The sequence below is a fragment of the Pristis pectinata genome, chromosome 4 (assembly GCF_009764475.1).
Source record: "Pristis pectinata isolate sPriPec2 chromosome 4, sPriPec2.1.pri, whole genome shotgun sequence".
In the NCBI taxonomy this organism is placed as follows: Eukaryota; Metazoa; Chordata; class Chondrichthyes; order Rhinopristiformes; family Pristidae; genus Pristis; species Pristis pectinata.
The window spans coordinates 68648889-69163519 of NC_067408.1; the positions used below are offsets into that span (position 1 = coordinate 68648889).

A 514631-nucleotide genomic window follows, 5' to 3' on the forward strand; every position below is an offset into this window, starting at 1 on the left:
TTCACCAACACATCGATATCTCTCTGCAGCCACACTATCAGGGAAGGAGATAGAGAGTCTAGTGGCATGATGTTAAGACTACAACCTCTCCCTCAATGTCAGCAAAACAAAAGAGCTGATCACTGACTTCAGGAATTGCAACAGAATACATGCCCCTGAGTGTATCAATAGTGCTGAGGTGGAAATTGTTGAGAGCTTCAAGTTCCCAGGTGTAAATATCACCAACAACTTGTCCTGGCCACTGTTATAAGACTCTTGAATGGACCTCATCCGCTAAAGATGAACTCTTGATCTCACTATCTACCTTGGCCCGGCCCTTGCACTTTATTTGTCTACCTGCACTGCATTTTCTCTGTAGATATAATACTATATTCTGCATTCTGTTTTGTTTTCCTTTTGTACTTATGTATGGAATGATCTGTCAGGATGACAAGCAAAAGCTTTTCACTGTATCTCAGTAGATGTAACAATAGTAAACCAATTATCAATTACATCCATATCTAAGTCATTCACATATATTACAAACATCAAGGGTCCCAGCAGCACTGACACTTGTGGAACACTACTAGTTACAGGCATCCAATTGCAAAAAACAATCCTCTATTATCACCCTCTGTTTCCTATTGCCAAGCCTATCTTGAGTCCAGTTTGCCAACTTGCCATGGATCCCATGGGCCCTAACCTTTTGAACCAGTCTTCCATATGGGATCTTGTCAAAGGCTTTACTAAAGTCCATGTAAATCACATCTACTGCCCTGACCTCATCGGTACACTTTGTTACCTCTTCAAAATCCAATAAAATTGGTCAATAGGATCTGCTCTTGTCGAAGTCATGTTGGCTGTGTCTGATTAGTTCTTGCCTCTCAAAGTGATCACTCATCCTCTCCCTCAGAATTTTTTCCAGTATCTTCCCTACCATTGATGTTAGGCTCATGGGTCTATGGTTACCAGGCTTTTTTCCCTGTTGCCTTTCTTGAAAAGGGTGATTACATTTGCCATCCTCCAGTTATCTGATACCCTGCTTATGTTCAGTGAAGATTTAAAAATCAATGCCAGAGCCCCAACAATCTCTTCCTGCAACAGCTTGGGATAAATTCAATCTGGTACTGGGGAATCATCTACCTTTAAGCTCGCCAATGATCAAGTGCCTCCTCTTTATTGATGGAGACCTACACCAGACTAACACCTACCCCTTCACTGAATTCTCTTAACTACGAAGTCTGTTTCCTTTGTGAATACTGATGAAAAGTGTTCACTTAAGACCTTGCTATACCTTCTTTCTCCATGCACAGATTGCCATTGTTGCCCCTAATGGGCCCTACTTTTGTCCTGGTTATTCTTTTGTCCTTAATATACTTATGGAAGGCTTTCGGATTTACCTTAATCCTGTATGCCAGTGATTTCCCGTGACCCCTCTTTGCCTTCCTAGGCACCTCCCTACACTTTTTATATTCCTGACAGGCTTCCCCCATCATTAGTTCCCTATACCTGTCATATGCTTCCTTTCTTGTCTTTATCCAACCCTCAAAACCCCCTGACATCCAGAGTTCCCTATACTTGTTACCCCTGGCTTTTACCCTTATAGGAACATGTTGGCCTTGAACTCTTTCTTCTTTGAATGCTTCCAATTGTGCAGATGCAGACTTAACTGCAAATAGATATTCCAAATCCACCTTTGTCAAGTCCTCCCTTATGTTAATAAAATTGCCCTTGCCCCAAGTTAAGATTTTAATTACTGGTCCACCCCCAACCTTTTCCATAACCAGTTTAAAATAAACTGAATTATGATCATGGTCCGTCCATTTGACCAACTACATTCATCAAAATAATGTCCAGTAATGCCCCTTCCCTCATTGGTCTAACTACAAATCGTGCCAAAAAGATCTCTCAGACACACCTCAAAAATTCCGCCCCCTCTGAGCCTTTATGCTAAGTTAATCCTGGTTAATATTTGGGAAATTGAAATCCCCCAGTACGAAAATACTATTTTTATTGTACCTCTCTGATATCTGCCTATATCTGTGTTCCTTGATCTTCTGTTGACTACTGGGATATCTATAATACATCCCCAGCAAAGTAACTGGATACTTTGCTGACCAACCTTTCTGTAGCAAGGTATATTTATATGATGTGGAGGGGATGTACCGAGAGGGTGGCACAATGGAACAGCAAGTAGAGCTGCCGCCTCACAGTACCAGTGATCCAGGTTCATTTTGTGTGGAGTTTGCACATTCTCTCTGTGACTGCATAGATTTCATTTTGGTATTTTGGTTTCCTCCCTCATCCCAAGGACATATGGGTTGGTAGGTTAATTGTCCACTTTAAATAGCCCCTTGAGTACAAGTAAGTGGTAAAAAGCCTGGGGGGAGTTGACGGAAATGTAAGGAGAATAAGTTACGGAGAAAATTAGTAGGTGAATGGGATTGCTGTGTGAACTGGCAAAAACTTAGTGGGCTGAATGGCCTCCTCCAATGTCATAAGGAAATATGGAACTAAATGGAGAACTCTGGCCTAATTCATTGGTGCAGGAGGTGAGGTTGGGATGGGGGTGCTGGTAAGGGAGAACAATAGAGAGGACAAATGCTTTGATGTAATGGAGAGATTTCATGTTTAAGGAATTTCGAAGCAGAGATACCACTGCTGTACCTGTGTTGACACAGGGCATAGTCTAGCTGACTATTAACAGATAAAGGCTCTGATGCCTGGAACAGCGATACATTTAAAAGTGATTTAAGATCCAAATCCCTTTAGGATTCTTTGAAAAATGAAATCAACAGCAGTTTAATGCACAAATTTAAGTTTTTTTTAATTGCTGGGAAGAGGTGATTCAAGGCACTGGAATTCCTGGCATTATTTGTTGAATATTCCAAGTACACATAATGCAAAAAGGAGCTTGAGCTCTCCTTTCCCTACCTTGTATTAATTTTCTTTCTTTTGCCAAGTGCAAGGTTTCCTTTCAGAATTAAGGGGAAAAAGTCACCACTGCAGATTAAAGTGATGAAGCTGGCAGTAAGGAGTATTTGATGGAAGGAACATTTGTCACTCCAAATTCTGATTGCTTTTTTCACCTTGTGAGGTTCTTGGTTTATTCTGCTCATCACATGACCAATCATACCACAAAGGCCTCCTGTTCATTCAAGCAGAACTGGAATATAGGTGCCGTGCAAACTCTCGCAGGGTTCAGGCCGCCAGATGTATCGTCTTCTGGATGAGATGTTAAACTAATGCACCTTAGGTGGTCCTGCCACAATCTTCAGAATATTGAAGTTCTTGGCAAATTGCAGTCTGAAATTTATCACAAAATCACTAAAACAGATTATCTGTTCGTAGCAACTACACTTCAAAAGATCCCTCATTGTATGTAAAACACTTTAGGACATCCCGAGGTCCTGAAAGATGGTATAAATGTTCATTTTTTTCTTCTTATCCTTTCTTCCTTTCAATCATCATAGACTTGTTCTCTAATTTGAGTTCTATAACTTTATGTTAAAATGACCGAATCAGTATCAATTGCTGAGATTTCTCAATTGCACAATTGGCTTTCAATATTTTTAGGAAACTTTTTTACCTGCAAAGTGTACATGGCCCAGTTGTGGCACAAATATAACGACTCATGCTGATCGTAGTCCACACAGTTTACATATTCAAAGGAGTCACAAAATAGTTTATGTTCCAAACCTCCCTTAGTTTAATTACTCTCTTATTTTGCAAAGCTCTGACCTAATTCAGCTGTCATGAAAATGAACTAGTGGTAGCGGAAAACAAAAAGACTGCCACCACACTGCAATATTACTGAATTCTCCTTCGTGATTTTATTACACTGCATGTTTATAAGCAAACAAAGAAGTTAGTTTGCCTAACCCTCATATTGTTTATGCCCCTTTAATTTTTCTTTCTCTCTTTTATCATTCCCTCCAGTTCCAATAATCCCTTATGTTTATTATTCATTTCCTTTCTTTTCCCTCAGTCAACATATTTTGACCAGACCATTAGTGTACTTGGAAAGTTTTCTATGCCATCAAATACAACAGTCATAGAGGAATCCTTTCAAACTGCTGTCATGGCAGCTTGTTACATATTCCTTTTTATGACCATTTCCTTTTTATGACCATCAAGCACTGAAGTTTATGATAATCATGCTTGTAATATGGTGGTCTAATAGTCAAGTTATTGGACTAGTACACCTGGGGTAAGAATCCAGAGACCTGAGTTACAATCTTACCAGGCAGCTGTGGAATTTAAATTTAGTTAATAAATTGATCAACAACAACCAATCTTGGTAATTAAAATCACAAAAACTACAGGAATGTTCACCCCTGTCCTTCAGGGAAAGAAATCTGACATTGTTTTTTGGTCTGGGCTGTGTGTCACTCTAGATCTAGCCCAATTCAAGGGCAATTAGGGCTGGGTAATAATGCTGTCCTTACCAGCAGTGGCCAGATCTTGAAAAATGCATTAAAAGAAAACACAGGGTTCTTCAAAGAAAATTTGCTTTGGTCACCCAACAAAATGGATGTGCACTGTCAGTTTGACGCACACTTCCATGTTTATTGTCAGCACTATTTTTCCATACTGGAGGTGGAAGTGATGCAGAATATTCCACAGGGCACCTAAAATCTGAGTGAACAGCGAAAACAACCATGCAGCTCCTTAATCCTGGTTTGTAAATCAACTATATAAAGAATGCTAGCGTAAACAAAGTCATAGTGAATGCATTTAATTGTCAATTTAGATAGAAATAAAATGAGGGCAAATAAGAGGGCAAAATTGGTCCTCTTGAAGACCAGCGTGGTCATTTATGCATGGAGCCAAAAGAGATGGGAGAGATCTTAAATTAATTTTTTGCATCTGTATTTACTCTGGAGACAGACACAGAGACTATAGGACTGAGGCAAAAGAATAGTGAGGTGACTAGTGGTGTGCCACAGGGATCGGTGCTGGGTCCGTTATTGTTTATCATGTATTTTAATGATTTAGATGATAATGTGGTAAACTGAATCAGCAAATTTATGAATGACACAAGATTGGGGGCGTAGTGAACAGCAAGGAAGGCTTCCTCTTATTTCAAAGCTTGCAGAGTGATCTTGACCAGCTAGGAAAATGGGCTGAAAAATGGCAGATGAAATTTAATGCAGATAAGTGTGAAGTGTTGCACTTTGGGAGGACAAACTAGGGTAAGACTTGTACAGTGAATGGTAGGGCTCTGAGATGTGCAGTAGAACAAAGGGACCTAGGAATACAGATCCATAGTTCCTTGAAAGTGGAGTCAAAGGTAGATAGGGTCGTAAAGAGAGCTTTTGGCACTTAGGCCTTCATAAATCAGGGCATTGAGTTCAGGAGTTGGGATGCTATGTTGAAGTTGTACAAGACGTTGGTGAGGCTCAATTTGGATTATTGTGTGCAGTTCTCGTCACCTACCTACAGGAAATATATCAATAAGCTTGAAAGAGTGCAGAGAAAATTTACAAGGATATTGCCGGGACTTGAGGACCTGAGTTATAGGGAAAGGTTGAATAGGTTAAGACTTTATTCCCTGGAGCACAGGAGAATGAGGGGAGATCTTATAGAAGTATACAAGATTATGAGGGGTATAGATAGGGTGAATGCATACAGGCTTTACCCTCTAAGGTTGAGTGAGACTAGAACTAGAGGACATAGGTTTAGGGTGAAGGGTGAAAGGTGAAATATATGAGGGGAAACTTTTTCACTCAGAGGGTGGTGTGAGTGTGGAATGAGCTGCCACCGGAAGTGGTAGATATGGGTTCCATTGTAACATTTAAGAGAGGTTTGGATAGGTAAATGGATGGGAGGGGTTTGAAGTGATACTGTATGGTCTGGGTGCAGGTAGATGGCAATAATGAGAGGAAGGACAGGTATTTATCAAGGGTCTTTTAAAACCTCTGTATCAGAAACAATTTGCAACTTTTTGAAATGTGACCCCTCTTGTAACATAGGGCTGCATTGTAGCCAATTTATACCCAGTAAAGTCATGGAAATAATAACTGAAAAACAAATAACTGGATATCTGAAAGAAAAAGAAAGTGCTGGAAATATTTAGTAGGCCAGGTGGCATCCATGAAGACAGAAACAGAGTTAACTTTTCAGATCAATGATGGGCTTTTCTGTTTTTATTTCACCCTAATATTAATGTTTTATTGGTGTTGGCAGAGGAATAAAATTGCCAGGCCACTTGGTGAACTTGATTGTTCTTTAAAGCAGTGTCATGGGATCTTTTACATCTTTCTGCAAGGCCAAGCAGGTCCCAGTTCAGCATCTCATACAGAAGACCAATCTGCACTTAAGTCTCTGAAGTTGGGATTTGAATTTGCAATTTCTAACTCAAAAGGAAAGAATGCCACCATTGAACCAAGATTGACACATATATAATTTTGAATTCACCAATGTAATTGAAGAGGTCTCCAATTATGTGGAAAGTCTAAAGCTGCTGCGATTGTTCTCCTTAGAGCAGATGAGATTTAGAGGAAGTATAATAAAGGTGTATCAATCAAGTCATAACCAAATTTTGCAAATTCAATATAATTAGAGAAAATAGGGAGGAGAAATATTTTCATGCAGCTGTTTTGAGCTTGAATACATTGCCTCAAAAGGTGGGGGAAGCAGATTCTTCAGCAACTTTCAAAAGGGAACTGGATAAATACTGGGAAACAAAAATCTCAGGAATCTGAGAACATAATCGTGAAGTGGGATTAATCAGATAATTCTTTTAGGGAATTGGTAGAGCCACAGAAGGCCAAATGGTCACCTTCGGCGCAACAAGATTACGGATGTATCTGTGGAATGGGACAGCAGTGGATACTGCTGTTGGTTTCTTACCATCAGTAGCACAGATTAAGGGAATGATTTTCCCTTGGTGCTATGCCTAACAAAGTCATAATATCATTCTGTACAAACAGGTTTATTCCTTCCCTGTTCAACTAGACTTGCAGTGTAATGATTATTTTATAGCACTACTGAGGTTGAGATCATGACTAGCAATCAGCAGAATATAAATTCAAATCCCTATTTGGTAGTTTGAGATTTTGAATGCAGCATAAGAAGTTATTTTCAATAAAGAGGGCTGTGAAGTTGTCAGAATGTTGTTCATAAACCAGCTGATTCACTATTGTCCTTTAGAGGAAAAGAACTTGCTGCTCTTAGACACTGGCCAAATGTGGCTCCAGGCCAAATGTGACTCCAAATGTGCTTAACCCTTAACTGCTCTCTGAAGTAACTGATAATCTCTCTGTTGTATTAGAAATGCTATTAAGATAGTACATGGTGCACAAACACTGCAAATGCTAGGACAAGTGGAGACAAGCAGAGATGTGTCCCCTGTAGTGTCTCTATCACCAACACGATGTCAAAAGATCTCTTTTTATAAAGAAATTAGTCACAAAGCAGAACAGAACACCTGTCACCCAGTAACACTGCTATTTTGAGTGTGGGTGGACTGAGCAAACTACAGCCTCATATTCCCAGCTTGATCCTGTTTCACAGGGAGTGCGTGGGACAGGAACAGGTGCCATTGACTCACTCTCTGACCACGTGGCAAAGTACATGGGCGGGGGGCGGGGTGGGGGGAATGGAGGAGAGCTAATTGAATTAAGCATACTTGTTTATGAAATGAAAATACAGAACCTGTTCCTATAAGATTCAAGAAATAAATTAAACAATCAAAAGAAAGTATCAAAGAGATCTTAATGTTTTCCTTGGAGGATTGCAAGCTTATTTGGTTCCAAATGGATAGAGTATACTTCAGGACAAGCTCCCAGCTGTGTAAGTGTCAGTATAATTTCCAAAGACGTAGAATTTTCATTCTCTCACAGAAGAATCAAAGCATATTCATAACAGGTTGTGTTTCATGGACAGCTTTTGGTTATATTGCATGTCCTCATTTTTAACTTGCACACAAAATATAAAAAACTTTTTAATGACTTCAGCATGCCCCAGGTATTTTCTAGTCAGTTAAGTGTGATTGGTGGTTCAATGCAACAAACAAAGCTCTAAATTTGTGCACAGTGAGGTCCAGCAAATTACAATGTGATAATAAGCTGAACATTTTATGAGAGATGATTGTTGTAGGATAAGTGTTGGAAATGGCACTGGGGAGGATATGCATGTGATTCTTTTAGTTCACCTGAGATAAAAGACAGGCACTCAGTTTTACACCTCAGCTGAAAGACAGCACCTCTGGTTATGCAGCACTCCCTCAGTACTGCATATCATGATAGCCCAGATCATGTGCTCAAATCTCTCAAATGGAGCTTGAACCAGCAACCTTCAGGTATAGAGATGAAACTGCTTCCTGTGAGCCACAGCTGACTCATGAGATACTTGGTATCAGCAGCATCAAAGATCTTGTGGTTTCAGATCAGACAGCAGATACCACTTGATCCTTTCTCAGTTGACTTCCAAATTTGGAAAGGATGTTAGTTGGACATGAGTTACACTTGCTTTTAAAGCATATGAGAAGATTGCAGCTGGTAGCGAGGGTGCCAATTACTTTTTATACCTGCAGGAGATGCAATGAAGCATGCCTTTAAGATGAACCCTGGCCACCTGATCTGAGATGCTGGGTCAGGTGTATAATCTGAAAAAACATTTGGCTGGGGGTTTGGTTGGTTGCTGCTGGCCCAGTTCAGACACTATCCATGCCAGAATGATTTGCTGCATGACTTCTCTGTTCTTCGTGAATGTTGTGCAGCATAGCAAGTCGCTGCTGCTTTCTTGCAACTGCCTCTGGGTCAGGTTGGGTATGGAAGGAAATTCTATGTCCTCAAGCTCAGCTTCTGATTGACCACGGCCAGGTCAGTTTCACATTGGGTTTAATTCAATACTGGAGCAGACTCCAATCTCAAGGCAGAAAGAACATAGAAGGAGGAAATTGATTCCTCGTTTACAAGGAGATATTGTCAGACTCCAGCTGGATCTGTGTGGACAATGTTGGGAACTTCATCTGAAGGAGGATGGACTGAATAATATTGGCTATGGCCATTTGTTCCAAAGGGAGCTGCTGGGGTTCACCACTTCACATCCGGAACTTACACAGACTTGCTAGAAGTCCAAGATTTCTGAATGTCAGGTCCACATTAGACTATGTGCTTACATGCCCAAAGGCTAATGCTCCACTAGCTTTGTAATGCTGGTCAGGTAGGCTACAGACCATAGGAAGAAGAATGGAGAGAGGCCTAGGGGAGGCTTAACTAAAATTGGACTTGGTCAAATGGGTTCAGTAGCCTTGGGGAACAGAGTATTGAGAGAGGGAGCAGCATTGTATTTTGGGGGATGGAACACAAAGCAGCATCTAAAGTCTGCATCAGGGTTAAGGCAATGGGAGGAGGTGGAACATCTGGCCTTGCGAGGCTGGACACAAGATCAAGTAGTGGGATCAGTCCTCACATTCTGGTGTCGGAGGCTGGGTGGCAGCTGGTGACATGAAAGGTGATCTAAGTAGATCAGGGTTCTTTAAAGGAACTGTCAGTGATGCAAGAGCATTTTTATTTCATTGATTTTAATAGCACTGAGCTAAGCCAGGTAGACAAGTTCACATCTTGATCGGTTTCTCGCAGCCATTTTGCACAGTCAGCAACACTTGTGCAAAACGTGTACCTACCTTTCTGTTGTCTCTTATTATCCCAGTTGTCATGTTACGTTGTCTTTAGAAGCAAGGAAAAAGTGGAAGGGGGTGAAAAGTGAGTAATTAGAAACATATGTATTTATCCCCTGTAGGTTACACGCAGTGCAGAAGACAAAGTGTTACATATCCGCAGTTCTGGAATTGTCACGTGCATCAATTGACTGGACCATTTGATAATAAAAAAAATAAATCTGCCAGTAAGCATAGCTCAAATCACGTGAGCTAGCTGAATGTGCTTCAGGCTGAGATCTATCTATAAATGCTATTCGACTTTGATGTTTCTGAACAAAGTCCAACTTTTAATGCAAACGTCCCTCCTGGACAAAGCAGATGAAAATCAATGAAAAGGAAAAATAATGCAAAGACAAGCAGGAAACATTAAGGTTGTTCTGAGAGATTATCAGGCCACACCACAGGGTTATTGACATAAAACAGAAGCACTTCAGCCCTGCTCTACTCCCCACAGCTAACTAGAAGTTATAAGTGCTCATTTGAGCACTTACGTTCATTTTTTGCTATTCATTCTCACCAGTTTTCACTGCCTTTTTCATCATTTTTCTTTAGAGTCACAGTCACACAGCATGGAAACAGGGCCTTCGGCCCAACTCGCCCATGCCAACTGTGTTGCCCAGCGAGCTAGTCCCATCTGCCCGCATTTGGCCCATAGCCCCCTAAGCCTCTCCCATCCATGTACTTATCTAGACGGCTTTTAAATGTTGCTAATGTGCTCACCTCAACCACTATTTCTGGCAGCTCATTCCAAATACACACCACTCTTTGCATGAAGAAGCTGCCCCTGATGCTCCTTTTAAATCTCTTGCCTCTGATCTTAAACCTATGCCCTCTTGTTTTTTTAGCACTCCCTCCTTGGGAAGGACTAAAAAAGACGATGTGCTTTCACCTCATCTATGCCCCTCATGATCTTATATACCTCTATCTTTCTTTCTCCAAACATGCTGACTTTTCCATACCTAGTTCATGTGTGAGCTCTCATATTACAGCAGTTATCATAGACCTTGATGATACTGAACTCACCTTCTGCTCATCCACACAGTAGTAATCACTTGCTAATGGCCAAGTTAGATTTCTCGTCAATGTTCCTCTCTCTAGCTTGGGGTGACCAAATAGCAAATTGAAGACTTGGAATACCTTTCTTCAGAAGCACAAGGAGAATTAATTAAGGAGAAGTATGGTTGTGTGTATAATATTAAAAAAAGAACAGAAAGTCCCCAAGGAATTGCCTCGATTGACATGAGGAGCAGGACTTGTGAATAATTGGTATAGGAAGTATTGAGGAAGTAGGTGAGGGAGGCATTGGTGGCCAGAGTCTTGTCCAAAAAGTATTCATTTTGACTTCAGTGATCAAATTGGGGTAGCCAGTGAATAAGGGGCTGGTTTGCAAAGGGCCATGCAGAATTCATTGTGGGACCAATTTCTATTATTAATGTTATATTTTTGTACCTTCACATTCACAGCATGGCCTTATCAAAATTTGGGAATTCTGTACTATGCTGGAATTTACCTTCCCAATTCCATAACTATTGGCTTCTGGAAGTTCATCTCCAGATGTGGAACACCATTGTACCAGAACTACTATCTGTACCTTCTTGTGAATAAGCTGAGCAAGAAAGTATCCGTTTTGTTCCAGCACTTTGTATGGAGAATCACAGAACAGTCATAGCATTGAAGGAGGCCAGTCTGTGCCCTTTGGTTCTTGATCTTTCCACCAGTTTCTCTCTATCTACTTCTGTCCATACCCTTGATGATTTTAAATACCTCTATCAGATTCCCTACAAGGAACCTGTTAGTCTGTGTTCCAAGGTGAACAACCCCAGCTTCTCAGGTCGATCCATGTAACTAAAGTTGTTCATCCCACGAATCATCTAGTAAATCTCTTACCACCTCCTTAAAATCTTTACATCTTTCCTAAACTATGATGTCAAGAACTGGACACAATGCTTCAACTGTGGCCAAACCAGTGTTTTATAAAGGTTCATCATTCTTCTCTTTTCCCCTTTGTTTCTATTTATAAAGCCCAGGATCCCATATGCTTCTTTAACTACTTTCTCATCCCTCCTGCCACTTTCAGCAAAATGATTCACATACTGTATACTCCCAGATCTCTCTGTTCTTGTACTCCTTTTACAATTGAGCCCTTTGATTTAACATTCCTCTTCCTGCCCAAATGTAACACTTCGCAATTCTCAACATTAAATATCACATCAACACCCATTCTACCAGCCTGACTATATCTCCCTGGTGTATTAATATCCACACCGCCATGTTGCATTTGATCTGCATGTTTGGAAATTGTGTCCTGTACACCCAAGTCTAAATTATTAATATATTATTAAAAGCATTGACTGTGGGATCTTCACTATACACTTACTCCAGTCCATGAAACTCTTTCACTACTACTCTCTGTTTCTTGTTATCTAACCATTTTTTTATCCACACTGATCCAACCTCTTTTATTCCATGGGCTTCAATCATCATGACAATCTGTTATGTGACAGCTTATCCACTGCCTTTTGGAACTCCACAGATTGCACATCAACCACTTTTCCCTTATTGATTTTCTGAGTTTCTTGCACATGATTTGTCTTTAATGAGTCTATGTTGGGTTTTTCAATCAATCCACACAAGTCCAAGTGATTGCAAATTCTGTCCCTGATAATTGCTTCTAAAACGTACCTACCACAGCATTAAGCTCAGTGTTTATTTAAAGATCTAGTGCTTCTTGGGACTCCATAGAATTTATGAGACTTCAGCTAGCTCAGGAGCCATTACCCAAGGACAAGAGGGAAGGGTGGAGGATACGTGATGGGAACAGCATGAAGGAGAAGTCATTCCAGTTAGCTCTTTCTGTCCTTCGTTCCTCCTCCTCCTCACACACCACAGCCATGGTTTCTAACACTCCCCTCTGACGGAGGCAACTAAAGACCCAATTTTACTTGGGAGAATGAATGAGCAGCAGCCCCATTGTGGCACTCACCATGACCGCAGTTGGCAATGGATCAACAGGAGACAACAGTGATCATTTACAGACAATCCTGCACTTAATCAGGCAGTACTCCAAACTCCAGCTTGCCCAAGTGGAGTCCACAGATGGTGGTTCAGTACATACACATTCCCTACCACACTGTAAACAGGCTCCATCTTGGAGTGTGCACACAGATTTTATTATACTGCAAACTCTGTAATCTCATCACTTTTAACGGCCAAATTGCAAGCAAGAAAAATCTGGACAAATGATATCCCAACTGTACCTTGATCAGGACCCAGGAGATAGTTTTCAATATCTGAATGATCCCAATATTAATAGAATGCCATATGGTCGCCTTACTCTCATCCAAGGATGATCAGATCATCTATGGTATCGCCACCTTTCTCAACTGAGATCAGGTGACTTGTGATTGTCCTTGCGTGATTCTTTTGCTCACTGATGGCGAAGCTGGAGATGGAAATAAACTTGTGTTCACTTTTGGCTAGTACTTTCAAAGTTGCAATGATGATTTGCTCATGATTTTCTGGGCAAATTGTGTGCACCTCTTTTTTTCGTAAATCATGCAGCATAGCAAATTGGACAGTATGGTTGAGCATCTCTTGCTCATACAGGGAAGAGGGTGTGCAGAGAGTACAGGCTCTGACTTGACACCAGTGCTGTCAAATTTTACCGCAGTGATCCGTATGTTAATCACATATGGAGAGTCTGATGTTTAGCTGCCGGAAAATAAATAGGTCCTTCTCACTACCACATGTGCTATTTAAAGTGATCTAAAGTGACTTGCAGGTTTTTTTTTAGTAACTGCTAGGGAGTAGAATTGGTTAAAGAGAAATGAGTAATTATTTAGTCTCTCTTCAGGGAGTGTGTGGTTCCAGATGGGCTAATGTTCTAAATGAGTACCTGAAACATACACTCTTCCTAACCAAAGCAGTTGTATTGGAAGCCATTTTCTCTCGGTTTCCTACATGTTGAGGAAGAAAAGGCTGCAATGCAGGACAACTTGAAATGAGGGGAAAAGTAGAGGAGAGGGATATATCTACTTCAAGGAGCAATTTTATGTGCACTAGAGAGCAAAGCAATGCCTGCAAAGACTCTGCTGCAGCCAGGCAGCAGTAACCAAGATCTGCTGGATTTGGAGAGGACATTTGTTCCAGTATCTGTGAAAGTTAGTTGCTTTCATTTTCTTTGCCTCAGGATCATTCCAGACTTGTGCTAAGAACTTTAGATTTTGCAATATTCAACACACCTTTGCTCCAGGGTGCTGCTGGAGGGTCTGTGCCTGAGGTGGTGTGAATTCATCTCATTATGTTTGGGTAGAAGGCAGCAGCCAATGTGTGTGCAGTGTTGCCCAACTTTTCAGGCTTCTTGATGCAGAATGAAATTCACTGTACTCATTAAGCTGCGAGGGTCCCATTTTAAAATGTGGAAATATATGTAAGAGGCTTCACTTCTTCCGTGTGCAGCTGGCCTGCACTCATACTCCCGAGATCTTAATGGTTCATCCCAGAGAGCTCACACGATGCCTTATTCTTGTTTAGGACCATTGTACCTTTCAAGCACTATGTTGGACCAAAGGGCAAGAGCCATCCCCTGTACACCTTGTCCCTGATGCCAATACAGGCAAGCACACAAGAGAATATTCTTGCTGCCTCCCAACATAGCAATGAGCATACCATCTGTGCAGTCATGCAACAGTTTGTCATTTGAACCTCCTTAGAGGTACACTCCAGCACACTTAATTCCACAACTTGGCAATCGTGCAGGCTTAGGTCTTGCCAGCAATTGTGGGTCAGGAAGAGGAGAAGCAGGAGGATTTGGAAACAGAAGCTGAAGGAGGTGGAAGGGAAGAAGAGAAGGAGAAACTTAGGAGGAGACGTTAGCAGTGAGAAGCCTGAGCCAATTCTTGACTGCTCAGATAATAAAGTCCATGCCCACCTGAGGCTAAATTCAGGCTTGGATTGATAAATGGAAAGCAAATTTGTACCACACAAGTACAAGGCAATGACCATCTTCATCAAGGGTGTGTAACCATCTCTCCATGATATTCAATAGCAATTACCAAAATTCCCACCATCAGCACCCTGGGGGTGTTAAGGGGTACCATTGAGCAGGAGGTTATCTGAATCAGCCACATAATCAATGTGGCTACAGTCAGATGAGTAGAGAGTTCCCATAAACATCCCATTTAAAGACACGTCAGGAACATGATGGGGTACTCTCTACCTGCCTGTATAAGTGCAGTTCAACATGCAAAAACCTTGACATTATCGTGGAGAAAGCAACCCATTTTATTGGCACTTAAATATTCACTTAAATACCTTAAATATTCACTTCATCCACCACTTCTAACCATGACTGTTGTCTCCAAATTACACTACAGCACCTATAAGATTTCTTCTAAGCACCTTCCAGACTCATAACCTCTAACACATAAATGGGGAAGGACAGCAAGTGCATGGAAACAGCCACATTCCCTTCAAGTCGCTACCATCCTGACACAGAAATATTTCTGCACTGCTCTTTTTTTATTCATTCAAGGGATGTGGGTTTCACAGGCTGAGCCAGCCTTTAGTTGCCCATCCCTAATTGCCCTTGAGAAGGTGGTGGTGAGCTGCCTTCTTGAACCTCTGCAGTCTGTGAGGTGTGGTATACCCACAATGCTGTTAGAGAGTTCCAGGATTTTGATCCAGCAACAGTGAAGGAATGATGATATATTTCCAAGTCAGGATGGTGCATGGCTTGGAAGGCAACTTCCAGGTGGTGGTGTTCCCATGTTTTTGCTGCCATTGTTCTTCCAGCTGGCCACAAGCCCCAGATGTTGGTGAGGAGGACTTCACAGGGTCAACGGGCAGTTTTTGCCATTGTCATTTCCGGTACCTTGGTTGATTCCAGGTGATCCATCTGGTTTTATTTTCTTGTAGCTTTCGAGAGGTTTATTACAACTGAATGGATTGATAGGCTATTTCAGAGGGCAGTCAAAAGTCAACCACATCGCTGTGGGTCTGGAGTCACGCATAGGCCAGACCAGGTTGCAGATTTCCTCCCCTACAGGACATTAGTGGACCAGATGGGTCTTTATAACAATTGACTCTGATTTTCATGGTCATCATTAGACTTTTTAATTACAAAATTCAAATTCGAATTTATCACCATCTGCCTTGCTGGGATTCAAACCCAGGTCCTAGGACTTTGCCCTGGGTATCTAGATTATTAATCCAGTGATAATACCACTGTGCCTGTCATTGGGCCAAAATGTTGGAGTTCCCTTCATAACAGCACCTTGGGAATACCTGCACTGCAATGGCACAAGAAAGCATTTCTTGCTACTTTCTCAAGGGCATTTAAGGATGACCATTCAATGCTGAGTTGCCTGTGATGCTTACTTATATGAGTGAATAAAAATAGAGAAATAGACTATTACACTTTCTGAATCTTCCTTCTGTTGCTGATTATCTTTGCATCTACTTTACCACAAATATCGAAGGCATGACCAATTAAAATTAACATTTCATATCAAAGAGGCAAGATAACAAATACATAAATGTCAACCAATCACTGCTGTACAAGCGCTTACAGCGTGATTCTCCACGTGGCTTTGTTTGTCTTGCTATTTCTATATCAGTGCTTTCCTAAATAGCTGCCAAAGGGCTGACAGTCAGCCGTATGTTAGCTGGGCATCCTGATTGAAAGATTGTTGTTGGATGAATGATGGGGATGTATAGCAGAGACCTCTACGTGAAGCTAATGGTTCAGGCATTGGGAAATGGAATCTGATGATGTATTCATCGATCTTGATCATACATGCAAGGTCACTAACCTTTTTTGGAGCACTGTATTTATTGCCATAGAGTTTCACTCTTCACATTGACCTTATTGGCAACCTCCACCCATTGCTGCTTGAAAATCTGTTTTGTAGGGCTTCCTGAGATCTTGTGAGTAGAGGTTCATTCTCCTCCTCTCCTCCTCCTGTTGAACAAGATTTTCAAAGCTACATGTGAAAATCAGGATGCTCTCCCACAGATTCCTCCAATACCTAATGTCTGTGGAATGATTTCCATCACCAATTGCAGACAGTGAGAAACTCTCCTTTAAAAGGTACGTGCATGACTTCAATCAGAACTAGGTAGCTTGAACTTGAACTAGCCACTCACAAAAATTGGGCAGTGTGATATGTGCTCAGGGAATAAATAACACAATCAGCATTCAACAAGTGTAGGAAACGTGACAATGGAGCACAAATTTCGTGTGTGACCTGCACCTGGTCAAACAGATGCAAGTTCATAATCCCAGTGTATGTTCTCCAGCATTAACTAGTTTCACCTAGGTTTTTGGTACATGATGCTGACGTACCATCCACGATAAAGAAGATATGGTTACAAGTCAAGTATTAAAATAATCCCATAGTTCTACATTCATAGAAAAGAAGCAAATAGAAAGGGCTTGTGTTCATAAAATTCATTTTACAAATTTACGATATTCTAAAATCCTTTGATCAAAGAAGTACTTCAAAACAAATCAGGGATTCTATAATTAGTGGAAGAAACAGACATTTCTGGGGTTGCCAATGTGATTCCAGGATGGCATGTTGTCTCCCTGATACCAGGATTAAGGATGTAACACAGGAGCTGCAGAACATTCTGCAGAAGAGAGTGCATGGTTAAAAGACAGAGTCCATATTGGTACCAACGACCTAGGTAGAAAAAGAGATGAGGTCCTGCAGGTAAATTTTAAGGAGATAGGAAAGAAATTAAGAAACAGACTTCAAATCCCCAGATTACTCCCAGAGTCCTGTGCCAAGGACTGAGAATTAGAAGTTAGTCCAGATGGCTGGAGAGAGAGTGCAGAATTGGATTCCTGGGGCATTGGTTCTGGTTCTGGGTAGGTGAGACTTACACAGGACAGATGGATTGCATCTGAATAGGACCAAGACCGATATCATCCTGAGCAGATTTGATCGTACTGTTAAAGTCTCAATTAGTTTGGCAAGGTAATGAGAACAAAACAGAGTTGGGAATGAAACCCAAAGATCAGTGAGAGAATAAGAAAAACACTGCAGATGCTGGCTATCTGAAATCAAAACAAAAAGTGCTGGAAGTGCTCAGCAGGTCAGGCAGCATCTGCAGGGGTGATTATGGGAGAATTTGGAAGAAAGAGCAGATAGAGATTGGAAAGTTAACAAAAAAGAAATCTGAATGTGCTTACTGAGATATACCCAAATGCAAGTGTACAAGGAATAAGGCAGATCAGTTGAAAGCACATTTAAACGCAAGGGCACATGATATATTAACTATTACTGAATCATGCTTAAAGAGGAGCAGAAAGGTAGCTTAATGTTCTTGGTTACAGGATTTTCAAAGCAGACGGAGAAGGTAATTAATAAAACCAGAGGAAGTGGCAAAAACGATTACGGCTGTGACAAGGTTCGATATGTTAGAAGGATCAACAAATGAGGGTATAGAGGTTGAACAAAAGGATAATGATGTACTATACAGTTTCAAACAGTTCAAGGGAAATAGAAGAACAAACCTGCAAGCAAATTTCTGACAAGGACCAAAACAATAGAGCTGTAGTGACTCACCATCTGAGCAAGCGAACCGGCTCAGTGGTCGGGTCGCGCGTCATCGGAGCGGCGAGGCCCAAGATGGCGCTGGGCTTTCATCTTCCCCGAGCAACGGGGAGAACCCGCGCGCGGTAAGGGTTTGATGACGTAGCGCATACATCATTTCCGTTTTTGGTGGGCGGGAACTGTTCCTCTTAAAAGGCCCATGCAAGGCGGGAAAATAAATCAGCTTTGTTCTGCAACTCATCGACTAGTGTCTTACTTTCGCATCACAGTAGCAGCCGCTACATTGGTGACCCCGACGGTCCAAACGGATTTTGGACTCACACAATGGATGACAACGCAGCAGCCAATGCAGTGGCACTCAATCTGCCCACCTTTTGGATGCTTCGGTTTGACCAGGCCGAAGCACAATTCCAACTTCTGCAGATCACCTCCGACTCCACACGGTACTACCACGTGGTCAGCTCCCTGGACCAAGAGACAGCTGCCCAGGTCGGACACTTCATCCAGTCTCCTCCGGAGGAAGGCAAGTACCCGGCTTTCAAAGACCTTCTTATTCGGACCTTTGGTCTCTCCCATCGCGAACGTGCTGCCCACCTGCTTCATATCGACGGCCTGGTGGACAGATCTCCATCGGCCCTGATGAATGAGATGTTGGCCTTGGCTGAGGGACACAAGCCCTGCCTGATGTTCGAGCAGGCCTTCCTCGAACAACTACCTGATGGCATTTACCTGCTGTTGGCTGACGCCGATTTCAGCAACCCACGTGAGGTAGCCGCCCGGGCAGATGTCCTGTGGAAGGCCAAACGCGAGAGCGGGTCGTCCGTCGGCCAAATCGCCAGACCGTGTGCCCAACGCCTACCTAAACCAGTCCCAGCAACCGAGCGACTACACCCCAGAAACACAGACGATGACACTAGCAACCAGTTGTGTTTCTACCATCAGAGGTGGGGTGCGGAGGCCCGTCGATGCCGCCCACCCTGCAAGTTTCAGGGAAAGGCCAGGGCCGGCCACCGCTGATGGCTACGGCGGCTGGCCACCAACACAGCCTCCTATTCGTTTGGGACAAGCAGTCCAGGCGTCATTTCCTTGTCAATACTGGAGCAGAGGTCAGTGTTTTGCCCCCGACCAGCCACGACACTCGTAGCAGGCAACAGGGTCCCGTACACAAAGCCACAAAAGGCACAATGATACGAACTTTTGGTACCCGTACAGTTCAATTACAATTCGGCGACAGCCATTTTACCTGGAACTTTACCCTTGCCGCCGTCGCCCAGCCACTCCTGGGAGCTGGTTTCCTTCGGGTCCACAGCCTGTTAGTCGACCAGCGAGGGAAGCAGCTAGTGCACTCCAGAACTTTCCAAACCTACTCCCTGGGAGAAGCCAGCCTACCAGCCCCGCGCCTGGCAACAAGTTCACCAAGCTCCTAGCTGAGTTCCCATCAGTTTTGGCACCTTAGTTTACAAATTCAATGCCCAAACATGGGGCGTGGCACCACAGGGCCACCCCTTCATGCCCGAGCACGACAACTACCTCCAGACGAGCTCCGCCTGGCAAAGGAAGAATTCCACCGCATGGCGGAGCTGGGGATCGTTCACAGGTCAGACAGCACCTGGGCCTCCCCCCTGCACATGGTCCCCAAAGCCACCGGCGGGTGGAGGCCCTACGGCGACTACCACAGGCTGAATGACGCCACCACCCCAGACCGCTACCCCATCCTTCACATGCAGGACTTCGTGGCGAACCTACACAGGGCCCACATCTTCTCCAAGGTGGACCTTGTCCAGGGATACCACCAAATCCCGTTCCACCCTGACGACGTCCCCAAAACTGTGCTCATCACTCCATTCAGCCTCTTCGAATTCCTTCGAATGCCGTTTGGCCTTAAGAATGCCGCGCAGACTGTCCAGCGGCTGATGGACGTGGTAGGCCGCGACCTGGACTTCGTGTTCATTTATTTAGATGACATACGCCAGCTGTGACTGCCAAGAACACCTTTCCCACCTCCGCCAACTGTACTCCCGTCTCAGTGATTTCGGCCTCACTTTCAACCCGGCCAAGTGCCAATTCGGACTCGACTCTATTGATTTCCTCGGCCACGGAATCACCAGCGAAGGAGCAACACCCGTACTCGCCAAGGTAGACGCTATCCGCCATTTTGCCCGTCCCAACACGATCAAAGGCCTGCAAGAATTCCTGGGGATGGTCAACTTTTACCATCGGTTCATCCCTGCAGCAGCCCGTATCATGCGCCCTTTGTTCTCAATGATGTCTGGCAAGGGTAAGGACATCGCCTGGAACGACGAGGCCACGGCTGCCTTCGTTAAGACCAAGGACGCCCTGGCAGATACCATGATGCTGGTACACCCTAGGACAGATGTACGAACCGCCCTCATGGTGGACGCATCCAACACCGCAGTCAGTGGGGTACTAGAACAACTAATCGAAGGCCGTTGGCAACCCTTGGCGTTTTTCAGCAGGCACCTTAGACCACCCGAACTGAAATACAGCACTTTTGATTGGGAACTTCTAGCGCTGTACCTAGAGGTCCAGCATTTCCGGTACTTTTTAGAAGGCAGGCCTTTCACCGACCATAAGCCTTTGTCTTTCGCCTTCTCCAAGTTCTCCGATCCCTGGTCAGCTCGTCAGCAGTGATATTTGTCCTACATTTCCGAATTCACAACGGACATCCAACATGTCTCTGGAAAGGACAATGTCGTTGCTGACACGCTTCCCAGACCGACCATCCACAGCCTATCCCTGGGTGTAGACTACGCGGCCCTGGCTTACGCACAGCGAGCTGACGACAAGCTGCCTAGCTCCAGAACCGCAGTCTCGGGCCTGCAGCTCCAAGATTTCTTAGTTGGTCCTGGTCAGCAGACCCTCCTTTGCGACGTCGCAACAGGTCAGCCCCGCCCTATAGTTCCAGCAGCCTGGCGGAAACACGTTTTCGACTTGGTACATGGGTTGGTGCACCCATCCGTCAGATCAACTGTCCGACTGGTCGCCAGCAAGTTCGTCTAGCACGGCCTGCGCAAACAGGTCAGTGAGTGGGACAGGACTTGCCCACACTGCCAGACATCAAAAATCCAATGACACACCAAGGTCCCGCCACAGCAGTTCGAGCCTATCCGTAGAAGGTCGACCACATCCACGTCGACCTCGTTGGTCCCCTGCCAGTTTCAAGAGGAGCCCGGTACCTCCTTACCATCATGGACCGGTTCACGAGGAGGCCAGAGGCAACCCCTCTCTCAGATATCACAACTGATTCCTGCGCCCGGGCACTGCTCACAACTTGGATCTCGCGTTTTGGTGTTCCGGCCCACATCACTTCAGACAGGAGCGCCCAGTTTACCTCCAGCCTATGGTCTGCATTAGCGAACATGCAAGGGACGCAGCTGCACACCACCACGGCCTACCACCCTCACTCAAGCGGGTTGGTAGAATGTTTCCACCACCGTCTGAAATCAGCCCTGATGGCCCGCCTGAAAGGTCCTAACTGGGTTGACGAACTGCCTTGGGTCCTGCTCGGCATATGCACTGCCCCCAAGGAAGATCTCCACGCTTCATCAGCTGAAGTCGTGTACGGTGCGCCCCTGGTTGTCCCGGGGGAGTTCATACCCGCCCTTTGGGGGCAAGAGGAACAACCCGCGGCAGTCCTGGAAAGACTGCGCGAGAGGCTTGGCAGCTTGGCACCGATACCCACTTTGCGGCATGGTCCAGCCCCATCCTGTGAGCCCAAGGAACTATGAGACTGTAAGTTCGTTTTCGTTCACAGGGGCACACCCCGGACACCGTTGCAACGACCATACGAGGAGCCGTTCCGGGTCATCAGGAATAATGAGTCTACCTTTGTTTCGGACATTGGGGGCAAGGAAGAAGTCTTCACAACGGACTGCCTCAGACTGGCCCATTTAGATCTACAACAACCTGTCGAGGTCCCAACACCGCGACTCAGAGGCTGACCTCCTAAGCAATGGCTAGCACAGCCTGCGAACCTTGGGGACTGTATTGCCGGTTCTGTTGGGGGGGGGGGTGTTGTGTAGCGACTCACCATCCGAGCAAGCGAACCGGCTTGGCGGTCGGGTCACGCGTTGTCGGAGTGGCGAGGCCCAAGATGGCACCGGGCCTTCATCTTCCCCGAGCGATGGGGAGAACCCGCACGCGGGAAAGGTTTGATGACGTAACGCATATGTCATTTCCGTTTTCAGTGGGCGGGAACCGTTTCTCTTAAAAGGCCCACGCAAGGCGGGAAAATAAATCAGTTTTGTTCTGCAACTCATCGACTAGTGTCTTAATTTCGCATCGCGGTAGCAGCCACTACAGAGCACTAGTAGTGGGGACTTGCAATTATCCTAATATTAACAGGGATGCAGCTAATGTTGAAGATATAGAGGGAGAAGAGTTCTTAAATTCTGTGGATCACAGCCATTTTAGTAAGGTTGGAGTGGAAACAGCTATCTACTTGAAGATGAGTAATAAAAGGCATCCAAGAAGGAGATTTGAGAAGTTCGGGATAAACATATTCCCACAAAGAAAGGGATGGGATTACCATATCTAGAGCCCCCTGGATGACAGATTTCATAGTGGGTAAGAGAAGGCAAAAAAGGAAGCTTGCATCTGATACCAAGTATAGAAAGTGCAGGGTGACATTAAAAGAGAAATTAGGAAAGCAAAGAGAGAGTATTTAAAAATACTGGAAAATAGAATAAAAGAAAATTCAGAGATGCTTTATAAGTACATGAAGATTGAGAAGATAACAAAGGAAAGAGTGAGGTTTATTAGAGACCATGAAAATAGTCTGTGCATCGACATGGAGCATTTATGAATACTTAACAGCCGCCTTCACGAAAGAGTCAGACTATGTTAATGTTATAGTTGAGGATGAAGAGTGTGTAACATTGGATCGGATAAACATAGTAAGAGAGGAAATATTAAGGGGTTTAACATATACCAACAGCTTAACAGTTGGTGTGCCTATCTAATAATAGAGGGATCATACAGCTGACAAACCAGCAAGAGCAACACTTACAATTTTTTTGTACTTGTGTACAACTGAGTTAGTATTTGGGGATGCAGTGTTTCCACAACAATGCCTGTCTGTTATTTTAGATGTCACTGGGTGTTAATAATCACATCAGTGATCCTCATTTCCACTTACAATGCTATACAAAGGCCACGTGTCACCCTGCTTGCTTGTGGTTTATTGTGGGGATCTAATTGTTTGCTGTAATTAACTTGTTAACTCGCCCTTCTTTCACTTCACATAACCAACAAGTAAATTAGAACTATTTGCTTTGTTAATTTGATGTGCTTATAGAATATCTTATTCTCAGAGAGATACAGAAAGTGCGCTGCCTGTTTCTCAGAATTGCTAATCTTACTCACTAATTTATCGTGCAAGTTTGCTTTTTGCCTGTGTGTAAAACTCACCACATGAGGGACATGAGCTCTATCAATTCCTCATACAATGAAACTCCATGCTGCTTCTGTGACTTGCCATCACCATCCAACATTGCTTGAGCCTTGTCTTGATTACAGACTATCTAGAAAGAAAGACAATTATTCTAAAATAATATAAGCTAAGCAAATAAAGACCTGAGACAAATAAGTTGAGAATATTTTTCAGTATGAAATAATTCTGAAAATTTCAAAATATTATGCAGATATTTATTTTTCATGCATTTTCATACCACACACAATATGTAAAGGACAGGCATGTATTTATAAAGAAAATTTCACAATCTTAGGACATCTCAGTGGCTACAGCTTGCAAAATATCTGTGTATGTGTAATCACTGCTCCAGTATAGGGAAATGTGTGTGACAATACCGGAATCAGAACATATAAACTTCCTGCCACATATAAAGACAAAAGCTTAAGTATATGATATCATCTAGAAGTAAACTCAATGATCTCTCAGTCAACAGGTAAAAGGCTACAGAATACTATTTCTGCTTTGTATGAATGATACTCTGAGAGACATGACAACAAGCATTTACCATTCAGCCTTTCAGTTAAACTACGGCTAATTGTTCCTCACTTCATCTGCCAATGTTCGCTTCATATTCCTTGTATAGAATATATAATATTAGTTGCAAACAATATGTTTGCTTTAAGGCTGTCACCCCCTTGGACTGTGTTGTGTGACCAACCGCTCTCTGGGCTGCAACCATGTGTAAAGAACTTTCATAGGCAGTCTGTGAGCAGCCCTTGAATAACCGCATACACCATGTTTAATCTCTTCATGGCTCATGTATATCAGTATGTACAATCTTCAACAGGCTTCATTAACATTAAGAACTCACTTGTTTACACTTTGGTAACCTTAGCCTTCAAAAGTGCATCAGTCTGAATTTTGACCACTTCAGTTGATGGCCAGCACTTGATGTGTGAAAAATTGCTTTCTAATTTCACTCCTGAATGGTGAACCATAATTTTAAGATCACCCCCTAATGTGGATTCACATACTAAAGGAAGTAATTTTGCATTCTCTCAAATAAGAATAAGAGTTATTAATTTCTTCTCATGCATGATTTAAGAACATTGTGTCGTTTTGAAAAAATTATTTCTCCACAGTATGAGGATGTTGATGATACCTGTCACTGGCATTTATTGTCCACCCTTAATTATCTCGGAATTGAGAAGACAGTTAAGAGCAAACCAATCCCAAATAATATGGGAATTTAAATCTCAGGTCAATGATCTTTCATCAAACCTTTCTTTTGCAGATGTTTAGAGTAGAATTTCATCCTGTTTATATCTTGCTGGTCTTCTTTTCAGAGAATTGTATTATGGTCAAGGATGTCAGTCACTGGGGATGAGAGAAGTTTCTCTTTTATACCTCATGCAAATGTGGGTCCCTTACAGACAGAGACTGGAGAATATATAATGGGAAATAAGGAAATGAAAGGGAAATTAAATAATACTTAGCATCTGTTTTTTCTGGAAGACACAAAATCCTGCCAAAAATATTCAAGAAACAAACATTTAACAAGATTGAGGAACTGATTATAAGTAGTATTAGTAAAAGTATAGCAGTAGAGAAGTTGATGAGAGTGAAGGCAGATAAATAGCAAGAAACTGATGACCTACATCTCACAATTTTAAAAGAGTTGGTGTCGGAACTAGTGAATGCATTTGTTAACATGTTCCAAAATTTAGACATTCTGGAATGGTTCCTGCAGATTGGAGGGTTGCAAATGGAGATTCCACTATTCAGAAAAGAAGGGAGAGAGAAAAGAGAACCACCGACCTGTCAGTAGTAGGGAATATGTGTTATGTATGTATAAATGTATAGAATGTATAATGAATGATCTAACAATAGAATACCGAGGAAAGAAGTAATAGGACTGCGCAGAATCAGTATAGATTTATGAAAAGAAAATCTTGTTTGATTAATCTATTGGAGTTCTTTAAGAATATGATTACCAGAGTAGATAAGGAGGAAACAGTGGATGTTGTGTATTTAGATGTTCAGAAGGTTGGTCAACAAGGTTAGAATATGTGGAATTATGGGCAATGCACTGGCGTGGATTAAGAGTTGGTTAACAGACAGAAAGCAAAGAGTGCAAACAACTGGCTCTTTCCCAAGTTGGCTTACAGTAACCAGTGACATAGTACAAGGATTGGTGTTTGGACACCAGCTTTTCAGAATCTATATCAACGATTTTGCTGAAGGAACCAAATGTCATATTTCCTTGATTGTTAATGATACTAAACTAGTGGAATTGTGAGTAGTGAGGAAGATGTAAAGAGCATTCAAGAGGGTAAATACAAGTGAGTAGGCAGAAGGAATATAACGTGAAAAAATGTGAGATCATTCACTTTGGTGCAGAATATTTTGTAAATGGTGACAGATTGAGATATTTTTTAATTCATTTTCAGTACCTGGGTGTCACTGGCAAATTCAGTATTTATTACACATCTCCAATTACCCTTGAAGTAGTGGTGAGTTGTTTTTTTCAAACTGCTGCATGTCTTCTGGTGAAGGTACTCCAACAATACTTGCAGGGAGGGAGTTTCAGAGTTTCTACTCAGTGATGGTGAAGGACAAGTAAGATACTTCAAAGTCAGGATTGTGTGCAGCTTGGAGGGAAACCTGCATATGGTGGTGTTCCCATTCATCTGCAACTCTTGTTTCTCTTGGTGGTAAAATTCACAGTTTAAGCAGGTGCTATAGGAGTAACCTGGGTGAGTAACTGCAGTGCATTTGTAAATGGTACACACTGCAGACACTGTGTGCATGTGGGGGAGTGAAAGTTTAGGGTGGTTAATGGGTGGGCCAATCAAGTGAACTGCTTTGTCCTGGAAGGTGTTGGACTTCTTGAGAGTTGTTGGCATGCACTCCCACAGATAAGTTGGTGACCATCACATTACATCCCTGACTTGTACCTTGCAGATGGTGGAAAGACGATGGGGTGTCAGGAGATGGGTCACTTGCTCTTCATGTGGCCATGGTATTTAGATGGCTGGTCCAGTTGACTTTCTGGTCCAATGGTAACTTCCAACGTATTGACAGTGAGGGTCTTAGTGACAGCAAAGTAATTGAATGTCAAGGGTAGGTGATTAGACTTCCTTTTGTTGGGGATGGTTAATGCCTTGCAATTTTGTTGCACAAATGTTATTTGCCACTTATCAGCCCATGCCTCAATGTTCTCAAGGTCTGCATTTGCTGAGGATTTGCGAATATAATTAAACATTGTACATTCATCAGCATGGTGCTATGGTAGAAGGAAGAAGGTTGCTGAAGCAGCTGAAAATGATTGGGTATTGTCCTGAGGAACTCCTGCAGTGATGTTTTGGAGGTGGAATGATTGACCTCTGACAACCATGACCATCTTCTTTGTGTGAGGCATGGCTCCATTTATCAGAGGTTTTCTCTTTGATGTCTATTGCCGTCAGTTTTAACAGGGTACATTGATGCCATACTTGGTCAAATGTTGCCTTGGAATCCTTCATTGCCTTGATTTCAGTTCATTGGTCCAAATATCTTGGCAGTTTGAGGAGAAATTGAGTAGGTTAGCCCTGTATTCTCTAGATAATTTCATTGAAACTTATAAAATCCTTATGGGTCTTGACAGGCTGGATGAAGGAAGGACATTTGCCCTGGTGAGAAGTCTAGGGCCGGGAATCACAGTCTCAGAATGAGTAGCCTATTTACTACCATAATGAGGAGAAATTTGTTCACTCATAAGCTGGGGAATCTTTCAAAGTCTCAACTGCATGGCGCTGTGTAGGCTGTCACTGAGCTCATTCAAAAAAAAATCTATATATTTCTGGATGTTAATAAAAGATATGAGGATAGTGCAAGAAAAAGATGTTGAGATAGAAGATCAGCCATCATTCTGATGAATAGTAGAGAAGGCTCAAATTGTCAAAGGGCCTACTACTGGTCCTATTTCTCATATAAAGCTCCACCTAAATTGTGGAATGAACTTCAAAAAATTGTGCCTGGAATGTGAACAAGACAAACAAAGTTGCAGCAAAATAATATTTGTGTTCTATTAATTGCTATGATATGCAAAAGTCAGCAGAAAGGAAGGCTTGAGAAGAGAAAAAGATGGTATGACAAATGCCAAGTTGTTAACACAAGCCAGGTTGATTCAGAAAGTTCAGAGGGGAAATGAGAAGGAAATAACAGAGACAAAGAAAGAGAATGAGAAAAGACAGACTGCAAATATTAAAGGCAATGTAAAAATATTCTCTATGCATGTCCACAAGCTTGTAAGACAGGTGATACCAATGAGACCAAATAAGAAATCTCTTCATGGTGGTAGAGGGTATGACTGAAATACTAAATGAGTAATAAAAACAGCAAAAGCTGGAAACACTCAGCAGGTCAGGCGGCATCTATGGAAGGATTTCCAAAGTCCCACTATCCACAGTTTTTCTTTGATTTTCATATACTAAACATGGACTTTACATCAGTTTTTACTGAGGAAGAAGATGCTGCTGGAGTCCCAGCAAAAGAAGATGTTGTTGAGATGCTGGATGGGTTAATAATTGATAAAGTGAAGGTATTAAAAAGCCTTGTTGCATTTAAACTGGATAAATCACCTGGCCCAAATTATGGTTCAGTAGTTTGCTGAGGCAAGTGAGGAAAGAAACTGCAAAGGTCTTAACCATAATCTTCCAAACACCTATGGATTCAGAGGTGGTGCCTGGGCACTGGAAAAGTGCAACTATTATTCATTTGTTCAAAGCAGCAGGTCAAGCAACATTTGTGGAGGTAGAGGGATGGTTGATGTTTCAGGTTGAGGTTTTGGGCCGAAGCTCTGCATCAGGACTGATTGCAGGGTCTCAAACCAAAACGTTGACCATCCCTTTACCTCCACAGATGTTGCCTGATCCACTGAGTTCCTCCAGCAGTTTGTCTTTTGCTCCACATTATAGCATCTGCAGTCTCTCGTTCTCCACGTATATGGACTTGTTTGATAAGGTGCCACATAAAAGGCTTGTCATCACCAGTGAAGCCCGTGGAATAAAGGGTTGTAGCAGCATGGATAGAAGACTAGCTAAGTGACAGAAAGCAGAGTGTAGAAGTAGAAGATTGGTTTTTGAACTGGTCAGCACTAGAACCACTTAATATTTGTTAACGATTTAAACTTGGGTGCATAACTACCGAATTTTCTAATGTGACGAACTTTGAAACATAGTGAGTTTGAGAAGGATAGTAATAGATTTCATGGACATATAGACAGGATAGTGGATGAAATTTAATGCTGACAAATACACAGTGTTAAATTTTGGTAGAAACAGTAAGAAGTGGCAATATAAATTGGAGGTCATAGTTCTAAAAGGGATAAAGAACAAAGGGATCTGCGGATATACATGCATAGTTTATTGAAAGTGGCAGAGCAGGTTAAGAATGTGGTTAAAGAAGCACATGAGATATTGGGTTTTATAAATAGAGGCACAGAGCAAGGTGCTGATGAACCCTTATAAATCATTGGTTCAGCCATAACTGCAGTATTGTGTCCAATTTTGGGTGCCATACTTTAGGAATGATATATAGGCTTTAGCGACGTGCAGAAGAGGTTTACTAGATGACGGCAAGGGTGAAGAAACACTGGGGAAGCTGGAGTTGTTCTTGGAACAGAAGAGGTTGCAAGGACATCTGATAAAGGTACTTACGTTCATGAAGGGTAGAACCAGAGTAGATAAGGAGAAACTATTCCCATTGAAAAAAGAGTCAAGGAATAGGGAACTTACAATGAAGGTGATTGGCAAAAGAACCAAATGGATCATGAGGAAGACACTTTTATACTGGGAGTAGTTCAGTCTTCAATGCACTGCCAGGAGGAGCAGTGGAGGTAGACTCAACTGTCTATTCAAAATGAAGGAAGATAAGTACCTGAAAGGAAGGAACTTACAGAGCCGTGGGGGAAGTGTGGGAGAGTGGAACTAGCCGGCTTGCACTTGCATGGTGTTGGCATAGACTCAGTGGGCTGAATGGTCTTCTCTTGTGTTGTTACCATTACGTGATTCAGGAATTCTTAAAGGAGATGGTAGAATTGAAGGAAAGGTGATGTAATTGAACTCAACATGGTCAAAGACTGCAGAATAATTCATAATTGGCATAGTGTTCCATATTACTTGGGAATTCTAATAAATGAATGATTGCGGCGTTAAGTAATATGGTATTGGTATTGGTTTATTATTGTCACTTGTACTGAGGTACAGTGAAAAGCTTGTCTTACAAACCAATCGTACGGGTCAATTCATTACACAATGCAGTTACATTGAGTTAGTACAGAGTCCATTGATGTAGTACAGGTAAAAGACAATAACAGTATAAAGTGTCACAGCTACAGAGAAAGTGCAGTGCAATAAGGTGCAAGGTCACAACAAGGTAGATCGTGAGGTCATAGTCCATCTCATTTTATAAGGGAACCGTTCAATAGTCTTATCACAGTGGAGTAGAAGCTGTCCTTAAGTCTGGTGGTACATGCCCTCAGGCTCCTGTATCTTCTACCCGATGGAAGAGGAGAGAAGAGAGAATGTCACGGGTGGGTGGGGTCTTTGATTATGCTGGCTGCTACACCAAGATAACGAGAGGTAAAGACAGAGTCCAAGGAGGGGAGGCTGGTGTCCGTGATGCGCAGGGCTGTGTCCACAACTGTCTGCAGCCTCTTGCAGTCTTGGGCAGAGCAGTTGCCATACCAAGCCGTGATACATCCAGATAGGATGCTTTCTATGGTGCATCGGTAAAAGTTGGTGAGAGTCAAAGGGGACAAACCAAATTTCTTTAGCCTCCTGAGGAAGTAGAGGTGCTGGTGAGGTTTCTTGGCCGTGGCATCTACGTGATTTGACCAGGACAGGTTGTTTGCGATGTTCACTCCCAGGAACTTGAAGCTCTCAACCCTCTCAACCTCAGCACCATTGATGTAGACAGGTGCATGTACACCGCCCCCTTTCCTGAAGTCAGTGACCAGCTCTTTTGTTGACATTGAGGGAAAGGTTGTTGTCATGACACCATTCCACTAAGCTCTCTATCTCCTTCCTGTACTCTGCCTCATCGCTGTTTGAGATACGGCCTACAACGGTGGTATCATCTGCAAACTTGTAGATGGAGTTGGAGCAGAATCTGGCCACACAGTTGTGAGTGTATAGGGAGTAGAGTAGAGGGCTGAGGACGCAGCCTTGTGGGGCACCAGTTTTGAGAATAATCGTGCCGGAGGTATTGCTGCCTATCCTCACTGATTGCGGTCTAATTTGTTAAATCGGCAACTGTGAATACTATTCTTTCAAAACCATTGCTGTTAAATCACTTTGGACTGAGGTGAAGAAATCCATGAACAGCCATCTGTCCCTCTTCGTCACTAAGACGTCATCTGAAACCAACAGTGTACTTGATGTGATTTATAAATGTGCCATATCAAGAGACAGCAAGCAACAATTTCTGCAAAGTGTTTTTTTGAAAACTGAAGTATGTTCCTTCTGTACATACAGGAGAGAGCTGAAAACCAAGCTCAATGGTCATTGGTGATTCATCAAACACCTCTTGGTCATGTTTTATTGTAGATCAGTAATTTAATCAAACAAATGTCAGCCACGTTGTCAGAACAGTCATTCATTATAGCACCCACCATATGTTCAGCTCAGACAGTCAAACACCTGCCAGTCTTTCTTTTCGTTGATGTCAAGCAGAAGGCAACTGAATATATAAGAATGCATTAAACAAATGTACTTGACTAATTTTAGAAATCAGTGCCAAGATATTGTTTTGGTGGAAAGATAGGAGAGCACGTGTAGTGTATGACCTCCTTAAGCTGTGGAGTCTGATAATGCAGTCGTGCTCTTCCAAAACCTGTGAAAAAGGGACCTTTGTGGACTTCCCTGGCTCTCCACTGGAAGGTACCGATCATGCTGCTGCACTGCTCACTCTATGGCTTGTTCAGTATGAAATTAGAAGAGTACTAATGACATTAAATGGGTCTATAAATTGGTGCCTCTCAGTCGCTCCAGTAAGGGTCACTGGAGTACTAGTAGCTATGGCAACGGGTTTGTAGGTCAGTGCCTTCCCCCCACTGCCCTATTGGGATATGGGAGTGCATTGGTGAAGTTACTGAACTAGCAGTCAGAGCTCTGGATCATTGATCCATTTGAATCCCACCGTGGCAGCTGGAAAATTAAATTCAAATAACAAAATAAATATGGAACAATAGCTATTGTCAGTGATCGTGACTGTGAAGCTGCTGGAATGTTGCAAAATCCCATCTGGTTCATTAATGCCCTTCAGTCTGGCCGATATGTGACCCCAGGCTCTCCATGAGATTGACTTTTAACCACCTCCTCGATTAAAGGACAGTTGTGGTGTTCAGTAAATGCTGACATTGCCAATGATGTGCACATCCTGTGAATGACTAAATTAAAAAGTATTGCATGTTACTGCTGCCTCTAGTCTGATGCTCGGCTCCATATTTTTGAAGATGTTTGCAGAAATCTCTTCCATATTGATGAAAATGTAAGGGTCAAAATATATATTGGCACTTGAGTGCAAAAAATAGCTTCCCAGGAATGCTTCAAATTTAAAAACCTTAATCTTGTGTTCAAATTTCTCAATAGCCCATCTCATCCCTATCTCTGTAACAGGCCCCGATAGTTGTCAGTCCTATAGTTCTGTTTAATCTCATTCCTTTAGCTCTTCTATTGGAGGCTGGTTTCAGCCACTTAAATGCTAATCCTGGATTTCCTTCCTTGAATCACCTCAGCTCTTTCTTCTGCTTTACCTCTTTGACCAAGCTCTATTCTTTCTTTCGTGTGGTGTCAGTTTTGTTCTGATTGCACTCCTTTGAATGCTTTGAGAAATTCTATCTCTTATAAAAGCATCTTGTAAATGAAATTTACTGTTGTTATTAAAATCAAAGCAGAAAAAAAATTGCAATCTTGCCTTTTTTTTGAAGTGGACAGCTAAAATTCAAAGCTCTGAAAAGAGATCTATTGGCATCATCAATATTTCACAGCTTCTCCATAAAATGCTGACAATTCAATGTGGTCTCAGCAAAATTACACATGAGTAAATATTTTTCAATTATTTATAAGTGATTTAAGTACATCCTGGATCTATGTTTGAATAAGATTTTAACAAACATTTGGGTATCCTTTGAGGAAATAATTGAGGAACACTGATAAATTTGGTTTTACTACCAGTCTGTGCTCAGGTGAAAGAGCAGCTTTATTACAATTGACTGGGAAAAAATACTTGTGATTCTGCATTCCAGTGAAAAATATGGGCAAACATTTTTCAATGCTCTGCCGTACTATAAAGAGGCCTAAAATCTGTTTGACCTTATATGAAGTTAAAAGGATTTTTTAGGCATTCCAGCTTTCAGAGACTGGGTGGTCAATGCCTGCTCTAATTTTCTTGTGTTTTGACAGGTGTTGGGCTATGTTTTGTTCTGCAATTCCCTGTTTTAAACATTTTCCTAAAATTATGCTGCTCTAAAATGAGCAAGCACTAAAGTTGGTTCCACCAAATCCTTCTTTTATTGTTGCAGCCAAGTCAATGTCTCCAAATAAAAAGTGCCTCTCTTGCCTCCACAGCATACTGGGGGACCACACATGGCTACAATTGGTCTATCCTGCTTTCCAGTTTTCTTCTCCCCGCCTCCCCCCACCCAACTGGAACATATTTGAGGACCACTGCCAACTTGGTGGGAGACTCAAGTTGGATGGTTTTAGATGGCAACATGATTTAGGAGTCTTTGTGATTATTATCATCCTTTCCTCATTGAATCGAGCAGTTTGTATCAAAACAAATAACATTTAGCACAGGCAAAGGCATCTTAAATTGGCACTGTTTGGGGTTAGGGAGGTGGGGATGGTACTGCACCAGTTTTGTGCCCTGCCAATGTAGTTCTGTCAAACCAAGCTTTCAATACATTTGCATCAAAGCAGAGAAAAGCAGATAGATCCTTGGTTAACAATGGGGAGGGGGGCAATAGGTGTTGAGAGCGTACTGAAGGGATAGGGAAGGCGTTAAAGGGTTGCAATGGGGGAGCGAAGGTCAGAGCATCAATGGTCAAGGCATTAAGGATCGGACTTATGATAGAGTTGTGGAGATGTCCCAACAACCAGAGTCTGATGGGGGAATTGGAGGTGTTATTGGGAGGTGTTGGTGGATAGCATAAATAACAGTGTCAGTTGTGTGAATATTTTTTACCACATGACATACTTAAGAGAGGATCAACATCCTGGACTCCTGCTTGTAGACCAGAAAAAAATGATCCATTTTAACTAACAGACTTGAGGATCACCAGCAACCAAACAGGAGGTTTAAGAATGACCATGCCATTCACAAGCCTTGGAAGTATAAATGTATCTCTTGCAAATGCTGTCAAAATATGGATCATGCACCACTTGACAATACTTGCGCATCCCAAATGGCTCCTATCCATTTATGTGTCATGGGATCAGGAAGAAATTTTTGAAACCAGCCACCCTAAGAGGTTATGTCTTGGATTAAATTATTTTACAGAGCACATAAAAATATGATACCTTGCCAAAGAATTTCTCGACCACCAGCTTTTCCACAAGCTTTTACGCACTTAGTAATTAAATAATGTTGACTGGGTAGCATCATAGTCTTGTGTCTCCAGAGACACAAGCCTATTATCCAGCCTGACACTTTGGTCTGGTACTGAGGGAGGGATCACATGTCAGGTGGCATCTTTCAAATGAGGCAAAAAAAAACAAAGAGGCAACTCCTCTCTTGAGTAGCTGTAAAATATCACATAGCAGGATATTGTAGACAAGTAATGGAATTCTCTCTGGTGCCTTGGCCAATCAATATTTATCCCTTAGCAAATATCAGAAAACAATTTTTTTTGTGGGATGAGGATGCTGCTGGCTAGGCCAGCATTTATTGCCCTTGTGAGTGGCTTGCTTGACGGTAGTTAAGTTTTAACCATGGGAGTGCCTTTGTAATCCTTTGAAAGTCCATTTAGATAAGGACGGTGGATTTAATTCCCCAATGACCAAGATGGTGACCATCAACAGTGTAAGCTCTTCATTCCAAATTTTTGATATTGTGAAAGATGTTACCTAAAAATATGTACTTTTTATTAGTTTCATAAGGCATCCCGGCTCAATTGTTTATTCAGTGCACATTATTGGCAGCATTGATGAAATTAAAAATGTAAGTGAATTTCCATCTTGGACATCTCTGAATAATATTTTATAACAATTCGAATCTAGTCGCTATTTATTTATTCATTCATTCACAGGATATGCATTCAAACATGAATTGACAACAAAACTCACAGCTGAGCAGTTATCACCATGTGCCTGTCTATATGCGAAGCCATTGTATCTTGTGCAATCATCTGACCACTGGGTGTTGTCAGTAACAATAGATCACAACATCGCTTAAAGGAACTTGTCCAAATAAAGATTACCATAATGTGCTCATTACTGGCAAGGCTAGCATTTGTTGTCCATCACTTATGGTCTTGAGATGGGGCAATTGAGCTGACTTTTCAAACCAATGAAAAATAGATAGAAAGCCATTGAGCCATTTCTACTAATTTGCTAAAAATCAAGAGGCCAATTTGTTTAAACTAACCAATTGTCCTATCACAAATATCTAAAAAAAAGATATATTTTTTGGAGTTTAGAAGCAGGTTGATTTTATCTAAGATCTTAGGAGCATAAAAGCACAGATGTCAAGATGTTTCCATTAGGAGTTAATCTCAAATGAGGGGACATGGTTACAAAATTAGAAGGCAGTCATTTAAAACTGAGGTGTGTAGGAACTTCTCACTGAGAGTGGTGAATCTCTGGAATTCTCCACCCAGTTTGGTTGTGGAGGCTAGATCATTGGGAGACTATAAATGGAAGGAGATAAATCTTTGAAAGATCAAGGGATTGAGGGCCATGAGGAACTGACACATAAAAGGAAATGAAGGCTGGGGTAAATCAGCCATGATCATATTGAATGGTGGGACAGTCCTGAAAGGCTGAGGGGCCCACTCCTGCTACTATTTTCTAATGTCTCTAACATTGTGGGAGACATTGTGGGAGAAAATCATCCAAAGATATATTTTCCCCTTCCTATCTACTTCTCAAGGAAGTTTCTCTCTAGAGGAAATGTACATTCTCAACAAGGATGTGGTGAAGTTTGAGGGGAACAGTTTGTGAAAGGGGAAGTTAAAACTCCCCCAAAGTCTGAAAATAAATTCTGTGTGCATTGTCAGTGCAATGAGATACACAGAAAAATGGCTATTAAAATTGTAATATCAAAATAGGGTCACTAATAAATTAATGTGAAATGTAAGCTGGTGTAAGGGATGGCTGGGGTGAAGGTGTTATGTTGGGCTGGTGTCTCCTGTTTGCATGCATTTACAACAGGCCAGTCATTGCAGAAGTCCCGACTGGGGATTTTTAGTAATTGACAAAAAAAATTGTTTATTGTGCAGTGAAATACCTTTGCTTAAATTGAGAGATTACAATAATGTTAATGTAACCACTGACTTCAGGGTACCCTTCCCTTTCTCTCTACCCTTGTATGCTACGAGCTGATCCCTGCATATACTCACCAGAAGTTGTTCCTCACTGGATTATCAGTCATTCTGCTGATAATCCAGTGAGGAACAACTTCTGGTGACTGCCCAGTTAGCCTTTCTCACTGCAGTATCTTTGTGGCTGTGTCTTACCCTCCAATAATTGCTGCTTTCCCCTTGATGTAACACTGTTCCACATTGCTCCTCCCCTTCTGGTCTGCACAAACTGGACTTCAGGTCTCTTCCCCTCTCTTGCCTGGTATCTGTATTAATTGTTTGATACAATCTTTAAATGTTACAAAGTCATAATTCTGGATTATGTTCTAGGTAGAAACAATTTCAATGTAACAATGGTATTATACTTCTCACTTCCATGAGGTTACAAGTGGGGTAACAGTCTCAATGAAATTACATACTCACAATTAGGTTACATGCCAAGTGGGGAAAATAACAACTTTAAAAACATCCCTGCTTCTGTTCAAACCAAGCCAACGCCACGTTGACACAAAATACCATGTGTAAATACACAAGTCCTTCATCATTCTTTCTAAGAGTTTTTAATTCTCTCAATAATACTTAACGATTAGCATTTCAAAAGGTTTCTGAGGATAGAATTCAAACATAAAGTGTGTATTATAACCAATATTGTGAAAATGTGAACAGTAAAAAGCCCCCAAGGGTCAGATACATGTTTCTGTCTCTCTGTCATTCTGTCCTCACAGCTAATGTGTTTGCAAGGCCTTGGTTCTCTCAGGGCATACAGGAATACTACACTTTTGGTCAATCTATGGATTTTTGGCCACAAACTATCTTAACCTTAAGTTGCACAGTCCCATTAATGTAAGTAGTTAGTAACTCTTTCTGCAGATGTGGTTGCAGTCTGTGGAAGAAAAGCTCATGAAGCATATTATACAAGGAATGTGTTTGTGACGCATCAGACCTAAAAGAACGAGCCTGAGCCTGTAGTCCAATGCTTAACAATAAGGACTTCTCAGGAGCTTCAAATGTGACTGGACCAACACCATATTTTGCTCATATCAATAGAAAGCTCAGACATAACACAGGTACATTTATCTGACAAACGTCTAACGCTGTTCAGTATCCTAAGAAGTAAACTATTCACAGTGATCATGAAGAAATTTTCACACTATTCTTCCTATCTTACCATTTTTGCAAAAGATCCCCAGAAAATATTATCATACAGATGCTATGCAAATAAGAGTTTTGAGAACACTGGCCTAACTACAATATCTATTCACATAATCAATTCTTAGAAATGTCATCAGCCTTATTGAAGTTCTCAAAGGGCAGGCACAGTAGTGTAGCGGTTAGCGTAACGCTATTACAGCGCCAGCCCAGTGACCCAGGTTCAATTCCAGCCACTGTCTGTAAGGAGTTTGTACGTCCTCCCCGTGTCTGCGTGGGTTTCCTCCGGGTGCTCCGGTTTCCTCCCACATTCCAAAGACATATGGGTTAGGAAGTTGTGGGCATGCTATTGTTGGCGACGGAAGCGTGGCGACACTTGCTGGCTGCCGCCAGAACACTCTATACGCAAAAGATGCATTTCACTGTGTGTTTCAATATACATGTGACTAATAAAGATATCTTATCAATTAGCCATGTATTGGACAACACTGCAGTAAGCTCAGCCTGTGCAGTCAATTCACAGTGTCAGCCCAAAATCCCATCTCATCCTAGCTCATGCACCCTCTCCCCACCCTCCCATCCTCAGCCCAATATCAAAAGCAATGGTTTCCCATTAGTAAGACCATGGCCTGTGACACAAGGTACAAAGTGTCAGTTGGAAACACAAATGAGAAATATGATGCAGACTTCAGCTGGGAGTTAAGTGCAGCTATAAATCAAGTCTCACCCTTTACACAGATCAGTGAACCATTTCCAACTACTTCATAAGATGAACTAATTATCAACTGGAGATATATAAAATCAGAAAAGATTATCCTGATTAGCAGTGTTTCCAAATTTCTCAAAGGTAGTTACTATGTTCAATATTGTGGTGTGTTTTCGATATAGGAGAATAATAGCTAAGACTGCATAATATCAAGTCATGTATATGCACAAAATGGTGAAGTATTATAGGATCTACGAATGATCAACAGTATGACAGACCATAACCATCTTTATATACCTGTTGGGGTGATTAGTTCTAAATGGGCTCCCAAAATCCTACCTTGCAAGAGAGTAACCCAGGCACATCAGATATCAATGCAGAGTTTATAACAAGAACTTTAAAATCCAAGACTTAGCTAGAGTGGGGTTTGTGCCCTGCACTGATTCAATTCAGAGGCAAGAAGCTACCACCAAGCCAAAGTATATCCTCTTAGACAAAATCATCATTCATCAGAACTGCTGAGAGGTCATTGACCTGAAACATTAACTTTATTTCTCTCTCCATAGATGCACCCTGACCTGCTAAGTATTTCCAGCATTTTGTTTTTATTTCAGATTTCAAGCATCTGTGTGTTTTTGTTTTTCTATAATGTGATTTTGTCTGATGAAGGTAGCAGAGAATTTTTGCACAGAGAAAAACCTGGATAGTCATATCAGACACAGATCAGCGTTATCAAAATTGTAATTAAAACAATGTGCTTTGTCTGGCTTAGAAAACTCAGGAGAGAAGTTGTTTGTGGTTGAAATCCAGTTTGCTTTTCTAACACTGTTGAATCTTCAGTTATCTGAAGAATAACAAGGTCCTCCTAGAGGGTGAAAGTTATCTATCAGATTCCCTTTGTGAGAGATTATGTCACATCAGGTGACTAAAGCAGAGAATCTAGACTATCGTCCCTAGTACAGAACAGAGAGAGTGCTGCACCATCAAAAGTGCTGACTTTCAGTTGAGACCTTGAATCAAAAGCCCAGTTCGCCTTCTCGGTTACATGTAAAATATTCCATGTCATTATTTGTTAAAGAACAAGAGAATTTCCTGCTGTAACCTGACTAATGTTTGTCTTTTAATCAACATTGGAAATAGATTATCTGGTCACTTATTTTGTTGTTTCCAGGATTCTGCAGTGTGGAAATTGGTTGTTCATTTTCTGTATGAAAGGAACTATGCCTTGACGTGCTTCAATGGCTATAAAATGCTTAAGGGCATTGTGCATGATGATACATGAATACACAATCAATTTTAATCTGTTCGTAAGAGACAGAAGATTGCCAATTGGAAGATGATAACTCCTATGCATTTGCAGAAATATAACAATTGCTGGAAGGCATTAAATGAATTTCATCAGAACTACCAATCTTAAATGTGCTGAGAACAGTGAATATTCAATGCATCCAACTCACTTACCTTGCTGCTGTTCCTACATTATATGCTAATATTTACATTGATTATTTTACCTGATCCAGAGACACCCTGGAGACCAAAAGTAAGGCAATCATTTAAGTCTTCCCCCCCCCAACTAAAATAAAAGAATAAATTGTATAAATTAAAGTGGGCAAATAAAAATTTATTTGACTAAGTAGTAAAGTGAGTAACAGGAATTAATTGGTGTTACAGAAAAGGGAGTGGTAGGATGAAAAAATATAAATAGTAAATATCATGAAAAATTATGAAAAAGAAAATGGACCCTGTTTCAGTTGTTTTCATATAGATAGAACAGCATCCTATTTTTCACTGCTATATACCAGAAAATACTTCATCTGACATTTCATCCTTTTGAATCAAACATCAGCAATCCTCAAAATATAATCTATTGTATAAAGTGCCTAATGTATTTGCTGATGTAAAGACTGTGATAGCAACAACGTGGCATGGTACTACCAAAATAAATTGCTATTGTTCTGAGGTGTTCTTCTTCCTATTGTTTCTACTCTGTGTGTTCTGAGGTGGCTGCTCCATCCAATGTAGGATCTGCAGAATCTGCCACAGGGAGGGTAGGAAGTGTTTGCAGGGTCTATGTGTGGGTAGTAGTGAAGGTGGTTTACTTCTATTATTTTTGCTGGTTTCTGCATGCTCCTGATGTATAGAACGTAGAACAGTACAGCACAGAAACAGGTCCTTCGGCCCACAATGTTGTGTAAAACTAATTAAATTAGTAGTCAAGTGCCCAACTAAACTAATCCCTTCTGGCTACACAATGTCCATATCCATCCATTTCCTGCACATTCAGGTGCCTGTCTGAGAGCCTCTTGAATGCCTCTATTGTATTTGCCTCCACCACCACCCCTGGCAATGCATTCCAGGCACCCACCACTCTCTGTGTAAAAAGCTTGCCCCGTACATCTCCTTCGAATTTACCCCCTCTCACCTCAAATGCATGCCCTCTGGTATTAGACATTTCAACCCTGTGATGAATACACTCAAAGTTCTCAATTCCATTCTGGATGCTCCATCTTCATTTTGACTAGTTGCAAGCCAGGGACTTACAAGAGTCAATGAAGATATTACATTTTTTCAAGAGGCTTTGAAAACATATTTTAAGTGTTTTCACTATCTTCCATTCTCTCATGCAAGTCAAGTACAAACTTAGTGCTTGGCCTCCAAACTTACCAAGTTTACCTCCAAGTTGGCCTGTATAGACGGCACAATGGCACAGCTAGTATAGCCACTACCTAATAGCTCCAGTGACTCAGATTTAATTCTGACCTTGGATGCTGTCTGTGTGGAGTTTGCACGTTCTCCCTTTTACCACATGGGTTTCCACCAGGTGCTCCAGTTTCGTCCCACATCACAAAGATGTGCAGGTTTGTAAGTTAACTGGCCCTGTAAACAGCCCCTAGTAAGCAGGTGAGTGGTCAAATCTGGGGGAGCTGATGGATTGTTGGGAGAATAAAATGGGATTAATTTGAGATTAGTGTGAATGTGTGGATGATGGTTGGTGCCAACTTGGTGAGCCGAAAGGCATGTTTCCATGCTGTATGGCTCTATGACTTTATACATTGGATTATATAGGTCAAGGTGTTGGTGGCCCTGGCAAGGCTGGAATTGATTGTCCCTCACTGAAAATGGCAAGAATAGTTGGTCTCTCTTAACCTGCTTGCCATAAGTGAAGTCTTCTGAACTTCTGTTGCCTGTGCCTTAAGTTGTGCCAAATTCCTTTCAATCATTGCATCTGTGTGAGTGAGTTACTTAGATTCCCAGTCAAGTAATACCATGATTTTAAAATTCTCATACTTGTTTCTAAATCTTTCCATGGACCCACCTTTCTTTATTTCTATAATTCCCTCCAGTCATTTAACACTGAGAAATTTGCATTCCTCCATTTCAGTCTGCTTAATCATGTCCAAATTTAATAACTCCACCATAGGTCTCTGTGCTTTTAGTTCCCAAGTCCTTAAGCTTCAGGAATGTTTCTGTAAACCTACCTATTCTCTCTACCTTCTTTTAGACAGTCCTTAAAATATAGATCTTCGAAAAAGCTTTTATTAGTCTGCCTTAATATCTCCTTAGATGGCAATGTGACAGTTTTTGTCTTTAACACTCATGTGGAGCCTCTGAGGATTTTTGCCTATTAAAGGCTGCATATAAATGGAAGTTGTTGTTATTGGTAAGAGTCCAGTGCTGGTAAGAAACTGGAATCACAAGTGGCGAGTTCAGGTGAGTCTTACGGATCTCCTTACAGATCTCATCTTTGAAGAATATCGTGACTTCAAATTGTAAAATTATGCACATCTTTTCTACCACTATCGCCCACTCTCTCAACAAACTTCGGTCAACAACAACAACAACAGAATCAACAACCAACTTAGTGCTTGGCCTCCAAACTTACCAAGTTTACCTCCAAGTTGGTCTGTAAGGGCGGAACAATAGTGCAGCCAGTGGAGCTGCTGCCTCACAGTTCTAGTGACCCAGGTTCAATCTTGACCTTGGATTCTCCCTGTCATCGCATGGTAATGCTCCAGATGCTCCGTTTTCCTCCCACATCCCAAGACATGTAGTGATAGTATTGCGGTATAACATAAAGATAGAACATTGACTCAATATTAAAGGCATTAGAATTTAATGCATTATTGATTTGATAATTAAATTACTGATCTCTGCGGTAATCCACTGATTTTAAACCAAATCAGCATTTATCAAAGAGATGTAAAAATCCAGGCAGTATTCATTAAAGGCACATTTTGTCCTGTTTAAAATCATTTCCCCTTAAAGGGAATATGGAGCATCTTTCTCATCTCCAAAAAACTTCCCACTAGAGTGGAGCTAATCTATAGGACAAATGGTAAACTGTTCAACCTGCATCACCTACTCTAGGCTGAAGGTCACCTGAATCTCAGTCATCAAGCTACTGTGCACAGACAACATATGTTACATGTGCTTTTGGAGGTTGAGCTTCAATTCATCATCAACCCATTCACTTAAATATACGAAAGGATGGGCATCACACTAAACATAATCAAACATAGGCCCACTGTCAACCTGCCCACTGAATAATACTGAGAAAAAAAGCACAGTGGGGTAGCATTTCCATCAACCTGGTTCAATCCTGACCTTGGGTGGTGTCTGCAGAGTTTGTATGCTTGTGTCGTGACTGTATGGGTTTCATCTGGAAGCTCCAGTCTCCTCCCACATCCCAAAAACTTGCTAAATGGCTACTGTAACTTATCCCTTTGGTAGGTTAACAGCCAAAAAAACGAATAATAGGGAAGTCGATGGGCATGTGTGAAAGTAAGTAAGGGGAAAGGGGCTAATGGGATTGCTGTTCAAATGCTGCCATGGACCCGATGGGCCAAATGGCCTCCTTCTGTGTCATTATAAGTATAAAATAAGAAAGCATAAAGGATAAAGTGACCCACACGACACCCACTAAACCAATTAGTGTTCCGTCTTTCTGAGCCCTTTCTCATCATCCTAGCAGTATATTTCACAGAAGTGACAGCCTGAAATCATGGTGGGAAACATATCAACAAAAATAATATTATGACCATTTCAGTCTAAGGAAACTTACAAACTATACAGTCGTGGGAACTAGTTACTTTGTGTTTCACTAAGAAGCAGCTCTTTAAGTTGGTTTACTAGGTTTCACCCCTTCCTTTCGGTGTTTACAATAGCTGAAAAGGGTTTTATTTGGAGAACCAGTGGTTTATAGAAAAATGCTAACATCCTGAAAGAGGACAGGACTTTTTAGTTGACAATACTGCTGGCATTATCCCACGACTGGGCATCCAATCACTCTGCTGTGAACCATATTGCACTATTGCTTGCATTACCTCCAGGTCTGCACAAAAGCATGCAATCAACTCACTGACCATAACTGCCTGCTCCTTGATGGCAGCTGTCTATTCCCAGGTGGCAACTCTCTGCTCCTAGATGCATTCAGCAATGTAAAACGTGTACAAAGCATTGATTAAACTGCACTTGGTATTGTGTGCAGTTCTGGTCACCATGCTAAAGGAAGGATGTGATTAAGTTGGAGAGGGTGCAGAAGAGATTCACAAGGGGTACAGGGAGAAATTGGATAGGCTGGGACTATTTTCCCTGGAGTGAAGGAGGCTGAGGGGTGGCCTTATTAGAGGTTATCAAAATTATGAGGGGCATAGATGGGGCAGATAGTCACAGTCTTTTTCCCAGGATAGGGAGTCCAAAACTAGATTTAAGGTGAGAGGGGAAAGATTTAAAGGAGATCTGAGGAACAAGTTTTCCCACACAGCAGGTGGTGTGTAAATACAGTGTGCTGCCAGAGGAGGTGGTAGAGGCTGGTACAATACAACTTTTAAAAAAACATGGATAGGAAAGGTTTAGAGGGGTATGGGCCAAATGCAGGCAAATGGGATTAATTTAGATAGGCATTTTGGTCAACATGATCAAGTTGGGCCAAAGGGCCTGTTTCTGTGCTATATAACTCTATGAATTTCTATCTATGAATGCACTGTTTGGCATGGACTGCAACTTGCTGAGACAGATACACTTCAGCTGGCTTCACCCCATGACTCAGAAACCATCAGGCATGAAACTATGGGAGTCTCACTGCTGGCTGATAGTGAAGTGCCCACGGCTTCCAAATCCACAAGAGGTCCTGGGAGATTACAGAAGGACTTCTTTATACATTTTGACATCTCTTGCAGGCTGTGTGGCAAGACATACCAGGCATATCAACATAGATTCACAAACGCCTTCCTATGTTCCAATACTGTAGTGCTCATCTGATTCTTCTATTGTTGGGCAACTTCTCCAGGCTGGTGAGTCTTTGGCATTGGAAGGGGCCCCTACTGTTTCCCAAGAGGTAGTTTCTTGCAACCTCATTCTGCAAAACAAAGGGGAAAGAATGTTGTCATGGGTTAAATTAATGTGTGTGTGTGTGTGTGTGTGTTTGTATTTCTGTGGGTGTGTGTGCTTGTCGTATGTTGCTGTGGAGAGGATGTGTATACTGCAAGGCTGCATATGTCAGCTAAAATTAGAAGGTCAGAACATTAATCTTGATAAAACACATAAGGTCTTGGAAGTTTTTCCACTGCCTCGGAGGGCTGTGAAGGCACTGGCACTAAGTAAGTTTAAAACAGAGATTAATAAATTTCAGGATATTAAGGGATCAAATGATATGCGGATAATGCAGGGAAATTGTGTTGAGGTCAAAGATCAGCAATGATCTTGATGAATGGCAGTTCAGTCTCATAGGACCAAATGACCTACTTTGTTTTCTTACTTTCTTATGAGAAGTTACCTGATCTGTTGAGTATCTCCAGGATATAAGAACATAAGAAATAGGAGCAGGAGTAGGCCGTCTGGCCCATCGAGCCATGAGCCTCAATAAGATCATGGCTGATCTGGCCGTGGACTCAGCTCCACCTACCTGCCTTTTTCCCATAACCCTTAATTCCCCTACTATGCAAAAATCTATCTAACTGTGTCTTAAATATATTTAATGAGGTAGCCTCTACTGCTTCCCTGGACAGAGCATCTCGCTGGGAAAAGCAGTTCCTCTTCGTCTTCATCCTAAGTCTATTCCCCTGAATCTTGAGGCTATGTCCACTAGTTCTAGTCTCACCTACCAGTGGAAACAACTTTCCTGCCTCTATCTTATCTGTCCTTTCATGATTTTATATGTTTCTGTAAGGTCCCCTCTCATTCTTCTGAATTCCAGCGAGTATAGTCCCAGGTGATTCAATCTCTCCTCATAGGCTAACCCCCTCATCTCTGGAATCAACCTGGTGAACCTCCTCCGCACCGCCGCCAAAGCCAGTATATCTTTCCTCAAGTAAGGAGACCAGAATTGCATGCAGTACTCCAGGTATGGCCTCACCAGTACCCTATACAGTTGCAGCACGAGCTCCCTGCTCTTAAATTCAATCCCTCTGGCAATGAAGGCCAACATTCCATTTCCCTTCTTGGTAACCTGTTGCACCTGCAAACCAACCTTTTATGATTCATATTCTGGACATAAAAAGGGCAAATTTTCTTAATGCTTGGGTGAAGATAATGGTCTAAATTGGTCAATAAGATCAATCTGCAGGAATATGAGAATGAACTGCCTTTTACAATGTGAACACCCTGGTGCTCTGCAGAAAGAAACATTACTGACATATAACAAACACACGTTCAAAAAGACATCTGGTAAAGAGTTATTGCTCTAGACCATAGAACAGTACAGCACAGGAACAAGCCCTTTGGCCCACCATGTCTGCGCCGAACATGATACCAACCTAAACTTATCCTATCTGCCTGCACATGGTATGTATCCCTCTATTCCCTGCTTGTTCGTGTGCTCATATAAATGCATATAACATTGTTATCATATCTGCTTCTACCATACCTGGCAGCATGTTACAGGCACCTATCACTCTTTGTGTAAGAAAACTTGCCTCATAAATCTCCTTCAAACTTTTCCCCTCTCACTGGAAAATGACTCTACTTTGTCTATGCCTCTCATAATTTTATAAACGGGCTTTCGGGATTTCAGAACACCCGAGACGGAAATCTAACTTTACACAAATTCTCATGTAAATTTTAAATAATTTTTCAAGACAGTATTAATACTAAAAAATGTTTTGTGGTATTCATTGGATATATTGGATACAGTATATCATTACTTTAATTAATGGTAGAGTGAGTATAATTCTTTAATCAAATGTTCACCCTAAGTGTATGTAGAGCAATACAATCTGGGTTACTATAGAAAATGGATGTTTCTGACTTATGGAAAAAAAAACTAATGGAGGCTTCTCAGGAACAGAACCCTTATGTAATCTGGGGACTACCTTTATTTCTATTAAGTCACCCCTCAGCCTCCGCTGCTCCAGAGAAAACAATTCAAATTTGTCCAACCTGTTTATAGCTAATGCAATCCAGGCAACATCCTCATGAACCTCTTCTGCATCCTCTCCAAAGCCTCCATATCCTTCCTATTGCATGGTGACCAGAACTGCATACAAGACTCTATATGTGGCCCAACCAAAGCTTTATACAGCTGCAACGTGACATCCCACTTTTATACTCAATGCCTCTACCAATGAAGGCAAGCATTCTATACACTTTCCACTTTTGTTGCTGCTTTCAAAGAACAATGGACTTACACCCCAAGATCCTTCTGTACATCAATGCTCCTACAGGTCCTGCCATTTATATTTTTCTCTTGCATTTAACCCCCTAAACGCATCACCTCACTCTTGTCTGGGTTAAACTCCATCTGTCATTTCTCTGCCCAAATTTCCAACTGATCTATATCCTGCTGTATCCTTTGACAACCTTCCTGGTTATCCAGAACTCCAGTAAATTTTTGTGTCACTTGAAGACCTACTAATCAGATTACCTACATTTTCATTCAAATCTATATAACAAACAACCGAAGTCCCAGCAGTGCTCCTTGCAGAACACCACTGGTCACAGACCTCAGGTCAGAAAAACACCCCTCAATCACTACCCTGTTTTCTCTGACAATGCCAATTTTGGATCCAATTTACGAACTGACAGTGGATCCCATGTGACTTAGTTTTCTGGACCAGCCTATTATGAGGAATGTATCAAATGTTTTACTAAAGTCCATGTAGATAACATACACTGCCCAACCCTCACCAGTCATCTTCATCACTTCCTCAAAAAGCTCAATCAAATTTGTGAGGCAGGACCTCCTCCCATTGCTAACCCTAATGTCCATACCTTTCCAAATACGAGTATATCCTTTCCCTAAGAACCTTGAATAATCTCCCGTTTTGTCCCTTTGCCCTTCTCAAAGAAAGGAACAACATTGGCTACTCTCCAGTCTTCTGGTACCTCGCCTATGGCTAAAGAGGATCCAAAGATCTCCGCCAAGGCCCCAGCAATTTCCTCCCTTGCTTCCCCCAGTATGCTGCCACAGATCTGGTTGAATCTAGGCAGATCGTTCCAGGCGGCTGCTTTGAACGATGTGCGCTGGTGACAAAACCCAGGCTTTGTGTGTGTTGGGCCGGGGAGCCAGGTGTACCGGATGCCGGCTGCAGATGCGCATTCCCTCCGCTTGGTGTTGGATTCACCTGGTGGCCGTAATGATTGGCAGACGAGAACGGCCACACCCCTCGGGGAGTTGGGGTTGGGGGGGGGGTGGGGGCTGTCGTCCGGGTGACGCGGGGCGGCCTCGTTCTGGCGCACAGGTAGTGCTGCGAGCGAACGCCATATTGAGAGCGGAAGCGGCCGGCGGGCGGGCGAGCGAGGAGAGAAAGGGAGGGGAAGGGAAGGGAGGCGACGGCTGGAGATCCGGCACCCGGGAGCGGAAACGCGCGGGGAGGGAGCCGAGGCCCAGCTAGGCCGCGGAGGCGTCGGAGAGCGCGGCCGGTGGCAGCTTTCGAGCCGCCTGCTAGCCGCTGCGCTGAGCTCGATCCCCCCGTGCGCCGGGCCGCCGCCGCCGCTCTCCGGGAAGATGCCGCTCGCCCAGCTGGTGGACCCCTGGCAGAAAATGGCTGTGGAGAAGGAGAGCGAGGTGAGCCGGACCCGCCGGCAGGACGTCGTCAACTTTTCCTGTCCGCGCCCCGCTCGCGGTCTGCTCCCCGTCCTGTCTGCACTCTCTGAAGTGACCTCTACCCCATCCCGCAGCTCAGCTTCTTCGCCCCCCCCACCCCTCCCCTCCCCTCCCCTCCCCTCCCCTCCCCTCCCCTCCCCTCCCCTCCCCCGGGTAATTTCCCCCGCCTGCCCAGACATTCTTTCTGTTCCCTGCTTTCCAATAGCTCCGGATCCCGTCCATCTCCGCTCCAAGCTCCGAACTCAATCTTACTTCATGCCCCCCTGAACTACTCTTCTAACCCCGACTTCCCCTCCACTTTCTCTGCCCCCCACCCCCGATCGGCATTCGGCATTACTCCCGCCCCCGATCGGCATTCTTCTCCCCACCGTGATCGGCATCAACACCTCCCCCCCACCCCCCCCCCCCCGATTGGCATTCCTCCACCCCCTCCCCCTCGATCGGCAATCCTCCTCCACCCCCACCCCCACCTCACCAGATCGGCATTCCTTCTCCACCCTCCCCCAACCCCCCCCACCCCCAATCAGATCGGCCTTTATCCTCCACACCCAATCGCCATCCCTCCCTCCCCCCTCCGATCGCCATCATTCCCTCCCTCCCCCCTCCGATCGCCATCCCTCCCTCCCTCCCTCCCCCCTCCGATCGCCATCCCTCCCTCCCTCCCTCCCCCCTCCGATCGCCATCCCTCCCTCCCTCCCTCCCCCCTCCGATCGCCATCCCTCCCTCACTCCCTCCTCCGATCGCCATCCCTCCCTCCCTCCCTCCCCCCTCCGATCGCCATCCCTCCCTCCCTCCCTCCCCCCTCCGATCGCCATCCCTCCCTCCCCCCTCCGATCGCCATCCCTCCCTCCCCCCCCTCCGATCGCCATCCCTCCCTCCCTCCCTCCCCCCTCCGATCGCCATCCCTCCCTCCCTCCCTCCCCCCTCCGATCGCCATCCCTCCCTCCCTCCCCCCCTCCCCCCCTCCCCCCTCCCCCCTCCGATCGCCATCCCCCCCTCCCCACTCCGATCGCCATCCCCCCCTCCCCCCTCCGATCGCCATCCCCCCCAATCGCCATCCCTCCCCAACTCCTCCTCCCCATCACCATATTACCATTCCTCTGCCCCTCCCTCCTCAATGCCCCCCCCCCAGACATATTCACTCCTCCATGGGACTCATCCTCTTTCTTCTCTCACATGTACACACACACACACACACACACACACACACACACACACTCGTTTTCCTCCACTGCCCTCCTCGGGCTTCTCTCTTGGATTCCACCCTAACTCTCCCCTCATCGTGACTGTCCTCTGTCATCGCTGTCATTTCCCTTGCACATTCCATTAACATGTACAGGTTTTAGAGTTTGTCGCTTAGTTTTCTTTGTGTCTGGCAGGGTACAGAGAAGGAGGATCTGTATTTCGAGTCTGTCTTAACTTTTTTGTCGTCACTGTTAATAGGGTGTCCCAGGTCTTGGGTTAAATCAGCTGTGTGTTCCAGCTCAGTCATGATTACAAAGTCAAGTGTCGTATTTAGTCTGTTTAAAAAAAAATTGAATTTGCTGGGATCTGCATTTTTATTTCGACTTTACAGTCACAGAATATTTTTTAAGATTTTGTGTTCTTTAGTGTTTCCCTATAATCTGCAAAGTTTATGTGAAAACTTTGTTGCAGTGTATTCTGTAATGTTGCTTTTGCCTTCGTAAAACCAAATTAGAATTCATTTGAATAGCTTTTAAGCCCAAGTGAATTTGTTGATTTATTTGTCAGCCAATAATGGAAAGTATCGGACAGGTCACTTGAAATATTTTCTTTATAAAGTTTTCATTTGAAATACAACTGATGCAAAAGTGAATCTTAGCAATTTGCTGTTGTCTCCAAAATCTGAAGTTTCAGAGCCTGATCAAAACCTGGGGCGCTTTAGGCTTTTGTTAAATGTTAAGAATTACTTTAAATTTAGCAATTGTTCCTTTTTAAAGTTTTAATAGTATTGGATCTTGTACCTTGCACAAATTGATGTCAGTCTCATGACATAGCCTATTTGAGGTTGGAAATATTCCATGTGGCTGCTTCAGTCACAATCTTTATCACTTATGTGCAATATGTTAGAACTGTTTGTTTTTGGCGGTGGGGGAGTGGAGTGGGTGGTATATAGGTATTAAGGTCTATATTCAAGTCTGCTTCTGATTTCTAATCTCTAGGAGTTGGTGCTGTTTGTATTACCAATTTAAAGAATAGAAATCATCAGTAAAATAATTGATCAGATGAGAAATTGTTCCTTCAGTTGAAATTGCACAAGTGGATTACCAGATCATTGGCAACTTTGTGATGAACTTCAGGAATGCTTTATATTTTTCAACCTTAAGGTGTCTTAAACTCTTTCTCTTGTATGTGTTTTGTAAAAAAAAAGTTACACGAGATTGGCAGGATGTTGCCTGGGATGGAACATTGCTGCATTGAGGAGAGACTGAATAGGCTAAATTTATTTGGAGGAAAGAAGGCTGAGGGAGGACCTGATGAAAGTATCTGGAATTACGAGGGGCATAGGTGGGTAGATAGTAAGAAACTTTTCCCCTTGTGGAGGTGTCTATAACCAGAGGGTATAGGTTTAAGGTAAAGGGTACGAAATTGAGAGGACTAGGTGGGGGTGGGCAGTGGATGGAATTTTCAACCAGAGGTTGGTTGAAATGTGGAATGCACTGCTTGAGAAGGTGGTGGAGGTAGGTAAACATTTAAGAAATGTTTAGATGAGCACTTGAATTGCCATGAAATAGAAGATTTTCGCTAGTGCTGGAAAATCGGAAAAGTATAGATAAGTACTTAATGGCTGACTCATATGATGGGCCAAAGGGCTTGTTTCCATTCTGTATGACTCCATGCCAATTCTTTCCACAACTTTTATAAAGCCAAATGCATTTGGCTTTATAAAAGTTGTGGAAAGAATTGGCATGAATGAATGTACCATTTAGCAGATTAATACATTTAGTATTATAGCTTTTCAAAATTATAACACTGTGGCTGTGTGGATTGGCATAATTGCTTCCTTAATACTGTGGTTGGTACTTATTTATAGCATAAATATAAACCATGATTGCTATAAAATGTACATACAAAAATATGATTAACACTTTATAATAGTGATAACATGCAAAATGTAAGTCTCTTACTGCATATACTCTGCCTGAAATTGTTCACTGGCTTTTGCAAAAGATGAAGTTTCTTCTCTTTATGTATTTTTTTGCCCCGCAGTCAACATCGTTTCCCCTATGTAAACTTCTCCACAGCCAGAAACCAACTGAGAGCCCAAACAGGGGCACAACACTACGTGACTCCACCACTCGATGTCAGGCTAGTAATGCTATACAACTTAACAGTTCTTCACAGTATGAGGTATACTTAAACACTTTGGAACATTTCTCTATAACAATGTAGAATTGGTTTAAAAAGATGCATATTAATACACAATGGAAAGTGTAAACAGAAATTGCCAAAAACTGGTTAGCATTTTCAAGTGGAAGATGAATTAAATTTGGGTGATGGACGTGCAGATATTGATTGTGGGTGGAATAATAAAATCATTGTCCAGTTGTATCTGTGACTTGTCCATTTTAATATGAACCAATACCACTGTTCATTTCATAAATGTTGTAGGGTTTTGAGGATTTTCCTTTGTTGTAGGCTTCTGAGAACATCCTTAAGGTCATGCCTTGAGAATAGTTTGAGGGTCTCCTTATTCATCATCATTACAACAGCATTTTGAGTTTTGTTGGTTTGAATACTTGAATTCAAAGAACTAATATACTGGTTTAACATCATTGATTCTTCAAGTTCACTTATAGTCTTAATTAACACTTTGCTTTTGGTAAAACCTTTCTGAAATTTCTTGCTTGAGCAAGTCAACAACTTAATAAAAGGCTTTTCATTTGCAAAAAAGAATATGACTAATAACCTTTTAGCTCTCCCTCAGCCTTGAGCTCTCCACAATGATGTTCACAGGCAGAATGTATTGATAGAATTTTGTGGAATGATTTAAAAAAAACTATTTTAGGCTGATTCATCTTGCCACCTTAATCAGAGTGAAGATATTATGAGCACATACTGCTTGCACAGTCCATTCAACACAATTGAGATCATTATCTATGGGTAGATGGAATATTTTATTTTATGGGGATTGTTAGGGGTTGTCTTGTAACATTAGGCCTTTGTTTCCTTAGGTGATACACAGGTGAGCTAGTGTTCCCCACCCCTTGCCAAGTCAAGTGGTAATCTGTGCTGTTTGCTGATCAACTTTTGACATGTTATTGTCCATTTGCTAACACTGGCATCCCATTCAGCACATGAATTATCATTTTGCCCTTTGCAATTTATTTTAGCTACCTGAGAGCCATCCTCGCTTTCCTGTTTCTTTATTCCCCCAGTAATGTGAGAAATGATGTAAGGATCTTCCAATTGGACAACTGCCCAAGACTCTGAGTCTGCAGATGTGATGTGCACCACTGAGTTTCCTGAAGGGCTCTGTTGACTGAGTTTGGTAGGCTGGTCCTCTGGAAATCTGTGACCAACCTCCATACAAAGATGGCAAGTAATGCTTACTCTCTTGGGTGATTGACAGAGAAAACCTTGGAGATGTTTTATTTTCTTCGTACCCACAGTCACCCAAAATGGTGAATATCTTGCAGCCTGTTTAATCTCCTTTTTAAAAAAAAGCATCAATATTCCTTTGCCCCCTCACTATCACAAAACTGTTTTCCTTGTCTGAGTCTCAGATTGAGCCAGAGGCTCCTACTCAGCGAGAGGATTATTGCCATTCTGCAGTCCAGTGCATTAAAAAGTCTTGGCAGAGCTTAATTACTGAAGGGGGAGGCCACCCGGTGATGTGCACAGGTTGTGACATAAAGTTCCTTTCAGTGTGGTTTATGGATGTTTGGTGAATCTCTGCTGTTCTGGCCACTTTCTGACCAGAAACAAAGATAAGTAAGGACATTTATTCCTGTTACTGTCAATTAACAGGTTGGACCTTCCAGCCCAAGATGATAACTGTAGCATGCTTGTGAGACCTTTGGTTCCTAGAGAGCTCTGCTGCAGTAATGACTGGCTTTGAGAAGATTAATTAAGATTAATTGTTGTAATTGGTCAACAATTGCATTATATCGATTCAGGGCAGTAAAAGGGAAATTGTTGTAATTGGTCCAATTTCATCATATTTTCATTGTTTTAATCTTGTCTTCTTCTTCTTGGCCTTTCTAGTCATGGTGTTTAATACTTTTGCTAAGGTTTGTTTCCTAGCTACTTTTCTCTCCAGATTGACATCTGATTTCCTGGTTTTGAGATGACAGTCTGATTGTGCCAGTATCTTGTTGTTCTGCCCATTTCTGACTCAAATGAGATTCAATGAGCAAGCAGAAATAGAACATATTTCATAGAGCTGTGATGTTTCCCATAAGCAGCACTGAGGTGATGTGCAGAGTTCAATTACTCAGGCAGATAAAGAGCTTGAGTTAAGAATGGATGTTTGGGAGAGAATATAGCCATGGTTTAAAATTGAGGATTTGAAGTATAAAATGAGCCATGATTTTATTGAATTGTAGAGAAGGTTTAAAGGATGAATGGCTTACCACTATTTTTCACATCAACTGTCTTAAAATATTTACGGATTCATTGTCCAGTGGTGGGAAGCAACAGGGATGTGAATTCACATTGCATGTTTACTTTATTTCTGACTAACAGATTAGCTGTTTTCTGCTGGTAGGTTATGCAGTCAAATGATATCCGTTTTACTTGCAGTTGAAGGTCAGCTATTTGTTTTTTTATATAACTAATGCCTTTGTTTATTGTAAAGCCATTTATCTGTTGTCATGTAGGAGATGCAGTAGGCTCCCATGAACAGCATTGTGATTAAAAACTGAATGATCTGTTTAAATGGCATTGGTTAAAAGATTAAAATGAGTAATAACTAACATCTTAATAGCTGATGGAACATCTAAAACCCAGACTCGATGTGAAGTAAGTTTTGGAAGACCCCCTTTTTTAAAATCAAGTTTTATTAGTGATGTGCTTAATTTCTTGATGCCAGTGCTTAGCAAAGTCAAGCTTATTTATCATTCTGGGACATCTGATCATATGTTGAGCACTTAATCAGAGCTCATTGTTGGTATTGCCTAGATTATTTCTTGGGGTGTCAGGTGACCTATGGCTTTCCAGCATCCTTTAAGCATAGATAGTTATCTGTATCTGGATAGGCTTGTGACCCTGTCGAAGTGGGAGCATTAGTCTTTGGAAAGAATTTGGAAACTTATGAGATGAGTTACTCAGCACAGAATACCTAGTCTTTAAATTTGTGGCTGTAATGTTTATGTTGCTGGTTTAGTTAAGTTGGTGGCTGGTGGTGATGCTGGCTGATAAAGGTAGATTTGATCACAAGGGCTTTGAACATCAAGGGATCTTTGGATGTGGTCATTGCCTGGTTCTTAAGGGGTGTTGGTGTTACTTGCTACTTTTGAGCCCATGCATGAATTTATGTAGGACTTGGACTGCTTGGTTGCTTAGAATTTTTAATTGGAGTTGAAAACTGTGATCAACAGCAAGCACTCCTACTCTACCCATATCAAGGTAAACAGTGGTAGATTGTTGGGTCAGGTATACTGCCCTGAGGAACTCCTGTCTATGTTGATTGACCTCCCAACAATCACAACCATCCTCAAACCCCTGATTCCCATTGACTTCAGTTTTATGAAGTGTTTATTCTACATTGTTTATTTTCCTTTGATATCCAAGGTGGCCACTTCTCTTTCCTGGAATTCAGCTCTGTCTTATCCTCTTGTTAAGTTAATTATTCATCACCATTCATAACTAGAGTGACAGGAATTCAGTACTTTGATCTATTGTGATCATTTAGCAATGTGTATGGTGCATCCACTTGAAATATTGTAGCTACATTTGGTGTGGTGTTGCTACTGGTATGCTGTTTATACTCATTAAGCTGGATTTTGTGTTAGGGTCTGTCATGCTAGAGTAAAGAATTTGGAGGCCTGGACTTTGTTGATAACCCTCAAACAAGCAAAGGACTTGCCACCTGTCAAAGCTGTTGGGGGGGTGGGGGTGGGGGGCATCAGGCATGGAGCTTCACCAGTGCAGTGTTTGAGGTCCTAACACCAATTGGCTTTTTGCTTGCATTTGAGATTCTTTGAGCCAAAAAGGCCCCCTCATTCAGACCCAGTTAAGTTCCGATGAGGAATTGTTGATCTGAAATTTAACATTTTTTCCCCCACAGACCTGACCTCCTGAGTATTTTTAGCGTTCTGTTTTGATTTTCAGATTACCAGGATCTGCACTTTTACTTCTAATGTATCATGTCGAATTCATCATTTGATCAAAATGTCATGGTTGTGGGTGGCTGCTTGTAATAGCCTATTCAAAGGTGTTAGTTTACGCTAGAATGCAATTTTGCTGATGGCCCATAATATCTCATTTGCTTGGTTTTAAGCTGCTGGATCTGATCATTCCAATATCATCAGTTTGGATATTGAAGTTCTGAGTCAGTCCATTCTGGCTGCTCTTAGTGTTACTTATAATTAGTACTCAAAAGTTACTGGTTCAGAAGCTGTGATAGAATACGTATTAGATACAATGTCATGAGGAACTTTCCTTATGCCATGAGAAGGCTCCAAAGGCCACTGCCATGTGATTGTTGCAGTTGGTGAGGCAGAACGTACCTAGGGATAGGGATGGAGTATAGGATATTCTTGATTTGACTGATAGAGTCAGTGTTATAAAAGCAAGTCCCTGACCTTGAAACTGTTTACATTATCAGTGATTCCAGAACTAATTCCTCTTCTGGTTAGCCTCCAAGGTCTTATTCCTGTTAAGATTGTGATAAATATACATGGCTTCCTTTTTCATTTTTGAATTCTCACTGTCGTGAAGTTTCTTTTAACTAAAAGGCAGATGAGTGTATTGTCTTTGTGCAGAAGTTAGATTTTTGGCAGTAGGAGGCAAGACCTCATTCACCTTATTTCTTCCATTTGAGTGCCTTTTACAGTATATGCACAGTGGGTTTAACATTTTGGTATAAATCGTTAACAAAATGTCCTTTCATTTCTGGGCTTTGTTTCTGAACCTAACTCTGATCCATAGGATTAGAGTCTCACCACATGGGTTTTAAGGAGACTGCATGTATACAGTAACCTAGTAGGTTTAGTATCCCAAAGCTAGAGAATTTGAATTCAAGTTAAGCATTGAAATTATTCAGTCTGGTGATTTGTGTTCTGGCATTTGATTAAAACTGATTTAAGAATCTTTCATATGTGCTTCAAATGATCCTGTCAAATCTACCTAATCAGTCTTGCATTTGTTTCCTCTCCTACATCACAATTGCACATTTCCCTAAAATTATTGATGTTGGCTGACAAGGCCATAGAAAAACAAGCTGGATGCTAAGATTTCTTGGACTGAGTTTGAAAAGTGTGCAAATGTTTTAAGATGGTCATAAATATAAAATGCTTGTATTGATAAGGCAACTCTGAGCACTGCATGCAATTCTAGTTGTCATATGAAAAGGATATAGAGAAACCATAAAACAGTGCAGGAGAGATTTACAAGGGTGTTAGCATATGAGCAAGACAAGATCCTATCAGGAAAGTATGAACTGATGAGCCTCTTTTTTTTCTTAAAGGGGGGGTCTAATAGCTGCCCTTCAGGTGGCTTGTAGCTGCCATTTAATACAATCTTTACAGCATTGCCCACATCCTAAGACATGTTGCAGCAAGTAAATTTCAGGAATCTTGTCTGTAGTACTCAGTACATTTTTTAATGCTGTCTACAAGTGGATTTAAATTGGGACTGGCTATCCACTTGGGAGTGGAAAGAAGATTTTGGTGAAATGATAGTCTTTTGGTTTAACGAAGTTTTGTGCACTGTTCTATCTCTTGACACAATTTCCTTTGGTTACATCAATTGGGAGTAATCACTAAAATTTTTGTGAAACATCTAGAAGCAAATTTCTTGCAGTAAGATCTAAATAGTGAGATGTAGCAGTGCATTTATAGCTGTTCTGGACTTTGACTGGATTTAGATAAAACATTTTTTCCACTGCTACTGTAAACTAGATTGGTTACGGATCTGTAACTAATGGGGGTAAGTTGAAGTGACAAATTGGGCATTCCTCACAAATCGCATGGACATAGAATTGACATGTAAGCTTCCAAATTATTTTCCTAATTTATTAAAAAGAAATAATGTATTTTTATGCTTCAATGTGCTTCACAGTAATTTGCAGTTTAGTTGGGGAACATGGCTATCATCTTACCTCAAACAACATGTCCAAATGATCTGTTCTGTATGATTTGCATACTGTTAACTTGTAAAATAGTCCACCTGATTGTATTAATAGACCTCTTGTCTTGACAAATGTAATAACCTTTTAAGAGCTTAGGGTCTTATTTCTGAAACTGAAAACTTTTGGTCTCAAACTGAAAATCCTGCTGTTTAGTGGAGCTGCATCTGTGGAATGTAGAAATTCTTTAATAATACATTTGTAAATAAAGAAATGTTTGGTCCACTGAGTGAAATAATGATACCTAATGAATTGTCTTCAAACCCCTTCACTGGCTTCTGACATACTTGGGAGAGGTTACTCATATAAATTGTCTGTAATGAAGAGTTTGTTTTTGAAGGGAATGAAAGCTTTTTTTTCCAAATGTGTTAATTTCAAGTCAATTTGAATATGATTTGAACATGGAAATTTAATTAATTTTTAAAATAGTTGTTGACTGGTGTTTTGCATTGGATCTTGGCAATTTTTGGTTGTCTAATAAACAGAGAAATTCTCATTTTATATCGAAGGAGTAGAATCAGTCTTTCTTCTAAATACATTTCACATTTAATCTATTATGTGAATTATCTGTCATTAGAAGCAGATTGGTGAGGTCTAGTTGGAAATAACATTTTAGAAGTACTCAGATCAAACAGTATTCAGAAGATTCAACAGATGTGTGTTAGAAAATTAAGAATGTGTCAATTAAGAATATTTGTGGTTTTATATTTTTGAAAATATTTAATACATGTAACTATTCTCTTTAAATTTTGCAGCAAATGGGAGATGAGCCCATGTCAGAAGATGAAACAGTTCTTCAACCTGTAAGTCAGTGATTTCATGTGAATATTTGTCTTTTTACAATCTATTTACTCTTGTAATCAGTATCATAAATATAGTTTCTGGAAAGTGCCAATTGTTCTTTAGTCAATTTTGCTAAATTTTATAATGAATGTGTGAAACTGTAGTTGAGTTGGTGAACTTGCTGACCCATTAAGCAACCATGTCGCTGATAGCTTCAGTTAGCTGATCTCAGCATAGTTTTATCAGTGATATCAATGTTGCAAATCTAGAGAAGGGAAGTGTTCTTGATTCATGATGCCATCCTTACACCTGATGAAAGGAGTATAGCTGTGCATCATCATGAAAGGTTTAATTGTAAGATTGCCCCAGGGATTGAATAGCTTTTCATTAATGTTAGGTCTGGTATGCACAGGGTAAATTATATCCTGATTCCCTCATCTGCAATTTTGTCTGCTGAGGCTGCTTTTGATCTCATCCTTGTGCACTTTCCTTTCTAGACTGGGGATTGGAGAGTTTGGGTAACTAAAGATGCTTTGCAGCTGATGTTTTCAGTAGAAAGTAAAATTGATAGCTTTTAAAATAAATTAATAAAAAAAAGTCATCCATTTTATGGATGAGACATTCGAATTGTTGATTTTTACTGCCCAGGTTGAGACATTTTTTACTCATTTTTTTTGTAATTGTAATGGTGAGAATTCTTAAAGGTACACGTTACTGGCTGTTTTTCTAAGCAAGGACTTTTCAACAGGTGAAATATTTAAGTATCTTGCAGTAACTGGTGACCTGCATTGAATGGTTATTTAGTTATACAAGTGCATTCACTCAGTCCCTTGTTTATGAAGGAATCCATTTGTTTGGTAATCTAAGTCAGGTTGGTGCTTATTTATAATAAATGTGCCAGTAGGTGTCATTTCCAGCCTGGGGGTTGGGTAGGTTGCACAATGAAATTTCTTTTATTTAGATAAAATTAGTTTCTTATTGTAAAATCACTTTTTATCTTCTATCATAAACATAGCAGTTTCAAATGTTGTTATTAACTCAAATTACATTTGTTCTTGTGGTCTTGTACGTATGAGGTTAGATAAGTGATTATCAAAACAACTTTAAATATTTTAGTGGCGTATTGTTAGCTTAGATGAAAGTTCCTAGCTCTCTAAATATTAAAGTGCTTGAGCGCATAGTGTAAACAAAAGCAGGTATAGGCCATTTAGCTCCTTGTACCTGCTCTGCCATTCAGTAAACCCATGACTAATTGGCCACTTTCCTACATTAAGCCCATTTTCCTAGATTCCTTTAAAATCCAAAACTCTAGTCATCTATGTTGGATGTCATCAGCGATTGGTGCTCTGCAACCTTCTGAATTCCAGAGGTTCACTACCCACTGATTAAAAAGAAATCTTTCTGTATCTTCCATGAATGCCAACCCCTTGAGATTCTGACTCCTTGTTCCAGACAATATTTTATCAATCCATTGAAGCCCAATAAGAATCTTGTATGTTTCAATGAGATCACCTCTCATTCTTCTGAAATCAAGGATAGAGACCTCGCCTGTTCAATCTCTCCTCATATGACAGAAAGTATATTTTTCTTTTGGTAGGGAGACCAGTCCTGTACACATTATTCTAGGAGTGGCTTCATCAGTAAGACTCTTGTACACAAATCCTCTTCCAATAAATGCAAACATACTATTTGTCCCCTTCTTTATGCTGCAACAGTTAATTTTGCTGTATTCTCACTTTTTTTTATATCTAAGTATGTCATTGTTTAGCTCTCATCAGTAGTTCTGATCATCAGTCCACCTGAAGCCAGATGTTTTTCAGACTGTCTCATGATTGTTTTCATTGATATTCTGTACAGCAAGTTACATGGCCATTTATAGATTAGTTCATTTGTTTTGAAGGAGTTTTCTCTGTAGGAGATTCCAATTCTCTCCTCTGGATGCTGTTTGTGTCAAAAGGAAGGTGGAAGCACTACCAAACCATTTAGTTATTTAGTCTGTTATGCCATTAATTGAGATTATGGGTGATCTATATATGTGCTTTTGTCCCACATTTCTCAGTGATTTTTAGTAAGCAAAAATCACTTGACAGTTTCAAATTTTAAAAATTGACCTAACGTCGGTTGTCATTTGTGGAATAGTTTCAAACTTCTGTGCTTTGTATTTTGGAGTGTCAAAAGCCTGGTCACAATTTTTTTGGCTAAGCTCTGGATCCTAGATTCCAATAAGTGGAAATAGCTTTGCTTTTACCCAGTTAATTCTCATCTTGGAAAAATGCTTCAGATCACTAATAACCATCTAACCTATAGGTAAAGCTTGCATAGTTACATATTTTTTTGCTTTCATTTCAATCTTGGGAATCTGATAAATCTGCCCTTCTCTTTTTATTTAAGCCTTCCTCAAGTGTGGTCCCCATACTGCTCCACTTGTGACTAAACCAGACTATCTTAGTAGCTTCATCACAGCTTCAATCCTCTTGTTTTCTGAACATCCAGACATAAAGATCAAGATTGCATTTGTCTTCGCTGTTACAGATAGCAGATTTAACATCGACCTGTGTCCTTGATGTGATTTAATTAAAATATTTTCATTATGAACAAAAAAGCATTTTTTTCATCATTGTATAATGTAAGCAATTGACTGCGTTCAGTTAGATTGTGTCAAGTTATTTGGAGCTTATCAAGATTAGTGCTGCATTAGTTTCCATAGTCGGGGTGTGAATTGAATCTTGTACTACAACAAGGTACGGAGCATTTGTTTACTGAGTTCAGTTTGTCATCAGGATAATGGTCATGATTTTATCACTCAAATCTTTGCAAGAGCAACATTTAGTGGCACTAATTGCTATTTTTCCCAATGTATTAATATAGCACATTCTGAAAAATCTTTTAGTTTAGTGAGAACAGTCAACCACATTGTACATCTGCCTTTTATCTTAAGGTATTCACATCAGCAGTGTGAAACCCCTGTGTTTCTGGGGCAATTAGCATGAAGTGCCACAGAGATGCATGCAGTACAGCGTGGCCTACTCATAGTACTTTCACTTCCCTTAACTGGTCCTCTTATGTTGTGTTCCCTGTTAACACAGAATCAAACTCAGAAAGCATTTAGTACAGTTTGATGAGTGGGTGTAGGGGAGAAGACTGTTCACCAAGATTTCACATCTTGAGGTGGACATCTGTCTCAACTCTGAAGCAACCCTTCATGGCACTGGAAAATTGTGACAGTAATTGAGATTTATTTCCAGATTGTATATTTACACCATCTGCTGTACTCTGCTACAACTCTCAGCCAGATTTTAAACACCTCAATCATTTCACATCAATAGTTCTACCAAAAGTGAAAGCTCATAAAAAAGAATGAACTTCCTCTGACATAGAATGTGAATTTTTCTGGTAAGTATTCAATGGCCATCCCAACTTGTCCTTAAGAGGTGGTGGTGAGCTGTTGCCTTGCTCCCACAGTGCTGTTTGATAAAGACTAAATATTTAGACCAAATGACAATAAAGGTACAGTATATTTCCAATGGAGGATAATACAGAAGTTGCAAGTCTGGGAGATGCTGTTGAAGAAGTCTCAGTGATTTTCAAGAAAAACACTTCTTCAACAGCATTTTTTAGATTTTCAACTTCTGGCACCTTAAAGATAAAAGGAGAGCAGGAACATCACAATACCATTTGTGGATTGGGTACACTGCAGACATGGTGTGTTGGCTGTGAAAGCCAGAAATGTTTGCAGTGATGGAGAGTGTGTCAATTAAGGGGGCAGTTTCGCCTTACATAGTTTCAAGCTTATTGAATGTTTGAACTAGGGTTTTGATAGTGGAGGATATGGTGATGATAATGCTGTTCGATGTCAATGCCTGACACTGTTGTATGACTGTTGGTTTCCACTTCCTGGCCAGCTTAAATGCAAATGAAATACACAAAGGACCCTTGAAGTCAGAAAGCAAATGCATTGGATCACCAAATTAAAAATTAATTTAACTAGTTCTTAAAATAATTTGAAATTTCATGTTAATTGTGATAGGTCTTCATAAACAAGATTGTCACTTATTGGTAGATCTGGAAAATCCCAGTCTTCATTTGGTATCCATATTTTCCACTTCCATAATAATGCCAGAGTAAATGTGTGGGTCTCCAGTGGATGTAGACCGACATATCTGCATTTTCAACCCTAAAGTTAATCTTTTTTCTGTGATAATTCTCGAGGTAAATTGTGATGGGCTTTGCATAAATTGCCTTTGGGTTCACTATGTAACATGAAAAACTAAGCTTTTATCTGTGGTATCATTGAAGTGGGTTAATTATTATGTTGTTCCTTTGTTTGATATTACAAATGGGTTTCTTCACACAAATCTAAAATTAGGCTTGTGTCTTAAGAAGTATTGTGAACCATCGTCAGATTAGATTTATATTCATTAGTTTACTGCTTATTCTAGCAGCTTTCAAAAATGCCTAATAATGTAAAATCAATGGCCTTGGTTAGAACAGCTTTTATGCTTGTCACTTTGTAGAGTACTTATGGCTGTATGTTTGTAACAAGCTCACTTTTGCATAGTTTATTGCTGTCTGCATATCTTATGATTTTAGGGTATCAAATGTTATGTATTTTGCTTTCTGGCACCACTTACAAGGTTGAACATTTGAGACAGTTTTCGTAGAACATGTTCTGCTTTCAAAATTTTTCAATTTAAGTATCATATAGAAGATAGCAGTACCAGTTCTTCAACAAATGGAGGTTTTTTGTATAGCACTTCCCTTGATTGCATCTTGGATCAGACATAATTCAACTTTAGTATGACCCTTTGGACTTGGTTGATGTTTATGCTTCTGTCAAAATAGAATTGAGTGCAAGAGGTGGTTTCCAATGATGGGCACCCTTGACAGTTTTGACTTGCAAGTTCAACGCATGAGCTCAATGCTGTGAATTAACTTAATGCAAAAGAACCTTGGCCATTTGTGCCTAGCTATAATTTATCATGGCACATTTATCAAGATCTGGTTGAATGTCTCTTGAATGTACACCAGGCAACTGTGAACTATTTCTGCGGAGTCTATATGTACTGCATATGTTCAATCAACATCAGTTGCTGGTAAGTGTAACCGTTGCCTTTAAGAAGTGCCTTGTACCAGCTGAACAACTAGAATATGCTAGCAATTGACCAGTTGTATTTCTTCCACTAATGTAGGAATCGCTTTATTCCTAGATATAGGAAGTTTGAACTTTAGCTGATTTTCAGTTTTTAAAAAAAAGTCAGCTTTTCTCTTCTGACAAAATTGTGATAATCCGTAAATATTTGTTTGGATCCTTCCTACTTGCATTTAGGTTGAGAAGTATCACTTTTTTTTTCAGAAGATACTTGTCCTTTTTACGCCAGGACTAATTAAAATATCTGATATCTGCACACTTCCATTAAAATTTTTGTAATATGTTTTCAATTCTAGAAGTCAAACTTTTTGTGTAAAATGATAAGATTCTGTCCAGTGTCATTTATACTTTGCATTGAAAAACTGAAACAGGAATTCCTAGTACATTAGGAGAAAGATAGGTCCTTCAAGCCTATTCTGCCGGTTAACAAGATTGTGCCTGACTTGATTGTAATCTGAATTCCAAATTCATGTCTACCACTGGTAACTTTTCATTCCTTTGCACATCAAGAATCCATCTACCTCTGGCTTTAAAAATATCCTAAGAATGCTTCAACTGCCCTGCAAGGAAGAGGATCTTAAAAGAAGTAGCAAGTCAATTAGATAGTTGATGTTTGTTTTAATTTTTGAAAATTTCCTAGATTCGGGGAAGATCACATTGGATTGGAAAATAACAAATGTAACTCTTTTATTCAAAGAAAGTAGGAGCTGGTGACGGCCACTCTGCCCCTTAAGCCTGCCCTACCTTTCAATATGATCGTGAATGATCTGCACAGGCTTCAACACTTAGGTGTCAATTTCTCCATTAACCTTCCATGCCTTGATCTTTCAAATATTTATCAATATCCTCCTTGCGTATATCTAATAATCTGGCCTTCGCCACCTTCGGTGACAGATAATTCCAGATATTTACTACCCTCTGAGAGAAGAAATTTCCATATACCTCAGTATTAAATAACCCTTACTGTATCCTCTTGTTTGTGACTCTCTCAAGTAAAAAGAAGCAAAGCTGAAAGTTGGAATCTACAGGCCAGTTAACTTAACAATTGTCTGAGGGAAAATTTTAGAAGCTATTATTAGAGACGATGTAGCATGATACTTAGAAGAATTCAAGATAATCGGACAAAGTCAGTGTAAAAGGGAAATCCTGTTTGACTAATATATTGGAGTTCTTTGAGGAGTAATGTGTGCTGTGAAAACAGGGGATTCAGCAGATATACTTCTGGATTTCCAGAAGGCAATTGAGAAGGTGCTGCATCAAAAGGTTATTGAACAAAATAAAGCTTGTAGTGTACGTGGCAACATACTAGTGTTAACAGAAGATTTGCTGGCTAACAGGAAAGAGTTGGAATAATGTAACAATGTCACAGTGGTTGTTGCTGTGCCTTCAACTTTTTACACTTTGTACAATTGATGAAGGCTTTGAAGATACAGTTGCTAAATTTGCTGCTATCACAAAGGTTGAAAATTAAATAGTGAAGCGAACACAAGGCTACAAAGAAATTTTGATTGATTATCCCTTCATAGCAGCCTTGTGTCTATAGTAGGAAGGCCAGAAAGTGGGCAAAAACTGGCAATGGAGTCTCATGTAAGAAAATGTGAAATTGTCCATTTTGGTAGAAAAAATAAAGAAGCATATTATGTAAATGGTTAGAATTTATAGAGCTCTGAGATACAGAGGGATCTAGATTCCCCAGTGCATAATTTGCAAAAGACTAGTATGCAGATCCAGTGAGTAATTAGGAAAGTTGGTAATATTATTACTTTATTAATAGGGGAATTGAATATTTTGGGAAATTATCTTCAGTTGTATAGGGAATTAGTGAGCCAGCAATAGAATACAGTATTGATATTGTAATTTGGAATTGGTTATTATTGTCACATGTACTGAGGTACAGTGAAAAACTTGTCTTACATACTGTTCATACAGATCAATTCATTACCCAGTGCATCGAGATAGTACAAGATAAAACAGTAACAGAATGCAGAATAAGGTGTAACAGCTACAGAGAGAGTGCAGTGTAGGTAAACAATAAGGTGCAAGGTCATAACGAAGTAGATTTGTGAGGTCAAGAGTCCATCTTATTGTACTAGGGAACCGCTCAATAGTCATATAAGAGTGGGATAGAAGCTGTCCTTGAGCCTGGTGGTACGTACTTTCAGGCTTTTGTATCTTCTGCATGATGGGAGAGGGAAGAATAGAGAATGTCTGGGGTGGGTGAGGTCTTTGATTATGCTGGCTGCTTTACCGATGCAGCGAGCAGTATGGACAGAATTTTAAGGAAGAATGCTAATGCTTTGGAAACAGTCAAAAAAAATTAGTGGATAATGCCTGGAATGAGTGGTGGTCTTATGAGAACAGGTGCAACAGGCTAAGCTTGTATCTGCTGGAGTTTACAGGAGTAAGGGGAAACTTGCATACAAGGGGTCTGAGGGATCTTGACAGGGTGGCTGTGGTGAGAGGTTTGCCCCTCATGGGAGAACCTAGAATTAGCAGTCATCCATTTATGATGGGAGGTGAAATGTTTTCTTGGGGTTTGAGATTCTTTGAAGCTCTGTTCCTCAAGGGGCGATGAAAGAGGTCTTTGAATATGTTTAAGACAGAGGAAGTTAGATTCTTGATAAGTGGGTGCAACGTTACTACACATAGACAGGATTGCAATTGGATCAATCATGGGCCAAACTTAAGGGGCAAGTGGCTATTTCTGCTCTTAATTCATATTTTCCAGATCTTTGTGACTCTCTGAGAAAATTTTGCCTCATTTGTCTAATATGGGTGACTGCTTATTTTTTTAAACAGCGACCTCCTAGATCTTGGTGCAAGAGTCTCTCTGCATCCACCCCATTAAGACCCCTTAGGGTCTTGTATATTTCAATCAGATTGCTGCTCTTTTCTCTACTCCAGCAGTTATAAGCTTAGCCTGTTCAGCTTTACCTCTTAAGACAACCAATCAGTTCAGGTATTAGTCTGGAGAATGTGTTATGATAAAATTTCACATACTAAATTAAAATAGCTTCCCCTACTGCTATGAATGCTTTGGAGATGGTGGAAGAAGCAAGTGACATCCTTTAGCTCATTAAATATGCCTTGAACTGTATTTGAGGCCAGAAAATGGTTGAGGGACAAAACAGATTTATTGCTCAATGTTGTGAGCATATCATTTTCTTTACTGGTGTTGTTATTTAACTGATGAAACCAGAGATTGTTTTAACAACTTTTGGACTCCTTTGCCTGGAGGTGCTGTGTAAGACTACACCTTGTTTAATCAACTGGATTGCCTTGATTTGATTCCAGTATACCAAGCAGTTGCAACGAGATCTTGCTTTCAAATAGTGACATGCTCTTGTTGCCTTCACATTTATGTAGCCAATCACTAAGCTTTGGATTAATGGTGGCTCTCATGATTTTGCTGCTGACATGTTGTGTCAATAATGTTGACTGTCCAGTGGAAGTTGCTAGAATTGCTCATGTTGAGGATGTTCATTGCATGCTACATCTGTGCAGAAATTGCAGCATTTTGCAAGACCCTACCTGAAAGTTGTCTTACACAGGGATGGGCTATTTTGATTTCCTGGCAGGTGCAATATTGTGTAATCATCTTTGAGCATCTTCAAATCTAACTTTTATAATGGAGAATAGGTTATTGATGGAATACCAAAAGAAGGTTGTGTCCACGGCACTGACAGAACATCTGCAGTGTCCTTGGGATGAAGTTTAATATTCAGTCACCTCATTGATCTTCCTTTGTGCATGATTCCAGCTGCTGGAGGGTTTCCCAGCTCAGAGTCATCCTAGCTTTTGTGGACGGGACTGACCTGAGAAATTTTCCTCATTGGGAAGGTGCAGAATTCGCAGGTGTAATTGAACTATTTGGATTGTGGTGCAGCTCATCTGGAGTGCAGATTTTCAGCTCTAAATCTGGGATGTTATCTGGTCCTGTAATCTTTGCTTTATCCAAGACACTTGGCCCTTTTCTTGTTAACTTGGAGTGAATTGGGTTGGTTGAAATAATTGCAAAGACCTTGGGAGACTCCATAGGTACTTAATAGGCACTAATGGTGATGTTGCAAATGCTTCAGCCTTTGGCAGTGTCATGCTGAGCTCTGCCAGTGTTGAGGAGAAACTTTTCTGAGCTGCCACCTGATTTAATCTCTCTCCTCCATTCTCAACTGGGTGGGGTACGACTGAACAGATTGGTTGTGGGAGCATCTAACTGTCTTTGCAAAGCTGCAGCTCACTTGTGGGTGTACTTGGTTTCTGCTCCCATAAACATGCATTGCACAATGCTTGGCCTGAAGCTTTATGGAAAAGGTGGAATGAGGGATATCCTAAATTATGAGATTATACATGATGGTTGAATATATTTTTACTGATGGCCCACTGTGCCTTCATGCCACGGTTTCAGCTGCTAGTTCTGTTCTGATTCTGTCTTGGTTTAGCATTGTATGATGGAGGGTGCCCTCTGTGTGGAAAATGTAACTTTGTCTCCACAAAGACTGTGGTAATCACGCCTCAGAATACTGTAATGAACAGATGCTTCTGTGCCACATTGTTTGGTGAGGGCGAGATCCAGTAAGTTTGTCCCTTGTGTTGATTTTCTCGCCACCTGCTGCACACTCAGCCTGGCAAATGTATTTCTTGTGATTTAATCATTGATTCTGCTTTTGACGCACTTGGCCTTAATCAAAGTGTTTTGGAATACCTCATTTAAAATCAACGAATAACGTAAACGAGATAAATAAGTCTTAAAAATGTACAGTTTCTGAGTTGGCTTCACCCTTGCCCTGGATAAATTCCTTGAGCATTCCTCAAGATTCCTCGAGAATCATTCATATAGGCCACATCACCAGCAAGGTCCAGCGAAGTACAATAAAAATTTTCTTCCCTGAAATTAAAAACTGCATCCATCCCTATCAAATGAACATAAAATATCCATAACATTGTTAATTAAAATGAAACAAAGGAGCTGGAGGAACACAGCGGGTCAGGCAGCATCTGTAGAGGGAAATGGATAGTCGATGTTTTGGATCGAGACCTCTCATCAGGGCTGGAAAGAAAGAGGGGAGATAGCCAAAATAAAAAGGTGGTGGGGAGGTGGATACCAGGACATCAGATTAGTAGGTTTGATCTTGTTTTGCAGTCAATTCACTTCATGTTGCACATAAGATCATAATAATTCCTTGCTAATTGTTCTAACCTTGGAATTAGACCTAGATTGCTGCTCTGAGTTACTGCTTCATCATCTTGAGAACTCATGGTTAATCTGCAGCATTGTCTGAGTATTGCTAATTGAAGAAGAAATGTTAGTGTTGGAGAATTATTCTTTTTAATCTTGTGCTTATTATGCATCTAACCAGCTATCTCAGCAAGCTTTAAGGGCAGTGCAAATTGTGCCAAGCACTCAAGTTTGTGAGTGGCCTGAAATTAGTAGTTCAGTGCTGCATTAAAACAAGATTACTCTAACGGTAAATTGCAAGGAGTGTCAAAGTATCTCCAAGATACAGGAAAGTGGCTATTGAAATTGACAAGATGTATACTAAACAGAAGAAAATACTATCAGGGTAGCATTTCTTGTCTTTTCCTGCCAAGATGAGGCACACAAACTATCCACACTAAACATTGTAATGTAGACCCATTAAGTCATGTGATACAGTCCTTTAAGGAATACAGCTTTAAAACAGCAATGATTGTTTGCAATCAATATTGTATATGATGCATGTTTCTGGAAGCTGCCCTTTAAATATTTTTCAGTATTTGCTCTTAGACGACCATAAAAATCAGTGTTGCATAAGAAGCAGGTATTGGAAGAGTGCAGGGATCATTTAGGGTTATAGGGCCAGAGTAGGTTGTAAAGCAGGGAAGCTTTTTATTTGGGGGTGGGCGGGGGCAGATTTGAGAATTTTAAAGTCAAGGCACTACCAGAGAACCTCCCCATGTAAATCAGAGTGCAAGACTTTCAGAAAGCCACTTCAGATGCTTCACAGCTAGTTAATTGCTTTTTAAAGTGTAGTCTATTATTTTGAAAACAAATGCAGCATCAATTTTCACTCAGTGTTCCAGAAAATGGCCAATGAATGAAGTGATCATATAATTTATTCTTGCATTTAAAGAGAATATTACCCAAACATTAGAACTACCTGCTATTTTGAAAAACTTAATGTTAACAGCAGACAAAATCCTCATTCAAAGGTTAATATCCCTGCCAGTATAGCAGTGTCAGTATTCACAGAAGCATCAGTGTAAATTGTGTTGCAGTCCTAAATTGGTGCTTGAACACAGGACTTTATTTGGAAATTGTTATGTATGTGAACTAAGATACTAATTGAATATATTAATGAAAGTCAAAAAATATCCAGTGACTTACAAAGAGAAGTGAGCATCCATCTTTTGTATTTGGTTTAAGATCACTGAACAAAAGCTTGGTTGAAAGATGCTTTCCAAACATTTCTAAAACTGGATGATGTTAGAAGTTAAGAGTTATTTCCAAAGAGCCTAATGGCTGATGGCTCTGCCAAAATTCTGGATTGGTTTTGGATTATAGAGAGCTGCTTGCTTAGTTGGTGATTTTAAGTGTTTGTTAGATATTGATCAGAAATACGTGGCAGCAGGAAGTAAAGATGTGGACATGTGTGAAGATTTTCATGAGATAAATGTAGCTGAGAACCAACTTTGCATTCTTGAGTACATACAAATTTGTAAATGTAAAACCAATTGTAGCCTGTATTGTTTCTGAATGTAGAATGTCTAATGTTGAATATCACATAGAGCCTAATGTGCTTGGTCGTAATAACAATGGTAAAATTAGTTCTGTTAAATGATTTCTATTGTTAAATAACCTTAATGTGATTTGTACAGAAAATGTTTTTCGCAATATTCTGTAAAAACTATGTAATAGCAAACTCTGGAGTAGATTTAAAGATTTTTCTTTCCATGTGCTTGATGTGCTTAAAGTAGCAAATAAATAATAACTTAAGCAAAATCATACTTGGGAAGATAGTGACAGATTATTCCCTTTCCTGTTAGTTTGATGGATGATGCATTTGTTCTGTCTGTAACAGAGAAGTTGATTAGAATAAAAATATTTTGACCATTTTCTTATTTCATGGGATGTGGGCAGCTGCATCAGTTACCCACTCCTTAAATTGAGTGGCTTACTAGGGTGATTAAAAGTTGACCACATTCCGGAGGAGTTTGAACTACGTACAAGCTAGTTTCAAGGCTGCAAACATTGATGGATTTTCTTTAAGTTCAGTTTAATTAAGTAAACATCAACCTGCTGCACTAAAATTTGAACTGCTGCCTCTAGATCATTGTTGCAAGGCTTTGGATTACTGTTTCAGTAATTTAATTACTATTTAACCCTATTTGATATCAATATCCCAGTCAGGCAGTTCAACTGAGAAGTTGGGAAAAATTCCTCTTTGCTTTAAGTGGACAGATTCCTCTCTAAAAACAGAAAATGCTGGTTTAATAATTTTAGATTTGAGATCATTAGGTTGTTGTGAGCTTAGGCGTATGACCCAGAGTAAGTAAAGACAACAATGGGAGAGGTTCAATGGACTGGTTGCGTACTGGTGTCCCTATAAATGAGACTCCAGACTTTTCAGCTTTGTGTCAGAAAGGATGATTTGCAGTAACTAATAAATCACTTAAATACGTACCTCAAGTGTCTGAAGTTATATTGATTATTTCTATGGAGCAGATAAACTCTATTGACATTCATGTTATTAAGATGATGTAGACAACAAAACTAAGAACAGAAGATCACATTTTGGGCATTCGTATTTTGCAAACGTTTGAAGTTACTGTCCTATTTACATGTAAGGAAAACAGCATTGCTGTAATTTGTTTGGAAATTCTGGCCCATGTCTCACTTCCTATTGTTAAGATCCCTCTGGCATTAGTAAAATAGATATCTACCTTTTGTAATGAATTGGTTGTTTTAAGAATGGATATCTTGCCTTCAGGGATGCTTGGAATCTGCCTGAGGTGTTATGTAATTCCATTGTTCATGTCCCTTTTCCTTAATTTCTCTTTAATTATTCTGTACTGTGGTAATATACTCTGACATTCATTCACAGCCTTCAGGCGCTCTTTCACATAAGTAGCCTGGATCCCATGTATTACTAACTTAAAATGATCATGAATTTAAAAAAAATGATCTTGATTTTATTTTTAGATGATTAGAATATTTCTGTGCATTAACCAATCTGTGTGCAGTTACAGATTTGTGCAAACTTTTAAGTGACGTTCAAGTTTTGCATTACTCGGTCAATTCACTAAAAACTGAGCTTTGTTTTGCAAATATTGTAAGGAATTGTATTTTGGATGTAAAATGTAAGTGAGCAAAATCATGCAGGGTTAAAGTTGGGATCTCCAGTTGTATCCTCCACAGTTGAAATGCCCAATATTAATGTCCGACAGTTACATACGAAGGTCACTCTGGTCTTATCAGTTTCCATTATGTTACCAATATGAAGACAGTAAATTTACCTTTGCTATTGAAACATTTAATCCTTTTCATTAAAACTCACCAATTATGAAAAGTATGACGGTGCTAATTTGATTTTGTTTTTCCTCAATATTCTACCTCTTAATTGATTTAGCAAATCTAGTTGTACAAGGCAAGCTTCCTAAGATTGCACAAGTTCCATAAATGCTTCTTGGGAAGGTGACACCTGCAACTTAGCCTGCTGCTGGGACTCAGCTCTTTGTATTTGGCCTTTGTTCCCAACATTCATTTAAAGTATATTTTGTTAAGCTATTTGAGTAAAACATCAACAAAAGATATTGTCCTAGTCTGAGATGCACTCCAGCTCTGGTCCTGGAAAGCACAGGCAGGCCCTCAAATGCTCACTACATTTACCTGACACTGGCCAACTTGGTCAGACCCAGGAGCAGACTGAATGAAGTATCTCCTGACTGATGGGCAGCTGTGCATCAGGTGCCAAAGATCAGGAGCTTAGCGCTGAAGTGCAGTCAGAACTTGAGCAGCCCATTCAGATGTTGAGAGGGGCTGTGATCTTGCACATTCCTAACATATATGGAATATCCACAGAAATGACACTGCCTCAGTTCATGAACAGCTTGAAAACCTGCTCTGAGGAATGGCATTGAAGGTATATCCAAAAGATAATCCCACATAACATGCACTATCTCCAGAGGAGAATTTTGGAGCCTTTGTCCAATGAGCTATTACAGCTGAATGGCAGTCAGCTCAGTTAGGATTGCTTCACTCTTGTGTGTCCTGGGCACCTACAATGATGGGGTTATGAGAGGCATTGGCAATGAGCCTTAGAGTTGTGCAGTTCACTGCTCCACTGTTCAGGCTAACCCCACATCTGGCAGCTGGTGCACCCTCCTTTGCCAGCAAGGACAGGAACTCTTACCAGAGGCAACCACAGCCCATATTCCGTAAAGGGAGGGAAAAGATGGGGAACTCTTCCCTCTTCGAGGCTGGGGGGGGAGAGAAACATTGGCTCTGCATACACATGTTGGAGGATGCTCTGCATGCAGGCTCTGAAAAGGAAAGTCACAACTCCAGTAACTGACCACTGCCCTCAATCAGGAAATTCAGAACTGCAGCAGAGATCCAATATTTCCTTTTGCCTCAGAAGAAATCGGCAAGCTGCATCTGCATCTAACTCATCTGGCATTGAGGCCATCAGCTGGTTGTGATCAGCACACAAACTACTTGCATACATTCAGCCCATCAAGTGCTTGATCGCTCCCAGGGAAACAATCCCATTGGTTCAATTCACCTTTGCTTCACTCCCCTGGAGTCCTGCAACTTGTTCTGTCTTGCATGTCCACCAACTTTCTCTTTACTGATTCTCTTCCTATTTGTCTACACTGAAGTGGCTACTTTATAGTAGCTATGTGCCTGTGATGCTGCTGCAAGTAAGTTTTTCATTGCACTGTGCATACATGTACTTGTGCATATGACAATAAACTCTAATTTGACTTAATTTGGCAGCCTGTCTTTAGGATGGCAGGAAAAAGACTGGACCACCTAGAGGAAACCCATGTGGTTACAGGGAGAACATGCAAACTCCACATACAGCTCTAGTGGTATGGGTGTTAAGGCCACAGCACTTTGCCACCCTGGAGGAAAGTACTTGAAGCAGTCTGTTAAGCACCCCAACTAATTGGTGAATTTTGCCTCTGACTCCTGCCAGTTTGCCAGCCAGATCTGTGGGACTGGGGGTGGATCCCAGCTAGGGAATGTGCCTGATGCTTCATGTAAATTATTGTACCAATAAGGATCTACCTACCAGGAGTTGGAATATTTCTCCCAATTGATCTAGGCAAAGGATCCAGCAGTAAGTACCTGTTGGCAATTGCAAATCTTCCATTTGTGACTGCAAGAAGCATGTGAACAGTGCAAGACAGGGTAATCTCCATAACTAGCCCATGCAGAGCCAAATCTGTCAACTTCCAATGAAGGAAACAGGAATACTTGCCCTGCTAATGATACAGAAGGAAATCATTCGGCCCATTGCATCTGTGCTGCTCTACGTAGGTGGTATATAGCTGGCAAGGTGGGGAATTGCAAACACCTCCTCTCCCAAAGCAAAGGGCTTTATCAAGGACTCTAATCAGGTATGGTGGATCAGCGTGCCGAGGTCATACCTGGGCCACGAAATCAGCCCAAATCCAAACGTAATCCTGAAAGGATATTTGAGATCCACTATCTTGAACACTTGCTCAAGTGTGAGATAGGTGACTGACAGGCCAGCTCTCTGGGTTTGGATCCAGGGCCAGGTGGTTGTTGTCTTGACTGGACTGAGACCTCAAAGGACTGGTTGAAATGGAACATGTGAACAGACACAGAACCTACGCAGATGGCTGTGGCTGAGGAAAAGATCTTGTAATTCAAGCAGACGGAGGGCATCAGTGCCCCTTTTGGGCAGCAGGGCAACGACTGCACTCTAGTTCAGTGATGGTGGAGCTGTTGTCAGCCAGAGTTGCAAGAGCTGCTATAGATATCCTGTCTTTTTCCACTGAATAGGTGCATGAAGCATGGTCCAAATCTGCAAGATCTGGATCTGTGACATACCATACAACTTGGAACCCCAAGAGCTGCAGGTCCCTCAGTGCGGCTTCCTTCTGGTATGTCTGCCACAAGGCTTAACATAAGTGAAGTGCAAGTTGAGAACTTCTCTCTCAGGGAATTCTATCTTGGACTCTTGTCTCTTGGTTGACCCCTTTGCATATACCCATCCGAAAAAAACGATGGTGCCTGCCCACCCAGTCTTTAGTTTCTGGAGCCACTGTCAATAGTTTTGAACCGTAACATTTCTGAGATTCAGATACTTTAAATTATTCATGTTTAAATTTATTTATTGAATTGGAAACTTCTTTAAAAACATTAAAGTAACTCAAACACTTACTTGCATTCTCTCCCACAATATTGACAATCCCATTCAAATGCTTCTGGGTCCACTCTCCAGTGAGTTAGTATTTTGCCGCTGGTGTCCAGTCCTGCAGCAAAGATAAGAGGTCTAATGTATTGTGATCTGACCTCCAGCTTGTCTCAGATACCCAATTCCAATTTTCCTACCTGATCCCCATTACCCTCAATTACCCAACAGTCCATAGATTTACAGCCCTGGAAGTAAACAAGAAGTCCTCATCTGAGTTTTAAATACTCAACTCAAAGACTGTACACCACCACTAGGTTCTGGATTACTCTATCAAAAGAAATTTCCTGTCAAGCCACCTCAGGATCTTGTAAGTGAAAAAAATCACCATGTAATCATCTGAAGGTTGGAAATGTATTGCAGTGGGGTACTTTTAAGAGTAACTGATTAGGACGTTATAGCCAGATTTGATGCACAACTGTAAGTTGTTTAATATCTGACCAAATGTATCTTCTTATAATATGCAGTAGGAAAAGGTGCCTTTCCACCTTGCCATCTGTCACTTTAATGAATACCGCTGAGGGAATGAAATGTAATGCTGACCAGTAGGGAAAGAACTGAAAGTGCAAAGGTGGACTGGATAATTTGACTACTATTAACTCTATGGGGTCATGAAGTTTGTGGTTCCCAAGTTGACAGGCTGGGATAATAGTTCCCATAAATTACAAGCTTGCGAGGATACATCATGCTGACTGCTGTCAATGGAAGGAAACCACTTGGATCCTGGTTGATCCACAGTTTTGTTGCAGAACTGCAGGAGAAATGCAAGGCTTTTGTAGGGGGGTAAGCAGAATGAAGGATGAACAACAAATTACACTTCTATTCCCTTACCATCATTTAACACTGGTAAGATTATGGTGCAGAGTTTTGAATAGCTACAAATTTGTCTATGGACTTTCGTTGATCTCATTAATGTGTCACAGTAATCCTAGTTGGTTTGTTAGAATGCAGGCATAGTAGTGTAGCGGTTAGCTAACACTATTACAGTGCCGGCGACCCGGGTTCAATTCCAGCCGCTGTCTGTAAGGAGCTTGTATGTTCTCCCCATATCTGTGTGGGTTTCCTCCAGGTGCTCTGGTTTCCTCCCACGTTCTAAAGACGTATGGGTTAGGAAGTTGTGGGTGTGGTATGTTGGTGCCAGAAGCGTGGCGACACTTGCAGGGTGCCCTCCGGAACATTCTACGCAAAGAATGCATTTCACTGTGTGTTTTGATGTACATGTGACTAATAAAGATATCTCTTTTTAAAAGCATGAAGATATAGCTTTCCATTAAGCTTTGGCACCATAGATCGAAATGACCAGAAAGAGAGCTTACTAATTGAAGATTAAAAACAGTACTGTCCCCACGTAGAAGTAAATTGTAAGAGATAGATATTTCCTATGTTGTTTGTCCTGTGTGGACTGTTTAAAACCATACGCTCTCTTGATTCCAAGCTCATTCTCCACACCCATTCCTCGCAAGAATAGGTTTTCATTGAAAGCAAAATTTCCAAGCATTAACTAAAAATAAGCATTAACAGTTAAAATACCTGGTAAAATTACCACCCCTAGTTACTACTTAGGTTGAGCATCAGCATAATGGGCAAATCTTACTGTGAGTTTCAGCATTTTATCAGATCTCAGGACATTTAATTAATTTACAGGTTGTGGGCATTACTGAAGTGCCAGCATTTATTGATCAAGGAGACAGCTGAGAGCTAATTGCATTAGCGGGTTAGGATTGTCCAATATGGTTAGAGTCAACTCAGTGTTGTTGATACCAAGGATATGGTGTAAAACCTGGATAAGGATGATGGATTTTTTTCAGGTTATCTGACATCCTCTTTTCCTTCATGGAGGTGAATGGAATGCATATCCCAAGATAAAATTGACCTTAAATTCTTGTCCAAGGAAATTACTAGTGTCTTAACTATTTATCCTGTTAATTATTTACACTTATGTAATTGCAATTTATGTGTAATTTATAGAATAGTCTTTTAGAACAAAATTCCTTGAATGTGACATTTACTTGCTGTATAAATCTAGAATGCAGCTGAATGTTTGTGTTTCTCCCCCTCTAGCAAGATGAAGAAAATGAACAGGAGATACCAATTACGTGCCTTGTTAAAGAAGGCTGTGAAAAGGCTGACCCTTCACAGTTTGAGATACTTAAAGTTTTGGGGCAAGGATCCTTTGGAAAGGTATGTTTAAGGAATTGAGATAAACCTGAAGATATTTCATTATTTAATACACAGATGATATTTTTTAAAGTGAAGATGTGGCGACTCACCGTCCGAGCAGGCGAACCGGCTCGACGGTCGGGGCGCGCGTCGTCAAAGTAGCAAGGCCCGAGAAGGCACTGGGCCTTCATCTTCCCTGAGCAATGGGGGAGAACCTGCGCGCACGGGAAGACTCTAATGATGTAGCGCATACGTCATTTCCTCTCTCGGTAGGTGGGAACCGTTTCACTTAAAAGGCCCGCACACGGTGGGAAATAAATCAGTCAGTCTTGTTCTACAACTCACAGACTCGTGTCTTTATTTTCAACTCACGGTAGCAGCCATTACAAAGATGTGGAAGCATCCCTCTAAATTTTCTTGTTTAAGACATTCAGTTTTTTGTTTGTCTTTTAATATTTGATACAGTAATTGCATTATATTTTCTCATAACATAGGCCATTTGCTCCATTAGTCTTTGCCAGCTCTTAATACAATTCTCTCCCCTGCCATTCTTTCACAGATGCCTATTAACACCCCCCAATCATCTGCCACCCACCTATAATATGGGCAATTTACAGTAGCCAATTAACATACCAATATGTCTTTGGGATATGGGGATAACTAGAGTACCCAGGGAAAACTCATCCTGTCATGTGGAACATGCAAATTCTGTAGACTGCAATGGAGGTTAAAATTGCAGCTGGGTCGGTGGAGCTCTGTGGCAGCTGCACTACCTGCTGAACCACTGCTGGTGAGTTGGCTCTTGAGATTGACTGTTAAGAGATTGTTACTGAGGCAGCTACTAAGTCTTTGGTTAACAGGCAAAATTACAGGTTTAATAATCAGTAGTGTTTTGTGGGGAGATCGACTTAAGACACTGAGTTAGAAGAGAAGTGAAACAGTAGATAATTCCTTCCAAATTTCGTTGACACCTAGTTCAGCAAAGCCTTGATTTTTTAATATTTTCATCCTTGGTCCAACAATACGTAAGTTGAGGAAATTATGGGGAATATTAAACTGATTTTTTTCAAATGTCGTCTTAAGTTCATGGATAAATGCGCTGATAAAACACATTTGCACCAAATCTGGCTTGAGATGGTAGATGAGAAATCATTGAAGAAGTATTTTCTGTTGAAGATTTCAAAATGTGAAAGCCTAAACAAAGAATGCAATTTGAATGGTTGGGTACTAATAAAAAGCTCCAAATTGGCACCCAAAAGATAAAATAGACATAAAAGGAGAGAAGTTCTATCTGCTTAAAATGTTGGTGCACATGTTTATACCCTGAATTTTTGTTTTGTTTCTGTTTGAGCTGTGCATGATTTAGTGACAAACAGTTGGAAAAATTGTGTTCAAGTGACATATATTTTTGCTGAAGATCAGGTATTGCTGAAGTCAGACTTTCAGGGTGTCTCAAGTTGTCCAGATGTGTAATGCTGTCTTTAACAGTAATTTTGACATTGGATGTTGGATGAATGAACAAATAAGACACCTGAGGCTTGTGCATGCCTTGTGCTTGTTTATCTAGTTCTAACAAGCTTCTAACAGTGATAGCATGTCCAAGGTCTTACAGCCCATTAAACTGTTATTTTTGGTCAGTTTTATCACAAGCATAATTTATTACTCAAAGTAAGAATGTGGTGGAACAGCAATTCTAATCTTAAAATAAATCTGATCAAATAAAGTTTGCAATAGCTCATGCAGAAATGAGCAGTTAGAGAAGCCATGACCTCAAAATAAGATTCGACCTCCTATCTTAACTAGGGTAAAGTCATTTCTGCCTTGCTATGAAGGAAATGATGTTACTGATGAAAATTGTCGGTTTAATAAGGCAGTCGTGCAAACATTGCAGCCAAAAAAATGGAGCACAGAAATTGCTTGTGCAGTGCTAAAGTACTGAGTCCTTCCAGTAGTTTAAGTGACATCTGTGTAGGCTGAGAGATGGTTGACTGGACTGAGGCTGTAGAGGGAAGATAGCTAGCTAGTCTATAGAAGTTAGAGGCAGGAGTGAGGCAGAGGCTACTAAATGATGGGCAAACCAGATTTTTTTGGAGGGAGAGAGGGGGTGTTGATAGGCAGATGGAACTAGTTACGGGAGGGGAGCAGGAAAAGTAGAGAGAGAGCTGGTAGATGATAGGTGGAACCAGATGAGGGGGGCAGGGGCCAGATGGAACCAGATGGGGGAAATGGGATAGGAAAGGTGAACCAAGGAAGAAGAAACCCAGATGTATGGGTATGTGAGTGATGGGCAGACGGAACCAGGTGGGGGAGGGTGATGAATCCAGGTAACAAGGGAGGAGAGGGAAGGAGGGAAGAACAAAAGGAGAGAGACCTTGTGGGAGTGGGAAAGAGACACTGGGAGTGGGTTATCTGAAGTCAGAAAATGCACTGTTCATACGACTGGGCAGTAGACTACCCAAGTGGAATCTGAGGTGCCATTCTTCTGTTTGTGTTTAGCCTCACCGTGGCAGTGGTGAAGGCCAAGGTTAAACCTGATTACTTATCTTGAGATTGCAGTTTAAAGTAGCTTCGTCTCATTGGAAAAATTACAGTGGTATTGCTCTGAATCCTGAAAGCTTTAAACAATGCCAGAAAGACACATGAGCTTAACTCAAACTACTTCAATTCGTTCTTAAAGTAGTAGCATTATCTTCCAAGTAGGTCATGTGCTGCTACTCATTTCCAAGATGTTTGATAACTTCAGTGCATTTTGTATCGTTTTCTACTCTATCTTGTTTATATGATCTAGTGTGAAGATGTTCACTCCATGTGATTATGTCAATGTATTTCCAAAAATTGGACCCTGTGATTTTTTTTTTCTGTGCTTGCAAAAATACAACTTTACTTATGAAAATCCAGTACCATCTGATTTCACAAATTGCAGAAATATTAGAATATTTTTCAAATAACCCGGTCCACTATACAAGACAAATTCACACTGGAGTTGTTGAGCATCTTGAATTTCACTCATTCAGACAAGTGGCAAATGTACCATCACACTCCTGATTTGAGGCCAGAGGGTCAAAGCAGGAGTGGGATGGAGAATTAAAGTGGCAGGCAACAGGAAGCTTTGGGTTGCACCTGCAGATAGCACCTCATTGCGGACAGCATGCATATTGTTTTTCCTTTGTTTTCTGTTTCTTGGAGTGGAGGACATGCCCAACTGAACTTGCTGAGCATTTTCCCTGCTTTGCATTTTGCAACTCCTCCATTCTTTTGTCCACGTTTTCACTGTCTAACTGCTTCCACTCACTCACTGAACAGATAACTTTGTTTACAGCTTATTGCCATAGTCACCCTGGTTTTATCCTATCAGAGACTATCCTCCTTCCCCACCCTCCGGCACCTCACATTCCACTTGGCTAGCCGACTGCTCAGTGGTATGAACAGTGTATTTTCCAATTTCAAATAATCCACTCCCAGTGTCTCTTTCCCAGTCCCACTAGGTCTCTTTCCCTATGTTCATCCCTCCCTCTCCTCCCTTCCATCCCTCCCTCACTTGTTACCTAGACTCATTAACCTTCCCCACCTGGTTCCATCTGCCTAAAGAGTTTACAGACAGACAAGGAGCACAAGGATAGGACAAGCCTTTGTTTCCTTCCCAGTTTTGTTAGTTCTATTCCTCTTCCTGTAGATGCGACTGGAGCCGCTGAATATTTCCAGCGTTTTCTGTTCTTATTTCAGATTTCCGGCATCTGTAGGTTTTTCTTATTTTCACTTAGTTTACAAGTTATGCTATTCATCATTACTCCATTTCGGATTTGGTTTTTCCTGACCTCTGGCACTCACAGTGTCTGCTTTGCCCTTAGAGATCTTGGTCCCAAGTTCTGGAATTCCCTGCCCAAAACCCATCCATCTTTTTCATCCTGTAAAATGAGCCCATCTCGCTGATCAAGTTTCAGTTTCTGTACACATCATTGACTTTTTGGAAATTTTTGTCTACTTGTGTCTTTAACCTTCAATGTTTTTTATTCTACATTAAAGATGTTATATATATGAGTTGTTTAAAATCTGTTTGTTTCCTGCAACTAGGTGTTTCTGGTTAGAAAGACCCAAGGTTGTGATGCTGGGCAACTTTATGCTATGAAGGTGCTTAAAAAAGCTACATTAAAAGGTGACTTTTTCATTCTTTTAAATATAATTTTTCAAGAGCTTATCATTCAGAGTGGATCATCATATTGTACAGTACCACCCTGTTCACAATGCCTTAACTGAATATTCTGATGTGATGGCTCCCCTGCTTCGAATAAATGGTTGTACAGGTTTTCTTGTAAAGTCGAAAAATTGCTAATGAGTGAATTGCAGAAATTCTGTGCTTAAAATCCCAAGCATGTGACTAGTTTATTTTGGTATACTTTTACATTGGTTAGCAGTTTTCAGATTAGGGCTTGATTTTTGCATGGCTTGCCCACAGCCTGTGCATACAGCATACATTGTACTCAGCTGTCCAGAGTACACACAACCAACAATTTTACAGCATCTGCCCCGAGGCAGTTTTCTGTGCAGGACTGTACAATGAAAATACTATTTGTTTGGAGTGGATGTGACTGTACCACTTGAATACTTCAGTTTGTAGAACTGACTTCTGATCCACCAAGAGGCAAAAGGAGATATGGAAATAGAAAATTGGCTTCACACTTTTAAAATGATTGATGTAACAAGACAGTGACAAGCTTTTGCTGTGTGCTTTGTCAGGACTTTTGCAATGGAGGGGGGACAAAAAGGAATGGTTTAGCCAAAAAATAAGGCAGCTTGTGAACACAAATGGAGGAATAAAGAGCCTGATAAATAGTGGATTAACCTAGCACAGGTTAACTGCAAAGTCAAGTAGTATAGCAACACAAAGGCATTCCAAGGGGGTTGGGTGGCCAGAGGAAATAAATTCAGATACAGACTAGACCATCCAAAGCCAATGTTCTCAGTGACGAAATAAAAGCTCAGATAAAATGAAAAACAGGAAACTTGTGATATGCATCAAGGGCAAGATTCTGTTGATAACTGGAAAGACACTGGCAAATGTGAGAGGTTAGCTTGGAGGGGGAGGGGTGTGGTGGAGCGGGGTGGAGGAAGATGAGCCTGTTGAGCAAAACACAGTCTTCATGTAGAGGTAGCAGGCATTGCTTAGGGCTTTGCATTTCTTCCCAAAGTAGTAATTGGAAACAATTGCCACTTGTAAACACGTGATGGACTAAGTGTGGGCTGCTATGCTGTAGCTGATGGGAGAGAGTGCATGAACAAAATTGCATTGGAATCTTGTGCGCCAAATTCAAATTAATGTTTTATTTTTAATGGTTTAATATTAAATCTGCGGGTTGTATGAGAATTCTGGGTACAAAAGTACTGGATGAATGAATAGCATTATGAAAAGTTGTGAGTTGATTTGCTCTGGGTAGAATTAGGTCTAAAGTAGGCATACATTGGTCAAACATTTTCAATCTTTATAGGCTGTAGAGATAGTATCAGAGAATTGGAGGACTGTTAATGTTATGTCGCAGTTAAAGAAAGAAAAGGGATAAACAATGAAGCTGTAACCCTCTGGAACTTCTGACCTTTCACACAGAAGAGCAAAGACAGATGATAGGGATGTTGCCACATGCAAGTTTCCCTTCAAGTCCCACAAGCAGTATAATCATTGACATAAGGTCTAAATCCTCGAACCTCTTGCCTGACAGCATGATAGTGCTCTGAGAGTTGAGTTGTGAGCATTGTCAATCTGCTCTGCAGTGTAAATATCACTAGTATTTAAATGCTATACATCAGTTGGAGAAAATGTAACTCAATCAACATCTGAAAAGATAGCTTGTTTAATATTTGAGTACATGTTTTACACTTTTTGTGTGTTTTAGTATTAATCTGTCGGCAATAATTTAGTGAACAAATCAATATTTTGATATCAATGACACAAAATTTATTGCTGCTAACAACTTTGCTTATTGAAGCACTTCCTTACTTTGCACTTTCATCACAGTAAGAGATCGTGTTCGGACTAAAATGGAACGTGACATCTTGGTTGAAGTGAATCATCCATTCATTGTCAAGTTACACTATGGTGAGTTTATTTTTTTTTGTCCTTTAAACAATCTAAAGATTCCAAATTACAATTGCAATCTTGATATAAATTGATATAATCTTGATATAAATTGGTGGGAGTTAATTAATCAAATGACTAAGTATCATTAGGTCCTGAAAATAATCGCGTTCTGAAATCTTTCAGAATGAGCTTTTAGAAGTTAAGATGGTTTCCATTTCTATGACTAATCTTTGATCATCTAGAATCAGATGTATGAAATATGGATTGTGAGGTATAGAAAAGTGGCTAGTGAAGTGTATCCCAGCTCTAATGGTATTGGCAGCTGAGTAGCATATCAAAAGAATTATCAGAATTTTATCACATTGGCTTGGATTTTGAGTTGATTGTAACATGAGGCAATCTAAAATTAGACAAGTCTCAGACAGCAATTGCACAGTGAAGCATCAAATTTACGAAGTTGTGTCTCGGATGCCCTGGTGCACTCCATTGACACCTTGATAGAACGGACATGAAAAACTTTAAAAGCTGTGAAGGTGCAGTATCTGCACATGGGATATCCAGCAGTTATCTAATAAGTTCACCAGAAAATGTTCAGCTGTGTTTATTCAAGCACAAGTTATTTTTTAATTTTATGAAATCCCTGTAGCATTGAAAACTATTACAAATGTGAAGCCTCTCACCTTCAAATTTTTAATTATTGCTGGGTACTGAATTAAAATTTACTTTGTCATTTTTATCCTCCAGTGCCACATATTCTTTCCCTATTTTGATTCCAAGATTTATTTTATTGAGGTATAGCTTGCAGTCCTTCATTTAGTCTCTCAGTAAGCATTGTTTGTCTGAGTTTTCTCCATTGGTTGTCCTGCTCAGAAGGTATCAAATCCTGTGGCTGTGATACTGGAGAGGTACTCTGAATTATCATAACTTGCTGATCAAAGCCATCTGAAAATCTTTAGATTCCTAAAAATGTAATAAGTGGTGAGCAACTGGCCACAAAATCTAGCCTACTGTTTATAATACCTTCCTGTCACATTTCCTGCTTTTTAGTGGTGACTGCACTTGAAAAATATGTTATGGCTTTAAGATATTCTGGGGTTGTGAACATTGCTGTATTAAGTCAAGTCTTCACTGCTAGCTTTTAATTCTTGCCCATAAAAGCTAACATCTTTTCAAAGCTTTTCAGACCGAAGGGAAGCTTTACCTTCTATTGGATTTTCTCAGGGGAGGTGACTTGTTTACACGACTTTCCAAGGAGGTAAGAACTTCAGATATGCAATACGTTGTTACCTAAAATAGCAGTAGACAGAGACCAAAGGACTTATTCTGCCTTGTGATATGTGGAATGTTTTACCCAGGCTTCAATGGTAGTGTCAAAACACTCAGTACAAAGAAATAGCTTCAGGTGGTGAGTTCACAAAATAGACTCAATATTCCCTTCCACCATCCATTTGCAGCACAGCATTCAATTGTGCAAGTGGAACTGGGGGTAATTATTGGAAACTAAATAATGGCAGGAACTACTTGGGTACAAAGTTGAGGCTCTCAGCCTTCTGTTTGAAAGACGTGATGAAATTTGAGTAAATCCGAGAGTAATGCTTGTACAAGTCTAGCTGTTGTTGCCTCTTGTACAAATATTTGAGTATCCCTAAACAGGTCCTGAAATGCTATTATCAAAATTATGTATGTGACATTTATCATAGTAATTGACACATCTCAATCACTCTTGTTCAGAGCCTTTCGGTTATGGAAACCAAAGGCTCTGAACAACTTGTTTTCCTTCAATTTCTACATTATTTCTATGAGAGAGGCAGCCCCTGCCTGATTCCATTTATGTCTGCCCATCTATCTGAAGGCCTGGAATCGCCTGCAAAGACTTCCCTACTTTGCATAATTACCATAGAACAGTACAGCACAATACAGGTCCTTCGGCCCACCATGTTGGGCTGACCTTTAAACCACACCTAAGACTATCTAACCCCTTCCTCCCACATATCCCCCTATTTTAAATTCCTCCATATGCTTATCTAACAATCTCTTGAATTTGACCAATGTACCTGCCTCCACCACTACCCCAGGCAGCACATTCCATGCCCCAACCACTCTCTGGGTAAAAAAAACCTCCCTCTGATATCTCCCTTGAACTTCCCACCCATTACTTTAAAGCCATGCCCTCTTGAATTGAGCATTGGTGCCCTGGGAAAGAAGCGCTGGCTGTCCACTCTAACTATTCCTCTTAATATTTTATATACCTCTGTCATGTCTCCCCTCATCCTCCTCCTCTCCAAAGAGTAAAGCCCTAGCTTCCTTAGTCTCTCCTCATAATCCATGCTCTCCAAACCAGGCAGCATCCTGGTAAATCTCCTCTGCACCCTTTCCAACGCTTCCACATCCTTCCTATAATGAGGTGACCAGAACTGGACACAGTACTCTAAATGTGGCCTAACCAGAGTTTTGGAGAGCTGCATCATTACCTTGCGGCTCTTAAACTCAATCCCATGATTTATGAAAGCTAACATCCCATAAGCTTTCTTAACTAACCTATCCACCTGTGAGGCAACTTTCAGTGATCTGAGGATATGAACCCCCAGATTCCTCTGCTCCTCCACGCTACCCAGAATCCTGCCATTAACCTTGTACTCAGTCTTGGAGTTTGTCCTTTCAAAGTGTACCACCTCACACTTCTCCGGATTGAACTCCATCTGCCACTTCTCAGCCCAGCTCTGCATCCTATCAGTATCCCTCTGCAATCTTTGGCAGTCCTCCACACTATCCACAACACCACCGACCTTTGTGTCATCTGCAAACTTGCTAAGAAACCCTTCTACCCCCTCATCCAAGCCATTAATAAATATTACGTAAAGTAGAGGTCCCAGAACTGATCCTTGTGGGACACCGCTAGTCACAGCCCTCCAATCTGAATGCACTCACTCCACCACAACCCTTTGCTTTCTACAGGCAAGCCAATTTTGAATCCACATGGCCAAGCCTCCCTCGATCCCATGCCCTCTGACCTTCTGAAGAAGCCTACCATGTGGAACCTTGTCAAACGCCTTACTAAAATCCATGTAGACCACATCCACTGCACTACCCTCATCAATCTGCCTAGTCACCTCCTCAAAGAATCCTATCAGGGTTGTGAGACATGATCTTCCCTTCACAAATCCATGCTGGCTGTCCCTAATCAGTCCATGATTCACTAAATGCTCATAGATCCTATCTCTAAGAATCCTTTCCAACAGCTTGCCCACCACAGACGTAAGGCTCACTGGTCTGTAATTCCCTGGACTATCCCTACTACCTTTTTTGAATAAGGGGACAACATTTGCCACCGTCCAATCCTCCGGTACCATTCCCGTGGACAATGAGGACTCAAAGATCCTAGCCAACGATTCAGCAATCTCCTCCCTCACTTCACGGAGCAGCCTGGGGAATATTCTGTCAGGCCCCGTGGACTAATCTGTCCTAATATTTTCCAACAGCTCCAACACATCTTCTCGATATCTATATGCTCTAGAACATTAACTTTACCAACACTGTCCTCAGCATCATCAAGGCCCCTCTCTTTGGTGAATACTGAAGAGAATATTCATTGAGAACCTCACCCACTTCCACAGCTTCTAGGCACAGCTTCCCACCTTTGTCTCTAATCGGTCCTACCTTTTACTCCTGTCATCCTTCTGCTCTTTTGCGTAAGTGAAAAAAGCCTTGGGATTTTCCTTAACTACTCACCAAAGCCTTTTTATGTCCCCTTCTTGCTCTCTTCAGCCCCTTTTTAAGTTCCTTCCTCGCTACCCTATATTCTTCATGAGCCCTATCTGATCCTTGCTGCCTACATTTTATGTATGCTGCCTTCTTCTAACTAGTTGTTCTACCTCTCTTGTCACCCATGGTTCCTTCACCCTGCCATTCTTTCTCTGCCTCACCGGGACAAATTTATCCCTAACATCCTGCAAGAGATCCCTGAACTACCTCCGTAGTACCCCAGGATCTGTTCTTAGTTGTTTGCATGTCCATGCTGCCTCTCTGCTAAGATGTATAAAAACATTACATCAGCTTCCAACCACCACCAGACTTGACACTTCCAGTTCCTCTGATTAGTCACTTTGTTTGTCATTTATACTAGATGAGCAGATACTTCCTCCCAGTAAATATTGGGAGCGTTGGACAACATTATCTTTATTTCCCACTGTAAGCACCATTCCCAAGCCTGTATGCCAAGTCTCTGCAGATGAAGCAGACCATTCATATGTGGGCTATGTCACACAGCCTTTCAGCTTACACCCTTCACCCATGGAATATCACTTGACTGTCCTATCTTATGTCATCTGCCAAAGCCCTTGTTACCTCAAGTCTTCAGTATTCCTCTGCCTGACCTCCCATCTTCCATCCCGCCTGAACATTAGTTGTCTGAACTCTAACTTCTTCTCTCCCCATCCTAGATCCCTGGACCTTCTGACCTGAACTGACTTTCTGTTCAGTTTTTAATTTTCATATTTGCTTTCAAATTCCCTTGGTGATATCACCTGGCTTTTCTCAAGTCTTCTCCAGCCCTATAGTCAGTTGAGTATTTAATTGCTCCACTACTGACAGTGTTTCTTCAGCTCCAAGTCCTGGAATTCTCTCCCTATACCCTTGTGTCTGCTGCCTTGCAGTTGGGATGCTAAATTGTATTTCAGTGTAACCATTCTTCTAAGACTCCATAAGACCAGTACATCCATTGGAAGAATATTCATTATGGTCTTCTGAACTATTTTCAGTCACCCAGAGGGGTCAGGAGAGTTTTCCAGTCCCCATGTAAGTAACTGTACTTTTGATCTGTTTTTGTTTTGTCCTTTCCCATGAACCTACATGGCAGCCAGGGAGTCTGTAAGAAGAGTCTATGGCAATGGTTATACAGATAGACTGTTTATTTTCCCCCCCATCTTTCATATGACCATTTTTTTAATGAAAGAGGCAAATAAACTGCTTTGGTAAGGCCTGACCTTCAGTGGAACATAACCAAGAAGGCACCATGGGATGAGTATCTTCCTGTTTTTGCATTATTGACTAAGGTCCGCTTAGGAATACATTTCTATTTTTCCATCCCATTTTTTTTCAAACAAAGCATAACCTAGATATGAAAGATGACATTCATGAAAATCCCCAAATTGTTACTTGGCAACTAAGAATGATTAATAAATGTCCTTTCAGCATGTTAAGACTATGGGGGGAAAAAACTGAATTCTTTTATCCTATTGTGTACCTGAGTTTGCAAGCTCTCATTCTCAGCTTATCTGCTTTCACATTTGGAAAGTCTTTTCTTTTTTATGTATTCCTACCAGAGCTTGCTGTTCTCTAAATCTAACTATTCAAGCCCGTGTATCTAATGAGCCCCCTTAAACTTCAGCAACATCTCCCCTTATCCATTTTAGTTTTGACTGCACAACATTCCACAATTTTCAGCCTTGCTGCTACTCTCCTTCGAAGATCTTAAAACAAACCTTTAATTTTCCCATCAATTGCAACTCTTCCTTTTCCTTTCGCCTTCTTGGTTCCGGTTCCTCTTTCATCTCAAACTGTTTGGGACATTGCTTTACATAAGAATGTTCCTGGACCAAGGATACAGTGCAATTACTCTTGTGTCTAGAGTGAGAGGCTATCATGTCAGGATATTACTTGCCATTTCACATGCACAAGGTTATATAAAACAGAACTTTGATCAAAAAAATCTGTTACATTTTTGTCCAAAGCTATTTTTACTTGCATTTTGTACATCCTCAAAGCATAGCCTACTTGAATTTGTTCTACTCTACCTTGTTTCTGTTCTCAAGGTCATGTTCACTGAGGAGGATGTTAAGTTTTACCTGGCAGAGTTGGCACTTGCTTTAGATCATCTTCATGGTCTGGGAATTATCTACAGAGATCTAAAGCCAGAAAAGTAAGCTGTTTATATTTTTTGGCCTTTTTTCTTCTGTGTGGTCTGCGGAGTCTCTGCTTTTCTGTACATGAATGATTGTAATTAGTTCTGCATGTCCTTTTTACTGAAGTGAACTTTTTCAGTACCATTTAAAGGAATTATCTATAATTGTTCCCTTTCAGTATTTTGCTGGATGAAGAGGGCCACATTAAATTGACAGGTGAGTAAATTCATTAGTTTTGCTGGTTTTACTTGTTTATAAAAGTTTGTAGGTTGGAAACAGCATAAAACATACTGTCCTTGTTATTCACGAGGGATAGGGGCACAGACTTCCTGCAGATAACAAAAAAAAACAGGTATCACTAAAGTCATGACACTTGGGCCTCACGATATAGAGCGGTCAAAAAGTTGGTCGTGATTCCCTGTCCCCTCCACCTTGCTGTTGGCATCCCTGCATTTAGTTGCATTCTCTGGACTACTGTCTTTGAGTCCCTCCACCTTTCTCCTTTAGGACGTCTGGAAAACTCGGCTCTGACTCTTCCATTGTCTTCCACCCTCCAATTCTTCCCCTTGCCATGGCCTCCTCTGACAGTTATGTGCGTCAGTATTTAAAATGCCATAAAAACAGCATTATATTGCTTAGTCAAAGATATATTGTGCTATATTTATCGCATCAAAGCAGTATGACTCCTCATGCTAATCTGTGTTCTCACCACCTTGCAGCATTTGCCAGGCTCAACTGCGTCATGTAATTTTGTTTTAATGGTTTTATTACTAGAAAGAGATCTGAAGTTCTATTCTACTTTGGTTGTGAAGCATTGAATGTAATAGTTATAACAATTTGTTTATTATTTAAAAATTCCCAAACAGTCTGTGTAATTATCCCCCAGGTACCTTCTTTATTGGTGTGAATATGCTTTTAAGAAAAATGAGAAAATCCATGAAAGTAACGTATGTTATTAACCTACAAGTAACCTTGCAGTACATCCCCAAGTTACAGAGGGGTTGCATTCCTAGCAAACCATCCATATGGTGATTTTTCTATTTAATCAGTGGAGATGTGTTGCTCTCTGTTAGTTTTTCTGTCAACAGTAATGCCCCGTGGGTATGTGGTCTACAAGCAAGGGAAGGCTGATTTGAATTGTAAGCAGAAGAGAAAGGGTTGTTTTAATTAACTAGAAATGGATATTGTGTTGTTTGATAAAGTATCATTGCACCATAGAAGAGATTGCTTTGTCAGTTTCCAAAGTTAAACCATTTAGCGTCCTTCTACTGTGAACTAGCAGCCTTGGTAAACTATTTCAGTTCTCTGTATACATTTTGTTTTTTTTACACAAATTCCATAAGAGCAAATTTTTATTCTGTATCTTAAGTTTTTTGGTAGTCATTTGAATTGTGTAATGGTGAATTTATTACTAGAACTGCTGTAATGTAGGGGTACACTGTATACATTTTTGAATTTGTATTTTTCAATGTTGCTAATAGCCTAATGATTACAGCAAGTTTGAAAAGTATGACTAGACAAATTTAGACAAAATGCCTAAAGTCAGAATCATTCTCAAATGCAATCCTTTTGCCAAAGGAATGCTGCTGAACTTTGGTATTTTCCTGCAATTTGGTAACTACCTGTCCTCAGTGGGTTAATATGTTGTTTGTTAATTATCAAATTAGAAAATTAGAATTTTAGATAGTAAGATCTCTAAATCAGTTGGGTAACTTGTGAATTTAGATTATTAATCATTAACTTGGACTTCAATGGAAGAGCAGCCATTACTCTTCCAGTGTACTAATTTCATAACTTCTATCATCTTTTCCAAGATCTGGAATTAACATATTGCGTCCTGGTGTTAATATGTCAAATATTTAATGAGTCAGAATATGTTCCAGATGGCCCATTGCCTGTGCTTTTCCTATGACCACATTTATCGTGCAGTGCCGCAGTTCCAGTCGAGCTTGAGGTCTGCGTGCCATGATTCAACTGTGAACCAGACACGGCAGGCTGCAACCATCAGCTAAACGTGAGGTGGCACTTCCAAACACCCACCCCAATAGCTTTTCTACTTTTTGCCATAAAATCAGTTTTGTTGTCGTAAGAAGTAATTTAACACATGCATTGATTTGATTTCAAAAATATCAGAACAAGTGTTGTACACTAGATGAATGGCATGAATTCTAAAATATGTTCTTTTACACTTAGATTTTGGGTTGAGCAAAGAGTCTATTGATCATGAGAAGAAAGCCTATTCATTCTGTGGTACTGTGGAGTACATGGCACCCGAGGTGGTCAACCGACGGGGTCACACTCAGAGTGCTGACTGGTGGTCTTTTGGTGTTCTAATGGTAAGCTTTTCAACTTGGCTACATTGGACTTTATGCACTGAAATGTATTTGGTCAGTTTATTCAAAATTCTTCCTCAAACATAAAATAAATTTGGAAATGCTGGGGAAAACACGTAGCAGGTCAGGCAGCATCCATGGAAAGCAGAAGCAGTTAACGTTTCGGGTCTAGGACCAGTCATCAGAACTGGGAAAGAGAAAAACAGTTGTTTTCAGTAACGGGGAGTGGGGGGATGGATAGAATAAAAAGAATATCTGATAGCGCAAATCCAAATTACTTAATGTGGCACTTAAATAGCAGATTATACAGCTTTGTGTGTGTAATGTGTGGCTAATAGTAAGGTTATGGGGCATGCTCAGTAAGCAAGAGTATACAAATAGAAAAAGCAAAACAGAGCCAAAGTCATAGAAATGGCCAGTTCTGATGCATACAGACTTCCAATATCTGTAATGTTTTTATTTTCATAGATAAATTTACTTTGGTTGTGGATTTTTTTTGAGGACTGGTTTATAATTGCAGAAGAACTCAAGCTTGCTATGGGGAAAATATTTCTTCAGTCACAAAAATTTCTCTGTTACAAAGCAAAGTTTCAATTTAAATTTTCTAATTCAAACTTTTTGGTTAATTTGCAGTTCTCACACTTTTCTGACTCTTTATTCGTTCATGGGATGTGAATATTACTGACATTTATTATCCATCCCTGAATTGAGGAGACAGTTAAAAGTCAGCCACATTGGTGGTTGGAGACATATAGGCTAGACTGGGTAAGGATGGCAGATTTCCTCCCCAGTGGAGCTTAATGAACCATTTGGCATTTTACAACATTGTGGTAGCTTGAATTAGGGTTACTGAGGCTAACTTTAGTTTTAAGATGTACTTTTCACATGAATTTAAATTCCCCAGTGGCTATTGTGGGATTCAAACTTATTTTCCTGGATCAGTTGTCCAGAACTCCAGCTGAGAGTGCTATAACTTAGCTTCTGTTACCCCTGCCTCAATTTCACAATTAAATATCTCAAATAGTAACAGTATGCTGATGATGTTTCTTCTTTCATACTTGAAATGTTGTGTTGAATAAGCAACTTGTGGTGCCCAAACTGCCTAGAGATTAGCGCAGAAAGTTGCAAAGGGACTTGATAAAGTCACTGGGGGAAAACTCTGGCAGAAAATTTAAATATTAGAAATTGAAGATTATCTACTTTTGACCCAAAGTAAGTGAATCAGAATTGGTAGGCCAGGAATTATGGAGGAACAGAAAGGTTTGAGGTTTTATGAACAAATTGCTAAAGTCAGACAAAAATACATTTTGAAATGTCTATTTAATGATCTCAATGGCATTGGAATGCAAAGTGTTGCAAGTTGCACTACATCTGTGCAAACAATTGGTTTCACTCCATCTGACCATTTATATTTGATTTTGGCCACCAAACTAGTACAAAAGGTTCGTTGGTCTTGACTCTGGACATGGATTGATGTGGCTTTTAATTCCTTCAAGCATAGCGGATTAATAAACACAAGGGTTTGATTCCTGTGCTGAATGACTCCAAATGTACTGAGGTGATGACCTCAACATTTGACTGAGGCCGTTTGAGTGCTTTTGTGTAGCACTTCTGTAATTTTCCTAAAAACCTGAGGCTAGATCAATTGAAAATTTCAAAACAAAGGGGTTTATTTTAAGGATGTTGAATTAATTTGCATAGTGGAGTTAAACAAATCGTCACCATCGGTGGAACTGCCAAATTCCTGATTGGCAGTTACTCATTTTCCTATACTTTCTTTTAAAAAAAATGCTATCTTTCTGCACACTTGAGGCTCCATTGGGCTCTCTTCTTATTCTGCCTCCTTTTGTCAGTTTGAAGCTTTCCTTTGCTTGGGTTTGCTTCATTTAGGTTACTATACTTGAATAAAACTTTCAGTACTTCATTTGGATTTCAGGTACTGTTCCAAAGAGCAAGGTTGTAAAGATCTGATTTTTTTTTTCCGCTTGTATTTTTTTTCCAGAGTTGGATCTTGGGGAAATTGTACATTTAATAGATGATCTCTATGCCACTAAGCAAATAGCTAGCAAAGCATTTGAATGGCAATTTAATTAGAGGATTTTTTTTCGTTAAATTAGTTTATTAGTTAGTGCCAATGGCTGGGTACAGTGGTGGGATAACAAGCTTCTGCTTCATGTGGACTCAATGGATGGTGGGCTGGCAGCATTTGCTGTTAAGTTTGGGACTTGAGCATTCATGTGGGAGTCTCAAAACTTTCTGTCAACTCCAGTGAAACTTCTACAACATCTAACCCAATGGACTAGGGACTTATTTAAAATTAAGCATTTTAGCCAAAGGTATATTTTACAGAATTAAGTTGCTGTTTGCTTGTATCCAATTTGCAAGCCTGATCAGATCCTGTCTACATTCTTCTAAGGCCTTGAGTATTGTAATGATTGCTTCTGGGACATTCCAGAATTGAAAAAAATTGCACTGTTCTTGACATTGTATCCATTGTTTTGTTTTTGCTTTTTAAAATAAAACCACTTGTTCAAGGAAATGCTTTGGAATAAGCTTGGCAGTGATCCCATCATTAAATGATTTATTTTGCACTTCCTTGGGAATGTTTCATTTGGAGGTAGTGTGTTGAATGTGTCAGGTTTATTTTGTACACTTCTTGTAGTGACTATGCTGTTTGTAGTCAGAATGGAGATGATTGTGTAATCTCTGCACTAATCAAGCCTAGCAGTTGGACTGATGACCTAATGTACTTAATTTGTATGGTATTTTCCTCTGATCAACTTTTCTGGAGAAATTGTTCTGCTTTTATTGTAGTAAGTTGCTCTGGTAGATGCCATTAGTTCAGTCATTCTTTAAAAAGAATATTTTCTAAACAAATTAACTTTGTTTTCTTGTATCCAAACCATGAAGTCAGGTCTGACTCTAGCTGACACCTTGTCATGGACACTCTGTATTTGAAAATGGCGCTAGAGTAAATTTTATTCTGTATTTCTTTGTAGTTTGAAATGCTTACAGGCACCCTGCCCTTCCAAGGGAAGGACAGAAAAGAAACCATGACGATGATCCTGAAGTAAGTACCTTTCAGTACTTTGAGCCTGTAAATTATATCATTTTTATGGTCAAAAGTACTGTTTTTATGTTTCATTCTGCATAGTAAAGGTTTCTTAATTGCTTGTATGTGTTTCTTGCAGAGCAAAATTGGGAATGCCACAATTTTTAAGCGCGGACTCCCAAAGCCTGTTGCGAATGCTTTTCAAACGTAATCCTGGAAATAGACTAGGTATTTATGATTATGACTATAATGCACTGGGAGTTTAAGCAATGCAGTTATAGAATTGTAAAGCACAGAAGCTGTTAATTTGGTCTATCATGAGCATGCCAAATCTTAGTTCCATTTCCCTGACCTTTGGCCGTAGCCTTCAAAATACCCTTTTTTTTCATTGCCAATTTAATTCCTTTTGTTTTGAAGGTTACAATTAGATTGCCTTCAGGCAGTGTGTTCCAGATCATGACTCAATGTGAAGAGGAGAAAAAATGTTTCCTTTGCTCTCACTAGGCTTACCCCTGCCCTCAGTTATCTTAGATTAGTTTTCAGAGAATTCAGATTTTTCTGCCAGTGGAAATAGTGTTTTTTTTGTTGAATCAAACTGCTGTGTCTGAAAACTTTTAAATGGAATGAGAAACATAGCAGGTGTATGGGATGAAGCACTCCCTATGAACCAGCACAGTTACAATTGGCAGGTGATCTATCCTGCAGCTGGTACAATTGGAAAAGTGAATGAGTGCTGCACAGCTAGAGGTGCAGCCTTTTAGTTGAAGCACCAACTGAATTCATCACCTGTATCAGGTGAATATGAAAGTCTCTGTAGTGCTATTTTGAAGAGGACTAGGGGGAATTCCTTATTAATGGTCTAAAATTCTGGCTAAGATTTATCCCTGCTCAATATTACTTTTAAAAAAAACAATTTCTTAGGTTATCATCACTGCTGTTTGACAGCGCTTGCTGCACATAATTTGACCAGCACAGTTATTATTACAACAGTGACAGCACTTCAAAGATAATTTATCTGAAAAGTGCTTTGGATGCTCTGCAATGGATATGAAAGGTGGTTGCTTTAAATGCAAGACTAATTTCATTGATTCTCTAGTAATGCTAGATAGTAAGAATAAAAATCTTGCACAGCCATCAAGCAATGCACCCAATTCAAATACAGCAATTTGGTAGTCGGTTTTCTGTTAGACTATTCTGCCAAGTAACATCTGCCAGCACCTTGCTATTAAAATGATTGTGCATGGTCAATATGATTGCTGTGGTCATTGAGGGCCTTTGGTGCATTAAGGATGGCATAATAGCAATTAAAGATCTATTTATGACATCAATGTGATACTGATGGTGAGGATACATACTCTAATAGAAATAGTTTGTTTCCTCATCCTTAATTTTTAGATTATAAAACAATGAGTAGAACATTTTTAACGAAGTATTGCGGAGTTGGTAGGTGGTGGAGAGGGAGGTCATCAATATTTTTTTTCATTTCAATACCAGGAGCAGGTCCAGATGGTGTTGAAGAAATTAAGAGACATGGTTTCTTTTCCACTATTGATTGGAATGTAAGTAATACTGTGCATTGATTTTTTTAAGTCATTTTTGGCTTGGATTTTAATTTTTTAATTAACTATAAAAAGATATTTTGTGTAGAAAGTTTTAATTGTTTTCTGTTGCTTCATCAAAGTAAGCCATTAAATTTTCCTTATTATTGCAAGATTTTGGGAATATAGCTTTTGATTTTGGATTTTTTTTTCTCATTCTTTTGCCCAATTACTCCTCTCAATGTTTCAGCAAATATACATTCATTTACTACTAATTTCAGAAATTGTGTAGAAGAGAAATACAGCCACCTTTCAAACCTGCAATTGGTCGGCCGGAGGATACTTTCTATTTTGATCCAGAGTTTACAGCAAAAACACCAAAAGGTAATGAAAAGTCATTGTAAATCTAAGCAGATGATCCTTAAATTTACTGCCCGTTCGACTAGTGATGAGACAGCCTGTATAACCATTGCATGCAAAACTTCAATTTTTACTTGTTCTATAGTTTCTTTGCTTGTGATATGAGAGCAAAATCAACCAGACGTAAATGACTGACTCCCTCAATTGGAGAGTGGTTATAAATAGCTCCGTTATGTGATGTATATCATTTAAATGTATTTTTAGAAGCACGGGAATATGGTCTACGTAAAGCCCATTGACAGATATAATGCTCTTTAGATTCCCCTGGTATTCCACCTAGTGCCAATGCTCATCAACTCTTTCGTGGATTCAGTTTTGTGGCTAATACCTCAGAGGAAGAACCCCAGCCCATGCAAACAGCTACACATCCAGTTATACAGGTAATGAAAGCGAAAATTACAAATTATGTTTGAAGCTTGCAAGAATAATTAATTCAAAGAAAATATCCTTTTACTTGTCAAAAGCATTTGTTTCATTTTGCATTCATGTGAAGAAATTGGGTGATACATCTTAGTTCAATCATGATTGCAGCTCCATATCAAGTTCTTTGGGAACCACATTAAAAGAAATAAAATGATGTTGTATATGACATTGGTTTCCCTAAATCAAGGTGCAAATACAGTGGGGAAAACCCCTTGACTATTCATGGTTATGTGCAGAATACTGGCAATGACAAAGGCGAAACCAGACCAATGAATTGGTTAGATTCATAAGTTTGATTCAGAAATTTGAAAGTCATAGATACTACACTCCCCTCCTTTTCAGCACCCACCCCCATTCCATTATCAAAAAGCAAAAATAAAATTGCGACTCAGGCTAAATCAAACAAATTTCAAAGCTGATTTTTTTGTAGTAAGCTTTTAAGATTTACATGTCAAGGCAGATGGAATTAAGATACAGTCAGCTATATCTTATTATGTTCTCTGGTCTAGTGCAATCCCATGTCTTAATGTTCCAACAATCTTTATTTATCTTGTATGTTTTTTTTTACATATTAAATGAGTACAGATAGCTAGTAACAACAAGTGAAAGGAGCTGATAAATGTAAAACATTTACAAAAGGCTAGAGTGAATGAAACAGTATGTAGAAGATGACAGGAGGGTAAAGAAGTTAAACATGATCGTGTTGTATTTTTAATTGATTTTAATAAATTAATAGTTTTCAAGGACCTCAAGGCTCCTGCATCAAAATATTTTAAAATCCGTAAACTTCACAATGAAGAAAACAATACGGGTTAGACTCACTTCACATTCTTATTCCTTCTACAGTTGCACAGAACCAGTATTCAGTTTGCTGACAATTATGACTTGAAAGAGGACATCGGTGTGGGTTCCTACTCAATCTGCAAACGATGTGTGAACCGATCTACTAATATGGATTATGCTGTTAAGGTAAGCACCTATTTTTCTTTTTCCAGTTTTGTAGTACAAACACTTGGAAATAAACAATGCTTTCGGTATCTTTTTCTTAACTGCCATTTTTCTGCAGTGTTTTGGATAAGTGGAAGCTTGTAGAGACAGATGGTATCCAATTTCAACTAGGTAAGCACTAAAGTCAAAAATGACAATGGTATGAGTAACAGTTTCAAGTTTGGGTCAGAGGTGAAATATCTTTCTAGTGAGAGTGGGTGTTCAGCTAGTGGTAGGGATAGCTATTTCGTTAAGCTTTATGAAAGTTGATGTCGAACTACTAGTCACTGTACCAATGCTGCCAGTTGATGAGTAATCCATGACTGGCTCAATGTGAATGTGATCTGCTACTTTCATTTGTTAGGGTTCATGTTCTTTTAGATATTGTAGTGATGAGAACTATTTGCCCTCTAAAGTTCTAAATCTGTTTTTTCTCCCCCACCCCAACACCACTCCCTTTCCATTTACCTTCCCTCAAACCATTTTGAAACTGGTTTATTATTGTCATTTGTACTGAAGTACAGTGAAAATCTTGTCTTGCATCCCGTTCATACAGACCATTTTCTTAATTGTATTGTGCAGGGATTTGCTTTTTGGATGTGTTAAGTAATGTAGAATAACAATTCAAGCTTAACAGTGGTTTATCTTTCAAGGATTCTGAAGAGAAACTCCCTCACTTGGGGGAGAATGTTTGAAGTGTGGTGGCTTCTTTATTCATGATATTGGGGCACTTCTGACGAAGTAAAAATTTAATACCCATCCCTAATTTCCCTTGAGAAAGGTAGTGGAGAATCTCCTTTATGGGCCATTGCAGGTCTTGTGAAAGTTCTTCTTTTGTACTAGATAGGGAGTTACAGGATTTTCACCCACCAACAGAAAAACAATGATCCATTTCCAGGTTGGAGGGGAATGTGGTGCATTCCCAAGTGACAGCTGCCTGCTTCCTTGTAATTACTACTCAAGGTTATGAAAGTATTGTTCTGAAAACTGGCAAATTGTTGCGAGCTTCTAGGTGTTGTGTTCAGCAGTGAAAGTGCAGTGACAGTGGAAGAGGTGAATGTACTAAATGGTGTTAAGCTACTTCTGTTGGAGTTGTATTTATCCAGCCAAGTGCTAGATTACATCACATGCTGTACTTGTGCTTTGCAGATGGTATAAAGGTTTTGATTCGGCTATGGAGTCAACTGCGGAGAATACTTAGCCTCTTGCTTGTTATACCTACAGTGGTCCAGTTAAAGTTTCTGGTCAGTGGTGACCACCTCTACATGTATCTTCCCATTATAGAACATTGAGAAGAACTTGGTGGTGTTAAATACTATCAAATATCATGGGGGGAGATTTCTAAATTGGTCCCTTTTTCAACCTAAAAAATGGATACATTTTTTAGTTCCTGGTATAACTCAAAGGTCTAATTCATCAAGAGCCTTGAACATTGTGTATTATTTACACAAGACAATGTTGGTATGATCGTATAAGGCCATTTGATGTTCTGTGATAATTTAAGGGTTGTCTGTACTAATGTTGTACTGCACAATTTAATCACTGTGTTTTGTAGATAATTGATAGAAGCAAAAGAGATCCTTCTGAAGAGATTGACATTCTACTACGCTATGGGCAACATCCCAATATCATTACCTTGAAAGATGTAAGTGCAATTTTTCATTAACTTCAGCCACATTGCACCCTCAAACTTGTGGGTTGCATGTCATTTAAACAGGAAAAAAATCATCTCGTCTGTCGAAAATGGAGGACCCCTTACTTTGAAATATTGACCCCTAGTTCTAAATTCTCTAAGAGGAAACATCCTTCACATCCATTAAGTTTCAATGAAGTCCCCTCTCATTCTTCTAATTATAATATTATATATTATAGTCTAGGCTTCCCACTGAATGGTGAAATAATGCATGCAGCAGTAGTACTGAGTGATCAATTACTCAAAATTGATTGTAATGCTATATATATTACTGTCATTTCTACAGGTTTATCATGATGGAAAATTTGTGTATCTAGTGACAGAATTAATGAAAGGAGGAGAACTGCTGGACAAGATTCTCAGGCAAAAGTTTTTCTCAGAACGTGAAGCTAATGCTGTGTTGTATACCATAACGAAGACTATGGATTATCTACATGCCCAGGGGGTAAATACAATATTTCCAATATTATTTTGATTACTACATGCACTGCAGCCAAAGGGAAAATAGTAATTCTTTCAAACCTGCTAATGCTGTAATTGTATTGTTGGTAGACTCTTAAATTTTAGATTCTCTATATTTCAAGGCAAATTTGTTGTTAAACCATCTAAACTTAAATAGTTGACCGTATATAGATTTTATTCATCAAGCCAGAGATCACATGCCTAGCTGCATGATTTCCAGTCATTTAAGGAGATTAATAGTGCTGGCTGGAGATGGATATTAATATTTCTTTAGAATATTTCTAAAGGTTGTGTTGATGTGAATCCACTGAAATATCAATGGAAGAATCAGGTGAATGAGAAGTTGGCAATAAGAGATTACTTGGTTTAAAACAATAAAAGACAAGTGGTAAACAAGTGGTCCTAACAATTGCTGTAGACTGATGCATGCTGTCTACTTGCCACCATGATCTGCCAATCTTCTCACACCATCAGAGGCCCAGATCCTTGAGTGAGCTGCTTGCTCTTAGTGGAGATGATTTGACTGCCTCTTCATTGTGCCTTTGCAGTTAAAGCCACCTCTGCTAAAGGTGCAGATAAATTTCAGACCACAGGTTTCCAGTGAAGTGTAGTTGGTGGTCATTGTGTAAACAAGAGTAGTAGTATTTCACTACTTCAATTTTTTTTAGCCAGTAATGTCCATTTTAATAGAAACCAATCTGCAGACTGAAGCCAAGAGCACCATATATGTATGTAAGCACTGGTGTAAATTAGAATTGTTTCCTATTTGACACCATTAATGAAGGATTAATTTACTGTAACTGTAGCCCCCCCCCCCCCCACTTGACCTTGTGTCTCCTGTGCCCCTGGCCCCCATCCCACTAACTAGCTTTGCCCAACACTTACCCTTGTTTCTCACTCAACCATGCTGACCCTCGGTCCTCCACCTGACCTTTGCACAGTGGGTGGGGGAGTGTGAAGGGAATTCTTCCTGTCCCCTTCGCCTCCTCGTCTTGATCAGCTTCCTGCACCAGTGTTCCACTCTGCCTTGTCCCCTCTCCTCTCCACCCTCCCCCTGGTCTCAGTCCACCATCTCTCTTGCTCGTGCTTTCCATGGGACTGGAGTAAATGACTCAGAACTGAGCTGCTCTTCCCCCGCTGCTTTGCTGGAGACCCAGTCACCTTGGCCTGCTTTTCTACCAACTCTGGGTGCATACAAATCATGTATTCCTGATTGGAGAAACCATCTTGCATCAAGATGTTATATGGAGCATAAAACCAGAATTGGCACAGCAGCAGTAGCACAAGAAATCAGCAGCATAGACAAGTCAGAAATTGTCATTGCCAACTTAAGCCAGTGCTGCACTGCAAGACTTCTACTTGTTTACATGAATAATTTAAAGGTACTAGTGCTGCCACAAAAGCGCTGCCCTTCTCATACAAATGAAAAGATTTAACTGACAGCCAGGACGGGCTCGGTAGGGTCAGTCTTGAAACAGTTTTCCTGATGTTCTGGAACCAAGCACAACTGAACCTAAAACTTTGAGAAAATTAGGAAATCACATTTAACTTTGTCTGAGATTTTACTTTTGAAAGTTTTCTCCAGTATTAAGATTTAAACTTAAATTAATGAAAAGTTGCAAATAATTGTCTTCTAGGTTCGCACTTTTTTTTAAAATCAGACGAACAATAAAACAATGCTATGGATTGGATAATTTATTTAATTCAATGTTGATTTCATGATATCAATATTGAATTAAATAAATGATCCAGTCCATACAATCTGCTTTGCTTTAAGTCCTTTCTAGTGACTATACTATTCAAAATTTAAAGATACAACAAGGCATAGATTGGCTTGAAAGTTGGGTGGAGCTGTGACAGATGGAATTTAATCCAGGCAAGTAAGGGAATGCATTTGGGAGGTCAAATTCTGGTAGGATATAAAGAGTAAATGGCACAGACCTTAGAAGCATTGATGTACCTTTTGGGCTATGTCAATAGCTCCCTGCAAGTGGCGACACAGGTAAATTGGGTAATGAGAAAGGTATTTAGTAGGTTTGCCTTCATAAGTCGAGGCATTGTGTATGAGAGTTGGGACGTCACATTGCAGTGGTCAAAAACATTGGTTAGAGTGTGGTGTATAGTTCTGGTTGTCGCCATTACAGAAAGGATGTGGTAGCAATAGAGAGTGCAGAAGAAATTCACCAGAATGTTGCCTGGAATGGAGGGCTAAAGTTATCAGGAGCGATTGGATAGGTTGAGTTAATTCTCACTGAAAAGCAGAAGGCCTCAAACGTTTACAAAACTGAGGGGCATAGATGGGATAGATAGGAGAGTCAAAAACTAGAAGGGTCAGGGTTAAGATGAGAGGGGAGAAATGTAAAGGTGATCTGGGTGACAGGTTTTTCCACTAGACGAGGTTGTGATAGCATATTACTACAAGGTTTAAGAGGCTTTTGGACAGGTACATGGTAAGAACGGAGTAGAGAGATACAGGCCTAATGTGTGCAAATGGGATTAGTGCAAATAGGCATAACGGACAAGGTTGGCCATAAGGACCTGTTTCTGTGCTGTACGTTTCTATGATTCAAGCCTATTATAAACAAAGACAGTTTGGATAAGAATGTAGAAGGTATGTTTAGTAAATTTGCAGATGACACAAAAATTAGCAGTGGTGTTGATAATGAGAATAGTCGTAGGCTACAAAATGATGTTGATCGAGTGGTAAGATAGGCGGATGGAATTTATGAAGGTAAACAAAATTGAAGGGCATAGAGTAGATGGTAAAAAATGATTCCCTATAGCAGAGGTGACTATAACCAGAGGGCATAGTAGGATTAGAGCAAGTGGTTTAGAGGGAATCTGAGGAAGAATTTTTTTTTATCCAGAGGGTGGTTGGAATCTGCCTGAGTGGATGGAGGCAGACCAAGTTCTTGAGAAGTCATATAAGAGTAGGAAGTATACAGTAAATGGCAGGGCACTAAGGAATGTTGAACAGGGAGACTCAGGTTCAAGTCCACATTTTCCTGAAAAGTGGCAAAATAAGTAGATAGGGTGGTGAAGAAAGCATATGGCATGCTTGCCTTCATAGGTCAGGGCATAGAGTCATAGAGCAATACAGCATGGATACAGGCCCTGCGGCCCAACCAGTCCATGCCGACCACAGTGCCCACCCAACTAATCCCCATTTCCTGCATTCAGCCCATATCCGTCTACATACACGTACCCATCCATAGTACCCGTCCCTCCACGTGCCCATCCAAGTGCTTCTTAAATGATACTATTGTACCTGCCTCAACCACTTCCTCTGGCAGCTCATTTCCATATACTCGCCACCCTGGACTCCTGATGTCATACTCTTAAAAAGCCTTCCACTTACCATTTGTTCCTTTCCCTTCAAACAGGCTCACCCAATTGACCTCTGCTAGATCTTTCCCAATTCCCTCAAACTTAGCCCTGCTCCGGTTTAGGATCCTAACCTCTGGACCTGTACTATCCTTTGCTATCACTAACCTAAAACCAGTAGAATCATGGTCACTAGAGCCAAAGTTCTCCCTGACTGCCACTTCAGTTACTTTCCCTACTTCGTTCCCTAAGAGCAGGTCCAGTACTGCACCCTCCTGAGTAGGGCCCTGTATACTCAGGAAACTTCCCAGGACACATTTCACAAATTCCACCCCATCCAGGCAGTCAATACCAGAAAAGTTAAAATCTCCCACTAATACAACTATTATTTTCATGAGTAATTTCTCTACACACCTGCTCCTCAAGTTCCCACTGACTATTGGGGCTCTATAATACAGCCCCACCAGAGTGACCCTCCCCTTCTTGTTTCTAAATTCCACCCATATGACCTCACATTCCCCAGGAATATCATCTCTAAGCACTGCTATTACATCCTTCCTTATCAAAAAGGCAACACCCACTCCTCGCTTACCTGTACCTCTGTCACACCTGTAGCATCTGTACCCTGGAATATTGAGCTGCCGGTCCTGCCCTTCTCTCAATCATGTTTCTGTATGGCTATAACATCCCATTCCCCAGAGCCAATCCACACTCTGAGTTCATCTGCTTTACCTGTTAATCCTTGTGTATTGAAATAAATGGAGTTTAAATGCGTATTCTTTTCCCTCCCTTTTACTGTTCCCCTGCCTATCCTGATTACTAAACTTGCTCTCGCTGGCTACTGCTTTATCTCGTAACTTGCTCCTGCTCAGAGTCCCACCCCCACCCCCACCCCCACCCCCACCCCCCAATCTTGTTTAAACCCTCCTGTGTAGTACTAGTAAATTGCCCTGCAAGGATATTGGCCCCTCCTTCTTGTACAGGTCACCTCTGCCCCAGAAGAGATCCCAATGATCCAAGAACCTGAATTCCTGCCCCCTGCAGCAGCTCCTCAGCCACTCATTCATCTGGCCTATCCTTTTATTTCTGACCTGTCTAGCATGTGGCACTGGGAATAATCAGGAAATCACTACCCTCAAGGTCCTGCTTCTTAACTTCTTACCTAACTCCCTGTACTCATTCTGCAGGACCTCATCCCTTGTTCTACCCATGTTGTTTGTACCAACATGCACAATGACCTCTGCTGTTTGTCCTCCCCCCTTGAGAATATTCTGCACCTGCTCAGAGACATCTTTGGCCCTGGTACTCAGGAGGCAGCACACCATCCTTGTCTCATCTGTAGCCACAGAATCGCGTGTCTGTGCCCCTCACTGTTGAGTCTCCTATCACTATTGCCCTGTCTGACTGTACTCTTTCCCTCTGAGCCTCATAGACCTGATTGCTGATGCTAACCCCTGAAAGCTCATTCTAACCCCACCTCCATCCCCACCCAATTCCCCCCCCCCCCCCCATCCCAAAAGTATCCAAAGAGGTATACCTGTTAGTGAGGGGAATGGCCACAGGGGAATCCTGCACTGCCTGCCTACTCCCCTTACTTTTCCTGGTGGCCACCCATCTATCTGAAGCCTGCATCTTAGGTGTGACCACCTCAGTAAGTCTCATCTATGATGCTCCCAGCATCCCAGATGATCCTGAGTAAGGGCAGCACGGTAGTGTGGTGGTTAGTGTAACGCTATTACAGCGCCAGCAACCCGGGTTCAATTCCCGCCACTGTCTGTAAGGAGTTTGTGCGTTCTCCCCGTGTCTATGTGGGTTTCCTCCAGGTGCTCTGGTTTCCTCCCACGTTCCAAAGACGTACAGGTTAGGAGCTGTGGGCATGCAATGCAATGTTGGCGCCGGAAGAGTGGCGACACTTGTGGGCTGCCCCAGCACATTCTCAGTAATGCAAAAAGATGCATTTCACTGTGTGTTTTGATGTACATGTGACTAATAAATAAATATCTTATATCCAACTCCACCTCCAGTTCCTTGACCCAGTTTGTCAGGAGCTGCAGTTGAGTGCACTTCCCGTAGATGTAGTCATCAGGGAGACCATGAGTTTCCTTGACTTCCCACATCTTGCAGGGGGAACGTTCCACTGCCCTAGCCGCCATCCTGCCCACACTGAGTCAAGTGCTAAGGATGAACAGGAAAATAAAACTGTACCTGTTCTTACCTGCTCCTCGCTAAAGCCTCAGCTCCCCACTCTTACACTGTCCGCTCTGCCTGACCTATCCGCCTTTTTATTGGCTGCTGTTAATTAACTAATTAGCCAATCAATGAGACTTGCCTCTCTTAAACTCTTCCACTCTTGCTCCAAGTCCCGACTCCTGGAAAATAAAGCTTGCAGGCATAGAATATAAATTTGAGACATTATGTTGTAACTACAAATCAACAGTTAGACTGCAGTTGGGAGCATTGTGTGCAGTTCTGGTTGCCATACTATAGGAAGGATGTGAGTGTGCTGGAGAAAGTGCAGAGGAGATTCATCAGGATGTTGTCTGGATTGGAGTACTTGAATTATGGGGAGAGATCGGATAGTGTGGAGTGAGAGGCACAGTGGGGGGGGAGGGGGCGGGTGGTGGTGGTGACCTGATAGAGATGTATAAAACTGTCAGAGGATCAGAGACATGAGTAGAGTGAAAGAAAAACCTTTTTCCCACGGTAGAGGTATAAAAAATGAGGGCTTAGGTTTAGGGTGGAAGGAAGGAGTTTTAAAAAGGATCTGAGGGGAAAGTTTTTTGCACTGTGGTTGATAACTGGACTGTGCTGCAGAAGTAAGCAGTGGTATCAGATACAATCACTACACTTCCGAGGTATCGAGACAGGCATATGATTAGGCAAGATAGAAGGATACAGACTTAATGCAGACAAATGTAATTAGTGTGGATGGGCAAAAAGGTTGCATAGATGTGATGCGCTAAGCAACTTTTATGACTATGGTCAGTGGCATTAGTATAGATGAGTACTTGATCAGTTTTGGAATGTTGTTTATCATATTCCTGTCAAATGAGATGGTTTGATTTAGAAGGTCTTCAAAGTGCTCCCTCCATCTAGAATTGATGTCAGCATTGCTCTTCAGGATGATTGAACCATCTTTGCTTTTGATAGGAGCTTGACCGTGAGTGGATGAGCCAAAAATAGCTTTAATTGCATTAAAAAAGCCTCGAGTGTCGTTGGCATCTGCTAGTTGTTGGATTTCCTGAAGTCAAGGAAGCTATCAAAACCTTGAAGAACAACAAGGCTGCTGGACTCAATGGAATACCAGCCGAGGTCTACAAAATTGGAGGTAACCTGCTTCATTACCAGCTGCATCAACTTCTCATCAAGATCTGGATAAATGAAGATGTGCCAGCAGACTTTAGAGACTCAGCAATCATTACCATCTACAAAAGGAAAGGTGATCGATCAGAATGCGGAAACTATCGTGGAATTTCCCTGTTAGCAACAGCAGGAAAGATCCTCACCCGCATCATGAACAACCGGCTCAAGCCTTTAGCCGAGAAGATCCTTCCAGAGACACAAGCCGGTTTTGGACCATCACGTGGAGCAATCGACATGATCTTCACAATGCGACAACTACAAGAAAAATGTCGTGAACAACTTCAACCTTTGTGCATGGCATTCATCAACCTCACCAAAGCCTTTGACTCGGTATCAAGGGAACTCCTATGGGATGTCCTATCCACCTATGGATGCCCTGAAAAGTACATTCGAATCCTGAGACTCCTACACGATGGCATGCTTGCCACAGTCATGGTTAGCCACAGTAACTGTGAGCCTTTTCAAGTCAAATCAGGAGTAAAACAGGGATGCGTGATTGCCCCAACTTTGTTCACCATCTTCATTGCAACAATCATTCACATCATCAAGGACGATCTACCCCCAGGAATCGAAATTGTCTACAGAACAGATGGCAAACTTTTCAATCTTGCCCGTCTCAAGTCCAAAAACAAGACATCCACGAGTTTCCTCGTCAAATTCCAATACATAGACGACAACTGTGTTGCAGCTCTCTCAGAAAACCACATACAACAGATTCTGACTGCCTTCAACCGTGCGTACACGAAACTTGGACTTGCCATCAATTCCAAGAAGACTCAGATTATCTACCAACCATCACCAACTGAGACAAATCGGATAGAACCATCAATGCAACTTGGCGAAACAACCCTGGAAAATGTGGATCACTTTCCATATCTTGGAAGTTACCTCTCCTCCAATGTTGACCTTAATGACAAGATCCAACATCGCCTTAAATGCGCTGGAACAACTTTTGGACGTCTCTGAACAAGAATCTTTCATGAACGTGACATCTGAACAGACACTGAAATGTTAGTGTATAAAGCAGTGGTGATCCCAACACTCCTGTATGCATCAGAAACTTGGACAACATACCGACGATATCTGAAGGCACTTGAAAAGTTCCATCAACGCTGTCTTCAAAATATCTTAAATATCAGCTGGGAAGTTAGAAGAACCAACGTCAGTGTGCTAAATGAAGCAAAAACAACAAGCATTGAAGCCTATGTTATCAAGAACCAACTAAGATGGAGCGGTCATGTTGCTCGGATGAAAGACGAACGTCTGCTGAAACAAATCTTTTACTCCCAGCTTAAAGTAGGCAAACATAAAAGATGCGGACAACAGAAGAGATTCAAAGACATCTTAAAAGCCAACATGAAGAAATGTAACATCGACATCAACAACTGGGAAACCAATGCCAAGGACAGGAAACTCTGGTAAGCCATCATCCGAGAAGGAACAGCAACCTTTGAAGCCAACAGACGTGCAGAATTAGAGGAAAAGAGAAGAAAATGGAAAGAGAGGCAGCAACAACCAAAGCCCGATCTGCCATCTGGAACTACCTGTCCTGAATGTGGAAGAACTTTCAGAGCCAAGATTGGACTCATAAGCCACTTGAGAGCCCATAAATAGATCGATGGAACGAAGACCATCATCCTCGACCTCAAGGGATCGCCACGACGACTTGATCAGTTTGAATGTGGTGGGCTTGAAAATGCAGTGTGGGCACTCCAGGCAGAAAATCCTTGGAATGCAATTCCAAGAATAGGGCAAATGGATATCAGTGCTTTCTGTGAGCTCAGAACTCTCTTACGAGTTTGATGTTGAGTGAAAGATATTGTGCGGCTGTACTTAAAAAGTATTTGTGGTGTGTAATTTGCCCATTTAACAGGGGAACTGAAGAATGAATTAGCAGCAAGAACCAGTTGTTTGTGCCAGCTGGGTTACATTCTTATAGCCCATACAAATGGGAAAACTAAGTTCAATGTACAGCTTACCTTAATCGTAAATTGGTGAAATAATTGTTACCTGGTGTGCCAGTAAAAAAAAATTGCATAGGAGAGGTTACTAGTTTCTACGTTGGCTGGACAATCCATGGCAAATTAGATTCATATATTGGAGTTCAAGTTTTGTTAAAGCCAAATCTTAACTTTGTTTTGGAAAAAGCCTCATACTTTTCAAGTTCCATGACAGAAGTTGGTTGTATTACTTGCTTGTTTTTCTTTCATGTTTGCTTCTTCATGAGTCATAAAAAAAATCTTGTGGAGTAGCTCTGGGGAAACGGCACTACATAGGTAATATCAGTAAAGTGCTGGAAATGGGGGTGGTTTAAGGTTGGAAGAAAAGCTCTAAATTTAATCAATTTAGATGGGGGAAACAAAAATCTGTTTTAATCTCATTTTCTGACAGTATGCAAATGAAAATTCAATTCCCTAACTCCAGATAGAAAGTCAATGAAAGCATTTCTACTGTGTTTACAAATTTAACACGCTTTTGTTCATTGCAATAAGTGGAAGTAATGAGAAAATATGACTTAGTCATTGTTTAGCAATGAATTTATCTAAAGTTTTGTTGCCAAAGGGAGCAATTTCTAATGTCCTTAGTCCAGGGCTTACCATGGAACAATATTCTCCATTGCAAAGGAAGCATTTGGTAGCATTATTGATCTCCAGCAATATTATCAAGAGACACATTCTTATAATTGTAAACAAGATTGGACCTGATTTTGAAGGTGGCTCTAAAGAATACCAAACTTGTCAATTCAAGAACAGATTGAAGTATGCAGTGCAGTATTAAGGCCATAAGAAATTATTTGTTCAATTCGATTAAGTATGAGAATATAAAAAGATGTTTATATCACGCATTCTGCTAGAGTTAGGTAAACAATCCACAATCTTCCAAACAAAACCTCAGTGTTCTAATATCAAAACCTTAAACTGTTATGGAAATCGCCACCAAGAGAGAATTCTGTTGCATGGAGAACTTGGGATGCAATGAGCAATTTGAGACCACATTTTCTATTGAAAAATAAATTAAGAATCTGGATGCAAACTAGGAACCAAGAACTGGTGCCACATCCCCAGTTTTAATTTGACTGGTTAAATGGTCTCTGATTAACTTTTAAATTTTAGTATAAACACACTCATTGGTGACATCACAAGGATAATTCAGGTTAAGCTTTTGTTCTATTCTGCCACTGAAAAAGGAAAAACCGTGCAACTCTGAATAGAAAGATCTTGCGTGACTGAGATTCAAAATCCTGAGTTAGGAAGGGAGCTAAGACTTTAAAACTTTTGATTATGATGGAGTTTCAGATGTTGGCTATTTTTAAGATTATTTTCATCAAAGTTATTTTGTGTACCTCTTTGCAAGACAAGATCAAAGCCAAGAGCAAATATCCAAACACTCCTTGTTCCGCCAGATTGTCTCTAACTTGCACTCCAGTTCAGTCTCTGAATCAGTTTCTCAAAACTGAGATAAGTACTGCAGTTTCACTGTCCACGAAGTCCCACAACTTAATTGTTATTTATATTTTACTTAGTCTCTTTCTTAAAACACCAACTGGTACATAGCCTTGCAAAAAGCTAACAGTCAAAATAAATTTGATGGAAAATTATCTATAAAAGCAACCAACATCTTAAACATTGGACAATTTTTACAAAATAAGCTTTGGAGGCATGAAGCAGTGTCTCCTCCTTCCCCACATAAAATTCCCTCTAACCAATTCCTACCTTTACATTGTTTATTGTTACGAACCAGCAACAAAAGAAACACACCGAGTCATGGAAAAGTGTTAAAAACTATTTTAAAGTAACAATGTTAGAAGTAAAAATGTTAGATCTTAAACATTAACCCCAAAAACTAATTCGAAGTGTGTGTGTGGCAAATTCCCAAACTCCAAGTCCAGGAATGGTTCTCAAAGTTCAGTTCAGCAAGCCGGAAGGTGAAATGTGAGCAAAGGCTTCTGCAAAACCACCGTTGACTGAAGACAAAACGTAGAGAGAAAATAGAGAGTAATTACGAAATCCAAATGTTCCACGATGGAACCCATATGACACCTCAGTGTCTACTCAGCAGTGACTACTCCACCGCTTTGTTCCAAAGTATTTGCCACCCCGAAAAGCATTTGAATCGTGGCCGTCCACACAAATACCTGTTTCCCATTGCAGGTTAACGACAAAGTGGACTCCACTGCTTTGTTCCGAAGTATCTGCCACCCTGAAAGGCATCTGAGACGTGGCCGTCCACACAAATACCTGTTTCCTTCTACAGGCTAATGACAAAGTGGACTCCACTGGATTACTCCAAAAATCCATATGTGGATTATAGTGACAGACACAGTTATTGTTTTTCATCCATCGATAGAGACTAGCAGGCTGGTCTCTCTCCCTCTCTTCCCCACCACCCCCCCCCCCCCCCCTTCCCTCCCCACACACTGTGCTATGTCCGAAAGGGACATTCACCAATAGTAACCTAGTCCTTTACATTATGAACCCTCCATTTGAGACCGCTCTGACTCGTATTGCCCACCAACAAATAGACTTGTAGACCCATAGATAACACAATATATGTGTGTGAATTTAAAATAAATGAGATCAAGCACAGCATGAATAGGTAATATTTATTCCATTTTTTCCCATAAAATTTCACACTTGGAAGCAATGCTTGTTTTTTCCATAGTTTGTATCCTTGATACTTCATGTGTCTGGTTATATTTACTGAATGATGCTTTGTGTGCCTGCTGATATTTGCTGAATGATATTAGTGTGCCTGCTGATATTTGCTAAAGGACAATTTTGTTATTCTGACTCACCATCTGTCCTCCCATAAGTTTGATTGACACTGTCCAAACTAATTTCACTTGACTGCCATTGAGAAATAAACTTCCATTTTATTGGACTAGGATGGCTTGAAGCTCTATCAGCAGAAATCTGCTGGCAAAATGTTGATAACTTAATCATTTGCAAATTAATACCAAAATAAAAAAACATAATGAACTCATAATTATGGAAAATATATTTGATACTTTTTTCCCCTTATTTACTTTCTCTCCTTTAATCATACTTATCGCTCTAAAATAATAGTGTCAATTAGTTTAACTTGGATAGATGTGTTGGTTTTTTTCCTGTAATTAAGAGGCACTGTGTCATTAATTTTTCCAAAAGAGATAGCCAGTGAACCTACGTACGCATTCCAAAGTGTGTGTATCAATTTCAGGAGACCATCTGTGCACTTGAAGCTTGCTGTACATTCAAGCAGTTTTAATATACTTCAGTAATGTACCAGCATAACCCATAAATTATTTGAGAATGGATTGATAAAGCAATAAAGTTATCTGGTGCATTAATCTATTTTAATCCATATAGGTGGTGCACAGAGATTTGAAACCGAGCAACATCTTGTACGTGGATGAGTCCGGCAATCCAGAATCAATTCGCATATGTGACTTTGGGTTTGCCAAGCAGTTACGTGCTGACAATGGCCTTCTCATGACTCCATGTTATACAGCAAATTTTGTTGCTCCTGAAGTAAGGCAATTATTTATTTGTCTTTTATTGAAGCATTACAAAAACTTTCCCTTGAAACAATAAAATGTTTGATGCTCATCATGGTTTTCCAGGGTAGTACAGCGTGTCTGAAAAACTTTCTGTGCGGGAGATCGTAGGATCAATGTTAATCTTTCCACTTTTCCATCATGCTGGCTACCAGTTTCAGCTGTGTTTGTGGATATTTCCTGTGATCAGCAGCTACTTTCCATACAGGATAAGGGGGCACATCATCCCAGGCAATAGGCCAGATGTGGCTATGGTTAAGACTTTAATCCTTTGTGGTTAGAGGTGATACAATAAAGTTCGGGAGGCTGAGTAAGATGTCAGAAGCAACTTGCAAACTGTTTGTTCAACAGCTGTTTCCTCTAAATCCTAAATTTTCTTTCTTTTTCCAGTGAAGTTTTATGTTCATCAAGGACAGGGGAATAAATAGGGATTGGAACATTCAACAAGTGGCAGCATCAAGCAATTCCAAGTATCTCACCACAGCTAGCTGCAGTGTAAATCATTGTCTATCCTGTTCCATCTGTCTACCTTAACCCCTCCCTCAGAATAGCATCCCAATTGCATCATTGGGACTAGTGCTTCTTGGACTAATCACTTACGTGGTTGCCTGAATGAGGTAGTTTATGATCCCATGGCTTATGTAGCTTGTAAATTGATGTAGACCAGCCTTTACCAAAGTGCCTATTTCAAAAAAAGATAATTCAAGTCCAGATTCTAAGGGTGACAGAATGTAGCATTGCTCTAGGTTTCATCTCAATTTCAAGAGATTACTTTGAAGTTTAGTGACATGTTCAGAAATGTGTTGTTCCTTATTGCCCTGCAAATTAATAGATGACATCACAGTTAAGCTCTTGTCTGAATCTCAAATTAACCATGTAATTTAGTACTGAGAGAACTGCATTTATGTAGTTCTTTTAAAGTTGGAAAATAGCACTCTGTATTAGTTGCTTCAGGGTCATAATCAAAAATGTATTTTCAAATCCTGAAGTAGGGGTTAAATTTCTATCATTATAACTTAGTGCAACCAACTATTGAGCTGTTGCAGCTGTTTACATCTGAATCGGTATATTCTGGATAATTGATGTTCACAATGGAGAGTCCTTGGAGAAATAGACTTCTATCTTCATTCTTTGGGGAATTCTGTAATGTTATGAGAGCAAAACTGAAATTCCAATGCCATTTGTAATAGAGAGAAAATTTAGAGGTACCTGGTATAATTTAACAAGGGCAAAGTATGCATAAAATAACTGCAAGTCAGCAAGCATCTGCGGAGACAGTTTCAATAACCCGGCAAATGAATTCCATAGCTTCATAACCCTTTGTGTTGTAAAGTTCATGTTGTTCTTGATAGAAGACTCAATTTATATTTCCTCATACCAGGCAGCAGCCCAGTTCATTCAGACAGTACCCCCGAAAGTTCTTTTATTTGGTTTGAATGCCAATACTACACAATATTACACATCTTGTAAGTTAATCTTTACAAGATGAACTGGAAACCTAATTTGTTAATTATCTAGTTTTGTACTTCATAGGTCTTAAAGCGGCAAGGGTATGATGCAGCTTGTGATATCTGGAGTCTTGGTGTTCTTCTCTACACTATGCTCACTGGGTAAGTTTGTGTTCAGCCTTCATTAATCAAAACTGAAAAAATATAAATGGATTTTCCATCCATGCTAAAGGCAGTGAATCATGTTGGGGATGGTTTGTGTTGCATATGAAGATGGAAATAGTAAATTTAAACAAAATTGTTTGCATGATCAGTACTCTTATAATGTGCTTGAAGTTGATGGAAATGCTGCAGTTCCAGGCTCAATATACAGCATTTTTCCATGCAAGTGCCACCAAGCTTGGAATTCCCATGCAAGTGTACAAATCCAAAATCCTGTTTTTAGCTGACATTTTGCTAACTCCTATATTGGGTGACTTATTTCATCCATTGGAAGAATAAGAATCTGCCCACTGACCTGTTGGGGGAAATACTAAGTCCATTTATTTCCAAGAAGGACAGCTGTTTTGGGCATATATGGAGTAAATTATATAAAAACAAATTGAAAATGTAAATATTTTTAATAGTTTCAGTTTTCATTTAACATTTTCTTTATTTTAAGTTTTTGCTGTTCCAAAATGTCAGGAAATACTAAGATTTGTTGGCAAGTTTTCAGCTGTCTTGTGGGGCTTGTCTGGCCCACCATGTGAAATTACTACATCATGCAGAGCCTCACTATTTAGGATTGGAGCTAATTTGGGTAGCAGAAAGTGAAAGTTACATGTGCATTTGCCATGTAGTGTGTGTGTAGTTCCCTGCTGGCAGCAAGTTCTAGCCCAACAGTTCCAAAGTACCTTAATATTGTGAAAGATGTTCCTTGTCTCTAATTGCAATTCATTCGTCATACATGCTTATCTTGCTGCAGACATCTTCAGAATAAGGGGCACCCATTTAAGATGGAGACGAGGAAGAATTTCTAAGCATTGTGAATCCTTGGAATTCTCTATCCCAGAGAGCTGTGAAGACTGTTATTAAATATATTCAAGGCTAGGACAGATTTTTGGATTGGAGAGTTGAGGGTTATGAGGAAGAGAAAAGGAGTTGAGGCCAAGATCGAATTGACCTTGATCTTACTGAATAGCAAAAAGAGTTAAAGGGGGCCATATGGCCTCTTCTGTTTCTCAATTAAGATACAGTTATGGTAACACTAGTTAGCCACATTCAAAATTTTTGTTTGACTCATACAGTTCAGTTAAATATATTTCACATTTGTATTTTCTTAATCTAAACATCTGCTTTCAATTAATAATGAAGTATACTATCTTATTCCCTGTTCCAATATGCCATCTTATTTCTAGCATATCCTATTTGCATGTGTCCTATTGACCAAAAATATTAACTTTTGTGTGACTCTTGTGCAAAAATGTCAATTTCATGATTTCTGCATTTTATGGTTTAATAATGAGAATTTTAATTTTGTTTCAGTTACACCCCCTTTGCTAATGGACCTGATGACACGCCAGAAGAAATATTGGCAAGAATAGGTAGTGGAAAGTTCAGCCTGACTGGAGGTTACTGGGATACTGTTTCTGATGTTGCTAAGGTTGGTGCCTAAGTCCTTTTCTGAAATATACATTTTGTTTAACTCTTGGTGATTTGAAGAAGAACATGAATGCATGCTGTTGGAGAATGTGTTAACAGCCCGGATCCTGCGGCACGGTAGTGTAGCAGTTAGTGTAATGCTATTACAGCACCAGCAACCCAGGTTCAATTCCCGCCGCTGTCTGTCAGGAGTTTGTACATTCTCCCCGTGTCTGCGTGGGTTTCCTCCGGGTGCTCCGGTTTCCTCCCACATTCTAAAGACGTACAGATTAGGAGCCGGGGCATACAAAGTTGGCGCCAGAAGAGTGGCGACACTTGCGAGCTACGCCCAGCACATTCTCAGTAACGCAAAAAGACACATTTCACTGTGTGTTTTGATGTACATGTGACTAATAAATAAATATCTTAAAAGTAATATAGAAAGTAAAGGGAACACTGGATACTGATGTTGGGACAATACAGTAATATTCCAGAAATGAATTTGATTTTGCAGTTGAATAATTTTATTCTATAGGGAGAAATGGATAGGATCATAACATATAATACACCTACAAATCCAGAGTCAATGTATGAAATATTTTTGTGTGTTAACTCTACTAACCCCGTGACATTGGCGTGTGGGTGTTAGAGGAAGAGAGCTGGGATCCTGCCCCTGTAGGGCTTAGATCCATATGGATGAATGATCTTTCTTTTCTCCAGTGTCTTTCTTCATTGACTGCAAACCATTGTGGGTACTAATACCCACAATGGTTTGCAGTCAATGCATTACTATTGAAGTATGGTCACTGTTGTAATTTAGAAAATTTAACTACTGCGGATTGAATCTCATGTTTCTTGGTGGTCCTGATTTATAGATTTTTCGAATGAGTTCAATAGAAAATTTACATTTTAGAAACACAAATAGGAGGAAGCCATTAAAACCTGTTCCACCTTAGAATAGGAATGGGAATATTTTATTGTTCCCTTTGGAGCTGGCTGCAGAATTTTACCACTCTCCAGTGCCATCACATGCATCTTACTTTATTCATCATGACAAGCAGGCATTCTCCTGAAGACTCTGAGTCGAGTCCTTAGTATTTCCCTCAACTTGCACTAATGTCATAATGTTTGTTTTTGATTATTTTGTCATGTGAGCCATGTATAATTTATGTTAACTTAAGTTTATGTAATTTATGATTGTAATACACTGTGCTGCAAAGAGCTCATTTTCATGGCATTTACACCCTGGGTATGTATGCCCGTGCCAATAAACTTGAACTGGAATTTGTCTTGAATAAGGTTCTGTTAAGAGAGAACAGCTGGAGATTGGGAAACAGTGGGGATGGTGTGGACGTGTGGGAATTGAGAGGAAAGAAAAGAGAACAGGCTAACATGAAAGGAAGTAAATGAAGAGGGAGGGAGCCACAAGGGATAGGGACCAAGTGAGTGGGGAGATTGAAGGCGGCATTAGGCGGAAGGAATCAGAGGTCAAAACACTGACAGAGGGGAACAAGGTGGGGGGAGAGGGAAGATGAGGAAAAGAGAGAGGAAAGAGATGAGTTTGTATTCATGGTGAGTGAGTGGTCAAAGTGTACATGTGCAGCAGAGCCTTATCTCCAATTGTCATGGACCTCCTTGCCATTTGACCAGGTCCTTGCCATTTGACCAGGACCTTGCCCTGTCAAGACTGCATAGTAGCTAGTGTGCAACACAAAAAAATATCAGGAGTAGGCAAACCAGTCCCCTTACATCTGCTCTGCCATTCAATATGATCATGGGTGATCTATGCTGGCCTCAACTCCTCTCCTGAGCCAGTTCCCCATAACCCTCAATTCTTCAAACTTTTGAATATTTATCTATCTCCACCTTAAATATATTTAATGATCTGGCCTGCACTACCCTGGGGGCAGAGAAGTCCAGATTCACTACCATGACAGAAGAAATTTTGACATACTTGTTTTAAATGACTGGCCTTATCTTTTGTAGCTATGTCTCTGTGACACTTCCACCAGTGAAAACACACCAGCATTACCAGGATGCTGCCTGGTTTGGAGAGTATGGATTATGAGGAGAGACTAAAGGAGCTAGGGCTTTACTCTTTGGAGAGAAGGAGCATGAGGGGAGACATGATAGAGGTGTACAAAATATTAAGAGGAATAGATAGAGTAGACAGCCAGCGCCTCTTTCCCAGGGCACCAATGCTCAATACAAGAGGCTATAGCTTTAAAGTAATGGGTGGGAAGTTCAAGGGAGACATCAGAGGAAGGTTTCTCACCCAGAGAGTTGTTGGGGCATGGAATGCGCTGCCTGGGGTGGTGGTGGAGGCAGGTACATTGGTCAAATTCAAGATGTTGCTAGATAAACATATGGAGGAATTTAAAATAGAGGGATATGGGGGAGGTAGAGGTTAGATAATCTTAGGCGAGGTTTAAAGGTCGGCACAACATTGTGGGCCGACGGGGCTGTATTGTGCTGTACTGTTCTATGATTCTATGACACCTTGGAGAAATAGTGAATCACATTGTACTTTTAAAGCTGCAGAGGTGCCAACTTTCAGATGGGGTTTTGAAGTGAGGCCACTTCTGGTCTCTTGTATGTAAATGTGTAAATATTATAGTGTTTTTAAAAGTGTAAAATGTATTATTTCAAGGAAGAATACATTTGTTATCTTGGTATTCTGGTAATTTTTTTATTCCTCAGTGAACATTTCTAAAATGAATTGGCTTGGTCTCATGAAAGTACTGTTTGTGGCAGTTTGCTGTTTGCAAATTGGCTGCTTTATTTCTTACATTACAATAGCTACCATGCTTCAGAAGTACTGTAGCTGGAAAGCACCTGAGATATTATGAAAGATGCTAAATGCATCCAAACTGTGGTGATGCTAGTTGCCCCATAATTATTTAAATAATGTCGAGGGAACTTTTACACCCACCTGGCAGGGCAGATGAAAATGGCACAAAAGAGTACTACCTCAACACTTTTTGAAGAAGCAGTATGGAAAAAATGCTCAAACTTCTGGAGTAAGGCATGAGCACACATCCTTCTGTCTTGGGTGAGGAAAGAGGATGTGCTGGAACTTTTGAAAAACATTAGGATAGATAAGTCACCAGGGATATATCCAAGGTTATCACGGGAAGCGGGGGAAGAGATTGCTGTGCCTTTGGCGACGATCTTTGCGTCCTCACTGGCCACAGGAGTAGTGTCGGGTGATTGGAGGGTGGCAAATATTGTTCCTTTGTTTAAGAAAGGGAATGGGGATAACCCTGGGAATTACAGACCAGTGAGTCTTACTTCAGTGGTGGGCAAATTACTGGAAAAGATTCTTAGAGACAGGATTTATGGGCATTTAGAGAAGCATAGGCTGATTCGGGACAGTCAGTATAGCTTTGTGAGGGGCAGGTCGTGCCTCACAATGCTGATTGAATTCTTTGGGGATGTGACAAAGCATATTGAAGATAGAGCAGTGGATGTGGCGTACATGGATTTTAGTAAGGCATTTGATAAGGTTCCTCATGGAAGGCTTATTCAGGAAGTCAGGAGGCATGGGATCCAAGGAAACTTGGCTGTGTGGATTCAGAATTGGCTCACCCATAGAAGACAGGGGGTGGTGGTAGATGGAGCATATTCTGCCTGGAGGTTGGTGACCAGTGGTGTTCCACAGGGATCTGTCTGGGAATCCTGCTCTTTGTGATTTTTATAAATGACTTGGATGAAGATGTGGAAGGGTGGGTTATTAAGTTTGCTGATGATACATAGGTTAGTGGTGTTGTGGTTAGTGTAGAAGGTTGCTGTAGATTACAACAGGATATTGATAGAATGCAGAGCTGAGCTGAGAAGTGGCAGACGGAGTTCAGCCCGGGTAAGTGTGAAGTGATACACTTCGGGAGGTTGAATTCGAAGACCAAATACAAGGTTAATGGCAGGATTCTTAGCAGTGTGGAGGAACAGGGATCTTGGGGTTCATGTCCATAGATCCCTCAAGATTGCTGCACAGGTTGATAGGGTTGTTAAGAAGGTATATGGAGTGTTGGCCTTCATTAGTTGGGGTATTGAGTTCAAGAGCTGCGAGGTAATGTTGCAGGACTCTGCATGTACTCACTGAGTAATCTGCAAGTACTCACTGAGTAATCTGCAAGTACTCACTGAACTCTACTTATTCAAAATTGGTGCCTGTGCAATTTTCAGATTTATGATTGCACTTGCACTTGGAGTATTGTGTTCAGTCCTGGTCGCCTCATTATAGGAAGGATGTGCAAGCTTTAGAGAGGGTGCAGAGGAGATTTACCAGGATGTTGCCTGGATTGGACAGCGTGTCTTATGAGGATAGGTTGAGTGAACTAGGGCTTTTCTCTTTGGAGAGAAGGAGGATGAGAGGTGACTTGATAGAGGTGTACAAGATGATAAGAGGCATAGATCGAGTGGACAGTCAGACTTTTTCTCAGGGTGACAATGACAATGGGGGATGTCAGGGGTAAGTTTTTTTTACACAGTGATGGGTTCGTGGAATGCACTGCCGGCAGAGGTTGTGGGGACAGATACATTGAGGTCATATTTAAGAGACTCTTAGATAGCCACATGAATGATAGAGAAATGGGGGGCAATGTGGGAGGGAAGGGTTAGATAGATCTTAGAGCAGGATAAAATGTCGGCACAACATTGGGCCAAAGGGCCTGTACTGTGCTGTAATGTTCTATGTTCTATTGTCGCTGAGTCATGGCTAAAATAATACTACCTTGATTGCAGTCTCCACCTTTATTGCCCAGGACCACAACTACACAAAGTAGAAAAATATTTGTTGGTTTATTGCAATCATAAATCTGAAAATTGCGCAGGCACCAATTTTGAATAAGTAGAGTTCAGTGAGTACTTGCAGATTACTCACCTCCATTGATGTACATTTGATTGAGAGGTTGGGTGTGAGTTAGTATGCCTCAAAGTATTCACTTCCTGGTTAATATTCAACCTCATTTGGTATCATTGAAAAACAGCTTATCAGGTCAGTACCATGTTGCTGTTTGGAATTTGCTGTGACCAAATTTACTTCCTCCTTTGCTTAACTGACCTGCACTTCATTTGGCTGTAACTCGAGTCATGAAAGCTACCAAATTAATCCAGTCATGTTGATTCCTTGCTTCTGTTTGGCATTGGTCAGTGCCAGGATGCAGAAGAAACAATGGATCTAAATATATTACTAGTTCAAGATTGGATTTGTCTTTTAACAGTTTTTTAAAAAATTGATTTGGACAGTACATTCGCTTGAGAACATTGGAAGCATAATGGCTTGAACTTTTGATGTAACAGGATCTTGTATCAAAGATGCTTCATGTGGATCCACAACAAAGGTTGTCCACAGCCCAGATCCTCCGGCACCCATGGATTATTCATCGAGATCGACTTCCACAGTTTCACTTAAACCGACAGGATGCACCTCATCTAGTAAAGGTAAAAACTAACCTATTGCAATTCATTAGTAACATATTAGCTCTTTGCACCTTGTATGACACCTCCATGACTCCATCCCCAAAACTGCCATGTGAAGATGATCCAGCAGAAACCTAGTTTCATATACAAAATGGGTTGTAGTCATTGGCTTTTTGTCTAAGATCTGGATAAAATAAAAATCACAACCTACACCATGAATCAACTGATTTTTGCTGTTGGATTGAATAGGGGAAAAATGAGAATGAAAGGCAATTAAATGATTACATTATCATTCCAAATCAAAAAATATAATTTTAATTTGTAAAGACTATTTTTGTAGTATTTCAATAGGAAGTGTGATCATTACAAACATTCATTATAGGTAATAGGTTAGTGGAAGGTTTGCCACCAAGTGGTGTACTCTGCAGCAGTGGTTAAATCAAACTCCTAATGCAGTTTTCATGCAGTCTCTGATATATGACTGAAATGAATTTAATATTCAGGCCGCCCCTGGTTATGAGCTCCCAACTTATGGACACCTGTACCTACGATCGAACACCCATATTATTAAATTCAAAAGTACACTCATTCCTACAAAGGTCAGAATTAATTTCCCTCTCCCCTCCCCCGCACCTCTCCCTCCCCCTCTCTCACCCCCCCCCCCCCCCCGTGACCTGGGGATGCCCTACAGACTTGTGTTCCTGCCTGCTAAATTAGATGTATTATCTTCTTGATTAAGAGATATAAAACGATTTTATTCAAATTCCACTCCTGTTTGTGGCAGTTTGCACGTTGGCTCCTGCACTTTCTATTGTATAGGAGTCACTACAGTTTTAGTGTAGACACTTTGCAACATTTGTGAAAGACCTCTTAAGGCAAATAGTAGATGCCAGTCAAAGCATTATTGAGTTATACAGTGTAGAAGCAGCCCTTTGGTCTAACTCAATCATACCAATCAAGTTGCTTACCTGAGCTAGTCCTAGTTGCTTGTTTGGTCCACATCTCTCTAAACTTTTTTCTATCTGCATACCTGTCTAAATGTATTTTAAATCTTTTAAAATTGCCTCTATCACTTCCTCTAGCAGCTTGTTCTACATACCTGGGCCAGACATCCCTTTACCTGCAAATAGCCTTTCTCAATCAACCTTTGCAAGTTCAGATCAAATGCCATTAAAAATTATCCTTGTTTAACTTGTGGACCAGTCCAGTCCTTTTCCATAATTCTTTTAAAACTAATAGAATTATAGTCACTAGTCCCAAAGTGCTCGCCCCTCACTTGCTCTACCTCATTTACCAGTAGAAAGTCCAGTGTTGCCTCCTCTCTAATAGGGCTTTCTACATATTGCTTGAGAAAACTTTCCTGGATACACTTAACAAATTCTGCCCCATCCAAACTCTTAAGATGATAGCAGTCCTAGTCAATATTAGGGAAGTTGAAATCACCTACTATTATAACCCTATTATTCTTACAGCTATCTGCAATCTCCCTACATATTTGCTGGTTTAATTCCTGGCAACTGTTGCAGGGGTGGGGAGCTGCAGTACAATCCCATCAAAGTGATCACTCTCTTTTTATTTCTGAGTTCCACCCATATAGCCTCACTGCGGTGATGTTCCCCCAATCAAAAAAGTAACTCGCCCTCCTTTCTTACCCCCTACCTCTATAATGCCTGTAGCATCTGGACCATTGAGCTGCCAGTCCTGCCCATCCCTTGAGCATATTTCTAGAATAGTTATGATCTCCCACTCCTTGTATTCATGCCCTGAGTTCATCTACCTTGTCTGTCAGGCTTCTTGCATTAAAATAAATGCAGTTCAGCCTATCAGACTTTCCTCGCTCCCCGTCCTATTCAGCCTGTCTACTGAACTTTCTCACTTTAACTTCTTTATTTGCCTCAAATTTCTCATCTGCCACACTGCTGCTTTGTGTCCCCGCCCTGCCCTGCCAGACTAGTTTAAACCCTTCAAAGTAGCACTAGCAAATCTCCCTGCTAGAATATTGGGCCCCCTTTTGTTAGGATGTAACCTGTCCAGTTCGTTTCTGCCCCAGAAGAGATCCCAATGGTCCAAGAATCTGAATACCTCCCTCCTGCACCAGCACTTCATCTGCCCTATCCTCCTATTCCTACCCTCACCAGCACATGGCACTGGGAGTAATTCCAGCGATTACAACACATGGGGTCCTGCTTTTTAATCTTCTGCCTAACTTCCTGTGTTCACTCTGCAGGACCTCATCCGTTTCTGTACCTATGTCCTTGGTACCAATGTGTACGATTACCTCTGGCTGCTCACCCTGCTCCCTTGAGAATGTTCTGCAACTGCATGGAGACATCTTGACCCTGGCACCCAGGAGGCAACATTCTATCCTGGAGTCTCATTCAGGGCCACGGAATCTCCTGTCCCCCCCCCCCCCCCCCCCCCAAAAAACTATTGAGTCTGCTATAATTACAGCCCTCTTTGTCTCTGCCCTTCCCTGCTGTGCATCAGAGACAGCCAAGATGCCACTGATCTGGCTGCCGCTGTCTTTTGTTTTTCCCTTGAGAGGCCATTCTTCCCCCCTCTGCCCCCCCCCCCCCCCCCCCCCCCCCCAAACCGTATCCAAAGTGAAAGACTTGTTTGAGAGGGGGACAGCCACAGCAGAATCCTGCATTACCTGCCTGCCCCACCTGGCAGTCTTCTATCTATCTGACTGAACCTTTGGTGTAACCACTACCCTGAAACACTTTCTGCTCCTGAATGTACCTCAATGAGTCCAACTGCCGCTCCACCTGATTCTTGCAGTCTGACATAGTCATAAGGGACGGGAGGAGCATACCACTCCAGTGACTGCCATCACTGCCACTTTTAACAGCTCAAGGAATATAAAACAATTCTACTTTGCCATTATGTTGTTGCTGCTCACTCTCATCACTAAAGCCAGCACCTTGCCCTCAACAGCAGCACTTCTTGAAATCACTGTGATGCTAGATCTTGCCTCCCTTTTATTTGCTGCCAGCCCTCTCATTAACAAGACAAAGAGCTCCTCACCTGATACATGTTTTTTAAATTATCTCTGCTGATCCTCCTTTCTGGGCCTCACAGTAACGACAAACGGTAGCGTAGTGGTTAGTGTAATACTGTTACGGCGCCAGCAAACTGGGTTCAATTCCCACCGCTGTCAGGAGTTTGCACGTTCTCCCTGGGTTTCCTCCGAGTGCTTCGGTTTCCTCCCACGTTCCAAAGACGTACGGGTTAGTAGGTTAACATGGGTGTAATTGGGCCGGAAGGGCCTGTTACCGTGATGTATAAATAAAGTTTTTTTTAAACAGAATCTGATTGATTTGATGCAAAAAAAAAGATTGTGCTGGTTGACCAGTTGATATTAAGTATCATGTCTTCATAACTCTTAATGCTTCCCATCAAATTATTATTGCTAACCTATTAAGTTGATATTAAAAGTATTTAAAATTTGCTTTAAAGTTGCTGTTTGTATCTATCATGATTTAGCTTAGAAATTTACTAGAATTAAGCACAGCATCTAATTTTAAAATTGAGCGTATACTTAAAAAGGAAAATCTATGTTGTGGAATATCTGACAATTTTAATATCTAATTTTGCTGTATTAAAATTTGGTTCTATTTTCTAATTGAGAGAAAGGTGTTACGATGATTATTATTGGAGTTCGTGGTCAGGAAAAAATTACTTGGTTGATATGCCTTTCATATTCTCAGGACATCTTAACACATTGCAGCAGATGAAGTTGTTTTGTAGTGTAGTCATTCTCTGTGTGAAAACAATAGCAAATTCCTGCAAACTGAAGTTAGTGACCAGTTGATATGAGTAAAGATATGTGCATATGCTGATCCTTTTGTGTTTTACTTTCACTCGTGTTGTTATTTTATTTTTAGGGAGCCATGGCTGCCACTTACTCTGCGTTGAACCGCACGCCGTTGCAGCCCATTCTGGAACCAGTTGGCTGCTCAAACCTGGCTCAGCGAAGGGGTGTTAAGAAACTTACCTCAACTGCTCTTTAAAGTGACCTCTGCTGAAAACTAGACTCGCAGCAGCCTTGGACATGTACCACAGAACAGTGTGAAAACTATCCCAGTTACCTTTTATATGCAGCTTTTTGCCTTCTGCTAGTCCTGCTTTGAACAATTGGATACCAGGATTTTGGGAATTTCGATCTTTGGATGGAATGTGAAGTGGAACCATAATTTGGATCAAAGATTATTTAGATTAAAAGCATAGAAACTTGGCATTGCAATGAACACTGTATTACTTGTAAATTAGCAATAGGAAAAGCACTCTGAAACATACTGAATTTTTACTGGGAATGTACAAGTCCACCTGGAATGTTTTTGTTGTAATTGATTTTTTTTTAAGTTGAGCACTTGAGTAATTGTATATCCTATACGTGTTATCACTGTAAGCCTTGTGCCACTTTTGAATGTCATGACCTGGCAGTGACTGTAATTGCATTTTCTCTCAGAATAGTCCTCCAGTAGTTTGAATCATCGGTTATTTTCACACTAATGTGATCAGTATTCCATGGTTGAACTTTCTTTCGGGTACTGTTAAGTAGCTGAGGCACACTTCATCCCTTTGCCTGCATCTTGAGTTGATTCCTAAACTACCCAATGTGTTACTGTAATCCATGGATCATCCAGAAGGCAGCCAACCAACTAGAGCACGTATTATGAAAATATTTACTTTTGTGCGAAAGTATGTTTATAAACTAATTTTTCATTATATCTAGCTTAGCGTGTTGCGGTGAAGGGGATGGCCATATTTTTGCTGCTTACTGTGCTGTTGAACAAAATAGATTGAATTTCTCAAATGGGTTCACATAGGCACTTGAGTGACAGTCAGGGGAAATAGAAATCAGTTGAAGATCTTTTGCTGTGTATCCATTATGCCTTCAGCTCTTCCATCCTTTATGTAATAGTTTCAAGATATTGTAGCCTTTAATAGATTCCTTATAATTGATGGGATGGGATTGCAACAGATTCAGATAATGCACATTAAGTATTGTCATCCAGCTATCAAAGCTTGAAGGGAAGTTGTAAAGATGATGTAATTATTTTGAATTTCCAAATCTACTTGGTGAGTTTTTAAAAATGAAGCAGTATCACAGATGTAATATTTTTCTACACTTCTATAATAATCAAGCTTTATACTGGACTCCACAGCGTAGCGTAGCACTGAAGTGGACAAATGAGGATTTTTTTATACTGTCTTTACCAAAGCATGAATTTGGTAGCTGTCTGGAGTCAGATTCAGCTGACATTTCCAGGCAATGCTGCCATTTTAACTGGATTGACCAGAATAGTCAATGCTGAATTGTGCCTCATTCTGGTACAGCATCAGAATGTTTTAATTTGAATTTAATGTTACCTAGGTCGATTTGAGGTATAACTGAAGTGGAAACAGAATTTTTTTTATCATTACTCATGCCATGGGCTGGCAATTTTTTTGTAATCATGCAGACAAACAAATTTATACAGAATAAATCTTCAAACATTAAAATTATGGTGTCATTTACTTGCAACCTTTTGAGCTTTGCTTTTGAAGTACTAATCAATGTGTTAATTTGTGGGCTTATTTCAGTACTTGAAAAGAGGATCCAGCTCGGAATTTATACATTTCATTGTTCATCACAGAGAAAGGTGACTTAGAACCAATGTGCCTTTTTGGAAAAGCTACCCAGTGAAGCTTCCTTACCTTCACTCTCCCATAGCCATAGCACGTTTTTCTTTTCCTAACTATATTCAATTGTCATTTATGCAGTGCATTCCAGATCATAATTACTGCTAAATTGAATTCTGTTTATCTTTTCCCAGTTCTTTTGCCAAATACGATTAATGTCCCCTGACTACTTCCAGGGAATCAGAATCTATGTATTTAAACAATTAACTAATAAACCACTTCTTTCAGTTCCTCAGAGGTTCTTTGTTCTCCCCCTCCATTAGTTTAACTAATAGCTGTTACATATTTTGCTTGCTGTTCCTTCATCTATATTAGTGACATCACTCTCTGGCCTGAACCTATCATTTCTAAAGATATCTTCTTCAAAGAGCTTTTGTGCAAAATAACTCTTCCTGCCACAGCAACTGTTACCGCAAGTCTGACCAAGATTGAACCAAAGACTTGAGCTACGTAATCCAGGCTGAAAAACCATTGCATTCCTGAGGGAGTTACAGCAATGTTGGGAGTTATGGCTCAGAAATAGCATCTGTGTTCACCATTACCCTTTGAGAAAGATTGCAAAGAGCTTGTACTGCTTTCCCATTGAGAAATTGCTGCACAATTCTGGCTCGAATCTCAGTGGTGAGGTACTGCAGTATGGCAGAGTATTCTCACAAATCATGTACTGCCCCTCTTTCAACATTACAAGCCCTACCCATGTGACATTACATGACATTGCTATTATAGATCTGGTAATTCCTCATTGCTATTTGAGAGACCTTGTGAACAATTTGGGTCCTGCATCATCTCCGTTACATAGACTTAGTATTTCATTTGACTGTAAGTTGGTCCAGAATCCAAAAGTTCCAAACACTTTCTTTTCATTATTGAATGGGATACAGCCAAACCTTTTTTGCTGTTAGATAATTCTTGCACCTCCAACTTCATTTATACTTTATTAGAAAAATTGCACATATTTCAGTGATTCCAATCTTATTTTTGGTTCAAATGAGATCTTATTCCTTCTGCTCTATTAAAATCAAATTGTTGCAGAGTCACCTCAAACGTACTGTACAGCAGTTTAAGACTGTGGAACTGCAAGTCCATATATTTTGCAATCTTAAGACTAGCATTAATTTCAGTGCTTCCTGTCTGAATTAATTTATTTTGCCTTTTTTCACTTGTCACCTTGATTATGTTTTGAACAATGCAACTTGTCTTTTCATTTTTATTTTTTGGATACTTCACTGTGGAGCAGCTCTGATTATGGATTGGAGTTAAAATGTCACTCACTACTTCCATCTTTTTTTGAATAGGGCCATTTTCCAAAGAATTGTAGCAGTGTAATCTGATCAAGGCCTGATTTTTCTCATTTAAAACTGATATCATGGTATTACAATAGCATTCTTTCTGCCTCACTTTCTCTATTCCCAATTATGTTCCTGGGGAAACCCTTGGAGTTTAGAATAACTTAGAAGAAATAGTAAATGGAGTGTATCTGAGGGAGAGGAGATGGAAAATATGATGCACTAAACATACCACAGCTATATTTATCGCAGAACAATCTACTGCAAAACAGTGTTCACAGAATGTTACCCACATTCAGTAATAAAAATGAAACTAATCCAATATAACAGGAAATAGTAAAAGTCATGTGTTTCCTTAACCTTGGTTTCCTCTCTACCATAGGTGGCAGCCCTTGACTGCATCTTTTCTATTTCCCCCATCTGTCCCCTCACCCCTTATCTCCCTGGATAGAGGAAGGATAGAGTTCCTCTGGTCCTCATTCCACCCACCAATTTCTGCATTTAACGGATTCTTTGCGGCTCTGCCATCTTCAACAAGGTTCCACCATTTTCCCATTCAACTGCAAGACCCGTCCTCCTAATTCTTCCCACAATCCAGACACCTAAATGGAACTTCTGGAGGAAACAGCAGTTCACTTTACTTTCAATCTATTGTAACTGCATTTGGCACTCACATCATGGTCTTTTCTATGCTGGAGAAACCAAATGCAAATTCTGTGACTGTCTTGTGGAGCACCTATGTTCACAGGGATGACCCTGAGCTTCTTGTTGCCTGCCACGTTAATTCCCCATCCCAATACTACCTGTTTGTTTGTGGCCTTCTACTATCATGAGGCCCAATGTAAGTTTGAGGAACAGCATCTAGACATGTAGCAGCTTTCCAGATTCAATACTGAATTGAACAACTATAGTAACTTACTTTTTCTGTTCATATCAGAACTGGCTCTTTCTGCTGTAGATATTGGCTACGTTTTTCTCTCTCCATCAGCATAGCCTGACCTCCAGGGTATTTCCTCCAACTCTGCGTTTAGCAGCTTTTGTGTTCCTTTCTGTTCTCTTTACAATTGCTCTTGTAAATCTATCAACTGGATAAATTTAACAACCTCTTATCCCCATGGCAACCCTAGTGTCAACCTACTACTGTTCTATTCATCCCTTCCTCACCTTCTCTGCAACATAAAACAAATGTTCTCTCTGTCTGTCTCTTTTTGTGTCCCCAGCTCTAAAGAAGGAACCTCAACATTAATTTTGTTTCTTTCCACAGACACTGGTCCACAGTATTTCTAGCATTTTCTGTTTTGATTATTAAAATAGGTTTCCATTTGGGTATTATGCATCTGAATAGTTTGAGCAAATATTAAGGAAAACTTTTTGCCCCCAAAAGACCCTAATTTTAGAGTCAATGATCTGTTAACATTCTGCTTCTGAAAAAAAAGTTATAGGATTTTCAACAGTTTGAAGGACAAACACCTACAAGTGACCACAAGTATTTCAGTGGAAGTTCCAGAAAGAATGAAGTGCGAGGAATGTATCTATTTCAAACCTGCCTTGTCCCAACTGAGATGGACACAATATGTGGATATGGTGAGCTGCTTTCTAAGGTATTTTTAAAAAAAACAGGAATAAGTAATATGGCTCCAGAGTTTGCTTTGACATTCAGTAAGATTTATTGATTGGATTGTTGGCTTCAATTCTTCATTCTGACCTGATCCTAATAACCCCTGCTCTCTCTGCTCCAGAAACTATCTTGGCATTGAATATACTTACAGTTTTAGTGTTTTAACCTTTGAGCTTTCTTGTGATATGTTGACATTGTCAGTTTTTACCCACATACTGAAGTGGGATCAGATTGTGTTGCTGAGTAATGTTGACAACAATGGGCAATCTGCAAATCGAGATTATGTTTAAAGGCTAATTATTTAAATAAGTGCTGGGTTCTTTGAACGGAATGTTGTATGGCTTATTTCCATAACCGTTTTTTTGCCTCCAATTTGAAGACTGTCCATTTCTATAAGAAAGGCTACTGGAACAGTCTCTAGTAAGAGAGCAGATAATTGCTAGATTCAGTGATGCAACTATGTGGTGATCCTGGGTGCTTAGAGAGCAAGGGAGGAATTAGAGGAGGACTTTTGTTTCTGCAAAGGGGAAAGAGTGAAAATTATGCTAATGAACACATTTCCTTAGACATCTTTGAAGTACCATTAATAAATTTATACTACTGTGGGAAATAAAGGTGTTCCCCTTGCACCTCGGGAGAACAAAGAGTGTCATTGCTATGAAACTACACTATCACATGTTGCCAGCAACATCACAGAAACCAGCCCACTGGGTGGGGCTGTTGTTCAGAAAACTGGAACCAGCATCTGCTGAGCATTACAATTGGAGAGAGCAGTGGTGGCAGGGACAACTAAGGAGATTATGTGTATTACTTCTCCAATCTCTGCTCAGCAGCAGAGATGTTGGCATGTGGTGACCCCTTGCCAACAAGGAGGATGCTAGAATGAGAGGAGGAATTGTGTTGCAGTATTGATATCTGATAATCCAGTACTCTGACCACTGAGGGAAGTTGGATGGATGGACCTACTTCCAACATGTTCGTGGCATTGTTGCATGTACAATAGGGCATATGGACACTAACAAAAATTGCAGTCAGGCACCTGCAGCAGAAGTTACTGCTGTACCTGTAATAGATATTCTGTGGCCTGGTATTGGTATTGGTTTGTTATTGTCACTTGTACCAAGGTACAGTGAAAAGCTTGTCTTACATACCGATTGTACAGGTCAATTCATTACACAGTGCAGGTACATTGAGTTAGTACAGGTAAAAACAATAACAGTAAAGTGTCACAGCTACAGAGAAAGTGCAGTGTAATAAGGTGCAAGGTCACAACAAAATAGGTTGTGAGGTCATAGTGTAAGGGAACCATTCAGTAGTCTTATCACAGTGGGGTAGAAGCTGTCCTTCAGTCTGGTGGTACGTGCCCTCAGGCTCTTGTATCTTCTACCCAATGGAAGAGGAGAGAAGAAAGAATGTCCCGGGTGGGTAGGGTCTTTGATTATGCTGGCTGCTTCACCAAGACAATGAGAGGTAAAGACAGAGTCCAAGGAGGGGAGGCTAGTGTCCGTGATGCGCTGGGCTGTGTCCGCAACTCTCTTCAGTTTCTTGCGGTCCTGGGCAGAGCAGTTGCCGTACCAAGCTGTGATACATCCAGATAGAATGTTTTCTATGGTGCATCGGTAAAAGTTGGTGAGAGTCAAAGGGGACAAACCAAATTTCTTTCACCTCCTGAGGAAGTAGAGGCGCTGGTGAGCTTTCTTGGCCGTGGCATCTACATGATTTGACCGGGACAGGCTGTTGGTGATGTTTACTCCCAGGAACTTGAAGCTCTTAACCCTCTCGACCTCAGCACCATTGATGTAGACAGGTGCATGTACATCGCTCCCTTTCCTGAAGTCAAAGACCAGCTCTTTTGTTTTGTTGACATTGAGGGAAAGGTTGTTGTCATGACACCATTCCACTAAGCTCTCTATCTCCTTCCTGTACTCTGGTTCATCGTTGTTTGAGATATGTCCTACAATGGTGGTATCATCTGCAAACTTGTAGATGGAGTTAGAGCAGAATCTGGCCACACAGTCATGAGTGTATAGGGAGTAGAGGGCTGAGGACACAGCCTCGTGGGGCACCAGTGTTGAGAATAATTGTGCCGGAGGTATTGCTGCCTATCCTCACTGTTCACTGGAGATTTTGGGCTCCAGCATCAATGCCAACTAGGAGAAATAAGTGGACAGAGCAGATAAGGCTCTTTACTCGGCTCCAGACTGCCCTCCTCCAGAACTGGAGGTCTGATGTGACTCCACCCTAAAGAGCAAAGGTGGGGGAATGGACAAGGTTTATGTAGATTTTTCTCAGGATCTCCACATGTATGCCTATTGCCATCCCCCTTGACCAATAGCTGACATAGTGCCCGAAATCCTGCTGACCCAGACTGCAGTTGAGGTCCTGGAGGAAGTATTGGTTGGGTGCAAACACTGAAAGGTCTTACTTTAAGGTACCAAAGATGCACCCAATAAATGTAGGTAACGTGCCTTAACGTATGACTGAAGATTAACATTTGAGTGTATCAATTTTAGCTTTTTGAGACTGGAATTGTAGAGAGCTTTACATCTTTTTCCATTTCTGTCATTTCCTTTTCTCAATCTGACCATCTCCATCTTAGAAGATGGGCTAGCTACAAACATCTACTATAAATCCACAGCAATCTTGACTGTACTCCCTTCCACTCTACCTCCAGTAAGGACTCCTTTCCTCTGTCCCAGTTCTTCCATCACAGTTGCATTTGCTCCAATGATGGGACATTCTGGATAGGTGCTTCTGAAATGTTTTCCTCTCTCCTGAACTATGCTTTCCTCTCTACCATGGTGGATGGAGCCCTTGACAAAATTTGTTTCCCACACCTCTGCTCTGATCCCCTCTTCCACTGGACAGAGCAATAACAGATCCCCTGGTCCATACCTTCCACTGCATCAGCCTCCACATTCAACAGATAATGCTATGCATTTTCCACCAGCTTCATCAAGGTTTCACCACCAGACACATACTCCCCTCCCTTCCCAGCATCTCAAAAGGATCATTCCTTTCATAACTGCCTGATCCAATCTTCCATCTCCATCCACTACTCCCTGTCTTATGGCACTTTTTCATGCTATTGCAGGAGATGCACACTTGTCCTTTCACCTCTTCCCCTCCTGCCCAACAGTGACCCAAACAATCCTTCCAGGTAAAGCAGTAATTCACTTGCATTTCTTCCAATGTAGTGTACTGCAATCTGTGTTCACAATGTTGTCTCCTTTATATTACAGAACCCAAACACGGATTAAGTGATCTCTTTGCAGGGTACCTGTGTTCAATCCATAGTTATGATGAAGGGTCTTCAACCTGAAACATGAACTGTTTCTCTTCCCACAGATGCAGCCTGACTTACTGAGCATTTCCAGCATTTTCTGTTTTTATTTAAATTGATGCTTAGCAGAGACTTGGTGGGTGGGTCAGTTTATGTGCTGAATTACACCATGGCATGGGTTATGACTCCCTTTTCTTCAAGATAATGCCACAGGATCTCCTTTAGGCATGGTAGTGTAGCAGTTAGCGTAATGCTTTACAGCGCCAGCGACCCGGGTTCAAAGCTGGCCACTGTCTGTAAGGAGTTTGTACATTCTCCCCGTGTCTGTGTGGGTTTCCTCCGGGTGCTCCGGTTTCCTCCCACATTCCAAAGATGTACAGGTTAGGAAGTTGTGGGCATGCTATGTTGGCGCCGGAAGCGTGGTGACACTTGCAGGCTGTCCCCAGAACCCTCTAAACAAAAAGATGTATTTCACTGTGTGTTTCGACGTACATGTGACTAATAAAGATATCTCTGCAGCCAAAAATTACATTTTGACTACTCTCAGTATTCACTAGAATTTTGGCCACGTGTTTTGCACTCAATCTCGGGAGTGGGATTTGAACTCACAACATGACTTTAGAAGGGGGCGATTGGAAACTATTCGTTGGGTACCAATAGCCTATTCCTTTGGTAAAATCGAGACATAAGAGAGACTGCTGATGCTGGAAGTCAGGAGCAACACACACACACAAAATGCTGGAGGAACTCAGTGGGTCAGGCAGCATCAATTCATTTCTCTCCATTCCTCCAGCATTGTGTGTGTGTGTGTGTTGCTCCACTGGTAAAATTCCACTGGCATAAGAGCCTGAAACGTTAACTTTTATATTTCTCTCTCTCCACAAATGCTGTCTGGCATGCTGATTTTTTTTTCTGTTTTTACTCCAGATTTCCAGTATCTGTGGTGTTATTTTCCAATTCGTTGCAGACCGAGGCTCATTATGAACGGCAGCTCAATGCACCTACCGAGCAAGGGATGCAGCGTGAAGCCTGATGCGTGACATTGCGAGCAAGGGCTGCTGCAGTCGGGTGTTACTCCCGCCTCTCCGGGAGGTCCCATCGCTGATTGGATAGGATGCGCACAACGTGCGACGTCGGCACCGCAGTGATCATGTGACGGGACAGGACCCCGCGACGGGGCGTTGATCACGTGATCAACCCCCCTTTTTTTAATCTCCCGCTTGTGTTCACGAGTAGCTTTTAAATAAAGTTTTTTTAATCCGAAGCAGCGCCTGCGCAGTGCGGGGGTAGGAGCGGTCGGAGGGAGCGCACAGCCAGAGGCCTGGAGCCATGCCCAAGAATAAAGGTAGGAGCGGCGCCGGGGCGGCCTGAGGGGCCGAGGCCGGGGCTTCGGGCCGCCCCGAGGCGGCACCGACAAGCACCTTGTGCAGGAGCAGAGCGGTGGTGGGCTGAAGGGCAGCGGCCCGGCCACCGATCCGCCGACACGTGCGGCCCTGGGCTCCCCGAGGCCGCCGGCTCTGCAGCCCGGACCCGCCCAGCCCGGTCCCCGCTGGCTGCCCGCAGCTGGCGAGGGGTCGGGGAGGGGGAGGCTGGAGGGGGCTGGCTGCCCGCAGCTGGCGAGGGACCGCGGGGGGAGGGGGAGGCCGAGGCCGGAGGGGTCTTGCCGAGTGCGGAGAGCTGAGGGGAAGGGGGGGGCTCTTGGTGTCCCGGGACAGGCGAGATGGTGGGTTGGGGGGTGTCCGTGTCGCAAAGGCGAAACGCTGCGGTCGCCGCAGACCTGAAGTAAAATGGAAAGTAGTAGAAATACTCAGTGCGTCAAGGAGCATCTGTGGAGTGAGGAACGGCTGACGGATCCGATTGACGATCCATTGAGTGTTTCCAGCATTTTGTGTAGTTGAGATTTCCAGTTGCTCTGATGCAGAAGCGCCTTGTTGGGCACCATTTGGAGAAGTGTATTTTTTTTCCCCAGTGCTTTGCACTCCGGCAAGGGTGGAATTTTCTTGCCGAGGGTGCAAATGGAATTGGCCACAGTTGTATTGGAGCTAAGAGGGTAGACCACATGTGTATTCCCTCAGGTTTAAACACCTAAAGGAGCTGCAGCAGACAAGAAAGTAGTTTGCTGGCTTTTATTAGAAGGGTGTTTGAATACAGGAATAAAGAAATCTTACTGTAATTATGTAAGAGATGTGATGGGATTGCACCTAGAGAATTCTGTCTCTTTGACTTAATAAAAAGAGATGCTTGTCACAGATGGAATGCAACAGAGCTTCACTAGACTGGTTTCTCGGCTGGCAACTTTGCTGTATGAGCTGAGGTTTGAAAATATTGCACTAGGCTACATAAATGAATGAGAGGAGTTCTCACTGGAACTTAGAAAACTTATTGCACTGTGGTGCTGGAGTTGTGCACAAGTCAGGCTGAATAATGGGTTCTTGGGAAGGCTTGATTCTTTCAGGACAGTCAGTTGGATTTGTCAGAGGGAAGTCATGTCTGACTTTATAATTTTTAAGTGGTTATACAGATGTTAGCATAATTGATGTAGTGTGTGTGGATTCTAGTGAGAAATTTGATGAGATGCCACATGTCAGTCCAATCAGAAGTAAATACCAAAGTGACAAGTTGGATCTGAAACTGGCTTAATGAGGAGGATAATGGTCAGTAAGAGGTTTTGACCAGAGGGCTGTACAAAATGGAGTTCTGTAAGGTTCAATGCTAGGCGCATACTATTTTTGGTATACAGTATATCAAAGATTTGGACTTTAACTGTTCCTGGATGGACATGATTAAGAAGTCTCTGAATATAATGAGAAAGGCAATTGGGAGGTAAAATATAGGCTACAGGAAGATATCAATGAACATGTCAGGAAGTCAAAAATTTTAGGCAGATGGAGCTCAATCCAGAGAAGGGTGGTTGTCCATTTGTGTGTGTGCGGGGAGGCAGGGAAGCATAAGAATATACAATAAATGGTAAGATACTGAACAGTATGGAGGATTTCTACATTGGTGGCCACATAACCATGAAGTAGCAGTGCTGTTGAGTACTGTGGTTAAGGAAGCATACAGGTTACTTGCCTTTATTGTCATTGGTGTACCATGTCTGTGCCAACCATCAGTTGATTGTAAGTGTAGGGAGATCATGTTAGGAAAAACTTAAAATGCTGATTAGAAGAGTTAGAAAACCACATACAATTCTGGCCATCATACAGTAGAAAGAATGACAAGGTAGAGAGGATGTTTAACATGATATTACCAGAGTTAGAGAATGAAGAATGTGTTGTTTGGGGGGGAAAAAGGATTTATAATGTATACATGGACTCCAGTACGGATTTTGACGAAGTCCACATGGGCAACCACATCAACAGCACTGCCATCATCAATATATTTAGTTACCTCTTCGAAAAATCTCCCACCTTTAAGTCAGTGCTGACTTATCCTTCGACAATCCCTGTCTTTTTAAGTGTAGATTAATCCTGGTCAGGATTTCTTCCTAATAATTTTCCTACCACTGACATTAGACTCACTGGTCTGTAATTACCTGGCTGATGCCTGCTACCCTTGAATAAAAGTACAGCATTTGTTGTCTTCCAGTCCTGAGACCGGCGAAGATGTTAAAAAAAAATCTCAATTAGGGCCCCAGCAATCTCCTTTTTTGCCTCCCATGGAACCCTGGGATACACCTCATCAGGCCCTGGGAATTTATCTCCCTTTATGCTGGCTAAGATATCTAATACCACCTTTTTTAATCTCTAATTACTCTAGAATTCCACCATGCCAAATTAAATCATCAACTGCAGTACCTTGGTGAATACAGATGAAAAATATTCATTTAGGATCTCACCCATATCTTCTGGCTCCAGGCATAAATTGCCCCTTTGGTCCCTAAAGGGCTCCATTTTCTCCCAGGTTAGGCACTTGCTCTTAGTTTACAAATAAAATGTCATTAAGTTTATTTGCCAGTGACATTTTGTGGCCCCTCTTTGCCCTCCAAATTTCTTTTAAGTACTACCTCTGCATGCCCACGCACACCCCTCTTGTTTTCAGTGCTCTATACCTACTCTATGTTTTCTATATTTCTTTTTCAAACTGTGAATATCTCTTGACATCTAGGGTTCCCTAGAATTGCTCTCCTTATCCTTCACCCTAATGGGAACATGTTGGCCCTGAACATTCACTGTTTCACTTTTAAAAGGCTTTATTTAACAATCTGCACTTGTCACATGTAGATTTACCTGCAAGTAGCTTCTCCCAGTATACATTTACCAGGTCCTGTCTAATGACATTGAAATCAGCCTTCCCCCAATTCAGACATTTAAGTACCCAAACTGTACTTGTACCTCTTCATGACTGCTTTGAAATTTACAGAGTTATGGTTTTGTGTCTCCAAAGTGCAGCTGCTTGGTTGGCTTCATTCCCTTGGATTAGATCTAGAATTACCACACCCTTAATATCTGTGTCCTGCCCAAAAAGCTCTCCTGGACCCACTTTAAAAATTCCATCCTGTCTAATCCTTTCACACTAAGGTGATCCCATTTAATATTGGGAAGCTGAAATTCCCCTACTACTAAAATGCCCTTACTCCTCTTGCACTTCTGTTGCATTCCATCTACGATAAGCATCCTCTTTTAGGCAAAGAGATGAACTTCTCTAGGTGCAATCGCACCATGTTTCTTACATGGTTGCAGTAAGATTACTCAAATCCTCTTGTAGTAAAAGCCAGCGTAGCACTTGCTTTCCTTACTTGCTGCACCTGCACCTCCTTGAAATGTTTAAAACTGGAGTGTAGATAAGAGGTGAGAGGGGAAAGATTTAAAAGGGACCTGAGGGGTAACTACTTCATGCAGAGCTGGTGTGTATATGGAGTGAGTTGCCCGAGAAAGTGGTTGAGGCAGGTACAATAACGACATTTAAGAGGCATTTGGACAAGTACATGAATAATAAACGTTTAGAGGGATATGGGCCAAATGCAGGCAAATGGATTTAGCTTAGATGGGCATCTTGGTTGGCATGGAAGAGTTGGGCTGAAGGGCCTGATTCTGTGCTGTATTAATCTCTGACTCTCTGTAATTCTCCAACATTACTGCAGTGATAGTCTCCTTGGGAATTGCACTAGTGATCCTCTTTTATATCTCCTTCCCCTGACCCCCTTGCCCCAATCATGCCTTCTGTACCCTTGAATGTGCTAAGTCCTGCCTTTTCAACCATGTCTGTGATTGTAATGATGTCATATTCCCACATGCTGTTCGATGCTCTTAAGTTCATCAGCCTTACCAGTCAGATCCCTTGCAATAAAATAGATGCAATTTAGCCTTCCAATGCTCCAAGTGTCTTACGGTGCCCATGTCCGTTCTTCCTTCTGGTCTGACCTAGCTTTACTTCTATATTTGACTGAACCTCTTTCCCTAACTGTATATTGGCTCTCTGTCACATCCCTGTGCCAAATTAGTTTAAAACCTCCCAGCAGGAGCAGGTTGGACCTGTTCCTGTTCAGGTGCATCCTCTCCTGGTATACAGTGGCATGCAGAAGTTTGGGCACCCCTGGTCAAAGTTTCTGTTACTGTAAATAGTTAAGTGAGTAGAAGATGAACTGATTTCCAAAAGTCATGAAGTTAAAGATGAAACATTCTTTTCAACATTTTAAGCAAGATTAGTGTATTATTTTTGTTCTGTACAATTTTAGAGTGAAAAAAGGAAAGGAGCACCATGCAAAAGTTTGGGCATCCCAAGAGATTTGAGCTCTCATAACTTTTACCAAGGTCTCAGACCTTCATTAGCTTGTTAGGGCTTATGGCTTGTTCACAATCATCGTTAGGAAAGGCCAGGTGATGCAAATTTCAAAGCTTTATAAATACCCTGACTCCTCAAACCTTGTCCCAACAATCAGCAGCCATGGGCTCCTCTGAGCAGCTGCCTAGCACTCTGAAAATTAAAATAAATGATGCCCACAAAGCAGGAGAAGGCTATAAGAAGCTAGCAAAGAGTTTTCAGGTAGCTGTTTCATCAGTTCATAATGTAATTAAGAAATGGCAGTTAACAGGAACGGTGGAGGTCAAGTTGAGGTCTGGAAGACCAAGAAAACTTTCCGAGAGAACTGCTTGTAGGATTGCTAGAAAGGCAAATCAAAAGCCCCGTTTGACTGCAAAAGACCTTCAGGAAGATTTAGCAGACTCTGGAGTGGTGGTGCACTGTTCTACTGTGCAGCAACACTGGCACAAATATGAACTTCATGGAAGAGTCATCAGAGGAAAACCTTTCCTGTGTCCTCACCACAAAATTCAGTGTCAGAAGTTTGCAAAGGAACATCTAAACAAGCCTGATGCATTTTGGAAACAAGTCCTGTGGACTGATGAAGTTAAAATAGAACCTTTTGGCCACAGTGAGCAAAGGTATGTTTGGAGAAAAAGGGGTGCAGAATTTCATGAAAAGAACACCTCTCCAACTGTTAAGCACAGGGGTGGATCGATCATGCTATGGGCTTGTGTTGCAGCCAGTGGGCAAGGGGAACATTTCACTGTTAGAGGGAAGAATGAATTCAATTAAATACCAGCAAATTCTGGAAGCAAACATCACACCGTCTGTAAAACAAAAAAAGAAGCTGAAGATGAAAAGAGGATGGTACAACAGGATAACGATCCTAAACACCTCAAAATCCACAATGGACTACCTCAAGAGGCACAAGCTGAAGGTTTTGCCATGGCCCTCACAGTCCCCCGACCTAAACATCATCGAAAATCTGTGGATAGACCTCAGAGCAGTGCATGCAAGACGGCCCAAGACTCGCACAGAACTAGAAGCCTTTTGCAAGGAAGAATGGGCAAAAATCCCCCAAACAAGAATTGAAAGACTCTTAGCTGGCTACAGAAAGCGTTTACAGGCTGTGATACTTGCCAAAGAGGATGTTACTAAGTACTGACCGTGCAGGGTGCCCAAACTTTTGCTTCGGGGCCTTTTCCTTTTTTGTTATTTTGAAACTGTAAAAGATGGAAATAAAAAAGTAATCTTGCTTAAAATATTAAAGAAATGTGTCACCTTTACCTTTATGCCTTTTGGAAATCAGGTCATCTTTTACTCAGCTATTCACAGTAACAGAAATTTTGACCAGGGGTGCCCAAACTTTTGCATGCCACTGTATGTCCCAACTACCTGAGGAGCATTACCAGTGATCCAACAAAGTAAAGCCCTCCCTCCTATGCCATTCCTCTTCCTGTACTCAGGAGCACATGGCACTGTAAGTAGTCCAGAGATTACAGCTTTGGAAGTCCTGCTCTTTAATCTGCTACCTAACTCCTTAAATTCATGTTAGAAGACCTCCTGTCTTTTTCTACCCATGTTATTGGTACTGACGTGTACCATGGTTGTTCACCCTCCACTTTTAGTAGGATGCTCTGAAACATCCCCGACCCTAACACCAGAGAGCAACCACAGAAAAGCCATCTTCTCCCCTTACAATCGAGTCCCCTATTACAATAGTCTCCTCGTCTTTTCCTCCAAAGCTGTGCAGCAGAGCCAGCTGTGGTGCTGAAAACCTGGCTGTTGCTGCTTTCCCCTGAGAGGCCATTCCACCCCCCCCCCCCCCCCCCCCCCCCCCCCCAAATCAGTATCTAACAAGGTATATTTGTTTGGGAGGGTCACTACCTACCTCTTCCTGGTGGTCACCCACCCTTTTGTGCTTGCACAGCCATTGAATGCAGTGTGACCAGCTTGCTAAGTGTGTTATCCACCGTGTCCTCAGTGTCATGGATGCCCCATCATGAATCCATCTGCAGCACTAGCTGCACAGTACAGTCAATTAGGAGCTGCAGCTGGGCACACTTCCTGCACAAGTGTCTGCAGGGACACTGGAAGTCTCCATGATTTCCTGCATATTTCAGTAGGAGCATTCCTCGAGTCCGAGTCCTGTTATAACCTTGGACTCAGCACTTAGTTACCTGCTTTTAGTTTAGAAATTTCGAGTGTTGGTTACACTATGGACCTCCTACTTCAAACACTAGCTACTGCAATCAAAAGCCCCTGGCAAAATTAAAGAAAGGTAGAAAACCACCTGATTAATATTCACCAATCACTCTGCTCACCAAAGCCAGCACTCGGTGGCTGTTGCACTTGGGAATTTTCTGCGCAAACTTTGTGCTGAAGAGATCAGAGTAAAGTTGTTGAACCAGCTGGGTTTTGATGGCATTCGAATAGCTTGGTGATCACTTGTTGTTACCATCTTTTGCTTTCACCTCTTGCTGTCTCGTTCGTATGTATGCCTATCTCTCTTCCTTGTCCAACTGCTGTCACCAATTCCCACCTCTCTGCATTGAGAAATTTAGGACAGTGCTCCTGAATTATGGTTTGTAGGTCTGGTCCAACCACAGTTCTGGTAGTTTCATTCTTTTGAGGGTTTTATTCCATTTTCATTATTACCTTTGTGATTTTTGGATTGGAGATTGCAAATTGCTGTACTTGGTGCAAGTGCCTCACACAAGGGTAAATTTTAAGCCTGAACATCAACTAAAACAAGAATTAAGAGTGGATAGACTCTCTGGCCCATTCAGTAAAATCATGGCTGAATTTGTGTATTGATTTCATTGTACTTCTCTATCCCCATAAACCTTTGCATTCAGCACCTAAAAATCCATTGGTAATCATTCTTGAATATAGTCAATTCTAGTATTTCAACAGCCAACTTGAAATGGAACATTGCAATGTTTCGGGTCACTTTGAATAGGTCTCTTGACAGCACAGTCCTTGGATGCCCAATCTTTTACCCTCACACCGGTAGTACATAGTGATAGACAATCAAGCTAGAGGGAACACCTTCTCAGCTTACTTCCAAGCAAGTCATCTAACTTTTTTTTTGCACTTCCCTTGAGGCAGGCAGATCCTTGGATGTGGACACACAAAATTGTACACATTATCCAGGTTATGGCTAGAATGATAATCCTAATCACTTCTGAGGGCCACTCAGGTTAACGTGGAAGCCCTGATCCTCCTGAGAAGGTATTGCTGTTGTCATTCTCACTGAGCTTCTTTGGGATCCTCATGGATTCCAGAAGGAGACTGCCAACTTTGTGCAGTTTCCCTGCAATTATACTGGGGAAACTGTTCACTGAACTTGCGCCAGGTTAGGTTTGACACAGGTTCAATGACTGTACTCATTTTAATGGAGAGGAATAACACGGGGATGTGAGCAAGTTTCAGGTAATTTACATTTTTAAATTGAGTTAATCTATATGTATTTTAAGGGCTTTCTAGTTTTTAAGTGTTTTAATTTAATTCATAAACTTTTGAAAATATTGTATTGATGTTTGTAAATGTCAGCAATATTCAGTCATTAACAGGTATTGATGTATTTCTTGGCATGAGATTTGTATTTTTGTTGCAAAAGATGTTGGTCAGCCACTGAGGCATCACAGGTTGACCTTGGTGCCCATGTATCCAGAGATTTGGACCATTGCATTGTCTACCCCAAACTGGCCTTTAATCAGTATCTGGACTCCCCATTGGGTCAGCCATGATTCTATGCGCAGAGCAGAGGAGAGTTCCTTGCCCTGGCTTTTGACAGAAGCCTTGCCCATTGGCAAATGTGAGCAGTTTGTTTCAGGCCATTAAGGGAAGTTGGACAGGACCATCAGAGCTATCCCATGAGCCATGCGTTTGCTTTTTTAAAAACAGAGCAAGTACAAGCAACCCCTGCGTTACTGGGGGTGTTGCATTCCTAGAAAATGGACATATCGCAATTTTTCATAACGTGAAACTGTCATCTGCGCATGTTTATTTACTCTTTTCTTACATAAATTCCTTGAAAATGAACTTTATTCTGTATCTCAACTTATTGGGTAGTGGTTTGTGGATTCTGTAAGGGCAAGTTTCCATACCTTGAATGGCTGCAATGCAGGGGTCTTCTGTAGAGAATATAGAACAGTACAGCATAGGAACAGACCCTTTGGCCCATGATGCCGGCATCAAATTAAACTAAATCTCTTCTGCCTGTACATGATCAATATCCCTCCATTCCTTGCATATCCATGTGTCTATCTAACGGCCTCTTAACGCCACTATCGTATCTAGTTCCATGACTACCCCTGGCAGCCCGTTCCAGGCACCTATCACAAACTTGCCTCACACACCTCTGTTAACCTTCCCCCTTCACCTTAAATGCATGTCCTCTGGTATTTGATGTTTCTACCCTAACTATGCCTCTCATAATTTTATTCTATCAGGTCTTCCCTCAGTTGCCGACATGCCAGAGAAAACAACCCAGTTTGTCCGACTTCTCCCTAGAGCTCATACCCTCTAATCCAGGCAGCATCTTGGTAAACCTCTTCTGCACCCTTTTCAAAGCCTCCACATTCTTCCTGTAATGGGGTGACCGGAATTGCACAATACTCCAAGTGCAGCCTAACCAAAGTTTTGTATAGTTGCAATATGACTTCCTGATTTTTGTACTCAGTGCTCTGACTAATGAAGGCAAGCATGTTGTACGCCTTCTTTACCACCCTATCTACTTGCACGGCCACTTTCAGTGAGTTATGGACTTGGACCCCGAGGTCCCTCTGTACATCAGTGCTGTTAAGGGTCCTGCCATTAACTGTATACCTTCCCCTTGCATTTGACCTCCCAAAGTGCAACATCTCACACTTGCTTACATTAAACTCCATCTGCCATTCCTCCATCCAAAAATGTAACTGATCTATATCCTGCTGTATCCTTTCATATCCCTCTACACTGTTCACAACTCCGCCAATCTTTGTGTCGTCTGCAAACTTACTCACCCACCCATCCACGCATTCATCCAAGTCATTTATATACATCCCAAACAACAGCGGCCCTAGCACCAATCCCTGTGGAACACCACTAGTCACAGACCTCCAGCCAGAATAACACCTTTCCATCACCACCATCTTCTGTGGGCAAGCCAATTCTGAATCCAAACAGCCAAGTCACCATGGATCCCATGCATCCTAATCTTTTAGATCAGCCTACTCTGAGGGACCTTGTCAAATGCCTTACTAAAGTCCATGTAGACAACATCCACTGCCCTACCCTCATCAATTACCTTTTGTCACCCCCTCAAAATGTTTGTAAAACTTGACCTGCCCTGCACAAAGCCATGTTGACTGTCCCTAATCAGGTCATGTTTTTCCAAATGTGTGTAAATCCTATCCCTGAGAATCCTCTCCAGTAGTTTCCCTATCATTGAGGTGAGGTGAGGCTCACTGGCCTATAATTTCCTGGATTATCCCTATTTCTTTTCTTGAACAAAGGAACAGTACTGGAGACAGTCCAGTCCTCTGGGACCTCGTCTGTTGCTAGTGAGGATACGAAGATCTTCATCAAGTCCCCAGCAATCTCCTCCCTTGCCTCTTTCAACAACCGTGGATAAATCCCTTTGGGCACCAGGGACTTGTCCACCTTGGTGCTCTTCAAAAGACTCGGCACCACCTCCCCCTTGATCTCAAAATGCCTTCGCCATTAGCATGTCACACACTGCTCTCACTATCCTCCATGACCTTTTCCTTGGTGAATACTGACACAAAGTACTTGTTTAGTACTTCGCCTGCATCCTCTGACTCCAAGTATAAATTCCCTCCTTTAACCTTTGAGTGGTCCTGTCCTTTCTCAGGTTATCCTCTAGTTTTAAATGCAATTATAAAATGCCTTGGGATTCTTCTTGATTCTGCTTGGTTTATTATCGCTGACATATGTTGTGAAATTTGTTGTTTTGTGGCAGCAGTACAGTGCAAGGCATAAAGACACAAAAATCATGATAAGTTACAAAAATAAATAGTGCAAAAGAGGAATAACGAGATAGTGTTCATGGGCCTTTCAGAAATCTGATGGCGGAGGGGAAGAAGCAGTTCCTGGAACATTGAGTGTGGGTCTTCAGGCTTACTACCTCAATGGTAGTAACGTGAAGAGGGCATGTTCTGGGTGGTGAGGGTCCTTAATGATGAATGCCATCGCCTTCAGGCACCTCCTCTTAAAGATGTCCTCGATGGTGGGAAGGGTTGTGTCTGTGATGGAGCTGGCTGAGTCTGCAACCTTCTGCAGCCTCTTTCGATCCTGCACATTGGAGCCTCCGTACCAGTGAGGATACAAAGATCAGTCAGCACGCTCTCCACTGTACATCTGTAGAAATTTGCAAGAGTCTTTGGTGACACAGCAAATTCAGAACCTCTCTCTAAGGTACCTTTCCCTTGCCATTTTTGTGCTTCCTCCTTACTAAAACATGCCAGTCCTGAGCACTGATCAGCTGGTCTTTAAGCAACCTCCACATGTCAGATATGGATTTGCCCGATAACAGTTACACCCAATTAACTGCCCCTAGCTCCTGTCTAATTTGCCCTCCCTCAATTTAGTGCTTTCCTGCAAGTTCCAGACATATCCTTAATTACATTAAAACTTAAATCTCCTCTGCACCCTTAACTAAATCCTTACCAGGATTCTGCCTGGTTTGGAGAGCATGGATTATGAGGAGAGACTAAAGGAGCTAGGGCTTTACCCTTTGGAGAGAAGGAGCATGAGGGGAGACATGATAGAGGTGTACAAAATATTAAGAGGAATAGATAGAGTAGACAGCCAGCGCCTCTTTCCCAGGGCACCAATGCTCAATACAAGAAGGCATGGCTTTAAAGTAATGGGTGGGAACTTCAAGGGAGATATCAGAGGGAGGAATTTTACGCAGAGAGTGGTTGGGGCATGGAATGCGCCGTCTGGGGCGGTTGTGGAGGCAGGTACATTGGTCAAATTCAAGAGATTGCTAGATAAGCATATGGAGGAATTTAAAATAGAGGGTTATGTGGGAGGAAGGGGTTAGATAGTCTTAGGTGAGGTTTAAAGGTTGGCACAACATTGTGGGCCGAAGAGCCTGTATTGTGTTGTACTGTTCTATGATTCTATTTGTGGTTACTATTCCCAAAATGTGCTCCCATTGAAAGGTCAGCCACCTGGCCAGGCTCATTTCTGAAAACAAGGTCCAGTATGGTTCCTCCTCTAGTTGGACTATCCACATACTGTTTCAAGTAACCCTCTTGAAAGCACCGTAGAAATTCTGCCCCAACTAAGCCTCTTGTACTTAGGAAGTCCTAGTCAATATTGGAGAAGTTAGACACCCACAATGACAACCCTGTTGCTTTTGTATCTTTCCATAATCTGTCTACCTATCTGTTCCTCTATCTCAATTTTGGGAGGCCCATAGTATAACTCCATCAGAGTGATTGCACCTTTCTTTTCCTCTTTTACCTTCCTTGCTATCTCGTCTAAAATGTTGAAACCCAGGAACGTTAAGCTCGCAGTCCTGTCCCTGGGCTGTACTCCTGGGCCTAGTTCGATCTTTTGTTGCACATGCCTGATTTCCTTTTGTTTTTAACTACATTAATTTGTGGGATGTGAGCATTGCTGACAAGCCCAGGAATTATTTCTTCTTTCTTATTGCCCCTGAGAAGGTGGTGGTGAGCTATTATTTTGAATCTTTGCAGTCTTCTTTGAAGGCATTTTCCTAGTGCTCCTGGATAGCAATTCCAGGGTTTTGATTTGACTATTTTTAAAAAGGGATCAGTTTTATATACTTCCAAGTTAGGATAGTGTGCAACTTAGTGGTTGCAAGTTTAGATTGTATCTTTGTGGTGGGTTTTTTAGATGTTGCATTGAAGGAGAACAGTTTTAGGTAGTGGATGGGTACCAATCAAGTGGGTTACTTTGCCCTGGGTGGCTTCGAGATTCTTGATTGTTGAGCAGTACTAAGCAGGTTATTCGTGAGTATGTTGGTACTGTCGATGGGATCTTCCAGTAACTATATCAGAACAGCTTGGCTAGAGGTACTTCTAGCTGGAATTTTGCCTGGTCCTTTAACCTTTTTTGTATCCCGTGTGCTCAACTATTCCCTGATATTACATGGAATAAATTGATTTTATTTTATGATGGGGAGTTTGAGAGACAGATCGCACACTTTTTATTTCTGGATGGACGTGGTTGTAAATACATCAATTTTGCCACTCTATAGGCTGGGCCCTACCATCATTGAGGAGCTGTTCTTGCCACCACTTCCCCCAGTTAGCTATTTAATTGTTTATCACCATTCATGTCTAGATCCAAGGACACTGAAGCTTTGACCTAATCTGTCATTTGTGGGTTGTTTGCTCTCTTTAGCCCACGTAGTCCTTTGTTTCAGTTTCATTAGTTTAGCACCTTATTTTTGAGTATGGCAGACCATGAGAGACATGTGGTCACATGCATAGAAACATAGAAAATCTACAGCACAATTCAGGCCCTTCAGCCCACAAAGCTGTGCCGAACATGTCCCTACCTTAGAGACCTATAGCCCTCTATTTTTCTCAGCTCCGTGTACCTATCCAAACGTCTCTTCAAAGACCCTATCGTATCTGCCTCCATCGTCGTTGCCGGTAGCCCATTCCATGCACTCACCACTCTGAGTAAAACAAAAACTTACCCCGACATCTCCCCTATACCTACTCCCCAGCACCTTAAACCTATGTTCTCTTGTGGCAACCATTTCAGCCCTAGGAAAAAGCCTTTGACTATCCACCTGATTAATGCCTCTCATCATCTTATATACCTCTATCAGGTCCCACCTCATCCTCCGTCGCTCCAAGGAGAAAAGGCCGAGTTCCCTCAACCTGCTTTCATAAGGCATGCTCAGCAATCCAGGCAGCATCCTTGTAGATCTCCTCTGCCCCCTTTCTATGGCATCCACATCCTTCCTGTAGTGAGGTGACCAGAACTGAGCACAGTATTCCAAGTGGGGTCTGACCAGGGTCCTATATAGCTGCAGCATTACCTCTCGGCTCCTAAATTCAGTTCACCGATTGATGAAGGACAATACACCATATGCCTTCTTAACCACAGAGTCAACCTGTGCAGCTGCTTTGAGCGTCCTATGGACTCGGGCCCTAAGATCCCTCTGATCCTCCACACTGCCTAGAGTCCTACCATTAACACTATACTCTGCCATCATATTTGACTTACTAAAATGAACCACTTCACACTTATCTGGGTTGAACTCCATCTGCCACTTCTTAGCCCAGCTTTTCATCCTATCTATGTCCCGCTGTAACCTCTGACGGCCCTCCACACTATCCACAACACCTCCAACCTTTGTGTCATCCACAAACTTACTAACCCATCCCTCCACTTCCTCATTCAGATCGTTTATAAAAATCACAAAGAGTAAGAGTCCCAGAACAGATCCCTGAGGTACACCACTGGTCACCGACCTCCATGCAGAATACGACCCTTCAACAACCACTCTTTGCCTTCTGTGGGCCAGCCAGTTCTGGATCCACAATGCAATGTCCCCTTGGATCCCATGCCTCCTTACTTTCTCAATAAGCCTTGCATGGGGTACCTTATCAAATGCCTTGCTGAAATCCATATACACTACATCTATTGCTCTCCCTTCATCAATGTGTTTAGTCACATCCTCAAAAAATTCAATCAGGCTTGTAAGGCAGAACCTGCCCTTGACAAAGCCATGCTGACTATTCCTAATCATATTATACCTCTCTAAATGTTCATAAATCCTGCCTCTCAGGATCTTCTCCATCAGCTTACCAACCACTGAAGTAAGACTCACTGGTCTATAGTTTCCCGGGCTATCTCTACTCACTTTCTTGAATAAGGGAACATCCACGACCCTCCAATCCTCTGGAACCTCTCCCGTCTCCATTGATGATGCAAAGATCATTGCCAGAAGCTCCGCAATCTCCTCCCTCACCTCCCACAGCAGCCTGTGGTACATCTCATCCGGTCCCGGCGACTTATCCAACTTGATGCTCTCCAAAAGCTCCAGCACCTCCTCTTTCTTAATATCCACATGCTCAAGCTTTTCAGTCTGCTGCAAGTCATCACTACAATCATTAAGTACCTCTGCTATTTCCTCTGGATCCATACACACTTTCCCACTGTTACACTTGATAGGTCCTATTCTTTCACATCTTATTCTCTTACTCTCCACATACTTGTAGAACGCCTTGGGGTTTTCCTTAATCCTGCCCGCCAAGGCTTTCTCATGGCCCCTTTTGGCTTTCCTAATTTCCTTCTTAAACTCCTTCCTGTTAGCTTTACATTCTTCCAGATCTCTAACATTACCTAGCTCTCTGAACCTTTTGTAAGCTTTTGTTTTTCTTTTGACCAGATTTATTATAGCCTTTGTACATAGTTCTTGTATCCTATCGTAACTTCCCTGTCTCATTGGACCATCCCTGTGTCGAACTCCACATAAATATCCCCTGAATTTTTGCCACATTTCTTCTGTACTTTTCCCTGAGAACATCTGTTCCCAATTTAAACTTCCAATTTCCTACCTGAGAGCCTCATAATTCCCCTTACTCCAACTAAACGCCTTTCTAGTCTGTCTGTTCCTATCTCTCCAATGCTATCGTAAAGGAGATAATTATGATCACTATCTCCAAAGTGCTCTCCCACTGAGAGATCTGACACCTGACTAGGTTCATTTCCCAATACCAATTCAAGCACAGCCTCTCCTCTTGTAGGCTTATCCACATATTGTGTCAAGAGTCCCTCCTGAACACACTTAACAAACTCCACCCCATCTAAACCCCTCACTGTATGGAGGTGCCAATCGATATTTGGGAAATTGAAATCTCCCATCACAAGAACTCTGTTATTGTCACACCTTTCTAGGATCTGCTTCCCTATCTGCTCCTTGATATCCCTGTTACTATTGGGTGGCCTATATATAAAAAAACACCCAGTAAAGTTATTGACCCCTTCCTGTTCCTAACCTCTGCCCACAGAGATTCCATAGACAGTCCGTCCATGACGTCCACCTTTTCTGTAGCCGTGACACTATCTCTGATCAACAGCACCACTCCCCTACCTCTTTTGCCTCCCTCCCTGTCCTTTGAAACATCTAAAACCTGACACTTGAAGTAACCATTCCTGTCCCTGAGCCATCCAAGTCTCTGCAGTTACACCAAGAGCCCACAGAGTGTCACAGATATCCTATTTTGAGTTACCACTTGAGGCCAGAGTCTATCCTATGTAGCACATTGCCAATGCCACACAACACTGGAGGATATTCTCTATGTAAAGATGGGTCTTTATTTCCAAAAAGACTATGGGCTTGATTCTAAAAGTGCTTTCAGTGAAAGATACATCTGCAACAAGTAGATCGGTGAAGACAAAGTTTAGTAATTATCCCACATTGGTTCACTTATTCCCTGTTTCAGATCCAGTCTGGTAGATGTCTTTTTCAAAACTTGGTCACCTGAGGGAAGATGATAGGTGGTAATCAGGCAGAGATTTCCTTGCCTGCTTTTGACTTTATGGGATCAGGGGTCAATGTTGAGGACTCCCAGGGTCACTCCCTCACAACTTTATTACCGGCCTGACCTTGCTGTGCTGGGTCTGCTCTGCTGGTGGGATAGGACATACTGATGGGTTTTGGAGTCTGGCACATTGGCTGTAGATTAAATTTCTGATGTCTGTCAGGCTGCTCTTTTCTAGTCTGTAGGATAGCTCTCCCAAATTTTAAAAACTAGTGACCAGATGTTCAAGATTGCCTGGGTTGGTTCAGGATGGTCCTTTGGATTTATCCTTATTGTTTGAACATCACGGCTCTTGATACAGCTGAATGGATTTTTAGGCTATTTCAAGGGGCAAGTAAGAGTTGACCACGTTACAGTGGGTCTGAATTCTCATACATTTAGGCAGTTAAGGATGGAGGATCTGAAAGATGTTAGTGAACCAGATCTTTATGGCAACCTGGTAGCTTCATTACTGAAATTGGAATTAAAAATCTAGACATTTTCATTAACTGAATTTAATTTCCAGATTGAGCTCCAGTGTAAATCGGGTCTTTTGAATTACTTGGCTTTTAGCTTAACCACTGTCTATCGATCATTGTGTAAATCTTTAAAATTTGTCAAACATGCACGATGTATTATTCAATAATTTAAGCAACTATAGCAAAGTATTTAGTGTATTTTTGCTGAATTTTGGTGGGTTCAGTCTGAGTCAAATACCTGTATAAAGGTAAGAAAAGAATAAACATCTGTAAATTTAAAAAAAACACAATTTGCTGAAAATAAAGGAATTGTCTATGATTCGAGTCAAGACCCTACATCAGGACTGGGAGTGGAGAGAGAAGGTAGCCGGTATAAAGAGGAGAGGGGAGTGGTGAGACGGGCTGGTAGGTGATAGGTGGACTGAGGACGAGTGAGGGATGATGGGCAGATAGAGCCAGCTGGTGGAGGGGAGGGTGAAGATGGAGGCAGGCTGGATGAGCAGGGACACCAAGGACATACAAGCTGGAATCTGATGAGCAAGGAAGGTGAGGATGGGAACCATTATATGGGAGATAGGGGCAGATGGAACCAGATGGTGGAGTGGGTGAAGTGTGTGGGTAGCAGGTGAATGGAATCAGGATGGTGAGGGGAACGAAAATGGGTGATGGGGGCTGGAGGGGGGGTGGATAGGAAAGGGACAAAAGTGGCAGGACTAGGGGTGGATCAGGAGGGTGGGGGGGGGGGGTGGTAGAAGTGGAACAGGGATGAGGATTCTAAAACACCAACTCTTATTCCACTTGGGTAGTCTATAAGCCAATGGTATGAACATTGAATTTTCCAATTTCAGGTAACTTTCAAAGAAGTTTATTGAGCTCCTTGGCTCAGTAGATCACAGGGCACCCAGGGGACTCATTGCTGAGTCCACTGCCAGAGTGAGAGATCTGATGGCCTGCTATCTAACATCCAATGAACTCTAATTCTCTGCTGCAGTGTTTAGCTGTCGAACTTCAGAATGCACACACACACACTGCACCTAACTGGTGTCTCTCCATAGAACCTTCAGTGAACTGCTGGCTTGATCTGGTCCATTACCACATTTTAGAACCCCAAAGGATTTGAATTTGACTTAAAAATACATTAGGGAAAATTAAAGCGACATAGAGTTAAAATTTAAGTGAGCCCCGGATGTGTGACTGCAAAGCCAGAATTGCTCAGTGATATGTGACCAATTCCTGTTTCATGCATGGACTGATGTTTTATTCATTCATCCTAGGTAAGGGAGGTAAGAACAGGCGACGTGGTAAGAATGAAAATGAGTCTGAGAAACGTGAGCTGGTCTTCAAAGAGGATGGCCAAGGTAAGTGTGGAGCACATTGCCCTTCTCTACATCCTGCCTGTTTAGGTTATATACCTGTACTTCATCCTTGAAGAAAGGCAGTTCAAATTTAATTTTGAAGAATTTGGTTCCCAAAATTAAAATGGTCCATCTAGTTTTTTGGTATAATAAGTCACAATTTTTTTTAAAGATTTATGGGCGCATCATTCAAAAACAACAGAAAATTTAGTCTGGTAATTTAACTCCTTTTTACATGAGAGATACCAGTTGGTGCCCTGGTAGCTAAGGTTCTGTATTGTACATCACCTAGTTTCAGGGCTATAATTTGGCATCAGATTTATTATCACTGACATATGACATGAAATTTGTTGTTTTGCAGTACAGCGCAAAGACAAAATCTATAAATTACAAGAATAGATAAATAGTGCAAATAAAAAATGAATAATGAGGTCGTGTTCATGGGTTAATAGATGGCAGAGGGGAAGAAGCTGTTCCTAAGTTGTTGAGTTTGGGTCTTCAGGCTCCTGTACCTCCTCCCCGATGGTAGTAACGAGAAGAAGGCATGTCCCAGATGGTGAGGGTCCTTAATGATGGATGCTGCTGCCTTGAGGCACCACCTCTTGAAGATGTCCTCGATAGTGGGGAGGGTTGTTCCTGTGATGGAGCTGGCTGAGTCTACAACTCTTTGGATCCTCTTGCGATCCGGTGCATTGGAGGCTCCATACCAGGCTGTGATGCCACCAGTCAGAATGCTCTCCACTGTACATCTATAGAAATTTATAAGAGTCTTTGGTGATGTACCAAATCTCCTCACTCCTAAGTAGAGCTGCTGGTGTGCCTTGTTCATTGATTGCATCAATGTTTTTGGCCCAGGATGGAACCTCCAAGATGTTGATGCCCAGGAACTTGAAGCTGCTCACCCTTTCCACCACCGACCCCTCAATGAGGACTGGTGTGTGTTCTCCCGACTTCCCCTTCCTGAAGTCCACAATCAATTCCTTGGTCTTGCTGATGTTGAGTGCGAGGTTGTTGTTGTGCCACCACTTAACCAGCCGATCCATCTCACTCCTGTAAACCTCATTGTCATCTGAGATTCTACCAACAACAGTGGGGTCATCAGTGAATTTATAGATGGTGTTTGAGCTCTGCTTAGCCACACAGTCATGAATGTAGAGAGAGTTGAGCAGTGGGGGCTAAGCACGCATCCTTGAGTGTCCCTGTGTTGATAGTCAGCGAGGAGATGCTATTACTGATCCGCACTGACTGTGACCTCCCAATGAGGAAGTCGAGGATCCAGTTGCAGAGGGAGGTACAGAGGCCCACTCATTTATTACTTGTTTTTGTATTGAGGAAGTAGTTGCAGTTATTCCTGAAATGTAGGACTTTGATACAACCATGGCATTTCAGAGAGCTCTTCAACACTTAACCATGTTGATGTAGGGTTAGTGTTAAAGGCTCTTGTGCACAATTGTAAACTATTTTTTTCCACAGTCCAACAGCTTTATGGTCGCTAACTGTATCCCATGATTTTTACATTGGGATTTTATTTTTTAAAAAGTTTGTATTTTCATTGCTTGAATGGACAATGGACTCCAGGTTAAACTGTTGTACCAGCATCCTTAAAGGAAAGGCCACTTCTACTCGGTGTACCACTGACTGACAAATAGAGGTTAAGCTAAGTCATTGAACTGTGTTCCTATTAGGGCAATTATCAAATGGCTTAGTAAGTAATGTCAGTAGCTATACTGACTGGGTTAAGATGCCTTTTTGTCGGTTGTCTTAGTGATGCTATTGTCAGAAGGTTGTGAGTTCCATTCCAGAGATCTGAGCTTAATAGATCTGGACACACCAAGAGTATTGCCAAGGGATTGCTATGTAGTCTGAGGTGTCATCCTTTGGATGAGGCAATGGGGTAGACCTTCTGTTATCCCAAAATCACAGTCCCCCTACCTCTGCCTCATGCTGCTTGTTTCATTGTGGCCTTCTGGGCAGTCTTCCGCTGGGAGTCTGGGAAACAAAAGTCTGTGGTGGATTGTGCTACCACTGAACTCCATGAGGAGTGCATCAGAGAACCACTGTACTAGTTGGCAGGGCAGAAGAAGGTGCTGCTGATTAAGGCCAGCACAGCTCTGACACGGGTTTTTGTGGAGATACCTTGGTGTATCTTGGCATTTGGGCAAGAGATGTGCCCCATTAAGTTCTGATTTCCCAGGGTGGATATAAAACATCCCATGTTATTCAGACAATAGCAGAGGTGTTTAGAGTCACACACAGCACAGAAATGGGTCCTTCTGCCTACAATAACTGCTGTCCATCAAGCACCCATCTATGGTTTTCGATGGCTGCGAAGTAGGATATACAAGTAAGGCTCTGATTGATTGAAATGAATGAACTCCCATCTGTTTTGTTTTGCAGAATATGCTCAGGTGATAAAGATGCTGGGAAATGGCCGTTTGGAAGCCATGTGTTTTGATGGTGCGAAGCGGCTTTGCCATATTCGAGGGAAGCTGAGAAAGAAGGTGATGACCCTTTGATTTTTCAGTCCCCATCCCCAGTCAAGTAGTAGTGCTTTTAATCAAGCAGAATATTTGATTTAAAAAGTCAGTAGTATCCATAACCCTTTACAATCAGCTGCTACACTTGTGTCATTTCATGCCAGTTACACTCTCACACTTAAGAATGTTCAAAATTCGATTATAAAATGCTATTTTAGATTTAAATAGCTATATCTCCCCTGAAAATTTTAAATCTTCCAAATCATAATTCCCTTTTTCATGAGGCTAGTGTAAGGCAGTTTGAAAAATCTTGTCATATTGTATTGAAATAGTAACTGATTATTTTGTCATTCAGCTGACTTTTATTCCAGTGAATTGAACTTTAAGATTTATTTTGTTTGCATTTCTGATTGGCTTAATTTTTCTATTTTTTTTGAGGGTTGTGCTTCCTTTTGATTTCTATGTAGCAACACTAGTTTCACTACTTAGAACTTGCTACCACCTGTTCCTCCTGGTGGTGTTAAAAATGTTTTCCATCAACTGTTTTACCATTGATCCATGTACACTGCAGCCTATCAGTTCTAAGCCAATGTAAAATCCATCTGTCAAACAGCAAGCTAATTTTGGAATTGCATGGTTGATGTGTGCCTAAGAGACTCTTGCACTTTGAATGGTTAAATGCCTGTTTGTCACGAATTGTCGCTTTGGGTAGTGCAGATGCATCTGGATTTTGAAGATAAAATATTATCCAAATCCAGGAATGACTGAATTATCATCTGTTTCAGGTTTGGATAAATACATCAGACATTATATTGGTTGGGTTGAGAGATTACCAGGTGAGGATTTCCCTCTTCATTATAAAGCCTTCCTAAGGAAAGGACTATTGTATTTATGAATTTTATAGTGTGTATTTAGAATATATTGAATATGTTACAGATGTGTTGAATTTCATAGTTTAACTGTGACCTTCTAAATATGTGAAATTTTGGTTGCAAATAGTTGGTGCTGTTCATTGTGTTCAAGACATTTACTCTAATAGTGAAGTGTCAAAGTTAACTTGGCAGTGATCTATTATGCTTTAGCAAATAAGAATGTAAAGAAAAGTGATTTTTGGGTAACAAAAAGTCAGTACATTAGAAATGTTCAAAGGGCTTTAGTTGAATTGTTTCAGGGAAAATAAACATCTTGCACCTGTTAAGATCCCACTTAATATCCACTCCATTTTTAAAACCACCCTGCACCTTTCATAAAGGAACTTTCCTTGATCTCTTGCTCTTGTACAAGAGTTCCCCCTTCTGGTCACTCAGAAGCTTAATTTTGCATGGCGTTTTTAATAGCATGTATCTCTCCCATTTTGGTTTTGTGTGTCACTTTCCCACTTTTATGAACCTCTCTGCAACAGGGTATAACTGGGTAGATTTCCAGCAATCCTTATTATGCTTTGGATGCCAGGATAAGGCCTACCTTCCAGTAATGTTCCCTGCTTTTGCTGATCAGCAAGAGGCAATGGTGCTGAATCCTGGTTCCAGCAGCATCCAACAGGCAGGTAGGCTCTTGGAGCAGTTTTCCTGAAGCTGTAGATGCAGTTTGAGTAATAGTAGTGCACTTCGTGAACTGGTACCAGTGAAATAACTTTTTTTTTGTATTGCGTCTTCCATCAAGCAACCTGTGTGCATTTTGCAGAAATCAGGTCTGAAACTTCATTGTTGCACAAGGTGTTTGAAAATAGAATTGGTTTGTTTAACTTTGCCTGAAATTGTTAATGTTCTTGCATTGTTCAGTTGTCTGATACCAGCATTTTATTCAGAACAAATTATTTTCTTGCCACTTCCAAAGGATAACAAGGCTGATGTCATCCTGAAATACAATGCGGATGAAGCCAGAAGTTTGAAAGCTTATGGTGAACTTCCAGAACATGGTATGGACTGTTTCAATAATTAATTTCTCACCATATCCAAAATTTGAAACAAATTGACCTTTTTTAAATCCCTTTCCATAACCTCAGCCAAAATCAATGAGACTGATACCTTTGGGCCTGGTGATGATGATGAAATCCAGTTTGATGATATCGGGGATGATGATGAAGATATTGATGATGTAAGTATGGGTTAAATGTCAAGATTTTTAGGGAGTCCTTTTTTGTCTTAATGCCAGTTATGCTTTGCATGAAGCAGTAGCCAAATGCACTTGAATGTAGAAGCTGAGACTATTGCATTGTCTCCTTCCTGCATTTAATTTGTAACATTATGATTACAACAGGCAGTTTGCAAGCAGAAGAAACAGCCATTAAATTCTGTTTTGATCACTTTCTGTATATTACCCTGTTGCATTTGACTTTTGCCATCACGCCAGGAAGAATTGCAGCTTGGATTTTGCATTGTGAAAGGGTTAAATTGAGGACACATTAAGTTTGCTACTTTCTGGGAGCAGGAATAAACTTTATGGTTCCTTGTGCTGCCCTCAGCTCCAATTTCTGCCTGTTCCCCATCGACCCAAAATTTGTGTGAACTGCTGTGAAAGAAATTCTTCATCCCTTGATTGGGAATCCTTGTACTGAAAGTATGCCTTCCTAGTTCTGGATACCTCACAAGAGGAAATATCCTCTGTCAATCCCCTTTAGGCTCTTATTTCATTCTAAATTCCAATGATTGATTGTATGCCCAATCTTCATCCAAGTAATCAAACTAGTGAATCTTATAAGAATGTTAGTATACTTCTGGGGCAGGCATATCTTCAAGTAAGCAGATCAAAGCTGTAGGCTGTTCTTCAGTTGTAGTCTCACCTATACCTCTGCTTATAACAAAACTGGTTGATTGGGAATAAACCATCTCGCCCTGCAAATGTCATTAATGTACTGCCACTAAATGTTTGCTTCTGTGGTTTAAATTGCCCAGTTAATAATTTCTAATATTTTGTTACAGATCTAAATTGGGATTGAATTTGGATTCCAACATTGTACCAAGCTTCCTTTTTGAAGTGAATTTTTTTTTGGATTTGACATGAGCATTTTTTTGTGTGGATGAGTTGACTTGTTAATGCCTAATGTATCTTAAATTCATTCTGCAGCAATTTGTTTAAAAATCTATGTTCTAGTGTATTTATATTCTTCATTCAAAAGTACATTAAAGGTTTTGGTGTGAAGAGTTTGTTAGGAAGTGCAACCCTTTCCAATAAAATGTCAAATCTCATGGATCTGGTTTCTGAGTCATGGGTGAGTAACATAACCAAGCTTGATTCTTTTTGTCAGTTTCCCATAATGTTGCTTTGAAACATGGTTTGTCAAAGACCCTGAAACAATTAGTGTCAAAATAAAGTATGCTACTTTCTTATACCATCAGTAATCATGAAGGGTGTAGGGGAAAATTACTATTTTCAATCTGAATTGCACGTCTAAATCTGTCTGAAATCATTCCTGCAAAAGTACATTTGTCAATGGGTGTGCTGAGGTGAAGAACATTCTTTAAATAGTCTCTTGCACAGGCACCAAATTTAATTCCTTACATTCTGTAGTTAATTTAGTTGAAATAATATTCTCTCTACACCCACTCCTGCACATTGTGGGAAGAACCAAAGCACCTTGTATGAAGAGGACAACAAAAATCAGGTACATACTGGCAATCAAACATTACATTCTTTATTGAAAAATAGCATCAAATAGGTACCAGCAATGGGCTTGTATGCGCCTGAATTACTTTGCAAGTGTGTTCACATGTGCATATACATACATAAAAATGTATATATGAGCCTCTAGCATTAGCCATTTTGGACATCAGTGCATTTAGTATTGGGAAAACAGTAAATCATTCTGCAGTTACCATGTGAACAGTATTTTTGCATTACAAAACATGAAAACCTGTTTATAAAAGATGCAGGGGAAAGAATAAGTTCAATTAATTTGGCACAAAACTAAATTTGGCTGCGTCATAACTTAAGTCCTGGAGCTATCAGAGGTGTCATTGCAGCATTTTGTCCAGGGAATAACCAATCATTTTGATTGAAGTGCTTTCTTAATTCCTTCCACTTCCATCTGCAAATCAAAAAAGTTTTCTTAACATCCTCTTTCTTTCAGGACAGTAGATTTTTTTTGCATTAACCTCATGATCCAAAGTGACCTCTACTCTGAATACTTTTCTCAAAATGCTCTATTTCAACTTAACTGTTTATTGTGGACCTACAAGTGGAAAACACAGATTTGATACTGGCCATTGTGAACAATTTGGGGTATTCCATGAGGTTTGTGGGGATCAGGATAGGTGGTATATGTAAAAGTATCATTCTCAAATGGAGAATTTGACTTCATGTTTCACTGGTGTTTTCACTTTAATTGTTCTTTTAAAATACAATCATGGGTGCTGATGTGGAAACATAATCAAGTGTGACAGATGCTGGAAAAATACAGGGTGAACTGTACAAGTTCCTGGCCTAATTCCTCCAGAAATTATCACCAACAAAATCTAATCAGTTATGCACAAAAAGCATATTAATAGTCCAATTTCTAAACTGGGCTGTCTCAAACCTTCCCATCACAACATTGCATGAATGGTTTCATTGAACTGTTAGACTTTTGCTAGCTAAATTTCCAGAAATGACTTCGTGAAATGTTTCCACACTTCTTAAATGGTCTGACTCAGATTTACAGTTGGTGTTTGCAACTCCTCCCCTAGAAGAAAGCTTCTCTGTATTTACTGCTATCGATTCCTTTAAAAATCCATTAAACCTCATTTTATATAAACTAAGCTTGTATTCTTTGAAATCTGTTGCAGCTATGGTAACAATCTGGAATATTACCCATGTGCAAATTTCAAAATAGAATTTCACGTTTCTGACTGTTTACCAAACTGCTTAGACCTTCATATAGTAGTAAGACCAAGCACTGCTTTCATGATGCAAAACTAAAATGGCAGCTCCTGAAATTAATGGTAAATCAGACAAATGCAGTGCAAACTCAAAGATTCCCTGCAAGCAGGAAGGTGCTAACCATAAAATACCATTTTCAGCTGCAAATAAATGAAGTATATGGCAAGGAAAAAACAAGACCTCTACCAAATACAGAAGGATTAAAGAAGTCAATTAAATCTAATGTGGGATAATTAAATTAGCTCAGATTACAAATGTGAGTTAGCAATTCACCTTAACTGCACTGCCCGTATTAATTGATAATTAGCATCTTGTTTAAAAAAACTATGCTGATAAGATTTTGGTCTCTCCACATCCACATACTCACATCTAGCAGGCATGTTGTACTCACTGCTGATGTTACTCAGAATTCAGCTATGGGGAGTTGTTGAAGAGCAGGCTCATGGGGAAGCATTCCATATTTCCTTACAACAGAGGAGGCTATTTCACCCAAGTCTGTGCCAGCACAGAGTCACAAACTGAATGTGCAAACAAGTCAGGATAGAACTGTGTGAGGTACCAGCTGCACCAGTGTAAAGCCTATATAGTATGCAATTCCCACAGTCACAGGTTGCATGTTGAAACAAAACTGGAGCACCATCCCGTCACAGTGCTGTTACGTTTCTCCACTTTACTGTTGGAAAACCCTCAGATTTTGCTGGATGTCGGAGAAAACAGTATAATGGAGAGTGCAATAGGATGAGGTATTGGTTTGCAAACTTATTATTTGTCAACCCTGTGGTCTGTATACAGCAAATAGTGTACTGGGCACATTAGGCTGGGAACTACATTCCACATAATCAAGGATCAAAACAGCAAAAAAGGGGATGTGAAATCTGTTCATTGTTATAAAATTGTGTAATTTAGCTGTGCTATTTCCAAACAACAAATCAGCCTGTTTTAGAGAGGGTGAAGAGATAATTATTGGCGAGGAATGCCCTATGATAAGTGCCAGAGGAAATGGTAGAGGCAGGTATATTACAATGTCCAAAATACATTTAGACAGATACATGGAGAGGAAAGGTTTGGAGGGATATGGGACTAGCTCAGGTAGGCACCAGGTAGACATGGACAGATTGGCCCAATGGACCCATTTCTGTGCTGCATAATTCTGAGAAACAGCACTGATGATTAGGCCACAGCACTCCAGAAAGGACCAGATTGCACTGGAGAGAGTGCAGAGGAGATGTTATGACTGTCATTTCAGTATCAGAATTATTCTTTATTATCCACGTGTGAAATGTTCCTGAGCCACCAATACTGTAGTTTGATATCATTCATGCTGCAAACTTACAGTGCACCTTGACGATCCCACAGTGGTACCAATTAAAGCTACTACTCACTTGTAATGAAATACGAATCTTCTTTTCTTCATCTAACTCATTCATCAACTGTGTAATCTCTTTTCTGCCAAAATAAAGTAGCAATGTTTCAGTTTTTGATTTGGACTCGAATAATACAGGACTAATTTGATTTATCAGAATCTATTTTTCCCCTATCCTTAAAACCACTTTCAATCAAAACACAGACGACATAATGGGAATGTTAAAAGGAAAGTGGCCCAATCTTCAGATTGGTGTCCAATATAAATCATCAACTGGCCACAGATGTGGTTATAATAACATGTTTTAGCCACATGTACTAATCTAGCAGAAACCCTCTAACAGATATACAATATGTTAAAGTGTACTTTACTTAACATTGTACCAAACATCTGCCACTATCCAATAACCAAGAAAGATCTAACATTAATCAAATGAGTCCAATTTTGAAAATTAACTAAAGTTCACCTGGATGATGTGACAATGAGACTGACAGCATAGCTGAATATGCTGTCCATTATTCATTAACTGATTAAATAGGTAATTAGAAAAACAGATTTAAAGAAAAAAATCATAAGCTTATCAATATTTTTCTCTAACATTATCAGTTCACATAAAATAATCGGTAGGCATATTGTACTTTGTTAGACTGCAGCCTTTTGATATGAAGCCCTTGAGTTAACAGATTTTCTTTGAAGAATTGTACATGTGCTGCTATGAAGCTGGGAATTTTTTTGCTCAGTTTTATGTTAGTGGTGCCATTTATTGGGTGTCAAAAGTTTTTTTATTAAGGTTGTTTATAGGAAAAAAGTTGGTGATATACACTGATTAAAACACTGGAAGCATTGTAACAAGGAATCGCCATTCCACATCTTGGCTACTAATGGGGTCTGTGCAAACTTTGATCAGTTGGATACTAAATTCAGGGAGGGAGTCTAGATGCTTTATTGATTTAAAAAAATTGTTTACAAAAGGTAAACAGTGAAGCAATGCTAACATTTTTGTTTTCCATAACTCGGATGCTTGCTGATAGGACAAATGTGCACAAATAGGAAAAATCCATTAACTGAGAGTCCACAGTATTAAGGGGTGCACAAGCTTTTGCCAAGGCAGACAGGGCCACACAGTAACAAGCTAAAAGCACAGGGTGAAAACTATAGGTAATCGAGTGCCAAAGGAATTAATGGGCATAGTCTGGGCCAAAACTTACTGGTTGCTGTTTATAAGATTCAGACAGGTGTTTCTGGGATGATCTAAGTCAAGACTCGAGTACCTTTGAAACTTCCGTAACTTTCTTTGTATAAGCAGGCTACTTAGATGCCAGTTGAGCAGATCAATTCTGGATTGAACCATCAAGAGGATAGCATTAGCTTTTTCTTTTCTAATTCTCACCTCACACATTCTTCTGAAATAGCCTGAATATGCTGTTTTGAAGAAATGCTGTCTGGGTATAAATGGCAAAGTAATGGGAACTTCTAAGGACAAGCAGGCATTGTGACAAAAAGCTAAAAATACAGAACCATGCTTGGAGAACTGCTTAGAGCCAGGACTTTTTATACACGTTCAGAGATTACTGAGCCACCTCCCCAAGTGTTCAAAGGGTGCTAAGGGAAAAAATATAATTTTAAACTAGGACACCAACAGTCAGACAATTCTTATTTCCAATGACTACAAATTTCAAAAGGTACAGTTAATGTTTCCCTGGGTTGTGTGTTTGCAGTTGGTACCCAACACATAAAAGCCAACTCACTTGTGCTGAGACTTCATCATTTCAATAAAACTTCTCAATTCCTTCACTTGTGCTTTCACTTCTTCAATTGGATCCTGATTCTTGTCACTCTTTGGCTTGAGATCAGTATTGTACTGTACTGGCAAGTTTGGCCTCTGTCCTCCTGCAGAGGTAAGATTGTGATGGAATGCGTGGACTGTTGATGCATGTGCATTACTTCCAGATGGCAATATTGCAACTCCTGGTTTTGGTGGTAGCGTTTTGTCAGATGCCTAGGATAATTCAAGTGTAGAAAGTTACATGAATATTGCCACAACAATTCATCAAAATTGCTCAGGTTGCAAGAGGAAAACATGTGCAATGAAACTCATTGCAAGATTTACAAAGGTATGGATAAGATCCCAATCAAATCAAACCTTTAACTGCAGAAATATTGTTTGAAATTAATAGCACATTGCCGTTCCTTATTTTTGAGACAAATCTTCCAAAAAGCACTATTATGAAATGGTATTCTGATCTTTCAGTACAAGATCAGATGTCCAAATGCAATTTGCTACCAACCCCTACTTCATACCATTACATAGAGGAAATGGGAACAGGGTCATAGGACACCTCTTATTTACAAGATCATGTATTTTAAATATAATCTGAAAAATATGGTGTATTTTTTTTTAATTCTTGAATTCTCGTGTTTATCTCTGTCCTTGAGCAGTTACACAATTGGCAACATAGTGGGGCTGACATGATTGAACTCACTAAAAACTAAACCATGTATTTTCTGTAAAGAAAACTAATCTGGTGGTTTTCAATTGTCTCTCATCTCATTTTCAGTGTCCTTTATGTAAAGACAGCAAAATATATTTGGGGACACATAATAGCCAGTACGTACATTAGATGCTCTATTGGCATCCTTAGGCCATGCTTTCATTTAATTAAAAATGACACACTGGATACATTACAGATTGCAGGGTCATGAAATACTGAAGCTCAGACATACTGCAATCAGGTTTCTGTCTCCAGCATGGAAAGTGAGTAAGATAAACAAAGGGCAAAAATCTAATCTTTACATTATTTAATTATGTACTTAAATATATTTTGTCAAAGTTCAGTCCAAAATATATTTTACTATTACTGCTTCCTATTTAAAAAAAATTTGCCCTATCTACATATTCAGCCATTATCCCTTCACTAATTTCCTTTTCCTCTTCAACTTCCATGAGTTTGTTACTCTATTCCCAGAGCTTCCTGCTTCAGTCTCTCCATTCGTTTCTCATTATGTCACTGCATTCAAAACATCCTGTTCAGAGTCACAAAGTCCATTATTTTTGGGCATTGTCCCTTCCTGTTTTCCTTGATCTTGTGCTGCCTTGCTCAGGCACCACCTGGTTTGCTGTGGGTGCAAAATTCAGCATAATTCCAACAATTCTTCTCTTTCCTGTGTCTATTTCAAGAGTATGTTTTCCTAAGGGCACGACACAAATTAGGCTTCCATGATTGTATGTTGAAGGGACAATCCAAGACAGAAAGGGAAAATTAGAGGTCATCCATCAATTGTCCTGGAACAACCTCAGTCAGGATAATGACATCCTACATTAAAAAAAAGCCTTCCATTATGTAAACAGGTAGAGGCAAGACCTGCAAATTTAAGCATCCAGTGTAGATAATCACAATGCACAGGATATACACAAGCTGATATTAATGGAAGAAATAGTCTAACATTAGGCATAGAAGCTTATAACTTAAGAATCTATTCCAGACTCTTATTATTTTCTGTTCTTAGTGGCATCACCCTCACGCACCATACAAACAGCTTGACAACAACCTCTGTCAGTTCCCTCTGCCCTACAACTATATTTGTAATAATCTTCTTTGGCAGTCTCTCGGGATCAAGGATGACCCACTTTCAGTCCAGTTTTGTGGGTTCTGAGATGACTTGTGAGGCTTTGTCTCTGGCCTCAGTTCGTGAGGTAATGCATTCTAGTTTCCGTTTATGCAGGGTTTGTGTGTGTTCCTAATGTATAAACCTTTGAGGTTCTTAATACCACCACTGATATTCTTCCTCCACTTTGAGCAGCCATGAGCCATGACCAGTAGACCATGAATTTTGTGCCAGGTCTGAGGTCTTCATCTTCAAACATACTTTTCCCCAAATAACCAAAGGCTGTGTTGGTGCACCGAAGGTCATGATGAATTTCTTTGTTAATGTCTGCTTACATTGAGAGGTGGCTCCTGATATATGAACAGGGGTCCATTTTCCAGGGATCATGAATCATGAATATTTATTGTCAGAGGGTATGTTGAATAGTTGGGGGTAGGTTGGTAGAAGATCTTAAGTTTTACTGGTGCTGAGAATAAGCCCCATTCTTTTACTAAATAAAATACTAAATAAAATACTGAGAGGAATAGATAGAGTAGACAGTCAGCGCCTCCTTCCCAGGGCACCAATGCTCAAGACGAGAGGGCATGGCTTTAAGGTTATGGGTGGGAGGTTCAGGGGAGATGTCAGGGGGAGGTTTTTCACCCAGAGAGTGGTTGGTGCATGGAATGCACTGCCTGGGGTGGTGGTGGAGGCAGATACATTGAACAGGTTCAAGAGCTTGTTGGATAGGCATATGGAGGAGTGTGGGATGGGGGGATATGCGGGAGGAAGGGGTTAGGTAGTGTGAGGGTGGTTTGATGGACGGCACAACATGGTGGGCCGTAGGGCCTGTTTTGTGCTGTATGGTTCTATGGTTTATATATTTCAGTGAAATAGTCAACAATGGCATGAAGTTGCCTTTCCAAGCGCAGGCAAACACAAACAACTTATGCATACTGCAGCTCCACAAATGATAGCCTTGCTTCTGAAATGGAGTCACTGCAGAATCAGGTTTACTATCACTGACTTATATGAAGTGAAATTTGTTGTTTTGCGGCGGCAGTACAATGCAAAGACATAAAAATTACTATACATCACAAAAATTGTGCAAAAGAAGAGGAATAATGAGGTAGTGTTCATGGACTGTTCAGAAATCTGATGGTGAAGGGGAAGAAGCTGTTCCTAAATTATTAAATGTGAGTCTTCAGGCTCCTGTATCTCCTCCCCAATGGTAGTAACAAGGCAGCGGCATGTAAGAGGGCAGAGTAAACAGTTTCCTTTAATCCTGAAGATTAGCTCCACTCCAACCTTTGTTGGAAGTGAGGTGCAATGTCATAGCAAGAAAAATTGAAAGAAGCATGAGGGCAATGACATTGTAATGTCATAATCATATCACAAACTTGCTACAACTTTCTTCAGCTGAATGTCGAGAAATTCAAAGCAGCACAATATAGCATCCAGGACAGCCTTTGCTCCCCTACCCCTACCCGAGCCCAGCTAATCACTCATTCTACACTTTTGCTGATTTTAAACACTTGCAGCTCACACATGAATCTATGAAGTGCCTTATGCTGTTCTGTACTTCATACTCAGTTCACACTGCCATTCTTAGCTCCTCACTCCCAGTTTACACTGTCACTCAACTCTCCATATTATTCACATTGTTATGCTTCTCTCCTCTCTCCCAGTTCACACCATCACTGATATAATATTTCCACAAAAATCATCTGATTAAGTCCATATTTCAACATTACCCATTCTAAAGTACAGCTGAAAAAAAAACAGCTCTAATTAACTAAAAAAAACAGCTCTAGTTAACTCACTGGTAACAAAGGGATAGGTCTGGGAGCTTTCTTTATGACTTCTTTTACTTTTGCTGTGTTGGAATCAAATTCTATTCTCTCTTGCTCTTCTCTTTCATCCTCTTGTGAAACTGGTGAGTCCAAGTAATCAGGGCTCGAAAGCGATGGCTGCAAGAGAAAGAAGAAAAAAATAGGAAGCGACAGTTGCTCAGGAGCATCCCAGCCAAGAAGTCAGAATAAATCAGAATTCAAAACAAATTTAATCAGAACATGTCCTGATTATGGTTTCCTGACCTAAAACAATAACTTTTTTTCCCTCTGGCTACTGAGTATTTTCAGGTCTGTGGCCTCCACATTACCTTGATTAACAGTAGTACAGAATTTCCCCAAGATTCTTTTTCCTTCAATTTCTCTCTATTAAAATAAACAGTCTCTTGGAAACGTACCTTTCAAGTAGCTTCTTTCATATTGTGGGGTTGAAAATGCAAATTCAAATGAAAATATGCTTCTGCAGATTTGTTTTCTATGTGAAATGCAGCAGCAACACATCCCGAATTTTAACACAAAGCAATTGGAGGACAAGATTCATTAGTTTATGTGTAATGGAAACAAAAACATTGACTTTGTTCATATTTTCAAAGTCTATATTCAGCTTTACAGAAGGTGTGAAAACACAACGTTGCAGTTCATAATAAAATGTTCTTTGGGTGCAAGATCTCATTCTGTTTTGACTTCACACTTGTTTACATAGCACATCAAGGTCAGCATTTAACACTCATCCCTCGTCACTGAGAAAGTAGTGAATTGCAGAGCAGTTTTGACACCACTGTAACTTTTAAGGGCATTTACAAGTGTGAGATTGGAGTCGGATCAGATCAGGCTTGATACGGGCCTGCAGGTTTCCTTCTTTAAAGGACATTAATTAATGAATCAGTTTTTTTTAAACATTCCAATCCAACATCTTCGTGGTTACGTTTACTGATACCAGCCTGTTATTACCAGATTAGGAAGTGGCAAGGATCCATATTTCCATGGGTGTTCTACGCCTGAGTGTCTCTAGCAGAGTCTATTTTTGATCTGAGATGTCTGATGTCTGCACATACTCTTCAATCTTTGCAGTAGGAACAACTCCCAGTCTAATGACTCAAAGAACAATCAACCAGCCACAGATACACCTAATGGTTTGGTTGCTGTGGAAATTCCAGCTGACTTGCAATAATAACTCAAAAAAATGTATGAGGTTGATAAAAACAAAATTGTGGAAACATTCAGCAGGTCAAGCAGAAGAAGAGATGGAACTAATTTTTCGGGTTGAAAACCTTTAAAGAGAAAGGGAATTAAGGAAATTTAACAAAATCCCAGATTTCCCTTCCTCATTTAATGGAAAACTAATACATCCCATTCCTCCACGACTGGTCCACCCTCAAACTTCATTTACATTTTAACTGCAAATTTTTATTCTGGAGCAGCAACTCACTTGACTTTAGCTTACTCGAATCATCAAGAAACAAGAATTGCACATCAGCAAAAAGCAGTCTGGTCATCAGATAATTGAGGAGATATTCTAAAGAATAAAGGGACTCCTCAGAAAATAAGAGTGAAACTGGGGTAGAAATCCAAAGGGATGCACAAATACTATTTCAAAATAATTAACAGTGGTGATTAGAGCACAAGGGTTCATTTTCTGAGGGGAATGTAACTTAAGAGCAAAGAAGTTGCACTAATGTTATATAATACATCAGAATATGTGCACAGAACACAAGGATAACACCAGAGGATACAACCATCAGGAAAGACTGAATAATCTGGGTTCTTTTAAAAAAAAAGACTAACAGGTAACCTGATAAATGTCTTAACTAAAAATAGTGATAAAGTAGTTGGTAGGGTAGATATATGAAAAAAGATATTTGGATTTGAGGGTAAATAAAAATCTAAATACAAGATGATCACTAATAAATCCAATGGGGAATTCATTATTTAGAGTCGAGAAACTGGAACTTGCTACCAGATAGTGGTTGAAGCAATTGGCATTGATGCATTTATGGGAAGCCATATACAGCCATACAGTCCAGATAAAGCCTCGACCCGAAATGTTGACTGTCCATATCGCTCTACAGATGCTGCCTTCCTCCAGCAGCTCGCTTTATGCTCCATAGGCAGTAAAACTCTATTAACCTGGCATGGGACTTTGGTGATGCCAGACTAGCAGATTCTGCAGACTATTGGATGTAACTTTATTAATAACTGAATACACTTTCAATTCACCTTTTCTACAAGATGTTACACAATAACATTTCAGTGAGCTCACTAAGTTTCTGGAGAGTACAGGACCAGGGCCCCAGCAAGAACTTGGGAACAGGGGCCTAGGTGAATAAAAATTGTAAACATCACCTGGTGAGCCAGATGCTGAACCATCATTACTTGCAGAAAGGGAGAGATGAACCAAGGTGAGACAGAGCATTCCATGGAATGCAGCTATACAACTGTATAAGCTAAATGGCCTGCTCCTGCACTGCAAAGATTTATATAACTATAAATAAGCTTAACCACATACAGATGTAAAGACTTGTGATGGTGGGCGCCGCCCACTGGCTTTCGGTCTGGAGGTTGTGGGATGGTTGAGTTTCTCGGTGGAAGTGACTACGCTGTCAAAACCTGTTATATCTACAAGGCAAAAGAGGCAATGCAATATATTAGAAATTAATGTTTCAAACAGTTTGTATAATTTTCAACAAGAAATAAATAACTGAGTAACTCAGCAAAGTGCTCATCACAGACTAATACTTAATTTTGATTTTTTTTTGTAAATCATTATATATGATGAAATAAAAAGCCAATATTGCTATGTATCAGCTCTCTCCAGGAATAAGACACCTGATCAAAACAGGTCAACATGCTGATCAGCCAAATCAGTTAGCAACAAGCCATCCTTGTTCAGAATCTACATTTCCAAGTTAAACCATCATGTAAAATTTGAGCAGCTAAAGGATTTGTCCATGTAATTGTACATAAATGACTGATGGTCAATAGTCACCCAACGTACAACCACACCTGAGCTGCCTTTCGATAGAATGATAAATTAAGCATGGCTGATGGGAAATCGAAAAGTAAAAAGCAACAGATGCTGGAAATCTAAAGGAAAAACAGAAAATTCCAGGAATACTCAAGAAACAGTTAATGTTTCAGGACAGTGCTGGTTTCCCTCTTCCCAGAAGGTGTTTGACCTGCTGAGTATACCCAGTATTTTATATTTTTTCACTGATATTGTCCATTCAACACTGCTGCCAAATGTTAAAATGACCCCATCCAGTTACTAAGTTCAACACAGTCATTTAATTAAAAAAAACTAATAGAAAACTTCTCCTTTTGTCACTTTATGAAGGGCCCATTGCAGAGTCACAAAATGGCACCATGGTAGGACGCCATTCTGCTTTGAGCAATCCAGTTGTCCCACACCTCTCCCTTTCCCCTCAAATTCTCTTCTGGTAAACGTCTCTTAAATCTATGCATTTTTCCTGAAAGGTGGCATCCAGGACTGGACACTGTACTCCAGATGTTGCTGAACCGGTGTCTACTAAAGATTCAGCATGACATGTAATCTTGATCTTATATTCCATGCCCTTGTTTATAACGCACAGGATCCCAGACTAAACCATCTCCTCCACTTGTCCTGCCAATTTTAATGAACCATACACAGATAACCCCAGATCACACAGTTCACATACTCCTTTTAGAATTGCTCTTTCTGGTTTATATCGACTCTCCTCATTCTTCAAACCACAACGTAACACTTCACATCATTTAGTATTAAGTTTCATTTGCCCCTATGCGCCCATTCCAGCAAACTATCATATTGTCTTGAACTCTGTTACAATGCTCTTCACAGTTCATTGCACATTTAAGTTTTTTGTCATCTGTTGATTTGTAAAATGTGCCCTGTATACCCAAGTTCAAATTAAAAATATACATTAAGAAAAGCAGTGGTCCCAGTACCAACCTGAGGGGTCAACTTAAAAAAGCTTTTCACAACCACTTTATATTCCCTGTTACTTAGTCAATTTTCTATCTGTGTTGCAGTAGCCCCTTTAATTCCATGGCCTTCAATAGAGTTGAAGAGTCTATGGTACCATATTATAAGTTGCCTTTTTAAAGTCCACATATACCACATCAACCATATTTCCTTCATTGATCCTCGCTGTTATTTCATTAAAACATTCCAGCAGGATAGCTGGACATGATTTGCCTTTAACAAATCCATACTGGCTTTCCCTAATCAATTCACATCTGTCCAAGTGATTGTTAATTCTGTCCCTGATTACTGCTCTAGAATAGTCATGGTTTAAGAATGTATTTCATACGTTAAGTACGTATTGACGTCTGTGTTATGGCTTCCTTAAGTACAGTTGGGGAAGGATAAACCAGACAGCTCTTTCATACTGTTTATACAGATATGATGGATTAAGTTACTTGCTTCAGTGCTACAAGAGTCTATGCTTCATATTTAAATTTTGCAAGGCTTTTAAACGGGTGAAGGAGAGCTTTTTTGTCCCAGTTTTTATTTTAAGGATGTGATTTGCTGGAGAGAGTGCAGAGGAAGTTCACCAGGCTGTTGCCTGGATCGAAGTACTTTGGTTCTGGAGAGAGATTTGATAGACTGGGCTCGTTTTCCCTGCAGTGAAGGAGGCTGAGGGGTGACCTGACAGAAGTATGCAAGATTATTGGAAGCATTAATAGGGTAAATAGAATCAATTCTACCATAGCAGGGGTATCAAAAACATGAGGGTGAAAGGAAGGAGTTTTAAAGGGGATCTGAACAGAAAGTTTTTTTTAAACTCAGAGTGCTATGTGGAACACATTGCCAGAGGTGGTGGGTGGAATCAGATATGATCACTACATTTAAGAGGCACTTAAACAGATAGTAAATAGGCAAGGCATAAAAGGATACAGACCTAATGTGGATCAGGGTAGTTGAGCAAAAAAGTTGTCATGGATGTGGTGGGCCTAAGGGCCTGCTTCTATGTTGTATGACTCTATGACTATTACTCCCACATGTAATTCACCAATGACATTGTGCAAAGAGGACGACAATTTTTCCACTGAAACTTAATCATGCAAGGAAAGTTTGACAGGCACAGGCTTGGTATGTAAATAGAAAGCACACCATTTATTTTATAGATCAAGTTAAATGCATCAGTTTAGCAAAGATTCAGCAATGGCAATGACACACTGAAATTCCAGCACTGTTCACATGCTGTCACGCTTATCCAGTTCTCTAATGAAGAGATGTTATTTCTCAGAATTGACCTCAGATGACAGGTTTAAAAAGACACAATGATTCTCTGTTCAGCTTTATTCAGTGATTAAACCATCTTTAATATTACTAGTAATTGGCTTGCACCTAAGTAACTACTTAAGCTATATTTTGGTTCTCCAAGGAAAACATACGGAATGATTACACCACAGAATGATTATACTACAGAACGAAACCCGAAGACATTCAGACGCAACGAGGGTTTGCTAACAAGCAAGCTTTATGAGAATAAGAAAAAACAGTGACCAAGTTCTACTAGAAAGATTATAAAGCAGAAAGATGTTTCAGCTGAACCAATAAGCAAATCACTGGAAAATCAAACACTCACTTAAAAGTAAAGTACACTTAGATATTAGGCTGGATCATGCTGAATTTCAGCCAGAAGTTCCACAAAGAACAAGAAGCCAACCGCAGTGCATGCACTTGCACACTCTGCACCTCCACAGATGAGCACTACAACACACAAGTACAGCACATCCAACCTCATGCTCTGCCACTGGACTGGGCATCAAGTTCAGCACCATATCATGATCACATTAAGCTGAGGTTTTTGGTAAGCCACATCAACTTTATGCCATCCATGGCTGCGGTAACTAAAGCAGTGCCATTCATTTGAATGGGGTCATCAACATTCATTAAGAAGGTAAGTGAGGCTGGGTGCTTAATGCTTTTAATAAATTTACATGAGGAAAGTGTCTTTAGATGCAACTTTTTAAATTCCAAAATAAACAATATTTTCTTTTAAATATTTAAATAAATATCAGCCTTTTCTAAATATCTCCAGTTGTCCATGAGATCCAGATATACTGAAAAGGAACTGTCAGCAGCACAAGTGATCTGGGACCTTTGGATTCAGAATCTGTTGCCCACTGCCTTCCTGGCAGTCATGGGCCACTCCCCCTCTCAGAACCACTGTGACAGTAAGGCCATCAGGATATAGAGAGCCGTGTGGCAACAAAAGGCTGCTGCAGTTGCAGGGATTCTGCAGGAAGCAGACAGGAGGTGTAGGCTAGGTCAAACACAGTCCAGCCCATTTCATGTCCTTAAAAATGATCGAATATTACAAAGCTCCCACTGATATTCCCTACCCATGAGGGAATTAACCCCTTGCCTGGATGCAAGGCCACATGCACTGCCTCTATTCTTCCACGAGACATTGTAACATAAGGAGGCAAATAAACTGCAAGGGAGCACCATTTAATTGAACCTTGGCGACATCAAGGGGCATCCACACACATCATTCTGGATTAATTTAATCCCCTTACTTGATGGTCTAAAATCTGTACCGAGGAAGTGCTGTAATGTTGGAGGAGGAGGAGGAGGTAAGAGTTCCAATGGCACTAGTCCTAGAGGAGCAGGGAAACTTACTCCCCCCCTCAACATCCCTAATGCAGTTATTGCATTTCTGTTTGTGGACCACTGCTGTGTGACTTGGCTACCACATTTCCTAAATTACAGTGGTGGCTCAAAAATACTTATTTGGCTGCAAAGTGCTTTGCAGTTGTGAAAGGTGCTATATAACGGAAGTCCACCTTTTCACAAGGAAAGAGTAAATAGCATGATTATTCAATCCAATGAGAACCATCACCTCAAGCTACATAGAGTATTTAACATAGCAAAACTGTTCCAAGGTGGTTCACAGGGCCATTATCAAACAAATTATTACAGTAGACATGGTCAAGGGTAGGATTTAGGGGGATTCTTAAAAGAAAAAAAAGGAAAGTGAAGTTTAGGGAGGAAATTCCAGAGCTTAGGGCAGCAGGACTGGTGAAGCAATTAAATTTAGGTAAACTCAGGAGCCCAGAATTGAAGGACTTAATAGAGTTGAAAGATATTAAGGGTAAATTCTGGCAGGATTTGTAGTCAATTTTTCAATCCAGGTATTGTTCCACTGGAAGTCAACACAAGTCAGTGAGCACCGGGCTGATAAGTAAATTATCCTTACTGATAGTTAGGATAAGGAAAGTAGGTTTTTCCGATGACTTGCAATTTATGGAATATAGAATGAGGGAGGCCAACCAAAGGCAAGTTGGAATAGTTAAGAGAAAATACAAGAGTGGAAGAGGGCTTGACACAGATGCGTGGAGGTGGGGTTGGGCAATTTTAAAGATGTGGAAATAGATGGCCCAAAAATTACAGAATGCTTGAAAGTGGATAGTGCAGGAGTGTGGTCCAAAGCTCCTCTGAAGGTCAGAAAAAAATATTTCAAATAGTCTGGTTCAGCTTTAAGGAGCTGCCAGAGTAGGGATGGAGTCAGTGGCTGAAGAATAGAAGTACTTTCCATATTAATATTTAGTTTGGAGGAAAATTTCACTTATCCAATACTGAGGACTGGGCAAACCATCTGACAATTTAGAAACAGAATGTACAGATCAAGGGAGGTCAACAGAGAAATAAGTTTTTAAAAGAACTGAAACTTCCTTCAAAAGAAAATAATCAATAATACTATAAAGTACAACTCATTTACATGCACCACTCAATAGAGTTTAATCGGAAAACTGATCACTGAAAGCAATCAAGAACTTACTGCGTCTTTTTACAAAGGTTGCCAATTGCTTCTGGGTCCCAGACACACTGAATGCAAAGAGGTATCTGGATATGTGCAGTGGTGTTGAGTGCATAGTTTGACATCATTTCCACAAAATTCAGTTATGGATTTGCAGCCTCGTGAGATTTGCTTCAGTCAGATTTGGAATGGAAGTACCCAGCGGGGTCCAAGGCGCTGGAATCTGGCACCAGGTATTACTGGAATATAATTATGTACCTGCCTCTTACTACAGGGTCCTCTCAGATCCATAGTACCACAATCTAATCCTGGCCCCAATCCCACCAGACCTCAACCCATCATTCCCAACCTCTATACCTAATCATGATTCCAATACCCCCTCCTACCTTTCAGACGATTATGACTATCAAACAACCTCAACACTTGATCCTGATCTTTGTGCTGACATTTACACCTGCCCCATCTCTTCCACTACCAAGACCCTCTTCATCACAACACATCCCATGACTTTTGTTCTGTTCAAGGTGTTGTTGAGGAAAGTCAACAACACCTTGAACATCATGCACAAAGCTTTCCAGCAACTGGCCCATACACATAGGGACACAACACATCTTTCCCAGTGTGGAAGAATTGCTCGGCAAGCTTTTTTCTATAGGTTAATTCTTTCCACACTCTTTAAAAACCTTTAGGCTGGCACAATTACTTTTGAAACAGTAATACAGAAACTTGTAACAGCTTATTGTTAATGAAATAAAATTACAGAATAGCTAGAATACCTAGACGTTCCTAATCTGATATTTGATTGCATATGAGATCTGCCGAGAAACTACTCATTGCGATAAATGGAAAGCGAGGAGTAGAAGTAACTCAAGAGCTCTAATGACTGTCAAGAGGAAGTCAGTCTTACCCTCAAAGGGCATGGAAGTGGAGTTACCCATGGTAAATAGAAGTGAGAGTTAAAAGGCTTTACAAGGAGTGATGGGAAAGGAAAGCAAAGTCGTCACATGAAAGGAATGTCTGAAAATAATGAGAACAGAACAGAAAGTTACTGAAGCAGTTTTCACATTTAATTGTGTATTTATTATACTGTTACAATATTCATGCTTAAAGTTTAGCATTTTATAACTCAAATTATTTACGAAACAAAGTGGACCATTCTCTCTAACTCTCAAGCTAGCCTGTTACGTTAATAAAGTTAAAAATGTGCATAACGGCCTAGTTTTGCAGATTTGTATCTTAACTCTCACCTCGAGTAAGCTATAGCAAGTAGAGAACCTTCTCACAATGCTTTATTGTGCTATGTTGACTATAACAATTGTTGAATCGCCAGTTTTCACAGGTTAGCCAAGAAATTTAAATCTTAACGTTAAAAACTTTAAAACTGCAGAGTTGAAGAGAATGTTTTGTAGATTATATTTAAATTGTTCTCATCTGGATTAACAGTCCAATCTTCCAGCCACGTGTAGCCAAAGGAACAATGTTAAGACAGAAGTATAATAAACTTAATAAATACCTCTTTTTGTCTTGCCCCTGTATTAAATTTTACTTAAAAAGGGAAAAATATCATAATTTTGAATCTGTAATAGAACTTCATTTAAAAAAAAAATTCTTACTCCCCTCCTTAGACCCACGTTACCTACCATTCACCCACTTGTTACGCAAGTGGGATAGGGACAGTGGTGTAGCGGTTAGCATAACGCTATTACAGCGCCAGCGACCCGGGTTCAATTCCAGCCACTGCCTGTAAGGAGTTTGTACGTTCTCCCTGTGTCTGCGTGGGTTTCCTCCGGGTGCTCCGGTTTCCTCCCACATTCCAAAGACTTAGAAGTTGTGGGCATGCCATGTTGGCGCTAGAAGCATGGCAACACTTGCGGGCTGCCCCCAGAACACTCTACGCAAAAGATGTATTACACTGTGTGTTTCGATGTACATGTGACTAATAAAGATATCTTATCTAACAGATTTCTAGGCTTGGGACTGATAGTTGAACAATAAACTCTGCTCAAGCTAGTTAGGTCGACTATCTCCAATTTTTCGTCTTTTCACCACTGAAATTAGGACTGGAGAACAGGAGGCACTATCCCATCCCCTACTTAATCTGTGGCTTGTGGAGAGATGAGAAGGTTTGATAGTTCTCTTCAGAAGTTGTGAAGTTAAGGAGTTACAGATAGAAATTCTACTTTCTATTCTGCCAGTAGCAGAAGGGTTTGTAATGAGAAGAGACTGATCTAAAACAACTGACAGAGGAAATGAAAGAAAATTATGCAGTAAATTGTTATGACCTGGAATCCAGTGCCTAAAAGGGGTGGTGTCAGGAATTTAAAGGGACACATCAAAACACTTTATATGTGGATACTTGCCTCCTTGACTGACAATGATTATTAGAGTGGAGTGTGGGGCTGTGCTCTTGCCAGAACCCCCTGAGCAAACTCCCAGCTGCTGGGAGCAGATTCTATAGTAATTCTATAAGCAACATATGCTCTGCAAGGGACAATTTCCAGGGCTCTGGTGAATGAACTATAAAACAGAACTAACTGTTTTGTTTGTTCAAAGACCCTATGCAGACGTGATAGGCCAATTGGCGACCTTCTGTACTACACATATCTATCATCCTGTATATGTTGTCTCTAAATACACTACAAGGTCTTAACAAAAGAAAATGCATTTTAAAATACTAGAGCCAGGAATGCATGTGTAGCAGGCGGTTTTAAGGATGAATTGAAAATCTACTGTTTTCTATCCATCAAAGTAATATGTTATAGCAGTCACAAAGAAATGAATCTGAGAGGTTCAAATGTTGCTATGTATGTGCAGGTTTTAGGATTTCTCACTATTTTGCAAGGAAATAATCACACTGATTTTCTCTGCAATCAGCACACTAATGTTTTTACATTATATCTATTAAAATCCAGTACCATATTATTAGCAGTTAAGTTCACTTATTATTTGCTGTACTTAGCTATATATCCTCCCATTGCTTCTTGAGGCAAAGCATCAAAATAATTTTAAGAATAAAGCAATAAAATCTGGGTTTTTATTAACCAAAGGTTTAACAGCAGTACTATCTGACCTTATAGATAATGCTTTAAGTGGTACAGCAGTGAATGCGAGGTAAATTTCAATTAATTATTTTAATGCCATCAAATGACTGCCAATGCAGTATTATACTGAAAAAAATCACTAGTAAGTTGAAAATAACTTAGTTAAGTAACCAAGCTGTAACATTAAAAATGTTTACACAGAGTCTATCTAAACACACACTAACCAGTTTAAAAAAATTAAAAAGAATCTCTGAATGCTGATGAAAAAAAATGAACAAGGCAACAAATGCATTAAAATATAAGAGCTCCTTGAACTCACCAATGCATGCAAAATATATTAACCATTCCAAGGGGCTGCAGCTTTTCCCAGATTATTTGATATGTCACTGCACTGTTACTGTGAATTTAAATACCAGTGTACATAAAATACTCCTACAGTTAGTAAATCTTACAATCACAAACACAAGGAATAAAATCAGTAAAGTCCAAAACAATTATATTGCTACAATTCACAAACTTCAACTACTTGCTTTTCAGAGGAGACTGGTCGTCACAAGCCATTTTTCAGTGCGGAACTAATCTGCTGCTTACTTTACAAACGTAGAGCTCCTTTGAAACAAGGTTTACTAGCTTGAATTTTCACTACTGTTTGTAATAAATCCCATTTGGAGATAAGGTCTGTTATCAAAATACGTACTCTGTATTGGTTCACCGTTGCAGATCAATATGTCGATGTGTGTTATAATGCAGTGTGCACTTTCACCATAATGCAGCTATTTATAGATAATTGGAAACAGCAGCTGAACGGGACAGTGACTTCTTACCAATGTCATTGGTCTTTTCCAAGGTCTCTCTCTCCGATGTACTGAGAAACAGAACTGAAGCTCCTAATTCTGCCTTTGGATCACTGTCGGACCTGCCCAAGTAAACAGCATCATTCACGTATTTGAATTAATTATAGTAATTATGTATACTAAATAACTACAGTGCCACCTTTGTAGAATGCTGAGATGTAAAAACATATTTTCTCAAACTTAAGCAATTTAGCCTTTCTAAAATACTTTCAGTAATGAAACATCTGTGGCAGCAATATAGGTCCTGGACCACAGTCATATTGTTTGGTTACTATTAACAGTATAGGTCCAATAATTTCATGACAATACCCACAAACAAAACCACCAGTGCATAAATTTTCATCAATGACCAATTGTACTACATCTGCCTGGGTTACAAACATTAAATGAGTCCAGACTTTTATTTCAGCTCAGCACTTGATTGACTGCTGGTCACATGCTAAGCATTTATCTGAAAGTCACTGGTCAACGCTTAAATATTATAAAGAACAGAAAGTACATGGAAGTAATACTGGCACCAGTTTTCCTAAAAATCATATAGTTGCCATCACTTTATAAGAAAAACTTTTTTGTCCAACAGATATCACTGACTCATCCCAGAAGTGGACTGATCCTCACCATTTTAGCTACATGTGTGAACTTAATGAAGCTGAACGTAGTTGAATATTTGCATATTAAACTCTGACCAACAGCAATGGAGTTGCTGTTGGAGCAAAGCGCATACAATGAATACAAAAAACATTCACTCTGCTTTTTATCTTGGTGTTTTTCCAAAAAAATTGTACAAATTGGAATGCTTGAGAGCATTAAGGTCACATGCCGAAGGACAGGATCTGTTACTCATTGCTTATGAGAAATGCAATCATGAGCAAATTAGTTGCTCATGACTCCAAGTGCAAGATGAACCTGCCATACAAAACACCGTTAGTTTACTATTCGAAAGATTAATACCAAACTCAAGCACCCTATACATAATTAAACCCCTCTAGCCAGATCAAGCCAATTGACACTACCTGTCATCATTATGATGTTCTCAAGACTGAGAGTATGACCCTACAGCACTCCTAATCATCCATTTTTCTCTACACAGGCTCAGCTAGTTTTGCAATCAGTACAATTTACTGATTAACTGTGGGGGGGGGGAGAAAAATGGAATAATGCATGCCATCTGTCTAATTTCAATTATAAGAGCCTAGTATTTTAAAAAAAACATATTGAAAACTTAGGATATCACCTTTAGGAATTGATTGCACAGTCAGCAACAGTGAATGTTCTATCGGATTTTTCACAGAATTTTAAGCTTGTTGATGCAGACGTGTTGCGTCAACTACAGACACTTAGCTTCTACTTCATACAGGTAATAAAATGCATGGGTCAGAGGCAAAAGTCATCCTATAATCTACACATTACATAAGTGCTGCCTTAGCTAAGTATAGATTACTTATTCTCATTCTCGGATTTTCCTTCTTTTGTAAGCTGTCTAGAGAGTTGTTCAATGATCTTGGCTTGGGTTACTGATGTTTCACTTTTGAATATCTGTCCTGGAAAAGACTGCCTGGTAAATTACTTTTTGGGGATTCATCATCCAGTATAAAAAGTCTCACATTCCTGAAAAAGAAATTCAAAACAGTGAAATGCTGTTCACAGTCTGGGTACGCCAACTGAATGGAGGCATTCAGGGAAAAGTGATTCATTCTTAAAGTACTTATCCATACAATGTGGGCATAGCTGGTAATATTAATAGTTAATGTCCATCCCAAATAACCCTTGAGAGTTATCTTCTTGAATTGCTACAATCCTTGTGTAAAGTTAGTCCCTGAGTGGTATTAGGTAGGGAGCTCCAGGATATTGACTGGTGTTAGAATGGTGACATAGTTCCAAGTCAAGATGGAGTGGTAGCATTCCTATACCCTTGTTGCCCTAGACTTTCATTTCATCATGCTTAGAATAACTATGGAAAAAGGCAAAGAACAATCAACTAAACTTAAAAGTTATCAGTAAAATTGAGGCAAGGGCAGCTCAGCTGAGTGAGGGTGCATCCTGTCACATACACTTAGATTATTCCAGTGGACCACATGTGCAGGAAACACCTTCAGCTACAGCAGCTTGAACTCCAGGTTTCGGAGCTGGAGCAGTGGCCAGAGTCACTGTGGTGCATCTGCAAAGCAAAGAATTTGTGGATAGCACATTTAGAGAGGTGATCACTCGGCAGCTTGTGAACGTGTGTGCAGAGAGTGAATGTGTGACTAACAGGCAGGCAGGTAATCAGGAGTCTCCTGATTCCATCCTATTCACAAACAGATTTTCCCATTTAGATAATGGTAAGAGTGATGGTTCCTCAAGAGAGTGCAGCCAGAGTCATGCATGAAATGGAGGGGTGGGGGGAGGAGTGGATAAGAAGAACAATGACAGGGGATTCAATAACTCGTGGAAATGACTGGCATTTCAGCGGCTCTAGTTGCGTCTCCAGGATGATATGTACCAGGGTCAAGAATGTCACTGAATGGCTGCAGAGCATCCTGAAAGGGGACAGTAAGCAACCAGAATCTGATGGCTCATTGGTACCAACAACATGGCCAGAAAATGGGGTGAGGGTCTGCAAGCTCATTTTAGGGAGTTAGGAAAAAGATGAAAGGCAAACCTCAAAAGATAGGAATCTCAGGATTACTCCTGACATCATAAAAATAGGACAGACCATGGCTGAAGGGATGGTGCAGAAGGGAGGCTTTTGGATTTCTGAAGCAGGTGAGGACAATAGAAATCAAACAGGCTACTCATTAGTAGGATTAGGACCAATATCCTCACAGGGTTGTGTGCTGGGGCTATGGGAGAGGACTTAACCTGGCTTGGTTGGGGGATGGCAACCTCAGGGGGAATTCAAGAAGGAGAGAAACAAAGCAGGAAGTGTAGGTTTGAAAAGTTACACGTGACATGAACAGGCTACAAAAAGAAAGTCAAGTAGCAAATGGGCATCAGGGTACCGAAAAATGTCAAAAGGGGCAAAATTAAAGGTACTATATCTAAATGCACACAGCATTTGTAACAAAGTAGATCAAAGGTATGCAAAAAGGGAATGGAAAAATGCAGTACATTTATAATCAATTATGAGGAATAAGGAAGTAGCAAAAAAAATTGAAAATACTGTGTCATATTGTCAAATAGCACAGAAAATGGCCCTTCAGTCCACTGTGTCCATGCTGACCATCAAGTATCTATCTACACTAATCCCATTTATCAGCATTCAGTCCGTGGCCGCCTATGCCTTGCAATTCAAGTACTTGTCTAGATACTTAAATGTTGTAAGAGTATCTACCTCCACCACCCACTCAGACAAAAAAAAGATACAAATATAAGTAAATGGTTATGATCTAATTCCCATTATGCAATTGAGGCTGCAGTGTGACCAAGGTTGGCAACTGAACATTAAAAGAAATTCAATGTTTAGGAATGGCAGTCAAAAAGGTAAAGAAGTGGAATAGCACAATTATTAAGGGACAAGCTCAGGACAATGGTGAGAAATTAACTTGGCAAGCCAGTTCATGATTCAGACTTGGAATCCATTTGGTTGGAACAATGCAGCAGAAAAATGGACCAAAAACACTGAGAATTATAGGTCTCAAAGTAGCAGCTGTGACACTGGGCAGAGGATAAATCAAGAAATCAGAGATGCATGCAACGGGTATAATTCAGTAATCAAGGGAGACTTTTATCTACATAGAGAATGAACAAGTGAAATCAGCAGTAATAAGGTGGAAGACGAAATCATGAAACGTTTTAGAGATAGTTTTTTAGAACACTGTGTTGAGGAACCAAAGAAATGGCTAATTTTATGTGTGCATTGAGAATGTGTCACTGTGCATTGAGAAAAGGCGAATTAATAACCTTGTTGTAAAAGGTTTTTAGGAAAAAGTAAGATGATACATAATGCTTTAAAGCACCAGTGACCTGGGTTCAATTCAGGCCACTGTCTGTAAGGAGCTTGTACTTTCTCCCCGTGTCTGTGTGGGTTTCCTCTGGTTTCCTCCCATATTCCAAAGACGTACAGGTTAGGAAGTTGTGGGCATGCTACGTTGGGACCAGAAGCATGGCGACACTTGTGGGCTGCCCCCAGAATATTCCACACAAAAAAAGATGCATTTCGATGTACATGTGACTAATAAAAAATCTTATCTATCCTATCTTATCAAGTTTGAAGTTGGTATTGGTATTGGTATTGGTCTATTATTGTCACTTGTACTGAAGTATACTGAGAAAAACTTGTCTTGCATACCATTCGTACAGATCAATTTATTACAGAGTGCATTGAGATAGTACAGGGTAAAAACAACAACAGAATACAGTTCAATCCAAACCTAAGGTCTTAAATCTAAACAAAGGACACTACAGGGACATGAGGGATGAGCTGGCTGTGGTTGACTGGGGAACAACATTAAAAGGTGATCATGGTGATCAATGGTTAGCATTTAAAGAAATAATACTTGATTTGCAAAAAAGTTCCTTCACAGTACAAAAACCGAAAAGTAGAAGTGGTCCATCCGTGGCTAACAGGTGAAATCAAAGACTGTATTAAATCAAAGGAAAAGGTTGATAAAGTTCCTGAAAATAGCAGTAAGCCTGAAGATTGTGAACATTCTACTCAGAAAAGGAGGACCAAAAAAATTGATTGAGAAAGGGAAAACAAAATATGAGAGTAAACAAAAACAGACTAAGACTTTTGATGGGTATAAGAACATAAGAAAAGCTCCCTCAAGCTTGCTCTGCCTTTCAACATGATCATGGCTGATCTGCCGCAAGCCTCATTTCCTCTTATGTGCCAGCTTTAGAGATAGTTTTTGAGACAGCTCTTATCCCCAATCTTTTAAGACTTTATCTACTTCCTCTGTAAATACCCCCAATGATCTAGCCTCCACAACCCTCCATGAGAATTCCAGAGATTCACCACTCTGCAAGAAGAAAATTTAAGCACCTCAGTCTTAAACGACCACCCCCTAATCTTGTAACTATGTCCCCTTGTTCAAGCTTCTCCCACTAGTGGAAATATCTTGATATTCACGTGGTCATGTCCCCTAAGGATCTTGCATGTTTCGGTGAGATCATTCTCATTCTTCTGAACTCTAAGGAATGTAGATCTAATTTCTTCAGTTGTAAAAAGGAAAAGACAAGCAAGGGAAAAATGGGTCCCTTACAGACAAAAGTGGGATAACTTATAAAGGGGGATAAGGAAGTGGCAAAAAAAAAGATAAATACTGTCTGTGCAAAGGCACAAATAATCTACCAGAGAACCAAGGGCTCAGCTGGCATGATAAACTGAAGGTAATCAGTATTAATAAAAAAAATATAGTTCTAGACAAGTTGGTGAGACTGAAAGCCAATAAATCCCGAGGATCTACATCCTATAATTTTGTAAAGTGATGGCTACAAAGATAATGGATGCTCTCATTATGCTGTGGATTAGAGGGTAGTAAACATGATTACTTAAGAAAGAGAAAACAGGGAACTACTGATGTATTAGCTTAACATCAGTAGTAGGGAAAAGCTGGAATCTATAACGAAAGATCTAATAACAGAATAAGAATAGTAGAAAATCATATCAGATTAATCTTCTGGAGTTTAAAGAAGTGGCTCATAGAATAGATAAAGAGGAACCAGTGAATGTGGTGCATTTCCTTTAACTGAGCATTTATTCAGTTATTGTTTGAAAGCTACCAGAGAAACTGCATCCACTACTCTCAGGTACTGCATTCTAAATTTGAACTATTTGTTACATACAGTTTCTCGCACATACTATCTCTGATTCTTGAAGGCAAAGCAGGAATATGGGGAAAGCGCAGCAGAGTGGGGCTAACTGGATTGGTCTTTGAAGAGGATGCATCAACTTGTTGGGGCAAAGGGTCTTCTTTGCTGCATCATTCTATTACTCTAATAACATAACCACAAATAATAAATATGAGATTTTTAAACTCAAGCATAAATTAACTAGATTGAGCAAACAGGGATTACTTGTTAATCTCTGTACTGTTGCACATGGAATTGAAACCTAATTCAGATGAAAAGCTTTAAAAGGTGGGCGATAATTAGTCCAGGGCACAAAAACGATTTTATGTATGCTTAAATAATACACTTAAACATAATACAATATGAGTCTGTCTGTAGAACAAATTAAAAAGGGCAATCAATGGCTGAGGTGATATAGTTTATATGGACTATTTGCATCAATTTTGTGTTATGAGCACTTATCATGGAGAAATTGTGGTACAAGTGAAAAGTACAAGGATGAAGATTTTGTAGAGAAGGAAGCAATGCAAAGATACAAGGTTAACAGATTATACGCATCACTAAGATGGAAACTTCAAAAGTTGAAAAGAAATATTTTTTAGTAATTTGTCATATAAAACATTTAAACTTCTGCATTATGATAAGGGGCCAAATGGCATACTCCTGCTCTTATTATTTATGATATTTATCAGTATATCAATAAAAAGATAACAGCTGTGTTACAACAAATATTGAACATGAAGTGCAAACTGTTAACAGATGACAAAACGTACCTGGTATGAGCTGCAGGTGCCGCTGGTCTTTCTGGCCTTTTAGGAGGCAATGCAATTGGTCTGTTCAAAGAATTGGTCTTAGGAGGCAAAGGTTTCTTCGGTGGTATTGCAGGTACTGAGGGTTTGCACAGCTCTATGGATTTCTGATCTCTCTCTGGCTTTTCTTCTAAAATATGTAATCAAACATTAGGGCAGAACAATACTTAAGAACTTTGTCCTTTATAAAACATTCAGATTCATAAATGTATCTTGATAAAAGATATGTGGTATGTTCAGTATAATTTCTGCAAATATATTTTGTTTAAACCAGTTTCCTAAATAATCTAACAGCTGTCCAAAATGGCATTTACTTATAATGACTTTCAGACTGGAAGGCACTAGGAGGGAGGCACTATTGAGGTCATTGAGGGAAAAAGCAATTGATGTCATGCTATAAGTATTTTTTGAAATTCCCAGCTGTTCCATCATCAAGCATAAGGCTAGAATTTTGTGCTCTACATAGACTACGGAAAAAATGCTGCTCAACAGAAAAGGTGGCAAAGTTATAAAGCTTATAAAAGATGGTGATGGGCAGAAGTTTGCATGAAAATGGTACTGACCTTGATTTATAATGCCAATGCAATGTGACAGGTTTTGTGTTGCCAAAGTGGAGTGCAACTGTTTCAGCCCACTGAAGAATTTATTCTGGCTGTGGCTACTGATAAATAAAAAGTAAGCATATACCTTCCCAAATGGTAACTTCGCAATTCCAATTGCGTAGCAAAAGAAAAAAGGATGCAACTCACATTATTTCTTCTAGAAAAAAACAAAGAACACCATTGCAGATGTGGAGGTACAAAACAGGAGCAAGAGTTCTGCCCTTCAAGCCTGCTCTGCCATTCAATATGATCATGGCTGATCCTCTATCACAATATCATATCCCTGCTTGCTCCCCATACCCCTTAATGCTTTTTTATGTCCAGAAATCTACCTTCTTAAATACATTCAGTAATTTGGCCTTCACAACCTTCTGTGGTAGAGAATTTCACAGGTTCTTATTTTCATCTCAGTCCTAAATATCTTACCTCATATCCTGACATCATGATCACTCATTCTAAAGTTAGAACATTCTTAATATATCCAGTTTTCTAGCCTTGTCAGAATTTTGTACATTTTAATGGGAGTCTCTCTAATTATTCTCAACTCTCTAGACCTGGTCAACCTAATCTCTCCTAAAAATGCAATCCTGTCATTCCAGGAATCAATCTGGAGAACATTAGCAACATTTTCTCTATAACAAGTATATCCTTTCATGGACAAGGAGACCAAAACTACACACAATACTCTTGGTCTCACTATTATAGCAAAACCTCCTCATTCCTACACTCAAGAACTCTTGCAATTAAGGCTGACATACCATTACTCCTTTAATTACTTGCTGCACCTGGATGTTTGCTTTCAGTGGCTGATGTAGAAGGACATCCAAGTCCCTCCGTAAATGAATATTTAATACTCTGTCTGTCTCTTTCTTGTAACTAACTTCACATTTATCCACACCTTTTAGCCCTTCAAGTCTTTGTCTGGGTTTGCACCACACATACTTTCAGACTAATCAAATTCTCCTTCTTTTCCACAATATCCTTCCAAGTTACTATTTTTCAAGCAATGCTTGAATGTCTTGTAAAAACATTTATGGGTTAAGCATTATAATGGTGTCAGGGAAATAACTTGGACAATATCAATGCATCCCTAAGCTAAACAAGACTACAATCTTCCAACATTGCTAATGGTGCGCTAGGTAAAGACACCATAACCAGTTCAAACCTAGCATATCTAACACACTGCAGTAGGACTAGAGGCCCAATTAGGGGAAAATGTTGCCCCTCCCCTTTTCCTTTTATTAGATTACAGGACGTGGATGTCTTTGAAAAGGACAGCATTTCCTTCAATTTCCTTCAGAAGATGGTGATGAACCACCTTCTTAGACTGTTGCAGTCCTTACATTAAAAGCTACTGTTGAATACAGGTTGTCAGTATTTGGACCCACTGAAGAGGAATTGCGGAATATTTCCGAGTAAAGAGTGTGTGTAATTTGGAGTGAAATAGGGAAATTTTACAGATGATGGGTTTCCAACATACCTACTACCCTCCTTGTGGGTTTTGGATGAGCTCTTGAAGGAGGCTTTAGTGAGTTCCTGTAGTGCCTTTTGTAGATGGCACACAATGCAGCTTGATGCACTCACAGAAGGGGAGGCAATGTTCAGTATGGTGGATTTTGCGCAAATCGAGTAGGCTGTTTTGTCCTGAATGGTGTTGAACTTCTTGACACAGGCAAGTACTGCACAGGATATTCCAATCAAATTCTGACTTTTGTCTTACGAAGACTTTGTGAGACAGGAGACAAGTCATTCGATGCAAGATTCCATGTCTCTGGCCAGATTTTTCCAAATGCTTGCTTCAACGAGGTTTCTGGTCAATATGTGCCCTGGATACTGAGGGTGCAAGTCAGTAATACCACTGACTATCAAGGCGAGGCCGCTAGATTCTCCCTTATTTGAGATGATCATTGTCTGACAAGTCTGACCTAACTGCTTTCATAAATGTTAACATTATCAGTCATGCTTTCATGAAAAGTCCAGGTCATAGATTTATAGTCCTATAGCACAGGAATAGGCCCTTCGGCCCACATGTCCATGTTGACCTTGTTGCCCATCTACACTAGTCCCATTTGCCTGCACTAAGTCCATATCCTTCTATGCCTTGCTTATTTAATTGCCTGTCCAAATGCCTCTTAAACATAGTAATTGTATCTGATTCCACCTGGCAATGAGTTCCAGATATCAACCACTCTCTATTTTAAAAAAATGTGACCCTCAAATCCCCTTAAGAACTCATTCCTCTCACCTTAAACTTATGCCCCCTTCTTTTTGCTACCTCTACCATGGGAAAAAAAGATTCTGATTATTTGCCCTATTTCACATGATTTTGTATACCTCTATCAGATCACCCCTCAACCTCCTTTACTCCAGGGAAAACAAACCCAGCCTATCCAATTTCTCCCCATAACTAAAGTCCTCCAATCCAGGCAACATCCTAATGAATCTCCTCTACACCCTCTCCAGTGCAACCAAATCCTTCCTATAGTGTGATGACCAGAACTGCCCATAATACTCCAAAGGTGATCTAACCAGTGTTTTGTAAATTTGCAACATTACATTCCAACTTTAATATTCTATGCCCTGACCTATGAAGGCAAGTATACCATACGTCTTCTTCACCTCCCTATCTATCTGTGTTGCCACTTTCAGAGAACAATGGACTTGAACTCCAAGGTCCCTCTGTTCATCAACATTCCTTAGCACCCTACAATTTACTGCATACATCCTAGACCCATTTCACTTCCCAAAATGCTGTGTGCAGACAGAATGTTTCGCTATATAAGGAGTTCGGAATGGAAACAATAATTATGACATTCACAACAAGCATCCCTACTTCTGACATCATGGAAGAAAGGAACCTCATTGATTAAGTAACCAGGACCAGGAACTCCTCTGGTGATCATTAAGCACTGTATTTTTTCCTGTTTGATCCATCTTACATCAGATTTGTAGTATTTTCTTTTCACAATGAGTACCAAGAAACTGTAGCAAAAATGGAAGTGCATGGATTTTTGTAGGCATCCTACTGACATGGGAAAGACATTGGTTAGAAGGCTAGAAGCAGCATGTGGCAGTATGCAGGGATAGTGGGAATGTTAGTAGGACGTGACAATGATATCCCACAGATCTGAAACAAAGGCTTTAGTTTTTCCACTACATGCATTTATTTTTATCTAGGTCATTGATAGCAATACATGACACAAAATGGAGTAAAGAAATTGATGTGTTTGTGTACAGGTATCACCAAAAGCAAATGCACAAGCAAATAGAAAGCTAGCTTTTATTCTAATATGGCTAGAATTCCAAGAACTGAATGTTACGCTACAGTTGCGCAAAGTTCTGGTTAACCCCTTATAATGTAAGGGATGGGTACTGGATCTTGGGAAGGTTAGATTAACCTTGGAGAGGGTGCAGAACAGATTCACCAAAATGCTAAAGGGATAAAGTCCTGGGTTACAAAAGACAGGTTGCGTAAATTGCACTTGAGTTTAAAAGATTAAGGGATGATCTAACCAAGGTGCTTAGGATGATTAAATGAGTTGACAAAAAGCTACACCTTCCAATGGGGGAATCCTATACAAAGGGCTGACGTCAGGCAGCACTTTTTTTTCCTTCCCACCCTGACCCTCCCAACAAAGTGGAAATCTGAAACATTCTCTTTTATAGTTATTGAGGTCGGGTTAAATGAGCATTTCTTATGTTCCGAATAGTAACACCTGTACATTCATTGTCAGCATTTTTCACTTATAGAATCAATATCATGAGAAAATGGATTTTCCTTTGTCCTATACTCAGGAAATCCAATGTCCAGGTGCAAAAAACAAGGATGAAAGACCCATTATTTTGGCTCTCTGTTCCTACCCAAACTCAACAGGATTCCCTGGGAAACATCACGATGAAACTGAGACTGCAACACGTCCAGTTGGTGGTCTGAAGGAGCTGTGGCCTTCCATCCCAAGAATATTACTTTACCCAAACAATAGTCACTGAGCAGCCCAGAGAACATTCATGGATTTTACCGGTCAAAGAGTAACAGCATCAGACAATTTTAACAAAACTCCTTGGGATTTTTGAATGCAATCAGGGCTCTTTAATGGCTGAATGCCCTCTTTAAATGCACTTCCTATAGATAAGCATATCATCACAAAACAACACTGCTGGTTGTCACAGCTACTTCCATCCCCAGTCAGAATACTTCAATCACTATGGGTCACTGTGCAACTCAAATCCACACCAATCCTGCAGCCACAAACTAGTTGACAGGTTGATGCCTCAACTTCTCCTGGACCTGTGCCTCTGGAGTCCTAGGCCAAGCAAGAGACCACAACAGGAAAGGAAAATGCATCTACCTGTCCAAAGCTCCAGTGCATCTGTCAGACATCTACTTAATGTGGTAAGAGATAAATCAGCCCAAGGTGTGGGCAGGTAGCGGTTTTCATACCTTTGTCCTCTATCTTTGTTGGCAAGGAGTCTGGCCTTTCTGGAGGTACTCTTTTTGCTTCATTCTTTTTGTCCACAATCGAACCATCAAATTTGGGTCCTAGCACACCAAATGTTGACATGTATTAAGGGAAGTACAGGGTTAAAAAAAACTTACAAGGACCATAAAAGTGCATTCATAGAACAGTGCTTGGCAGTGCAGTCTCCTTGGAAAAAATGACAGCTTGCCAACAAAGTCTCACAATGAACAACAGGTTTTCTTCAGTTCTCTGCAAGCCTGTGGATGAAGATTAGCATCAGCAGAGTACCATCCTAGAAAGAAGACTGTTGAAATTTATTAACTTGTTGTACTACAATGCCCCTCATTAGATTTCTGTTTCACCGAGTATTGTGGATTCACAAACTAGATGCACCAATTTTAATAGTAAATCTCTTGCACCTACTCATAGCATAGTAAAAATACTTTGCATGTGCATATTTACTGGGGTTGTCCAGCTAGTAAAAAAAAAATTGTGATTAATTACTCAATTAAAAAAATGGGTTACAAATCAGAGAAAGTACATTTAGACAACACCCCCAGGGCTCATTCACAAAACCCAGATGATGTATAACAATAATGAACACTCACTAGATGGCATAGCACTATACCTAAGTAAAATATGTAGGAGGACATAATCAGAAGCAACTGAATTGTAAAAAAAATACATTGTTAAAGTCTGCTAACACCACGGTCTTTTTTTTTGAAGGTCTATCTAGCAAAATTCTACATTTACAGTAAACATGTGTACACGGTTAACATCTGGAACTGAAACAAAGTTTAGCACTAAAACCAGAGACCCTTAAATAATATCAGCTCAGGAAGAGGACAAGTGAGAGAATGAACCTTTCACTTCTTCAGAAGTAAATGAGGGAATAACATTCAAAACCAAAATTTATCAGCAATAGCCCAAAGTAAAAATAAGGCTGTTCAAGTATCTAAGCTTTTTTTCTTCAAATTGTTGTCAGAGGCAAGGATACAGCAATACTATTTTTATTGCACACACCAGCTTTGGTAGACAACACCTCAAATGTACTTCACCTGTGTATATTTATTCACATAACACAGGTCAGCAAGGAATTAAAGCATCCATAAAGGTTAAAAGGCACCCATTACTGGTTGTCATCTTACCACCTACCAACAAATACATAAAATAGATGAAGTCAGATGTGGCTGTTAAAAACACACATCCAATGATGATGTCTATCATGAAGATGTTCATTATCTACAATGATCAATTGTTTAATTACTACCGAGAAGCACAATTATCCACATCTGAAACTACAAATTGGCTACATGACTACTACTTTAGTCAGCTGCATAAGAGCACATCAGTATCACTGGTAACAGATTAAATTTACATTCCTATTTATTTAAAAACAAATACTGCAGAAGCTGGAATCTGAAATTTTGACAAAAATTGAAATCCAAGGCATTAGGTGTTTCCTGGTCTGTTGAGTATCTTCAGCCTGTTCTATTAATTTATATGTACTTCATGTGGTTGATACTCACTTGGAATTCACCAGGCACACAGAATTCAAAAAAGAAAAATGTGATTTTGCTGTCAGTGTTTAGTGGAATCATGTTGCCCCAGAGCCAGAGATTAGGCATCTCAACTACACACTTGTGAATTATAAACCATCATCAGCTTGCCAAAGAGATTAAACTTCAGTCATGCTTTTCTTTTTAAATAATTAACAAATAATCTATTAATCTGCAAATCTCTTACATCAATCCAACAATTCCCCAAACAACCAATCCAATATACCAAAACATGAGAATATGTACAGTCTACAATAAAGCAATTGTAATTATATGTTGCTATCTTAAAATTAAATTCAATGTCACAATGTTCATAAAATAAAGGAGTATTTCCATGGATTAGAACAGGTGCACATTGATCAAGAATCTTATACAATGGGAACAAATGGTATGTTATATTTAACTGTGTGATTGAATTATAATAACTTATAACTAATAAATATTACCTGGTAATGGTTTCACAGCTGGAGCTGAAGGCGGCGGAGGTTTCTTCGGTCGCTAAGAAACAAAATAAACAAGTTAACAGAGACAAGCTCATATTCATTTCAGAACTACAATACACACTGTATCCAAAGGGCAGGGGATAATGAATTACTGGAACCACTGCGACCTTAACACAGAAAATGTAGCATTCTGACTGGAACAGCATAAATATTTATAAAAGAAACATAGGTGGCACCAAAGTGTTCAATATTCCTTCATGAAAAAACAATTTCAATTGGGAGAAGCAAGGCCTAAAATCTGAAGCATGGGTTCATCTTGAGTAAACTGTGAACGCAACACACAAACGATAACTACATTGTGAGGGTGTCCGAGAGTGTAGGGGGATTAAGTTTAATACTCATATTGTGTACAGATTATCTTCTTACAAAAGGAAACCCTGAGCTACACAAATCCATGCATTATTTCATTCAAATATTGTGCCAATGAATAAAAGTACAGAACAAACGAGACTTATTCACTAGTTTACTTAGATATTACATGTCAGTCTCTCCACACATTAGAAAATCTAAAAATGCACACACTTAAATCCTGCCCAGACTGACAACAAAAATCTTCACTTGCCTGCTGCTAAACTGGACTAGATTTTAAAGCCTCAACCCAGTGCCAATCAGGACATTTCTACAAATTAGCATAAACTGCAACTCAAATGTTCACTTATTCTGGGAGAGGAGTTGGGGGTCGTGGTTCAGGCAACAAAATATATGCATTTTTTTAAATTGCAAAGTACTCTTGGAAGGGAATATTAACGTTTTGGAATTTTGGTCAGCAATGTATCAGAACCAGGCTGTTTCTCAAAAATATGGAGACTTAATATTTAGAGAGTTCAAACAATCCCAAAACAGGAAAAAATACTCATCTACCAGCAAATCCTCTCTACACATAAAAGAAACCCATGGCCCTTTTCCTTTGCTCTTCTCCCTTGCTGATCCCCTAAGTATCCCCACACTAGCTGTACCCTCTAATATTTAAATTTACCAGGTTTGAAACTCTTGTAGACATTGATTCTTGATGAAAGGCAAAAAGTTGCACTAGGATCCACCAGTCAGGAAATATTTTTTTCCTGGACTTAGACAACTGGAATTTAAAGGAATGCAGAAAACCCAAAGCTGAAATTGGGCTGGATCTCACACAGAACTTCATTCCAACTTCCAAATGAGATTTGCCTACTGGGCATTGTCTTGTTTTAAGGTGTTAAATTGCTTGCTTTCATCTGCACCCCTGTTCCTCACATAAAACAACCTGAATGAGTATACAGGGAGCCTTTGGGGGCAATGCCCAGCACAGAAGCCCTTGCAAATCATGCCTCAAAACTAAATAGTTTCTGTTCAGACTTTTGGTTAACATTGTGGCATCATACTATAAGTGTTGAATAGATGTTATATCCCCTGATATAGTTCTTAGTCTGAGTAGGGCGAACAGTTCATGACTAAAAGATCAGCAACAACAAGCCATTAAATTCGCTCTTTTGTTCATTCTTCTCTGTCAAATGCACAACCTCCACGGGCAAAAGATTCAGATTCTACTTTTGTTTCCTCAATATATGCATACACTTTCTTTAACCACATTCCTCTGCTTTACCTTCTACTTTGGGGATATTTTGTTAATTAGATTTTGAGCCTCTATTCTTTAGTTATTTAGCAGACCTCGTGCCTCAGTCACCAAAGTGAGCAGCAGCCATAAGACCAACCTGGTTAGTTGGATTAAAATATTTTGGGCCCTGGCCAACCATTATACCTTTGGGATCATTGCCTTTATAATCTCTGAAGTTCTCCTTGCCATGATATAGTGCATTACAACAATGAACAAAATGACAAACAATGGAAATTTTAGAACGGGTTCACTCCCATTTATTGAAACACAGTAAACTAAATGTCGTGCAACAAACAGGTTTTCTGAACCACGTGAGGGGAAAGTACATTCAGATAAATTAAAACAACAGATTAGTTATGGACACTTGATTATAATGCTATTTCTGCCCTCCCCTTCCCAAAACTCTCATTACAAGAGATGATTATATAGTTAAGCCTCAATTTCTTGCCAACATAATTAAACTTTCCTAATACATCCCCAAATATGAAATAGAAGATTCTGTGCACAGCAGTAATTAATTTAACATGTGGTCTATTGGGTATCAGTTTAGTTGCACATTTTCAAAGATCTATGCTGACTCTTTAAAAAGCAAATGAAGAATTTCTACTGTTGTCTAAAGCCAAAGTTTGAAGATTGGGGAAAGTCACCTACCTCTTTTTCAAAGTCAGGGGGCAACAGCTTGACAAAATTATCAGGAAAAACTCCCCATTTACCATTAATTTCTCCTTCCCACCATCCAGCATCTGCACATTCCTGTGGAGAAGAAATAAATTAGAGCAATTCTTGCCTTCTTTTAGTACAACAAAGGGTTTCCAACCCTGCCAGAGTGATCAGAGGTTTTCTGCGAACAGACATACCAGTCAGTAGCCTGGCAGATCAGTGTTTTAAATTCTTTGCAGTATGCCCCTTCCCTCAACAGCAATTCTCAGAGCCAAGAGAAGCAGAAGCATCAAGGTGGTGAATAAAGATGGCACAGAGAGCAGTAATTAGTTAAGGGTAACATGAAACCTGGGATCCTACTGTTACGAGCCAGATTGCTATTTGGTGAATATCCCTTTAAGGCACCTGGGCAATGGAGTAGAGTAGGAGTAGAGTGAGTGAGTGAGTGAGGTGTTAGCTCCAAGACGGCAAGACTATAACAACGTACTGGCTGTTTTGCGCGCGTGCACGCGCACACACACACACACACACACACACACACACACACACACACACACACAGAGGGGGGAGGGAGGGGGGGAGGGGAGAGGGGGAGGCTGACTGTCTCTGTATCAATGGATGAAGAACAATAGCTGTGTCTGTCACTACAATCCATTTTTGGAGCAATCAAATGGAGTCCACTTTGTCGTTAACCTGTACTGGGAAACAGGTATTTCTGTGGGCGGCCACGTATCGAATGTCTTCAGGGTGGCAGGTACTTCGGAACAAAACAGTGGAGATCATCAGAGACTTAGGTGTCATATGGGTTCCATCGTGGAACATGTGGATTTCGTAATTTCTCTCTATATTCTCTCTACATTTTCTCTTCAGTCACCGGTGGTTTTGCAAAAGCCTCTGCTCACGTTTCACCTGATGACTTGCTGAACTGAACTTTGAGAACTATTCCTAGACTTGGGGTTTGGGAATTTGCCACACACACACTTTGAGTTTATTAGTTTTGGGGACTATGTTTAATATCTAATGTTTTTACTTCTCTTATTATCACAAGTAGTTATTAATAAAATAGTTTCTAACACTTATACATGGCTTGTTGTGTTTCTGTTGTTGCTGGTACGTAACACTACCATCTATGGACATATGAAAACTAACATTTCTCACTGGATGGAACGAAGGAAAGCTATTAGATCATGATGTACTTTATTGTGGTAGAGACAGTTAATTACTTTCAAGTGGAATGGAATATACATAGAATATTGGGGTGGGGAAGGACATGCTTGGGGAAATAAAGCTACAGATATGGGGACCAAAAGACTTCTGCCTGTCTGAGCCCAGAAACAAGTTTTGCGATTTAGGTATTGAACTTAATTTAGAGCAATATTTTTTTTTACAGAAATTGTTCCAAATACAGTAAAACTCCTTTAAGTCCAGCACACTTGGGACTTTAATGGTACTGGACCAGCAGATTTTCCAGACCATCAGATGTAATTCTATTAATGATCCATCACATGTTTAATTCACATTTTCTTTAAATGTTAACAGTACAACAATGAATTATCTAGTGGACCCCAAGTTTCAAGGGAACACGGGTAACAAGGCCCTGCTGAGTGCACAGGGGAAAATGTGGCAAACATCATCTGAGGATTCATAGGTTATCAATGGAGCTTTTTAAAATCCATCAGTTTGGGCAGCTGCACCGCTCCATTTGCCTCATTCCTTTCTTTCTCCACAGGCAGATAGTGAACCTCTGCGATTTCTGAAAAGCCAGATAGCGAATTATTGGAGTTTTACAAAGCCCAATGATTCATGTGCAATCTCTTGCATGCTGTTAGGTGCCACTGCATGCATTTAATATGGGCTTTGTGGAAAATGCATGAGGTCCACGATTATCCCTTAAGAACAACTTTGCAGTAGAAGTGAATTCTGTAGTGGACAAACATGATGAACTACATTTTCAAATTCTGGGCACAGCTCTTTCCACTTCAGGATCTTTTATGCTGACAAAGAAAAGGCACTTTCCTCCTAATGAGAGAAAGCAGTGGCCTTGATATATAGCACCATTGGTTCCATTCTGGCATATATTCAAATTATCAACCACGGTCACTGACAAATTTATATCCAAAAATTCTCTTTGGCATCACTACCACTTCAAATGAATTTACTTTAAATGAAGTGCACCAAAATATAGCAGCATGGAACTAGGGACAGAGTTTGATTCTAATTATTTACTGATATTGCAAGCAAGTATATCAACAATATTAAGTCAAAGTAGATAACACACTTTTAGTTTTGGAATACAAGTCAAGAAATTGAAATAACCCATTTTTCAATAAACCATTATTTGCCTCTTTTTGAAAAATAATACAATACCTTGGAGGGGATGATACATTTATTCACATGGTATTTTTGCCTTTTCTGCTCATTCATACTTGCCCTTGAACAGAATTGAATTGATCATCCATTTCAGAGGACAGTTATGAGTCAAATAAAAATATGGAGCAACAAATAGGCTAGAATGGGCAAGGACAGCATTTTCCCCTTCCCTCAAGCAGAGACAGATTTTTTACAACAATCCAGTTGTTTCAAGATCATGGCTTCCCACACAAGTTATTTATTCCAGACATATTTAATTAACTAAGTTTAATTTCCCCAGCTGGCATTGTAGAAATCAGTCCAGGCCTCTACAGTGCCAGTACAGTAACATAAAGACTATGCTACTTAACTCCTTTCTTGCTTACCGGTATTACCAAACAAAGGATAGAAGGAAGGAAAAGATTTATTTTATAAATGGTAAATAAATAAGTTATCTTTATACCTTGTTTATAATAGTTACAATCTCTCCTTCTCTGATTGTCAGCTCATCTTCATTCTGTGCTTCATATGGAAATAACACTTTGCAATACTCCTTGCCTTAAAGCAAAAGTAACAGCAAATCAGCAAAACTATCAGCTTAAGGTAATTGCATCCTCAATTTTTTCTAGATACTTCACTAGCAATGCGTGACTAATGGTTTACTGATGGTAACAGCCCAGATCCTCCATTGTTGGAAGTGGAGAAACAGTCCCAAACTAAACTGCAAGTTACTTACTGCACTTGTGTGAAGAACCTGAACTATTTTCTGTCACCATAAATTTTCTATCACAATAATTTAACTATGGCAAGAATTGTAAAAACACTCAATGAGGTTAACAGGCTAAAAGCATATAGTATTACTACAAAAAAAAAATTATACGGAGGAACAGCAATTCATGGGAAAATCTACACAGAAAAGTAACTTATCTAAGGGAGAAATGACCAAGAATTGATATGAAAAAGAACACATTTGATCAAAAATTAGATTCGATTTTACATCTTTTGAAAAGCAAGCACAATTATAAATTTGCGATAATACAGTCACACTGCTGAGACAAAGCAACTGAAGGGTGATCTAACAGAGGTCCTTAAGGTTAACTGATTTTGTCAGAGACGGATCTGGCAGTCATTGAACATGAAACTATTGAGAAAAGTGCACAAGTTTAGTGATTTTGGCTTTTCACTAAAGCAAATAATGCTTTTAAAAGTAGAAAAAGATTTGTTTTTTAAAAAAAAGTATTTAGGATTTGCAAAAGCCATTCATTACCAACGGGGACAACACAAGGATGGCTGACATATATTCCATTATATTTACCCTGTAGGAATGAAAAAAAACATTCTCTGTTATTACACTTACCCTTAGGTTTGCTGTCTGGTTCAGATTTTGGTGGCTCCTGAGAAGATGCAGCAACAGGTAACTTCTTTCCGGGAGGCTAAAATAAATCATTCAATAAACAGCATGGTTAACAACATGTTTATTACCTGCCTCTAGAGTATCCCCTCCTCTTTGGCTATTGCCAAAAGCAATTTTAATAGTTACAATACAAAAACCAAGATAAAGATTGTGCATTGCTTGATTTCATAGAATGTTATTGCACAGGCCCATCATTCCAGTGTGTCCAATTAATCTTATTCCCAACTTCTTCCTCCAACAGAACTACACATCATTCCCTTCACGTACTTGTGTCACTCACTTTCAAATATTATGACACAACCTGCATTTTCACTGTCCTTTGTAATGTTGTTATTTTGAATCTGCTACCCGAATGAATAAAAAAAAACTCCCAATATTCAGTGTTCTGATATTTGTCACCTTGCAAGTATGCAGATCAATGGAGGAATTAGTCTCAAGCATCCTAGCGTCTGGTCAATTGGTAGGACTTGTAAACTTTAGTAGAATGCCCGTGTATTACACAGACGAGGAAGTAATACAACATACACTGAATAGAGAAGGGAGTTAAAAGATAAACTTTAAAAAGAGTGCATTAATTTGATGTAAAATTGCAACCAGAACCTTTTGATGAAAACATCTTTTTCATCTGTGACAGGCACATTACACCGCAATAAGTATCGAAAGGATTGTTGAATTAAAGACAATTACTTCATTCCAAGCCATGTCAGATCATCTAAGTAAAGCACTGGACAAACATAGGATGCACTGAAAAATGACTAAAAAAAAAGCTCACAAAGTTAAAGTTTTTAAAAACTTGTTTGATGAAAAGTCAAGAAATTCTTTCAACCGCAGAGGAAAGGAGCTACCATATCCTAAGGATGGTAGCAAACTTAAAGTCATAAAATGTTGCAAAGGTTAGAGGGAGGTCAAGATTGGGAAGATTTTCAAAATTCAAGGACAATGCATAAAAATAATAACCAAGAGAGTAGGCTAGGGAGAAATAAAAATAAACAGTAAGATCTTTTAAAGATATACAAAAAGAATGAGAGTAACTAGGTAAACATTGGTCCCTTCGATGTGTAGGGAAATAATAACAGACAATATGGAAAGAAAGGAGACTTTTAAAAAAATACACTGCATCTATCTGCATGATCGTAGACACTAAAAACATTCCCCCAAGAGTAAAAAAAGTTCCACATAAGAAAGGAACTTAAAACAAGCACTACTGCAAGGAAAAAGGTAGCAGGCAAACCAGTGGATGGACAAATTCCCTGGACCTCAAAGGCATGCACTCGACTTCTTAAAAGTGGCCGTAGAGATGATGAATGAACACTGTTTATACACTACGTACAATTTTCATCTCTATTTGAGAGATATCCTTGTATAGCGGTTCAGAGGTTTGCTAGGTTGGCTCTGGGGATGAAGGGGTTGTGTTATGAGAAAAGGTTGACCCTTTGTATTGCAGCTTAGAAGAATGAGAGGTGATCTTATTGAAAGATAAGATTCTATGGGGGGCTTGACAGAGCAAATGCTGAGTAGATGTGTTTACGTGGGGTGGGGGATGGGATGGGGTGAAATCTAGAACTAGTGAGCCTAATTTTAGAATAAGAGGCTCCCTATTTAAGATGGATGAAAAGGAATTTCCTCTTTCAGAGGGTCTATTTTAGAGCGCTCTGGAGGCTGAATCATTGAATACATTCAAAACCTTGAGAGACACATTTTTGGTCAATAGGGGAATTGAGGGTTATGGGGAACAGGCATAAAATTGGAACCAAGACTGGGCTCAGATCAGCCATTATCTTATTCAATGGCACAGCACCTTCCAGGGGCTTTATAGTCCACTCTTGTTCCTATTAGTGATGTTCTTATTTAACAAGTTGCAATTAAAATTAAAAGGGAACACTTCAGGAAACAAATATCAACATTTTTCATGTTATGATGGAGAGAAGGTCATTAATGATATAGCTGAAGCTGGTTGAACTAAGGCCACTGCCCTCAGGAACTCTGGGATGGAGATGATTGACCTCAAAGAGCTACAAACATTTTTCTTTGTGAATGATTACAGCCAGATTTTCCACTTAATTCCCATCGGCTTTTGTCTTATCAGGGCTTCTTGATGCCACATTCAGTAGGATGCTTCCTTCAAGTCAGGGCAATCACTCTCACCTCGCCTCTGTAAGTGAGCACTTTTGACCAAGTTTGGATCAAAGCTCAAATGAAACCTGCTGCTGAATGGTTCTGGCAAAAGCTACGTCTGCTGCATCAGGACCCTGATGCAGGGTTTTGACCTGAAACATCACTAATTCCTTTCCTCCCACAAATGCTGCTTGGCCCACTGAGTTCTTCCAGCAGATTGTTTGTTGCCTCTACTGTCAGTCACATACTTCTGGCTATTCAATCAAAATATCCACATCATCCAACTATATTCCCCTGCATTCATTAAGATATTTCCCTTGCTCTTGCATAACAACATTGTAAACAACTGAAGATAGCAGCTACTAATTGGAGGGGGGACAAGTCTTAACTCCCATGGAGCTATGATGGTAACCACTTCTGCAGCAGCCACTGAGGAAACAGTGATTAGCATCATCGTACTCAATCCTTCTCCTCACATTACACTAGTCTCTTAATCCACCTACACTATTTTCCCCCATTCTTTGTATCACAACCTTACTCACATGTCAAATTCATTTCAGATACCCAAGAAATGCAACCTGGGCATTTGAGTGGAGAGAAAGCAAGACCATGACCTTATAGCTTGGGATCCTCTTGGAAAGAGTGATCACAGTATGACTGAATTTCTCATACAAATGGAGGGTGCAATAGTTCGATCCAAAACCAGTGTATTATGCCTAAACATGGGAGACTACAATGGGACGAGAGAGGAGTTGGCCAGCATAGTCTGGGAACACAGGCTATATGGTGGGACAGTTGAGGAACAGTGGAAGATATTCAAAGAGATTTTTCACAGTGCTCAACAAAAGTATATTCCAGTTAAAAGCAAGGTCAGTAAGGATGGGAACAGTCAGGCTTAGATAATTAAGGAAATAAAGGAAGGCATCAAACTAAAAGCTCATGTGTACAAAGTCACCAAGAGTAGTGGGAAACTGGAAGATTGGGAAAACTTTAAAAAGCAACAAAGAACCACTAAGCAAGCAATACGGAAAGGGACGATAGATTATGAAAGTAAACTAGCACAAAAGATTTTTTAGTTATATAAAGCAGAAAAGGGTGGCTAAAGTGAACGTAGGTCACTTGGAAAATGAGAAGAGGAAATTAATATTGGGTAATGCGAAAATTGCTGAGGCATTGAGTGACTATTTTAGACAATAAGACATAGGAGCAGAATTAGGCCATTCAGTTCATGGAGTCTGCTCCGCCATTCAATCATGGCTGATTTATTTTTCCCCTCTCAACTCCTTTCTCCTGCCTTCTCCCCATAACCTTTGATGCCCTTACTAATCAAGAACCTATCAACCTCCACATTAAATATACCCAATGACGTGGCCTCCACAGACATCTGTGGCAATGAATTCCATAGATTCACTACCCTCTGGCTAAAGAAATTCCTCCTCATCTCTGTTCTAAAGGGACATGCTTCTATTCTGAGGCTGTGCCCTCTGGTCCTGGACTCTCCCACTACTGGAAACATCCTCTCCACGTCCACTCTATCCAAGCCTTTCAATATTCGGTAGGTTTCAATGAGATCCCCCACTCATTCTTCTAAACTCCAGCAAGTACAGGCCCAGAGCCATCAAAAGCTCCTTTCATTCCCAGGATCATTCTTGTAAACCTCCTCTGGACCCTCTCCAATGCCAGCACATCCTTCCTTAGATATTGGGCACAAAACTGCTCACAATACTCCAAATGTGGTCTGACCAATGCCTTATAAAGCCTCACCATTACATTCTTGCTTTTATATTCTAGTCCTCTCGAAATGAATGCTAACTTTCCATTTGCCTTCCTTACGACCGACTCAACCTGCAAGTTAACCTGTAGGGAATCCTGCACTAGGACTCCCAAGTCCCTTTGCACCTCCAATTTCTGAATTCACTCCCATTTAGAAAATAGTCTACGCCTTTATTCCTTCTACCAAATTGCATGACCATACACTTTCCGACACTGTATTCCATCTGCCACGTCTTTGCCCATTCTCCCAACCTGTCCAAGTCCTTCTGCAGACGTCATGCTTCCTCAGCACCACCTGCCCCTCCACCTATCTTTTGTATCATTCGCAAACTTGGCCACAAAGCCATCAATTCCATCATCCAGATCATTAACATATAACGTAAAAGCACTGACCCGTGCGGAACACCACTGGTCACTGACAACCAACCAGAAAAGGCCCCCTTTATTCCCACTCTTTGCCTGCTGCCAGTTAGCCAACCTTCTATCCATGCTGGTACCTTTCCTGGAATACCATGGGCTCCTATCATGTTTAGCAGCCTCATGTGCGGCACCTTGCCAAAGGGCTTCTGAAAATCCAAGTAAGCAACATCCACTGACTCTACTTTGTCTATCCCGCCTGTTACTTCCTCAAAGAATTCCAAAAGATTTGTCAGGAAAGATTTCCCCTTAAGGGGATCATGCTGACTTCAGCCTATTTTATCATGTGCTTCCAAGTACCCCGAAACCTCATCGTTAATAATGGACTCTAACATCTTACCAACCACTGAAGTCAGGCTAACTGGCCTATAATTCCCTGTCTTGCCTCCCTCCCTTCTTAGAGTGAAGTGACATTTGCGATTTTCCAGTCCTCCGGAACCATTCCTGACTCCAGTGATTCTTGAAAGATCACTACTAATGCCTCCACAATCTCTTCAGCTAACTCTTTCAGAACCCTGGGGTGTAGTCCATCCAGTCCAGGTGACTTATCTGCCTTCTTACCTTTCAGCTTCCCAAGCACCTTCTCTTTAGTAATAGTGACTACACTCACTTCTGCCTGACTCTCTTGAATTTCTGGCATGTTGCTTCCTCAGTGAAGACTGACACAAAATACTTATTCAGTTTGTACACCATTTCTTTGTTCCCCATTACTACCTTTCCATCATCATTTTCCAGCGGTCTGATGTCCACTCTTGCCTCTCTTTTACTCCTTATATACCTGAAAAAACATTTGGTATTCTCTTTCATATTATTGGCTAGCTTACCTCCATATTTCATTTTTTCTCCTCTTATTGCTTATTTTAGTTGCCTTCTGTTGGTTTTTAAAAGCTTCCCAATCCTCCAGCTTCCCGCTAATTTTGCAATATTGTGTTCACTCTCTTTTGCTTTTATGCTGTCTTTGACTTCCCTTGTCAGCCACGGTTGCCTTATCCTCCCGTTAGTATGCTTCTTATTCTTTAGGATGAACTGATCATGCATCTTCCAAATTACTCCCAGAAACTCCTGGCATTTGTGTCGGTCTTCACAGTGGAGGACACGTCTAACATGCCAAAGAGAGAAGTTATGGATGTGATGGGAGACAAGGACCTTGATACAATCTCTATAGCTAAAGAGGTAGTGCTGAGTAAACTAGTGGGTCTAAAGGTAGACAAGTCCCCTGGTCCTGATGGAATACATCCCAGAATACAGACAGAAATGGTGGAAGTTATAGTAGAGGCATTTATGGTAATTTAGCAAAATTCTCTGGACTCTGGGCAGATCCTGGTGGATTGGAAGACAGCAAATATCACACCACTGTTTAAAAAAGGATGTAGACAAAAAGGCAAGTAACTATAGACCAGTTAGCTTAACGTCTGTAGTTGGGAAAATGCTTGAAGCTATCATTAAGAGTGAGACATCTGGATCAAAGTGGTTCCCATCAAGCAAACACAACATGGATTCAGGAAGGGCAGGTCCTGTTTGACAAACTTACTGGAGTTCTTTGGAGGATATAACGAGCACAGTGGATAGAGGGGAACAGGTGGATGTTGTATACTTAGATTTCCAGAAGGTTTTCTGTAAGGTGCCACATAAAAGATTTATCCAGATGAGGACACATGGAGTTGGGGGTAATGTATTAGCATGGATAGAGGATTGGTTAACCAATAGAAGGCAGAGAGTTGGGATAAATGGATGTTTCTCTGGTTGACAATCAGTGGTGAGCAGAGTGCCGCAGGGGTCAGTGCTGGGCCCGCAACTGTTCACGATAATACACTAACAATTTGGAAGAGGGGACCAAGTGTAATGTATCTAAGTTTGCTGATAACACTAAATTGAGTGGAAAAGTAAATTGTGCAGAGGATGCAGAGAGTCTGCAGAGAGATACAGATAAGTTAAGTGAGTGGGCAAGGGTCTGGCAGATGGAGTACAATGTTGGTAAATGAGAGGACATTCACTTTGGAAGGGAAAAATAGAAGACCAGATTATTATTTAAATGGTTGAAAGACTGCAGCATGCTGTTGTGCAGAGGGACCTGGGAGTGCTTGTGCATGAATTGCAAAAGGTTTGCAAGTACAACAGGTTATCAAGAAGGCAAATGGAATGTTGGCCTTCACTGCTAGAGGGATTGAATTTAAGAGCAGGTACATTATGCTTCAACTGTACGGGGTACTGGTGAGGCCGCACCTGGAATACTGGTCTCCTTACTTGAGAAAAGATATACTGGCTTTGGAGGCAGTGCAGAGGAGGTTCCCCAGGTTGATTCTGGAGATGAGGGAGCTAGCCCATGAGGAGAGATCGAATCACCTGGGACTATACTTGCTGGAATTCAGAAGAATGAGAGGGGATCTTATAGAAACATATAAAATTATGAAAGGAATAAATAAGAATAGAGGCAGGAAAGCTGTTTCCACTGGTAAGTGAGACTAGAACTAAGGGACAGAGCTTCAAGATTAGAGGGAGCAGATTTAGGACAGAGGTGAGAAGGTACTGCTTTTCCACAGACAGTAGTGAATCTAGGGATTCTCTGCCTGGGGAAGCAATAGAGGCTACCTCATTAAATATACTTAAGGCACCATTAGATTTTTGCATGGTAGGGGGGGGGTTAAGGGTTATGAGGAAAAGGCAGGTAGGTGGAGCCAAGTCCACGGCCAAATCAGTCATGATCTTGTTGAATGGCGAAGCAAGCTTGACAGGCCAGATGGCCTACTTCTGCTCCTATTTCTTATGTTCTTATGGAGAAAAACTCACACTATCGATATAATTCAAAGTTACATCTACCAACTCAGATACTGACATTGCAAATAATTTAGATTCCAGGCCAGAACCTGCCTGTGGTAAGACTCCAGTTTTTAATGTCATATAGCTGGGGTAGGAGGCAAAGTTAGTGTAGATGCCAGCTTCTCCAAAGTAGAGGTCACACATATTCAAAATGCAGAGGACTCAAATGAGAACTCTGATTGATTGCTTGAAACTAATGATTGTGCACATTAAAATCCTCGGTACATTAAACACAGGGTTGTGAGAATTTTCACTGTATCAATCAGCTCAGATAGGTCTGGCATCAACTGTGACCTTGTGCACAGCTTGAAGCATGGAAGCTGCAGTTATCTCCACTCATACAATTGTGAAACTAATGACGTCACAACTTCCACTGCAGCACAAGCAGCTGTCGGCTGCTGAACAAAGTGAGACTGTGTTATCCGAAACCAGGCCTTCTGGGCCTTCAACATCATCCTCTAACTTATCTGACCTCCAGTGAAGGTCAGCAGCCTTTCACCAACCAACTCTCTAACCACTAGGGTAACACTGTATCAGAGCACCACGTCAGGCAGGGCACACAGAAGAGAAGCATTAATAGGATAAGCAAGGATAATTATATGCATCTTTCCTTTGTATGCAATGTGCATGATTTAATTTATTAATTCTTGGCTTGTAACATGGTGCTTTTTGTTATTGCATTGTGGCAAATGAGATGCTAAACTTGGCAGTGACAGAGGGAACATAAGGTGTGTGACTGTTAGCGAATAGGGAATTGGGGTTGCAATTACAGGTACCTCACTTGAATGAGCTTACAGACAGCCCGGGCAAAAATCAGACTGAAAGACACTCCTTCACTACCTTCCTGGTGACCCTTTCCCTCTCTGTCTGCAATCATTTAATATGTGAGGTGCCCATTTCCCAGAATGCACTATCCACATAACACTCAGCCTTATGAATGCACCAAAATGATGCCACCTATTGCTCAAGGTCTGAATTCAGGACCTTTTGAGTTCTAATTGACAAAATATCCAGTGCACGTGGTTTTCCAGGGCATGACAGAAAAAAAGCTGGATTTTCCACATGACGAAGGATATGTATTATACAGGAATAAGGAGCCTCACTGTGCCTCCATTTAGTAAAAGAACTAAAGTCCAACCACTCTTTCAGGACAAATGTTAAAAACATAAATTAATTCTGGGCTATTTTACTAGGTTAATGGATTAAATAATTATTTTATTAATTTAACCTTTATTTAAAAAATATCAAAAAATATCACATTCACGTACTGACCAAAGACCGGTTCTTTGTAATAAATACAAATGGCACTCTAGGCTAGGCACTCTCAATTAAAACCAAACCAAATTCTGTTTTATCTGGAAATATTGTTTTTTGACCGTCTTAAGAAGAATTCAAAACCAAAATTTAGTGCAATCATTTATCGAAATGGGCTAACTTCCCTTGGGCACTGTGTGTAATGAACCAAGGCATAAAGATAGTTCCACTCAATATTGAGGAAATATCCTGAAACTGCTGCTGTGAAAGTTTAAGACAATCTATACTTTGGTCTACTTGAACAGCATTGATTTGCTGTTACTTAATATTTAAAAGATTATGCTTTAAAAATAAAAATACTATCTTCCAAAATGTACTGTTAGCAATAGCACAAATTCTCTCAAGTAAGGATCATATTCCAATTGTTACTTTGTTTACAAAGTTCCTTCATTATTTTGACAAAATATGTTCATCTGATTTATTGAAGGAGTATCAAACTGCATACTTTATTCAATAAATCACAACTTAATCATTGCCAAACAACCTTGAAACAAGCCAGAGATGTGCAACCATTTTAAAACAATTCTAGTTTGCCAAGAGGAAGTTGACTATCCGGTTTAATAAAAATCTGACCATGTTACTTCCCACTTTTGGAACTGTTGAAAAAAATTAACTGATCGCTTACCTAAAAAGTAATATGCAATAAAAGAAAAACACTGACAAAGTTTTGCAAAGAAGATGACTACAAATCTCCAGTGTTGACTTGCTTAATAAAAGATGACCTATAAAAGTGTTTCATCTGCAAAACATGTGAAGCATTGTGGACCTACAATTGATACCATTGTGAAATACTTCCTAGCAGCACAAAAGGGATAAGGGAAAATGCAATTTATATTCTGTTGCAGAATTTGTAGTAGTTTCTATGCATTGTGAACCCTGAATCAAATTTGCTTCTATTCCGTTTGTAGATAGTAAAAGGATTACATTAACCAAGCTCCAAAATATTGAACTAAACAGTAATTTAAATAATTAAGTCACCTTTATAAAATATGCAGTCATCAAATTTTTGATTGCTTAAAACCAGTCATTAATATGTCACACAAATACATGGTTTAAATGACCAAGAGTCAGGTTTACTGCTGACTTATGCCAGCAACAAAGTCTCAAAAGAACTATTGCAATTAAAACTATATTTATTTAATTACTTAAACTAATAATGACGTAAATAATAATGATACCCAGTTCAAAAGCTTGACTTAAAACAAAAGAAATGCCAGTAACCAGAACCAAAGTATGACTGGGTAAACAACGATCTAATCAAACGTAGTTGTTAGGTAAAACATTCATTAAATTCTGGCTTAGTTTATCCTCCCCATTACTGACCTGAGTGCCATGACCAAAGAGAATGCAGAACTAAAATCTGGTTCATACAAGATAACCACAAAAGACAGAGCAAATAATTAAACTATGAGAAACTCATTGATATTACCTTCATAACAGCAATGCTCTGACTTGTGAAGATCAGCCCACTTCTTAGGTCATAAGTTGCTCAAGTGTAAAACCTCACTAGCATGTCTCATTAGGAAAGTACATAGGTCTAGAATATTTTTGACAGTGGGAGGGTTATTCTGACCTATCACCCAACCAAGCAAAAACATTGCAGTGATACAATAATTTCAGAATAAGTCACCATATTTTGAAGTAACTCATTAGCGCACAAGCCTTGAGCCTATTTTAATAAAATGACCTGTAGTGAAAGTAAAAGTACACTGCGTAAAGCAAATCTACAGTTTTAGGGCTTGTAAGTGTAAAGTCAGAGTCATACTTCTGCCGTGCCAACTTAGATGCACATCTAACCTAGCCCCACTTGCCTGCATTTGGCCTATATTCCTCTAAACCTTTTCTATCCATGTAACTGTCCAAATGTCTTTTAAATGTTGTAACTGTACCCATCTCTACAGCTTCATAGAACAGTACAGCACAGGAACAGTCCCTTTGGCCCACAATGTTGTGCCAATCCAATTACATTAGTAATAAAATGCCCAACTAAACTAATCCCTTCTGCCTACACAATGTCCATATCCTACCATTTCCCTCACATTCACGTGCCTATCCAAGAGCTTCTTGAATGCCCCTATTGTACTTGCCTCCACCACCACCCCAGGCAGTGCATTCCAGGCACCCACCACTCTGTAAAAAAAACACCCCACTCATCTCCTTTGAACTTACCCCCATCACCTTAAATGCATGCCTTCTGGTATTAGACATTTCAACCCTGGGGAAAAGATACTGGCTGTCTACTCTATCTATGCTTCTCATAATCTTATAAACCCCCATCAGATCTCCCCTCAGCCTCCGCCACTCCAGAGAGAACAACCCAAGTTTGTCCAACCTATCCCCATAGCACATTCCCTCTAATCCAGGCAGCATCTTGGTAAACCTCTTCTGCACCCTCTCCATCCTTCCTATAATGGGGTGACCAGAAATGAATGCAATACTCCAGATGCGGCCTAACTAAAGTTTTATAAAGCTGCAGCATAATTTCCTGACTCTTGAACTCAATGCCTCAACTAATAAAGGCAAGCATGCCGTATGCCTTCTTTACCGCCCTATCAACCTGTGCAGACGCTTTCAGGGAGCTATGAACTTGGACCCCAAGATCCCTCTGCTCATCAACACTGTTAAGAGTCTTGCTATTAACAATGTACTGTCTCTTTACATTTGATCTCCCAAGGTGCAACACTTCACATTTGGCTTGGTTGAACTCCATCTGCCATTTCTCTGCCCATATCTGCAACTGATCTATGTCCCACTGTATCCTTTGCCAGTCTTCTACACTATCCACAACACCACCAATCTTCGTATCATCTGCAAACTTACTAACCCACCCATGTACATTTTCATCCAGGTCATTTATATACATAACAAACAGCAGAGGTCCCAGTACGGATTCCTGAGGAACACCACTAGTTATAGACCTCCAGCTAGAATAAGTCCCATCAACCACTACCCTCTGTCTTCTACAGGCAAGCCAGTTCTGAATCCAAATGGTCAATTCACCTTGGATCCCGTGCATCTTAATCTTCTGGGTGAGCCTCCCATGAAGGACCTTATCAAATCCTTATCAATCCTTTGGCTCATTCCATATACCCATCCTGTGTGTGAAAAAGTTGCCCCTTGGGTCCCCTTTAAATCTTTCCCCTCTCACCTTAAATGCACGTCCTCTAGTTTTAGACTCCTCTACCCTTGGGGAAAAGAAGTGACCATCCACCTTATCTATGCCCCTCATGATTTTATATACATCTATAAGGTCACCCTCAGTCTCCTACACTGCAAGGAAAAATATCCCAACCTACCAGCATCTGCTTATAACTCAATCCTTCCAGTCCCAGTAACATCCTCATAAAGCCAGCATGGTTTGGTGAAGGGAAGATCCTGCCTGACCAACCTATTGGAGTTTTTTGAGGAAATCTCAGGTAGGGTGGACAAGGGAGAGGCTGTGGATGTTGTGTATTTAGACTTTCAAAAGGCCTTCGACAAGGTGCTGCACAAGAGGCTGATTAATAAGATGAGAGCTCATGGGATTACAGGTAGGACATTGGAATGGGTGGAGCATTGGCTGGTAGGCAGAAAGCAAAGGGTGGGAATAAAGGGATCCTGTTCTGGTTGGCTACCAGTTACTAGTGGTGTTCTGCAGGGGTCGGTGTTGGGGCCGCTTCTTTTTACTTCGTACATTAATGATTTAGATGATGGAGTAAATGGTTTTGTGGCTAAGTTTGCAGATGACACCAAGATAGGTGGAGGACTAGGGAGTATTGAAGAAACAGGAAGGTTGCAGAGAGACTTAGATAGTGTAGGAGAATGGGCAAAGAAATGGCAGATGAGATTCAATGTTGAGAAAAGTGCTGTTGTACACTTTGGAAAAAGAAATAAACGGGCAGATTATTATCTAGATGGGGAGAAAATTCAAAGTACAGAAGTACAAAGGGACTTGGGGGTACTCATGCAGGATACCCTAAAGGTTAACCACTAGGTCGGATCGGCGGTAAAGAAAGCAAATGCTATTTCAGCATTCATCTCGAGAGGTATAAAATATAAAAGTAATGAAGTGAGGCTCTATGGGGCACTGGTGAAACCTCATTTGGAGTACGGTGTGCAGTTTTGGGCCCCTTACCTTAGGAAGGACGTACTGATGTTGGAGAGGGTTCAGAAAAGATTTACGAGGATGATTCCCAGAATGAAAGGGCTTACTTATGATGAGCGTTTGTCAGCTCTTGGACTGTATTCATTGGAGTACAGAAGAATGAGAGGGGACCTCATCGAAACATTTAGAATGTTGAAAGGACTGGACAGAGTAGATGTGGTTAAGCTGTTTCCCCTGGTGGGTGAGTCCAGGACTAGAGGGCACAATCTTAGAATTAGAGGGTACCGGTTTAAAACAGAAATGAGGAGAAATTTCTTTAGCCAGAGGGTAATGAAATTATGGAATTCTTTGCCACATACAGCTGTGGAGGCCAAATCATTGGGGGCGTTTAAGGAGGAGATTGATAGGTATCTAATTAGTCAAGGTATCAAGCGATATGGCCGGAAATTGGGGCTAGATAGGAATAGTATCAGTTTAGACCATGGAGCAGACTCAATGGGCAGAATGGCCTACTTCTGCTCCTGTGTCTTGTGATCTTGTGAATCTTTTCTGCACCCTATCCAGCTTAATGACATATTTGGCATCAATGGGAACTAGAACTACACACAATACCCTTAGTGCAGTCTCACCAATGTCTTGTACAGTTGCAACATAGCATCCTAACTCCTGTACTCAATGCTCTGATCGATGAAGGCAAGCATGTCAAACATCTTCTTCACCACCCTGTCTACCTGTGTCATCACTTTCAGGGAACAATGTACCTGTACCCCTACAAAACTCTCCAGGGCTCTACCATTTACTGTGCAAGTCCTGCCCTGGTTTAACTTACCAAAATGTAACACTTTGCACTTGTCCAAGTTAAATTCCATCTGTTATTCCTTGGTCCATTTGCCCAGTTCATCTAGATCCTCTTGTAATCTTAGATAACCTTCTTCACTGTCCACACCACCATCAATTTTGGTGTCATCCACAAACTTACTAACCATATTAACAACATTGTGATCCAAATCGTTAATATAAATGATAAACAGCAGTGGACCCAGCACCAATCACAGTGGCACATCACTGTCTCCTTCTACCCTCTATCTCCTTCCAAACAAGCCAGCTTTGTATCTAATTGGCTAACTCACCCTGGATCGCATGTGATCTAACCTTCCCCATTCGTCTGCCATACAGGACCTTGTAAATGTCCTTGTAGATACTGTCTACCACCCTGCCCTAATCAATCTTCATTTCCTCTTCAAAACAAAAACTCAGATTTGAGAGACATGATTTCCGATGCACAAAGCCATGTTGACTATTCCTTATCAATCCTTATCTTTCCAAATGCTGGTAGATCCTGTCCCTCAGAATCCCCTCCAGTAAATTTCCCACCACTGATATTCAGCTCACCGGCCTGTAGTTCCCTGGCTTGTCGCTGTATCCCTTCTTAAATAAAGGCACAGTATTTGCCATCCTCCAGTCTTCCAATACAACACCCGTGGTTAAAGACGATGCACATATCTCTGTCAGGGCCCCAACAGTTTCTTCCCTAGCTTCCCACAATGTCCTAGGATAAACTTGATCAGGCCCTGGGGATTTATCCACCTTAATATGCCTTAGGACTGCCAGAACTTCCTCTGTAGTAATGTGGATATGCTCCAATACATCACAATTCATTTCCCTTAATTCCTTAGCTTCCATGACTTTCTCCACTGTAAATACAGATATTCCTTTAACACCTCGCCCAATTCCTGTGACTCCACACGTAGAAGACCACAATAATCCTTGAAGAGACATATTCTTTTCGTTTGTTTCCCTTTTGCTCTTAAAATATTCTTATCCAGCAGTTATTAGCCTGCTTGAAAAAATTACTTCCTGAATAACCAACCTAAAATACAAATAGGCACCACGAGAAAATAAACATCATCAGAATTTTACCACTGCAGTGATGGTTGTAGCACCTGGCAAATAAAGAATAAAGCATTTCTTTCTTCACAATGTACCTGGGTGAATTTGATCATAAAAATGAATGAAGTTTTTGCAATAGCTTTAAATTTTACTTCCTGCTGGCAACAGAAATGCAAAAAAGTACAAAAGCTGATAGAACAAATGAAATCTTAATGAGATTTAAAAATACAGGTCTAATGGAATGACTAAAAACATGCATTGCAATTATTTTTTTAGTAGCTCTGGTGCTAACAGCTGTTGTTTCAGTGTGTGCATTCTTGAGTCCTTTAGTTAATTTAATTTGCTTTTGGAAATAAGAAATCAGAACAGTAGAAAATATTGAAGTAAAATTCGTTTCATATTTTCAAATTCTCAGAAAATAATGACAATAAAAGCACTTAAAGACATCAGTAGAAAAAGAGCTGAAAATAAATATTAAAAATAAACTTTTGGACTTTCATGAGACCTTAGAGTGGAAAAGGAAAACGAAGGAAGGCATGCCAGGAAATCATTAAATAGCACAGACAGACAGCCAACATTCAGTGTCTGCCAGACCTAACACCTTGTTTAACAATGAAAGAGTAGATGACAATTGATCCAAGAAGCCTACATCTTTAATTTGCTATATTCCCCTTCATATATTTGTGAAACTGAGGCCACTTGCAGAGTACAAGGCTCAATTAACCAAAGAGAAGCATGCCATTGTGAACAAGAGAGCAAGCAAATAACAGGATGGCAAGCAAGGGACGGATGGGAAAGCAGCAGAGAGAGGACAACAATGTAAATAAAGTGCAAGATAGAGAGCAAGACAGAGAGGACAGAGGGGGAGAAGAAAGCAAGGGAAAAGAAGGGTCATTAGAAGCATGACTACTTCGGGTGGGCACACAGTTAGATGGAAAAGAGAGAGCACAGGGGGGGGGGGGGGGTGGTGGTGCATGAGGGAAGCAGAGCACCTGAAAGCAAGTGGGAGTAAGGTAATGTGGTGGAGCAAGACACAGGTCACACGTTCTGTGGGGGGGGGGGGGAGGTTATCGCATGGGAATAGAGACAGGAAAGTGAAGAGAATAAAAGGAAAAGGGGGAAAGAGGGTGACTAATTTGCAGGAATTTATTAGGGGAAGAGCAGGACATACACGGAGTTTGGAGGAGGGCACCTGTGCAGGTGTTTGTTGGGATGGGGTGGTGGTGAAGAAGAAACCTGGGCTGGCAAGGCTGTGTGCATGGGAGAAAATAGTCAAGCACAGGTGATTGACTACAGAGAGCAGAGGGTAGGAAAGGGGAGAGGAATATAAAGAAGAGGGAGAGTACGAAAAGGAAGAAAAAGAGGAATATGGAAGAGGCAGTGGGGTGTAGACAAACAGGAGAGGGAATGTAGAATAGAAAGAGGATGTTAAGAAAAGAGGGGTAAAAGACAAAAGGAAACCACAACATGCAAGCAGAAAGGAGGAAATGACAGCTATATCTAAATGTAGGATATGTATATTTTTCTATTCATCCTCACCATATTTTATAATGTAAAATAACACTAAGTAATTGCACAATTTACCACTGGCAAATAAAGAGAGTATTTTTATTTTTTTTCCATACTGGCCTGGAGATAGAGTAACATGATTTTATTTCACTTGGTGGTCTTCAACTCCTGTCATCACAAAGTACCAAATTATACTGCAAATCTAATAGCATTGCTTTTGTGAATTCAGTTCAATTAAATCAAAGATGGCATCCCTTGATCCAAGATTAAAGTAATTTCTTGAATTGATTAAAGGAGATTTGCTTTTGGTAATTACATTTGTGAATGCAGGAGTCTTTTCATAGCAGTGACATTGAGATTTAAGAAAAAGAACTTCAGATGTCCTTGGTGAATTCATTGACAGATCAAACAAAGATCTATGTTATGCTCTGCTTAGGAACTCACAAGATTTTGACACTTGAAGTGATATTGGACAACAAATTCACCTTGCAGGACAACAGGTTATCAGTTCTGAAACATTAGAAACTTTAACAAAATTACTCTGTCCAATCAATTTGGTGTATGTAAATACATACCATTTTAATATTTTTTCAATTTTTGCTCATTTATTTATTGCAACTAAAACCTACTTAACACTAAAATCTTCAGTGGGAGGTTGAATACCACTATTAACAGCACATTCACTATTTTACAATTCAAGTTTCCTATAATACTCATTTGCACTTAGTTGCAAAATCATCCATGGTTCAAGCAGTGTAATAGAACATAGCTTTTCTCTATTCCATTAAAAATATTTCTTGATGTTTTCAGAGTAAGCTGCTGCAGTTTTATTACTATAGCTAAAAATAGTTTTATTACCAAATGGAAGCAGGAATATTTAACCAGAGTATTCAGTGTTATACCTGTGAATAACCAGATATGGAATCACTAAAAATGGCATTAAACTAATTGCAAAGTACAAGTAAGAAGCTCCATGCACAAACTGACACCAGCCAGTCCTAGCCCAAGTTCACTTGGGTGTAAGGCATTTGCAAGTTGAAGAGCTTGACTTTGAAGATAAAGCCAAGGTTGTTGGAATTATTTTTTTAAAACAATTTGGGAGTTCCAGTTAAGGCAAGCCAAGAATGTTGATAGATGATGAAGGTGACCAGAAGGATAGAATCATCAAAGATAAGAGTTAAGAATTGGTAACAAAAGAAATGAACAAATTTAGTCTTTGAAGTACTGAAGGTTCTAAAACTTAATTTCCTTATACTCTTCTGGTTTATTAGCATTAACATTGTATTGTACATTCAGGGAGCATTTACATAAGCACATCTTTTCTGCTTCTAAGCAGAACATCTACATTTTCTAGTATTGTTGCAGAAGGGTATATTCCAAGGAAGAAAGATGACTATACTTCCAAGTTTTCACTTGTTAAGCTAGTAATTCACTTCCGTAACCCAGTGGAATCAGCCAGGTTAATACAAAAGGTCAAGAAATTGTATGCATAAGTGACATAACCACTTCCATTCATGTTACCTGCAGATTTTTTATACTAGATTCCGAATGACATCAGCCCTAATAGCCATGCCACAAAATCAGCAATGAACCCAAATCAAAATAACAAGATTTTCCTGATTGCGGTTTAGGAAATGCTTGTAATTGTGTAAAAATGCACAGATACAATGGCTCTATAGCTACACTTAAAAATAATCCCTTCCCTATTAAAACATTTAACATCCTTAGAAATGGATCAATATGAAACTCTTAAATGGTCAGTGTAATTTGCTAACTTTCCATTCAGTAAAACACCTCTACCCAAGGATTGAAAATTACTCCTAAAAGGGTCATGCATTGTTCCCTCTCTGGAACAGGATACAAGAAAAAAATGACTGCAGTCTCCACTACAAAGCATGCAATAGCCCTCTCTCTTTTTCCATTTTAAATTGATATTAATGCCATGTTTTTCTAGGACGATGTATTTTGTTGCTTCTGTACTCAAAATGTCCTATTTTGCATGTCCTCTGTTCTACTCAAATCAATTTTAAAGTCAAGACTCACTGTACATTCTGGCTCATACTTTCCCAAACCATCAAACCATGAACTTTGAGTTCATTGATTTTTTTCTTGTTCTCAATATTCTCACTCTTTTAATTTGAAGCATCTGGTCAAATATCCATCCCTAATAAAAGCTACGTGTTTAACCTCATGCCTTAACTTTACACTTTGCCACCAATGGAGACCCAGGCTTTGGACATTGATTTTTACCTTAGATTCTCAGCAAAATATTTCTTTTAAATGCCCCTTTAGAACATGAATGCAATCTCCACCTAACACCCAGCTGAACAAGTGATCAAATGAATAAAAGTGTCGATCTTCAATAAGACCTTTATCCTCTAGTATAGTTTATGTTGGTTATCTGACTTGGCCATCAACTGCCTTGCTGGTGGGTTTGGAGGTAGATGGAGATTTGGGAGTGTGGGGGGGGGTGGAGGTGGGGTTGGTGGAGGGTAGATGCAGAAGGCGAGATGCAGAATTCATTATACTAATTGCAAAGTACAAGCAACTTCAGAAGCTCCAGTCACAAATTACAACCAACCAGTCCTGGCCCAGGCACTTGCAAGTTGAAGACTGTGGATATACCAACATCCTTTGATGCTACTGGAGTTTCTTACCCAAAACTATTAAGATATCAACAGTAGTGCAGCTAATTCAAGGCAGTAACTAGCCATCACCAGTTGACTACATCACAAAGACAGATAACAACTGATCAGAGAGTCAGTATGTCCATGAAATACAATATACATCTTGACCAATCTGGATTTTTTTTAATATAAAGGAGATCATGAATGCAATAGATGTGGATATCTCTGAGTATAATTGGTAAGAACATTCCCCATACCCAAGAATTTTTCTCAAATAACTGCCTCCTGGATTAAGCATGGAGAGAGACATGGTTAAAACAAAACACTTATGAAACATCTTGCACACTCTCAGGAAGTACATGCAAAGACCAGTGTCATTTCCAGCAAAAGATGAAAATTTCTTTGAAATAAAACTTCTTTATTTGATGTCCATGCAATATCACTACATTGCTACTGTACCTGATTTTACATATGCAAGTTCTAGCTGTGCAGCTGAATGAATACCCATATTTTAACTAAAAAATACTTAATTTTAACGCAAACTTTGAATGCTAAAATGCATTTGATGTCCATTAATGCTCGTCAGTTAAAAAAAATATTTAACATTTGTTGGTTTCTCAGTTCTCATGAAGAACTGCTGAATAGGCATTCATTGTTTAATTCTCTTGATCACGAGATGTAGTGCAGATGTGAATACAAGTACTGAAGGGACAACAACGCCTACGCATCACCAAGAAACATTTAGAGACCATATAAAATATTCCACAGAGCTGATTCTGGTCAGATAAGACCAACAGTTTCTGCAATAACCAGGTATACAAAACAAAGGCAAAAAAAATTCAGTTGAAACATAAATACAAGTACTAATTGATCAAAACAATAAAAGAATGAAAACATTAGAAATGAACAGAACAATCAGCATTTGGATAAAAGATAGTTTAAGCAAAACTCTTGACAAAGTTTCTCAAATATTCTCTGAGCTATCTTTTCTCTCATCTCAAAAGAAAGAAAATTTATATAGTGTGTTTCATGTTCTTAGGGCACCTCAAAAATCTTTGCAGCAAACAACTCAAGAATCATTTGAGTTAATTAGTTCAATGACGTCGATTCGAGGACAAGTGTTAGTGCAGCGTAATCATTTTTTTTATTTCCTCATGAGATGTGGGTGTTGTTGGCAAGCCCATTGAGATGGTGCTGGTGAACCACTTTCTTAATCTGCTGCAGTCTGTCTGGTTAAGATATTCACACTATGCTACCAAGAAGGGAATTTCAGGAGTTTAAAACTCATCATGGGGATTTTCTCCCATGGACTCCTATACTGCCTAGCACTAAATTTATTATGCACTCTTTTGAAGATTTCTACACCAGAGAAAGTTTCTCTCCATTTACCTTCCAGAATCATTTAATCATGTTAAGTACTCTTTAGATCATTCAACAGTCTGAACTGAAGGGAATTGACAACAGGTTTATGCAGCTTGCTCTCACAATTTAACCCTGGTGAATTTGTGCTGCATCTCCCCAAAAGGCAATATATTCTCCAAGTTCAACTCTAAAACTTGTACTCTAGATGAGTCTGATCAAGTCCTTATAAAACTTAAGTTCTTCTGCTGCACCTGAATTCTAATTCTACTTTGATGAAGTCCAAAAATCCATGAGAATTTTTGATTACATTTTATACTTGAAAACTACCTTTGGTGATTTAAGGAATCCAAAATTTTTTGTTCATGTTGTTACAGATTAAGTTACTATTGGTGAATGTCCCTTTAAGACATAGCACAGTAGTGAGTGAGTGTGTGTGTGGCGTGATGACGACAGCAGGAGATAAGGATGTGATGACGTTTTGGAGCAGACAGTCAGAGTTAGTCAGAGGAGACAGAGTTAGTCAGATGAGGGAGGGAGGGAGGGAGGGAGGGAGGGAGGGAGGGAGGGAGGGAGGGAGGGAGGGGGGGGAGAGAGAGAGAGAGAGAGAGAGAGAGAGAGAGAGAGAGAGAGAGAGAGAGAGAGAGAGAGGCAGAATCAGAGAGAGAGGGGGGGGCAGAGAGAGAGGGGGGGCAGAGAGAGGGGGGGCAGAGAGAGGGGGGGCAGAGAGAGGGGGGGCAGAGAGAGGGGGGGCAGAGAGAGGGGGGGCAGAGAGAGGGGGGGCAGAGAGAGGGGGGCAGAGAGAGGGGGGCAGAGAGGGGGAGCAGGGGGAGAGAGAGGGGGGCAGAGAGAGAAAGAGGGGGGGGCAGAGAGAGAAAGAGGGGGGGGCAGAGAGAGAAAGAGGGGGGGCAGAGAGAGAAAGAGGGGGGGCAGAGAGAGAAAGAGGGGGGGGCAGAGAGAGAAAGAGGGGGGGCAGAGAGAGAAAGAGGGGGGGCAGAGAGAGAAAGAGGGGGGGCAGAGAGAGAAAGAGGGGGGGGCAGAGAGAGAAAGAGGGGGGGGCAGAGAGAGAAAGAGGGGGGGGCAGAGAGAGAAAGAGGGGGGGCAGAGAGAGAAAGAGGGGGGGCAGAGAGAGAAAGAGGGGGGGGCAGAGAGAGAAAGAGGGGGGGGCAGAGAGAGAAAGGGGGGGGGCAGAGAGAGAAAGGGGGGGGGCAGAGAGAGAAAGAGGGGGGGCAGAGAGAGAAAGAGGGGGCAGAGAGAGAGAGGGGGCAGAGAGAGAGAGAGGGGGCAGAGAGAGAGAGAGGGGCAGAGACAGACAGAGGGAGAGAGAGACAGACAGAGGGAGAGAGAGACAGACAGAGGGAGAGAGAGACAGAAAGACAGAGAGACACACACACGAGTCTGCTGGTCTCTGTATTGATGGATGAAAAACAATAACTGTGTCTGTCACTGCAATCCACGTATGAATTTTTGGAATAATCCAGTGGAGTCCACTTTGTCATTAGCCTGTAGAAGGAAACAGGTATTTGTGTGGACGGCCACATCTCGATGCCTTTCGGGGTGGCAGATACTTCGAAATAAAGGAATGGAGATCATCAGTGACTGAGGTGTCGTATGAGTTCCAAAGTGGAACATTTGGATTTCGTAATTACTCTCTATATTTCCTCTTCAGTCAACGGTGGTTTTGCAGAAGCCTTTGCTCACGTTTCACCTTACAGCTTGCTGAACTGAACTTTGAGAACTATTCCTGAACTTGGAGTTTGGGAACTTGCCACACACACACTCCAAGTTTAGTTTTTGGGGTTAATATTTAAGACCTAACATTTTTACTTTTATTTTTTCTTATTATCATAAGTAGTTATTAATAATAGTTTTTAACACTTATACATGACTCGGTGTGTTTCTTTTGTTGCTGGTACGTGACAATGTACAGTTCCTACTCTCTCACCATTATAAAATATTCCGATCTGCCCTTCTACATCTAAAGTGGATGAACTTCCCATCACCAGCCAGAGTTTTGTTTACTTGCTTAGTCTATTTTTTGCTGTGTAACTCCCTGTAGCCAGCCGTACGACCCTCTGCTTCCTACTTTAGTGTTGTCTGTAAACCAGGATAATCTACTCTCCAATTTCACATGCACCTATTTTTCCCAAAAATCCTTCAAATTTAGTTAAGCGTCTTCCGAAAGCTCTTAACAACAACATTCAGAGACATCTACCAACACTTTTAATTCCGAAGAAAAATTCATCTGGGTACTCAAAATGTAAACTGCATTTCATAGACATACTGACTCTCTAATCATCTATTATCTGCTCAGTCACACCCTCTCAAATGACATAATGACTTTGCCACACCTGATGGTATGCTAACATATCCAATTACCTGTTTTCACAGTACTCACACTCCCTATCCTACCTTTTAAAAATAAACATGTCAATACATTTGAACCTTTAAAAGACACAATTCCATAACCTAGAAGGTCTTGGAAAAATTACAAAGAATGGATCTGTTTTTTGCCCTCCAGCTTCTTCTGATACCCTACAGTGGAAATCAATAGATCTGAAGATTCATCCACCTAAAGTCACAGCTCCTCAAATCATATTGACTTATTGCTAGGTTCTTTTTACCACTGGTATTTTGTCCCCTTTCTCAACTGTGACAACAATAAAAAAGAACATTTGCAAAAAACACTTGATATTTTCTGAACTTTTGAACAGGGAGGTCCACCTGACTCAAGCACAACTTCGACTGTCACAGAAATAAGCTTTTACAGAAAGTAACAGTTTCTAACCTGGCATTGAATTCAATTACAATATGTAGCTTTGTTAAAGAACATAGGAAATGGAGGTTTTACCTTATCAATACCATCAAGCTCAATTTCCATGGATCTTGGTCTTAGTTTGATAGGTTTGTCCTTAAAAATGTCTCCAAAGCCAAATCCTTTTATCTTTTTTGGCTGAATTTCTGTTGCTATCGCACCATTTGATCCATCCGTCTTTCCACTAGTTGTATCCATAACATCCTGTTCAGGACTTCCTCGGTCCTTAACATCTTAAAACAAAACAAATTGCAAAAATGCGGGAAAATGAATACCGAAAGGCTCATTGGTGCTCAGATAAAAGCATACAAGCCTACATGCTGAATCTAATTTTTTCATTATGCAACATAGTCATTTTGGGTAAGCATCATTTCTGATTGGAACAAGAACTTCACTTCCTCCACAACCTATTAAACAGTAGCACACACCACATCAAAGTCCTACCCCTAATGGTCTACCTCCCCTGAAGAGTGCATCCTGATCATTGTTGAAGCAACCATTAGAGTCAATGGGTGGCAACAGAACTTAGACCAGTGAAGATGACAGAATGCACATTTCTAATTCTCCTCCTCACTTCCATACCATCACTCACACCTCCACCACCACCACTGTTCACCATCCACTACTCAGCCTCCGTAACCCTACCCATACACTTCAGTCTTGCAAACTGCCAAAAACAAATCCAGACACTGGCTGAACAATGATGTAGCAAAGATAAAGCCATACAATCAATTGATGTGCCATTTGCAGTCTGAAGGTCAGATACATACACTACAGAGGTTAAGCAAGGGGCAGGTGGTGAGCAACCAAACATGAATGACCTACAGGTAGGCTAGAAGAAAAGGAGAGTGCCAGCTCCCTGGAGGCTCAGGTCACAGCAAGGAAAACTCAGATGAGGACCTCATTGGGGAAGCTCACACTAGAAAACCAGTTGCATTTCATTTACGGGATGCAGGCATCACTGGTCAGGCCAGCATTTGTTACCCATTCTTAAGTATCCTCAAGAAAGTGATGATTAACCACTGATTAGTAGAGTTAATTCACAGGAATGAGAAACTTTGCAATATACATTATTTCCACTCCAGAACCAAGGGCACTCAAATTTCAGTCACCGAGCAGCAGCACGCAGGCAACACTGGCGCATGAGGATATACACAGACACAACTCCAAATCACTATCAACAACATTATTACTGAAGCCTATAGAAAAATGGGCCTTGCACTAACAACTGCAAAAAACAAATCTTCGAACAAAGGAGTTGCTTCAGTCCACTAGTCTGTCCCAGCCATCCGGGGGGGGGGGGGGGGGGGGGGGGGGGGTGGGGGGCCAGACTATTACTGCTCTTGCTGGCATACCACAGTCCAAAGTCACACTTTCTAAATCCAGACATACTAGAAGTATTCCTCCAAGGACATATACTGCCTCCTCCACTTAAAGTCAGCAGCCTCTACCTGCCATTGTACAGAACTACAGCAGTGCACCATGACAAACAAAGGCATGTCAAAGATGGGCACCAATGGGTGATCATTTAATATCTACATAAGAAAATTGCTTCCTGAAGACTTGTGTTGGAAGGAATCACTCTCCGGGGATCCATCTCTCCCTCATCTCTCTACCCTAACCCCCAACGCCCCAACCCATTTCCCTCTCCTCCTCCTCCTCCTCCTCCAAATTCTAGTATCCTGCTCTGTCTTTGTCTCATTGTCAGTCATGCTGCATTGCTAAGGAAATAGTAATCAAAGCATAATGGATAGGAGCAAGAGGCTTTGGTCAAAGAGTTCCTTTCTTCCATCACACAATTCAGCAAAGTCACCTCCCATTCTTCTGAAATGCAGAGAATGAATGTTGGTCTAATTGAGTCTCTCCTCGTATGACAAACCCAGCAACCCACAAATTCCCTCTGCAAGTAAACATACCTGCTTTTGATGTGGTATCTTCTTGAGTGTTGACCACTTCCTCTGGTTCTTCTGGAAGCTCCTTGATGAAATTCGAGGGAAACATTCCAGTTTTGCCATTGAGGATACCTTCCCACCAACCTTCCTCAACCTTAGATAAAACACACACAATACATCGCCAAATGTAATATTTAAAAAAAGATGGAAGATTTTCTTTAAAATAAGAAGGATAAATTGAGCTAACAGGCCTTAAAACTCATAGCTAATTAGTTATGATACATCCATCCATGGAGGGATTGCTTACCAAAATTACATAAATAAAAGTACAAGGATTAGAATCCAGCCATGCATTAAAAAGAACATTAAGCTTCTCCAACAGAATCAACCATTAAAATTAGTGTAAAAAAAATTCAGCCGTAATCCCAGTCAGAGAATGGTATCACCTTTATTTGACATGTACCCAACGGCATTTGTTCAGAATGGATTAAAAAAATATTTTTTATTGAAATTGTGTGTCCAATATCACGTAAATAGTTAACATGTCAGAAAAATACTAAGGCAGGAATGAAAATAGAGGCAGAAAAGTTGTCGCTTACAGACAAGCCAAGTTCACAGATGCACAGTAATTTGATCTTTATTCCCCATGGCTCAGGGGAACATGGAAACAAGAATGGAAAATGGATTACTCTGGAGCTCTTAATTTTCTTGGGATAATTTTGTTTTTGAATTGATGTTAAAAAGCTGTGCTGCTATATACGATAAGCAGAAAGAAACAGGATTTCTTTGGGAGCAAATGAACTTCAAGATTTCATGCCTCAGATAGGGAGATAGGAAAGATTACATTTTTTGTGGCAATCCAAAACATGATATATTGATTGTTGATCAATCTTAGATCCTCATATTTTATCATGACATAGAAGGCAACTAGTTCAAGTTATACTTTACTGTCATTCACCCATATGCTTTAAAAAACACGTGGAGGAACAAAATGTCGTATCCCCCAGACTCACACAACAGAGGACATACATAGAACAGAGGACATACAATAAATGCAGACAAAAAATTGTGCAAGTACAAATAGTGCAAAAAACGGTATATACAGAATACAAAATTAGTGCAGGGTTAGTGCAAAACCGAGTTGGAAGAAGGAAATACAGAACTCAGTATGTTGCACTAAATGTATAAACATGTTCAGCAGCAGCCAAAGTTCTTATACGCCGTTGTGCAAACTAGGGCTTTTGATGCGGCATTTGTCTGAAACTGCTTCCAGGGTATTCAGGAGCCTGACAGCCTGAGGGGAAAAAAAGCTGTTGTACAGTCTAGTAGTTCTGGCCTGGATGCTCCGATACTCAGCCCATTGAGTCTATGACAGATCTCAGAACAACCCCATCAATCCCATTCCCCCCACTAATTTCCCTGCAGCCTATCCCTCTCACATGCCCATTAGCACCCTCCAAACCCCCAATTCTCCCACCACCAACCTGCACTGCAGAAGCCAACGCAATAACAGGGAGAATGTGCAAACTCCACTGAGTCAACACAAGAGGTCATAGTCAAACTCAGGTCACAGTGCAGCTATGAGACGGCCCCACTATCCGCAGTGCCATGTGGGATTTCATCAAACATCTTGCTAAAATTCACATAGACCACATCAAATGTGCAATCAACATGAAACCTCATTACCACTTCATAAAATTCAATCCAGTTACTCATACACCTTCCCATCAACAAATCCATGCTAACAGCCCTACACACTCCTCCTAATTCATTGTTGTCCTTCACAATTTTTTTCTGATAATTTACCTGCCACCTATTTTTGCCTGCCTAATCCATTTATCCCTTATCTCATTTTTTTTTAAAACAGTACCATTTTAGCAGTCTTTAGGTCTTCTGGCATTAAGCCTTTAACCAAAGAACAATGGAAAATGATGGTCAGAGCTTCTACCATTTCTGTTCCTTCTTCACTTAACACTGAAGGACACACTTTATCCAGCTGGGTGAGTTTACCACTTTTAATTATGCTCAACCCTTTAACATTTCCTCTTCTTTGTTTATCATTTATAATATTTCAGACTTTCTCCTCAACTGCAATGCCTGAATCATCATCATCTTTTGTGAAGAGGTACACAAAGTATTCATTTAAAATAATTTCTTCTGCCACCAGGCGTAGGTTATCTTTGTATCTGCTAATAAGCTCCACATTTTCATTTATCTTCTTTCCCTTTAAATAATTTTGAAACATTATTGTTTTTTTTCAAGAATTATCTTTTTTGCCTTTCATTTTGAAGTTGCACTGCAATTTCTACACTTCTTTGGATTTTCTGCATTGTTCAACTTTCAGTATTGCTCATTAGTGTAAACTTCTCTTTTCTTAGTTTATTCTACCCCGTACACTCTTTTACATTCAGTGAACTGATGTGCAACTTTTCCTCTGGTTAGCTGGTACCTATGAGGTCCTTTTCCCCCATGTGCCTGGTATCGCACTATATACAGATCCTGCCTCCATCTAGCCAGTTAGTTTAGTTCAGTGTCAATATCTATTTTAGGCTGCCTAATCCATTTATCCCTTTCTCATTTTTATTTAAACAGTACCACTTTAGCAGTTTTTAGGTCTTCTGGCATTATGCCTTTAACCAAAGTTGGGAATGTAAAATTTATTGAGGTGTGCCTTCATCTTATTTGCCCTGCACCAGTTTTGTTGAGGAAACATACTTTCTCTGAATACTCAAAGGTCCTCTTTGAATGCTCCATCTGATCTGTAACTATTTCTCATCCACTTTTGTTAAATCACATCTCAGCCACATAAAATTGGCCTTAATCCAATTGGGAACTCCATATCATTTTCCAAAACTATGCTCTCTAAATTATAACTACCTCCAAAATGATTTTCTGCCACTTCTTCTTCCAATTGCAGAGCATCATTCTCTAAAATTAAATCCAGAAACACCCTAATTGTCCATTTACACATACATATAAAAAAAAGTTTGAATACATTTTTAGCCTTCTGTGTGCTCTGCCCCCTTCACGTTAATATGTCACATATAACATCAGGAACTTAAAAGCCCTACTCTTACCACTTCTTTGAATCCATACTCACATCCGCCTATACCCTTTCAATATCACTTCCTTCCAGGTCAGCCACTGGAATGACCTATGGCTGGCCTACTCCACTCATTGATACACATGACTCCAGCAAAGCCTTTACTCTTTCCCTTCATAATCATTACCTTTGTATGCATTCATATTTAGTAATTTAAGAATATATTGTGCACAAACTATTTAGCCAATGAGCACCAAGTCTGATTAGAGCACTTTAAAATACCATCAGGCCCGTCTTCTCTTCAAAACCACCCACTAATACAGGATCTTATAAGAATGCGAAGATACACATCGGCTTTCTTAACTCAGTATCTGTCACCTCCTTAAAATCCTTCTCCCTATACATTCCACCAAAAAGGTCCTGTGGACTTTTACGATCAACATTAAAACCATTTGACCAGCTACTCTCCAAACTGCTTCTCAAATTTATCCTCTTCCATCATGATTAATCTCTCAACTCCAAACTCTACCTTCCATCCTAGTAATGTACCGAATACGTCTTTACTTTCTCCACCAACAGCTCTGCTTTCTGCCTGCTCATCTTACCCACTAGGCTCACTATCTCTTCTGACTGCAAACCCTTGTTAGCCAACCTGACAGCCATGCTGAAGGGCATCAAAAATAGTCCTTTCCAAAGGTACTTTTACTTTCAAATCTGCAATCATAAAATACATTCGTATTTAGCCTCTATGCTTGTAAACTCCTGGCCTAATGCATCTTTTCTCTGCAAAATCTTTGGAGAAATTATTATTAAGGCTGTTGATACCAGTGATTAAAGAAAATTGTGAGTCAATCCCAATGTTAATTGTACTGTTAAACAATACTAAAAACAGTATTTTTAATGGTCTGATGGAAAATGCTCTGAATTTTGATGTCTAAAGATTCAACTTAAAATTCTAATCCTTGTGTTTAAATCCCTCCATGAACTATCCCCTCCTCCAGGACTACAACCTTCAGATTTATGCATTCCTCTAATGGAGCATCCGCGATTTCCTTTGTCCAACCATTGGCGACTGTATAGTTCATTACTATACAAGTTGGTTGCACACACTGCTAAGCTTATACATTAAGAATTTCTTTTGGATAGCGTAATGGAAAAGACAAGGAACCCAGGGAGGCATTTAAGAAAGGTTATGCATTTGTCAATCACACACTGTCATTTTTGGAATCTGTGCTGAACTCATTCCTGCATCTCTATTTGAATACCTTGAACCAGGTTTCTCCACCAACCACTGCCCCCAAGTATCACAATGTCACTATAAGTCTCTGTAGTAACAGCCAAAGTATGTTATTCCCTCCTTGTCCTCTCTGCAGCTTCTAGCATGGTCAACCAACCTTATTACAGTCATCCAGCTCTGTGAGATTGCCTTTACATTGTGTCTTGGGAAGGAATGGAACAATATATTAGAAAGCCTTCCACAAAGAGGGAGAGGGAAATCACCAATAAAAAAAAATTAAACCTCAGCTGTTCAAATCAAGAGGCAACAAATTTAATCAGGCTGTACTCTGGATTTACACTACCAGTGGGCCCAATACAGTTACTACCAGCAGTACTTAAAGCTAGTCTGCATCACTTAGGGGAAGGTATGATGATTCAACTGGGAGTAACAAACAATGCAACAAGAGTAATGATGGGAGAGAATGTACCAAGATCTTTAAATGCTGTACTGGAGGCCTTGATAGAGGAGAAATATCCTATACCCCCAGGGAAGAGGGAAGCCCTAGAAACATATATTCAAAAAGGCACTAGTAAGAGGCATCAGAAATTTATCATTGATACAAGAACATTGATACAATGTGGAAAGAAATTTGACAATCTCACGGCAGTGGTCAAAGTCCATGAATAAGTCTTCAAATGCCACAAATGCACCCTGACTTCAGCGGTTGTTCATCAAACCATCGCTCATCTATCAAAAATTTATACCATTTGTTGCAAGCTTCAAACTTCTACCTCACTGCTAACACAGACAGAGAGCTATTCACACATGGCACCCACATAGGCTGCAGCTCACCATCACATTTCCTTCCTGCAGCAGAAGGCATTGCATGATCAGAGAAAGCAAGAAGTAACGGATGGAATAGTGCCCCGCTTGCATATTTTAAATCCAGTGAAGGAGTTGGTGTAAGCCGTTAGAGAAAGAGCCAATGCTGAGACCTTGATCTCTGGCAGGGATCGAGACATTAAAGTGGGTGGGTCATGAATGCTTAATTGTAATCGCCCCTCGTCCCATAATGTCTTTTGACAAAGAAGCTGCATCAAAGCAAATTTTTTCTTTTACCATTCTGCATACCCTACAGTAACCTACATGCACCCAATAAATACATCCTTCCCAGACAATGGAAGAACAAGGTGAATTCTTCGCAGAATTTTATAGTTGCCACTACCAGCTCAGATATTACAGTGCAGCTAAGTTAGAGGACTAGACATTGTGCTGACACGACTCTCTGCTGAGAGCCCATCTCCCTCTTCTACTAGTGTGTCTTTCTCTGGGTGGCCTCTACACTGTTTCCCAGTCATGCTTGGTTCCAAGAGGAAGCTTCACTGGTGCATCCATATCTCAGGGAAAAATGTGCAGTAACCTTTAAATCTTGCTGGATACCAAGCTCTGCAAACTACCATTACAGAGGTGCCTCTGTACTAACTTCTTCACCGATTTGACATCCAATAATCCATATTAAAAGCATGTACTTGCTGTTGGTTCCATGTTAGAACCTTAAGTGGCCTCATCATGATCTGAGCCCTAGTGTGGCCCCAAGTATTATTGGGAGATGGAAAAGAAAACCAACAAGTTACCAACTCCAATAGCCTTTTCCAGCTACCAAGTCCAGGTGAACCACAGTTCAATTATATCATAATATTCATCCCAGGGGGTGCAGCTTCTATAACTGCTGACCTCTGGTCCCCTTTAGCCCACATGCTGCTGCCCCAGTCATGCATGTCTTCATCTAATATTCTCCTATCCAACCTGACGTTTTCTGCAAAATTCAGCTCAATCAAACCTATGCTGCCTGTTTGCAATGATATACCAAGTCCCACTTAACCATCACCAAGTCCTTGACAATTTATAATGACTCACATCACTTTACAGCACCAATTTAAAATTCTCAACCATCTGTCATGGTCGCACATGGTGGAGTCCATAACCCCACTAGCCACAATACTACCACTACACCTGCTCTCCTCCCAAGTCTACCTATTATTTCTCCTGGTGCTTTTGCTTCATCATGGTGACCATCTCACCAAGCTCTGGAATTTATTCCTTAAATCCCTTTGCTTCTCCAATTCTCTTCCACTCAGGCATTTAAATTTCAACACTTTCGGAGGGGTACTTTAAATAAGTATGCACAAGTGCTTAATGGTTATTAGAGGGCTAGGGGTTGTCCCTCCTGGTGTACACCTTTGCTTCCTTATAGAACATAGAACATTACAGCATAGTACAGGCCCTTCAGCCCACAATGTTGTGCCGACGTTTTATCCTGCTCTAAGATGTATCTAACCCTTCCCTCCCACATAGCTCCCCTACAGCAACCAAGTCCAACCCTTAATTGCAATAAATAAGCTGGATAACACAGAAATAATGCCTCCCTTCCCATCTGATACTGGAAATAAGTATTTTGGGGAGTACAATATCAACTTTTGAATGCAAATGTAACAAAGCACAGCATGATTTATGCAATGTGTACTTTAGAAGATAGTTTTTTTCTAAAAAAAAGCTTTTTCAAATCATTAAGAGGAAAGAAAATCTAATCTCCAGAAAACAAATTTTTCTACAGGAAGGGTATTCAGATTCAGCTTCACTGGCAACATATTTATAAAGAATCCTATTTTAACATGTCCATAATGTATTTTATAGATCCTACTTAAACCTACCTCTAACAAAAATGGTGTACAACCCTCTCTCTTTGGCTCAGTCCTTCTAATTTTTCTCCTTTACAATTTATCTTTGTGAATCACCAAGGGGTGTTTCTCTTCAATAAAACAGACTATATAAATAGATTATTGCCCACTGCATCCTTGCCCAAACCATCTCAGGCAATGACTTCTAGGTGCTGCTCTCTGCTTACCTGGTGCTGCATTTCTCTTCACTCTTTACTATTCTGTTACAATGAATCATTTGACAACGGCATCTCTGGCAATAACATAATTATCTAAAATCCCATCATCTTTGCACATTCTTTTAAAGTCACCTACAAAACCTTTCTGGGGTCACCACCCCCATTGTGCCAATCAATTTCTTCCTTATTGCCAACCTTTATGTTAAGAAATTCTTTATGCAATAAATTCAAGTTGTTACTGAAATCTCAATTCCTATCCATGAGCAAATCTACCAGAGGGCCAAACCACAGTAATGCTTGTATGCTTATATCAACAGGAACATTTGAATAGAAGCTTTCAGTTTGTAGTCTAGATTGGAATCTACTTCATGCTAAAAATAACCTATCGACCTTCAAGTAAAAAGGAAATAGAGGATAAAAACAAAACTTCCAGTTAGATAGCAAATTATCCCAACACTTTATAGTCAACCAATTAGTTTTGAAGTGCAGCACCAACGCAACGTATGATAGCCAGAAAAAAGTAACAGCTTAAACATATTATGTGAAAAAGTGACACTTTTTTGACAAGGGCGTACTACAGCAATAAACTTCCTTTGCAATGCTTAGGTTTTTTTATATGTTGACTTTACATTAAGTTTGTGGAGGAGGTGAGAAAACTAAATAGTGGGCAAAAACATTTGGCTATGACATATTGTGAAAGTATAAGTTAACTACCATTATCAAAGATGGTGCACTGAATATTATATAGTATGTAATAAACTGTTTGTCTTGCATATAAAAGGTTCAGATTAGTACAAAGCAACAACACTTTACAGGCCTCTCTTTAATTTTTGATCATGGGGCCCTGTCAGCCAATCAAGCTACTTTACAGATTAATTGTACTATCAGTTCAAATTACAAGAAACAGGACAATAGTCTTCAATGGGGCAGGCATGGTAGTGCAGCGGTTAGCGTAATGCTATTACAGCACCAGCAACCCAGGTTCAATTCCGGCCCCTGTCAGTAAGGAGTTTGTACGTTCTACCCGTGTCTGCGTGGGTTTCCTCCAGGTGCTCCGAGTTCCTCCCACATTGCAAAAAGTATATAGGTTACAGAGTTGTGGGCATGCTATGTTGGCGCCGGAAGCATGGCGATACTTGTGGGCTGCCCCCAGAACACTCTAAGCAAAAGATGCATTTCACTGTGTATTTCAATGTACATGTGACTAATAAAGATATCTTAATTGCAAAAGTTTATTCTACAGAGAATATTTGCTTGCCAACCAGTGCAGTTTGCCTAGTTAGGCCAAGTATTTATAATATGGCAGGGACACAAAAGTGTAATGAAACTGCAGGAGCACCTGTCAAGGAGCGAAAAACCATTTAGGACAAAGCAATCAGTTTCAGTGGTGACCCTACCATTGGACTTAATATAAAGGTACAAATCTACAGGGTGCATTACAGCAACCATAGACATTTCAAGAGCATCTCTGTCCCCTGCAAACTGAGCCACTGACCAGGACAAGAATGTCAAAGTATCAGGAGAAAATCATAACCTCCAAGTGTCAATTCACACACTCATGCTGATACGGTAAAATAACCTTTTCTGCAATGCTCCTGTACTAAATCCTTATCCAAAATCATTACAGACACACAAATCACTTGAAGTTCAAGTGGGCAACTCACCACCATCTTGTCATGGAAACTGGTTATAGACAATAAAAGGTCTACCTACATTACCAAATTCAAAAATAAATTTTGCATAAATTAATGATGGAGATGGAAAGTGAAACAGTTCAAACCAAAACTAGGGTCCTAAATGCAAACATAAGAAACTACAAAGTCAAAGTCAAAATGTCAGTTTATTGTCACATGCACAAGTACATGTATGCACAGGTGCAACAAAAGCATAGGCACATAGCATCAGATACACAACACTTACAAGGGAAATATAAATTAAACAACACTTACAAGGGAAATATATATTAAACAAAGTATATTCAAATTTTAAGTCAATACAAAAGCATTGGAATTGAAATAGGAGCTTAACTGAACAGCATGACAGTGGATAGGCAACGGCCAACATTTAAGGAATGAATGCAAGAGCTGCATCTGTTATACATTGCTTTCTGGCACAAAAACACAAAGGGAAAAATCAATCCAACTGTAGCTAACAATGGTTGTTAGGATAGTATTAGATACACAGAAGTATTATATAAAGTTGCCAGAAATAAAGTAGCAGGCTTAAGGATTGGGAACAGTTTAGAATTCAGCAAAAAATAAAAAGAGGTCAAGAGACCAATTAGCAGAGCAAAAATACTGCATGAGATTAAATTTGCAAGGAAGATAAAAGCCAACTGTAAAAGCTTCTATAGATATGCAAAAATACGAAGATTATTGTAAATAAGATGGAGGGCATGTTGCAAAGAGAATATTAGCAATCTGCAGCAGGACAGAGGTTGAGTGACTAGGCAAAAACTTGGTAAATGGAGTTTATTGTGGGAAAGTGGAGACCAATTCACCAGGGGTATTAAAAAAGGAAGAGGATACATTTTTGAAAGATCATGAATTGCAGGCTATGGGGAACAGCAGGGGAGATGAGGACTGGGACAGATCTGTCATGATCATATCAAATGGCAGGCAGGCATGAAAGGCCAAATGGCCTACTGCTGTTTCTACTTTCTTGTGTTCTTATGAAGTGAAGTTAAATGCAGGCCCCTTACAATCAGAAATGGAAGAATTTATAATGGGGAACAAAATAATGGCAGAGTAATTAAACAAATACTTTGGTTCTACTTGCACAGAAAATAACAGAAGTAGTTTCCCGGAATTACCAGGGCACCAAGAATCTAATGAAAAGAAAGAATTAAAGAAAATTAGTATTAGTCAAAAAAAAGTGTGGGAGAAATTAATAGGACTGATAATCTGCATCCCAGAGTACTAAAAGGGGTAGCCAGAGATAATCTGTAAAATTTTGGAAGAAGAAGCCAGTGTATGGGAACAGTTCCTGCAGATCAGTGGAGTTACATTTGCCGTCCTCTGTTTGAAAAAGGAGAAAAAGAAAGAGGAACTACTGAGTGGTTAGCTCAACATCAGTAATGGGGAAGATGCTAAAGTCTATTACAAATAATCTTATAACAGGATACAATAAATATCAGTGGGGTTAGACAAAGTCCACATGGATTCATATTTGACAAAGCTGCTGGTGTCTTTCTTTGAGGATGGGACTGATAGATAAGGAGAACAAGTGAATGTGGTGCATTTAGATATTCAAAAGGCCTTTGATAAAATCCCACTTAAGATACTTGTGTGTGCAATTGAAGTACATGGGATTGAGAGTAATACACATGCATAGATTAAAAATTTTGTTGACAGACAGGAAACAGAGAAGTGATAAATGGTTTTAATCAGGATGACAGACAATGACCAGTGGGATACCACAGGGATCAGTAGCTGAGCCCTAGCTATCAAGAGGATAGATCAATGGTTTACATGGGGGAACTGAATGTAATATTTCAAAGTTAGCCACAACATAAAAACTAGGTGGAGTGCAAATTGCAAAGAGGATAAAAAGAGGTTTCGACACAATTTAAGCAAGTGAGTAGGAAAATACATGGTGGATGCAATTGTGAATTATCCACTTTGGCAGAGTATAATTTAAATAATGAGACACAAGGAAATATTGATGTATAAAGGGATGAGTGTTTTTGTGTACCTATCAATGAAACCAAACATGCAGGTGCAACAGGCAGGTAAGGAGGTAAATGGTACATTGTAATTCATTGCAAGAGGTTTTCGGTACAGAAGGTTGTCTTACTACAATTATCCAGAGACTTGGCGAGTGCACACCAAGATTGTACATATTGGCATTTCTACCTAGGAATTGATATACTTGCCTCAGAGGGAATGCAACGAAGGATCACCAGATGAATTCCTCAGATGGTAGGACTGCCATACGAGGAAAGATTGGATCAACTATGCTTCCCTTCATTTGAATTTAGAAGAATGAAAGGAAATCTTATTGGTATGTACGAAATTGCAACAGGGCTCAAAAGGACAAATGATATTTCTTCTGGCTAGGATGTCTACAACCAAAGGTCACAGACTCAGGTTATGGGGCAAGATATTTAGGACAGAGTTGAGCAGAAATTTCTTCTGAATCTGTGGAATTGTCCACCACAAAGGGTGTGGAGCCAAGTGGCTGAATTTATTTGAGGAGAAAAATTTCCAGATGCAAAGGTATCAAAAGACATGGGAATAGAGCGGCAATGTAGTATTGAAATAGAGGTTCACCCTTGATCATACTGAATGGGAGAGCAGTTCAAAAAGCCCAAAGACCTACTCCTGCAATTCTCCATTTTATAGGTAGAAAGTCTTTTGAATCTACAGAAGAAAATATATTAAGCAATTAATTTTATAGCTACACTGAAACAAATAACATTACTCACTAAAATATCTGCAACTTATTTTAGTATTAGTGATCATTGGTTTGAAAGATCAATAAAACACGGGTCAACTTCAGGAAAGATGAAAGTGAGTAGAGGGTGAAAAGGCTAGGGAGAGAAAAGATATCCTGGACATACGTCAACAGAATGCTAAGGAAGTACTGCATTGAAATGGACACTGCCCTTTCAGTGAGATGGTAACAACCTAGTGTGGGTTGTTGTGCAAGATCACAAAGCACTGTTCACCCTGCATCCTGGCTACTGTTCCTCATTCAACCACTAAATAAGGACAAAATTTTATTTATTTTATTTGTGGAACATTGCTGAATGGAGACTGGCTGCGACATTTGGAGACATTGATCACACTTCAAGAGTAATTCATTGCAATTAAAGCATTCCAAGGCTCTACATACATTCAATGTAATCTCATAAATCAAAGTCAAGTTTATTGTCATATGCACAAGTATATGTACGCACAGGTGCAATTAAAAACTTTCTTGTAGCAGCATCACCACAGGCACACAGTATCAGATAAGCAGCATTCACGAGAAAAACATAAATTAAATATAAATTATACACAATTTTTTTTACAAGGAAGAACAAATTAAAACAAAAAAAGACAAAGCCATTGTAGTGGAAAGTGGTCATAGTGTTGCTGTACTGAGGTTATGATTAGGGTTGTGCAGGCTGGTTCAAGAACCGAATGACTGAAGGGAGGTAGCTGTTCTTGAACCTGGTGGTGTGTGACTTCAGGCCTCTGTACCTCTTGCCTGATGACAGCTGCAAGAGGATGGCATGGCCTGGATGGTGGGTATCTTTGATGATAGATGTTGCCTTCTTGCAGCAGTATGTCACAGAGATATTACTGATATTCGAGAGAGATGTGCCTGTGATGTATTTGGGCTGAGTCCACTTCTCTCTGCAGCTTCTTTGGTTCCTGCACATTCGAATTGCCAAATGATGCAACCAGTCAGGATACCTTCAGCAGTATCTTTGTCGAAGTTTGTTAGAATGTTCGGTGATGTGCTGAATCTCCCTAACCCTTTAAGTAAAGATGCTGGTGCACCTTCCTTGTGATTACACCTATGTGCTGGGTCCAGGACAGATCATCCGATACGTTAACACCCAGGAATTTCAAGCTGCTGACCCCCTCCACCACCGATTCACCAATGGAGACCCAACTCCTGCCTCCAGGAATTAAATTTTTGAGTATACTGCTTATACTTAACCAACGTCCAAAAGATATTGTTGTCCAGCTCCTAGTCGAAATTCATGGATGACTTTGAAGGAATTAGGCTATCTTAGAACTATTCAGGCATACATTATTTTTGTGTATGATAAAATATAACCTACATCTAGATTGCAGGTTGCTTCTCCCCCAAAATCAGAGCAATGAATTTTTGTTTGCATTCTAATTAATCTTTGAATTTCGGAAACCAGAGTCTTAAAGCAAAAAATTTCATATTGATGAAACCAACTTAATAAGGGCCAAGTATAGCAAAATAAGTTTCATATAGTTAAATAGTCACTTTGATTTACAAAATCCAGATAATCAAATATTCAATAGAATAATCTTAAAGCAAAACTTCCATAGGCTCCAGGCTTGCTGGGAGAAAAATCTTACACATATAGGTCCTCTCCAAGTTACAACAGGTTTCCATTCCTGTAAACGGTTCATAACCTGAACAGTTTGCAAGTCAGAAACGTGGCCGCAAATCAAGTTCCACACAACAGAAGATGCCTGCAGCCCTGAAGCAGCCAGCAAATCCACCCAACTGGTCTCCCAAACACTCCTTTGTATGCAGGTAAGCCATTGTTAGTTTCATTAGTGACCACCATAACAGCGAATAAAAGGGAGGCAGAATCTAACGGATTTTGAGAAGGGCTGCTTTGAGGTGGAATTGCTGTTGATAGGTTAAAGTGCAGGCTTTGGTGAAACTCGGGCTTCGGCGAGGACGATCAGCAACAAGGTAAAGGCAAGATAAGGGGTTTCCTTTTTCTTAAGTCCACTAGTTTTTTGTTAAAAAGAGTTCATCAAAGTGACAGTTATGTCAGTCAGCGGAGTGGTATTCTCCTGTTAGATGTAGGAGATCAGGGAGCTGTCAAGTGTCTGTGACGACTATGTTTGCAGGAAGAGGGACAGCTGCAGCTCCTATCAGACTGCATGGATCGGCTGGAACAGCAGTTGGACTAACCGAGGAGTATGCAGGAGGCAAAGAGTGTCATAGATAGTAGTTTCAGAGAGGTAGTCACACCAAAAGTTTCAGTCAGATAAATGGGTAACTGCCAGGAGAGACAGACAGGTAGTGCAGGAGTCTCCTGTGGCTATCCCCCTCTCAAACAAGTACACCATTCTGAATGCTGTTAGAGGGGGGAGATAGCCTCTCAGGTGAAAAGAGCAGCAGTAGCTACCGCCAGAACAGTGGCACCATAACTGGCTATGTCGTGAAGCAAGGTAGGGCAAAGTCTAGGTGAGCAATAGTGATAGGGGACACTATTTTCAGGAGCACAGATGGGCACTTCTGTGGATGCAAGCAAGACTCCAAGGTGGTATGTTGCCTCCCTAGTGCCAGGGTCAAGGATGTTTCTGAGCGGGCACAGGATATTCTGAAAAGGGAATGGTGAGTAGCTGGTGGTCATGATCCATATTGGTACCAATGACATAGGCAGGAAGGGAGATGAGATCCTGCAAAGACAATTCAGGGAGTTAAGGAGCAAGTTAAAAAACAAGACTGCCAGGGTTGTAATCTCGGGATTTCTTCTGTGCCATGAACTAGTGAGACAAGAAATAGGAAAATAGTACAGTTAAATACGTGGCTCAAGAGTGGTGCAGGAGAGAAGGTTTCAGGTATATGGATCATTGGACTCTATTCCAGGGCAGGTGGGACTTGTACATGAGAGATGGGTTGCGCCCGAACTGAAGGGGAAACAATATCCTGGCAGAGAGATTTACTTGTGCCACTCGGGAGGGTTTAAACCAGTCTGGCAGGCATATGAGACCCAAAGCAGTACCATAGCAGATGGGAAAGTTAAGGCAAATATAAATGTTAAAGTGAGAAAGTTCAGTAGGCAAGACATGCAGGAGCAAGAGAGGGAGCAAGGAAGGTCTGATAGACGAAACTGCATTTATTTTAATACAAGAAGCCTGACAGGTAAGGCAGAGGAACTCAGGGCATGGATTGGCACTTGGGACTGGGAATAATATTATAGCCATAACAGAAACATGGTTGAGGGAGGGGCAGGACTGGCAGCTCAGTGTTTCAGGGTACAGATGTTGCAGGCATGAAGTGGGGGCGGTGGGGAGTGGAGGAGGAGGGTGATTAGAGAAAACATAATGGCAGTACTTAGGGAGGATATTTTTAGGGAATCATCCAGTGAGGCCACAAAGGTGGAAATTAGAAATGAGAAGGGAGTGATCAATTTGATAGGGTTGCTTTCTAGGCCTCCCAAAACTCCACAGGAATTACAAAAGCAAATTATATAGGGAGATCACAGACAGCTGCAAGAATAATAGGGCTGTAATAGCAGGTGATTTCATCTACCCTCATACTGACTGGGACTACCATAGTGCAAAGGGTTGGTTGGGGCAGAATTTGTTAAATGTGTCCAGGAACGTTTTCTCAAAGAAAATGTTGAAGGCCCCACCACAGCCCCACTGATCCTCCTATTGGGCAACAAGGCAGGGCAAGTGACTGAAATTCAGTGGGGGAGTATTTTGGGACTAATGACCATAATTCTATTAGTTTTTAGATAGTTATGGTAAAAGATAGACCTGGTTCACAAGTTAACATCCTAAATTATGGCAAGGCTAATTTTGAAGGCATTAGACAGAAGCTTGCAAAGGTTGATTGAGAGAGACTGTTAGCAGGTAAAGGGATGTCTGGCAAGTGGGAGGCTTTAAAAAGTGAGATAGGAAGAGTTCAAGGATAACATGTTCCTGTTAGAGGGAAGAGCAAGGCTGGCGGGATTAGTGAACCCTGACTGATGAGGGATATTGAGGCCCTGGTCAGGAGAAAGAAGGCAGCAGATGTCAAGTGGGATCAAGCAAATCCCTCAAGTGTACTCCTACATTTCTGACTCTCAAGAAGGGGATAAGGAGGGCATAAAGAGGACATGAGATAGGATTCTCCTTTATCTTATCTGCCAAAGCTAAGAGACTCTACAAGTATATTAAGAGCAAAAAGGTAACTAGGGAAAGAATAGGTCCTCTTAAAGATCAATGTTCTCATCTATGTGTGGAGCCAGAGGAGGTGGGCAAGGTCTTAAATGAATATTTCTCATCTGTATTTATCATGGAGAAGGTCATGGAGGCTAAGGAATTAAGGGAAATGAATAGTGATGTATTGGAACATATCTACATTACCAAAGAAGAGATGCTGGCAGTGTTAAGGCATATTAAGGTGGATAAATCCCCAGGGACTGTTCAAGTGTATCGTAGGACATTGTGGGAAGCCAGGGAAGAAATTACTGGTGCCCTGGAAGAGATATGTGTATCATCTTTAGCAGTGGGTGAGATACTGGAGGGTAGCTAATGGACTGCCTTTAAGAAGGGCTGCAAGGACAAGCCAGGGAACAATAGGCCAGTGAGCCTAACATCAGTGGTGGGAAACTACCGGAGGGGATTCTAAAAGGACAGGATCTACCAGCACTTGAAAAGGCAAGGACTGATTAGGAATAGTCAGCATGGCTTTGTGCGTGGAAAATTATGTCTCACAAATTTGATTAAGTTTTTTGAAGAGGTGACAAAGAGGATTGACAAGGGCAGAGTGGTAAACATCATCTACATGGAAGACCTTTGACAAGGTCCGCATGGTAGGCTAGTCTGGAAGGTTAGATCACAAGGGATCCAGGGTAAGTTAGCCAATTGGATACAAAATTAGCTTAGTGGAAGGAATCAGAGTGCGGTAGTGGAGGGTTGTGATTCAGATTAGAGGCTTGTGACCAGTGGTGTGTCACAGGGGTCTGTGCTAAATCCACTGTTTGTCATCTATATTAACAATTTGGATGACATTGTTGTTAACATGGTCATTAAGTTTGTGGATGACATCAAAATTGGTGGTGTAGTGAAGAAGGCTATCTAAGATTACAATGGGATCTAGTTGAACTGGGGAAGTAGGCCAAGGAATGGCAAATGGAATTTACTCATTCAAGTGCAAGGTAACAGTAAATGGTAGGGCCCTGGAGAGTGTTGTAGAACAGAGAGATCTAGAGCTACAGCTACTTTCCCTGAACGTGGTGACACAAGTAGACAGGGTGGTGAAGGTGATGTTTGGCACGCTTGCCTTCACCAGTCAGGCATTAAGTATAGGAGCTGGGAATTCATGTTACAGCTGTACAAGTCGTTGGCGAGACTCATACTTGGAGTATTGTGTGCATCTGGTTGCCCAGCTATAGGAAGGATGTTGTTCAGCTGGAAAGGGTGCAGAAAAGATTCACAAGGAGGTTACTGGGACTGAAGGACTTGAATTATAAGGACAGGCTCGATAGGCGGGGGCTTTTATCCCCTGAAGCGTAGGGGGTTGAGCAGTGACCTTATAGAGGTATATAAAAATTATGAGTACATAAAGTGAATAATCACAGTCTTTTCCCAGGGTAGGGGAGTCAAAAACTAAAGGGCAAGATTTAACGCAAGAGGGGAAACATTTAAAAGGAACCCGAGAGGCAACTTTCTCCACGCAGAGGGTGTGGGTATATGGAACGAGCTACCAGGGAAAGCTGTAAAGGCAGTACAATTAATGTTTAAAAGACATTTGAACATGTGGATAGAAAAGGCCTAGAGGGATATGGGGCCAAACACAGTCAAATGGGATGGACGTATTGGGCTGAAGGCCCTTTTCCATGCTGTGCAACTATAACTCCATGACTCTATAAGTCAGGTGTTCATAAGCTGGGGAGGTCCTGTACTTCAAAAATGATTCCAACTTTCACTGAACTAAACTGGCACCCTAACAGACTGTAAACTCGCTTATTCAATTCACTAATACTTCTCATAAATTGGACAGTAAGGTTTAATTCAAAGCCAAAGTTAATTTCCTATTGTGCAACTGCATTTGGTAATAAGGGAAAAGATATTTTTGTACTACTAATTATTCCTTTGGGTTTCTTTGGCACAAATTATATACTTGAATTATGACACAAATAAGCTAGGCAGAAGACATCATGTCCAGCCAAGTACTTTATATGCAAACAGAATAACTATGTTTTATGAACTATGGTGATTTGGAATCCAAAAATTCAAATAAAATTTATGAATTGCATTGAGCAAGCTTGTGTACACCTACTTTTATGATGCGCAAGTCTGAAATCGTAAAACATTAGGCTGGAATTGAAGGCCAGCAGACAGATTCACACGTGCAGTACATGCATCAGTGGTTTTTTTTGTATTTCCACACCTGTGCACTGCAGCACATTAACGTGGAATGAGTGGGATGTCAAGATGCTCACGCTTCTGACCTCCCATTCTCATCTTAGAGTCCCAAGGCCTTCAGTAACAACCTGTGGCATGGGGCCACTTAAGTTTAATATCTGGCTCTTCAGCTTTATGCCAGCCATAGCTGATCATCAAATGCAGGCCAATTCAGTTGAATGAGATCACTGCCCATAATTAAAATGTGACCAAATCTAAGGTTTCCCCCCACTGTTTATGCTTTTAATTATTTAGTCATTGTTCAATTAGATTTTTTTTTAAATAATTTAAATTATTTTGAAGCATCTTTGATTGTGTGGGCTGTCAAACCCTATCAGGGCAGCGCTGTGGCAGGAACTTGAGATGTGACACATGGAAACCCAGTCATCAGCTAGTCACTGCAGTGTCATGGACCAAGGCCTTGAGTTTATTGGCAATGAAATAGTTAAGTGCATCATTCCTTCCCTGGTACTTAGATTTACAGTTCCAAATTCTCAACCAACTCAGCCGGCTTCCAGCAAGAAATAATGCAAAACAAAACAATTCTGGCAGATTTTAATTCTTTTATATGCCTGATACAATAAGACCAATTATAACATCTGCATTATTGCCTTGGATCAGATCAGATCAGAGAATTCCCTATAGAGGTTTTTTCCTGGTTTGTATGGCTAAGTTCCATAATAAGTAGCATACTTACTAACCATGCCATCAAGTGCTTTTAATGGATAAGCATAAGAGTACTATTGTTACAGTTTATGTGCAAAGACAGAAAGCCTCTACATAAAAATAATATTCTGGTATAAAACACAGCACAAGACAAAAAATACCAAGAGGATAAATAACTTTTCCATCTTAATTTTTAATATTATTTTCTTATTCTGTTTACCCCTATACTCCACGAGTCCCCACAAGTTTATGCTCACCAACTGCTGTTTTCAAATGGATGCGAATGTAGATCATGTTAAATCAGAATCTGCTTCTCCCTTCTCTTACAATGATATTGCAGCTCAGTTGAAAGAATAAAAGACACTAATCCAATTCTGCAAATCTACAGCAATGTGTGTTAATCTGGGTTACAAACAATAGAATAGCATATTTAATAGTGACCATGAAACTACAAGATTTGGTTCAAACAAAGCATCTGCTTCACTAATATCCTTCAGGGAAGGAAATCTGCTGACCTTGCACCGTCTGGCCTATAAGTGTGTGTGTACGACCTCCATCCCACTGAAATAGCTTAGCAAGCTGCTCAGTTCAGAAGCAATTTCTTTTTTCCTGGAAATTAGTCACGGCAGATCATTTCCTTCCTCAGAATTAGCAGAATTAGAATTGTTCTACAGTCTAAATACTGAAATTGGAAACATATTGAGTACAGAGAACACAAAATCATCCTTTATGTCATTGTATAAAGATGATCTTTAGATCTTACACTAACCTGAGGACTGCACAAGATTTTATACTTTTAAAAGAGAATAGATTACAATTGAGAGTTGGAAAGAAAAATGTACACATCAGTAAACACAAACTGCAAAGAATTCTACCATTAAGGCGTACATTGATTTTAATATAAATCAATCAGATTGGCAGTCAGAGTTTTGGAGTTTGGGTCAAAAAAATCAGAGATTTGTTGCATCATCATATATTACAGTGGTAATAATCAGAATTTACCAACTTCACTAGAAAAACATTTGCTGGAAGGGATGTTAAAGGCTAAAATATGGAAAAAGGCATTAGCAGTAACCAAAACACATTTTGCAGCAGAGATGGGCTTCCAAATGGAATAAAATCTAGTCTTCTAATTGTGATTCCCACCTGCTTTCCAAACATTACCCAACCCCTTCCTTGCATTGCCCTTGGGCTAAGTAAAATAGAATAATAAAGCTGGTTACAGAAGGAATACTGTGAGGGTAATGCTTCAGTAAAAAGCTTCCAGATTCTTTGATTCCATCTATGACACAGATGAATAGATATTTTTGGAATTGATGCTATTTAGCTATCAGTCTGAGCATCCTTCCTTCTTTCCAATGTATGGAGTTTATTTGATTCCTTGCTGTGGGCATTTTATCTAATACTACTCCCATTTGATTCTGCGTCACTAAGTGGCATAACATCACTACTCTTTTGCAGAACATCTCTCCAGTTCACTGGAAGCCAAAACCTAGCTCCAGCTTTTACTTTAAAACTTAATCTTGGCAACATAGTTTGTCCTGACACAAATCCAAAACAACCCTAAAGTTGGTTCTTGACTGAAAACAGATGGACAAGCTTAACTCAGTATTTAAATGATCATGAGATCACAGCACAAAACAGCCCATGATCAAAGACAAACTAAAACTAAATTGGCAAGCTACCTCAAAGATCCCATGGGGAGGGAGGGGCTGATAAAAATAATGGGCCATACTTTAATATGGCAGGACTTCTTTCAGCTCATTTTTTGCTCTTCAAATTTCTCAAAAAGTGTAGTATGGAAACAGTGTCATGGAGGAAAGCACTCATCTGGAATTCGAGTAAACATGTTATTCACCTGTTATCTCCTTAACAAGAACAAACTGAAGGCTTGAAAAATTAGCAGCACAGGAAGTTAAAATTATTTTAGTATAAACGACCACCGCACATTCCTTGTGGAAGCAAAGTCCCATTTTCACACCAACACCGCCTATCATGTTGTGTGTCAATAATAATGCTGAAAGGGACAGATTCAGAACAGTTCAAAACTCAGAAATGAGAAGCTTTGAATTATCAACAGCAGCAAAACTGTATTCGATCACAAACTGTAACCTTGTAGTCTGGCATAACATTGCCTCCCGAACTCAGCATTTGCATGCTAATAGCAGAGTAAGGGACATTTGCCATTCACATTACAATCAAAGGCATCTTCAATGGAAAATTGGGATTCTTTCTTCACTAACTGTGTTAGTCAATCCCACCAATGGATATTTAAGATTTATTTGAGACAAGCGCTAGCGAGAAGAGAGTCAGGAAGATTTCTCATTCCTGTTAGTTATTTTTCCGGAACCAAGCTTGTACGTTATGCCTTCCACAATTAAATTAGTGCAATCAACAGTAATGCTAACAAGCCAATATTAAGTGATTGATATGGTCCCTCACCTACAATAACTTTCCTTGATGCTTCTACCAGATAGTGCTTGGCATGGAATAATAATTATTCAGCGTAGAAAGGGTGGCAAATGATAATCAGGAGAGTTCCTTGCTCATGTTTGAATTCATGCCAAGGCAATTCAGGTGTCCAGAGTCATTACTTTGAAATAACAGGATCACTCCCTCCTGATTGTATAGAGCTGTAACACCACCTCTAGTGGTTTTGTTTTGGTGGTAGATCATCATGGAGGACTCTGGGACATCACTCGAAAAGGTACAATTCTGTGTGTATCACTATACAAAATTGTTACTTGACTAACCTCAGAGACATTTCATACAATTTTGCAGAAGTCACCAAAAGTTCATAAAGAAGACTTTGCAGGATTGTCTGGGTTGGGTTACTCCTTTGCAGTAACAAAGTCTGGGTGGCCTATCCACTTTCATCTTGCTTTAATAGAGTGGTTTGGTAGTCTATTACTAGGCATGTCAGAGTCAATCACATTTCTGTTGGTCCAGTCATCATAAAGATTGAAAGGTGACAAACATTTCATTAAGTTATGTGATATTAGTGGTATAAGCTAAGAAATGAAGGGTTCGAAAATACAATAGATCCTTGTAGTGAGAAAGAGGGAGTTGTTATGTTAGGTGGGTAAGAGTGGATTCCAAAATCCATCCTACAGATAACCAGCCCTTCATTCCATGAGTTACAAGACAGCTTTTCCAATAATATAATGGGGAGAAAATATGTTATAACCTAGGGCAACACTTGCTTGGAGGCCACTTTCAGATCAGCACTTAGATCTGTGTGATACACCAGCACACAAAGACAGCTGAAAATGAACACTGATGTTACATGGCTTATTTCATGAAACTTGTATAGAATTACACTGCACATCAGAAGTTTGCAAACACACTGCTGCCCAGAAATCTGAGGCAATCTTCCTTACTGAGCACTTCCTTATCTAACGAGGTGCTAGTATGACTGAACATTGTATAACCCTGAGTAAAAATCCCTGGTTCTGACCTTATGATGGAAGAAAGTTCATTGTAAAAGCTGCTGAAGAAAACTAAACCAAGGGCTTCTTAAAGGCAGTGAAATACAGTACCTCTACCTCTGAAATTCAACTTTGTTGTCCATATTTGGAACAATGTCGTAACGAGGTCTGCAGTTGAACAATCGTGGTAGAAGGCAACCATGAGAAGGTTGTTACTAAGTGCAATTTGACAATATTGATAGCAATACAATCCAACACTTTGCTAATGATTGAAGGTCATATTAACTTAGATTGGATTTGTCCAGCTTTTTGCGGACTGGGTTTCCTTAGCAATTTTCCACTTTCGACTGGTGGATGCCAATGCTGAGGCTGTACTGGGAAAACCTCATCGGACTCATGACTAATTTTGTAACACAAGAGTTCAGCTCTAAGATGGGATATTTCATTGCACAACAAACATTGCTATACCTATGTACTCAAACATATTTCAATTTCAGTGAAGCAAATCAAATTGGCTAAAGACAAACTTCTGTGACTTTGGATGAAGACAAAGATACTAAGCACTTCCAGTTGAAGAATTCTGCTAACTATACAGTCTCCCCCTTTGCATCTATGTTAGTCTGCACCATCATTGAGGTGTTCATAGAATCTCATCTTTCCAATTGCCTACCACAGCTCATACCCACTGCAGAGCTTTGAACCGATCTTTAGACAGTAATTAACAATGTATAAAACTTCTGCAATTGTAATACACATGATCCTGTGATTTTAGGTATGCTTTTCTACACTCCACACCGTCCCCCATCTCGATGTTAAGTGCAGAAAGAGGGTATGCCATCCAATGAAATTAGCGATTGTGTGGAATGCACACACACCCTACTTAGCACTACCCCACAGAGCTCCAATTTATTACAGCACTCTTGACCCTCCAGTCTGAACACTCACAGGTACATACTCTGCTGGACTTTAAAAAAGACAATGCATTCAGTCTGCATATTGTGGTGCTGGGAACCTGGGTACCAAGAAGATGGCATGAATCCCCTGCCCTCCCCACCATATGTTGCCGTGCCAAAAATCTGCCCTTGGCTGGTGCTCTCACAGCAATGAATCGCCTACAACTCAGTTTGGAGAGGCTGCCAAATTGCTCTAATTTTAAGGTTGTTACACTATTTTATTAATACTCCTCCAATCACCCCTCCACCACCCCCAACAGATAAAATAATTTCACTTTCTATTCTATCAAATTCTTGCATCAATCTCAATTAAAACCACTTTATCCTTACACCCAAGGAATACAGTCTGTATTCATAATTTAACCCTTTCTGCTGAATCTCCAACCTCAACGTCGCCTTCGTGAGATGCAGTGGCCAGAATTACATGCAATGTTCTAGCACTCTAACAAATATCTTTTTATACTGCAGGGTAAAATCCATCCACTTGTATTCCAGACCACCTGAGCATTCCATCAGTGTCTTGTTCCACGCTCCCCCACCCACCCAAACTTCTTCGTATGCTCTTAGTGATTTTTGAAACTGAACCCAAGTCTCTCTGTTCCACAATCCCTAGCTTCTCAAATTTGACAAATGGATGACTGTACAATTATTCTAGGTAAATAATTATTCTTCTATAGTATCTGTGACTCATCATTTTACACCATTATTTATATGCGGATACTTACTTCACCCAATACTTCAATGATTTCACCGATTTTCAGCTCTAGCTCATCGTCATTCTGAGGAGCGTAACTAAATGCCACTTGACATCGTCTTGATCTAATTTTTTCAGCTGTGAAAATAAAAATAGCATTTTAAGCAATTCTGTACCAGATTAAAGTGGGCCTTTATAGGAATAAAACAAGCAGATGGTTCTGACAATGTAGATGTACACTATGTGCATTGTTTGCAAGTGAAGCATCAATTTAATTCCAACAGAAATAATGACAAATTCACAAGGATTTTCTGAGACAAACAAATATTTGTAATGGATTTCATTTAATTTTCTTTTTGAAATACTCTACATCACCATTTTAGAGTAGGTTTACATATGAACCTTCCCAATGCAACAAGTTAGAGTATATAGTCATATTCTCAAATTTGCCAGACTAGAATCATGGGACAGAAAGTGACCACATACAAAACTTGCTAAATTCAATAAAAGTTTGTAAGTATCTGCTAATTTAAACATTTGTATCATGCAAAAAAAATGGTTAAAGCTTTCAAATTCCTGCAAAACATTATATAAACTGCAGTATTAAAATTACGAGAACCGTTTAAGGTCCTAAGTTCAAGACTCATTCACAAACAAGCAAAGATTTTGACAAGGCCCCCGCGATAGGCTGGTCCAGAGGTTAAAACACACTGGATCCAAGATGCTTGCCTTCATAGGCCAAAGTGTTGAGTATACAAGTTGGATTGTCATGTTGCATCTGTACAAAATGATGGTTAGGTCACACTGAGTATTCTGCACAATTCTGATCACCACACTACAAGGATGAGGTAGCATTAGAGTGCAGAAAGGATTTACTAGGATGTTACCAGGAATAGAGGGTTTTAGTTACAAGGAAAGGTTGGACATGCTAGGCTTGTATTCATTGGAGTGTAGGAGGCTGAGGGATGACATGATAGAGATTTATAAGATTGTGAGGGGTCATGATAGGGTTGATAGAGTCTTTATCCCCAGTGCAGCAGGGTCTAAAACTAGAGGACATAGGTTTAAGGCGAGAGGGGATAAATTTAAAGGAGATCTGAGGGAGAAGATTTTTCCCCCCCCCCCACACAAGGCATGGTGGGTATAATGGAACCAGGTACCAGAGGAGGTACTAGAGGCAGAAACAATTACAACGTCTGAAAGGCACTTGGATAGCTACTTAGATAAGAAAGGAGTAGAGGAATACTGGCTTTATGCAGGCAAATGGGATTAGCATAGATAGACATCACAGTCAGCGGGGACAAGTTGGCCCAAAAGGCCCATTTCTGTGCTGTACAGCTCTATGACACTGAAGTCTCCCCTTTGCACAAAGGCACACAGTACAAGGATGAAAGCTTTGTCAATTTTGATGTTATCACCAGCATCAGTATAGAATTCAATTAAACCACTGTCTTAAGTTAATGGAAAATAAATTATACTTGCAACTATTATATGGGCAATCCTTAAAATAAGCAGAAAAACCCACAAAAATAATCTTCTTGCACCATTTATAGTGATCAGTACAATAGTTGGTGAAATTCACATTTTATCCAATTCATCAGTTCTTTTGATACACGTGTCTTTAAGCAGGACACGAAATGTGAATACCAATATAATATTCCTCAGTGGATGCATGCAAAACAAGACTGCCAATGCAAAATTGCATGATGCAAAATTGCCAAACAGCCTCACCACCCATTTTCAGCATTATAATGTAAGGAAATTTAAAATGACTTCTTTAGTTCCCCCAGTGTGATTTTCCTTGGTTGCTTACAGCAGTGCCTGAACCATTAATCTTTAGATACCACAAAACAAACTTTGGGAAGATGACAATCCTAATCTACATTAAGGATCAAAAACAAGATTGTCAAGTGACAAAGATATTTTAGGATCATTGTCAACCACATGATGAGATCATTTGTATAGATTCTCCATCCACTACAAAAGGAAAGTGTTAAACTTTATTACAGCATTGGCCATGATTCAGTGAGTAGACTTGCCAAAAATCATAGCTCCACTCGAGACACTTGAGCACAAAATCTAGACTGACATTTTAGTGCTTTACTGAGAGAGAGTGTGCTGAACAATCAGAGGCTCCATTGATGAAGAAAAGATGGGAAACCTTTCCCCAAGAAGCTGTACCATGTTCATCTCTAAACCAACATTACTAGAACAAAATAGATCAATCTGGTTATTAGCACATTGCTGGCTGTGGGAGATTGGTTACAATTCAAATATGCTGTAAGACATACAGAGGATATTAAACATGCTATATGACTGCAGGTCTTTTTTTAAAAATATAGAAAATAAACACATTATAAGTAGGCAAATTTAGTTCACTGTTCTGGAACCTCCAAACTTTCAACATATGTTCAGAAGCATTACTTTGCAAAATGTACAGTTTCCACCATACCTCATTTGTTTTGTTTTACTCTTCTATCCAACCTACAGAAGGTGGTCAAAGGCATCTGGCATTTGCCACAGGAATGCTCTCTGTCACTTTGCAACTCTGAAGGCAATACAACAGAACCTAACTAAACACTACTTCAGTGGGAGTCAAGCACCAATGGTCAGGCCTAAAGTCAATTAACAGGCACCTGGCCATTTATCACACTTATTTGTGGAGGTTTGCAGTGTTCATGGTTCATTTCACTCATAATAAAATTACATCAATTACTGGAAAGCAGGATTATAAAAAGAATTATACATATATAAATTCAGTCTTTTGTCTTGTTCTGAAGGCAGTAAGTTAGGCGAGCTGAAGTTATACAAGGACCGGTGTGAATCAAGGAAAATCTTTAACCATGAAGATAACAAACAAAATACCAGCACACAAGTATTCAGGGATGAACCTTCTATCACAGGTCACCAAAAAGTAATGGACAATAACAATCCTGACTAATTGCTCTCTGTGGAGGCAAAGGGATGGTAGATATTTCAGGCCATGACCCTTTGCTCTCTTTGCATGGGTACTTTTCCGGAACCCAGGCACAGATAAGCTGCTATCTAGACAAGTGAAAAGAAAATTTAAAATAACTGCAGATGCTGGAAATCTAAAACCATAGCAGAAACTGCTGGAAACAGTCAGGTCAGCTGCATCTGTGAGAAGAGAAACAGAATCAATGTTTCAGGTCGGAGACCCTTCGTCAGAATTTAAAAGGAGACAAAATAAGCTTGTAAAGCTGCAGGGAGGGTGGGGTGGGGGAGCGGAGATCTCTGATAGCTAGGATAAACTGTAAACAAGGTTATGTGGTCAATGAGTGAATGGGAGCAGTTAGGAGGCAGAGGTAGAGAACTTAGACAAAAGAATGTGGGAGTTGCAAAATGCAGAGTAGGAGGACAAGCCTAGCAGGTCAAGCTGGGCATGTCCTTCACTCTCAGAGAGGGAGAGAGAAAAAAAGGAAAAAAAAACACAAGCTGAGTTAATATTACAGATAGATGACTGATATACCCTGGCCTATCAGTCTGTGGCCTCCTGTACTGTTACAGCGAGGGTCAACACAAACTTCAGGATCAGTAACTCATTTTCCACACTGCAGCATTCTGGACTCGATATTGAATTCTATAACTTCAGGTTTCTTGATTTCTCAGTTTGTATCAGTTATCCATTTGTAACATTAGCTCAGCTTGTTTTTTTAATCACCTGTTTTTCTTTCCTTTTGCTTTTTTCTTTCTGAGAGTGGAGGACATGCCCACCTGACTTGCTGGGCTCGTCCTCCTGCTTTGCATTTTACAACCACCACATTGTGTTAAGATTGTGTAGAAGATTGCCAAAGGATATAGCAGGATATAGATCAGTTGCAGATATGGGCAGTGAAATGGCGGTTTAATCTGGCCAAATGTGAAGTGTTGCAGTTTGGGAACTCAAATGTAAAGGGACAGTACACTGTTAATGGCAAGACCTTTTAAAGTGTTGATGTACAGAGGGATCTTGGGTCCAAGTCCATAGCTCCCTGAAAGTGGCTGCACAGGTTGATAGGGTGGTAAAGGCGGCGTAGGGCATGCTTGCCTTTATTTGTCAAGGCACTGAATTCAAGAGTCAGGAAGTTATGTTGCAGCTTTATAAAGCTCCAGTTAGGCTGCATCTTGAGTATTGCATTCAATTCTGGTCGCCCCATTATAGGAAAGATGTGGAGGCTTTGGAAAGGGTGCAGAAGAGGTACCAGGATGCCACCTGAATTAGAGGGCATGTGCTATGAAGTTGGACAAACTTGGATTGTTTTTTCTAGAGCAGCAGAGGCTGAGGGGAGACCTGATAGAAGTTTATAAGATTATGAGAGGCATAGATAGAGCAGACAGCCGGTATCTTTTTCCTCAGGATCGAAATATCTAATACTAGATGGCATGAATTTAAGGTGAGAGGGGGAAGTTTAAAAGGAGATGTGTAGGGCAAGTTTTTTTTTTAAAAACACAGGGTAGTGGGTGCCTCGAATGCACTGCTAGGGGTGGTAGTGGAGGCAAACACGATAGAGGCATTTAAAAGGCTCTTAGGCACGAGTATGCAGAGAATGGAGGGATATGGACAATTCGTAGACAGAAAGGATTAATTTAGTTAGGAATTTAATTACTAGTTTAATTAGTTCAGCACAACATCGTGGGCCAAAGGGCCTGTTCCTGTGCTGTACTATTCCATGTTCTCCCTCTAACTGCTCCTATTTACTCATTCACAATAAACAAGATGCTGGAGGAACTCAGCGGGACAAGGAGTATCTGTGGAGGGAAATGGACAGTCGACATTTCAGGTTGAGACCCTTCATATGGACTGAAAGATAAAGGGGACATAGCTACAATAAAGAGGTGAAGGAAAGGGGTGGAGCAAGAGCTAGGATGCAGTGGATCGGTGAGGAGTGGTGATGGGCAGATGGAGGAGGGAAGAGTGGAAATAATGACAGAGGGTGGGAGGTGGTAGGTGGAGATGACAAAGGCCTCTAGATGATGGAATCAGATAGGAAAGGAAGGTGGAGCATGGAATCAAATAAGGGAGGTGGGGGCAGGAGTGTGTGGGTGATGGGCAGAGGGAGTAGGTGGAGGAGGGGAAACTCTACAGCTTGTTTACAGCTTATTCCCATGGTCACCTTGATTTTACCCCATCAGAGACACCTCCTCCCCCACCATTCTTGCAGATTTATAAGGTTTTTGTGTCTCCTTTTCAGTTCTGAGGAAAGGTCTCTGACCTGAAAGGTTTACTCTTTTTCTCCTCTCTTCCCACACATGCAGCCTAAACTGTTGAGTATTTCCAACATTTTCTGTTTTTGCTACCCAGACAAGATCAGCCAATTTTTGAAACTTGGATTGATCCTTGTAACTTTCTGGCCCCAGTGCTAATTTGATAAATTCACTTGCCCAAGCATCCAGTTTTAACCTAACCAACTGAATGATTCATTAATCATAATGTTTAAATTCATTTTAAGTAAAACAGAAAAGTTAATTTCTTTGACATTAAAAAAATTGATATTTAAGATAACTCTTCCAAAGTTACTGAGTAATTATTCAATGGAAGTACTCCAGAAACCGGTTTGTGTAAATGGAAGAAGAAATTGATTAGGAAATGTAGTTTTTGTTGATTAAAGTCTGTCAGTTTATAGCACAGTTGACAAGAGTTTATTATGGCCTTTTCCACCACTGTAATAAATTATAATTCAAAATGTACCAACTTTTGTGTGCAACTGCTCTGTGCTTTTTTGCATAATTCCCTGTAATATGCATCCATTTCCATGGCAGAATATGACTGCACACCAAGTTTTTCCTGCAAAGGCACAAAACTCCCTTTATTGCCAATCTCACTTGGCGGCCACTGGAGAATTAGAACTGTCCAGTGATGCCTTGAGGCACAAAACATTCTTTCCCTACATCTTAGCATGCCTGGTAATTCTTGATGTTTACTCTGAGCATCCAAAATGGAAAATGCTCCACTCAAGGGATAACATTACTCATTTGCTGAAATATTCATAAAGTTTGATATAAACGTGCATAAGGAAAAGCAGCAACATTCACAGCTCTCAGACAGAAGACATTCTAACCACTTAACTATTGCACATTCAAAACTAGTTTTAATTTGTAATGGGAAGCTCACAACAGTAAAGGGCCACATTTTCTTTTAACTACCTAAGTAGGTGAAACTCGGGACTCGTGGAATCCAATAAGCAGCACAAATTTCCCAATGTTTTTCATAACTCAAGGGGAAATTGGCCTGTTGAGCCTGCACTGGTTTAACCATCAACTTTAATGCTAGCAAAGAGCTAGCGAAAGAATGTTAGCTAACCGTGTTAGCACTTAGAGTAATTCCATCAATCCCATTCACCTATTCACTCATATATATATCCATTCACACTCCTCAGATCTTCCTACCACTCACCTACACCAGGGGCAATTTGCAAGAGTTAATTAACATAACAATTTACACTTTATTGGAATGCAGGAGGAATCCAAAGCACCCAGGGGAAATCCAGCAGTCACAGGGGAAACATACAAACTCCACATATGCAGTACTATAGGTAAGGATCAAATTCAGGTCTCTGGAGCTACAAGGCAGCAGCATAATCTGCTGCACCACTGTGCCACCCCAGTGACAAAGGTTTCAAGCATACCCTTGAATCATTTTCTCTGTCCACCACGTAATCTCTTCCTGTGGCTAAGCTTAGGATAGCGTGTCTCATACAATATTATATCAAAATTACAGAACAGAGCATTGCCTTCAGGGCATTTTCCTGTAAGTTAGCTGTTAACTTAAGGACTCTGCCCAGCTCAGTCTCCGTCATTGTTTCTCACGACAAACAAATATTCTCCCAGATAAGAATATCTAGTTAATCATGCTTGTGTATTAGGAACTTTGCAGTTTTATTTCTTGCTACTGTGGCGGTTGCTACCGCGGAATAAAACAAGACTCTACTCGGAGGATTGCCAAACAGAACTGGTTTATTTTCCAGCCTTGCGCGGGCCCTTTAAGGGAGAATGTTCCCGCCCAAAACAACCGGCAATGACGTAAGTCCTACGTCATCAGGACTTTCCTGCGCGCGGGTTCTCCCCGTCGCTCGGAAAGACGAGGCCCGCCGCCATCTTGGGCCTCGTCGCTCCGACGCCGCACGACCCGACTGTCGAGCCGGTTCGCCCAACTAGACGGTGAGTCGCCACACAACCCCCCCCAGAACTGGCGAGACAGTCCCCAAGGTCCGTGGGCTGTGCCAGCTGCCGCTTAGAGGGGCGGCCTCTGCGTCGCGGCGTGGCAACCTCGACAGGCTGTTGCAGATCCAAATGGGCCGGTTTGAGGCGGTCCGCCGTGAAAACCTGTTCCCTGCCTCCAATGTCCAAAATAAAAGTGGATCCGTTATTCCGTATGACTCGGAACGGTCCCTCGTATGGTCGTTGCAATGGCGCCCGAGGTGTGCCCCTGCGAACGAAAACAAACTTACAGTCCCGTAGTTCCTTGGGCTGGCAGGATGGGGCTTGACCGTGCCGTGAGGTGGGAATCGGGGCTAAGGCGCCAAGCTTCTCGCGCAGTCTTTGTAGGACTGCTGGGGGTTGTTCCCCTTGGTCCCGAAGGGCAGGTATGAAATCCCCGGGGACAACTAGTGGCGCCCCGTATACAAGCTCAGCTGACGAAGTGCGGAGGTCTTCTTTGGGGGCAGTGCGTATGCCGAGCAGGACCCAAGGCAGCTCGTCAACCCAGTTAGGACCCTTCAGGCGGGCCATCAAGGCCGATTTCAGATGGCGGTGAAAACGTTCCACCAACCCGTTTGATTGAGGATGGTAGGCCGTCGTGGTGTGCAGCTGCGTCCCTAGCAGGTTCGCTAATGCAGCCCAGAGACTGGAAGTGAATTGGGTGCCTCTGTCTGAAGTGATGTGGGCCGGAACGCCAAAACGTGAGACCCAAGTTGTGAGCAGCGCCCGGGCGCAGGAATCAGTTGTGATGTCAGTCAGGGGGGTTGCCTCAGGCCACCTCGTGAACCGGTCCACGATGGTAAGGAGGTACCGGGCTCCTCTTGAAACCGGCAGAGGGCCCACGAGGTCGACGTGTATGTGGTCGAACCTCCTACGGGTAGGCTCGAACTGCTGTGGTGGGACCTTGGTGTGTCGCTGGATTTTTGACGTCTGGCAGTGCAGACAAGTCCTGGCCCACTCACTGACCTGTTTGCGCAGGCCATGCCAGACAAACTTGCTGGCGACCAGTCGGACAGTAGATCTGATGGACGGGTGCGCCAACCCACGTACCGAGTCAAAAACGCATCTCCGCCAGGCTGCAGGGACTATAGGGCGGGGCTGACCAGTCGCAACGTCGCAAAGTAGGGTCCCCTGACCTGGACCAACCAAGAAATCTCGGAGCTGCAGACCCGAGACTGCGGTTCTGTAGCTGGGCAGTTCGTCGTCGGCTTGCTGTGCGTCAGCTAGGGCCGTGTAGTCGACACCCAAGGATAGGTTGTGGATGGTTGGTCTGGAAAGTGCATCAGCAACAACATTATCCTTTCCGGAGACATGTTAGATGTCAGTTGTGAACTCGGAAATGTAGGATAAATGTCTCTGCTGACGAGCTGACCAGGGATTGGAGACTTTGGAGAAGGCAAAGGACAGAGGCTTATGATCGGTGAAAGCGGTGAAAGGCCTGCCTTCTAGAAAGTATCGGAAATGCCGGACCGCCAGATACAGCGCTAGAAGTTCCTGATCAAAAGCGCTGTACTTCAGTTCGGGCGGTCTAAGGTGCTTGCTGAAAAATGCCAAGGGTTGCCAGCGGCCTTCGAGTAGCTGTTTCAGTACCCCACCCACCGCGGTGTTGGACGCGTCTACCGTGAGGGCAGTCGGGACGTCAGTCCTGGGGTGTACCAGCATCGTGGCGTCTGCCAGGGCGTCTTTGGCCTTAACGAAAGCAGCCGCAGCCTCGTCAGTCCAGGTGATGTCCTTGCCCTTACCAGCCAGCAGCGAGAACAGAGGGCGCATGATACGGGCTGCTGCAGGGATGAAACGATGGTAAAAGTTGACCATCCCAAGGAATTCCTGTAGGCCTTTGACTGTGTCGGGGCGGGCAAAATGGCGGATAGCATCCACCTTGGCGGGTAGGGGTGTTGCCCTGTCGCTGGTGATTTTGTGGCCGAGGAAATCGATAGAGTCAAGTCCGAATTGGCACTTGGACGGGTTGATTGTGAGGTCGAAATCGCGGAGGCGGGAATACAGCTGGCGGAGGTGGGAAAGGTGTTCCTGGCGGTTACGGCTGGCGATCAGTATGTTATCCAAGTAAATGAACACGAAGTCCAGGTCTCGGCCTACCGCGTCCATCAGCCGCTGGAAGGTCTGCACGGCGTTCTTAAGGCCGAACGGCATCCGAAGGAATTCAAACAGGCCGAATGGGGTGATAATCGCAGTTTTGGGGACGTCATCCAGATGGACCGGGATTTGGTGGTATCCCCTAACGAGGTCCACTTTGGAAAAGATGCGGGCCCCGTGTAAGTTCGCTGCGAAGTCCTGGATGTGAGGGATGGGATAGTGGTCCGGGGTGGTGGCGTCATTCAGCCTGCGGTAGTCGCCGCAGGGCCTCCACCCTCCGGTGGCTTTGGGGACCATGTGCAGGGGGGAGGCCCAGGGGCTGTCTGACCTGCGAACAATCCCCAGCTCCTCCATGTGACGGAACTCTTCCTTTGCCAGGCGGAGCTTGTCTGGAGGTAATCGTCGTGCTCGGGCATGAAGGGGTGGCCCTGTGGTAATGATGTGGTGTCGTACCCCGTGTGTGGGCCTAGAATTTGTAAACGAAGGTGCCAAAATCGATGGGAATTCGGCTAGGAGCTTGGCGAAATCGTCGCCAGAAAGGGAAATGGAGTCCAGGCGCGGGGCTGGTGGGCTGATTTCTCCCAGGGGATAGGTCCGGAGAGTGCTAGAGTGGACTAACCGCTTCCTTCGCAGGTCGACTAACAGGTTATGGGCCCGAAGGAAATCGGCTCCTAGGAGTGGTCGGGCGACGGTGGCAAGGGTAAAGGTCCAGGTAAAACGGCTGCCGCCAAAGTGTAATTGAAGCGTACGGGTGCCGAAAGACCGTATCGTTGTACCGTTGGCGGCATTGAGTAGAGGACCTGGTGGCCTGTCACGAGTGTCGTGGCCTGTCGGGGGCAAAATACTGACCTCCGCTCCAGTATCAATGAGGAAACGCCGTCCAGATTTCTTGTGCTGAACGAAGAGGAGGCTCTGTCGGCGGCCAGCCGCCGTAGCCATCAGCGGCGGCTGGCCCTGGCGTTTCCCTGAAACTTGCAGGGTGGGCGGCATCGACGGGCCTCTGCACCCCACCTCTGATGGTAGAAGCACAGCTGGTCACCCGTGTCGTCGTCTGCGTTCCTGGGGCGTGGCTGCTCGGTTGCTGGGGCCGGGCGAGGCGGGCGTTGGGCTCGCGGCCTGGTGATTTGACTGACGAACCGCTCTCGCGCTTGGCCCTCCACAGGGCATCTGCCCGGGCGGCCACCTCACGGAGGTTGCTGAAGTCGGCGTCAGCCAACAACAAGTGGATGTCATCGGGGAGCTGTTCGAGGAAGGCCTGTTCGAACATCAGGCAGGGCTTGTGTCCCTCGGCCAATGCCAGCATCTCATTCATTAGGGCGGATGGGGATCTGTCCCCCAGGCCATCCAGATGAAGCAGGCGGGCGGCGCGCTCACAACGGGAGAGGCCGAAGGTCCGGATCAAAAGGTCTTTGAAAGCCGGGTACTTATCTTCCTCCGGAGGCAACTGGATGAAGTCTCCAACCAGGGCGGCTGTCTCCTGGTCCAGAGAGCTAACCACATGGTAGTACTTCGTGGAGTCGGAGGTGATCTGCCGAAGGTGGAATTGCGCTTCGGCCTGGTCAAACCAGACGCTGGGCCGAAGTGTCCAAAAGGTGGGCAGCTTGAGGGCCACTGCGTTGGCTGCTGCGCTGTCGTCCATTTCATGGGTCCAAAAGCCGTTTGGACCGTCGGAGTCACCAATGTGGCGGTTGCTACCGCGGAATAAAACAAGACTCTACTCGGAGGATTGCCAAACAGAACTGGTTTATTTTCCAGCCTTGCACGGGCCCTTTAAGGGAGAATGTTCCCGCCCAAAACAACCGGCAATGACGTAAGTCCTACGTCATCAGGACTTTCCCGCGTGCGGGTTCTTCCCATCACTCGGAAAGACGAGGCCTGCCGCCATCTTGGGCCTCGTCGCTCCGACGCCGCGCGACCCGACTGCCGAGCCGGTTCGCCCAACTAGACGGTGAGTTGCCACACTACAGTATATATTTAAGAATGGGATTTTATAGAAAGCTTTAGATTAAGTAATTGATAAGGCACATACTACAAGTCTTGTCAGTCAATTTAATAGTTCACAAAGACATTGGATATTCCATCTTCCCTTCCAACCATCCAAAGGAAATTTTCATATGCAGATATAACATTAACAATAGTTTCTGTCCACTGTAAACCCTTCAGAGTTGAGTACAGAGAGATCATTTTATTTCAGGTTCAGAAAGCAAATTCTCTGATAACAACTACACTGAAAAGCAATGATTGTCTTTTATATCGTAAATTTAGGGAAGCGCTCTCCTTAGCACAGAGCTGAAGCCATCATAATTAGATTATAAAAGATATATTCTATTCGATTTCCCTGGTAAATGCAAAATAGTTTCATTGTATTTCTTTATCCTTGACCATTTCCATCCAATGTTTGTACATTATTCTATTGTTCTTTACTACTTTAATCTATTATTTGACATTTCCTGATCTTTATGTCATTTACAATTTGACACCACAGAAAAACTTTAGATTTTAGATTACTGACTAGCTTTTCCTTTCACTCATTAAGATTTCTGCCTGCTTCCACAAGATTTTGAGATATTGTAACACAGCAATAACTAGAGATGTAAAAACCTGAGACTGCAGGTACAAATCGCATCTTGACCATTCAGTTTCAAAATGAAAACTTTCACTGATAGCAACTAATTCCAGTTATCAAGAAAGCTGTTGGTCTGTAGATAAAAGATTCCCAATGCCTCTAAGAGACCTGCCATTATTACCCAGAGTGGCCTACATTGCAGCAATGACAATAATTTGGAAGTCCTTCATTGTTTGTTTAATACTTTGGGAAACCTCATATGCAAAAAGCACTATATCAACACAAGTGTCAACAAAGAGCCTAGGCTGAGAGCTACAGGCAAGTCAGGAAACATCTCCACCTCCAACTGCCTTGGGAAAGACTGCCACTCAGGCATTTGGTACTCCCATCACAGCACTGCCAAGCACCAGCAAGCAACTCTGTGGTGTCTCTTTTCATCTGCTGGACAACCTTTGTTTCAGTGCAAGCCCTTTTCTTCTGTGATTCCAGTCACCAACATGATCAACTTCAAACTTCACTCAAAAGGCTCTGCAAGCCACTTAGTGTAGCAAATTGCTTGCAGGGTTACTTCAAGGATCTACCATCAATGCTTTCAAGGAAAATAGGACAAGATATCTATGTCAGCCTTGCAAGTAACATACATAGCCAAGAGAATAAAATCTTGTTTGTACTTTCAACGTGCCCATATTAGACAGAGGATAAACAGCAAATGATTTTGCCAAGGTTTACGTGGTTAACGAGTTAAATCAGAAACCACTTTTTCCCCAACAGAGACGAGATACAAAAATCTGATACACTTTCCCTCAAAAACAATCAAGACAAAGATTACTAATTTTTGGGGGGGGGGGGGGGTTAAAGTAGAGGGACAGGTCATTTCTATTGCAGTATAGAACAGTACAGTAATTTAGTGGCAGATTTAAGAGCTGTACTTTGTTATACATTTGTTTGACTCAAACAAAACAAGGTCTCCAGTTCATTTTACTGCAATCTTAAAGCTGAAATTTTACTGCAATTATCTTCAACACTGGTGCCCCACAAGGCTGCATCCTCAGCTCCTACTCGCTATCAACTCACAACTGCATGGTTTGATTCTGCATTAACTCCATCTACAAGTTTGCAGATGACACCACCCGACTGGGCCAAATCTTAAATAACAATGAGTCAGAATACAGGAAGGAGACAGAGCTTAGTGACATGGTGTTATGACAACAACTTTTCCCTTGATGTCAGCAAACCAAAAGAGCTAGTCACTGACTTCAGGAAGGGGAGCGGTGCACATGCTCCTGTTCACATCAATGGTGCTAAGGTCGAGAAGGTTGAAAGCTGCAAGTTCCTAGGAGTGAACACCACCTGTCCTGGTCCAACCACATAGACGCCACAGCCAAGAAAGCACACCATCACCACTACTTCCTCATGAGGCTAAAGAAATTTGGCATGTCCCCTTTGACCCTCACCAATTTTTAATCAATGCACCATAGAAAACATCCTATTTGTATGTATCATGGCTTGGTATGGGAACTGCTCTGCCTGAGACCACAAGAAACTGCAGAGTTGTGGACACAGCTCAGCACATCACGGAAACCAGTCTCCCCTGCACAGACTCTGTCTGCACTTCTCGCTGCTTCAGGAAGGCAGCTAACATAATCAAAAGATCCAACCCACCCCACACACTCTCTCTTCCACACACCCCCACCCCCCCCCCACCAAAATACAAAAGCCTAAAAGCACATACCACCAGGCTCAAGGACAGCTTCTATCCTGCTATTATAAGACTATTGAACAGTGCCCTAGTACAATGAGATGGACTCTTGACCTCACAATCTACCTCATTATGACCTTGCACCTTACTGTCTGCCTGCACTGCACTCTGTAACTGTAACACTTTATTCTGCATTCTGTTATTGTTTTCCCTTGTATTACCTCAATGCACTGTTGTAATGAAATGGTCTATATAGATGGCATGCAGAATAAAGTATTTCACTGTACCCTGTTATGTGTGTCAATAATAAACCAATTTACCAATCAGCTGGATCAATGCACAAGCTAAAATAGATATTTCAATCTCTTTTCTGTTCAACTATGCAGTTAAAGCAGCGTTTAAAAAGTCATAAAATATTAAAAAAGGCCTGCTATAATACAAAACTACTCAATATTTCTATAAGGACTTTAGCTGTTTTGCACTTCAAAACTGGAAATGCAGAATCAAACTATTGACAATCAGATGAGTAAATATATTGAAAGTTCAAAGATCCAATATTTAAGGGGTATTTTATCGTATGCACAGAGGATTAATTCAAATACTGTAATTATATTCCCCTCCCCTGCCCCAATCATGTTTCTCCACCTCACCACATTCAGCTAAGTGCCATACTCCTCTTCAGCAAGTGCAAATTGGCACTGTAACCTTGACATATAGTCTGGTTACCATTATTGTTTTTGTGGTTAGCTGTCAGTAGACAAAAAAAAGTGTTTTCATTGGTTTTCATACAATAATCACAAAAACCCTAAGAGCTTGGCAAAAACTATAAATTTCCAGGAGCACTGATAAAATAAATCACAATGCAGATTGCTTGCTAAAATCTTTCAGATAAGAAATGATATTCTAAAATTTATTTAATTTGTGGGTTTTGCTTGCAAAGTCACCATTTACTGCCCATTCCTATATGCCCTGAGAAAATTTGCTGGTGGAACTTGCTTGCTTAGCCAATTCAGAATAAACCACTGTATCCGAGACTAGAGTCTCAAACCAGTTTCTTAAAGGATATTAGCAATCCAGATGTATTCACTATAACTAGAACCACTAAAATAATTAAAACTATGTCTCAAATAAATACAATACATACAAAAGATTCCAAACCTGAAATAAGTAAGCCAAAGTCATTGCGTGTTTCCTCACCTTTACCCACATTACATTCTCTGTATTTGGTTATTTCTTGGCACATTATTTTTGCAGAGAAGAGACTTGGAACAACCACATCCCAACCTACTATCTGCCCAGTTTAATTTCACTCCACCAGAAAAAATACCATTTCAGGGCTGTCATAGTAAGTCAGACCCTTTGCATTGCACACTAGAAACAAGTTGCTTTAATTTCTTGTTGGTAATATTAACTATTCATTTGTTCCCTTTCAAGCTGGTTAACATGTTAAATCACTATGGAACAGTCACAAACAAACCTTCCAGATTGTTGTTGCTGGATCAATTTGGAAAGGAAATTGGCTTGTTGCATTGTACAGATTTTGTTCAGACTGAATCCTGGAAACTGCTCAGCTTCAGCTTGCAAGACATTAAAAACAGTTAAGGCCCAAAATTGATGTGGAGGAGAGCCACAAGCTTGTTTAACTACCCATATGCCAACAGAAATTACAACTAGCCACAGATTTGGCCATGGTCACTTTCAGCCATTTGCACTAATTTCAGTAGTATTCCACTTGCAAACGCCACAAAGATAGAACCAGAGATCAGATTGAACCTGGGTCACTGGAGCTGTGAGGCAGCTACTCTACTACACGTACCACTGTGGTGCCTTTCATTTGCCATCTTTTTTGTTAAAACAATTACCATGAAGAAAATCCCAGAGCTAATTGAGGCAGCTCTAAGCTGCCAGCCGGATGCTGCACTATAATGTTTTCATAACAATCTTCCAAACAAGATTTACGCTTTAACTGCACTATCAGGCTGTAATTCTATACCAAATTCTTTCCCTCTCATTCTCCAACACTGCAGTGATTCTTCTTTTCATTGTGGAGTACTCACTTTAATTACAAGCATACCTGTCTGCAAACATTATATTCCAAAAAAGCAAACTACAAGCAATCCCCGGGTAAGAACAGGGCTCTGTTCTGTAGAAATGTTTGTAACCCGAACAGTTCGTAAGTCAGAAATGAACAAAAACAGCGTGTGGGAGAGAATCAAAAGAAACAGCTGTGACGGGAGAGCAAACAGGTGGCTGCCAGCTGGCCTCACTGTCTGAGCGAGTGGGTGAGTCTGTGCAGCGCTCCCAGCTCTACTTAGCTTGACTCAGCCCCCGAATGTTGCTGCTCAGGGGGAGGGGAGAGATGGGAAGAGAAGGCACCTGGAAATGCCCCATTCCCACCCGACAGAAGATGCCTGCAGCCCCGCAGCAGCCGGCAAATCCACCCCCATCGAACACATCGGTCTCCCAAACACTTATGTACAGGGTGTCCATGACCCAGACATTCATAGCCCAGAGGACCCATAGCCTTAAATGGAATATCATTAGTCTATCTAGTTTTTGCTGATGGCAGGAAAGCATTATTTTTACTCACCATTTTTCTCAATTCACCACATTTTATTTTAAAACTTGGATATACAGGGGCTCCCAGGGTACGAATGACCTGATTTACAGTATTTTGACCATGCAAATTCTCCCAGACATCTTTGGAATATTTTTCAAAGCTAGCAATAATCTGTTTCTGGTATTCATTAATGACCGGATACAGTATATATTTCATTAGTTTAATTATAGGTAAGTGTTGGGGTGATTAGTCAATGAAATTAAATTATAGCTGGTGTACATATGATATGGGTTACTATATGATGTTTCTGACTTGTAGAGAAATCAGCTTATGGACAGTTCTTAGGAACGGAACACTTACACAACCAGACGACCTCCTGTAGTTCCTTGAGCAACATGATCCTCTATCTTTCACCCAACTGTCCTTTATTTATGTAAACTGAGATTATCATTCTCCAGTAGATCGGAGATGCACCATTCCAAAACAAATCCTGTGTTTACCTGCATGCAGGGGCAACCAATAAAGGATTTTCAACAGCAATCAAAGCAGAAACCAGAGGATTCATCTTGGATCCAACAACATCTCAAAACTTTTAATATAAAATGAAATACTTTGAAAGAAAATATTATGCAAAAAAAAACTACCTCATTTTTCCACACAAATGAACAAACACCGTCAAGAACTACATCAATGACCCTTATTAATAATCTTGTTAAAATCATGCACCACCAGGCTCAAGGACAGCTTCTATCCCACTGTTATAAGACTACTGAACGGACCTCTTCTATGATAAAGATGAACTCAACCTCACAATCTACCTCGGCATGGCCCTTGCACCTTATTGTCTACCAGCACTGCGCTTCCTCTGTAACTATCACACTATATTCTGTTATTGCTTTTCCCTTGTACTACCTTGACATACTGGTGTTTTGAAATTATCTGTGTGGATGGTATGCAAAACAAAGTTTTTCCACTGGGTCTCGATACACGTGACAATAATAAACCAATTACCAATCTACCTGAATTCTGGCACCAACAAGTATATTGAGGATTTAATGTCTCATCCAGACAGCATTTCTAATAAACCAGCAGAGCTCTAAAGTTCCACCGTCACTGGTAAAGTCTCAGATTAACGCTTCAACTCATAATCACCTGAAACACATGGCTGACTCAAACGCGAAATATTTCACAGCCTTTTAGTTTAAACATTTTTGCTGCTCTTCAAACCTAAACTTTCCACCTAAACGGAAGCGAGGAATTTTTCATTCCACTACTGAGATGGAGTTAAGCAAGATCATCACCCAAGCAGTTGATCTGCCCTCAAAATTAAGTATTTGAAATTTGTGGGCATTCTCCAGTTGGAGGAAATACTCAGCAAAACCAAAGGGCTTCCTTCCTACATTCATTTAGCAACTGTATTGTAGATCTACCTGGCATCTAAAAAAATTGTATATACACTATAATTCAGTCATCACACAGCAATACCAAAAGGGCCCACCTAAGAAAAAGAATGCCAAAGAACTGAAATACACAAGTATTTTCCAGAACAAGTACCCTAATTAAACAATTGTAGATCAGCATGGAAATGGGCTGAATGGCTTGTTTCTGGTGTGTTATTTCTATGATTCTTTAGTCTCAAGTGTGGTTACTTAGTTATCTAATCTACTGTAGAAGGCAATCTACAATTAATTAAGTAATGAATTACCAAAAGTTGAGAGACCCATTTTAGATGAAGAACATCACTCGTTTTTCTTTCAGTGAAGTCCCTGGTTACATGGTAAACCTGCAATTAGTAACAGAAATGTTTTGAACTCCAGTCCTGACATAGAAAGGGAGGATGTCCTAGAAGAATCATCCACTCAGTCAGTGTGGGTGGAAGTCAGAAACAGGAAGGGAGCAATCACTCTATTGGGAGTATTCTACAGACCCCCCCGATAGCAGCAGAGATGCGGAGGAGCAGATCAGGAGGCAGATTTTGGAGAGGTGCAAAAATAACAGGGTTGTTATCATGGGTAATTTCAATTTCCCTAATATTGACTGGCACCTCCTTACTGTAGAGGGGATAGATGGGACAGAGTTTGTTAGGTGTGACAGGAAAGATTCCTCATACAGTATGTGGACAGGCCGATTAAAGGAGAGGCCATACTGGACCTGGTACTAGGCAATGAGCCTGATCAAGTTTCAGATCCCTTGGTGGGAGAGCATTTTGGAGATAGTGACCATAACTCCTTGACCTTTACCATAGCCTTGGAGAGAGATAAGAGCAAACAATATGGGAAAGTATTTAATTGGGGGAGGGGGAATTATGATGCTATTAGGCAGGAACTTGGGAGCATAAATTGGGAACAGATGTTCTTGGGGAAGTGCACAGCGGAAATGTGAAGGTTGTTTAAGAAATACTTGCATGGGGCTCTAGAAAGGTTTGTCCCATTGAGGCAGGCTAAGGATGGTAGAGTGAAGGAAACCTGGATGACACGAGATGTAGAATGTCTTGTCAAGAGGAAGAAAGACGCTTAGCTGAAGTTTAGAAAGCATGGATCAAACAGGGCTCTGAAGAGTTACAAAGTAGCCAGGAGGGAGCTTAAGAATGGACTTAGGAGAGCTAGAAGGAGGCATGAGAAGTCCTTGGTGAGTACGATCAAGGAGAACCCTAAGGCGTTCTACACATATGTGAATAATAAGATGACTAGAGCAAGGATACGACTGACCAGGAATAAAAGAGGAAACATGTGCCTGGAGTCAGAAGAGGTAGGGGAGGTCCTTAATGAACACTTTGCTTCAGTATTCACCAGAGAGAGACCTTGACATTTGTGAGGATGGAGGACGACAGGCTGATATGCCAGGGCACATCGACGCGAAGAAAGAGGATGTGCTGGAACTTCTGAAAAACATTAGGATAGATAAGTCACCGGGGCCAGATGGGATATAACCAAGGTTACTTACGGGAAGCGAGGGAAGAGATTGCTGTGCCTTTGGCGATGATCTTTGCATCCTCACTGACCAGATGATTGGAGGGTGGCAAATGTTGTACCTTTGTTTAAGAAAGGGAGTAAGGATAACCCTGGAAATTACAGACCAGTGAGTCTTACTTCAGTGGTGGGCAAATTACTGGAGAAGATTCTTACAGACAGGATTTATGGACATTTAGAGAAGCATAGGCTGATTCGGGACAGTCAGCATGGCTTTGTGAGGGGCAGGTTGTGCCTCACAAGCCTGACTGAATTCTTTGAGGATGTAAGAAAGCACATTGAAGGTAGAGCAGTGGATGTGGTGTACATGATTTCAGTAAGGCACTTGATAAGGTTCCTCATGGAAGGCTTATTCAGAAAGTCAAGAGACATGGGATCCAGGAAAACTTGGCTGTGTGGATTCAGAATTGGCTCACCCATAGAAGACAGAATGGTGGTAGATGGAGCATATTCTGCCTGGAGGTCGGTGACCAGTGGTGTTCCACAGGGATCTGTTCTGGGACCCCTACTCTTTTTGATTTTTATAAATGACTTGGATGAAGGTGTGGAAGGGTGGGTTAGTAAGTTTGCTGATGATACATAGGTTAGTGGTGTTGTGGATAGTGCAGAAGGTTGCTGCAGATTACAACAGGATATTGATAGAATGCAGATCTGGGCTGAGAAGTGGCAGATGGAGTTCAACTCGGATAAGTGTGAAGTGATACACTTCAGGAGATTGAATTCAAAGGCAGAATACAAGGTTAATGGCAGGACTCTTAGCAGTATGGAGGAACAGAAGGATCTTGGGGTCCACGTCCATAGATCCCTCAAGGTCGATAGGGTTGTTAAGAAGGCGTATGGAGTGTTTTCCTTCATTAGTCGGGGTATTGAGTTTGAGAGTCGCAAGGTGATGTTGCAGCTCTATAGAATTCTGGTCAGACCACACTTGGAGTACTATGTTCAGTTCTGGTCACCTCATTATAGGAAGGATGTGGAAGCTTTAGAGAGGGTGCAAAGGAGATTTACCAGGATGTTGCCTGAATTGGAGAGCATGTCTTATGAGGATAGGTTGAGTGAGCTAGGGCTTTTCTCTTTGGAGCAAAGGAGGATGAGAGGTGACTTGACAGAGGTGTACAACATGGTAAGAGGCATAGATCAAGTGGTCAGTCAGAGACTTTTTCCTAGGGTGAAAATGGCTAAGACAAGGAGGCATAATTTTAAGGTGATTGCAGGAAGGTATGGGAGGGGGGGGGGGGTGTCAGGGTTAGATGGATCTTCGAGCAGGATAAAATGTTGGCACAACATTGTGGGCTGAAGGGCCTGTACTGTGCTGTAGTGTTCTATGTTCTTTTGTTTCTATCAACTTTGGAATATGCATAGCACGTGTAATAGAGATCACGTACCCAAGATAATTTTTACTTTGGACCAAGGAATCAGTGAGGGGCAAGAAGAGAAACTTTTTATTAAAAGACAAAGCAAGGCTGTTATCCAGAGCTCACTGTCTGTAAGAGTGGGGCATCAGAGTCAAATAGGGCTGTCAGGGAGGAGGTGGGATTGGATTTGAACATACAGTTAAGGGGAAGTGGTTTGCATGGCAATGGGGAAAGAGTTGAGGAATGAGATTGTTCTGCAAGGAGCTTCTTTGGACTTGATGAGCTGAATGGTAGCCTCCTGTGCAACTCTGAAAATGCATTTTGAAATTTAACATACCAGCCTTCAGAAATTAATTTTAACTTAGTTATTACAATTGATGTTTTGTTCCTTGTTTACTAATGAATGAATGTGCCTAGTCATTGAATTTGCTCCCACTGCTGGCTCTCAGCAGCATACTTTTATGGGTTCATATCTATTTATGATAAAACAATTCATTGTTTTGATTGCATTATTTTACCATTCTAGTTTACGCTGTGGAAGATCTAAAGTCCTGATAGTTACTACTGTGGAAGATCTAAAAATTGTTGATGTGGAGTGTAGAGTGATACATGTCATATCTCCCAAGTGTGTGGTATTTCGATGCAACAATTGATTCGAAACATAAAATTGGAGAAAAAAAGCTACAGTAACTGTCAGAAACAGTTTTAACATTAATTCACAGTTAAGTTCTGTGGGGGGGAGCGCAAAAATAAATGAAGAGGTGAATAAGCACATGAATTCACTACATTAGTACATTTTAAAATAGGCAAATTTTTGCAACAGCAGTTTGCAAATTTTGATTGTAATCTTGACACCCTTGTACCAATGATACTGAAATAACTTAGTGTTAGTGTGAATTACATGCTGCTTTTCCTTCACAAAAAATATTGCAAGGAAAAGGAATATTTAATATGCATTTGTAGCGGCTGCTACCACGATGCGAAAATAAAGACACGAGTCTGAGAGTTGTAGAACAAGGCTGATTTATTTCCTGCCGTGCGCTGGCCTTTTAAGTGAAACATTTCCCGCCTTCCGAGAGAGGAAATGACGTACGTGCTATGTCATTAGAGTCTTTTCGCACATGCTGGTTCTCCCCCTCGCCGCTCCAACGACGTGCGACCTGACCATCGAGCCCTTTGCCTGCCTCGGACGGTGAGTCACCACACAAACCCCACCCCCCCCCCCCCCCCCCCACAACCGGCAATACGGTCCCCAAAGTTCGCGGGCAGTGCTAGCCGTTGCTTAGGTGGTTGGCCTCTGCGTCGCGGTGTTGGGACCTCGACCGGTTGTTGGAGGTCTAAGTGGGCCAGTTTGAGGCAATCCGTTGTAAAGACTTCCTCCTTGCCCCAATGTCCAAAATAAGGTGGACCCATTGTTTCTGACGGCCCGGAACGGCCCCTCGTATGGCCGTTGCAACGGTGCCCGGGGTGTGCCCCTGCAAACGAAAACGAACTTACTGTCTCGTAGTTCCTTGGGCTCACAGGATGGGGATGGACCATATCGCGAAGTGGGGATCGGTGCCAAGCTGCCAAGCCTCTTGCGCAGTCTTCCCAGGACTGCCGTGGGTTGTTCCTCTTGCCCTCTAAGGGCGGGTATGAACTCCCCTGAGACGACCAGGAGTGCACCGTACACTAGTTCGGCTGATGAAGCGTGGAGATCTTCCTTGGGGGCAGTGCGTATGCCCAGCAGAACCCAAGGAAGTTCATCGACCCAGTTAGGACCTTTCAGGTGGGCCATCAGGGCTGATTTCAGATGGCGGTGGAAATGTTCTACCAACCCGTTCGACTGAGGGTAGTAGGCCGTGGTGGTGTGCAGCTGCGTTCCTAGCATGTTCCCTAATGCAGACCATAGGCTGGAGGTAAACTGGGCACCTCTGTCTGAAGTGATGTGGGCCGGAACACCAAAGTGCGAGACCCAAGTCGTGAGCAGCGCCCGGGCGCAGGAATCGGTCGTGATGTCTGAGAGAGGGGTTGCCTCTGGCCACCGTATGAACCGGTCCATGATGGTAAAAAGGTACTGTGCTCCTCTTGAAACTGGCAGGGGACCAACAAAGTTGACATGGATGTGGTCAAACCTTCTACGGGCAGGCTCGAACTGCTGTGGCGGGACCCTAGTGTGTCATTTTTTTTTGACGTCTGGCAGTGCAGACAGGTCTTGGCCCACTCACTGACCTGTTTGCGAAGGCCGTGCCAGACGAACTTGCTGGCGACTAGTCAGACAGTTGATCTGATGGATGGGTGCGCCAACCTGTGTACCGAGTCAAAAATACGTTTCCGCCAGGCTGCAGGAACTATTGGGCAGGGCTGACCAGTTGCGATGTCGCACAGGAGGGTCTGCTGACCTAGGCCAACTACGAAATCTTGGAGCTGCAGGCCTGAGACTGCGGTTCTGTAGCTGGGCAGCTCGTCGTCAACTTGCTGTGCGTCAGCCAGGGCCGCGTAGTCTACACCCAGGGACAGGCTGTGGATGGTTGGTCTGGAAAGTGCATCAGCAACGACATTGTCCTTTCCGGAGACATATTGGATATCCATTGTGAACTCAGAAATGTAGGACAAATGTCGCTGCTGGCGGGCTGACCAGGGATCAGAGATTTTAGAGAAGGCGAAAGACAATGGCTTATGGTCAGTGAACGCAGTGAAAGGCCTGCCTTCTAAAAAGTACCGGAAATGCCAGATTTCCAGGTACAGCGCTAGTAGCTCCCGATCAAAAGCACCGTATTTAAGTTCAGGGGGCCTAAGGTGCCTGCTGAAAAACGCCAAGGGTTGCCAACGGCCTTCGTTTAGTTGTTCCAGTACCCCACCGACCGCGGTGTTGGATGCGTCCACCGTGAAGGCGGTTGGGACGTCTGTCCTGGGATGGACCAGTATTGCGGCGTGTGCTCGGGTTTCTTTGGCCTTAATGAAGGCAGCCGTGGCCTCGTCATCCCAGGCGATGTCCTTGCCCTTGCCAGACATCAGCGAGAACAAGGGGCGCATGATATGGGCTGCTGCAGGGATGAAACGATGGTAAAAGTTTACCATCCCAATGAACTCCTGCAAGCCTTTGACCACATTGGGACGGGCAAAATGGCAGATAGCATCTACTTTGGCGGGTAGGGGTGTTGCTCCCTTGCTGGTGATTCTGTGGCCGAGGAAATCAATAGAGTCGAGCCCGAATTGGCACTTGGCCAGGTTGACAGTGAGGCCGAAATCACTGAGGTGGCAGTACAGTTGGCGGAGGTGGGAAAGGTGTTCTTGGCAGTTACGGCTGGCGATGAGAATGCCATTTAAGTAAATGAACACAAATTCCAGGTCGCGGCCTACCACGTCCATCAGCCGCTGTAAGGTCTGCGCGGCATCCTTAAGGCCAAACGGCATTCGAAGGAATTCGAAGAGGCCAAACGGAGTGATGAGCGCAGTTTTGGGGACATCATCAGGGTGAACAGGAATTTGGTGGTACCCCTGGACGAGGTTCACCTTGGAAAAGATGTGGGCCCTGTGTAGGTTTGCTGCGAAATCCTGGATATGAGGGACAGGGTAGCAGTCTGTGGTGGTGGTATCGTTTAGTCTGCGGTAATTGCCACAGGGCCTCCACCCGCCAGTGGCTTTGGGGACCATGTGCAGGGTGGAGGCCCAGGGGCTGTCTGACCTGCGAACGATCCCCAGCTCCTCCATGCGACAGAACTCCTCGTTCGCTAGGCAGAGCTTGTCTGGAGGTAGGCGTCGTGCTCAGGCGTGAAGAGGTGGCCCTGTCATAGTAATGTGGTGCCGCACCCAGTGTTTGGGCATCGAATTCTTGAACTGAGGTGCCGGAACCGATGGGAACTCGGCTAGGAGCTTGGTGAACTCGTTGCCAGACAGGGAAATGGAGTCCAGGCGCAGGGCTGGTAGGCTGGCTTCTCCCAGAGAGTAAGTTTGGAAGGTTCTGGAGTGCACTAGCCGTTTCCCTCACAGGTCGACTAACAGGCTGTGGGCCCGGAGGAAGTCGGCTCCCAGAAGTAGCTGGGCGACGGCGGCAAGGGTAAAGTTCCAAGTAAAATGGCTGTCGAATTGTAATTGGACTGTACGGGTACTGAAAGTCCGTATCATTGTGCCGTTTGCGGCTTTGAGGGCGGGTCCCTGTTGCCTGCTTCGAGTGTCGCGGCCAGTTGGGGGTAGAACACTGACCTCTGCTCCAGTATCGACGAGGAAACGACGCCCGGACTGCTTGTCCCAAATGAATAGGAGGCTGTGTTGGTGGCCAGCCGCCGTAGCCATCAGCGGCGGCTGGCCCTGGCGTTTCCCTGAAACTTGCAGGGTGGGCGGCGTCGATTGGCTTCTGCGCCCCACCTCTGATGGTAGAAACACAGCTAGTCATCAGTGTCGTCGTCTGTGTTTCTGGGGTGTGGTCGCTTGGCTGCTAGTTTAGGTAGGCGTTGGGCACACGGTCTGGCGATTTGGCGACGGACAAAACTGCTCTCGCGTTTGGCCTTCCACAGGACATCTGCCCGGGCGGCTACCTCACGTGGGTTGCTGAAATCAGCGTCAGCCAACAGCAGGTGAATGTCATTGGGCAGCTGTTCGAGGAAGGCCTGCTCGAACATCAGGCAGGGCTTGTGCTCCTCAGCCAAAGCCAGCATCTCGTTCATCAGGGCTGATGGAGATCTGTCCCCCAGGCCGTCGAGATGAAGCAGGCAGGCGGCACGCTCACGACGGGAGAGGCCGAAGGTCCGAATGAGAAGGTCCTTGAAAGCCAGGTACTTGCCTTCCTCCGGAGGAGACTGGATGAAGTCTCCGACCTGGGCGGCTGTCTCCTGGTCCAGGGAGCTGACCACGTGGTAGTACCGTGTGGAGTCGAGGTGATCTGCTGAAGTTGGAACTGGGCTTCGGCCTGGTCGAACCACACGCGGGGCCGAAGCGTCCAGAAGGTGGGCAGCTTGAGTGCCACTACGTTGGCTGCTGCGTTGTCGGTCATCGTGAGGGTCCAAAATCCATTTGGACTATCGGGGTCACCAATGTAGCTGCTGCTACCTCGATGCGAAAATAAAGGCATGAGTCTGTGAGTTGTAGAACAAGGTTGATTTATTTCCCGCCATGCGCAGGCCTTTTAAGTGAAATGGTTCCCGCCTTCCGAGAGAGGAAATGACGTACGTGCTACGTCATTAGAGTCTTTTCATGTGTGCAGATTCTCCCTCGTCGCTCGGGGAAGACGAAGCCCCAGTGCCATCTTAGGCCTCACCGCTCCAATGACGCGCGGACAATGACTGTGAGTCACCACACATTAATGATAAAAACTAATGTTAGTCAATAGGTATTTTTATTTCGAAGACAGTAATCAAGATGCACTCATTAAGGCTGAAGTAGAATAAATTTTGCAGTGGGTACTTAGCAATTGCAGATTCAAATTGTAAGAATGTTTACTTGAATGATGACGATGGCTCAATACAAAATGAAATTGAGCAATTCTACTACAGCTGGTTCACACCAATTTGAAGCCAATTGCTCATAATAGTCACAGACTGACAATCATTCAAGCCTGATAAAAACTGACAGTTTTGTTTATTGCAAGATGTCATGGCATCAGCAGGATAGGTCACGCAAAAAAAAAGATTTTTCACTGTGTTAGCAGTTCAGTCACATTTTAAAATCTTCTATGCATTCTTTGTTAATACTCATTTCATCAAACATTGATTTAAAGTAATGTATGTATCTTGTGCAGCAACAGTACTAGTAGTGTAAGCAAAACTGAGGCACTTCACTGGTGTAATCAAACAAAATTTGGCACAGAGCCAAAAATAAAGATTAGGCCAGTGACAAAGCTTGGACAGAGAGACAGGTTAAGGAACATCTTAGAGGATGGGCAGAGGCATGTGGAAAGCTGATTCCTGAGTACTGGCAACTGATGGCACATCTGCCTGCAATGAAGATGATGGAGGCATAACTACAGGTGGAGTAAGAGGCAAGCCCCTTCCCCAACACACCACAAATTCAAGGTCAATCATGGCCCTATTTCCAATTATGTTTGGCTGAAATCAGCTGTAAACAAAATTTACCTTTTAGTCTAAAATAGCTGCACAGCTGGTAGTTTTACTTCTGTACCGGCATCCTGGATTTCTAGCCAAGCAGTCAGTCTGATATTCCCAATTCACCTAATTTGATAATGGCGGGTTAGATCAACAAACATAAGCCTCTACTGTGATTTATGAGAACATGCACCATTAATGTTTAATTGGAAGAAAATACATTCAGTTTGAAATTTTAATTCCAATTTAACATTAATGACTCCATACAAATGACAGGGATCATTGCTTTGTATTTATATACCACCTCCTATATCTAAGGACATCAGGGGAGTGTTTCAGAGTCAACAGGGTACACCTTTGAAGTGCAGTCACTGTAACAACATAGGAAAAAGAAACAATTTATTTGTGCACTGCTAGGTCTCATAAACAATAAGATAATAAACTTTCTCCTTAGTAAACATTGGCCAGGATACCATAAATTACCCACTCTTTTCAGTGAGTGCCATTATACCTTTCACATCCACCTGACTAGTCAGATGAGCCCTCAGCTAACATCTCATCTGGAGACAACTCAATCTTGGTGCAGTATTGCAACCTCTCAATACTATACTGAAACGTCAGCTGAACCAAGATTATGAGCTTAACTCCATGAGAGGTTTGAACCTGCAAGATTCTGAATATAATTTCACGGTATTTGGATTTCAGGTTCTAGACTCACAATGGGAAGGTTTTTCTTTAAATAATTAGTGCAATTTAAACATGTACAATACCCAAATAGCAAAATCTGCACAGATGATTAATGCTGCAGGACTTGCTGCAGTTTTCTTTTTATAGTTTTGTTGAAAAGGCTCATTTCCACTCTGTGAACATGTTATTTCTATAAAGCTATTAAATAGGGAGTAAAAACAGAAAATACTGACTTATTTTCTCTCCTTCATAGTTCTGATGAAGGGTCTTCAACCTCAAATGTTAATTGTTTCGCTTTTCACAGATGCTGCCTGACCTGACGAATGCATTTAGCATTTTCCATTTTCACTTCAGATGTTCAACTCTGCAATTTTTATTTTCATTTATTAGACTTTATAATGTGGCAGCAATGAAGAAATGTCCATATTAAATTTAAATATTTGAAGTTAGGAGAGAGAAAGTTTGAATGTGATGGTGCTTCCATCCACCTGCTATCTTAATCCTAGGTAGTGATATTATGGATTTGGCACGTGCTACTGAATAATGGATGCAAAGGTAATAAATTCATTATGCAGTATCACAAATAAGAACTTGAAAGGATTTGTTGCAGGTCGCTGCAAACATTCAATGTGGACCAGCAGTAACCGGGGTCAGTGGTCAGAATGGTTGGGAGAACCTCTTCCTCCTTGGACCTTGCCCAACCCAGCCTGTACATCAATTTTTATTTAAATACTGTAGGCAGAAGCAGCAACACAGTATTACACAAAGAAAAATGTAGTTAAACAGAACAAGATACTCCCTCATAAATACCATTGCTGCCAACTTCCCTTTGATCTCAATTTTCAGGTAAAGATGTCTTCCGTCATCTACATTCTCTCATTTCTTGAAACGGGATTACAGCATAATACATATGACATGTAATTAGCTATTATCTTCAAAAAGCAATGGTAATGTAAATTTTAATCACCCTCAGTACTGACAGGGTAGTTCCTCTTTTTAATAAAAAGCATGTAAAATATTCCACTGACCCTGAAATTGACAGCTACAGCTGGTAATGTGATCTGTCTGTGCAACCATTATGAAGACAAGTGCAATTATAATCTTGTTATTTAGTCTCCTACCAATCACTGCACTTGCATCCTTTCATCCTGCCTCACACCAAAGTACACCACAGAAAAAACTTGTTTCCCTGCCCAAGGTAGTTTCAAATCCATCCAAATTACCTAACATTTTAGATTTCAACAACTCTTTAGGTAGGACTGATACATTCATGAATAGGTTTCTTACATTATTATGGGTAACATTCTCCAATTTCCCTCATCACTCTGCACTCCCAATTTAATTCTAATTATACCAAATTGGTCTTTGTAGACATTTATTTCAAGCACCAAGCACAAAAGAATTCTACATTTAGTACAACATGGACCAAAGAATCTATTTTATATTTAAGACACAAAAGATTCTGCAGATGCTGGAATCTGGAGACACACACACACACAAAGTGCTGGAGGAACTCAGTGGGTCAGGCAGAATCTATGGATGGAAATAAACAGTCGACATTTCGGGTCGAGACCCTTCATCAGGACTGGAAAGGAACAGGGCAGAAGCCAGGTAGAAGAGGCAAAGGGCTGAAGGAGGAGGAATGCAGTCGGAGAGGGCAGTGGACCATGGAATAAAGGGAAGGAAGTGGGGTATAGATGGGCAGGTGATGAGGGCAGGGGAAGGGGTGAGGTGGCCACAGGAATCAGGGAAGACAAAGGGTGGGGGGGGGGGGGGGGGAGGGAAATTACAGGTTACTGGAAGTTACAGAAATCGATGTTGAGGCAATCAGGTAGAAGACTACCAAGGCAGAATAGGAGGTGTTATTCCTCCAACCTGTGTCTGGTTTCTACTGCCACTCTACCCACCTACTTTCGCCTCTCTCACCTGGACTCTCCTATCACCTGCCAGCCTGTGCTCCTCCCCCTCCCTTCACCACCTTATTCCAGCTTCTGCCATCTTCTTTTCCAGTCCTGATGAAGAGCCTCGACCCAAAATGTCAACTGTTTATTTCCCTCTATAGATGCTGCCTGACCTGCTGAGTTCCTCCTGTATTTTATATTTAACCTAATTTTATAGTATAAGATGCCCAAGGGTCTTAGATTAGGTTGATTTGTAATGTTTCCTTCGCCTTTTCCATTTTTTTCTTTGCCCTATCTAAAGGCAAATCTCAAAACATAGCTCATTTACTATCATCATTCCATGGAAACATCTAAAAACTTCAGGTAGTGTAGCGGTTAGCATAATGCTTTACAGCGCCAGCGACCCAGGTTCAATTCCGGCCACTGTCTGTAAGGAATTTGTATGTTCTCCCCACGTCTGCGTGGGTTTCCTCCGGGTGCTCCGGTTTCCTCCCGCATTCCAAAGACGTACGGGTTAGGAAGTTGTGGGCATGCTATGTTGGCACTGGAAACGTAGTGACACTTGCAGGCTGCCCCCAGAACACACTATGCAAAAGATGCATTTCACTGTGTGTTTCAATGTAAATGTGACTAATAAAGATATCTTAATAGAGTCAAAGAATAAAAATGTCTTCGTGAGCAAATGCAACACCTGTTGAAATAGGATGAAAAAGGCTCGCAAAATAGCAAGTAAAACAAAAGATCTTAAACAAAATTAAGCTTGTGTTCTTCTCAGGCAGAGACGGATAAATCATAATATGAAACAGATAAATGACAAAGATGTTAACAACTACTCAGTGCTTGTATTCACAGTAGAAGTCACAGTGAAAGAAAAATAACAAAACATTGACAACCATTACTCCACAAAGTGCCAGAAGCTTTAAATTTCGGGAAAAACTAATGGGATCAAAAGCTGGCAAATCCCCTGGATTTGGCCTGCATTATAAGGCTTTAACAAAAAAGGTGGCTGCAAAGATAGCAGTACATTGGCTTTGATCTTCAAGCATTCCCTCAATCCCAGAATGGTTATTGTGGATTGGAAGGTATCAAATGTAATCGCACTTTTCAAAAAAGAAGACTGGAAACAGTAGGCCAGTTATCCTACTATCAGCAATAGGGAAAATACTGGAATATATTATCAAGTGTGTGGTAATAGGGCATGAGGAAATTAAGGAAAAGATCAGACAGAATATAGATTTTATGACTGGGCGATCATGCTGGAAACATTTGCTACCACTTTTGCAGAATTTAATAACCAGCAGGATATACGAAGAGAAATTAATGAATATGCACCTTCAAAGACATTCACAATATTACGGGTTTACAGCTAGTAACGAGATTAAGAATGATTACTAGGTGGACAATAGCAGAGCTCATGCAACTTGTAAAACATTACAAGGATCAGTGCTTAGAGTTCAGCAATTTAAAAGTTTTCAATTTAATTACTCAGACAAGGGCATTCTGTTCTAGCAAAGTGTTACGGACTCAGTGAAAGTCCCTTTAAGATAGAGAGTGTGTGTGTGGGGCGTGCTTACGTCAATAGAAGATAAAGGACGTAATGACGTTGTTGAAGTCAGAAGAAGAAGGAGAGAGAGGGAGAGAAGGGAGAGAGACACCAGCCTGCTAGTTTTCTCTATCGATGGATGAGAAACTATAACTGTGTCTGCCACTGAAATCCATGTATGGAAGTTGGAAGTAATCCCGTGGAGTTCACTTTGTTGCTGACCTGTAAAAGGAAACAGGTATTTGTGTGTGGACGACCACGATTCGGATGCTTTTCGGGGTGAGGAAGTCACTACCGAGTAAACTGGAGTGTCGTTTGGGTTCCATCGTGGAACATTTGGAGTTCGTATTTACTCTCTCTATGTTTCTCTACGTCTAATCTTCAGACAACGGTGGTTGTTGAAGAAGCCCTTGCTCATGTTTCACCTTATGGCTTGCGGAACTGAACTTTAAGAACCATTCCGGAACTGGGAGTTTTGAACTTTGTCACACACACACACACAAAGAGTTTAGTTTTGGGGTTAACGTTCGAGGTTTAACATTTTTTGAATTCTAACATACTAACATTTTTACTCTTATTTTACGTATCATCATAAGTAGTGATTAATAAAATAGTTTTTAACACTGAATCATGCTCAGTGTGTTTCTTTTGTTGCTGGTTCGTGACAAAAGAGTAAAACATGGTAATGGTTAGTCAGGACGCATTTATTAGACACATTTCTGGAGTGACGGTCAAGATTAGCTAAAGATCTTAGCCCATTCACCAAAGCCCAAAAGGTGTATCAATGCTGTTCAGGGATCAATACTTATTGGAAGCCCAGCAGATACATTGCAGGAATTTAAAAGTTTCAAATCTGAAAAATAATCTCAACCCTTTCATCCTATATTCCCAAACCTAGAAAACTACAATACGTCTCTGATAAGTTAAAGAAAGTTGACTCACCGGCCACAATGTAGGCACTACTTATGTTTTTATTTGTGTTTGGCAAGTCAGCTGACTAACAAAAAGGATGAGAATGGTTAAACAAAAACATAATTGCAACACAACCTCTACTATCATGACTTTAAACCCTGGAATGCTTTTCTTAAATCCCTCCACATCTTTCCTCTAAGACTGTCCCCTAAATCTACCTCTTCAACCCCAACTTCCTTATTTGAAGTGTTACTTTTTGTTTGTTTTCACTCCAATGAACCCTCTTGACAAACCTTGCAACAATGATGATGATATACAAATGGAAGTTTTTGTGGCCATTGACTCAACTTTCAACAGAACAAAATTAATATTTTATTAAACCAGCAGGACCTATCGGACAGAGTACCTGACCCAACAGCCAGAATACCCACTGCATATCTGATAACAATCTAAAAAAAATCTGAAGTTATTTTAAACATTAGAGAGTAGCTAAAATAAGCACTAGTCCCATAAAGTACAAGATGAGAAAATTAAGCATGAAATGGTAGAAATTCATAATTATTTTGGATCAGTGTTCATAATAGAAGACACTAAAAATAATCTAATAATAATAAGAAGAAGAAGAATAGATAAATAGATAATCACAGGGCTAAAGGAGGAAGAACTTTCTCACTGGAGAAAGAAAACTAAGCAAACAAAAGGTGCTCCTGAAGTTCACTGGACCAATGACCTGCATCGTAAGATCTTAGAAGAAATGGTTACAGAAATTGTGGATGCATTGATTATAATCTACCAAAATTTGAGATTCTTAAGAGGTCCCAGAAGATTGAAAAACCACAAATGTAACTCCCTTATTCACGCAAGAAAAGTGACAAAAAGCAGGAAAGAATAAGCCAGTTAGCCCACCATCCATCATTGGGAAAATGCTGGAATTTGTTATTAAGGTAGTAGGAAGACATTTGGAAAATCAGAAGATGATCATACTGAGCCAACATGGTCTCATGAAGCCGAAATGTTATTTGACACATTTACTGGAGCTCTCCGAGGATGTAACAGACATTGTAGATAAAGAGGAACCAGTAGATATTCCAAAAAGTATTTGGCAAGGCACCAGTACTAATGGACACTGCACGAAACAATGCACAGGAATGAGGGCTAGATATTAGCATGGATCATAGATTGGTTAAAACAAAGTTGGGCTCAATGGGTTATTTTTGGATTGGCAATCAATAACCAATGAGGTGCAACAGGGAACAGTGCTGGAGCATCAACTATTTGCAATTTATATTTATGATTTGGATGAAAGGATCAAATGCACTGTAGCCAAATTTGCCCATGGTGCAAAGATAGGCAGGTTAGCAAAAGTGGAAGATGATACAAAGAGCATGCAAAAGGATGTATATAGGTTACATGGGTGGGTAGGAGGTTGGCAGAAGGAACAGAATGAGGGCAAATATAAGGTTAGCCATTTTGGAAGAATGAGAATACAAAATTATTATTTAAATGGAGCAAGATGACAAAATATTTTGGTTAAAAACATGTCCTAGTGCACAAAACAAAGGTTGGCATACAGGTACAGGAAGTAATTAGTAAGGCTAATGGAATGTTGATTTTTTTTGCAAGGGTTTGGAATATAAAAGCAAGAAAATCTCAAGACAGTTTTAGGAACATGTGAAGTACAACATACAGTTTTGGTCTCCATATTTAAGGAGGGATATAGTTGCACTGGAGGCAGTGCACTGTATAATTTCCTGGGACATATAGTTGATCAGGATGGGCCCATGATGATGGGAGTATAGAAGAATAAGAAGTTATCTTATTGAAACATTAAAGATTCTGAAAGGGATTGACAGAATGGATGCTGTGAGAATGTTTCTCCTCGTGGTCATATCTAAATCGAGGGCACATAGTTTCAGAATAAGTGGTTGCCCATTGCAGTGGGACACTCAAGAGGAATTTCTTCTCTCAGAGGACTGATTCTTTTGAATTTTCTACTCTAGTGACCCGAGAAGGCAGAGTCATTAAAACAAGGCAGAAAGTTAGAGGTGTTTGAACTGCAGAGCCAAGTAGTGATGAAAAGCACAAAGATACTGGAGGAACTCAGCAGGCCAGACAGCATCCATGGAGAAAAGCAGGCGGTCAACGTTTCAGGTCAAGGCCCTTCTTCAGGACTGGAGATAGGAAAAGGGGAACCCAATATACAGGAGGGAAAAATCAGAGCAGAGATAGGTGGACAAAAGAGGGGAGGTGGGGGTGGGCACAAGGTGGTGATAGGTAGATGCAGGTAAGGGATAGTGATAGGCAGATGCAGGGGAGGAGGGGAGAGCAGATCCACCAGGGGATGGGTCAAAGGTGAGGAGAGAGAGAAGGAAAAAGGTAGAAAAAAAGACTAGCTAAGGGAAGAAGAGAAGAAGCATAGTGGGGGTTGTGGGGAAGGGGGTGGGGATTACCTAAAGTGGGAGAATTCAATGTCCATGCCGTTAGGCTGTAAGGTTCCAAGATGGAAAATGAGGTGCTGTTCCTCCAGTTAGAATTCAGTGCTTAGAATTCTCCTGGCAGTGGAGCAGGCAGAGGACTGTCATATCAGTGAGAGTGCAGGAGGGGGAGTTGAAGTGACTGGCAACGGGGAGATGCAGATCACAGTTACAGACAGAGCGCAGGTGTTCTGCAAAATGGCCACCTGGTCTGCATTTGATCTCACCAATGCAGAGGAGGTCACACTTGGAGCACCAAATGCAGTAGATGATATTAAGGGAGGTGCAGATGAATCTCTGTCTCACCTGAAAGGACTGTTTGGGTCCCTAGATGGAGGTGGTGTAGGGGCAGGAGTTGCACCAATGGCAGGGAGCAGTGGAAAGTTCCTGGGATGGGAACAGGATGGGGGGGGGGGGGTGGTTAGGGGGTTAGGAGTAAACTAGGGAGTCACAGAGATAGTGGTCCCTGCGAAAGACAGAAAGGGGTGGGGAGGGGAAGATATGCTTGGTGGTGGGGTCCCGTTGGAGATGGTGGAAGTGGTGGATACTATTGCACCCGCCCTAACCACTTACTCTGGCAGCTCATTCCATATACTCACCTTCTGCATGAAAAAGCTGCCCCTCAGGTCCCTTTTTAAAATCTTTCCCTCTCACCACAGATCTATGCCCCATAGTTTTGAACTCCCCTACCCTGGGGAAAAGACTTGCCACTCACTTTATCTATGCCTTAATAATTTTAAACATTTCTATAAGGTCACCCCTCATTTTCCTACATTCCAAGAAATAAAGACCAAGCCTGGCCAACCTCTCCCTATAAATCAGGCCCTCTAGTCCTAGTAATATCCTTGTAAGTCTTTTCTGCACTCTTTCCAGTTTAACCACATCTTTCCTGTAACAGGGTGTCCAAAAGTATATGTGGCACTCCAAATGCAGACTCAATGCAACTGCAACATAATGTCCCAACTCCTGACGGAGAATGATGTGTTGGATACGTAGGCTGGTGGGATGAAATTTGAGGACAAGGGGGACCCTATCCCTGTTGGGTCTGGTAGGGGTAGGGGTGAGAGTGGAGGTACAGGAAATGGCAGAGATACGGGTGCGAGCTCTCTCAATCACAGTCAGGGGAAGCCCTGGTTAGAAAAGACGTTGGACATCTCGGATCTCCTGGAGTGGAAAGCCTCAGGAAAGCGGCAAAGGCGGAGAAATTGAAAAAAAGGGATAGCATCCTTGCGAGAGACAAGGTGGGAGGAGCTGTAATCAAGGTACCTGTGGGCATCAGTGGGTTTGTAGAAGGTGTCAGTGGATAAGGAATCTCCTGAGATGGAGACGAAAAGATCGAGGAAGGAGGCAGAGGTGTCAGAGACAGTCCAAGTGAATTGGAGAGCTGGGTGAAAATTAGTGGCAAAATTTATGAAACTGTCAAGTTCTACATGGGTAAAGAGGCAGCACCAATGCAGTCATTGATATAGCAGAGAAAGAGTTGAGGAATGGGGCCGGAGTAGGCTTGGAACAGAGACTGTTCAATGTAGGCAATGAAGAGGCAGGCATAGCTGGGGCCCATGCGAGTGCCCATAGCTACGCCCTTGGTCTGTAGAAAGTGAGAGGAATCAAAAGTGAAGCTGTTAAGGGCAAGGACAAGTTCAGCCAGGCGGAGGAGAGTGCTTATGGAAGTGGAAGGGGAGAGGCTGAGAAAATGGTTTTGAGGCTAAGGTCTGATCAACTATGATTTTATTGAATGGTGGAGTAGACTCAAGGGACTAATTGGCAGAATCCTGCTCATTATTAATAAAATTCAATGCCACCTCTTTCATAATTTGCCAGACTTCTGAATCAACATGCACTGATAGAATCACAGAACTTCATAAACAAAAAAAAGCATTACTCTGCATCGAGAGAGAGAGGTACTACGCAAGAATTTAAATTGAATGGACACAAACATCCATTTATACACCATGGAGACACAAGCGAGTCTGCAGATATTGGAAATCAGGAGCAGTTGCTAGTCCTGATAAAGGGTCTCCGCCCAAAACGTCAACTGTTCATTTCCCTCCATAGATGCTGTCTGACCTGCTCAATTCCTACAGCATGTTGTGTATTGCTCTGCATTTATACACCATCTTTCAGGTCTCCGGAACATTCAAATGATACTACACTGTCAACTAATCATTCCTCAAGTATAATCATTGTTCTTTTGTAGCCAAAAGCAGCTGTATAGAGCAAGGACCCAAACGGAGCAAAGTCTCACAAACAGCTCCTGAATAACATTACAAGGGCCCCCAGATTACAGAAACCCTAATTAACGAAAATCCAACTTTACGCAATTTCTCCTGGATGCTGCTCTCAAGTAGCATACTCTAATCTTTTCACCAGGAGACAACAGATCACCGATAGAAAAAGCCAACGCCTTCTTCAAACTCTCCTTCAGGTAAGATCAAGAAATCGAATGACCTTCGAAAAGTTATCAGGGATGCCAAGAGGCAATACCAACTCAAAACAGAGTCCCTGACCAGCCACCAGTTATGGCAGGGCTTACATGCCATAACAGGCTACAAGACGAAGACGGGCTACATAGCTAACAACAGCGCATCCCTTCCTGATGAACTTAATGCATTCTATGCACGTTTTGAACAAAAGGGAAGTGGATTGTCACCATCCACCCTGACAGCCACCAATGCACCTGAACCGGTGATCACAGTGGAGGATGTAAGATCAGTCTTCCAGAGAGTGATCACGAGGAAGGCACCTGGCCCAGATGGTGCCCCGGGCTGTGTGCTCAGATCTTGTGCTGATCAGCTGGCAGAAGTATTTGCGGACATATTCAACCTCTCCCTGCTTCAATCTCAGGTTCCCTCCTGTTTTAAGAAGACCACTATCATCCTGGTACCAAAGAAAAGCAAGGTAACTTGCCTCAATGACTACCGACCAGTGGCTCTGACATCCACCATCATGAAGTGCTTTGAGAGGTTGGTCATGGCACGCATCAACTCCAGCCTACCAGACATTGCAATTTGCCTATCGGCAAAACAGGTCTACAGAAGATGCCATCTCCCTTGCCCTACACTCAGATCTGGAGCATCTGGACAGTAAAGACACATACGTTAGACTATTGTTTATTGACTACAGCTCTGCCTTCAATACAATAATTCCAAGCAAGCTTGTCACCAAACTCCGAAACCTAGGACTCAACACTTCCCTCTGTAACTGGATCCTTGACTTTCTAACAAACAGACCGCAATCAGTGAGGATAGGCAGCAATACCTCCGGCACGATTATTCTCAACACCAGTGCCCCACAAGGCTGCGTCCTCAGCCCTCTACTCTACTCCCTATACACTCACAACTGTGTGGCCAGATTGTGCTCTAACTCCATCTACAAGTTTGCAGATGACAGCACTGTTGTTGGTCATATCTCAAACAGTGATGAGTCGGAGTAAAGGAAGGAGATAGAGAGCTTAGTGGGATGGTGTCATGACAACAACTTTTCCCTCAATGTCAACAAAACAAAAGAGCTGGTCATTGACTTCAGAAAAGGGGGCAGTGTACATGCATCTGTCTACATCAATGGTGCTGAGGTCAAGAGAGTTGACAGCTTCAAGTTCCTGGGAGTGAACATCACCAACAGCCTGTCCTGGTCAAATCACGTAGATGCCAAAAGCCAAGAAAGCTTACCAGCGCCTCTACTTCCTCAGGAGGCTAAAGAAATTTGGTTTGTCCCCTTTGACTCTCACCAACTTTTACCGATGCACCATAGAAAGCATCCTATCTGGATGTATCATGGCTTGGTACGGCAACTGCTTTGCCCAAGACCGCAAGAAGCTGCAGAGAGTTGTGGACACAGCCCAGCGCATCATGGACATCAGCCTCCCCTCCTTGGAGTCTGTCTTACCTCTCGTTGTCTTGGTGTAGCAGCCAGCTTAATCAAAGACCCCACCCACCCGAGACATCCTCTTCTCTCTCCTTCCATCGGGTAGAAGATACAGGAGCCTGAGGGCACACACCACCAGACTTAAGGACAGCTTCTACCCCACTGTGATAAGACTATTGAACGGTTCCCTTATACAATGAGATGGCCTATGACCTCACGATCTACCTTGTTGTGACCTCGCACCTTATTGCACTGCACTTTCTCTGTAGCTGCGGCACTTTACTCTGTACTGTTATTGTTTTTACCTGCACTACATCAATGCACTCTGTACTAACTCAATGTAACTGCACTGTGTAATGAATTGACCTGTACGATCAGTTTGTAAGACAAGGTTTTCACTGTACCTCAGTACAAGTGACAATAATAAATCAATACCGATCAAACCTTACAAACCCCGAGCAGCCTCGTGTGAGCGCACACTTTCTTTTAAGCAGACGATTCTTTTCTTGTTGATTAGCAGATCACCTCCTCCCCCTGTCATTCTACCTGGGCTGCATTCAAACATTTGGTAAAAACTCCTTATCACCTACACTGACCTTGCCCAGTCTACTCTTTGCAAATCAGTCCCCAAGGGCCGTTGAGGCTAAATATTTCACATTATGATTTTTTTTTTGAGGGGGTGGGGGAAGATGGAAATTGTTAATTTCTGACTTATGGAATGGAAATTTCTATAAATTTACTTAAGGGATGGAACCTCTGCATAATCAGGGATCCAGGATTTAGTTTTGTTGAAGGATCAGGGTTAGCCAGCATATCTATCCATTAAATAGTGCTATGTAACTTATGTCCACCTGAATAACTACATAAAAACTTTGAAGTTTACAGCCAAAAGATTGTTTTCAAAACAAAAAAAAGTACTGTCTTAACTCTGCAATGAGGTTTTAGCCTAGACAGTAAGCTGAAGTCCCAGAGCAGAATTCAAACCTATGACATTCAGGCTTAAAATTACATTAAAATGAACCACAATGATGCAAGTACACTTGTGTCCACCCACACTGGGAAAAAAAAGTACAGAAAATCATCCGAGTAAATATAACTAGAAGATTGAGAGTCAGAATTATACAGCCGTTCAGCCCAACACATCCATGCCAACCAAGTTTTCTACCTGAACTAGTCCCATTTGCCTGCATTTGGCCCAACATTTTGCATGTTCCTTTACTGTAAGCATCAAATCATTTAACCTAAAGAAAATCCTCTATATTATCACTTTGCAAGGAAATTCCCCTAACCAAGTCAGATACAAATACATTAGTTTCTTATAATAGGGCATAAAGACCCAATTAGCTTTTAGTTCTGCAATTAGTTCTGAAAAAGATCAACCCGATTCTGTTTCTCTCCCCTCACAAACCTGACCTTCTATTTCCAGCATCTGCAGGATTTTACTTTTGGACTTTAAATCAGAAATTTGGAATTAAAAGCTAATGTACACAGTTAAAATCAGCTATCTGAGCATTATCACATTGATAACCTGCTTGACCTCTGTCACGTCATTTGCAATAAGCTTTTAATCAGCAATAACTGTCAATAAATAGTGCTATGTAACTTATGTCCACCTGAATAACTACATAAAAACTTTGAAGTTTACAGCCAAAAGATTGTTTTCAAAACAAAAAAAAAGTACTGTCTTAACTCTGCAATGATGTTTTAGCCAAGCTGAAGTCCCAGAGGCAGAATTCAAACCTATGACATTCAGGCTTAAAATTACATCACAATGAACCACAATGATGCAAGTACACTTGTGTCCACCTGCACTGGACAAAAAAGTACAGAAAATCATCTGAGTAAATATAACTAGAAGACTGAGCGTCAGAATTATACAGCTAACATCTCTGGTTCCTTCAAACATTTTTATTTCAAACTGCATAAGTTTTCAGCAAAATAGACAAAGTATTCCCACACAATACCCAGAAATATCATCTCAAAATATTTTCACATCTCCTCTTAAGGTTCCAAACCATGTGGAAGCAAATACATCCCAAGATTAATTTAACTGAAGTCAAATAAAACTGAAGTCAAATAAAACATACAATTTTCTCTCTTTAGAATAAGCATAACATTCAGCAAACTGAATGGATTATGTTTTCCTTATTGGTTATTTCCTGTCACACACCAGACCACTTGGTCAAGCTCATACTTCATCCACCACAACTGATGTAATATATTAGAGAATGGCTTTTCACTTCTATATTCAAATCAGATTGAAAATTAGAAACAGAAATGCTGGAAGAACCCAGCCAGTCAAGCAGCATCTGTGGAAAGAAAAACTGAGGAAGGGCGGTTGACCTGAAATATTAACTGGTTTCTCCTTCCACAGATCAACAGGTAGGTAGGCAGATTGCAGAAGAATGTAAAAGCAATAGGGTGACAGCAGTAGTGGCAAGGGATTTTCCCAAAATTGACTGGAATTGCCTTAGTGCAAGGGACTTAGATGGAGAGGAATTTGTAAAATGCATTCAAGGTGGTTTACTGAAGCAGTATGTAGAGAATCCAACTAGGAAGGGGGCTGTACTTGATCTTTGGGCATGAGTTCGGGCAAATGATTGGAGTGCCTATGGAGAAACCCTTTGGGAACAGTGACCATAGTTCAATAAGCTTCTAGGTAGTCATGGAAAAAGAAAACGTTGGTCCTCAAGTTTGGGCCCTAAACTGGTGGACAGTGGATTTCAATTGTGTTGGAAGGGAAATGGGAGAGGTATATTGGGAGCACCTGTTGGGCAGTAAACAACATCTGATAAGTACGAGGCATTTAAAAGCAAAACAGTAAGAGTTCAGAGTCAGTACATCACTGTTAGCACAAGAGACAAAGTTTAGGGAATTCTGGTTAATGAAGGATATTGAAGGTTTGATCAGGGAAAAGGAGGAAGTGCATGATAGGTATAGGAAAATCAGAACTGAATGAGTCCAATGAAGTTTATCAGAAACATAGGAGAGAACTAAATAAAGAAATTAGCAGGGCAAAAAGGGGCAATGAAATGACCTTGGCAAGTAACATTAAAGAGAACCCCAAAACATTTTATAAAAAGTATATTAGAAGCAAGAGGGTAGCTACAAAAGGAATAGATCTCCTTAGGGACCACAGGAGCAATCTGTGTGGTGCCAACGGACAGGAGTGAGATCCTAAATGAATACTTCTCATTAGTATTCACCAGGGAGGAGGACACGAAAGCTGGAGAGTTAAGGAAGTGGTATGCTGATATTCTGAAGCATATCTGTATCCAGAAGGAAGAAGTGCTAGAAATACTGGAATACATTAGAGTGGCTAAATCCCCAGGGTCAATCCCAGAAAGTTAATGGAAGCAAGGGAGCAAATAAGCAAGATTTCTAGGGCTCTGACAGATTTTTGCATCTTCGTTAGCCATTAGTGAGGTACCAGAAGACTGGAGGATAGCTATCATGGTCCTCTTGTTCAAAAGGGGCAGTCGGGATAAGCCTGGAAACTACAGGCCAGTGAGCCTTACATCAGTGGTAGAGAAGATGTAGAAAAAGATTCCGAGGGACAGGATTTATGTTCACTTGGAAAGGCAGGAACTAGTTAGGAGGAGTCAGCATTGTTTTGTGCAGGGGAGATCATGTCTCACAAATCTGAGTTTATTTTGGAAAGGTGACTAGGAAAATTGATGAGGGCAAAAGCAGTAGGTGCAATTTACATGGACTTCAGTAAGGCTTTCAACAAGGACCCACGTGGTAGGCTGGTCCACAAGGTTAAGGCACAGAGGGTCCGAGGCATGTTGGCAAACTGGATCCAGAATTGGCTGGGTAACAGAAGGCAGAGAGAAATGATGGCTAGGTGTTTTTTTGACTGGAGACCTATAAAAATTCGGATTGGTGTTAGGACACTGTTGTTAGTAATTTATATAAATGGCTTGGATAAGAATGTAGAGATTTGGTTAGTAAATTTGCATGCAACACAAATATAGCAAAGGTGGTTTTCTAAGGATATAGCGAGACATAGATCAGCTGGAAAATTGGGTGGAGCGGTAGCAGAATTTAATCAAGACAAGTATGAGGTAATGCACTTCAAGAGGTCACATTCTGCTAAGGACAGAGTAAATGGCAGGGACCTTAGGAGTGCTGATGTACAAAGAGACAAAGTGCAAGTCCATAGCTCCCTAAAAGCAATGACACAGGTGGATAGGGTGATGAAAAAGGCATTTGGTACGTTTGCATTCATGGACCAAGGCATTGAGTACAAGAGTTGGAACGTTACTGTATGTTGCAGTTGTACCAAACATTTGTTAGACTGCCCTCACAGGTATGTGTACTCTTTTGGTCACCGCACTACAGGAAGGATAAGGTAGCAATAGCAAGAGTGCAGAAGAGATTCACCAGGATGTTGCCTGGAATGGACGACTGTAGCTATAAAAGATAGAGATGGAACAGGCTGGGTTTATTCTCACTGGAATGTAGGTGACCGAATGGTGACATTTTGGAGGTTTATAAGATAATGGCGGGACATAGATTGGATAAAGTCTTTTTCCCAGTGCAGGGGAGTCTAGAACTAGAGGGCACAGGATAAAGGTGAGGGGGCAGAAATTTAAAGGAGATCTGAGGGGTGAGTTTTTCTGGAACGAGCTACCAGAGGTTGCAGATACTACTGTAATGTTTAAAAGGCATTTACACAGGTACTTGGATAGGAAAGTTAGAGGGTTACAGGCCTAATGGGGGCAAATCAGGTGAGGTAGAAAGACCTCACAGTCAGCATGGATGAGGTGGATCAAAAGGGCCCTTTCTTTCCTGTTGTACAACTCTATGACTTGATGTTGTTGCTCAGCTGGCTGAGTTCTTCCAGCATTTGTTATCGTTTGAAATTCTAGCATCTGCAGTTTTATTTGTTTTCAAGTTAAATTTGGTGTTTTCCCACACCATGCTAAATTCAGAAGTTTCACACACTTTGAATGGCTTCAATCAGCATAAAATGATTGTGGCACAAGTACTACAACGGCTGCTCAAAGTTAGGACTACAGCAGGCAGATGTGTTGGGGGGACAAAGGGCACTGCTGAAGTGATTTTCATATTCACTTCCTATTATAGAATGTGCCTTGGCTTTTGTTTACATTTTAGCCATTAAGTAAACATATGTTAAATAAGTTCTAAAATAGACAGGAAGACCATACTGTTAATTTGCTGCCTGAAGGTGAACATTAGTTCCTGGAGAATGTGGTCTCTCTTGCATATCTTTCATCTTTGTTTTTTTTCTTCTGGTCTCATGTCATTCTCTCTCCTTTCCCCAACTTTTCCTCTTAGCTTCCCTCAGTTTTGTTTTCTTTCCTTTTAAATGGGGGTATGGATACCATGGTGCATGCAAGAAGAGGAGGAAATGTAGCTACTAACAGCTGCAGCCCGTACAGGATGGAATGATAGGGAAAACATGTCCCTCATCAACTTTCTCCCCATTGCCCATCCTGTCACTTCTTCACCTATTTCCATTCCTTCTCAACTCACTACAATCCTAATCTTCGAAGTAGTCAATTAATCCCAAATTTTCCTCGTAACTTGCATCAGTCTTTTATTAAAAATGAAAACAATTTTTTGTTAAAGTTTTTCTGTTCCAGTTTAAAATTCTGAATGAAGCAATGCTAGGTTATTTTGTTTCTCAATACGACTCTAATTACTATAGGCAACCGTGGAAAAAGAATCCAAATAGTATGCTAAATACCACTGCTCCACATCAAATTTGGATTCTCTTTTTCATGGTGAGATCAAGCAATGTGCTTAACTCAACAACTTAGAATTCCGTCACCATCAATCAGGGAAAGGGGACGAATGATTCTGTAAGTTTTCTTCAGTTTGACGGAGCAAATTCAGATTTTTCTTTCAAAAATATAATGATTCAGAGATGCATATAAATTCTCTGCAATGGGCTAAGTTTTCTCTTTTCATTTTGTAATGAAATCATACAGCAAAATAGAAAAATATTAACACCCTTTCAGGGCTAGAAACCTATATCACCATCACCCAAAAGATTATGCACAAAAAAAAAACAGACAGAACAGGAAAGGATATGTCTGTTAAAGAAACAATTAGATGGAGCTACCAAAAGTCTGATGAAAAAGATTCGTCCAATGAACTTCTTTACAAAGTAAAAAAAAACAGTTAAAGGTAGTGTCCCACTTTTTGCAAGGTGATTAAAATGCTCCACAATATGATATTCAAAAACTTATTTTCCAATTTAGAGTACTCCCAACGTTCATTGCAAGTTTTAAAATACTCAGTGGGGACAGACACAGTGTGCAACGTTATGACATGTATCTTGCTCTTGATTTTCACAAGAATAATCACTTCTCAGGCACAATTCAGAAGTTTCATAGGAAATTCTTCCAGACCACTCAAGGGCAAATGAACATCTTACAACTCTTTTTGATCAAGGTGCAGTGGAATGTTTGAAATCATATTTGCAGTTACAAGCAGTTGCACTTTTTAAATCACTGGGTCCCCTCCTGCTTTAGTTCCTATCAGCCCAACCCACCTCCCTTATTTGGTTCCATGCTCCACCTTCCTTTCCTATCAGATTCCATCATCTGCAGCCCTTTATTGCCTCCATCTATTATCTCCCATCCTCTGTCACTAATTCCACTTGACTGTCCCCCATTTGCCTATCACCCCTCCTCACCTGGATCCTCCAATCGCATGCCAGCTCTTGCTCCACCCCTTCCCGTCACCTTTATACTGGCTATCTCCTCTCTATCCTTCAGTCCAGGTGAAGGGTCTTGACCCAAAATGCTGACTGTCCGTTGCCCTGCACAGTTGCTGCCTGACCTGCCGAGTTGCTCCAAATTCCAGCATCTGCAATTTTTATAACTTTGAAGGTGTTTGGAAACATTTCTTGTTTTTTAAAAAAAATGATAGGTATGTTTCAAAGATGTGACACAAGATAAACAAGTTACCTTATGGATTTGTGACCAACTTAAATTTGCAGGAAATAGAAAATCTTTATGCAAGTAAAAATATTAGTCCAGATATGACATCATATTTTATTGGAAATAAATTTTACTTCAAGTTTTAATGCAATGGTATTATTAAAAAATACCACTGTACTTAATATGTAAGCAATACAGAAACATTTACACTGCCCAATGTAAATGTCAGCACTGCAATTGCTTCTCTGTAGCAACAGCTCCAGGTGTCACAAAGAAAATTCAGGTCAAGTGACCCAGAGTCAAGATACAATCCAGGAAATAAAAATAGAAGATCAGTGAAATTGATTTCACCAGAAAAACAAGACTTTCTTTCAGATGTTGATTTATCCACAATGGACTTGCATTATACTTTAGCTTTGATCAACATTTCCAACACTTATGGTCATTTTTTTTATATATATATATTATAGACTGCTACCATTTTACTGCAATTAATTGATGTGTCACTTCATTGTCACTTTCAAAATCCCAAAGTTCATAGCAAACCATCAAAAGCCAGCTCTGCAGCAACTATCAATATTATATCACTTTGTAGCATTGCATATTCATTCAGCAAATTTCAATTTACTTTCCTCTTGAACTTCCATGGGACACAACCTTTAACTATTGTTATCTTTTCCCTTGTACAATAATTCTCAGGACTAATCTTTTTCACCAAGCATCTATAGGGCAGGTGATCTGATCATATATTTTGATTTATTTTATACATCATTGGCTGTCAACGTTTATTGCCCATCCCTAATTGTACTTATGAAGTTAACTGCCCTGATCACAGGTAGGTGGTTAAACCCATTCCTGTTGGAGATAGTTATTGCCTGGCTATTTGCTACTTATCAGTCAATGCCTGTACATTGTCTACAGGCACATAGATACAGACTACTTCTGAGGAGAGGCAAAAGTAATTGAGCATCGTGCAATCGTCAATGAGCAACCCTCTGACCTCATTATGGAACATTTTCTCCTTGATGCCTGCTGGAGGCATGGTTAGTTCAGGAGATTAAATCTGCTGCACTACAACCAGTATGTTGTCTGGTCCCGCTGCCTTGTTATATACTATGTAGAGTGAATCAAATGGTGAATAGACTTTCTGCGACAGTGGGAACCTTAGGTGAAAGCCAAGATGTGTTTAATCACTCAATGCAAATGCTTCAGTCTCTACTCAGAATTACGTGCATTGCGGATTTACCTTTTCCAGGACTTTTAAGAGAAGTTTCATTTGAAGACACCAGGCTGCCATTGGAGAACTCGCCTCCACACACCTCTGTAGGTTTTTTGGGTTGGTTTTCTTTCTTTGCATCTTTCTTTATTTCCTATAAAGAAACAAAAAAGTAAATTTGTGTTGTACTGGATCTTATGTAAAAGGTAAAAAAAAGCTGTGATTATGATAACAAACTAAGTCCAACAGTAAGCAAGCTCAGGCCTTATAAATCAATTTACTAATTTATTTACCAAGCAAACTCTCCTACTCTAGCAATTCTTCAATGTGACAGGAATTCAGGGATGGAAGAAATGTACTTTTGTTGTGCACATCATGTGTAACAATTTTATGTAAATTTGAAAAGCAGTCCAGGTAGATCTGTTATATCACGCTTCCATAATACAATTTGATTATAATGCAATTGATGGATTAGCGAACACTATTTGCATTACATGGGCCACATTGACTACAGCGTGATCACAATTGGGAAAACCTGTTTAAATCTGTGCTTTGAAGGCAATTACAGCCTGTTCTGCTATGTGGCTTTCTATCACGCGAGGTTTCTTAGGAAAGCAGCTATCGTATTATAGCAGAACTGCCTGTATTCATGTTTAAATGTTCAGACAACCTGGAATTTATTATCAGCCACCATCATCTCATGGGACTATTCTGAAAATATTATTCAAGTTTTTTTTTCCATTTTTAGTACCTCTTAACTCATTTAAGGCAAACATAATTTCTCAAATTCCAAACAGTCACTTTTGAGTAGATTTCTCTAAATGAAGGCAGCACAGTGATTCTACTGTTCTCAGCTTCAGCAACTCTGATTAGATCCAGACTTCCAGATCTGTTTGCACATTCTCCCTGTGACTGTGTGCTTCCCTCCCACATCCCAAAGACATACTGGTTGGTAGATAAATTGGCTACCTTAAGTTACCTTTTGAGTAGATGGGTGGTAGTAGAATCGGGGAGTTGAGGAGCATGTGTGAGTGAACAGATCAAAGGTAAAATAAGTGGGGAGTGGAATTGATGGGATTGGTTGAACAGCCAGCATAAACTTGATGGGCTGAATATCTCCTATTTGTAAGAAATATAAAATAGGAAATTCTTCTTTTAACTCAAAGTTCAAATTGTACTCATAGCATAATCATGTAGTAAGACCAATCATGGCAAAGATAAGATTACAAACACTTATAACAATAATTTTTACAAGGTGCCTGCCAGCCTCTTTCTTTCCCTCTTTTCAAACCTGTAACAAACTCTCCTTTCTCCAATTCAATCAGTAGATCCAAAAATTCTTCAATAAAGCATTATCTGGTTACATTCCAGATGGTCAAATGCTCAAGCCCCACTCAACAAAATAGAGCACAAGATTCAAACAAATCCTTGGATATAATGTATAGCCAGAATTGGTCATTCAAGCTGAGGTATACTGCAGTTAAATTCAGAAAAAGGTTTACTAAAGAAAGAGAATGTTCTATGTACTTTACCAGCTTCCACAATTGGAAGACAAATAGGAAACCATTACACAATACCCAACTTTCTTCTCTCATACTTGGGAGCAATGCAAGGTGCAGTCAGTGATGGAAATACTAAGTAGACAAGCAGAAGAAAACTGAGGTAATGGTCCCAATCTTCCACTTAAAAGGCACCAGGTGCAATTCAATCTGCTCAAATTTATTCATTTAAATGGGCAGAAGCCTGGCAGACCAGTTCAAATCTAGTCTTCTAGTCTACCATTCATCTGACTGCCAATCTGAAGATACACAAGCAGAGAAAATATTATATTTGTGTGTGTGTGTGTGCGCGCGCATGCACGTGCACACACACACACACATTTTTTTTAATTCATGCCTTAATCATGGTTGTAGACAATCAAGCATCCAAATCTGATGGTACCTTTGATGACCAGTGGATCTGCAGCATGGCCCCACTGTTTGAAAAGGCAATTTAGGAGATGGAGCCTGCCACTTGTGGTCACAAAGGCTGTGTCAGGCTAGGTGTCTCTGATCAGCTGGAAGCCAGCATTCCAGCAAAGGACCACACCCAGTAGCCTGCAGTAAAGAACAGGATGTTCCAAGGACAGGCATTCAGAAAACTCAAGCAGCTTGATGGGCAGTGAAAAATTCTCCTGTGCCCCCACAAGCTTTGTACTATTGGTCTCCTTATTTAAAAAGAGGATACAAATATGCTGAACGAAGTTCATGGAAAGTTTACTAGAATAATACTTGGAATGGGCAGATTGTTTTATGAGGAAACAGACAGGCCAGGGTCATATGCATGGACTTTAGAGAACTGAGAGGTGACTTGATAGATACACACAAGAGTCTGGAGGGGTCTTCAGAAGACAGATGAGACAATTTTTTTTTCCAAGCATGACAAGTCTTTGGAACCCTCTTCTCAGAGTGGCAGGGGAAGCAGGACCTTTAAATCTTTTAAGGCCAAGGTAAATTATTGATGAGCAAGGGGGTGAAAGATTATCAGGGATAGATTAGAGTTGAGATTACAATCAGATCAACCAAGATCTTGTCAAATAAACAGGCTTGGGGGTACAAGTGGCCTATCCTTGCTCCTGAATTGTGTGTTTGTTATTGACCTACACATGCTGCCTGATCTGCTAATTATCTCTGGAACTTTAATTTCAGATTTCTTTTTGCACGATACATTCAATATTCAGTTGAACTATCTGCTGTTTACTCACGATTTTGGTGTGGGTTTTGCACTGTAGAAAATGATATCTGCCAAGACTTTCTAATTATTCTGTAATCTGTGTAATTAGAAACAACATCTTGTGGTCTGGCTTCTATGTGAGTGAATAAAATGATGAGACCATTGCCCAACCCAAGTGAAATCAAGAAACAACTTTAATTTAACCCGTGTGGCAAAATGCAGAAATTTTACATTAGACCTTGTACTTTGTACAGTTTACTGAATCCAAAGCTAAAATTGGTCCAGTCATATGTTCAGGTCAGAGTTCAGTCAACCAATCTGAAATCAGGAAGAGGTCCTGCTGGACTGTGTAAAACATGGTCCCAAAATAAAACTGCTCTAGTTGCTGCTGGAATTCTTATAATGGACGAAGAATTAATAATGAATCATATACCCTTGATATGAAAGAGAGAAAGAGCACTGCACAACTGGGTCTCTCAAAGGAAAGATGATGTCAACCATATGGTAATGCAAGACAATTTCTGCATTCTGAGACAGGAACTTTATAAAAACCCTAGCTTCTCGAGTAAGATCAACAGATGCATTTTGTACAGATAATGGAGTTCCTTGAAGAAAGCTTCCATTCATCTTCCAATACCAATAAAGTACACTTTGATGGAGTTTTCCAGAAGTTCTGTTGACAAAATATGGATAACGATTGACAGTGTGAACATTTTGCCAACACCAGACAATAGTTTAGACTTTTATCTAATTTACTGTTGATCAACATTTAACTTTTTGTTGATACAAATGCAAGTGTTCTCTTTTATAATAGGATGGTATCACCATAATCGTGGAGCTCATGATCACTGTGTAGCATTTTGGAATTTAAATGAAAATGGCAAATTTAAATGGTAAATCCCATGGCAAGCTAAAATTCCATTATGCAACACCTTGCTCCTCTGAGGATTTAAGTTCCTGAATTAGTTTATACTTCCGAAAAATAACCAAGAGCATTTTAGGGGCAAAAGGTGATATTATGTAGGAATTGCTATTTTGACTCGTTCATCTTCACTCCTACCGAGTGAACCAACCAAGCACAGCAAAACAGCAGTTGGTTCAATCCCAGCTCTGGTTTCCACCCACAACCCAAAGACATGTTGGTAGGTAATTGGCTACTGTAAATTACTCCTTCATGCAAGTTAACAGCTTAAAGAATCAAAGGGGAGTTAATGGGCACATGAGAGAGCAGGTATGTTGCAGTAGTATAGAAAAACAAAAGGGTGGGAGAAATGGGACTAACCAATGCTTCCCTCCCCTCATGGACCAAATGGACTGAAAGGTCTCCTTCTGTGTAGTTACAAGTACACAAAAAAAAAACAAAAAAAGTGAGAGAAACCCATAGCTATACATACCCTGCCTATGCTTTAAGGATAACTAGTTAAATACTTACAATTGTTTTTGTGCAAATCAATGACATGTTTAATAAAAACTCCACATTATCTGTTAATCAACTGTTATGGCTTAAAATCTGAACTAAAAATCATTAAAATCTTTAATCATCTTTTAATCCACACCACAATGTTAATATACTTCATATTTTCAGATATTGAAGTCTATACTAGCAGTACAGCAGAGAAAAGAGGAGATGCAAAAATACAGGTTTTTTTTGTTTTAGCATTTCCATTTGTTGGTGGTTTCCTCCAGTTGAAGTTAACACCAGGTAATGTTTCTTTAATAGCTGAACTCTGACGTTTCCTCCTCTTTCCCCTTTAACCCTCTTAAGAAAGTGAACATTTCCAATTCTCATCAGTAGGAATCATACAAGGGCCACTTGAGAGGGTGGTTTTACAAAGTAACTATTTAACATTTCAGGACTGCCAGCATCTGCATACTTCACTTATTAGTTTAATACAGGTGCTTTTCTGGTGTCTTTTTATGATGAAAAGTAGTATATAAATAGTTCATGGATTTTATATTTTTGAATTATGGCTATGCACCTTAAGCTGGCTACATAGCAGATAGCTGAAGTAACAAGAAATGGCTCTTAGAATATGTAATTTAGAATTTTACAGAGCTACAAAATGGCCATGAATTGTGAATTCAAACATTAGAGGTATACAAGACCATAACTGATTTTGCAAGGTAAACTGAGGAAAGCTGTTGCCATTAATGGATGATTCAAGGATCAAAGACAAATTTAAAAGATACAGTAGATATAGAGAAAATTATTTTATTTTAGAAGCCAAGTAGATACCTTAACAATTGGATGGGTGCTTGATTTGCAAGGCTATGAGGAAAGAGGGGGATGGGATGCAAGGGATTCCTCTATTAACAGCTGGCATGGACCAAGTGATTTCAATTAGTATTAAGACATACAGTAGATATAAAGAACTGCTAAGTCATTTAGCTGGTAACGGATCTGGAAAATGAAAAAGTTGCACTTACATTCAGAGAAACCTACTTAACTCAGTAATTATTTGGGAAATTCAAGAAGTGCACACTGGATATTGATTAAACCATGCTGATGATAATTTGGGACTACGGAAGTGGTGAGCAAAATTCTCTCCTCCAAAGTAAAGTAAACAATTTCCAGTTATGGGTAAGTAGAAGGGAAGTTTCCCTTACCATGTATGGAGAGAACTATTCAATTTACTTATAATCAGTTTATATTTTCCTTGTGTGCTTCAAAAACTGCAACAAATCACTACCGATCTTAGAGAAAAACTTTTCTCCCTCTTGAAGCATTTTAAATTGAGAACTGATCTTTAATCCACTAATAACTACCACCAATATAAATACTAGTTTCTGAAGATATTGCAGAATGATTATTGCAACCAACCTTCAATTCCATGCCAACAGAAATACAAGAATATTTAAAATTGGCATTCAACATAAAAAAATCAGGTCCTCTTGCTAATGAGGATGACGTTCATCTCCCATTACTACTTCTAGTGGAACAATGTGATGATATTTTACTAATTTCAAAAGACCAAGCCATTTTTGCCCTGATGTGACATTTTCCATAATACTGACTAAAATCAGAATCCATTTGACCTTCAATGGAGGCTGAAATGCTCAAGCTCACGAAGACTAACAAAAACAGTGATAACATGAACAGTCATTATATTAAACCTTGAAAGCCTGCTATGTTTCACTCATGATTTGCTTTACTTTGGGAGAATTAGGTTAGCTATTTTTTCTTGCACCATGAGATAGCAGTTGAAGAAATGTGACAAAATAATTCAATCTTACAAGAGTATTCAACAACAAAAAAAAATCAAGTATTGTTATACAGAAATCCACTGAATTATTGACTTTAGAACAGAAATCAACAGACTAATCCATATATAGTTCAGATACAGCAAGAAAAAAAATGCATACAACAATTCTTTCTCCCTTAATTTTCAGCATTTTGATATATGGAGAATAGAAAAAGTCAATACAAGTAATGGTGACCATGGGACTACCAAATTATTGCGAAAACACATTCGTTTGTCTCACTTACATCCTTTAGGGAAAGAAACATGCCATTCTTATCCAGTCTGCCCTATATACGAATCTAAACCTGAAAAAGCATACTGTAGTTGACTTTTAATTGCCCTCTGAAATGCCCTGTATTCTTTTCAAGTAGTAATTTAGGGATAGGCAATAAATGCTGGTCTTGTCAGCAACATTCACATACCATGAACAAATAAACAAAAAGGGATACCAGTTAAATTGGCAAACATAAATATATTCTTCCCCACAAGTAATGCTAGAGAAAGTCAAGTAATTTACAGATAAAACTAGTTAGGTTAACTCAATCAAATCTGCAGTATGTGTTTATCAAATCTTGCATTTTTCATTAATCACAAATTTTGCTGAGATTTCCAGCATGCGTGACTGTTGTACGGGGAGGGGACAACTTACCATATGGTTAAAGTTCAAGTATATGAAGTTATCCTGTGAAAAGATAATACCCCATAAAAACAAAGAGCACTCTTAAATATCTGGTTGCCTCTCATGATTTCTAATGGTCTATGCTCTGCAAACTACCATATGATTTGGCTCTGTGATTCAAGACGCAGTCAGCAGCTGAAAACATTAGGAACTGAAATGGTTAGGGTTGTAACCTGGCAAGCAGCCAATGGTTAACATCCTTTCCATACAGCTGCTCCACTGCAGACTGAAGTGCGGTCATGCAGCCTGCAAAGCAAAAGTAACAGAATTCAGCAAAGAAGTGTTTAGTTACTTTGACACAATTTGTTAGAAGAAAACCACTCCCCAAGTCACTTAAAACATGACACTAAAAATGCTATGGCTTTCTTCTCTCCACAGTCAAGGAACTGGAATTGGATTTGGATCTACTCAGGATCATCCAGGAAGCTGAGAGCATTATAGACGAGACTTTTACTGAGGTGGTCACACCCAAGGTACAGGCTTCAGATAGATGGGTGGCTACCAGAAAAAATAAGGTGAGTAGGCAGTCAGTGCAGGGCTCCCTGTGGCTGTTCCCCTCACTAACAGGTATACAGGAAGTCCCCGACTTACAAACGCCCGTACATACGAACCGTGGTCTTAACGACCTTCGGTTCATAAGCGGGTCTTCGTGGTCTTAACGACCTTCGGTTTGTAAGCAGGCCTGGCCCCTGATCCTACCACGGCGGCGGTACACCTTCTTTGGCCCAACACCGGACCAAGTGCGCATGTGCGACTGGGACCACGCGCGGCCGCGATCCCTGGGCCAAGTGCACATGCACGGACACTGTTCCAAGTTACAGACAAAATCTGGTTATGAACAGTCTCAAAAACTGAACTCGTTCGTAACCCGGGGACTTCCTGTACTTCTTAGGATACTGTTGAGGGGGATGTTTTTTTTCCCCAAGGGCGATAGTGATAGGAGAATTGACAGGGAGGGGGACAGACAGGAGAATCTGTGGCCGCAGAAGAGATGCCTGGATGATATGTTGCCTCCGGGTACCAGGATCAAGGATGTCGCTGAGCAGCTGCAGAAAATTCTCGAGCAGGAGGGCGAACAGCCAGAGGTCATTGTACATGTTGGTACAAATGACATGGGCAGAACAAGGGATGAAGTCCTGAAGAATGAGTATAGGGAGTTAGGTAAGAAATTAAGAAGCAGGACCTCAAGGGTAGTGATCTCCTGATTACTCTCAGTGCCATGTGCTAGTGCGGTCAGAAATAGAAGGATAGTCTAGATGAATTCATGGCTGAGGAGCTGGTGCAGGGGGCAGGGATTCAGTTTCTTGGACCATTGGAATCTCTTTTGGGGTAGAGGCGACCTGTACATGAGGGACAGCTTGCAGTTGAACCAGAAAGAGACCAATATTCTTGCAGGGAAATTTGATAATGCTATACGGGAGGGTTTAAACTAGATTGGGAGTGGGGGGTGGGACACCAAGCAGCAGCAAGTCACGCAATAAAGCAGTAGCCAGTGAGAGCAAGTTTAGTAATCAGGATAGTCAGGGGCACAATAAAGGCAGGGAAAGGAATACTCAGTTAAACTGCATTTAATTCAATGTAAGAGATTTAACAAGGCAGACAAACTCAGCGCGTGAATTGGCTCTGAGGACTGGGATGTTACAGCCATAACAGAAACATGGCTGAGAGAAGGGCAGGAATGACAGCTCAATACTCCAGGATACAGATGTTTCAGGTATGACAGGAGGTACAGGTAAGTAAGGATGGGGTGTTGCCTTTTTGATAAAGGAGGACATAACAGCAGTGCTTAGAGATGATATTCCTGGGGAATGAGAGGCCATATGGGTAGAACATAGAAACAAGAAGGGGAGGGTCAGTCTGGTGGGACTGTATTATAGACCCCCAATAGTCAGCGGGAACTTGAGGAGCAGGTGTGTAGGGAAATTGCTCATAGTTTTCAGAATTACAGGAAGACTTAGAGGGAGATTTTAAATTTTTCTGGTATTGAATGGACTACCCAGAATGTTAAGGTCCTTTAATATTGGCTCCATGTTCATCTTGTTCATGAGAACTCTTGCTCCCTTGAATTTATTCAAATTCCTAATTACTGAATTTCCCTTTCTGGCTCTCATTTTAGCTCATATCTCCTCAGTCTCAGGTTAGCGAAATTTCAACTGAAGATCGGGAAGATTGACAGCTTTGCTATCACTGCCCACCACAAACCTTACTCCCTAGCCACTAAATCATACCACTTCCTGTCAACTGTTCGAGGCTAAACCAGACCACTGGTAGTCTTGATGTTCCATGCGACCCAAAGGTTAGCTTCTAATCACATTATCGACTACTTTACTGAAATGACCCATTTCTACCTCCATTACATCTCTAATCCACCTCAACTAATCTGCCACTGAAACCCTTATTCAAGCTTTTAATACCTGTAGACTTGACTATTCCAGTGCGTTCCCAGCCAGAGTCCACCTACCATTCTCTATGATCTCGTACACACCATTTCTCCTAATAGTCTCTTTGTATCACATTCCACATATCCATTACAAGTGCACAATGACCTACATATTCACAATTATTGTTTACAAATCATCCATGGCCTTGTCTTCAGAGATTGAGATTTCTGTGATTTCTGATTTCCAGCCTCACACATTGTCCCAACTAAATCACTCCTATGGCACTGCCTTGATCTGCCTCAGCTCTACCCTCCAATCTCTGACATATCTTCCCTTAATTTGTCTCTCTTTTACCAACTTTTGGACATTCCTCTTTGTCCTTATGGCCATCTATCCAAAAGTCTCAAATGGTTCAGTGTGAAATTATGTTTGAAGCTACTCAGGATAATTTGCCACATTAAAAGGTACTGCAATATATGGGCAATGGGGTGTTGTGTCCTTCGATGGAGAAAGGATAGCATTGTTCCTGATAAAAGTGAAAAGGCCTAGTGTTGAATAGGGGGTATGATCATATGCTGAATGAGGCACTCACTAGTAGTCAAAGGAATTAAGGAACACCTGACAACTAATACAAGCTACACAAGTTTATCTTTAACAGTTTAACTGGACTTGTATTGAAGACCAAATATTAAATTTGTATTAATTGTATTAATGATGTTAAAACAATGCAAACTAATTTAAAGTTGGCATTTTGGTCACTGAATATCACACACTTGAGAGTATTAAAATGAATATTGGCAGAGTTTCATAGTACAAGTATTAATGCTGTGAGATCCAATTGTTGGCAACTTGTACATTTCTTATTTGATGCTTATGATATTCAGAGGGTTTTTTTTAATTCTCAACCTGCTACCCATCTTGAATTTTACATAGCATATTAGGTTCTTGAATGAAACAGAGTGGATATTGAAATCAGAATACAACATTGCACTTGCTACTTGCATGGGAAAGGTTAAAAACATAGTATGCTTTTCAAGAGATGCATTAAAATATTATTACTACTTTTAAGAACTAAGCCACAGTTTAGGCCAAAGTGCAGTAGATCAATACTCATACCTCAAATACCAATGTACCACTCGGCTCAAGTTCAGCTTCTATCCCACTGTTATAAGACTATTGAGCGCTTCCCTAGTACAATAAGGTGGACTCTACACCTCACAATCTACCTTGTTATGACCTTGCACCTTATTGTCTACCTGCACTGCAATTTCTCTGCAGCTGTGACACTTTACTCTGCATTCCTTGTTTTACCTTGTACTAGCTCAATGCATTGTGAAATTAATTGATTTGTAATGAACAATATGCAAGACACGTTTTTCACTGTACCTCAGTACAAGTGACAATAATAAACCAATTCCGATACCAGCACCTTATAATTGCCCAAGTGATTAATAACAGGAAATATTGTTTTGACATCCAAGAATTGGTTACCAAATTGAAAAAGCATCGCACTCACATGCTAGTTAATGTTGAAACATATGCTCAGGATGATTCTGTTATGACTCTCCAAAATCCAACAGACTTGAAATGAAATAGGACTATCAATAAGGAGCCCTGAAAGGCAAGCAAAACCACACTGTATTTTTCAGATTACTTGCTACAAGCTGCATAGTTTTGTTCAAGTGCACGATTCTGATGCACACATGTGCTAAGGAGAAAACTGCCAACCACATACCACCTTCTATGAGAGTCAATATTCTTGCAGGAAACATACCATGCACATAACCAAAATTGCAAAGCACATTTCTTGCTGCATTTTGCACAAAGCCATTTTCAGTTCGTCTGGTGAATTCTACTAGAAATAGCAGAAAAAGAACTCATTTGTAGAATAAAGCCATTAATAATTCCATTTAGCACTATCTATATAGAACATTCACTGTCCCCAATATTTAATACTAAAGAGTCCCCATAAAATTATCTGTTGTGCTGAGGAGATAAATCACACAATGACAATCACCATTCATTTTCATTCAGCAAAGACCAGATAAAACTTGTTGACTTTGGGCTTGGAAATTTGCTTGAACTCAACGCTAGCACCATGGCTGACAACTCTACTAAGATTAAGATAAGACATCTTTATTAGCCACATGTACATCGAAACATACAGTGATATGCATCTTTTGCAATAGAGTGTTCTGGGGCAGCCCGCAAGTGTCGCCACGCTTCTGGCACCAACATAGCATGCCCACAACTTCCTAACCCGTACACCTTTGGAATGTGGGAGGAAACCGGAGCACCCAGAGGAAACACAGGCAGACACGGGGAGAACGTACAAACTCCTTACAGACAGTGGCTAGAATTGAACCTGGGTCACTGGTGCTGTAATAGGGTCACACTAACTGCTATACTACTGTGCCTCCCCATTACTATCATACATTACTATTTCAGCCATCTAGCCCTCCTTTGAATCCAAACACATTCAATTTCATCGCAACAATTGATAGTAACGCTCAGCCATTAACCACAAACCCCATTTGTTTGCAGTATGCACATTAATTGTTGCTTTGTAAGATGTCTGACACTGGCCCACACCTGAAAACTTAACTGAATCTTAACAACCTGTCAGGTGTTTTTAAAGCTAATTTTCACATAACATTCATAACGATCCAGTGTCTCCAAGGAACCTGACCTCAAACCATGAGCAACCACTGCTTACGTTGGTATCCACAATCCAATAAAACATTCATCATATGCATTAGTTTCCTTATCTAAAATTAATAGGACTTCAGCCTTGACCCAGATCAACAATAGAAAATGGCAATAACTCTTGGTCTAACCATGCAGAAGAAAAACAACAGTCAATAGGCACAGGATGATTACAACTACATACAGCCTTAGCAGCAGAAATATACACGATCACAATGCATAAGCTCATGGCCCTACATAATCCTTGCTCTACCATTACTATCAAGCCAGGGGATCAATATTGGTTCACTGAGAAGTGCAGAGGGTATGCAGGAAGCAGCACCAGGAATACCTAAAACTGATGAGCCACCAGCCCAAAAGCTACGGTGGAGAACTACATGTGCACCAAAAAGCAAAAACAGAAACGCAATAGACAGAGCCAAACAATCTCACAGTCGAGAGCTCTGGAGGCCTACCACGTCTAATTGTGAATGTGGAGGAATAACTAGACAGCCAATGGGAGGAGATGGCTCCAAGAACGTCCCCGCTATCAACATTAATGGGCCTTGCGTATGAGTGCTAAAGAGGCAACTGAACTGCTGAATGCTTGATCCATATTGACTTCCTCCCAAGATCCCCACCATCACAGAAACTTGTTTCTAGCCAATTCAAGTCACTCCAAGTGATATTAAGAAATGACAGAGCACTAAATACAGCAAAGGCAATGGAAGCTTACAACATCCTAATGGTAGCAAAAAAGAACCATGCTCCAGAACTAGCAGTGTCTCTAACTTACTTGTTCTAGTTGCCTAGGTATATCCTGTTCATAAAAAAAAAACAGAACTACAGTCTTACTAATACCCAATCAAACAGCCTATTCTCAATCAGCAGCAAAATGATGGAACCGTCATCAAGTGACACTTAATATTAATCTATTCATCAACACCCAGTTTGGACTTCACCAGGACCACTTGACTTCAGCCCTCATCACAGCCATGGCCCAAACTTGGACCAAAAATTTCTAATGGTGAGGCAAAAGTGATATCAAGGCAGCATGGTACCAAGGCGCTCTGAAGTCAATAAACATCAAAAGGGGAAAATCTGCAGTGTTTGATGTCATACCTCATACAAAGGAAGAGGACTACGGTCACTGGAAGTCAGTCATCCTTTCTCCAGGATATCATTGCAGGAGTTCCTCAGGCAGTATCCTAAACCTAACTATCTCCTGCTGCTTCATCAGTGACCTTCCTTCCATCATATGTTCTGAAGTGAGGACATTCATTTATGATTGCACATCAGTTCCATGCACAACTCCTCAGCAAATGAAGCAGCCCATGCTTACAAGCAGCAAGTTACAATTGCACCAGAAAAGTGGCGGGCAATGATCATCTCCAACAAGAGAGCCTAACCACCTATACCTGACAGTCAAATCCATTATCATTGACAAATCCCCTACTATCAATACTCTGGACCAGTAACTCAAGAGCAGGTCAGAGGTTGGGTATCCTGCAGCAAGTGACTCACCCCCTTTCATTCAAAGTCCTTCCATCTTCTAGAAGGCACAAGCCAGGAGAGTGATGGAAAAGTCTCCATTTGTGTGGATGAATACAGCACCAAAAGTTCTCAAGGAACTTGATACCTACCAGTACAAAGCAAAGCAGTCTGCTTGACTAGCACCTTATCAACTATCCAATGCATTCATTCCCTCCACCACTGGCACACAGTGGCTGCAGTGCATCACCCACAAGACATACTGCATTTACTCGGTTAGGCTACTCTAACAGCTCACCCCAACTCCATGACCTCTCCCACCAACTGCACAATAACCCCAGGTGGCACATCATCTTGACTTGAAAATATATGGACAATTCTTCATTGTCACTGGGTCTATATTCCACAACTACCTACCCAACAGCACTGTTAGAGTACTGCACCTTTAACCAGAAAGGCTGCAGTAGTTTAAAGCAACAGCTTATTACCACATTCTCAAGGACATTTAGGGATGGAGAATAAATGCTGGCCATGCCAGCACTGCCCAAATCTCAAAAATGAATTAAAAGGAAACTCCCTTTAGTCACTAATATCTTTACCCAGCTTTTCCCCCACCAACACAATGAAATCTTCAGAAGCTCCATGAAAGAGTCTGGCTCATAAAGGTAGGAAAAAAAGGCGACCAACCTTCCTGAAGAAACAATTATGAAAACCCAAAATAAGTAAGCCACTATATCTAAAATAAATTCTACTGTTGGCAGTCTGCTATACCTTTTTTTTTTAAAAATAGAAAATCATCTCGTTTCAACCTAGTAAACACAAGCACTGAAACGCCAGTTAGCAACTTGCAGCTGACTTTTTCTTACCACATCCTTTCTGAGTGCAGTTGCAAATGTTATTTCTCTTTAAACAAAAATCTCCCAAGCAATTGGGAATGCACAAAATACCAGTGAACGTTCAACAAAATCCATGGATATTTGGTAATTATGCCAAGTGCACATTAGCAGGGCTGTACATATTCCATAATATGAAAGGGGGGTGGGGGGGAGTGGATAGGAAATAACAACCAAAAAGTTGCAAGAAACTTAGCCAGAATTATGCAAAGCAAACGTGTAAAAGTACCTCCAATACCGTTACGATTCAAAATAAATGAAAAAGAAAAATTCAAAAGGAACTAATGCAGAAATGGTCCTTTAAAAGCTCCTCTGAAGACAGCTTCATTATCATCAATTCTTTAACAGAAATGATATCACATTAACTTCAGGATAGCAATCTGAAAGCTGATCATATTTAAGGATGTTTGCAGCAAAAATACACATTTAAAACACATGCTTGTTCCATTTGTTCATGAAGGCTACACTGCATATTGGGAACCACTGGTTTCTAGCCATATTCTAAGCTGTTCTGAAGCCCATCTCACTTGATCATGGGTAATTAGTTCAATACTTGTTCATTGATACAAATTGGACAAAGATATTTCAAATACTGACAACAGTATTTCCTGCAATTTCTCTTCAGTTGGTTGTAAAGATTTGTTGGATTTTTCTTCCCACTCACTACTTTCAACAAGTGACCCTTCCGAATTCCATTTTCACTCCTACCTCCAACTCCAGACGATTTCTACAATAGCATAAATGCAAACAATTCTGTGAAAGTGACAATTCTGAAAATAACTAAAAGTAGTGTAATTTTTTGTACTTTTCATATTAGTTTAAAAATATTAGTTGCATTATAACAGCAACCGACTAGAGCTTGTTATAACTCAATAAAACAAGGCTGACATGGAGCTCAAAAACCCACCCTTGGTTGTGTATCCATTGATACAGATATTCAAGAAAAATATATCAATGTGCATTTTGAAAAGTTCAACTGGCATTCAGGTCTCTTATTTTAAAAAGTACATATCCTGACAGGCTACGCAAAAAAATACTTCCTAAAAATGTGGTTAAAATTAATTAACTATAGTTCATATTTAACATATATACATGATCAATAGAATTCTATTCCAAGAAAAAAGATACTGATATGCATTTTTATTCTAGAAGATACCACACCTGGTTTGTGGAAAGTAAGGGATAAATGTAATAACTTCTGTATCACAGCCTTTATTTTTAATTATCAACTCTAATGGAGGAGAATGCTCATTAAGAAAACTAACACCAAGTATGAAACAAGAAGAGAATATTTAGAAAGGCAAAACATTAGATTTCAGCTTGTAATGCACTGGGAGTATGTGAACACTGTACTTTATTAATAACCAACCTCTTTTCTACAGTGCCTTTACTGACAACAAACTACTGCTTAAAAAAAAGAATTCTGAAGACCAAAGCAGGAAATGAAGACACACATCACTAGTTAAATTTTGAGACACTGTGGGTTGTCTCTCAGTTTCAAAACAGAGCAGGAAGTGCATAAATATGCCCATTTTGCAGTTAAAGGAATAATAAGGGAATTCAAAGGAATTGTGAACTCACTAGTTTTAATCGGCAATTTCACACCTTCCCAAAAAAACATCAAAAATTCTCCAAATTTCTGTACTGTGGTTTGGAAACAATAGTTTTTTTTGTGATCAGATTGTCCCTTGGAAAATAAACAAAATATAAAATTAATTTTGCTTGTTAGCCACTCAACAGTCTGACAACAAAAAAAACATGGTTTTCAAGTACAGAAACCTGGAAAATTTCTGTTTGCCTGATGTGTAGTATATATCATGCATCTCACCTCCAAACAAAGTTCCAACTCTGACAAAGTCTTACTACTATCAACTTGCATGTTATGTTTTCCGAGCATAGTCTATTAAGTTTACAAATGGGTTAAGTGTTAGGGACCATTAAAGATCCGCAAGGCTGCTTTTTGTTGGTTGTGTTGGGGTGGAGGCACTTGTACCATTTTAATAATTTAAAGTTTAATTGGATTTGTGAAGCAATGAATTATTAAAATCAATGATGAGATGCTGTTTTGATATAGACGCCAACTGTTAGAGTCTCTGGGATTTATCAAGGTTGAAAAAGGTTTCAAGCAAACAATAAAAGGGACCAAAATTTCCCTGGACACATAGAAAATATTAATACCATGCTGTGTGCTTGCAATCTTAAGATAAACAAAATTTTAATAAATTTTAATTTTTGCCTTCAGAAACAAAAATATCACATTTTGGAATATACATACTTAAAATAGAACTTAATCCGGGCAAGTGACCCAGAGAATAATTTGAATTATAAATTTGGCTCCCAACCCAGAAAGGTTCAATTCATGAATTATGTGCATTATAGTTATTGCAATTATGCAGCTTCACCAGGTTGGCATCTAATTTTTTTTTAGGTGCATCTAGTGATGCTCCAGGCATGCCTTTCTGCATTCTTCTTACCACTGCCTTGACAGTAGAGTAAGTGACACACCAAGGCTGGAGGTTACAGAGTGTGGTAGTGTATATGTTAGCTAGATGGCCAGTTGAGATGCAGACCTGCTCTAGCACAATTGAGTTATATGTCAAGTCTGAGGTCTTGATGTTCAAACACTGTTTTCCTTAATTGGCCAAAGGCTGCGGTGGTGCATTGAAAATAATGTTGAATTTTATCAAATGTCTGCCCTTCCTGAGATATGGCTCCCAATATACAAGAAATGGTCCACATTTTCCAGGGTGCCTCTGTGAATTTTTATTGTCAAAGGACAGTGCTATTCAGTAAGGGCAGGTTGGCAAAGGGCCTTTGTCTTGCAGATGTTGAGTACAATATCCATCCTCTCACATGTATCAGTAAATGGGTCAATGATGGCTTGAAGCAAACAAAGGATGGGGTCAAATTTCTGTTGGCAGCCCAATGCTCCAAGTCCCCTCCGGCTGATGGAGTCAAAGATTTTAATGAGATTCAAGAAGGCCATAATTAAAGGTTAGTGCTCCTCAATGCATTTCTCTTGGACTTGCCATGAGTTAATGTACCCTGTGCCTCTGAATGGACAGAATCTACATTATGATTTGGGAAGTAGCTCTTTGGCCACTGGAAAGATATGATTGAAAAGGACACTGGCGATGACTTTCCCTGGGGCAGAGAGCAAGGAGAACCCTACTCTGTACTCCACCACCCTCTCCTATCATATTCCATCATCTTCAGCCTTATCAATTCCACCTATCACTCCACAGCTTTTGACATCATTCCCACCCTCATCTGTGAATCACCCCCTCACCTTGATCCACCTATCACCTGCTAGCTCTTGCTCCACCCCTTCCTTCCATCTTTTTATACTGGCTACCTCCTCCTTTCTTTCCAGTCCAGATGAAGGATCTCAACCCGAAACATTGACTGTCCATTTCCCTCCATAGATGCTGCCTGACCCGTTGAGTTCCTCCGGTGCATTTTGTGTTGCTGAAGAACATAATGTAGTATACATCTCAGTCTGGCTTGTCTCCTTTCTTGAAGGTTGTCACAATTACAGCATTTGAGTTGTCCTAGTACATTTTCATCTTCCCAGATGTGGACATTAAGATTCTGGATTAGTGACCAAAGCTTTTCACCCCCAAGTTTCAGAACTTCAGCAGGAATACCATCTGTTCTCAAAGTCATCTTTTAGTTGGAACATGGCCTTTTCAAATTCTTATCAAATCAGGAATAGCAGCAAGGCTGGACCTAATAAGCTGCTGTAGAATGGAGTTAAGGGTACTCACACAAGTGACAGGGTCTTGATTGAGGCAATCTTCAGACTGTTCCTTCTTTTTGTGAACTGGAAATTGCCTGTGTGCAGTTTAATTTAACATGGAGTGGCCACTGCACACCAGCTAGCACACGTACTTGACAAAGCTAGGTCTTGATAGAGTGGCAAGGGAACTCAAGGCAACTGGAGAAGACAGACTGCTACACTTCTGCAGTATCATATAATAGTGTTCTCTATATAAAGACAGGTCTTCATCTCTACACTGACCACTTAATGGTCACTTCTACCAACGTTGGCATCTGTTACTGGTAGACTTGGGAGGAAGGGAGGCTGGATCTGTATTCTTTGGAGCTTAGAAGAATAAAAGGTGATCTTATTGAAACACAAGATCATAAGGGTGCATAACAGGGTAGATGATGAGGGGTTTACACAAAGGGAGATAGTTTCAAGATAAAGGCCTGGTCATTTAAAACCGAGGCACATAGAAATTTCTTCTGAGGTTAGTGAATCTCTGGAATTCCCCACCCAAGAAAGTTGTGGAGGCTAGATTATTAGAAGTATTTAAAGTGGAGGTAGGTAAGTTTTTGAAAGATTGGGGAATTGAGGGCTATGGGGATCTGGCATGGAGGAGGCAGCCTGGGATACATCAGTCATGATCATATCAAATGGCAGGGCAGGCTTGCAGAACTAGGCTGCCTAGACACGCTCCTATTCTCTTGTGTTCCTGTAAAGAGGTCAAGTAGGTTTATCCCACGTTGGTTCACTCAATAGCTGCCACACTGCGTTTGCAGCAAGCATGTCCTTCAGGACTCAGCCAACTTCGTCAATGCTGATGCTACCAAGTCACGATCATTGATGGACACTGAAGCCCCTCACACAAAATACATTCTGTACCCTTGCTCCTTTCAGCATTTCTCATCTTGGAGGAGCACTGATCTATCAGCTGAGGGGAAAAGTATATTAGTAATGAGAAGAAGGTTTCCTTGCCCATGTTTGACCAAATGGCAGGAGGTTTCATGAAGTCCAGAGTTAGCGTTGAGGATTTCCAGGGCTACTTGCTCTTGCTTGCCTGACCATTGTTCCATCCCCTTTGGTAATTCCATACTGCTGGTAGGATAGGACATACTTGGGGATTGTAATGGAGGAATCTGGCACGTAGTCTGTAAGATACGATTCTATGACCACAACAGATTATTGCTAAACTGTGGAACAGTTTTCCTGATGTTCCACCCCCCCCCCCCCCCATTCCCAGATCTTTGTAAGGAGGTATTTATAACATTAGCTACGCTTTGCCATATATGAATTCAGTACCATGATCTGTAAAACAGAGTTGTTCTTATTCTTTTTTTTGCTTTAACCAGCGGTGTGGGTAAAACTGAGAGCACTTCCTAGAAGCATTCATACCCCAGCAATAACTTGCCTTATATCTGCAAGTTACCAGATGCACAGAGCCCTTTCACTAAACACTGCATACATTTCAAGTCAACCACAACTCCCTGACTGAGAAAGGATAGGATAATCCAAATCAGCATCTTTACAACTCTTGATTGACTGTTACATAAACAAAAAAGATCATTTGGCTTTTGGCACAACGAACAGTGATTGACAGTTACTTTTCAAGTGCTGTCACCACAGCAGGTAACAATTTTTGTTGAATAACATTGGTTAAGGAATACATGTAGTCCAAGAGACAGAAATCCCTACTCTGCAATATCTTTAATGTAAACCTAACAGACTAGACAGTGGCTTGGTTTAATGGCCCAACTGAAAGATGGGATATCTGACAAAGTACTACTCCCTTAGTAAAGCACCTAAGTTCAACCTGACACCGTGCTGTCAAACCACCTGAAACCTGACTCAGCTGAAAGTGAATTTTATAACCTTCAATGTTAAACAAAATCCTTAGATGCCTTAGAAATGGAAAACAGATGGAAATTTTACACTTAACATGGGCAAAAAGATGTCTTCATCTTTTTGCCCATGAGGGAGGAGACAGTTTAGAAGGATCATAATGATGACTTTCCCTCTCGACGAGGTCACGATTTCATACCAGAAGCACTTCACTGCTCTATTTTAGTACATAAAGGATTTTGTCTACTCCAGAGGATATGCTGTTTGTCAGCTGATGATTTCAACATCTTGCTGGCTGGGACAGCACTGAGATTATGTGAGGAGGAGATGAAGACATTTTCAAAGACAGGGTCTCAGCTGAAGTGCTGGTTTGTCTGTCTTTGACAAGCTCTCCTTCCTAAGCCATTGGGACACAGATGGACTGCACAGCACTAAAGAATTAACACAAGTTGTGGTTATCATTTAATTGCACAATTCTCCAAATACATTGTCAGGATCAGTGAGTCAATTTCAGTGTCCTCTCCCAAGCCAACATGACCAGCATCAAGATTGATCACACTCAACCAGTTCAAGAAGGCAGGCCACATCATCCCCATATACAACAGCAAATACCAAAAACAAGCACTATATTTAGAGTTCTGCTGTGACAAGAGATTTCCATCAGGGCAGAAGTCATTCTTAGTGTCTCTCTGAAAAATTAATAACCCCAATGGTTCATTGGAATCCCGTGCCTGCATCTGGAAAGCACTGAGCACCTGTAATTTGTGTATGTGGCCTCCATGTGCTCTTGTCAATCTGTGAAAGGAGCACACAATTTCCCAAAAAACACACTGTCTCATCTACTTGCATCAGAGTTTGCAGATTTTACATAAGGCTCAAGCCACCTTGTTAGCCATAGAAATGGAATGAAAGCTAGTCATCCTCGACACCAAAGGATTGCCAAAGAACTAGATACATTTTCAACCAATTTCACATGCCGAAATTATGCTAATGTTTAAGATCTTCCATAAATTACATAATATTATTGAATGGAAAAACATTAAATTCTGTTTTGCTGTTCATTTTTTCTTCATGATTCCATATATAGACAAAACAAAGTGGAAATGGAAAAAAGTCAAAGTAAACTAGGACAAAAATTAAACAGGAAAATGTGGGATTCAGCGAAGACATCACCTGTAACAAAAGATTATCCTGTGATTAAATATTCATCTAAAAAGGGGGGAAAAAAAATCCCAGCGTTAATGCAGGAGCTGACCTTCTTTATGATCAACTCTCAACCACACTCAATGTAGAACCAAATTATAATGCAAACATATTTTACCAGGAACTATTGTGCATAAAATACAATTCTGCATTTGCTTTTAAAAGCAAGAAAGATCAGTGATGGGATAGCACATATCCATCCTTAACTTCCCCATAATTTAACTTCACCTCCCCAATCCTTTTTGCAGGTTCCTCCTCAGCATGTAAAGTCCATTCCACAAGAGAAAACACCAAAATTTCCCACTTAAGTCCTACAAGCAACGCAAAGATTAGTAACCTCCCTAGTTTACAACAGTGTTCTGTAGGCAAAGCTTGGTACAAAATTCCTGTCATAATACAGCCAGATTGTTTTTGTGTTGTGTTGTAACTAGTGCTGTGCAGAAACTACCAGCCCTCAAACACACAGCAGCAGCACATGCATAAATTTGCCAGTTTCACCTGGATAGCAGCTAGGGTGCAAAATTTACTAATGAACAAGTTTAGCAAAGTTCTCCAGAGATGTGACATTAAAAGCATATCCCCAAATCCATAATATCAAATAAGATTTACACGATTACACCAGTGAATCATTAAATGCAAAACAACAAATAAGCCTGGCACAGAGTTACTTCACTAGTGAATAGTTAATTTCACAACTTAAAGCTGATCAACACGGTGAATAGTTTTTAATTCTACATTTAAATTATAATACTTTGCAATTACCACTTTCCTAAAATATGTATTTTTTTAAAATAGAAAACTATTGGACATTTCATTTTTAGCATAAATAACATAACTAACAGTGATATACCTCTTACGTACGAGGCATATCACTGTTAGTTATGATTTAGATAGCATTTTCTTCAACTTTTCATGTTACAAAATACTTGGGAGCAAATTTGAAGCCAGATTAAGTAAAAGTGGTTTTAACAAATTAAAAATCCTTTGATTTACAAAGGAAAGGAAATTAACTTGTGTAAGGGAAGGAAGACTGGGAAACTCCAAGATAAAGAAAAAGGAAGTTAATCATTAATTTCAAAAATGGAGCTCTGTTTATAATCGAGGAGGCATCTCAAAAGATGTCATGAATGCAAACACAGGTAAAAGGTGTGCATGTTGTGATTCATTCCACTACAAATAAAAAAAATCTATTTCCTTCTTTCCTTACCAAAGCTTACAAGTAGTAAGTGTTGCAAAAAAGCTGACCATGATTAATTTTCATACCCATTTGTGTTTTAAGGTTACTTTAATGCATTTATATAATGCTCTTAACTTGCAAAAATGGCCCAAGCCAAATCAGTGAGTTGTAAATCAAACTGAAAATGAAGCTTGGATTTATAATTTGATCAAAGGAGGACATCAAGAAGATTCTTCTTAAAGGAGAGGAAAGAATGGAAAGAAAGATTAATGGAGATTTCCAGATAGTGTCCTCATCACTGACGATGCAGCCTCCATTGGTGGGATAAAGGATTAATGAATCCACACTGGGATTTGAACACAAGGATGGAAATTTTTAAAACCAAAGTGTTGATGGAACAGGGGGCCACATGAGCCAGGACATGGGTAATAAATAAGTGAACAGGACAGTGCACTTTTGAACATGGTCACTTGTGTTCCAGGTGAGCTTGTGCTTCTTTCAAACTGAAAACAGGAGGCTGACACAATATGCATATGCATGGTCAGGATTGGATGTGACTATGGCATGGATAATGGTTTAGCAGTGGATAAATTGAAGGAGGAGAAAATGGGTGATGGTACTGATGTACAACTTGGTGATCTTGATTATGAATGTTTAAATTTTCTTCAATAATGAAAAGGCAAATTGATCAAATTTAAGCCAACAATGCACATGATCTACTATTCAAAGCATTTCTTTGATTGATCTCCAGGTAGCGAAACTAATCTAATAGAGCTCAGGTCAATCAGCATATCTTGTGATCAAAAACATACAAGAATTTCATAAAGTTAAAAAATCTCACTAGAAAAGACATGTTATTATATCTGTAATTCCAGCGAAAGACCATGCCACAATAAATTTTAGAAATGTTTAGAATTATTTTCAAGTGACTGTCTGTATTTGTTTCTCTTAGGAATCCCTTCAGGTTTGAGGATGACACTTCCTCATCAGTTCTTTGTTTTTTTGAGGTGGCTGATGAGACTAATAGAGGGCAAAAAGGACTTCATAGGGAAGGCAGGCAGGTATTATTGGGGTGGGAACTTCCTTTTTGTGGGCTATTTTGTGATCCTAACAAATGCACTTGAGGTTCTCAATAGCATCCCAAATTCTCCTGCTTCTCCACTGAGCAGTCATGGTCAGGGATTCCCACAAGTCGGAGAGTCCAGATGAAGGGCCTTGACCTGAAACGTCGACTATCCATTCCCCTCTACCAATGCTGCTGGACTTGCTGAGTTCTTACAGCAGTTTGTTTTTTGCTTCAGATTCCCATGGGTTGGTTCAAAAGTTGTTCTTTTCAAGGCAGCTTTGAGAAGATTAGATATATATTTATTAGTCACATGTACATCGAAACACACGGTGAAATGCGTCTTCTTGCATTACTGAGAATGTGCTGGGGGGCAGCCCGCAAGTGTCGCCACTCTTCTGGCGCTAACGTAGCATGCCCTCAACTCCTAACCTGTACATCTTTGGAACATGGGAGGAAACCAGAGCACCCAAAGGGAACCCATGCAGATATGGGGAGAACATACAAACTCCTTAAAGACAGCGGCGGGAATTGAAACCGGGTCGCTGGCGCTGTAACAGCATTAAGCTAACTGCTACACTACCATGTCGCCTATCCATAAATTGTTTCCTACTGGTAATTAATCACCAAGTTTATTCAATTTGGAGACTGATGGATGTCTTTAGATATTAAGGAAATCAATGGATCTGGGGTTAGTACAAGAAAGCAGTGCCAAGGTACAAGATCAGCCATGACCATTGAATGGCAGATGCTGCACAAAGGGTGGAAAGGTTGACTCCTGCTTCCAATTCTTATGTACTTAAGTTCTTAAGTAACCAAGCTTAAAGTACAGCATCTGTTTCAGGAATATGGTGTCAGGCAGGACTGCAAAGTAGTCTGCCAATTGGAGCTGAGTGAATGTAGTTAAGGCTTCAATGGTGGAGATGCTAGTCAGAGAGACAATGTTGACATTATCTCTGCAAAAGTGTAAGAGGAGGATAGAGCAGGGAGGTAGCCAGGTACATATGTAACTGAGTCCACACACGCATGCATGCTGATGAGCACCTATACACACATGTGCAGCAGAAGCTGGTCTCCAGTATCTTGGACCAAAACCTTGCTCTGTCAAGTGCATGTGATAACTGCTGTGTAATGGTCATGTCATTACACACACACATTAACAGAAATCATCATGGACCAACTTCTTCTCCTCACTAGAAGTTCAAGACATGGAACAAAAAGTCCCAACAGCAAAAGACCCGAACATTGCTTTTCTGCCATGGCCCAGCAACACAGATGGTTTGACACTGATGTCATCACCCTAAATGACACTCAGCAGGAAGAAAGTGGGCAGCTCAAAAGAACAAGGCAGCTAGTAAACCCTCATCTGGAACAGGAAGAGCAAATGTTATTCTTGTGGATGAGATCTGCCATGAATTACTGAAGCTGGTATTTCAGCAACTCCACCTGAATTTATGAATGTGGTCAAGGTGGGCTTCTTCTGAGGGAAGAGAAACTTTTTTCCCCTTAAAAAAAAATTTTGGACTGCATCCCAAAAAGGAGACAAACTAATCCTTCTGAGCAACTACAATGACAGGGTGGGAAAGACAAAATCCTCTGACAAGGTACAATTAAGCAAGTAGGGAATACTACTTCTAGTGAAGTCCTCCTCCTGACAAAATGTTCGGAACACAGTCTTATCATAACCAACAACAGGCAACGATTGAAGTGTATATCTGTAACCATGACAAAGATCACAGATTCTTGGCCATTAGATTTTTGTTTCCCCACATTGTGGTGTTCAGCTAATTGCATGGAAAGTTATATGCATGACAAAAATCTAGAAAACAATTTTTTTTTGGCTTAGCATCAGCAACCTGGGTTCAATTCCGGCCACTGTCTGTAAGGAGTTCTCCCCGTGTCTGTGTGGGTTTCCTCTGGGTGGTCCAGTTTCCTCCCACGTTACAAAGATGTACAGGTTAGGAAGTTGTGGGCATGCTACATTGGCACCAGAAGTGTGGCGACACTTGTGAGCTGTCCCCAGAACACTCTACACAAAACATGCATTTCACTGTGTGTTTCAATGTACACTAATAAAGATATCTCATCTTGGACATCAACAAGATCTTGGGTTTGATTGACTTTGGACATAACAATGGATCTCACCTCTCGTTAGCAACCAGACGACACTTAAGTTAGTGGCTAGAAAACCAAACCACGGAAACCAGTTTATTGAAGGCAATCATGCCTTTACCTAACCAGGTATCATGGTTATTTAGCAAGCCACATAGAATCACATGCATCCAAGTAACCTGCAAGCCTTCTGTGAAAAATAGCTGCTTTGCCACTTTATTGCTGGATGTGTTTGATATTGCCTCTGACAAACACAAAAGCAGACACCGGCACTCACTTCTCACAAATAGCCAAATCATTTACACCATTTAAATTTGGTAAAAGATGTGATCATTTGAACACCAAACATCCCACCCTTTAGACCGAGACAAATGAAGTGTTGATAATCTTTCAATTTCTCTTTTATGTTTCATATTCTAAGTTTTGATCCAAAGAGATATTTGTGTGATTTATTGATGGTATGTGGCATCATTAATTTATCACCCATTCCTAATTATCCATGAGAAAGTGGTGATGAGCTCCTTTCTTGAATCATGCAGTCTTTCTGGTAATGCTACTCCCAGTTTGTTAGAGAGCAAATACCAAGATTCAGACCCAGCAAAGGAACGGCAGTATATTTCCAAGTCACAATGGTGTGCAACATCGAGAATTTGGAACTGGCAGTGCTCCCATACAACAGCTCCCCTTGACATCTTTCAATCTTTCTGATAAACAAACAGAACTCCCCCATTTCTTTCATTGATGGATAACACTCCAAGAGATATAGCTCCCTTTCTCATGCTTTTATATATTTTTAGAGCAACTAAATCATTATAAAACTAAATTTATTTAAATCATCTGTAATCTGATCATATCCACAAGGCTCCCTCATCACACCAAACAGTAAACCAAGATTTTGAAAAAGTTAGCTGCTAAGCATCATCATTTTAGTGTTGTGTCTTTATAAAGTAGTAATATAGTCATTGTTATTCTGAAATTCCCTTTCAACTAAAAGCACAAATATATTACCAGCTTGTGTCTTGGCATTTAAGTCATGGCACAGCATGGCTCAAACTCATTTCTTGCCCATTTCCTCACAACTGAAGAACTCTCATTCTTCTAAATACCACTAACACTGGCTAGTTCAACTCAATATTCCCTCAGTGGAAAATCCCTTTTTCCTTAGAATCAATCTGAAGAACCTATACAGAATTTCCTTCAATGGAAGTGTATTTTCCCCCTCAGTATGGAGTTTAAAATTGCACATTCCAGATCTATAACCTTTACAATGAAAGCAAGACTTACTTATTCTTGATCTCCAACCTCCTGGTTGACAATAAGTGTCAATGTAAGCCTTGCAAGCCATCTTATTGCCTATTAACTAAGCCCAACTACATTTCCATTTACCCCAACCACTGGTACTTTAAAGCACCCAAACCTCTATGATCAGGCTCAAATCCAATTCCTTGATCACATGTCATTTGGCTCAGCCCTTCTTCTTGCAATTACACCTCTGAAGTGCTTTGAGATATCATCTTTAATGCAAGATATTATATAAATGACAGTACAAGATATAAAATGTTGGTTACAGGTATCAATTTAAAATAGCTTAGTCAAAGGCAATGGGAACTTAAGTTAAAGCATTTACGGAGTTAATCCAGGACCTGCTGTCAGATGGACATTAATGAAATCTGGATCTCATAGAATGCTCTGCAATTTGTAACAAATATGAGACATTATATATGGTTTTAGAACATAGAATGGAACCCTTCCTAAGTTTTGTACCCAATTTAAATTTGTATGAAAATACAGTCCTTAAAGTGTAAATAATTTTCTTTGTAAAGCAAATGCTACAAAAAAAAACACAGCATAACTAAGAGGAATAAACTAAAATAACACAGTTATAAGACAACCGACTGCACAAAAGCCAAAGAGATTTGTAGTGGAATTACATTTGTCATAAATATCTTACATTTCCAATATCATACTTAATCAGTCTAAGTTCAAGTCCCCAGTCTCAGACACATTAAGAGTACTATGGTGGAAGGTCCAAACATACACATTGCATTAACCCAGAGTTGTGCAGTTTATTTGAAATTACACAGGTGAAAGAAACTGAAGAAAGTGGGCAGCACCTAGGCTTGTTTTATCTCATGCCACCTTTGTGCAATCCATGGCACTGTACATCTGTACCAAAGAGAAGTCAGCCAGAGAAGCAAATATAAAATGCCAGAGTAACTAAGTGGCTATATGAGAGTCAATGTAACTCACATCTCTGGCAAACAACCCATTAGTCACCTTCATTATGCATTTATGCTTTATGAGCTACAAGACCTGTGATAAATATCTAGTGGTGTACAAAGAAAAAACCTCAAAGCAAAAGAAAATGGAAGACAGCCGCTGGCAATGCAGAAGAACATCTTTGCTAAGAATACAGATGCCAGTAACCAACACAAAATTTGTGCCTCCCTCTAAGAACTTTATGACAAGGATTACCTCCTACAATCCAAGTTATTTTGGCCTCTAGTGTGCACTACTTCCCCATTGATCCTAACATAACATGCAATTGTTTACCATCACTGGCAATTCTATCCCTCATCTGTTATTGTATCAGTAAACACCTCCCTTGGACGACATTTTGATTGACTCCAAACTTCCCCAATAGTCTAGGCTGACAAGAACTCTTTGCTAGGCAATTGCAAGGGGAAACAGCTGCAAGAACTGACCCTGTATTGAGATTGCACAATCTTCAGTTTAAAGACAGCTATAAACTGTGTGCAACACTTGCCCGTGGCATGTTTACAAGCTTTAGAAAACATGCCCAAGACATTAAATCCTAAAGTGAACAAGTTAATTTTTATTTCAAAAACTCTACTTTGCAAGTAAGTGACAAATACCAGTGAATGTAGTCAAAACAGTTAACAAAATCTGCTTTCTTGGCTGCAAGATACACATGACCTCACAGAAAAGTGCATTTGCACACCCACACACTGGATTCATGTTCTTTACACCATAACAAGTCACGATAAACTAACATCTCAGGAAATGAACAAACTGAAATTGATTTCTTGTAAATATTCTTTAGAATATATTAAATCAGCCAAATGTTTAAAAAAAATCGTACTGCAAATACTCATCCAAATTGAGTACCACAAACAGATAAATCAGGACAGAATGTAGAAAAGGGCGAGAATTATTCAAATTTACTGTACTAATTTATTAAAAATCATTCAAATAATTGATTTTTTTTAAAACTAAGAGATGACAGATAAGCATGGGGAAGAAAAGTACCATCAGATCTTTAAAGTGACAGAAGGCAAGGAGAAATAAGCAGGTCACCCAAATTGAAATGAGCCATCCAGAAACCTAGTGGATTTTATTGCAAAAAGGACAACCCAATGTCAATACCAGAATAATTATTTACTTCCAATTAGCAATGGAGTTCAAACGCACAAGAATATTATTGTATACAAGCTGCTGTCATTATAGAAAACTGAACTCAGCCAGTATGCTCAGGGGCAATACTTTGAAACTCTCCCAGATTTTCTCTTAAACACAGGGATTTTGCACTGTTATGAAGGAGATAATTTTGAGGCAAAGTAGCTATTTTGAGGCAAAGTAAAAACTCATGACACTTATTGGCCTTCTGCTCTCTCTTCCATTAAAACATTATGAAATCAGCTGAAGATTATGGCAAGGCTATGCTGTGCATCAAACTTTTATTTTGTTTTTCCATTTGTTCTACCAACATGTATTTTATAAACAAACTGAATTAGAAATCTGTAGAATTCCAATCACAGTGGATTCCATTATTTGTCTCCCTCAGTATCAACTTCCCCAAGACTAAAACTTTCTTTCTCCATTTGTGCTGCTCATTGAACAGAATAATTTGAATGAATGGAAATAAAGCAGGATCAAGAACAAGCATTATTAAAATCATTCAGCTTTGAAAAAGAAAGTGGCTTAAAATTTCATAAACATTTCATTTCGGTAAATTGGTTTATTATTGTCAGATGTACCAGGGTACTGTGAAAAACTTGCCTTGCATACCGTTCATACAGATCTATGCATTACAACTGTGCATTGAGGTAGTACAAGGTAAAACGATAACAGAATGCAGACTGTAGTGTTACAGAGAAAGTGCAGTGCAGGTAGACAATAAGGTGCAAGGCCATAACGAGGTAGATTTTGAGGTCAAGAGTCCATCTTATCATACTAGGGAAGACAGAAATGTCTGGGATGGGTGGGGTCTTTGATTATGCTGGCTGCTTTACTAAGGCAGTGAGATGTGTAGACAGAGTCCGTGGAGGGGAGGTTGGTTTCTGTGATGTGCCGAGCTGTGTCTACAACTCCCTGCAGTTTCTTGCAGTCTCGGGCAGAGCAGTTGCCATACCAAGCTTTGATGCATCAAGATAGGATGCTTTCTAAGGTGCATCAATAAAAATTGGTGAGGGTTAAAGGGGACATACCAAATTTCTTTAGCCTCCTGAGGAAGTAGAGGCACTGGTGAGCTTTCTTGGCCATTGTGTATACATGGTTGGGCCAGGACAGGCCACTAGTGATGTTCACTCCCAGGAACTTGAAGCTCTCAACCTCAGCACCATTGACGTAGGCAGGAGCATGTGCGCCATCCACTTCCTGAAGTCAATGACCAGCTCTTTTGTTCTGCTGACATTGAGGGAAAGGTTGTTGTTATGACACCATGTCACTGAGCCCTCTACCTTCAACTCATTGTTATTTGAGATATGGCCCACCACGGTGGTATCATCTGCAAACTTGTAGATGGAATTGGAGCAGAATCTGGACATGCAGTTGTGAGAATAGGGGACTGAGGACATGGTCTTGTGGGGTACCAGTGTTGAGAGTAATTGTGGTGGAGGTGTTGCTGCCCTTCTTTACTGATTGTGGTCTGTTGGTCAGGAAGTCAAGGATCCAGTTGCAAAGGGAGGCGTTGAGTCCCAGGTCTTAGAGTTTGGGGATGAGTTTGCTTGGAACTATAGTATTGAAGGTGGAGCTGTAGTCAATGACAGAGGTCTTTACTGTCCAGATGCTCCAGAGACAAGTGTAGGGCCAGGGAGATGGCATCCATCGTAGACCTGTTTCAGTGGTAGGCAAATTGCAGTGAGTCGAGGTTGTCTGGGAGACTGGAGTTAATGCATGCCATGACCAGCCTCTCAAAGCACTTCATAATGGCGGATGTCAGAGCCACCGGGCGGTAGTCATTAAGGCGCATTAATTTGTTTTTCTTAGCTACCAGGATGATAGTCGTCTTCTTAAAACAGGTGGGAACGTCAGATTGAAGCAGGGAGAGGTTAAAAATGTCTGCATATATGTCCGCTAGTTGATCTGTGCAGATTTTGAACATTTCGCTATTTCATGCCCCCCATGTGAGGAGTTGTTGAGGAGAAGACAGATAGCTCATTGTCTGTCACAAAGTTTTTCAACATATAGTAAAGAACAGTTACAGGCCATCCCTGGGTAATGAATGGGTTCCATTTTTATAGACCTCCATTAGATGATTTTGTCCATTAAGTCAGAAACTATACAAAAATCACCCAATATGGTAACCATACCTCCACAGTATTGTAATATATGGCATTAAAAACACATGACTGATAAGAAACAACAAGTACTAAATGTGAAGAGAGAAGAAACTAGCTCTGCCATTTGTAAGAATAAATGTATACATGTACATCAGATCTTTGAATTTAATAATATTATGAGAGCTCATGTGTATGTATAGGTGTCCATAAGTCGGGTGTTTGTAACCTGGGGGCGACCTACAATGAGCAATAATAGTTCAGAAACCAGCTTCAGTACTTTCACTGATCCAATTTGAAATCAGTTTGCTTAGCATAAACCAATAATTGTACACAAAATCCCTCTAGTCTTCACGGCTCAACAGTTCTTTTGTATATAAACAAGAGTGAATAAATTTTAAAACTATTTAAGCTCTACATGCATGAACTATTTCTGCACGTGCTAGAACAGAAAAGCTGCAAAATGTTTACTTTCAAGTTTCACATAATGATGTTTAACTAATTTAAGATAATGCAACCCAATTTGCAACAACTTGCTGAAACAGAACTTTACAAAGCAAATGCGTCATTTCCCTGACAGTAACTCATTTATTTTCAATAAAGCTGAAATCAATCAAGCAGAGCAATTATTTACCACAGCTTCCTGCCTTCTTGACCAGTGCAGATGTTGGCAGTGAATTGATGTTCTTGGTGTTCAAAAAAGTGTTCCACACAAGTCACCAACATACACAAGAACTTAAGTTTAAGGATGTGTAGTACTGAAAGAACACTGCTTTGAAAATTCAATCTATTTTCACTCAGAAGATTTAAGAATGCCAGAGAAAAATAATTTTATTAACTTGGAGAAAGTAGCAAATAAGAGTGACCTTGAGATTTCACCTCAAATAGAAATTAAAACCTCTATGTGAGTTTACTGAAAATCTCTATTAGCTACTTCACCCTGCCACCCAAAGGTGTCACAAATCAAAAATCATTTAACTACTTATAGAAGTGACCTTAATGGTAATTATATATATCCTGTTGAGATTATTTAGAAAATCATGAAACTTAAAAACTTCTATGTAAGAAAATATTCACAACAAAGATGAGAAATTTAATGAAGCATTTAGATGCATCTGTTAAACACATAAGCATGAAAAGCAAAGGTGCGGCAGATGCAACCAGCCTTTACTGCAGGAATGGAAGATTTTGATTGACACGAGATTGTGATCAATTTGCTGAAATACTCTGTGCCAAATTATTTCTGCAAATAAGAATCATGCAAACTTTCTCTGCAAAAATGCTCTACTTGTGCTAACATTAGACATTTCATAATGATGGTAACTGATGTATGGTACTTACTCTTACAAAGTTGTCAGGGAACAAACCTCTTCTACCATCGAGTTCACCCTCCCACCATCCTCCATCTTCCTTCTTGATGTCAGTAACAATATCTCCCACAGAGATGGTCAGCTCATCATCATGCTGAGCTTTATAAGCAAACTCAACAACTGCTTCCACTAAAAAGAGAGAAAATTTCAGCATGTTACTTCACCAGCCAAACCCTCAATCCTATTGTGTAAATCAATATTACCAAACTCTTCCTCAAAGAGCCACAAATATAACTGTATGTCAATTAAACATTGTTAAAAAATTAACAATTAATAAGGATTCTTCTAGAAGTGGTCATTCCTTTCCTACTGTTTGCAAACAAAATGAGTCATGGTCAAGGACTTTTGAATACTGCAAACTCAATTTATGAAAAAAATTGTCATGTATAGCACGTAGCTACACACATACACAGTTCATAGCAACCTATATTAACAGGACACAAGCAAAAAAAAACCACACTATAACATCAACCAAAATGTATACTCTTTTTTGTATGCACAGCTGAATTATCAGATATTACATCATTAAGAACATAAAAACAGAAGAAATAGGAGCAAGAATAGGCCATCTCACCCAGCAAGCCTGCTCTGCCATTAAGATCATGGCTGATCTGGCCATGGACTAAGATCCACCTACCTGCCCTTTCCCCATAATCCTTAATTCCCCTACTATGAAAAAAATTATGTGTCTTGGATATATTTAATGAGGTAGTCTCTACTGCTTCCCTGGGCAGAGGATTCCACAGATTCACTACTCTCTGGGAAAAAGCCGTTCCTCCTCATCTCCCTCCTAAATCTACCCCCCCCCCCCCGAATCTTGGGGCTATGTCCTCTAGTTCTAGTCTCACCTACCAGTGGAAACAACATTCCTGCCTCGATCTTATCTATCCCTTTCATAATTTTACATGTTTCTCTAAGATCCCCTCTCATTCTTCTGAATTCCGGCAAGCATAGTCCCAGGTGACTCAATCTATCCACATAGGCTAACCCCCTCATCTCCGGAATCATACAGGTGAATAATAAGCTGCACATCAACGTAAAATACTCTTCTTATAAAACAAATGCCACATCTCTCCCTTGTTATAACAAAGTAATTAAGCTAACTATGCTTTTTAAACTTCTGGGGCCCCAAATTGAATCCAATCCAGACTGACACAACACAAGGTGCAGCCTCTGGGCCAAGGCCGATAGCCTCAGCATTGTTTCTAGTCAGACACTGACAATGGCTGGCTCAAATGCTATTTAGCATATATGGAACTCCTACCCCCAATGATTAAAGAGTAAATGTACTGTAAAGGAGGTTGTCAAAGGTGCACACATTCTAAAAATATTTAAATTAATCCCACTGGGTAAAGTTGTGCCAAAATCCTTGGGAAAAAAACAAACTTGTTGTAAGACTGTTTGGCATGTGGTTGCCAACCTTTGGGATTATCCTAAAATGTCTCCTGAACATCCAAGTTATGTTGGGGTAAAAAAAAACATGGATGATGAATAGTGTCAGAGCCATAGAGTCATAAAGTAAAACAGCACAAAAATAAACCCTTCGGTCCAGCTCGCCATGTCAACCAAGATGTCTATCCAAGCTAGTCCATATCCCTCTAAACCTTTTCTATCCACGTACCTATCTAAATATCTTTCAAACATTGTAATTGTACCTGCCTCTACAGCTTTCTCTGGCAGCTCAACCCATATACCCACCACCCTGAGTTTAAATCTTTCCCCTCTGACTTTTCATCTTATGGACTCCAGTTTCATGGTCCCCTACCCTGAGAAAAAGACTGTAACCATCCACCTTATAGGCACCCCTCATGATTTTATATACATCTGGAGGGTCACCCCTCAGCTTCCTCTGCTCCCTCTGCTCCAGGGAAAAAAAGTCCCAGCCTATAACATCGCCATGAATCTTTTCTGCACCCTTTCCAGCTTTTAAATAAGTTTCCTTTCAGCACATTAATCATCATTTATTGTCAATGGGGATCAAAAAATTGATTTGACTTTTAAGAATCATTCAATCGGGCAACAGAGTTGTTTTGCTTTCCAATTCTGGAAGGAAAGCAATCCATTGCAAAGAAGGTCATGTCATGTTGGCTGACCAATGGCAAAATTGTGGAGATAAGGTAGTCAGTCAAGCAGGATGTGAAAAAAAACTCCTAAAATAGATATCCCCCAGTCAGCACTGTAATCTGACTTGCATACCAAAATGTCAAACTAAAACAATGCAATGTAATTTTACTTAAAAGGTTTTGTACTCTGAAGTAAGCAGCATTACAATGAAAAAACTTTCCAAAAGCAGACCATGGTCACAGAGCTAAAAATGATTCAGTATCAAATTCATCACTTTATCCAAATCTATAAAACTGGCTTAACCAGTCAATTGCAAAAAAATTGTGAATACCAGAAGAGCAAATCTGAATTTGAGGAAAGACAAGCACTGTTGTAGCAACATAGAGTTTGTTGTTTGAGAAACTACATTTTATTTTAAAAGCACTATGCATCAAGGTACATTACTATGATTCCTTTTGCATGAAAAACAGCTGAGATGTTGTGCACCACAGTGGAACAATTAAAACAGAAGCATCTAGAACCTATTTGCCTTGCAAGATTCAAAGTATGATATGTAGCATTTCTTCAGCAGATGTTCCACTGGACGCCTGACTTTTACTCTTCAGCCTGCACAAATTACTCTCCAAATACAGGTCAGGCACAGGAAAGCTTAAGAAAAGAGAGTCCCCTTGTTTGCACATGCATGTCATAAAACACAAATTAGAAATGTTATACTGTACTTAAGAGTTGTATAAACAAACATTGGGATGCACGAAAAAGCTGAAAAAGATATTCAAAAGGCAACTCTCCATTTCTTGGCTTGAAATTTATAATTCTGTTATGTGGTACATTCTGAGGTTAGCTTGTGACTTTGCAAATCTGATAGCTATTACAGCTTCTTTTCTGATGCATCAATAGATAGCATGCTGTGGATCAAGGCAATGCAAAAAAGGCCAGATTAATCAAGAACAGAGCAAATAGAAGTAATCACAAAATCAAAGACACAGTAATGACATCCTTCGACAAGCAATGTAACAACTTCCCAAAAGACACTTTGAATTCAGGAGTCTATACTCCTGCTTTTTAGTACGCTTAGATTTCACCTCAAACAACAATTAAGAAAAAAATCTAGATTACAAGACCAGAACTAGTTACCCAAACTTCCAATCATTTGGCATGCTTGGCAGAGTGCCACCAACAATTTATTTTGGTTCTCATTAAGCCTTGATCAATACTAAAAATTCAACATTTTGTCATCTTGCTCCATTTAAATAATATGAGTTTTGATTCTTCCTCCTAAAGTGGATACTTCACATTTCACAACTTCTTACACGCTCACATAGCCTATCTACATCTTTTTACACTCTATGTCCTTCTCACAACTTGCTAACCTATCCATCTTTATATCACTGGCAAATTTGGCTACATTACACTTGGCTCCTTCATCAAAATTATTAACATAGATTGTAAATTGTTGAGGGTCCTTCACTGCTCCCTGTTTACAGATTGAAATCCGAAAAATATCCGTTTATCCCAACTCTACTTTCTGTTACTCAAGATATCCCCTTTTCTTGCCAATAGATTACCTGTGAACTCTTATCTACTATGAGAAAAATACGGTAGGAATATAAAAGGGGACAATTCCCCAGTTCAGTATATGAAGTAATGTGTTCAAATTATACATGCTTCCATTGTGCATTAAATCAAATTTTGTAAATAACCATGTTGAAATTAATCAGCTGGCTTCCAGAAATATAGAAACAGTTTTATTACATCAATTATTAAAAATTTCACAAATTGTTAACTAAATTGCAAAGGAAGTCTTCAAAGACATGCCATTTCTCATTGATCCTCATCAGTTCCTTTTAATTCCTTGCACTAGTTAATCCTATTGAACTCCTAAATTCTGCAAAAGCTGCTTTTAAAATAATTTCGCTGGTTAACTGTCTGTTAAACACCAATATCATCTACAAAACAATAACTTTTGCACATCTTAAGTGGCAAAAAAAGCTAGCACTTTCTCATGGTTGTCCAGGAGAAAATGTTTAACTCCAAGTAAGCGAACTTAAGAAAAGCTAGATGCTCTACGAAGGAAAACTGGAGTCAATATGTTCAGGACTAATGCATAAGCAAACTGTAAAAATGTGGCATGGTTAAATAAAAAAACAAACATAGTCACCAGCCCACAGTAATATTTTTTATTACCAGGTTGTCATGACAAAAATAGTTACCGAAATAAATTTTGCTAATGAACCATAACTGATCATGAAAATAAGCTAAAAATATATTAAGTTCTTGCTTTAGGGAAAAACAATTTTTGTCAGATATTGTACATCCCAAAATTGTTTATACCCCAACTATAGAAAAGAAAAGGAATATTTGCTTTCTTCATAACAGCAAATATTATACAACTTGAATAAACTGTGCAAGAAGTGTCCCTTCAACGAATTTGTGGATGATCCTATTCTTTCCAATTAAGAAACTTCCTTTAATTCAAGTTTAGATTTGACTCAAAATCCAAACTACAAAATGGGAAATGTTATGGAATATCATGACGAACAAATATAGAAAAGCGTAACACACAAGTTCTCACAAGATACCAAAAGAGCAAGTTGGGGGTCACTTAACTAGCTATTTGAGTTTAGAAAATTAATGTCAAAATCTCCACACAAATCACAGTAATGAAAGCTAAAGATTTTAACTGTATTGGAGTACAGCCACGAAAGTGTATCCATTTGCACACAGCTAGATAAAAATTATTATTGATCAGTTCCACAAAACTAGTAATTCGTCATGTGACTTTTAATAAATAGATAGGTGGATAATGGGCAACACAATGGTAGTTAGTAGACTTGCTACCTCACAGTGTCAGAGACCTGGGTTTCCTCCAGGTGCTGTTTCCTCCAACTCCCAAAGACACGTGGGTCGATAGGTTAATTGGCCACTGTAAATTGCCCATAATATGCAGGTGAGTGGGAGAGTTTCAGAGAGAATGTGGGGAGAATAAAATATGTGATTAATGGTAGTTCAGTATGATTGGGTGGCTGATGATTGGCGTGGACTCAGTGGCCCAGCTTCCCTTCTGTTTTTCTCCATGACAATGACCTTCACGTCACTAACTCCTTTCACAAACACTAGACGTTCAAAGACTCTTTACTACTGATGAACTATTTTATGGGATAAATATTGTTCAAATAATGGGAACAACTCTTCTGCTGCCTTCAAACAAAAATCTTTAGGAACTTTTGTGTCCGTTTGAAAGGGGAGAATGGATCTTGGTTTAATATCTTATCTAAAAAATGCATCATCTAAAATAAAAAGGAGGATAGACTCTCACTGTTGGAATGTCAGCCTGGAATAATGCATTCAAATTTCCAGACTGCAACTTTAACTTACAACCTGCTGACTTAGAAACAAAGATCCACCAAATGAGCCATGGTTAAGAACATGTGTCAAATGCACAATATTAAACGTGGATCCATCAATCATTTTAATCACTAGCAATTCCTTCCTTTGAATTATTTAACTGAGACTGTATACTATAGGATTAATAAACTAAAACAGCCTTGATTAAATTTATTCAACACTGCGCTGTACTACAACCAAAGTACTGACTGGCACAGAGACATCGCCCAATAGTTATAAACAAGGCTTCCTCCAGATTACAAGAGGAAACTGTTTATCAAGCAGAAAAAAAACCAAATCAGCAACAAAAGAGTAGGGAGGGGAAGGTCTGCTATGATATTTGGATGACTGTACAACATTGCACAGATGATAAGTTCGTAAAATCATTAAAGATGTCATGCAAAATGCTTTCGAACAGGAGACGAGTTTCTCAGCTGTGCAAACGCTCCATTGTACTTTGCAGTTGTGTGCAGCCTGCTGCAAAGCTTTGACTATCTCAAAAATTCGCCTTCTTTATTGGTACACACTCCGGAGATATGCCCACGCCATGTCAGTGTATTGGTTTCGAGTGAACCTCCTCGCTTAACAATGATTAGCAAAAGACGTGAACAATCTCGGCCTGTTGCACGGTGATACCCATAAAAGTGACCAGGGTTGGGCAGAGGGAGGATGCAGATACAGCAGTGGGGATGGTGCTGCGGTGGTTCTCACCGCTGCAAACGTGTCAGGCGGGGGCGCGCGAATGCACGCGCTGGCAGGACGAGGACGGGGACGGGTTCGGGGTGGGGGTGGGAGATCGCAGGCACCCAGCCCAGCCCAAGCTCGCCGTCTACTCTCCGGCTGGCACGCCGCTCTGTCACACACACTCTCTCTCACTCACCCATTTATGTCGCCTGTCTGGACCCCGACTGCCGATCACCCCCCGAACTCGAGTGAAGAGTTGGACGAAGAGGAGACGCTGGAGCTCAAGTGGCCCACCTCCCCTCAGCTTGATGACACCTCACTCCAGCTCCAGCACTGCTCCGGACATCTTCGTTCGCCAGTCACTCGAGTGGTCCGGTGGCGGGCTGCTGCAAGCGCACTCACCGGCAGACAGATTTGTGTTGGTAGCTGAGGGAGGGAAGGAAGGAAGGAGGGAGGGAGATTGGGGGTTGGGGGGGGAAGGCCTGGAGGAAGTGGGCGGGACCGCTGGCTGATGACAGTCGAATATCGCGATACTTCGGCTGTAACCATGACGACCCGTTGCCGAGCTTTCCATGCGGGAACGGTGTTGTGGTTGCCATTTTGTTTGGTACCTGGATGCCAAGGTGGAGGGTGGACGTTAGTCACCACGGTTAGTGAGGCTGCCTGGGCTTGTCCCACAGCCCGAAAAGCAACGGTGCCCATCGCACTGAAGGGGAAACCTAGGGTCTTTAAAATATTTGCTTTTCGTTGCGGGCGTCATGGAGATTGCAGTGGCCTGAGTGCCACGACCCACGTCCAAGATAGTCCAGATGAAGGCTCTCGACTCGAAACGTGGACTGTCCATTTCCCTCCACAGATGCTGCCTGTCTGGCTAAGCTCCTTCAGCGCTTTCCGTGTGTTGATCCAGATTCCAGCATCTGCAGTCTCTTATGTCTCCATATCCAAGGTAAGATGGTCCTTAGGCGAATTTCCTAATCTCTCTTGGTAATGACCACAACGTTCTACAATTGGTTTAATGGTAGGCCATTTAACATTTCAAGTCTGTTCAATGATAGGATCAGGCAATGATCCAACTCAATGTGCCCACATTTTTCCCCAACATCTTAATAACCTTGGTGAACAAAAATGTAGCAATCTCACATTAAAATTAACAAGAACTAATAGCAGTTACTATTTGCAGAAGAGTTCCAAATTGATCAGTGGGAGTTTGTGATATCAGATGACTATTTACACTATAAAGACCAGTAAACAATAGCCCCAAACATAATCCTGGCAAAATATAAATTTCTGCCTGCCATCTGAGCAACTCGAATGTGGAACCACAACTGAATGTCACTTGAGAAGATGAGAGTCCTCACAATCCAGGGATTGGCATCTAAATTGGAGAGCTATCAGTCAAGCAATGGCCTGATTTGGTCATACTTTAGAGAAAATGTGCCAGATTTCTCCATCACAATCCCTGGGTCAACCTTGTATGTTAGCAGGGCAGACTCATTTGAGGCAGTGGTACAGTAGTGTACAGGAGAGAGATAGAGAGAGAGAAGCTCTGGAGTGCTCAACACTGACTAATGGCATCAGGTCAAACGTGGGCAAGAAAACCTTCTGATAACTACCAAATATCCTTCTTCAGCTGATGAATCAGTGCTCCTCTATATTGAACAACATTGGAAGAACCACTGAAAGTAGCAAAGGTACAGAATGTACTCTGAAGACTTTAATGTCCAGCCCCATAGGAGCAAACTCTTGGAATCCCAGATAACATAGCTGTCAAACCGAAGCAGTGGCAGTTAGTGAGCGTAACAGCACCATATACATTTATGCCTTTGTTCTCACCAATTTATCTGCAGCAGATGCATCTGTCAACAACAGCTTTGAAAGAAGTGACCACCAACCATGCAGTCTTTTATGAAGACAATATCCCATCTTTACATTATAGATACCTTCCATCATGTTGCATAATATTCCAATCATGCTAAATGGGAGAGATTCAGAACAGATCTGGCAGCTCAAAATTGGGCATCCGTGTAATGTGGATCAGGAGCAGCAGCGGAATATGTAACCTCAAAACCTGGCATATCTCAATTCTACTATTACAATTAAGGTAAAAGCTCATCCATAATCTTATTCAACGGTGATTCAATAAGGAGTGCAAAAGGGCATGCTGGGAGCAGCACCTCTTATACCTAAAAATGAGGTACCGACCTGGTGAAGCTAGTTCAATTCAATTTTAGCCAATTCAATTTACTGCATATGATATCAAGAAATGGCCATGGGCACTGGATCTAGTAAAAGCTACGGGACCAAGTAACATCCCAGTAATGTAGAGCTGGAGATTGTGGCATCGTTGGCTATGTTACCGTAATCATTGAGAACCACCTTCTTGCAAAAATAGGAAATAAAACTGTTGATTGGAAACAGTGAAGGATCAACCACAATGAGGTAACATCTGGTTCTAGTTACAAATAATACACATGGCACACATCTGGGTCACTCTTTTCAGTCACAACAAGAGAATCTTATGCAGTGACTGCACACACCTTAGTCATCCCCTCTGAAGCCTCATATGGATCTGTCTTAGACTCCTCTTTTTGCTTCTGCATGATCCCCCCAATGATATTATTTAGAAACACTCCTTCAGGTTCCACTTGTACGGAGATCAGTCCCAGCTCTACCTCAGTACCACCTCTTGCTATCTATCTGCTATCCCTGTGTTGTCAGATGACTTGTCTGAAGCCAATCCTAGATGAGCTAAAATTTGTACCAAAGATTAGAAGAGTCTTTGTTTCTGTCATAGACTGTCCCTTAATCATCAATTCCATTGTCCTTCCTAGACTTTGTTACAGGATGCATTAGAATGTCTTTAAATTCAGTGTCACATGTAGCCTTGAGCTGAACTTTCAATCCAACATTCTATAATAATTTACTTCCATATCTGTCATATCACTTGTCTCCATCCTTCCTCAGCCAATCTGCAATTGAAATCATGTTTTTAATTTCAGATTTCACCATATCCATGCCTAGTCACTGATCTGAAAAGGCTTGCCCAAAATTTCATTTTCCTTTTCTCAACCAACACTGAGTTCAGTTGATCCATCTCTGCTGTGCTTGCTGATCCATATTGGTTCCCAGTTCACCAATGCCTTTATTTTAAAAATTCTCAAATTTGTGTTCATATACCTCTCTGTGGCATTGCACACCTTAACTCATCAATCTTCTCCAGATATCAAGTTCTTGGGGATCTTTTGTCATTCAACTCTTTCCACAGGTCAATTTCCCACTTTATTTCCTCCCTATTGATTGCTGTACTTTTGTATTAACCCCATCACCCAGGTCCATAACCCTCTATGCCTGAACGAGTCAAGTGTTCATCTAAACACTTTGTTAATGCTCTCACTGACAACATCAATATTTGATGAATGGGCTGGAAAGAAAAAGCAGATCGAGTTTGATCCAACCAAATGTGAGGTGATCCATTTTGGAGGTTTGAATGAGGCTAGAACATGCACCGTGAATGGTAGGGTCTTAGGGTGTGCTGAGGGACAGAGGGACCTCAGAGTACAAGTTCATAGATCCTTCAAGGTGCCAACATTGGTGGACAATGTGGTTAGGAAGGCAGACGTGATACTGGCCTTCATTAGTTGAAGTACTGAATACAGAAGTAGGGAGTTTATGTTTCAGTTTTATAAACCCTTGGTCAAACCTCAGCTGGTGATTTTTGGGGCATTAGTTATTTCTAATGATTTTGGCAGATGAGCTTCATTGTAATTTTCCCCAGCTTTCCTACAGTTATTTCTTCTGGCAGAAGGTATTCAACACAAGGGGGCATCATTTTTAAAATTAGAGCTAAATCATTCAGGGATATGGTAAGCACTTCTTACCAAAAAAAGTTGGTGGAAATCTGGAACTTTCTGCAAAAAGCTGCTGAGGCTAGATTAATTGAAAATTTCAGAACAGATTATGCTACATTTTAGTTACACAGGGACATTCAGGATTATGGAATCAATATTGGTTGTTGATTGGAACAGGTTGAAGGAATCAACTGGCCTACCCATTCTCACATTCTGCTAACCATTGATGTGCTAAAGAACCATGAAAAGAATATTCAATAACTCTCATCACCAGTGCAAACTATATATTTACAGCTCTCCACTTAATTGTAATAATAACACACAACTATGTTTCTTTATGTTCCAGAAGACTCTCATTACTAATGATGTAAGAAAAGTTAGATGAATAGACAAATCAAAACTATATGCCAGGAAGGCAGAGGCACTTGTCAAACTTTAAGAAAATAAGTATGCATATTTGTGGGCTGACATCCAGTGGATATAAAATTTCCTGTTCAGAGCCAGAGACATTGTTCAAAAAATAATTTTATTCTAGTACATTGCAAAAGGGTTAATACTTACAGTTGCTTTTGCAATAAGAATGGTGTATAAAAAATGAAATTCACCTCACCAATTCTATTTTAATTGCATTAACAAAAACAACAGCACATTTTGTAGTGGAGCAAGCTAACACTTTCAATTAACTTCTGGATTTCCATATTTGTCTGTGCAGCTATCTTAAATGGGTGCTCCCATATTCTGAAGCAATGTCCTTTGTTCTGGATACCCCACCAGGAAAAAAATATTCTCGCAGCATTCTCCCTGTCAATTCCTCTCAGGATCTTACATTTCAGTAAGATCATCTCTCATTTTTCTAAACTTCAGTGAATATAGACTGAAATTTCTCAACTTTCCTTCACACATCAACCCTTCATCCCAGAATCAACTTAATGACCTTCTCTGCAACACCTCCAAAGCATGCATTATTTTTTCTTAAATATGGAGGGCAGAACTCTGCGCAGTACTCCAGGTGTAGTCTTGCTAGTACACTACGAAACTGCATTAAAAAATTACTACTTTTACACTCCATTTCCCTTGCTACAAAGGCCAACATTTCATTCTCCTAATTAGTTGTGTACCGACAGCTAACCTTTTGAGTTTCATGCACTAAGACCCCATTGTAGTACAACATTTTGTAGTCTCACTCCACTTATGTAATAATTTGCTTTTTCATTCTGTTACGAACCAGCAACAAAAGAAAGTCACTGAGTCATGATTCAGTGTTAAAAACTATTTTATTAATCACTACTTATGATAATACGAAAAATAAAAGTAAAAATGTTAGTATATTAAAATTCAAAAATGTTAAACCTGAACATTAACCCCAAAAACTAAACTCTTCGTGTGTGTGTGGCAAAGTCCCAAACTCCAAGTCCAGGAATGGTTCTTAAAGTTCAGTTCCGCAAGCCATAAGGTGAAACATGAGCAAAGGCTTTTTCAACAACCACCGTTGTCTGAAGATAAGTCGTAGATGTAGAGAACATAGGGAGAGTAATTACAAAATCCAAATGTTCCACGATGGAACCCAAACAACACCTCAGTGTTGACTCAGTAGTGACTTCCTCACCCCGAAAAGCATCCCAATCGTGGTCGTCCACACAAATACCTGTTTCCTTCTACAGGTCAACAACAAAGTGAACTCCACCGGATTACTTCCAATTTCCATACATGGATTTCAGTGGCAGACACAGTTATTGTTTCTCATCCATCGATAGAGAAACTAGCAGGCTGGTGTCTCTCTCCCTTTTCTCTCTCTCTCTCTTTGACTTCGACTGACCTCTTCAACAACGTCATTACATCCGTTATCTTCTGTTGACATAAGCACGCCACACACACACACACACACACACACACACACACACACACACACACTCTCTCTCTATCTTAAAGGGACTTTCACCGAGTCCATAACACCTCCCACCTAAAAAGAATTTTTCCCAAGAAAAATTTAACCGCGCATACAGTTAGTAATGTGAATAATTATCATGCTACACAATTACAGAATATCAGATTAGTAAAGATATATGTTTCCCATTCAACATCGGGAAAGACAATCAGCAATCACATTATCTTTGCCTTTAATGGGAGTTATCATGAGATCAAACTCTTGCAAAATTAAACTCCAATTTAACAGCCTTCTGTTCTTGTTTTTGACTCGGCTCAGAAACACCAATGGGTTATGATCTGTATACACAGTCAATGGTTTCTGAGCAGTGCAAACATATACACTGAAATGTTGCAAGGCTAAAACAAGCGACAGTAATTCTTTCTCTATGGTGGAATAATTCTTTTGATGCTCATTAAATTTCTTTGAAAAGTAAGCTACTGGACGGTCAATATCATCAAGGTCACCCTTCTGCAACAACACAGCGCCTGCAGCTTCATCACTGGCGTCTACTGCTAATGAAAATGGCTTTTCAACGTCAGGTGATTTGATGGTAGCATAAAATGGCTTTCAGCTTCTCAAATGCTTCTTGACAAGAATCTGTCCAAACAAACTTTACTCCCTTCTTCAGAAGATTAGTTAGGGGAAGAGCAATATCAGCAAAATTTTTACAAAATTTTTGATAATATCCAACCATTCCCAAAAATCTTCTAACAGTCCTCGTACCTGTGGGAATAGGGAACTCAGATATTGCTTGAACTTTTGCCTGAACAGGAGCTTGCTTGCCTTGACCTACAACATAACCAAGATACGTCACAGTGGCATGGCCAAATTCACTTTTAGCCAAGTTAACTGTAAGGTTAGCCTCGGAAAGTCTTTCAAACAACCTTTCTAACGCAGAGATGTGATCCTCTCAAGTATCATTCCCGGTCACTAAGTCATCAATTTAGGCATCTGTATGTTTTAACCCATGAATCACTGAATTAATCATTCGTTGAAATGTTGCCGGAGCATTTTTCATTCCAAATGGCAAAACATTATATTCATACAATCCAGAAGGGGTTACAAAGGCAGAAATCTCCCTTCCTCTGTCTGTTAATGGAACACAGCAGTACCCTTTTAATAAGTCAATCTTTGTAAGAAATTTAGCCTTTCCCACTCTGTCTATGCAATCATCCAGCCTAGGAATAGGGTAAGCATCTGACTTCGTTACAGCATTCATTTTCCTGTAATCTGTACAAAATCTAACAGTTCCATCAGGTTTAGGCACAATAACACAGGGCGAACTCCAGTTTGAAGTAGAATGTCTAATAATATCATTTTCCAACATGTATTTTATCTCCTGATCAACAAGTTTACTTTTTTCCACATTCATTCGATATGAGTGTTGTTTGATTGGTTTTGCATCCCCAACATCAACATCCTGGGTAATTATCGACGTTCTGTTTGGAACATCTGGGAACAGATATTTAAATTTTAAAATTAATTCTCTCATCTGTTGTTTTTGTGAAACTTGTAAATGGTCCAACTTCGTTTCAAGGTTCTCCAGGATATTTTGTTTTTTTAGTTTCGATGGAACAATATTTGGTCTAAATTGGCCTTCCTCAATATCAACATCAGGCATTCTAGAAAAAACCTTCATATCATCCACCATGGCCACAACTGAATCTCTCTCATAATAAGGCTTCAGCATGTTTACATGACAGAGTTGTGTTTTCTTGCGTCTATCTGGTGTTTTGATTATATATGTCAAGTCAGTCACTTGGGATTCAATAACATAGGGTCCAGAAAAATGAGATTGCAATGATTATTTTGGCTAGGGAAAAATACTAACACCTTTTGTCCCACTGCAAATGTCCTAGGCCAAGCACGTCTGTCAAAACATGTCTTCATTCTTATCTGGCTGGTTTTCAAATTCTCTCTCACTAGCTGGCAGACTCTCTCCAACCGAGTTTTAAATTTTTGGACATAGTCCAACAGACTCAAGTGCACTTCTTCATTAACCCATTGCTCTCTTAACAATTCCAAAGGTCCTCTCACCTTATGTCCAAATACAAGCTCAAACGGACTAAATCCTAATGACTCCTGGATTGATTCTCTAATGGCAAACAAAAGTCAATGAACACCTTTGTCCCAATCCTTTGTGTTTTCAAAGCAATAAGTCTTCAGCATATTTTTGAGAGTAGAATGAAATCTCTCCAGAGCTCCCTGAGATTCTGGGTGATATGCAGATGATACAATCTGCTTTGCTCCCAGCTCATAGACTAGTTGCTGAAACAAATTAGACATAAAATTACTGCCTTGATCAGATTGGATTTCTTTTGGCAAACCAAACAAGGTAAAAAATTTTAAAAGAGCCTTTGACACCGTCTTGGCCTTAATATTTCTAAGGGGTATTGCCTCTGGAAATCTAGAAGTGGCACACATGATGGTTAACAAATACTGATTTCCAGTCTTAGACTTTGGTAATGGGCCAACACAGTCCACAATCACCTTCGAAAAGGGTTCACCAAAAGCAGGAATTGGCTTCAGTGGAGCCACAGGAGGTTTTTGATTTGGTTTACCTACCATCTGACATGTGTGACAGGTTCGACAAAACATCACCACATCTTTTCTCAAACTAGGCCAATAGAATTGTTTCAATATCTTCCCTACAGTTTTATTCACACCAAAATGGCCACCCAAAGGCATACTATGAGCCAGATTTAAAATTTCATTGCTATAAACTTTTGGAACCACAACCTGATGAATAACTTCCCATTCCTCATTAACAGGGACATGAGGAGGTCTCCATTTCCTCATTAACACTCCATTTTTGACATAGTAGCCAATTGGCACTTTTTCAATCTCCTCACATGAGAGTGCTTTTTCTTTCAATTCTGTCAAGTCAGGCTCCTTTGTCTGTTCCACCATAAATTCCTTCCTCGACAAAGACAAAGGCTCACTACAAGGATGTTGATCCTCCCAGTGAAGACAGAAAAGTCTCAGACAAGGCATCATAATTTTCTTCCTGTTTAGGACTGTCACAGGGAACTACATCAGGCTGCACAGGATTGTCGGCCTTGGCTAATTCTTTAGCTCTAGCTCAAGTCACTGCACATGATGGGTAAACATCTGGATCATTCTCAGACTCATCAATCCTTGGTTTGGTCGTTAACCGTACCACAGGGACAAATTCTCCATCCGCAAGGTCATTGCCCAATAACAAAGAAACTCCTTCCACTGGTAAACTAGGTCTTATCCCTATTTCGACAGGTCCTTCTACAAACTTTGACTTTAAAATCACCTTATGCAAAGGGACAGACATGGTGTCACCTGTAACGCCTCGCACTAGATTTACCTCACCAGTGTCAGTTTCTTCACCAAAATTTAAAACACTGTCCAGCAAGAGAGATTGACAAGCCCCAGTATCTCTAAGAATTTTCACTGGCACCTGGGGTGACCCATCATTCAGTGAAACAAAACCCTCTGATACATAAGAACGGAATTCCTTTCTCACCTCCTCCAACTTTTCAGCTTTTACCGCTTGCAAGAACTGATCTTTAACAGCATCTCCTAAACCTTTTTGATTTTTAATTGCCTGAAAGCAAGCATTGGGCACGGCTTCCTTCCTTTTCTTCAAAAGGGCACAATTAGCTATCACATGGCCAGGTTTCTTACAGTAATAACAAGGACGCTTAACAGGTTTCTCCAGCACTGGCTTCTTTTCATCCTTCCCTTTTTGATTACCTCCCAATTTAATCTCCGGTTTATTTGGATTGTCCCTATAACTCTTTTGAAAGGTTTTAGGCTGTCCCCATTTGGATTTATGGGTTAAAACATAAATGTCTGCCAACCTAGCAGTTTCTTGTAATGTTTCCACCTCCTTTTCATTTAAATATGTTGTTAATTCAGCTGGAACACATCTTTTAAAGTCTTCTACTAACATCAATTCTTTCAATTTATCAAAACCCCCATCTACATTTTTAGCCATGCACCATCGTTCAAAACATATTCTCTTTCCATTGGCAAATTCCATATAAGTTTGATCTGCAGATTTCCTCATGTCTCTAAATTTTTGTCTATAAGCTTCAGGTACCAATTCATAGGCCTTTAACACAGCTTGTTTTACCTTGGTATAATCAGCTGCATCCTCAACAGACAAAGCAGAATAAGCTTTTTGAGCTTTACCTTTAATTACACTCTGTAACATAAGAGCCCATCCTTCCTTTGGCCAGTTTGAACTCACAGCAACCTTTTCAAAATGTTGGAAATACTGATCAACCTGATCTTCCTCAAAAGGAGGGACTAATCAAACCTCCCTGCTGGCTACAAACCCATCATCAGAATCAGGTTCCAAACTCTTACGCTTCATTTTTAACTCATGCTGCCTCTGTTTTTCCTTCTCCTTTGCCTCAAACTTTAACCGAATTAGTTCCCGTTCCCGTTCAGCCTCTAACTTCACCCGAGTTAGCTCTCGTTCCCGTTCAGCCTCTATCTTTAACTGGGTTTGCTCTCGTTCAGCCTCTATCTTTGCCAGCTGCACCTGTGCCTCAGAAATCGCTAGTTCACTGCCAGGAAACTGTTTTAACACTTCCTCCTCAAACACCTTCTTTTCCACATAATGGCCAGCTATCAGTCTCTGAATATCTGCCTTTCTCATAAATCGCGTTACTGCCTCAAGATGTAGCTCTGCAGCAATTTTCACCAAATCAGGCTTCCTCATCCCCTGCAATCCTCCAGGAGAGGGTTTTTTCAAAAATGTATCCATTGTTGCTGGTTTCCACACACACAAGCCAATTAAAAAGAAAAGAATTTATCAGACCTCCCTCAACAATCTTTGGATTGAATCCCGAACGAATCTCGTCAATCTGGGGAACGATCCCAGACGATACTCGTTAATCTTTGGGTTGGATCCCAGACGAGCCCCCAATTTTGTTACGAACTGGCAACAAAAGAAACACACTGAGTCATGATTCAGTGTTAAAAACTATTTTATTAATCACTACTTATGATAATATGAAAAATAAAAGTAAAAATGTTAGTATGTTAGAATTCAAAAATGTTAAACCTTGAACATTAACCCCAAAAACTAAACTCTTTGTGTGTGTGTGTGTGTGTGTGTGTGTGTGGCAAAGTCCCAAACTCCAAGTCCAGGAATGGTTCTTAAAGTTCAGTTCCGCAAGCCATAAGGTGAAACATGAGCAAAGGCTTCTTCAACAACCACCGTTGTCTGAAGATAAGTCATAGATGTAGAGAACATAGGGAGAGTAATTACGAAATCCAAATGTTCCACGATGGAGCCTAAACAACACCTCAGTGTTGACTCGGTAGTGACTTCCTCACCCCGAAAAGCATCCGAATCGTGGTCGTCCACACAAATACCTGTTTCCTTCTACAGGTCAGCAACAAAGTGAACTCCACCGGATTACTTCCAATTTCCATACATGGATTTCAGTGGCAGACACAGTTATTGTTTCTCATCCATCGATAGAGAAACTAGCAGGCTGGTGTCTCTCTCCCTTTTCTCTCTCTCTCTCTTTGACTTCGACTGACCTCTTCAACAACGTCATTACATCCGTTATTTTCTGTTGACTTAAGCACGCCACACACACACACACACACACACACACACACACACACACACACACACACACACACACACACACACACACACACACACACACACACACACACACACACACACACACTCTATCTTAAAGGGACTTTCACCGAGTCCGTAACAATTCTTCTTTCCAAATTTGATACCCACACAAAGTATTTTTAAAGTAGAAAATCAACCATGATCTGATTAGAATGGCGGAGCAGGCACAAAGGGCCAAGTGGCCTACTCCTGCTTCGGTTTCTAATGTTCTTATGGTCAGCATTGTTTTGAAAGAGAGCAACAGATTAGAATTCCACAAAGGCATTGGAAGTCCAATGCAGAGAGTGACTCTGCAGTCCTAATATGAAAACAGGGCCCTATTGTTCTTTATGAGATCAAACTATATTTGATAGTGAATAGCTGAACCAATATTTGTCATATCTGTTGAAAGCCACACCCCTTGCACTTAAGGGAGCAGAGCTGAGAACTGCATCAAGTTATTTGGGAAACAATAATGGTTTCAATGAGTATTTGAGGATCAAAAGTAGAAGTAAAAATCTAGTCAAAATGTTGGGGAAAGTACTGCCCTAAGTGCTAATCTGTTAAATCTGAAAATGTATATATGGTTGAATTGGGACAAAGCTTTTTTCTCAGGAAATTTACAAAAGGAAATGGAATTGGAGGTGTAGAGAAAGATGAAATTGGCGTGCTAATTCACGCATCACAATCTCTGCACCCATTTTTGGGAGCTATCTAATTTAGCTTCGTAGGAGGTGATTTAAGTTAGGTTTTGCTTCTTTAAGATGTAATTATTTATAATGAGTTGTTCATTCCCTTCTTTTTTTCTAGATTATGTTTATGAGGCTGGGCTTGAATATGGCAATTCAGCATAGAAGTAGAAAGTGGAAATGTTCCTGATTATCGTTTCTACTTCGCAAAAACAGATTGGAGTAATACAATTTTTGAACAACAAAATGGAAAGCTACAAAATAAGAGTGAAAGGAAAAGACAGGAATACATTGTTCAGAGCCACCTCCCCCATTTTCACTCTCAGATTGGATGCTTTGTTTAGTTGCCTCACTTCTATTTCAACTGGTCTAGGGAGCAAATTAATGTATAGCATGTCTACATAGAGGCTACACTGAATATCGTGCTTCCTCTTGAGTAGCTCATTGATTATGAAGGAAGCTTTACATGATAGAATCTTCTAATCTATTTGAATCATTAATCTGTGAACAGTTAGGCTGGTTTTTGCTTTTTATAGCATTCCTTCATTCTCCACCACACAAAATAAGACAAAAGTGTTACTTCCTAGTTCTTTATTTTTGCAGTTATTTGCAGCAGTTTGAAAACTACACTATCACATATCTTTCCTAGTGACTTTTCTTAAAATTGCAACTGCTAAAGTTGGACCAGGCAGATTTTCTCTTAAGTGCATATAACCACTTCACAGAAAAAAACTTGCCTACAAAAATAATAATTAATCTCTAAATTCAAAGATATCCACAAATTTAAATTTCAATTACACATCAGTGTACTTAGCCAACATTATTATTATAGGCTTCAAGAAGTCAAACTGACAAATTTCCTGAAGCATCAATATTATAGCTTAAAATTGAAAAGATTTGATGTACAAGAAAAATCAATAATCTATAGATACAGAAAATTATCATTAGATTATTTCTGTCACTCCTTTTCCTCCTCCTCGGGCATTCCCTTGGAGTTGAGGATGATTTGCTTCTACTCCAGTTTTGTTTGTTCTAAGGAAACTGATGAGACCAGTGTAGGAACTGATACACAAATAGAGCAGGAGATGCCTAACTCTTAGGCAGATAGAGCAGGAGATATCTAACAGCCTGCCAGTGGCATTTTGTGAGGTGGTTTGTCCTTTCATCATTTATGCAGGGCTTCTGTGTGTCTGTGGTGCATGAACATGGATTCTCAATGTCATCCCAAGTGCTCCTTCTCCACTTTGAGCGGTCATGGGCCAGAGATTCCCAGGAGTCAGTGGTGATGTTGTATGACTTCTGAGGAGGCTTTTAGTGTATCCTTGAATCTTTTCCACTGTCCTCCTGGAAATCTCTTCCTATGACAGAGCTCAGAATACAACGTCAGCCTTGGGAGCCTGGTGTGCAAGTGGCATGGCCTACTCAGTGTGGCTGACTGAGTGTAATGAATCGGAATTGGTTTATTATTGTCACATATACCGAGCTACAGTGAAGAACTTGTCTTGCATACAATTCATTACACAATGCATCAAGGTAGTACAAGGTAAAACAATAACAGAATGCAGAATAAAGTGTAATAGCTACAGAAAAAGTGCAGTGCACGTAGACAAATAAGACGCAAGGTCATAACAAGGTAGATTGTGAAGTCAAGAGACCATCTTATCGTACTAGGGAACCATTCAATAGTCTTATAACAGTGGGATAGAAGCTGTCCTTGAGCCCGGTGCTACGTGCTTTCAGGTTTTTGTATCTTCTGCCCGATGGGAGAGGGGAGAAGAGAGAATGCCTGGAGTGGGTGGGGTCTTTGATTATGCTGACTGCTTTACTGAGACAGCGAGAAGTATAGACAGAGTTCATGCTGGGGAGGCTGGTTTCCATGATGTGTTGAGCTGTGTCCACAACTCTCTGCAGTTTCTTGCAGTCTCGGGCAGAGCAATTGCTATACCAAGCCGTGATGCATCCGATAGGATGCTTTCTATGGTGCATCAATAAAAATTGGTGAGGGTCAAAGGGGACATGCCAAATTTCTATAACCTCCTGAGGAAGTAAAGGTGCTGGTGAGCTTTCTTGGCCCGAAGCTGGGGGTGTTGGTTTGGGAGGGAATCACTGGCGTTGGTTCTCTGATGAATAAGGTGGATTTTGCAGAGACAACATTGATGGTATCTTTCCACTACCTTGAGGTGTTTAGTGTAGGTGGTTCATTTCTCTGATTCATATAGGACGGCAGGGATCACTACTGACTAGAAGAACCAGCTCTGAGATCGATCTTCAAGTATCTTTTTCCTCAATCAACCACAGCTTGGTGCATTGAAAACAATTGTGGATTTCATCATCAATGCATGCCTTCACCGAAAGGTGGCTCCTGAGTCATAGAAAGTGGTCATGTTTTTCAGGGTTTCACTGTGAACCTTAATTTTCAAAGGCAGTGTGATGTAGTAGGTTCAGGTTGGGAGAAGACCTTTGTCTTACAGATGTTGAGCATACAAACACAAGCATCATCTGGATACTGCAGTTTGATTACTAAGATCCGGGTGACTTTTGTTGTAGTTGCCAAAGATTGAACAATCTCCCTTTAGTTCTGACAGCAGTCTCACAGGATGTTTGCTGGGGGTGAGGTGCCACACTGTGGCAAGGAAGTTTGAGAAAAGTGCTAGGCCAATGATGTAACCTTTTTGACTCCAGTCCTTCCTCAGAGTGGCTCTGTTGTAGACATTCATTGGTATGATAGCTTGCTGATGACATGGAGCAAATGTAAAAAGGAGAAAAATTTCTGTAAGCAGCCAAATTTGGAGAGAATGTTCCGCAGTCAAAAGCTTTGATCAGGTCAAAAAAGGCTATGAAGACCGTGCAGTGAAGACCACATCCACTGTGCCTCTAGATAGATAGAATCAGACTGCAATTCAGGAAGCAACTCTGCAATCAGTAAACTCTCAGCAAAAATACACAAAGATCATAATTGACTATTGGATGTATTTCATGTTGGCCTCAAAAGATACCCTGGAATCTTTCCTGATTCATTTTCAAAAGTGCTCCATTTCTGTAGGCTTAACAAAGCCTTGAGTTATTCAAGTGTAGAAGTAGTACTTGTACCCATAGAGATTTTTCTTGCAACGCATTTCCTATGTTGTGCATAAAATAATTCATTTGTTGGTTTTATTAGGTGTGCTCAATGGTATTAGTTTGCAGCTATATAGTTAAAATATTTAAAACCTCTTTTGACACTTACATCTACTGACAATATAGAAATTTATTCTGGAGCAATCCAATCACAGAGTAATGAATAATAATACTGTAGTTGTTTTGTTACTGGACAAGTGATTCAGGGAATTGTCCTTTCCTTACTTTTACAATTATGCATTGTCACACCATCACAATGAAAATGAAAAGTGGAGCCAATCCTGAAATTGATTTATATTTAAATAAAGCTTTGATGGGTATTATTTTTGGATTCTTTAATTCAAGCTGTTCTGGATGATACATCCCATTATAACGCTGCATTGCAATTGCCCTCTGGGTTAGAAGTAACATTTAACTACTTTAATTTTCAGAATTGAGGGATTCTGACTCAAACACCAATCCTAGAAGAGAACTTTATGCCTTCACAACTGTTTGTGTACCAAGGTATGTCATCTCTGTTCGAAGTCAATTATATTGAATTTTGTATTTATAGCCAGTCATATTGCCATGTAATCTATATTTTTCTAAAAGAAGGAAATCACTCAATTTTTTTTTGTATTTGTCTTTCCTCACACTATCCCATATAGTTATCTGCATTATACCATCCCTGAGCATTGTATCTCAGTTGGACTGATCCACTCTTTTATCTACATCTATCTTGCCGCAAATATGCTGTAGGTCAAATATGTTGGCGGAATATAGTCTTAATGGTAGGACTCTTGGCAGTGTGGAGGATCAGAGGGATCTTGGGGTCCGAGTCCATAGGACGCTCAAAGTGGCGGCGCAAGTTGACTGTGTGGTTAAGAAGGCATATGGTGTATTGTCCTTCATCAATCGGGGAATTGAATTTAGGAGCCGGGAGGTATTGTCCCTGTTCAGACCCCACTTGGAGTACTGTGCTCAGTTCTGGTTGCCTCACTACAGGAAAGATGTGGAAGCCATAGAGAGGGTGCAGAGGAGATTTACAAGGATGCTGCCTGGAATGCGGAGCATGCCCTATGAAAGCAGGTTGAGGGAACTCGGCCTTTTCTCCTTGGAGAGATGGAGGATGAGGGGGGACCTGATAGAGGTGTATAAGATGATGAGAGGTATCGATAGGGTAGATAGTCAGAGGCTTTTCCCCAGTGCTGAATTGGTGGCCACAAGAGGACATGGGTTTAAGGTGCTGGGGAGTAGATATAGAGGAGATGTCAGGGGTAAGTTTTTTACTCAGAGAGTGGTGAGTGCGTGGAATGGGCTGCCGGAAACGGTGGTGGAGGCTGATACGATAGGGTCTTTCAAGAGACTGTTAGATAGGTATATGGAGCTGAGTAAAATAGAGGGCTATGGGTAAGCCTAGTAATTTCTAGGGTAGGGACATGTTCGGTACAGCTTTGTGGGCCAAAAGGCCTGAATTGTGCTGTAATTGTTCTATGTTCTAAAGCCATGGTGGCATCAGGAAATGTGCAGGTTCCACATTGGCCTCAGCAATCACCTTAGAACCTACAGAGTTGAAATGGAAGTAAGTCATTCTCAATCATAAGGGACTACCTATGAAGAAGATCCTCTATGACCCCACAGCATGGCTCAAATGTCCTTGATAAGTTGTCCATTTCCATGTCAGCTGGATAGATGGGCTTGGCTTTTGACGAGATGGAGCTGGCTGCAAGACCAGGTAGATCTGATCTACAACTCTGGGGAATCTAAACCTTGACCTGGGCGAGTTACCAATCCTGATTTAGGGATTTGGAGTATTCAAACTTCAGAAAGGGGTTCCAATTCCCAGTGTAGGGCAAAGTGATACCAGTGAACATGATATAATTTGTTTTAGAGAGGGTTCTAATGGGGAGGAACCTTGGTAGGCCAGTGGAAAGCAATCCTTCTTACAATAATTATTTTGGGCCTTGTTGAGACCACACCTGGGGTATTATATGGAGTATTGGTCTCTTTATCTATAAAAAGATATAATTGATATACAGGGAGTGTAGCACACTGAGTCCTAGCATGTCAGTTCCATGATGTGAAGAGAAATCGAGTAAGCTAGGCCTCTATTTTCTAGAGTTTAAAAAAATGAGAGGTGACTTCATTGAAACATACAAAATTCTTACAAGGCTCCACAGAGAGAATGTTGACTCCTGGCTGAGGAGCCCAGAAACAAATGTCACAGTATTAGAATAAGGGCTAAGGTATTTACGACTGGAGTGGGGAAAAATTTCTTCACAATTTGGAATTCTCGAACCCAAAGGGCTGTAGAGCTCAGTCATTGATTGCATTCAGAAGAGCAATCAATAGGTATCAAAGGAACCAAGGGATATGGTGGTGGTGCAGGAAAATGGTGTTGAGCTGGAAGATCAGTCATGATGTTGATGAATGGAGGAGGCTCAGGGGCTGAATGACTTACTACTTCTTATGTTGCCTTTTTGTTAGCTTGCAGGTGCTGTCTGACCTGCTGAGTAGTTCCAGTGTTTTCTATTTCACATTTCTAGTATCTGTATATTTTGTCTTTTATATTAAATAAAAGCTGTCAGGCTCATTAAAATGATCTTTAAGATAAGATATCTTTATTAGTCAGATGTACATCGAAACACACAGTGAAATGATCTTTGCGTAGAATGTCCTGGGGGCAGCCCGCAAGTGTCGTCACACTTCCGGCGCCAACATAGCATGCCCAGAACTTCCTAACCCGTACACCTTTAGAATGTGGGAGGAAACCGGAGCACCTGGAGGAAACCCATGCAGACATGGGGAGAATGTACAAACTCCTTACAGAGAGCAGCCAGAATTGAACCTGCGTCGCTGGCGCTGTAAAATATTTGAACTAGCCCTTCTTTAGATGGGCTGACTTCCCCTTATTCCACCTTATTTAATATTCAAACTGGGCAAGTTGGGGTTAGTAAGTTTTTTGAAAGTTACAATCCTTTATTCAATACCAACTCAGCCAATTTATAGGTGTTACTATTCACCTCAATGTATCCTGTAGAAAAATTGGCCTAGAATTTATGATTGGGTCTAAAGTTTATCATTGTGATGCCAATTATGTTAAAATTATTTGAAATAAACTGTCAAATATAAGCAATAATTCAGCTATCAGCAGGAATATAACACAGTAACAATAGGCTTTTAACAAGTAGTTCATTTTGGAATTATTAAGGACTCGCCAATACTAAATCTTTAATTTTGCCGCTTCAGAATAAGAGTGTTATAATTAACATAATCAGCATCAACAATGTAATGCATTTCAAGAATGTAACACAGTATCAGATTGATTCAATTTAAGTTGATATAATTTATCACTTAGTTGTCACTTAATTGTCATGGACCGGGACAGGTGCAGAGAGGACAAGAGGATTTTCAATTGGGGAAGGGCGAACTATGAGGCTATAAGGAGAGAACTTGGGAGTGTAAATTGGGATGTCCTTTTTGAAGGAAAATGTACCATGGAGATGTAGTCGATGTTCAGGGATCTTATGCAAGACGTTAGGGATAAATATGTCCCAGTGAGGCAGAGAAGGAATGGCAGAAGGAATGGAACCGTGGGTGACAAGAGAGGTGGAACGACTTGTTAGGGAGAAGAAGGTAGCGTACGTGAGGTATAAGCAGCAAGGTTCAGACAGGGCCCATGAGGAATATAGGGTAGCGAGGAAGGAACTTAAGAAAGGGCTGAGGAGAGCTAGAAGGGGACATGAAAAGGCTTTGGCTAGTAGGGTTAAGGAAAATCCCAAGGCCTTTTTCAAGTACATGAAGGGTAGGAGGATGGCTAGGGTAAAGGTAGGTCCGATTAAAGACAAAGGTGGGAGAATTTGCCTGGAGGTGGCGGAAGTGGGAGAAGTTCTCAATGAATACTTCTCTTCGGTATTCACCAGGGAGAGGGGTCTTGATGACGCGGAAGGGAGTGCTGGTAGGGGTGATGTTCTCGAGGTTGTAGATATCAAGAGAGAGGATATGTTGAAGTTGTTAAATAATACTAAGACAGATAAATCTCCGGGCCCTGACAGGATTTTCCCCAGGCTGCTTCGAGAGGCTAGGGAGGAGATTGTTGAACCGCTGGTAAGGATCTTTGAGTCCTCGTTGTCCACGGGGATGGTGCCGGAGGATTGGAGGGTTGCGAATGTTGTCCCCTTGTTCAAAAAAGGTAATAGGGATAGGCCAGGGAATTCTAGACCGGTGAGTCTCACGTCTGTGGTGGGTAAGCTGTTAGAAAGGATTCTAAGGGATAGGATTTATGAACACCTAGAGAATCATGGACTGATTAGGGACAGCCAGCATGGCTTTGTGAAGGGAAGATCTTGCCTCACAAGCCTGATAGAGTTCTTTGAGGAGGTGACCAGGAAGACTGGTTTACTTGGATTTTAGTAAGGTGTTTGATAAGGTTCTTCATGGTAGGCTTCTTCAGAAGGTCAGAGGCCAAGGGATCCAAGGAAGCTTGGCTGTGTGGATTAGGAATTGGCTTGCATGTAGAAAGCAGAGGGTTGTGGTGGAAGGAGTGCCCTCGGATTGGAAGGCAGTGACTAGTGGTGTCCCGCAGGGATCAGTTCTGGGACCTCTACTTTTTGTGATATTTATAGATGACTTAGATGAGGGGGTGGAGGGCTGGGTTAGTAAGTTTGCGGACGACACTAAGATAGGCGGTGTTGTGGATAATGTGGAGGGCTGTCGGAGCTTACAGAGGGATATCGATAGGATGCAGAGCTGGGCTGACAAGTGGCAGATGGAGTTCAATCCGGAGAAGTGTGAGGTGGTACACTTTGGAAGGACAAACTCCAGGGCAGAGTACTGGGTAAATGGCAAGGTACTTGGCAGTGTAGAGGAGCAGAGGGATCTGGGGGTTCATATTCACAGTTCATTGAAAGTTGCCTCACAGGTGGAAAGAGCAGTTAAGAGGGCCAATGGGATGTTGGCTTTCATAAGTCGCGGGATTGAGTTTAAGAGCCGTGAGGTGATGATACAGCTTTACAAAACTCTAGTTAGACCACACTTAGAGTACTGTGTTCAGTTCTGGTCGCCTCATTATAGGAAGGATGTGGAGGCGTTGGAGACGGTGCAGAGGAGATTTACCAGGATGCTGCCTGGATTAGAGAGTATTGAATATGAGGAGAGGCTTAAGGTGCTAGGGCTTTATTCACTGGAAAGGAGGAGGATGAGAGGAGACATGATAAAGGTATATAAAATACTGAGAGGAATAGATAGAGTAGACAGTCAGCGCCTCCTTCCCAGGGCACCAATGCTCAAGACGAGAGGGCATGGCTTTAAGGTTATGGGTGGGAGGTTCAGGGGAGATGTCAGGGGGAGGTTTTTCACCCAGAGAGTGGTTGGTGCATGGAATGCACTGCCTGGGGTGGTGGTGGAGGCAGATACATTGAACAGGTTCAAGAGCTTGTTGGATAGGCATATGGAGGAGTGTGGGATGGGGGGATATGCGGGAGGAAGGGGTTAGGTAGTGTGAGGGTGGTTTGATGGACGGCACAACATGGTGGGCCGAAGGGCCTGTTTTGTGCTCTATGGTTCTATGGTTCTATGGTTTCAAGTCTTGCAATCCAGTCACAGCTAAGCTCAGTTAAATATAGAATGTGAATACAATACCCATTCATGGATCATTGCACATATTGCAGAGTAACAGCTAGCAATCGTATGCTTCTCATTTTAACTTGTGATTTAGATGTTAACAAAATATAGGAACTCTCTGCTCTGCTAGCAGCTTTCCTTTAATGAAATTGGCCTGTGCTCTCTGCTGTGCATTGTTCCTCCAATGAGTAATATATTTCAGTTCTTACTTGAGGTGTCAATTGTCTTCTCTCTTCTGGCTAATATCTAGCGTACATTTAATTTGTCGTAATAAATATGCTTCTAATTCTCATGCTACTGAGTGAACTTCCGTTACTGTGTTCTTAACTTCCTCATTCTATCTATGCACTTTGAACATTTAAACACATCTTTTTAATCTACCAATTTCTAAGTGCTTTCTACAAATCATTGCACCTTCTTTCCAAAGTATCTATATTAAAATTTTACAATATAAATGGTTCTTTTTCTCATCTTTAATATCAAAATATAATGCAGTCAATCTGACATCTCTTCCTCATTGTTGTTCACATCAGCAATGATAACCTGTGCAGTGATAAATGATTGATGTAACTTTTGCCTCCACTTAAACAAACCCGTTACAAAGAGCATATTCTTCCCGTAAGACCATTGCATCCTGCAGCTTCTGCTTTTATGAAAGACACTTAATCAGAAGTTGCTATAGTACAGAAGTATATGATTTGAATACATTTGCAAATAGCACAAAAATAGGAAACATGGTTAATTGTAAATAGGTACTTAAAGAGTTCATGACGGTAGATTGAACTTAGATATAAAAAAAATCTGAGAAAAGATGAGGTGCTGCCATTGTCTGGAAGAATATGAAGAGGATAAATACACAAAATGGTATTTTAGATTGAAGATATGGCATCTTCAGAAAAAAGTTCCTAAGTGTCTTTTATAGGACATAAGAGTGCAAAACGAAAGAAATATTGCTGAAGCTAAACAATTTATTCAGAATAAGGACATCATTATTAAGCTACTGGTCACCCTAATCCACTTGGTTTGCCTTAGCTTGTTGATCTATTTTGCTTCTTTGAAATGCTTTTTAACATCAGGCACTAGTATTTAAATGCACAATGTTTTACAAACATATTGTGCCCAATTTTAGCCATCTTAGTTTTGGAAGGATGTATATCCTAAAGGGAGGGTGTAAAAATTATAGTGATTGCTATAAGCAGAAATTGGGAAAAAATGGATCATTGGATCAGTAAAGGATGTCATTAGAGATATTCAAAATTTTGAGGGAATTTGTTAAAGTAAAACAGAGGCAGATCTGTACTGATCTGCAGGTCACTGCTGCAGTAGTACTATTTATTGATGGATAGGGAATGTGACGTATGCTGGTCATGTAAGTCTGAACCAGATTTATTTTAATCTTTCATTTTTTTTTAATAATTTGGTCATGGTGTGCATATTACCGGAAAGGCTGGCATTTATTGTTCATAGAACATAGAACATTTGGGCACAGGAACAGGCCTTTCAGCCCTCAATGTCTGTGCTGGCCATGATGCCAACTACACTAATCCCATCTGCCTGCATATGGTCTGTGTCCCTCCATTTCTTGCCTGTTCATGTGCCTGTCTGAATGATTCTTAAACATTTCTGTTGTATCTGCCTCCACCACTTGCCCTGGCAGCATGTTACAGGAACCTACCACTCTCTGTGTGTAAAAAAAATTGTTTGTAAATCTCTGTTAAGCCTTCCTCTGTCTCACCTTAAAGCTGTGCCCTCTAGTATTTTACATTTCTACTTTGAGAAAAAGGCTCTGACCATCTAATCACTGTGAGTGATTTGAACTTGTGCCCCCAATCAATAGTCCAGGTTTCTCGATAGTAATCTAGTTACTTAGCCATTCTGCTACTGTACCTGCAGGCTTGTTGTTATCCCTGATGTGCTATATTTACCCCTCAACTAACCTCAAAATCCAAACAACCCTTTCATTTACAGATTGCAGTTACTAGGAGTTTGTTGTGAGCAAATAAACTGCCATGTTTCTTACTTCGGTAACTTCTCTTCCAAAGTAATTTATTAATTGTAAAATGTTATGGAGTCAAAAAAGGGATTTGATAAAGTGCACCATTCAGCTAAAGATTGTGCAGGCTGGCATGTAATTAGTTGGATACTGAAAAGTGTAGAGGAATAATGGGATCTTGGAAGTAGGTAGATCCGTAGAAGTAACGGGTAGATAAGGTTGTTAAAAAGCATATGGCATGTTTTCTAATAGCCAAGGCATAGAACATAAGATCAGGTTGGTTATTTTGGTGCTGTTCAAAACACTCAGTTTTGCACGGTGTCCAATTATGGTCACTATGTTGCAAAATGTGATCAGACTTGAAAGGATGCAGAGGAGACTTTTGAGGATGGTGGCAAGAGTGGAATATTTTAACTTTGAAGAAAGATTGGCTAGGCTGGAATTATTCACTTCAGTACATAAAAGCCTAGGAGGAGATTTAACCAAGGTATGCAAAATCGTGAAGGACCTAGAAAGTGGATGGTACCTACTTCTGTTAGCCAAGAAGTTAGTAACCAGGGATGATAGATTTAAAACAATTGGAGGGGAGTTTAGAAATCTCTTCACATTGAAGATGATGGGGATCGAGAACTCACTATCTGGAGGGTGGTACAGGCTGAAATCTTCATCTCATTGAAAAGAATTTGGATTATTTACAGTGTAATAATCCACAAGAGTTGTGAAATTCGATTAGGCAATTTAACTCTTTTTTGACTAGGCACATTACTGTACATGTCAAGACTTCCAGGTTGCCCCTGTTTTTTCATGAGTCTATTTTAATTTTGTAGTCTTAAGTAGTAAGGTAAAACTCTTGAGGAAATTACACCGGTGTGCAACATTAAGTCATGCTGCTGCTCCCTTTCCCCAAGACATGCTCACTGCTAGGATTCTCCAAATGTTACACATGCTAGAGTGACAGCTGGTAACTGTTGTGATGTGGAAATTTGCTGTCTTCATGGTTGTGCAATATATAGTTAGGACCAAAGATCCTAGTTAAACACACTAGGATGTTATGCAACATTCAAACAGGCAGGGTGAGTTAGAGTAGGAGCAGAACAAGATCGGACTCGTCATCCAAATGTTTTGGGTTTGAAAATACTTATTTACAAGTACACCTTCCAGAATGATAGGTAGGCATGCATTAATCATCCATACTCAACACTGAGTTCATTCAAAACCAGAAGAGACTGCAGATGTTGGAATCTGGACCAAAAAACAAACTGCTGGAAGAACTCAGCAGGTCAGGCGGCATCTGTGGAGGCAGAGGGAATAGTCGACATTTTGGTTGACGCAGGTTCTCGACCTCCAGCAGTTTGTTTTTTGCTTGAGTTCAACCATTTCAGATTATGCTTCTGTTAATCCTGTTTACATCTCTTTGGACCCATTTTTAAAATCAAAGAGTTACATGGCACAGAAACAGGCCCTTCGGCCCAACTGGTCTCTGCTGAACCAGATTCCCATCTAAGCTAGTCCAATTTGCCTGCATTTGGCCCATATCCTTCTGAACCTTTCCTATCGATGTACCTGTCCAAGTGTCTTTTAAATGTTGTGAATGTACCTGCCACAACCACTTCGTCTGGCAGCTCATTTCACATATGGACCACCGCCTGGGTGAAAATGTTGCCCCTCAGTTTCAATTAAATGTCTCCCCTCTCACCCTAAACCTATGTCCTCTAGTTCTTGCTTCCCCAACTTTGGGGAAAAAGACTGTGTGTATTCACCCTATCCATGCCCCTCATGATTTTATACACCTCTATAATATTACCTCTCATTCTCCTATGCTCCAATGAATAAAAGCCCGGCCTGCTCAGCCTCTCTCCATAACTTAGTCCCTTGAGTCCCAGCAACATCCTCGTAAATCTACTCTTCCCCTCTGCATTCTTTTCAGCTTTATGGCATCTTTCTCAGAGCAGGGTGACCAAAACTGAACACAATATTGCAAATGCAGCCTCACCAAAGTCTTGTACAACTGCAACATAACATCCCAACTTCTATCCTAAATGCTCTGACCGATGAAGGCCAGCATGCCAAAAGCCTTTATCACCACCTTGTCTACCTAAGACGCCACTTTCAGAGAACCATGCATTTGTACTCCTAGGTCCCTTATTGTTTCCTTACTTGTCTCATAACTATCTTCTTCTGTGCTTTTCTGCCTTCCCTTTTGTCATGTAATCTCTACTGCATTCTATCATATCACAGGCGTTCCCTTTTTTTTCTCTATTTAACACTTCCTCTGGATCTTCTTTTGGCTCTATTACTAGTTCTGATAATTGGTAATTGATCTGTAATATTAACTCTTCCCCATTAATGCTGCCTGACAAGTCTGCATTTTGGTCATCAATTTTAAATTGCCACCACATGAATGAGGAAAGACAACTTTTTTTTTGCTGAGATCATTTGTAGGAGTATGAAATGTTTTGCCAAAGCAGTTGTTGAATCTTGCACCATTACATTTTTTAACATAAGACTGCTATGTGATCCTAAGAGACATGAAGCAAATGAAAATGAACAGTTTCAGGTACTTAATTTGGAACATAATAAAGACAATGGAGTTTTGGATGGGTTAAGAGTTTTGGATGAGATTGCAGAGTTTTAGATTGGCTTATAACAAAAACACACATAAAGGCTTCAGCAGCAGTGGGACTAAATGCAATGATAGTGAATGTTGCGGTTATGGAAATTTGCTGTCTCTGTGATGGGTGCAATACATAATTGGAACCAAAAGTCTTAGTTAAACAGAACACCATGTTATGCAACATTAGATTCATCCTGAGCAGACAGGCAGGTGAGTCAGGTTAGGAGCTGAACAAGATGGGACTGCTTAGTTGAAGAAAATGCTGTTTCACTTACACTCTGATATTAGAGAACAATATAGCAGTGCTTGTGGAGTTGAAGGTGGTAGTGGAGAGATAGAGTGTGACTCTACACAGTCTATGCCAATGATTAATATCTACAAAAGAAAAAGTGGAATCAAGAAAGGAACCTTGGGAGTTACTGAGATAATTGTATGAACAAAAATGTATCAAATAGTCTTTTAATGACTGAAATCATTTGAGAACAAATGCATTGTATCACCATACAGGATTGAGTACATAATCTAGGCTGACTCAAGAGTACTATTCTGAGGGTGTTTTGTCGTTCATATAAAATGTTCAACTGAGACCCATTTTCCATCCCAGTTGATACAACGATTCCATGACAGTATTTCAGACAGTGCAGGAGAGATATCCTAGGTGCCCATCCATTATTTATTCCATAACTAACATGAAAAATGGATTATCCAGTCATTATCTCATTTCTATCTTAGGCACATTGTAGATTCCTGTATTATAACATTGCTTCATTACAGCACATTTAGTTGGCTGTCAAGTATTTGAGTCATTCTTGGGTACTGAACCCGACACAGATTGGGTGACCACTTCATCAAGCACCTACGCTCCATCTGCCGCAAAAGCAAGGATCTCCCTGTGGCTAGCCACTTCAATTCCACATCCGACTTCTGTACTGACATGTCTATCCGTGGCCTCCTCTACTGCCACATTGAGGCCAGATGCAGAATGGAGGAACACCACCTCGTATTTCCACCTTCGTAGTCTCCAACCTCACGGCCTCAACACCGATTTCTCCAACTTCCGGTAACCCCTCTCCTTTCCCCCACCCCTTTGTTTTTCCTCATTCCTGTGGCCCCCTCACCCCTTCTCTTTCCCCTGCCCCGCCCTCATGACCTGCCCATCTATTCCCCACTCCTTCCCTTTATTCCATGGTCTACTGTCATCTCCTATTGGATTCCTTTTTCAGCCCTTTGCCTCTTCTACCCATCACCTCTCAGCTTCTTACATCACTCCCTTTCATCCCCCCTCCCCCACCCACCTACCTTCCCTCCTCAGCTGGACTCACCTATCACCTGCCAGCCTGTGCTCCTCCCCCTCCCCTGACCTTCTTATTCTGGCTTCTGCCCTCTTCCTTTCCAGGCCTGATGAAGGGTCTTGGCCCGAAATATCGACTGTTTATTTTCCTCCATAGATGCTTCCTGACCAGCTGATCTCTTCCAGCACTTTTGTGTGTGTTGCTCCAGATTCCAGCATCTGCAGAACCTCTTGTGTCAAAAGAAATGTAAGTCCTTTCCTTTCTTTTACAGTGTTGTCTAAATGTTTCATTCTCACTAATCTTTTCTGTTGGCTTGAAAGAAAGGTGTAAATAATGAAATAAGGACAAGGGGTTAAGAAGCGATAAGGGTTAAGATCCTTATGAAGTACACTGACGTGGAGAATTAAGATAATCCTTCTGGATCTACAGCAGTTTTTCAATTTGCTGTGTGCATAATCTTTGAAAGATGAAGGGAGAAAACATCCTGTTTTCTATTCTGTTCTTGTCTGAAGGTAAGTTGACCACTTTCTGCTAAGATAAAGAGAGTTCATCAAAAACTGTTCAAAATGTCAGAATTTGTAAATTATTTTTCCCCATTTAGTATATCTTTGATACTTAAATGAAAATGTTTCATTACATTCTTAAGAGTTCCTTCCAAGACGTGTGATAATATCTCAGTGATTATATAATACCAGGACTCATTGCTGAAAGTATGTACAAGTTTCCGTTAGTGAGGAAGAACCTTGCAAAGTGGTACTAATAGACTAGTTAAATGTCCTCTCTGATTTGTCATTTTAGAAAAATAATAAATGAAACTAATTGCACTTGTGTTGTTTGAGAGCATAATACTTGTCTTCTTTTGATTTATCTTTTTCAATTCTTCTCAAAATCCACCTGGAAAAGCTTTCTCGTCTCTTTCTGCTGCTGAGGTATGGGGCTCAGTATAATGTTAGAGTATTGTTAAAATGCTGTTTTTCCAAGGCAAACATTTTTGATGTGACCTTTCTGTAAAATATTTGCCTTTAGAAGAAGGTAAATACCTAGAAAGCATTGTTTAAACCCTATCTATTATTTCCAAAGACATACAGACTAATTAAATAATCACTAAAAATGATTTAAGTCTTCTATAGTTTAATACAAATTAGAGGGAGGATGTTTCAAATACTGGATTAATTTGGAATTGATAACAATAGTAATTGTAACTGTTAAATCCATGTAGATAAACCAAAGTATTCATTCATTATGTTGTTTGAGAAAGCAGAGAAATTATTTTTTATAAAGGCTTATTAAAACGTGACCCTGCTCCTGATAATTTACATATTATCAAATAAGCATGTTAAAATATGATTAATTTTACTTTTAGTTACTCACAAAAACACTCCATTTTCATTAATCAGTTTAATCAGTCTTGTGAATTGTTTAGGGTGGGATTATATTGGATTATTTCATACTACATTGAAACATGCTAATTGTCCCAAACAGTCCATGCCAGTGTTTATGCTCCACTTGAACTACCTTCCACCTTTCCTCATCCAAATCTATCAACATAACGTCCTTTTCGCTTCTCCCTCATATGCTTGTCCAGCCTTCCCTTAAATACCTCTATACCATTTGCCACAGTCACTCACTATGGGAGTGAGTTTCACATTCCAGCTATTCTTTGGTAATGTTTCTTCCAAATTTCCTATTGAATTTCTTGGTGACAATCTCATTTGATGGCCTCTTGCTGTTCCCACAAGGAGAACATTCCCAACGTTTCTTCCAAGTTGAAAGTGACCCATTGAATCCATGCTTTCCTGATATGTATCTCCTCTTGTTCCTGCTATCTTCTCTGTATATCTTCTCTTCATCCTCTTAAATGCCTCTATGTCCTTATTATGATATGGGGGATCTTAAATGTATACAGAATCCTTAAGTGTGTCTAAATATGCTTTGATACAGGTTTAGCATAGTTTCCTTATTTTTCAAAGTTGTTCCTCTAGAAAGAAACCCTGGTGTTTGCTTTGCTTCTTTTATGGTCTTGCTAGCCTGTGATACAACCTTTAGTGTATTTGTACTCAGAGATCTCCTTGCTTCTCTAGCTAACCTGGAATTGCAACATCCAAGTAATAAGTGACCTCTCTTTTCCACTTGTATTCCCTTGCATCTATCTGTGTTGAACTTCATTTGCTGATTATTTCCCCATCCTGTACATTTATTTGTGCCTTAGTATTAGCTATAACTTTCAATTTGTTTATCATCCACAAATACAGAAATTGTGTTTTTAGTTCCAAAGACTAAATTGTTTATGTCAGTTGTGAACAACTGTAGTCCCAACATTGACCCTTGTGGAACACTACAGCCCACCACTTCCCACCTTACCCTTTACTCCTCTTTCTGCTTTTTACATTGAATTCAGATAGCAATCATTCTGCTATCTACCTCTAATACTGTATTCTTTGATACTATTTATTAGTCTAATGTGCAGATCCTTATCAAAAGCTTTTCGAAAACCTAGATAAATTAAATATATTCATTAGCATTTTCTACTCTCTCCTATACCTCTTCAAAAAAGTAATTGGTTGGTCAAGCAAAATTCTTCCTCATGGTGACTATTCATTATTATGCTCTTCATTTCTAGACTTTTCTGTTCTGTTCTATGATAGGTGTGCCATTAATTTCCTACTGCTGATATTAAGCTATTAGTCTATAAATTTACTCAAGTGCTTTGTTCCCCTTCTTAAAATGCATATTATATTAGATATCCAATTGTCCTCTGTCACTGAACCTTTTTGTTAACAAATTACCAAATATGTGTTGTAATGCCTCTATTATCTTTCCCCTAGATTCTTTTACAATGTGTGGATGCAATCTGTCTGGACCAGCGATTTTATCTTTTTTGAATTTGATTCAACCTAATTATTTATTTAATTTACCACAATGTTTTATTTTAAATGCACAATATTTCATTATTCATCTCATTATTATTCTCATCATCCAATGTCATGCCCACTGTTCTATTTCCCTATCAAATACTGAAGCAAAATAATGATATAGTACAGCTGCCAATTTCCTGTTATATTGTCCTATCCCTTATTGGCCCTATTTCTACCCCAACCTTTATTTTATTATTGTCTTAAAATATTTTGTTTTACATTCTTTGTTAACTTAGTTTAATAGCCCCCCCCCCTTTGCTATCCTAATTATTTTTTGACATTGATTAATTCCTCATTTTCTCTTTTATCCTATGCTCAATTATTCCCTTGTTCTTTATTGAACTGTGAAGTCCCATGAAGGTTTAGCTTGTTCTTTCTTAATCATGGAATTCAATTTTTTTCAGGCATCTTGTTGACCACTAATTTATAATGTTGTTTGCCAGTACTGATCCCTATTATTTTCTGTTCTCAGTCTCTCATAATCAGCTTTCCTCCAATCTATGAATATGGTTGTTGTCATGCCTATATCCTAATCCACTATCATCTTAAAGCGTATTATATAGCCACTTGTCTGGATGTTCCCCTGCCTTACTTCTCTTATTTACTCTGGTTCATTCCCCATTACTAAATCCAAAAGCAAATTCTCCTGGTTGGGAGTTTTCCCTATTTGTTTGAACAGAAGCCAGAATATATTGTTCGGCACACTGCATATATGCAGACCATCATGCCAATGTATACTAATCCCACTTGCCTGCATTAATTCCATATCCCTCTCTGCCCTGCTCATTCAAATGCCTCTTAAATGTGATATTGTTCCTGCCTCCACCACCTTCTCTGGCAGCTCTTCCAGGTACCAACTACTCATTGTGAAAAATTTACCCCTCACTTCCCCTTTAAACTTCCTTTCTCTCACTTTAAGCCAATGCTGTCTAGTTTTAGATACCCCTAGCATGGGAAACAGACACTGGCTATTTAACCTATCTATGCCTCTCATAATTTTAAACACCTCTATCATGTCACCTCTCAGCATCCTTTACTCCTAGGAAAACAGCCCTAGCTTATCCAATCCCTTGATAACTCAAGCCTCCAAACCACATAACATCCTTGTAAATCTTTTCTCCACCGTCTCCAGCTTAATCACACCCTACCTATAGTGTGGTGACCAGAACTGCATACAGTACTCGAAGTGTAGCCTGCCCAATGTTTTGTACAACTGTAATATGACTCCCAACTCTCCTACTGAGTGTCTTGGCTGATGAAAGCAAGCGCGCCATTCACCTTCCTCGCCATCTTATTAACCTGTGTTCCCATTTTCAGGAAATGATGTACTTATACCCCAAGGTCTCTCTGTGGAACAACACTCCCCAGGGCCCTACTATTCACTGTGCATGTTCTGCCCTGGTTTAATTTCCCAAAATGCATTATCTCACACTTGTCCAAGTTAAATTCATCTGTCATTCCTTTGCCCACTTTCCCAATAGATCCAGACCCTGTTATAATCCTAAACTAGCTCACCCTAGATCCCATATGTTTTAATCTTCCGGACCAGCCCACCAGACCTTGTCAGAGGCCTTGTGAAAGTCCATGTAGACAATGTCTACCACCCTGCCTCAACAATTCGCTTCACCATCTGTTCAAAAAACTCAATAGTATTTGAAGACATGACTTTCCACACACAAAGCCATACCGACTATCCCTAATCAGTCCTTGCCTTTCTAAATGCAAATAAATCCTGTCTCTCAGAATCCCTTCGAACAACTTTCCCACCACTGGTGTAAGGCTCACCAACCTGTAGATCCCTGGCTCTTCTCTGCTGCCCTTCTTAAACAGAAACACACCATTATCTTTCCTCCAGTCTTCCAGTAATTCACTTGTGGCTAATGAAGATACAAAAATCTCTGCCAAGGCCCCGGCAATCTCCTATTTTGCTTCTCTTAACATGCTTGGATGCATCTTGTCAGGCTCTGGGGATTTATCGACTTTAATGTGTTTCAAGACCTCCAACACCTTTTCCTTTGTTTGTTGATATGCTCCAGGATATCACTGTTGCCGCCCCTAACTCATTAGATTCCATATCCTTCTCTATGGTAAATACAGACAAGGTATTCATTTAAGATCTTGCCCATTTCCTGTGGTTTCATATATAGATCACCGCAATGATCCTTAAGGGGTCCCAATATCTCTTGCAACCCTTTTGCTCTTAATGCACTTACAGAATTTTTAAGGATTCATCTTTACCTTGTCTGCCAGTGACATCTCATGGCCCCTTTTTGCCCTTCTAATTTCCTTCATATGTGTATTCCTATATCCCTTATACTCCTTAAGGGACTCGCTTCATCACAGCTGCCTATACCTATCATGTGCCTCCTTTTTCCTGACCAGACCCTTAATATCCCCCATCAACCGAGGTTCCCTAATCTTGCTGGCCTTCCCCATCACGCTAACAGGAACTATTCCTATCCCATTTTTGAAAGCCTCCCACTTGACAGGTGTCCCTTTACATGCAAGCAGCCTCCCTGAATCAACTTTTGCAAGTTCTTGTCTGATGCCATTGAAATTTGCCGTTACCCGATTTAGGACTTTGTCTTGAGGACCAGTCCTACCATTTTCCATAACTATCTTATGGTTACTGATCCCAAAGTGCCCCCCCCACTGACACATAAACCACTGGCTCAGCCTAATTTACTAAGAGGATAGTGAGTGTAGCCCCTTCTCTAGTAGGATCATCGACATATTGCTTCAGAAAACTTTCTTGTAAAGACACCTTGCAATCAGCACTATTTACTGAATGTTTTATGCTCCACCACTTCTGTTGTCTCCTCTCATTCTCTTGTTCTTTCTACTTGCTCTTTTATTTTCGCTCTTCTACCTTTACTCTTGACCTCTTGCAATTATGTCCTTACCTTCCTGTGATGTCACATTTCAATTTTGGTACTCCTTTATTCTCAGTTTATGATTTTTCTTCCTGCTCTCTCAACACAAACTTCTGTGTTTTTTTTTAATATACCAGAGTTGTACCTCTTTTCTCCATTTCACTGATTCCCCTGTTTGCCAAAATCTCAATTTTCATATTCTGTAGCAGCAGCAGTCTGTGTATTTTACTGGAACAATGTTCAGCAACTTCAAAGCAAGTTTTCCACATGTGTCATCCAACAGGTTTCTGGGCTGTCTGAGATTCATCTACTTTCTCTGTATTAATGACAGGATGAAAAGGAGGATCAGTCATGTAACAGGGCTTGCAGATGTAATTGCAATGATGGACCTAACAGAACCAGGGGAATGATACAGGGACCAACAATACTAGACTGTATGCCAGGTAAGAATGACTATACCAAAATTTTAATATAGTTTTAGAAGGAACTTAGTTTAATTTTTGACAAGTATTCTTGAAGATCCAGCCAGACTTTACTCTGAAAACAACCTGTTTCACAATGCATCAGTGTAATAAAATTAAATACTGATTCCTGGAAAAAAAAGTCCTACTACTTGAATAGATTATTTGGTTGGCCTGTTACACCACAAAAGTTGTAGGTCACTATTAGAATGTAATAACGATAGGAAAAGTACACAAGGTCATTAGTTAATGTTATCTTAATGTGATCTTCAGATGCATACCGATCGTCACTTAAGATTAAATAGGTTATATTTCACTGCCACCTGTAAGAATGAAACAGCAACAATCGCAATAAATAAGCTTCAGAGACTCAACAAATTAGTAAGAGCAACTCAGTCCAGATAACATCAAGTTACTCTGGGACATCCAAGTACAAAAGTCCTCAGTGATTCAAATTCACAAAGTCTGTCCTGGAGCCTGTCCTGCAGCATCAGAAAAATGAAGGGAAGTTACTTTTATGCAATGGCGCAAAGGACTTGCTACATGGAATGGAGCCCTTTTGTCCCAAGAAATGTCAAAAAAGATATTTGTGACTGAATCTTCAGCAACAGCTACCTCGCACAGCTCACAGGTGACCTTCAGAATAAATTTTTTAAACTGTGCATGTCCCTTTAAGACCAGTACCAAGTAGACAGATCCAGGTGCTTAGCTGGTCACAAGCTGAAGGTTGGTAGGGACAGAATAAAGAAATAAAAGTTTAAAGCAAGGAGGATGTGATTCTGAAAACCATTCCAGAAATATCACTGAACTTCATGAATCAACCCAAGTTAAAAAGACTGGCTCAGACTTTTAGTAGCTTGAACACAGGCACTTGCTTCAGGAGGAAAAGACTCAACAACAGTGGTGAAAAAAGAGGTCCAAAGAAAGTGATGTGATGAAGTGGGAATAGCACATTCAGTTCTGCTCTTCTCAAAGCTCTTCAGGTTAAACTACATCAATGGTTCTTATTCTTTTTCTTCTAGTTCTGTTTCCTTCTAGTTTCCTTCTAGTTTCCTTCTAAAGTCATTCTGGTATGATTTTTGCTCAATTACTTCTTCTCTTTCACCTTTGGATTCTCATGAAGCCTTTGAGAAGGACTGGAAGAGAATGGGAAACCTTTACAGTTATCTAGATAACCCTGAATTAATGTTATTTATTCTTCATCCCACCAGCTTTCTCTTTTTGTCCAGTAATCTTGGAGCTACTGCAAGATTGGTTTTGTGCATTTCCAATTTTCAATATTCTATCATTGATAGTCATACCTTCAGTTGTTTGGGCCTTAGGCTTTTGAAATCACCAGGTCTCTGTATCCCCTCTTAAGGTACTACTTTATACCTACCCCTTTGACCAAACTTTTGGTTGGTCATCTGTCTTTATATCTCCATGTTTGGCTTGCTATTAAATTTTGTCTGATATTGTATCTGCTGACCTTTTATTGTGTTTATAACTACAGTACATTATTGTTGAAATGTTGACAACCTGCAAGGAAATTAATTTACATTAATCATTAAGAAGGCTTTGCAGGAAAATCTTTCAGAAGTTATTATTTTTTGTTTTGGTTTCACAGAGTGTCCTTATCACCGAGCCCTTGGGTTTGAATCTGGAGCTGTTACAAAAGATCAGATAAGTTGTTCCAATGAAGATCATTACACAGGCTGGTACTCTTCGTGGATGTCAAACAAAGCAAGAATCAATAGCCAAGGTTTTGGGTAAGTAATCACATTGCAAAATCATGCATCATCCCATTTAACCTTTGCTTTAACACACCGTTGGAAATTTGGGTAATTTCTCTCTAATTGCAATTTTAGTTGTAATTTATCATGAGGTGAAATGGAAATTTTCCAACAGAAAATGAAAAACATGAAACACAGAAATTCGGCTCATCAGATTCATTCATTTTGTTTAATGTGTTTAAATATGGTAAACTGAGCCACAAGATATCAGGGACCTCACATCAATGTGTACAGTTAATGAATATGTCTTCCAATATTGTATCTCAGTAAATGAATTATCAGCTTCAATTATCCTTGAAATGTACCACATCCCTATCACACATCAACATTTTCTATCAATGCTCAGACCTGACATCCACATTGCCTATCATTTAACCATAGCTCCACTCTGTCTTGCAACACAATTTATCGCATATTCCTCTCTCTTTTGTAAAACAAAGTAGTGCATATTCCTTGACAGCAGCAGCTGCAAACCAGCCAGTGAAATATGGTGCTGCAGGATAATCTTAATCCTTATCCATCCAAAATGACCCCATTGAGGATGGCATGCTTGCCAATGATTGGTATTGGTATTAGTTTATTATTGTCACTTGTACCAAGGTACATTGAAAAACTTGTCTCGCATACCGTTCGTACAGATCAATTCATTGGAACAGTCATTACTTAGTCTGCGGCCAGCAGTAGGGCTGAAACCATAGTGGATGGCAGTATTGCCTTAACCAATCAAATCCCACTTCACTGTAATTTCAAATTACCTATTGTTACGGACTCAGTGAAAGTCCCTTTAAGATAGAGAGTGTGTGTGTATGTGTGTGTGGGGCGTGCTTACGTCAATAGAAGATAAAGGACGTAATGACGTTGTTGAAGAAGAAGGAGAGAGAGAGAGAGAAGGGAGAGAGACACCAGCCTGCTTGTTTTCTCTATCGATGGATGAGAAACAATAACTGTTTGCTACTGAAATCCACGTATGGAAGTAATCCAGTGGAGTTCACTTTGTTGCTGACCTGTAGAAGGAAACAGGTATTTGTGTGTGGACGACCACGATTCGGATGCTTTTCGGGGTGAGGAAGTCACTACCGAGTAAACGCTGAAGTGTCGTTTGGGGTTCCATCGTGGAACATTTGGATTTCGTATTTACTCTCCCTATGTTCTCTACATCTACGTCTTATCTTCTGACAACGCTGGTTCGTGACAAAATTGGGGGCTCATCCAGGATCCAATCCAAAGATTAACGAGTGTCGTCTGGGATCGTTCCTCAGATTGACGAGATTTGTTCGGGATTCAATCCAAAGATTTTTGAGGGAGGTCTGATAAATTCTTTTTAATTGGCTTGTGTGTGTGGAAACCAGCAGCAATGGATATTAAGGCATTTTTGGAGTCACCAACCCTACAGGGATTGGAGGTGGCGAAAAAGGATGATCTGATAAAGATTGCTACAAGGTTAAACCTTACAGAAGTAAAGCAATCTATGAGAAAGGCAGATATTCCACCATAGAGAATTTTGTCACGAACCAGCAACAAAAGAAACACACTGAGCATGATTCAGTGTTAAAAACTATTTTATTAATCACTACTTATGACCATACGTAAAATAAAAGTAAAAATATTAGTATGTTAGAATTCAAAAATGTTAAACCTCGAACGTTAACCCCAAAACTAAACTCGTCGTGTGTGTGTGTGACAAAGTCCCAAACTCCAAGTTCCGGAATGGTTCTTAAAGTTCAGTTCCGCAAGCCATAAGGTGAAACATGAGCAAGGGCTTCTTCAACAACCACCGTTGTCAGAAGATAAGACGTAGATGTAGAGAACATAGGGAGAGTAAATACGAAATCCAAATGTTCCACGATGGAACCCCAAACGACACTTCAGCGTTTACTCGGTAGTGACTTCCTCACCCCGAAAAGCATCCGAATCGTGGTCGTCCACACACAAATACCTGTTTCCTTCTACAGGTCAGCCACAAAGTGAACTCCACCGGATTACTTCCAACTTCCATACGTGGATTTCGGTAGCAAACACAGTTATTGTTTCTCATCCATCGATAGAGAAAACAAGCAGGCTGGTGTCTCTCTCCCTTCTCTCTCTCTCTCTCTCCCTTCTCTCTCTCTCTCTCCTTCTTCAACAACGTCATTATGTCCTTTATCTTCTATTGACGTAAGCACGCCCCACACACACATACACACACACTCTCTATCTTAAAGGGACTTTCACTGAGTCCGTAACACTATTTACAAGCTGTACCCTCTTCCTCTCCCCTCCTTTCTTGTGCTTTTCTGCTTTCGGATCACCTTCTTCTTCTTAGGCAATTCATTGGAATCAAGGATGATTTTCTTCCACTATGGTTTTATGGGTTCTGAGGTGGCTAATGTGGGAACTGCAAATTTGCCCACAGATGGGACAGATGGAGTGAGTTTTTATGGTGGTGTTCTCCATCCAGCACTTACTTAGGGCTTCTGAATGTTCTCATCATATGGCCTTGAGGTTCCCAATACAATCCCGAATGCTGCTCCATTTTGAGCAGTGATCGGCCAGAGGTTCTCAGGAGTCGGTGAAAATGTTGCACTTTTTGAATCTCCCATGACAAAATATGGAATTGAGTGTCTGTTTCGGGAGACTGGTGTCAAGTTTGGGAACAACGTAACCTGGCCAACGTAGCTGACTGAGAATAACTAGGGTCTCAGAGCTGGGGATTTTGGCCTGGAAGAGGACATTCCCATTGTTCACTTATTCTTCTGGTGAACTCAAGTGCTTTTGTGGAAACTGTGTTGGTGCCTTGAACTGCCTGCTGTAAATAGTCCAGGTCTCTGAAGCATATAGGAGGGAGGGATCATAACTAGTGCCAAGTAGACCATGAGTTTTGTGTCAGGTCTGAAGTTTTGATCTTAAGACACCTTCCTCCTCAATCTGTGCAGGCGCATTGAAGGTGGTGGTGAATTTCATCATCGATGTCTTTGCACCTGTATTCAATGGAATTCAGAAGGATGGGGGTAATCTCATTGAATACTGATGTACTGAAATCAGACTGGACATAATGAGGATGTTTCCATTGGTAGGAGTCTAGGGTCTGAAAATACAGCCTCAAAATAAAGGTACGTGCCTTTAAAACTGAGATGAGGAATTTCTTCAGCCAGAGGGTGGTAAATCTGTGGAATTCATTGCCACGGAGGGCCGTGGAGGCCAAGCCATTCAGTATATTTAAGGCAGGGATTGATAGGTAAGGGGGTTAATGGTTATGGGGAGAAGGCAGGAGAATGGGGGTTGAAAACAAAAATCAGCCATGATTGAATGGCAGAGCAGACTTGGTGGGCCGAAAGGCCTAATTCTGCTCCAATATCTTATGGCCTGGTGTCTGCAGCGAGAGGTAGCTCCTGATGCGTGGGATTTGGTCCACATTTTTTAGGAGCTGCCAGTAAACCTTTATTGTTGGAGAGTTGTGTGATACGGTGGGGGCATTCACTCAAGTTAACATACTACCAGCTCAAATACTCACACCAATTACAATGTAGAGGCCAACTTAGGAGAGGAAGCTGGATGTGGTATTCCTGGGCCTGAAAATCTTGCACCAGGGCTATGATATAAAATAGTACAGGTGTCAGCAGTGTTAGATCGCACACATACATGTTTCTGTGTTGAGGACTTAAAATTGAGAGAGTCCATAAAAGGCTACCAGGCATGTAAAATGAAGTAAGAACAGAAAGTGCTGGAAACACTCAGCAGGTGAGGTGGCATTTGGAAAGAGAAACAATTAACGTTTCAGGCCCAAGAGCTCTTGTCCCTTTGATCTTCATGTTAAATGAAATGTTTGGTGTATTGGGAAGCAGGCGAGAAATTTTGTCTGTCAACACTTCGCGCTGCTTCAGTAAAGCGTCCAATGTAATCAAAGACCCCAACCACCCCAGACGTTCTTTCTTCTCCCCTCTCCCATCAGGCAGAAGATACAAAAGCCTGAAAGCATGTAGCACCAGGCTCAAGGACAACTTCTATCCTGCTGTTATAAGACTATTGAACTATCCCCTAGTATGATAAGATGGACTCTTGACCTCACAATCTACCGCATTATGGCCTTACACCTTATTGTCTGCCTGTACTTTCTCTGTAACTTTATTCTGCATTCTGTTATTATTTTCCCTTGTACTACCTCAATACACTGTTGTAAAGAACTGATCTGTATGGATGGCATGCAAAACAAAGTTTTTTTTACATGTGACAATAATAAACCCATTTACCAAATTGAATGTCAAGGAGCATATGGGAGGCAGCATCGGTTTTGCACAGAACTTGGAATACTTCCTTTCCGTGTTAGCATTATTAAGGATCCAATCACTTGCACAGTAAAATTTGTCCAAGTCCAGAGTCCATTAATTTGAACAGAGAACACAACCATAAGTTAATTTAAGTATATTAAATTGTTTCTGGGAGTTTTTTTGTTTGCGTTATATGAAGTTTAATTTTTAAGAGTTTGAATGCTTCTGTTTAAATGGCTTTTAAAGCAATTCCAGGGATGGCGTTTGTTGCTGATGCTCAGAAAAGCCTTGTGTTGCGCTGGTCCTGGCCAATCAGCTGAATACCAATTTGCCAATGAAGTTTATATCCAAATAGCCACTCCAGGTGACAGCTGATTTGACAGGCAAATGAACAATGAGAGTTCACCACTATGGGCCATTAGTGTCTGATGTTTGCAAATCCACTGTGTATGTATCATTCCAGACATATTTTTGTCCCAATATTTTCATTGTTGCCTTTCTCCACGCACCCCCCCCCCCCCCCACCCAAATGTGTACAGGTGTGCATGGCTATCAAGATACCAAGACAATCAGCAATGGCTTCAGATTGACCTGAAGGAAATCAGAGTTATTTCTGGGATCATTACTCAAGGGCGATGTGATGCTGATGAATGGATGACAAAGTACAGTGTGCAGTATAGATCTGATGAAACCTTTAACTGGGTTTACTATAAAGATCAGACAGGAAACAATCGAGTAAGTACTGGAACCCATCTAAAAATAAGACAAGGGGTAAATAAAAAGCAGCAAAGTCTTCTCTGCTCAATTTGACACTTACAGTTTGGTCTCACTGTGGTCTGTGGCAGTTCAATAAATTGCCTGGTAAATGTACTCATGGAAACACCTGTGAATAATACCATTGAGATATGTCTATGTCCTACCTCACACCAGATCCACTCACCTGTTTGCAGACAGATACCGTCTCCCACTTAGTCAATATCTTCACTCTAAAATTCTCACCCATTATCAAGTCTCTCCATGGTCTCTCCTCTCCTTAGCTCTGTAATCTCCTCCAGCTCTACATACCTGCCAAGATACCCTAAGCTCTGGCATTCCTTCCCCAAAACTCTAATTTCTTTAGACACTTTTTTTGATAATGCTCCTTTGAGACATTTTGGAATGTTTTCTGTATTAAAGGTATTATTTAACTGGAGCTGTGGCTGCTGCTGATAGTGTTACTCCCTTTAATGGCATAGGGGTACTAAAATGACATACTACAGGGAAACAAGGTTCTCCCATTGGATGGTCTCTTATTTGGCTTACATATTTTCCATTGTTTGCCAGAAAATAGCTCTCCTGGGAGATATATCACATTCATTATATGCTGGAAAGCTTTAAGTTAAAATTATTGTTTTAGTTCACCTTTATAGGATTAATTTTTCCCTCCCACAGGTGTTTTATGGAAATTCAGACAGATCATCATCAGTACAGAATTTCCTGCGTCCTCCAATTGTAGCTCGATACATTAGAATTATACCGTTGGGATGGCATGTTCGAATTGCTATCAGGATGGAACTACTTGAATGCCTCAATAAATGTCAGTGACAACAATCACAAAACAGATGAAATAGCATATCCTGTTACGAAAAATATGGGCTTTGCTCAAAATTAACAACTAAATTAACTTGGTTTCCATTTAATCTTGTTTTAAAGCAAACTATGCTTATAACTTGAAATTCATCAAATTTAATCCAGTGTAGCTTACATTTACTAAGTTCATTTGATGTTTAGTGGAATACTTTTGTAACAATCAAATTAAAAGCAATTTCTAGAGGTACTGAGTAATCTCATTCTAGTCCAACAGGTTGGATTCAGTCCAGAAATGACAGGCCAAAGATCTTGCATTAATACCCATTCACCTGCTACCTCTGGCCTTGCTGACCCCTATTGACTTCCAAAACAGTCAATGTAAAAACTTTGTCCTTATTGATTAATTCTTTCAACTTCTCATGCACGTACACCTTCTGGCACTTTGTTTTTTTCTATCCCTTAGGATGGCCTTGGAGCTTCCAAGAACTAAAAGATTAATATGACAGATTATGCAAGTAATCCAGGAAAGAAGCATGCTTTTCAAAAATGTTTTCACAATATCTTTTGAATAGTTTATTAGTTACAAAATTATTGTAAATGGGGAAAAAAAGGCAGATCACGTGATGAGACAACCAGCAATATTACCAACCCTACTTCAGTCTTCACATAGCCAATCTGTACAGCATCTTTCTCCAGGCAGTGATTTCAATTACAGTATCTTGGTTTTAGGTCAGGCTTTCGCTCCACCACCTCTCCCTAAATAAGTTTGTTTTTTTCTATTCTTGGCTTAAGTCACAAAGAAATCATTTTTATTTAAATTATACTTAACATTGTTTGGCAAATCTTGGTGCTTATCATTCACATCTTCCTATGCATTTCTCTGAATTTAAACTTCTAGTCAGAGTGGATGTTACTGTCAGTCTGGGCTAGATTTGAATTCATGGTGCAGATTAAAACATTTGCTACCCAGTAACAACACCCAGCAGCTCAGGTCCCATCCATTAACCTTTTAAAGTGTGAACCACTTGCGAAAACTACACCAATGTTCTCTCTGCAGTCTCTGCATAACCTACTTGGTGTATTCTGATGTAGTTTTACATTTTACTGAGGTTGGATAACTTAAACAATTCAAGAAAAGCAAAGTAGTGTATTATGCATTGGAGTAGATCAAGTGTGTAACATGCATATGAAAAGTATGATGGACCTGTTGAAAATAGACCTCAAAGATGTATCTGTACTTTACCACTGTATTTAGTTTCTGCCTTTAACATGAAAAAGCGATTTTCATCATATGGGGCATATGCAAATCAACAACAGCATTTGCCTCGTGCACCACTCCTCTTTCCACCGTCAATATTATAATGCAATTTTTACCCTCTAAATACATTTTGCAACATTCAGAATGTGTAAAATAACATAAGCAATACACTTTTGATCTGAATTAGTCTCGCGCCAAGTCAAGATAGAAACTTAATTTCAACTAGAAGAAACAAAGGAATTTCAGTTAACATCAATGAATGTCTGCAGTTTTCGGTTACCAAATAAATATAAAAGATAAAAGGAAACTAAAGTATTCATGTTAACTCTATTTCAATCACATACCCTGTCAGAAGACAGATTTTTCCTGTAAACCACCATGCCTTTATGTATCACTTCCACTATAAACATATATATATATATACACACACACAGTATTGAAAGCAGGAATACTTGATATTTTAGTGCAAAAATTTGCATTTTTATAAAGGTGTGTTTTACAAGATCCATTCAAAAATACATTGTGCTTAGTAAAAATTAACCAATTTCATGCCAATATTTAGTGACAACATTATGATTCAATTTTACAACAGTTGTACATACAGATGGGAAACACACGATAAAGGTTCAATATACAAACATATAAATGTTATATAAACAATTTACAAATGCTTTATATCTTGCATTAATTATTTAAAGGGAATAACTGCAACAGCGTAAACAAACAAGAATGCAACTATGTAACATATACACGCTGCCATTACAGAATTCCAAAAAAACAGGACTTTTGAGTTTACTGGGACTTGAATTCTTGAAAACATGTGCACAGATTTAAAAAAAATCTGCCTAAAATATAATTTAAGTTGTGACTATAGGCATTAAACACTTTAGAGAATTACATATACACCTTAACACAACTTTTGTTTCCATATTCTTTGTACATCTGGGATATTATCTTAACAGAAAAATATTAAATAGCAATTTACGATTATTAGATTCCCCTATTAATATTAACCCAGTAGCAATTTCTAACCCCTATACATCTGTACTATTAAGACCTAAGAGATAATACACTTGTGTACACCCATACAAATCTGTTAAGAAGTACTTGGATCTGCATGCATGAAACACATTCTTTCAGACAAAAATGTACATAAACACAAATTACACTTGCTGGTTTATATTCTGCTGAATTATTTAGACCCTGGGTTAATGCTGCATCAATTACTATTGTATAAAAGCTGTTTTAAAAATGTGGCATAAAAATTTCTGCATACTGGTTGTTTTGTGCAACAACTTTTTTTTAAAGTTTTAGTTCTGAAAACTGACCTTTCCATATAACATTTAATATGAAAAAGTGAAGTAAAAAAATGTGATGTAACAGCAACCATAACAGTAAATTTTTAAAAACTTAAAATTCTGCAGAATATAAAATCAACCTGTTTCAAAGCAAATGCCAGTTTTACATTTTATCTGTTAAGAGATATTGAAGTTTTGTAACTGATCTCATTAATACTGAAAATGGCCAGTAGAGGCTTGAATGCAGTTACATTTAGAAAAGCGCAACATCACAATTCAAAGAATTGATAGTTTCTGGAACATTTTAAAATAAGCATATTTCAAAATGGGAATTAGTACGAATGCTTGTTCACAAAGAACAGAAATTTTTCACCAGTCATGGCAGAAGCCATTGAATACCTGTATTACATTGTCTGGACTGAATATCCTATTTTATAATATATATTCTTAAATGTCAAGTTAGTCTGCACAACAAAGGAAATTGTGAAAAGTAAGCTCAATGAGGAACCTGGAGAATTTATCTAAAAGGATCATGCAAAATTCTTCATGTAGGAATCCTAAGAGGGAGACTAGGAAAAAAACATGAATGTGACAATGTTGATCCACCACATATTATTTGAGGACAAACACAAAACAATCGCAAATCAGTCTTTCCTAGAAAAGATGTTGATTTACAAGTTGTGGAAATCTTTCAAATAAAAATAAGGCAAGATACCAATTAAAGAAATAATGCACCGTTGTTCAAATTTAACTGTAAACCAACAAGGCACAATTTTCAAGGAACAGTGTATGTGTAAAGTCATTAGTTAAACTTGGAGAAATCTGGGCAAATTTGCTTTGCTGCAAATTTAGTGTTTTGCTGTCTTGGGAAGTTTGGAATACAAACATTTTAAAACTGAACTACTTACAGCTTGCTAAAAAAAATTAATCTGAGATAAAGACCCATTGCAAGAAGAAGATCAAAATTAAATTGAAAATCAAGTCTCATTTGCAACTGTCATTGCTATTAAATTGGCATATGACCATTTATAATTTCCTAAATAGGACAGTTATGCAGATGGTTATGATAATGTCCTCTTTTGACAGAAATCCATATTCATTTGTTTGTTTAAAAACTGGTAAATATCTAAGTTTATTGATGAATTATCACTCCTTGCCAAGGGATAAGTTCAGAAATTATATAATGTTTTTTGATCACTTGTGATGAAATCTTTTTATTCATTATGACTAAACAATGAAATCTATGGCCTCTCAGGTAGGCAAATTCCACTCAGCCCATCATAAAATTTCATTGATGTGTTTTAAAAAAAATCTCTACTGAGTTTGCTAACTAACCAACCCCATGACCCACTGGAAAATTAATGTTTTAGCATATTGTGACAGTTCTGATTCAGTGGTCTTAAATGAATTGTACCTGGAAACTGTGACTGTAATGTGTTCATAAGCTCAATAACAGTTCGTAACTTTTGCTCTATACATAATTTGAGCATTACTATTGCTGGTATTCACCCAAAATGTATACTTTGAGGAAAAAAGATGCTGTGAAGAATAATTATATGTACACAGTTAGTGACATTTTATTTTCTGACTAGATGTCTCTGACTGGTGGTGTTCTGCGAGGATCATTGCCAGGACATGTTATTTGTAATATATATTATATAATATATAAATGATTTGGATGAAAATGTGGATGTTTAATTAAAAGTTTGCAGCTGACACAAAATTGGTGGAGTTGTGAATAGCGAGGAGGGTCATCAAAGGATATTGCAGATTATAGATCAGCTGGAAATTTGGGCAGAAAAATGGCAGATGGTGTTTTATCCAGACAAGTGTGAGATGTTGCACTTTGGGAGGCCAAATGCAAGAGGAACGTACAGAGTAAATGGCAGGGCCCTTAGGAGCAATATAAGAGGTGAAGAAGGTGTACGGCCTGCTTTCCTTCATCGGTCAGGGCACTGAGTATAAAATACGGCCAGTCATTTTGCAGCTGTATAAAACTTTAGTTACGCCATATTTGGAGCATTGTGTGCAGTTCTGGCTGCCACACTAAGATGTGGAGACTTTGGAAAGGGTGAAAAGAGGTTCATTGCCTGGATTTGGCATGTATTAAATACAAGAACACATAGGACAAACTTGGATTGTATTCTCTGGAGCGTCAGAGGCTGAGGGGCGACCTGATAGAAGTATATCAAATTATGAGAGGCATAGCAAGGGTAGATATTCAGAGTCTTTTTCTTAGTGTGGAAATGTAAAATACTAGGGTACATAGGTTTAAGGTGGGGCGGCGGGGGAGTTTAAAAGACTTTTTTAAAAACACAGACAGTGATAGGTGCCTGGAATGTACTGCCAGGGGAGGTTGTAGAAACAGATATAATATCAACTCTTAAGAGACATTTAGACAGATACATGAACAGGCAGGGAATAGAGAGATATGGACCATGAGCAAACTAATGGGATTAGTTTAGATTGGCATCACGGTCGGTGCAGACATGTTGGGCCAAAGGGCCTGTTCCTGTGCTGTTCTATTGTTCATATACCTTTGGCTGTTCTTCTGTTGATATTTAAAAGAAGGCAGACTGTTCTAGACAGAAAATTAAATGTGAAATGTAAATTCTTAAATTCTATCTCAGATCTATATGCGGTCTATTAAAAATGACACAAAAAAGCTTTGGTAATTTCCTCCAGAATTGCTATTTTTGGATGACATACGTTCTGGTGCTATTTCTCTTTTTAAAAAATAATGCTAATACAAAAGGCTAACATTTTCTTTACAGGAAACACTGAAAATATTCATCTTATAGGCAGTGTCTCCAGGAAGAAAAAGAATGTTAACATTTCTCATTAATGAGCCAACATCAGAACTGATCTGCTGCTTTTATCAACCATTTTTTGTTTTAATTTAGATTTCCAGGATGCAATTTTACTTCTGTTTCTTTTGCCCATTGCTTTCTCCCAAAACACTTTTTTTGTCTGTGGAATCACAAAAAAAAAGTTTTAGGCGCTTAAAATGAAAATTAACACAGAAATAACTTGGATGCTCCAACACAAAAGAACACAGTCTGAAGCTGAATCAATTTAAAGGGCAATTACAATCTAGAAAATGTACTATTTTTATAATAAATATTTTTCATGTCAGGTATGGCCACAAGCTTTTTTGGTAGGGGATCTGAGCCTGTTGGGCTTGTCATTCACTTGCACCTCAGTTTGAGTAGACATTTTTATACTCTGGTGAAGCAATCCATCGCCACTATAAATATATGTGTTAGTTAGTTAGTTAGAGGACATACCAGCAAGAAAGCATCAGATCAGAATTAGCATGATGCTGAAAAACTACCACACGGTATGAAACACTTTGTAGAAATCCTGTTCCCATCAACTCCAATGAATAGGCACAGACGGGAAAGAAGGAAGATGAGAACTCCATGTTTTATCCCTTAACAGTAATCAACTAAGGGAAACATACCACTGGAAAAGGTTGTGTAATTTTGTTACTGACATATGACCCACTAACATTATCTAAGGCCATCAACAAAACACAGTGACACTCAAGCAACCAAAATATGCAACAATAGTGTCATTACATCCACATGAGGAAACAATATATATATATATATATATATATATATATATATATGTATTACTGCACTGGTATATAAACAAGCATCAAATCTTAGAAGATGGGAGGAGCCAAAGCAGGTTTAGTACAAAATACAACAAAATTCAGAAGTGAAGATAATGAGGGTTACACAATTTATATGGGGAAAGAACAGAAATAAACCTTTCTTAAAAAATGTTGCAATCTTTTCACTGAAATTTTTTTTTCATCTAACACTAGAGATCTGGATGTTTTGAAATCAATTCCAGCTATACTCTCACAACTTACTTAATCAGATCATCATGTGCATGTGAATTTTTATTTTCTATACTATATATATATATATGTGTCTGTGTGTGTGTGTGTGTATATATATATATATATATATATATGTAATTCACTGTTTAGCACAAGATGAAGAAATTAAAACCTTTAACCTTAATTCACTTAGTTCAAGCCAGATGATTGGATTGAAGCCTATTATCCATTACCTAAATGAATGAAAATATGATCTCAGCTGCATAAAATGCAAAATAATAGGCTCAATCATTTTTAATAACATCATTGGTTGAAATGGGTGTTAGTGTTGCATTTTCAGTTAATGACACTGCAATTCGTAACTATGTAATTTAAGTTAATTCTATATATCATTTTCATAAAGTACTTTGTATAGATTACATACCAAAAATAAAATCCTTTTATCAAACTTCGACAAGCTGCTAATCGCGCACACCAAATATAATTACCAGAATATCTGCTGAAATACCACTATTCATATGCTTAAATATAATGCAAGTTATAATAGTTATGAGGAAGAAAGTGTACCAAATGCCAGAAAACATCAGCAGCTTGTGAATAAACTGTATATTAGTACACTATAACATTGTGCTCTTGTGAAAACATGGATCCCATGACAATCTCCAATAATTTCTCTCCAATAATATACAAATATAATGTTTGCTATAACTACAAACTGTTTAACTGATACAGAATAATTCCAACACCATATGAATTGTGAGCTGTGTTAAAAATCATTATACATGTCATTTCTACACGGCTGTTCGGTGGTTTCTTGAAAATTTTCAATTTAAAATAATTCTGCTTATCACTGGTGCTTTTTTTTACTTAAAACATTACTTTAGTAATGTTTACTACATGGATGACAGGTTATTGATCTGAAATAAGACTACTGTTCAGCTTTCTGAACAACAACACAAACTACAACTACAGTGCTGTTTCCTTTAAATCATTTAAATTTGGCATTCTGGGACGTGCTGTTCTGGTTAAATGTAGAGAATGACCATTCTGACTTGACTTGGAGATTATCTGGTCAGAGTTCATAGCTCCATCAATTCCAGTCCTGCCACTTGGTAGCACATGCCAGATTGGTTCCATTTGGCCAGGTAGTTGGAAATTTGGCCTAGGTTTTGCCTGGGAATCTTGTCGTATATTGCTGTTATGAGTCTGTCCTGTTGCATGGAGGCGCCCCTCACTGTGAGTAGATTTGGCTGGCTGGCTTGGCAAAGCTTGAAATCGCACATCTGATGAAGCAGAGTGACTAAATGAAGTAGGGAGTTGCAAGAACTTTCGCAGAGATTTCAAGGGGTGTTTCTGTTGAAGATTTAAAAAACTTTGATTAACTAACCAACTCAAAACATGCCTTTTTTTATTTGAAATTCTCCTGCACTGTAGAAGGTAACATTATTTGAGAGGATTGGACTTGCACTCAATATCTGCAAGACAAAGTCCTCTATCAAACTGTCCCAACTGTACAACACTACTCTCCAAAAATGAAGGTTTACAGTGAGTCCCTAGAAAACATGGACCACATCTCACATCTTGGGAGCCATGAAGGAAGACAGTGATGGTGTAATTCTGCATTACCTTCAATGCACCAGCACAGCCTTTAATTAATTAAGGAATAGGGTGTTTGAAGATCAAGACTTCACACCGAGCAGAAAACTACAAGGCAGCAATGATCTCAGCCCTCCTTTATACTTACAAGACAACCCATACTTTCTCTTCAAAATCTTGCACATCCACTGGAAGTAGAAGTGAACCAACATCAGTGTTCTCTCCCAAGTTAACACCCCCATCAGTTCAGCTGTTCATATTATATTGTTCACATGCCTGACACCAGATTCCTGAAATAGACACTCTATTCCAAGCTCTGTCACACAAGGAGATTATTGGGTAACAGAAGAAAAGATTCAAGAATGTGCTCAAAGCCACCTTGAAAAGATGCAGCATGCCCACTAACTTCTGGGAATCCCTGGTCCACGACAACTCCAAGTGGAGAATGAGCATTTGGGGCGGTAGTGAGAACTTTGAGTCCATGCATTGGGAGCACACAGAAGCCCAGTTTAAATGGCAGAAGAAGTGCACCATCTCAAAACACCCACCCACTTCCCCACCCTGTCAGTCACCTCCAGCTCCAAATGTGGAAGAGTCTGCAATTTCCACATTGGCCTTTACTGTCACCTCAGAACCAACACAACTGGAATGGAGACAAAGAAATTCTGCAGATACTGAATCAGGAGCAATACACAAAAATTGTTGGAGGAACTTGGCAGGTCAGGCAGCATCCATGGAGGGAAATAAACAGTCAATGTTTCGGGCCAAGGCCCTTCATCAGGGCTGGAAAGGAAGAGGGCAGAAGCCAGAATAAGGTGGTGGGGGGAGGGGGAAGAGCACATGCAGGCAGGTAATATGCGAGTTGCGACTCTAGGTGAGAGAGGGAAGGTGGGGGGGAGGAAGATATAATAATAAGTTGAGAGGTGATAGGTAGAAGAGCCAAAGGGCTGAAGAAGAAGGAATCCAGTAGGACAGGGCAGTGGACCATGGAATAAAGGATGGAGGAGGGGAGGAAAGTAGATGGGCAGGTCATCAAGGTGGGGGAAGGGAGCCACAGGAATAAGGGAAGACAAAGGAGTTGGGGGGGAAGAAAAGGAAGGGGTGGGTTTAACGGAGGTTAAAGAAATCGGTGTTGAGGCTATCAGGTTGGAGAATCCCAAGGCGGAATGTGAGGTGTTGTTCTTCTAACCTGCATCTTGCCTCAACGTGGCAGTAGAGAAGGCCATGGATAGACGTGTAGGTATGGGAGTGGGATGTGGAATTGAAGTGGGTAGCCTGGCTGTTGCAGCAGACAGAGCAAAGTTGCTTGACAAAGCAGTCACCCAATCTGTGTCGGGTCTTACCGATGTACAGGAGGCTGCACCAGGAGCACCGGATGCAATAAATGACACCCTCGGACTCACAGGTGAAGCGCTGCCTCATCCGGAAGGATTGTCTGGGACCCTGAATGGTGGTGAGGGAGGAGATGTAGGTACGGGTGTAGAACTTAGTGCAGTTGCAGGGATAAATGCTGGGAGGGTTATCTGTGGGGAGGGACAAGTGGACAAGGGAGGCGTGGTGAGAGCGATCCCTGTTGAAAGTGGGGGGGGGTGGGAAGGAATGGAGATGTACCTGGTGGTGGGATCCCGTTGGAGGTGGCAGAGGTTGCGGAGAATGATGTGTTGGATGCAGAGGCTCATGGGGTGGTACATGAGGACTAGGGGAACCCTGCCCCTGTGATGTTGGGGGTGGGGGGGGGGGCAGGGCAGCGGTGTGGGAAGTGGAGGAGGTACGGGTAAGGGCAGCATTGGTGGTGATGGAAGTGAAACCCCGGTTACTGAAAAAGGAGGACACCTCTGATGTCCTAGAATGGAAGGCCTCATCATGGAAACAGATGCGGTGGAGGTGGAGGAACTGGGAGAAGGGAATGGCGTCCTTACAAGTGACAGGGTGGGAAGAGGTGTCGTCAAGGTAACTGGGAGTCAGTGGGTTTGTAGAAGATGTCTGTGGTTAATTTAATCTGTCTCTGGAGATGGAGACAGAGAGATCCAGAAAGGGGAGAGAGGTGTCAGAGATAGACCAAGTGAATCTGAGGGCAGGGTGGAAGTTGGAGGTAAAGTTGATGAAATTGACGAGCTCAGCACGGGTGCAGGAAGCAGCCCTAATGCAGTCATCAATATAGCGGAGAAAGAGTTGGGGGGCGTTACTGGTGAAAGCCTTGAACATGGACTGTTCCACACAGCCAACAAAGAGGCAGGCATAGCTGGGGCCCATGTGAGTACCCATGGCTTTAGTTTAGAGAAAGTAGGAGGAGCCGAAAGAGAAGATGTTAAGGGTGAGTACCAGTTCCGCCAGACGAAGGGCAGTGGTGGAGGGGAACTGGTTGGATCTGTTATCGAGAAAGGAATGGAGAGCCTTAAGGCATTCCTGATAGGGGATGAAAGTGTACAGAGAATCAACATTCATGGTAAAAATGGGGTGGTCAGGACCGGGGAACTGGAAGTTGTTGAAGTGATGGAGAGCATGCAAAGTGTCATGGAAGCAAGTTATCCTCAATCCCAAGGAATGGCCTAGGAAAGGAAAAATTAGCAACATCATCACAAAACCACTTTTGAAAAGGAGAGCAATTATTTGCATCAGAACTTACTGCAAAAGCTAATTCTATTTTGTTCAAATTACCCCACTTAACAATTGTGAGTGCACATCAAAAAATATTTCACTGGCTGTGAAACAGTCAAAGATGCTTTGGAAAAATACCTGAGGCTGATCATCCACCATTTTGTCCGTGGGCCAGTCCTTGCTTCTGTTTTGACGTGATTGTAGAGCTTTCTGTAATGCCTGGCGATCATGGCCATCACTACTAGGCATCTAAAAATGAAGAGGCTTACATTACCACAGGAACTCGTACATAATATTCTATGGCTCTTGGATTTCAACTTTGGTAAGGACATGCATTCTTTAGAGTTTAGCTCGATCACAGCCTGGAAACGGAGTGAATAGAATCTTGGTAATGATGCAAATATGTATGCAGCTGGTAGTCAAGATGGAATGTCAAAACTAGACTGAATGAAAGATTACATAGCTTTGTCCAAAAGTATTCCTCTATGGTGCCTATCAGAGGAGGAAGTAGACGATTAATATATTAACAGTTATTTGTAGAATATTTATGCAAAGATTTATTGTTTTAGCTGCTTACTACAATTGCACATCCAAAAATATTAATTTTAGAAAGAGACTTTCTCTGTTCTTGCAAGGGGATATAAACTGAAATGCAAGTTTTTGTTATGGATGAGAAAATGGGTCAGTAAATAGGATGTTTTGGTCCTTTTTCCAAAAGATCTCTATGGCATGAATTTCTCCTTTCCTGACGTTAAGTTAATTCTGCCATAAGTTATGGGGGGCCTCTGAAGTCCAGCAACAGTAATCAACATTTTAAATAGTTTACAGAGCCCAAAATAAAGATTGGAACATGTGTGAGATTAAAGTAGAAGCCATAATAAATCAATATAAAGTTAAACATTTTTAAATTTTCAAAATTATTGAATTTTGAAATATTCTTTGCAGAATTCAGTTAAAAGTTAATATTTTGGGGACATAGTAATTTTCACAGTAATTATGGCTCAGCTTGGGTCATTAAAAAGTTAGTTTCTTATTTATTCAACAAGGATAATTTTTAAGGGCTTTTATAGTAAGCAAGGTTCATAAAAGTTGATTTCAAAAAGTAATTTAGAAAAGTTTCATCTATAAGGACTTCAAAACCACAAACTTTGGAAAAGCATGGATTACTGAAAACAGAGATCTGAAATTATGCCTTAACCCATGAATGCACAGACTTCAGAAACTGTTGACAGCTCTGCAGTGTGTTGAGAGCGAACAAGTGCCTCATGTTCATTACAATGGAAAAACTCTGCCAATTGTGCATAACCAAGAAAATCAATATTATTGATATGAATGAACTTTTATACAAGGGACAGATCAGCAGCATGTCTGCTGTCTTGTGCAAACAAACTTGATTTCCCCCTAAACCATAAGGTTACAACAGTGTGAATACAGTTAAAAGCACAGCTTTCTATGTAGCATAGTTTACGAATTGATGTTTCAGGTGTATCTCTGAAGTGGTCATTAATTAATCCTCATGAAAAATATCAGATTTTGTTTTCTCTAAGAAGCACCATAGTTAAATCATGTATATAATTCAGCATTCCCCCATTACATGCAGCTGTGTCTTTCTTGTTACTGCTTCCCAAATCTGAAACCTTCTGATTCTTGTACATGCTGTTAGTTCAATGGCAGCAAGAAAGGAAAGCTCTTTTTCACCGAAAAATTGAAAGTATCCAGTTACTCTCAAGAGTGAAGTTCCTATCTGCATTCCCTCTATTATTTATGAGAATACAGAGGAAGACCCAAACTCAAGTCCATTTCAAAGAAATATATATTCAGTATGTGCATGCTCTAGCTGTTATTACGTTGAAGTATTATAGCTTGTTAGGAATACAGTATTGTAAAATGAATACCATGGGAAGATTGACTACAGGAAGTTCTCTTGAGGAACACATATGTTTTAAATGGCTCTTTGCACTAAAAAGAGGAAAGAGGGATTTTCTGATACTTGGATTTTCTCCATCGTTGTTTTCTGCCTGTAATATAAGATATAAATATACCAAGTGCACACACACACACACACACACTGTAACACACATATTGATATATTTCTGTGATTTTGACTGAAAAGTTTTGATTTTCCCAAACAATTAGCAAGTACAAACACGACATTTTTCTTTTAGTGCAGGTTTTGAACTAACAATTTCAAACTACCAATCATAGATGTGTCCACTTTCACTCATTTAAAGAGATCCAACCGTGATATTACAAAACTACCAATTTAGTTATGTGACTTCCTCTAATTCATTAAGGACAACATGGAACTCATTGATATTTTGCTATAATATTGCTGAAATTTCAAACATTGTATGATTGCCACAAACCAAAACAAATCCATATTAAAAATAGACTTGTGCATTAGATTAGGCAGACATCTGGAATATCCTAGACCAGCAAAACCATACCTAGCATGCCTGTGTGTGAGGTCACAGGACTCAGGTAGGCGATGGGTACATATTTTATATTCATTCCCTTTCTGTTTATTCTGATTGGTCAAGTATTTCAAATCAGGGCATATTAGTGTGAGCAAGTCCTGCATGTTTAAAGAGGTTAAATCCAATATAAAGTAATTGAATTAATAAAATCAACTAATTAATTAGAACAGATGGCTGGGCAGACGATATGCTATAGTTGCAACATGTGAGAACTGCTGGACCCAAGTGTGGCAAACAGTGACCAGATATGCAGCAAGGGTTGGCTGCTCGAGGAACTTTAGCTCTGGGTCAATAAGCTGGAGTCCCAGATCTAAACACTGCAACACATCAGGAAGGGGGAGAATTCCCAGACATGGTATTTCAAGAGGCAGTCACATCCCTCAGATTAACTGTCTCTAAATTGGCAAATGGTCAGGGAAATGAAAGTGTGATTGCAGAAGTAGCTAGAGGAATGCAAAGGATAGTTCCAGAGAAGCCTCAGTCCTCATCCAACAGATATGAGATTCTTGCTCCCTGTATGGACAAGGGTGTCTACTATAGTGAGAATGTGCAAACTGTCCACAGCACCATGGCACAGAGAGCCAATCAAGTGGGGGGGAGAAAAGAGAAATGTAAGTTATAGGGAATAGCATAATTAGAGGAACATGCACTTATCTGCCTCAAAGAGTCACGAAGGCTGTGCTGCCTACCTGGTGCTAGGGTTAAGGACATCTCTTCTGGGCTGGAGAAGAGTGGGAAGGGAAGGATCCAGTTGCATTGATTCACATAGACACTAACAGCAGAGTCTTAAAGCAGAACAGGGATAGAGGGTTTTTGGGGAGAAAATTCCAGAGCTTAGGGCCTTCAGAGACTAGAAATAGTAGAAAAAGAAATGAGGCCCCGCAGAGTGAATATAGGTAGAAGGTTAAAAAGCAGGACCTCAAGAGTTGCAATCTCTGGATTACTCCCAGTGCCATATGCCAAAGAGGGTAGAAATAGGAGGATAGGGAAGAACGATGCGTGGCTGAGAAGCTGGTGCAGGAAGGAGGGATACAACTTCTTGGACCATTGGGATCTCTTCTAGGGCAGAGATGGCCTGTACAAGAGGGATGTATTGGACCTAAACTGGAGGGAGACCAATAACCTGGAGAGGAGATTTGTTAGTGCTACTCAGGAGGGTTCAAACTAGTCTACGTTGCAACTTAATATAAATCCGGTAAGGCCACATCTAAAATTCTGATAGCCCGATTATAGAAAGGATGGCTTTGGAGAGGGTGCAAAAGAAGTCTACCAGGATGCTGCCAGGATTAGAAGACATGTGCTATAAAGAGAGAGTGGACAAGCTTGGGTTTTCTTCTCTGGAGCGGCAGAGGCTAACGGGAGATCCAATAGAAGTTTATAAGATTATGAGAGGAAGATTACAAGATAGAGACGTTTAAGAGGCACTTAGCTAGGCATGTGAATGTACAGAGAATGGAGGGATATGGACATTGTATAGGCAGAAGATATTAGTTTTTTGTATAGTAGGGGAATTAAGGATTATGGCGAAAAGGCAGGTAGGTGGATCTGAGTCCATGGTCAGACCAGCTATGATCTTATTGAATGGCGGAGCAGACTTGATGGGCCAGATGGCCTACTCCTGCTCCTATTTCATAGGTTCTTGCGTTGTTATGTAGTTGGGCATTTAATTACTAGTTTAATTAGTTCAGCACAACATCGTTCAAGTGACAAGATCGTTCAATAGTCCTGCAAAGAGAGATTCTTAAAGTGCATAAAGGTGGATAAATCCCCAGGGCCTGATCAAGTGTATCCTAGGACATTGTAAGAAGCCAGGGAAGAGATCACTGGGCTCCTGGCAGAGACATTTGTATCATCATTAGCCACAGCTCGGATACCAGAAGACTGGAGGGTGGCTAATGCTGTGCCTTAATTTAAGGAGGGCTGTAAGGACAAGCCAGGGAACAACAAGCCAGTGAGCCGAACATCAGCGGTAAGAGAGTTACTGGAGGGGATTTGAGACAGTATCTACTGTCTTGGGAAAGGCAGGAACTCATTAGGGATAGTCAGCATGGCTTTGTGCATGGAAATTTGTGTCTCACAAATTTGATTGCATTTTTTGAAGAAGGGATGAAGAGGATTTATTAGATCAGGCATTAGACATTATCTACACAGACTTCAGCAAGGCCTTTGGCAAGGTCCTGCATAGTAGGCTGGTCTGAAAGGTTAGATCACATGGGATCCAGGGTGAGCTAGCCAACTGGATACGAAATTATCTTGGTGGAAGGGATCAGAGGGTGGTAATTGAAATTTGTTTTTCAGATTGCAGGCCTGTGGCCAGTGGATTGGTGCTGGGCCACTTTGTCATCTACATTAACAATTTGGATGAGAATGTAGTTTGGCGCGGTTAGCAAGTTTGCGGATAACATCAAAACAGACAGTGAAGAAGTTTATCTAAGATTACAACAGGATCTAGATGAACTGGGGAACTGAGTCAAGGAATGACATGGAACTTAACTTGGACAAGTGTGAAGTGTTGCATTTTGGCAAGTTAAACCAGAGCAGGACTTGCACGATAAATAGTAGGGCCCTGGAGAGTATTGTAGGACAGAGACCTAGGGATACAAGTAATAGTTCCCTGAAAGTGGTGGCACAGGTACAGTGAAGACGACGTTTGATGCACTTGCTTTCATTGGTCAGCACATTGAGTATAAGAGTTTGGATGTTATGTTTCAACTATACAAGACATTGGTGAGATCATATTTGGAGAATTGTGTGCAATTCTGGTTGCCTTGCTATAGGAAGGACTTCGTTAGGCAGGAAAGGGTGCAAAAAAAGATTTGCAAGGATGTTACTAGGACTGGAGGGTTTGAATTACAAGGAGAGACTGGATAGGCTGGAACAGTTTTCCCTGGAGCAGAGGAGGCTGAGAGATGACGTTATTGAAGTATATAAAATAATGAGGAGTGCAGATAAGGTGAATGGCCGCAGTGTTTTTCCCAGTGTAGGGGAGTCTAAAACTAGAAGACACAAATCCAAGGTCAGAGGGGAAAGATTTAAAAGGGACATGAGGGGTAACTTTTTTCACACAGAGGGTGGTGAGTATGTGGAACGAGCTGCCAGAGGAAATGGTAGAAGCAGGTACAAAACTTAAAAGACATTTGAACAGGTACATGGATAGCAAAGGTTTAGAAGGATATGGGCCAAATGCAGGCAAATGGGACTAATTCAGATAGACAACTTGGTTGGCATGGATGAGTTGGGCCAAAGGGCCCATTTCTGTGCTGTATAACTCAATGAATGTCAGTAGAGGATTAAAATCTTAGAGGAGATGACTGATAGAGAGAGATAAACCCATGGAAAACGAAAGTGAAAGAGTGAGAATTTTAAATTAAGGAATTAATTAGCTGCGAGCCAATGTATGTCACAAAAAACAAAAACACTGGATGAATGTGTGTGGAAGGACCAAGGCAGCAAAGTTTTGGATGATCTTGTTTAAAGAGAGTAGGTCAAGGGAAGTTAGCCAGAGTTCACATTCTCGATGCAGGTCTGACCAACATTGAAAGTTTAAAAAAAAACTCAAGTTGTATTATATCCCTGTCACAATGCAATGCAATACCTATTTTCCTAAGAGATAACTTACTGGCATGACTGTCAGCCATGAACTGTAGGTGGGGTAAGGTGTATACCACACAGCAAAGAATTGTACAGCAAAATGTCAACAAAATGTCAACTTACTCAATAAACAGCCTATTTCAAAGCTCAGAGGAAACAAACTACAATAGATTTTCAGAAAAATGTTGTGACTTAAGAATAGTTATTCATAAAATATATGCATAAAATGAATCTAAGTCACTTACAGCAGGGGTGTCACATAGCCTGACTGACAAAGAAATTGGCAAATTATTTCCAACTTGGCTAGCTGAAGCACTGTCAGCAAATTCTTATCTAGACTGCAATTTAACACTCCACTGATGGTTACGCAAGTTCATGCACACCAGATTAATTCGTACAGTCCTAATACCACTAATAGTATTACTATAGATTTAATGAGCAACTTTTTCCATACAGAGAATGCTGTGTATACGGAGTGACCTGCCAGAGGAAGATGTAATCACAATGCTTAAAAGACATTCAGACAGCTACATGGATAGAAAAGGTTCAGAGGGATATGATCCACATGCAGGCAAATGGGACTAGCTCTGATAGACATCTTGGTCGGCATGGACAAGTTCGGCTGAAGAGCCCATTTTGTACTCTACAACTCTATGACTCTAAACAAAGTGAAAGGCAGGTAAAGAACCTGAGGAGAGACTAGCAGCAAATATAAAAGGGAACCTAAAGCATTATGCATCCATGTGAACAGGAAAGTGGTTGCAAGTAGAGGTAGAGCTGATCTAGGTAAGGTCTTTAGTTATGTGGTTGGACTGGAGAAGCTGATATTGTTCTCCTTAGAACAAAGTTGTTTGCAAGGAAACAAGGATAAAGGCAGGATAAACAGAGCGTTCTCATTTACAGAGGGTTCAAGAATTAAGGAACATTGAAAAAAGATGACTGGTAAAGGTACCTTCAGTGACATGAGGGAAAATTATTTTGCTTTGTGAGTGCCTTGCATCTGAATGGACTGCCAGGAGTAGAAGTAGAGGTAGATTCAATCGTTGAGTTCAAAAGTGAGCTGAATTAGTATCCCAAAGAAGAATTTGTAGGGTTACGAGGAAAGAATGGGGAGTGGGACTAGCTTGATTACTCTTGCATTGAGCCAGTACAGACTTGCTCGGCCAAAGGGGCTCCTTCCATACTGTATCCATTCTGTAATTTCTATAAGCTCTTGGCTATAGGAAGACATGAAAGCACAAAATAGCATTTGAAAAGACAATTATTTTTCATATTTAGCCTCCATTCAGAAATAAGACACAAGTTTGCAGTTTCACAATCTTTAAGGAGGAGCTTTTCACTGAGTATGAAACCATGTGCCACCCAAGGTACTTGCATCACAGCAAAAATCCATCATGTTAGAAATGCCTTCCATTTCTTTCCAAGGAACTGGAATTTCAAACATAATTTAATACTTCAACTCACAAAGTAGATTTTGCATCACATGAAAATGAGAATTCCTCCTTTCCAATGATAAACTAGATGATTTTTATACAAACTCAGTCTAAAAAGCAGCTTCACTTTGTCATTGCTATTACAATTCACAAGGGAAATTTTATTTTCACGCCAATATAATTACTTGGATGAGAAAATGTATTAATTCTAAAAATCGGAAATTTCCCAAATAAGGACATATCAACATTGTTGTGACCAGATTTTCTTCTGTAAATATACATTCATTTCCTTACCAAAACATACTGCCCAAGAGGAATTCTGAAAATAATTGAAAAATATTCCAGTGCCACAACCATTTTAATGGTATTAAAATCAAGTCATATCGTTGATTACATATATTAACGTAATCAAATAGAATTATTTGACTACAAACTGAAGTTCCCTGCTAATACATTTGAAGAGAGTTTGAGGGAAATGCACAAAATGGATAGTTCCGCTACCTTTAACAGCTTTATCGTGGGTGCTGTAGGTAAAAAACCTTTGCATTTAATTTGCCCCTTTGACTGTATAATTAATTCCTCTTTTTCACACCTGTCAGAAAGCAATTAGATCTAGAAAGTACTCCACATAAAATAAACACTGGGAATATATTTTAAGATCAATCTTTGACCCTCCCCCAACTTTACAATCCATTGTAAAGAATCTTAAACAAAATTAAAACTTACAGTTTGTGATTTCTTCTTTTTCTTTTTTATTGCTCTGAAGAAACCTTTCCCCTTTTCCTTAGTTTGCTCTGGAGGGTTTATGTTAAGATTTTCTGTACTTTTCCTGAAATGAAGAATAATTTTAATTTTTATTATCACAATGATATGAAATTGATTAGGACTCAAGAACAGTCAATGGAATCCATTCTGAACAACTGTATACATGATAAAATTGACATAATTATTAAAACAATACTCGAGCACTCAGAATAATAACCTGCAGGCATACAGATCAAGAGCTGAAATGTAGGATTAATTTACAAAATATTTTGGCTGGGATGGGCAGAATGCACTGAATAGCCTTATGTGTTGTACGTTGTTGGGACTCTATGATTCACTCAACTGAATGCTGACTCCATATAATTGAGAAAACAATCCAGTTGTGCCAAATAAACATAAACCGCAGCCAAGTTCACATGTGGTTAAGATATAATAAAGACTAAGAAAAAATATAATACACTGAACATCCACCCAATTAATGCATAAACATTTTCAACTTGGCAAATGTTCTACAGGAATTAACCAAAAATTTCCAAGGATATCCTAGCAAATGGCAGTTTCTTTGTGGTTGACTTTAAAGGAGATAAGAAAGGAAATCAAAAACTAGAGGGCATGGGATTAAGATGAGAGGAGAAAGATTTAAAAGGGACCTAAGGGGTAACTTTTTCATGCAGAAAGTTAGTGCACATATGGAACAAGTTGCCAGAGGAAGTGGTTGAGGCAAGTTTTAAACAACATTTAAAAGACACTTGGAGAGATACATGGATAGGAAAGGTTCAGAGGGATATGGGCCAAACACAGGCAAATGGGACTAGCTTAGATGGGCACCTTGGTCAGCGTGGATGAGTTGGGCCAAAGAGCCTGTATCCATGCTGTATTACTCTATAACTCTATGCCTAGACGTCAGATTAAATATTTCTGGGTGCTAACCATTCACATTGACAATACCACAGCTAGCATTCTGCTCAACCACACCCTCGCCTCCAACTTTGAAAGGCTCATTTGGAATAAAACTATTACCACTTTCTTCTTGGTATACTCCGTTACATCCAAAGGATAGAAATTTGAAGAGATATGAAAGGCAACCTGTTTAGCCATTCACTGCCAGGTCTAGCTGGACCACAAAGTATAAAAAGGCCATATTTTTGTCATCCAAAACTGATCAGTCATCCACGACAATATCCTTGAACTGAAGAATAACCTATTTTTCATCTCTGCTGCAAATTCTTCCACTCCTCTCCAGTACCTCCTCCACCTTCAATTCTAAGGAGCTCATGGATGAGTTTGAAACCAATCAGCGGTCTCTGTTGCATCTCCAACACTCTCTCCCCTACCCTTAACTTTGTCTCCCAGGTCAAACCTTCTTTTAACATACTCACCTTCCCTAAACCTGAACTCACATCTTTCTCTAATTTCTCTCCCATCTACTCTCATGTCCTCTCTGAATTTATACTGTTTTAAAGTACTCGTCCTTGTTTTTCAATTTCTTTCTTGGCCTTGTCCTATCCCATCTGTGAATCTCCCCCAGCCCTATAACTTTTCAAGATATATGCACTTCTCCAGCATCACCAATTTTGCTTGTTCCACCACTGGAAACAGTGTCATCAGCTCCAAAGACCTCAAGCTGTGGAATTTCTTTTTTGCCTCTACCCTCTGATACAACTCTCCTTGAAACCCACATTTCTAACCATGTTTTCAGGCATCTGCTCTGATATCTCCTTACTTTCAAACCTTTTGATAACATTCCCATGAAGTGCCAAAGAATGCCTTCACTATATTAATGACACTATTTAAGTACATTTGAAATACTTATGACAATACTGAGAGCAGTTCTGGCGACCAGATCTTAAAGAGGATACGTAGGATTCAGAGGGAGAGGATGGTATACTGAATTGCAGGTAATATTACAATTAAGATTGTATTCCTTTGGAATTTAAACTTAATTGAAGTTTCAACATGCACAGAGAAACTGCTGATGTAGAAACAAAGGAACTATTTCCATTGGATGGGCAGTCTTGGGCTCAGGGGCACAGTTTGAAAACCAGTTATTTTTTCCAGGAGCAAAGGGTCAAGACAGAGTGAAAAAAGGAAAACTGTTTCCATCAGTGAAAGGGTCAAGAACTAAAGGGTCTGGATTTAAAATGATTGACAATAGAACCAATGGTGACACAAGCAAGACTTTTTTCATGCAACTAGTGGTCATGACCTGGAATTCAGTACCCAAATGTAATGTCATTTTCACTTTCAAAAAGGAACTGGACGGCTGAGGGAATAAAACAACTGCAGTGGGAGAAAGTGATTGACTAAATTTTTCCTGCAGAGGGTCAGAATGACCACCTTTCATTTTGTAATGATTCTACAAATGAATGTGGAAAAACTATTTTTATATCTAGAAAGTGGTAGAAGTTTAGAACTTACTTCTATAAAAGGCAATTGATACAAGGTCAAATGAATAATTTAAATCGAAGATAGGTAATTTTTTTGTTAAACAAAAGGTATGAAAATCAGAAGAAGTGGAGCTAGGTCACAGTTACCCTTGAACTCGCTGTATAGTGCATAGGTTCAAGGTGTTAAATGCTACTCCTGATCCTCTGCTCATTTAAAAAAATTGACCTTAGATCCTCAGAAGTTTCTCCCAATATTTCGAATCTACTTGAACTCATACCTATATGCTAAAAGTAAACAAAGCATTACCCCCATCAGGTGAAAAGATTTTTAAGATTAAAAATCAACTTATATCAGAATATTGTTATTGACAATTTTGTTTTGAAGGAACAGAAAGTTTTTTGACTGACATCCAAACAGATAGAAGTTAAAATTAATTTCACAGTGCATATAATGCAATCGCTGTAGGCAATTCAATACATGAAAGTGAATGCTGGATGTAACTAAATTCTGAATTCATCGACAGTCAACTGAATAAATGTGGACAATTTCTCCTCCCAAAGACTTCAAGTCAGAAAGCAAGGTTTTAGACTGCTATTGCTTTTTGGCTACCTTAAAAATTTATTTCGATATTATTTTAAAGAACCAAGAAAACATAAAGAAAAGTGGCTGTTTTCTTACCAAAGGTCCATAGCAGTATGTCTTTTGGAATGCTTTGACTGAATGTTACCAGCCATTGGCACATTAATTGGTCCTCTCTCACTGAATGTTCCCTCCAATGAAGAATAATCTAAACAAACAATAAATGTTAAAATTTGCTTCATCATATTGCTATCAGCTTCCATAGGTCAATGAGTTCTGAACTTACCTTCATAATAACTTCGTACTCGTCTATCCCTGGGCACTGTGTCCGAAAATACATATTTATTTTCTTTTGTGGATATACCATCTTCTAAGTGTATGTCATGATATCCTCCAGGCTAAAATGTAAACACAGAACTGGATTTGTTTATGATGCTAAATGGAAATACAAGCAAAATGTAGCCAATAGCTTTTGGTAACACATTTTTTAAAAAAAAATTACATACAAAGCTATTTTTAATCTTACATTTTAGCAATTTAAGTATCACCTTATTCAAAAGTTATGCTACACTTCGCAGGAATGATTCACAACTTGTGTGCATGCATCTTCTACATTAATAAATTTTCCTGATGTGGATCATATTCATAATAAATTTTACATCAATTTGAATGCAGAAATGTCATGTGGAAAGCAAGACAACAAGCTTAAATTACTACATTTATTAGATTTCAAATAACAACATGTCAGCACAATGCGATGCACCCTACATCAATAGATGAAGTTGTTATGCCTATAATATCACCATTTTCCATTCACATGAATGTACTGCTTGAAATAGTTTCTCTGGAAAGCCACCAAAATAAACATAAGATTCTTGGAAGTCAAAAAAACTACAGATACTGGAAAACTGAAATAAAAAGAGAAAATGCTGGAAACATCAGAGCAAGGGTCCCAAACTTGGGGTGTTGGCTATTTCTGTATTTGCAAGTGCTGCCAAGCCTGCCTTTGTATTTCCAGCATTCTCTGTTGTTATTTAACAATTTTTGGATTTTTCCAGATTTTTCCAGAATATCTCAAATGAATTCTTTAGGATATTGCTCAGTGAAAAAATTCCAGTTTATAAAGCTCCATTTTCTTTGAGGATGTGATCGAAGTACCTACTGTTAATTTTTTAGCTCTGTACGTGCTATTACCGTGAGGCCCTACCAGTTTAGGCCTCTGTCCTAGTGCAGACACATCCTGGGACCATCTTAATATTCAGAGTCCTTTCCTATCCATTATCACAGATAACAGGATATTGGATATTACTTCCCTCAGTCTAAACATATTCAAGGACACTCAGTCCTAGAACATTATAGTGTTCGATATCTCATTAACATTAAGTTTTATCATTCTGTAGGGACCTCTAGTCATGATTCCAGGACCTCTGACTTGTCAAACCTTTGTAACATCAAGTCCCCATTCCCCTTATCAGATTCAGGAATAACTCAAAAAAACTAATCCAAATATTCTAACTTGAGTGCTAAGAAAAAACCTAGTTTACACCAGGTTTTCCTCAATCACTCCTGATACTACCTGTGGGCCTTTTGTAGCTTTGTCGAGGACACTTTAGGTTCCAACAGTACCAAAGCCCTCTTCTAATACAGTAAATCCCTACATTGCGACTTATTATTTAATTAGTTACCATTTTTGTTGCTTGAACATAGCTTAGCTTGAAAGATGGCTGTCATATTAGTGTTATGCAGACACATGAAGGATTCTACCAAAGTCACTGGTCAATTGTTTTGAAAAACAACAAAATTGTAGAATTTGATCCCCAAAATACAAAAAACCTTAAAATCCAATAAAATAAATAAAATTTAATGAAATTGTTCAAATTCTAATGATGCATTGGGCATTTGTAGCATTCAATTTTCAGTTTACCAGAAACAATGGTAGAAAAGGTATAATATGAAAAACTATTGAAAGCTTGAACACATAAAACAGCAAACTTACATTGGTATTACATATAATAAATTGGGTGATATAGGAACATAGAATCAGGAGTAGGCTATTCAGACTCTCCAGCCTGCTCCACCATTTCATTAGGTAGTGGCTGAAGGGAACTTTATGCATTCTCTCATTTACCTTCCTTATACTTTGATACCTTTAACTAACAAAATAATGTGCATCTTAGCCTTGATGTTCAATTTTACCAGCATCTGCAGCCATTCAGTGCAGAGAATCCAGATTACAACTAGCCTTTACATGACATGATTCTCTGTATCTACCTAGCAGAATTCTATTAACATTTTAAGTACACCAGTTAGATTGCCCCTTAAAGTTCAAAGGAATGCAAATAACATTTTCTCCAAATGTAACTTTCTAAGCTCAATATAATTCCACAGCAAACCCTCCTGTGATAAATTAAGTTGTATGCTGCAGTTTAATTAACATTTTGGTGAGGGAAGTTGGGAGATGGAAAAAAAAGTCATAAAATTCAGGCTCAACATAGTTTTCTTTTGAAAGGATTAATGGATCTCCCTTGGCATTACTAATAGTTTAGCCTCACAGAGAAAGCAGAAAACTGATATTCATTGAAACAAAGCACGACTCCCAAGCTATGGGTTAAAAGCAATGAAAAGTAATTCGGTCTAACCTCAATCTGATGTTGATGGCTATGAAATGACACTGTATTGTCCCTGGTAGAATCTTTGATTGGCGGTCTGCTGTGCTTTCCATCAGTTAAGGATTGCTCCATCTGAAAGTATGATACAGAAATTATCTCAACAGCAAAAATAGAATTATAAAAGGCATAGAGAATAACTGACTTCACTCAGTTTCTGAAAAACTGAACACATTTTAATGACATAATGACTGATAATGACTCATATAACACAGAAAACTTATTTAGAAATTAGACCAGATTAAAAAAAGGAAAATATTGCCCACCATTTGTGATCTATGATGGAATTGCCTTTATGATAATTTCCCTTGTATTTAATCACACTTCCACTTTCCATTTTTACGATATGCTGTTATATGGCCAGAGTAATAGAGTAATATTTACTAATGATTTATTAATAAATATATAATCCCAAGTGATCTGGGTCTGTCAATACATCTTATTCGAATTATAATTGTAAATTTTAGTTCAATATCCACCAGCAACTCAGAATTCATTTTTTGATTATTTAACCTTAATACTTAAAATGTTGCCTTTAGCAGTATTTAAAATGTTTTGCGATACAAAGGCTGTGCAAACTACTTACACCAAGTTTATTGATATTAACACTCTGTGCCAGATTCAAAGCACCCAATACTAAATGTTGCTCTCTGGGAATGCCACAGTTAATCTCTCCCCAATATCAGCAACACCCAGTTTTTCTAACTTTTAATTTCTTGTCCATATCTCCATATTCAAGAATGTAGCATCCATCACTAAGGACCCTCACCATCCAGGACATGCCCTCTTCTCATTACTACCATCGGGAAGGAGGTACTGGAGCCTGAAGACCCACACTCAATGACTCAGAAACAACTTCTTCCCTCCGCCATCAGATTTCTGAATGGTCCATGAACACTACCTCATCATTCCTTTTTGTTTTGCACTCTTTATTTACTTTTGTAATTTATTGTAATTTTATATCTTTGCACTGTACTGCTGCCGCAAAACAATAAATTTCATGTGATAATAAATCTGATTCTGATACTACCATACTTCCTCTCATAACAAATGGCAGATATTTTCTACAAAGATTCTTGCAATATAGCCAGCTGCATGCAATCTTAAAAACTATTTCATTAACTTTATTTCTTTTCAAATCTAATCTGCCTTTGATTAAGGCAAGCTGATTATCTTGGGTAACTTATACCATTTCTATATTCTTAATTTAACTTTTGTTAAGGACTTGAGGTATTGGTCATTTCACCTTTCCACAGGCACTGGCAGGGCTCCTGAGCGCTTCCAGCATTGTTTTTATTTAAGACTTTTGGAATTCTCCAGAATAGCTCAAATGAATTCTTTAGGATATTACCCAGTGAAAAAAAATTCCAAAGGTGTTTGAATAATTGATCTAATTATCTAGTTCCTCACTCTTTTTCTGAAGAACAGCTAACGTTTAGTCCAAGAGTATTTCTTAGTAAAGTAGTTTGGACACAAAAGAATGGAAAAGGATGTAGGATAAGCTACATGCCAATGTGGATGGAGATGAGAGCACAAGGAAAAGCAGATGAAAAGTATTCTGTAAGAAATCAAGATAGGGTACAAATGTGATCAGCTCCAGTGTCAATCAAATAATGTTCCAACTTTGTTGCTCTGGATTCACAAAGGTTGGACGATAATCCACCAAAGGGCTGCAGGTCACCTTGGAACTATTTAACATCTTCCAGTTGTTTCATGTTCTCAACACTGAGTAGAGATCCCCAAAAATTGTTTAATGCTCATTTAAAATTTCAATGTTAACATACCTAATGCAATCCAACCTTTAAAATGTTTTATCAGCAATCATTTATTCTTCTATATCCACACATGTGACAACCTAAGATCAGTTGAAAGACCACTGAATGGGATAGGTCTGTACCACAGAGAGCAGCTGATACAAAATGTAAAAAATGTAATGAAAACCTTGTGTTTTTCAAAATATGTACATCTTTCATATGCAGCAATAAAATTACTTTCTGAAATTATCCAAGAATACTAAAGGATATAAGTTTGTGTCTTGTAAGGAACCTGAGACCACTTTTAGATTTTGATGTGTTCAAAGCATTAACATATGGCTTCTCTCACTGAAGACAAATTATATTTTGAGACGAAAAACAAGAAATGCCTAAGCAATGAAAATGTTGATGGGGAGGATGAAAAGCACAAGTTGGTTTTGTACAAGACTACCAATCAATACCTTTGATTAACTGAACACTGCCTGGAGTACAAGGACATCACTGCTTCTTCAGCAACTCTGAGGACATGAGGCTTTGTAGGAGTTAGATCTTCCACGTTAACTAGGAAATAGTTCATAAGCTGTTGGCTTATAATCTTAATGTGGCAGAGAAACTGAGGCAATGGTTGTACAGCCACCTTTGGTTAGCCTATAAGGGAGTAATGTATACAATTATGTTCATCTCATTTTAAGGAGGATGTGCAGATCCTAGAGAGGTTCAGGAAAAAAAAAGCTAAAATAGTTCCATAAATGAGCTGTAAGGTTGGACTGGAGAAGGCATGTTTGTTCTCCTTGGAAAAAAAATTGCTGAGAAGCATTTCAATTGAAGTGTACAAAAACACATCTGGTTTAAACAATGAAAATCGAGAAAAGTTGCTCCTGTTAACAGATGATGATTCTGAGACAAGCAGTACAAATTTAAAATTTTGGGCAGAAGATACAAAGGGGACGTGAATAAAAAAGTTTCTTTTAAAGTGTGATAATTATCTGGTATTCAATGCTTGGAGGAGTGGTCGAAATATAATCAGTTGCTGCTTTCAAAAGACAATTGAATAGGTGCTGATAGAGAAGAGCATGCAAAAGTCTGGAAGAAGAGTTAGGGAATGGGTTTGAAGGGATCGCTCCATCAAGAGTAGGCATAGATCTGTTATACTGAATACCCTCTTTCTGTATGAAAATAATTCCATGATTCCACATCAAAACAAATATTAATTGCATATCCAACAACTGGGTTCCCACAGTGTTTTGAATGCAGCAAAGGTACTGGGCTGTCATCAAATACAGGAGGATGAACTGTGGTAGGTTGAGATATCTTATGCAGAAAAAGGTGGTGGAAAGCCCTAAATACCAATATGAAAAAGGACTTCAGATAATCCATCACATGGTGGACTTGTCCATCAATTTCTTTATGTGGGTAATATAATAAAATAGTTTGAAATTCAAATACCAATGTGCCTTGTTACCTTTATTAACTGAGCTAGTGGTCAACTACAGAATGCTGATAAATAAGAGGAAGTAAATGCTCAAGACCTAGTATTTTGAGAATGATTATGCCATGCTAGAGACAAAAAACAGAACAAAACATTCCAAGACAAAGACAACAACATTAGAAAAAAGTACACTCTCTCTAAAAGAAATATCTATACATTTGGAATAGAAGGTGACAAAACAGTCAAGTTCAGATAAACAAAACTATAAAATGCTGCCTACTTCATCTTTCTTTGAAGTATAATATGAAGATAACATCAAAATCTGAAGACAACTGACTGTTTTGCGGAGATTAGTTATTATACGACTGCATAAAATTTGCAAAATCTTTGTATGCCTCAAAATCAAGAAACAAAAATATCACATCTACTAAGTTACAGACCAATGAGAAATGCTGTGAAGCAGAAAATCAAGTTTCCAACAACTAATGTTGGTATAAGATACTGTCTTCTCTGCTTTACCTTGAGTAAGAGAAAAAACAAAGTAACAACCAGTAAAAAAACATTAAAAATTAATAATTGATTGGGTACTTGCTCACAAACCAAAACTACAGAACATAGGATTAGGCACTGAAATCATCTTTGAAAAGGTAAATTAAGGCATTAGTCAATAACCTAACAAAGAACTCCTAGAAGATGATCTCATCTGTGAAGATGTGCAATGCTTGGCCAAAACTGGTAAAATAAAGCTACCGCCAGCTATGTTCACAACAGACATTATTGCAGCCACATGCAGGACTGCGATAATACCTATTGAATTAATCATTCTTGGAATAAATTGTATTGCTTTATTATAACTTCCAGAGACTTAGTATGAATTTTTAAGGTTTATAATTCACATATTGGACATTCTATACCTTAAGATTTGTTTTGGGATTAAAATTTACCAGCAATTTCAGAAATTTTAGATCTGAACATAAATACATGTAGAGTGCCTTTATTCTCTGAGAATGAGCATAATATACCAAAAGGTTTTAGTGACAAATTTCACTTTTAAAATGTCAATGAAAATTATACAGATACGATCATGTGCAGGCAGTTGGAATTACTTAAATTTGGCATCATGGTCGCACAGACAGTGTGGGCCAAAGGGCCTGTCCTGTGAAGTACTGTTCTATGTTTTTACTGAAGTAAGAGGGAAACTTTCTGGTTTAGTTCCATGCTTAATTGGGATGAACTAAAGCCTTTATTATAAGCATGCAAATAAATGAACGTTACAACATTTCAATTTCAACTTAGCCTGTTCTCACTGCCCACAAGTGTACAATTCCAGTGACAAAAATGGTCACTGTCCCCTGAACCTGCCTGCCTGCACTGCTGCCACCACCATGACAAATTATCCCCCATCAGAAAGAACAACAGTTGGCTGTATATATGGAATGATTTAATAAAACAGTTTTCCAAATAAAAAATGCTCAGTTATCACAAAGTCTAGAATGGACATTTTGTTTAAATCAATGAATTATCTTCATGGACAAAATTTTAAAATTTACTTTACCCTAAATGAATTTTTTTTTAAGTTCAGATCTGACTTCTACAATATACCTAGATTTGATAACTCCTTGTCCAAATAGTCAAGTTGCCTCTAATGCCCACCTTGACCATATGCTGGAAAAGGAACTGCCAAATTAGCTCATCCAAATTCATACTTGCTTCAGCAGTGAGTTACCACAACTTCTGCTTGCATTCTAAACACATCCCAGTTCAGGCCAGAAATTGAGCAGAGATGTAGGATCAGAACTATATTGTCCCATCCCATTACACTCAACATCAATGTTCCATTGTTTCACCTCATCATTTCATTCTGTTATACAGAAAAACTTGTTGCCAAGCAGTCTCCTTTCCTCTGGAGAATATATTGATGTCTATGCACATTTCCAAAGCTATTATTCAGTAACATTTCTATAGGGTATTGTTTCCATCAGCTATGAATAATTTCATTAAACTGAGAACTCATTTTGTGAATTTGAAAAGAAGCAGATTGTTTCAACCATTCACAATAGTTGATCAAGTCTAAGCACAGCAGCAATCAATAATACCATAGAATTGGCACTGAAAATAAAAATTCTATAGGTCACCAATAAAATTTAGGAACATTGTTATTTTACCAAATGATAACACTTGCTTCTTTAGTGTGCAGAACTATAATGAATCTGAAAAACCAGAATAGTTTTGTATGTTTCACTACTTACAGTTAAAAATAGATCAATACAAGCACTATTCTGATTCAAAATCACCAGAGCAAAGTTAACACTGACCCCAGGAGTTTCAGCAAAATCCTCACGAGAAGAGCCCAAAGAACCTCTATTGAGAGACGTCCGAGCATGTTGCATTTGAGGAGATAACATCTGTAAACTATTTGTCCTAGTAGGCATTCCCTGTCCCACACTTCCAGAGCTAATTTCAGATACTTGTTTCCTTGGAATATACATAGAATGTCTCTGTGAACGTGATTTGGAGGCATAAGGACTGGGATAATTTAGATCAAAAGGAAAAGACTCATGTGGAGCAGATGCTGAATGTGAATGACCCCCTTCAAGATGGCTAGCAGGAACCTTTAGCTCATCTTCATTAGTTGAATGTCTCGTAGATGGTTTGCGAGTTTCTAGACCTTTACTCATAGCTGGAGGATTCTGTGCTGGCCTGTTCTCATTGGGTCCAGTTGATAAAGTATTGTTTGAAGCAGTGAGTTCCAAGCAGCTTGAAGGAAAATACCTGGATGACTGATCCTCCCCATGCACTTTCATTTCATTAAGGTTTCCAACTGACCTTGAATCACTCAATGTCCTGTATGATTTGGATGGTGTTAAAGCTGCCGAGTTCTTTGATTGTTGCGACACAGAACCTTGCACTGGTTCTATGTAACTATGACGGTTGGGTTTTTCAATTGGCAGAGTTCCAGTTTTATTTTGTGGCATTTCTACAAATGAGTGCCGATTCTGCTGTGATTTTGTATTAGGTTTTAAATATTTTGCACCAGGACCTTCCACAATCTTCTGATCAGCCTGGAAATCAGTTTTAGTCTTTGCATGTGCTTCCTTGGATGCTAGGCGTGGACTAGGAAGAAGTGGTAAGTTAGTATTGGCAAAATCCTTGCTACCAGAGAGATTCTGTTTGGTCTGTTGATAGTCCGGTGAAGGAATGAGGGCAGGGCTGTGTGGGGCAGAACTTTCACAGGAAAGGCTATCATGTTGATTGCTGTCGTCACCTCGCTTAATATTGACACCTAGATTCTGCTGATCTCTGCTATCTGATCTAGTAGATAGTGATGTACTTTTGCTGCTGTGATTTCTGAAAAACAGAAGCCATATTTCCAATTACTGAAGAAAATAATATTTTATAGTAATTTATATAATATTTTATCTGCTCTTGCCCATGATCTAATTTTGACAGAACTACTTCAAAAACAATTTTTATTTATTGCATCAAAACTTTCCTTATTGGTAGAATTATGCAGCAAAACTTTCCTTATTGGTAGAACTATTAAACAAAATAATTGATGCATAGTTATAATGGGATAAGAGGAAAATAAGCTTTTGGTCAAAAGGCAGATTTTAGGGGGAAAAAAGGTAGAGAAGCAAAGATTTTTTAGGTAAGGAATTACAGTGTTTGAATTTTTTTTTTACTTATTCACTTATGGGCTGGCATTTACTTCCCATACCTAACTGCTCATAAATTAAAGCCAGTTAAGAATCAATCACATTGCTCTGGGTAATGACAACAGACTTTCTTCCCTGAAGAATACTGGTGAACCAGAGTGATTTTTGCTGAGACTAATTTTTTTTTGCCAGATTTAATTAACTGATATCCCAGCTGTACTGGTGGGGTTTGAACCAGCATTTCCATATCAACAGACCAATCTCTGGGTATTAACTACAATACTACATATCCCACCAGTGACAGATGAAGGAATAACTGTCAAAACCACAGCTTCCAGCTCATAAACTGGAGATCAGTTCTGTAATTAAATGCAGAAATCTGTAAAACATAAATTTATACAATTGTCCTTGCATCAGTTCTCCCTTGTCAATAGGATCAATACCAAATTTTTTGAAAAATACGAAGGCACTTACCCAGTAGCTTGGTCAAATAAACTTTTAAGTTTAGTCTCAATGGCAATGAGATAGACCAAGGTATTTATAGAATTCCAGAGAAATGGACAATGACAGCTAAAGGCATGATTCCATTGTAGAATGGAGAGAAGGAAGGATACACAAAGAAAAGTAGAATGTAGTTAATGAAAAGTTTACAACGATTGAGGAAGGGAGGCAAGTGGATGATGTGCAAAAGGGTGCAAAGCCAGGAAGATACTTAGATTACAAGAATGAAGTTTTTCATTTGGTTTTGGAGTCTGGGAATCAATAAAGGACAAAGCTGATAGAAGAGAGTGGCACGATGCATTATAGAAAACAATGGATCAAGAGAAGTTTACAGAGTCTGAATGATGGGAATTTGGCTGGAAAAAAAACACAATAAAGTCAGATCTGTAGCTGACAACCATAAAAAATGGCTTCAGTCACAGATGAAATTAGGTGGGCCACCTGATTTTACGGAAGTGTAATTAGGCAAACTTTGTGGCAGAAAGTACCATGTAAAAGAAACTCAGCTTCCTGAGACTGAAGGCTAAGTTGGGAAAGAATTGGTTCAAACTCAGTCAATGCTGGGAAAGAGAGTTGACCAGTTGAAAGAATTTTCAGTTGTGGGTCAAGGCAGATTTTTTTCCTAATCTTCACAGTGCTTTAACAAAAGAAAAATTGTCACTCATCCAAGACTAAATTTCATACAAGGTCAGACAACAGGTAAGAAAGCAGTACAGGAGATGTGGGGAAGAGTTGAAAACTGATTCTGACAGCTTGAATGCCAAAGAAGGAAGAGTGTGCAAGATTTCTGAGAAAAAAAGTTGGAGAGTCTGGGACACTATGTAGTTCAGGAACAGTTTACAATCATCAATGTAAGGGGGACAGAGGGGTATTAGATTAAGATGGGGCAAGAGGGTGTTAAGCAGCTATTATCTTTCATATTTAAAATAATCCTTCAGTGACAAGCAACTTTATCAAAGGAGAACAAGGCACGACATTGAGATGGTCCACAAAACATTATTTTAAAAAATCAGCACATTAGAGGCAAGATTGCATTTTTATAACAAAGTATTACTTTTACCTATTTTCTGCATGATGAGGTTTCCTTTTAGTTACCCGTGTAGGGGAAGTGCCACTAGACCTATCCAAAAGTCTCTGGGTCTGGAAAGCAGTGTGGTTCAAGCACTGTTCTGTTAGGTATCTTTCAGATGGATTCAGTTTCAGCAAATTCTTTGAGGAAAAAAACAAAACTGACAATACATGTATATCCACATGGAATGCTCTACACAATTAGTTAATATTTTTGTCCATGACATATTACCAGAGATATCAGTTGATGTTTAATTTGAATTGAAAAATGCACACCACTTAGAGAAGATTATCTTTGTGAATATCCATTAAGGATGCAAAGAAATTATGATAAATGCTTGTTTCATATTTCTTGGAACCATAATGCTTTTGGATTGGCCAGAACTATACAAACTGCAAAAAAAAGAAATACCACATTACAGTTTCATACCTTCATGAGGTCTAGCATAACTCCACTAATAACACCAAGGTATCTTCTCTCCAGAGTTTGAGGGTGGTTTACAGCAGGAAACTATAAGCAAAAGGGTTAATCGAATCATATTTTTGCAAGAAAAGCATAAAAAGACACATTTATATTTAATTAAAAATATTGCATGGCATTTCAAATCTTTGTTAAAATTCATACAATGACACAACATAGAATTAAAATAATTAAGAAAGCTTCTTGTCTATTAACTAATAAAATTATCAGTTAATAGTACTAAACTATTTTCTTTTAATTTTTGCTTCAAGAAGTCATAACTGCACAACTTATATAGAGAAACAAACTTAAATATAGTTATACAGCTGGTCAAAATGTTCCACTTATACAGGAGCTGTGATTGCTCCAGAATCATTTAGCATTCCGAATTATGTTACCAGTGTTATACCACTGTTTAATTCAGAAGTTTACTTGACCACATGAGCAAAGTTACTCTCCTCAAGCGGGATTATGAAATAGTTTACTGAAATTTTCTAACAGAATATCAAGATTTATATTAGGATTTCAAGATATATAATTAACATTTCAGCAAGAAACTATAACTTCCATCATGCAGCATCCTTTCATCTTAACAGCAAAACTAGTGTTGGGAAAGATAAATAAGCATACCTTATAATCAGAGTTTTTACTTAAAATATTGCAGAATCACAGTGCAAAGGAGGTAGCATTTAATCAATCATATCTGTGTAGGCTCCTTAAAAGAGTTGGCACAGCCTTGTAAATTGTTTCTTTTCAAATTTCTATCTTTGTAATTTTGTAGTAAATCTACTTCCACCAGATTTTCATGTCAAACATTCCATATTGTACACATAATTATTCCCATCTCTTTCTTGGTTATTTTTCCAATTATATTAAAAAAGTTCTCCAACATGCAGAAAGATCTCCTCTCCATCATCTGTTAGAATTCCTCAATTTTGAACACCTCCTAAACTTTCATCCAAGGACAATTTGGCTTCAGCAAATTCTCTGCATAATTGAAGTCCCTCAAACTTGATCCTTGTAAATCCCTAAGACCTTGGTATGCTTCCAAAATTGGTCATTACTTCCCTTCAGTGATTTAAAGTTTACCATAACCCTTGCTTTTGTGTTCTATACCTCTGTATACAAAACTAAGTATCCTTTTTGTTCTTTTTTTTTCTGAATAGTTTCCCAACTTATCCTGCCACTTTCAAGGATTTGTGTGTGTTAACTCCAGCTGTTGCCAATCCCGTAGGCTTTTTAAATTTTTTAATTATTGCAACTATTCTTACGCTACTAACCAAATGCATCAATCCACATGACCATGTTTTAAATTCCACCTGTCATGTTCTTGACCATTCAGCTGTCTATGTTCGAGTTTACTACTATCATCCTCACCATTTACTAAATTTCCAAGCTGTGTATACAGGTTGTCCCACGTTACGAATGCCCGACATATGGACACCCGTACATATGAACTAGCTCCCATAATATTATTAAATTCAGAAGTCCACCGTACGAATGGCAGAACTAGTTTCCTCTCCCTTTCCACTTCTAATAATTGTTCTTTCTTTTCAGTCTTAAATGCTGTTGATGCCATTCATTACAATACTGTGGATCTATGGTTATCACATTGAGTGATTTTTGTGTATTGTCTAATTTATGGATAAAATCAATTCAGGGATATCCCTAAAAATGGAACCCATTCATTACCGAGGGATGGCCTAGAATGTGAAAAAGTGAAACTAAGCCATTTTTATTACACCCAGGTCACTAAAACACATCAAAATAAGCAGTGGCCCTAACACCTGGCCCTGGAGTGCACTTCTATGCCTTCAAATCAGAAAAACAACTATCCTTTGCTATTCTCTGCTCCATCTCTTTCTCAATATTTAATCCACTATCACTGCCTTTGAATCCCATGGTTTTAAATTTGGCTAACAAGTTTATTTTGCTACAACTAATCAAACACCTTTTGCAAGTCCTTATAAAAAATTATTAATCCTCACAAAATTCAATTCTTTGTTTTAAGTTCACCATACAACTCAATCAAGGTTGTGGGACACAAATTGCCTTCCATGTGATTGCTCTTATTTACCATATTGTCACAAACAACAATTAATTTAGTCCTTGATTAGGGTCTCCAGGGGTTTCCAGACCACCAGGCTGATGTCCCCTGGTTTATGCCCCTTGCATTTTCTGAGCTGGGATGAATCACTTGCACCCCATTGCTCTGTCAGGACTTCCATAACTAAGACAGACAAAAACTGTGGCCATTTCCACATCCACCTCCCTCATCAACTATATATCCCATACGGACAAGGTAGCTTCTACCAAAATGATGTTTTAACATCGAATTATGTTTACCATCAACATATATGTCAGGGCAAAGGAAGAAAACTTTACAGTAAACACAAACTGCAAAATGCTAGCTTTACTTTTAAAATCCAATTTTTTCCAAATTCAGGGCAGTTTTCATTTATGATTAGAACTCATCAGGATTAAAATACATTTTTAATTGTTCAGTTAACATACAGCATGCTTGTTCATGCATGATAGAAGCTGGTAGCTGGTGTCTGTCTAAAGATAACAAGGCATGCCTTGGTCAGTGAGTTTCATAACTCATTGCCTGCACAACATGGCTAGTTTCTGTGTTATGTAGGAATGACTTGCCTTCTCTTTGTTTACATTGTTACAAATATTACAAAGAAAAAATAAGAAAGAATATTGTTAAATATAACTTTGGCAGGTGTAATACAACATATTCTGGGATCATTTAATGGTAATTTGGAATGAAAGCTGTTTAAGTTATGATTTACAGTACTGAAATATTTGCCAAAATGATTTATTGTACTTTGTGACCCTGCTACCCCCCACAAAACAAAGCAGAACTGTTTTAGTATTGGCAACATCATTCTTTAATACCAAGCATTTTTTTATTCTTTTTGATGTGGTGTAAATTGGCAGGCAATAGATTACAGAAGTGAACTCATAATATTTTGCCTGACATGTCAATTGATGGCCTTAATTGGGCTCCTTTTGTAATAAAAATCTGACCATTCTTGGGTTACATTGCACGTTTAACAGGTGGCGAACGTTTTTCCTAAATTGCAGTGGCTGGATATAACAATAATAAAAAAAATGTTAATAATGCCCTCTTCGAGAAGAATTCAAATTTTTGTTTGGAATATGCTTTTGATGATGACAATGATGGAATCAGCATTAAAACAAACATGAACGAGATGGGTGCAGTAATGGTGTAAATTATGTATGTAACTAAAGCCAATATTAATAGAGCAAAAATATTCAATTGCAATTATTTTAATCAATCAGCACTCCTAACAATTAGTGATTCCAGTGATGTCTGCATCTAAATATATATATTTTACAGTTTCAAAGTAACAAGACCAATAAACATAATCCAATCTTCTCCGCTTTGCATTTAGAAAACTGCACCTTAAAGTATTTGATTAGAAGAGTTTAACATTTAGCCTTAAAAAAAGGTAATTTGCATAGAATTCTTCCTAGATCTTGAATCTTAGTTTGATTTCAATATTTTTAAACAGTATACCCGTAGGCCGTGAAAACGAGGATTACTGTAAAACAGCTTCATCTGCTCAGATGGCAGTGGTCCCAAAACTCTCTGAATTGTGTAAAGTTGATCTATTTCACTCTCTCCTGGAAAAAGTGGCTGTCCATCACTTAGTTCTCCAAGAATGCAGCCCACAGACCACATGTCAACAGCCTTTCCATATGGAGCTCTGCAAAGGAAGGGTGGAAATATAAAATAACAAAATGACATTGTGTGTCATATTACAAAAGCATAGCTTTTCCTTGATCTTCTTTTGGGGGTGGGGGGTGGGGCTTGGGGATGAAGCAATAGGTGGGAGAAAGAGCCTGTTAAGATGATGACAATTACCAAAGTATAACATTTGAGAATTTTGTGTTTCAATATTAACTCCTACTCTTAAACTTCAGAGAGTATTGGCTCATTCTACTTGATCCTTCCTTATACAACCACTCTAATACTCAAATCACTTGCATCTATATTGTACTACCTCCAAGGCAAATATATTGCAAGTATATAAAGCAAAACTGAATACAATATTCCAGATGTGGTTTGTGGCCAATGCAGCTTTGTCTACATCGGCCTGACTCTGCAACCCACTTGCAAGAAAGGGCAATAAACCTTTTAATTTCCCCATTTGCTTGCTGTATCTTCATGTTTACTTCATTCTTTGTGTTTCAGCACTCTCTGGACACCATTTACACATTTATCACCATTTTTAACATGTTCTTTTTCTATACTTACTATCAAAAAAAGATAACCTCATACTCTTCCACATTATGATCCATCTAGCATTTATCCGCCCAGTCACTTAACCTGACCATATCCTTTGGCAGGTTCTTTGCATGCTCCATAGTTTATTTTCCGTTAGTGTTGTATTGTCAATATAGTACACTATCTACTTTCGCACAAGTTATTAGAGTACAAATAGCTAAGTGCCTCATATCAATTTGCAGTGCTCTACTAGTAACAGTCAGTCAATCTTAAAATAACCCATTTATTCTTGATCTCTTTTTCTGCCCCTTAATTCATCCCCATGATGTGTTATTACATTACATCAACTTCATATGCTACATTTGGTTGGAACTTGCACATTTTGAAAATCCAGATATGCCTAATACATTGGTGCCCCTTACCTATCCTGTTGCATACATCCTCATTAAAAAAAAATCCATCCATGACAACTATGATTTCCCTTCCATAAAATAATGTTGACTCTTCTCAACAAAAAAAAATTCAGCAAGAATTTCAGCAATTTTTCCCCAACAACAAATATCAAGATATGGTTTTCAATTCCATATTTTGTTTCTTAGCCTTTCCAAAAAACTGCTGTTACATTTGTTATCTTCCAATCTATTGCAACCATTCTAGAATCAAGGGAATTTTGCAAAATTGTAACTGACGTAGTCATTTCGACAGCCACCTCTCTTAGAACTCCAGGATGTGGACAATCTGGTCCAAATGATTTGTTAGCTTTGAGTCCCCTTTATTTAGAGTCATACAGCACAGAAAAAGACCCTTCGGCCCAACTTGTCCATGCCAACCAAGACGTCTTTCCAAGCTGGTCTGATTTGCCTGTGTTTGCCCCATATCCTTTTAAACCTTTTTGTTCCATGTACCTGTCTAACTGTCTTTTAAATATTGTAACTGTACCCGCCTCTACAGCTTCCTCTGGCAGCTTGTTCTGTACACCCACCACTCTCTATATGAAATACTTTCTCCTCAGGTCACTTTTAAATCTTTCCCTTCTCATCTTAAAATTATATCCTCTAATTTTAGACCACTCTACCCTGGGGAAAAAGACTGTGACCATCCACCTTATCTATGCCCCTCATGATTATTTCTCAAATGTCTTTTTGTTACTAACGTTTATTAATTTAAGTTCCTTATTCTTTTTAAACCATTGGCTATCCATTTTTACTGCTATTTTTATAGATTCTTTCACAATGAATTAACAGTATCATTTTTCTTTTAAACAGCATACCCATTTTCTTTGATGCCTATTAAATTCCCTTCTAGACAGACAGCCATGTTTTTAAAGGCACTTACAACTTTCATTTATACTTCTTTTTCACTGGCTCTCATATTTTGTCTTCACCCTTTTTATTATTCTGCTGGTTCCTAAAAGTCTTCCAGTCTTCAGGTTTATTGCTGTCAATGTCATATACCGCTTACACTAATCCAATGATATCCTTTACCTCTTTAGTTAGCCATGGAAGGATCACATTTCCCATAGCATTCCAATCTTTCAACAGAATGTGAAGAAGTATGAAATAGTTTCTAAAATGGTTTTGTTTGTCTGTCTATCTCTAAACATTTATTCTATTTTTCCAATTTACCTTAGCTAACACATTGCTCATACCTGTGAAACAGGCTTTACTTTATATTTAAGCATTTCAGTTTCTGCCTAAGATGTGTCCATTTGGAACTGAATTTCATTCTATTCATAATATGAAGGCTTTTCCATAAAGGGTCCATGCAAAGGCATTGCTACTTCACACTGTAAACACTGGCTGGCAGCTCTGACTAAGATGAATGGATAAATATAACACATCTTGTTATTAAACATATCCAATTAAAGGAATTTGATGTTTTAGTTAGATCCAGGATACATAACATCATGAGCAATCATTTCCTGAAATAAAACTATCCCATTATATCTTTGTCATTCATCAAATATTCATACTTCAGCTCTATGTTGAGCAAAAAGAATTTCTCCAAGTTGAAGCAAAGCCAGTAGTATATCAAGGGATATTATCTTTTTTCTTTCATGCAAGTTTCTTTTTTGTGATTAATCTTTTCCTAAGTATTAATATGAAATGAACATGCAAGTCAGCTCTCTTCCCACTTGTACATAGGGTTTAGTATCAGGATAAACATTTAAAAATAAGTAGACGTGTGTCTCACAGAAGGTATCAACTCTAAATTAAACTTATAGACTCAATAAGCCAGCTGTTGAAAGACTTTGTTTTACAATCGCCTTTTCCTGGGTCTGAAAAATCTGGTAAGGTATTTCACAAATTACTGTTGTCTGTATGAGACCCCCTGGGTTAATACCCAGTTGCCATAATATGTCAATTAACCAGGTATAAAGTCAGGTTTCATTTTCTATCAAACATCATCCAGGAAAACAGCCGAAAGGAAAACAACAAATAACCAAGCTGAAGAAGGGTATTATGGATACCATCACAAATCGTCCATCCTTAAAGGTTCATCTAGTCAAAAACCCCCATCATGTAACTATGCTCTAGTACAAAATATTACTATTTCTTTGCAAAATCATATTTTGCTCCCATCTTTTGTCAAAATTGTTTTAAAAATAAACTTTACACCAATTACAAAGTTTACTTGGAGAACTGTGTATGGCATATTCCTTTCTTTGAGTACCTGATCAGCTAGAGCAAAGCAGACCATATTCTGCAAGTGAAAACCTTTCTCATCTTATGTTAATATCTGTGTCCATCAGCAGAATTCTATAACTATTTAGGTACAAAAACAATAAGTTTTCTAATCCACCACACCCCTCAAAGGATTGCCGATATTTCAATTTTTGATCATTTATCTTTAACAAATCCAATGAAGCTATCTGATATTTGACAACAACCTAGCAATAGATAATTGTGCAGCTGCCCAACTTACCCAAGCAGTAGCTCAGGTGAACGATACCACCTAGTGGCCACATATTCTGTGTAATTTGCATTGCTGCCCTCTGACAAGTTCCGAGCAAATCCTGTCATTGTAAGAAACTAAAATGTAGGCATGTTACATATCAACATAGTCTTCAGATCCTGAAGATAAATAATTAACAATGTAAAATTTCAAGATAAGATACAAAAATTCTTTCATCGAAATAGAATTCAGGGTTGTTACCAGGATTCCAATAGAACATAATTGTGCAAAGGATTTTTTTCCTACAAACTCATTGTAGACAAATTCACTCAGATTCACATTTACTCTCAATAAATGTTAAACATTTTAGTCAAAAACTTAACTTGCTACAGGATAGGGATAGACAAGAGGAACTGGATTGGAAGCTGGGTGAGAAGAATTGTAATAAAGGCAGTCTTGCTTACTTATGTTTGGGAATCTCACACATGACATCTATGGATATCTCATTTTCATGTGCTGGGCTCCAAGTGTTATTGTGGTAAATTCTACAATTTGTGTATATAAATCATTTTTTTAATATGATGATCAATAAAAACAACCAGCATGTTTATTTGCATGTTCCCAATATTTTGGATATGAAGATATTACAATTTCAGTAAAGTAGGCATAGGCTGCTGATTTTTTATATACACAGAAGTTTCATATTTTCATGATGCAATTTACTGTATCAGAGACATAAAGTGGGATTTGAAGTCAGTACATCCAACCCCCTGATCCAAAAAAATATAAAGTTCTTTTTCAAGGTAGAGAGATTGAATTAATCTCTTTAAGAATGTGATAATCTTGGAATTGCATGGATCTTGTAGTGAAGATACCAAAACAAATAAAATTAAATTAATTCAGATGAACTACCTGCAAGATAATAGCTCTTAAGAAGGGTGCAACCATTAGAATACCCAAAGGAGGACTAACAGCTGTGATGACAACAACAATGCCTATGGAGATGCTCACTGCCTTGATAAAGTAGCCAACATAATCAAAGACCCCTCCCACCCTGGACATTCTCTCTTCTCCCCCCTCCCCTCGGCAGAAGATATAAAAGTCTGAAAGCAAGTACTACCAGGCTCAAGGACAGCTTCTATCCTGCTATAATAAGACTATTGAATGGACCTCTTGTATGATAAGGTGGACTATTGACCTCACAATCTACCTCATCATGGCCTTGCACCTTATTGTCTGTCTGCGCTGCACTTTGTCTAACTGTAACACTATATTCTCCATTCTGTTATTGCTTTTCCCTTGTACTACCTCAATGTACTCATCTGAAGAAATGATCTGTACAGATTGCATGCAAACCAAAGTTTTTCCACTGTACCTCAGTACATGTGACAATAATAAATGCAGAAGAGACTGACCAAATCTGTCTCCTATCTAAGAACGGCATAGTGCCACAGGTTAATCAGCTGCCAAAGGATGGGAAGCGAAGCAAAGGAGGACCAAAAAGTAGAAACAGGCTATCTGCAATTACAAATTCATGCATTGTCAATTTTGAAATGGTTAATTATATTCTCCAACAGACAATGAGGAGCTTTTGCTTTAAACCACAAAGGACTGAAGTCCATATTGGCTCTGTAAAATAATGAAGCGAATACCTGAATAAAACCTAAGGTGGCCTGAGGTTCAATTCATGATCAATTCAATGTAATCACAGAGGATACCCTGGTAAAACATCTATTCTTTCAAGGAAAGCAAAGAGAGAAAATTGACAAAGAAGGAAGCTTCAGGGAAAGGGCTTCTTGAAGGACTCCACATTCCCTAATTTTAAATTATTTTGAGCAGCGGCCAGGAAAAAATGTGCTTTAGATAAAAACTTGGTAAATTAACTTCAATCTCTGCTCTGTGCCAACTCTGTGCGAATTTCTGTTACACTCATGCTGCCTGGTGCATCGTGATATTTTCCTAATAAATTTAGAAATCCTCTCTCTCTCTCCCCTTGGTTAATGAGATCCAAGTTTCAAGATATACAAACAATATTGAGTGTCAGCTTCAGAAAACATTGCAAAAATCATGTTTAATTAAACTGAAGTATATCTCTCAGTCCACTGTAATTTAGTAATTGAAGATGCTAATTAGATACTACGTGGTTGGCAGCAGCCGAAATTGGACTTTGCTTAAAAGGTATATGAAGGTTGATACTTGTGACAGCCAAATTTTTGTCAAGAGCAGATCAAAGTGAATTATTTAACAGAATAAGGTGGGAACAAAATGAAGGTGATTTAAATAGAAATTTGGTGGGTGTGTAAATTTGAGGAAGAGATGGTAAATAAACCAAGCAAAACTGAGCAAGTGTCAATCATTCAGCCATCATTTAATACTCAACAATATTGTAGATTATTAAATTACTATATTTTAAAAGTGGGAATTTATAAATAAGATACAAAGATTAAAATAGAGGTTGTTCCTTTGAATGGATAAAAATCAAGTCAAAACTGATGCTAACAACAGGCAAAATAGGTGACATAAACAAAAATATTTGGAAGAGGTCAAATTAACCCATTATAGCTATAATTAAAGATGAATCTATTGGTGGATTCAAAATAAATACACAAATAGAGATTACAGAAAAATTAGGTATAGGATGGTGTCAACAGAACTGTGCATCAGGGTTAGAGGACATGGAAGTGTTCTCTGATTCACAGGAAGTGGTAAGTTGCATTCCCCGGAGATCAGTTCTGGAGCCAGGGCTTTACTTGCATGTCAAAGAAGTTGGATGAATTAATAGAAAAAACGTGCACAAAAGTCTAGATGAGTTAGATGGATTGTACGGAAGAGAGCAGAAAACTTGCAAATGGACATAGGCAGATTAAATGATTGGACTAAATTATTATAGAATGGGAATTAAGAGATCATCCATTTGAGTCCTCTAACCCTGACGCACAGTTCTGTTGACGCCATCTTATACCTAATTTTTCTGTAATCTCTATTTGTGTATTTATTTTGAATCCACCAATAGATTCATCTTTAATTATAGCTATAATGGGTTAATTTGACTTCTTCCAAATACTTTTGTTTATGTCACCAATTTTGCCTGTTGTTAGCATCAGTCTTTACTTGATTTTTATCCATTCAAAGGAACGACCTCTATTTTAACCTCAGACAGGTCCGAATAAGTTCTTAATGGAAAGACACTCTGAACTATGCAGATAAAAAAGTACCCATGCACACAAAAGGTACTAAAATCTAGAGAATAAAAAACAAAGATATTTTAAAGGGTTAATGGAATGTTCAGCTTCAATTCAAGGGGGCTAAAATATAGGGGGGGGGGGGGTGAATTATACAAGTTTCAATTGTATAGATTTTTCTTCAGAACCTGTCTGGAATTCTTCTGGAAATATATGTGCATTGGCCTTGTCTGGAGGTGGGTTGGCAGTGGCGAATACATGAAATACAGCAGAGATTCTTCAGTATAATGTATGGTTTTAAAGATTAAATTATGAACCAAGGTTGGATCAACTTGGCTTATGTTCCCTTGAGGTTAAAGGGCTAAAAGATGATCAAACTGTGGTATTCAGAATAATAAAGGGATTTGAAAATGTAGAAGCAGAGAAAATATTTCTTCTCGAAGGGAAAATCCAGAACAAGGGGGAATAACCTTTTATTAAAAAAAAGAGCTAGGCTATTCAGGAGAGAAATCAGGAAGGACATTTCCAAACAAACATGGTATAAATCTGGAACTTCACTCCCCAAAGGCTAAAGCGGTCATATTAATTTCTCAAGACTAATACTGATAGTTTTTTTTGTTAAATATGAGTATGCAGCGGGATGGAACAACACATAAATGGAGTTGAGTTTTAAAATCAACTATGAGGTGATAAATGGAGCAGGTTTAAGAGGCTTAATGACTTCCTTCTGTTTAGGTATTGCACAAATAAGCAGGTGTGTGTGTTATCAATAACTGCACTAAGATATTTCATAATGGACAACAAGGAAGTGACAGAGACATTACATAAATATTGTATCTTTCTTTGCAGTACAGGAAACAAAGGAAAAACAAAAAAAGAACAAGAATTTAAGTGGCAAAAGGTAGGAACTCAAAATAATCACTACCACCATATAAACCGTTACAGGCAAACTAATGGGACAAAACGCTAAAAATCCCCTGTATCAGATGGCCTGCACCTTAGAGTTCTAAGTGAATTAATTGGGAGGATAAAGGATGCACTGGTTGTGATCTTCCAAAGTTCCCAAGGTTCTATAAGGATGCCTGTGTATTGGAATGCTGCGAATGCCACTATTAAAGAAAACAGGCAAAAAGAAGGAAATGCAGCCAAATTAGCCTAATATCTGTTGTTGGGAAAATGCGGTCCACGAAGGAAGTGCTAACAGGACATTTGGAAATTCACAATAGGATTAGGTTGAGTCAATGCGGCTATATAAAAGGGATTGACAAATTTAGTAGTGTTCTTTGAGAATGTAACCAGTGGGGCAGACAATGGGGAATAAACGGATGCTGTGGAATTCAATTTCCAGAAGGCATTCAGCAGGATGCCAAATGGAAAGTTCTTGCACAAATTTGTATTGAGGGAAATATGTTTGCATTCAGATTGCTTAATTGGCAGAAATCAGGCCATCTTCAGATTGGAAAACTGCCACAAGAATCAATGCTGGGACCTCACCTATTTATATTCTAAGTTAATAATTTACATGAATGAAGCAGATGTCGCAAAGACAGCTGATGATAAAAAGATACACTGAAAAATTAAGTTGTGAGGAGGACACAGGTTAAGTGAACAAAACAACTGCAGGTAGAGTGGAGAAATGTGAGGTTATCCATTTTAGTAGGAAGAGAGAAAAGTAAACTAGTGCTTAATTGGTTTGACACTATTGTGTGCTGATGTTCAGATAGCATCTTCAAATAAGCAACACAAAGTTAGCAAGCAGGTACAGCAGGCAATTAGAATGACATGTGTGATATAGGCATTTATTGCAAAGGGGTAGCAGTAAAAAAGTAATTAAGTTTTGTTACAACTGTACAGGACTGAGTACAGTATGAGGTTTTGGTACTGCTGCCACAAAACAATAAATTTCACGTCAAGTAAGTCAGTGATAATAAACCTGATTCTGATTCTTATTTGTCAAGATGTACTTGCCTTGGAGGCAATGCATAGAAGGGTCATAGATTGATTCCAGGTATGAAGGGATTCTCAAAGAGCTAGGAAGGCTGAGCCATTAAGTATATTCAAAGCTGAGGAAGTTCTTAAGACTTCGAAGGAATAATAGGTTATGAAGATAAGGCATGAAAGTAGAGTTAAGGTCAAGATCAAATCAGGTATGATTTTATTGAATGCTAGAACATGCTCGAAGGGCTGAATGGACTATAACCATCCCTATTCCTAACTTCTGATGCTAAAAGTAAATAGAATCTAAAGATGTTAAGTGCATTTTATATACATGTTAGTTCATTCTCCCTTTGTACAAGGACACAGCAGTCTTCTCTTCAATTGTCTACATTCATTAATATTTCTTTGACATTTCCTTTTCCCCTCACCAAAAAGATTAAAACCATGTGATTCTTCACCACTTACTCATAGGACGGATGAACATTCTGACAATCTGTGGGAAATTTATGCCTGAATTTGATTTTTTGATCATTTGATGTTCAAACTTTCCTTTTGTCCAGCCAGTGTTCAATAAATTTAGTCTTGGCTGAATACAGTTTGAGACTATACAAAACATTATTTAAATTCAAATACTGCAACATAAAACTAAGTGTACTGGTAATCTTCCTTTCCCTCCACAAAGGATTTGTTTAACTTTGCCTATTCAAAACAATCTATAAGAAAACTATGAACTGTAACTGCTTGAACATCTTATGTAAGTGCTCCAAGTGGATTTTTTTCCTTCGTCCCTTAGCTCCAATTTATTCTGCAGCACAATTTTCTGGCAGTATCAGTGTAATGATGGATCAACAGGGTATCAAGGATCTTGGTGAAAAATAGATCAATAAGTCATATAATCAATAAAGCTTAATCTTAGAATGGTTGACAATGTTCTAAAGTGATAACTTAGACATCTATTCAGTTAAGTAAAATTCATCAATGAATAACAGGCAGGATAATGTGTAGTACTGAAGTTTTTATGTTTTTCAAGCAACAAATAAACATATGAATAGATAGTCTCCTGTCAAGGATTCCAATTTAAATAGTTTCCAGTGTCACATCCAGAATTAACATGGTGGTTGCTGAGAATTTACAAATTATTGGACTGCCTACTTTGTAGGTAGTATGTAGGGTATCTGCAAATTCTGACAAGGTTGAATTTATTTAGCATGGACTTTAATCCCAATCAGAATTCACAAGAAAAAAATAATTTAATACGTCAGTTCAGTCAGTTAACAAAACTCTAACTTGAATTTTGGTTATGAACTAGATATATGCAGAACAATTATTATTTTCTTGCCACCTGGTTTCAAGATGGAATGGTATTTGAAATGCAAGCTACTTCATTACTGACCAACTGCACAGAGTACAGACAGGTATGTTCCAGTAAGAAGAAAGGACAAGGATGGCAAGGTAAAAGAACCTTGGATGTCGAGAGAGGTAGTAAATTTAGTCAAGGCGACAAATGAAAAGTATGTAAAGCTTAGGAAGCTAAGATCAAACAGAACACTTGAGGATTATAAAGAAGCCAGAAAGGAACTCAAGAAGGGAATTAGGAAAGCCAGGAGAGGCCATGAAAAATCCTTGGCAAGTCAGATTAAAGAGAATCCCAAGGCATTATATACATACATCAAGAGCAAGAGGATAACTAGGGCGAGGGTAGGACCACTCAAGGATAAAGGAGGGAACATGTGCTTGGAAGCAGAGGATGTGGGCGAGGTCCTTAATGAGTACTTTGCATCAGTATTTACTAAGGAGAAGGACGTGGAGGATAGGGAGATCAGTATGGAGCATGCTAATATGCTAGGGCATTTTGAGATAAGAGGAGGCAGTGTTTGGTAACTTAAAGAGCATTAAGGTGGATAAGTCCCCAGGGCCTAATGGGATATACCCCAGATTATTGAGAGAGGCAAGAGATGTGATTGCTAGGGCCTTGACCAAAATCTTCATGTCCTCTCTAGCCACACGCAAGGTCCCGGAGGACTGGCAAGTAGCTAATGTTGTTCCATTATTCAAGAAGGGAAACAGGGATAATCCTGGTAACTATAGACTGGTGAGTTTCAAGTCAGTGGTAAGGAAGTTACTGGAGAGGATTCCTAGCGATAGGATTTTTAGGGATAGGATTTGTGAGCAATTGGAAAACCAGAGACTAATTAGGGACAGTCAGCAGGGCTCTGTGCAGGGCAATACGTGCCTTACTAACTTGAGTTTTTTGACAAAGTGATGAGGGTGGTTGATGAAGGTAGAGCTGTGGATGTTGTCTACGTAGATTTTAGTAAGGCGTTTGACAAGGTACCTCATGGGAGGTTCACCCAGAAGATTAAGATGCATGGGATGCACAGTGAATTGGCCGTTTGGATTCAGAACTGGCTTGCCCGTAGAAGACAGAGGGTAGTGGTTGATGGGACTTATTCTAGCTGGAGGTCTGTGACTAGTGGTAATCCTCAGGGATCCATACTGGGACCTCTGCTGTTTGTGATGTATATAAACGATCTGGATGAAAATGTACATGGGTGGGTTAGTAAGTTTGCAGATGATACAAAGACTGGTGGTGTTGTGGATAGTGTAGAAGACTGGCAAAGGATACAGCAGGATATAGATCAGTTGCAGATATGGGCAGAGAAATGGCAGATGGAGTTCAACCCGGCCAAGTGTGAAGTGTTGCACCTTGGAAGATCAAATGTAAAGAGATAGTACACTATTAATGGCAAGACCCTTAACAGTGTTGATGAGCAGAGGGATCTTGGGGTCCAAGTTCATAGGTCCCTGAAAGTGGCTACACAAGTTGATAGGGCTGTAGAGAAGGCATATGGCATGCTTGCCTTCATTAGTCGAGGGACTGAGTTCAAGAGTCAGGAAGTTATGCTGCAGCTTTATAAAACTTTAAGTTAGGCTGCATCTGGAGTATTGAATTCAGTTCTGGTCGCCCCATTATAGGAAGGAGGTCGAGGCTTTGGAGAGGGTGCAGAAGAGGTTTACCAAGATGCTGCCTGGATTAGAGGTCATGTGCTATGGGGATAGGTTGGACAAACTTGGGTTGTTCTCTCTGGAGTGGCAGAGGCTGAGGGGAGATCTGAAAGAGGTTTAAGATTATGAGAGACATAGAGTAAACAGTCAGTATCTTTTCCCCAGGGTTGAAAAGTCTAATACCAGAGGGCATGCATTTAAGGTGATGGGGGTAAGTTCAAAGGAGATCTGCGGGGCAAAGTGGTGGGTGCCTGGAATGCGCTGCCTAGGGTGGTGGTGGAGGCAAATACAATAGGGGCATTCAAGAAGCTCTTAGATAGGCACTTGAATGTGAGGGAAATAGTAGGATATGGACATTGTGTAGGCAGAAGGGATTCATTTAGTTGGGCATTTTATTACTAATGTAATTGGTTCAGCACAACATTGTGGGCCAAAGGGCCTGTTCCTGTGCTGTACTGTTCTATGTTCTATGCAATCCTTAAACCACAAAACAAATGAGTGGATTTGCAGCAGCAAGTTTAACTTGTTTCGACAGCACAAATCCAGCATTTGTTGACATTCAAGGGGAGGTTGCCAGCAAAGCAAACAGTGGAGTGACATAAATCATCAAATAATTGGCGGTTTGTAAATCACATGATAAAGCAACCTTGCCACAAGTATTTATAACTGGGCATGAAACCCTAATCTATGATCATTTTGACAGCATATTCTGGGTTTATACAATTAAAGTGTGCCTATGACATAACTTGTGCAGATATTCAAAAATGATTGACAAATAACTATGCCAATAAAATTTGCATATTTATGCAAATCACAATCTCAGTTTTTTAAAAAAAACTAAAAGAAACACCTTAGTATTCTTGGAAATTGACTTTCAATTGCGAAATTGTCTTCAAGCTTTTCTTAAAGAAAAGTGAAAGCCCAAATCTTATTTTAATGTACATCAGTTCAATTTACTGAATCCAGAAACATGCAGAAGGTCACTCAATATAAACTTCTAAAACTTCTTTGACTAAAAATTCCACAGTGAGGTTAGTGGATCACATTTGCTTTCACAGACAAAGTAATCAAGTTAGCCATGAATTGAAGTTCTGCAGTGCACAAAGTTGATAAAATTCAAGACTGTCAAATAGATTACACGCAATCGGATCTAAACCTCTCCTTCTCTCATTCCTAGTTCAGGAAGTTCTTTGAACAAGCTTTTGGTCATCTGGTTCATTATCTCCTTACATAACTGGACTTTTTTTTATTTAATGCATTGTAAAGTGCCTTGGTGCCTTTTGCCACCTTAGACACATTATGGAAATTGTAGTTTATTTAGCATCCAAAATAGCATCACCTGAAAATTAATGAACATGTACTCTCTAAACCAGAGTGTTAGCTTAATATGGAAAAACACTGTATGAATAAATTAGAAATGACTTACCAAAATCACATAACTTCAACATATCATTGTGGCTGATTAGAAGATTTTCTGGTTTGATGTCTAAAATAGAACAAAATACAGTTAGTTAGCTAGGTCTTCAAAAAGGATATCATTTGACTGAAATTTCTTTAAAGCACCTACCAAATTGTGCAGGATTATTGTGGAATTAATTTGCACTCCATTATTTTGAATACATCAAAAATACAGCCCAAATTAATTATTATTTTTGATTTGAATCAGGGTACATAGGTAATTATTGCGTGAAGGATGCATATTGAAGTAACTTGCACAGAAACTGGAAATGCTGGAAACACTCAGCAGATCAGGCAGCCTCCTTGAACAGAAACAATCACCTGAAATGCTAAACTTGTGCCAACAGTTCTTACGATTTTTGATATAGGTTTTGACTGGTATCATTAAGTTTCAAATTGCCTAAATAGACAGGACTACAAAGACTGGTCATATTCAGTCAATATCAGTTAATCTGGCACATAGAATAATTTATAATTGGGACCTCAATTTTTGGTTTTAACTGACAACTGGAAAAATGCTTCTAAGGATGTACATAGAATATTTGCTTCTTTATTTTAAATTTTAAAAATTGCTTTAGCAATATATTTCATTTTGTCAACCCTGCATTTCACTTTAAAAATGGCATTCAAAATGGAGACACTATCATTAGATTAAAGACTATGACAAAAAGACTGCTAACAATAATCTGATGAAGGTTGACGTTCAATCAGAAACATTAACTGTTTCTTTCCACAGACATTACCTGACCTGCTGAGTGTTTCCAGCATTTTCAGTTTTTATTTCAGATTCCAACATCTGCAGTTTCTTTGGTTTCCTCTCATAAATGTCCACAGAGTACACTGAGGAATAGGTGACCAAATATAATTTTGATTAAACTCTGTGTTATTCTCTCAGGCACCCATAACATTGAGTAGATGATTATTGGAGCAGTAACTATATGGTTGAAAACTGCCTTGTTCTCATTTCAGGCAGAAGTTTAGAAGTGAAAATTGAAGGGAACATCTTTTAGACATGAAACCAAAGTTTACAATGACTTCAGTTTGAAATATTTACAGAAACACACTCCAATCACTGGCACCAAAATGTCAGTTCAATATCTGACTTGGAACTAACAAGAGATTATGAAGGTAGCAGATTTAATCCCTATCTGTCCCAAGTATGATAATCAGATTCAGGCATCAGTATGAACACTATAAGGCCTTAAAGCCTGGGCTTTGGAGGAAGAGAAGCAAAATACCACACAGGGATTTCCTCTTGATTGATAACTTTTGATTACTGCTGGACTGTGCACAGGTGGACAAAATCAAGTTCAGCAATGATATTTTCTGCAACTCAGGAATGGAGAGTATCCAATGTTGTTTCTTTGTTTAAGGGCAATAGGGATAATTCCAGGAAATTATAGGCTGGTGAGCCTCACTTCAGTGATAGGGAAACTATTGGACAAGATTCCTGGGGATCGGATTCACTCACATTTGGAAAAGCATGAACTTATTAAGGACAGTCAGCATGGCTTTAGTCATGTTATTTTGACTGGAGGTCTGTGACCAGTGGTGTTCTGCAGGGATCAGTGCTGGGACCTCTGTTGTTTATGACATATATAGGTGACTTGGACAAAAATGTAGTTGAGCTGATTAGTAAGTTTGCAGACAACACAAAAATTGGTGGAACTGTGGATAGTGAAAAATGTCGTCAAAGAATATGGCAGGATACAGATCAGTTGCAGATATGGGTGGCGAAATGGCAGATAGAGTTTAATCTGGGCAAGGATGAGGTGCTGCACTTTGGGAGGTCAAATGCAAGGGGGATGTACACAGTAAATGACAGGACCCTTAAGGGTATTGATGTACAGAAGGATCTTTGGGGTCCAAGTCTAAAGCTCCCTTAAAGTGGCAACACAATTAGATAGGGTGGTAAAGGCGGCATATAGCATGCTTGCCTTCATTGGCTAAGGTACTGAGTACAAGAGTCAAGAAGTCATGTTGCAGCTGTATAAACTTTAGTTAGGTCATGTCGAGTATTGCGTCCAGTTCTGGTCACCCCATTACAGGAAGGATGTGGAGACTTTGGAGAAGATGCAGAAAAGGTTCACCAGGATACTGCCTGGATTAGAGAGTACTAGCCATAAGGAGAAGTTGGACAAACTTGGAATGTTTTCTCTGGAGTATCAGAGGCTGAGGGGAGACCTGATAGAAGCTTATAAAATTATGGAAGGCATAAATAGATTGTCAAAGTCTTTTTCCCAAGGTAGGAATGTCATATACTAGAGGGACTAGCTTTAGGTGAGGGGGGAAGGTTGTTTTACAAGGACAGTGGCAGGTGCCTGCATGCATAGCCAGGGTGGTGCTAGAAACATACACAATAGTGGTGTTTAAGAGGCATTTAGACAGGCACATGTCTGGGAATGGAAGGATATGGATCACATACAGGCAGATAGGATTAGTTTAATTTGGCATCATGGCCAGCAGAGACATGGTGAGCCAAAGGACCTATTCTTGCGCTGTACTGTTCTATGTTCTAACCCCACACTAAGATAAAAAATGTTTAACTCTTACCATGAATAACACAAAGAATGACCACATGCACAAGGTATGAGATTATGTAGGCAACAACAGTCCACTCGAGTGAAATATTAAAGTGAAAAATGAAAAAAACAGTAAGAGTTCATTTCAAATTAAGATCAGCACCCCAGTAAACCCTGACTCTACAAAACCATTCACCACTCAAAAATCTCCCGTGTCAACAAATGTTAAATATAAAATAAATATTCCATTTTTAACCTGCATTAATTTACATAATAATGATATGGGATTGAGACAGACAGCTCTTAATAGGTTGTGTTCCACCACTACATTTATTCAAAGTAATTGCAAGTTCAACTAAAGAGAACAAAATGAGCTACTGGCAAAATCAGTTACCATTTTGAGTTTTCCCTCACAACCAGCACAAAAGTCTGCAAATAAGAACAAAATCATGTTCCTTACAGAATGTATTTCATTGAACATGATAACAAAAAAAAGATGCACTTATTGTTGTTGAAGCAGACACCACAGCTATAACTATTTGAATGGTTACCTCGATGAACAATATCATTCTTGTGGCACCAATGAATTGCTTTGATTAGCTGATAGATATAGTTCCGCACTTTGTCAGGCTGAACACCATTTGGCATTTCTTCAAGTAATTCAAGCATATTCTGGAAACCAAAACAAAAAATAAGTTCATTCTATACCATCATAGAAGAATTTAACTTCGCACTGCAGAAATAGAGTAAATTCTATAAAAACACAAACCTGCATTTTAAAATTAAACATAGTATAGTAATTCCTTTTTTTAAAAAAATGGTAAAATTAGGCATTAGCACACAGGTCCTTTTATTAATACTTCCACTAAATTTAACAAATTATTTTAACAGTGACATCAGTATTGCAGGACATGACCATACATTCAAAATAAAATTAAAGCATTTTTCTCAAAGATCACGTATTCCAAATATTTTTTTGTCCTCTTTTTAACCTACTCTAAACTAACATGTAATCTTCTGCATTCATTCACATGGAACTCAAACACTTTAGCTGAAAAGCCATTTGTTATGTTCACCTCAACAGCAGAGTAAAAGAAGACTGACATCAAAACCAAGGCTGATCTAATTCTAGTTAGTCTCTTAGACATCCCAAATTTAAATTGCTCCACCACTGGAGGTTCTACCTTCAGCTGCCTAGACTCAAAACTCTGGAATTCCCTATTTAAGGCTCTGTATATCTCCACAATACTATTTAAAACCTGACACTTTTAGCAAAGTTTTGGTATTTTTGGTTTTGGCTTGAAAATACTCTTGTGATAGTTATGAATTAGTATCACCCATCCGGTTCTTACCTGTGGACACCTACAAATTTCTGGCAATTTTCGCTGGTGGTGATTACATACAGGAATTCAGGTCTTTTTTACATTTCAGCCCCAAGAAAACAGAGACTCTTTTAGTATATCAGTTAGAACTTTGGATGCCATTTCCTAATCCAGTAGAGAAAAGACAGAACCTGAACACTAGGACCACAGCATTTTGCAGAGCTGACAACCATGTCATACAATGCAGTTACATATTGAGCAATTGAGGAAAACTTTTTCATTGCAAGTGTTGAAGGAGAAGCCAGCTCTGAAGTCAGGCAGAAAATCTCTAGCTCAGAAATTGTTCTTGTATCACTGACCTTCTCTACATATTCAAAGACTAAATATAGCTTTCCTCTTCTTCGAAAAGCCTCCTTAAGTTCAACAATATTTTCTTGCTTTAGAGTACGGAGCATTTTAAGCTCCCTCAATGTCGTCTCCTTAACTTCTTCATTTTCTGGGAATAAACACATTAAATATAATTAGATAGTGCATACTTAGTTTTTTTTCAAAAATGTTAATAAAACCTAATGTTTACCATTTCCTTTAAATAAATGTGCATTTGTTTGCCTAGTATACAAAAAAATCTGTTCCTTCCTTCCTTTCAAAATTGCACTTCCATTCCTTTCATTTAAAAGAGAAAAGGAGTAGCAAGAAATTCCATTTCCCCAATAGGGCCATAATGATGGCACAGTGGCCTAATATACGCTTTCTTGAATCTTCCCACAATATGAAAAGATCAAACCTCATGTAGCCATGAAGTCTGGGGTTCTTCCTCCTGCCAAAGCTTGCTGCTATGTAATTGACTGAATTCAAATTTGTGACAATTGAATATAACTAAAAAATTAGTTCCTCCAACTGTTTTCCAGCCAGAATCACATGAACCCTGGAGTACAGCAAAGGTTGAGTGAAATGCATTGACTGAAGTAGCTGTCAAACAACACCTAAGAAATTGTTCACCTTTAGGGTCTATAACATGTCTACCTTTGAAATTTTATCAGTGGTCCCCATTAGATGAAGCTGACTTTTCCTAAAAGATAATAAAAAAATCTGGTGGGTGCCAATTTAGCAGATTTTCCAGACTATTGATGGTTATTCCCAGTAACACACCTTCAATTCACATTTTGTTTCATATACAGGTAAATGTTACATGGTAGAAAAATAAATATTTCCATGAACCTGATAAGTTTCAAGGGACCTAGTGCCTTAGTGAGTCAGATAGGAGCACAGGATTCAGGGCCTCAGTGAGTCAGAAGGGAGTACACAAAACATCACCTTGAGGGTCATATATCAAACCATTGGGACTTCTAAATAATCGGATACTGGATTTGATAATTTACAGAGCTTAACGAAATTTTAAATTTTGCTTTAATTGTCTGTGGCCTTGCTATTACATTTACTTAAATTTATTGTCAGAAAATGCATTCAGGTAATTTTTCAATCTTCATCACATTATTGACTTTAAGTAGCATTTTGTCTAAAGCAGTTAATAAGTTAATTTAAATCCCCATATCAAAAACCTCAACAGGCCAACCTGCTACTCTCCTTGTCCTTGGAATAGAATTTCTATCTCAACACAAGAAAGAAAGAAAATAGGAGCAAGAGTAGGCCATCAGGCCTTTCAAGCCAACCACACTATTTAACACGATCATTGTTGTTCTATGCTGGCCTTCTCTTCTGTGCGATTTCTCCGCACTCCTCAATCTACAAAATATTTAAAAACCTCCACTTTAATTATTTCTGATGATCCAGCTTCTAACACCCACCGGGGCAGAGAATTCCAGAGTTTTCATCACCCTTTGTGAGTGGTGAAGTTTTTATGTACCTCAGTTTTAAATGACCAGCCCCTTGTCTTGTAGTTATGTCTCCTTGTTCAAGACTCACCCACCAGTGAAAACATCCCAACCTCTATCCTGTCAGGTCTAATTCGGATCCTGTTTGCTTGAATAAGGTCACCCATCATTCTTCTAAACTCCAAGGAATACAGGCCTAAACTACTTAATCTCTCTTATTTCAACAACCCTCTCATTCCAGGAATTAGGCTAGTAATTCTCCTTTGTACTGCCTCCAACGTTACTATATTTTTTTAGATAAGGGGTTCATAACTGTACGCAGTATTCCAGGTGATGCCTCACAAACACCCTGTACAATTGCAACAAAATCTTGCTATTTTTAAACTCCAGCCCCTTTGCAATGAAAGCCACAATGCCATTTGCCTTAAAGACTTGTTGGATCTCCCAGTCAGCTTTTTGTCATACATGCTCTGGAACACCTCGATCCTTCTATACTTCACTTATTTGCCATCTTTCTTCATTTAGATCATAAACTGCCTTTTGATTCCAGATACTTATGTGCATGACCTCACATATTCCCATAATGAATTCCATTTGACAGTCTTTACGGTCCATGAACTCTACCTCGTTATTCCTTTTTTGCACAATTTTATTTATTTATTTTTTTGTAACTTATAGTAATTTTTTTGTCTTGCACTGTACTGCTGCCGCAAAACAACAGATTTCGCAACATATGTCAGTGATAATAAACCCGATTCTGATTCTGCAGTATCATAGTATCCTTATCACAACATGCTCTTTCATCTATTTTCATATCATTGGCAAACTTGGAAACATTACATGCTGTTCCTTCCTCCAGGTCATTAACGTAAATAGTGAACAATTGTGGACCAAGAACTGATCCCTGTGGTACTCCACTAGTTACCTCCTTCCAGTCTGAAAAGGACGCATTTATTCCGACCCTCTCTTTTCTATGAGACAGCCAGTTTTCAATCCATGCTAACACACTTCCTCCAATAAGATAGGTATTTAATTTGTGCACCTGCCCCCTATGTGGTACCTTGTCAAATGCCTTTTGGAAACCTAAATAAATTTCTACAGGTTCCCCTCTATTGACTCTCCCTGTTACATCCTCAAAGAATTCAAGCAAATTTGTCAAACATGATTTACTTTTCACAAAACCATATTAACTAGGTTTAATTATATTCAGCTTTCCTAAATGATGAGCTGTTTCCTCTCTGATTATTGACTCTAGCTTCTTGCCAACAATAAAAGTTAAACTAACTGGCTTGTAGTTCCCTACCTTCCACTTTTCTCCTTTTTTTGAAAAAGGGAGTCACATTAGCTGTTTTCCAATCTTCTGGTACCCACGTGGGGTTTAGCCAGTTATGAAAAATTTCAACCACTTCCTTTAAAATTCTAGCATGCAGTCTATCCCGTCCAAGCAACTTGTCCACCTTTATCCCCAAGTTTCTCCAATATGTTATCCCTTGTAATTGGGATTTCTGTAAGTTCTACCATGTTATTTGAAATTAGCCCTTCTGATACCTTAGGGATATTAGCAATGTATTCACAGTGAAGACTGATGCAAAAGATTTTTTGAACGTATCTGTCATTTCTTTGTTTTCTGTTATTAATTCACCAGCCTTGTTCTTTAGATGCCCTACACTTACCTTAGCCACCCTCTTCCTATTTATATATCCAAGTAAACTTTTACTGTTTGATGTTACATGCAAGTTTTCTCTCAAAATTCATTTTCTCTCTTTTTAACGAGCCCTTCAGTCTTCTGCTGTTGAATCCAAAAAATTTCCCAGTCCCCCGTCTACCACTAGTCCTTACCACTTTGTATAACCTACCTTTCAATTTGACATCATCCTTTTACATCTTTTGTTAACCACAGATTGTGCCTATTTCTCATGGTATCCCTCTTTCTAATTGGGATCAAATCTTGCTAAACATTATAGATTGGCTGTTTAACTACGTGTCACAGTTCCTCTACGACCTGTCTCTTAGCTTGTTTATCCTTTCCACCTTGGACAGCTCTTCCCTTGTGCCAATATAATTGCCCTTATTTAAATTGAAGACACTGGTTATGGACCTATGGAGTTCATCCTCAAACTGCATTTGGAATTCTATCATATTGTGGTCATTATTCCCCTTCCATGCCCCCCCCCAGGGATCTTTACCCACAAGATCCCTTGTTAATCATCCCTCATTACGTATGACCAAATCCAAGATAACCCACTCCCGTGCAAGCTCTGCAGTGTACTGTTCTAAAAAGAATCCGACGAATTCTTCTTCTATGACACCCTTGCCAGTTTGGTTCATCCAATCAATATGTAGATTAAAATCTCCCATGATAATTGCAGTTCCCTTCAAACTTGCCCTTGATATTTCTCCATTTACACATGAACCTACTGAGAGGTCACATTGTGGGGGTCTATAGTCAACTCCCACCTGTGTCTTCTTTCCCCTACTGTTCGTGATTTCAACCCAAACTGATTCCACATCAATATCCACTGCCTTTAAGTTACAACTCAGCACTGCTCTGGTACCTTCCTTGATTAACAATGCCACCCCACCTCCTTTCTCTTTTGGCCTATATTTCCACAACATATACATTTATTGACATACTTACAAAAAAAAAACCATAATCAAATTCAAAGTCACTTCAACTCATTAACATTCCCACTTTAGTGTTCAGACAGAATTATTGCCACTTTGCAACCCACTCCATCTTTTCTCCTGATCTTTACATTAATTCCAGGTGTTTGAAAAACATACATCAGAATGAATAGCACCAGCTTGGGGACTGTCCATAGAATATCCCTGCATGTAAACAAACGAGGGTACAAGATCTACCAATCTATGTACTTGACACCCACAACAAAATTCTGCTGAAATCCATGAAGCCTCTGTCAATAACAGAAATGATTTACTGCTGCCTCTATCATATACTGAAATCTGAAACAACATTCTTGAAGACTCATTCCTCAACCCCCTACCACAAATCAACCATGAAGGCCAATTATTATAACAGAGAAATCCTCCCATATCAAGCACAACTCAATTTTTTAGAACGTTTTACTTAATATGATCCAAATCTAACCAAACCCCCAAAGGTATACAGCCAAACAAAATGCTGTTGTGTTTTCACTTACAATGTTAACTGAGCAAACAGAAACATGCTCAGAATCTTGGATGTATGTATTTACAGGAGTAAGTCAGTAAGTTTGTTCTACCATTCAGTCAGATCACTGTTGGGGATCTGTAAACTGATTTCATTGACCTCCTTGAGATCGAAAATGTATATCATCTCATTTTTTTTATTTCAAAAGGGAGATCCAGATTTCTACGATTTTTGTGAAAATTTCATGATTACATCCCAAACTGCTCAGCTCAAATTTTAAAATATTACCTTCTTGTTCTGTAATGCCTTGCAACAAAAACAATTTATTTGCCTCTGCACCATAACATCAGTTCATTATTTTAAATAATTCGTAATAACATATTGAAAATATACTTTTGAGAATTGAAGGAAATAAAAGATCTGCCCTTAGTGTATCACAGGACAAGTTACTATGAACTAAACCTGTACCATTCACTGAAATTCACTGGTCATTTGTAAAGCATCTGTGTCCTACCCCATACAACAATACTCTGAGGATCTGTCTTTTTTGTGCAAGACTCTTTTCAAATGCAAGTGAGCTGGTTCAAGAGAAAATGAAGATTACGATATCAAAAATGTATTCATCATCCAAACCCAAATATATAGCAGGCTACAAAGGAAATGACAAGAATAGGAAAGTGGAAGGATAAGCAGATCCAGAATTGCATTGTAACATGCAACATTAACCCAAACTTACTGATATTTAATTGGATCATGCATGGAAAAGACTGCTACCAGAAATCTTTTTCAGCTCTTGCTGCACACGCAACCATCCTTCCTACACTATTACCCAATTTTGCACACTTAGCTCGTCTTCTGCCAAACTCTATCCATGTCGTCTTTGCTACTTCTAGACTTGATTATTCCATCCTGTTAGCCTCTGCAATAGCCTCAGATGCTTCAGCATCAAACTCTGGAATTTCCTCCCAAATTTCCCAACTTCTCTTTATTCCTTAAATCCTCTCCTTTCAACTGAGACTTGTGCATGCGTCTCAATATCTTTAGCAGCTTGGAATCAAATTTTGGAAGCTAACGCTACTATGAAGCACCTCAAGACATTTTACAAAATTAAAAGGTGCCTTAAAAATTCAAGTTGTCTTTCTTAATAATAACAGCACTGTACAGTAACTGTTTCCTTTCTTAAACACAAAACTGATAGAAAGAAAAGTACAATTCATGTTTTGCACGTAACCCTCTGATATAGAAATCTTTCTTTTATATAACTTTAGCAGCAGAAGCAACCATCAGTTTTAATTTCAGGCCCCCTATCAAGCCCAAAACACCCTGACAAAGAGCAAATGCAACTCCCAACAGTAATAAAAGCAGAAATGCTGTAAATATACTTTAGGTCAGACAGCATCTGTGGAAAGAAAAACAGTTAGTGTTTCTGGCCAAAAAACCCTCTTCAGAACTGAGAAAAAGAGAAAACAAGTTTTAAAGTTGCAGAGAATAAAGGGAGACAACTCCAAAATGTTGCTCTGAAGCTCATCTCAGAAACAGATGTTAATATGCATTTCATGGTTTGAGCAATGTTTTCATGATCATAGCAAGGTAAAGTTTTATGGTGCCATTTGTGCATCATTGTACCAGACCAGGCATGGTTAATCACTATCCTATTTAGGGTTGTGTACATACTCCATAGCAAGCTGAAACATGGCTGCCGAATGATTGAGTTGGATGCATAGTGTTTATTTGTAAAGGTGTTTTCTTTCCAAGCTTTCCTCGACGATTTTCAATGTTGTGGATTGGTAAGTGCCGTATGTGTGTTCAAAAGGGGTTTTAGGAGATCTTGCAGGTCTCTGTGAATGGGAGGTCTGGGTTGATGTTTTTACAAGTTGCTTCTCTGCATCCCATCTAATGGAAGAAGGGACAATATTTGAAAGGATCAGTAAACACTGAACCGAAGTTAATTTTAAAGTTGCAAAGATTATCCTCATTACTGAGGGCAGTTTTGCATCAGTGAGTTTGGCATCAGTGAGTTTGGCATGACCATGTGAGGCCCAGACTCGAGCACAATATTCAGCTGAGGTCTAGACTAGACCAATGGCAGACATCCAAAGAATGTAGTTTTAACACTCCAAATTCTGCCTTGCTGCTGATGCTCTTTCATATCTTTATGAGGAAATCTTAAAGTGGGGATCAGGGAGTAGTCAAAAATCAGTCTGAGGTAGGTGGTTTATGCTTGGTGGTTCTCAAGCTGGAAAGCTGAAAGTGAATTTAGTGGGGTTTAGTCAGTTAGTCAGGCATGGTTAATAGGCTAGAGACCAAAGTGACTTCAATATCCTGAAAAGATTTTGCCCATGCGGATGATGCAATTTTGTAGGTATGGATAATTTTCCCTCAATATGGTAGGCAAGTCACATGTGTACATGTTAAAATGCATTGATGCAAGGGAACTACAATGCTGGTGAGCCACTAGTTAGCCAGATATAGCCCAGGATTCACTGCCTGAAATGGGAGTGTTTTTAAACAGTGAAAGGTGAGCACACCATAATGGAACATGGAGGAAAATGTTTCTGCAAGCTCAAGACATTATTGTTAACTAAGTGATGGTCAATGCCACTTGGTTACTAATATACAGTCAAGTCGAGTCTATTGTCATATGCACAAGTACATGTATGCACAGGTGCAATGAAAAGCTTGCAGCAACATCGCAGGCACATAGCATCATGAGCAGCATTCACAAGTAAAACATAAATTAACCGCAAATTATACACAACTTTTACAAGAAAGAACATAATTAGAACAAAAAAAAAGCAAAGTCCATTTTGGTGCAAAGTGTTCATAGTGATCACAGTGTTGCTAAACTGTAATGATTTGGGATTTATCAGTTGGCTCAAGAACTGAATGGTTGAAGGGAAGTAGCTGTTCTTGAACCTGGTAGTATGGGACTTCAGGCTTTTGTACCTCCTGCCCAATAGCAGCTGCTAAAAGATGGCATGGCCCAGATGGTGGGGATCTTTGATGATACATGTTGCCTTCTTGAGGCAGCGTCTCCTGTGGATACTATCAATGGTGTGGAGGGATGTACAAATGATGTATTGGGCAGAGTCCACTGCTCTCTGCAGCTTCTTACGTTCCTGTGCATTCGAATTGCTGTACCAGACCACGATGCCACCAGTCAGGATACTTTCAACAGCACATCTGTAGAAGTTTGTTGGAGTATTCTATTTAACCTCCTAAGAAAGTAAAGACACTGGCATGCTTTCATTATGACTGCATCTATGTGCTGGGCCCAAGACAGGTCACCCGATGCATTAACGTCCAGGAACTTAAAGCTGCTGACTCTCTCCACCACTAATCCCCCAACGTAGACTGGTGCATATTCGCTCTTCTTCCCCTTCCTGAAGCCAACAATCAGCTCTTTAGTTTTGCTGACACTGAGCAAGAGGTTGTTGTTGCGGCACCACTCAACCAGGTGTCTTATCTCACTCCAGTAAGCCGACTCATCGCCACCTGTGATTTGTCCAACAACAGTAGTGTCGTTGGCGAATTTGAAGGTGGCATCGGAGCTGTGCTTAGCCACACGGCCATGTATGTATAGAGAGTAGAGCAGGGGGCTCGGCATGCAGCCTTGAGGTGCACTTGTGTTGACGATCAGCGAGGAGGAGATGGTGTTACCAACCCTGACTGATTGAGGTCTGCCAATGAGGAAGTCATGCATTTAAGTATAGCAGGATCGAAATCATTGCAATTCATTTTACGTACAAAATATTTTCCATGATAGACAAGGGTATGACTGCAAGTTACATAATTTAAAAGATCATAAATCAAAGCAATTTGTGAATGCACTCACAACGTTTACTTACCTTCACTATCCTTGAATTTCTTGATAGCCACAATTTCATTGGTTTCCTACAATAAATGATCAAAATTAGCATGAAATAAAATTCCATGATAAATATTTTATAAAGCATTATGCTTTTATTTAATATTGGAATGCTGAGATTAAGTTTTCAAAGAAAATCAAGCTACTTTCTTAGTAAGTAAATGTGAAAATACACAAAAACTCAAAAATGTTTTCAAAGCTAGAAATACATGTTCCAAAGGGTAGAGGTACAAGGTAAGCACTATCCATGCATGCCATAAGTATAATAAAAGTACAACAGCCAGTGACACTTTATAGTGCTTTCTGCAGATAGAAGAATGTCTCACAGCATTGGGCCCAAATGACAAATTTAAAAATAGAATCAAATGCACATCTGAAACAAAAGGCTCTGAAGAAAATTTAATGGTACAAGAAATAAAGAAAACTGTTCCAGGAAAAAAAACTGCAGAATATGGGCTCCATAGCTAAAAGAATAATTTCAAGGACTAGAGAAAGTAGGTAAAGAAATAGGTCAGTGAAATGGCGTGGAACTACAGAAGTTATTATTGATGATCATCAAGAAGCTCAGGTAATAGTATCTTTTTAAAACAATGAAGAGAATTTGAATGATTAACTGTTGTGGTAGAATAAATACATATAGATTATTTGGTAATTACTTGTTAATTCCAGATAAAGCCACACTATTATTAAATGACATCTAATTGTATTACGTGATAAAAATAATAAAACTTTAAGTTTCCAAAAAGCTTACAGAGGACAAAAGATGGTGAAAAATAAAAGGAGAAAATTAATTATGAAAACCTTAATTTAAAATTAAGATCTTTAACTTTTCCTCATAAAACTATCATGAACAATGATTTTGATGCTAGGATTGTAGTATTTACAATTACCTTAATGTGAATGTCTATGAATCCTGGTCAAACTAAAGCTGCTTCCAAAAAAGATAACAGCTTAATTTAATAGATTAAGAAAATTATGCCTGTATTTCCACTTTTCTGCCCTCCTGTATCTTTTTCCCCCTTAGGAGACAAAAGCATTCATCCAAGGACACCCTCCATAAACTGCAAAGGCACAGTTACACAGATAGAAGAATTCATCAGACAAGAATGGTGCATGACTAACAGCTGATGTTATTCCAATTTTTAAAAAGGAGGCTTGAGCATTTGTTTATCGCTGGGGGTGAGAAAGATGATGGAATTCTTAAAGATATGACAAAAAAAACTTAAAACTTGTAAACAAAGAACAGTGATCATAAATTACAAATATAAAGTCCATGTTTAACCAAACTTTTTTGAAAGAGGAAATGAATGTGTAGATTTTGGTAATATAGTAGACACAATGCATCTTTGGCCTTTTGAAAATACAAATATGGTCAGACTAAGATCATATTATGTAGAATCCAAAACTGAATGACAAAATAGGTAACATGTTAGTTACAGACAGAAAAAAGTTACTCAAGCAGGAGACTTGGGGTAACACTGCAGTGCAGCAGGTACTGCCACTGCCTCAAAACTCCACCAACATGGATTCAATCCTGACCTCCGGTGCTGTCTACGTGGAGTTTGTACATTTCTCCTTGTGAGTGCACGGATTTCCCATAGGCATTCCGATTTCCTCCTACATCCCGAAGTCATACTGGTTGTAGGTTAATTGGCAACTGTAAATTGCCCCTAGTGTTGGTAGGTGGTAGGACAATCAGGGGATGTTGATTGGCATGTGACAAGGAATAGGTTACGGGAAAAGAATTGGGGGAATGGAACTGACGAGAATGCTTTGAGGGCCAGCATAGACTTGATGGGGTGGATGGTCTCCTATGTAGTGAGAAATAGGAGAATGAGGTTGATGAGTGGTGTTCCACAAGGATTGGTGATGGGATTACTGTTGCTTACTATTTATATAAATCAGTATAATTTGAAACTTTTCAGGGCGGATATGAAGGATTACTGGAAAAATATAGGGTAAGGTGGCAGAAAGGTCATGTAAATAGCAAATAAGTTAAAGGAGAAGTGATAAATTCTGATAGGAAAGAGGTGAAGTATTTTTTTTAAATGTGCCACAAAATTTGATGCAGTAATATGTATTATTCACATGCTACAGGTGTAGAAATGGTTCCAACGCATGAATGGCTACTCCATGTCAGAGAATACATTAATGCTGTGAGCTAATACCTTGTAGATGTATGCAAAGTAGACACATCATCACAGCAATCAGTGTGCAGCTATTATTTGATTCCTATACTGCCACCTTAGAGCCAAATACTCCAGCTAAAATCTTCTCTTAACATCTCCTAGCTGCACACTCATTTATAGCAAAAAAGACCATCCTCTTACTCACAGAAGTAGTGCTATTTAAAGTAAACATCAACTACTTTCAGGTTAGTAATCAATGGAGTTCAGCTGACCGTTATTATTGTTCTACAAATGTTTGATGCTTTCTATCTAGATTCTTTAAAGTTGCCAAAGTCTGAAAGGAGCAGCATGCCAAGAACTGAATCAATTTGTCCCAACTAAAAGACCTCTGCATGAATCAGCTGTTGTTTCCAGATTGAATACATTAATAGGTACTCCCATGAAATACAGTGCAACTGGGAGAACTGTACACAGAGCTGAACAAACTGGAAAAGACAGGAAAATGCCAGGCAGGAGGACACCCAGCTGCAAATCATATCTACCCTACATTTTGATGGAGCAATTCTCCTACCTGAACCTCTGAGGACCAGGGTGACAAGGAAAATAATAGATTGCAAGGTGACATAGATAGTATGGCCAAATGGGTAGACAGGTGGTAGATGAAATTTAAAACAGAAGTATAGAAGAAAGAACAAGGGACACAGTTATGACAGTTGTGCAGGAACAGAAAGACCTGCACATATTATATGCATAGATTGCTTGAAAGTGGCAGGGCATATTGAGCAAGTGGTTACTAATGCATTTGGGATCCATTAGCAGAAGCGGAGAGTACAGAAGTAGGAAATTATGGTGAACCCATACAACGCAATAGCTCAGCCACAAGTGGAGTAGTGTGTCTAAATATAATTTTAGCAATTACGTGAAGGTCTGCAGAAGGATTCAAAAAAGACTTACTACAATGGTTCCAAGGATGGGGAATTACATCTAGAATTGTTCTTGGAGAAAGGTCGAGCAGTGGATGTGGTGTACAAGGATTTCAGTAAGGTGCTTGATAAGGTTCTTCATGGAAGGCTCATTCAGAAAGTCAGGAGTAATGGGATCCAGGGAAACTTGGCTGTGTGGATTCAGAATTGGCTACTCATAGAAGACAGAGGGTGGTTGTAGACGGAGCATATTCTGATTGAAGGTCGGTGACCAGTGGTGTTCCGCAGTGATCTGTTCTGTGACCCCCTGCTCTTTGTGATTTTTATAAATGACTTGGATAAGGATGTGGAAGGGTGGGTTAGTAAGTTTGCAGATGACATGAAGGTTGGTGGTGTTGTGGATAATGTAGAAGGTTGCTGTAGGTTACAACAGGACATTGATAGGATATTGACCTGGGCTGAGAAGTGGCAGGTGTTCAACCCGGAAAAGTGTGAAGTGATACACTTCGGAAGATTAAATTTGAAGCCAGAATACAAGGTTAATGGCAGGACTCTTAGCAGTGTGGAGGAACAGAGGGATCTTGGGGTTCAAGTCCATAGATCCCTCAAGGTTGTCACAAAGGTTGATAGGGTTGTTAAGAAGGCGTATGGTGTGTTGGCCTTCATTAGTCGGGGTATTGAGTTCAAGAGCCACAAGGTAATGTTGCAACTCTATAGAACTCTGGTCAGACCACACTTGGCGTATCGTGTTCAGTTCTGGTTGCTTCATTATAGGAAGCTTTAGAGAGGATGCAGAGGAGATTTACCAGGATGTTGCCTGGACTGGAGAGCGCGTCTTATGAGGATAGGTTGAGTGAGCTAGGGCTTTTCTCTTTGGAGAGGAGGAGGATGAGAGGTGACTTGATAGAGGTGTACAAGATAGTAAGAGGTATAAATCCAGTGGACAGTCAGAGACTTTTTCCCAGGGCGAAAATGACTAACATGAGGGGGCATAATTTTAAGGTGATTGGAGGAAGGTATAGGGGGGATGTCCGAGGCAAGTTTTTTTTTTACAGAGAGTGGTGGGCGTGTGGAACGCACTGCCAGCAGAGGTTGTGGAGGCAGATACATTAGGGACATTTAAGAGACTCTTAGATAGCCACATGAATCATAGAAAAATGGAGGACTATGTGGGAGGGAAGGGTTAGATAGATCTCAGAGCAGGATAAAATGTTGGCACAACATTGTGAGCCGAAGGGCCTGTACTGTGCTGTAATGTTCTATGTTCTAAGAACATTGAAAGGAGATTCGATAGAGAAGTACAAGATCATGATTAGTTTAGGCAGGTACATAGAAAGATGTAAAATTAGCAAATGGTTCAAGGAGCAGGGGAAACATCTTTAAAATATTTGGCAAAAGATAAGAGTAATGTGAAGATTTTTATTTTATGCACAGTAATTAGTAATTAAATTCAATGCTAAAAGAAATAATGGAAACAATCTATCAAGGCTTTCTAAAAATATTGAAAGGTCAATATGGAGAGAAAAATATGCAGGGCTATGATTAAAGAATGGGGTTTATGAGACTAATGGGATTGGTCTTTTGTGGAGCCAGCATAGATTCCATTGGCCAAATGGCTTCCTTCTCTTCCATGAGAAATCTATGATTCTACAATTTTACACAAGATCCTGTCTATGAATCTAGTCAAAGTCCATGACATTGAACAGTCAATAATATATTTCCAAAAGATAAGGTTAATCAGAGTGTCCAGTAGTGCAAATAGAAAGGCAGCGTATATTCTTGAACAAAGAGCAGAATGTTGGAAGAACTCCATGGGTCAAACAGTACCTGTGGAGGCAGAAGGTGTACGTCGACATTTCAGGTTGAGGTCCTACATCAAGACAGTCCCGAAATATTGTCATACTCCTTTTGCCTCCACTGCTTGACTCACTGAGTTCTTCCATCATTCTGTTTTTTGTTCCACATTCCAGCACCTTTTGTCTTCAGTGCATTATATTGATTTTATTCGGATTACTCCTCCTTTTATGTCAGCTTCAGCCCGAAACAGTATTTGCACATAATATCTCAGCTGGTACTGCAGCATTTTACAAAACCAATACCAAATTGAAAGTTACCACTAGGTAAATGAAATAAAATTCTTCTAGTGTGCATATGCTTTTCCTTCAAACAACAGCTTGCTTTTTCCAATTAGCTACAAAGTAATGTCCCTTATTAGATTCTGAAGAAAGCTGCCCACAAAGAACATAAGTTCTTTGTGGGCAGCTTTCTTCAGAATCTAAGTTCTAAGAACTTATGTTCTTTGTTACACTGACTTTTCCTTTTCCAACACTGGCTGTTGTCAGGCATCAATTTCAGGAATCCCTGATATCCAACAATTCTTATGTCACCTAGCCAGGGAAGCAACCGATCCCATTAAAGAATTCTCATGGACAGCAAACAAGCAGGAAACAAAACAAAATATTAACTTATATTTTAAACATCTTGCAGAATGCAAAATAAAGATTAGAACAACATGCATGAGATAAAACTGAAATACTGAAATACTTGAGGAAATTTTAATTCACATTAAAAATTAGCTTTTCAGGGAAAAGGGAGAAACTAGGAGAGTGCTGTGTTCTTAAAAGTATTTAGATTGAAGGACGTTATATTTATTCTTTCAGGTTCACAAAACAATATTTATTACAATATTTGCACTGCTTCTCTTTGGAGATGACATAGAGGTTGAGAAAGGAAACAACCAAGAATATCTTATGACTCACCATGAACAATGTCAAAATAATTCTGTTACTAATATAACATAAACTGGCCTGTAAGGGGTGCTCTTGGCTCTGAAGGATTTTACTGGTTCAGAGTAAAAAAAGAAATATATGCACTTATTATTGAACTTTAGTGTTCCCATCGAGTCATATAAAGTCAGTTGTATCGCACGGAAACAGGGCCTTCATCCCTCAATGTCCATAATGCCCATTGTACCTATCTACAGTCATCCCATTTACCTGCATTAGATCTGTATCCTTCTATGTCTTGGCAATTCAAATACTTGTCTAGATGCTTCTTAAATGTCGTGAGAATATCCACCACCTTTTTCAAACAGTGCATTCTAGATTCAACCACTCTCAGTATGAAAAAAATTCCCCTCAGGTCTCCTTTCAACCTCCTACCTCTCACCTAAACCTCTGCCATTTCGTCTTGGACACAGCCATGCTGGGAAAAAAGTTTTAACTATCTATCCTATCTATCTCACTTCATAATTTTATAACCTTCTATCAGGTTAAACTCAGCCTATCCAGTTTCTCCTTTTAACTGAAATGCACCAATCCAAGCAACTTCCCAGTGAATTTCCTCTGTTTCTTCTTCATTGCAATCGCATTCTTCCTATAGTATGACAACCAGAACACATACAACAAAATTGTAATATGACGGCCCAGCTCTTACATTCTAAGCCAAGACCAATGAAGGCAAGCATCCAATATGCCTTCTTAACCATAACATGCTGCAAAATTCAGGGATCTATGGACTTGTACCAAAGGTACCTCTCTCTTGGGGTGCTCCTATTTGCTGTGTGTGTCCTGTCTTTGCCCTTCCAAAAGGTATCACCTCACACTTGTCAAGATTAAGTTCCATTTGCCATCACTCTGCCCAGCTTTCTAGCTGATCTATATACTCTCATTTTACCCAAAATTAAATCACAAAAACACTCTGCAAAAATATCACTTGGCTTTCTCTATTCACTGAGAAACAAACCATTAACGACGATCAAGCACTAATTAATTTTTTTAATGACCACTAAAATTGTATTAATATATTTTGGCAGATTCTCCCTTGGATCATTGACAACCAGGTAGTTGCCATAGCCAAGAAAGCTCACCAGTGCCTCACAGAGACACAAGAGGTTCTACAGATCCCTTTTGTTTCCCTCATTCCTGTGGCCCCTCACCCCTTCTCTTTCCCCTTCAGCCCTTTGCCTCTTCCACCTATCACCTCTCAGCTTCTTGCATCAGTCCCCACCCACCTACCTTCCCTCCTCACCGGAACTCACCTATCGCCCGCCAACTTGTACTCCTCCCTATCCTATTACCTTTTTATTCTGGCTTCTGCCCTCTTCCTTTCCAGTCCTGATGAAGGGTCTCGACCAGAAACGCAGACTATTTCCCTCCATAAATGCTGCCTGACCTGCTGAGTTCCTCCAGCATTTTGTGTGTATTTCACCAGCACCTCTACTTCCTCAGGAGGCTAAAGAAATTTGGCATGTCCCCTTTGACCCTCACCAGTTTTTAATCAATGCACCATAGATGCATCTATCTTGATGCATCACAGCTTGGTATGGCAACTGTTCTGCCTGTGACTGCAAGAAACTGCAGGGTTGTTGACACAGCTCGGCACATCATGGAAACCAGCCTCCTCTCCATGGACTATGTCTATACTTCTCGCTGCCTCAGTAAAGCAGCCAGCGTAATCAAAGAACCCCAGGCATTCTCTGTTCTTCCCCCTCCTATCGGGCAGAAGATACAAAAGCCTGAAAGCAACTACCACCAGGCTCAAGGACAGCTTCTATTCCACTGTTATAAGACTATTGAACGGTTCCCTAGTATCATAAGATGGACTTTTGACCTCACAATTTCTGGCCCATGACCACTCAAGTGGAGAAGGGGTATCCAGGATGGTACAAGACCTTTCACCTTATTGCCTGCCTGCACTTTCTCTGTAACGGTTGCATTCTGTATTGTTTTACCTTGTACTACCTCAATGCACCGTGTAATGAATTGATTCGTATGAACAGTATGCAAGACAAGTTTTTCACTGTACCTCGATACAAGTGACAATAATAAACCAATTCCAATTCCATCCTCTCAAATGCTTCATCGAATGAGTCAATGAAGACGTGGAATTCAGCCTCTGAACACACACATTTACAAGCACTGTCTGCATATTGTAGAGGTGTAGTACTGAGAAAAAGGGTGTTTGAAGATCAAGCCATCAAGCCTGGCACAAAACTCACGATCTAGCAAGTGTGTGATCCCTGCCCTCATATATGCTTCTGAGACATGAATCACCTGAAGCAGGGAAAGGACTGGAGAATAAATCCAACTCTGTCTCTGCAAAATCCTCCAAATCCATAGTCAGGATACACAAACCAAAGTCAAAATTAGTGTCCCCTTCCAGGCCAACATTCCCAGCATTGTGACCCTAATTAGACAGAGTCAGGTCCACGGGGCAGGGCACACCATTGATGAATACCAGATCATGAAACAGAGCTTGGAACAGAATTCATCATGAGAATAGATTACCAGATGGATGGAGGAAAAGGTTCAAGAGTGTTCTCAAATTTCTACCGATTCCAGGGAATTTCTGGCCCATGACCACTCAAGTGGAGAAGGGGTATCCAGGATGGCACTAATCACCTCAAGCCATAGGTCAGCAGTACACAGATGCCCGATATCAACAGAGGAAGAAATGCATCACCTCATAAACTACCCACCCACCAAACCAACCCATTCAAGCACATCCTATCCCATCTGTAGCAAAATCTGAAAGTTCCACAGTGGTCTCACTAATTACCTCAGAACTGAAGTAGAATTCATCCGAGCCCAAGGAACCACCCTAGACAAAGAGCAAGACAATTCCCCAGTGGCAATAAACATGTCAAAGCTTTAAAAGAACCCATTCTCAGGATTATTATATACTTCAGCACAACAATTTGTTGCAGATTATAAATGAGTCCATTATTGAAACATATTATGAACAATGTTGTGTCATGGATTCCTTTTGAAATATTTTTCTTCCCTGAATGATCGAAAGCAACAAACTGAAGGAGAAGAATCACACCTTACTTAATGCTAATGAACAAAGATTATGCACCGTTGTTTGGAAATTAAATCGGGCTTACTAATTACTGCAGCAAGAATTTGCTATTAGAAATAAAATAAATACAAAAAGGTAGAATAAAAATTCAACTGTCTCAAAGCTACAACATCCACCTTTAACTCTGTGACAGCAGGTAGTTGTGGGCTAACATTCACACAATGTACCCATGAGCAATCAAAGAAAGCCCAACACTGCTTTATAATTGTCTTTAAGACTAATTGTATCAGAGATCTCCAGCACTGCAAAGACAGTGATACCCATTTTGCATGCAAGACTTAATGAATCTGGTGGATTGCAATGAAGGTGTCAAACCATGTTCCAGTTTGGAAATCAGCTTATCCAATTGGATATTCTCTGTAATTAACTACTGCTAATCTTTGTCATTGACTTCCAAACAAGTTGACAACTCTTGCTCCTAAAAATATAAATTTAATTTTGCTATGTGATAATGTTGTGTGCAATACTCATCAATAACCTCCCCATTCTTTCTGTAAAATATGAAATCACACACAACATATCAATAGCTTCAAGTGCATAATGACTTAAATCTGAGAGAAAACAGGCATAGATAAAACCAGTACTGCTGTATTAATAATCACAAGTGTACATTTAAAAGTACAATGATGAGGATTAGCAGTGGTGTATTACAGAGAATATCCGATTGAATAACCCGACCTCCAACTATGAAGAGAGTCTGACATCTTCAGTGACAATATGCCAGCTACTCTTGGGATATCAAATTAAACAGAAACCAAGATTTATCTGGAAGTGTTTCAATATTTGTTTACATAGTTATGTTTATGAAAATAAGAAACAAAATGAGAAACAAGTCATACAGTCCCTTAAGTCTGCTCTGCCATTCAGTAAGATTATGGCTAAAGTCTTTGTATATGCCTCAATTATTCATTGCATGTCTATATTCCTCCATTAACTTCAGTACCAAAAAACAGTTTATCCCAGTCTCACATTCATATATTACATGCCTACTTACATACACATCAACTGAGCACTCATTGCTCTGTGGGACAGAGAACACAAAAGATTCTCAGTCCTCTTTAGAAAGACACTTAACTGTGCTAAATAGCAGATCCCTTATCCCAAATCAGTTTTGGACTGTTCATCTGAAAGAAAACCTTACAACAACCTGTCAAGCCTTTAAAAAAAATTATTTTAATGAGATAACTTGTCACTTTTCGAAACTATATAGAATTTGTCCAATTTAGCCCATCTCAGCAATGTACCAGTTAGGCGGGGTCTCATGGAATCGAACTGTGTTCAGTTAAGATTACTAGAGAGAAGGTGATAGGAAAACTAAATGGGCTAAAGACTGATAAGTCTCCCGGACTGGATGAGGTGCATCCCCAGGTTCTGAAGGAGGTGTCTCTAGAGATAGCGGAGGCATTGGTGATAATCTTCCAGGAATCGATAGACTCCAGCATGGTTCCGGAGGACTGGAGGGTCGTAAATGTAGTTCCGCTGTATAAGAAAGGTGGGAGGCAGCATAAAGGAAATTACAGACCTATTAGTCTGACATCAGTGGTGGGAAAGTTATTGGAATCGATCCTCAAGGATGAGGTTATGGAATACCTAGATGTGCAAAGCAAGATAGGTTCTAGCCAACATGGTTTTGTGAAGGGAAGATCCTGCCTGACCAACCTATTGGAGTTTTTCGAAGAAATCACAGGTAGGGTGGATAAGGGAGAGGCGGAAGATGTTGTGTATTTAGACTTTCAAAAGGCCTTCGACAAGGTGCCACATAAGAGACTGATTAATAAGATGAGAGGTCATGGAATTACAGGTAGGATAACAGAATGGGTGGAGCATTGGCTGGTGGGCAGAAGGCAAAGGGTAGGAATAAAAGGATCTTGTTCTGGTTGGCTACCAGTTACTAGTGGTGTTCCGCAGGGGTCGATGTTGGGGCCGCTCCTTTTTACCTTGTACATTAACGATTTGGATGATGGAGTAAATGGTTTTGTGGCTAGGTTTGCGGATGACACCAAGATAGGTGGAGGAGTAGAGAGTATTGAGGAGACAAGAAGGTTGCAGAGAGATCGAGATAGTTTAGGAGAATGGGCAAGGAAATGACAGATGAGATTCAATGTTGAGAAATGTGCAGCTGTACACTTTGGAAACAGAAATAAGTGGGCAGATTATTATCTAGAAGGAGAGAAAATTCAAAGTACAGAAGTACAAAGGGACTTGGGGGTACTCGTGCAGGATACCTTAAAGGTTAATCACCAGGTCGGATTGGTGGTAAAGAAAGCGAATGCTATGTTGGCATTCATTTCGAGAGGTATAGTGTATAAAAGTAAGGAAGTGTTGATGAGGCTCTACGGGGCACTAGTGAGGCCTCATTTGGAATACTGTGCACAGTTTTGGGCACCATATCTTAGGAAAGATGTGCTGATGTTGGAGAGGGTTCAGAGGAGATACACGAGGATGATTCCCGAAATGAAAGGGCTTACGTATGATGAGCGTTTGTTGGCTCTTAGACTGTACTCACTGGAGTACAGAAGAATGGGAGGGGACCTCATAGAGGCATTTAAAATGTTGAAAGGACTGGACAGAGTAGATGTGGTCAAGCTGTTTCCCTTGGTGGGTGAGTCCAGGACCAGAGGGCACAATCTTAGAATTAGAGGGTACAGGTTTAAAACAGAGATGAGGAGAAATTTCTTTAGCCAGAGGGTGGTGAATTTGTGGAATTCCTTGCCACGTACAGCAGTGGAGGCCAGATCATTTGGAGGTGTTTAAGGAAGAGATAGATAGATATCTAAATAGTCGGGGTATCATGGGATATGGGATAAGGCCGGAAACTGGGGTTAGAATAGTGTGGTTTTTTTTGGCCCCCCCCCCCCCCCCAATTTCTCATGTATTTTTCGTTTTTCCCTTTTCTTTGGAGCAGACTCGATGGGTCAAATGGCCTACTTCTGCTCCCTTGTCTTGTGATCTTGTGATCATCAGCCCTCACAGCCTAGGAATCAATATCCTGAACCACTGCTGTTTCCCCTCTGTGGCAAGTGAATTATTCCTTGCATAAGGAGACCAAATTAATATACAGTACTCCAGCTCTGGTCTCATCAAAGCCTTATTTATGTGGATTAAGGATTGGTTAACAGACAAAAAACAGTGTAAGAATCCCTTTTCTGAAGGGGCAAGTGACTGGTGACATATTGCATTACAATCTATTTAGAATCTTATGCCAGTGATCCTGATTACAAAGTGTGGCATATCCTAATTTGGTGAGCTACAAATCTTGATGGTAAATTAAACTGTGAGAATGCAGAGGCTGCGAAGGAATGTGGACCAGTTAAGTGATTAATCAACAAGGTGGCAGAATTAAATATCTTTGTTGGACTGTGAAACAGGGATAACATTTCAGATTAATGAGTTTTTTGTGATGCATCAGAATCCAAAATTCTTATGAGTCTTTATCAACCTGCTCTCTTTCCACAGATGCTACCTGGCCTGCTGAATATTTCCAGCAATATTTGCTTTTATCTCACTCTTACAGGCTCTGCAGTTTCTTGCTTCTTGAAGATTTCATTATTCATGTACTCCAACTCTTTAAGGCCTTCCTAAATGTTAGAGAACATGTTTATAAACTTGCTGAAATTTGAGTATCACTGGTAAATCCCTCTGAATAATAACATTTACTAGTTTTTAAACTTTTCTTGAAAAAAATGTTATTTTTTCCATTCTTCCTAGGAAAGTAGATATTTCTACTAATAGGAAAGTAGATATTTGAAAGCAGAACTTTCATATTTTGCCACAGTATTTAGATTCTACCACTTTGTTGCCTAATCACTTAACTGGTCCACATTCCTCTGCAGTCACTTTGCATTCTCACAGGTTACTTTGCCATCAAGTTTTATTGCATCACCAAATTAGGATATGTCACACTTGGTAATCAATGAAGATCACTGGCATAATATTCTAGATATGTTGTAATGCAGCATGTGACTAGTTACTCTCTCCTATCATGAAAAGGATTTTTCTTTTTTGTCCTTTAACCAATCTTCAGTCTATATCTCAACTTATGACCCCCATTCTGATTAACAACCTCGAGACATCTTCCAAAAACTCACAATCTACTAAATGCCCTGCCCCTCACACCCCCTCTGACTCCCTACCACCTATTATCCATCCTGTTAGGTACACTCTTGAACAAAATGGGCTACAGCCAATTTGGATACAACACATTTGTGACAATGAGCAGAAAATCTGAATCAGTGATGTTGATTGAGAGACCAATGTTGGGCAGACCACCGGGAATAACTCCCAGATATTTATCAGTTTTTTTAAAGAAAAAATTGGAATTAGAACCATAGAACCATAGAACAATACAGCACAATACAGGCCCTTCCGCCCACCATGTTGTGCCACCCTTCAAACCACCCCTTCCTCCCACATATCCCTCTATCTTAAATTCCTCCATATGCTTATCTAACAATCTCTTGAACTTGTCCAACGTATCAGCCTCCACCACCACCCCAGGCAGCGCATTCCAAGCACCAACCACTCTCTGGGTGAAAAACCTCCCTCTGACGTCTCCCTTGAACTTCCCACCCATTACCTTAAATCCACGTCCTCTTACTTTGAGCACTGGGGCCCTGGGAAAGAGGCACTGACTGTCCAGTCTATCTATTCCTCTCAATATCTTGTATACCTCTATCATGTCTCCCCTCACCCTCCTTCTCTCCAATGAGAACAGCCCAAACTCCTTCAGTCTCTCCTCATAATCCATACTCTCTGATCCAGGCAGCATCCTGGTAGATCTCCTCTGCACCCTTTCCAACACCTCCACATCCTTCCTATAATGAGGTGACCAGAACTGGACACAGTACTCTAAGTGTGGTTTAACTAGAGCTTTGTAAAGCTGCATCATCACTTCGTGGCTCTTAAACTCGATCCCCCAACTTATGAAAGCTAACATCCCATAAGCTTTCTTAACTACCCTGTCTACCTGAAGTGACTTTCAGTGATCTGTGGATATGAACCCCCAGATCCCTCTGCTCCTCCACACTGCCCAGAATCCTGCCATTTACCTTGTACTCCACCTTGGAGTTTGTCCTTCCAAAGTGTACCACCACACACTTCTCTGGATCGAACTCCATCTGCCACCTGTCAGCCCAGCTCTGCATCCTATCGATATCCCTCTGCAAGCTTCGACAGCCCTCCACACTATCCACAACACCACCAATCTATGTGTCATCTGCAAACTTGCTAACCCAGCCTTCCACCCCCTCATCTAAGTCGTTAATAAATATCACAAAAAGTAGAGATCCCAGAACCGATCCCTGTATATCCCCTTGAAGCCTCTACATCTTCATCACTTCTCAGTCTTGTCCCTGGAAAACTTAAAAATATGACATTTGGTTAACTCCACTGCAAAGCTCTTCATACCAGCAATCTTAAACTTAAAACAGTAAATTCCCACTTGTATTGTATAATGTGAAATATTTGATAAATCAATAGTTCAGCAACCAGTTTGGTACCATAATGGAATACCACAAACTCTTCACTCCTGTATTGCTGCCTTCAAGCTATGCTATTCCAATATCATCCTGCTGGCCTCCAATCATACAACATAAACTCTAGTTCATCCAAAACATTGCCATTCTATCCTGTCCTAGTCCTGCCCACTCACCCATCAGCTCTACTGTCACTCCAAATGGTCCTCCCAATTTAAAATTCTCAATGTGTTTAAATAACTTTCAATAGTCTAACACTTACCCCATTATACAATATCCCAGCACAAAATCCTCAACACACTTACAAATCCTGTTAATAATTGGCTTACATGGTAAAATTATATTCTTTTGATGAATAAAAGAAATGCAATTCAATCACGCATTTCAGGTGACAGTAAACAGAGAACAAAGATCAATTTACAATTCTAATTCAGATCATATTACTGCAATAAATTCACCATCAATATATGTGGCACATTGTGCCTCGAGTTTCACGTCCCTGTTTCCTGGTTTCCTTCAGTCCTTCCTTGCTATTTCAATTTTTAGGATCTGTTGAGAGACTTTTGAGTTTGCCACAAGTAGAATAGCTAAGGATGTATCAGTAGACCTGTGTGTCCGGATACCTTCGATAAGGAGCCACACAAGGCCGTTAAGCAAAGTTAGAACATGGGATTGTTATACATTTAAGATATGAAAAACAGTTGGAATAAATAGGTCATTTTTGGGTTGGAGGCTGTAACTCAGCATCTGCAGGGATTGGTGATTTGGATGAGGGGATGAAGTATGATATTTAATTCAGGATTGCTGAGGATACAAAGCTGGGTGGCTATGCAAGTTGTGAGGAGGATGCAGAACGGTTTCAACAGAATATGGACAGGATCAAATAACAGTCAACCAGATAGAGATCTACAAAATTATGTGAGGCATAGAAAGGGTAGATATGAGAAAAGTTCTTCTCATAGAGGTATCTCAAACTAGAGGGGTTTCAGAGGGGAGCAGAGGAAGAATTTTTTTGGAATTATTGTCACGTGTAGCAAGGTACAGTGAAAACTTGTCTTGCATACCTTTCACACACATCAATTTATTACACTATGCATTGAAGTAGTACAAGGTAAAACAATACAGAATGCAGAGTAAAGTGTCACAGCTACAGAGAAAGCGCAGTGCAGGTAGCTAAGGAGGTGCAAGATCATAACGAGGTGAATTGTGAGGTTAAGAGTCCATTTTATCGTATTAGGAAACCATTCAATAGTCTTAAAACAGCGAGGTGGAAGCTGTCCTTGAGCCTGGTGGTACATGCTTTCAGGCTTTTGTATCTTCTACCTGCTGGGAGAGGGGAGAAGTGAGAATGACTCGGGTGGGTGGAGTCTTTGATTATGCTGGCTGGTTTACCGAGGCAGCAAGTAGTATAGACAGAGTCCACGAAGGGGAGGCTGGTTTCCACGATGTGCTAACCTGTGTCCACAACTCTCTGCAGTTTCTTGCAGTCCTGGGCACAGCAATTGCCATACCAAGCCGTAACACATCCAGATAGGATGCTTTCTGTGGCACATCGATAAAATTTGGTGTCAAGAGGGACATGCCAAACTCCTTTAACCTCCTGATGAAGTAGGGGCGCTGGTGAGCATTCATGGCTGTGGCGTCTACATGGTTGCACCAGGACAGGCCATTGCTGACGTTCATTCCTAAGAATATAAAGCTCTCAACTCTCTCGGCCTCAGCACCGTTGACGTAGACAGGTGTACGTGCACCGCCCCCCCTTCCTGAAGTCAATGACCAGCTCTTTTGTTTTGCTGACATTGAGGGAAAGGTTGTTGTCATGACATCATGTCACTAAGCTCTCTATCTCCTTCCTGTACACTGACCCATTGTTATTTGAGATACAGCCACTATGGTGATATCATCTGCAAAATTGTAGATGGCGTTAGAATCTGGCCACGCAGTTATGAGTGTACAGGGAGTAGAGGGCTGAGGGCACAGCTTTGTGGGGCACCAATATTGAGAATAATCTTGCCGGAGGTGTTGCTGCCTATACTTACTGATTGCGGTCTGTTGGTCAGGAAGTCAAGAATCCAGTTGCAATTGGAGGTGTTGTATCCTAGGTCTCGGAGTTCAGTGTGGGGTTGGCTTGGAATTATAGTATTGAAGGCGGAGCTATAGTCAATAAACAATGGTCTAACATAGGGGTTTTTACTGTCCAGATACTCCTGAGAGGAGTGTAGGGCCAGGGAGATGGTTTCCGCTGTAGACCTGTTTTGTTGCAGTGGGTCAAGGTTTCCTGGGAGGCTGGAGTTAATGCGTGCCATGATCAGCCTCTCAAAGCACTTCATGATGGTGGAGATCAGAGCCACTGCACAGTAGTTATTAAGGCACTTTACCTTGTTTCTCTTAGGTACCAGGATGATAGTGGTTTTCTTAAAGCAGGTAGGAACCTCAGATTGAAGCAGGGAGAGATTAAAAATGTCTGCAAATACCCCCGCCGGCTGATCTGCACAGGATCTGAGGACACAGCCAGGGACACCATCCAGGTCAAACGCTTTCTGCGGGTTCACTCCCTGGAGCTCCCTCAGTGACCATGGGTTCAGATTCATTGGAGGAAGTCAGGGTGGGTGGTGACATACCAATCCCCTTCTGCTCAAAACGTGCATAGAATGCGTTAAATTAATCGGGAAGGGATGCGCTGTTGTCAATGATGCTGTCTAACTTTGTTTTGTAGCCCGTTATTGCATGTAAACCCTGCCACAATCGACAGCTGGTCTGGGACTTTGTTTTGGACCGATATTGTCTCTTGGCATCTCTGATAGCTTTACAGAGGTCTTATCTCAATTTCTTGTTTGGGTCAGTGTCACCTGATTTGAATGCTGCAGTCCTGGACTTCAGTAAAGAGTGGATCTCCCAGTTCATCCACGGTTTCCGGTTTGAGAACGCCAGTATTGTCCTCTTTGGTACACAGTCCTCAACACACTTGCTGATAAAATCCCTGATAGTGGTGACATACTCTTCTAGGCTGGCAACTAAATCCTTGAACATGGACCAGTCCACTGACCCAAAGCAGTCACACAGAAGCTCATCTATTCCCTCAGACCAGAACTATATAACTTTCTGTACTGGATCCTCCCGTTTCAGCTTCTGTTTGTATGCAGGGAGGAGAAGGAGCACAGCCTGGTGCTCTGACTTACCAAAGTGAGGGTGGGGGGGTGGCTCTGTAGACATCTTTGATGGCTGTATAGCAATAGTCAAGGGTGTTTGGGCCTCTGGTGGGACAGGAAATGTGCTGGTAGTATTTTGGTAGCACACTCTTGAAGTTGGCCTGGTTGAAGTCACCTGCAATGATGGAGGGCCTCAAGGTATCCTGTTTCAAGGCTGTTGACCACAGTTCATTGAGTGCAGGCTTCATGTCCATCTGGGGTGGGATGTAAACTGCCGTCAGGATAGCTGAAGTGAACTCCCGTGGCAGGTAGTATGCGCGACACTTGACCGTTAGATATTCCAGGCTGGGTGAGTAGGAACTTGCCAGGGCCATCATATCCGAACACGAGTTTTTGATTAAGAAGCAGACTCCTCTGCCTCTGAGGTGGAAGTCATCAGAAATTAATGATTGCCCTCAAAACCCTGAGAATGATGATGTAATTCCATGCTGCAGTTTCCTAGACAGAGGAAGAACTCACCAAGATGACAGTAGCAAATGACAGGCATCCAAATTAGAGTTCAGGAGATGGAAGAATATTAGAGGTTAAAATCAATTCAACAACAATCCAACTCAGATCCAGAAAATAGATTTCTTCCCTTCAATGTGGCAATATTAATAAGACCCAATTACAATGGAAAACTGACAATAACCACAAGAAGTTTATACATATGAAAGGACCTGAGAGCTTCATGGCACAATTAAACTCTCAAAGGGACAGATAACTGAAAAGTCTTTATGATCTGTACAAAAGCCTTACAACGTGTCCCTATTGTGTGCAAGAAAAAAACATTAATACTTTTCGGTCACTACTTGTCAGCATGCCAAGAACCACAGAAAACACCCATTGTTCTCAATTATTATCTTCATTCTCTAGGCAGTCCCTCAGGATTGAGCTTGATTTACTTTTGTGATTTCTGAGGTAGAACCCATAAGTGACTATAGCTGGGGCAGATGGGTTCGTGTTTTAGAAATGGTGTGCTCCTTCTGCCTTTTACACTGGGCTTCTGTGTGCTCCTTTCAGATAGATTGAAGGTTCCCAATGTAATCCCAAAAACACTCCTCTTCAGATTGCCAAAAGATATGCTGGCATAATGAAGACAATGGTGATGTATTATCATTAATGGCTCCCCTCACTGAGAGATGGTTCCCAAGGTACGGGAAGGTCAGTAGAAGACTTTTGTTTTGCCAAGGTTAAATGCAAGGCCCATTCTCTGGTATTCATCAGTGAATGAGTTCACAATGACTGAGTTTAGCACCCAGATACACATATTCACAATCATTTTTTTTCATACTGCAGCTGGAAGATTGAAGAGTTTTCCCATTTGTTCTGCAGATCAACTCCACTCCAGCAAGAAGCCAGTTGGAGGGTGAGCTGCAGCATTGGAGCAAGAAAGATAAAGAGCAGTGTCAGGGTGATGACGCAGCCTTGATTGACACGTATTTGCTCTGAGTTTGGGATCCATTATTTAAGATCACAGCTTTCACACCATCATTGAGTTGACAAAAGATGAAGACAAATTTGAGTAAGTTCCTCCACAATCCTTCTTGCTTGATGGAATCAAAGGTTTCTTTGAGGTCAAAAAAGACAGCATATGATGGTTGGAAATTTAAAAACTGTAGATGCTGAAAATCTGAAATAGAAACAAAAACATTCTAGAAACACTCAGCAGGCAGACACCTCTAATTACTGCAGTTATATTTCGCTCCATTCTTGAAAACGGTCATGATTACATCCCTAAAGTTCCCTGGTAAATACATGGGAGATGGAATTGTGATTTTGTGGCTGAAGTTCCTCGCCACCATGTATTAGTACATAAGCAGGAATGCTCTCTGCTCCCGACACCATATTTTTCAATTAACAAATGGCTTTTTCAACTTCTTGTCAGTCAAGGATGACAGCAAAGTTGGACTAGATAGTTTGCTGTTAAATGGAATTCAGTACAGAGTCACAATTAGGGAGTTCTTTGAAATGTTCCTTCCATTGGGGACCAATTGCTTCTCTGTCCTTGATAAGTTCCATTCCATTCTTGCTTTTCAGTGAGGTGGGTTCTTGGGGGTTTGGGCCACAGATGGCCTTGACAATGCTGAATCCACGATTATGGTATCAGCAAATTGGTGGGTGTTGAGTAACCATCTGTTCTTTATGTCACAGATTTTTCATTGGACATTGTCCTTAAGGTGCCAATGAAACTTTGAGGCATGACGACTTTTGCAGTCCAGGAATGACCTGTACCTGCAGTTCGTTAATTCCTGCAGCACCTAGTCATCCTCATCAAAGCAGTGGAGGACCTTGGACAGTCCAGATGCAATAGACTTTGGAGCTTTTGTTCAATGGGAGTAATTAGGTTGCCTGTGAGTCATTGTCTGTAAAGTCCTCTCTTTGCAGCATGAAGGCCTCTCTTTGTCAACATTTATTTTCTTGTAAAAACACTTTGGGGCCAGACAGATGCAGACTGAACAAATTAAGCAATGGTGTCATGGTGTGCGTGATATTGCCATCCTTGCAGTTTGTCACATGAACGATATTATTTAAATAGTGCTGGTATCGGGCATGAGATTCCAAATTTCAGTTATCAACTGCCTCTCATTTTAATCCTCTATCCCACTCCCATCGTACTTGGGCTTCTTTCACTGTTCCATTGAAGTCCAATGCAAGCTTGAGGAACAACATCTCATCTTCTATCATCGCTGTAGCCCTCAGGGCTCAATACATACCTTAACAATTTCAGATACCAACCTTTGCAGTCATTTAAAAATGGGGAATGCTGGAATGCTTGGCTACTCAGCCAATGTCTGTGAGGTGGGGGGGGTGGGATTTGGCATTTTGGATTGATGATTTTTTTCTGCTTTTGTCTCTGATTTACAGCAACTATAGTTTATTGTTTCAGAATCACAGCCACAGCAACTAATGCCAATATACCACCTTCTGGATCCCATGATGAAAGGCACTTAATCTATTTCAAAACTATACCAACAAGTAGAATTAAGGTTTAACATGACAACTCAGCCAGTTTTTTTTCCCCATCCGTGACAGGTCATAACTGCACTGACTAACAGAACTCTACCAAATGGTCATAACCTGTTTTGATCTACACTATTCGTCTTCATCCAGGACATCCAACCCCTCTACATCCTTCACCAGGACAGATTGAGACCTCCCTACTTCTTCATTTAACAGAGGCCCAATCAGTTACCTACACCACAGAATTCATTCACATTACAGAATATTAAAAAGCTTATCATTCAACTCCAGTCACTTTCTCCATTTCAAAGGAAACACGCATGGGCCCCAGCTATGCCTATGCCTGATTCTTCATGACATATGTGGAACAGTCCTTTTATCAGTACCACATCCTTCCTTCAACTCCTTTATTACATCAATGACAGCATTTGTGCAACTTCCTGCATTTTTACAAAGCCCAAATATGTCATTAGTTTTGCTGCTAATTTCCTGCTCTTACTTTCACGGCCTCTTCTTTTCTTGAATACTGTATCTCCATCTCGGGGAATCTATTACATTACAAGCCTAGAAATTCCCAGTTATCTGGATTATACTTCGTCCCACCTTATTCCATTTTCTTAGCTTTGCTGCCTCCATATCATCTGTCTTGATCATATGACTTTCCACACCAAGCCTTGGAGATCTTTCTTTTCCTTAAACTGCAGCTTCACTTTGCAGAGATCGTCTGCTGAGTCCACAACAGTGACCCTGATCATCCAGTCGCCAAAACCTTTATTCTTCATCACATTCAAACCTCTCATTCTTTAGCCTCCTACAGTATTCTAACCATATTCAATGTAAGCTCAAGGAACAGCACTTTGTCTTCCATCTTGGTGCATTGCATCTCTTGGGATTCAATCTGGAATTCAATAATTTCAGGTAACCTGCCCTACCTATACATGTCAAAACTGCATGTAATTTAACCTATTATTTATTAACAATTCAAATGTGGGCGATTTTCTAAATTGACAGGTATAAGCTGGGTATCATAGATATACTGTAACAGCTAGGGTATAGTTTGCTCTGGAGCATAATCCTTCAACATTATACCAGTGTAGTGTCAGCAATCAGCTGAGGGAGGGGTTAGCACTAGAGATTATCCTCAACTACATTCAACCTGAAACAATGAAACTTTACAGAGACACTTGTTTTGTCTAAGAAAATCAACTATAAAATCATTTGGATTGGAGTTTTCTTATGAAAAGCAATGCTGCAGAACTCTCTTTATTACTGAATGTGATACATAATACATGATACATAATAAAATACATAATTGGGATGAAATTGATTGGACTAACAGACTGGTTAGTGGAAAGTTAAATTAGTCCAACAACAAACATGCTATATGTCTAGGGCAATTGGCTCCGTTTCGGCACTAATGTTCAGAATCATGCTCTTCAGGCAAGAACAATTTTGAACACCCCAATATTTGTTGATAAGCAGTGAAGACACAACAAAAGACCTGCATTTATACAGTGACTAAGAACCTCAAGCAGGCACTGTAGTGTAGCGGTTAGCGTAACGCTTTACAGCAGCAACAATCCGGGTTCAATTCTCGCCGCTGTCTGTAAGGAGTTTGTACGTTCTCCCCGTGTCTGCATGGGTTTCCTCTGGGTGCTCCAGTTTCCTCCCACATTCTAAAGATGTACGGGTTAGGAAGTTGTGGGCATGCTATGTTGGCACCAGAAGCATGGCGACACTTGTGGGCTGCCCCCAGAACACTCTACGCAAAAGGTGCATTTCACTGTGTGTTTCGATGTACATGTAACTAATAAAGATATATTATCAAAACATCCTAAAAGCCAATGAAATAGTTCTGAAATATATCAGTTACTGAAAATTGAAAACAAGAGCTGCCAATTTGGAATGTACAAATAGCCATGTCATAGCAATCAGATAATCTTTTTTAGTAATGTTGATATGGAAAAATATTGCCTCGGACACTGGGCTAACTCCCCTTCTCATCTTCAGTGTGGTGATGCAGGATCTTCTATGCCCATCTGAGAGAGCAACAGAGCTACAAATTAAGGATTCATCACTGCAGAACTCCATCAGTGTTATTTTAGAGTGTCAGCCTAAATTTTTGCAGTGGGGGTTGAAGCTATGACCAACTTTGAGGCAAAAATGATACCAATTGAGTCATGAGTAACATATTTCTGCACCAAATAAATTGTTTTAACATTAAACGCAAGTAATAGTCTAAGATTTGATTTCAAATTTTTCTGTATCTGCTTCTTAAATCACTGGTAATAGAGCCTTTACATCCTCCTTCCACATTTAGAACTCTCCCAGCTTTAAAAACTGAAAACACATTCTCCTGACTTTCCCTCCTCCTTACTTGTCTGCAATATTTCAATTCATTAAGGATATTAATACAAGTTACTGGTGGATGAAAACATGCGTGCCTTAAACAGTAGCAGTGGGCCATATTGCCTTTATGTACAGAGGATTTTATTCAGCACAGAATACTCCTCTTATCCACTCATACAGGATCATTACATTGGATCAGTGTTCACAGTAAATAATTCAAAACTGAAAACAAATCTGATCATGACAGCTCCCAGCCAATCTCAAATCTACCTCCTAGTCAAATCAGACACCCACTGTCTGTCTCAGAATTATCCAGTTGTAGACAGCTTGGATATTTCCAAGTAATGCACAAAATTAACTGGAGAGAGCGAGAGAGGTAAAAATTTTATACTTAATTTTTGTTTAAAACGTCTGCTAAAACACTAAAATAGATTGCAGTTTGATAATATTATGCAATGTTTAATACTCATCACATTTTAGTAAACAAGATTCCCTTGTGACTTTGGCTGTGCTGGACTAGCAGATTTCCTGGATGATTGGATATTATACCTGTTAATAGCCAAACACACTTTTATTTCTGATATTTTACAGGTTACACAGTAATGTGTGTTCCAGGGAACCCAGTGAGTTTAAAGGGAGAAGAAAATATACAAGCACTCCCGACAACAGCTCGGGCTGAAGCCTACCCACGTTCCTGATTCCTGGTGTTCCAAAACCCAACCTCGATTCCAGCCACACACCTGGCCCACAGTCCGGAGCCCAGTCCTGACTGTACTCAGGACTCCCAAGCTCTGCTACACACCCTAATCACACTCTGGATTTGTGGTTTTCATTGTGCACTAATGAGCAGGCCAGATGCCAGGCTATCAGGAATTCCAAACAATTGGATGCTGCATTATCAGAGTTTTACTGTAATGTGGAAAAAATTGAGGTCATCAGCTCTGGGAGAAACAAAAACTGTTTTTTTCTAAATGGAGAGTGATTAAAATGTGTTGGTGGTCAGGCCTGTGTGTCCTTGTCCAATAATCTGGGACTGGAGGGCTTGAGTTATAAGGGGAAACTGACTGGGACTGTTTCTCTGGAGCAAAGGAGGCTGAAGGGTGACCTTGTAGAGGTTTATAAAACTATGAAGTGCATGGATATGGTGGATTGTCACAGTCTTTTTCCCAGGGTAGGGGAGTCTAAAAACAGAGGTCATATGTTTAAGGTGAGAAGGGAACGATTTAAAGGAGACCTGAAGGGTAAGATTTTCCATACAGAGGGTGGTGGGTATATAGAATGAGCTGCCAGAGGAAGTGGTAGAGCAGGTACAATTACAATGTTGAAAAGACATTTGGACAGATACATGGATAGAATAGGTTCAGAGGGATATTATCCACATGCAGGCAAATGGGACAAGCTCAGGAAGACACCTTGGTCAGCATGGATATGTTGGGCTGAATGGCCTGTTTCTGTGCTGTATTCTATGGCTCTATGAAAAGCTGACATGGAAGTACAGCAAGCAATTAGGAAGGCAAGCAGTATGTCAGCCTCTATTGCAAAAGGATTTGAGTACAAGAATAAAAATATCTTATTCCACAGCTGGATTACAATGCACACTATTAGGTCTCGCTACCTAAAGAAGGATATACTTGCGATAAAGGGGGGATTCAAATGAAATATTCCTGGGATGGGATGATTTATGATACGAGGAGAGATTAAGCAGAATGGGTCTAGAGTACAGAGTTTAGGAAAATGAGGGGTGAACTCATAGAAACAAAAAATTTTCATGGGGCTTTGTAAGGTAGATACAGGGATGATGTTTCCCCTGGGTGATGTCATAGAACATAGAACACTAGAGCACAGTACAGGCACTTCGGCCCACAATGTTGTGCCGACACTTTATCATCCTGCTCTAAGATCTATCTAACCCTTCCCTCCCACATACAGTGGCATGCAAGTTTGGGCACCCCTGGTCAAAATTTCTGTTACTGTGAATAGCTAAGCAAGTAAAAGATGACCTGATTTCCAAAAGGCATAAAGTTAAAGATGACACATTTCTTTAATATTTTAAGCAAGATTAGTTTTTTATTTCCATCTTTTACAGTTTCAAAATAACAGAAAAGGAAAAGGGCCCAAAGCAAAAGTCTGGGCACCCTGCATGGTCAGTACTTAGTAACACCCTCTTTGGCAAGTATCACAGCTTGTAAGCACTTTCTGTAACCAGCTAAGAGTCTTTCAATTCTTGTTTGGGGGATTTTCGCCCTTCTTCCTTGCAAAAGGCTTCTAGTTCTGTGAGATTCTTGGGCCGTCTTGCATGCACTGCTCTTTTGAGGTCTATCCAGAAGTCTCTGCTGGCTGTTGATGGAGTAACAGCTATTTGCTGCTGCTCTCACTATATCTAATCTTTTCAACCCGACTTGAAATCCTTCCTTTTCACCCTTGGTAGTAAATTTAAACATGATTTTATTTTACTATGAATACAAGGGGTGCTAAGACTATGAAGATCACTAAGGAAGATGTTCCTCCTGTAACTCTGGAAACTATTTTCAAGCAGCTTCAACAAATTAATGCTAAACTCAATTCTTTTCAAAGAAGACTGGAAGATCATGAAGGACGAATTGAAGTGAACGAAGCCTCTCTTTTGGTTTTGGTTGGGAAAATTGATGGCTTACAGAACCTTTGTAAAAAAACAAGCCAAAGACAACGAAAGATTAAAGCTGAAGATTATTGACTTAGAAAACAGGAGCAGAAGATCCAATCTTCGTATTCTAGGATTACCAGAAAAGACTGAAGGTAATCAACCTATGGAATTCTTTGCAAAGTTTTTGGCTCGGTTATTCCCTGGTATTCTGGGATCTTTGCCTAAGATTGATCAAGCACACAAAATACCTTTTTTCAAACCTCCTATGCAAGTTAAACCCAGATCAATTACCATCTCTCTCCACGACTTTCAAACTAAGGAGCTTCTAATTCAGGAGGCACGTCATAGAGGCACGTTTAATTACCAAGATTGTCAAATTAGAATCATTGAAGATTACTCACCAGAGGTTATGAAGGAACGGGTTAAATTCAGAAAGGTCATGTCAGATCTGTATCAGAAAGGGTATAAGCCGTCACTTCGATTCACAGCAAGACTTAGGGTCATACATAAAAGCGGCTCACAAAAATGGTTTCGATCCTCGGAAGAAGCCCAGATTTTTCTGGAAACTCCTACTGAATGACTTCATATTCCTCGTTATGAACACTTTGTTTTCTATTTTTTTCTTTTGTTTTTTCTCTAGTAACCATTTACTAATATTTGGGATGATTATTTTTTTTATTCTTTTTTGGTTTTTTTTGAATCTTTTTTTCCAATATAGCTTGAAATAAGAAAAAAGAAACATTTTAAGTTGTGTTGAACTAAGAACACTTGTTTTTTCACAATTGTTAACTGTGGTTTCTTTGTTTATCTCATTGTTATGTCTGGGTTAGAATTTTATTAACCTTGAAGCTATTGAGCAGAGATAATTTGGGGTTATGCTGTCTCTAGCTAGCTGTCAGCTGTTTCTTAGTTGGCTTCTTTTCTTTGGGTGTAGGAAGGGAGGTGGGGGGTTTTCCTGGGAAGCTGTTCTGGGCTGTCAGCCAAATCTGCTGCCTAGTTACCTTATCTGTAATTTTACTGTAGTACTTTTTAAAGGTACTTTTCAACGGTTTGCTCATTTTTTTTTACCCATATTTAAATAATACTATAATGGATCAAGTTATTAATTTACTTAGTTTTAATGTAAAAGGCTTAAATCATCCTTTGAAGCGGAAAAAGATTTTTGCCTATATTAAAAAACTTAAAGCCTCTATTATCTTTCTACAAGAAACATATTTGCAACTGTGATATTTTACATTTTTTTAATCGATGGAATGGGCTCCAATTTCATTCTTCTTTTCAAGCCAAATCTAGAGGGGTTTCAATTTTTATAGATAAGACAGTTTCATTTGACCAACATAAGGCCATAACTGATACTAATGGTCACTTTGTTATAATATCAGGGAAAATAAATAATAGACCAATGGTATTGGCTAATATTTATGCTCCAAATATGGATGAACCAGGATATTTTGAACGATTTTTGTCATTCCTACCAGATCTGAACTTTTACTCTTTGGTGTTGGGAGGAGATTTTGATCTCTGGTTAGGTCCCAAATTAGATAGGTCATCCACTAAATTAGCTGCTCCTAATAAATCAGCTTTATTTCTTCAATTGTTTTTAATGAAAACTGGGGTCATTGACATCTGGCATTTTTTGCATCCAGAGGATAAGGAATATTCCTTTTCTACCCATGTTCACCATACATATTCCAAGATTGATTACTTTTTTATTGATAATCAATCAAATGATTTCATCAGTTCGATCCTGTGATTATAAAGAGATTGCTCTTTCAGATCATGCTCCTGTGTTTCTATCTTTAAGTTTCCCTGGGCTCCCTCAGATAAATAGATTTTGGCATTTTAACCTAACCTTGTTATCTGATAAAAATTTTTTCAAATTTATGGAGAAACAAATTACCCTTTTTTTTAGAAAGAGAATTCATCGGAAGAGATTTCTAGTCTTATTGTTTGGGATATTTTCAAAGCCTTTATTAGAGGTCAAATTATTTCTTATGCGGTAAGCATCAGTAAAAAAAAAGGCTAACAGAGAAAGAGCTGATCTAGTTGATCAACTGAAACTATTGGAGCAAAAATATGCTATGGATCCTGATATGGCTTTATATAAAAGGCGAGTTGAAATTAAAACTAAATATGATCTTCTTTTAACATATCCAATTGAAAGTCAACTTTTAAAAGATAAAAGTCAATTTTATATTCATGGAGATAAAACAGGTAAATTACTGGCTAACCAATTAAAAATCTCCAGAGCTAGAAGTCAATGGCGAGAGGACAACTGATCTTTTAGAAATAAATGATACTTTTAGAGAATTCTATTCTAATCTTTACAGTTCTAATTTTCCTTAAGATAATATAGTAATGGATAATTTCTTTGACCAATTAAATGTTCCTATACTTTCTACTGAAAATCGAAAACAGTTGGATCAATCTATTACATACAAGGAAATCGCCGAGGTTGTGTGATCTTTACATTCTGGAAAGACTCCGGGTCCTGACGGATTTCCTGGAGAATTCTACAAGGCCTTTTCCTCTTTGCTTATACCTCATTTATGTGCTGTCTTTTCGGATTCTTTTAAATCGGGTAGATTACCACAATCTTTTTATGAATCCTCTATTTCACTTATTCTTAAGAAAAATAAGAACCCAACAGAATGTGCTTCGTACAGACCAGTTTCGCTACTTAATGTGGATGTTAAAATTTTATCTAAAGTTCTAGCTCGCACATTGGAAAATATTTTACCTTCAATTATATCCGATGATCAGACTGGTTTTATTAAAAATTGATATTCTCATTTTAGTATTAGTCGTTTATTGAATATTATCTATTCTCCCTCTAAGGAAATATCGGAATGTGTGATATCTCTAGATGCTGAGAAGGCCTTTGATCAGATTGAATGGAATTACTTATTTAAAACCTTAGAGAAATTTAATTTTGGGCCCGATTTTATCCAATGGATTAAATTACTTTATTTATCCCCTTCTGTTCGAGTTCTCACTAATTTTCAAAATTCTAAATCTTTTAAACTTCAACATGGAACCAGACAGGGATGTCCTTTGAGCCCTTTGTTCTTTGATTTGGCCTTAGAACCTTTAGCTATTTCCTTCCGAGAATCTAGAGATATCCTTGGTATCTCCAGAAGAGGTATTAACCATAAAGTTTCTTTATATGCTGATGATTTATTACTCTTTATATCTAATGTTGAAGCCTCCTTACCTCCTATGCTTTCTTTACTTTCTCATTTTAGTCATTTTTCAGGTTACAAATTGAACTTTATACAAGAGTGAACTTTTTCCTCTGAATAACTTGGTACCAGTTGATATTAACATTCCTTTTAAAATTGTAAGAAATCATTTTACCTATCTGGGGTGTGAATTACTAAAAAAAAATAAGCATTTATTTAAAGAAAATTTTTTCACCTTACTGCACTATGTGAAAAGGGTTTTATCAAGTTGGTCTCCCCTTTCTATATCATTGATTGGCCAAATTAATGTTATTAAAATGAATATTTTACCTAAATTTATACATCTATTTCACGCTTTACCTGTTTTTATTCCTAAATCCTTCTTTGACTCTCGAGTCAATTATTTCTTCCTATATATGGAATAATAAACATCCTAGACTAAATAAAGTTCACCTTCAGAAGGTTAAAAAGAACAGAGGTTTAGCCTTACCTAATTTTAGATTTTATTACTGGGCAGTCAATATACGAAATCTTACGTTTTGGTTATATTACATTAATCAAGAAGCTCGTCCAGTATGGGTCTCTTCAGAAATTAATTCTGTTAAAAAATCTTCTATTATCTCTTTGTTTTGTTCTCCACTTCCAATATCATTAAATAAGCTAACAGATAATTTAGTAGTTAAACATGTTTTGAGGATTTGGTTACAATTTAGAAAATATTTTGATTTATTGAGTTTTTCTTTGTCCAGTCCCATTTTCTTTAATTACTTTTTTAAACCTTCTATGACTGATGTAGTTTTTAAAGAATGGGACAAATTAGGTATTACTTGTTTTCAAGATCTGTTTGTTGGAGAAAATTTTTCTTCGTTTGAACAATTGTCTACTAAGTATAATTTACCAATAACTCATTTTTGTTTTAGATATTTACAAATTAGAGATTTTCTTCGATCTCAACTACATTCTTTTCCTTTGAGTCCTGACGAGAATTTATTAGATGTAATTTTTAATTTGGAACCCTTTCAGGATGGCTCAATATCTAATATTTATGACAAATTACTAGGAATGAGTAAGGTGCCACTAGATAAAATTAAAAACGCTTGGGAACACGATTTGCAGATGTCAATTTCTGAGGAAACTTGGAATGAAATTTTCAAGTTGATTAATACTTCGTCATTATGTGCTCGTCATTCTCTCCTTCAATTTAAAGTGGTCCATAGAGTTCACTTGTCTAAAGATAAATTATCCCGTTTTTATTCTGACTCATCTCCTTACTGTGACAAATGCAATAACAGAGTGGCTTCCTTAATTCACATGTTTTGGACATGTCAGAGTCTTAAAAAATATTGGAGGGAGGTCTTTCATACTTTTTCTGTACTTTTCAAAATAAATTTTAAACTTAATCCTTTGACTGCATTATTTGGGATCGTTGGAGACAAAGATATAACGTTGAAGGCTTGTGCCTTACATATTCTGGCTTTTATTTCTCTTATAGCCAGGAGAGCTGTATTGCTTAAATGGAAGGAAGTTACTTCGCCTACTCATGCTCAATGGTTACGGGATGTTATGTCATACTTGAATCTAGAGAAGATTTGCTGTTCAGTTTTTGAACCTAACCTAGACTTTCAAACCCTGTGGGGACCTTTTTTGAATTATTTTCAATATCTCTAATTTGGGGACTAAAATGCAGATATTGGCTGACACGGTTACGTTTTTAAAAGTTTTTCCTTGTTTTTTTCCATCAAACAGCTTCGGTTTTTGGTAGTGGGAGTAGATTTTTTTTATAAAATATTTCAATTTTTTCTTCCTTTATTAACTACTATATGTGATTATTAATTTAGAGTATTGTAATCTAAGTACGATTTAATACAACATATTCAGTAATATTTTTATTTTCTTTCTTGATGCATGTACTCTGTATTTTTTTTATGGATTCAATAAAAATATTGTAAAAGAGGTCTATCCACAGATTTTCAATGATGTTTAGGTCGGGGGAACGCGAGGGCCATGGCAAGACCTTCAGTTTATGCCTCTTGAGGTAGTCCATTGTGGATTTTGAGGTGTGTTTAGGATCGTTATCCTGTTGTAGAAGCCATCCTCTTTTCATCTTCAGCTTTCTTTTTGTAAACAGATGGTGTGATGTTTGCTTCCAGAATTTGCTGGTATTTAATTGAATTCATTTCTTCCCTGTAACAGTGAAATGTTCCCCATGCCACTGACTGCAACACAAGCCCAAAGCATGATTAATCCACCCCCGTACTTAACAGTTGGAGAGGTGTTCTTTTTATGAAATTCTGCACCCTTTTTTCTCCAAACATACCTTTGCTCATTGCAGCCAATAAGTTCTATTTTAACTTCATCAGTCCACTGGACTTGTTTCCAAAATGCATCAGGCTTGTTTAGATGTTCCCTTGCAAACTTCTGATGCTGACTTTTGTGGTGAGGACACAGGAAAGGTTTTCTTCTGATGACTCTTCCATGAAGGTCATATTTGTGCAGGTGTCACTGTACAGTAGAACAGCACACCACCTCTCTAGAGTCTGCTAAATCTTCCTGAAGGTCTTTTACAGTCAAACGGGGGTTTTGATTTGCCTTTCTAGCAATCCTACCATCAGTTCTCTTGGAAAGTTTTCTTGGTCTTCCAGACCTCAACTTGACCTCCACTGTTCCTGTTAACTGCCATTTCTTAATTACATTACAAACTGAGGAAAGGGCTACCTGAAAACACTTTGCTATCTTCTTATATCCTTCTCCTGCTTTGTGGGCATCATTCATTTTAATTTTCAGAGTGTTAGGCAGCTGCTTAGAGGAGCCCATGGCTGCTGATTGTTGGCACAAGGTTTGAGGAGTCAGAGTATTCATAAAGCTTTGAAATTTGCATCACCTGGCCTTTCCTAACGATGACTGTGAACAAGCTAATAGTCCTAACGAGCTGATGAAGGTCTGAGACCTTGGTAAAAGTTATCTGAGAGCTCAAATCTCTTGGGGTGCCCAAACTTTTGCATGGTGCTCCTTTCCTTTTTTTACTCTAAAATTGTACAAAACAAATACACTAATCTTGCTTAAAATGTTGAAAAGAATGTTTCATCTTTAACTTTATGACTTTTGGAGATCAGTTCATCTTCTACTCACTAAACTATTCACAGTAACAGAAATTTTGACCACGGGTGCCCAAGCTTTTGCATGCCACTGTAGCTCCCCATTTCTCTATCATTCATGTGTCTAAGAGTTTCTTAAATGTCATCTAGCTTAAAATAAGGAGTCAGTAATTCAAGAATGAGATGAGAATAAATTTCTTCATCCAGAGGGCAGTAAACATTTGGAATTCTCCAACCAAAGGGGCTGTGGAGGCTCAATCACTATCTATTCAAGTTCAAGATCAATTAGATTTTTTGATATTAAAGGAATCAAGCGATATGGTTTTAGTACAGAGAAAGTGCACAGAAATGAAAGATAAGCCACAGTCTTACTGAATAGCAAAGTAGGGACAAAGGGCTAAATGGCTTATTCCTACTTCAACTGCTTATGTTGTTAAATTATTTCTTTTTCCATTTCCAAGTAAACAAAAGCCTTTATAGCACAAAATGGATAACAGAAATCTCTGCAGCTCTCTATGGACTTTAACGACTTCTGGTCTTCCTTCAATCCCCCTCCTTTGTTTTCTCAATGGGGAGGGCTCAAATCAGGGGCAGATGCAGTAAAGCATATTACTACAAGTTAGTGCTTGGGATTGTGAACTACATTGTGACCGTGCATATGGGGCAGTTTGCATCCCAGTATGTCAAAATATTAATTCTTCTCTCCCAAGTCCAACTTGAGAATGCTCTGCTTTGCCAGCTGTCTTTCAAGCCTCCAGTTTTATTCACCTGACACTCTACCTCATCTCTTCTAAAATACTCAAACCCACAGATGTGATCACTTATTTTGACTCCTTATTTTAAACTGAGCTAGATCCAACTAATCCTATCAGGTAGAAGATACAGGAGCCTGAAGGCACATACTACCAGACTTAAGGACAGCTTCTACCCCACTGTGATAAGACTACTGAACGGTTCCCTTACATGATGAGATGAACTATGACCTCACGATCTACCTTGTTGTGACCTTGTACCTTATTGCACTGCACTTTCTCTGTAGCTGTGACACTTTACTCTGTAATGTTATTGTTTTTACCTGCGCTACATCAATGCAGTCTGTACTAACTCAATGTAACTGCACTGTGTAATGAATTGACCTGTACGATAGGTATGCAAGACAAGTTTTTCACTGTACCTCGGTATAGGTGACAATAATAAACCAAACCAATACACCAATACCATAGCCAGTGGTTCTGTAGGGAACTGCTGGCTGAGTGCAGTGCAAGGGTCACCTCATATCTGACATCCAAATCTCCACAGAGAAACACAGAATGGTGCATGCAGTGCACGTGACTTACTGTTCTGCTACAGAATTTGTAATTGAGCTGAGGAGCAATAAGCATTTCATATCCAGCCCCTCAGTTTTACACTGTCCACAGCTGGACCAAGGAGTCTGACCCCATTCACTGCAGTTGGTTCACTAACAATTAAAAAGATAAGTGCAGCTATGTTTTTTATTGGTTTAACTCTAGTTTAAGATATTTTGACACACAATTATTTTATTTCTGAATAACTGTTATTTTGTTTTAGGTATTCAAATACACCGTGATCTTAGGATCCAATGTCTGCAGCCTAGTTCCCACTCACAGCCCATTTCAACATGCAGGACAATCACTCCTGTGGAGCTGATAAAAGTAAGTGTGACCATAGGAAAAGAATAATCGAGCCCATTATTTCTGCCATTTAACCATTTCCTGCTCTCCACTTAATCACTTTACAAGTTATTCTAGTCCAACTCTTTTGCACTTTGTCCATTTAGTTTAGTGGTTAGTGTAACGCTATTACAGCACCAGCGACCCGGGTTCAATTCCCGCCACTGTCTGTAAGGAGTTTGTACACTCTCTGTGTATGTGTTGGTTTCCTCTGGGTGCTCCAGTTTCCTTCCACATTCCAAAGACATACAGGTTAGGAGCTGTGAACATGCTATGTGGGCGCTGGAAGAGCGGTGACACTTGCGGGCTGCTCCCCAGCACATTCTCAGTAACGCAAAAAGATGCATTTCACTGTGTGTTTCGATGTACATGTGACTAATTAATAAATATCTAATATCTAATAAGGAAGAGAACAAAGTGAAGTACACTCACCAGCAGTATCTTCCAGCTCTGACATGTTTTTTGTCTGATACTTTAACACCTCCCTTCACTTGACAGCTACTGCCTAACCCAATTATTTGCAGCATTATCTTATTTTTGTCTAAGAATTCCAGCTATCGTAGATTCTTTGTTGGCACTACAAAACTCTATCTTCGTCAATGAGAAACATAAAACCATTCCAAATCAATCAGCATTTCCTGCAGACAAGGATCTTTGCCCATGGTCAGCATGCTGCACATCTCAGCAGTCAAAATGCAAAAAGTTATTGAATGGAGGCCAGAAGATCTTGCATAGACCAGAGCTAAAGGTCCTTCTATCTCATCAGGGAGATATTGTCTGTTGATAGCAGGCTCACACAGCAACAGCATATGCAACCACAAACAACTTAAATACAAAACAGTGGCAGAACTAGATATCCTTTCCATCAGTCTCACAAATACTACCAAGCCGTATCACATGCAGGCTAACACAGCAACAGCATTTACAACCATAAATGACTCTTATAATAAAATAGAGGCAGAACTAGATGTCGTTTCCATTAGTCTCATGAACTACTACCAAGCCCTGCCAGAGGCATCAAGCAGGTTCAACACATTTACATCATGGTACAAAACACTAACGCAGCACAAATACACTAACAGAATGACTCCAATCCAAGTCTTGGATCCCTCCCCTGTACCACTAGAAACCCACTTTCTCATCCCAGTGTTACAGCGCATGAAATGGCACGTCTACAAATTCCACGGTACTTTACAGCGAGAATAGAACTAAACAGCAGTACATGAGTGGGGCCTGCCACTAATTCCATAACTAAAGGTAAAAGTTACCAAAAATTAAGAGGCAACCCATAGTGTAGCAATACAATGACAGGTTGGGACCTGTCTTCATTAAGTACTTTGCTGAAATGCCTTTTCTCCCCCAGAGAAAAGGTATACCTATTCTGCCAGCACTAAGTTCATACACCCCTCCTTCAAAAGAACCACCTAGAGTGAAAATAATCGCTACTTTTCAAGAAAAATATTTCAAAAGAAAGTGGTATTGAAAACAATAGGTGACATATGGAAATGGTGTTGATGTGATTTCTTAGTGTCCTAGTCCAGTCCATATTTTATCTTTTCTCTCTGTAAACTATAATTCCTCATTTCCAGTGCTAAGCATAAAAGACTTGGCAGATTTTGTTGTCCAATTTGTTTCTTTTGCATCAAAATCTCAGTTAATGTGGTATGATACTGTAGATCATCTGAGATATTAATCCCATGATAACTCAAAGTTGAACTAACTCAGGTCCATTAAGAGAATGTATCAATCAATATGATTACATCATTACAGGATAGATAAATAGTGGATGAATTTTGAAATCCATTAATGGGCTTTTCTTTGTTCAGAAGTTGCATAAATCTCCAATTCACTAACCTTGTGCCTGCACTTTAGTACCACCCCATAGGCTCCTGCAAAAGAAGAAAAACAATCATCCTTCAGACGATTCAAATAAATTACCTTAACTATTTATTTCCCCTCCTTGCTATCCAGTTACCTTCACTCTAAGACACTGAATTGTTGCCAGGTTACAATTGCTTTTCATTGATCATGTTCCAACATTTTGCCCAAATGAGCATTCAATGTACAGCGAAGAACAAACAAGTTAACACTTCAGTTTGATGAACTTTCATCAGAACTAGGCAAAGTTAGAAAACATATGTTTTAAGTTCCACATAAGGGGAAAGGGTAGAGAGAACAAAGGGCATATCTGTGATTGGATGGAGACATGAAATAAATTGTGATCCAAAGGTGAGAGTCTGGTGAAGCTTGTTTATTGCAAATAATCTGTCTTGAGGAGATTTAAATCACAAGGGAAGAATAAGAATAGAAAAAAAATGGATGGAACAACAACAAGATGCTGGAGGAACTCAGCAGGCCAGGCAGCATCCGTGGAGAAAAGCAGACAGTCAATGTTTCGGGTCAGGACCCTTCTTCAGGACTGAAGATAGGAAAAGGGGAAGCCCAATATATAGGAGGGAAAAGCAGAGCAGTGGTAGGTGGACAAAAGAGGGGAGGCGGGGTGGGCACAAGGTCACTTACAATTAACAAACCTTCACCACCCTCCCTCTGCCAGCACTTAACCTGATTTGCATCACAGTTTCTCTAGATTTCCATCCTCAGACATTCTCTATGGTCCCTCCACCCTTCCCCTTCCTTGCAACTTAAAACATGCTGTTTTCAAACTTTGCTTAGTTCTGATAAAAGGTCATCTACCCAAAATCTCCCTCCAGATACTGCATATTTCCAGCATTTTCTGTTTTCTTCCCAATTTCCAGGCAGGTGTTGGGAAAAAAAAACTAAAATGCTTAAAAGACACCTTCAATAATAACAGAAATAATTGTTTCTGCATTGTTTTCCAATTCTTTATCAATGTACAGAATACAAAGTTACAATCAGTGAGTTCCTGAACCCAGGAAACTTCCAGAGTAGAAAAATATTTTAAGAGAATAATGGAGTTGGACAGCCATTGTCTAGACAGGTACCATACACAAAGTAAATTTTTTTGTAGCATTTTGAGATTTGGAGTAATAACAACCAATGCTTGCAGTTATATAAACTTCAAGTGCAAAATATGCTTATAAGTCAGTTGAACCCCACAATCTAATTTCAGTAGACCATAAACAACTTCTTAAAAAAAAGGTTTAAATCTAAACACATACTTTAAGTCTAACACATTTGCACCCACAACAAAATAAAAAAAAAGTGCAAATTAAAACTTGGATTCAAATGTTGATGACAAAATGACCCAGAATTTGCTGGAATGGAGCATCTCATCTTTTATTCGATACTGCTTTGATCTTCTCTCATCCAACTTCTAGAACTACAAGCAGTTAATAATATAGCACGCTCAAGGCTAGGGTGGTCTGAGACCTTGGAGCAAAATCTATATCCTTAGCAATGAAATTTAAAGGCAAAGAAAATAATAGGGGAACAACAGAATGGAATTATGTGAGATGGAATCAAATTAGAAATAGATAAATTAAAAGAAGGGAAATTAAGACTGAGTGAAGAAGCACCACAGAAAAACAAAACAAAAAAAAATAAAATTTAACAACAAATAGAAGAGAGACCAAATTTGGCCCTTCGAGCCTCCTCCTCTATAAGATAATATAAGGTATTATAAGATATATATATTATCTTATAATCTTATATTATCTTTCATTTATATATATATATATATATTATCTATAAGATAATGCAGCTACATAGGTCCCTGGTCAGACCCCACTTGGAGTATTGGGCTCAGTTCTGGTCACCTCACTACAGGAAAGATGTGGAAGCCATAGAGAGGGTGCAGAGGAGATTTACAAGGATGCTGCCTGGAATGCGGAGCATGCCTTATGAAAGCAGATTGAGGGAACTCGGCCTTTTCTCCTTGGAGAGACGGAGGATGATGGGGGGACCTGATTGAGGTGTTTAAGATGATGAGAGGTATTGATAGGGTAGATAGTCAGAGGCTTTTCCCCAGGGCTGAATTAGTGGCCACAAGAGGACATAGGTTTAAGATGCTGGGGAGTAGATATAGAGGAGATGTCAGGGGTAAGTTTTTTTACTCAGAGAGTGGTGAGTGCGTGGAATGGGCTGCCGGAAACGATGGTGGAGGCTGATACGATAGAGTCTTTCAAGAGACTGTTAGATAGGTACATGGAGCTGAGTAAAATAGAGGGCTATGGGTAAGCCTAGTAATTTCTAGGGTAGGGACATGTTCAGCACAGCTTTGTGGGCCGAAGGGCCTGAATTGTGCTGTAATTGTTCTACGTTCTATAATGGCTGTTCCTGTGCTTTGAGTCTACTTTCTCAATATGGTCTACTGACCCCATATACCCTTATTATCCACAAGTCTACCTACCTTGCCTTCTCAATGACTGCACAGCTACAAATTCCTTGCATATAAAAAAACTTGTTATTTCAGATTCTCTGTTTCTCTTTCCACCGATGCTGCCTGAATGTTTCTAGTATTTTCTGACTTTATTTCAGATTTCCAGCCTTTGCAGACATTTTGATTTTCTTTTTAGAACCTTATACATCTTGAAGAGATCATCCTGAGTTTTCTCATCTCCTAAGAATTTTGGCCAAAATTTATCAATCTTCAAATAAGAACCCTCCTCATGTCAGGAATCAATCATGAAAATGAACAGTGCACAAAGTTCAAGGCCAGTACATCCTTTCTCACGTACAAAAAACAAACTTTACATAATAGTCCAAGCATAGTCTTGTTAAGGCCCTGATCAATTCAGCAAGACTTCCTTATTTCTGTACTCCAATCCCTTTGCAATAAATAAATAAAACTATTAAACTTCTATACTTTATTATTTTACTTCCTACATGACACTCAACAACATCCTCCACTGTTCTCTATTTTTGCCTCTGAGAATGAGTAACTTTGTACAGCAATTGGATGAATCTAGCCAAAATCATTTGATGTACCTTGTGGGGTGTTTAGTTCCACAACACAAATGCAATGTTATCTTGAAACATGAAAAAGTTAATAAAGATCCTGATTTTGGGAGGGTTATGCACAGCTGCACAAATCATCTTGCAGTTAGCCATTATGTGCAACTCATGTCATCTCCCCTTCTTGGCAAAAATTGGTCTTTTCTTTTGTTAAAATACAAGAAAATACTTTGTTGTTATTTTTCCAGCAAATTCTGGACCAATGGATGATTCTGGGCAATGTAATATCAACATGAACATTTTTATAGTTCAGTCCAGACCCTGAAACTTACCTTCACCTACAATTCTAAGGACTTCAAATTTATTCATCACATCACCAATGTCAGGAATCTTCATGAAGACAAATTTCTCTGAAAAATGTGATCCCAAATCACATCATAGTTACAAAAATTAACTATGCAGGCAGGTTTCATACAGTGTCCAGAGAAGCAGAACTTCCAACAAATCAACTTCACATCCTTCATACTTGTCTGAGTCCAGTCACAATGCTGTCCGTCTGAAAGAAATAACATAATTATCAATTCTGAAACTATTGCTCAACACAAAATTCTATTATCTGGGAAGAAGATGGCTTATCTTTGCTACTCTTCTTCTACTGAGGCAAGATAATATTGCAACTCGTAATAAACATTGCAAGATTGAAACAAAATGGGAAATAATACCCATTCCATCTGACATCTACATCAAAGTGCTGAGGTTACCTGAAAATCTTACATTTTGGACTGAAGATGTGCTCCCTATGTGTAATTAACAGTTTTTCTAATATGTGCTGCATGAAGAAGAGATTATTTCTAATATCCATCACACAAAACAAAATAAACCAACATCCAATAGTTTAAATGCTGTATACCAGGCTTTGAATGCAGTGAAGGGGAAGGAAGGTATGTGGAATGGAAGAAGGCATGTGAATAGCATTTTATAAATATTGCCAGAATAATGAAGTTTACTAACTAACCCCCAAATGTTTCACATTAAATTTATAATGTCATTTGAATCTGAATTACTCCCTACAACATAATGGCTTCCCATGAATATCTTCCGTTATTTGACTTTAAAATGACATTATGAAAAAATATTTCTGCAGATAGCATGACATTTCAAATGACAAAAGCAGTAAAATATGATCCATTTGGTAAACTATAAAGACATTTAACATACAGCTGATCATAACTCAATGCTTTTACTGACATTTATTCCACGGATCTTTCCCTGATAAAGTTTGGGAAACTCGGTAACATCCAGCACAGGATTTCCAAAATAAACCAAGAATGGGGAAAAGACATGGCAACCAAGAACCATTACTATTGGAATGACATTATATATTTTCCCATTTCATAAGATTTGTTTGTTACAATTATATTATTTCCCAGGATTAAAAGAGAAAACAAGCATTAATTGGCTACATTTTCAATAAGATATTCCTGGAGCATGGAAATATTGTTGTCCAATACTTGTCATCTACATGGTATGTTTTCCACCATATCTGTTTCTCAAAATATTATACTGGAGCACCAAAGCTATTTGTAAAAGCCTTAAAGAGCTCATGGTTGCCTTTGGTGTAATATCCAGCTTGGCCTACATAAAATGTTGCAGCAATGTGTGAAAAGATCTATACGGTTTTGCTTGGATAAAGAATATTAATAGTTTGCTTTTCTATCACTGCTATTATATCCATCTACTGTCCCTTATAATTATGTTGTAGAACATTTCTAAAAACATGCTTGTGATGCTGCAGCTGTTATTATTTCTTGTTCTTGCATGCACAGTTCGAATGCTATGGGGCCTTGCCTGCAAGGAATATTCTCAAAAAAAATTATGGAATTTAACTGGGGGAAAATTAAGGAATAATTTAGCTTCCATTTCTGCTTCTCTCTTTGAAAATAAAAATAAATCTTTACTATACATCAATTTATGTTACAGGGGAATATTCACGAGACAATATTTCTACATATGATAAACTTCTCTAACCACAAAGCATGGAAATTTACCTCAAGATTTTGGTTATATAAGAAAGTAATTCTTAAACTTTGGGATTACTTTACAAAGCCTTCAAATTTTATTAAATAAAATATCTTAGTATTTTCTTAAAATTTAAGCATCTGGTATAGTTTTGCATTTCAGCCAAGAAACATTAGTACATAATAAATAATCTCAATTTTTTTTTTTACAGCTGCTTGCACAAAAGTAGCCCAATCAATGCTGACAAATGCTCTGCAGCTTCCCACTTATTTGAGCAGGGCAGCAGTCAGCACTAACTGGACAAAGTAATATCACAACATTCCACAATTCACAGAAAACCCAAAATGTGCAAAATTACAGTTGCAAGATTTAGCTTCTCCCTCTACCTAATTTCCTTTTTAAAAATGGTTAGGAAAAAAATGATTTCCCCACACATTGCACAGGTTGTGTAAAATAAAAATAAATATAAATGTTCTTTTTTTAAAATTCATTTGGCTTTGCAATTTCATGTCGTGATTAGACATGCAATATGGCAATTTTAATGGACAATTAAGCAGATTAAAAACCTACAACTTAAAACATGTGCAAATACGTTCATTTCTTTTACCTTGAAAATGACCATTTATCAGTGCCAAAAGAAAAGTGAACAAATTAATTTTGCTCACACAGTGAACTGAAGGACAGCATTATTTAATAAAACAAAAATCAAGTATCACACTTTCTGTCCCCCACCCAAAACAGTAGACTCTTTATGACAATGCAGTTGTATTAAGAACCGAATTATCAGATCTTTAGCAACTAAATGAAAATATGCTGAGCAACAGAATATCCTGACCAGAAACAAAAATCATCTAGTAACTGATGGCATCGGTACTCAAATACAAAAATTGCCTCGAAGTTATTTTCATTCAACTTTTGCTTCAATCTTCAACAACTTTATCAACAAGTTTTTTAAAAATCATTTATAGAATGTGAGCATCACAAACAAGGCCAACATTTACTTTCCATCCCAAACTACCTTTGAGAAGGTGGTGGTGCAGCCCTTATGGTGAAGGTACTCCAACAGCAATGTTGTGTGGCAAGTTCTTGGATTTAGATCCAGCAAAAATGAAGAAAGGCTAATATATTTTCAAGTTAGGACAATGAATGCTTTGAAGATAACTTGCAGCTGGTGGCATTTTTGATCTACCTGCCATTCTTGTCTTTCTTGGTGGTAAAGGTCATGAGTCTGGAAGGATCTGATCGTGTAGCCAAGGTGAGTTATTATATACACTTTGTCTGAAGACAAACCCAAATGATTATAAATCCATTTTCAAAAGAAGCAAATGATACCTGGCCCACTAAGTGGCAGAATTGGCTAGGCTATACTTGACAGCTGAGGGAATCTCAAACATTAAGTCATATGATCAACTTGCAGTGCAAGAAAATGTCCAAGTGGTCAATGAAAGTAACAGCAGAATTCCCCAAAATATTTACAGAATTTGATTTGCTAGGAGTATCATTGGTTTCCCTTAATTAAATAACTATTTTTTGATTTTAGTGGACAGACATGGCCACCTGCAACCCACACTTGCTGCTGACTGACTTAGCAAGAACTGACTTAGACTTTCCAAAACATTGATTACAAAATATTTTACAATTTTTTTTTACATGTCTTAAACTGGATAAAGGCAAACCAACTTGGTTTGTTAATCATTAGGTGATTAGGAGTTTGTTCATCATTATGATCTGCAGAATTGGGTGAGTTGAGCTGGAATGAACTTCTTATCCAAACTATAACAATCCAAATTGCCAAGGACATACACAACAGCAATGATTAGCAAAATGTAATGTTGTCACATAAAAAGTACAGGACAAAACCCATCCATAAAGCAGTAGAAGATAACTCACAACCAGGCTTGGCCAGCTGTCAAACATTTGAAGTATGAATAACTTTTGCATGCTTCCAACTTCAGAAATATTCAAATTCAATTGCACAAGAGTTGATGAAGTAACTAAGAATCATAAAGAAACTCAAAAAATTAAAGGTGAAAACACAAATATTTTTAAACAAGCAAACACATTTAAGCAATCTTCATTTTTTGAACTGCACGCTAGATATGCAATGGTTTGATTACCAGAGTCATAATTCAGAAACTGGACCAAAATTCAGAGACACAGGTTCAAATTCCACCATAGCAGCTATAGAATTTAAATTCAGTTAAATAATTTGGAACTTATAGAAAAAAATAGACAGAGTAATGGTAACCACAAATCTACCAACATATCTTTCAGGGAGCAAATCTATCATCCTTACCCTATCTGGCCTATGACAAAGCCACTCACTTATTTGTTGATCTTGTAAAGGACTCCTCACAAACACCTGGGGACTGGGGTCTAAATCAGGACAGCGATCCTACCGACTAGTCAAGCAACAGCCTGACATGGGCATATTCATAGAATTGTACCTTACAGATATTTCCAAACTATCACAACACTGAAAACAGCCAATCCCTCCAGGTCAAAACCTGCCTGCACTACTGGGACAAGGATGAAGAGTCAGGGATGGGCAGCTCAGAAAAACATCAACATTGACAACAGGCCCCATCAATCTTTCTGGCATTAAGTCAAACATAGACAAGGAAACTTTCTTCTTATCACCATCATTCCCTCTGGCTGATGGATCAATGCTCTTTCATGCTGAATAATACCTGGAACAAATGAAGAATTCAAGGGCAAAAAATAAACAACTGGAAGAATTCAACTGGTCAAGCAGCATCTGTGGAGGTAAAGGGCTGTTAAAGTTTCAGGTCGAGACCATGCATCAGGACCATCCTTTTGCTAACACAGATAGTGCTTGACCCATGGAGTTCTTCCAGCAGTTTTATTTTGCTCCAGGTTCAAGCATCTGCATTCTCTTGTGCCTCAAGAATGCATGGGCATGGAATATATTTCAATTAATGGACCTGCCACGTGCATTACCATCTTTGGTTTGATTAACACCATCACTGAATGAGCTGCAAAAGTCCTGAAGGACACAACTAGGGGCCTGGGTTCGAGGCAGGTAGCAAACAAACTAAGACAGGAGATAAAGCTCCTTGATCTAGTTCTCACTGATCCACATGCTCCAGATGCATCTACCTCTTACAGGCAGGTCTGGGAGGAATGACCATTATATGGAGCACATGGGGACAACGATCCGCTTTCACACTGAGTAGACAGACAGCATCAAGTTGTTTAGCACTACCATCATGCTAAATGGGACAGAGTCTAAACAGATCTGGCAGCTCAAGAATGGGCATCTACAGGACAATGAGGACCATCAGATGCAGCAGAAATGTGTTCCACCACAATATGCAACCTCACAGTTTTGTATATCCCATACTATCATTACATTCAAGCCAAGGAATCAACACTAGTTCAATAAGGAACACAGATGGTCATGCAGCAAGCAGCTCCAAGAATACCTCAAGACGAGTTGCCATGGTGTTGAAAAATTAAACAGCTAACAGAAGGCAGCTGGTCCAAAAACATCCCAATCCTCAACAGTGGCAGATTCCACCACAAGCAGTCAGAACTACAGTATCATGGATGATCTATCTCAACTTCCTCTTCAGATCCCCACCATCACAGAAGCCAGTCTTCAGCCAATTCAATTAACTTCAAATGATAGCCCAAAAAAAAGGCTGAAAGCACTAGATCCAGCAAAGACTGCCAGAAACAGATCATACTCTGGCTGTAGTAATAATACCAGCACTGCAGAACTAGCTGCTCCTCCAGCAAGGCTGCTCCAGTACAATTACAACATCAAAAAAAATGGAAGGTTCTCAGGTATGCCCTGACCATAAAAAACATAACAAATCCAATCTAGTACTGCCAACAATACTATTAAGTGATACTTACTCACCAATGCCCAGTCTGGAGTTCTGCCAGGACTGGTCAAATCCTGACCTTATCAAGACCTTGATCTAAAAATAGACCAAGGCGAGGTGACATCATAGCAGCATTTGACTGAGTGTGATAAAACTGAAGTGAATAAGCAACAAAGGGAAAGCACACCTTGCACCAAGGAAGTTGGAGTGGTTGTTGAAGCTCAATCATCCCAGCCCCAGAATGCAACTGAGGCACCATTTTCAGCTACTTCATCAATGGCCTTCCTTCCAGCACAAGATCACAAGTGGGAATGTTCGATGATGACTGTGAATTTCAATTTCATTTATAATTTCATAATAATGAAATATCAAAAGCATGTTTGAAGGGAACTGCAGCTACTATTGGGCATTTTAACCTGCAGATTGATTGGACAAACCAAACTGGCAAAGGCATCGTAGAAGAACTCGTGGAGGCACTACTTCTTAGAGCAGTGTGAAACAGAACCTACTCGGGAACAGGCTTTTTTTATATTTGGTCATGTGGAATGGGGAAGAATTATGAAGCGATCTTGTGATTAAGGATCTCTGAGAAAGTAGCGACCACAACATGACAGAATTCTATGCGAGGGCGAATACCGCAGACCCAAAGCCAGCATCCTCAACTTAAATAAGGACAACTATAGCAGTATGAAATTGGAGTTGTTTAGAGTAGACTGGGTAATTAAGTGAAGAGATAGGTCAGTAAATAAGCAGTGGGAGATATTCAAACAGCTGGTTCATAATGCTCAACAGAAATTTACCCCAAATATAAAGAGGGGTTGCATATGAAAGAGGATCCATTCGTGGTTAACTAAGGAGGTCAAAGGTAATGTTAAATTGAAAAGTAGAGCATACAAAGTGGCAGGGCTATTGATAGATCAATAATAAAAGGCAAAAGACTCACAAGAAGGGAAACAATTAATTTTGAGAGAAAACTTACACGTACTGATAAAATAAAGAGTAAGACTTTCTATGGATATGTAAAAAGGAAGGAGAGAGACAAGTCTGGGACTTCTAGAGAACAAAGCCAGTGATGTAATAACAGGAAACAAAGATATGCAAGATGCACTAAACCAATTTTTTGTATCAGTCTTCACCATGGAGGACACTGCAAATATCCCAAAGACAGCAAATGGGTTAATTGCAAATAACATGGATGAACTTATAAAAATCCCAATCACAAAGGACAAAGTATGAGAGAAACTCATAGAACTAAAGTCAGACAAGTCACCAGGAACCAAGAGCCCCCACTCAAGGGTTTTAAAGGAAGTGGCTGCAGAGATAGTGAACCCATAGTTTGAAATTTTCCAAAACTCACTTAATTCCAGGAGGGTACCAGAGGATTGGAAAAGAGCAAACATGATTCCCTTGTTCAAGGAAGAAAGACGAAAGCAGAGAACTATAGGCCCATTAGTTTAACATGTATTGTTGGCAAGATGCAGGAATCAATAATCAAAGATGAAATAACCATTTAAAAAAGCTTAAAATAATCAAACCGAGTCAACATTGTTTTACATTAAGATATTTTCACTATTGGAAGAGCCTCAAACAAGAGGACATGGTTAGGAAATAGGGGACTGGTCATTTATAACAACTGTACATAGATATTTATTTTCACAGCAGGTAGTGAATCCCTGAAATTCTCTACCCCAGAGGGTTGTGGAGAGTAAATCATTAGAAGTATTTAAGCTAGAGTAGATAAAATTTTGAAAGATTGAGGAATTGAAGGCTGTAGGGAACTGGCACAGACAAGGAGCCGATGCCAGTGTAGACCAGTCATGACCACATTGAACGCCGGGACAGGCTTGAAGGGCAAGGTGACCTTCTCCTGCTCCTATTTTCTTGTGCTGATCTGCTCTGCGACTTGCAAACCACAATCCTCACCAACAAAGACCCGATCCTTGTGTGGCCTAGGCCAAGCAAGGCTATCTTAATGCATCAACCCACTTCTCAATAATATTTCATTTCAGCTCCAATAATCTGCACACTGGAATGCAACTTACCTACAGGATGTGGGAAACTGCTTCACCTTGGTTCAGTCTTCTCCACAATCAAGTTCACACCAACTTCAATCATCAAGTTACAAGACAAAGAGAGCTCCTGCATATGTGCACATACTAAAGATAAGCTCCAAACAATCATTGATTCCTTCAATGAAGTTTATGAGAGAATGGGCCTCATGCTAAACATCAGGAAGACCAAGGTCCTTGGCAGAACACTACACTCCGATCATTGAGATGACTAGATCATAGTCAAAGTGGATAACTGATCCCATAAAGAGAAACCCCTTAGTGAGGGCAGACAGCAGCAATAAAATCCATCACTACCTCCAATGCAGCAGCATAGTCTTTTGGTATCCTTAGAAGAGGGTTCAAAGACCAAGTCTTCAAATCTGGCACCAAGTGCATTGTCTCCAAGCAGCAGTGATCTCCAGTATCCTGTGATCGGAGACATAAGCAACTTACAAAGACTAAATCAAAACATTGGATAGCTACTACCTATGCAGTCTCTCCAAATCCACTAGCGGGAAAGGAAAACTAGTGTTAATGCCCTCTCCCTGGCCAAGATCCCCAGCATTGAGGTTCTGACCACAATGAACCAGCTCTCAATAGGCATACCTGTCACCAGAATCCTGAAACAAGTTTTCCACTCTGTGTTCTGCCATAATAAGCAGAGGAAAAACTTTAAAGATTTCCTCAAAACCTCCTTGAGAAAATACAAGATCCTCACTAATTCAAGAGGATCCCTGGCCCAGGACCACTCAAAGTGACATTGAAAATGCAAAACCTAAATATCACTATTTTTACCTGGATTAAAGTCCAGAAATTATTATTTTTCAGGACATGTTAAGGAACTGAAAATAAAAAGCCTTTATAGATTACTAGAAATGATAAATGATCATTGCTGTGTCAGAAGATGTCATAATCAGCAACTTGGATATATTCTTGCTCCTAATGAAGAGCTGCACTCTTTTTGCTGGAAGAATAAATATTTCACATGGGATACAAAACACTCTAGTTAGAAGGTACAGAGCAATTCAAGTCCCTCAAAAGGAGCAATGAAGAGGTCAAGCACAAGCAGAAGAAGCATGCAAGAACCCATGCATATTCTTCATCAAATTTGACTTCCCCCACCTGAGGCAAAATCTGCAGATTCTTCATCAGATTCACGAGTCATCTCGGAACTGACAGTACAGTAGTGAAAGCAACTCAGCCTCAAGCCTGCCTGACTGCCTAAGAGAATTCTTTCCAATGTGTACAAGAACATTAAGTGTGGTTTCTGCATTTTAAGTTTATTTCCAGTTTACCAATAAAAAACCTACTTCAGCTGCTAACTGCTGGGCCTTGTCAGGTTTGGGGCAATTCTCATTTGCACCATTCAGGAGGAATGCAATATACTAATTCAATGTTGGATATAACTTGATTATACTCAAAAATCAGGAATAACTTCAGAAATAACTTTGTTAATAGAATATCAGCACAAAACTGTAAATAAAACAAATCAGCACTTCAATTGTCATTCTATCTTACCTTGCAGCTCCAAATCTCCAATTTAGACTTTATCTCTACCTAATTTAAACTAATCTCTTGTCCTTACTCTGCATTGTAGCTCTATTTCCTCCATTTCGTGATAAAAATGAGAACATTTTTTTTTAAATATATTTGATTGACAACTACCTCTAAAGATCATTTTTCAGTCAACTCAAAACTGAATAAATGGTCATAGCCGTCTCAGAAGCAGTTATAGTCAGTAACTTAGCTATATTCTTGCTCTGAACGAAGAGCTGCACTCATTTTGCTGACAGAATAAACACTTCACATAGTATGTAGGTCAATCTAGATCTTTTTTTTAAGAAAAAAAGTCAGAATACTTTTACAAAGGGATGTATTTAAGCTCACCTAAGAGAAATAACCTTTAGTTACCCGATTCTATTTTTAAATGAAGGACTCAAAATGTCATTCATGTTAACAGACTACTTATTCTTTTAAGTATCCAATGTTACTTGCCTGAGGGGATAAGTAAATTAAATCGCTTACACACACATAGCAACGACAAACAAGTTTGATAGTTTTCTGGTCTCTATTTCATTCCAAACATGAAGTTTAAGTATTGTCACAACAAGACATTAGTTTTAAAGGCTAATGCAACAAAGAAATGAATTGGGCTAATTAATATCAGTTCTCAATGTTATGTTCTCTGTAGAATCTTTAGTGGTGGCATCAGTTTTCAATCATATTCACACAGAAGTTATTTATATTTACCTCAAGAAATACTTTTTTTTATTTTAAAATTTAAGATTTCCTGAAGTAAACAATCCCAAAATTGTTTAAAATTTTTCCCTCTGATTAACAGGTTGTTGTTATGCAAGGAGAGCAGGGGAAACAGAACAATGCTGAGCAAATGCAGCCAATATATCAGTAAGGATCTTTGATCCAAAGGAATTAACAGGCTGGAATGGCCTACTTTATTTCTTATGCAGCTGGTGACCTTAGTCAACAAAGCATTGCACAATGAACTTCCTACTTCATCTGTGAAGGCTATTATTACTGATATCCATGAGGAAATGGATACATATTTCAGTTCTAGTCACTACACCAGGAAGGATGTGAAGGTCTTTGAAAGAAAGTATGCAGAAGAGACTTACCAGAACGGTTGCAAGGATGAGGGACTTTTAGCTACAAAATTAGCTTGGAGATAACTGTGGTTGATCTCCTTGGACAGAAAAGGAGATTAAGGGGAGATCTGACAGTTTACATGATTAGACAGGTTTAGATAAAGTAATCAAAAAAAACTTTCCATTAACTGATTATGGAATACATATTTGATGTTTTAAGCAATGGATATAGAATTGGCACGAGGAAGAACATATGTTATGCAGAGGTTGGTCGTGGCCTGGAATCCACTGTCCACGGGGCTGGTGGAAGCAGAGGTGATCAAGGATTTCAGAGGAAAGTTGGTTTGGCAGTTGATGAAAATAAACTTGCAGGGCTACAGGGATTGAGCAAGTGAATGGGATTGACTGGCTACAGATTCCTGAGCAGTAATGATTCAGTGTTCTAATAGAACCAACATAATATATAATGCATATTCATCAAGCTCAAAAACTGTAACTCCAACATTATGCCAGGGTCTGTGGGATATTGCTTTGATGCATATTTTTTCTTATAAAATTGTTAGTGGAAAGTGGGACAAATATCTTATGTGACTGTGATTGTAGGTCACAATCCTTTTCACTCTTCTCTGCATATCTTGAGGTGGTCCACCATACCACCCCCCTCCAAAACCTCTTCTTTGTTATCTTACTGTCCAGTCATACAAAATTAGTTCCTACCAGAGAATATCCTGCAATGGCTTCTCCTCTCTTCAGGATTAATTTCTCTGGGGCATAGCCCTACAATCAAGAAACTAACCTTGGATCACTCATTTCTCAACAACATGTTGCCAGCACAACAACATCCAAGACAATGCTGGAATCCACTACACACTGACAATAACCAGCTCTGCCTCACTCCCATCTCTCACAAAGCCTCCAGAGTCTGTACCATCAGACAACTTCCCACAACCATTCCCTGATAGAATGAGATTTCATCCAAATAAATAATGGGAAGACAGAGATTGTGTTGTTTGCTTCTACTATCAATTCTATTCCTTCGTCCTCTTTTGCCTTCCCCACCTCTGCACAACCTTCCAAAGTATTCGATTTTACTGTTACTTTGATATCTTGCACATCCTCCACTCCTTTGCCTACAATTGATGGCAGTACCTCAGTCATCTTAGTGTGAAACTCTGGAATTCCCATCTTAAATTTCTTTGTCTTTAACACCCCTGAAAACTTGATTCCTTGATTTCATCTGTCTTAATATCTCTACCTTTGCCTTACTATATTAGGCTTCTGTGATACACCTTGGAAAATGTTAATGTTGGTACTCCTAATAGCAGATGACATGGTTTATGATGAATGTTGGCAACATCTCTGAGATTGCACAATGTAAAGAAGCATTGTGAGAAGGATTGAAAAAGGATTGAAAAAGAACCACATATGATAGCAACCAGTCAGAAGAAAAGCAAGCACTGGATAAAGCAAACTGAAAAAAAAACTAAAATTTTACTAATTGCACAGAATTATCAAGCAGCACAGGATATCTCAGCCAAGAAAAAACAATGAATATAAATTAAAAGATAATCTGCCAATTTTTTTCAAGCACTCCAGCAACAATTGAAGTCACAGGTAACTACAGCATCTATTTTAACTATAAAGTTTCACAAGTTGAATGCAACTGTTTCCTGGCAACTACAGTACCATACTCTGCAGCTCCTTCCCACCACCCCTTGCCCTATCCCAACCAACAACCATCAATATGGATGATTTTGCTTCTGTCTCCTTCACAGATTGCAGAATCAACCACTCCATTAAACAACTGAATGCAAAACATATTTCAATCATGCCCAGTTGTGACACCATATTTGAATCACTGTTACTTGGCAGCCAATAAGAGATTATAAATCCTCAGCATTTTACAACCACCTTCAATTGCAATACAAGTATTTATAATCCTTTCCTGTCAAATGTTCATTGGAAATTATCAATATTAAACAATTAGGTACACATCTGTACTCAAAATGGTTGTGAATATTTCAGGAATTTGCTAAAGGAGCATCACATATTCTGGGTTACAAACTGCATAGTTTGTTTGAAGGGAGGAAGAGTGCAATAATGGTGAAAACTATTAGCCTAATTTTTTTTTAATTTTGAAAACAGTTAGATTTTATTTTGAAATAAAAGAACTGAACCTGGTTGTACATATTTCTTTCAAATGAATCAGAAGCATGGCTTCACCGGTCACCAACTTCAAGTCCATCTTCAACTGTTCTCAATTGTCAAATCCTAACACTACATGAAGTCATAATTGTGCAGCTGTAACAATCACTGGAGACGTCAGCTACTTTCTTTCAAACAATGCTGCAAATTCAGCATTCTACGTTAATTATTTATTTAGACTTCTACATCCATCTACCTTTCTGGCTTCTGTTTCAATGAGGGGGTTTATTCAGCTAGTTAATTCCATTTAAATTAGAACAACATATTCAGGGGAAAAAAAATGCTAACTTTTCCTTGCTTTCCTGAATCAAAAATAACTAAGTTGTAAGGTATTATACAAGTTCCCAATTCAGACCCGCCAAAGAATTATAATGTTTTATTCCAAACGAAAAGGACTGAATCGTCTATGCTACTGCTGAAGATCACTTTGAAAGGGTTGTCACCATGAAATGTGAATTTTTGCTCCTCTCTACAGAGGTGCACTCTGACTTGCTGCCTAGATCCAGTGTTCTGTTTGTAGGTCAAGGACTCTCTATTGGCCAGATTCACAGCAAAAAATACAGAAATAGAAGTAGGTCACTTGTATTTTGACCGGTCTTGGTGCACTGACTAGCTAAATGGCACTACATAAATAGGACACAGCAGTGGATCAGTAATTAAGTGTCAGTTTACATAAAATAAATGTGTGACAAAAAATATCTCAAAGGGAAAGCTCCTAATCCTTCTAAACGTTATTTTTCCAGATTACAACGATTTTTCATTCCCATTTCATTCCAAATTTTCGCTGAAAATTGGCAGGGATCATTTGCCATCATTATTCTGAAATTCAAGCAATAATTAACATGTAATAAAGTTATCAGAATACATCCATGAGTTAATGATTTCATGACAATTATGCAGGATCCCTAACTAGATAAAAGGAAGGCAGCTTTTCAACTAAAAGAAAATTAAACCTACTATTTAACGAATTAAGGTCTGTGATTTCCAGTAGTTTTGGAAAACGGGTCAAATTCCCAGTAAATGTCTTACATTACCTACTACAAAAACAGTTTATGCAAGGCAACGGCTCATAATCAAGCAAAATAAGACCAAGCAACAAAGTGCGAGTATAATTTTTTAAAAAGGCAAACCTCCCAAAAGCTGAAAAGCAGAATATTTGGAATAGATATACTTCAAACACACGTGAACAGGTGAAAGGGTAAAAGTCAAAACATGACTGCCAATGGCACTGTTGGTATTATCAATTAATCGAACTGTATTATTGCAAATCAGCGAGGGGGGGAAGAAAATACAATTTACTGAGGTTACCCGGCCGCAGCCCCTCGGTTCGCATCCTGCAACCGCAGTGCTGCTGAGTGCAACCCGAGCCCGGGGGCTCCTGCGAGATCCGGAGCGAACGAGCCGACAGGTGAGCCGAGGGCGCGAGGTTGCGCGTTGCCCCCGCGAGGAGGGGCGCGAGTCTGAGGCTCGGGCTCGGGCTGGGGCTGCGCTGCTCCCGCTCCCGGCCAGGGCGCGAGCCACGGCGGTTGGGAGCTCGCGATGTGAAGTCGGGACATGAGGCTCCTCGCGCGCAGCCCGGGTGACCGGACCGGACCCGACAGCAAACGTACATCAAGGAAACGACCGACCGCTCGGCCCCGGCTCTAGCCCTCGCTCACCCGCAATGGGAACCGCTCAGCTCCGCAGCAGCCACCTCTCTACCAAACCGCCATCTTCCACTGCGTAACCGCAACGTCAGGACCATCGCGTGCATGGATGACTCACACCGCTGGGCGGCTCGCGGAGGAGAGCCACATGTTGCACAGCGCGGAAACGGAGCAGCGAGATGCCAGCGGCACCGAGAGTGGGGGTGATCCACTGTCGGCACCGAGAGTGGGGGTGATCCACTGTCGGCACCGAGAGTGGGGGTGATCCACTGTCGGCACCGAGAGTGGGGGTGATCCACTGTCGGCACCTGGGGTGGGGGTGATCCACTGTCGGCACCTGGGGTGGGGGTGATCCACTGTCGGCACCGAGAGTGGGGGTGATCCACTGTCGGCACCGAGAGTGGGGGTGATCCACTGTCGGCACCGGGGGTGGGGGTGATCCACTGTCGGCACCTGGGGTGGGGGTGATCCACTGTCGGCACCGGGGGTGGGGGTGATCCACTGTCGGCACCGAGAGTGGGGGTGATCCACTGTCGGCACCTGGGGTGGGGGTGATCCACTGTCGGCACCGAGAGTGGGGGTGATCCACTGTCGGCACCTGGGATGGCGGTGATCCACTGTCGGCACCTGGGGTGGCGATGATCCACTGTCGGCACCGAGAGCGGTGGTGATCCACTGTCGGCACCTGGGGTGGTGATGATCCACTGCCGGCACCGAGAACGGCGGTGATCCACTGTCGGCACCTGGGATGGTGATGATCCACTGTCGGCACCGAGAGCGGCGGTGATCCACTGTCGGCACCTGGGGGGGATAGGGGAGGTGATCCACTGTCGGCACGGGGGAGGGGTGATCCACTGTTGGCGCCGGGGCGTGGTGGTGATGCACTGTCGGCGGCAAGAGTGGGGTAGTGGTGATCCATTGTCAACACAGAGAGGGGGGTGGGGAGATCCACTGTCAGCATCATAAGTGGAGTAGTGGTGATCCACTGTCGGCGGGACAGTGGGGGAGATCCACTGTCGGCATCCAGAGTAGGGCAATGATCTAGTCAGCACCAAAAGGGAGGTGGTGAACCATTGTCAGCCCTGAGGGTGTGGGTGATCTACTCAGGGCCGAGGGTGGGGCATTGATCTGCTACCAGCTCTGAGAATCAACTTGTGGTCCACTGTTGGCACTGAAAGTGGGCCAGTAATGCATTGCCATTGCTGAGATGGGGCAGTGATTAGTTGCTAAGGCTGAGACAAGACAGTGATCTACTGCCAGTGCTGAGACAGGACAGTGATCCACTGTCGGCACTGAGGGTGGATGGGAGGTCCACTGCCAATGCACATTTTTTTAAATTCACTACCTTGTTTTCAAATTCCAAAGTTTCCTCATCCTGTCCTATCATGGTGACCTCCCCCATTCCCTACTATGCTCAAAGTTTGATACACACCTCCAACTCCAGCCTCTTGCAGATTCTCATTAATCCACAATTGAAAAATTTACAATCTTTGGGCTAGCTTTTGGCATAGCAGTTGCCATCTAATCTACTCACCCTCTCTACTATCCTCCTTTAATAAGCAATCTAATGTTTAACTCTTTGACAAGTTCTTTGTCACCTGTTCAAATTTTACCTCTCATTTTATTCCAAATCTATAGAGATGGTCTATTTCTGGCATCTTCTTGCAGCTGACTCTTTGTTTTTAATGATCTGTGTATTTGCTCTCCCAAATCTCTGCAAAGCTCCCAGTTTCTTGCCATTTTAAAAATATTTAAATTCATAAATTTTGTATCCAAGGTGGATTTAACTCCAATTTGCCCATTCACTTAATCTGTTCATGTCCATTTTCAACTTGCTGCTATAGTTCCTCCTAATTTAAGGGCTTTCAGCAAATTTGGATATATGTTTATATTGTTCATCCAGTTATTATTAAATCTGGAGAAAAGTTGAGGTCAGAACATATCACCCATAGCTTAGAGATAAAGGGCACCAACTTGCAGCACTGAGACATTAAGTTTTGTGCTCAAGAACACAGATGATAATCTATTAAACTGCAACATTAAAGTATGATCCTTGGACACACCAAGGGTAATGTTAATAAATATACCATAATTTGGATTACTTCATTTAAAATTCAGTACTATTCACTTTTTACCATCTTACTGATAAATGGAATGAAGTTCCTACACCTTTATAATATAAAATTAAAATTGTTGCCACTTAGTTAATATTGAAAAAGAATTGAAATATTTTTACATTGCACAAAGAATAACTCTTCAGAGCACAGCAGTGTGGATCATGTAAGGGAAATCGTTGCAAACAACTCATTGCATTTTTATAAGATGTAGGCAACTACAAGTTTTTCAGTTTTACTTCCGTCCGACGTCAGACAATGGAACTGATTGTTAGGAGTAAATCTGAAGATTATTTGAATGGCAGTTTAATTAATAGTAATAACATGGATGAAAGATCCTGCCTGACTAAATTCCTTAACTTTGCCGATTAAGTGATTTCCCAAGTGGACTGTAATAATCACAAAATATACAAAAGCTTGAGTTCCAGAAGGCATTTTAGTGCACATGGTTTTGCAAGACAACTTTCAGCAGCTCTGAGCCTGGAAGGCCCAGCTTCAGACAGCACTGTCTCAGCATAGGTAATAGCAGTCCCAGCTGGCTAGTTGATAGGCAACAGCAGGGGCACTGGCGGAGTATCAGAGGAAAAATCCTGTCTTCCTGAAAAGAGACTGCACATTTTTGAAGCAAGAAATGTGTCACCTGGTACACTTATCCAAGGCCAAGATCAGGGATTTAGCCAGTGGCCACAGGCTAAATCAGGACTAATGTGATAGGGGTGGCACATTGGATCCCTACAATTTATAAAAAGGGGGTGACTAGATTGGGATTGGCATGTGTAATGTTGCAGGGGTGGGTCGTGGAGAAAAGCTGTGGACCACCATTTGAGTGTGGGAGGATGTAAGATTAAGGGGCGAAGAATCAGGAAACAGCACTTGTGATGTTGTAGGAAGGGGTGGTGGGTCAAGCAAATGGGATCAGCATTTGAGTTTTGGGGGATGCAAGGAGGTTGGTAGGAAATGGATCGAAGACCAGCACTTATGATGTTGGGACGGTGGGGAAGAACAAATTGGGGATTGGTATTTGTTGATGGTGGACTGGATGGGAGAAGAGGTGACGGGGAACCAACATTTGAGTCCTGGGTACAGTATTCTGACTGAAGAAGAATCAGGAACTGGCAGTTTAGAATTAGGGGTGGGAGAAATCAAAAACAATGCAAGAGGAGGAGGGACTGTCAGAAATCAGTGGTCAGGATTATGCTGTCAAGAACAACCAATTGGGGCCTGAGATTCAGGCAAATGTGGGGGTCACCAGGAAGTGGATGATGAACTGTAAAGGGCTGGGAGGCGGACAAAGATAAGTATTCTCCAAAAGAAGTACTGCACAAGAAATTACATCATCCCCGGTGAAAAAATCTATGAAGTGGCTCATTGGTGACTCACACCTGGGAGTGCCCAGTTGAATTTCTGGAGGGACACAAACTGACCCAAAAGTCGTCATTATCCTATTTCACTCCAGAAGAAAATAACTTTCAATTTTATAACACTGAAACAAGCAGCATTATGAATTAGGACAATAATTTTGTGGGTCAGGTAATAAAAACCATAAAAATGTCCAACAGAACATATTATAGCAAAGGGACATGCTGTTCAAGAGTAACAAAATATTGGTGAAGTTATACAAATTATACAAGTTACTGATTCCTATCACAGATTATTATCATGGTTAGGTTACAGTGTGGTCTTTTGGGTTCATCATATACTGTAGATGCCATTGAAGGTTTAAGGCACATACAGTACATACAGATGATGCTTGGGTTAGGAATCTCTGGATATACAGAGAAACTTGGAGATTGGGGAAATTGGGAGTATTTTCACTTAAATTATTAAATTTAGTGGGGATTTAATAAAACCATTAGTTAATTTTGAAGATTTTTAAGATTGCATAGTAGAAGGCTGTTTTCTCTGGTTGGAGTCAAGTATGCGGGATCGATATTTAAAATCACTAAAGGAATGATTGTCAATAGATTGTCCAACCAAGGCTGTTTCATCACAATGAAATGGCAAGGGAAGAAATGACAAGGATCAGTTTTTGATTGCTCTAGCAAAGTTCCAGTAAGGATGTTATAAGTCAATTGTCTTCTATGTTCTGAACTTCTGCAGTTCCATAGGTGATACATTTAATATTGTCTTATATCTGACTAAACACTTTTAAACTCCCACTCTTCACACATTGCAGTTTTATAAACTGTATTCACAGATTTCATTCCACTTCTCCAGACTAGTTTTTTTTTCAACCTTCTCATTTGGGTATCAAAAGCAGAATTTTTTTTATATACTCAATCTCACTTTTCCCCACCTTTTTGACGTCAAACAGAATTTATTGTAAAGATTCATTTTTAGGTGTCAATTGTCCTAATTACACAAATGCATGAACTAATAATGATTACATTTTATTTAATGACAAAAACCTGAATTGCTTGTTAGCTGGTTACTCCTTTCACTTTCCTGATTTTAAATAGCAACAAAAACTGCACAATAATTTATTACCTGCAAGCTTCACATTCTGCTTAGATAATGTAACCTATGTATTAACTCATGACTACAAAAATTGTTAATTGCAAGAGTCTTTTGTTCTTCTTGAATTTTCCAGAATATTTACAATTACATAGAACATCGAGCAGTACTTCATAGGAACAGGCCTTTGGCCCACCATATCTGTGCTGACCATGATGCCAATCTAAACTAATCCCATTTACCTGTACATGGTCTGTTGTCACAAACCAGCAACAAAAGAAACACACTGAGCATGATTCAGTGTTAAAAACTATTTTATTAATCACTACTTATGATAATACGTAAAATAAAAGTAAAAATGTTAGTATGTTAGAATTCAAAAATGTTAAACCTTGAACGTTAACCCCAAAACTAAACTCGTCGTGTGTGTGTGTGACAAAGTCCAAAACTCCCAGTTCCAGAATGGTTCTTAAAGTTCAGTTCCGCAAGCCATAAGGTGAAACATGAGCAAGGGCTTCTTCAACAACCACCGTTGTCTGAAGATAAGATGTAGATGTAGAAAAACATAGAGAGAGTACATACGAAATCCAAATGTTCCACGATGGAACCCAAACGACACTTCAGTGTTTACTCGGTAGTGACTTCCTCACCCTGAAAGCATCCGAACCGTGATCGTCCACACACAAATACCTGTTTCCTTCTACAGGTCAGCAACAAAGTGAACTCCACCGGATTACTTCCAACTTCCATACATGGATTTCAGTGGCAAACACAGTTATTGTTTCTCATCCATCGATAGAGAAAACAAGCAGGCTGGTGTCTCTCCCTTCTCTCTCTCTCTCTCTCTCCTTCTTCTTCTAACCTCTTCAACAACGTCATTACGTCCTTTATCTTCTATTGACGTAAGCACACCACACACACACATACACACACACTCTCTATCTTAAAGGGACTTTCACTGAGTCCGTAACACTGTATCCATCAATTTCCTGCCTGTTCATGTGTCTGTCTAAATGCCTCTTAAATGTTGCTATTGTACTCTTCTAACACCTCCTCAGGCAGCTTGTTCCAGGCACCTACAATTCTCTGTGTACATAAAACTTGAATTGCAAATCTGCATTAAACTTTCCCCCTCTCACCTTAAACCTATGCCCTCTAATATTTGACATTTTCACCTTGGAAAAAGACTCTGACTACCCACCCTATTTATGCCACTTGTAATTTTATATACTTCTAAGGTCCCCTTTAGCCTCTGATGCTCCAGAGAAAACAATCCATGTTTGTCCAACCTCTCATTGCTACTACACTCCAATCCAAGCAACATGCAAGCGAACTTCTGCACCCTCTCTAAGCCTCTACATCCTTCCTAATAGTATGGTGATCAGAACTGCACAGAAAACTCCAAATGTGACCAAAAGTTTTATACAGCTGCAATATGACTTCCCAATGTTTATACTCTGTATCTCAACTATTGAAAATATCCACCTTATTTACCATCCTATCCACTTGTGTTACCATTTTCAGGCAGCAATTGACTTACACCCCAAGATCCCTCAACGTTCTTAAGGGTCCTGCAATTTACTGTATATTTTCCCCTTGCACTGGACCTCCCAAAATGCATCACATCACACTTGTCCAGATTAAACTCCATCAGCCATTTTTCTGCCCAACTTTCCAACTGATCTATATCTTGCAGTATCTTTTGACAATCTTCCTCACTATACACAACTCCACCAATTTTTCTGTCATTTGAAAACTTACTAATCAGACCAACTATATTTTCATCCAAATTATTAATAAATATCGTTTGTAATATTTACTACAGTAAGTAGGCCCCAGCACTGATTCTAGTGGAACAGTATGCTTGGATTTTCTCTTAGATTAGCATGATTTAAACCATTTTAATCCACCTTTGAAACAATGCTTTTAAAGATATTTTCTCCCTCATTGCCCAAATCTAAATTATATCCTGCATTCCAAACAGAAAAAGTCAATACATTAATTTGACAGCCTCCGCTACTGTCATGTTGAGGCCATATGCGGGTTGGAGGAACAACACTTCATATTCCACCTTGGTAATCTCCAACCTGATGGCCTCAACATCGATTTCTCCCTCCCCTCTCCACCCCCCCCCCCGTCTTATCTCATCCCCGTGGCCCCCTCACCCTGTCTCTTTCCCCTCCCCCGCCCCCATGACCTGCCCATCTATTCCCCACCTTCCCTTTATTCCATGGTCTACTGCCCTCTCCTACCAGATTCCTTCTTCAGCCCTTTGCCTCTTCTACCTATCATCTCTCAGCTTCTTACATCACTCCCTTTCACCACCCCCCCCCCCATCTCCCACCCACCTACCTTGCCCCTCTCACCCGGACTTACCTATCACCTGCCAGCCTGCGCTCTTCCCCCTCCCCTGACCTTCATATTCTGGCTTCTGCCCTCTTCCTTTCCAGTCCTAATGAAGGGTCTCGACCCAAATCATCAACAGTTTATTCCCCTTCATAGATGCTGCCTGACCTGCTGAGTTCCTCCAGCATTTTGTGTGTTGCTCCAGATTCCAGCATCTGCAGAATCTTTTGTGTCTCAATACATTTATTTGTTCCATTAATCTGTCACCACAATAAGTGAATTTCATGCAGATACCTGTAGCTCATAATCTGCATGGGAAGAACCATGGTAATGTTATTTTTGTCATTATTCCATGTTCCAAAATGGTTCAGGGAGCTAAAGGTGGCAAAGTGTAGCACTGCACTCTTTACAACCTCTTTACATCCATTGTGGCAATAACAGAGAGTGGGATTATGTTCAAATCCTGCCATATACCAGGAAGAGGATGCCGGTGTTTCTCACTCAAGGGCACAATCTACATGGATTAGCATTGCAGTGTATCTAGAAGGAAGAACAGGCAGCCGTGAACCTGACAGTTACTGACTCTGGCTGTGCTTGGCCGATAGCTCATGTTAATGCAGGCATCCTTGCTCCAAATAACACTCAGCCTGAGAAAACAGCTTCACATAGTTGTTGTCATGTAGGTGTGCCATGACCTGCTGATCTTGGCAGTCACCCAGGTTATGTTGGCTGTTGATCAGTTTTCTGTGCCTTTCTTCAAACATGACTAACAGCAATTGGTGTTCCCTTAGGTTCAGATTAACCTAAAGTCAATTTTTGGCCTTAATGGACACTGTGGACCTAATGACCTCCTTTAGTGCCATCAAGTACTATGATTTATTTGATTTCCCAGAGTAATCTTCAGCATTAGGATCTTCACATATTTTAACAGCACAATCAACTCTGTTGTAATAGTGTCCCTTCAGAAGTGAACACTAATCCCCTGAAAAAGTGAAATCTGGATACCTCCCTTGGTGAAAGTATCAATAGGTGAGTACAGAATATCAGGTGCTGCACTTTCACTTGCAGTCTATTCTTCTGCTAAAGCTTGTACGTTTTCTCTGAAAAGCTTGTAAATAGCCTACAGTTTCAGTGGGACTTCCACTGTTTACGAATGCAACTATTGGGCTAAAAGGTCTGTGGTAGAAAAAAAGGTTAGAAAAGTTAGAGACTCAATGATCTCTGGTTATAGTTTATAGACCCGGGTGGTAAAGCAAGTGCACTTTGAGCTGTTGGTTTGAACTGATAGGATAGACTTATTTGGTTTATGCTTCAATTTTTCTTGGTGTTGAAATGCAATAACTTTGTAACAAAAATTGTACTCATTTTTATGTTGTGATTTTCTACATTCATTATTGCTGCATTACATCATCTAGATTCCTTCAGTGAGGGTGGGTCTTAGTACAACATCAATGTTGCTTTGTAACTAGTCCACAGAAAATATGTAAGAACAGAACTGGGTATTTTAAGCACGAGTTTCTTACTTTTCTGCAGGGTGGTGCATTATCTCCTTTGTGATTCCTCTTAGACAGCAGAGATCAGGTCAGCAGTAGAACGGTAAAATTAAATAAATTTAAATAGTGAGCCAATTATAAAATGACAGCTGACAAGTAGGAGTCTTTTAAAAGAGAGTTAGAAGATGTTCAGGCCCAGCATGTTTCGGTAAGGGTGAAAGGCAACAATGGCAAGATTAGGGAACTTTGGATGACACAGGATACTGAAGGTTGATCAGGAAAAAAAAATGGAAATATATGGCAGGTACAGGCAACTAAATTCAAGGGAGTCTCTTGAGGAATATAGAGTGTGTTAGAGAGAAAAGAAAGAAATTAGGAGGGTGAAAAGGGGCCATGAAACATCTTTGGCATGTAAGATTAAGATGAATCCCAAAAAATTCTATATCAGGAGCAAGAGAGTAGCCAGGAAAAGACAGGGTTCCCTAGAGGACCAGAGGGATAATCTCTAATTGGAGGCAGCCGATTTGGGTGAGGTCCTAAATGAATATTTCTCATCTGTATTCACCGAGGAGAAGGACATGGAAATTAGTGAGTTCAGGGAGGGGTCTGTGGATTATCTAGAACAGGTTAGTATTAAAAAGGTGGTAGATGTCAAGGGATGCATAAAGATTGATAAATCTCCAGGGCTGGATGAGATCAATACCAGATTGCTACGGGAAGCAAGGAGGGAGATAGCTGGGGCTCAAACAGAGATTTTTGCATCTTCGTTAGACGCAGGTGAGGTGCCAGAAGACTGAAGGATAGCTAATGTTGTTCCTTTCTTTCCAGAAGAATGGCAGTGATAAGCCAGGTAATCACTGGCCATGTGAGTCTTACATCGGTGACAGGGAAATTTTTGGAGAAAATCCAAAGGAATGATATTTATGTATGTTTGGAAAGGCAGGGCTGACCAGGGACAGTCAGTGTGGCTTTGTGCAGGGGAGATCCTGTCTCTAGTTTGATTGAGTTTTTTGAGGAGGTAACTAAGAAATTTGATGAAGGTAGGTTGATATACATTGTCTATGTGGACTTTAGTAAGGCATTTGACATGGTCCCACATGGGAGCCTAGTCCAGAAGGATAAGGCACATAGGATCCAAGGCAAGCCAGCTAGTTGGACACAAAATTGGCTCCGTGATAGGATGCCTTTCTGTCTGGAAGTCTGTGACCAGTGATGTACCACAGGGATTGGTACTAGGGCCCTTGTTGTATGTCGTATATATTAATGAAGTGGATGTGAATGTAAGAGGTATACTTAGTAAGTTTGTGATGACACAGAAGTTGTTGGTGGGGTGGATAGCAAGGATGATTGTCTAAGGCTCCAGCATGATATAGATCAGATGGAAGGTTGGGTGAAGTGTTGGCAGATGGAACTTAATCCTGACAAATGCAAGGTGATGCGTTTTGGGAAGTCATATAGGGGTAGGACATATACAGGAAGCAGTAGGGCTCCAAGGAATGTTGATGAACAAAGGTATCTTGAGGTTCAAGTCCATAGTTCCCTGAAAGTGGCAACACCAGTAGCTAGGGTGTTGAAGAAGGCAGATGGCATGCTTGCCTTCATAGGTTGAAGCACAGAATATTGAAGTTGGGACATTTATGTTGCAACTTTGCAAAACACTGGTTAGACACCACTTGGAGTATTGTGTGCAGAACTGGTGGTCACAGTATAGGAAGGATGTGGTTGCACTGGACAGAGTGTAGAGGAGATTCTCCAGGATGTTGCCTTGATTGGAGGACTTTAGCTACAAGGAGAGATTGAATAAGCTGAGTATGTTTTTTTCTGGAGTGAAAGAAGTTAAATGGTGACCTGATAGAGATGTATAAAATTATAAGAGGCACAGATAGTCATGCAATGGGTATCAAAAACAGGAAGGCATAGATGACAAGGAGGAGTTTTAAAGGGAATTTGAGGGGAAAATTACTTTTACATAGTGAATGTTTGATATCTGGAACTTGCTCCCAGAGGAGGTGGTGGAGTCATACAAACACAACATTTAAGAGACATTTAGACAGGCACTTAAATAGGCAAGGCATAGAACAGTATGGACTTGCGGGCAAATGGAATTAGTGTTGATGGGCAATAAGGTTGACATGGATGTGGTGAATCGAAGGGCCCATTTCTGTGCTGTGCAACTATGACTTCATGACTGAACTTGGAGTGGGAATGTACCTTAGCTGGCACTTGGTAGGCTAACTTCTTTACACTGATAATTTTGGAATTGGGCCTCATGGATGAAATAGATTCTGTCCTCACAGATATACATGAAAATTGAAATTAAATGCGATTGAGATTATTTCTTCCCCCTTGCTGTGCACATACTGGCACAAATTGTTGTGCTCCAAGTCAGCAAATCTCAGAGATTTAACAAGGGGTCTTCTGATAGGTTATACTTGAAGGTCCTAATGTAATTGTTCTAGGCATGAATGAACTGACTTCTAATCAACCAATCAAAATGAAAATGTGCTTCTACTTGACTGTGGTAGCTTTTGCAATGTTTCCATGCTGGTTTGAATCTCTTGAGATTCCATTTGGCTGACATCCTGCAGTTAAGAGTTAATTCCATTTCCCTTATCCAAATGGTTGTTGTTGCATTTTCTAAGGCTGCTTATGCTTTCTATCTCTGCACTTTCCATATACAGCAACAACAACAATTAGTATTTACATAGCAGTAGTAACCCGATGGTTCACAGAAGAATTATTAAAGCAAATTCGATACCAAGCCAGTTAAAAAGATCACAACTATTCTTATCTGAAGTGTATCTGCTATCTTCATCAGAGCTTCCCACAGCTTTTCTTCCAAAGCCAACTCTATCTACAGCATGATTTGTGTCAAAGATTCAAAGAAAAGCTGTACATCCATACACTGAAGAAATGAATTGCATTACAGTTATAGGTTTTTATCTGAATATTTTAATCTGTTGTCAGATATTCAGTTTTTTATTTAAACTCTAATCCTCCACTCCCCCATGTGTGAGGTGGCAACTAGCTGTGCATTGCAGAATAATTTAACAAGTGCCTGTTTTTGTTATAATCTCAATTTTAGAAACACCTGCAACCAATGAATATCCTATGCATGTTCTATGATCTCATGGTGACAAACGGCTGAATATGGTATTAATAGGTGTTTCACACTGGGAAGGAAGCAATCCAATTGGCTTGCAAACCATAGCAACTTCCAATAATTTTTAACAAACAGTGATCTAATTGAGTAGACGTATTTGCTGATTGCAATACTTCCAACTATATACATTAGAGATGCTTATTTTACATATGGCTATTTTCCTTTCCTATTTTTAAAAAAAATCTACCTTCTCCAAGAGAGAGAACATTCTTTTAAACTGAAATGAATGGCAATGGCCCAAATGTGTAAGAAACTACAAAGACTGAAAATAATAGCATGTCAGATAAAAGAGTAAAGAAGTAAGGCCACATTTGGCTTTAAAAGTCTGAAGATTATAACAGCAAATAGAGATTGGGTTAAATAACCAGCTCCAGGGTTTTCCAAAAGAGTCTGATTTAGAATATGTAGCGTTTTGGTTCAAGGACAGTAAGAATGCAGAGAAGTGGAAAAGTCCATTTGGAAGCATGATGATTAATTAAGAGGCAAGTCCTGAGGTAAAACAACCATCAGGTAAAAATAAAGAACAGGTGCAAACACAGGCGACTGCAGATGCTGGAATCTGGACCAACACACAAACCACTGGAGGAAATCAGTGGGTCAGGCAGCATCTAAGAAGGCAAATGGACAGTCGACGTTTCGGGTCGAGACCCTGCATCTAGGTTGGAAAGAAAGAGGGGAAATAGCTAGTATAAAAAGGTGGAGGGAAGTAGTGGAGCAAGAGCTGTCGGTGGATCCAGGTGAGGGGGGTAATAGGCAGATGAGGGAGGAGGGAGAGTGGGAATGATGTCAGAAGCTGAGAGGTGATAGGTGGAAGGGACAAAGGGCTGAAGATGATGGAATCTGATAGTAGAGGATGGTGGAGCATGGAATAAAGGAAGGAAGGTGGGGAGGGGAACCGGTGGGAGGAGAGTGTGGGTGATGGGTAGAGGGAGATGGTGGGGGAGGGGAAAGACATAGGGTGATGGGGGCCAGTTGGATCAGGAGGAGAAAAGAAAAATGGGGGGAAAGGGACAGAGGTGGAGCGATTACTTGTTTGAGAATTTGATATTCATGCCGCCAGATTTGAGACTGCCCAGACAAAATATGAGGTGCTATTCCTCTAATTTGCGCTAGGCTGCAACCTGGCAGTGGAGGAGGCCGTGGACAGACATGTTGCTGTGGGAATGGGAAGTGGAATTGAAATGGCTGGCCACCGGGAGATCCCAGCTGGCAAGGCAGATAGAGCGAAGGTGTTTGACAAAGCGGTCCCCTAATCTGCATCCGGTCTCATCAGTGAGAATTATAGGAAGAGAGGGGTAGGAAGTTAAGGAGCAAAAGGCAAGGTGTAGAATGTGAGGGGTAAAAAATAAGGGATGGAAAGAGAAAGATAGAAAGTGAGGGGTAGAAAGGGGAGGGGATTGAAAGTGAGGGGTAGAACGGGAGAGGTGAAAAGAGATTGCTGGATAGTGATTGGGGAAATTGAGAGATTAAAAAGTCAGGGGCAGAAGGTGAGAGGTAAAAAGTGGGGAAGAAAGTGCGGGTTAGAAACTAAGGGTAGAAAGTGGGAGGGGGAAATGAAAAGTGAGGGGTTGCGGTGAGCGTTTGAAATTGTGGAGTAGAAATTGAGGGACAGAAACTGGGGATGGACGCAAGGGACTGAAAATGAGGGGCGGAAAGTGGGGGGAAGTTTGGGTCTGCAAATGAGGGCTCAAAGGGGTGGAAAATGAGGGGTAGATGAGTAGAAAGCGAGTTGTGGGAAGTGAGGGGCAGAAAAAGAGGGGCAAAATTTTAGGGCTGAAGTTTAGGGGCTGAAAATAGGGTTTGGAAATGAAGTGCAATATTGAGGGGCTGAAAGTGAGGGTCTGAAAATGAGGGGCCAAATTGAAGGTCTGAAATGAAGAGCAGAAAGTGAGGGGCTGAAATTTAGGGCTGAAGGTGAGGGTCTGTAAGTGAGGAGGGAAATTGAAGGATGAATTTGGGGCAAAATTGAGGGGCCAAAATTGTGGACTGAAAGTGTGAAGCAGAATTGTGGGCCAGAAAGTGAGGACCGAAATGAGAGGGCTTAGAGAGTGAGGGGGTGGAGAATGAGTGTTGGTATGTGAGCAGTTCAACATGAGGGATGGAATATAACAGGGAGAAAGTGATGGGTGGAAGATAGAACCATAGAACACTACAGCGCAGAAAAACAGGCCATTCGGCCCTTCTAGTCTGTGCTGAAACGTTACTCCGCTAGTCCCATTTACCTGCACCCAGTCCATAACCCTCCAGACCTCTCCCGTCCACGTATCTATCCAATTTATTCTTAAAACTCAAGAGTGAGCCTGCATTTACTACATCAGATGGCAGCCCGTTCCATACTCCCACCACTCTTTGAGTGAAGAAGTTCCCCCTAATGTTCCCCCTAAACCTTTCCCCTTTCACCCTAAAGCCATGTCCTCTCGTACTTATCTCTCCTAATCTAGGTAGAAAGAGCCTATTCACATTAACTCTGTCTATACCCCTCATAATTTTGTAAACCTCTATCAAATCTCCCCTCATTCTTCTGCGTTCCAAAGAATAATGTCCTAACCTGTTCAATCTTTCCCTGTAACTCCACTCCTGAAGACCCGGCAACATTCTAGTAAATCTCCTCTGTACTCTTTCAATCTTACTGATATCCTTCCTATAGTTAGGTGACCAGAACTGCACGCAATACTCCATATTTGGCCTCACCAATGTCTGATGGTGAGGTCCCAACTCCTGCACTCAATACTTTGATTTATGAATGCCAGGATGCCAAAAGCCTTTTTACAACCCTATCTACCTGCGACGCCACTTTCAGGGAATTATGTATCTGAACTCCCAGATCCCTTTGTTCCTCTGCACTCCTCAGTGCCCTACCATTTACTGTGTATGTCCTACCTTGATTTGTCCTTCCAAAATGCAACACCTCACACTTGTCTGCATTAAATTCCATCTGCCATTTTCTGGCCCATTCTTCCATTTGTTTCAGATCCCTCTGCAAGCTTTGAAAGCCTTCCTCGCTGTCCACAATGCCTCCAATCTTAGTGTCATCAGCAAACTTGCTGATCCAATTTACCACATTATCATCTAGATCATTGATATAGACAACAAACAACAATGGCCCCAGCACAGATCCCTGAGGCACACCACTAGTCACAGGCCTCCAGTCTGAGAAACAATCATCCACTACCACTCTCTGTCTTCTCCCACACAGCCAACTTTGAATCCAGTTTACAACCTCTCCATGGATACCTAGTGACTGAACCTTCTGAACTAACCTCCCATGTGGGACCTTGTCAAAGGCCTTACTAAAGTCCATGTAGACAACATCCACAGCCTTTCCTTCATCTATTTTCTTGGTAACCTCCTCGAAAAACTCTACAAGATTCATTAAACATGATCTACCACGCACAAAGCCATGCTGACTATTCTTAATCAGCCCTTGGTTGTCCAAATACTTGTATATCTGATCTCTCAGAACACCTTCCAATAATTTACCCATTACTGATGTCAGGCTCACCTAATTACCTGGCTTACTTTTAGATCCTTTTTTAAACAATGGAACAACATGAGCTACCCTCCAGTCCTCTGGCACGGCACCCGTGGCTAAGGACATTTTAAATATATCTGCCAGGGCCTCTGCAATTCCTACACTAGTCTCCCTCAATGTCCGAGGAAATATCTTATCTGGCCCAGGGGATTTATCTACCTTTATTCACTGTAAGGCAGCAAGCACCTCCTCCTCTTTAATCTCTATATGTTCCTTGACTCTATTGCTTGTTTCCCTTCCTTCCATATCCACTATGCCCATTTCCTGCGTAAATACTGATGCAAAAAAATTGTTTAAGATCTCCCCCATCTCCTGAGGCTCCACACATAGGTGACCACTCTGATCTTCTAGGGGACCAATTTTGTCCCTTACTATCCTTTAATTTTTCATATACTTGTAGAAACCCTTCGGATTTACCTTCACATTATCTGCCAAAGCAACCTCATGTCTTCTTTTTGCCTTCCTGATTTCCTTTTTTAGTATTTTCTTACTTTTTCTATACTCTTCAAGTACCTCATTTGTTCCTAGTTGCCTATACCTGCTATACACCTCTCTCTTTTTCTTAACCAGATTGCCAATATCCCTTGAAAACCAAGGTTCCCTATGCTTGTAACTTTGCCTTTAATCCTGGCAGGAATATGCAAACTCTGCACTCTCAAAATTTCGCCTTTGAAGGCCTTCCACTTACTGAGCACATCCTTGCCAGAAAACAACTCATCCCAATCCAGTCTTCCTAGATCCTTTCTCATTTCCACAAAATTGGCCTTTCTCCAATTTAGAACCAAGATGGAGATGGAAATTGAGGGGAGGAACATAAGGGAAGGAAAATGAGGGTGTTTGGTCCCTCAAAAGGAAGTACAACAGATTTTACACCCACTTTTAACCAATATTGACATTTGAACAGTGTCTTGTTTTAATTCCAGGTGGAATGTTTTTCACCAGTTCTCAGAACAAAGGGCAATGGGTTCTGAAACTGCATTTCACTGGACCCATCTGATGGCAAATAACAAGGTTCTTATGTTGAAAAGTTGATGTGATTTAAATGTTACCATTAATTAATTGATTTCTCCTCTTGCTCCACCTGGGGAGTATGTCAGGTATATTGCAAGTAGAAAATTTCTACCTGGTATTATAACACCGGAAGATATTGTTTCACCATAGCAGCTGAAATATTACCACATGAAGTGCCAGAACCTTTGAGATTGCCTTAGGGGGTTTCCAGAAATGAAAGATCAGTTTACAGGACCTTCCTGCAGAAAACCTATGAGAAAGATTACATAGGCAATAAAAGGTGTTCTCTATAATTTTCCTTACACATATGGGTATATATAAAAAAAGAGGAAAACTGCTGTTTCTATTCTATCATCCTGCCCCTCACACTCTCCTGATTATAATCATTCCACCATTTGCTTCAAGATCTGGAATTCTCTCCCTCAAACTCTCCATGTCTCTGCCCCTCTCTCTACCGTTAGACATTCCTTAAGCCTACTTCTTTGGTCAAGCACCTAGCTCTCCTATCTTTTACTATGAGATATCTTTTTGTCTTTTGTAGTACTTCTATTAGGTAACTTGGGACACCTTGTTACTTGAGGTGCTACAATACAACAAGCTGTTGTTGTTGACAGATAAAAAATCAATCAATTAGGCAATGAATGGTTTTTTTTGCAACTGGCATTGGAAGCCATGCACTGCTAAGTGGACATGTTAGATGATCATTTGGCACTGGATTGTTGGAGGCAGGAGATAATTTAACGACACATCCAAGAACATGTACAGTGAATTTGCATTGCTATTACTGCAGCTTAGCAGGCCTAAGGATACCAAAAAAAAAACTTGAAGACCACAAATGTTGGAGCAGCAGGGGTGTCTTTTAAGTTAAAGTCCCAAGATTGTTAGACTTTTAAGTGGAGGTAATTTTGATAAAGGTAAGAGCAAGACACGACTCATTGACATTCAAGGCAGGAAACTACAAAGACAATGGGGCAAGTGGTATGGAGAGAGGCAAGTCAGTCAATGCCATCTCAGCCACACACAAATGGTATAATGGTGTGGAAAGATTTTAATGATGTCACCAGTTTAGCCAAGGTAAGAGGGATGAAAACTCATTAAAATTCTAAAATAATGCTGTAAGTGTGACTTACATCCACACCATTCATGTTCACACAGTGTAAGTGAGGAGACAAATGGATTAGTTAATATACATAAGATACCTTCATAATTTCTTCACCTTGCCCTCAGTTGTAGCTTCATCACACATCCTGCTTCCACTATTTCACCATTCCTTATCCCATTACCTTAGACCAAGTTTCGTCATGCCTGGACAAAAAAATAAAGACTATTGCAAAGCTACACTTGAAAATATTATCATAATATTATATTTGCAGATATTTAGCTGAAATTACATTTCAAATTAATCAGTAACTTATAAATATTTACTTTATCTGCAAAGGTAAAGTTTGTCTGCGTTCAAGGTGTTACAGATAGAGGAACAACAGCTATAAGATCCTTATGTAGGCATAAAGAGAAAAAATATGACTGCACATCGATGGGTTGTAGTCTTCAATCATTCTGATAAATGAACAGCCTCCAGTTATTACTCAATCACTTATGAATCATTGCACCCTCCACAAACCATTGAGCAATATCCATCATAGATGATGGGCACTTAGACCATGAGAAAACCGATGAGTACTTTGAATGTTCCACAAGATCATTCCATGCTTGGTTTATCAACTCTTGTCACATTACCCTATTTCTTTAAGGCCCCATCATAACTGGAGGATATCAAAAGTAAAACCTTACTTATTACGACACAGAAGGAGGCCCATCATGCCAGCTCCCAGAAGAGCAATTCCATTAGTTCCATTCCTGCTCTTATTTCCCTGTAGCCCTGCAATTTATTCCCTCTCATATGCCCATTAATTCTCATTTACTTCTTTGGCCATTTACCCTTCCACCACAATTATCCTGAACACTGGCGCCCCTCATGGCTGTGTTTTCAGCCCCTTACTCTGCTCCCTATACACTCATGACTGTGTGGCCAGGTTCTGCTCTAACTCCATCTAACAAGTTCACAGATGACACCACTGTGGTGGGCCAGATCTCAAACAATGATGAGTTGGAGTCCAGGAAGGAGATAGACAACAACCTTTCTCTCAACATCAATAAAACAAAAGAGCTGGTCATTGACTTTAGGAAGTGGGGCAGAGTATACACCCTTTTAGGTATCAATTGTGTTGAGGTGGAGATGGTTGAGAACTTCAAGTTCCTAGGTGTAAATATCACCTATAGCTTGTCCAGGTCCAACCATGTAGACAATATGGCCAAGAAAGCACACCAGCGCCTCAACTTCCTCAGAAGACTTAGGAAATTTGGCATGTTCCCATTGACCCTCACCAATTTTTACAGATGCACCATAGAAGAGATCCTATCTGAATGCATTGCACCTTGGTATGGCAGCTGCTCTGCACAAAACCACAAGGAATTGCAGAGCATTATGGACACAGCACAGTCTATCATGAAAACCAACCTCCCTCCATTGAATCCATCTACACTTCCCGTTAACTCGGCAAAGCAGCCAATATAATCAAAGACCCCCCCCCCCCACTCCAGTCATTCTCTCTCCTCCCCCCTTCCATCGTGCAGAAGATACAGAACCTTGTAGAATAGTTTCTATCCCTCTGTTATAAGACTCTTGAATGGACCTCTTGTACAATAAAGATGTGGTTCCATAATATTCTTGCACAAAACCATCAAGAACATCATATTTCAAGGCTTTCAAGAACTATACTAACTTCTCCAGTTTGCTCTCGCTTAGACTATTAGTCTTACTGTAACTGAGTCAATTTGAGACTGTAGGAAGACCTTGGATGTTGCAACTTCCCTGCACTTGGGCCTCAGAGAGTATGCAATAACTATTTGCTGTAACAGTACCACAGATGTGATACTTCAATTACATGGAGAGATGAGAGAAGCTGAGCTCATCCTGCCTGGATAGGAGGAGATTTAAGTTTGAACTCAGGAAGGATTCTAATATAGTAAGTAATGAAGAAACTACTTCCTGTGATAAAAACACTAGTAACTAGAGGATACAGAGTTAAGATAATTGACAAAAGAGTTGAGGCAAAATGAGAAGAAACCATTTTATCCAGCAAGTCTTGTCAAGAATACACTGCCTGAAAGGGGTGGGGAAATGGATTTGATTATAACTTTCTATAGAAAACAGATTATTTAACTAAGAGGAAAATTTTTACATGGCTGATGAAAAGGGTTAAATGGATAAATCTTTCAGAGCGACACAGGTACAACTAGCTGAAAGGCATCCTGATATTTAATCTGTGATAAGACATTCCTGTGGCCCCTGTTTCAACTCAGAAGTTGACCCATTTAAAACAATTTTAATGCACCAAGGAGTGTTGTGCAACATATTAAATATTTGTTCAATAATCATTTGTAAATATTTATTCAGCTAATTCCCACAGAAACACAAGGAAAAGTATGAAAAAACTTCTAAATGAGGAAATATTCACAACCTAAGAGGGCTGTGGGGATGCAGTCACTAATTATATTCAAGACAGAGTTTGAATGGTTTTAGATGTTATAGATTCATACATCACAGAAACAGGCCCTTCGGCCCAACTTGTCCATACCAACCAAGATGCCCATCTAAGCTAATCCCATTTGCCCAAGTTTGGCCCATATCCCTCTAAACCATATACAGACCACCCTTTGGGTGAAAAAGTTGCCCCTCAGGTTTCTATTAAATCTCTCCACTCTCACCTTAAACCTATGCCCTCTAGTTCTTGATTCCCCAACTTTAGGAAAAAAGGAAATGTTAAGGAAATCAAGGGATGTTGGTTAGTGCAAGAAAGTGATGCTAATGTAATGGATCAACCATGATCAGTAATTTTCCGATTAGCAGAACAGGTGTAAGGAGCAAAATGGCCTGGTCCTCATTATGTTTAATGTAAATGCATGATCTCAACCATAAAGTAGCAGATATGTGGGAACAATATTAACAAATACAGATCACTTTGAAAGCACTGAGCAATTGAACAGCCAAAATTGGTTGATCTATGATAGCATGATCCATTATCAGAATCCAAGATAATTTCTTTACAAATTATTTTATATGTTAATCAAAAAATGCATGAATGAAGTCTGGCACTGTGGCATAGTAGTTAGTGTAGCTGTAGTGACCTGAGTTTGATCCTGACTTCAAATGCTGTGTCAAGACTGCATATTCTCCCCATGAGCATGTGTGTTTCTCCTGGATGCTGCAGTTTCTTCCAATTACCCCAACTAGGTGGGTGGCAGGAGAATTAGGAAGGAGTTTGAGAGAGAATCGGTTGCAGGGAAATAGGGGGAATGGGAATGATGGGAATGCACTGAGAATGAGCACAAACTCAATGGACCAAATGAATTCTATGTCATAAGAAAATGAGAGAAATATGAAATATATATAAAAATAAAAGGCATCTTAAATGCAGTAGAATACCATGATGTATTAACTACCTCACCTATAATTTGAGTAAGCCTTTCCAGATTGTGATTGTCATAAAAGCTAAACGTAATTTTCTGAGTCTGTACCAATGTTGGTAAACTTCACCTAGCTCAGTTTACATTTATGAACCATGAACATCAGTCAAGCAATCTTTCAACATGCTCACTGGTCTTAGTGTGTACTTGAAAGTGTACTCCCCTGTATCTCTTTGATAGCACTCATCTAATTCCCATAGAAGCACAAGGAAAAGTCAAGTCGGGTTTATTGTCGTATGCACAAGTACATGTATGCACAGGTGCAATGAAAAACTTACTTGTGGCAGTATCACAGACATAGCATCATGTGAGCAGCATTCACAAGAAAAACATAAATGAAACATAAATTATACACAATTTTTACAAGAAAAATACAATTAGAACAAAAAACACAAAGACCATTTTAGTGCAAAGTGATCATCGTATTGCTAAACTGTAGTCATCTTATTACTAACGATGAGAAAATATTACCAATATTTGAATTCCAAAGATCTGCCACCTTCTGGATAAAGAAATTTCTTCTCATTTCTGTCCTGAATCTCTTATTTTGAGATTGTGGCTCTGGTTCTAGACACCCCAGCCTGCAGAAACATTAACTTTGTATTTATCCTGTTAAGGCCCTTCAGAATTTTATACATTTCAATGAGATTGCCTCTCATTCAAGTACAGGGTAAATCTGTTTAATCTCAATTTAAGTGACACACCCACTAACCAGGATTCAATTTGATGAATCTGTGCTGCACTTTATTACTTTATTTTGGTAGTGAGACCAGAGCTATACCCAATATTCCAGATGCAGGCTTTTCAGTTGGAGCAAGATGTCCCTACTCTTGCATTCAAATTCTCTTGTAATAACGACTAACATACTACTTACCTACATATTGCTTACTGAACCTGCACATACACTTTCAGTTATCTGTGTGCAAGGGTATCCAGGTATCTCTGAATACCAACACCTTTAAGTTCCTCACCATTTAAAAATTACTCCACCTTTCTACGTTTACTGCCAATGTGGGCAACCTCTCATTTTTCTGCTTATATTCCATCTGTCATGCCATAGCCCATTCACTAACCTTTCTATATCTGCCGGTGCTTCTCTGCATCCTTCTCTTAGCCCACACTGCCACCTAGCTTTTGTTTTGGGGATGTTGTCACAGTAGCTGAGGCAAGTAAATGCAGTACGTTTTGCAGATGGTATATACTGCAGACCCCACATTAAGTAAGTGATGAAGGAATGAATGAATGTTTAAGGAGGGTGGATCAGCTACCGGCCAAGTGGGTTGCTTTGTCCTGGTTGCTGTTGAGTTACACTCATCCAAGTAATTGGAGAGTTTGCTGTTAATCTCCTGATTTGTGCATTGTAGATGGTGCTCTGGGGTGCTTTAGAGTCCCTTGTTTTGCTAGTCAGTGGTGACCCCCAGAATGATGATGGGGGTCCCAGTGATGGCAACATCAAAAGTCGGTTGTTAGACATACTTTTGTTGAAGACTATGATTACCTGGTGCTTTTGTGACATGAATGTTATTTACCACTTATCAGCCCGTCGCTGAGTGTTGTCTCAATCTTACTGTATGCAGGTGTGGACTGTATTATTTTCTGAGGATTTGCAAAGCAATTAAATATTATGCCATCATCATCCCCAATTTTGACATGAAAGAAAGGAAAATTATCAACAAAGCAGCTGAAAATGGGTCAGGCTGAGGACACGGTCCTGAGGAACTCCTGCAATGTTTTCCTTTGGCTAAAATGATTGAATTCCAAGGATCACAACCATCTTCCTTTATGCAGGGTATAATTCCAACACATTCAGTTTTTTCTCTTGTGGAGTACTAGTGACAGTTTTATGAGGGCCTCTTGAAATCACACTTGTCAAGTACTATCTTGATGTTACCTCACATTGTTAAAATAAGACCCTGAAGCCCTCCTTCATTTGGACAAGAAAGATACAATACCAACTTTCAAAGATCTGGCCACATCATAGAATCATTGAATGGTTATGGCACAGAAGGCTGCCATTCAACCCATCACGTCCATGCTGGCTTGCTAACAGAGCAAATCGCTACTCCCCCAACCCCTGGCTCCTATGGCATGGCCTTGAAAATTTTTCTATGCCATATGTTTATCCAATTCCCTCTTGAAGGCTGCAATGGAACCTGCCTCCACCACATCTTCAGGCAGTTCTTTCCAGATTCCAACCATAATCTGCACAAAAAAGTTTATTCTCATGTCACTTTTAATCTTCTTCATTTTTACTTTATACCTGTGACCTCTTGTTGCCAACCCCTCCGTCAATGGAAACAGCCAACCACTATCCAGTCTGTCCAAACTCATCATTTTATCCTCACCCTCTTATCTAAAGAAATTAGTCCTATCCTCTTCAATCTATCCTTCCAACTGTAATCCCTCTCATGCCAGGAACCATTCTCATAATTTTTTTTCTGGATCCACTCTTAATGCTTTCACATTCCTTACTATAATGAGGCAACCAGAATTGAACATAATACTGCAGTTTAAGCTGGACCAGTTTAATATCGAGGTTAATTGTTGTTTTTGGAAATCTGCACTGTAGAAATTGGCTGCCACATTTCCCATATTATGAAAGACACTAAACTTCAAAAGTACTTAATTGGTTGTAAAAGGTTTTAGGAAATCCTGAGATTAGAAGCAAAGACGTTTAAATGCAAATCTTTTATTAATATAAATTACAATGGAAATATATTTATTTCGGGTATAAGGATGATATCCACAATTAGCTAATGAATATAACTTGTTTTGATATACCAGGTGGGGATGGGGTAGAAAATTTCACAAGCTTACTCCATAGCAACACCTACTGGGCACAGTTTATATATTTTTTTTAATTTTATTTACAGCGTGGTAACAGGCCCTTCCGGCCAAATGAGTCCGCGCCGCCCATTTTAAACCCCAAATTAACCTACCCGTACGTTTTTAGAATGTGGGAGGAAACCGGAGCACCCGGCGGAAACCCATGCAGACACGGGAGAACGTACAAACTCCTTACAGACAGCAACGGGAATCGAACCCTGATCGCCGGCGCTGTAATAGCGTCACGCTAACCGGCAATTGCCAGAAAAATCAAAAAACTGTTGAAAAGTAACTTACAGATGAACATGCTGACAAGGACACTTGCATAAAAAATGATTACAACAAATTCAGTTTATGGAAAGGTAATTGGCAACCCATGCTAAAAAGGGAATACTATGCAAAATTACTAATAATTACTCAGTTATTAGACTTGGTTACATGTTATGCATTTGGCAACATCTGCAAATAATATGACTATACTCTAAACCAAATGTTTAATAACAGTTGAGAAGCATTTCGAAATTGATTGTGCAAATGTAAGGCACAGAACTTTGTTTTATTCTCTCCGCAGGTACTGCCTTACTTACCCAGTATTTCCAGCATTTTCTATTTTTAATATAAAGATGTTACATGGTAGGCTTAAGAATTGTAAAGTGTATAACAGTAAGGACAACATGTCATATGCAGAGTATTTTTCAGGTCTGGTGATCCAGTACATTTCTGTAGCAATACATGATTGCCAAAAATGAAAAATATGTGTCTGATTTTCCAGTCTTGCCACTGTGGATTTGTACCAAGTAGAAATCAAGTACTTTCACATGGGAAAGAAAGGAAAATCATAGGGGAATTGTCATGGAGCTCCTCTCACAGATTTCTCATGGATTATAATTGTATTGATAGAGGTCTGGAGTGACAAAAGGTATAAAGAAAATGGCTTCAAAGAAAAACACCCAAAAACTCTGGTAGATATTCAGCTCATGTAAGATATGGAATTATCAATTTTTAGGGAAACAAAACAGAGAACAGTGAAAATACACAAAGGCTAGGAGATAAAAAAGGGTTAACATTTCAGATTTTTTGCATGGTAATAAGCCACAATTCTAGTTATAGCCTAACTCTAATAACTACCAATGCTAGTTTTGAGATTAAACTTCCACATCAGTTAGTAAAGATTTATCGTGAATATCACCATATGTCAATTGAGTAACAATAACTCATCCCCTGAAACTCCTTGCTAATAACCAAATGCTTTGTGGCTTTGTTAAAAATTCAATATCACCAGGTGTACAAGCAAGGTGTATTCTGTGAATTACCAAATCAGTTATTATATGAAAGAAAAGTACTTCCCATCATCCATCATTGCTTTGACCCCCGCATTTAATTCTGTTAAAAAATGTTGAAGTCCTCTAACAAGCTAGTAATTCTATTTATGTGTTATTATGGAGAGACATATTTGGAAAACCATAGAAAATAGTCTGTAAACTTCACTTATTACATCATTTTAATGGTGCAATTTTGATGGTGCTTTTAAGTTTAGTCAACAATTTTCAATTTTGTTTTTACTCCAACACAGAGGAAAATTGTTCAATGAGACACTAAATCTCCATGCAATTCTTATCCTTAGTTGTGTGAGCCTACATATTATTCCACTGAAATGAAACAAGGATATTAGTTTTGTCTGCATTAATAAAATGCCTGCACGATATTAATAATGGTTTGTGTGTTTTCCAATAAATAAATGAGGTTCTCTGGAATGATTTGGATTCTGGTAACTGGTTTTAATTTTCCAGTTGACTCTGATGATTGAGTTTTATTACTCTCTGCTGTAGAATGAATATCACTTTGAAAGTTTCTTTAATTAGCCAGTGATACAATGATGGTCTGTTTTCATTTCCTCCAAATGTTCCTCTGGAGTAGTAATTCAAACCACCAGTGTTAATATGAGGCAACCGTCTTCTGAAAGAACATAATGAGAGGAAAAGGTTTGAACCATACAATTTTCCATGTGCATTCCTGATATTATAGAGAGCATTTTAGGACTGGGTTAAGTCTGGCCTTGATAATAATGTTCAAAGAGAATTCAAACAATTTCTGTCATAGCCGAAAGTGGTGAAATACAATTTCAGTTTTGAAAAAGATTACAGAACACTAATTCTGCCAAGGCAAAAAAATGTAAGAGCTCTTCTTGATCACTGGAAATTATAAGGCTCCCAGGAATATTTTAACCATTTTAGTCTAAGACCATCAGAGTGACAGGTCAGTTATTTGAATGGTTCAATTCAATCTGCTCATAGTTGCTCTGGGTGGCCTAATAATATTGTCTCAAACAAAAACAGAAATGCTGAAAGAACTATCAGTCAAGCAGCATCTGTGGAAAGAGAAATCAGTTAATGTTTCAGTTTTAAGACCCTTATCAGAACTAAGAAAGAATGAAAGCAAGTTAGCCTAAGTAATGAAGAAGCTGCGGAGGGCAATGGGTGGAACAAAGGGAATCTCAGTAATAGGCTGAAATGATGGACAGTCATTGAACGGACAGTTAAACTCCTTTGTGTAATGTGTTGCTAATGTTGTCAAGTCTGAGTAATATTGTATAGTCTGGCCTACTGGGACCTGCTGAGCAGGCTAGTATATGCAAATATTAAAAAAAGGGAAAGGAATAGCATGTACAACGGTCAGTCCTGATGTAAACGGAACAGAAAGAAAGAGTAAGTAATCTAAAGTTGGAGAATTTAATAGCTGGTTATGGAGCTGGTTATTGACTTCAGAAAGCAGAGTGGAATACATGTCCCTGTCTGTATCAATCGTGCTGAGGTGGAGATGGTTGAGAGCTTCAAGTTCTGAGGTGTAAATATCCCCCTCTCACCTGGACTCGCCTATCACCTGAACTCACCTATCACCTACCTGTGTGTGCTCCTCCCCCTCCCCCCAACTTCTTATTCTGGCTTCTGCCCTCTTCCTTCACAGTCCTGATGAAGGGTCTCAGCCTGAAATGTCGACTGTTTATTTCCCTCCATGGATGCTGTCTGATCTGCTGACTTCCTCTAGCACTTTTTGTGTATTGTGTAAATATCACCAACAATTTCTCCTGATTCAATCACATTGGTGATACAGCAAAGAAAGCACTTCTACTTACTCAGAAGGCTAAAGAGATTCAGCACAACTCCGATGACTCTTACCAATTTTTACAGATGCACCATAGAAAGCATCCTATCTGGATGCATCACGGCTTTGTATAGCAACTGCTCTGCCCAAGACTGCAAGAATTTGCAGAGACTTGTGAGCGCAGCCCAGTCCATCATGCAAGCCCGCATCCCCTCCATTGACTCCATCTACACTTCCCACTGCCTTCAGAAAGCAGCCAACATAATCAAGGACCCCACCCACCGTAGTCATTTCCTCTTCTCCCCCCTCCTGTCGGGCAGAAGTTGTTCACTGTATCTTGGTACACGTGACGATAATAAACCAATACCACTATTGAGTCCTGCAGGCTGTAATGTACCCAGACAAAAAATGAGGTGTTGCTCCTTAAGCTTATGTTGGGCCTTGTTGTAACTATGCAGGAGGCCACAGACAGAGAGACCAGAATGGGAGACTCAAGAGATTGCTGGTGCAGGGTTTCAACCCAAAAGGTCAACAGTTCCTTTCTCCCTGCAGATGCTGCTTGACCTGCTGAGTTCCTCCAGCAGATTGTTCGTTGGATCAGAGTGGGAGCTGGATGGTAAATTAAAATGTCAGGCAACCAAAAGCTCAAGATGTGAATTCAACAGTAATGGAAAACAAATACACATTGCTTTCTCCAATTTTCTTCTATACTTATTATTTATCTATATTCCTCTTAAGTTGAAGTGATAGTAGCCCAATTGAACAATCCTTGTGGCTTAGACTATTTGAGGGGAGTAAAAAACTTCTGACCAGTTAACGTTGTTGCCTATTAGGACAAGGTCAATGGCACAGAGCAAAAAGATTGGCTTCAGGAGTATATTATTGCTCTTCACCTATTTGTCTGCAAAGCCCTTCAACACAGAATGAATAAATGTCGGTAAGAGTTTATTTCAAATAAGATATAATTTTAAGTCCTAAAACTTCTAAATAAAATTAGTTGATTGCTGTTGAATCTGAATGTAGTTTACCCCTCTATTGGATCTGTTCAATAGACTCATTCCTTTCCAGTTTCATGAATAGCACCGCCATTATGCACTTGGCTATAACAATGTGAACAAATGTACAATTAAATTGCTGTAATAACAATGTTGTCAAAAAGATTTGCCTTCCTATATGGTGAAAGTTCAACTGTAGATCCTACCTATGAATGTAAATAACTTTCAGTCTGTTGTAGTTTTCAGCTTGGTGATAGGAATATTGGAACTAACTCAAGTCACTCAAGTTTGTCCTTTCTAGTGAAATCATTGTGATCTGCATGAGCACTCCTACCAGCTGTCTTAGCTCGGTATACTGTAATACCAAAGAATAGCAATCAGTTTCATATATAAATTTATTAATTGAGCTATCATCTGGTGCCTTTTTCCAGGAGAATTTCAACTTTACCGGACTCTGCCTGAAGATGTTTCCTAACCTGTCATAAATATCTTGACTCTGATGAAAAGTGTAGCAGTTAGCGTAACGCTATTACAACACCAGGGACCCGGGTTCAATTCCTGTTGCTGTCTGTAAGGAGTTTGTACATTCTCCCCGTGTCTGCATGGGTTTCCTCCCACATTCCAAAGACGTATGGGTTAGGAAGTTGTGGGCATGCTATGTTGGCACCAGAAGCGTGGCAACACTTGCGGGGTGCCTCCAGAACACTCTACGCAAAAGATGCATTTCACTGTGTGTTTCGATGTACATATGACCAATAAAGATATCATCTTAAAAGAAAAGCCTAAATATATGACTCTTATCCTGCTGAATCAACTGTAAATACGATGGAGTCTGCTTATTTTCCTGTAGCACTGCAGTTTCACAGATCACCTTCAGTTGTTCAATTCCTGTCAACATCAATTTCCCAGGTTCAATGCACCAAGCAATTCACAATGAAATGAATCACATTATAAGGGCTGGTTGGATGCCACAGTCAACATAATTGGCAGGCTGCATGAAGTTGGGGTGCTGCCAATATTGCACAAAATGGGCACAGGTTAATCATCCAGTGTCTATTTTTGGCCATTATCAAATTTAGCCCACATAGTCTGGATGGTACTCAATGCCATTACTTTCAGCACTTAATTACTGTTCAAAATATGTTAAAAAGGAGCACTGAGAAGATGGATTCCTGATCATAGGGGATTTCTGATTGTAAACCCAGTTACTGGAACTGAAAGTTACTTTTGAAAAATGGTATTTGGTTAGAAAGATTTCACAGGAAACTGATGGCTGTCAGCTACTCTCCCAGCCATTTTCTGTTGCCCTCTGTTTTACAGTTTGTGGTACAGTTTTTCATGTGCCAAAAGAACAATTTTATATCTCAATATCCGAGTGATGTTTCTGAAGCTAATCTGTTAATGGCTTAATTATATGATGGAA

The 514631-nt window shown here is 40.1% G+C and overlaps 5 protein-coding genes across 9 annotated transcripts; 3 read left to right on the top strand and 2 right to left on the bottom strand.

Annotated features, from left to right (window-relative positions):
* The first annotated feature begins 47713 nt into the window (after window positions 1-47713).
* On the top strand, window positions 47714-126034 carry LOC127569448 (ribosomal protein S6 kinase alpha-3). 2 transcript variants are annotated; one of them, XM_052014096.1, is made up of 23 exons: window positions 47714-48067; window positions 51338-51478; window positions 58175-58222; window positions 76836-76955; window positions 81006-81087; window positions 82942-83022; window positions 84180-84259; window positions 88815-88921; window positions 89083-89120; window positions 91098-91240; window positions 94237-94307; window positions 94429-94517; window positions 95784-95848; window positions 96109-96211; window positions 96506-96627; window positions 97517-97639; window positions 99213-99302; window positions 99637-99795; window positions 111848-112009; window positions 113569-113645; window positions 115008-115125; window positions 120405-120545; window positions 124412-126034. In XM_052014096.1, exons 1-23 carry the CDS (start codon window positions 48008-48010, stop codon window positions 124535-124537), a joined length of 2346 nt encoding a protein of 781 aa, XP_051870056.1. In that variant the 5' UTR covers window positions 47714-48007; the 3' UTR covers window positions 124538-126034. The 2 variants fall into 2 exon arrangements, with proteins under 2 accessions (XP_051870056.1, XP_051870058.1); XM_052014098.1 differs by lacking the exon at window positions 51338-51478.
* A 7561-nt stretch (window positions 126035-133595) lies between these two features.
* Window positions 133596-157172, top strand: LOC127569162 (eukaryotic translation initiation factor 1A, X-chromosomal). The gene is made up of 7 exons (XM_052013550.1): window positions 133596-133744; window positions 151423-151506; window positions 153901-154004; window positions 154766-154816; window positions 155817-155898; window positions 155986-156077; window positions 156902-157172. Exons 1-7 carry the CDS (start codon window positions 133729-133731, stop codon window positions 156905-156907), a joined length of 435 nt encoding a protein of 144 aa, XP_051869510.1. The 5' UTR covers window positions 133596-133728; the 3' UTR covers window positions 156908-157172.
* A 420-nt stretch (window positions 157173-157592) lies between these two features.
* sh3kbp1 (SH3-domain kinase binding protein 1) lies at window positions 157593-330093 on the bottom strand. The gene is made up of 18 exons (XM_052013549.1): window positions 329793-330093; window positions 323436-323593; window positions 291363-291486; window positions 245393-245499; window positions 221658-221787; window positions 219778-219974; window positions 196965-197040; window positions 196071-196165; window positions 193250-193351; window positions 190951-191002; window positions 188927-189025; window positions 183848-184013; window positions 177270-177361; window positions 168142-168251; window positions 165609-165755; window positions 161949-162199; window positions 160220-160283; window positions 157593-158007 (listed from the first exon to the last, which is right to left on the bottom strand). Exons 1-18 carry the CDS (start codon window positions 329794-329796, stop codon window positions 157966-157968), a joined length of 2016 nt encoding a protein of 671 aa, XP_051869509.1. The 5' UTR covers window positions 329797-330093; the 3' UTR covers window positions 157593-157965.
* Window positions 330094-330220: 127 nt separating this feature from the next.
* On the top strand, window positions 330221-370374 carry LOC127569382 (retinoschisin-like). Its single transcript, XM_052013977.1, has 7 exons — window positions 330221-330542; window positions 345229-345301; window positions 356454-356543; window positions 362417-362528; window positions 364153-364294; window positions 369102-369297; window positions 369994-370374. The coding sequence occupies exons 3-7, from the start codon at window positions 356454-356456 to the stop codon at window positions 370144-370146; spliced, it is 693 nt and encodes a 230-aa protein (XP_051869937.1). The 5' UTR covers window positions 330221-330542; window positions 345229-345301; the 3' UTR covers window positions 370147-370374.
* On the bottom strand, window positions 370278-485732 carry cdkl5 (cyclin-dependent kinase-like 5). 4 transcript variants are annotated; one of them, XM_052013974.1, is made up of 20 exons: window positions 485658-485717; window positions 479507-479617; window positions 471603-471826; window positions 468250-468284; window positions 432896-432941; window positions 424445-424581; window positions 423315-423435; window positions 420210-420269; window positions 410688-410778; window positions 407052-407241; window positions 403472-403552; window positions 403034-403182; window positions 400132-401164; window positions 394607-394708; window positions 392254-392365; window positions 392067-392175; window positions 388962-389064; window positions 382630-382752; window positions 380873-380983; window positions 370284-377893 (listed from the first exon to the last, which is right to left on the bottom strand). In XM_052013974.1, exons 3-20 carry the CDS (start codon window positions 471664-471666, stop codon window positions 377507-377509), a joined length of 3054 nt encoding a protein of 1017 aa, XP_051869934.1. In that variant the 5' UTR covers window positions 471667-471826; window positions 479507-479617; window positions 485658-485717; the 3' UTR covers window positions 370284-377506. The 4 variants fall into 4 exon arrangements, with proteins under 4 accessions (XP_051869936.1, XP_051869934.1, XP_051869932.1 ...); XM_052013972.1 differs by lacking the exon at window positions 479507-479617 and having other exon boundaries at window positions 485658-485718; XM_052013975.1 differs by lacking the exons at window positions 382630-382752; window positions 479507-479617 and having other exon boundaries at window positions 370472-377893; window positions 485658-485732.
* Between the last annotated feature and the right edge of the window lie 28899 nt (window positions 485733-514631).

Excerpts from the sequence above, each read along its gene's own strand:
- LOC127569448 (XM_052014096.1), top strand. The coding sequence starts at position 48,008 with ATGCCGCTCGCCCAGCTGGTGGACCCCTGGCAGAAAATGGCTGTGGAG. Across the intron at positions 94,308-94,428 it reads ACCATGACGATGATCCTGAA|AGCAAAATTGGGAATGCCAC; the intron begins GTAAGTACCTTT and ends TGTTTCTTGCAG. Across the intron at positions 115,126-120,404 it reads CTGTTTCTGATGTTGCTAAG|GATCTTGTATCAAAGATGCT; the intron begins GTTGGTGCCTAA and ends TTGATGTAACAG.
- LOC127569162 (XM_052013550.1), top strand. Across the intron at positions 154,005-154,765 it reads GAGGGAAGCTGAGAAAGAAG|GTTTGGATAAATACATCAGA; the intron begins GTGATGACCCTT and ends CATCTGTTTCAG. Across the intron at positions 155,899-155,985 it reads TGGTGAACTTCCAGAACATG|CCAAAATCAATGAGACTGAT; the intron begins GTATGGACTGTT and ends CCATAACCTCAG.
- sh3kbp1 (XM_052013549.1), bottom strand. Across the intron at positions 197,041-219,777 it reads AGCTTGATGGTATTGATAAG|CCTCCCGGAAAGAAGTTACC; the intron begins GTAAAACCTCCA and ends GATTTATTTTAG. Across the intron at positions 193,352-196,070 it reads TTGTAACTATTATAAACAAG|GAATGTGCAGATGCTGGATG; the intron begins GTATAAAGATAA and ends TCTTCTCCACAG.
- LOC127569382 (XM_052013977.1), top strand. The coding sequence starts at position 356,454 with ATGCTTCCTGACCAGCTGATCTCTTCCAGCACTTTTGTGTGTGTTGCT. Across the intron at positions 356,544-362,416 it reads CCTCTTGTGTCAAAAGAAAT|GATGAAAAGGAGGATCAGTC; the intron begins GTAAGTCCTTTC and ends TATTAATGACAG. Across the intron at positions 369,298-369,993 it reads ATCAGACAGGAAACAATCGA|GTGTTTTATGGAAATTCAGA; the intron begins GTAAGTACTGGA and ends TCCCTCCCACAG.
- cdkl5 (XM_052013972.1), bottom strand. The coding sequence starts at position 471,666 with ATGAAGATTCCTGACATTGGTGATGTGATGAATAAATTTGAAGTCCTT. Across the intron at positions 424,582-432,895 it reads GAAATTCAAGGATAGTGAAG|AAAATGAAGAAGTTAAGGAG; the intron begins GTAAGTAAACGT and ends GTTTATTCCCAG. Across the intron at positions 377,894-380,872 it reads TGGTGGATGATCAGCCTCAG|AAACACCCCTTGAAATCTCT; the intron begins GTATTTTTCCAA and ends AATCTTCAACAG.